Below are 494,779 nucleotides of genomic sequence, written 5' to 3' on the forward strand. Positions count from 1 at the left end.
TAATTCCTGAGTGCAGAGCCAGGAGTCACCCCTCGGCATCGCCGATTGTGGTCCCCAAACCATAAATAAACAAGAAAACAAACAGCCTCAGTTTTTTTTGCGGGGGTCCACACCTGGTGATGGTTAGGGGTTGCTCCTGGCTCTGCACTCAGGACTTACTCCTGGCAGTGCTCAGGGGACCGTATGGGATGCTGGGAATTGAACCCCGGCCGCCCGAGTGCAAGGCAAATGCCCTACCCACTGTGCTATTGCTCCAGTCCCAGCCTCAGTTTTAATGTTGGCAGAATCCTTCACATGCAATCTTGGTGGGTACCAAGCTGAATCTTGCTTCCACATCCTCTTTCAGAGGACTCGAGGTAGGGAACACCCTCAGAAATGTGGGGTGTGGGCTGGAGGGTCCACAAGAACGGGAAACACTTATAAAGTGGTTCTGCCAGACATGTAGCATAGCAGTTCCCACTTCCCATGCTTAGAGAGAAGACGACATAGAGGGGCTGGAGCGATAGCATAGCAGGGAGGGCATTTGCCTTGCCCGGGTTCGATTCCCAGCATCCCATATGGTCCCCCTGAGCACCGCCAGGAGTAATTCCTGAGTGCAGAGCCAGGAGTAACCCCTGTGCATCGCTGGGTGTGATGGGAAAAAAAAGAGGACAAAGAAATTCTCATTAAATGTTTGAAAAATTAGATTTTACCTTGCTGATGGCTAACAAGGTTCATTCCCGGAATCTGCTAATGTTCCCAGAGCCCCTTCGCCCATCCTGAACCCACGAAGAGAACATAAAAATTCCTGGCAGAACGGGTGTATTTCGTATGTACAGGGAAGGAGTTTGCCCGGTCTTAGGCTCATCATTACTGTGTTAATGACCTTCTTCTCACCCCACCCGTCCCACGGTTCCTCTGACAGCAGGTACCTTCACCCCAAATTTTGGATATACCAAAGTTGATTCTGGCCTCTGCCACCCTGCTCCATAGAAATAGAGGACTTGGGACTTCTCATAGTATAGGAACCCCCAAAACTCTCAGGAGGTGAGGAAGATGGCAGCCTGCGATGTTCAGGGTGATGGGGATGGAGATGACAAAGACAGGAAAAGTTTAAGAACTGCGTGGAGGGAAGACAGACGGATATACGGAAGGCACTCGCCCTTAGCCAGTCAGGTTCGATCCCACCATCTTTTAGAGGGTTCCGAGTACCCTTAGAGTGGCCTTGAGTTCTTGTTGTGGCTTGCGAACCCCAAACATGAGTAACTTTCTGGGACAGTATTGTAGGGGGCTGCAGTGGTGGGCGAGGATCGGGCTCCCCTCGGCACAGAGATCAGAGGGTCCTGGGGAGCTATGGCAGGTTCTGGAGGGAGCTCAGGGCCACAGGAAGACATCAGAGAAATGCCTCTCAGCGCCCTCTCATGGCGTTTCAGGGGAATGCATGCCCCAAGTTTCACATTTAAGATTTCCAGCCCTTGGTTTGCTTCAATGTTAACCATCGGAGCTAAGGGTTAATCACACAGCAAAGAGTTAATCACACAGGGCTAGAACGATAGCACAGCAGGTAGGGCGTTTGCCTTGCATGCAACTGACAGGGTTCGATTCCCAGCATTCCATATGATCCCCTGAGCACCGCCAGGAGTAATTCCTGAGTGCAGAGCCAGGTGTAACCCCTGAGCATTGCTGCGTGTGACCCAAAAAGAAAAAAAAAAGAGTTAATCACACATCTGCAGGCCATGCATCCACGGGGGGGGGGGAGGTGCAGGGGGAGATTGCCTTGCACGGCAGGGGGGGGCGGACATGAACATGAGAGCTGAGGCTTAAACACAGCAGTGTGGCAAGTGTTTTTCCCTCTGTCATCTCTCCTCTAACCCCCATTTGCAAACCACACCCCATCACCTTGCATTTCTGAGGGTGCAGTTTTTGCCATTTTTACTTGGAGGAAGGTGGTTGAAGCAAGATTCAGCTCAGCAGGCCCAAAGCTTGGCATGAAGAATTTCTCCGTAAAAGGTATTTATTTGTTTTGTTTTGGGACCACACCCGGATATATTCAGGGTTTACTCCTGACCCTGCACTTGGGAATCATTCCTGAAGGTACTTCGGGGTAACGTATGGTGGGCAGGGATAGAACCCGAGTCACCCCATACAAGGCAAGTGTCTTCTCAGCTCAGGATTCGATCCAGGGTCCTAGACTGCGAGCTTGATCCTTAATGAGTCCATACTTAACACTGAAGCAAAGAAAAGGGCTGGAAATCTTTTTTGGTTTTTTTTTTTTTTGCTTTTTGGGTCACACTTGGCGATGCACAGGGGTTACTTCTGGCTCTGCACTCAGGAATTACCCCTGGCCGTGCTCAGGGGACCATATAGGATGCTAGGGCTGGAAATCTTAAGCATGGGAAAGTCGGGCCGTGGCAGTTCCCCCTAAAAGCCACGAGATGGCGCTGTGGCCGTTTCCGTCCCTCCCCAGGCCCGTTTCTCTAAGAATTTCCACCCTTGGGTTCGCGTCAATGTTAAGTATGGGGTCATTAAGGATGAAGCACGCAGGTTCAGCCACTGCAGCGGTAGCAGAACGATTAGGGCTCTTGCCTTGCATTCAGGGGACCCTGGTTCGTTCATAGTCGCCCTGAACGGTCCCCAGCTATGCCAGGAGTGATTCCTGAGTGCAGAGTCAAGAGTCATCCTTCGGCATCGCCAATTGTGGCCCCCAAACCATAAACGAACAAGAAAACAAACAGCCTCAGTTTTAATGTCGGCAGAATCCTTCACGGGCCATCTTGGCGGGTACCTAGCTGAATCCTGCTTTCATACCCGCTTTCAAAGGGCTCAGGGTGGGAAAGACCCTCAGAAATGTGGGGTGTTGGGCTGTGGGGTCCCCAAGAACAGGAAACACTGGGCTGGAGCGACAGCACAGCGGGTAGAGCGTTTGCCTTGCACGCAGCCAACCCAGGTTCGATTCCCAGCATCCCATATGGTCCCCTGAGCACCACCAGGAGTGATTCCTGAGTGCAGAGCCAAGAGTAACCCCAGAGCATCGTCAGATGTGACCCCCCAAAAAAAAGCAAAAAAAAAAAAAAGAACAGGAAACACTTGTAAAGTGGCTCTGCCAGACACATAGCACAGTGGTCCCAACTTGCCTTGCTCAGAGAGAAGAGGACATAGAAATTTTCATTACATTTTCAAAAAATGAAAATTTGTCATGCTGGTGGCAGATAAGATTCAGTCCTAGGCACTGCTAATGGCCGCCAGAGTCCACGGGCCCACCCCAAATCCACAAAGGAAATATGAAAACTCCTCGGCAGAAGGGGTGTATTTACTATGTCCATATCTGGCCTTAGGCTCATTGTCACTGTTAATGACCATTCTTCTCACCCCACCCCGGTTCCTCTGACAGCAGGGACCTTCACCCCACATTTTAGAGATGCCAGAGTTGAATCTGACCTCTGCCACCTGGTTTCACAGAAACAGAGGACTATGGGATTTCTCATACGTATAGGAACCCCAAAACTCTCAGGGAGGAGATGGCAGCCTCAGATCTGTGGGGTGATGGGGTATGGAGATGACCAACACAGGTCATCATTAAGAAGGGGGGTCAGGAGGAAGACAGGCTATTATAGGGAAAGCACCTGCCATCCAGGTTTGATCCCACCAACCTTTAGGGTGTTCTGAGCACCCTTAGAGTGGCCTTGAGATCTGTTGCATCCTCCGACACCCCAAACATGAGTGACTTGCTGGGACAGTTCTGCAGGGGGATGCTATGATGGGTGAGGATTGGGCTCCCCTCGGCACAGAGATAGGAGGGTCCTGGGGAGCTATGGCAGGTTCTGGAGGGAGGTCAGGACCAGGGGTGGACATTTCTTAGAGAAAGGTCTTTGGTAAGTGACAGAAACTCCCCCAGCGCCCTCTCGTGGCGTTTCAGAGGAATGCCATGGCCCAAGTTTCACACTCAAGATTTCCAGCCCTCGGTTGACTTCAATGTTAACCATGGTGGTCAAGGGGTTAATCACGCAACCTCGGGCCATACAGGCACCCAAAGCGGGGAGGGCAAATGCCTGTACTGGGGGGACCCGAGCACTGGAGGCTTAACTCAGCACTTGCTGAGTTAAGCCTCAGTAGCAAGTGCTCTTTCCTCAGTAGTCTCTCCCTCTATGCCCCCGCTCACAAGCGGTTCCTGTCTGGTCATCCCCACACCCCTCATTTCAGAGGGTGCTGCTTTCGCGGCTTTCTGTGGAGGGAGGTGGTGGACGCAAGAGTCAGCTCAGTAGCCCCCAAGCTTGGCATGAAGGAATTCTCCGTGAAAGGATTTTATTTCCCAGGGACCACACTCGGAGATATTTGGGGGTTACCCCTGATTCTGCACTTAGAAATCACTCCTGACAGTGATCGAGGGGAATATATGGTGTGCAGGGATAGAACCCAGGCTGTTCCATACAAGGCTTGCGCCCTCCCCGATCAGTATTCGATCCATGGCCATAGGCTGCGAACTTGATCCTTAATGATCCCATACCTGACACTGAAGCAAAGAAAAGGGCTGGAAATCTTACGCGTGGAGAAGTCGGGCCGCGGCAGTTCCACCAAAATGCCACGAGATGGCGCTTTGGGCGTTTCTGTCCCTCCCCAGGCCTGTTTCTCTAAGAAACTTCCACCCTCGGGTTTGCTTCAATGTTAAGTATGGGGTAATTAAGGGTCAAGCATGCAGCTTTGGCAGCTGCAGCTGTAGTTTAGCGGTTAGGGCTCTTTCCTTGCATTCATTGGATCTAAGTTCGTTAATAAGCTTCCCATACCTGGGGCTAGAGTGACAGCACAGCAGGTAGAGCATTCGCCTTGCACACGGCCGACCGGGTTCAATTCCCAGCATCCCATATGGTCCCCTGAGTATCGCCAGGAATAATTCCCGAGTGCAAAGCCAGGAGTAACCCCTGTGCATCACCGGTTGTGATCTAAAGAGCAAAAAAAAAGACTTCCCATACTATCCCCCCAGTCATGCCAGGAGTGATTCCTGAGTGAAGAGACAGGAGTCACCCGGGCATCGCCAACTGTGGTCCCCAAACCAGAGGAGATTCAGCTATGTATCCCCCAGAAATTTGGATGGCTGGAATCAAGCCCTGGTTGCCTGCCTGATAGAGAAGCACCCACACAGGGCTCTACACCAATGCACTTGCTAAAGCTGCATGCTTGAGTCTTTATTTTTCCTATTTTGGAGGTGCATGGGGGTGAGAGCACACCTGGAGGTAATACTCAGGGGTTCCTCCTGGCTCTGAACTCAGGAGTAACTCCTGGCAGCGCTCAGGACCCTATGGGATGCCAGACATTGAACCCTGGGTCGACTGTGTGCAAGGGAAACGCTCTACCCGCTGTGCTATCGCTCTGGCCCCACACACACTTGATTCTTCTTTTTTTTTTGGGGGGGTCACACCTGGCGATGCAGAGGGGCTACTCCTGGCTCATGCACTCAGAAATTACTCCTGGCGGTGCTGAGGGGACCATATGGGATGCTGGGAATCAAACCCGGGTCAGCCGCGTGAAAGGCAAACACCCTACCCACTGTGCTATCGCTCCAGCTCCAAACAGCCTCAGTTTTAATGTTGGTAGAAACCTTCATACGCAAGCTTGGTGCATACTGAGCTGAATTTTGCTTCCACACCCTCTTTTGAGGATCTCAGGGTAGGTGCACCCTCAGGAATGTGAGGTGTTGGGCTGTGGGGTCCACAAGAACAGGAAACACTTATAAAGTGGTTCTGACAGACACATAGCACAGTGGCTCCTACTTGCTTTGCTCAGAGAGAAGACATAGGACTTCTCATTACATTTTCAAAAAATGAAACTATGCCTTGCTGGCAGCAGACGAGGTTTAGTCCCAGACACTGTTAATGGTCCTCAAACCCCCGCGAGCCCACCCTAAATGCAAAAGAAAATGCAAAAATACCTTGGCAAAAGTGGTGTATTTCATATGTCCAGGGAAATAGATTGCCCGGTCTTAGGTTCATTATTGCTGTTAATGAATATTCTTCTTGCCCCACCCCACCCCCGGGTCCTCTGACAGCAGGTACCTTCATCCCAAATTTTGGAGATGCCAGAGTTAAATCTGGCCTCGCCACCCTGCTCCATGGGGAGCAGAGGACTTTGGTTTGTTTGTTTGTTTGTTTGTTTGCTTTTTAGGTCATACCTGGCGATGCACAGGGGTTACTCCTGGTTCTGCACTCAAGGATTACTCCTGGCGGTGCTCAGGGGACCATATGGGATGCTGGGAATCGAACCCGAGTTGGCTGAGTGCAAGGCAAATGCCCTACCCGCTGTGCTATCGCTCCAGCCCCGGAACAGAGGACTTTGGGACTTCTCATATGTATAAGAACCCCAAAATTCTCAGGGAGGGGGGAAGTTGGCAGCCTCAGATGTGCGGGGTGCAGATGTATGGAGATGACCAAGACAGGAAACATTTAAGAATGGGATTCAGGAGAAGACAGGCTATTATAGGGAAGGCACTTGCCTGTGGCCAGCCATGTTAGATCCCACCGTCCTTTAGGGTGTTCTGAGCACCCCTTAGAGTGGCCTTGAGATCTGTTGTGGCTTTCAACACCCCCAAAAATGAGTAACTTATTGAGACAGTACAGCACGGGCGCTGCAGTGTTGGGCGAGGATTGGGTCACCCTCAGCACAGAGATAAGAGGGTTTGGGGAGCTATGGCAGGTTCTGGAGGGAGCTCAGGACCAGGGCATTTCTTAGAGAAAGGACCCTGGGAGGTGACAGAAGCGCCCCACAGCGCCCTCTTGTGGCATTTCTGAGGAAATGCCATGGCCCAAGTTTCTCACACTTAAGATTTCCAGCCCTTGAGTTTGCTTCAATGGAAGGTTATGGAAGCAAGATTCAGCCCAGTAGCCCTCAAGCTCGGCGTGAAGGAATCCTCCGTGAAAAGCTTTTGTTTGTGTTTTGGGAACCACACCCGGATATATTGGAGGGTTACTCCTGACCCTGCACTCAGGAATCACTCCTGAAGGTGATCAGGGGGTAACATATGGGGTGCAGGAATAGAACCCAGACTGCCCCATACAAGGCAAGCGCCCTCCTGGCTCAGTATTCGATCCAGGGCCCTAGGCTTGGATCCTTAATGAGCCCATATTTAACACTGAAGCAAATACAAGGGCTGGAAATCTTAAGCGTGGGAAAGTCGGGCACTGTAATTCCACCAAAACGCCACGAGATGGTGCTGTGGACGTTTCTGTCCTTCCTCTGGCCCATTTCTCTAAGAACTTTCCACCCTTGGGTTTGCTTCAAAGTTATGAATGGGGTAATTACGGTTCAAGCACGCAGCTTCGGTCGCTGCAGCGGTAGCAGAGCGGTTACGGCTCTTGCCTTGCATTCAGGGGACTCTGGTTCGTTCAAAGGCTCCCCATACGGTCCCCAGCCATGCCAGGAGTGATTTGAGTGCAGAGCCAAAGGTCTCCTCTGAGCATCACCAATTGTGACCCCGCCAAACCATAAACAAACCAGAAAATAGACATCCTTGGGGCCGGATGGATTGTGCCTCGGGTAGGTCATTTGCCTTGCAGTGGCCCATCCAGGTTCAATCCCTGGCATCCGGTATGGTCCCCCAAGCACGGCCAGGAGTAATTCCTGAGTGCCGTGCCAGGAATAACTCCTGAGCATCGCTGGGTGTGACCCCCCCCCCCATCAAAAAAAAGTAAAAAAAAAAAAGAAAAAAACAGCCTAAGTTTTTTTTTTTTGCTTTTTGGGTCACACCCAGCGATGCTCAGGGGTTACTCCTGGCTTTGCACTCAGGAATTACTCCTGGCGTGCTTGGGGGACCATATGGGATGCTGGGGATCGAACCCGGGTCGGCCGCGTGCAAGGCAAACGCCCTACTCGCTGTGCTATCGCTCCGGCCCCCAGCCTAAGTTTTAATGTCGACAGAATTTTTCACACTCCGTCTTGACGGGTACTGAGCTGAAACTTGCTTTCCACAATCTTTTTCAAAGGACTCAGGGCACCCTCAGGAATGTGGGGGGTTGGGCTGTGGTGTCCATGATAACAGGAAACACTTATAAAGCGGCTCTGCCAGACACATAACACTGCGGTTCCCACTTGCCTTGTTCAGAGAGAAGAGGACATAGAACTTCTCATTACATTTTCAAAATATGAAACTACGCTCGCTGGTGACAGACGAGGTTCAGTCCCAGATGCTGCTAATGGTTCCAGAGTCCGAGGGCCCACCCTGAACCCACAAAAAAAAAATGTAAAAATACCCTTGGCAGAAGTGGAGTATGTTGTATGTCCCGGGAAGACGATTGCCCGGTCTTAGGCTCATTATTACTGTGTTAATGACCATTCTCACCCCAGTCCACCCCGTTTCTCTGACAGCAGGTACCTTCACCCCAAATTTTGGAGATGCTAAGTTGAATCTGGCCTCTGCCACCCTGCTTCACGGGGAACAGAGGACTTTGGGACTTTTCGTTTGTATAGGAACCCCAAAACTCTCAGCCTCAGAAATGTGGGGTGCTGGGGTGTGGGGGTGGTTGGGGCTGGAGACCTTTATGAACAAGGGCTGATTTGGAGGGATCTTACTGTGGGGAAGGCAGAATCATCTCCTGTGGTCAACCCGGTTCCATCTCCAGAAACTTTTAGGGCCACCCACACCCCAAAATAAAGAAGCCAGATCCATTAGCTTGGTCAGTCAGTTGTGTGTTAGCAAGAACACGTCTCACCTCTGCAGAAATTTTTTTTTTTTTTTGCAGAAATTCTGAGGGTCGGGGCTGGAGTGATAGCACAGCGGGTAGGGCATTTGCCTTGCAGACGGCCAGTCCAGGTTCGATTCCCAACATCCCACATGGTCCCCTGAGCACTGCCAGGAGTAATTTCTGAGTGCAAAGCCAGGAGTAACCCCTCTGCATCGCCAGGTGTGACCCCAAAAGCAAAAAATAAAAAATAAAAATAAACATAGGTATCATGCCCACGGCCCTCCTTGGGAAAATAAAAATTCTGAGGGTCCTGGGGAGTTGTATCAGCTTCTGCAGAGAGGTCAGGTCTGGGGTGGACATTTCTAAGAGAATCGTCCCTGAAGGGGGAGTGATGGGGGAGCCCCACATCATCATCTCGTGGCGTTTCTGAAGAATTACAGTGGCCCCAACCTTCCCATGTTCAATATTTCCAGCCCTTTTGTTTGCTTCAGTGTTCCCTGTGTGGGGATTAGGACCCAGTGCGGAGTCTGGCCTGTGGGGCAGGAGCAGGGTGGGGCGGGTGCTTGCCCTGCATGGGGGCAGCCTGGTGCCAAGGTCTTAAACCCAGCCGGCGAGCCACGTGCTACGCCCACAGTCGTATCTCTCCTTACAAGTCCACATTATCAAAGGACTCCTGGCTTGGTCATCCCCACACCCCATCACCCCACATTTCCGAGGGTGCAACCTTCTGGTTTTATGTGGAGGAAGGTGCTGGAAGCAAAATTCAGTTTAGTGGGGTTGGAGCAATAGCACAGCAGGGTGTGCGGCCGACCCGGGTTTGATTCCCAGCATCCCATATCATCCCCCAAGGACCACCAGGAGTGATTCCTGAGTGCAGAGCCAGGAGTAACCCCTGAGCATCGCGGGGTGTGACCCCAAAGAAGCAAAAAATTAAAATTAAAAAAAGGTTCAGGTTAGTATTCCACGAGAGGGCACTGTGGCGCATCTTCATCACTTCACAGGGACATTTCCTAAGGAATGTGCACCCAGGTGCTGACCTCTCTCCAAACCTACCATCGCTCCCCAGGACCCTGGGATCTCTCTGCAGAGAGCAGCCAGGTCCTCGGCCACCCCTGCAGCATACCAGACTAACTTGTCCAACAAGGGTCTTTCGATTTCTTGATTTTGGGGTGGGCCTACAGCAGTGCCTCTTTTGCGGGGGTCGGGGACCCCACAGTCTGGGAGGTAGAAATCAGGTTGGTCACAGGCGAGGCAGGTGCCCTCCGGGCTGCGCTAGCACTCTGTCGCCTGACACTACCTGCCAGATCCCTAATTAAGCCCTGAATCAAACAAGAGTCTGGACATCTCCTTCCCGGCAACCGCGGGACGCGCCACTTCCTCTATGTCGCCACAAGATGGCGCTGTGAGGCCTTTCCGTCGCTCCCCAATCCCCGTCTCCAAGGAATGTCCAGCCCTGGTGTGAGCCTCCCCCAGAGCCGGCCATAGCTCCCCAGGACCCTTGGAGGAATTTCTGCAGAGAGGTGCCTCATCCTCTCCCACTACCGCAGTCCCCCTCCCTGTGCCCTTTATCCGGGGTCTCTCTCTTTTTTTTTTTTTTTGCTTTGTGGGTCACACCCAGCAATGCTCAGGGGTTACTCCTGGCTCTGCACTCAGCAATTACTCCTGGAGGTGCTTGGGGGACCATATGGGATGCCGGGGATCGAACCCAGGTCGGCCGTGTGCAAGGCAAACACCCTACCCGCTGTGCTATCTCTCCGGCCCCTATCTGGGGTGTCTTTATCCGGGGTTGTGGGTGTGTCCACTGTGGGGCGCTGGCCTTCCTTGGGGTGCTCCCTCCTGAGTGCCTTGGCCTTGGGTGACCCTTTTAGCCACCCCTTCGGGTGCAGTCTCAGTAGGGGCTGGACAGGGTCCCCCAATCAGCCAAGACCCAACCCCCAGGAGCCGTGTAGTGTCCCAAAGCTGAACCAGTTCCTGTCTGCGGTGGGGCTGAGCCCTGCGTCTGTGTCCTCTCTCCCTGTGATGATGTGACGGCACACACCGCCAGCTCTGTGCTGACACACAGGTACACACACACACATACACACACACATAGAGACATACACACAGACACAGAAACACACAAAAACATACACACATACAGACACACTCAGACACACAGAGACATATACACAGATATACACAGACACACAGAGACACAAAGACACACAGACATACACACAGACACACACATAGACACACAGACACACACAGACACACACACAGAGACACAGACACACACAGAGAGACGTACAGAGACACAGAGACACACACAGACATCCAGACACCCACAGACACACACAGAGAGACATACAGAGACACACAGACACACACGGACATACAGACACACACAGACACATAGACACACACAGACACAAACACACACACAGAGACATACAGAGACACACAGACACACACGGACATACAGACACACACAGACACATAGACACACACAGACACAAACACACACACAGAGACATACAGAGACACACAGACACACACGGACATACAGACACACACACACCCACTGGCCTAGATGTTTGCCTCCCTACGAGCCACCTTCCTCCCCTGGTGCTACTGCTCAGGGCTATGCAGAGAACCTGTGAGGGGCAGGGCCGGGAGCAGGGGTGAGGTGTGGCTACGGGCCGGGCCGCATGCTGAGGAAGCTGCAGAGGCCAGGCCGGAAGGCCCCACTCCCCGCCCTGCGGGTTCTGAGTCAGACCAGCAGCTGCTGGCCACCAGCCAGGCCGCGGGTGGGGAGACCTACTTAGGGCTGTTTCCCTCCACACCCACGAGGGCAATGTGCCGGCACCCGCCCCGCCTCACCACCGCCCACTCCTGGGAACCGGGCAGAGGGCAGAGGTGCCATGGGACGGGGAGCCTGCATCTCATGTCAGGGGACCAGTCCTTCCCCACCAGGACCCCAACAGGGCCCCAGCGCACCCAGAATCCTGGGGTCATCAGGGTGAGGCTGCCCGGAACTCCATGTCCTGCCCCGGGTACCCCACATGCTGACGAGTGGACAGCTGAGAAGCGCTGGCATAAGCTGGGTTCACACCGGGGCCAGCCACTGTCGGGGGCAGCTGTGACCGTCCCCGCAGCCTGCAGCGTGGCAGTGCCACAAACACAGGGTCCCCAGGACCCTCCTTGCATTCTTGGGGTATCTTGTCTCTGGAGCAGAGCGACTCAGAAAGAGGGGTGAAAGGCCGTGGCGGGTGCTGGCCTGCCCCCCTCCTGCAGCCTGGCTTTCTCCCCTGGGCCAGGGCGCAGCCAGCCTGTTTTGGTTCCAGCTTCTCGCACACACTGAGGCTGTGCCCCACTCCCCTGGCCGGGCCGTGGGGGCAGGCCCCCAGGAGCCGCAGGGGTGCCTGGTCACTGTCAGCTGGTGGCCAGAAGCCAGGCCAGGCAGGCGTCTGGGGAAGGCAGGAGGGGAGGGGCCCAGGTGGAAGCTGGACCCTGAGCCCCTGGCAGCTGCAGAGCCGTGGGCAGCACCCCAGAGCCCCCCTGGGGCCAGAGGCCAGAGTGAAGGTTCAGTCCCCACACCAGCTGGGGGGAGCCGAGCCTCCCAGACTGGCCCTTCGGTTCGGTTTTGCTCTTAGTAGTGCTCACTCCCTCGCTCTCTCTCACACACACACACACACACACGCATACACGCATGTGCACACACAGACCTGTCCTAGGGGTACAGTGCACCCACAACTTGTCCTCTGGGGAATCTACAGCCAGGAAGGGTGCTGGGCTACACCCGTGGGAGGAAGGCGGATGCACAGCTAGGTGTGGGTACCCAGCGTGGGGGGGGGCGCTCTCCATCTCTCCCCACCCCCCCTAGGCTTTTTCATTACTGTGAGCTTGAGACCCCAGCCCAGGGCAGGAGAGACCCTCCCTACTGCCACCCCTGGGTCTTACCTTCTGCAGTGTAGGGGGCTTTATGAGGAGCTCTGGAAACAAAGAAACCAAAGACCAGAGGGAGGCCCGGACCACCCACCCGGGGGGCCAGGCTGCAGTGCGCCAGGCTCTGGGGGGGGGCAGAAACAGGCCAAAGGTGAGGGCTGGTGAATCCCCTGGCACCCTCCCCCAGGCCTCTTCCCACCTTTGTGAATTTCCCAACCCTGGGGGGACACAGCCTAAGGTTTCTGTGACCTGCAGACACACTCCAGAGTTCTCCCAGCTGCCCCTTATCCTTGGGGACCCTCCAGGAGGGAGCCCGCCAAGAGGCCCGTGCCTCTCAGCCAGCCAGCCACAGGGAGAGGGGAGGGGAAGCCTTGGCCAAAGGCAGGCCTGAGGGGGCTGCCAGAGAGGGGGTGGGCGTTGTGCAGGCCCCATCTGGAAGCCAGAAAGGCGCTTTGATCCCGGGCCTGCCGGCCCCTGGTCACCCCTCCTTCTGGGGACCTCCACGTTTCACACCCGACCTTCCCACATCTGATCCCAGCTCCTCCGGGCTGTGGTTGGGCCGCTTTTTCTGATTAACAGACTCCGGAGTGTGTTCGGGGGAGCTGGAGGGGGGCGCTGCACGGGTGGGGATCAGTGAGAGGTTCCCTGAGGGGGACTGAGCAGCTGGCGGCCAGATGCGAGTGGACAGGCTGGGGGTGTGGGGGAGACAGCAGCAGGACTGGGGTTCTGAGCTCCTGGGAGGAACTGGAGGGGGCAATTAGTGGGTTCAGGATGATTCTTTCTTTCTGGGGGAGGGGGCACAGCCAGCAGTGCTCACGATGCAGGTGGGTGGATTAGGGAAGCCTCCCTGCCGCCCCCCATCATGGCAGTGAAATTTCTGGGAAGTGAGAAAGTCCTAAGTCTGACCCAGCTGTGGGTACAGAAAGCAGGGCCTGATCAGGCCTTCTCCAGCAGCTCGCCTGAGGAGACGGACCCTCCCCACAGAAAGGGCCTGAAGGGAACTACCAAGAACCTTCCATTGCTTCCTTTAATCGGATTAACCCTCTGCGAGCCCACACCAGAGAAGGCTGGATCCATCCTCCCAGAGAAGAGTCAGCAAGAACCAAGGTCAAGAACAGGAGTTACAAAGATGACCACACCCAACTCTAATACTTGGAAACAACCCTAGCAACAGACTCTTATCTATCTAGAAAGCCCCATGTGGGCAGCTTGGGAAACCCCTCTAAAAGCCACCTTGAACAAAGGTAAGGTGCGCAGGTGCTGCCCAAGCCCATGTGCTGTGTGTGCCCTTGTGGCCCAGTGTTGCCCGCATCTCCCCTCTTGAGATATGGACTTTCATGCTTCCATATCTAACACTTAGGTGTGTGGGGGGCTCTCCCCGCGCCCTTGGAGAGACCTGTGTTTTCTCTTGAATGTGTTACTCTCTTGCTTTCTCTCCCTTCTTCCCTTTCCTAAAAACCTCCAAATACAATCTGTTTTACTTCGCTGCCGTCTACTCCAAAAACTCTTTTCTGCAAGGCAAGACTAGAGCCCGGTAACCCTGGGTCAGGCCTGGGACTGACTTTCCTTTCCTGCAAAGAGCAATTCCTCGTCTCAACCTGAGTGTGTGGCTCGGGAGAAATTGGGTGCTGGGAATCCACTCCCCAGCCAACAAGGCTGAGCAGCCACCAGCGGTGGTGTGAGCACTGAGCCCCGCAGGGACTCACCCAGACTCTATCAGTCCCAGACTTCCCACCAGGGATTTTGGGGTGGCAGAGGCGGATGGAGAGAAAGTGACTGTTTCTCTCCTCCCCACCTCACATAAGCCGCCCATGGGCGCACCGGCTTCACTCACAGCTCATTTTGTGCTCAGGGATCACTCTCGGTGGGGCTCAGGGGACTCACACCATGGGGTGCTGGGGATTGAATCCGGGTTGAACGGTGCCCTGCCAGCATATCTTTCTGTCTCAGGGTAAGTTCAGTCAGTCCACGGTGGGGACTGATGGTGAGATGGGGGAGACCCCGAAAGTTCTCACGGGAAGGAGGAGGGGGGCTGAGGGTATCAGCTTCAGATATGCGGAAGGGCGGGCCTTGGCTCTTCTAAACATATTTGGGGGGCCCAGATCCCCCATTAACCCAGAGGTGGGGTCGACGGCACTCGAGAAACTGCAGGTGTAAGGAAAAGGACTCAGACACAGACTTTGGGCTGCCCGTGACTCTCCTGGTGCCCCTGGACAACAGTGTGCGCGTCGGGGTCCCCGGGGAACGGGCTCGGGATTTCAGGACCCCCTAAGACACCCAGGGTGCGGGCCAGCACTCAGCGTCTGTTCGCTCCGCTCCGGGCTTTAGCGCCTCCGCCGCCTTCCCGTCCCACCCTGGGGGACGCCCCCAAGGCCCGCGGGGGCGCTAGGGGCCAGGGCCGCAGGGACGCCAGCAGCCAGCCGGGTCCCCGCGGGGGCCGGAAGCGGCGTCTTGGGCGGGGCCGCGCCGTGCAACTCACAAGATCCGCCCTCCCCGTGATTGACGCCTGCGCGTCCCGCTCGCCGCCAATGAGCGACCGAGCCCGAGGCCCCGCCCCCAGCCGCCGGGCCACGGCCCGAGTCTCACCCTGGGGCCACTGGACCTCGCCCTGGTTCCCAGAACCGGGGGAACCGGTCTGGCCACTGCTTCAGGGCTGCTGCCGGCCTGAGAGCCGGCCCTTTCCCAGCCTGCGTCTTGGGTCCTGCGGCGGAGTGGGGGAGGAATCTCCGGGGGTATCTTCTACCGGTGCTCCAGCGAGGAACTGCTTTCTGGTCCTCAGTTTCCCCATGTGTTTAAGAGAAGTTGCAAATGCATTTGTTTGTTCACAAAAAACCGGGTGGTAAGCACCTCTCGGGCAGGGAACCCACAGGCCGGGGGGGGGGGCCGGGACGGGGGGAGGGGGGAGATGAACCCCAAACTGAAGTTAGGTTTATGAGAGCGAATGCAGCTCTGGTCAGTGACAGCTCAGGGACCTGGCACGGGGTTGGGGGTGAGGGTGGTGAAAGAAACTGGCCCTAATGGTTTGCTTTTGAACTGAGCTCTCCTGGGGAGGAGATAGAGAGAGAACAGCTACAGGGGTACTAAGTGGAGTTTAGTACCACAAAAACTAAAAAGGTCAGTGGAGCCCTAATTGGACAGAAGGTTGGACTCTGAGAAGGCAGGCGCGGACCCTACAGGGCTGCTCAATCTTTTCCAGGCAGAATGTTCCTAGGTCTGAGCAGGGGCGAAGCAATTCCTAATTCTTGAAATAGCGTGGGATGTGGCTGCGAGAGCTGCCACTCCTACGGCACCTGCCTTGCATGCAGTTGCTGGGGCTTTGATCCCTGCACCACACGTGGTCACTAGGAGTGACCTCTGAGCTCAGAGCCCAGAGTAAGTCCTGACCACTGCTGGGTGTGGCCCCAACCAGCCAACCGAACAAACAAAACAAGAACCCTGGCATGCCCAGCGAGTGTGCTGGGCAGTGCCGCGCTGGCCCACTCCGAGTCTGGCTCTGCCTTTGTTAATAAAGTATCTTTCAGGCAGCCCAGTCACCCGTGAAGAGGAAGCTCCAGGCCTTGCTGGCTACTGTCTCAGCAGGACCCTGAGACAAGCTTTCCTTTCCTCTGTATCTCTGTTAATCGGTACCTAAAAAAGAAAGTCAGAGGAGAAGCGGAAGGTTAAATTGTCACAGAAATAATAGCTCAGTTGTAACACAAATTCAGAAGGTGGGGGGAGAGACAAAAGAGAGGGAGAGAGGGATAGAGACAGAGACAGAGAGAGAGAGAGGGAGAGAGAATGAAAGAGAGAGAGGGGACTATTCTGACCTCCACTGTGAACTGCTGAAATTCTAAGAGGCCCAGGAGACAGTGAGCTGGACTGGCCGGCTGTCGCGGCTGGGCTGGGCACAGGACATCCCCCTCCCCTGCCTGACATCCCCCAGTCCCATCCTCTGAGCACAGCTAGAGCTGCTGTTGCTCCCCACCTCTACCCCCACCCCCAGCATCACCAGGTAAGCCCCTTCCCTCCCTGCAATTAAAAAAAAAGAGGGAGAATAAATAAGAAGCACTTTGCAGGGGTTCAGCCCATGGGATCAGTCACTCACTGGGTCTTGGGCCTCGGAGTGTCTGACATTTGAATGGGGGCACAGGTGCTAAAAAGTGTCCTTTTAGACTATGAGAGAACCCGGAAGCTGCAGTTTCGGAGCAGATGGCCAAAGAAAGCCTCCTCAAGGTGGCGGATTTCCGCTGAAACCTGAAGAAAGGGAGGAGGGAATGTCTTGAAGGCGGGGAGCTGTGGGGTTGCCGCCAGGAGCTGGCTGCTGGCAGACAGCCTCACGGGCACGCAGAGCACTCCTGAGTGTCTCCCAGGAACTGCCCAGGGTCAGCTGGCAGATAATCAGCTGGAGGGGTCCTCCGAGGCCTTCTGAGGAGGTCCAAGGAAGAAGAATTTATCGATTCTGCTGTGTCTGGCTAAGGAAATGCCCAGCCAGCCACCCTTCCCAGAACTCAGTGAGCGGCGTGCTGCCAGCGCATGCGCATCAAGTGGCCGCAAACCTTCACTTGACTGAACAAAAGCAAAGGCTGCAGCCCCTGCAGATCGCAGTTCACGCAGGCATTTGGGCAGACAGGCTGCAGCAAGTAGGGTCAGGCTGAGGCTGGGCCTGAGGGGGGAGGAGGCGAAGCCCCAGCCTCAAACTCCCGGGGATTGGCTAGACTGAGTCTGAGCTGGCAGGGGGTGCGGGGCTCTCATAGAAGCTGCAGGTCTCGGGCTCTAACCAGTGAAAGCAGCGCTGCTTCTGGGAGAAGGCCCAAGTGAAAATGTACAGAGGTCTCTAACAAGGAACAAAGCCTTCTGGAAAAGTCAGAAGACTTTCTGTAGCAAATGACCAATCACCAGCCTTCCGGTTGGAAGTAACGAGTTACAGTCTAATAAGACTTTCTGAAGGCCCAGGGACGGCAGGGCTCTTTATGAATTTTTTTTTTCTTTTTGGGTCACACCCAGCGATGCTCAGGGGTTACTCCTGGCTTTGCACTCAGGAATTACTTCTGGCGGTGCTTGGGGGACCCTATGGGATGCCAGGGATTGAACCCGGGTCGGCCGAGTGCAAGGCAAACGCCCTACCCGCTTTGCTATCATTCCAGCCCCCTCCGGCCCCTCTTTTTTTTTTTTTTTTTTGCTTTTTGGGTCACACCCGGCGATGCACAGGGGTTACTCCTGGCTTTACACTCAGGAATCACCCTTGGCGGTGCTCAGGAGACCATATGGGATGCTGGGAATCGAACCCGGGTCGGCCGCGTGCAAGGCAAATGCCCTACCCGCTGTGCTATCACTCCAGCCTCCGGCCCCTCTATGAATTTTTGATTTATAACCAGGGAAACTGAGGCCCGCAGCACGAAACAGCTCGCTTCAAAGCCTGGAGAACACTGTCTGACTGAGGTCCCCCTCCCTCTAAGACTGGCCCACCTGTCTCAGCCGGGGGCGCAGCTAGCTAGTGCACTGGGTGGGTATCCAAGCTCGGGATTCTGGGGACCCCTGTACACCACAGCCCCAGGCCTTGCCCAGCTTGATTATTTCCTACTGGCTGGCTGGTGTGTGTATGTGTGTGTGTGTGGGGGAGGGGGTGTAGGAGACTTTTTTTTTTTTGCGGGGGTGGGGGTGGAGTCGGTGGGTGTTGCTGGCTCTTGGCTTCCTCCTGATTGCTGGGGGATGACGCCTGGACAGGCCTCGGGGGACCCTGTGGGGTGCTGAGGATTGAACCCAGCTTGGCTGTGCGTAAGACAGGTACCTTCCTGCTGTGAGGCCTCTCCAGCTCAAGGCCCATCTTGTCAGTTTGGGGGGGGCACACAGAGGGATGTGGGGGGGCTAGCTCCCACAAATTCAGCATGTGCTGCAGCCTTCGGAAGAGACCCCCTCCCCCACAGCCCCAGGAGCTCTAAAAGGGATGTGTGTATGGGAGGAGTTGGGTGTGCACGGGGAATGCATGTTTTGGGGGGTACGTGTGAATGGGGATAGGTGCGTGTTTATGGGGGGGGCTGTGTATGAGGTGTGGGGGGGTGCACTGTATGGGTTGGTGTATATGGGGGGGTGCATGTGTTGGGGAGGTGTGTGTATAGGAGAGGGTTGGGCTGTATATGGGGGAGGGGTGTGTGTAGGTGTATGAGGAAGCAATGGGGTGTGTATGGGGGCTGGATGCGTGTGTAGGGATGGGGTCTGTATGGGGGGAGGGGAGGGCGCTGATCCTGTCTCAGGCCGTGGCGGGCACCGGAAACCCAAGCGGCTGGGCGGCTGCAGGGGCGCCCGCGGCTTCCCGCGGAAGGAAGGGGGAAGGGCGGGCCGGCGGTTCCCAGGCGCCGGGACTTCCCGGGTCGCACCAGGCTCCCACGCAGAGGCGCGGCCCCAGCCCCTCCCCAGGGCCCCCCGCGGGGCTAAGCCTCGCCCCTCCCCCAGCGCGCTCTCCCGCCCGTACCTTCCTCCTCCCCCTCCACCCTCGGGCCTCGGGGTCGGGTCCCCCGGGTCCCGGGAAGCGCGCGGCGGCGCCCGCAGCCGTCGAGGGCGGGGCTGGTGCCTCCCCCTCGGCGCGCACGGCCCGCACCTGGGGCTCCTTTGTCCTGCGCGCCGACACCCCGCGCCCCTCCTCTTGGCGCTAGCAGTGCGAACCCAGGGAGGGAAGCCCTCCTCTGCCGGGGGCTTCCAACGAAATGGTCTAAGCCCCAAAGCCCACTTAAGCCGGCGAAGACTGGGAAGCGACCCCGGTGGGCGCTCCACGCGCCCCCAGCCGAGTCAGTTTGTCAGGTGGGAGTCGGGGACTGGCCGCCAGTCGGTAACCCCCACTCCTCCCGGGTGGCAGGGAAATTCAGAGGCGCCCTCACATCTGTGAAGGGAAACTCCAGCGCCAGGACGGAAGTGCCCGAGCAAAGAAAGGGGGACCAGGGCCTCTTCTGCCCACGTGGTAGCTGGTCCGACCGGTTTTGTCCCCCCCAACGCCCCGCCGGCGCCTGACCCCTTCCCCGCGGGCGAGCAAAGGAGACCACCGCAGCGACTTCTTCATTCAAATCGTTTTTATTTTCCTCTCCGGCAGCCAGTAGCACAGGGCTGGGAGACGGAGCCTGGGACAGCCCAGCACCGCCAACGGCCCCGCTGCCGCCGCCCAATCTCAACACTAGGCCCAGTTCAGCCGTTGGGGGCTCAAGGGCCCCCTGTCCCCAGCCCGAGTCCTACCGGGGACCCGGGAGAGTTGGGGGATGGGTGCAGTCTGCGGGAGGCCCCAGCTGGAGTCCAAACGCGCCAACAATCGCGTGCGCCCCTCCACCCGCTCCGGGGTTGCGCGCTCCAGGTCTCCCGCCCAGCCCTTCCCCGAGGGTGTCCCGCACCCGGGAGCCTTGTCCCAGGCCCCACACCCACACAGGGCGACAGGAAACTCCCCACGTCTGCTCCGTGATGCAACGCTGCGCGCTTGCACAAGTGTGTCCGTGGCGGGGGATGGGAGCGGCCGCGGTCGCGCCGCCAACTATTGTGGAGAAGGAATTGGTCGCCGCCGTCTGCATCGTGTCGGAGCCTGAGCAGAAGCCGGCAAAAACCGGGCCTTCCCGGCTCTCCGGGCCCGCAAGGCGGCCGCGTGCCCGGGCCGTGTCCGCCAGCACCTGTGGGCGCCCGCGCCCCACACACCTCGGTGCCTCCCTCCGGGGGCGCGCAGATGGCGACGGCTCCCCGGGGGCGGAGTCCCTTTCCGAGCCTCTCGGCAGCTCCTCTTCACCGTTCCCGCGGGCGCTCCCCCGGGGGTGAGGGTGGCGCCTCGCCTCGGGTCTGCGCCATCCGGCCGACGGTTCGGCCCGCGCACTGGGCTCCGGTAGCGCCGCTCCGGGGGACCCTCAGAAGGCCACCACGGCCCGCACCAGCACGTTCAACATGCTGTCCGCCGGGCGGCAGGCCGGCTTCGCCTCGCACGCCGTCGGGGGGGCGCCGGGGCTGCAGTTCAGAAGGCCCGAGAAACGCCGCTGCAGGACGCGCGCCAGGTTGGGGAAAGCGCCCTCGGCTTGCGCGGCGGGGGGCTGCAGGCGGTCGGGGGGGCCCTCGCAGGACGCCCCCTCCTCCTCGCCCTCTTCTTCTAGACGAGCTTTCTTGCTCGGCACCAGTCCGGCGTCCCCGCCGTCGCTGAGGCTACTGCTCCGCCTCTTGCGGCTGACTTTGGCGGGTGTCGGGGTCGAGTGGGCCGGGGTGATCTCGGCGCTCGGCGCCTCCTGCGTGTCCATGGGCTCCGGAGACGGAAGCTCACCGTCCGGGGACGCTGCTTCGCTCGTGGCTTCCGCTTCCCGCGGCGGGTGCAGGCGAGGGTCGGGGGAGCGGGCGGGTGACAAGGGCACCTCGGGCTCGTGGGCTTCCACTTTGGCGGAGAGGTAGAGCTCCCGGGCGCTGCGCATGACCAGCGACAGCTGCAGACTCCGGTGCAGCCGCAGCCCGCCGCGCTGCATGCGGGAGTGGTACATCTTCCACACGGACAGGGTCATGATGCGCTGGGCCTCCTTCTGCACCTCCATGGCGACTCGACGGCTGCAGCGACGGTGGTGGGGGCTTCGCGGGCGGGGTCGGACGGGGCGCAGGTGCTCTCGGGGGCGCCGCGCTCGCTCACGCCTCTCTCCGCGTGCCCACCTACGTCGTGACACCACTAGGACGCTCTGCCCCGGCGCCTGCCACCCGGGCCCTTTTGTACCCCGAGTGAGGTCACCCGGACGCCCCGCCCAATCACAGCCACATCCGGGCTTTCCGCCTCAAAGTGGCGAGACTTCTTAAAGCGACAGGATCGAATTTACTAAGCAAGCCAGAGGGTTGTCCAAGGGGGGCGACATGGAATGGTCCCCTCAGAACCACCAATACACACTGAACTCTCGGGGTGCTCTCCTTTCCTCAGCACTCACCCCACAAAAGCACGAGCGCGCATGCCCAGGAGAGGGGCAGGCTTACCTTTGCATCTTAAGCCCCCTCCCCCCGTTGGTGGGGGGCAAGCGCCCCTTGGCCCCCGGAAGAGCCCGATTCAAGCGGATCCATTTCCCGTGGGCTGTTCCCAGTCTACAAGGCGTCTGACTCACCCCACCCCCAAATCCACATCGTTGCTTATTAGCTAATTACTGTCTGCGCGCTGCTGTCTTCCTTTCCTGAATAGCTCATTGTCCATCTCCGCTCCGCGGAGTGTTTAGACCTGGTTTCTTCAAGTGGGGAAACCGAGGCCGAATGACTCATGCCACATTTGCTAATGAGGGTCTGGGCTCATTCATTCCCATCAACAGGACGGTGGGCAGCGCCGGCAGCTCCAGGGCCCTGGCCCACACCAGAAGCGGCGGCTGTTTGCACATCGAACCTCGGAGCTGCCTCTCCGCATCCCCCGTCCCCGTTTCCATCGGCACAAGCTCCAGGGGAGAGCTGCGTGTTCTCCAGGCGGGGAACCCTTCCGCCCGACAGCTTGGGGAAAACACGTGGCTGCCGCCCCCCAAAACCGCACAGACCGTGCTCCGCCTCTGCACCCAGAGAGGCGGGGTTGGGTGGGAGGAGGGAAACTCGGTCTCACGTAGATGCAGCAGACAGACAAGGAAAAAACAGGCAAGGCCTCACTGTCTGCCCCGCGTTCCAACAAACCTAATTCCCGTGGCAATCCCCCACCCCCCCGCAAGAAAAAAAAACAAACCCAAATGCGAACAGGGTGGCAAATTCTACGAGGCCAGGGTCCTTTAAGGGGAGACTCCGCCCCCACCCCGACTGGCGCGCGGAACCTTCACGCCACGCGACGGGCCAGACTTCCAGGACTAAATTTGGAAGTATTGACGTAGGGCGGACGCGCGAGCCCTTCCGGCTGCCCATATAAGGACAAAGCCCGTGCGCTGGCGGCTCCTTCCGGGCCGCGGGCCGGCACCCTGGCCACGCCTCTTCCCCCTCCCCGCGCGCTGGAGCCCCCGGCTTCCGGCCCGACGTCCTGCCGGGCCAGCGGGGTGTGGGGGTGTCGGCTTTCGTTTCCTCCCCACCCGCGGCTAGGAAGGCGTCGTGACGCCCCTCAGGGAAAACCCCCCGCAGCCGACCCCAGTCGGCGGCCAGAGGCGACGACCTTGGGCTTCCGCTGACGCCAGGCCCTAGAGATCGCACACAAAGCCTTTTCCAAGCCAGGGGCGACTTGCAGGAGACACCTTCCTTCGTCGTCCCTGCGCGGAGCCCCAGTTCCTGATCCCTGCAAGGCCCCCGCCCATGCAGTTATTGCGGCGCTTCCTCTTGACTGCATCCGTAGCCGGCAGAGTGTCTTGGCGCAGCTCCCTTCCCTTGCACGTGGGGGCTCAATTCCCGTTTTCTAAAAATGCCCCCCTTCCGCCACCCTGCCACGCACTTCAGCGACCTGCTGAAGACGCCCCCGCCGCCCACAAAGGGGACTCCACAAGGAGCACCCACGCGGCAAAACGATCCCCTCGATATTCCGTCCATCCTCCCTCCTGGGGCGCTATCCGGTACCACGGAGGCAATAGTTTGATTCTCCTACTCGCGTGCGAAAAAACACGAAAAAGTTTTCCCCGAGACCCCGTACAGACGTCCGTCAGACCCGGGGCGACCAACGAATCTCTCCACAACACTCCTCGCCGCACTTTGCTGGGCCTCGGCATATGGAGCCCGACCCCACACGCGGGGACTCCCCTGGGGATCATCTTCAGCCCGCAAGACCCCTCCCACGCTCCCAGAAAGCCCCCACCCCCAGAGGTATTTCCGGCGCCCCACCTACGGCCACCCGGCCGGGGGTACCTCTCCTTCCCCTGACCTGCCACCTCACACCCCGGGCTAAGACAATGTGCTGGAGCCGGGAGTGGGCTCAGGGTATTGCGTAATATGGTCCCCGAATGGAACGAACGCCCTTCCCCCCATCCCCAAGCCGCCCCATGTGATTTCAAGAAGGGAGTAATTTCTTGGGCAAACTGAAGCTGCACTAATCCGAGAGTTCCCGAACTCAACGACTCCGAGCTCCAAGCGGAACTCAAGAAAACGGAGCCTCGCCCACGGCCGCCAGCCGAAAAGAACGGGTAAAAGGCTGGGGACCGGGAGGATCCCGGGGGTCTCCCAAGGTCCGAGGCCGGGGGGCGGGGCCTGAAAACCGGAAGCTGACTCTTTCCACAACCAAGATGGCCGCGGCCAGAGCGGAAGTCTTAGCGCTCGGACCGCCGAGGCCTCTCTCTCCGTCCTGGAGGCCCCGCTCTCGCTGGCGGCTCGGATCACGTGACGGGGGCGGGGGCGGCCGCCGCGTTCTCCCCGGCTGGGAGGGGACCCGGGAGCCCGGCCGACGGAGGAGGGGGTCTGGCCTCCCGCGTGCGCGTGACATGTCTCTCGAAGATCCGTTCTTCGTGGTCCGAGGGTGAGTGCTAAAGAGAGGTAGCGGACGAGGGTGCTCAGCCCCTCGGCTGTCAGCCGGTCGGTGCCCCGCGTGCCGGCGGGAGCGTGCCAGGCGGTCTGGGCACGGCGGTCCGGGGACGCAGGTCGGGACGGAGCGGGAAGAGGTTCGCCGGAGAATAGGAGGGCCTGGGCTTGTTCGCCCTTGTTTGGGGGTGCCAGCCGTGCCCACCGTTCCTCTGCCCGCAGCGAAGTGCAGAAGGCGGTGAACACGGCCCGTGGGTTATACCAGCGCTGGGGCGAGCTCCTGCAGGAGGGCGCGGCCGTGGGGCGCGAGGAGCTGGACTGGACGACCAATGAGTTGCGGAACAGCCTGCGCAGCATCGAATGGGACCTGGAGGACTTGGAGGAGACCATCGATATCCTGGGGGCAGCGGGGCGAGGTTGGGGCGGCCTGGGAGAGCCCTGGGCACCGGGGGCGGGGACTGGCGTCCTGGGGGGCATGGAGGGGCTTGTGCCTGGCTGGCGGTGGCCTTGACTCTCGACTCGCGACGCACGCATCGTGGAAGCCAACCCAGGCAAGTTCAAGCTCCTGGCAGAAGACCTGCAAGAGCGGAAGGCGTTTGTGGAGCGCATGCGGGAGGCCGTGCAGGTGAGGGATTCCAGTGAGGGCAGGTGTGGAGCTTGTGAGGCTGGGGGCAGGGGAATACAAGGAGGACACTAATACTGGCTTGCTTTACTCCAGGAAATGAGGGACCATATGGTCAGCCCCGCAGCCGTGGCCGTCATGGAGAGGAACAGCAGACAGGTAAGTTCTGATTTGGGGATACCAAGTTGTGACCCCTAGACAGAGAACCTCACAGGACTGCAGCGCATGGGTCCCAAATTTACCAGCCCCCAGGGTATGCGCTCTTATGACCCCAATTCGCTGAATGAGGGAAAAGAAAAACTAAACCTAAGGGCCAGTCTGCAGATGATTCCTGTGAGCACTGTCAGGCTTGACACCAAAATCAAAGAAAGGAAGTACAGAATCCAGCTCTCCTTTTCAAAATACACGTTATCTTGTAACTGCTGCTCATGTGTGGATAGGTTTGCACAATCCTCATCCCAACCGCAGGCAAACATGGTGCCCGCATTTCCAGCTGAGACCGGGGCAATGAAGTGGCTAGTGGCAGGGTGGGAACCTGCACCCTTTGCCCCAACCTGGCTTAGCACTGCTGAGGGTGCCCCTCTGCCAGAGGCTGGCTGTGAGGCCCACCGTCCCCCGTGTCCCCAGATCCTGGCAGGCTCGTCTGGTGCCCCCAAGCCATCCAGTGACCTGCTGGATGCCAGTGTGGTGTCTGCGACTTCCCGCTACATTGAGGAGCAACAGGCCACGCAGCAGGTTTGCAGGGGCTTAGCAAAGGGGTGGGGGCCTGCCTGCTCTGCCCGCCCCCCCCTCAGCGCCTTCTGTTTCCCCCTTTCCACAGCTGATTGTGGAGCAGCAGAATCAGCAACTGGAGATGGTGTCCGGGAGCATCCGGGTTCTGAAGCACATGTCCAGCCGGGTTGGGGACGAGCTGGATGAGCAGGCCATGTGAGGCCAGGAGCCCGGGGGTGGGGTTCGGGGCCCCTGTGCCTGTCATGCTGGCGCACAGGGCCCCCCGGGGTTGACTGGCTCCTGGTCCCGGCAGCATGCTGGACGCCTTCACACAGGAGATGGAGCACACCCAGTCCCGGATGGACGGGGTCCTCCGCAAGATGGCCAAAGTGTCCCACATGACCAGTGGTGAGTGCCCTGGGAAGACGGGGGCCTGGCCCGTGCTGCCATCCCCCCACCCCCATGACCATTGCCCTGTCACCCCCAGATCGCCGGCAGTGGTGTGCGATCGCTGTGCTTCTGGGCTTCCTCCTGCTGCTGCTGGCCCTGCTTCTCTTTCTCTGAGCCAGCCGGACCCCCGGTGTGTACACGGTGGGGCCAGTGTTCGTCCCAAGGACCTTCTCATCCCTGAGCCGGCAGCATCCCCAGGGCTGGCACCCTAACTCCAGTCCTATCTCAAGTGCACTTAGGGTGTGGGTGGGTAGGGAGACACCTCTCCCCGTTTCTAATTCCCGCGACCCCAAGCCATGTATGCCTCAAACTTCTGTGCCAACCTGGAAATAAAGCCCCGTTTTGATACATGTGTCTCACCTGGCACATTCCTAAACTTTTGCGGCTCACTGCCCACGGGCTGGGCTGTGGTGCATGTGTGAACTCAAGTGTGATGCTCAGGAACTTGGTTCTGTTTTGAGGGGCACCTTCCCCAGAGGGGCCCGACTGACCCCTCTTCCTGGACAGAAGCATAATCCCACCCCCCAGCACTTGAAGCTCAGGCTCATCCTCACCATGGGGTGCCTCCTCCCTGCATGTGAGCAAGCACTTTCGGGTGATGGGGATGCCCTGCAGAGTGGTCACGGGGTTTACTTCAGTTTACCCAGCAGCACGCAGCAGGCTGTTACAAAGGCGTTCGTTTATTCCGCCAGCAGCGCCGGCGGCGGCTTCACATTGCCCAGCGCGTGTGTCCGTCCGTCCGTCCATGCGGCCTTACAGTAGTGTGTGCAATCCCAAGGGGGTTGGGGGCAGGGCCTTGGCACTTCACGGGGTCGGCCGGCTGGGGGGTAGTCTATCCAGCGTCAACGAGGTTGGGGGGGCAGGAGCTGAGGGGGGTCCCCCAGTCTCTGCAGCCGTGGCGGCGGTTAGTGTACCTGCAACTGCCCAGGGTGGGGCGGGGGTCCATGCGGGGTGCAGGGGCTCCTGGGTAAGGCACAACCCTCTCTTTGGCTCTCCTGATGAGGAGTTTCGTCCCCGCCTGGCCCTTCTCCCCCACTCCTACCCCCACGGGGCCGGAAGCCAGGGGCACCTCCTGGGGTCCCTGAAGCAAGGGGTGGGGTGGGGGGAAGAGACAGCCCAGGCCAGGGGGTGGGAGGGAGAAGCCCCCAGTCCCTGGCCCCCCACTAAGGCCTGGAAGGAGGGGAGCGCCTAGGAAGCTTCTGCTGCCTTTGGGGGTCCAGCTGGAGCCCCCGCACAGGCCCCCCTCCCCGTTCGCCTCCATGACCAGGAGTTTGTGCTTTGGGATCATCGCTGGGGCAGGGGAGGGGCGGGGCAGGACTAAGGTGCTTGTGCTTTAGCTGGGGGTGTTGGCTGTCCCCCTCCCTCACGTGGACGGGCTGGGCGCTAAGGTGCTGGGGTCGGGCCTGGCCCCCAGCTGGGCTGTCCTCCACCCCACTGGCCTGAGTCAGGAAGGGCAGGGGAGTGACACCCAGGGCAGGGGTGTTTGCGTGTGCAGGTGCTGGAAGTTCAAAGGGCAAAAAAAAAAAAAAAAAAGGAAAGAAAAAGACCTGGAGTTCAAGGTCATGTCAAAGTCAAACTCTGGGGGGAGAGGGGGCCCCACCCGGCATTAGGCCAGGATGCCCGTCAGTGCCCCGTAGGTGCCCGGGGGGCTGGACACCCCACCGGAGCCCGAGCAGCAGCAGCAGGGCCCCCCACTCCTAGGCAGTGCGCACCCACATTCCACATGCACGCACCCCTGCCACACCCCTGGGGACCACCACGGACAATCCCGTATGTTTGAAAAATAAAAGAAATCCTATACTTCCGTATTTCATTCACTAAAAAAAGGTTTTAAAAAGTATATACAGGGGGGCAGCGGGGAGCCCTGCTGGGGGCGGGAGGGCAGGGCGGCTGCCCCCCACCACCTGCACCCCCGGGTCCCCTGCCTAATTTCCCCACGCACGCACACATGCACACGCTCAGATGCAGCTTCTGTGAGCCCCGGACACTGTCCCTCTCCAGACACCCCAGCTAGGCACCCCCAACACCCCCAACTCGGGCCCCAGGGGACTGACGGGGGCAGGAAGCTGAGCATGGCCCCCACTCCCTATTTTTGGGCCCGGCCGGCGAGGCTGCCTCCACCTTAAGTCCAATGTGGGACTCTGAGCCTGCGTCCTCCGTGGTCAAACAGGGTGCCCCAGGGCTTCGCTGACCAGCCCGACGCAGGGACACACAAGGGGGACAGGAAGGCGCTTTTGGAAACGTGGAAGCACTGGGGGGTCTGTGTGGAGGGGCTGAGGGGTGGGGGCAGAGGGGTCCTGAGAACCCCGGGGCCCCTGCGAGTCTCGGGGGCTGCCGTGAGGGGCGAAGGCTGAGGAATGCTCCCGCCAGGCGGCCAGGGCATGGGGAGGGGCTGTTGGGCCCCCCCAACCCACCCTGCCACTGGCTGTGGGGGACAATTGCTAAGAGTGAGGTGATTGCAGGAGGCAGCGCCGACCTCACCCCTGGTCCCCCCACACCCCCTGGGTCTGTTCCGGCCCCGCTCAGGTTGGGGTGGGGGAGGGGTGCGGGGGGGCCGGGGGCATGCAGCACCCCCCGTGTACAGTAGCTCGTGACGAGGCGGCCGGTGGCCGGGTCACTGCAGGGCCTCGGCCGAGGGCCCCGCATCGCCGTCGTGCTGGTCATGGCTGGCCGCGTCGAAGCCGTGCTCCACGCCCATGGGGTCCAGCTCCATCCTGCCCGTCATGTCCAGCTCCATCTTGACAGTGTCGCTGATGAAGGTGGTGTAGGTGTCTCCCTCGGTCTTCAGCACCTTCAGTTTGGGCATCCAGCTCTTTCGCACCACGCGCCGCGCGTTCGTGCACATGTCGGCGGCGATGGCGTTCATCTCGCTCTCCTTGAAGTTGGGAGCGAAGTTCTGGCAGTAGTCTGCGGGCGGGCAGAGTGGTAGCTTGGACGGTGCCCCGGAGGCGGGACACCGACCCACGGCTCTCAGTCTGACACCCACAGGTGGGGCACGTGGCCACAGGGGTCAGAGGCGGAAATGCGGACCCAGATGCGGGGTGCGTGGGCAGAAGGTGCAGGGGCTCACCTGGCACCAGCCTGCCTCATCCCAGGCAACGGGACGACCCTGAGCACCACCAGGGGGCGACCCTGAGCACAGCCCTGCAGCACAGTCTACCCCAGACAAGCACCCTGCCTGGGCGTGGCTGCAGGTTCCAAGCCAGACTGCCCCTGGCCACCTCTGGGGTGTGGGGTGGGTGGGTGAGGTGGGTGGGCAGCGACTCGGTGAAGAGTGGTTGTGGGGAGAGGAGATGGGTTCCTGGAAACCCCAAGGACGCCCCCTGTTCAGTGACCCTGTCCCCCCATCCCAATGTGTACCCCCAAAGCACTCCCCATTTCTAGCTGGCCCTGGGTGCTGAACCGAGATGGGAGCCTGGACCCTGCAGAGCCCTCCACGGGCGCCCCCCGCGCTGTCCACTCACACTTGACGGCGTGCAGGACACGGCTGTCCAGTGGCTTGCGGCTGGGATCATTGGTGGAAGAGCGAATGCCGGTGCCGCAGCTGTTGGCGAGTGTGTTCCTGTGGGGGGGGGGCGAGGAGGGCACGTCAGGGCGGCCGGGACGGAGCCCCCGCCGCCCCCCCCGGCCGGACTTACCGGTCAAAGAAGGACGCGAGGAGCCTGCGCAGCAGCACCTTATGCCGGGTGCCCGCGCTCACGTGGCAGTTCATGAGCTGCGCCCGGGTAATGTAGACGTTGGTGCCTGGGACGGGGCCGCGGGGGTGTGAGCCGCTGCCCCCCGAGTCGGGCTGCTCCGTTGCCCCCTCCCCCAGGCCACCCCGCCCCTGGCCCACCTGTCACCAGCTCCAGCTTCTCGGAGGGGTCGCCCTCGTCGTAGAGCTTGGAGTGACAGCGGTTGCCAATCTGGTTGATGAGCTCGGCTGGGAGTGATGCCAGGTCCTGCCGCACCCGGATGCGATTCCGGGACTCAGGGGTCACCTGTTCGGGTAGGGCCTCCACCTTCTCGGCTGCGGGAGAGGGGGCGTCAGAGGGCGCAGGCGTAGGCGCGGGCGGGCGGGCGGGCGGGTGGCGCTCACCGGTCTGACACACGTTCATCATGCTGTACATGGTGTACATGTTGCAGATCTGCCGGTACTGCTCGTCGGCGCCCTCCTCGCCCGCATCCTCCTCCTCATCCTCCTCGTTGTGGTAGGAGGCGGGGCTGTCGCTCGTGTAGGCGCTGGAGGTGCCCGGGCTGGTCCGCTCCGACGTGCTGGGCCCACTGGCCCCAGCCCCCGGCGCCCCGGCGCCCCCTGCCCCCGCCAGGACCAGGGCCGGCTGGGGCAGCTGCGGGGGCTGCGGCGGCCGGTTGGCAGCCAGCTCGGGCGTGGAGAACTTGGCCATCTTGCGGCTGCCGCCGCCACCCTCCTTCTGCCCACTGTCCCACAGCCGCTTGGCCACGGGCGTGCACTGCACCGAGTCGGACTCCTGCTGCTCCGTCTTCACCCGCGACACCAGGGGCAGCGGCGTGCTGCAGACCGGCCAGCTGGACGTCTGTGCCACGGGGCTCTGTGGCTCGGACGTGGGGGCCTCCTCGGCGTGCAGGCCCTGCGAGTCGCAGCTGGGGGAGCTCACCTTGAGGAAGAACTCGGTGCCCTTCTCCATGATCTCCTGGATCTGCAGGAAGCCGGCCGTGTACATGAGCAGGAACTGGTCCCCCACGTTCATGCTCAGGCGGCCGGTGTAGCAGAAGCTGAGAATCTGCTGGAAGGACTGCGGCTGCACGGCGGCCGGCAGCTCCACCACGGCGCTGCGGCTGCTGTTGAACAGGTCCCGGAAGTAGGAGCTGCTGGCGGCCAGCACGGCGCGGTGCGCCTTGAACGCGTGGCCCTTCACCACCACCGACACGTCACAGTAGAGGCCCTGCAGCCGCTGCTCATTCAGGCACTCCAGGATGCTGTTGCCGAAGTTGGGGATCTCCATCTGCAGCGTCTGCGCCATGGCGGCGCCTGGGCGGGCAAAGAGAGGCACAGGGGTCAGCCCCACCGTCTGGACACGGCACGTGCTGGCCAGAGGAGGGGCCGGGGAGTTGCGTCGGGGGTCAGGACACAGGCCCAGCAGGACAGGTGGGACCCAGGCTCGAACCCTGCCACCACGTGGCCAGTAGGGGGCCCAAGCACTCACTTGAGGCCTGGCTGAGAGAAGCCAGTCCCTGCCTGGAGAGAACCCAACCTGGGGGCCAGCGAGGGGGCCCGGAGCACCCACGCTTCAAGAGGGAGGCCCCAAGTTCCGTCCCAGTGCCCAGTGACCCCAGAGTGCAGACATGACAGTCCCTCTGCCAGAGAATGGAAGCCCCTGTACGGGCCCCCACCACGGCATGTATGAGGGCAGCTTTCAGGGACCCCCACGGGCATTACGTTGGCACCAGGGGAGGGGAAGGAACACATTTCTAAATAAGTCAACAGGGACCAGAGAGTGGGGTGCACGACCTATCTCCCTCCCCCTCAATGCACTGCCAAGCGTCACTGCTGAGCAGGGCCTGGAGTGGCCCCAGCACTAGGCAGACTGGCTCTGCCTGGGGGAGGCCTGGGTTTGAGTCCCAAACTGGAGTACAGTACGGCCACAAGACCAAGAAATAAACAGCCAAGAGTTCGCAGGCGGCCAACCACAGTTCACCCCCACTCGTGTGGCCCCCACAAACACATAAGAACCCCAACATTTTGGCTGTGAAGCTGGCTATGAAGGGGGGAGGGGAGCACGCATCAGGCTAACAGAGAAAGCAGGAAGTGCAGAGGCCCACCCCCCCAGCTGGGACAGGGGTGGGGGGGCTGCTGATGGTGTGGCTGTCCCCTCCCCCCTGCCCCGCAACCACTAGCCCCAAGGGCCACAAAGGGCTTTCTCGCAGGGCCACACGGTGGGGACTGGGCTGGGATGAGCACCCCCAGCCGCACACTGCCTGCCTGAGGTACCCCCTCTTCCCTGGACAAAGGTCCCTTCCTTTTTGCATGGCCCCTGAACCTGAGGCGTAGCACCAGCCCCAACCGTCTCGCATTGCGGTATCACCAGTCCCCTCACCTTCTGGGGTCTGCAGGCACCCCCCACCCCAAGGGGAGGGGACCCTCTGAGCCCAGCCAGGCCTGGCTGGCATGGGCTGAGCGGGCGGTTTCCATGGTCTCCTGCGGATATGCCACAAATATTTGCCCAGCGCAGCCCTGCCCTGAAGCAGCGGGGGTCCTGGGGGGGCGGGGCCAGCACCCAGCTTCGGATCCACTCAGGGGCTCCCCAAGCTGAGATGGGGCAGGGGAAGGCGTGCACTGCTCCCCTGGATGGTCAGCTGCCCCCTCCCACGACCCGGGCCTGGGCACGCCTCTCTGAGGAGCCAAGGGTAACAAGGGATGGCACGCTGATGACCCCCCCATCCAACCAAAGCCACTCAATCCTGCGGTCCCTCTGAGCCAGGCTGGCTCCTCTCCCCCCAGCCTCTAGAGGCTCAACCCCAGCTCCTAGTTCTGCGGGATTCAAGGGTCCTGCACCCCACCCCCACCCTGTCACAGCTCCTGGGCCCTCCCAGGCCACTATCCATTCCACCGGCCCCACACAGGTGCCCCTTCTGAAGCTTTCCACAGAGCCCAGTGCCAGCTCTGACTCCCCCAAGGCTTCTCTGGCTCCATTTCTCTCTTCTTGGTCCTGGTCAGCATCAGAAGGGTCCCTGGCACAGTCTTGGGGGGGTGCGGGGCCTCAAGCAATTTGCTGGATGAAGCTATTGGCATGGCCGAGGACTCCCCCTTCTTGTTAGGGAGCTCCTGGGGCACCCCAGGAGGAAACCAGCCTTCCAGCAAGTGATGCAGGGTCCTCCTGGGGTGCTGTCAGGATGGACAGTGAGGCCAAGTCCGGGGGCCCCCGGGGGGGGGAGGGAGATACCTGGGGCCTCAAGGAGTGATGAACAGGCAGTAGTGACCCCATCACTGGCACCTGGAGTGTCTGCGGTTTCTTCTTGGGGGGGGTGGAGGTGCCCTAAACAATGCTCAGAGGTCCAGGGGTCACTCCTGGAGAAACCTGGCCAATCAAACGGAAGGCCCGAGGCTCAGGTCGAGGGGTGCTGGGGGTGGTCAGGAATGGAACTTGGGGTTCCACACACACCCCAGTCCTCTGAGCCCTCTCCGTCAGTTTGCCCACCAAGCACAGGCCACCTGAGGGCATGTGCAATGCCTGGCAGGGCAGCAACATTCCTGGGCCTCCCTGTGTGAGCCTCCCTCGTCTGTCCTGTGAGGAGGGCCCCGCCACCGGGGCCAGCCAGGGGGGAAGGATGGGGTTAAAACAGGAGGGGCACCGGGCCCTCATATCTGGCGTCCCATACATTGCCCCGAGCACTGCCAGTAGCAAGCCTGAGTTCAGAGCCAGGAGTAACCCTGAACGCCACCAGGTGTGACCCAAAAGACCGACCAAAAACAGGAGGGGAGGGGCGTATCTGGCTCCTGTCCGCGTCAGGACACAGCCAAACACCCTCCGCCGACCGAACCCGGAACATGGGTGGGAAAAGCGAGGGCGCTAAGCCCTGACCCTAGCTCTCCTGCCACCTCGCTGGGGAGCAAGTCTGAGTGCTGCAGGCTTCCTCCCGCTGGGGCCTGCCACCAGCCCCTGCCACCGCTGCCGGCCTCACACGGGGCACACTGGCCAGGAGTGCAGAGTCTGGCTTTGCCAGGCACCAGGACCCCTTCTTCCAGAGCTCCCCCCGGCCCTGACCTGACATCAGTCTTCTCAGCTCTAAATTGGGCTCACCATGGTGGCCCCTCACAAGGCCAGAGAAACCCGTGTGCCGGCCCGCCGGGGTGCGGTGCCTACGGAGGGGGCCGTCCTGTCACTGTGCACCGGGCCTGCTGAGGCGCAGCTGGAGGTGAGGTCACCCTCAGGGGACCCAGCGACTGTTGAGCGGAGCGGCGTCATGGGCACCCGGGGGTTCGGGGGTGAGGTGACACGGGAGCTGTGTCCTAGCCCCGGAACAGAGGCGGGGGTGGTGCAGGGCAGCCAGGAGCACCCGCGGGCTGGGGAAGAGGGACCGGGCAGACCTAGCAGGGACCCCTGAGAGGCAAGTGAATGCTCGGGGGTTACAAGGGCTGGAGGGGGCCCCCCACCCTGCAGGTGCCAGCGGGGAGCCCATGAGGAGATTCTGCCTTGCCCTGGGATCACGCTCAAGGCTCTCCAGAGACCCCTGTGCCCTCCCCCAGGCAGGGTGCAGGTGGGGGCATGGAGCGCGAGCTGGACCCCAAAAACCTTTGCTCCCCCACCTACGTCTCTGCTTCAGGGCTGTGGGGTCTTAGGAGCCCACGGCTGGACTCCCACCAGGTGCCTCTGGTTTCCCTAACATCCGTGCTCCGGGGCAGCTCCGCGGCCTCTGCCCGAGCACGGAGGGGGACACGGCACCCAGCCCTGAGGCCCCAGCCGGCAGCAGGCCAGCCGAGGCGGGGAAGGCCTCGTTCCCCAGGGCTGCTGGCCTGGCTCCTGCTGCTCCCAGCAGCAGGAGGGAAGGGGGGGCGGGGCGGGCTGTCACTAAAGCGTGATCTGGCTGGAGCGTCCAGAGCACGCGGGACCCAGCTCTTTGGGGCTCCTGCCCTGGGGAGCTGACCCCGGGACCGGAGAGAGGAACGGGGCCAAACCCGGCTGGACACGGCTGTGAGCCTGCTGGGCTCCCACGCTCCCCAGGAATGGGAGGGAATGGGGTGTCTGGGTTCAAGCCCCTCCCCCCCAGACTCCAGGAAAACCCACCCACAAGGGAACTAACCCGTCTCTTAGGACGGGGCTAAGAATGGCCCTCAGAAAAGCCGAGGAAATGGGGGGGGCTCCCTCTGGGGCCCAGCACCCCACAAGGTGAGGTCACCTGGGGCCTCCTGCCTGTCCTGTGACCAAGGCCCAACCCCAGCTTGGGGGCGGCTCATGCTAACCAGGTGGCAGTGAGCAAGCCCTGAGCTCATCCCTGCCAGCACGTTCGCTGGGGCACCCGGAGGCAGAGCCCAAGGCCTGTGCTGGGTGGGGGTCCTGCATTCCCGGGCTCCCCTCTTCTACAACTAGTGTCACCAAACACCCCGGCCTCCTCCAGTTTCCAGATGGTCTCACTTCCCATGACCACACCTGGGGGGCGAAATGCCAGACTGGCCCCAGTCACCGGAGTGAGGCAAGAATCTAGGACCCACCCCACGCACCCCAAGAGGCTCAGCGAGGCTGCCTCCCTGCAGATTTCCAGGAGGGGCACCCCCCTGGGGTAAACAAGACACCCAGACTTTTCCCCAAGCTGCCCACGTGAACGCCCACCCGCTGGCCAGCGCCTGGTACAGCCCGCCAAGGGCTGCCCCAAGGGTAGGTGGGGACAGGGGCCTGACAGCCAGAGAGACGGGAAGAGACGCTCCCCGCCCAGATCTGGCGCTGAGCTAACACCTGGCTGAGGAAGAGGCTGCGCATCGCGGGTGCCACGAGTTTCTGGGGTGCCCGTATCCCCCCAACACCTCAAGTCTCCGGCCCGGCGCAGCGTGATCGCCCCCATATCTGGCTGCCCTCCCTCAATGTCTCCCGGCCCCTTACCTCGCCTGACCCGGCACACATCTCCGGGACGCCCCCACCCGCGCTAACTCCGCCCTCCCCCACCCTGCCCCACTTGCAGGCCGCCCCCCGAGCTTGCAACCCGACCCAGCCGCCGCAGCCCGCGCCGGCCGGTACCTGCCGGCCCCTCCCCGCACCCCGTTCCCCTCCCCCCGCACCCCGCCTCCCCCCCACCCCCCGGGGCGCCGCCTCCCCTCCCCCGCGGCCTCTTCCTGCTCCCCCTCCTGGGGTCCTGCAACTTCGCCGGCGCCCCGACACCTGCCCCGGCCCGGCCTCGCCCCCGCCGCCGAGGGTGACTCCCGGGCCCGCCGCCCCCCGAGCCCCGCGGCCCGCCCGCGCCGACCCCGCGCCCGGGTTCGGTTCCGCCCGGGTCCGAACCGGGCTCCCCCGCCCCCACCCCGGCGCGGCCCCGCTCGGCCCTCGGATGCCCTCGGGTCGCCCCGGCGAGAGGAGGCCGGGAGCGGGCCTGGGGCGGGCCCGTCTCACCTGCGCCGCGGCCGCGCTCCCTGGGCTCCCGCCGGGCTCCGCTGCGGCGGCTGGGGCCGGGCCTGGGCCCGGGGCGCGCCCCGCCTGCGCCGGGGCCTCGGCCTCCGCCTCCGCGGCCTCCGCGGCCTCCGCCTCAGCAGCAGCGGCAGCCGCGGCGGCCATTCATTGTGGGCCAGGCCGCCCCAGCCGAGCGCCGAGCTCGCGCCAGCCGCGCCGCCGCTGCCAGCGCGAGGAGGAGCCGCCGCCCGGGCCCCGCCCAGGCCCCGCCCCGCCCCCAGGCCGGGCCAGTCGAGCGCCGAGCTCTGCCCTCCGGCCTGCGAGGGCCAAGTTCGAATCCCGCCTCCGGCCACCCCCACTCCACCTCAAGTCCCAATTTGGGGCCGGCCTCTTAGGCCTCTGGCAACCTGCGTTTCCTCTAAAACAAAAACAATAATGGCTGCAGTTCTGGTGCCAGGTTCACCGATTAGAAGTTCTTGCTGACAATGAACGCGTTCAAAACTTCACCGTAACCTTTTTAGGAAAGAATTGGCAATCGCATCTACACACCGACACTCACCTCAGAGAAAATATGAACGGGAAAGCACAGGAAGAGGAAACCTGTTTAAGATCACCCAGCAAGTGAGCAGTGGACGGCGCCAGTATTTGGTTCCAGGCTCAAGAAGCAACAAATATAAGCTAACAGTTTTACGATGTTTACTGTTCTTAGCACTTATTCTGTACCGACTCCTTCAGTCCTCGTCACGACCCAATAACGAACGTCCAAAAGGTTATGCAAACGGGAGAACTTAAACGCCGCGCCAAGAACTACTAGCAAGGTGGGAGGGGGGCGGCTAGGGAAAGGCAGGGTAGGTTAGAGAACTAAGGTGGGAACTTTGGCAGTTGGAGAAGGCCGAACCCTTAAGCGAGACCCAGGGGTCTTGATGGATAAAAGCAGACTCTCCATGTGGGAGATTCCGGGTAAGGCCCCCCGCTAGTTTGCCACCCCCAGCCAAAAACCAAAACAAACAGGACAGACGCCCTGAGTTTGAGCAACTTGATAGGCTAGATTTTATGATCAGGAAATGGGATCGGAGCTTCGGTTACTTGTGCAAAAACTGCCCCGAAATAACGTTTTCAGCGTCCAGTAGTTCATTCCTAAGCGGTGGACTTTGCTGACCGCCCCCTTTTTAAGCCCCATCGCCCTCATTTGTGAAAAGGGATTTGGAGCGAATGTCCTCAGGGGAGTGGATACAATTTGGAACACCCTCCGGGAACAGGTCGGCGCTTTCAGCCAGGTATTTTGATCCCGGCCGCCCGCAGTAGGGTGGCTCCACGGACTGGCTAGATCCCGTCACGTGATCGGCCCTCCCACTGTGCCAACATGGCGGCGCCCATCTCCTAATCCGGGAAACGTGCACCGAGACGAATTTGGTTCTCCGTGCAGCCAGGGAAGGTGAGGAAGATCTGGGAGGCGGGCAGAGGGAGTCGAACCAGTCGGGGGGGCGCTCGGGGACTCCCGGCGTCGCCGGGGCCGGTACCCTAGAAGCCAGGTGGTGTGAACCACAGGGGCTCCGGACCCCCCACTTTCCAGAGGTCGAGGACACGGGCCGGGGGACGGCAGCTCCCTGATCGTCTCCCTCCGCCCTCTCGTGTTCCCCGAACCAGGCCTGGTGACGGAAGCCCTTGCATGTGCCGCGCGAGGACCGTTCTGTGGCTAAGTCTGACTCTTCGCTCCGTCCGTACAGCCCGCGGAGCCGGCTTTATGGAGGGGCCGCCCCAGAGGTCGCCTGATCCGGCCGCGATGGAGAACGGCACCCGGCCCCGCGGAGAAGAGTGCTCACCTGCCGCCCAGAAGATCATGATCACTGAGGGGGCAGCCAAGATCGCTTTCCCCAGCGCCAACGAAGTCTTCTACAATCCCGTGCAGGAGTTCAACCGGGACCTGACGTGAGCAGGGGCCGGGGGCAGCTCGGCGGAGGGCACTGGGTCGGCCAGGAGGAGGGTGTGAGCTCACCCTCAGTCTCCCGCAGATGTGCTGTGATCACCGAGTTCGCTCGCATTCAGCTCGCGGCCAAAGGAATCCAGAGTGAGTTGCGGTCGGGGCTCCCGGTGGGCGGGGGTCACACCGCTCTCCCGGCCCCGCCCCTTCTCCCCCTAAGTCCCCAAAAGGTTGCAGCCTTCCCGAGAGGCGGGGGCTCTGCGTTCGCAGCCCTTCCACTGACGCTTTGGGGGTGGGACTCGGAAGCTTTTGCATTTGGAAGCGTCTGGGGGAAAGATTTCTCCAGGCGGGCTTTGCTATCTTCCCGGCCTTGGCCTGCAGTCAAAGTGCCCGGGGAGAAGGACTTGCAAAAGGTGGTCGTGAACCTGTCGGAGCCAGAAGAGGACAAGGGTGATGGCAAGGAGGAGGACGCCACCCTGGCCTCAGGAGACCGACCTCCCACAGTGGCTGCCGTTGAGGAGATCTGCCAGGTAGGGCCCGGGTCGCGGCAAGTAGCCCCCTTGGGACCCGGGTGGACGATGAAGGCAAGGGAAGAGGCAAGGGGCTTGGGGCTCCTCGAAGCCCTCCAGCTGAGGACGGATCTTGGTACCAGTGGGATTCTCTGCTCTCCTACAGGAAGGTCTGCGGGTGCTGGAGGGCCTAGCGGCCTCGGGCCTCCGCTCCATCCGCTTTGCCCGAGAGGTGCCTGGGCTGCGGTCAGTGGTGGCCAACGATGCCTCGGCTCGCGCCGTGGAGCTCATCCGCCACAACGTGGAACTCAATGGCGTGGCCCACCTGGTGCAGCCCAGCCAGGCAGATGCCCGGTAGGTTCCGCGCAGCAGAGGCTGGGGGCTTCAAGGAACATTCTGGAAAATCAAGATGCGTGGGTGGGAGGTCTTGCCCTGCCTCAGCATACTCTCCATCAGCGGGTGGTCATGACTCAGCCCTTGGTTTACAGGGTACCAGACTCAGAAGCCCACAAAGTCCATTTTCTGGACCGGAAATGAGAAGCAGTGGGGCCTTGAATGGAGTGGGAGCGATCCCTGAGGGGGGGGGAAGGAGGGGGGAGGCCAAACAACACACAAAGGAGTCTCGTGCTACACTTTGTTTTACTTTTATGATATGGGGGCAGGGCGCAGAACCAGGGGTGCCCTGGAATCACCCTGGTGGGTGAGAATGTGCAGTGCAGGGACATGGATGCCAGCACTGGAAATGCCTCATCTTGGCACTCTCTCGGCCCTGATTTTTTTTTTTTTTTTGCTCTTTTTTGGGTCACACCTGGCAATGCACAGAGGTTATTCCTCGCTCATGCACTCAGGAATTACTCCTGGCAGTGCCCAAGCGGGGACCATATGAGATGCTGGGAATCGAACCCCTGTCGGCAACGTGCAAGGCGAACGCTCTACCCGCTGTGCTATTGCTCCAGCCCCTCGGCCCTGATCTTTTGGGGAGATGCACTACACCCAGCAATACTCAGGGCTTGCTTCTAGCTCTGCACTTAGGAATTACTCCCGGTGGTGCTCGGCGGACCATACAGGATGCCGGATATCCAACTGGAACTGGCCAAATTGGCCAAGTAAAAGGCAAGCACACTGTCCACACTGCGATCGCTTTGGCCTCGATTTTTTTTTCTTTTGCATAGTCCACTGTTACTTTGATCTGAACTTCAAAGGCAGCACTGAAAATCCAATTTGGGCTTTCAGGCCCTGAATCCTTTGACCTCAGGCACTACAACTTACTTTTTTTTGTTTGGTTGGTTTTTGTTTTTGGCTTTTTGGGTCATACCCAGCGATACACAGGGGTTACTCCTGGCTCTGCACTAAGGAATTACTCCTGGTGGTGCTCGGGGGACCATATGGGATGCTGGGAATCGAATCCCCGGATCCCGCCTCGGCCTCGAGTGCTGCTGTGCTATCATTCCAGCACCTGCAATTTACTTTTTTTTTTTTCTTTGCTTTTTGGGTCACACCTGGCTCTGCACTCAGGAATTACCCCTGGAGGTGCACAGGGGACCATATGGGATGCTGGGAATCGAACCCGGGTCAGCTGCCTGCAAGGCAAATGCCCTACCCGCTGTGCTCTCACTCCAGCCCCTACAATTTACATTTGACAGTCCCCCAACCCCCATTCATTCAAGTATTCACCTTACCTTGGAGTTTCCTTTGTCAGGAACCCAGTTGGCTGTCTTTGGGTTGTATGCAGAGGGCGGTGCTTGCTTGCCTCTCACTAGGGCACCCAGGTTCAATTCCCAGCACCCCATAGGGTCCCCCAAGCCCTGCCTCCCTGAACACCATTAAGTGTGACCCCCCAAAAACAAAAGTTTGCAGTCTTCAAAACCCACAAATGGCCCGGAAACTAGGAATGTTGGGCTCGGGATGGTTCTGTTTAGCGCAGTTTTTAAAGAGTTACGCAAAAAGGAAGTGCATTAGTGTCCTGAGGTCACCCACCAAGCAACAAATATTGATGCGCCCGAGAAATAGGACAGCAAGAAAGGCACTTGCTTTGTTTGCTGCCAACACAGGTCCCATTCCTGGCACCACTTACGGCCCTGTGAACACTGCCGGTTGTGGCCCAGAAACCAAAATAAAAAATAGAATAAAATATTGACTATTAGATCTTTTAGAGCAAACACATTTTAAAGGGGAAAAATCAACCACCTGGGATTGTCCTGGCCTGGTTAGAATCTCATAGGAAATAAAGGCCACAGTGACCAACAGTCCTCCAAAATGTGTCGATTCCACAGCAAGCTCCGAGAAAGGCTTAGAACAAGAGGGTGAAGGCGAGCCTCAGGAACAGTTTCAATTTGGGGGGAGAGGACTGGAGCAATAGCACAGCGGTAAGGCATTTGTCTTGCACGCGGCCTGCCCAGGTTCGATTCCTCCGCCCCTCTTGAAGAGCCCGGCAAGCTACCGAGAGTATCTCGCCCACACGGCAGAGCCTGGCAAGCTACCTGTGGCATATTTGATATGCCAAAAACAGTCACAAGTCTCACAATGTAGACGTTACTGGTGCCCCCGCTCAAGCAAATCAATGAGCAACGGAGTGACAGTGACAGTGGCCCCCTGGTGCATAGGACTTACTCCTGGCTCTACTCAGAGTGCACTTTTAGTGGGACTTGGGACCATCTGCAGTGCTGGGGGTTAAATCAGGGTCTGCTGTGCACTAGGCAAGTGCTTCAACCCCTGTGTAACCTTTCCAGCCCCAATTCAGGTGTGCTTTCGTTTTAGTTTTGGGGCCACACCTGGTGATGCTCAGGGCTTATGCTTGCCTCTGTGCTTATAAAGGAATTACACCTGGCAGTGCTCAGGGCACCATATGGGATGCACAGGATCAAACCCAGGGCATGCAAGGCAAGCATCCTCCCTGCTGTATTCTCTCTCTGGCCCCTCCAGCCCCAGTTTTATTTTATTTTATTTATTTATTTATTTTGCTTTTTGGGTCACACCCAGCGATGCTCAGGGGTTACTCCTGGCTCTGCACTCAGGAATTACTCCCGGCAGTGCTTGGGGGACCATATGGGATGCTGGGGATCGAACCCGGGTTGGCCGCGTGCAAGGCAAACACCCTACCTGCTGTACTATTGCTCCGGCCCTATTATTATTTTTTTTTTTTCAATTTGAGGTCTGCTGAGCTGGAACCAATGAGTGACATGGTGGATCTTTTTAAAAAGTAATTTGAGGGGCTGGAGCAATAGCACAGCGGGTAGGGCGTTTGCCTTGCACGTGGCCGACCCGGGTTCGATTCCCAGCATCCCATATGATCCCCTGAGCACCACCAGGGGTAATTCCTGAGTGCAGAGCCAGGAGCAACCCCTGTGCATCGCCGGGTGTGACCCAAAAAGCAAAAAAATAAATAAATAAATAAATAAAAAGTAATTTGAAAAAAAGAAAAGTAATTTGAGGGGCTGGAGCAATAGCACAGCGGGTAGGGCGTTTGCTTTGCACGCAGCTGACCCGGGTTCAATTCCTAGCATCCCATATGGTCCCCTTAGCACCGCCAGGGGTAATTCCTGAGTACAGAGCCAGGAGTGACCCCTGTGCATCGCCAGGTGTGACCCAAAAAAAAGTGATTTGAAGAGGAGGGAGGGGCTTGAACCCAGGACCTGGCACATTATTTAAGTGCATGGTGGGGGGGGGGATATTCATATTGGCTTATTCCTGACAGGTCAGATCTAGCGCCTTGTCCTTGCAAGTGGGTTTGTGGGTGCTAATCGCCTCTGAAGTCTAGTTTTCAACAGTCTCCTTAGGAGGAACCCCTTGGTACCAGCCCCAGGGTTGCTGTAGTTTTACATAAGCAGGTCTGGGTCCGAGGGATGGTACTAAGAATGAGGCCATTGCAGCTGCCTGGGGGCGGGTTCCAACCCCAGAGCCAAGTGTGGCCCCCAGCACAACTGGGTGTGGCCCAGAGAAGCCCCAAACTAAAAATTAACACCAAACCCCAATATGAGAACGTTTCCCCAGAAGGCACTTTTGCATTTCTTGCCTGGAGGGGATAGGAGGATTCACCTGCCCCATAAGGTACCGCCCACGCCTGTCCCTTTGCAGCTCCCCAGGAGCCGGGCTGGGGCTGCCTAAAACTGTCCACCCCAAAGCACTTTTTCTCTGACAAATGTCACTTGGAGTGAGGTGCCGAAACACCTCTGATTCCTGGAGGATTGGGTTTTAGAATCCTTGAGCGTTTAGTGACCTTTCGCTGTACACACACACCGCCCCACAATTTTGTTAGGTAGTGGCTGCACTGCACCTTGGGTTCCACTTATGTGAGTCCACTAATGAGCCACAGGGGATTTTTGAGTCCACTTTAAAACAGGCCTGGTTCCGGGGTCACATCCCCAGCTGCAGCTTATAAAATGAAATAACGAGGGGCCTCAGCCGGCTGGGCTTTTGCCTTGCATGAAGCTAACCTGGGTTTGATCCCCAGTAACCCATATGGTCCCAAGGGATCTCTGAGTGCAGATCCTGGATAAGATCCTGGATAAGCCCTGAATTTTTTTTCTTTTTGGGTCACACCCTGCAATGCAGAGGGGTTACTCCTGGCTCATGCACTCAGGAATTACTCCTGGTGGTGCTCGGAGGACCCTATGGGATGCTGGGAATCAAACCTGGATCCGCTGCGTGCAAGGTGAACGCCATACCCGCTCCAGCCCCAAGCCCTGAAGTTTTAGGTGTAGCTTATGACATCAAAAAAACCAGAGAGAATCAATTTGGGGGAGTAAACCAGCCTGGGGTGTTCCTGCCGTGCCTAGGCACGATCTCTCCCCACACCCGACACCCAGATATGACTGTAGCATCCAACTAGCCAGGACTGAGCGCCTCTGAACACCCCCTCACTTCCGGCCCAGCGTGTGCCAGGGTCAAGCGGAAACCCGCAGGAGGTGAAGTCACACCCATGTGACCTCGCCAAGTGTGTTTCCAAGCTTCAAATGGTTGACGCTGGGGCCGGAGATAGCGCAGGGGTTTAGGGAATTTGCTGGCACTTGCGGGACCTGGGTTCTCACCCTCCTCCAATCCCCCTCCCTCCCACATACACAAAGGGCTCTCACAGCAGTGCCAGGAGGAATCCATGGGCACAACAGTCAGGAGAAAGCCCCAAGTGTGGCCAAACCGAAAAATATAAAGTGGTTGAATGAATGTAGGTGAAGCTGGAACCCCATGGAATAGTAATTGCTGTCTTTGGCAGCGGGGTAAACTGAGGCCCAAGGAAGGAAAGCCATACAGTTGGCCACTGGCCTAGTCAGAACCCGAGCCCAGGCCTTCGGTGGGCTGAGAACCTGCGCTCCTGCCCCCAGGTTGCTGATGTACCAGCACCAGAAGGTGTCAGAGCGGTTTGACGTCATCGACCTGGACCCATATGGCAGTCCGGCCCCATTCCTGGACGCGGCGGTTCAGGCCGTGAGTGAAGGAGGTGAGGTGGGCTGGGGGCGGGGCTAGGGGCTGGGGCGGGGCTTGGAGCTGTGGGCGGGGCCTCACCTCCAGCCCCCCCATCAGGGCTGCTGTGTGTCACTTGCACGGACATGGCGGTGCTGGCGGGGAACAGCGGGGAGACGTGTTATAGCAAGTACGGGGCCATGGCCCTCAAGAGCCGCGCCTGCCACGAAATGGTGAGATTTCATCATGTCTCAGGATGCCGAGACTCGGGACTTCCAGGACTTTTTTTTTTTTTTTCTTTTTGGGTCACACCTGGCAATGCACAGGGGTTACTTCTGGCTCTGCACTCAGGAATTACCCCTGGCCATGCTCAGGGGACCATATGGGATGCTGGGATTTGAACCCAGGTCGGCTGCGTGCAAGGCAAATGCCCTACCCGCTGTGCTATCTCTCCAGCCCCACTTCCAGGACTTTCTGTTTAGGGAGGTCACACGGGCGGTCCAAGGGTGCGGGGGAGAGAAGAGGGGGGTTGGGTTACCCCCCTAACATTACCCCGCCCCTCCCAGGCACTGAGGATTGTCCTGCACAGCCTGGACCTCCGTGCCAACTGCTACCAGCGCTTTGTGATGCCGTTGCTAAGCGTCAGCGCCGACTTCTATGTGCGCGTCTTCGTGCGCGTCTTCACTGGCCAGGCCAAGGTCAAGGCCTCGGCCAGGTTTGCGGGGGCCAGGAGGGATGAAGGGTGGCTGTGTGTCCAGGGATGCAGAGCTGTGGTCACGCCTCCGGGGATTGGGGTTACAGAATCAGGTGGGGAAGGTGCATGGGCTCCCCTTAGGGGGTCCCAAAGGGCCTGAGTCAGCAGGAGCAGATGGGGTGCAGCGGCCGTTGGACTCAGGGACTCCGTGTTTCCCAGCAAGCAGGCGCTGCTCTTCCAGTGCGTGGGCTGTGGGGCCTTTCACCTGCAACGAATGGGCAAGGCGGCCGGAGCCACAGGCGGCCGGTGAGCCCGGGCAGGAGGGGGCGGGGATGGGGCGTCCCGGGTCGCCCTCCCCCTGACTGCTTCTCTCCTCACAGAGTCAAGTTCTCTGCGGCCTGCGGGCCCCCCGTGGGGCCTGAGTGTGAGCACTGCGGGCAGAGACACCAGGTGGGCAGACTTCGGAAGACTGGGGTGGGGTGGGCATCCCGGCCGATGCCTCTCCCCGCCCACCCCTTCCCGTGTGTGTTGCCCATCCGCAGCTTGGCGGCCCGCTGTGGGCGGAGCCCATCCATGACCTGGACTTCGTGGGCCGCGTCCTGGACGCCGTGAGCAACAACCCTGGCCGCTTCCACACCTCAGAGAGGATCCGTGGTGTCCTGAGCGTCGTCACCGAGGTGGGGGCGCCGGGCGGGATGAAGAGGCCCCCCTCTCTCGCGCCTGCGCGAGCTTGCAGTGCATGCCCCTCTGGTCGCCCCTGCAGGAGCTCCCGGATGTACCGCTTTATTACACGCTGGACCAGCTGAGCTCCACCATCCACTGCAGCACACCCAGTCTCCTGCAGCTGCGGTGAGGACCCCTCCCCCCAACCTCGGGATGCAGCCCTGCTTCCCGATAGGGCTGCCTCCTCATCCCCTTTGAAATACCCAGGTCCGCCCTCCTCCACGCTGGCTTCCGGGTGTCACTGTCGCACGCTTGTAAGAATGCTGTGAAGACGGACGCCCCCCCCTCGGCCCTCTGGGATATCATGCGCTGCTGGGTGAGGGGGAAGCCGACCTATAGGGAGCCGGGAGGGAGGGAGGTGGGTTCAGCATCCCTTGACCTCTGACCTGTGCTTCCAGGAAAAGGAGTGTCCCGTGAAACGAGAGAGACTCTCCGAGAGCAGTCCGGCCTTCCGCATCCTCGGGGTGCAGCCCACGTAGGAGTCGGGTGCCCCTAGACTGGGGGACGTTCATGGGATGTAGCCCCTGCAGGCAGACACCTGGCCCCTTGGAGGAGGACCTGGAACCCGCAGCTGCCCAGTTTGGCCCCCCACCCCTCTGCATCTCCCTTGCTGTCCTCGCATAGCCACCAGAGGGCGGATGTGAGCACCCAAGTTCAGGCAATGCCCTTCGGGGCTGGAAGCCCTCCAAGGCTCTGGGCTATTCCCTAGAAATCCAAGTTCTACCCGCACAGCCTCTCAGGGCTTCCAGCACCCCTCAGGCCCTCCATGCCCCCTGGCCCTTAGCGCTCACTCCATATTGACCTCGACTGAAACTCAAACAGACACAGCCTTGCCACCCAGCTGGCTGGCTCCAGTGCCTTCCCGTCTGGACAGCCTCTCCTACCCCCAGAACACCTGTGACTATCTTTATGGTCACAGTCTGCCTGCTGTCCCCCAGCACTCCCCCCTTCTCACCCCTCAGACTTCAGGCCAACTTCACCATCCGGGAAGATGCCAACCCCAGCTCCCGCCAGCGAGGGCTCAAACGCTTCCAGGCCAATCCTGAGGCCAACTGGGGGCCCCGTTCCCGCGCCCGTCCAGGGTAAGAAGGCCCTGGGGAGTGGTGGTGCTGGGATTGTAGTGGGGGTAAGGCATACCACGCATATGTGACTGAGGCCGGGGTTCCCTCCCGCAGCCACCCTCCCCCCCCCAAATTAAAGTGCCTGCAAGATGATGCTTGGAGCTCGCTATGTGGGTGGTCCAGGTGCCCTCTCCCCCCATGGGAGCAGACCTCGGAGCAACAACCCAGCTTGGGGTTGCCCCCCACCCAGAACCACTAGGTGCAGCCCAGAAATAAAGCAAAAAGAATGCGAGGTGGGGGGGTGCCAGGGAGAGGAGATGCAGACACCGCCTGGGGGGGGCCTTCCCTGGTCCAGGGGCAAGGTGGCCAGAGAGGCCATGGAAGAGAGGCGCCGGCTTCGGCAGAACAAGCGCAAGGAGCCAGTGGAGGAGCGGGCGCAGCGGGCTGCCCGCCTCAAGACCTTCCCCTGCAAGAGGTTCAAGGAGGTGAGGCTCTGCGCGTATGCGCTAGCATGCAGGGTAGGGAAGCGGCCTGGGATGAGCGGCCAGCAGAGGTTGCGGCCTTCACACCTGCCCTCCTCCATCAGGGCACCTGTCCACGAGGAGAGCACTGCTGCTACTCCCACAGTCCCCCAACACCCCAGGCTGCCGCAGAAGCCACCCCCACGGACTGCCAGGAGACTCCCAAGGAGAGCCCCTCTGGGCCTGGCGCCCCCGCGGGGCGAGGTGTGGATTGAGCAATAAAGAGATCTCCCGGCCGCTTGTCTGTCTGTGTTACAGGGGTTGGGTGGGAGGGAGCGAACCCTGGCTGCAAGGCACGTGCGCCCCGGGCTGCCTGTGGGCCTTTTTAGGGGTTTGCAGGCCATGGGTTCCGGCCAGGGAGACACGCTCAGCCGGCGCTTCCCGAGGTGCCCACTGGGTGGCAGCCGTGCGTCCCCGCCTCGGCCGCTGCCGCCCAGGAGCCTCCACGTGGCCTCGCGCCGCGCCTCCCCGCCGCCGCCAGCTTTCTCCGGGCGCCCCTCCCCGGGGGCCGCGGTGGCGTGGCGGAAGCCAGACCGGAACCAGGCGCTTGGGGCGCCCGCTCCCGGCCAGGTGCTTCCTGCCTGGCGAGCCCTCCCCGTGGCTCGGCTCACTGGAGAGCGACTGCGTCCCCTCCCCCGGGCAGGAGGGACCCAGTCCCACTCCCTCACCTGATGGCATCCCCCTGGCTCAGGCCTCCCTGGGGCTGGGAGGGCTGCTGGGCCTTGTGGGGGCCTGCCCAGGGCTTCCCCGGCAGCCTGAGTGACCGCGTGGGCGGTGCTGGAGTGAAGCATCCTGGCCCCCTCCAGTTATGAGGTCCCAGTGGGGTTCAGAGGTTCACCGCACCCAGCAGTGTGGCGACACCCCCCACCTCTTATCAACCAACATCCCAACTCCAGTGGCCTGGCACTGGGTGAGGGTTGAGGGACTCCAAAATGAGTGGGAGCAAGTGGTCTAGAGGCCCAGAATGGGGGTCCTACTGCCAACAGCAAGTCTCTGGAAGATTCTAAAAGCCTGGGCACCCCAACAGACCCTGTCCCCCCCACAACATTGGTTGCGCTTCATCCTCTGGAAAGGTGGCAGAGGTGGGGTGTGGGAGCCCAGGCCACCTTGCTAAGACTGGACACCCCCACCCCCAGAAGGCTTCCTGGCCTGCACCCAATGGGGGTGGCAGCTCCGAAAAGGGGAACCAGGCCGGGTCACGAGGCCCCGCGGGCCGGAAAGGGCGCAGCAGCAGGGACACTGGAGCGGGGCTGCTCTGGGGCTTCCTTTCCACTCTGCTGGCTTTGGGGGTGTCTTGCGCTGGAGCTGTGGTGGGGAGACCCTCCAGTGTCTGCAGGGAAGGAAGGTGAGCCCCAGGGGCGGGCCGCCCCCTGATCGCTGCCCGGTCCATTTCCTCCGGGGTCGGCCAGGCTCCTTATCGGGCGCGGCCAGGCGGCCAGGCCCTTATCTCCACCCGGCCGGCATCCTCCGGCGGTGCAGGGGGCCAGCTGGAGGAAACCGGGCCGCCGGGGGCGGGGAGAGGGCGGGCCTGGCCGGAGCCTCTCACTTTCCCTGAGGGACCCACGCTGTGGCCAGGGAGGGCTGCGGCCCTGGGGAGCCAGGCCAGAGGCGCAGAGGGAGCCGCTGAGCCAACGGGGCGGGCGGCTCACGGGCTGCAGAGTGGCTCGGTGACCCCTCAGCAGAGAAGCCATCAGTGTCTCAGGGCCTGACCAGAACCAGAACCTATTTCCTGGCACCCCAGGACAGAGCAGGCGACTCCTCAGGCATTGGGACCAGCACTGGGGTAAGGAGGCGCCCTCTTGTACTCATTCATTACCTCATTCATTCATTCATTCATTCACTGGGGGGCTGCGCCATATGGCAGGCCTGGCCAGTTACCCCTGCACCTGTCTAGGCTGCAAAGCGGGTGCTGATAGAAATGGGTGTGGGGTGCAGCCAGGGCCACAGAGAGAACGGGGGCATGATGCATGCAGCAGTGAGCCCTGGGCTGTCTTTGGGGACCCTGGGGTTAGCCACCGGGTCCAAGGGCTATCAGGGGGGCATTTTCAGTGGGTGTGGGGGTCAAGTTCAGGCAGGAGGAGCCTGGGGGTGGGGTCACTCCACTCCTGGCCCGATGGATCCATCACATGGTGCCTATGAGGGGTTTCAGGCTTGGGTCTCAGGGCCCCAGAGGCGGGTTGGGTTTTCCCAGGGTCCACTCTAGTCTGCTTCGCGCTCCCTCCCCCGGGGGGCTCTGGGGACACTTGGGAAACTGAACCCTCCAACCTTTGACCCACTCGCTCCCTCCCCCATTATGCAGTGTCCTGCAGCAGCTGGCATGTCTTAAGGGGTGGGGGCTGCCCCCCTCTCGTGTCTGTCACTTCCCGCCACCCCACCTGCTTTCACTCACTGAGATGTACTGCCGGCCCGGGCCCCCCAATCCCACTGGACGGTTGGTTGGTCTTCAGGGGGTGTTGCTACTGGTCTCCCCCTCCACCGGCTTCCTTCTCTTCACACAGGCGAGCGCCCCCTCGGGGTCCATGTGCCCACCCCGGCCCCTGGCAGAGGCGGGCCCCACTATGACCGAGAAGGCAGAGATGGGGTGTGCCCCCAGCCCAGCGCCTGCCCCATCCCCCCCACCAGCCTCACCTGGGCCCCCAAAGATGGATGAGGGGGGCTCCCCAGACTCCTCGCCCCCCAAGCTGCCCCCTGGTGTGCCCGTGATCAGCCTGGGCCACTCCAGGCCCCCCGGGGCAGCTGTGGCCAGTGCGGGGCTGAGTGGCCTTCGGCCCCCGCTGCTGCTGCCAGCCCCGCCCCCGCTGGCCCTGCATTACCACCCTCACCCCTTCCTCAACAGGTCAGTGGGGACCGGGGTGGGGGCCATCGGGGCCAGGGCGCTGTCCTGCGGGCATTAGTGACCCCCGCCCCCCTACAGCCTCTACATTGGGCAGGCAGGACCTTTTGGCATCTTCCCCAGCAGCCGGCTGAAAAGGGGACCGAGCCACTGCGAGCTGGACTTGTCGGAGGGTGAGTGTGTGGGGGGGGCCCTGCGGTGCACACAGACCCCCACACACGCATACCCAGGGCCTTCCCACTGCGCTTCCCCAAATGCACCCTGCGGTACCGCCTGGTGCCACCACCGGTGCCAAGAGCTCCAGAGCAGAGGCACGGCCAGACAGACAAGAGCCACCAGACACAGCCACCGCAGAGGGCCACAGGCCACAGCGGTACCCCCACAGCATGCGCGCGCTCAGAATCCTGCAGGGTCCCCAGCCCAGCACCCCAGGGAACACTCTCCCGGGAAGCTCAGCCTGGCAGGGGCCCCGCCACGAAAGCCAGTGCGGGGAGTCTGGAGGGCGGCGTCCAGGCGCTACCCCCGGCCCACCGTGGCGCTCCTGTCCACAGGGCACCAGCCCCAGAAGGTGGCACGGCGCGTGTTCACCAACAGCCGCGAGCGCTGGCGGCAGCAGAACGTGAACGGCGCCTTCGCTGAGCTGCGGAAGCTGCTGCCCACGCACCCGCCCGACCGGAAGCTGAGCAAGAACGAGGTGCTGCGCCTGGCCATGAAGTACATCGGCTTCCTGGTGCGCCTGCTGCGGGACCAGGCGGCCGCCCTGGCGGCCGGGCCCACCCCGCCCGTCCGCAAGCGGCCGCCGCCCCGGGGCCCCAACGACAGCGCGCGCCGCGGGCCGGGCCGCAGGGTCGAACCAGGGGTGCGCCCGCCGCCGCCGCCGCCGCCGCCGCCCTCAGCCAGCCCCGACGGTCACCTGGGAGCGATGGGCCGACCCATTAAGACAGAGCAAGGTGCCGTGAGCCCCGAGGTGCGGTGACGTCGGCGGGGACGCCTCTGAGACGCGGGGCGCTGGGGACTCAGCCCGGGGCCATCGAGAACGGGGCGCACGCTCCGCGCTGCACCTGCTTGGGAGCGAACATCCCCCATGGGAGCGGGACCCAGGAGGGCGGCGCAACGTGGGAAGGGGTCCCGGGGTCCGGAAGGGTGAGCGTCAGCCCAGGGACCCTCCCGCAGACCCTCTTTATTATAACGGTCATCGGACCCCAGTGGTACCGCCTTTTTTTCTGGGGGCAGGTCGAGAGCCGCTGGGGAGGGAGGGGAGAGAGCCGGGACGCCCCGACGGGGCGCACCCACCCAGAGGCGCTGGTCGGCCGCCCGACCGGTTGGGCAGTGGCGCGCTATGGAAGGCTCGGGCGCTCGTGCTTTTGTTTGTCTTTATTTCTTTATTTCACATACACATTAGCCATTCAATGGAGAAGCCGGAGAATCAGGCAGAGATGGTATAACAGAAGCGCAGTGACGGGGGCGGGGCGGGCGGGGCGGGGACAGACGGGCTGGCTGCCTACTTGCATTCCGCTAGGACACTGAAAACCCAGAAAACCAAACAGACAGTAAACTACCCTTGTTTCTTATGCATCTCAGTGCAGAGACGGGGCGGAGGGCGGAGGGGGCAGGCTGAAGGGGGAGCAAGGGAGGGACGCTAAGGGGAAGCACACCAAATCCATTAGTACTATATATAGAGATACTCGTATATACTGCGTTTCTTAGCCTAAGAAGAAACTTGTTTGACGGGACGGGCGGCCATTGGCGGTCCGCGATGCTGGTGCTGGTCGGGCGCACGGATCTCCCGGGAGGGGCCGAAAGCGGGGCTGGCCCAGGCTGGCTTGCGGGGGGGGGGAGGGGAGAAGCGGGGAGGGGGCGCCCCGTGGGAGGGATGGGGAGCAGAGGCGGGGCTGGGGTGCCCCTCGGGTCTCGATTGGGGGACGAAAGTTCTCGTGACTTTATTGCTCCTTTATTTTCTCTCGCGTGTGTGTGTGGTGGTCGTGGTGGGGGGGTCCGTTCAGCACGGTCGGGGTGGGGGCGGGGGTGGGAGGGGTGGGTCGTCTGAGCCACGGCCCCTCTGGGACCCAGAGCGCGGCGTCCGCTCCGCCAGCACGGGGGTGAGAACAAGGCACTAGGTCGGCCGGCCAGCGCGGGGGGCGGGGGTGTAAGGCAGTCGACCGGGCTGCTTGGGGGTGCGGGGGCTGTCCTGGGGCGTCCAGCCTCGCCGCCGCTCCCCGGAGAGGGGCCGGGGTGGGAGTAGGGGCGGGCGGAGGGGGCTGGGGGCCGCGGCCGGGGAGTCGGGGGTGGGGATCTACCAACTTGCCGAGCGCGCTCCTGATAATGCTGGTGAGGGTCAAGTTGGCGTCTGGCTCAAAGGAGGGCGCTCGGGGCGCGGGGGCGGGCGGGAGGGAAGGGGCGTTTGTTCGTTGGCGTCGACCTCTGCGGGGCAGGGCTAGGGACCCCCTCCCCCGCGGCGCCCCCCGGTGCCGGGACGGGGAGGGGTCTAGGTGGGGGGCGCGGAGCCCCGGGAGCCCCGCGGCCCGAGCCGCGCAGCCGTCGGGAGCCCACCGCTGTCCCTTTCCGTCCAACTCAGGGATGCGCATGTCGCTAACAAGTGCGGGGGGCCGAACTGAGTCCGAAACTGAGGCGCAGTCGTCGGGGCAGGGGGCAAGCGTACTGGATAATGTAAGAAGCACCAGGGGTTTAAAGTTTCATTACCTTAAAGATCATTTCTCTCGTCCTTGTCCTTTCTGATCTTGTGTTGGGGTGTTGTGTGTGTGTGTGTGTTGTTGGTTTGTAAAAGAACAAAACTTAACTGAATGTTTCCTTCGGCCCTTCCACCAAAACCGAGAACGAACGACGAAACGAACAAAAACAAAACATAAACAAACAGAAAAACCCCAGATCATCCTCGTCAACGCATGAAAGCGATTAAAAAAAAAGAAGAAACAAAAAAAGAAAACGAACAAAAATCAAAGGAAGAAAGAAAGCCCGAAAGCAAGGCAGGAAACCCCACTCAGCTGTTAGCCCGCGCGGGGCGGGGCAGGCCCAGTTCTTTTAGCGTCCCCAGAGCCGCGAGGACATGACAACAAAAATAGAATTTTCTTTCTTAACAATCTCTTAACATACAAAGATAGGAAAACTCTGATGCATTGCACTTGGTTCAATGAAAAAAAAAAAAGTTCATTTCCCCCGATATATTTGTGTGGGTTCCTTTCTCCGACCCCACATCTCCGGTCGCCCTAGCGGCCCCGCGCCTGCCCCACACAGCGACCCTCGGGAAAGGGGCGCCCCCGCCCGGCCCAGCTGGCCTGCAGCTGCCGACCTCGCCGGGGCGGGCGCCCGCAGACCCCGGCCTTTGCGGGGGGAGGGGCACCGCGCCCGCCGCCCCGATTGTCTGGGAGGGGAGGGGCGCGTGCGGCCAGGCCAGGGGGCCCCTTCTGTCCCCCTCTCAGCGCTGACCCTGTTTAGCCAACCAAACTGAAAAATCATTGCACTCTGACCGCGCGTCACGCCCGGCCCACCCGGCCCCCCCCCGCCCGAAGACCCCACGCCCACCTCCAGGCTCCCTGGTCCCCGCCACTCAGCCCACTGACCCCGTTCCCAGGCCGCACGCGGATGGGGCGGGGCTCCGGCGCCAGCCGCCCCCCGCCCCGGGCCCCGCGCTCCCGCCCTGCCCCGGCAGGGGGCGCCCTTCCCTCCTGCCGCCCACGCGCGCCCCGGCCCGGCCCACCCCGCGGTGCGAGGCCGGGGGGACACGGTCGGAGGCTCCTGACCTGTGCTTTGCGTTTTCATACAGTTAAGAGAGAGAAAGAGGCACACGGACTCGGAGGGGCCGGGCGGGCGGGCGAGGCGGGCGGAGGAGGGAGTAAGGCACAGAAAGACAAGCCAGGCGGCGGGGCGCGCTCCTGCTCCCCTCCCTCCCGGGGGCGCTGCTGGACGAGCCCCCCACCATCCCTGGGGGAGAGGGGTGCCGGGGGCGGGGCGCTGCTTCATATGGCGTGTGACGCGGTTGTTCCCCGCTGCCCACCGCCACGGCCCGAGGGCGCGGAGGGGCACGCGGCGAGGAACCAGGAGAAGGCCCCCCCCAGCCCCCCACCCGGGCGGGGCGCCTACCTAGCGCGGGCCGGCCGGGTCCTCCTCACCGGGCGCCAGCCCCTTCCAGCTCCATCTCGGCCCGGACCCGACCGGCCCGTCTGCGCCTGGGGCGGGGGCGGGGCGGGGCGGAGCACGGGGCCGGCATGCGGGGCGGGGTGGGGGACAGGGCGCCTCCCCGCGCACCTCCTGGAGGCCGGGGCGGGCGGGAAGCGGGAGCGTGAGCGATCCGACCCTTTCCGATGGGCTGGACGCGGGGGTCGGGGCCCCGGAACTGGGCCCGAGGCTCAGGTTGGGGGGGGGCGCGCAGAAGCCCCTCCATTCCGGGAGCACGAGGCCAGCTCCAGGGGCGGGGGGGTCCCGAGGGTGGGGCGGGGGGCTCGAGCCTCGGCAGAAGGCAGTAAGGAGGGAGGGAGGAGGGGCGGCCCTGGGAGCTACACCCCGTTATCTGTACAAGCTGCTCCTGCGAGTGGACAGTGGGGTTCCGCCGGGAGGGGTGCTGGTGGCAGGTGCGGGGCCGCTTCGGGGCGCGGCCCGGCGGGCGGCGGAGGAAGGGCTGAGTGGGGGCCAAGTCGGATTTTCGCTTTTCGGTGGGGCTGGGCTGGGCTGGGCTGGGCTTGGGGGATTTTTCCGTCTCAAAATTTCTTCTCCCCCTTTTGCGGAACCTCTTCTTTTCATTTCGTCGTTTCTTTTTGTCAGTCTTGTCAGAGGAACCAGGACTAAAAAAGAGATGGGAAGCAGCATTGAGACACTGGGGGGCAGGGCCCCACCGACACCCCCCTTCTGTGGGAATCCCGCCCCCCCCCATGCTCGAGTCCAGCTGGTATTGCCGTGGGCGCCATGCCCGGCGGGCGGGACCCTGTGGTTGGCACAGCGCGGGCACAGACCTAGGTCTGGCCACGTTTCCAATTGTTTGGTTTTTGTGTGGGTCCTGGGGGAGGGGGTGCCAGGCTGGTGCTTTTGTCCCCAGAGGGGCCTGGGGAGTGGGGGGGTGAGGGCGGGCCTGGCTTCTGCCGCGTTCCCTATCTGTCTGTCCGGATGAAGAGCAGAAATTCCCATCTGAGCATCGCAGCCAAGGTCTCAGGCTGGCGGGGTGGGCACAAGACTTGGGTCTCTCGCGGGCCTGGGCGCCGCTCAGGGGATACCAGATGCTCCTAGAAGTCACAGGGCTTCCTGGAGAAGCACTTTCCTCCACAGCCAGCAGGGGGCGCAGCCTCCCCACGGCTGGCCTCGGCCAGTGGGGCTGGCAGGAACCCTCGGACCAACAGGGGCTCACTTCCCCAAGGGGAGAGAAGAGCAGGGAGCTGCCCAGGCCGAGGTCTGGCTGTCTGACGGGCCTCACCTCGCTGAGGGCAACCGAGACAGGCAGCTGCGCACCTCAGACCTGAAGCAAATTGAGTGTGAAAGTTCCTATGGGGCCCGGGGCGGGGAGGGCGGCTGTCCAGGGTTCAACCTCCGGCATCCCATATGCCCCTTCTCCAAGCACCGCCGGGATTAATTCCTGAGCGCGGGGCAGGAGTAACCCTTGAGCATCACCAGGTCTGCTCCCTCCAAAAAAATTCCATTGGGGGTACAATTTGGGTCACACCAGCAGTGTTCAGAGCTCATCGGTTGGGGACAGTGTCGGGGGTACTCGAGTGCCAGGGATGGAACTGAGGGCTCTTGCCTACAGAGCTCCTTCCGCAGGGCCCTGAGCTCTGGTCCCCGGGAACATTTGTTTGTCCACTCCTGCACTGCTCACACCTGCCCTAAAGCAGCTGCGGGGGGGGGACAGGTTAGGAAGGGCCCAAATCATTTAGGCAGCAGAGGGGTGTGCCCTCCTCTGTGCCCCGATGGATGGTGGGGACAGGAGCACACTCTGCTGCTGTGTGTGGGGCTGCAGCATGGCATGGCAAAAGGCCAAGTGGAAGTTCTGGGGTTGTGGGCTGCATGAGGGGGACCCCAAGCCAGGTGGGCACTGGGAGAAGAGCCTGGCCTTGCTTAGGGCTTGAAAGAGCGGGAGCTCCCAGCCGGGGACAAGAGACCACAGTGCGGCTGGAGTGATAGCACAGCAGGTAGGGCATTTGCCTTGCATGCAACCGACCCCCCAGGTTCGATTCCCAGCATCCCACATGGTCCCCTGAGCACCGCCAAGGGTAACTCCTGAGTGCAGAGCCAGGATAGCCCCTGTGCATCACCAGGTGTGACCCAAAAAGAAAAAAAAGAGAGAGACCACAGTGACCCCAGGGGACTTCGGGCTGCAAGCGGCTCTTTCCCTGCCTGGGACCCAGGGGACAAGCTGCGGCCAGGAAAGGAGACGGCCCCCCGAGGTGGGGAGAAAGGGAACCCCCACTGCCCCAGCCCTGTGCCTCCCTTCGGTTCTGGGATGAGGGAGGACTGGGGGGTCTGGCCAAGGGGCTGGCTCTGCTCCCCCCTCCCTGCTTCCTGTGCCAGCCCCAAACTGATTAAAACTAAGTAAAGAGCTTTGCCCAGGGAATGACAAAATCGCTAAAATTCTCTTTTCTTCCCTCAATCTATTGTTCTCTCTCCATCTGGTGCTCCTGAGATCAGCTAAGTCACCGGTTACTGTGGAAACACCCGCCCCCCCACCGCGGGACCCCCAGCGCCCTGCAGCCTGAGGCCCCCACACTGGGCCTGTTCGGCTCCGGTCCACTGCCGCACACCTGCCTGCCGGGGGACTGGGGGGCCGAGCAGAAACCAGGGGGAGCAAGAGCTCTTTCCGGAACTGCTTCAGACTCCAACAGGGGGCCCCCACATCCACGCCAAGGGGGCAGAGAAAGTGAGGTGGGAAGCTAGAGCAGAAATGGGGTGCACAGGGGGCCGCTGGTTTGTGGCAACATCAGTCCCCCAGAGCAAGGGAGGGGGTGCACCCAGGCAGGCCAAGCTTTGGGGCGAGCGGGTGGGGCCTGCGGGTGGAGCCCAGGGCCCAGAGGGGAGGCTGCCCGCTGCCCTTCCCTGGCACCCCTCCCGCCTGCTGCCAGCAGGGCTCTCTCGGCCTCCCTGGCACCGGCCAAGGAGGCTGGCTCCAGCCCCTGCTCGGAGCCATTGTTTTTTTTCTCAACACCCCCAAGTTCAAGTTCATCTGGGTGTTACATCATGTCTGGTTGCTCCTGGAAACCAGACGGGGCAGACGTGACTCTGGGGGAAGGGAAGGGGCGGGGGCAGGAGGGGCTGCGGCCTCGTCCCTCCCTCCCTCGCCACCAGGGAGCTCTGAAGTTGGAAGTTGGACCAAGTTCGGCTTTTTTGCTTCCTTTTCTTTTTCTTTTTTTTTTGGAGGGAGTTTGGAAAGGAAAAGGGGAAAAAAAAAAGCCCTACCAAACCTCAAACCACACACAAAACTTCCACCCACCAACTTTCTCTGGCCCCAGCTTGGCTCCGGGCCCCAGGCAGGGACTGGAGGAAGCCGCTCTCGATTCGCTGTCTGTCCTGCTCCCGGTCATCTGTCCTCCTGACCCCCAGCCCTAGAGGACAGCATGAGGCGAGCCCAGCCCTCGTCCGTGCCCATGCATGTCCGTGTATGTGCAGGCGTGTATGCATATGGGGTACATGTGCCTACGTGGGTATGCGTGCACGGGGGCCATGCATGTGCACACACAGTCCAGATGAGAGTCCAGCACGAGGGTGGGGTGGGGCCATCTCAGAGGAGCAGGGAGGGTGCGGGGCGGGGGCGGGGTCTCAGCAGCCTCCCTGTCCCCAGCCAGGCCTGGGCCTCAGGGCGTGTGTGCACGGCCTCTACCTCGCCATGCCCACCCAAACCGTGAAGAGGGCTGGGGGTGCCAGGAGAGCTGGAGGGGGGAGGGACACGCAGGCCTAGTTCTCCGAGGGGCCCGGGGCTCCCGGGCTCTGGCTCCTTGGCCGCCTTCCCCAGGGCCTGACAGTCAGCGCTAATTATCCAATTAGCTCATTAGCCAGAGCCTGAGGGCGGCCTGGGCGGGCCTGCAGGGGCCCTGGTACTCCCGCTAGTGGGGGAGCCTACCTGTGGGGCCTGTTGGGGGCCCCCCGCCGCTCCCTACCTGTGACTGTTGCGGGATGTTCAGAAAGTTGCCGTCCCTGGGTCCGATGCTGACAAACCGGTTGGCAGGGGTGGCGCCTGTCGCTGTGAATGCTGCGGGGAGCGAGCAGGAGAGAGGGGGAGTCCGTGAGGCCAGGCCCGGGGGGCCCCCCCGCCCAGCGGGGCTGTTGGGAGAAAGCGGCTTCTGTGGCTTCTGAGCCACCCGAGGGGAGGCTCAAGGGGCCCTCAGCCCTCAGGGGCAGGCCCGGGGCTTCAGCGCCAGGGGACAGGACAGGAGGGAGCTCAGGAGGGGGGACACTCGGCCCCCGGCCCCCCCACCCACAGCCTGAGGCAGGTGACCTCTTCCCGGGCAGGTGGTGAGGGGATCTTCGGGCTAGGCGGGCGGACAGCCAGGCCTCCTCCAAAGGCTCACCCAGGCCCCAGCATCGGACCTGGGCCCAGGGAGGGGGGCTGAGGCTTGGGGCACCCGAGGATGGCCGTCCCGTCGCTGGGGTATGGCGAGCGAGCCCACCTCCCCCCCCCCCCCCCCCCCGCTCCACTAGGCTGTCTGGCCAGAGCCCAATGGGGACGAGCAGTCGGAGGGCAGGGGGCACCAGCGGGGGGCCGTGAGTGACCCCGACCCCCGCTCTCCATAGATGCAGATGGCCCCTCGGGGACACCATGCCCGGCAGATCCTGTCCAGAGCCCCCCACCCCTCCCTCACCATGACCGTGGCTCAGATGGTGGATGTGGGGGGGATGGCATGAAGGGGGTGGAGGGAAGAACTCAAACGGGAGAAAGCAGGGGGGGCACAGCGTGAGACGGGGAGGAAAGGGGGGCCTGTGCCTGAGCCCCTGAACGCCCCAGTGCTGCCCCCACCCACACCTGCAGTCAGCATCCCCCCCTCCCCGCCCCTGGCCCCACGTCGGGTCTACCTGGGACCTGCAACTCACACTTTCTCTTCCTCTAGACAAAAGGTGTCATTGGTTTGGGGACAGAAAGGGAGAGAGAGGGAGGGAGGGAGAGAAAGAAGGAGGGAGGGAGAAAGAAGGGGAGACACGGAAAGAGAAAAGCAGAGAAGGAGGCAGAGGGAGAGGGAAGGAGAGGGAGCCAAGGCCCAGAGTCCCCCCCACCCCAGTTCTGGGGTTCTGGAATGTCCAACCTGGGAAATGGGGTGCAGGGAGTGGGGGGGTGGGGAAAAGAGAAAGGAGAAATCAAACATGAGACTGAGGGGGGTCACCTCTAGAGGCCCGGAGGGCCCCAGAATGGGTTTGGGGGGGAGTGGGGCAAAAAGGGGGTGAGGGCGGCGTTGCCACTTGGTCACATTTAAATTTTTTTAGGGGGAGGGGGAGGGCACAACGAAACAACAAAAAAAGAAAAACAAAAACAAAAAAAAAGAAAAAAGTAAAAAAAAATAATAAAAAACCAAAAAACAGCAATCAGGCATGAAGATGGCATGGTGGGGCCTCCCCACCCCCCCGCTCCGGCCAGCACCCCTGCCTGCGTGCCCCCCACGCTCCCCCTCCCGCCCCCCCGGAGGGGCCTGGGCCGGGGGCCCTGGCTGGGAGCAGCGGGCGGGCAGGGGCTGTGGGTGCTGGCGGGTGCGGCCGAGGCCCGCGTGGGCCGGGGGGGCTGCTGTGTGCCACGGGCCGGTGCCCGGCGGCCGGGGCGGTGGGCGGTGGGCGGTGCGCTCTCGCTCGGTTTCATCGTCCACTTACAAGGTGATGGAGGAGTCACGGCGACACCGTCTGGGGCAGAGCTGGTGGATTTGGAATCAGGCATAGGAAGGGGCACTGGTCTGGCCACTGGCGGCGGCGGCGGTAGCAAAAATGACCCCGGGACTTTGCCCTGGCCGCTACCGCTGGGCTGCGAACAACATAAATAGACGCGTGAAGCACATCGCACACAGACACGCGCGCCCTGGGCCGCTCCGCTCGGCCGCGCTCAGCCGGGGCCTCTGCGTGGTGTCTCGGCTGTCGGGTGTCACTCTTGTGTGTGTGTGTGTGGGGGGGGTCCTCTTGTGGCACGGGGAGAGGGAGGAGGGGTGTCTGGCGGGCGCATTACTGCTTTAGGTCCCCCGGCCCGCAGCCTGGCCTCGAGTGGGCCAAGCACCCACAGCTCCCGCGTTCCCGAAGACCACCGTGCCCGGCCAGAGGGAGGCTCTGGCTCGCCCCGTGTCCCCCGCCGTGGTGGGCCCCTGGCACAGTGGGAGACTGAGGGAAGGACCCCAGGCATCCGGCCCTGCGCCCTGGGCCCACCAGCCTGCCCTGAGGGGGAGGCCCGGGACTCGCCACTCCGGAGTCCCTCGCCGCCAGCCCCATTCTCTCCGTGCTTCCCTGTCCGACGTGGCCGCCGCCACCAGGCTTGTCCTTCCAGCCCTCTTGTGCCTCGGGGTGGCCTTGGGTGCAGGGAGGCCTCCAGGCTGGCACCTCCATCTCTGGGCAGAGCCAGGCAGGCTTCTTCCTCCTCACTGGGCTGCCCTCCTGGCCCCCAGCCTCCTGGTGCCTCGCCAGGTCCAGCCCCGGAACCCTTCTCCTCTCCAGGGGGCTTCTGCGACATGCACTCAAATGGAGGCTGGGGGACTTCTGTGGGGGTGCGGCCCCCTCCCCACGGCTGCCCGAGGCATTACAGTCAGAGGTTCCGTCGAGGACACGGGCTATGGGGTGTGCAGCTGATGCTCAAATTTGGACTGTATGTGTTCCGGGGCCCCCGAGGACTCTTTCAGCAACTTGTCCCCCCCATTCCCCCAGCTCATCCCCCCGTGACCCCATGGCCTCCACTGCCTCTGTCCCCCGTGACGGGGCTGGGCGTCTCCCCGCCATCTGCTGTAAGCCCCCAGAAAACTGCCCAGGCTCTGGCCAACCTCCCTCCCTCCCGCATGTCCCTTCCCCCCCATCCAGGGTGCACGCCGGTGCCTTGAGGGCCACTGGCATGGCCCGCCTGGACGAGAACCATCAGCTGCATGTCCAGAGCCCAGTGGCCCAGCAGCCAGTCCCGCTGCCCGCCTTGCGCAGGCACCCCCGCCTGGCCCAAAGAGGCAGTGGTGTGTGTGTGGGCTGGAGCTTTGGGGGGGTTCTCAGCCTCCCTGAGGCCCCCCCAAGACGGCGAATCCCCCCAGGAGGCAAGCCCTGCACCCCCTCTGCCCCGGGATTCTCAAGGCTGCTTCTTGAAGCGCTTCCCCGGCAGGGTCCGAGGGGCCGCCAGCTCCAGGGCTGAGTTAGCACCTCGCTGGCCATGGGTGACGACGGCCCCACAGAGGCCGAGCGTGACTCTCAGGGCAGCCCAGAGTCTGGCACGCAGCAAGAGTGTTTCCGGGTGGTCCGGCCTTTGCCACTGGGCACAGGTCTTCTGAGTCAGGGCCTTGGCTGGAGCTGAGGAAGCCTCGGGGGCGCCTGCCTGTCAGGTGCGTATACACTCTTGGTCTCCGAATTCGGAAGGACGCGAGGACGGAACCCTCGGCTCTGGGAGGTGCTTCTCAAAGTGGACCCCCAGCCCACAGGCGTGAAGGGGTTTCTCTGGACGTTGGGGGTGCCCCACGGCTCTGAGGCTGGAGGGGGCAGCTCTTGGTTGTCTTCTTTCGGGAGCTGTTGGAGGCTGTGGGCAGCCTGAGTCCTGTCAGCATCCAGTGCAGTGGGGCCGACCCACATCCTGATCGTGGGCCAGCGGAGCTCTCGCAGGGCCCCTCGGGGGGTCGTGCTGGGGTTCAGACTCCCGCTGCCTCTGCTGGTCCACACCCAGGGCGCCAGACTTGTGGGCCCGGTCACACCTCTGTGGACAGCTTTGCAGTGGCTGCGTCCCAGCCACGCTGCCAGTCGGCGATGCCTGGGCAGACGCGGGCAAGGCTCTAAGGAACCTTCCCTGGGCAGGGCCGGGTGCCTGGATGGCACCTCTGGCCGCACCCCTGGGCGGGCAGGGGAAGCGGGGGAGTCTCCTGGTAGGAGCTGCCTGAGGCCGGAGCCCAGCCCAGCCCCTCTGCTCAGGACGCTGCCCCCACAGACACGGAGCCACAGAGACTGGAGGTGCTGAAAGCCCCCTCACCCCAGCGCACAGGACAGGCCCCAGAGCTGAGAGGGAACCCCCAGACTCCGGGAGTGCCCAGTGACGGGGGGGGCGTTTGGCCTGACACAGAGGCTGCCCAACTCACTAGGCCTCCTGCCCCCTGTCCAGACATCCAGACCGACACTGTGTATCCAGGGAACCTACCTGTAGCCTCGACATAAAGTGCCCGCCCCCCACTGTACCCAGGGCCACAGCACCCCCAGGGGCCGTACTGCCCACATGGGCCACGGAGGTCGGGCCAGACCAGGGAGGAGCAGACACAGGCAGGACACGGGGCCCGGCGAATGGGACGCAGACCCCAAGGCCCAGAGGACATGGCGCTGGGCACGGCCAGTCCTAGGCTGCTCCGCCCCGGGCGGGCTCATGAACGTGGGACAGACAGACGGACAGATGGACAGACGGACAGCACGACTCTTGGGCCCCGGCACTCACCTGTCCAGCGGCTTGGCCCGAGCCGTCCGAGCACACGAACTGCACAAACTCCTTGAGCGAGTCCTGCCCGTGGTGGTGGTGGTAGCGGATGGTCGGGTGCGCGAAGTACGGGCTCGACTGCTGGATGATGGATGTGGAGGGGAAGTGCAGGGCAGAGGCTGTGGCCCGGGGGCTCCCTGCAGGCGCGGGCCGGGGAGAGAGGCGTCAGGGCCCGCCCGGGAGAGAGGGAGAAGGGGTGCGGGCAGGTGGGGATGGGCGGCCCTGTGCTCTGGAGCCCAAAGTTTCAGACATCAGGGCCAGAGAGAGTCTGGAGCTAAAGGCACTGGCCTAGGGCTGAAGTGATAGCACAGTGGGTAGGGCATTTGCCTTGCACACTGCCGACCCGGGTTTGATTCCCAGCATCCCATCTGGTCCCCAAGCACCACCAGGAGTAATTCCTGAGTGCAGAGCCAGGAGGAACCCCTGAGCATCACTGGGTATGACCCAAAAAGCAAAAAAAATTAAGATAAATAAATAAAGGCACTGGTCTTGCCCCCGCCAGCCCGGGTTTGTTTTCATTATTATTATTATTATTTTAGAGCCACACCCGTGGTGCTCAGTCCTTACTCCTGGCTCTTCATTCAGGGTTCATTCCTAGCGAGCTCAAGGGACCTTATGAGGTACAGGCCAGCTGCATATAGGCAAGAGCCTTGCTATACTACGGCGCTGACTCCCTCCCCGGCACCCCATAGGGCACCTTTGGCCCCGCCAAAAGTCAATCCTGAGTGCAGAGCCAGGAATAGCCCCTGAGTACCACTGGGTGCCGCACCTACCCCCAAAAAAAACCCAAAAAAACAAAAACACAACCTCGCAACTCAAAAGCAAGGTGAGTGCATCTGGGTAGGATGTGTCCTGAGGCATGTCCACAGAGAGGCCATGTACAGGCCCCAGTGACCAGGGACGTGGTTCCCCCACCCTCTGCTCCCACTGTGTCCACGCGGGCTCACAGGGAGACCGAGAACAGCACCCTCCCCCGCTGGGTGTGTGACAGGGCCCCCCTCTGCTCGGATCTCCCACGGCTGGGGTAGGCCATGGCCCCTCAACCCCACTGTGCCTGAGGTGTGTGCCCAGCCCTTCATGCCAGCGGGTGGCACGGCCTGCTGCCTAGGCCCCATCTCCGTGGTGAGAGCAGCAGCACCCCTGCACGCCGCCTCCAGCAACCCCCCCCCCGCCCCACCCGTCTGTTTCCAATCAGGCGTTGGCAGCTCCTGCGCTCCTTTCAAGAGGGGCTGAGGAAACTTGGCTTCTCTCTGGAGTTCATGAAAGTGGGGCGGGGGGGGGGGGCGCCCAGCCCCCACCCCTTGCAGCCGCCACACCCTGACTGCGCTGGCTGCCCTGGGCTCCCAGCCAGGAAGCCCCAAGGAGAGGAGGGGAAAGGGAGGAGGCGGCGGAGAGGGAGGCGTGAGGGGCCTGGAGACAGGGTGGACACGGGGGAGCGAGCGGAGGGTACTGAGGGGCAGCCGAGTGGGGCTGTGGCGGTGTCAGCACCCAGGTACCCTGGGCTGAACAGGGCAGTGGCACCTGCCGCTAGGGGCTGGCTCTTGGCTGGCCCCTTGTCCTGGGCCCGTTGCTTCCAGAACCCGTCAAGCAGCCAGAAAAGAGAAGGGGCACCTCCAGGGGCTCCTTCGCGTCACCCACCGGGTGTCCCGGGAGGGGAGAAAAGCCAGCAGCTGCATGCTCAGTCCAAGCCAGGGGCAGCGCCTCTGTGCCTGCGGGGGCTCGTGCACGCGGTGCACGCGATGCACGCGTGTGCAGGGCCCTGTGCCTGCGTGTGCACTCCCGGCCACGTGTGCGTGTGCTCCCGGGCGCGTGTGTGTTCCTGCATGTGTCCACGTATCAGCGTGCATGCGTGGGGCTGAGGAGCCGCCCTGCCCCCCGCGGTCTCACCTGGTCTGACTCCAGCCAGCACAGGCAGCGGGTGGTGCGTGAAAGCCATGCGCGGGGAGCCGCCCTGGGAGGACAGCGCGCTGCAGAAGTCCAGCTTTCCTGACTTCTTTAGAGAAGCCGGGCCTGGGGGGAGGAAGCAGCAACACAGGCGGGTTGAGCGGCCGCGGGCAGGAGGGCGGGAAGCAGCACCTTGTTCCTTCAGGCCACGCAGGCATCCACAGGGGACACCCCCCCACCCCCTCCGGCTTCTGACCAGCAGGTGGTGAGCAGGGACAGGGCTCGGAGGACCAGCCGGGGGTCCAGACCCTGAGATCACAAGGGGCCAGCCCTAGAGGCCGAGCTTGGCGGGGCAGAGCCCCCATCTCTGAGCAGGGCACAGGCTAGGCAGGGGGGTCAGCTGTCGGGGGCAGCGCTGAGGGACAGGCAGGCTGTCGGGAGAGGCGTGGAGGGGAGGGCGCTCCGCAGCTTGCGGAGGTGTTATCTGGCGCAGCTGTGCGCCACCTGAGAGCTGGCAGGGGGGCACCAGCTGTGCACAGCTGTCCCTGCAGCCGCACAGCGCCTCCCCAGCTGTTCGCTGTCCTGCAGCTGGGCTGCCTAATTGGCGATTTGTCGATCTGTCGCAGCCAGGGTGGGGTGGGGAGGGAGAGGGGGGCTGATGCAGGGAGCTGGGGGTGTGCAGCAGTGGTGCGGGAGCAGACAGCCAGGAAAGAGCGCGGCAGCAAGGAGGGAGAGGAGGGCAGAGTCGTGGGTGCGTGCAGCATGGCGGGGTCTCTGCCCACTCCGCACATGCTCCCTGCACCTGGGGCTGTACCCGCCAGCCCACTTCCCTTGACCTTCCTTCCAGGTGGAGGCCCCATTGGGTCCCACGCCCCAGTCTGAGGGGTGGGGACAGGCTGCGCAAACAAATGCACACACACAGACACACACACACACACACACACACATGAAGGCATGCACGTACATGTAGACACATGCATGCAGGCGCACAGCACATACACACAAATGTAGACACATACAGGCACTCACGCACACACACAGGCACATACATGCACACACCAGGCACGCACATGCACGCACATAGGCACGCACACATACACACTCAGGAACACGCACGCACACGTGAATGTAGACACATGCAGGTACACACACAGGCACACATGTACTCAGCCACGCACACATGCACACACATACAGGCATGCACACGACACAGATACACACAGGCAAGCACACGCGCACAGGCACGCACAGGTATGCACACATACATGCACACAGGCATGCACACAACACAGCACACACACTCAGGCATACACACGCACACTCAGGCACGCACACACATGCACACACACCCAGGCATGCACACGCGCGCACACAGGGTATTTCCCACGCAGCGTCTCCAGTCACCCTCCCACTCACAGCTGCTGGAGGTGGAAGGTCCCTGGGAATGGGGTGCCAGTAGGGGTGGGGGGCTCTCCTGCACCTGTGGAGAGCACTGCCCAGCTCTGACTACTAGGACCACCTCAGGAAGTATGTCCTGGGGGTCTGGAGGGGTCACGCAGTGCCAGCATGCAGGGTGGCTGCAGATGTGTCTGAATGGGGCACACTGGGCTGGGCTCGAACCCCTCCACAGGAGTTGCCCCCATGCAGAGGACAGAAGTGGGGCGCTGGGGTCCCCACACACCCCCTGAGGGCTCTGTGCCATTCGAGGACCCTCCTTTGGGGGCTGCTCCCAGTGTGGTCCGGTAGGGCTCGGCAGCGGGCGCCCTACCTGCATCCACGTCGTTGGGCCACCCGCTGGACTGGCTACTGCCCGCCGCGGGGGAGCGGCCCGTCCCGGGGTAGAAGACGTCGTCCACGGGGCTCTCCATCTCGCTGTCATCGATGGACTTAGGGCGCTTGGTGGTGCTGGGCAGGGGCAGGGTGGTCAGGGCGCACCAGTGTCTACTCAGAACCGGGTCCCAGGGGCCGCATTCTGTCTGTGCCCCTCAGCTCTGCCTCCTCCCCTGGAGCCCTCCCCGGCCACCCCCCGACTCTGCGACTCTGCTCAGGGCTCCAGAGCTGGTGCAGCCCCTGTCTGAAAGGCCGTCAGGTGGCAGCGCCCAGCAAGAGCCCAGCTCTGACGCCCGGTGAGACTGGATCGGGCGGGACGGGCACCCCAGTAACTGAGCGGTCGGCTGGGCCTCCCCACACAGCCGACACCGGGAGGACACGCAGGCCAGCGGCTCCTGCTTCCTGTGGACATGCTGTCCCCCAGCCCTGTGGGTATTCCCCCTGGCCTGTTCCCACTCAGCTGGCCCCCTGATGGGCGGATGGACCCCTGGGGCACAGTGATGCCAGCTGCTGGGGGTGAGAGTAGGGGAGGCGGGAGGCCGGAAGCAGGGCTCACCTGGTGGAGGGGGGGGAGGTGATGGAGCGCCGGCCCAGGGTCACCTGGTTGATGTTGTAGTAGCTGGGGCTCTCCAGGTCTGCCAGGGAGAAGTTGGGCCCTGAGGCCGTGGCCACAGGAGCTGGGCAGAAGGAAGCAAGAGGCGGCCAGGTGAGGCTTGGAAGATGGGGCAGCCCGTGGGAAGGCTAGGGACGGCTCCCCGGAGGCAGGTGCATGGCCAGGAGACTCACTGGGGCCACCGCCCCCCCCAGCTCGAGGTCCCATATGGCGGAGCGGCCACCCCCCTCCCCTCCCCGGGGTTCTCACTTACTCTGTGACACTCTCACCAGCTCGGTCACATTCCAGACCCCCGAAGTCACAAAACAGTCCTGGAAACTCAAGTGCCCTGAAGAGGGAAGGGGCGGGTGAGGGGTGGGGTGAGCAAGGGGGGGTGCCAGGTGACACACCTGGGGGTTGGGGGTGCCACGCGGTATACGGGGACACTGACCGTTGGGCAGTGGTTTGATGTCCGCATCTCCTTGCTGGTTGGAACTATCTGATTGTCCGGATTCTGCAGGAGACAGAGGGGGGGCACGGTCAGGACCCCAGCGTCCGGGCACCCTGCCACGGAGTCCCCCTGCAGCAGGGGAAACAGGTGGGAGGGCCCCAAGGCCTTCTGGGGAGTGTCTTGGGCATGGCAGGGTACGAGGCCACAGCCCAGGGCCTCCCTGGGTGCTGCCGCTGCCCAGCTGTGACCAATATAACTGTCTCCACGTGAGCCCCGAGGAGCCCTGGGGAGCAAGTCCCCTGGGAGAAGTGTGGGGGAGTCCAGTGAGGGGCAGTCCAAGAGCCAGTGGTATCTGGACGACACCGGGGGCCCCTCCCAGCTGCCCCCACCTCACCTTTATGCTTATGGCACTGCCTGGCAACCCGGGCCGGGGGTGCCCGCGCCCACTCTGTGCCAGCCTGTCTGGGCTCTCTTGGGCCCCGGTGCCACAGCTGCTCGGAGGAGCCAGACAAGGGCCCATTGTGCGCGGAGCTCCAAGGGCCGGGGGTGGGGGCAGGGGGCTTGTGCGACAATTATTCGCCAGAGCTTGGGAAAGCCCCCCGCCCCCAGCTCCGGGTCCTCCAAGCTTTGTGTGCGCGGGGGTACCACAACGACCTCCCAAATGCCTGCCCGGGCACGACAGCTGGTGCAAGGGTGGCGGGTGGGTGGCTGGAGTGGGGGGCCAGGATGAAGGCAGCCCGAAGAGCATGGGGTTCCTGGAAGGGGGGGTCAGCTCGGGAAAGCCTGACCCTGGCGGGGTGGGGCCTTCTCTCAACTCCCTCCCGCCCCCCCACCCCCACCCCGGGGCTTGCTCAGCCCCACGGCCTTGCGTGCGCGGAGCTGGAGGAGAAGCCGAGGCAGCCCTGGCAACTGGGCGGGGGGCAGCACCCGGCCCCACCTGCCCCGTTTGGGTCTGTTCCCGGGAACGGTCATGAGCCTGCGGCAGACCCGGAGCAGGCCTGGGCAGTCAGTGCCAGGGGCCCCTCAGTGGCCAGACAGTGACTCGGGCTCTCACCTCTGCCTGATGCCAGCTCCCTGGGTCTGGGGTGAGGGGCTGGGGCGGCAGCGCCCCTCCCCCACTCCCAGGCTCCTCGCGGGGTCCCAGCAGTGGGCACGGCCAGGTGGAGCCGGTGGCACGCAGGCGCACGCCCGGCCCAGGGCCAGCGAGAGGAGGCAGACGACAAAGAGATGGAGGTGGGCCAGCGCCCGCCCGCGCCGAGATAAATGGGGCTGCAGGGGCTCGCGACAGGCAGGAAGGCCTTCCCAAGCAGCGCTGGGCTGGGGGGCAGGTGGGGTACCGGCGGCCATCTTAGCCCGCAGCCATCTTAGAGGCACCCGGAACCACCGCCCAGATGGACAAGACGGGGGGCACCGCCACCCCTGTGCACCCCGGAACCCCGCTCCACAGCCCCCTTCATCGTCCCGGGGAGTCGCCTGCCCCATGGGAGTGACCGCCGGCCAAGGGCCACAGGGAAGCAGGTGCTGTCCTCACCGAGGGCCAAGCCCCAAGGGACACAGGCAGTGCCAGGCCCCGGTCAGGATGGGGGTAGACAGAGAAGGAGGCTGCCTCACCGCGGCCACCGCATCCTCTCGCCCGCCTGGGGCTTATCAGAGGCACCAGCTGAACAAACACTCGGCGACCCCTTCGGGGAGCGAGCCCTGCTCACCCCTTTATCTCCCCTTCACAGGCACTGCCGCCCCTGCCAGCAGCCCCCTGCAGCCGCGCCCCGGTCCCTGCACCCGGCCCCACTGGACGAAGCTTCCACCCGGAGCCCCCCGGGGTCTACGCTCCTTGGCGACAATGAGCCAGCTGGTGGCCGGGCTGGCGGAGGCGGGTCGGGGACCACGGGGTTGGCTGGCACAGTGGGCAGGCGCCCAGCTGCTGTGTGGCCCAGGCCCTGGGGCACCCCGCTCATGGAGTGGACCCCACCCCCACCCCACAGACGACTCCTCCTCAGAGAGGAAGCTAGGGCTGGGGGAGCTGGAGCCAGGCTGCACCCAGGTGGGGGGCTTCCAGAAAGGAGGTCCCTAAAGGGGGCAGCATGTGGGCGGGGCTGAAGGGCTGCCAAGCAGGGCTTGGGGTTCACCTCCGTGGGTAGCACTGCTCCCCATTTCTCTCCACACTTGGAGCACCGCCAGACCCTCTGCAGCGGCCACCCCAGCACCCCAGCTTCGCATCCCGAGCCCATCCCCCAGGCCTCCGCTGTGCCCTCCAGAACCATTTCTGGACCCCTTCCTGCTGTCTCCTCTGTCCCCGGGCCCCTGCCTCTTTTGATGCTCAATGCACACGTGCGTGTGCCTGCACCGTTCGGGCTACACATGTGTGTTTGGGTGGATGTGCGTCTGCAGGGCCCACACACCAGACAGCAACCTTGCGACCACAGGCAAGGATGCTCGCAGGCTGGCCAGGGGAGACCTGAGCCCCGACTTTGGGGGCCCTGCCAGGTGAGGGGGGCCTCGAGGCTGAGTGGTCAGGGAGGCCAGGCTGCACACCCCGTTCGTGGCCGCAGCGTGCAAGACCGTCGTCCCGAGGCATCTCGCCCTTCCCCAGCTAGCCTGGTTTCCAGAAGCTTCTTTCTAAAGTTGATGTCTTTTGGGGGGTCGGTCACTCCCAGTGACCACATGGAAGCCTATGTTCCAGCCCCTAAAGCAGCACCCCAGCCCCAGGGGCTCCTGCCCTCTGCCTGGCACCCCCACCCCGCCCGAGACGGGAGCGCCAGGGCACAGAAACCCAATCTCGAGGGGAGCAGCGGCCCGGCGGCGCGGCAGGCCGGGCGGGAGAATGTGACTATTGTGCCGTGAAACCCAAGTCTGAGAATCTGAGACACCCCCAGGAGGGAGCGGCGGGTGGATGGGGGGCTCAGGGCCGGGTCACGGAGGGGCTCTCCCTGTCTCGGCTTGTGGGAGGCTGGGGATCGGGGACGCCCCCAAGCCCACAGGGCAGCCAGAGGGCAGAGGGAGGGCTCAGGACCCTCCTCCGCCCCCGCCTCTCTGCACCCTGAAACAGGGCCCCCCACTTGCGCCAGACTGGAGACAAGAGCTGGCCAGGAAGCAGGGCCAGGAGCAGGGCGCAGGGGCGGGACCGGGAGACCTCCCCACCTCTCCTCACCCCTCCTTGGTCACCAGCGGAAGCAGGAGAAGTGGAGTCCCCGGCCTAGAGGCAGGTGGGGGGATCTCACACTCCCTCAGCCCCCACAGGCCCTGTGGAGTGTCCCCCCAAGGGACAGCAGCACGGGCCAGCCCAGGGGCACGCATGTGGCCGCCCTCAGCAGGAGCTGGGCACTGCCCGACCCTGCGGGCTCCATGGCACACCCAGGCCAGGCGAGGGGTGCCCAGGGGCTCCCCACTTTGGAGCAGAATCCCACAGGGATGACCAGGAGACGAAGCAGTGCTGGTGGGGGGCCCTGCGGGGTGTGCCCACACGGAGCAGGGGTGCTGTGGGGCTGATGATACCTTCAGCTCAGCTCCAGCCCAAGATGGTACCGCCCAGGTCTGGGCCAAAGGTCATGTGACACAGGGAACAGTCAAGTGACCCTCGGCCCCTAAGGCCTCTGTTCCCCCAACTCGACAGCACAGAAGGCCCTGCGCAGCCGCAGGCCAAGAGAGGACCCTGTGGCGGTGCCCACCCCAGCTGCCCCCACACACTTCTCTCTTTCCAGTGTGGCCCTTCTGGCCCCTGGCCTGCCTGCACCCCACTCGCCAGCATCAACTGTCCTCCCCCCTTCTCCCGGCCCGTGCTTGCCCAAAGCCAGCTGGGGACCAGGCCGGGGTAGGGTGTCGGTGATGGGTCCAGAACAAGCAGGGGTTCAGGGAAGGCCCTAGAGAGGAAGCCCAGAGTCAAGAATGAAAGAAGACGGGGCTGGAGCGATAGCACAGCGGGGAAGGCGTTTCCCTTGCACGTGGCCGACCCCGGTTCGATTCCCAGAATCCCATATGGTTCCCTGAGCACCGCCGGGAGTAATTCCTAAGTGCAAAGCCAGGAGGTAAACCCTGTGCTTCTTCGGGTGTGACCCAAACCCTCCCCCCCCAAAAAAAGAATGAAAGAAGACAAAATGAAATTGATGGGGGGATCTGGGGGCACATCAGGGCCTCAGAGATGCCAAGAGACCCAGGAAGTGGGGAGCGAGGGGGCCTTTATGGAAAGAAAGTAGAAACAGCATTCCCTGGCCACCCACACAAGCAGGACAAGGGGCAGGGGGTTCCAGGAGCACGGGTTCTGGGGGGTAAGGGAGAGAAGCCAGGGCGCTCTGGAACAAGCCTGGCCCAGGCGGCCCCCAAACCAAACACCTCCCGGGAAGGCTCTGGCATCTGGGGCTGCTCCCTCCTACGTGACCTCACTGCCCACTGGCCGGGAGGAGCTCTGGGCAGAGGTTGTCCCAGGAAAGGCCGTGTGCATACCTGCTCCCGCCCCAGTCTTGGGCTGTTACCAAGGCCACCTCAAGGAATGTCCCAAAGGCAGAGGTGGACGGTCAAGCCGCCTGCGTCAACCCCTGTTCCTGGGAGCTGCGGGCTGTGCTGGGGTGGACATGGGGTGGCCTGGGAGTCCCCACAGCTGGCCAGGTCAGGGGTGCTGAGTAGGAGCCCCCCACACGCTCAGGTTCTGTTCCTGCTGAAGCAAAGGCAGAGGAGAAAGTCTCTGGAAGCTTCTTCCAGGCCGCCACACCTCGTGCCCGGGGACAGGAGGGTCAGCAAGTTGTGCCCCCTCCCGAAAGAGAGAGGAGCCCCCCACCCCCACTGTGGCAGACACCCCTCCATGCCGCTCCTCAGGACCAGGCAGCCCGAGGCATCCCCTCCAGTCACACAGACCATCCTAGTTCTGAGGTCGGGCCTCTGGGAGACTCTGTGCAGACCCCTGGTCTTCCAATGACATAAGACTGGGGGGGGGGGCGTTATTACAAGAATATCAGGCCTGGGTGGGGTCGGGGGCCTCTATTTCAGCATCACTGAGATCTTGAAACTGGCACCTGGAAGCCTCCTAGATTCAGCAGACAGCACAGGCTGCTGAAGGGACGAGGCCACCTGTGCTGCAGGCCCACTGGTGTTCCGATGCCCAGGGGCAGGCTCCCAGCAAAAGGATGGCCAGAGGCCTGGGCCGGGCGCTGGCGGGCGCGGGCGGTGATGCAGCCCCGCGTTCTGCCGCTAGGTGGCGCAGCGGCTTAACTCTGGCGGCCGGCGGGGCGGTGGGGGCTGCGCCGCGCGCTCTGGGGTTCTGCACCCCCCCCCCCGCCCCCGGGTTTCCCTCCGCACACCCTCTAGGCGGGAGCGGCGACTAGGGGCCCTCGGAACCCGAGCTGCAGTGATACGGCGCTCCCGCTGAGGGGACATGAGGCCGTGAGGCCTGTGTGCTGTATTACGAACAGCCTGTGGCAGCGAGGGGCGGGGGTGCGGGAATGAAGGGGCCTCCGGCTGCACGGCTGCGGGAGGGTTGCTCGGGGCTCCCGGCCCAGGAGGGTCCCGCCTCCTCGGCGCCCCCATCTCTAGGCAGAGGGCGCCGGGCCAGCGCCTGGATGGGGAAAATTACTTGGGTCGCGCTTCTTCACTCTTCGCAGAAAGTGGGGATGGCGGGGCAGCGTGGCAGAGCCAGGAAGCAGGGGAGCGAGGGGGCGAGCCGGGAGGGAAGGGGGCGCGGCACACCCTCGGCCGCCGGGCACAGCACAGCGCGGGAGAAAGGCCCTTTTGTTCGCCCGCCAGAGGTGAGCCGAGGTGAGGCCCGCCCGCCCCCCTGACCCGGCTCCTTCCCGCCCCGGGACCTTCTCTCCGTCCTGGCCCCCCTCCCCACCTGCTCCTGCTCTCAGTGCCCCTCTGGCCCCAGCAAGGCTGCAGGCCCCCAGCTTCTGCACAGAGGCCGGGCCAGAGAAGGTAGCACTGTCTGCTCGAGGAACCTCGGCAGGCCCGCAGCCCCCCTCCCCCATCGCAGGAGGCCCGGGATCTGTTCCGGTTCCAGCCAGGGCTTGGGGACCTCTGGGCACTTCCTCAGACGGAGCCTGGGCTCACCCCTGCTGCTGGGCGCAGCTCGGTCCCGCCCCCCCCTCACCTGCAAGGCCCCCAGGAAGTCAGCTCTCACCCTGGCAGCCCTGGCCCTCGCCCCGAAGTCGATGTTGGGGGAGCAGGGGTGCAGAGTGGGGGAGCCCAGCCCTGCAAAAACCGATGGCTGCAGCGGGCGGGGCTGTGGCTCGGATACATAATGTCCTGCCAAGCCCCGTCCCTTAATTCAATTAGGCGGGAGGGACAGACTTCTCCAAGTTTTCTGTGTGCAAGGGAGCAAGAGGGAGCAGAGGTGGGAACCTCGAGCGAGAGGGGCAGACGCAGATGTGGGGACAAGGCAGGTCCTGGATTGGGGTTCCCTCTCCTGTGCAGGCTGGGATGGACTGAGGCACCCCTCAGTGTCCCTACATCCTGGGGGGGCAGAGTCAGACCCCTGCGGGCCACTGCTCTGGGCCCCGAGGGAAACCAATGCCAGGCCCTGCATTATCCCAGGGTGCCCACTCTCCCTCTCTGAACTAGCACCCCGAATCCTGGCTGCCTCCTGAGCACCTAGCCATGCGTGCCCAGGGAGGGCTGAGGAAGCACCCTGTCCCTCAGGTGGGGTTCGTCTCCCCATTCGACCCCTGCTCCCTACGTGTGGGGGGCAGCCCAGCGCCCCCACCAGCGAGGCCACAGCCCTTATTCCTTCAGACCCTCGCCAAGAGCCCTAGCTCAGAAGGAAAAGGGGAGCAGGGAGGAGGGTGGAGGCCGGCTCTGCGGGTGGGTGGGGGAGCCTGGTGCCACGCCCCTGCCCACCCCCCAAGGAGGCTAGTACAGTGTGGCACACCAGGTGACAGTTTCCCTGAGGCTCACTCGGACCTGGGCTGAACCTCAGCCTCCCTCCACCTCGTAATGCAGTAATGCCGGGGCTCAGGGAGCTGGGGGGGGGGGGGGGGCAGGAGCCTGGCTTGCTTGCAGGAGGAAAGCTGAGGGGGGCTCCGCACCCAGCTAATGGGAGGCTGACAGCAGCAAATTGTTGTTTACTTTTAATTAAGTAAACAATGTGGGCTCCCGCCTCCTCCCCTGCCATCCCAGCCAGTAATTTGGGGGTGACAATGGGGTTGTTGCTTCCTCCTGCCTCTTCCCTCCCTCTGCTCCCTCCTGCTCTCAGCCCTGCTCCCCACAGCCTCACACACTGCACCGCCCCCCCCTGTGCCCCCCACATCCCTGACAAGCGCTGAAAGCCCCCAACATCAGGCTCCCCAAGGAGTGAACCCCAGAAGCAGGCCGGGAGTGCTGAGCCCACAGGGGCCTGGGCCCCGAGTTAGGAAGAAGCCATACAGGGCCAGCCAGGGCACCCCCCCATGGAACCTTCCAGCAGGCTCAGATGGGCACAGGTCACCAGCTGTGGGCAGCTGTGTTAGCTGCCCGGCCACAGGCCCTGCTGTTCCTGCCTGGAACCTGGTTCCCAACAGGGGCTGCTCCGAGGCCCTGTCGGTGAGGGGCTGGAGGGGGTTGTCTGGCCCTCAGCACCAGCTGTACCCATACAGCCAAGTGGGGGGCCCCCCCGGCCAGTTCTTCCCCGCCCCCCAGGATCCAGCCCTGGAGATCCTGCACACCCTTCATGCCCCTCTAGGTGGAAGGGACGCCCCTAGGTGTTGGGGGCACAAGTCCTGTGCCAGCACCCGTCCCACTGCCAGGGCCCGCGCCCCTCCTGCCTGCTTCGGGCCAGGGCGGAGCCGGCTGGGGCTGGATGCAATTTCAGCCCAGAGCAGGGTTCCCTGGCTGGAAGCAATTTTCTCATTAGGACCCCAGGCCTGCCTGCCCGCTGCGCCTCAGCCCTAGCCACCCCCCCCACCCCGAAACCGCACCCCGCAGGCCTCCCTGCAGACCACTCACACGCAAGGGAAGCACACGTGGACGAGGCCGGGGGTGGGCCTGGGGTCACGCAGCAGAAAGTCCTGGGGGGGAGGGCTCCCCAGCTGGCGGGCGCGGGCTTCCAGAATCCCAGACCAGGACCCAAGCGCAGAGCCTAGGGGTTCCTTGGGGCTGGCCCCCTAGAGCTCTGCCCGTGGAGTCCACCCCCCCCCCACCGCCACTGGCTGGGCCGGGCTCTAGGCACCCCCTCCCCCAGCCCGTGGGGCCGAGTGGAGGGTGGTCTCGCCAAGGGGAGGGCAGCTGGGCGCGCAGCAAGCGCAGACACATGTGGTTGGACTTAAAAAGCTATTAGGAGCCGGCGCTGGCGGGAGTGCGCGGCTGCAGCGGGCGGGGGCGGCCAGATGCCGAGGTGGTGAGCTCAGCACCTCGGCCCCTCCCGCCCCCCTGCTCCCCAGCACCAGGACCCCCACTCTTCAGGGCAGTGGGGCCAGTCCCCAGGGAGGGCGGCTCTCTGCAGGGTGCAGTGGGGCCTCGGCCTTCCTTCAGCTTCTTTGGCGACCGAAGTCCCCTGGGGTGGGGTGGGGGGATGACTGTGCCCGAGCCCAGAGAAGGAGGGAAGGAGGGCCCCACCCGTCACGAGGAGGCGAGAAAGAACCGCCGGAAAGTTCTTGCTGAGGCGGCCAGCTTGTAAAAACGCTCCTTCTCTTTCCAAATTACCAGCGTTTCTCCCGGGTGAGGTGGCCTGGGGGACGTCATTAGGGCACATGTGGGCAGATGGACGGGCCTGGGGGTGAGGACAGATGGGGTGTTTGCCTGGCTCCCAGCTTTCACCCTCTCACCTCCCCCTCACCCAAGGTGGCCGCCCCCACCCCCTCGGGGACAGGAAGCTGCGGTTACAGCGGGGCTGGGGGCTGCAGGAAGGGCCTGTTCAGTCTCCTCTTGCCTCAGTCTCCGCAGGGTCACTGGCCCTCAGGGGGTGGCGTGGAAATGGGCAGGTGCCCCCGCCGTGCTGGCAGCAGAGGGCGGGCTAGCCGGCTGGGCAAAGGGGCGGCGGGCCGGGCGCTGCGCTCAGGAAGCACGCGAGGAATGCTGCTGGCGGCCAGCCAGGCCGGGCCACAAAGCGCCTTTGTTTCCGGAGGTGTCCAGGGAGGGTGGACAGGATGGCAGGGGGGGCAGCACCCCTTGGGGTGCCCCTCCCTTCTGCCCCCCCCCAGCAGCCGTGCATTCACACCTCTGTCCCCAGACTTGGCCAGGGGTCCCCTCGGTCCCCACCCTGCCCTGGGATGTGGCACTTCTGGGGCGCCTGTGGCCAGTTCCACAGGGCGGGCAGGGGGAGCTGGGTCCAGGTGGGAGCCTCCCTGTCCCTCAGCCGCCCCCCCACCCCCCGGCATCTGGAAGTTTCCCCACCGTCTCCTCTGGCCCTGCTTGCTGGGGAGGGGCCGCCAGCCTCACTCCCTTGGTCTGGGTTTCTCAGCCCACCAGCGTCTCCACGGCCGGCAGAGGGGAGCCCCTAAAAGGCGAGCCGACGGTGGGCCTCCCTACCAGAGAGCCCCTGGCCCGCACACGGTTGGGGGGTGCTGAGACTCGGGGGAGCCTGGGGAGGGCCCGTGGGGCTTTGTGGGGCTGACGCTCTGCTGTGAGCAGGACGAGGGGGGCTAAGGAGGAAACACAGATTGTGGGACAAACGAACAGTGGGGACAGCAAGTGACGCCGAGCACCACCCGTTCTCAGAGCAGAGGCGGGGAGGGGGCAAATACGAGAACCTTCCCTTCCAGTTGGGTCTTGGGTCAGGGCAGCACCTCCCAGCCGGCCAGGCAGGGATGTGGACACAAGGAAGCCCCTGCCTCCCCCTGCTCCCTGGGGCATGGGGACAAGTCTGGGAACAGGGAGGCAGGGCAGGCCAGAGAGCTCCCCTCCTCGGGGAACCCCCCTGAGGGGCAGAGCCAGTGGAGGGGGGCGGGCAGGAGGGGTGCAGCGGGGCAGGCGGCATGGCACCTGCTAAGGCAGGCTTGCTAAGGCAGCCGTCTGCGTCTTGTTTCTTTAACCCCTGGGGCCTGTTGACACAGATTAGTATCACTGGTCAGGGGTCAATAGGGAGGGCACTTGAGGTCAGGAGGAACAACTGGAGAGCTGTAATGAGCCACGTGGGGGAGAGGCCCGGGGAGGCCGATATGGAGCAGAGCAGGGGGCTTGGCCTCCACATGCACCCGCCCTCCTGCCTGGAGCTCCCGTGCGGGGTGAGGCAGGGCTGCACCCGGGAAGTCAGGGGGGCTGGGCCTGGTCCTCTCTCCACCCTGTATGACAGAGCTGCACCCCTGGAGATGGCCCAGAGGACTGGATTGGGGGCCAGCAGGCAGCCGAGTGCGGGAGCCCACCCAACCTCCTGCTCACTGCCTGACCCCACAGGGGCACCGGGGGGCTCCCCCGGGACAGCTGACAGTGTCTGATCTCCTCTGGTTCCCTACGGCCCCTAGTCCTGCGGGCCCGGGTGATGCCGTTACTGGGCTGCGGGGGCGCTCCAGGGGTCGGGGGGCCCTGGGAGACAGGCCCAGAGGGCAGCAGCGGATCAGTGATGGGGTCGCACCCCTCCTGGGCAGAGCCCCGTGCACAGGCCCCGTACGGGTCTGATCCCCTGTGGGATGCCCCCCTGGAACCCACATGGGAGCCAGCATCATCCTGGCCGGGCAGGAAGGCACGGCGAGCGGGCCCAGCCGTGCGGCCACGTGTCCCCGTGTCCACGTCTAGGCCCCGAAGCGGAGTGCAGTGGCAGCGTCTCCGCAGGCCTGGCCCAGGCACATGGAAAGGCTGCCAGGCTCACTGTCAGGGCTCGGGCCAGGGCACTGTGGGCTGTGGAGTATTCTGGGAAGGGCCTGGGGGACAGCTGCCCCGCACCAGAGCCCCCGGTGCCCCCCAAGCAGACATGGTCCATCAGGAATGTCCCCATGTGGACTCTAGGCCCGTGAAAACCGATCTGGGAGAGACGGAAGCTGAAATCGCCAAGTCAGAGGCGGGGCCGAGGCCTGGCAGGGGAGACGGGTGAGGCAAGGTCACCTAGGGAGCAGAGGGGGTCCGTGGCGTGGTGGCCCCCACAGCCCGGCACAGACCCCAACCCTCAAGGGCTCTGAGCATCGGGCCCAGGCCGAGGAGGCTGGGCTGGGGCGGGCTCCAGACTCTGCAGCGGCCTGGGGGGGGCCCTGACGGTGGCCCGGGGGTTGTGTGGGCAGCGGAGGGCCCTGCCTGCGCACATGGCACCGCTCACCGGCTGCTGGCACCAGAGAGGAATCGATTTCCCGGCCACCGCAGCCAGAGCGCTCGGCACCTTTGTTCGCGGATCTGGGGCGCCGGGCCGACATTTTCTAGCGGGGCTGGCAGCGGGGCTCAAAATGGACTCGGGGAGGGTGGCCGGGGGCATCTGCTGTGAGTCCTGTCCCCTTGCTCCCCACCAAGCCAGCACCTGCGCTAGGACTAAACATCGGAACGACAGTAAGAAGTATCTGGGCGCAGGCTGCCCGGGCGGTGCTGGGGGGAAACGCCTAGGGCCCCCCCTTTCCCAGGCAACAGTGCTGGCGGGGCAGAGGGACAGGTCGGAGTCCCAAGCTGCCACCTGGCATCCTCCGACCGCCCTTAGGACTGTGAGCTAGAATGAGCCCCTGCAGCCTCCGAAGCTGGCCTGATGCTCTCCCACCCACCCCGTTCTCCTCCCCTCCCCTCCCCTGGGCTCCTGGCGGGTGGGAGGCAGGCAGAGAGGAGGATGCTGAGCGCACAATCGAGTGCACAATCGAGGCCTCACAGCCTATTTACAGACACTTCCCCAAACACAACATCAACTCCCCGTGTTTGACAGGGGGCCCCTCCCCTCTTGTCAGCAGCGCTCCCTCCTGAAGGGGGTTCCCAGCGACGAGCAGCAGAAGCCCTGGGAAGGGGAGACGGAAGAAAAGGAGCCCGCAAGGCGGAGAAGGTAAAATTATAAGGTTGCAGCTGTCAAGGCAGAAAGAACGAGGGGGAACAGCAAAGCGACTCCACTATTAGGGCTGGTGCGAAACACAGAATTCACAACAGCTAAAACCTCCGCTTTGTCTGCGGAACACACATGGCCCGGCCAGGGGGCCCAGGGCACACGCAGTGCCCTCTCGGAGGGCGGTGGCCGCGCACAGGCCCAAGACCGCCCTCTCCCACCCAGGGCCTTGCAACTCCTCCGAGGGGCCCCTGAAGGGCCCAAGTTGGAGACGAATTGTGGGAAGGGGCAGGAATGACGGTGAGGGTGTGGGGAGGCGACTGGCCAGGGGCTGCCGCTGCATCCTCCGGGCTCCAGAGCATCAGGGCTAGGGCCCCAGGTGCGTGGGTGGCCGCTGGGACAGGGCCAGTTTCTAATCAGGGGGAGAGAGGGGAGGGCACAGGGGGGTCTGCAGTGCCCTGACCCCCACGCGGGCCCACAAGCCTGGTGTCCATACCTGGGAGCAACCCCGCGCCCCTCGAGGTGCACCAGCCATAACTTTGCCCAGCACCCCAGGCTCAGGGCCCAGATGAGCACCTGGGGTGCGCTAACCCGCCCACACCCTCAGTGAGGGCGGGGTTCCCGACTGTGGGGGCCACCCCGGGGCAGCACCTTGTCTCTGGATGCCCAGAGTGAGCAGCAGAGTTTGCCAATCCCCCAGGGTGGCAGGGTGGCAGGGTGGCCAGGCAACAACCCTGAAGGACAGGTGTCTGGACAGAGCCGGGCAGCTGGGGAGCCCCTGAGGACGCAGCCCCCGCCCCTCCCTGCACCCATCCATAAACAGGGCGGGTCGGCCACGGGAGCCAGGCAACCCCACCCCATGAGTGCTGGCTCCGTGTCTGGGTGGGGGCCACATGCTGCGCTGCTCAGGGGCCATTCCCAGCAGGGTCGGGGGGGGGCCACACGGCGTGCCGGGAATGGGACCCGGGCCGGTCCTGTGCTCAGCAAGCACCTTCCGTCTGGCCTGGAGGAGCAGCTCCCTGGAAGGCCCGTGACTCCCCCCAGCAGCCAGGCAGGCGCAGACACACGCTGCCCTGTGGCAAAACCGCACCCTCCCCGCACCTGCGCCCTGGGCCCACACCACTCTCCCCCACACGCTCTGGCTCGTGCTTCCCAGGGCCCGCGAGGAGCCAGAGCAGCCAACTCCCAGCCCTCACCCTGCAGGCCGAGCACCTGGGGAGGAGCGACAGGACAAGGGTGGCAAGGCCCTGAGGCGTGGCAGTGACGGGCCAGAAAGGCTGCAGGGAACACACAGGTGTGTGCAGAGGGGGGGCTCCAGCAGGCCTGCACTGAGCACACGCACACACACATGTATACACTCACACACTCGTTCACATGACACAGACATGTGCAAATGCACATGCATTCATATGCACACACATGTACATGCATGCACATACGCATAGGCACATGTTCATGCACATACACACACGTGCACACACTGTCATAGGGGCCCGGTGGAGCTGCGCACTCTCTCACTGTCACACACCGGGACTGGGCAGAGAGCACTGTGACCCCAAGGGCACCCCCAGAGGCGTCCCCACATCCCGGCTCCTGGCAGCTCTTAGGGTACGTGTCGGTGGTCACCTGCTTCATGTACCTCCGAAGTGGGGCTGGGGGGCAGGGAACCCCCAGAAATCATGGCCAGCACCTGCTCATGGATAGGCCTGAGGGACCAATGCTGTCATTCCAGGGGCCCCAAGAACCCCTCCCCTGGGGGGAACCTGACTCCTACAGAAACCTGGGCTGGAGGGTCCAAGGTGAGCTCTGCCGTACCTGGTGGGTTGTCCAGGTCCCTCAGTCACGTGGGAGCTGATATCAGCCCCAGCAATGATGGGGGTCAGGGGCTTGAGGGGTAACCCAGCGCCAAGCACGTGCCCGTGGGGGAAGGCCCTGGGGCGGCCCCACACCTCAGCGCCATGTGTTGTACATGTACACATGCTACTGGCACCTTCCGGGGGGGGGATGGGGGCTGCAGACACTGAGCCATGCAGTGGGGAGGTGCCCGGTGGGTTTCGAGGGCAAGCCCTGAGGCTGGGTGGTCCTGTGGGCACCCCCGCCCCTCACGAAGATGTACACTGCGGCTTCTATAGCCTGTGTGAGGCTTCTTTAAACGGGCACTGATCAAAGCTCAGAGGAAAAGGCAATGTCTCGCATCCCAAACCAAAAGGGCCCACTGAGCACAGGGAGTGTTGGAAACGAGGGTTTGTGCATCGTTTTGTGACGCTGGACCACCACAAATGAGTCGGCAAACATAATCTGAAGTAGTGAAACAGACAGTGCGGAAGTCCTAGGGGCGCCCTCCAAGGGGAGCGAGGAAGCCCAGTGAGAAAGCACATCCCAGGGGCCATGTCCAGGACCACATAATCCCCCGAGTTCTGCTGGGGCTGACCCTTAACTCAGAACCAGGCGTCGGCCCTGCGCACTGAGATGGGGCCCAAAAGCAAAGGAAGTGACACTACGACAGTGACACTCACGAGTCAGGCCACAGCTGAGTGTCCACAGCACAAACGCCAAGGAAAACAATTCAAACTCCAACAATTAACTTTGATACGAACTCTTAAAGAGAGGGCCCTTACGGCAGGGAGGGCGTTTGCCTTGCACGCAGCCGACCCGGGTTCGATCCCTGATATCCCATACAATCTCCCAAGCACTGCCAGGAGTAATTCCTGAGTGCAGAGCCAGGAGGAACCCCTGAGCATCCCTGGGTTTGACCCAAAATGAAAAAATTAATAATAATAATAAAAATAAATAAATAGAGGGTCTTGCCGTGCGTGCACCTGACCCAGGCTTCATCCCTGGCACTATGTAGCGGTCCCCTGAGCGGTGCCACAAGTAATCCCTGAGTGCAGCTGGGCACAGCCCCTCACCCCAGCAGCATTAGGGGGCTACTTGCAGCTCAGTGCTTGGGGCTGCTCCCACTGGGGTCTGCTAGGGTCCCCGTAGGGTCCTGGGGATAGAATCAATTAAAATTCTTAAGTGTGTGTGTGTGTGTGTGTGTGTGTGTGTGCGCGTGCGCGCGCGTGTGTACATACACATACACATGTGCATGGATGGGGCAGAAAAATGCAAAGGCTAATAGTGATGACTAAAGTGGCAGAATGTTGGTCCTTCCCTCACAATATACACTGTACTTGGGATCTTTAGAAAAATGCATTTTAGGGACCTTCGAGATGATACAGTGGGAGGGACACTTGCCTTGTACGCAGCCGGGCTCAATCCCCAGCATCGAATATGTCCCCTGAGCTAAGTTAGGAGTAAACCCTGAGCATACACAGCCAGGTGTGGCCCCCAAACAAAAAACTAAATAAGGGGGGCTGGAGAGATAGCACAGCGGGTAGGGCGTTTGCCTTGCACGAAGCCGACCCGGGTTCGATTCCCAGCATCCCATATGGTCCCCTGAGCACCACCAGGGGTAATTCCTGAGTGCAGAGCCAGGAGTGGCCCCTGTGCATTGCCAGGTGTGACCCAAAAAAGCCAAAAAAAAAAAAACCTAAATAAATGAGGGAAGAAATGCGTTTTTAGTTAGAGGAGATGATATATAGGCGACTTGCCCCAAAGCAGACCCCCTCGGGCGATGCCAAAGCACAGGCCTCCGGGCCCTACGCCGCCCAGGTGGCAGCCCTTGGCCTTGGCAATGCCTGCACCCAGACCGACTCAGTCCCTATGACGGCTCTGGGCACCCCATTCCGAGACAGGACCGGCGCCAGGACAGACGAAAACCAGTGAAAATCAGTCTCCAGATGGAGGAAGGCGGAGCTAAGGGGGCCCGAGAAGCCCCCCGACGGGGTCCAGCCCAGCACCACATGGTTCTCAAAGCATCACTGAGCCTCTTTTCTTTTCTCTATTTTTTTTTCTTTTTGGGTCACACCAGTGGATGCACAGGGGTTACTCCTGGCTCTGCACTCAGGAATTACCTCTGACGGTGCTCAGGGGACCATATGGGATGCTGGGAATTGAACCCTGGTCGGCTGTGTGCAAGGCAAAAGCCCTTCCTGCTGTGCTATTGCTCCAGCCTCTCACTGACCCTCTTGCTGTTTGGCCAAGCATCACTGGGGGCAACCCAAGGGCCCTGAACACAGCACCCCAAAAAGTTAAAGGACCAGTCTCCAGAGAGGCAAAAGCAGTGTGTGGGGTGCGAGGGGAGAGCCTCGGGCCAGGGAGGGCTGGAACTGCTGCTGGCAGGAGAGACAAAGGGGAAGGGGACCCTGAGCGGCACTGCCCGGGGGTCCAAGACACCAGAAGAGTGACAGAGAGACAGAAGGGGGACGCCTGCCTGGCACGCAGCTGACCCAACTCAATCCCCGGCGCCATGTAGGGCCCCTGAGCCTTGCAGGAATAAGCCCTCGTGCAGAGCCGGGAGTGAGCCCTGAGCACTGCAGGATGTGGCCCCCCCAACAAAACAGAACAACAACAAAAAAATAGGAGCGACCACAGGAAGTACAGCTGGAGGGCAGAGAGCTGGCCGCCGTCCTTCCCGACGCTCAGTGCCCAGAGGGCCGCCTGGCCCGGGAGGCTGGGGCTAGAGGGGGCCAGGAAAGGAAAGTGCCAGCCACGTGCCCAGGCCCACATCCACGTGGCCTGCAGGACAGCGATCCTGGGGAAAGAGGAGGTGATGGGACCCTTCCCTCCCCCTGCAGGCCCACGGCTGCTTCCTGCCGACCTGGGCCACAGTGTCAGGATGGCATGGCAGAAGCGGGGCGAGGGGCGGGGCAGGGCAGGGCAGCTGGGCAGACACCAACCAGGGAAGGCCTGGGTGAGGGGACAGCTTCTTCCAAGGGGAGAGGCGAGGAGGGCCCACCGCAAGCGCCCCTCATGCCTCATTCTCTGACACCTTGTTCCTGCGAAGGGGAAAATTCAGAGAAATCAAGGCCCTTTCAACTCCTTTCTGCACAGCTCCTTTCTCCCTTGCTCTGCACATTCCTCCCAGCATTCTGGAAACTTCCACCGTCCCTCGTGTGCCTAGGCCAGCCCTCAGTGCGGCCACTCTGCCTTCCTTCCTCGGTCCTCTCTGGTTTTTGACACGCTTCGATGCCGCGGAGATGCCTCAAGGAGGGGCTGGGCTGAACCCCATCTGGAGGTCACCCCACATTAAAATGGGTGGATGGGACAGGGAAACGCCGCCCTCTGGGCCAGTGGCAGCAGAGGCTGAGCAAACAGCATCCAGCCCCAGGATTTCGACCCGAAGAGAACAACTGCTAAAATGAAGGGCAATGTGTCTTGTCTGGGGAGCAGCCCCTCGGGGACCCCCCTCCTGGGGGCCAGCTGCCTGCCCATTCCCTGCAGGGCCCGTGTCCTGAGCCCAGCTCCAAGGCTGGCCCAGAGGGGTGCGCCAGGAGCGACCCACTGCCCACAACCAGCCAACGGGCATGGCGTTCTGCTCACCAGGGGCGCCCCTGCAGCCAGAGCGCTTTGTGAGAGAAGAACACAATTCCCGAGGCCTTGCCAAGCCCGGCTGGCATCTGAGTAATTCTATTAATGAATCTCTGGGTTTGAAAATCTAATATTAGACAGTGGCTTCAGGACCAGCAGCCTCAGCTACTGTCCCACGTGGCTAGGCGCTCCCGGGCGGCAGCATTGCTGAACAGCCCGTGTGTGCACGGGTGCGTGCGCGCGTGTGTGTGTGTGTGTGTGTTGTTTAATTTTAAAAGAAATGCATGTATTTGAAACTCTGCCCAGAGATCTGTGTGCCGGGCCCACTTTATAAACCATGATACCATAAATAAATGAGAGGAATGGTCCCGAGGCTGGGCCTCTCTCTAGCTTGGCCACACTCTGCTGGCGACACCCCAATGCTTGGCCTTTGTGTGGGGAGTCAGCCCTGCACCCCCCGAGTTCCCCCCCGGGATCGCAGACAGGACTTGGCCCCCGTCCGGACACCAGGACTGTCTCTGTTCCGGGTGTCAGCCACGAAGCAGGGGTGCCCCTCAGCCCAGCTGATCTCCCAGCCTAGGCCCTGGGCAGAGTGGGCCGTGGCACCTCCCTCCTTCCCTCCTGGCCAGCCCAGGCCAACAGGATGCTGACCCAGTTGGCCACACCGGGCATGCACTCAGGGCCAGGTAGTGAAGGGACAGGCCACACAGGCCGGGAAGAAAACGAGCGTCTCCTTTGGTCGGGGAGGCCGTGCCCAGAGGCTGTACCAGCCGTCATCCACCACAAATGACATCCGGACACTTGGAACCCCGATCTCTGCGATGGCCACTGTCCCAAGAAGGTTCCACTGCCATAGGGTGGCGACTCCTGCCCGGGAAGCGAGCCTGCAAAGCCGTCAAGGAAGCCCCAACAGAGATGCCAGTGGCCCGATCAGGGGCCCTCAGGGCGAGCCAGTTTACAGGCAGAGGAGCGGACACATCCTACCTCTGGAACATTCTGTGTGGTGCTAAAGGATGGCTATTTAATGACATTTTCCTTAAAATTAAAAAAAAAAAAAAAAAAGTTCACCCTAGCGCCACACTTACCCTCAGGCCCTCTTAGCCATGAAGGGTTTCCATCGAGCAGGGGAAGGTTTTCTCAAAGGCCTGGGGTTCCCCCAGAGGCCTTCCAGAGACCCCACACCGATCCACCGATAACGGCTTCAGGAGAGGCCAGCAGCGGCAGCGGCCCCTGGGAGCACACAGGGTGATCTGGTGGGCCCCTCTGCTCCCCACCCCCTGCAAGTTGGCCAGCCCGGCCTCACCCCTGCAGTGACCCTCCTGAGGGCTAGAGTGAAGCGCTGCATCCACGAGGCCCAGGTTCGATCCCCAGCGCGACATGGTCCCCACTGAGCGCTGCCGGGTGTGGCTCAGAAACGAACAACAAAAGAAAGGAAAACAACTTGGTTCTGGGGGGACCCACCCTCCCCATTTGGGGGGGGACAGTGGGGTTTCCGGAAACAAGGGACTTTCCGTGATGAGCCCAGGAAGCTCCAACTGGGCCAACTGAAACCAGCCACGCAGGGCTGCCCTCTCTGCCCGCTGCAGGCCTCCGCCCCAGATCCCGCCACCCCATGCATCTCCCCTTCTCCCCGGGGCCGGCCCCCCGCGCCCTGGCTTCCAGGACGCTCTCTGCAACGCCCGCCAAATTGCTGACATATTTCTTCCATTACTAAGGCCAAGATGGGCCTCCGACTCAGGGGGAAGTGCCCCATCCTGAGAGGACAGGAGCTGAGAGCGGTTCACCCACGCTTCGCTCTCCTCCACAGAGAGGTCACCTGGGAGACGGCAGGGTGCTCGGGGAGCCGCCTGGGTGCTCCCCTTCTTGCACGCCCTGGGCCAGCACTTGGCACCCTCTCCAGAGCGGAGGAGAAGCAGCGGAGTTTCCTGGCTGCGGTGAGCACAGGGTGGGCCCCCGACCCCGGCCCTCTCTCCCTCCATTTGTTCTTCCCTGCAAGTCTTGGTCCCCAGGGAGCTGGAGTGTCCCTGTCACTGGGGAAATGATGATGTCATGTGGTTGGGTGCGGCTGCGGGGCCCTCCTGCCACCCTCTGGCTGGGTACACCATGCCTTCCAACGTCACCACTCGGACATTTATAGCCCAGCGGCGGGTATTTATGAGGTGGCTCTGGTGTGACCGCAGATTCTGTGTGGGGCTGGCGGCTATTCATAGCCAGGGGATGTACACTTATTATACCCTCTCGTTATATAAGCGGTGTGCAATAACGCCCATTATATAATAATTATGCGCTAATGGGGAGGTAATCTGCAGGGCGGCCCTCGTCCTCGTGCAGGACACTCCCAGGAGCTCCCGCACCCTCGGCAGCCCTTCCTGGCGCACCCCAGGCAGCATGGGATGCTTGCAGGCGCTTCTCCCAGCTGGCCCTGGCCTGGCTGCAGAACATGCGCTTCTCTGCCGTGTCCGTGAGTCAGAAATAGGAGGCAGGGAAGGCACCCCCACCCCCATTAGAAAGGAGATAAAGCCACTGTACCCCACTGCACCCCACTACCATGCAGCGGGAACTAGAGGCCCTGGCCATTGGCTCAGGCACTCCCGGCCAGCTGGCGGATGGTCAACCCCACGAAGAAAAACGAGGACCCTGACCCTCTAGGAAAGCTGGGCAGTGGCTCCAGGAGGTCACTGGGGCCCCAGGCCATCGGGAGGAAGGCTCAACAGTGGTGTGCTGGCTGCTTGGCCCCTGTGCCCGCAGGCTCACTTCTGGCTCCCAGGAAGGCAAGGCGGAGAGAGAGGACGGGATGTGGGCTTGGCACCCGGGGGTGGGCAGGGGCCTCGTGGGAGAGCCCCAGTGGCCGTGCATGGCAGGCACAGGCCGGCCATCTGCTCGGGAGCCGCAGCTCTCTATATTTACAAGGCTGCGGATGTCCACGTTGATGCGCCTGCAGGATGGCAAGCTCCTCTCGGGTGCTTTGGGGGGGTGCAGGGGGGAGTGGCTGGGGACCCAGTGTGTTGCTGCCGGTGCTCTATTGTTTAAATTTTTACCGAGAGCATGTTTTGAGTGACAATTTCTAAAATGCCACATGCCAAAGAGATCAGGCCAGAGAGGAGCAGGAGAGCCTCGAATCCGCCCCCCCCCCCCGCCTGTCTCGGGTCCGCAGGCCCCTCAAGAGAGCAGTGAAGCCGCTGCCCAGCTTCCAGGGCCAGCGGGTAGGTGCAGAACGTCCAGGCTGCTGCAGGACGTGAGCGTGGCTCCGGAGGAGCCGATGGCCTCGGCTGGGGAGAGACAAGGGGGTCTCCAGATGACATTCTGCCTGCCACCCCATTTCTTCCAAACCCGAGGCCCTCAGCCTGGCACAGCTGCCTCAGGCCTCTCAAAGCAGTGGTGGTGGGACATCTGGGTGTCACGCCTGGGGAAGGGTGGCACCTAGCCTCTAGAGGATGGGGGCCAGGGATGCTGCAAGTCCCCCTGAGGCTGAATGACCCTCCCTGTGTGGACGGGGGCAGCAGGGGGACGGGTCACCTTGCTCTCTGGAAGCAGAGGGAACAGAAAAAGCGGAGCCCCTCGGCATGTCATGGGGGGGAAGATAGAAGGGGTTACACTCTGGGCCCCCGAGTTCATATTTGAAGGAAGGGTGCGGGGTCGATGTGAAGGAGCAAGGGTGGCCATGGGGAGCAGGGGGCTGCATTTCCAGCAGCATCCGGCTAACCATGGGGACCCCAGCTGACTCCTAGAGAAAGGGTGTGTTGGAGCAAGGACCCCCAAGAGCCAAACAGCCCCTGGTCCTGGTGTGAGGCGCACTCAGGCATTGCTGCACCCCTTTCCTGGGCAACCCCCAGTGGAGAGGTTGCAGGGCCTTTGGGGGAACAGCGCCTCTCCCAGTCAGCCATGGGCCGGGCCTATTGTCTCTCAGGAGCTGGGGGACCCAGCGCTGGGCCCTGCCGAGCAGCCGACCTAGGAGGGCCTGGCTGTGCCGGGGACTCACGTTCTGAACGTGAGCCGGTTTGCCACAGGGCCAGTCATCTGTCTCAGTGATCAGAACTGGAAATCCACTCTGTGAGCGGGTCCCTTGACACAGGGTCCAGAGGGGTCCAGGAGGATGGTGGTACCAGGCCCTCATGGAATGGTTGCAGCCCGCTGGCAGCACCCAGCACCGACCAGTGCCTCACTACAAAGGGACCCCCGAGCGTGTCCCCAAAGGCATGTGCACATAGCAGGAGCCCCGAGAGAGCTGGAGAGGACAAAAGCCAGGGTGGGGAGCCAAGGTGTGCGTTGGGAGTCCCATGGGGGAGGGACAGGACTCAGCCGTGCCCCATTCCAGTGACTGCATGTCTCCCCAAAGAAACGGCCAACAGTGTCCCTGCCAGACCAACATTAAGACGTCAGAAGAGGGGAGAAGAGCCAGAACAGCCCCCAGCAGTAGGCCGAGAGTAGCTGGTAGGGGGACAAGTCACAGGCACACGAAGGGCCAGCCCGGAGTCTTGGAACACCCCTGGAGGGCTGGAAACCGTTATTAGTTACCCAGACAGACAGAGCGAGGAGCCTGGAGGCCGGGGGGTGGGGGGGCGGTGGCCTCACCCACTGGGCCGCTCTCTTAAATGTGGGCCGAACGGAGGCAGCGGCCTGTAGGGCGCTTGTCGCACTGCTTTCCACGGCACCCTTGGTGCCAAGACGAGCCTATCATCAGAAATGCCATCAGCTATATTTATCTATCTCGAGGCCCCCCAGCCTCCCGCTCCCGTCTGCCAGCCTGGCCCTGAGGAGCCCTCACCCCAGCACCCGGCCCTAGCTCGATGGTCCCCCACTGTCCCCCTTATTACCAGGTGGAGCCGCATGCACCTGCTGGCCAGGGTCTCTGCCCCCAACCCCCGAAGGAACTGGCCTGGCCTGCTCTAAGGCCCTCTGAGGTGGTGGGAGTGACCATGCCCCAGCGCCTCACAGCTGGCCACCTGGGGGTAGCCGCTAGAAGGCCCTTCCCAGGCCAGGAGCACCCCCCCCACCGCCCGCCCACCCAGGGGCAGGCACACACCCCTCCCTGGAGGGGGGCTCCGGGCTGGTCAAGGCGCTGAGGAGTGAGGAGCAGACAAAAGAGGGAAAGGGCAAAGGCGGGCACCCTCCTAGGCAGGGGTGCTCCCGACCCCCCAGCTCCCCAGCTTCCCCAACACAGGGGCAGCCCCCAGCGCCCGCCCCCCACTCAGCAAGGAGCTCCAGGGAGCCGCAGGGCCGAGCATGAAGCAACCCAAATAAAAATTTTAAAACCCAGAAGCTCTTCTCTCCTGCCCCCTCCCCCTCAGCCTGCAAATGAAAACAAACAAGAAATCAAAGGGGCCTTTTGTGTGCTGCTGACACGGCGGCCTTTGAAGGGACTTCAGGACGGAATAACTGAAGCGTGGCCTCTTGGAGACCAGAGGGGGGGGCCTGCCCGGGCTCAGAGGGATAGGGGAGACAACCACCTTTCTCCCTGGATGGAAAGGGCCCAACACTGCCCTGTGCCCAGCGGCTGCAGTGGCTCCCCCCACCCTCCCCACCCCATTTCTGGAAGGGTCTGCACTCAAGTCTCTGCAGCACGGGGGAGCTGGGGGAAGTGGCCAGGCCTGCCCCCGCCCACCACGGCAGTCCCTGCAGGAGGACAACTGCCCCCACCTGGCAGATGGCACCTTCTAGAAGCCCCCCTAAGCCTGTCCCTTACCATGCACGGGTCCCCAAAAAAGAGAAACCCAACTGTCCTGGGCACCCAGAGGCCCCAGGAAGGCCCCGAGCATGTCCACCCAGCCCTCCTCCAGGGTGGCCTGCTTCCTCCGTCTGGGGTCCAGCTGGTCCCCGTCCTGGGGGTCCAGGGCCAGGTCCCAAGCAGAGCCAGCTGCCCGCCCGGGCCTCCCGCTCCACCCTGGCTTGGGGCCTGATTGTGCTGGCCAGTACCACACTCTCCAGTCAGGGGCCCCGGAACGGTATTTCTAATCTCACCGTCACCCTTGCACGGAGGCTCAGAGCCCGCACCCCAGGAGTGGGTGCCCTGCAGCACCCACTCATCACCCTGTTTCCATTCCCGCGATGCCCCCCCTCCCTAGCCACCAAGGCCCGAGAATCAGGGAGTGCCCAGGGCCAGCTGGGATTGACTTTCCAGAGAATCGAGTTCCGCCTCTCATCCAAACGGTCACACGGGAGCGTGAGGACCAGTGACACTCGCCTGGCCGAGGCACAGCCTCCTGGGGCGTGGGGAAGACAGCCTACAGGCAGCACGGAGGGAGGCCGGTGTGACGCAGCTCTTACCTGAGGCCATGACAGGGACACAGAGAGCCGGTGGAGGGGACAGGGTGAAGGCCTCAGGCTCACTGAGCCAGCCATGACGTCAGAGCAGCCCATGGGTCAGGGCCACAGGCGACACTGACCCCGCTCACTGTTAGCCAGGAGCTGGTCATTTGGGTGCTCTGATGGGGACCCTTCAAACACTCACAGGGTAGAACTCGGCTGCACAGCTCAGCACGGGCGGGACGCTGGTGTCCACACCTCACACAAACACACACACACACACACACACTACACTGACACAGCACAAACACACTATATACCACAAACACACACCACACAAATACCTCAGACACACATACCACACACTCACCCACACCACAAAAACTCTCATGCACCATAAACACACCACAAACATACACCCTACAAACACACCACACACTCACCCACACCACAAACACACACACCATACACTCACACACCCCTAACATGACACTCCACAGACAAACCACACACTCACACACTGCACACGCCACATCACACCACATTGACACACCATACACATACTACACACCAGAAACACACACCACACAAACACCACAGACACACGCCACACCCTCACACACTGCACACACACCTCAAACACACACAAACACTCTCATACACATTACCACTGCCACTGTCACTGTCATCCCATTGCTCATCGATTTGTTCAAGCGGGCACCAGTAGCGTCTCCATTGTGAGACATGTCATTACTGGTTTTGGCATATCGTATACGCCACGGGGAGCTTGCCAGGCTCTGCCGTGCGGGCGAGATACTCTTGGTAGCTTGACGGGCTCTCTGAGAGGGAAAGAGGAATTGAACCCGGGTCGGCCACGTGCAAGGCAAACGCCCTACCCGCTGTGCTATTGCTCCAGTCCACACATTGCCACACATGCCACAAATACATACACCACACACTCACTCTCATACGCCACACTCACACACTTACACGCTCACTCCTGCACAGCCTCTCACAGACTCATGCATCACACACTCCCGGGCTCTCTCATACCCTTACACACACTCTCATACCCACACTTTTCTACACACACTCCCACTCTCACCCTCTCGCCCCTTCACACAAACTCTTACACACGCTCCCCCACTCTCTCACCCGCTCACAGTCACACACTTTCTCACTTGCTGCCTTTGGGCCTCTGGTCCCTGAGGCCTGCGGTCGTCCCCAGCCCTGGCACCAGATGGCGCTGCCTCTGTGGCATTTCTGAACCCTGAAAAGGGAGGCTGGGGGTGAGGTGGTACAGGGGCCCTGGCAGGAGCTAGAATCTGAACTCTCTGGGCTCACATACCCGCCCCTCAACCTGGTGGAGCTGCCAGTCACCTGCTGGTACCGAGGAAGCCACACGCAGGAGCCCTCCCTTGAACCCCGAACTGGTGCCCGTTCCCAGGCTGCCTGCCCCGAGCAGAAAGCAGAGTTTACTCAGGCAAACCTTCCATGTGGCCGGAGGTGGGGGTGGCCATGCAGGGCAGCGCATTGTATGGCCCCTTGGAGGGCACAGGCCGCAGCGCCCAGAGAGACACGAGACGTCCCCGCCACAGATGGCAGGAGAGAACCGGAGCTGGCAGAGGGAGACACGGTCTGGCTGGAGGGGAGGTCTGTAGGAGACACCGCCGTGCCTGGGCCCGATGTGGGATCTGAACCCTGAACCAACGATGGATAGACGGGCAGACAGACGGACGGACGGTCCGGAGACACTGGGGAGGCGTGGGCACTGACTGGCTGGCAGGGCAGTCACAGAAACGGCGGGGTTCCCTGGCTGTGCGCCTGCGGGAGTGAACCCAGTGCCCCAGACTCCACGCGGGAATCTTTCTGTGTGACCCAGAGGCCAGGATTTGCTCTGGCCACCGAGCAGGCGGGGCAGTGAGAGATAAGCAGGTGGCAGGACCGGCCAGCCAGGGTCACAGGGTCCTTCTGCAGAGACCAGGCTGCATTTCACAGTCACCGTCGGACACCTGGGCCCCCAGGGGCTGCTCTGAGGGCTGCTGACGGGGCAGAGCGGAGAGAGCAAACATCACAGGTTCTTTCCCTTCCCAGGCCGGTGGCCATGGGGAGGACAGGCCCGGAAGGCGCTGCAGAAGCCTGGGGGACAATCGAGACCAGCTCAGCCAGCTTCCTCCTGGCCCCCCTCCAGCTCCACCACTTACCCTCCAAAGGAAGGGCTCCCCGGGAATATCTCCCCTGCCCTCGCCAGGGCGGTGTTGCCCACATGCTCAGGCCCACGGGTGCTCAGGGGGCGGCAGGCACGCCCCACGGCCAGGCCAGCATGCACAACCCCGTTTTCTCTTGAGCGGAAGCTTCCAGGGGGACCAAACCACGGTAAGAGGAGGAAAGTCCCTGCTCAGGCCCAGCCACCACGTTGTCCCGGCTGCCACGCAGCTGTCGGGTCGGGTGCTGGCGGTCCCTGCCCCTGCGCCCCAGGACACGCTGGCAAGACCCTGTCACAGTGGCGGCGCAGCGTCCAATGCTCGGGAATTCGAGGGTTGGGGACCCGGTCTCTCCAGATCCCCTTCCACTCCTGCTGAGCAGGACATGCTCCCCACAAACCACACCACCAGAGAAACCCCTTGCTGACACTTTCTGGGACCACCCAGCCCCGGGTCCTGCTCAGTCTCTGCCTGACTTCCCCCGGCCCCTGGGAAGATGGGGTCCGTAGAGCAGAACGGGACGGGGACTCCCGTGCTTGACATCAGCCGGGCCACAGAACCCCATGTCGCCCACAGGGCTCAGGGCCAGGGAAGCGGGGGACACGCCCAGCATGACAGCACCAGAAGGTCAGGAGACGCTGCCTCGGATACACGGCCTGGCCCAGGGCATCCCCAGGGTCTCTCCTCACCGTCCTTGTCTAAATCACTTTTCCAGGAAGAACAGAGAATGAAGAGGAAGCCCAGTGTCAGCCGGTCCCTCTGTGGGAGGAACAGGGACAGATCCCAGGCCCAGGCCTCCAAGGTTCATGGAGGGTTGGAAGCTAGGGCTTGGGGGCCACCGCCAGCACCACCTCTCGAGGAGCAAGTGACCAGGAGCAAGGAAAGAGAGTAACAACGCCACCAGGCCTACACAGAATTCTCCAGGGCCTGCAGTATGCCAAGAGCCCCCCAGGTCTCTCTGGAAGAAGCCAATCCTGCTCCCCTCAACTTCCCAAACAGGTAAAGCAAGGACCATGGCATCAAAGAGAAGGAGCTTTCACTTTCAGGGAAATGAGCAGGAAGGAAGCCCCCCACGCGCACACGCAGAGAAGGCTCTCACCCTCCCCCCCACCCCCCCACCCCCCCCCCCCCGCAGGGCACCAACATGCATCAGACTGGAGGGGGGAGGCCTAGCAGGAGCCCGGCTAGGGAGAAGCTGCCCTAAGCCCTCCTCCCTGGGCCCCGAACCCCACACCACTTCCTTTGCCCCCACTCTCTGCTGCTCACCCCTCGCCTGCCTCCCTCCCTGGGCCAGCAGCCTGAGGAAGGAGGCAAGGCAGGGACTGGGAGAAGCCCGGCTGGTGCAGAGGGAGGCATGGGAGGTTTGGGAGCCTCTCATTACAAGTTGGTTGGGCATAATGTAAACATGCTCGTGCCTGGCTTAATCACAGAGCGCCGCCCCGTTTAGGTTTCAAAGGCAGCAGTAAATTGGGCGTAGCTGAGTGGAGGCTAAAAATTAACCAGCCATCTCTGTTTCAATTTGTAAGAAAACAAAAGCGGAAAGAAATTATAAAAAGGGAAAGGGGAGGCAGCGGGGAGGAGAAGGGAACCAACCGTGAGCGCTGGTGAGGCCAGAGAAGTGGGTGCTGGAGGGGCTGAGGCGGCGGAGGCCAGCCAACGGAGACCCACAAAAGGCGAAGGGGTCGTTCAAAGTTGAGGGTGCCTGCCGGGCGGGGAACCCCTTCTGCCGTGACCACCCCCGGAAGCACCCCTCTCTGCGCCAGGCTAAGGGCCCGGGCTGTGGGCACACATCCTGGGCTGACCTGGCGGGCGTGATCATCCCGGCCCCAGTGCCCAGCCCGCCACCGTCACTGCCGCAGTGACTGCCGGCCTCCTGCCCACTCACGCCTCACTGCCCGCCTGACTCTGCCCACCTCTCTCAGCCACACAGCTGCCAGGACCCAAGCCGGCTTCCCTGGGCCGCTAGGAACAGGGTTTTGCTTCAGGAAAGCCAGCACCTGCCCAGCCCAGGCCGCAGAGGGGGTTGCCTCTCCGATGCCCTCCCCTGCGGCTGGGGTATCCCGGTATCCCGCTGGTCCTGAGACCTGCAGCGTTTGAAGCCTGAGGCAGAAAGAAACCCCCCCCCAGGGAGAGGCCCCGGGGACCAACTGACCGGCAGGAGGGGAACAGCACTGGAAAGGCAGGTCCACAGCCCGGGCCTCTCGGCTGATGAGCCCCCAGGGCCCAGCGAGCAAGCGCGTTCCCGGCACTGAGTGAGGAAACCATCTACCGAACAGACGGCGGCCGCGAGGGAGACAGAGCAAGTGGGTGCAGACGCAGCAAGTGACCTACCGGGAGTGTGGACAAAGTAAGCCAGATAAAGATCCAGTTCTTTGATTGTGACTCCAATGTGGTGGGGCTGCACGCACAGGCCGGGGTTCGAGCACTGCGGCGACTTGTAGAGCCGCTCCCCATCAGTACTTTCCAGGGGGATCCCCTTAAACAAGATGACCATGACCAGGTCCAGCCGCCACACCTTGTCGGCCTGGCGCAGGCAGTCGATGCGGCGGATCTTGCCCTTCTGGTCGGGGTTGGACAGCACGCAGCACGGCGGCTTCTTGCCCGTGATGGTCAGCACGAAGTCCTCGCGGAACTCGGGCCGGATGTCCTTGCGCAGCTTGGCCAGCAGCCGGGACGCCCACTTCTGCTTGATCTCGGCCTTCTCACCCAGGAGCTCGTCCTTCACCGCCCGCTCCTCGTCCTTGGACATCCGCTTCTCGTGCTTCTTGAAGTACTTGCGCTTCCGCGCCTGCAGGTTGAACCAGGTGTAGGAGAAGGCGCGGACGTGAGGCAGCAGCGCCTCGATGAACGGGTGGAACTCATCCTGCAGGCGGCAAGCCGGGAGCATGCGGGGCGCGGGGCGCAGGAGGAGGGGGAGACGGGGTGGGGGGAAGAAGTGGAGAGAAGCAGTGTTAGAAAGGAGCACGGGCTAAATCGCCTTCTCCTCCTCCCCCACCGCCACGCTCTTCGCCTGCGATGGAGCTAAAGTGTCGTCTGGAGCCACCGCCAGCCCAGCCCTCTGCCTGCTCACACCTCAGCCTCGAAGCCAGCCAGATCCTGAGCACACACCTATTCTCTCTCTCTCTCTCTCTCTCTCTCTCTCTCTCTCTCTCTCTCTCTCTCTCTCTCTCTCTCTCTCTCTCTCTCTCTCTCTCTCTCTCTCTCTCTCTCGCACACACAGACAACATTGCCATACACACACACACACACCACACACACACACACACACACACACACACACACACACGCTGCTGGAATCTCCGCCAGGCTCTGTCGCGCCCCTGACATCTCCATGGTGTGTCACCGCTGCCGCCGCCACCCTGTGTCAGCTCGGCCCGCGCAGTCCAGCCTGTGCTGCCGCACGGGTCCCCCAAGCTGTGCCTTCACGCCCTGACACTGGCCAAGCTCGGGCCACCCCCAAGAAGAAAGAACGGGACACCCCCTCCCCGCACCCAGCCACCATAGCCCGCCCGCCCGCCCCCTCCCCAGGCTGTCTGCGCTCCCCTTCCCCCTGCTCCAGTTGGAACAGCCACCCCAACATTTCTTTAATCAGCGCTAACCCCCAAATATGTGATTTCAGCTTTGTTAGAGACACCAGTACTAATGGTAATCACAGTGATAAGGAACAAAATGCTTCTTCTGAGCATAAACAAGGTGGTGGTCTCGGCCACGGCAGGGTTCAAAGCTACATGGGGTCTCCTACAGCCCCCCCCACCACTAACCCCTGCACCCGCTTTCCCACGCAGGTGACAGAGGGCCAGGCGCTCGCTTTTGGTTCTTTCTTTCTTTCTTTCTTTCTTTCTTTCTTTCTTTCTTTCTTTCTTTCTTTCTTTCTTTCTTTCTTTCTTTCTTTCTTTTTCTTTTCTTTTTTTTTTTTTGGCTTGTTGGTTTGAAGTTTAAATAATCATTGATTTCTGTTTACAAAAATAAAACTGGAAAAAATAAATAATTACCATCGATCTGGAGCACCCGGCAAAGCCCAACGCCCGATTCTGAGCTTCTGGACCGCACGGAGTTGTGAGTTGGGGGCGGGTGGGGGAGGGGAGGGGAGGAGCAGGGGAGGAAGGTAAATGTTTTAAAGGGGGTTATTATTGGTTTTCTGGGGAATAGGGGCTGGGCTTGGGTGGATTCGCAAACCCTTCCCCCTCCCTCCCCCCACCACACTCCATTCCACAGAGGGGGAAATTAATATTATTTTTTTTTTGAAAAGAAGCAAAAAAAGAAAGGAAGGTCAGGGGTGGTGAGCGGAGAGAGGGAGGGAACCGGCTGCCACAAGCGCCAGGTAAACAAAAGCCAACCCCCCCAAAAAAATTTATTTTCAATTTTGCCCCCTGTGCATCTTTTTCCAGTTTAAAAAGAAAAATATGCAGAATGAAAAAAATCAAAACCTACCTCCACCCCCCCACGCGCACGCACACACACACACACACACACACACACAACACAACACACCCTACCCCACCCCCGTGCAAACAAAAACAAAAACAAGAACCAGGAGGGGAAAAGCGGCAGCTGAGGAAAAAGGCTTTCGGCTTTGGCAGCGGCTCAGGGTGTAAACTTGGAGCTGCCTCCCTCCTCCGCCTCCGAGCAGGATCGCAGCCTAAGGAGGAGCTCGCGGTTTCCCGGGAGGAGGACGAGTTCGGACCGGCTGCGGATCGTCGCTGGCAGACGCGTGCGAGAGCGGGCGGGCGGGAGGGAGAGAGGGCGGGCGGGCGGGAGGGAGCCGGGGAGAGGCAGAGCGAGGCGCCGAGGACGGGATGGAGCAGTTTCCGCGTGCACACGCGCGAGAGCCGGTGTGTGCGCGTGTGCGCGTGTGCGCACACTGCTTGGGTCTGGGGTTGTTGCTTGGTTTTTTTTCCCCCTTCTTTTCTCTCTCAAACTCCCTCTCTCTCCCCTTTCATGCTCAATCCCCATCCATTTGCTGGTGCCAAAGCCAGTAGAAAGGGGGGAAGGAAAGAGAGAGGGAGAAAGAGAGAGAGGGAGGGAGAGGGGGAGGGAGGGAGGGAGAGAGAGAGAGAGAGAGAGAGAGAGAGAGAGAGAGAGAGAGAGAGAGAGGACCCACCTATTTGGCAAGGAGACCTCCTCCAGCAGCCAATGGCTGCATCCAGGGGGAGGAGGGAAGCGGGGAGCCGGGAGGGTGGGGAGAGCCCCCGGCAGTTGGAGACCAGAACCAATTTGCCCAATCGACAAGTTCACGTCTAATGAACAAGCAGAGTCCAGCAGTTTTGAATTTTTCATTCCAGGCTCCCACTCGGGTCCATTTGGCAGCGGTCACCCAGCAAATTTGGGGTGGGGGTGGGGAGATGGGGATGGGAGAGGCCATGATTTTTTCCCTTTTTTTTTTCTTTTCAGCCAGAAAAATAAATAAATAAAAGGCCTGAGTGGAGCGGGCGCCCCAGAGGCCCTGGGAGAGCAGCTGCGCCTCCTGTTTGGGTTTCAGCCTCTTTTTCCCGGCCCGCACCCTCTCTTTCTCTGCTTCCATTTCTCTTCTTATTTATGGATCACACAGGGGCGAGTGGAAGTTTTTCCTCCTCGCGGCCGTACACTGGAGCCGGTGCTATGAATAGAAAGAGGAGAAGAAAGAGCGCTCGCTCGCTTGCTCGGGAAGTGGGGATGCCGGCAGTTCCAGGGCGGGGACTCCGCGGCACCCGGCTGTGGCCGCCCCTCTGGCCCCCTGTCTGGCCGCTGCCTGCAGGGGTGCTGCCGGACCCTTTGGGGGGCTGCTGCAGCCCCCAGTGAGCGAGCACAGCCCACACCCAGCCACGCACGCTCCATTGGTGGTGAGGAGGGATGCCAATGCAAGGCTCCTCGCTAGCTCGCTCAAGAAACGGCAACAGTTTATTAAAATCGCCTCCTGCCACAGCATTGCCACGGACTGGTGAGCGAGCGTGACACGCAGCAGCCAACGGGGCAGAAGTGACAAAGGCAGGAGCCGAAGGAACCCCCCACCCCCACACACACCCCAGCAGGCACCGGATCCCCAGGAAGCAGGGGGGATCTTTCCTGGTCAGGAGGCTGGGGAGGAGGACACCTTGTGCCCCCAGCTCAGATGGAGCCAGGTGGGGCCAATTCACACAAGAGAGGGTGGAAGCATAGAACAGAAAGGGAGGCTGGCAGACCAGGAGTTTGGGGGAAACTGAGTCATGAGCAGCAGCCCAGCAAGGGGGACCCTTGCAGTTGGGGCTTCTTCCCAGATAGACACGAAGGTGAGGCCCCAGGTGGCTGGAGGGGGGGGTCCTTCTCCATAAGCCCCCAGGCCCCCCAGCAGCTGGCCTTGGGGCTTCAGAAGAGGTGAGAGGCCAGCCCAGGTCCCCAGGGCCACTCTCTCTGCAGCCGCCCTCTCCTGAGGCCGAGCTGAGCTCTCAGCTGGCAACAGCAGGAAAGTCAAGGCGCATCTGTGCCCTTTCTTTCCCTCTGAACCCCGCGCTGTGTCTGGGGCATCTGTGCCAGGTGGAGGTTCCCGGAAGAGCACCTAGGATGTGCCAATGCACAGGGTGCCTGGACCCAGTGCTGGATCTGGACCCAGAAGGTGCCCCGGGCCCGCAGCCCCGCCGAGCTGAGCCTCTGCAGAGGAGTGCAGGGGGGGGGGGGGGGAGCTGCAGCTCCTCCAGATCTAACCAGCAACGCCCAAGAGCAGCTTCCCGGGCAGGGCACATGCCACTGAGCCCCGCCTTCGGACCACAACCTCCCCCGTAAAGGCAGGAGGTGACCCCAGAAACTCACAGCAAGTGCCCCCTGTCTAGCGGGGCCCTTTGCACTCACAGGCCACAGGGAGCAGGCTGGGTCTGAATCTCTGAGCGCAGCGGAGGAACTCCTACCCTGGAGGGCAGGGTCAAAGGTTGACAGAGGGGCAGGCAGGTGGATGGGCCCAGGCAGAGCACCCAGTGGCTCTGCCGGGGAGGGGGCTTGCTTTGCACACACCCACCCAGCCCGGGCTACCTCATGGGGTCCATCAGCAGCGAGCTCGGAGTGCCACCGGGTGTGACCCAAACCCCCAAATAAATAAATTAAATAAAGCAGGAGGAGCCCAGGCCCTTCTGAGGAGAAGCAGGAAGGGAGGACAATCACCCATTGTCCCTCTGCTGCCTGTGGCCTTCACCTTGAAGGTGGGCCCAGGAAGTGGCCGTGGCCGGCGGCCCAGCTCCCACAGGCTCGGGGCTGCTGTCGCCCGCCCGACTGCTTCAGGGGGGCCTCTAGGAGCTGCAGGGAAGAAGGTGTCCCTCTTTCCTGGGGGCTCAGCAAAAGCACCCTGTTCCCCTCCCCGCCCCCCTCCTCGTGCCCCCGCCTCCTGCATGTCACTGGTGGCAGCGCTGGGCCCCAGGCACGCCCCTCAGGAGCCCCAGACAAAAGGGGACAGTCCCCCTTTTGTTAAGTGGGCAGATTACCTGTCCCAGACCCAGTCTCCTTCCCCTCTCCCTTCCCAGCCCTGCACCCAGCTCCCGGACCACAGCCAACACATCACCCCACTCCTCAGAGCTTCTCTGGGGCTGAGTCACCGGCAAGGCAAGGATGAGCGTTCAGGGGACAGAGCGGCCTGGGAGGAGCACGGAGGAGAGGACAAACCACCTAGGAGCAAAGCCAGAGAGATGCTGTGGAGAGAAAAAAAAGAAAAGAAAAGAAAACCAGAGATGGATCGGGGTGTGTGTGTGTGGGGGGGGAACACAAAAGCCAAGAGCATCTGACAGGGGCGGAGGCAGTCTCCCCGTTTAAAAGGAAATCCCAGAAATCAGAAACAAGACTTTAGAAATTCACATGAGCCTGTGGTTTGTGGACAGAAATTGTTCTGCCTTTGAGAGAGACAGAGGGAGGGGGAGGAAAAAAAAAAAACCCTTTTTAACTCTTTTCCATCATCTTTAAATTATAGCATTACCTTTTGCTCTCTCTCCTTTTGAGGTGGGGGAGGATGGGGTGGGGTGATGGGAGGGATGCTGGGACCATTGGTGGTGGAGAATGGGCACCAGTGGAGGGATGGGCACTCGACCATTGTATGACTGAAATGAAAGCATGAAAATTTGTAAGTCTGTAACTGTACCTCACGGTGATTCACTAATAAAAAAGTTTTTAAAATTAAAAAAAAAAGCCTTTTTACTGTTGAAAATTAAGAATTTAATTTTTTAAAAAGAAACATTTTTCACGGAAATGTTCCTAATGTTCCTAAAATACTATGTAGATTATAGACATCACTAGACCACTAGGTAGAATTTTGCAGCACAAGCCCCCCCTCCAGAGAGAGAGAGAGAGAGAAAGAGAGAGCCTGAGCTTATACTAAACCTGCAGAGTTTGTCAGGCTGGGCCCCAAAGTGCAGAAAGATTGGAGAAGTGAAGGGGGAAGAGACCCCGAAGGAAAGAGGTGCCGGTAGCAGGGTGGGGGGCTCAGCACAGGGAGAAGCAGCAGGAGAAAAGAAGAGGCTCTTCTTTGGATCGCCCTTCTCCCAGAGTGAGAAAATCAAAGGGGGGGGGTCCCAAAACTGCTCCGGACAAACAGGCCTTGTGGATGATTTCAGGGAAAACAGGAAAATGGGCAGGAGCCCTGCTCTCATCTGCAGAATTAATAAGTCTTCAAGGAAAGGAAGAAATTTTCCCCACCTAAAACAGCTTTCACCACCAGCCCCAGCCTCCACTGCCAACGGCAAAACACCTAGAAACACCAGAAATTAGGTTTCCACACACAGGCCACTGGCCAGAGGTGTTTTTATCTTAGCAAACAAAACCCTACGTGGCCACATCCTGCTTGTTTTAAGGCCCAAATTTATGCCTTCAGATACAAGCTAATTATACATGTATATGCACACATACATATGTATTTATATGTAATATGTTTCATGTGTTGGGTATATATGTCTATATAATTGGCTGACTTGGATAACTGCACAGTGCAAATAACTGACCAGACTGCCCTGAGACTCGCCATCTCAGGATGCAGTTCCCTACTGCGTATGTGGCTGAACAGGCCACACTTCACACAGGCCCCCCCATCCGTCTCCAGGGCATGGAGAGCACCCCGCCCGCAGCCTGGAGACGCAGAGCGGGTGCTGCCTAGGAAGGGCTCTCGGTGACCCTACAAGCTCCCTTTCTGTGGGGGCTGCTGGGGGCCAGGCAGGGAAGGGGCCTGCAGCCCGGGTGAAGCCTGCCCCAGCCCCAGCTCCCTCCCAGGCAGCGAGACCAGAAAATGCACATATCAAGGAGGCTCAGACCATTTGGACAAAGCGGGTTTTTTTGGCCGACTTGGATCTGTTTTCCTGCTCGAAAGAGGCGTCTCCAGCAGCCTGGGGCTGGCGGGCACCGTACGGCGGCGGTGCCCCACGCCCTGTGCCAGGTCGAGGCTGGGGCCTGCTTCAGAACCAGGCTGCACACTCGGCGCCTGGAAAGCCGCCCCCTTCCCTTCCCTTTCTCCTCCGAACGTAAACCCGAGCGGGGGCCTGGGAGCGGGCCAACAGGCCGCTTCGCCTCGCTCTGGCTCCAAACACTACCCTGCTCCAGGCCCATCTCCCCTCACCCTCTTGGCACCGAATGAAATGGGGTAGGAATGGGGAGACGGAGACAGCTCTTGTCTCGGGCCACTGCAGATTGTTTGCCTGCATCCTCTGCGGCCCAGGGGAAACCGAACCTCGGGCGAGTCTCGCTCTCCAGCCCTGCAACTTCTGGGAGGCACCGGTGCCCTCCTCCTCTCGGCTTGGGGGACATTTGGGGATGGCACTTGCCGTGCTCCCCACAGGACCCAGGCCAGCCTCCTGGTCGGGTCTGCCTGCGGGAGGACCCCAAAGAGGAGCGACCCTGGCCAGCCACCCAACTTTCACCACGGAACCAAGAAAACCAAGAACTGAGCCAGAAGGGAGGGCAGGCAAGGGGACCCAAGGCGGGTGATGGCAGGAAGATGTCGGGATGGTACTGGCAGATATTGGGAACTTCCCCCAGGCTGAATCGGCCACCCCTAGTCCCCCAAAGATCAGGACCCTCCAGGTAACGAAGGCTCCCCCAGGCCTTCCCAGGCCCTGGGCCAGCCAGAGTTCCCGCCAACAACCACCCCCACAGCCCGAGGGAGGGAAGGCGGGGAGCCAGGGAGGGAGGGAGGGTGTCTCCGGGTGTCCCTCCCGGCCGTCGGCTAGCCTGCACTCACCGAGCCTCCCTCTCTCACAGCTGCTGTCTCCAGAGCCCCAGGCAGGGCCTGGGCAGCCAGGCAAGTGGCTTCCCTCTGAGGTAAAATTTCCAGTCCCTCAAAACGCATCACCCGGGCCAAGAGACAGGACAGCAGGTAGGACGTTTGCCCTGCACGCGGCCAACCCGGGTTTAGCCCCCAGCCCTGGCAGGAGAGCAGAGCCAGGAGTAAACCCTGAGTACCGCCGGGCATGGCCCCCAAACAAAACAAAAATAAAATGCATCGCCCCCTCCCCTATATAATATTATTAGGATTACTGCTGAGATCCGAGAACTCTCCTTCCCTGGGTGCTCAGTGCCCCCCCAGGATGCTGGTGCCCGGGTGCCCGGAGCGCAGGTCTTTGCCCACCCCTCGGTCCAGACTCCTTTCTCTTCCCCCCTCACTCCCCCTGCGCGTCCCGCAGCTCCAGCGCCAACTGTTTGCATGGGAAGTCTCCCTCTCTGACCTGATTCAGTGCACACAACAGAAAACTGTGGGCGACAGACCCAACGTCCTAACGAACTTGAGTTAATTAATGCTAAGGAAGAAAAGAGGCGCCCTCGCTCTGTTGGATCACGGTTCACTAGCCCTTTCAGTTTGCTGTGGGTGGAGGAAAAAAAAAGAGGCTTTTTGGTTCAAATATTTTTGGGGGGCGAAGGGAAAACAAAAACACCGCAGAAGGGCTGGGGAGGCCGGGCTGCCAGTACCTGCTCGGAGGAGCGAGGCCGGCGGCGCCCCGGCCCTCCCCCAGCCCGGCCGGCCGGCGGGGAGGCCAAAGAAAGACTCAGGCGGAGGAGGGAGGGGACCCGCCCCTGATTTCGGGCCTGTTCGAATCAATAGTTCCCAAAGCTGTATTGTCAGGACACATCCTTAGAGACACACAGATTTTTCAAAGCCCAAACCCCGTCACTGGATTTGAGCAGAGCCGTGAAAATGTTGGCGCAGCGCGGAATTGAAGTCTGGATGGCAAGCCGGCCCAAAATGTCAGTGTGCAGGGGGGGAAAGATGGGGGGAGGCCGGGAGAACAGCTGCCATTGCGCTTTCCCAGATGTTGATGGAAAGATGCAGCTGGATGGGGACTTCCCCCTGCCCCTTCTCCCCAACTGGGCCTGGCTGGTCTCAGGGAGCTGCCGTCCAGGCCTGCCGCACCCCACTCTGCAGGCTGCCGGTCCGGGCCCGGTGTCCAGGCTCACTGGGGCAGGCAGTCGCACACGTGGCCGGCCAGGCAGCCTCACAGCCACACCCCGCCGGCTTTTTTATCAGCCCACTAATTTTTATGAGCTCTTTACCTCTCCTGCGGGGAGGCCCCGCCAACCCCCCAAGGGGACCGGCTGATGGGGCTGATGGCAGTGTTACTTTGTAATGTGAGGCCTATTCTTGACTTTTGAGGCCTCCCTTTCAAATTATACACATACATATATTTTTTAAAAATAAACTTTTTAAGGGAAGTGTAGTTCTCAGAGGAAAGCAAAGCCAGGGGTAAGTCTGCCTCTGCACGCGCTTTACGAAGGGAGCACAGATACCTGGGCGGCCCTGACTGGAAACTAAGGCAGCGGTCAGTGGGTCAGTTGGGCCTAAAGTGGGGATGCCCGAAGTCCCCAGAACACACAGACTGGAGCGAAGGGGCTCGCAGCCACCAGCACACGCCTTCAGGCTGACCAAAACACCGCCTGCTGGGGTCACCGCCGCTCGCTCTCTCCACACCAATAGGGCAAGCAGCTCAGTACTGGCCAGGGCTAACAAGGGACCAAGCAGGTCTACTATGCTGAGAGCCCATAGCCACAAGGGTAAGCAGACAGGAGAGCAGGAGGAGACCGAGGGCAAGGGGCCGAGGCAGGGACTGGGGGCCTCAGACAGATGTGCGGGACCGGGGGAAGAATCAGGGGCTCCGGGAGGGTGCCAGCACCCACTGGGAGACAGAGGTGGGAGAGAACACAGCGGTTCTGGGCACGACTGCCAGCCTTGGGGGAGCAGAGGAGGCCCAGCCGGGCTGCATCTGGCCTCCCCCTCTCCCGGCTCCCGCCCTGGCTGGCTGCCCCCTTTACTTTCACTCGCACTAAATTTACTTTATAATTTTAAAATTAAATGGTAAAAAAAAATCAGGAAAGAGAAAGCACGGAAAGCAAAATACCTCCCACAATATCTGGGGGGAAGTTTCTGCTTATGTAAAAGGACGAGGCCGGGGGAGCATGGAAAAGTCTGAGCGAGCACCGGAGGAAGAAAATAAAAGAGAAACAGGTTTAATTAGAAACACCTGAAGCCAGCCGGCACTCCTCTGCCCGCCAAGGCGCGGGCACCCTGCCCCACTGGGGCCTGAGGGCACCACCCCTAGTTCTTGCGCCTCTCCTCCTTTCTCAGGGGAGCTGTGGGGTCCGCCCCACACTCTCCCCAGACCCGCCGGCCTTCCTGGTCACTATCCGCTCTCAGGCGTCCCAAGGAAAAAACCTTTCACTCACTCTCTTCCCCCCCAGCGTGCCTCAACTGTTCAACTCCTGAGCTCCGGTCCCCGCTCCCCCAAATCTAGACCCCCAAGGGTGGCAGCGCTGTCCTGGGGCTGGCCGCAAGCCCTCTGGGGGCATCCCAGACACTGGCTCCCCCTCGCCCGCGGGGCTGGGAAGAACTGTGCTGTGCGCCTACATTTAAAACAAGTCAAGGGTCCCAGCCCTGAAATACGGCGGGATGCGATCCCCCCTCCCCCCTGGGGAAGGGAGAGAGAGGAGACCGTAGTGGGGCTTTAGCTTCCGCCTCGGACCCCCCACCAGCGCCCCCCCCACCGCTCCCGAGTCCGTCTGTCCAACCGGCCGGCCGCGCGGGAAGCGCGCCCCGCTCCTTCCCTTCTTTCATTTGCTGCGGCGCAAAGCCGGGCGGCGGGGCCCGGGGACCGACCCGGGAGGGAAGAGAGGGGGCGTCCCCGAGGGGTCTGGGGTGGGGAGAGTGAAGCGGGCCGCCGCCGCCCGCCCGCTGTAAGTTGCCCGGCTGGTACCAGTTTGGGACTTGGCGGAGTCGCCCCGGAGCCCGCGAGGGAAGAAGCCGCCGCGCTCGGGCCGCCCCGGCTCTGCCCGGGAGCCGCCGCTCTCCGTCAGACAATGCCGGCCCGGGAGAAACGTTCTTCCGCACTCTTTAATTATGCCCATGCTTAGCATTATTTAAAAAAAAAAAAAAAGAAGAAGAAGAAACCACACACATTAGCCAATGATATATTCTAACCCTCCACAAAGCTGGTATTTTCCTCTGATTACAGACTTCGCCGGCAGAGCCGCGCTCCGACGGCGGCGGCAGAGCGGAAGCGCGCGCCTCGGTGACACCGTTTGGATGAAAATCCCCTTCGCTCCGCGCGTTTCTGGAGCCTTTTCAGCGCGGGGATCCCGGCCGGCGGCTCCCGCTCGTCCGCTCGGCGAGGGAGAGCCGCGGCTCCCGCGTCCCCTTTCTTCCTGTCTTTTCCCTTTTTCATCCGCCCCTCCTCCAGCCCCCCAACAGTTTTTCCTCCCTCTTCAGCCCGCGTCTCACGCCTGACCAAAAAATAAATTTTTTAAAAGAAGTTATAAAACTCATTTAAGATCTTGCAAAGATCTTGCAAATAATTTTTTGAACGAGAGAGAAAAGAGAACTCCCCCACCAAAAATAAATATATAAATAAAAGGAGGGTTAAAAAAAAAAGAAGCTAAGTCTGATGTGGGGGGTTGCTGCTGAGGTTCCTGGGTCCAGGGTGCAGGGCACAGGGTCACTTGCTGGCCCTGATGCCCAGGTCACCTCCTGGGTGGCAGCGGGCACGGGCTGAGTCATGGACACGTGGGACAGGTCCTAACACCCTCAATGCCTTTAAATAATTCGGGGTAGTCAGGGTTTCCTCCTGGACGAAGGGGTTAGTCTGGCCGGGAGGACGCGGGCACTTGAATGTACAGGGGCAATAGCTCAGGGCTCCCCAGGAGCCCCCAGATTTCATGGGGGGCCCCAGTCTTCTCCTATCTATCAGCGGGACACAAGTTCTTTCCAATTTCTCCATCTTCTCCCGCTGACGGAGCCGGTCAGCGCGGCAGCGCTAGAGTTGGGGAGGGGGGAACTGGCCAGACCCCGAATTTAAGAAGTTAATTCTCAGAGGGCCGTGGGGGGGGGCGATTTGGGACTCCAACCGGCACTCTAAAAAAGGTCCTTGGGGGCGGCGCCCCTGGGGCGGCCTGAAGGGAATGGGAAAGCGAGTTTTTCCCGCCTCTTAAGTTACGTTCCTTCACCCTGCGGGCGCCCCACAAACACCCCCCAAAACCCAGGCTCCCTGGAAGCAGACCCAAATCTCCCCCTGGTAAACTTCCCCACCCTTCTTCTCCCCCAGCGGCGGGAGGCGGCGGGGTTGGGGTGGACAAACTGGGGCTCGCCCCACAAGTTGTGCTTGGGACTCCGCGGCTGTGGAACACCCTCCGCACAGCCCTCCCCTCACGCCCTGACCGAGACGGCGCGGACGCCCGCGTGGCGTTCATTTCCGACGCCGTCGAGCAAGCGCGCGGGCCAGGCACCCGGTGAGGGAAACTGAGGCGGGGGAAACAGCCGCGGGAGCACCTCCGGGGCGGCCCTCAGAGTCCAGCCGCGGTCGTCCTGTCCCGTGTCCCCTCACCTGCTCAAGGCGAGCGGGGGACCCCAGAGCCTCAAGCTCGGGGCTACCCGCCTTTCCCACCTACGCAAGCGCATGCGCACTCCGAGGACGGCCCCAGCACCCCCGTAGCCCAGGGTGCGAGGAGCTGTGTCCTCTGGCCGGGCCACTGGACGCCTCCCCACGTCCTCCCAGTTATTAGCCGATTGCGCCAGGTCCCAGAGGTCACTGGAGGGGGCCCTGGCGAGGGCGCTCGGGACAGGCGGCATACCTGATTTGGGGCAGGGTCTTCGTTCGTGGGGGGCAGTCTGGGGTCTCCCCTGGGGAGGGAGCACAGGGACTTGAAGTTCTGGGGTGGAGGAATGTCTGGTTTGGGGTGCTGAAACACTGTGGTTGGGTCGTGGGGAGCGCCAGGGACCCCCTCCTGCCCCTCCATTTGTTCTCCCGCTCTTCCCCAGGCTCGGGGTGCGAGCCGGGAATGCGTCTCCGAACCCCGGCAGAGCCTCCGGGAGGGCCAGGAGCGAGAGCTGGGCGCTAGGGGCCGGAGGGGGCAATGCAAGTTTCGCCAGAGCACGAGGGGGCATTAAATGGCCTCTTTGTGGAGAGGAACTACGGGCCGTCACTCAGGATTAATTTAAGCAGCAACAGCAAACACACACCAAAATGCATCGTCTGGCCCGCCAGCACCCACCCCCGCGATTGTGTTTCGGGGAGAGCTCCGGGGGGTTCGGTCCCGGCGAGGGGCGGGAGCGGGGAGGCAGAATGGGGAGGGGCTTCTCTGGCCTTGGAAAGACCTGGGGCGTCCACAGCGGGGAAGGGGCAGGCCGCTGCAGCCTCGCCCCGCGTGCCTGGGTGGAGAAATGGATTTTGCAGGTTTGGGACGAAGCCGAGTGGGGGTGGTTGACTCCGGAGTACAAACGTGGCGCGGGAACGGGGTGGGGGGGGGTGAGGTTCTTCCGTATAAATATATATGGGTACACATTTCCAGTATAAATATAGCGCATGCAGGGGCGCCACCGGGCAGCGTTTCTGGGGCGTCTTACCTGCGCCCCTGGGACATTTGGGGAGGCGAGTGTTCTCCCAAAGTCCTGGGGGCGGTGGGAATTTCGCCTCCGCTTCCGCTCCCCTCCCCCCACACCCTGGATTGGGCTTTGGAGCCGCCCGGGGCGGGCGGGCGACCTGGCAGGTGCGCGGCTCACGTGAATCCCACGCGTGTGCAGGCTGGGGCGATGCATGCCCGCGTGGGCCTGGCGCCACGTGCGTGGGCACCCGCAGCTGCCGCAAGTTCCCCCCATCCTCCTGAGGCCAGGACCCCCATCGAGGGGTGGGGAGGCACGCGCGAGCAGGAAAGCGGGGGCAAGTATCACAGCCCCCCAACTTCCAGGCGGGGGGGGGGAGAGCCACGGGGGCGTCGGGCCTGGGCGTGCCAGAGGCGCGGGGCGGCGGGCTGCGGCCTGGGGACCCTGGTGCGCTGCGCCCTAGGGTCCAGCTGGGGTGAGTGACAGGAGCCTGACCCTGCCTTCCGGGCGGGGCGTGCGCATGTGCTTGCGCTCGCCCGCCCGACGAGTGGCCACGTGTCGCCCCCACACACAGCCGGGCGGCCGTCGCGGCGGGGCCGAGCTGGGATCTGGCCCCGAGCAGGCCAGGGGGCAGGGCCGGCGGCCGGGCAGACCTCCGCGGCGGGCGTCGTTGGAGCCCTGTTGGTTTTGGCCCAGGCGCACTCGTGGGGGAAGCCCCGGGGAGGGGGAGCCGGCGGAGGTGGAACAAAGAAGGGGAAAGTGAGGGAATCTGGTGGCTGAGGAGGAGGAGAAGGAGGAAGAGGAGGAGAGGAGGAGGCAGTCTGGAATGCAGAGCGCTGGGGAGCGGGTGCGTGTAGGGCTTGGCCTGGCTCGGGTCCGCAGTGCGATGTGGGCCCCGACATGGGCGGGTCTGCCAGCCCTGCCAGACTCTTGCAGGGGCACCCCAAGCCTAGTCACTGTCTCACCGACCCAGAAAATAAACAGGACAGGGGCCCGAACCAGGACGGCACAGGGCACGCCAGAGGGTCCCAGCTGTGCCAGGGGGAAGCCCTGAGCACCGCCAGTTGTGGCCCAAATATTAAAGAAGACACTCGACCCCCAAACTGGTAGTCAGTATAAGCCACTTGGAGCATTCGGGACCCAGGGTAAGCATGACCCGGCCCTCAGCCGCCAGAGGCCCCCCAGAACAACCAACCCTTTCCTTTGGGGGGCACACCTGGCAGTGCTCAGGTGCAGAGGTGGGGAGACTATCAATGCCAGGGGTCAAACTCACAGTACCCACAATCTATTGAGCTCCCTCCGGTCCTAGTGGTTTTTTGGGAGGAGTGGTATTAGTACTCTGGACTCAGTGCTCCTGTTATATTCTGGGGGTGATGAGATGGGGGAGCCACCAGGACCAGACCTGATGGTGCTGGGGCGGGGGGCGGGCAGTGCCAGGACTGGTACCCGCAGGAGCCTCAGGACCTGGCAGGCCAGCCCCGAAGCTCGGTTTTCCCATCTGGGGAGTGGGGAGAGCTGGAGGGCTGTGTGCAGAGAAAGTGGTGGCTGGGAAGCCTGGTGACCTGCTGCGTGTTGCCAGCCCCTGGGGGCCTGGCTGAGTCATGCCTGCACACCCACCAGCCTGTGACCGTGACCCTTGACCTCTGGACCCAGTTCCCCTCTCTATAAAACAGGCTGGACCTGGAGGCAGCGGGTCGGAAGGCTGGGGCCCCTGCCCGCGCCTGCGCGCTGTTATTTCGGGGGTGGCGACGGTGGCAGCAGTGGGTGTCTGCGCCTGTCACCGCGGGGAGCTTGGTGCGATGGTGCGAGTCTGGCTGTACGCGCGGTGGTGCCGTGTGTGCGCGCGTGTGACAGGTTGTGTGAGACTGTGTGTGGACGACAGATTGTGCCGGTGTGCGGAGGGGCCGTGACAGGCTGTCGCCGTGTGACGGGCTGCAGGCAGGGTGGCAGGGATGAGGCTGGGTGAGGGGCTGGGGAAACCCCTGCCTCGGAGGGTCATCAGTCCGGAGTGATCAGGACCGGCTTCCCTGCTGCCATCGGCGGGACCCCATTTCCTGGCAAGTCACAGGAATGGGCGGCCCAGGGGTTGCCAAGCAGGCCTCCCTTCGCCCCAAGGCACAACTCAAGTGCCTGCCCCCCAGCAATTTGGGGGGTCCAGGAGTGTGACCAGGACCCTGAGGGCAGGAGTGCCCCTGGGACATACTGCGGCCCCCAGCCTGTCTCCCATGCCGGCTCCCGGGGCTCCAGGCTGGGCAGCCCCACAGGGGGCAAGGAGTGATCTAGGGCGACATCAGAGGGGAAATGGGGGGCCCTGGGGCTGCACATGGGAGCTCTGGTGTCACCCCCATCCCCCAAATGGCCAACCAGCCAAGGTCGGGGAGACAGCGGCACCCAAGAGAGAGGCTCCTCAGAAGCTTCTGGGCGGGGTATACCCACCCCAGTTCACTCAGAGGGTCCCAGTGTCACCCAGGCCAGAGGGACAAGGAAAAGTCAAATCAGCATGCAGGCCACCTTCTGCAGAAAACCCCGCACCCCCACTTCCCTATCGGGAGGACTGGGGAAACTGAGGCAAGCAGCGGGTCAAGGAGCCGTCCAGGCTCCCAGAAGCCTCAACAGCTTGAAAAATCCTGGGGCCCAGGGGCAGCGCCCCATACATGCCACTTCCCGGGTCAGCGTCTGTGTGAGCCGGAAAGGGGGGTCCTCGTCGGGATGGGTCACCGTGTACGTGTGCTGAGTTTGGGGCCAGCCCCTGCCACTGAGGGGGAGAAGCCTCGAAGCACCCCCCCTCCCACCCCCCCGAAAGTGTGTCTTTGATACTTGCAGCCTCGGCAGCGAAAAACAAGTTTCCACAGGGCTGGCTGGGCCGGGGCCAGGCGTCCTCAAATAACATTGGAAGTTACTTAACAAACTTTGTTTAGTGCCGAGAGAGGCAGAGAGCCGGGCGGTGGGGCGGGGGGTGGGGGGGACAGTCAAACGGTTCCTCCCAAGTCCCTTTCCCCTGTGGGGGACACAAATGTGCCCCCCCAGCTCCAGGAAGGAGGGAAGCGGGAATCTCCAGGCTCTGGGCCCAGGCGCTCCGGGGGGAAGGCACTTGGCAGCCCACCACGAATCTCGCCTCTGGATGGATGGTCCCAGCCTTGAACCAAGGCAGAAATGCCCACTTGGGTCTCCTGGCGTGGGGTGGGGGCACCGGAGGCAGGCACGGGGGCCTGGAAAACCCCGGGGAACTAAAGGCGGGTCCCCACTTTCTCTGCCGCCTTTCTGTAGCCCGGCTCTACCGAAGCAGGATGTGGGGGGTGAGCCCAGGCCCCCAGAAAGACCCCCGTGATGCGATGCCAGTTCCCCAGCCCAGTGCTCCCTCCAGGGTGCCCCAGTGCCCTGCCCCACCGGCCGTGGCTGTGGCGAGGTGGCAGCCCAGCGCCAGGCATGGCGGGCTGGCAAGTGAGGTTGGCGCTGAGGAGAGGGGGGAGAGATGCCAAAACTGCTGAAGCCATTTCAGGGAGCAAAGGCAGAGTGGGGCGCGGGGGGCGGCGAGAAGATGGAAGGCGGGCGGACGGGCGCCCTTGCGGGGAGCAGGCCGAGGACACGCGCCCTGGGGTGGCACAGGACAGGGGGGATCCCCCCCTGGAGACGCCAGGGCTCCCCACCCCCACCCCACCCCCAGCTTCCAAAGCAAAAACAGGCGGCAGCCGTCGTGCCGCTCTGCCCGGGCACGGGGTAGGGGGGCGGGGAGGGCTGGCGGGCCGCCAAGCCAAATGCCACCAGGCTGGGCACGGTGCTTGCCAGCCGGCAGCAGCAACCCACCAGCGTCCCGGCCCGGAGCCCTTCATGCCCAGGCCCGGGGTGGGAGACGAGTGGAGGGAGAGAGGGCAGCGGGCACCATACGGGTCCCCCTCACGAAGCCCCCCAGCCCACCTCTGCACACCCGCCGCGGGTCCCCCCCAACCCTACCAAGATGGCGCAGCCTGGCGGTGCCAGGGGGACGGGCTGCAGTAAAAATAAACCGGGCCCGCCCCGGGGGAGCTAAATCGAGGGGCGCAGGTGGAAGTGACACTCCGGGAGGCCAGCTGCCCCGCCCCTCCCCCCACACCCCAGGAGCTGGGCTGAGAGGCCCGTGCCCCCATCCCCCTGCCCGGGCGGGAAGCGCCTGGCGTGGCCCCTGGGTGATGGGCCACAGCGACCAGACGCCCTGCGTTCTCGGGGCCCACCTCAGCCGCGCGCCTCCTGGACCTCCACACAGCCCTTTTGGGGGCTGGACAGATGGGACAGCAGGGAACACACTGGCCTGGAGTGTCTGGCACCCTTCAGGGTTCCCCCCCACCCCAGCTCCATCAGAGTGAGCCCCGAGCACCGCCAGGTATGGCTCCAAACCCCCGAAAAAAAAGACACCCAAAAGAACCTGAAAACAAACTGCAGCAAAATATCTGCCAGGTGAGAGGCAGAAAGAGGCTGAGCTCAGGGCTGCGTGCAGTGGCCAGGGCCGGTCCCCGCACGCCATAGGGCCACTCGAGCCCACCAGGAGGCTTCCCTGAGCGCAGAGCCAAGAGGAAGCCCTGATCATTGTTGGATGTGGCCCCCCAAAACATAAAAATCAAAACAGACAGCTCATTTGATGGGGTAAGTTGCCTCTCCAGGCTCTGGAGGGTGGCCGGGCCGGCGGGCAGGAACAGGCTCGGCGTGGGCAGCGAGCGAGCGAGCGCGGACACCTGAGCTCTGGCGGCCAGTCCCCCACCCCCTCCGGAACCCTCGCTCCGTTCCCCCCCCACCCCGCCCTCCCGGGCCTGGCACTGCTGCCTGCTGTGCCTGTGTTCCCATCCGAGCCCCCGGGGCCTAGAACAGGGCCTGGCACCCAGCAGCCGCTTGGTAAACGTTGGTGGAAGGAATGCACGTGGCCGCCGGCTGTGCCCCCAGCACGCGAACCGGCGGGGTGCCCAGCAGGGCGTGGGAGAGGGTGTTAGGCCCTGCGGGGACCCAGGGCTAACCCGGCCTGGCGGGTTGGTCTTCGGGAGAGAAGAGTGATTATCTGTCTTGGATACTTCCGAGGGTCCGAGGGGCCAGGGAGTGCCCCCCGCCCCACTAGGGGGATGCATTTCTAGGAGGTGCAGGCCAGGGGGGCACTGGGGAATCCGGTACAGGTCTTAGGGACAGCTGAAGTTCTGCCCAGGGGCTGGGGCGAGCAGAGGGACACAGCCACTGCTGTGCCCAGCTCTAGAGCCACACGCTTGGGGCCAGAGATACAGGATGGCGGGAGGGGTCCCCGAGCACAGCCGGGTGCTGCCCAGAAAACCAAACAGACACGCAGAAACCTCTAAGGGGCGTGGCGGGCCAAACACTGTTTTCTGTTTTCTGGCCCTTTCTGCAAAGCCAGGCCTCTGGGTCCCCCACCCCACCCTGCCAGCACCCCCCGAGGGGGCCTTAGAGCCCGGGAACTCACTGAGGACACACAGCAGCTAAAGCACAGACTGGGGTTCCAGCCCTGCAGCCCTCGTGGACGCACCCCTGTCCTGGCAGCACCTGCTGCCGTTTCTCCTGGGATGGGCCTTGCCCTTGAGGCCCCCCCGACACCCGAGTCCCTGGTTTCCCGCAGCCCCCGGGGGAACTCAGGCCACTGCTCAGGGCCAGGAGAGACAGTCCCGGCGCAAAGCTAGGCCAGGTGTGGCCCAGGTGAGCTGTAGTGTGGGTGTAACCCGGTCCCCAGGGGCACATGCCACCCTGTGTGCCCGGGCCTGTGTGCGGAGGATGGCGCAGCCCGCGTGCGCTCAGGTCCTGCTAAGCAGCAGCCTTGGGGGGTAGGGGGCGGGGGGTGCTGAGGGGACTGGCACCCCCATTTACAGCAGGGCGGGATCCCTCCACTCAGCCACTGCCGACCGTTCTGTGTGGCGAGGGCCTTGAGGGCACCCCAGCCACAGCCTGTGTGTGTCGGGGGGCAGGGGGCCGGCACTCGGGGGCCTTTGGGATCTGTGTGGTCCCACAGCACCCCGGGTCCGAGCATGGTCCTGCATCTGCTGGGGCAGGGGCGAGGGGACCTCCCTGCAGTACCCGCCTGCACCCCTGGGTCCTGGGGCACGGGGGGGCCGCCGGTGGTATGGCTGTGCGCAGCCGTGGGCCTTTGTGTGTGGAAGGCCAGAGCGTGCGGGCGGCCGACTGGGAGGCGCATGCCAGGCTCCCCCAGGGCCCGCGTGACGGCGGCGGCGACATGCTTTGTGCCCGCGGGTGCCAGTGAGAGAGCGTGTGCGACTTTGTATGTGGAGGACCCACCCCCATCTCCCATCCCCCCCAGATGATTTCACCACGGCCCGCCTGCCCGCCCGATCTCTTCGCATGGAACCTTCTGGAGGATTTGGCCCCACCCCCAGCTTCTGGTGGCCCTGGACGGAGAGCCACCTTCTGGGGCCAAGGCGTGGGGCTGGGGTGCATGTGTGAGCTGCCCCCGCCTCGGGCTTGGCTCCCGAAGATTCAGGTGGGGACAGGCCGCCCCGCCCCCCAGCCTGCTTGCTCCATGCCAAGAAGGCTGGCACTGCTGCTCCAGCCGAGGGGAGCCTGGGGGGGGGCAGGGTCCTTGGTGGCGGTGATGGGGACACTGCCCCCTGCCCATTGGAGGCCCCCCACGGCCCCCAGCCATCCTCAGGGTGGGGCCTGGTGGGGGGAGCGCTCCCCAGCGCAACCCCGTCTTCTGATTGGCTCCGGAGCGCCGCAGTGCCCGCCGCCCGCCTCCCCCTCCCCAGCTGGCCAGGCCACAGCGTACCGGTGGCAAATGCAGCTCTGAGTTCTGGGCACAGCTGCGCCTTGTGCAGCCCCTGCCAGCCCCACCCGGAGCCAGACACCCCAGCTCCATGTCCCCGACCCCTCCCCACCCGCTCAGTGAGCCGGGCACCCCGGCCCTGCTCCCCCCGCCCGGCTGCCAGGCCGACTCCTGCCATCCCCCTCACTCACAGGCCTATGTCCCCCGGGCCAAGCCCCCCGGGAGGGGTGCGGGGGGCAGCCTGAGGGCCCCCTGCACACTAGCATGGCCACTCCCGCCCTAGGAGGGGGCTCCTCAGGAGGGGGAGGGGGTGCGAGGGGGTCGGGGAGCTGGTGGGGGGGCTAGGCCTTCTTTTAGAGAACGCGCCCAGAGCTGCGGCCAAAAATCGGGAGATATTCAGAGGGAGCCAAGAGGAGCTTGGCAGGAGGAGAGAGCGAGGGAGAGAGGGAGCGGTAGGAGGGGGGGAGAGGGAGGAAAGAGCGAGAGAGAAAGAGCCTGGGGGAAGGAGGGGGGCCTCAGTTTCCAAATCCGGGCTCTGAGCTTGGGAGGGAGCAACTGTCTGCAGGGGCCCATGGGGGCAAGGCAGGGGGCTCAGGCGCACAGACATCCCGGCTGGCCCGGCCAGGAGCCCCCACACACACCCCTGGGCGCCAGGCAGACAGAGGGAGGCTGTGGGCTGTGGGCGGCCACGTATCCCGCCGCACCCAGCCGAGGGCCTGGGGGGGCACCGAGGTGGGTGCTGCACACATGACCCGAGGCTCAGGAAAACCTGGGAGAGGGAATCTGGAGGGGGGTGTCCCAGGGTGAGGCCACCACCCACTCGGACACAGAGCGGGGTGCCTGCAGATGCAGGGACGACACTCAGGACAGGGCTGGCCAGGCCTGTAGGGGAGCTGGGCCCAGATGCCTGGGCAGGAACAGCCAGCCCTGGGGGGCCGCCCTAGTTCCACAGGGGGTTGCCAGACACAGGAGCCGCAGCGGGCACCCCAGCCCAGGCGGGCGGCACGTAGGGTGGACCCCACCATCACCCAATATCCCCTTGCAGAATCAGACAAAGGGCACGTCTGGGAGCACCTGGGACCCCCACTCATTGGGCATCGCCACCTGGCCAGGTGAGAGAGACTCCATGGACGGTGGGGACACGACGAGCTGGGGGTGCACACTGGGGGCGCTCAGAGCTGCCTGCACCCCAACCATTGGAGCTCTGGGGGTGCAACATGTGGAGGCCCCCCGCCCCCCTCTGCACAGGCCAGGAGCATCCGGGGGGATAGTTTAAGACCCCAGACCCCAGATACACGCTTCAGTTCAAGAGCAGAAATGGGGGCTCCCTGGAGGAGGAGGGGGTACAGCCGCACCCCTGCACATGCCTGCCAGCCCCGCTGTCTGGACAGACACAGAGCTGTGTGGCTGCCCACCCCCGCCCCCCAGCCCCACACCATACTACTGTCTGAACCCCCGTGTGCACCCACACACACACTCTGACGCCCCCCAGGTTACGGGAAGCGCTAGGATAGCCGAAACCCGCTAATGCACGAGAGGTGCGGTCCCCACGGCGAGCACAAGCCCTGTCCCGCACCTCCTGACTCTGCTTATCCAGCAGGACCCCCGCCACACTCCCCCCCCAATCCTCCCTGCTCCCGACCCTACTCTGCCGCCTACTCCGGGCTATCGTCCTGGACTGTAAGGTGGCCCGGTGGCTGGCATGTCCCCCACTGCTCTGAAGAGGCCTGGCTTCCATGAGGAGGGCCTGGGGGGGCTAGCCTGAGGGCAACAGGAATGACCACAAGCCTTTGCAGGTGTGGAGCAGAGGTGCGGGGCGCGCCCTGAGCCTGGCCATCGTGGCTCATGGGACCTCAGTGCTCTGAGCGGCCAAGTTACAGCCTGGGAAGACGCAGCGGCAGCAGCGAGAAGGCGCAGAGTTGGAGCCCAGCGTGGCCGGCCCCGGGGCCCGGGAGGCCACACGGAACCTTCCTCCTGGGCCCTGAGCCCCAAACCCACACTGTCTTGGGCTCCCAAGCTGGGCCTGGCCTGGCCTCCAAACCGCTCAGAGGCTGGAGTGCAAAGGCGGGGACAGGCGCCTCTTGCAAACGGCCGACCCGGGTTCAATCCCCAGCGCCGCAGATGGCAGCCCTGAGCACCGGCCAGGAGTTATCCTGAGAAGAGAGCCACGAGGAAGCCCTGAGCACTGACGGCGGGGATGGGGGAGCACAGCCTCCCCCAAAGCGCGAGAAGCCAAATGCAGGCCCCAGTATGGCCCACGCCCTCCCTGCCCGTGCCTGCTCCCCGGTGGGGTACACGGAGCCAGCGGAGCTGGAGCCAGAAAATCCAGCTGAAGCGGGTGGGGGGCGTCCTGCATCCCAGTGGCCTGGAGAGTGACGGGGCTGTGGAGGGGGGGGTCACGGCACCCCAGTCCTCCCATGCCTCAGGAATGCGTCTTTGTGGCCGCCACTCGCCTCAGTGTGTCTCTCAACACCCCGGCCGGGCCCGCAGCCATGCCCGTTGGACAAAGGCACAGGTCTGTCTGTCTGTCCGTCCGTGTCCGTCTCTTTTTGGTTGGGTGTGCCAACCAGAGCCAAGGTGTCCCCAGTGTGAGACTGGCTCTGAGGGCACAGGAAGGTGGGGGTGCCCCTCAGGCATGCCCAGGTCTGGGTCCCACCTTGAAGTGTACGCGGAGTGAATGTGCGCGCACACACTGGGTTTTGTGCGACAGCTTTGGGGGGCCGGAGGGGGGTCTCACACGGGAACGAGCAGGTTGCTTAGGACCCCGCGCGCAGGTAAAAGCCCACATACGGCTGTGTCTCCATTTGGGGGAGCCCCCATTCATCCTCCCCTGCCCCTGCACTGGGGGCTCTGGGCCCCCACACTGTTACACCCAGGCTCTGGATGCAGTCTCCGCCGCCCGCCCTTCCCCCTGCACTGCCTCTCCCGCCAGGACCCTGCTGCTCCCAGCTCAGGCTGCTCAATCATTTATTGACTTTCAAATCGAAGCCAATTCTGGCTTTAAAAAAAAAATGGAGCGAGAAAGAGAGAGAGAGAGTAACAGTCCAAGACGGGGGGGAGGGGCAAGCAGGGGGGAGAGAGAGAGACAGAGAGAGACGGAGAGAGACAGAGAGGGGGGGGAAAGAGAGGGAGAGAGATGCAGAGAGACAGAGAGAGGGAGAGAGGGACGAATTGTGGGCCCGCCAGACTCACTCGGGGCTGTGAAGAACGAGACAGCCAGAGGTGGTCAGGAGGACAGACTTGGTGCAGCAGGATGTGCACGTGGACACAAGAAGCTTACACACAGCCGACTCGGGCCCAGAGCGCTGGGGGTGGGGTGACCAGCCAGATCCCGCTGACCACGGCCACGGGCATGCTCGCACTACTGCCACCTGCCCTGGAGTATGAGGTGTGAATCTCTACCTCGACACAGAGAAAAGGCCTTCACTTGCCGCGGGTGGGGGGGATCCCCAATCCAGCCAGGCTGCCCCCCTGACACTGGGGGCCGCCCTAGCCCCTGCTTCAAGGACCTCTGCTGCCAGGGGTCCAACTAGTATGATCTAATGATGGGGTCCCCATTCCCACCAGGCCGAGGCGTCCTGCTGGAGGCTGGGGCAGGGGATTGTTCAAGCCTCACTAGGCCCCAAACTACCAGCCAGGCCGGCCACAAGGCAGACCCGGCTCCGGTCCAGCGTGCTGCCCGGTGCCTGGGCAGTGCCTGGGGCACCAGAGGGCTGGTCAGTCAGCCAGGGACAGAGGCAGGTCCCTGCCTCATCAGTGTCCAGAAAGCTTGTCCACGCCTGCAGGCATACCACGACCCGAGGCGCGCTTGTACGCCTGGTAGACACCAGCCGCCTCTGCTCCCTGGGCCACGAGGCCCAGCTACGCCAGCCTGGCCACGGCCAAACCCCAGGGGCCGTGAGCAGGGCCCCCTCAGACAGGCCAGTGTTCCCCACTGTTCCGGTGGGGAACAGCCAGACTCAGGCCTGGCGGGAGAAGGCTGCTCCAGAGGCCGCCGGCCAAGCTGGCCAAGCGGGAGGCTCACGTGTGTCTTTTCGGCCATCTGGAACCCACCATGCGGACAGCATGGTTCAGGGCGCTAGGCGGCACCGAGCAGTGCCTGTACCCCCTCAAAGCCCGGGGCCCCCACCCAGGAAGGTGGACGGGCAGGGCGGGCATAGCCCCCTGCGCTGGCCGCTACCCAGCCAAGCGCTGAGCTGGGAACTTCGCTGGAGGCGGGATGTGTGCGCGCCTGCCTGTGTGCCGGGTTGCCCGTGGCCAACCCGACGTGGCCGCAGCACAGTCAGCGCCGGCCACCGCGGCTGCCGCCTCCTGCCTCTCCAGCCTTTGGGCCTCTGGACCGGATTCCCCCCACCCCACCGGCCCCGCCTGGTCACCCCCCACCCCGGCGCTGGAGGCAGCCAGAGGTGGGGGGCTGGGGGGTCCTGCGGGGGAGATAGATCTGGGGCCAGAAAGTTTGCGCCGCAAAAAAGTTTGAGGGTGGGGGGCCCCCACAGCGGCGTCGTCCAGGGTCGGCGCAGAGGCGCGGCCCCGGGCTGGCAGCGCGCCCGTCCCTCCCTCTCCTCCCCTGCCCCTCCGAAATTTGGGAGCCCCGCCATTTTCTCAGCCCCGCTCCCATGTGAGGCCTTGAACAAAGACTTTGGGGAGACGCCCGGGCCGCTCGGCCCGCCCCGGGCACCCCAGCCGCAAGCAGGGGCCGCTGCCACCCTAGGGAGCCGCCGCGCCCGCCCCGGGGAACGCCGCGGGACCCGGTGCCCGCTCGGCGCCCTCGGGAACACCCCCTGCCGCTCCGTCACCCCCGCGACACCCCGGCGGCCCCGCTCCGGGGCTGGGGGTGTCGCCCCCCGTCGCCCCCAGCCAGGCTGGCGCGAGTCCCGCTGCCCACCGCAGCCCCGCCGGCCGCGCGCGCGCGCGTCCCCCCCCGCGCGCACACGCACACACAGACACACAGACACACACACGCACACACACACACACGCGCACACGCACACACACTCACACGTCCCCGCACTCCCGCGCCACGCCGCGAGGGTCAGCGCCGCTCACGCAGCGGCCACCCCGGGGTTCCCTCAGCAGGAGCCGCACGCGCGCCCGGGCGCACCCCGCGGGCTCCCCTCCCGCCGGCCCCCCGCGCCCCGAAGCCCCCCGCGGGCTCCCCTCCAGCCGGCCCCCAGCGCCCTGGCGCACCCCGCGGCTCCCCTCCCGCCGGCCCTGCCCGGGGGCGCGGGGGCGGCGCGGGTACCTGGGTCAGGCAGTACGGGGAGTACATAGCTGGCGCCCCGGCCGGCCGCGGCGGGGAAGGCCGGGCGGGCGGCGGCCGCGCTGGGCTCCGGCTCCGGCTCCGGCTCCCGCGCCGGCTCGGCTGCTCCGGTGTCGGCCGCGCGGCGCCCCGGCCCGGCCCCGCGCTCGCTCCGCCGCCGCCGCCGCCGCTCGCCCGCTCGGCCCCGCCGCCTGGGCCGCCGCCGCGCTCGCCGCTGCTGCTCGCGTCCGCCGCCCGGGCCGCCGCGTCTACTCCATGCCGCCGCCGCTGGCCGGTCCCCCGCGCCCGCCGCCGCCGCCGCCGCGCTGCGAAAGTGAAAGTTTAGACAAAGTTTGGAAGCGGCGACTCCGCCGAGAGCGGGCGGGCGGCGGGCGGGCGGGAGGAGGGGCGCGGGGAGGGGCGGGCGCTGCACACACGCACACACACCCCCTCGCCGCCACGCACGCACACCCCGGCACGTGCGGCGCCCCGACCCCGGCCCCTGGCCCGGACCGCCGGCCACCGAGCGATTCCGCACCCGGACACGCGCCACACGGGCCCCGCGTCCGGGTGGAACCACCCACGCGCGCGCACGCATGACTGGGGCTAGACAGCCAGATCGTGCGGGCTGTGCACACGCGAGCGCGCGCGCGCACACACGCGCGCGCGCGCACACACACACACACACACACACACACACAGGATCTGCCCGCCATGCCTGCCAGCGGACACACACGGATGCACCCTGACCCCCAACGCAGATGCCATCACGCAACTGCCCTAGGAGGGCACCCCACAGGCGCGTGGGTGGCTAGGGCAGGGCAGGGCAGGACATCTCCACCCCACCAGATACCTGGGCACCCTCTCCACTCCACAGGGGACCTGGCCTCTGAAGCCAAGAGTCTTCTGCAGCAGACTGACGCCAGGGCACCCCCGTGGATAGCTCAGATTTCCAGCCACTACAGACTGCCCCCTCTGGGGGTCCCTCAGTTGGGCACAAATGTCACACATCTGCACCCAGTCCCTTTCCTGGCCCCACCACTGCACACATAGCATGCAGGATACACAAAGAGCACACACAGCACACCACACACACGAAGAACATACGAGACACACACGCAACATTCACAGCACCCGCAGTGCACAATGCAGTGCACATATAGCACACACAATGCACTCGCAGCACACATGCACAGGCAGCATTCATGAAGCACACATGTAGGACTCTAGTATGCAACACATGTAGCACACAGCACACATGTAGATAGCACACATAAGGCAGGCGGCACATGTACCAATACCACACATGTAGCACACAGCGTGTACATACTTGGACACTCCCAGATCCAGGGGCACAGCCCACCCCACAGCTGTGATCCCTTGAGGACCCCTGTACAGGCCCCTCACCCCTTCTTCCAAAGAGCAGAGAGGACCAGAGGGACAGGCAGCTGCTGGGGAGCCCAGTAGAGGGGTGAGGAGCCTTGGGTGACACCCCAATCCCTGGTAAACTCCCCCCACAGCTCCAAAGGAAGTGAAGCTCCGCCCACAGCAGCTGTCCCCTCCTGTCCTCCTGGGCTAGGAAGCTGGGCCAGGGCAGTGAGGCTGTGTCTGTCTGTCTGTCTGAGGGTGCCCAAATCCACATGTGTGCGTGTGTGAGGGGTAGGTGCTGTCTGTGGAGTACCCAGGGTGTGTGTGTGTGTGTGTGTGTGTGTGTGTGTGTGTGTGTGTGTAGACTGTGATTGTCTGTCTGCTACCCATGTATGTATAGACTGCATCTGTCTTGTCTGGTACCTGTGTGTGTGTGTGTGTGTGTGTGTGTGTGTGTGTGTATAGGCTGTGTCTGTCTGGTACCTGTGTATGTGTGTATAGGCTAGGTCTGTCTGTCTGTCTGGTACCTGTGTGTCTGTCTTTCTGGTACTCAGGGGGGTTGTGTGTATTTTTCTGTGTTTGTAGGCTGCGTGTCTGCTACCTGGGTATGTTTGTCCATGTGTGTAGACTGCATCTGTCTGTCTGCCTGCCTGTCTGGTACCTGTGTGTGTCTGTGTGTAGGCTGCATCTGTCTGGTACCCGGGTGTGTGTCTGTCTGTCTGGTACCGGGGTGGGGGCTACCCCAGGGTTGTGTGCGCAGTTGTGGAGCATTCTTCTTATTGCTCCCGAGCTGGTATACATAAAATGGGGTCCATGTGACAGAACAATGGGGGTCCAGGTGACATTACCTCATTGAGGTGGGTTGGGGGTTAGGTTCCAGGGCGTGGGGTGGGGTCAGTTCCGGTGGAAGGACAGTCTGTAGTGGAGGTGGTACGGCCCCGCCCCGTGCAACATGCATCTCTTCACAACCCTGGGGACGTCCGGCCACTGAGCAAGGACCCAGACCCCGAGCCCAGCAAGGGGCTCCTAGAGTCTGACAGGAAGTGGCAGCCTGGGGTGAGGGCTGGGCACAGCTCACAGTATGGGACATGCTGGGGGTGGGTCTGTCACAGTGTGGGAGGGAGTGGCCAGCAGTGACCAGTGTCCTAGGGGCAGGGACTGGCAGTGCAGGCCTCCTAGTCTTGTTCCCTGCCGGGTGGCCCAGGGAAGTAGCACCCCCAGGGCTGGGGGAGCAGGGGGCTCTGTCCCCCACAGCGCATGCCGCCCCATGCCTGCCCCACCGCCAGGTCCTGGCACGGGGAATTGATACGTCCTTAAAAATTCAAGGGCTTCGGGTAAACAGAAACTTTTAACACGGGTTACGGTTTCAGAGCCCTGAGTCTGCGTAGCTGCCTGCAGGAGGCGGGGGAGGGGCAGGGCCCAGGCAGGGGGGGGGGCGGTCCTCGGGGCACGGAGGGGCTGAGGCCGGCAGTGTGGGGAGCTGCAGGCGCTGAGGGTCCCCCAGGAGGAGGAACCTATGGGGAAGAGGAGAAGGGAGCACCGAGGGGGCAGAAGCATGAAGCACGGCTCCCTCGTGTGTGAGCCTGGGAAGGTGGGGGGGGAACCACCGGGCTTGGGGTGACCAGAGTTGAGAAAGAGGCTGGGAGGTTTCCAGGCAGGGTGGGGGCTGCTGGAACAGCGTGATGTGGGGGTGCTAGAGGGAAGGCTGGAGCTTCCCATGGAGCTGGGGTTCAGACGTATCTTCATGGCAAAAGAACATGACAGGGAACGCCCCCCGGAGGTGCCCCAACTTGGACACATGGTGGAGCCCCCAAGGAGGCGCCCAGAGGGGCTGTGCATCCAGAGAGCCTGTCAGTGGATGAAGCCTCAGAAGACGCCTTGCTGCAACTGACCCTCCACACACACATACAACCACACACACAACACACACATGACACACATATACAACCACACACAACTCTCACGCAGCTCACATACAGCCACATACAACCACACACAACTCACACACACCACATGTATACAACCACACACCACCACAAATTCACACAACCTCATACACAACTAACACATCACACACAACCACACATAACCATACACCACACACACAAACATAAAACCTTACACAACCTCACATACACAAACACATACACAACCCCATCCTTCATTCATCACACAGCCCGTCCTTCATTTACACACACAAATCACACACAACCTCACATACAGCTCACACACAACTCAGTCTCACACACAACTCATACATACAATTCACACACAATTCATCCTAATTCATCTCAAACACACACAACCTCACATATGTACCCTCACTCACATACAACTCACACATACAAACCCATTCTTCCATTCACCTCCCCATACACAACCTGATTTCATTCACCTCATACACACAAACTTGACACGCACACCCTCACAGACACCCTCACTCCTCCCTCTTAAATACACACATTCTCACACACACCCTCGCACACACCCTCTCACCCCCTCACCCCCTCACACACACCCTCTCAGCCCCCTTCTCTCTCTCACATACACTCTCTCACACAGTCTCTCACCCCCTCACACACACACACCCTCTCTCTCACACACACCCCCTCTCACCCCCTCCTCAGGCACCCCCCTCACCCCCTCTCTCTCATGCACACTCACATCCCCTCTCCTTCCTGCTTCTGCCTTGCCGCCGCCCTCCCGAGGCTCCTGCTCACACAGCCCCGAAGCCCTCCGCCACGGGCCTCGTGCACCCAGACACCCACTCAGAATCCCCCCGCACCCCTGTCCCAGCTGCCAGCTGTGGGGCTCAGGAGACAGAGAGGCTGCTCCCTACACCCCCCAGTCCGAGTCTTGGTGGGGGAGGGAGTGGGGCACAGCTGGGTGCCACAGCTGGAACCCCCACATTCCTCCAGGCAGGGCTGCTGGCGGCAGGTGCTCTCCGAAGCTGGGGTGGGTGCGGAGGAGCACGGGCACTAGGCCTGGCAGGATGGGCCCAGATGCCACGGCCAAGCAGCCACAGGAAAACGGCAAGGTGGGGGGCTGGGGTCAGGGGGCTCAACTGAGGCCATCGGGTCCAGTCTGGCAGGCAGCTAGATGTCCCCTGCCTGCAGTGTAGCCAGGGTCCCCCGTCATAGGAAATGCCCAAGTCTCTAAGACACAGGTCACCACAAGATTCTCCCACACACCATCCAATATATAGCATGTGCATGCACAGAGCACATGTGCTCACACAGATGCACACACTCACACACGGACGCACACTCACATACAGACACTCAGACACACACACAGGCATATACACAGGCACGTACACTCACATACACTCAGACACACACATAGACACATATACACATGCACTCAGACACACACCGACACACTCAGACATGCTCACACAGTGCAGTCATAGACATGTATACTCACTCACATAGACTCACACATACACTCATAGACATGCACATACACACACTCACTGTACTGTCGTGCACACACAATAGTCACTGACATGCACACAAACACAGACATGCATAGACATGCACACACTGATGTAGCTCACAGACACGCACACACCCGCACGCACATATCCTCACACATCCCAGTACACACAGACTGTCCCTGCCCCCCCCCCAACCCCCAGGAGCCGTGCGGCCCATGCAGACAGCACGACACACAATCCGGGGACGCAGGACAGAGCCGCAGCAGTCCACACTCAGGCTCTGGAAATCGTGCACCGGTGTGACCCAGCGCTCCCATACACACAGACACACAGACATGTACTCACACATGTTTACACAATCACACACATTCACACTCAGGCACACGCTCAGGCACACATACGGACAGGCAAGATGAGCTGCTGCCACACACGCCCGGCCCAGAAGCCACCAGGCCTGCAAACACCTCCTGGGAACAGCCAACTCCGGGGGGCGCACAGGAGTCACAACGTTTCATTTCAGGGGCTAGACCCAGTGACCCCGGCGACCTCTGTGCATGCCGCCACCCGCTGTCCTGGCATGAGGGGCACCTTCCGACTCAGCCCTCCCTGCACGCCTGGCCTGAGTTCCCTCAGTCACCCCTCCTGGGCCCTGTCCTGGGTCCTGGGCTCGTGCTCCAGCGCACGGGTATATGAGGACTCAGGGCACCCCAGGAGGAGGGACACCACAGCCCCCAGCTGTCACCACCATACACCCTCACGGTCACACCTCCCGTGGCGCTGCCGCCGCCTCTGCGCTCACGCTGTCACACCTCCTGCAACCACGCTGTCACACACGCAAATGCCACACAGCCCTTGCGAGTGGGGGTCACACACGCCTGATGCACCCCCCGGGCTCCCCAGCGTACCTCAGCACCACCCCCCGAAGTGGTAACAGTGGGGATCACGCTGACCGGCTCAGCCCTGAGTGAGGTGCCAGCCCCATGTCGTCATCCCTCCACCGCGTCCAGGGCGTGTCCCCAGCTGTCCCCCGGTCCCCAGCTGAGGCAAACCAGGACAGGGCAGCTCAGCCCTGGCAACCCAGTGTTCCAGCCACCAGCCAGCTCACAGGCGCCGGGACTCACGGGGAGGGACAGTGGGACAGCACCCCATCCCCTCCCTGTCCCCAACCCAGCAGCCGGAGACAGGGTGGCGGCCATGGAGCGCTGGCCTGTCACACCCGGCCGCTGTCCCGACGCTGAGGCGGCCAGGCAGACCAGGCACCCTGAAGGATCACTTAGGACACCCCTGGGCTCAGGTGGGGGCAGGGACAGGCAGGACCGACCCCTCCCCTCTGCAGTTGGTGCTGAGGGGGTCGCAAATGGACCGGCAGCTGTTGTCGGTGGGCGCCAGCCCCCCCATGAATATTCATCAGCTGGGCTGCCTGAACCTGTGGGGAGCCCGGCTCCCAGGCAGCTGGGTGTCCCCTCCTGTGCCAGGAGCCCTCAGGTGGGGGGGACTCAGCAAGAACCGGGCTGCCCCCCCACACACACAGCCCCGCCACCGCTGACCCAGCGCCCACCCCAGGCACACACACCACAGCCAGTGAACCCACAATGAAACGTGCCACCACACCCTCACCCTCCAGCAGCTCACACATACGCGTGCACACAGGCATGCAAACACACGAACCCACAATCGCAAGCACAGTGCAGACCACAGACACCCAGCATGGGGCTGTCTCCCACATGGGGTGACAAGCACACTCGCACCCAGACCAGACAGCCAACACACGCACTCACAGCCAGCCACAGGCATGCAAACACAGGCCGGGCACCACGCGGCCGCAAGACCACAAACAGATACACCATCACACACAGGCAGGAAAACACCCCCACACCTCTGTCCCAACACAGGGGCAAACACCCACAAACCACAACCAACGACTTCCCATAAATTACCCACACGCGCGTGCAAACGTCACCCACAAACCCATTCACACAGACTCCCAGCACACAGCTGCACTGTTTCTGTCTCTCTGTCTGTCTCACACACACTCACACACACACACACTGACATCTCACAGGAAGGGAAACTGAGGCCCTGAGGGGCTGAAACAGGCCGGGCCCTGCGGACTGGGCCAAGGCTGCGGCAGGCCGCCCCCTGCTGGCAGTTCCTGGGAGCGCCACGGTGGTGCGCCGAGGCGGGCACGCGCCCGGCGTAACCATGGCAACCCCCTGGCACGCGGAGGGCGGAGCGGCGCGTTGTCATGGCGCCGGCGGCCGCGTGAATGGGGCATTGTTTGTCGCGGCGCCCTAGTCCCGCTGTCCCGGACCCACCCGGACCCACCCCGGCCCTGCCAGGCAGAGACGAAGAGATGGGGTGGGGGGAAGATTTAGGGATGGGAGATGAGGAGGGAAGGGGGGGAATGAAACATGGAAGGGGGACAGAGGCAGGACAGAGCAGAGCCCGAGGGACAAGGGGACAAGGGAGTCCTCGCAGGGTCTCTGGCCCCACCCTGAGACCTACCCTCTCCCTCCCTTAAACACTTACCTGCTCTTCACATTACACCCGATGGATGGCAAGATTCGGGAGATCCAGGTTTTGGGGTACACTGCCCTGGCCTCTCTGAAGCAGGGTGACCCCTATAAAGAATGCCTTGGGCCCTCAGGGGTCCCTGACACAGTGTGGGGGGCAGGGACCCCACACTGATACTCCGTTCTGCCCAGACGTGCCAACCGGCGGGATGGGGCTATACGCGGTGGTCTGAGTCCCTCCTGACCATACCCTCCCGGGAACACATGGTGGGGTAGACGCCCCACACCCTCTCCTTACACACTGACACTTCCGTGCAGGGTGCAGACATTTGTGAGTTTTGGATTTGGAGCTGCACCCCACGGTGCTCAGGGTTCCTCCTAGCCATGCTACGGGGGACAGAGCAGGAGGTGCTGAGGGTCGGACTCGCGGTCTCCGTCCGGTGCTGAGACGAGCATGCCAGCGTGTCTGTCTCCCACCCCCTACTGAAGCCTTTCTTACGTGGAACCCCACGCCCCACATGATTAGCCGTATCTGGGGGAAGTGAGTCTACCTGTCCCTGCTGACGGGCAGACATCACTAATAAAGATTGGGGCGGGGGGGCGGACGGGGGAGAAGAAAATGAAGAAGTCCCTCACCCCACCACATGCCAGCCAGGGTAGTCCTGAAACTCCCGTCCAGGGCAATTTGACCCAAATCTGGACCAAGGGTGCCCCCTGGTGGCCATATGTGGTTTGTGCAGACATGGGGGCGCACAGGCGGGCTGGGCCAGAAGGACAGAGGGGACAAGAGTCAAGAGGCCAGGGGCCAAGGTGTGCGAAAGGGGTCCCCAGACCCAAAAAAAAAAAAATACGATTCCCAGTCACCTCGATCTAGGATCCAGAGTCCAGGTTCTAGAACTCAACTCCCAGCATCTAAACGCCAAGTCTGTGACCTGAGCCATAGCACAGCAGGGAGGGCATTTGCCTTGCAGGCAACTGTCTTGGATTCGATCCTCCTCGGCATCCCAGAGGGTCCCCGAGCACTGCCAGGAGTGATCCCGAAGTGCAGAGCCAGGAGTCAGCCCTGAGTCACACCTCTGAGTGTGGCCCCAAAACCTAAAGAAATAGGGCTGGGGCCGGAGCGATAGCACAGCGGGTAGGGCGTTTGCCTTGCATGCGGCCGACCCGGGTTCGATCCCCGGCATCTCATATGGTCCCCCAAGCACCGCCAGGAGTAATTCCTGAGTGCAGAGCCAGGAGTAACCCCTGAGCATCGCTGGGTGTGACCCAAAAACCAAAAAAAAAAAAAGAAAAAAAAAAAAAAAAAGAAATAGGGCTGGAGCGACAGTACCGGTGTTAAGGGGCTTCAGGGAAAGTGATTCCATCTCCTCTGCTGCATGCCCCCCCCCAACCCCAGCAGGACTCATCCCTGAGCACTGCCAGGTGCGACGCCCAAACAGAACAAATAAAAATCCTACTCCAATGGTCCAGCATTGGATGGGGGTAGGAGGGCTCAAGAGCTAGCCCGTCCCCCCAGGACACCCCAGGCCAGAGGAGAGGGTGCTGAGTACCCACACACAGCCCTCCGGTTACCCAGACTCCTTTCAACTGTATGTTACGGTAGCCCAGATCTACACAGTCAGGTCTACCCCTCACCCAGTGCCCAAAACCATCAGTCACTCCATATGACCCAGAACCCACACACTCCTCTCTCGGGGGACACAGGAGCCTATACGCTCATCCGTGCACCCACGGAGCTCAGCGCGGAGGGTCCCCCCTCTCCGGAGGCCCTGCCACCCGGACCCAACACAGTCACCACACCGAGAGACAAAAAACCCTCCAGAAGGCTGATGTGGCGGGTACGTGCACGCATGCTGCACGCGCACGCGCACGCACGCGCGCACGCGTTCCCCCGCCCCCCTCAGAGAAGCCCGAGTCTTGGCAGCCGAGCAGCCCCTGGGAACGGAACCCCCGGGACGGGCCTCTCCGTGCGCGCGCGCACTCCCTCCCCCGCCTGGCCGGCTGGCGGGCTTTAATACAGATGCCAAACTCATAATTGTAACTGAGGGTGACAGGGTCACCTTCAGCCCCAGATGCTCGCGCGGTGGCAGATGGCGTTGGCAAACCTGATTAGCAGCCCCTGTGCCAGCGCCTGTGGCACCTGCACCCCCCGCCCCTCCCCCGCCCCCCCAATACTCATTACCCAACCATTACCGGGCCTGGGGGGACAGGGTGGGGGCCGGCTGGCACTGCCCGGGAGGGAGCAGGGACTCCGGGGCCCCCCTGGCACCGAGGTTCCCAGCTGGCTTCCCGGCTGGCAGGAGGTGGGCACAGCTGATGGGAGGAGCAGGCGCCTCCTGTCTGCCAGAGAGGGGGGTGCCCGCAATGCCCACTCGGACGCAGCCTGGGGTTTGGCACAGACCCTGGAGTGAGGGGGGAGGGGTCCTACCTCAAGCCCCTGGTGACCCCCACCCTGGGCCTGGCAAGGCCGCACCTTCTGTTTCCCACCCCTCCTGCAAGCCTCTGGGGTCAGAGGTCATGGTCTCCCACGCCCCCCGCGGGCCCATCTGTTTCCTCCATCCCTTCCAGCGCCCCTCACCTGGGGCCTCCTTCCTGTGGCAGGAAGAGGGCTGAGGGCCCCCCACAGCCGGCCAGCACCCCCCCAACACTGCGCTCCGGGGGGCAACTGGAGGCAGCCAACAGCACCACATGGCCGCGGTTCACTGCCAGACAGGCCCATCTGCTACTGCCCCGGTTCCAGCCGCCCAGCCAGGCCGCGCTCCCCACTGCACCCCGGGCCTGGCCAGGAGGCGCCCCGCTGCCCACCCCACCCGCTGGCGCAGAACACGGAGCACGCGGGGCTGAGCCAGGTCAAGCTTTATGCTTCATGCAGAGCCGCGGGTGGGGGTACAGGCCTGAGTTCCTCAGGGCCCCTGGGGTGGGCCTCCCGTGATTCCCCCCCATTTTGGCTCATCTGTCCCTCCCTGGCTGGGTCCCTGGGGTCCCTGGGTCGGAGCTGCCCTGTGTCTGCCCAATTGAGGGAGCTTCTGTTCCCCCTGTCTGTTTCTCGGGGTCTCTGGGTCAGAGTTACCCCACGTCTCCAAGTCTGGGGCAGGGAAACCTGACTCTAAAAACGGGTTGAGTCCTGGTGGTGGAAGGTGGAGATGGATCTCTCGGGTTCCCACGCACCCCTCCTTTTCCTTCCCCAGAGACCCCAGCCCTTGATTTTGCTTTGGACCTCAGTTTCCCCCTCTGTAAATGGGGCGACCCCCCTCCTTACAAGGAGAATCATTCTCCGTCCAATGCCCAGCTCCGGGCCAGGGGGGCACCCTGGGCGGGAGATGGTCTGAGTCGGGGGCTCTCCCCTTCCGCCCCCCACCCCGGGAACTGGGGCGCGCCGCTGGTGCGGCGTGGCGGGCGGGGGTGGGGGCACAGGCGGGAAGAGTTTCCGACTTCGAGGCGTGCACGGGGCCTGTCTCAGCTCGGCTCAGGCGCTGGGGGCGCAGCGACACCCCTGCACCAGCACGGTGTGCGTCTTCAGCCGCCGGCGGGAGCCCGGGGAGCCCGTCCCGCAGCGCAGCACGAGCGGGGCGCGGCGTTGGCGCGCGGGGCGGCAGCGGCTGCAGAGCGCGCGGGGCGCGGGGCCCGGGCCGGGCACGTAGAGCGACGCGCAGCGGCCGAAGCAGAGGCGGTTGCGGACGCGGACAGGCGCGCAGCCGGGCCGGGACAGCACCTGAGGGCACACGGGGACAGCGGGCGTCAGGGGCGGCGAGATCGGTTGACCCCGGGGCGGCACTCGCTCGGGGCCGCGTGGAACCCCAACTCTGCCCTCTGCTGGCGGCGGGACGCATGGCCGGTTTACCCGGCTCGCGGGGGCGGGGGGTGGAGGGGTGGGGTGCCGTCCTAGGAGCCCCCCCTTCCGCGAAAAGCTCAGGTAGGACTAAGCCACCCAGGATGGATACGGGACTGGCCGTCTCCCCCAAACAGCGGCGGGGGCGAGAGGGCGTGGGCACCGGCGTTGCAAAGAGCTGGGACGAGTGGAGGGCGGGGACCTTTGAACAAAAGCCCTTAGCCCAGGACAAAATTTGGAGAAGGAATTAAGGGAGAGCTCGCAAGGGTTAAATGCCCGCATCTCGCATGTTCCCCATCAGGGTTTGATCCCCAGCGCCCCAGTATGGTCGTGTGTCACCCTTCCCACACACAGGCCTGCGGGAAGTGATCCCTGAGCACTGAGTCAGATGTAAGGGCTGAGCACAACTGGGTGTGCCCCCAAACAAAGTAATCACTGTAGCACTGTCGTCCCACTGTTCCCACTGTTCCAACTGTCCCACTGTTGCTCGAGCGGGCACCAGTAACGTCTCCATTGTGAGACTTGTTGTTACTGTTTTTGGCATATCAAATAAGCCGGGGGTAGCTTGCCAGGCTCTGCCGTGTGGGTGGGATACTCTCGGAGGCTCTCGAGAGCGATGAAGGAATCGAACTCAGGTCGACCGTGTGCAAGGCAAGTTTGCCCTACCCGCTGTGCTATTGCTCCAGTCCAACAAAGTAATAATTCTAAAAAAATTTTTAAGGAGAAAAGAGGGGTCTGGAGCAATAGTTCAGTGGGGAGGGTGCTTGTTTTTCATGCTTCCAACCAGGATTTGAGTCCCCAAGCACCACCAAGAGTAATTCCTGAGTACAGAGCCAGGACTAACCCCTGAGCATCACCGGTGTGGCCTCCCCAACCAAAAAAGAAAGAAAAGGCCAAAAAAAAAAAAAAAAGGAAAAACATAAAACAAAGGAAGGAAGGAAGGGGCTGGAGTGAGAGTACAGGGTGGAGGGTACTTGCCTTGCTTGTGGCACAGCAAGGTTTGATCCCTGGTATACCAAATATATATATATGTAATATATATTATATATATGTAATGCAATTTGGAGACAACCGCTGAACTAGAGCTATAACCGACTGGATTCCACCGGATGTCAAAAGAACACCTGGCCGCCCACCTACGAGATGGTCAGACTTCCTCGTCAAGACCCTGAATGGTTTGATGCTCTTGGTGTTCCTGGAGCGAGCAGGCGCCATTGGGCTACACTAGCACGCAACAGGGACGAATGGAGACATTACTGGCACCCGCTCGAGCAAATCGATGAGCAATGGGATGACAAGTGATACAAATGATACCAAATATATACTAGGAGAGCTCACCAGGCGTGAATCCTGAGCACAGAGTCAGGAGTAATCCCTGAGCATCACCAGGTGTGGCCCCAAAGCAAAAACAAACAAACAAAAAAATAAATTAAAAAGGAAAAGAAAAGAAGGCTATAGAGACCCAAACAGGAGCCTGTGTGGTGTGAGTGAAGCCTGCGTTCAGTTTTTGCTTTTGTTTTTTCTGATTTATTTCTTAGCTAAGTGTTTCCTGTGATGCCTGGAGAGGGAGGTGAGGGTGTTGGGAAGGAAGCGGAAAGAGAATTAGAGACATTTAGCCAAGAAATTTGGGGCAGCCGGGTCCATGGTCCCCTGTCCCCTCCTCCCTGTCGCCCAGCCTCACCTGTGTGAAAGGGACGGCTCGGCAGTGCTCCCGGAGCACCTCCCGCGGGCTCAGAGGCAGAGGCATGGGGCTGGGCCCCTGCTGCAAGGCCAGAAACACCTCCCAGCTGTGCTCAGCCCAGGGCGGTCCCTGGGGCTGGGAGGTCTGATTGACGGCTGCCCCAGGCGGGGCTGGGGGACCCCAGGGTCCAGGTCTCCCCAGGCCGGGGGGCAGCCAGATAACACTGAGCAGCCTCAGGAGAGGGGCCAGCCGGCTGAGAAGCATCTGTCCTGTTGTCTGTCTGTCAGCTGGGATTAGCACAGGGTCCTGGATAGCGACCCTGCTGTCGGGGATAGAATCGAGGCCTTCACTCAGCCTTATTTTAAGGGCTCCCCGTTCTGTATCTTCCTCCCTGGCCGCCCAGGAGGGACCCCTGGACCCCCCACAGGAGAGCAAACACCTAAGCAGACTCTCACCCCCTCCCAGCCAGAGGGGGGCAGTGTCTGGGGCGTGGGACTGTTGTGACTAGCAAAGGCAGGTTTCTGGAGCGGCCCAAGGGCCTTCCTTAGGGGGCATGTGAGTGGGGGAGGTTCATCCCTTGTGCAAAATTAGACTCTGCAGCAGCCAGACACTTGTGGGTTCATTCCCAGGTTTGCAACTTCCCAACTGTGCCTTCAGCCACCCTGTCCTGGGCAGACACCAGAGGCCACCTTAGCAGCCGCGCCGCGGCCAACTGGGATGAACGGGCTCGTGTTTTTCCTTTAATGCGAATTAATGGGGACAATTGTGGAGACAGGACAGAAAGCTGGCCTTCTGCCCTAGATTTTTACACCGTAGCGCCAAAAGGGAAGACAAAAAAAGCACACAAGATGATGTCAGCGTCTGGAATATTTAGAAGACATTCACGTGTAGGTTCCTTCAAGGGGTCCGGACGACAGTCCTCAGGGTGGCCAGGGAGGGCTTCCTGGAGGAGGTCACATGTGCTGCAGAGACCGGAGGGGGCCATGGGAGGCAAGTGGGAACCGCCTGAGAGGGGCTGAGGGCGCCGCGTCCCAGGCCCAGAGTGTCCAGCATCTCATGGGGGGGCCGGGCCGGGCCCTGCCACCTCTGCGGGCTCCCAATCTCGCACCTAGGTGAGGTGGAGCCTCTGCCCTGCACCGTGAGAAGCGGCGGGGCGGTCCCTTCCCGCGCCCTGTTGGCCGCAACTAAGCAGTGAGCGTGGCGGAGCGCGCGCCCCCTGGCGGCGGATCTCGGGACTGCGCGGTGACAGACCTGCCTCCCAGACGCCCCCACCTGGAACTGTGCGGAACCCACCCAGCCATCCACGCCGCCACAGCTGTGCTCCCGACCGTGCCCCACTCGACCCTTCCGCTGTCCTCCAGACCCACCTAACAGAAGACAGATTTGACCTGCCCGGTGCTGAAAACCCCAAACTTTGCAGCATCCTCCTCCACGTCCCAATCTTTCTCTCCTCCGGTCTCTCAAACCACCCTCAGTATCTCCTCCCTGGAGAGCTATGGGTCCCCGCCCCCCACCTCCCTCCATTCCCATTGAACCCCTTGAACCATTTCCCCCTTGAGCGTCCAGAGGGCGCGAGCGGGGAGGGGAGCGCGAGGGGGGGCGGAGTCTGGAGTTCGTGCTGGCCGGCCTCTGCTTGGAATCTTCCAGGACTCTGCCTCCAGCCACACCAGCCTCATCCCCAGGCATAATTCCAGAGCAGGGCTGAGCTGAGCAGGGCTTTGGAGCTCCTTATGTTTCATCAGGAAAGATCAGGCTAACAAACCTTGTCAATAGTGTGTCTATTATACGCTGACCTTTGTGGAGATGAGGTCGATAGGAATGTACCTTAGAGATTATTTGTATTTGCATTTACAGTTCACTTGACTCTGCACGTTGAAAAGAGCACGAGGAGAGGATGTTCCTTTTCTAAGAAGCTTCACATTCAAGCTGAGAAATCGTGTGTCTGGAGGAGTATTGTGCAGGGGGTGGAGACACGCTGACACCTTTGCAAACATCTGGTTGTGAGTTAAAATCCTTGGGGATCCCACATGAGCCAAAGCAAGCCAAACCCATCAGCAAGCAGTTTCTGGCTGCAGCAACACAGGTGTGTGTGAACAGCAGACAGCAGTGTGTGTGGCCTGGTTCTGCAACTCCAAAAACAACTCGCAAGCAGCACACCCAGAGAGCCCGGTGAACACTACCCTGATTCTCAGTGAGAACCCCAACTAGAGTGGGTGCGAGCACCGAAATGAAGAGTGTGATACTCAGCAAGCCTCCTCTTGCTTGTTTTTTGGGCTACAGCCCCTGATGCTCAGGGATCACTGTTGGTGGTGTTCAGGGTATCCTATGGAATGCCAAAGATTGAACCTGGGTCGGCAGCGTGCAAGGCAAGCAAGCACCCAACCCACTGTACTCTCTGGCCTCTAAATAGATTTTAATATTTAAAAACATAAATATGTAGCACAGCGGGTAGGGCGTTTGCCTTGCACGCGGTCGACCCGGGTTCAATTCCCAGCATCCCATATGGTCCCCTGAGCACTGCCAGGAGTAATTCCTGAGTGCGGAGCCAGGAGTAACCCCTGTGCATCGCGGAGTGGGAACCAAAAAGCAAAAGAAAAAAATGTAGATAGGGCCAGAGAGATAGTACAGAGGGTAGGGCTCTGTGCATTTCTGTGCCACACCCAGAGGAACTCGAGTCACACCTGTAGGTTCTGAGACAGGGAGGCCGGGTGGGGTTGGGAGTAACCCCATGCGGTGCCCCGGATGGAACAGAGTTGGCAAGCGCTTTAATCCCTATACTCTTTCTCCTACCCTCAATGTCTTTGTTTTGGTTTGATTTTGGGTCACAGCCGGCAATGCTTAAGAATTAGTCCTGGCGCTGCTCAGGGGACCCTATAGGGTGGCGGTGATAGAATCCGGGTCGCCCGCGTGCGAGGCAAACGCCCTCCCAGCTGTACTATCGCTTCGGCCCGCCCTCCCCATTTTAAGCGTGTAAAATCCTATTTCGGTAATACTTGCTAAGACAAAAAATTTCATATTAACGATGTACAAGAAACACACGAACGCTTCCCTCTCCCGCAGATGCACTGACGCCTTTCGCCCCGCCCCCTGGGGCCTTGCGCGCAGGCAGCGCCGTGGCCAGCCCAGTCGCTCCACGAAGACCCCTCGCGGCCAAGATGGCGGCGCCCACGGGGCAGACGCGTCGACTGCTCGGGCTGGCGGCGACCCTGGGCTCGGGCTCCCGTAGCTACCGGGCGCCGCCGCCGCCGCGTCGCTCATCAAGACCTTGGTGGCCGGACCCAGACGACCCGCTGACTCCGCAATGGCAGCTGGGGCCCCGCTATGCCGCCAAGCAGTTCGCCCGCCACGGCGCCGCCTCCGGGGTCGATCCCGGCTCGCTGTGGCCGACGCCCGCGCAGCTGAGCGAACTGGAGGCGGAGGAGCGCGAGTGGTGCCCAAGCCTAGCGGCCATGCAGGAGTCACTGCGAGTCCAGCGGCTGGAGGAGGAGCGGAAGCGTCAGGCCAGGTGCGTTCGTGCCGTGTGGGCGCTCCCTGGGTGCGCGCTCCCGGCGCCGCAGTGGTTGCCGAGTGACAGTTTTTGGAGCAAGCTTTTACTGAGTCCTTGCTGTGCACCATCCTATGCCCCGGGGGCTGAGGGCATCTCGGGATTGGTGATAGCTCTTGTGGGGTAGTGAGAAAAACCAAGTCGGAAGGAATATTCATCGAAGGACACGCTCCAAGGATGCTTGGGTTTGGGACGCCTCGGGCCCAAGGGCTGCATGAGAAAGCAGACACCTGAATCGAATGGGCGGCGCACTGCAGGGCAGATCTTTGCGGGTGGACAGGTGAGACGGGTGGGACTAAGACTCCAGGGGCTGGGCTGGAGTGATAGCACAGCGGGTAAGGCGTTTGCCTTGCATGCGACCGGCCCGGGTTTGATTCCCAGCATCCCATATAGTCCCCTGAGCACGGCCAGGAGTAAGACTCCAGGGGCTGATGGTCTGAAGACTGTGAGACAGGTAGCACCCAACTCCAGGGCATGCACGGTTTTAAGGATTAGTATTGAGGCCAGGCCTGAGCACTTGGGTGGTTCTTGGGGGTGACAACAGCCAAGAGGGCAGATTGGGGGAGCAAGCCAAGTGTGCTCCAGAAAGCTTCACACTGCCCTTTCAAGCTCCTTTAGAGATGAGGTAACGAACCTGAAGAGCATCGGGCTGGGGGTGGGGGGTGAAGCAGATGGCCCCTGAGATGCCTCCGGGCTTGGATCTTTGCACTTTTTTTGGTCCTTAAAATCGGGAGGTGGGGCTGGAGCAATAGCACAGCGGGTAGGGCATTTGCCTTGCACGCGGTCAACCCAGGTTCAATTCCCAGCATCCCATATGGTCCCCTGAGCACCGCCAGGAGTAATTCCTGAGTGTACAGTCAGGAGTAACCCCCGTGCATTGCTGGGAGTGACCCAAAAAGCAAAAAAGAAAAGGGAGGTGAGGTGACTGGCACCCACAAAACCTGAAGGTTCAAGGATAAGGTCTGGCCAGCACATGTGCGCAGGGTAGGGCAACCCTAGGGAGGGCTGGCACCAGGGTGACGGCATATCTCAAGCAAGGGCAAAGACAGTATATCCTGCCCTCTCTCCCGGTGCCAAGGTGTCTTCCTGGCCCATCTCGCCCCATTCTTCCATCTCTATCGAGGAGTCTGGGCTTGGGATGGAGCCGCGTGTACCACTGACCGCCCTCTGTCCTCGGCCCCTGCAGGGAAGCACTCATTGCGGAGCGCATGGCCAAGATGCCGCAGATGATTGAAAACTGGCGGCGCCAGCAGCAGGAGCGCCGGGAGAAGGCACAGGCTGACAAGGAGCGGAGGGCGCGGTTACAGGCAGAGGCCCAGGAGCGCCTGGGCTACCATGTGGACCCCCGCAGCACCCGCTTCCAGGAGCTACTGCAGGACATGGAGAAGCAACAGCGCAAGCGCCTCAAGGAGGAGAAACAGAGGCAGAAGAAAGAGGCAAGGATGGCCGCACTGGCCACAGGTGCCGCTTCCCCTGGGACCTCCAGCGCCTAACCTGTCCCTCCTGCCCAATAAAACCTGTCCACTGAGCCTGTGCCCCATCCTTCTCTCTCCCCCTCTTGACTGGGGCTCTGGGAGGGTGCGATGGGGAACTAATGAAGGCACAGATGGCAGAGGAGAAGGCGGCACTGTTTACCAACATTAATCTCCAGTAATTAGTCAATTACCAGGGGGATGCAGCGCGCTAACCCACTGCGGAGATGGTGGAGGAGCATGGGCAGGCTGGAGGTGGGGAAGGCCCCCGCCCCAGACTGGCACACACAGGCTGGCTTTTAAAACTTTATTCACTTCCAAACCTTCCTCAGAGGCAGGTCTCTGCTGGCAAGAGGGTGCGTCAGCCTCTGGGGGGCTTGATGTGACCCACTTCCCCTTCCTAGCAGAGGGATGTGGGCTGGGGGCCAAGGCCAGGCTGGGGAAGGGGCCTGGGCCTCTGCCTGCTCACCCTAGATGGAAGAATTTGGGGCGCTCAGACGGAGGCTGGGGCCCAGGGGGGGCGGGGATGCGCAGCCGCCTCTCCATCTGGCTGTGGGGAGCTGGGACAGAGGCCAAAGGGGCCCATCTGTCGCCTCCAGAGCTGCCAGCTCCTCGGAGGATGGGGCAGATGTCTGGCCGGGTCTTTTCAGGCCAGACGGGAACAGGGGCCACTTTTGGGGGGTGGGAATTTGGGGTGAGGTTTTTTTTCTCTTCTTTTAGGTTTTTGGATTTTTTCCCACTTCTTAAATAAACGTGTGTGTGTGTGTGTGTGTGTGTGTGTGTGTATGTATATGTGTATATATATATATATACTTTTCTTTTATAAAACTTTGTGGGGCGGGGGCCAGGCGGGCCCATCCCCGGCCATCACTCGTCATCAAAGTTCTGACTCAGGAGGAAGTTGGCAGCCAAGTTCTCGTTCTTCTCACAGGCAAAGTAGGCCTGGATGACCAAGCTCTCGGGGAAGCCCAGGGCCTTCAGCTGTGGAGACAGGCCGGTGAAGGCAGGCCCCCGCACCCCTAGCCTGGCCCCCATGCCCCTTACCCTCTCTATGGCCAGCCCCCCCTTACCCTCTCTATGGCCTCCTTCTCCTGTGGCGTCACCTGGATGTAGTTCATCTGCGGGGCCTCCTCGCCAATGGCGCCCCCCTCGCCCTCCACATCCGAGAGGTCGGCCAGCTCCCCTGGGGGTTCATTCAGCATCTGGATGAACTGCTCCTGGTGCCGGCTGATTTGCTGGGGGGCAGGAGGAGAGGGGGTGCTGACCCCGGCCCTGGCGGCAAGGCAGGGGCTCAGCTGCCGACAGGGTGAGGTCCAGGGCTCTCTTCTGGGAGGAGGGGCACACACTTGCACTGCCCTCATGCTTGACACACGCATGCACGCTTTACTTCCTGGACACACATGTGCACACATTCCTTCCTGGATACTTGTACACACACACTTTGCTTCCTGGACACATGCATGCACACTCACTGTCCACCCCCACACACTCCTTCCTGGATGCATATGCACGCACACTCACACTACCCTACATACCCTATGTACCTACATACCGTACTACCATACATGCATGCACATGTATGCGTGCACGCACTTTCCTTCCTGGACCCACGTACCTGTGCTGCCCCGACACACACGGGCACACGCACCCGCACTACCCTGACGGGCACAAATTCCTCTGGTAAGAGCAAAGTCCTGGCAGTGGGGACCTGGCATGCCCCAGACACGGGCACAGGAGCTGCAAGGTCTGACAGGCCAGACCCACCGTCTCCCCAGACACCCAGCCGGGGGCCCCCCCATGGACCCTGCCAAGCACACATTACGGACCCGAGACAGCCAATGGGTGCCGAACACTTGCTTTGCACACAAATGACCCTGGTCCAACCCTGGCACCCATGGTTCCCTCCACGCACTGCCAAGAATATGTGAGTACTGGGTGCAGCCCCAATACTGCACCCCCAACTGGAAACCAGCAGATCCTCTGGGTGCTGTAGATGCAGCTGGGGAGCCAAGGGCCACCCACAAAGGTGGGTGGGGAGCACAGAGCATGGGTGCAGAAAACCTGGCCGGGCCCCTCTTGCAGGTGGCGGCAGGAGTCCTTAAGCATGTGCCCTGTCAAGCCCTGTCCCCCTCCAGAGCCACTGTCCTGTGGCCCGGGTCCTGAGTTCAGGCTGAAACCTATGAGACTGTGGGCCCAGAGCCACTGGACATTTGCTCGACCACCCCCACCGCCTGCCACGTGTCAGCAGCCACTGCCCACGCAACAGGGGGGCCCACCTGCAGGAGCTGCGGGTTCTCCTGGCCCAGCTGCTGGAGCAAGGCGGGCAGCAGCGCTGGGCTCTGTTGGATGACCTGCCGCATGTTCTGGAACTGGGGCTGATCCCGCAGGAACTCCAGGGGATTCTCTCCTGCTGGCGGGAGGATGGGGGGCGGTCAGGCGGCGTGGATGGGGGCCCTGGGGGTGGACAGGATCGGGCGGCGCTGTCCCAGGCCCTCACCGGCTTCGGTGGCCGGCGGCTCCGACACCTGGCTCTCCTGGACAGATCCAGCTTCTGGCTCGGGACTCCCGGGGATTCCCTGTGGGGCGTCCCCATTAGTTAAGCTTGAGCGCCCCCGCCCCCCGCCAGCGGCGCGCAGGCCTCACCGTGAGCAGGTACTCCACGGCACGGTGCGGGTTGTTGTAGCTGGCCCGGAGGGCGGCCACCACGCGCTCCCGCTCGTAGCCCATTGACATGATCTCCGCCAGCATTGTCTCGTACTCTGAGCCTGTCACTGCCAAGGGTGGGCCCGGTCAGTAGGGAGCAGCCACAGCAGCCCGTCCCTGCCCCCGTCCTGGGTGCCACCCACCCACCTAGCGTGGATGCTGCATCTTCCTCTCGCCTGCTACCACCTGAAGAGGGAACAGAGCTGCAAATTCGAGAGAGAGAAATCGAACCCGGCTCCTGACAGCCCGCCCGCCCAGGGCCAAGGCTCCCCACTTACCCCGACGCAGACTCCGGAGACGTGGCAGGGACTGACTCCTCCGAAGGGCTCTGGTCCTCCCTGGTAGTCGGTGGGGGCTGGGACATGCCGGGGGCGGGGGCCGGAGGAAAGGCAGCAGAGGACTCGGGGACAGCGGTTGGGGAGGTCTCCGCGGGGACAGACGTGCTGGGGCTCGTTTTGGCCTGGGACACCCAGAAGCAGGGAGCGGACACCATCAGTGCCCATATCTGGCCCCCACATCCGGACCCAGCTCGGCCCCGCCCTACTCCTGGCTAATCTCTCTAGGGCACCCAGGCTGGGCGCCCCAGAGACCCAGCCAGCCAGCCCACCTTGGTCACCATGACAACCACGAAGTTCTTCTCATCGATGCGGTAGTCCCGGATGGGCACATCATCGCTCAGGATCTTGCCGGCATAGATGAGCTTTTGGCCGGCCACGGGGAAGGCATCTCGCCCCTTCTCGGCTTCTATCTTCTCCTTCAGCACCTTCACCTGGAAGGTGTGCACAGGTCCGGTCAGGCCATGGCCTGTCGAGGGTCTAAGACCAGCAGGCTCGCTGTGGTAAAAGCAAGTCTCTCTGGCCCCCTGCCCCATGGAGATCTGACACTTCTCGTGAGGCCCAATCAGGAGCAAACCTGAAGTCCCCACACTCTTGAGGATCCGGGGAAGAGATGACGACAAAAACACTTCTCCTACTGATGAAAAACACAGATGACACAGGAGTGTCCCCTCACTCCCAGCTGCCCTTGGCCGGTAGGAAGCATCCCTCTTGGTACCCAGGAGGTGGCGCCTGAGACTTCCAGCAGCAAAAATGAGAAGGATCGCTTGCGAATACACTGTTAACAGCATGTTAGTAACTGTCGCACCTTGCACCTGATGCCAGGAGAGCTGGCCAAGAGCCTCATTTTATATGGGATGAGACGGGGCACAGAGTAATTAAGAAACTAGTATCCCCCCCCACACACACACATACACGTATATCTGTAAAACAGCGGTTCAGGTCGGGTCAGAAAAACTCAAGGCCTTTAAAAAAATTTCTTAACCCACCCAGCGTGGACTTTAATGCCGTCTTTTCTCACGGAGTAACGTAGCAAAGAAAAAGAGATCCCATCCACGACGCATTAATTTACGCCACTGCGAGTTTGCCGGGGGGGGGGGGGGCGGGGGGGGCTCCATTATCTTTCCAGCCACAAAGTAGTGTCACTTTGAACCTGGGGCCCCTCACAGAAAGCAGAACCCAAAGCGAACCCTGGCTCTGCCGCTATGGGCAATGAAGAGAAAAGAACCGAGGCCCCTCGGTTCCAGGTCTGTAAAACGGGGAAGCGCAGGGGTCAGCCACAAGACTCGACTCCAGAGCCAGTTTTGCAGGCGGAGAGGGCCACGCTGCTATGCCCGCGCCCCGCCAAACCTGCCTGTGCCGCCGACACTCGGGCCGGGCTCTGCTCCTTCTCGTAGTGGCTGGCGCACCTCCCGGGCCCTAGCGATTGGGTCCCGCTACCCGAGTCCCGGCGCCACAGTGCCCAGCCCGGTCGGGAATCCGAGCCTGCGTGCGGCTCCCGCGCCCCGCGAGGGCGCTGACATTGGAGCCGGGACCTGGCGGGCTCCCCGGGGGTGGGACCTGGCCCCCAGAGCCGCTCCGGAGCCCCGGCCGGGCCTCCGGGGTCTGCAGCCCGCAACCCCCGGGAGGGCGGCGGGGCATCGGGCAGGTGGGCGGGCGCTGGGCAGGGCCCCGGCGGCTCCGCCCGCCCCGCCCGGCGTCGGGATCCCGACCCCCCGCCCCTACCCCGCCCCCAGCACCCGTCGCTCCCGCCCCCGGACTCCGGCCTGTCTCGCACCGTCTCGTCAAGTTCCATGCGGATCTTGAAGGTCTGCTGCTGCAGCGTTTTCAGCGTGATGGTGACGGCCATGGCGGGGCCCGAGCTAGCGGCGGCCCCGGGATCCTCACACAACATGCAACTCACGCCGCCGCCATCTTAGCGCCCAGCCGCGCCGCGCGCGCCGACCGCTTCCGGGGCAGGTGGTGCGCGCGCCGACCGCCCGGCCACGTGACCTGCGCGCGCCCCGCGCCCGCGCGATCTGCGCCGGACATGCGCAGACTCGCCGCCTCGCCGCCGGAGCCTTGAAGGCGGCTAGGCCCGTGCGAATGCCAGTCACGCCCGTCATGTGGTGCCCGGCGTGACGCCATGCCCGTTAGCGGTGACGTCATGTGGCCCCCTTCCCGTCATTGGCTCTGCTGGGGCTACGTTCACTCCCTGACTTTGGTTTCTTTGTTGTGACATTGAAAATTATGTTTCTGGGGACTGGAGCCATAGGACAGCAGGGAGGATGTTTGCCTTGTACTAGGCCAACCCGGCTCGATCTCCGACATCCCAGAGTCCCCGCGCACCGCCAGAAGTGATCCTGACTGCAGAGCCCGGAGTAATCCCTGAGCATTTCCCTGAGTATTACTGGATGTCACCCAGAAAGCAAAAAAAAAAAAAAAAAAAAGTCATGTTTTTTGGGTTTTACAGCCCGTTTATTTCATGAAATCTTTGTTCACGGAGTAGGAGAGAGCTCAGGGGTGTAGGATTTGCATGCAGGTCAGATTTTATACCGGGCACCGCATGTGCCTGTCCCCTGCAGCACCACTGGAAGCCACTACCGGTGGCACCCCAAGCCCCCCGCCCACACCCCGAGTTAGTGAAAATTCAACCTTTGTTTTCATTCTTTATATATTCCGAATGAGATTTAAGGGTTATTTATTTTTGCTTTGGAACTTAACTACACGAATGAGTTCATTCTGATCCAGCTGCTCTTCCCTAATGGGTTGACCCTAGACTGGGGTCATGGAAAGGTCACTCACAATTCAAAAGAATCCTAAGTACAAGGGGGCCATCTTGTGGCCGCATTTTTTCATTCCAAGGTGGGGGAAAACTCAATTCTGGGAAGAATTTATTTATTTGGGGCTTCTTACCACATGATGCATGGCTTGAACCCTCCCCCCCACCAAAGATGTGACCTTTCAGGACCTGCTGACATTAAAGATTCTCTGCTCCACTTTCCCCCACAGCGCTCTGGAGAAGTTAGAAGCTTGGAGGCCCCGGGAAAGAACAAGTCATTCTTAGGGTTGGTTTCCCAAAGATGGAGCAGGTGGCATAGATTAAGGGGACACAGGACTTTTATCACTAGGGGCTAGGAACCCCCCTCCCCCATCCTAACCATCATCTCTGCAAACCTCTTTTCCATGGCCCATTGAAGCACTCACCAAGCCCTCACAGGTGCCAAGCTAGCTAGGTCCTGCCACCTCCTAGTGCTTCCCTTGAGCCTACCCAAAGCTCCCCTGGCCCCCACCCAAACGCAGTTGGCGGGGTCTTACCTTCCTCAGCCATGATGTCTGCTCCCAAATGCAGACAACCTAAGGGCCATTGTCTTCCACCATTTTTTTTTTTTTTTGCTTTTTTGGGTCATACCCAGTGATGCTCAGGGGTCACTCCTGGCTCTGCACTCAGGAATTACCCCTGGCCGTGCTCAGGGGACCATATGGGATGTTGGGAATCGAACCCGGGTCAGCCGCGTGCAAGGCAAACGCCCTACCCGCTGTGCTATCACTCCAGCCCCACCACCATTTCTTTTTTACATGTTGTGCCACATCTGGCTATGCTAATGCTTACTTAGTGCTCAGAACCACTTCTGATGGTGCTAGGGGGTCGAGGGGAGCTGCTGGGGCCCAAATTGGGGTTGGTCACACGCAATGCAAACCTATAGGCCGCACTGTCTCTTTGGAGCCTTGGACTTCTACAAGTACCCTGTAGTCTTGCTGTACAAACATACACAGACAGGAGATGGCGGCTAAGGTGTGGTTCCATTGTGGGCCTCTCCTTACTGAGTTCTGGATCTGTTTTTATTTGCAATTCTGGTAATATCAACATCTGCCTCTTCTCCCACTGTTTTGGGGTTGTGGAATAAGTAGGGTGCAGTTGATGAATCCTTGAACCCTCAAGAACCCTTGCCTCCTACCTCCGCGCCCCCCATCCCCCAAGCCACCTTTGCATGGAGAGGCCCACCCTCCCCTGCATGGAGACACAGGAAGAAGACACAAAACTTAATTTAATAGAAATTTTGTTTGTAGTTCTTACATTCTCAGTGTGAGCCGAGTTGGAAGCCACTGTCCCACCCAGAAGTAACCCAGTCCTGGGGTTGGGGGTCAAAGGGAGGGGAAAGTGGGAAGATCAGAGCTTGGGCCCTAGGAACCCCATTATTCTTCCTCAGTGCTGGGGGAAGGCGCGCTGGGGATACCACCCTCTTTTCCTGCCCTCCGCTGAATTCCAAAATTGGCCCTGGGGCTTTCTCCACACCCTCTGCGCCCCCAGGCTGAAAGGGAGTGAAAGATCTGGGAGAACAAAGGAAGCCGGAGATGTCACTCAAGAAAGAGGTGGGTCAGAGGCGACTGGCTGAAGAGGGCCAGAGACAAAATACCAGTAAAAAAAAAAATTAAAAAAAAAAAAAAGGGACAGGAAGGGGGGGATGCATTAAACCAAAATCCACCCCAAATCAGAACCCGCCTGGAAAAAAATGAAAGTTCTCCAGTCTCATAGAGACATTATTCGGCGCTGTTTGCTCACGGCGGAGTGCTCAGGCCTCAGTCCAGCCTTGGAGGCAGAGTGTGGCCCCTACAGCTCGTCCTTGGCCTGGCCCGCGGCGTCTTCCTCCTCCTCTTCTTCCTCCTCCTTGTCATCATCGTCATCGTCGTCCTTGTCATCGTCATCATCCTTCTCCGCCTCTTCCGCCTCCCGCTTCTTGTCCTCCTCCTCCTCCTTCAGCCTCTGCTCCTCGTCCTGCTTTTCCTTCATTTGCTTTTCGGCTTCCTGTGGGCATGAGAATTCCCCCAGACCTCAGGCCCCAGTCCCTCAGTCCTGCCCAGCCACCCCAAGCCAAGCTGGTGATCCGGCCTCACCTTCGTGGCACCCCACGTGTCAGCCCCGAAATCAGTAGCATACTGCTCATCGTTGGTGATGAGAAAGTTGTCGAAGATGGTGCCAGACTTGACCTGGGAGGGTGGGAAGTACCGTGAGGGGAGTGGTGGCGAGAGGTGAGGAGCCCCCTGCCTTGGTCCCAGCCCAGGGTGTGGCGGATGGCCTGCCACAAAGGGCACCTAGCACAGCATCCCCTGCTGGGTCTTGCCTGTGTGACCTGCGGGGCTTCCCCAGGCCTCAGTTTCTCTGTCAATAGGGACTCGCCCTGCTCCCACATCCTCCTGGCTCCGGGGACTGAAGGCAAACCACATATAGTCCAGTCCCTGGAGAAGCTTTTCCCTTGGGGTCACCCAACCCTCTCTACCAGGGGCATTCCATGAGGTGAGCCGGACACTGGACAGTGGGGGAGACACGAAATCTCTAAGGGGGCGGTCCCCGTGCCCAACACAGGCCAGGAAAAGCCCCACTTCTAAACTGAGGTGTCCCCTAAGCCTCCCCTCTGCTCTGTGCCTCTCACCTGCCAGAGGTCCAGACCTAGCACCCCAAAGCTGTCGAAGGCATAGATGCTGCTGTCGGGGGCGTACTCTGGGTTGTCGATCTCTGGGTGGATCCAAACACCCTTATAATCTGGATTGTCGATCTGGCGGGGCTTCCACTCGCCCTAGGGGACAACCGGCGCATGGACAGACATTAAGGGAGGTGGTCGCCACACTGCTGTGCTGCCAGGCCAGCCGAGGACCCCCAGAGCTTACCTTGTACTCAGGGTTCTGGATCACCGGTGGCTCCCACTCGCCATCCATCTCTTCGTCCCAGTCCTCTGGCTTCTTGGCGTCGGGGTCAGGGATGTGCTCGGGTTTGTCCCAGTCCTGACCAGGCATGGGAGATGGGGGGCGAGATGGTCGGCGTGGGCGCTGGGCAAACCGTGGGTAACAGGGGCGGCCGTGACCCCACACCCACCTCTGGCTTGGAGTCTGTGGGATCGTCAATCTTGGCGCGCTCGTCCCAGTCCTCGGGTTTAGCAGCGTCGGGGTCCTTGATCTTCTTGGGGGGGAGGAAATCCCAATCGTCCTCCAGGGAGCCCGACTCCACGCGGTTGTTGTCGATCTTCACCTCATAGGTGTTATCAGGCCGCACGATCAGCGTGTACAAGTGCGTGAACTCATCATCCTGCAGTGGGCGCCCGACAGGACAGGTGAGCGGCCACACCCTCTGCGGCCACGCCCCTGCCGCGACCACGCCCCCGGGTGTGAGCTCCCACCTTGCAGCGGATGTCCTTGTTGATCATCACGTTCTTGCCCTTATAGTTGAAGATGACATGCACCTTCTTGGTGCCGGGGCCACAGATGTCGGGACCTGGGTGGGGACCCAGTCAGAGAGGTGACCTGCCGCCCCACCCCTTTTTCCTCGAGGAAATCCCGGCTCTTAGGCTGTACCCACACTTATCAAGGTTCTGAGGCAAGGGACTCAGAGGGCTGGGAAGGTGGGAGGGGGTGAAGGGGGAGGGGGTGAAGGGGGAGGCTGACCGCTGACCCCCGACCTCCCCACCCCATGGCATTCTGCATTCTCCCACGCTCTCGGCTACAAAATCGAAAATTGCTCCATCTGATCTTTCCAGGTATATAACAGACATGGGTTTTCTTTTGGAGGCGGGGGGTAGGCCCAGGATAACCACACAACAGTGCTCAAGGGGTTACTCCTGACTGTGCCAGGGGACTCCTATGCAGCACCAGGGACCGAACAGGGACATGTTTGCTCCAAGCATGGCAGGCGCCTTAGAAGCCTGCCCTATCTCTTCCCGTCCCCGGCCCCAAGGTTGAGTCTGAAACCTGCCCTTAAGATGATTTGCTAACAGGACTCCCTCGGCTTTCCCCTCAAGGGTGGGCAGGACCCCTGGGACCCTCACCAAACATGATGTTGTACTCGGAGTCCCCGTGCATGTCCTTCTGGTTCACGTCCTGCGGAAACAGCTTCACGTAGCCGCCCCCACAGTCGATGTTCTGCTCGTGCTTCACAGTGAACTGGATCACCAGGGTCTTGCCCTTGTTGCTGAAGGAGTCAAAGCGAGCAGACAGGGCGTAGAAGCGGGCGTCCTGGCTCGTCTGCAGTCCTGGGAGGAGGGCGGGAGGCGGCCAGGTCACGGCTCAGTTTCCATCCCAGAGCGATGCTGCCGCTCCTTCCGTCTGCCCCGAACAGCGAGGAGAGGCTTCCTCCAGGAAGTCCTCGTGGAGCTGAGACGACACCCCCCACCCCCAACGCGGTCGCGTCCCAAGATCTCACCTTTATCTTTCTCCTGGTCGCCGTAGAACTTGCCGGAACTGAGGGCAAATTTGCCATAGTCCGACTTGTGTTTGGATTCCACCCAGCGGTTGGTCCAGCCATCTAGAGGGTTCGGAGCAGGTAGGTCGGTTTGGTAGGGTCGTTCCCTCCCCTCCGATCACCCCAGTCCTCCGCCCCCAAGCATCTGCCGAGAGCCACCAACTGCCCGGTCCACTTGTCTCGTTTGACACTTAGGTGACGGAAAAGACCCTGGGTGGACCCCAACTCCCACCGCGGGAGGCCGCTGCTCCCCACATGCTCCCCAGGGTGCCCTCCGCCCGCGGGTCCCGTCCCCGGGGGCCACCTCACTGGCCCTCGGAGCAGTAATTAGAGGCGACAACGCAGATCCGGCTGGGGGTTGGGGGGGTGCCGACCGCGTCGTTGGGGCGGTCTCGAGACGGGACCAGGCGTTACCTCCGTCCAAAAACTGCTCTTTGAAGTAGACGACTGGTTCGGCCACAGCAAGGCCAAGGAGGCCGAGCACAAGTGACACGGGTAGCAGCATGGCGGGCCGAGGGGGCGGCGGCGCGCGGACCCTTTAACTCGCTCTACGGACAGCGGCTCTGCAGTAGGGACAGACGCTGCCGGCGGCCGCGCCCTCTTATAGCCAACCGCCTCTCACACCAACTTGGTCGGGTCGCTACCCCCGCCCTCGGAGCTTTCTCATTGGTCAGTTCCCATGAGCCTCCCATCTCATTGGACTGCGGCCGGCTCAGCACGTTCAGATGTGCCTCGGAACGCTGGGTTCCCAGATGGCCGATTTCTATTGGTCGCGCCACTGGCCAATGAGGGTCGACCACGCGTTGTGGGGGACGCCTACCGGTGGGGTGGGGGCCCACGAGCCCCTCAGCCCGGGTCATGTGACCAGACCTCAGCCTCGGCCCGCCCTCTCCGGAGCGAGTCGCTCGGGAACTGGGCGTTTAAAGAACCCGCGCGAGCGCCGGTGTCACCGTGCCGGAACCACCCGGCCCCGTCTCCTGCCCTCGCCTTCCGTTCCCAGACCCTCTGCGGGGGGCGATCGGCCCGTCTTCCCCGGCCACTGTCTACACTGCGTTTTGGGAATCCCCACCCAGACGCGCACGCGCCCTCTCACTGCCTGCATAGCCAGCTCCCTCGGGAAGAGACGGAGCGAAGCATGACTGGCGGGGGCGGGGGGCGGGGGGAGAAACCGCGGGGCTTCGCTTCCCCCTGAACCTCAGCCTCCTTTGCAGGTCAGCGGGGAGCGTGTTCCCACTCCTGAGGCCCCAATGGTGTGCCAGATTGCCGCTGGGTATCTCGCGGCTAGCCTCAGCCTCTCTGAAGTCGCTGGGGCTGCTGCTGCTGAGAGGCCTTGAAGAGCGCCCCCAAGTAGCGTTTGCCTGGACAAAATGCTGCCAGAGCTCTTAGGGCAGGAAGTCCAGAAGGTGTGACCCAGGTTGAAAGGTGACAGATATATCAGGTTGATGGCCGAACTGCAGCCTTGACTCTTACTCCGTCCACCTTCAATAATCAGGGTCGCTGCTTTGTGGTCACCTGCCTTTTGCAATTAAACGGCTAAAGATCAGGGGTTTGCCTACGGTGCAACAGGGTTCCGTTGGGGATAGGGGGAGGGGAAAGAGGCAGATGACTCAGAAGATATCCAAAGCGGAGGGACAGAACTAGGAGTCTAGAGGCTTCTGGCCCCAGAGGCATGTGATGGACACCCAGTTTCCCGGCTACCTAATGCCTGGATGCAAAGAAGAGGAAGAAGAGGTGGATTGTGAGTTTCAGTTTTTGTTTTTTTCAAGCTGAGCAAACAGGCCCTTCACTGGGGAATGTGGGAGCAGAGTGAGTAAGAGAGGACATGGGGAATTGGGATCAAAAAGCTGAGGAGGGGGTTTCCAATAGTGCTGAGGACCTGGCAAAGGGAAAAATAAGCTTCTGTTGCCCCCCTGCGCCCCAATGCAGTATTCAGTGGCATGCAACCTACTCATTCCTAGAAGAACCACAATGAGGCTAGAGGGATAGTACAGCAGGGAGGTGCTGGCCTAGCACGCAGCCAATCCAGGGTGGATCCCACATAGGGTCCCCTGAGTCCACCAGGAGTGGACTTCTGAACAGAGAGCTTGGAGTAAGCCCAGTGCCCCCCCCCAAAAAAAAAACCCACAAAAACACTTGAGCCAAAACTGTGGATAACCCCTGTGGTTGACCCCTGTGTGGGGTCACCATGTGTCACAGAAACAAGGGGCTGATTGTGTCCTGTCTGAGTTGGTGACTATCCTTCCTGTGTCCCCTACCACACAATGTACCAGCAGGAAGGAATTAACCATAAGAGAGAATTTTGAAGCTAAGAAGTGTGTGTGTGTGTGTGTGCGTGTGTGTGTGTGTGTGTGTGGTGTGTGTGTGTGTGTGTGTGTGTGTGTATGTTTGGGAGAAGAGGTTCAGCTACACACAGTGGTGTTCAGGGCCATTCCTGGCCAACATCAGGGGACCATGTGGCACTGGGGATCAAACCACTGTTGGCCACATGAAAGAGAAGCACCCTCCCCCGGTCCTAGTTCTCTGACCTGGAAGAAGAAATTTGGAAGGATGCGTCCCAAAGGATGGTGCTGAACAGTCAGGATTGGGGAGTATTAGAAATCCCATTCCCCAGACTTGACCCCTGTGAGAGTTCAATGGGGCTCCTGGGCCTGGTAAGTGGCTAAAGAGACAGGGTGAGGGTTTCTGCATGTGGGAGCCCCTGGTTCAGTCATTGGCACCACATGGTTTCCTGAGCACTGCCAGGTCTGCCTCCCCCCAAACCAATTAGAACTGAGGTGCCTGTGGGTCCATCCAGAAAGGGATAGGGGGGCACAGAAAGACGAAGCCATGTGGTTGAGTGACAACGGGAATTGAAGCTGGAATGCGTACTCTGCATGTGGGAGCTTGGGTTTGGTCCCCAGTCCCGTGTGCTCCCTCAGCATCTGCTGAGCAACCTTCCAAACCGGAGCCAGCAGCAGCTCCTGTGCACCGTGGATGCTGCCAAAAACAAAAATCAAAGAAGGGGGCTGGAGAGAGTGCACAGCAGGGAGGGCACTTACCTGGAAAGCAGCCAACCTTGGTTCCTAACCCAACATCCCATGTGGTCCCCTGAGCCCCGCCAAGAGTGATCCCTAAACACAGAGCCTGGAGTCAGCCCTGAACACCACTAGCTGTGGCTCAAAAACCAGTAAATAGGGGCTGGAGCGATAGCACAGCGGGTAGGGCATTTGCTTTGCACGCGGCCAACCCAGGTTCGATTTCCAGCATCCCATATGGTCCCCTGAGCACCGCCAGGGGTGATTCCTGAGTGCAGAACCAGGAGTAACCCCTGTGCATTGTCAGATGTGACCCAAAAAGCAAAAAAAAAAAAAAAAGGTAAATAAATTTGTGACAGTTTTCTGGTAACATATGCAGGACCTGGAGGCGGCTCAGAGGCCAAGGTGCTTGAGGCCATGAGTTTGATCCCAGTGCTGCCCACGTATGCCTGCGCTTTCCCCTGGCGCTGCTGTCTGGGACTCCCAGGGCCACAGGAGTGTGTGGTCAACAGTGCACAGCTCCGTTTGTGTGAGGATGTTCTGACCCTGCATAACTGCCCACTTCCACCTCAGAGCACCAGGCTAGGAGGTTGGGATTTGGAATGTTTCTAGTTTCTGAGCCCACCTCTCCCTGCTCCCCGTATACCTGGAAGCAAGATATATCACCCTTAGAGCAGGGAAGACAGTACAGGGTGGACTCTGGCGGTGCTCGAGGCCGACCCCAGTTTGAATCCTCCAGCACCGTGTATGATCTTCCCAGGCACTGCCAGAAGTGACCTGTGAACATTCAGTCAGGAGAAAGCTCTGAGCAGTATATCGGATATGGCTCAAAAACAAGCAAAAAGAAAAAAAAAAAAAAGAAGACATATCACCCTTGGAGCTCTGCTTTTACGGCTGCTGTGAAATGGGGGTTCTATCTACATGATAAGTTTTTTTGGCGGGGAAAGGAAATGAAACAGTGAATCTGAAGCATTTTAGCCCAGGGCTGGACACAGAGTACAGATACTTGAAAGCAGTACCAGCAACTTTTTCACCTAGGAGTGAGGGGCCTATCCCAGTCTGCCTTTGAAAATGTGTGAGATGAGACCAGCGGAACGTTTGTCTTGGAGTCAAGAGCGCGCTGCCCTCTAGTGGGGGCTAGAGAGAATTCTGGGTTGGCTCAGAGGACCCGGAACGGCCTGTGTCACGTGGCCAGTGCAGGTGGGTGGGGCCGATAAGATGCAAAGCTGTGCAGAGGCTTCTCCTTTATATGTCGGTCACTGACGACGAGATTTTGGGGCTGGTCTCCCAACAGTGTGTCCAAGTATCCCATTAGTGTGGTTCGCCCGAACTTTTAAAATCAATTATGCCTTAAAACTTGATCTCAGGGGCTGGGGAGAGCTCAATAAACTTACTGAGTAATCTGCATGCAGGAGACCAGGGTACAAATCCCAGTACGGTCCTTGAAGTCCAGCAAGAGTTAACAGTCATTCAATCCAGCCGGCATAGGCTCACAGCATCACTGGGTGTGGCTCGAAAACCAAATAATTGTTTATCAAGCTGTAACTCTCTCCTCGAGGATATTTGATCTCTTACCGGCTGCACACCACTAGCGTGTAGGACCGGGGCGAATACTGAGTGCCACACTTCCCCACCTTCGCCAGGAATCGCCACACTCAAGATGACGACGCCTGCTCCTTGCTTTACAACCCGCGCCACACTCAAGGTGGAGGCGCTCCTGAGGTCACTTCCGATTCCGGTGCGCGCCGGCTCTTCCGCCACACGCTGGACGCGCTGGGGGCAGCCATGGCGGACGGTCCGCTTTCCGAGGTGCTGCTGCGACGGCTGGAGGCGGCGGATGGCGGGCTGGACAGCGCGGAGCTGGCGGCTGATCTTGGCGTGGAGCATCAGGCCGTCGTGGGCGCTGTGAAGAGCCTGCAGGCCCTGGGCGAGGTGAGTCTGGCGCGTGACGCCTCCTTTCTCTCTGGCCATTTCCCCCGCCTCCAGGCCCAAGCCCCGCGGGCGTCGTCCGCGGTAATTGCAGGTGTCCAGGCCGGGGAGGTTGCCTCGAGTGCGGGCCAGCGGACACGACGTTCTTAGCGCGTGAAACGTCTATCGAGGCAGGGGCAGCCGCCTTGGAGGTGGCAACAGAGCCTAGGGCCTATGGCTGCCCGCGCGGATGGGGGATCCGGGAAAATCTCACGGGAGAGCGGGGCGGGGGCAGCCCAGACACCCAGAGGTGACGGCATACCTGCAGGGACCCGGAGGAACTGGTGAGCGCGAGCGCGCCGCCAGTCTCTGCCCCGAGGGGGCGGGGTTGGGTGCGGAGAGAGCTTTGCTGTGCGGCTGCCTCTCACCTTAGGGAAGGACTGCAGAGGCTCAGGGAATAGAATTTCATCGGGAATGAAATAAAACATCGAGAGCTCGAAAGAAGCCCAGTGGGTGTGGTTTTTTGTTCGCTTTTTTTTTTTTTAATGGGGGGCGTTGGGGGCGGTCACACCTAGAGATGCTCAGGGCTGACACCTGGCTCTGTGTTCAGGGATCTCTCCCGAGGTGCTTGGGGTGGCAGGAACAGGGACGGACCATAGGATCATATCCAGTGGCAGGATCACATGCGTGGCCACATGCAAAGCAAGTGCCTGAATCCCTGTCCTCTCTCTCTCTTCCCCCCGATCTCACTCATGTAAAGAAGGTGCACATGGAAACTCAGGACAGGGTTCTGAGGGATCCTCCTGCTCCCCCCAGACCTGGATGGCTTTGGGCTGTTGATTTTCTCAAAACGCATGACTTGGGCCACATGTCAATCATTATTTACTTATTTATTTATTTTTTTGCTTTTTGGGTCACACCTGGCGATGCACAGGGGTTACTCCTGGCTCTGCACTCAGGAACCACCCCTGGCGTTGTTCAGGGGACCATATGGGATGCTGGGAATTGAACCCAGGTCGGCCACATTCAAGGGAAACGCCCTACCCGCTGTGCTATCGCTCCAGCCCCTCATTTTTTATTTTTTGCGGGCCATACTGGGCGATGCTCAGGAGTTACTGCTCTGAGGAATTACTCTTGGCAGTGCTCGGGTGACCATACAGGGTGCCAGGGATTGAACTGAGTGGGCCACGTAAAAGGCAAACGCCCTCCCCCTCCTGGACTGTCATTCTGGCCTCCATACCAGCCTTGGCCTTCTTTCTCACCTCAGCTCACTCTGCTTTTAAGTGCTGCACCCCTATTCGCAGCTCTGGCGGGGTTTGCTAGAAAGGGTGGGTGAATCCAGTTGAAAATCTGCTCGATGGGGCTGGAGCGATAGCACAGTGGGTAGGGTGTTTGCCTTGCACGCGGCCGACCTGGGTTCGATTCCCAGCATCCCATATGGTCCCCTGAGCACCGCCAGGGATAATTCCTGAGTGCAGAGCCAGGAGTAACCCCTGTGCAGAGCCAGGTGTGACCCAAAAAGAAAAAAAAAATCTGCTCGAGGGGGTAATGTGACAGATATGTGCCCAGGCTTGTCTACCGGGATCATACAGTATGCGGGATCCGTGACAGTGGGCAGGGTCTGGAAGGCGCCCAGGTGCCCAAGCAGGGCTGGGAGGGAAAGTAACAGTGGGAAGGGCATTTGTCTTGCACACAGCCAACCCGGGTTCAATCCCCGATATCCAGAGGTTCCCTCAAGTACCACCAGCTGCAACTGAGCTCTGAGGTGACAGTGTTCGGCCACAGGCCACAGGTGCTAAGAGCCAGGCAGAGAGAATCACAAAAGGAACTCCCTCCTGTGGGATACAAAGAAAGCAGTGAGGGAATGGGCAGGGCCTTGGGAAAACAAACCCTCCAAAAGGACCACAGAACTAAGGATACTAAATTGCAGGCCTGGGGAGAGGAGGCAGGAGAAGGGACCCAGGAACAGCGGAGGGGTGCTCTGGGGGCGGGCGGGGGTGCAGACCCAAGCACTGTAATAGGCCGGGCTACCCAGAGAGTAGGAACAAAAGCGAAATGACGGGTAACGAAAGCAAGATGAAAAGGAAGACTGTGAGGATTTTCACAATTTCACAAGCCACCCAAAGCATTCATCCTCAGGGCCGGAGCAATAGCATGGCGGGTAGGGTGTTTGCCTTGTATTCGGCCGATCTGGGTTCAGTTCCCAGCATCCCATATGTCCCCCAAGCACTGCCAGGAGTAATTCCTGAGTGCAGTCAGGAGTAACCCCTGAGCATCGCTGGGTGTGACCCAAAAAAGAAAAAAAAAATCCACAAAGTGTTCATCCTCTAGGGCTGGAGAGAGAGCACAGCCAGTAGTGTGGCCAACCCAGGTTTGATTCCCGCCATCCCATGTGGTCCCCCCCTGAGCACCGCCAGGAGTGATTTCTGCATGCAGAGCCAGGAGTCAGCCCTGGGTGTGGCTCAAAAATAATAAAAATTTATCTGGTGCTGTAGTCTTGCTTCATTTCCTGCGCCCTAGAGCCCTCTCCATGCCTGGGCCCCTGGACTGCCAGGCGGTTTCCCCAGCTCTGTAGTCCCGGCGAGGGGTACTGGCTCTGATCCCGGTCCTCACCGCTGTGCCGTTTTCCTTTTCCTGCAGGTCATCGAGGCCGAGCTGCGTTCCACCAAGCGCTGGGAACTGACGGCTGAGGGCGAGGAGATCGCCCGGGAGGGCAGCCACGAGGCCCGCGTGTTCCGCAGCGTCCCCCCGGGGGGCCTGGCACAGAGCGAGCTGATGGTAGGGGCTGGGGCGCAGAGGGGGGACGGCGGCCCTGGCACGCCCTCTCACGACAGCTTTGCTTCCCCAGCAACTGCCCAGCGGCAAGGTGGGCTTCAGCAAGGCCATGTCCAATAAGTGGATCCGTGTGGACAAGAGTGCAGCTGACGGGCCCCGGGTGTTCCGTGTGGTGAGCCCCAACCACGGGTGGGCGGGTGGGCGGGTGGGCGGGGAGGCTGGGGTGCAGGGTGGCCTCAATATCACCCCTCTCGTTGCGGCGTGGCAGGCGGACAATGTGGAGGACGAGGTTCAGAAGCGGCTCCAGCTGGTGCGCACCGGGCAGGCTGAGAAGCTGAACGAGAAGGAGCGGAGCGAGCTGAGGAAGAGGAAGCTGCTGACGGAAGCGTGAGTGGCCGTGCCTGGGACACCTGGGACCCCGGGGCCCCTGCCAGAAGTCATCCTGTGGTCAGCTGGAGAGAGGACGGTGGGAGGGCGCTGGGCCTTGAATGCGGCCAACTGGGGTTCAGTCACCAGCACCACATGCATAGGGTCCCCTTAGCACCGCCAGGGGGCAGCCCTGAGTACTGCTGGGTGTGACCCAAAAGCTATCACAAAATAACCCTTTGGAGGTTGGAGCATTAATGCGGGGATTTTTTTGGGGGAGGGGGGGGTCCACACTCAGTGATGCTCAGGAGTTACTCCTGGCTCTGCATTCAGGAATTACTCCTGGTGGTGCTTGGGGGACCATATGGGATGCCGGGGATTGAACCTGGGTCGGCTATGTGCAAGGCAAATGCCCTACCAGCTATACTATGGCTCTAGCCCTAGGGCCTGTACTTTACTCACGGGTGACCCGGGTTTGATTCCTGGCACCCCATAGGGTCCCCCGAACCTGCCAGGAGTGATCCCTGAGCACCGCCCCAAAAGAAAACAAATCCCCAAATAAACGTCTGATCAGTGGCCCTCGACAGCCATACTCTGTTCTGGATCCCTGAATGACCATGCAGAGGTTCTCAGGAAGGGTTGGGAGCAGGGACACAGGTGACAGTGTCACCAGAGAGGCGTGGCGGCAGTAGAATTCGCGCAGGGACAGTGACCACACTGAGTCCCCACTTTGGCCCAGGACCCTGAAGACCTACTGGGTGAGCAAAGGCAGCGCCTTCAGCACCAGTGTCTCCAAGCAGGACGCAGAGCTGAGCCCAGAGATGATCTCCAGGTAGGTGGGGGTGCCCCCCGGGGCTGGAGCCATGGGAGGGGGGTGTGGGGGTCTGGGCTGCCTGCTGGGCCCTTACCCTGCTCCCCAACCCCCAGCGGCTCCTGGCGGGACCGACCCTTCAAGCCCTACAACTTTGCGGCCCGGGGCGTGCTCCCCGACAGTGGCCACCTGCACCCGCTGCTTAAGGTCCGCACGCAGTTCCGCCAGATCTTCTTGGAGATGGGGTGAGTGCGGGGCCTGCAGAGGGGTAAGTTTGGGGGCAGCCGCAGGCACGGGATGGGGCCGTCAAGCCTGTGTCCCCCAGGTTCTCTGAGATGCCCACTGACAACTTCATCGAAAGCTCCTTCTGGAATTTCGATGCGCTGTTCCAGCCACAGCAGCACCCAGCACGGGACCAGCACGACACCTTCTTCCTGCAAGGTGGGGGCCCCACCCCCCTCCAGCCTTTCTGTCAGATCCTCAGAGGCCGGCCCTGTCCTGGGGTGCTGCCTCTGCAGGGGGCGCCCGTCACTTCTTCACCCTCGGCCCCTAGGGCAGTTCTGGACCTGGTGCTCACTCAAGAAAGTGGCCCGTCACCCCCTTATCCAGCGGGTGATGGGGTGCAGTCAGCCCGTTTTTCAAAAGGGTCAGGGTGCTTCGCATGATGTTCAGTCCAGTTGTGGGCCTTGTGGTGCTTCAACTCAAGGATGCTGGGGAACCCCTCAGGAACACCCTTTAGGGGTTGCACCCGCGGCATTGTGTGCAAGGCCTGTGTATCCACTCAGCCTTGTCCTGGCCACCTTGTTTTGAGTCCGGGGCACCGGTGGTGGCCCTGGGTGAGAGGCGGGGTGTATGGGGCTGTTCTAAAGTGGGTAGCAACCATTTAGCAGAGCAGGTGCCTGGGCAGGGGGCCCTGCAGGATGCTGGGCTAAGGGCCAGTGTGGGCTGGACGAGCAGGGTCCAGCCAGGCTGCTCTGCCCCCACAGACCCGGCGGAGGCCCCGCAGCTGCCTATGGACTATGTCAGCCGGGTTCGGCGCACGCACTCGCAGGGGGGCTACGGCTCCCAGGGGTAAGCACGGCTGGCCGGGGGGAGTGGGGCGCGGGGCGCCGGGCGCCGGGGCTCAGGCGAGCAGAACACTGTCTCCTAGGTACAAGTATCCCTGGAAGGTGGAAGAGGCCCGCAAGAACCTGCTGCGCACGCACACCACCTCGGCCAGCGCACGCGCCCTCTACCGCCTGGCGCAGAAGGTCTGTGGCCAGCACGTGGGGAGGCGGGGGGAGGCTGGGGGGCGCTGGGGCCGTGGGGAGACTATCACCCCCTGCTCACCGGCGCCCTCCTCCCCATACCCTCAGAAACCCTTCACGCCCGTCAAGTACTTCTCCATCGATCGCGTGTTCCGCAACGAGACCCTGGACTCCACGCACCTGGCCGAGTTCCACCAGATCGAGGGCGTCGTGGCCGACCATGGCCTCACCCTGGGCCACCTCATGGGCGTCCTGCGCGAGTTTTTCACCAAGCTTGGTGCGCCGGGGCCAGGGGGTGCTGCCGCCAGGGGCTGGGGCCGGGGTCCACACCACCCACCTCACTCTTCCAACTCCCGCCCCTCCCGCCTCTGCCCCCAGGAATCACGCAGCTGCGCTTCAAGCCGGCCTATAACCCCTACACGGAGCCCAGCATGGAGGTGTTCAGCTACCACCAAGGTCAGGAGCGGGTGTTCCTGGGGCCAGGGAAGGGGGCGCCCACAGCCCAGGATCTCCTCACCCCAGTGATCCCGTCTCCCTGCCCCCCACCGCAGGTCTGAAGAAGTGGGTGGAGGTTGGCAACTCGGGGCTCTTTCGCCCTGAGATGCTGCTGCCCATGGGACTCCCTGAGAATGTGTCCGTCATTGCCTGGGGCCTCTCGCTGGAGCGGTGAGTGATGGGCTCCGGGGACCTGCTGGGGACCCCATTTGCCAGGAGCCGGCCCCTTAGGCAGATCAAGACATGAATTCAGCATGTCAGATGCTGGCCTTGCACATATCTAGCCCAGGGCTAATCCCCAGCATCCCTTAGGGTCCCCTGAGCCTGCCAGGAGGGATCCTTGAGGACAGAGCCAGGAGTAAGCCCTGAGCACCGCTGGGTGTGGCCCCCCAAAAAAGAAAGAAATGCAGCCAGAGGTGGAACAGCGATAGGATATCTGCCCTGCAAAGGGCTGTGCCTGGTTTGATCCCCAACACCACATAAGGCCCCCAGACACTGCCAGGAACAGCCCCTCAGCACTGCCTGGAGTGGCCCCAAACCATAGGAGAACTCATAGTAGGAGCCGGGGCCATTGTATAGCAGGGAGGGCATTTGCCTGGCACGCAGCCAACCTAGGATCGATCCCCAGCGCCCTATAGGGTCCCCTGAGCACTGACATGTGTGGCCCCCCCAAAAGAACAAGTCAATACAGTTAAGCCCGTCGAGGTTCTGTGGGCTTCTCGGCAGCAGCGGGTGCAGTAGCCTGGGGGACAGGACAGTGCAGGCCTTGCTGGGCGGAGAGCCGAGGGTGGCACCACAGACTCTGATCGGGATGCTTGTGGCCCTGCTTGCAGCCCCACCATGATCAAGTACGGCATCAATAACATCCGGGAGCTGGTGGGCCACAAGGTGAACCTGCAGATGGTGTATGACAGTCCCCTGTGCCGCCTGGACTCGCCTGCACCCCCGCCCACACAGGCAGCTGCCTGACCCAACCCCCCCAGCCCTGCAGCCCGCCCCCGATGCCCCCATCGTCATCCCTGGTATCAGAGGCCTCTGTGAGGCCATCCCTCGCTCCTGTCCGGGGGTAGCTGTCCTGTGTCCACCTCTGGGGGCGGGTCCGTGGGCTGCTGCCCCTCATCCGGTGCCTTTTCTTGGGGGTGAAGATGGGGGAACTCCATGCCGGAGCCTGGGGGGAGGGGGTGCCTCAGGGAGCTGGAGTCTGGGGCCTCCTGGGATAATCAGCTCCCCACTGTGGCCAGGTGCCACCCCCGTGGGAGGGGGCCCAGGAGCTGACATGGGGCTGGTTCAGAGGCGACTTCTCAAAACCCCCCCTCCCAAATTTTTTGGCTTTGATTGAAAGCACTTGCTTGGGGTTGATCCTGATGGTAGTTGGGGAGGCCGCATTGGGGTGCAGAAGGTGCATAGATCTCTCCATTGCCCTCATCATCCACCTGCGCCCCAGAGCAGCCCCAGGCGCCGCAGGGACCACTGTGCTGGACCCCTTTCCTGGCTGTGAGTTTGGAAAGCGGGGCCACACGGGTTCACGCCCAACACCAGCCCTGAGAATCTTGAGCCCCCCACCTTGCCGCCTCCGAAGCTGCTCCAGAAATATCCTGCGGTGTCTCAGTGGGGTCAGCACCTCCCCAATACCCACCGATGCGGCCATGGACACCCATCTATCCCCTCGAGTTCCTTCGGTGGCCCTGGAAGATACTCCAGCAGTAAGTGCTCAGGTGCTGTGAGCGGGGAGGCCCCGTGCAGACACACGAGGGCGATACTCCAGGAGGGGGCAGCATAAAAACCCCAAAGGCACATGTAGGTGGAATCCCCCCAGCCCCAGCAGATGCAACATGAATGAACTCTGAGTCCCTCCCTGGCTAGATCTCCTGTCCCCTGGATTTAAACCCCATGGGCTGGCCCTACATCCTCTGACAGTGGAAGGCTCACTAGGGTGCCCCACCCCAACGGGTTTGGTGTTGACCATCCCCCAGAATCAAATCTTTTATCTCTGACATATGTGATGTTAATAACGAGACGTGCTTTATTTTGTGTGTGTTTTCATGTCATAAATCTGCTCCGGAAATGGCTGCCTCTGAGTGGTTTGTATGTTTACTAGTTCCTACCATAAACTAACAAAATATTGTTGTTTTGGGAGATCCACATCTGGAAATGCTCAAGGCTCTGTACCCAGGGGTTACTCCGGAGGGAACGGCATATGGGGTGCTGGGGAGTCAAACCCAGATCAGCCACATGCAAGGCAAGCACCCTGCCTGCTGTGTTATCACGCTGACCCTAAAGCACTGGGTTTTATTTGGGGGTCACGCTTCCCAGTACTGAGGAATCACTCCTGGCAGTGCTCAGGGGACCATATGGGATGCCGCTGGTCAAATCTGGGTTGGCTGCGTGCAAGGCAAGCACCTTACCTGCTGAACTCTCTAGCCCAGTATTTTGCAGACGGGGCACTCCTGATGATGTGCCTGAAAAAACTGGGATCACCAAGGCTGCATCTGGCTCAGCTCTGGGCCAGGATGCCAGAATGCATTTGGAGGGGCCTAACCATTTCCTCTTTCCCTATGTGCCCCCTCCTTTATTTTTGCTGTTGTGGGATTATACACACAACCCCCTGCTACCATTACTACTAAGGATATGGTGGGGCCAAGTGCAGAAGGGCTGGACTAGCATGAAGGAGCGATTCAGTGATAAATGCATACTGTCTCAACAGTAATGGGCGGGTAACTGCCGGTGCACGGAGGTTTGATCTGAAACACTTCTTGGGGCACAGCAAGCAAGGACCGAACCAACAATGGAGGCTCTGGTGGATTACTCCTGTCCAGCACACTGGGCTCTGGGTTCCTTCCTCGGCATAGCCCCCATCCATCAAGGCTATCCTGTCTGACTCCTTTTTTTTTTTTTTTTTGCTTTTTGGGTCACACCTGGCGATGCACAGGGGTCACTTCTGGCTTTGCACTCAGGAATTACCCCTGGTGGTGCTCAGGGGACCATATGGGATGCTGAGAATCGAACCCGGGTCGGCCACGTGCAAGGCAAACGCCCTACCCGCTAAGCTATCACTCCAGCTCCGTGTCTGACTCCTTTTTGAAAAAACGAGCTATAGGACAGCAGGGAGGGCGTTTGCCTTGCACACACAGCCAACCTGGGTTTGATCTTCAGCATTACATATGGTCCCCCAAGCACCACCAGGAGTGACCCCTGAGCATCGCCGTGTGTGATCCAAGAAGAAAAAGCCCAAAGGGCTGGAGTGTGAAGTGCATGCGCACAGGAGCAGCCTGAACAGCCGCTGGGTTCTGAGAAAAATGAAGACTAGAAAGATGGGGCCAGAGACAGTCCAGGGGTGATGGTACCCGCCTTGCATCCCACCCAGTTAAAATCCCTGGCACCTTAGGGCCCCTCATGGACGGGGTGACTCCCCCAAACAGCCAGTAGGCTGTAGCCCCCAGGATGGCTCAAAGGATAGACCCCACCTCCTGTACCGGGCTACCCTAGCACTGAGCTGCGCCTTGCTCCTAGAGCCACCAGGTTCGACAGGCAAAGAGGAGCAGCAGATTCCGAGAGCTCTTCCCTGCCCACTCACTGAGCCGGGGTGCAGGGGTCTCCTTGCACGCTAACTCCGACGTCCCCACCCCCGCCACGCTCACCCAGGTGCAGCGCAGGCGCAGTAGCAGTAGGGCACCGCCCAACCGCCACTTAAAACGGCCTCAGGGTCCCGCAGCTCACTGCACAGACTCGCTGTTGTTCCCAAGTTGGGCACGTGCGCCACGGCACGTGCTCGGGTGGGGGCGGGGCTAATGGGGGCGGGGCCGGGCATGCGCAGAGGGCGCCTCAGCGAAGGCGGGAAAGGAGCCGATGGAGCGACAGGGAGTAGGCGGAGGCGCGGGCGGGCTTCCTTCGCTCGGGTGGTCGTCGCGGCGGCAGGAAGGGTGGTTGGCGGGAGGGGATGGGTCGGGGACGGCGAGGGGGCTCAGCCGGTGGGGAACATCCACCGCCTCCGGCTGACCCCAGCCCGTCGGGGGTCCCGATGTCAGCGACGGCCTCTGACTGACTGACGGGCCCAACTCACCGGTGAAGCGCGCCCGCACGGCGCGTGCGCGGCGCCGGCCCCAGCGAGGCTCACACGCCGGCGCGCGCCGTGTCTTTTCTTTTCCCCCGTCTCTTCTCCTTTCTTGAAGGCCTCGAGCCGCCGACAGCCATTCGGAGCCCAGGGCCCCCCGGTGCCCCTCTGCAGGCCTCCCCGCCTCCGTCCGGCGCTCCAGGCACTGGGGGCACCCCCACCCTGCCCGATCTCCCTCCCCTCCCAGTCCTGCTCCCCCTGGGCCTCAATCCCTGGGGGTGGGGGGTCCTGTCCTGTCAAGATCCCATGGCCAGCGTTTGGCTGTGCCCGCAGGTGGATGGGCCTCTTGTCCTCGGCGGGGACCTGGAGCCCCTTCTGGGGACCGACAGCCGGGAGCTGTCACCAGAAGATGAGAGCCATGAAGAGGAAACAGTTCGGGTTCCCACTCGGTGAGGACGCCACCCCCAACCTGAGGGAGGAGGCCTCAAATTAAGTCCCCCCTAGATTCCTGGGACCCGCTCCCATGAAGTCTTCCTCAAGGCTTCGTGTCCAGGTGCATCCATTGGTCCTCCTTTTCCATGGCTGGCTGTCCACCTAGAGCCCTCTAGACTGAGCTCAGGAATAAGTAGATGTCAGGGGGGTTGAGGCCAGGGAGAGACAGCAGGTCGCGAGGGCGGAGAGGCCTGTTTCAAGGGGAGGGGGGATGAGGAAAGGCTGTCTGGAGGAGTTGAGGTGAACTGTGACAGCTCCCAGCAGAGAAACAGCAACCAAGGATGAGGGCAGAGGGAGAAGCCAGGGTCTGGCTTCCATGGGCAACCACCCCACCCCCAACAAAGATAGAGATCATGATCGTCATCAAACAGGTAAGAGGACCTGGGCGTTCCCTGGGAAAGGAGTATGGTGTAAGAGAACTCAGAACAGGGTATGTCAGGGGGAAGGTTTATGTTCATGTTTTTTGGTGCTGCCTGGTTGGGGGGGGGGCAGAGGTAACGCAGCTGATACCCTTTGTTGGGAGAAGCAGTGACATCATGGTCTCTGGGCCTTCCTAGAGGTTGGGGGCCACATGTGTAGACCTCCATGTTCAGCCATGTGCAGAATGGATTGTCCAGGCCAGGTGTGGCAGCAGGGTCCTGGCACCTTAATGAGGATCTTTTCCTTTTTGTTTTTGAACCACACCCGGTGGTGCTCAGGGATGGGCTTGGGGATGGACTCTGAGGTTCTGGGGATTGAACCTGGGTCAGCTGCATACAAGGCAAGTGCCCTGATTGCTGTACCATCACTTTGGGCCACAGCTCTGCCTTTTTGTGGCCACGGCAGAGTCTGCCACAGATATAATCATACAGTTGTGTGGCTCCTGTCACTGATTGCCTTGTCCTCAGGCTTCATCCAGGTTGAGACGCATGTCAGAGCCACATTTCAGATTCTGTAGAGGCCACCTCCTATTTATCCATCCTTGGGTCACTGTCCGTCAGGTTTCCACCAAATGTTTTCTTTCCTCAAAGTGGAACCCTGTGAGGAGCTCCGAGTACAGGTCTCGGTGTGGCTGCATGCTAGATGCTTCCTCTTACTTGTTTGTCTGAAGGTCATTCCCAGTGATGCTCAGGAGTGTTTGGATCTGTGCTCAAGAATCACTTCTGGCACAGTTCAGGCAACCATATAGGGTGCTGAGTGTCAAATCCGTTTTGGCCACACGCAAGGCAAATGCCCTCACCGCTGTTACTATCTTTCTGGCCCCTAGATGCTTTCTCTTGGATATGGTGGAATGGTTGACGTGACACACTCCAAAAGGCATTGTGGAGATGAGGAGGGGTGCAGGGAAAGCAGGCAGTAACGCCTGTCAGAGCCATGGCATCTCGGGGTGGTGTGTGACCAATTGAGGCATGATGCTGAGGGTGAACAGAGGGTATCTCATACAGCATTAGAGCTGTTCTAACCAACTCTCCTCAGCCATTGGGAACATTCAGTGGCTTCATGTTGCTGGCGTGCAGTGAACTTCAGTGGGAATGTGTGCACCATGGGTGTTGGCACATGTTATGTATGAAGGCTCTGTTCCCACTTGAGAGCCAGGTTCCATCCTCTTATTCACCTCTGTTCTGCATGGTTTCGTTTGGGTTGCTAGCTGACAGCAGTTCCTTTCTGCCCTTGTTGTTTGAGAAGGCTGGGGACAGGCTCCACTGCCCTTTGAGCTGTCTCCCCAGACCCCGCTGGCACTCGATGACTCAGGACTCAGGGTGGGCAAAGGGGCTGGAGTAGCTTGTGGGCATCACTTTTGCTGTCAGTGTGAGTTCACCTTGGAGAGATTTTGAGGCCAGGTCAGTCTTGGGGGATGGACCTAACTTTAAACATAAAGGCAGCCTGGACAGGAACCAGGCCCAGAGGACATGGTGTCCAGCCATCAGAGACCACAGAGGAAATGACCGATGGCACATATCTGGTGGTGACTTCCTGCGAAGAGCGTGTTGCTGCCCATCTCTCTGGGTAGCCAGGAGACATAGCCAGTTGTGAACCATTGAGACTTCAAGGAGCTTCACAAGAGCCTTGGGTTGAAGATCAGGTGGATTAAACCCAGCGCACGGGCTAGTTAATAGATGGAGCAGCAGACACTCCACGGCAGGATTCAGATGCAAGCCCATTTCAGGAAGAAACACAGCCTTGATTCAAACCTCCCCCCACCGGCTGCACTTCAGCGAAACAGCGTTTTTACCCTAGCGCCAATGAATCTGTTGTGTTCCTCCTTGAATGTTTGATTAGCTTTCCTCCCCTCCCGGGACCACTGCCTGCAGTGGTCGTAAGTGGCTAGCGGATTGTTTACTTGTCTGTCTGCTAGAGGCCACGGAGGGAGGCCCCAGCAGCGGGCATTTCTGGCTCACACACCTGCCAATCCCAACTTTACCTGGAGTGAACAGATGGTCTCTCTACTCAGACCCATTTCCTTCCCTGTGCCCGGGCCCCCTGCCAGCCTGGGCCTGCTCAGGAGCCCTGTCCTAATGCTCGCTGCCGCTGCCGAATCGGGGACTTCTTAGAATGACAGACCATAATGGATGAGCGCTGCGGTGTGTTCCCAGCCCCGCACCCCGACCTCCCATGGCGCCAGGCCTGCTTCCATCCCCTGGCCTCCAGCCAGGCTCCGGCAGCAGAAGCGGGCCAGGGAACGGGAAAGCCAGCGGAGAGGACACCGTGCATTTTGTTTATTAAAGTTAATTGGTGAATGCAGGCCCAGGGAAGCTTGTGATTCATTAGCATGCTGATTAATATGCAGCTGCTGAGTATTAAGAAAAATGAAATGGAAAGGACGACATCCCCCAAGGAGAGGTTGGAAAAAGCAGGACGCTCTCGGCAGACATCTGAGGCAGGCCTTTGTCCCAGGACGAAATATGAATGTGCCGAATTCAAGTGATTTTTCACCATTTGCATAACTGCCACAAAGACCGTTCCAGCTTATTCCCGGGGCCGTGACAGAATCGACAAAGCCATCAGCAATTCAAGCAGGATGGGAGCAGTACACAGAAGGAAGCACCTGCTGAGCCCGGCACTCTGGGGGCCACAAGGCAGCCCCGAAGCAGGCGTGTGAGCCGGGAGGTCCTACCCAGCTCCAGCTCCAGGACAGTGCCTGCCCCTTGCTAGCGTGGACACATGTGAACTGGAAGCATACCCTAGTCCTGAGGGGCAAAAGCTCCGAGGGTCGCCTTTGTGCAGTCTGCAAAGGGAAAGTCATTCATGGCAGATGGATGTGGTGGGGAAGATTCTATGTCCCTGGGAGTGGAGGACAGAAAGTAGACTCAAGGGCATGGTGTGTAGGTGGGTGCTGTGCTGGAGAACTTGGACAAGATACAGCAACTGGCAAAGGCTCGGGCTTTCCTTGGGTCTTTTTTTTTTTGCTTTTTTTTGGGGTCATACCCTGTGATGCACAGGGGTTACTCCTGGACCTGTGCTCAGGAATTACTCCTGGCGGTGTTCAGGGGACCATATGGGATGCTGGGAATCGAACCCGGGTTGGCCGCGTGAAAGGCAAACACCTTGCTATCGTTCCAGCCCTGTCCTTGGGTCTTACTGGATGACTCCTGAGCCAGAAAAAAAAAAAAAAGGCTCAGATGGTAAAAGTTTAGAAGAATAATTGTATGGAGAAAGTGTTGACAACTCAAGATGTGTTTTTCTCTGCTTGTGGTTCACTCCTGCCTAATGTCACCTTGGGTGACACCCAAGGCCTTCAGGAACCTCTCTGCAGACACCTACAAATCTTGTAATTTAGAGCTGGAAAGACCTCAGGACAGCAAGGAAACCCCAGGTCACAGGGGAAGCAGGACCCAGCCGGGGAATCAGGCCTGTTGGCTGCCACCCCCACTCTGCCACAATTTGGCCAGTGACCCTCAGAAAGTGGGGCCCACATTGCCTCAGGCCCCTCCAGAAGGTAAAGATGACAAGCAACCTGACTCTGGTCACGAATGTGGCACCTGACACAACTGGTAGATGGCCTGTGCTTCCAGAGCAGCTCACGCAGAGGCGGAGGATAAAAGGAGGCTTACCTTGGACTTTGGTGTGGCTCAGGCTACTTCTGGCTCAGGACTCAGGGACCGCTTCCAGCACGACTCGGGACTATGGTGTCGGGGATTGAACTCTGGTTTCCCACATGTAAAGCATGCTTTTACTCTTTGGGGGGCGGGGGATCAGGCCACCTCCCAGTGGTGCCCAGGGGTTACTCGTGACAGTGCTCAGTGGACCATCTGTGGTGTCAGAGATCAAACGGGTTGGCTGCATGCAAGGCAGTTCCTTGTTCTGGTTTTGGGGCCACACCTGGTGGTGCTCTTGGCTCTGTGCTCAGGGATCAAACCCAGGTGAATGACTTTCAAGGCATGTGCCCCACCCGCTGTGCTCTCTCGGGCTTCTCTGTTGAGTTTCTTCAATGTCTGCAGATGAGGGAAAGGACTTGTTCCCCCAAGATTGCTGTGCTGTCCGGAGTGGCCAGATGTGGTGCTCTGTCGAGCTGAGTGGGATTGTTCTGGATCTACACCACAGTGCTTCGCAGTCTTTTTTTGAGCAGGTCCCTTCCCACCTGGCTCCCTCAGTCACACTATACGTAGGCTTGCCAACCTGGAGCCCCCGTGAACTATGCTGGGGACCCACAAGGTGTCACAGGGCCCCGTACTGAGAAATGCTGCTATCACATCCCCCTACTACTTCTCTGGTGATGGCATATGGCTTGATGCCAGGTCTGGTGGGTAGCAGTGAGCAGCAGCGGGTGCTTACATCTCTCCAAATCATGTTTTTGGGATGCTTCCACCCTTGGCAGGCCCATTAGCCTCTGGGGACTGGGGGGGTGGCAGCAGGTTGGAGGCAGGAAGCTCCTCTAAGCAAGTGTCCCTCTGGAGCAGATTGGTGCTCAGTTTGGTATGGCAATACCTGGCAGGCATTAGGCAGGCAGATCTCACCCTGCAACCTGGGGCAGGTTTTCTGGTATAATGATGGCCCTGCTGCTCCGGGTGAGTGTGTGGGTGAAACAACCCAGCATTGCCCCCCCACGATGCAGCCCACAGCTCCGGCGTTCCCGCTCAAGAGTGGCCGTGGATGAACAGGGCTGCGGAGTGGCCGGTGCTGATGGGTCTCCTGTGCTTCCAGCAGTCCGCTTCCCAGCCCTGCTGTGGCCACCTCCAGTGCTGGCCGCCAGCTGATCGTGCTGGAAGGGAAGCTGGGGCCCTACTTCTCCTCTCTGGACTCGAGCATCGAAAGCCTGAGGAAGAGGGCCCAGGATCTGATCGAAAACATCAACGAGAGCAGACAGAAGGACCACAGCCTCATGAGCAACTTCAGGGATAACCTCAAGACCAAGGTGACACCCCTGTCCCCCGCGCCCCCCAACCCCCGCTCCATACACACAATGAGAAGTCCAGTGGTGTGGGGAAGGGGTGCTTAGGTCAGAGGTCAAAGGGGAGAGTTTGTAGACAACCAACATCTAGTATCTAACTTCACTCTTAGGGCAACCTGACAAAGAACTCGGGCCCATTCTACAGATAGAAAAGCTAAGGTTCAATTCATACCATTTTGTAACTTGTTTTATTCCTGGAAAGGGGGTATGAGGTGATGGGGACTGAACTTAGAGCTTGCAAATACAAAGCATGTGGTTTGGCCCTTTAAGCCATTTCCCTGCCCCCTGGAACTGGCTGTTTAAATTTAACACATGGGGGCTGGAGTGACAGGATGGCAGGGTGGGCGCTTGCCTTGTACTCAGCCAACCCAAGTTGGATCCCTGGCATCCCATAGAGTTCCCCAAGCACCACCAGGAATAATTCCTGAGTGCAGAGCCAGGAGTAACTCCTGAGCATCACTGGGTGTGATGAAAAAAGAAAAAAGAAAAAAAAGAAAATCAACACAGGCAATTTTAGCCCCAATCACTAGGATTTTTTTCCTTTACCATTTTTTATGAAGTAAATGCAGAAATCTAAGCTGTCACCTTGGAGCAATTTCCTGGTAATGCCTCCTGCTGGATTCTCCAAGGAAATGTCTTATTCTTTAAAAGATTTCAGAAATGACTGAGAAGCTAGAGGAGAAATTGTACCAGGTTTATAATCACCACAACAAGATCATTCAGGAGAAACTCCAAGAGTTCACGCAGAAAATGGCAAAGATCAGCAGTTTGGAAATGGAGCTCAAACAAGTGTGCCACTCCATGGAGAATGTGTACAAAGACCTGTGTGTCCAGCCCGAGGTACGACAGCTGTGCAGGGGACAAGGGCGCCCTGGCCAGGCTGAAAGGCAGTGACATTGGGAACCAGGAAGGGGCTTAGAGTTATATGGAGCAGGCAGGGCGCTGGCCTTGCACACTGCCAATCCGGGAACCCCCAGCAACCCATATGGTCCCCCGTCCCCCATCCAGAGGGATCCCTGAACACAGAACCAGCGCTGAGCACTGCCAGGTGTGACCCAAGAGCAAACAAAAGGAAGAAACCAGGGACATTAGCAGCAGTGCTGGCCCTTGCTGCACCCAGGGGTACCTGCCACTGTGACTTGCGATGTCTGCCAGAGAAGCCCAAGAAAGGACCAGTCCCCTGGGCCCCCTCGACCATAGCAGTGCCTGCGGGTTCCTGGACAGTTGAGTAATCATGGCCCACCTCTGGGTCCAGGTCGGACGCTGATTTTATTATTTCCTCCACCATCTGGCTTGAGGTGTGCACCCATGACAGGACCGCCCATAGCATGGGGTCTCATAGGGCTCCTCCCTCTCCTGATCCCAGAGAAGGACGCCCCTTTTCTGTTAGAGCACGGTGCTTTTGGGAACCTTCAAAGGGGGGGAGCTGGACTCGGTCTCCAGTACTCCTCCCGCCACCTTCCGGTCAGGGCGCGGAGGCTGGGGCTCCCAGGCTAGGGCGCTAGGTGGCAGCCACACTCATTTGCCAGCTGTGAACGACTGGATCCCGGTGATGGCCCTTCCGAGGATCAGAGCGTGGATGTCGTGTGTCCCTGTGGGACAAACAAGGGGTGAGTGACGCGGTTCACACTGTCCTTTCCTGTTCCCCCTCCCCCAGGTTGCTCTCCTGGAGCACGAGCAAACCCACAAAGATGGGACCTACTGATGGGGCCTTCAGTGAGTGGCTGCGCTGGGCACGCAGAGCACTGTTGGCTGCGCTGTCGTGCGGAACCCGCCCAGACCCCTGGCGAGCCAGTCCAGTCCAGCCCCTGCCTGGAGCTCAAGCTTTGGTGCTCCCCAGCCTTGGCAAAGTCAAACCTTCCCCCTCCTTCACCACAGAATTGATTAAATGGTTTGATTTTCAGGCCCGGCCGTGCTTCCTTCCTGAAGAGGCAGGGGGCCCTTCCTTATATTAGGGTGCGGGAGGCAGGGAGAGTGGGGGTGTGAACCTGGGGCCACATTCATTTTATGGGGCTCTAGTTTTCTATTTATGGCCTAAAACGCAGCTCTAACCCCCTCCTTGCCCTGTGCAGAACTCTGGAAGCCCCAGGTCCCCCACAGAGGGCACAGCTGCAGGGACACTGTCCGTCCACCCCCCCACACCGAGTGAGCCCACCTTCATAGGTGTTCACCGCCTCCAGATTCATGGCGTGCCGGATCACGTGGTACTCGTCTGAGATGCCGTTGCCCCCTAGCATGTCGCGGGCCTGGCGGGCTATGTCCAGCGCCTTCCCACAGTTATTCCTCTTCAGCATGGAGACCATCTCAGGGGTGGCCCTGCAATGGGACGGGAGGAGGTTACTGTGAGAGGGCCCCACTCTGGGCCCCTGTACAGACACCGAGCACCTCCCCAGGGTCGCCATCTTTGCCACCCCCTACTTGTCCTGATCCTTCAGGCGGCCGAGCTGCAGGCAGGCGTGGAGGCCCAGCGTGATCTCGGTGAGCATGTCAGCCAGCTTCTTCTGAATCAGCTGATTCCGGGCCAGTGGGACGCCAAACTGGATCCTGGGAGGGGCAGGCAGGGTCAATGGGAAGGGGCAGAGGCGGCCAGAACCCCACCAGGGGCCTCCCATGGAGAAGGACACCCCTGGGACATGTCAGAGTGAAGAGCTCCAGTCTGAAGGCCAGAAATGGGTGTCACTGTTGGAGCGAGATGGAGCCCAAGCTCCACTCTGTCCCCACACACCTGTCCAGGGTGTACTGTCGGGCCGTGTGCAAGCAGAACTCGGCGGCTCCGAGGGCGCCCCAGGAGATGCCGTACCGCGCGTTGTTCAGGCAGCCAAAGGGACCCTGGAGAGGAGACCAGGGGTTTCAGCCCCAGCCAGGAGGTTCTGCGAGGGCTGGGGAGAACCAGCTCAGAAGGAAGCCCTGCCCCAAACAGCCCGGGCCTGCCCTCTTCGACTTGCATGCTGGCTTCTGACCCCGGGCACGAGCATAGAGGACCAAGCTGTGCTAGCCCCAAGGGGCCACTGCTGGCGGCTTGGCGGGATGACCCTCTGCCAACTGGACACAGCTCTGGACAGGCATCGTGTTAGTGGACAGTGGGTGGCCGCGCCCCACACCACCATGCCAGCTTGGGCCCCAACACCAGTTCCCCAGGTGGGCCCTGCTCACCCCCAGACCCGAGGCGTTGGGGAGCACATTCTCTTCGGGCACCTCCACCCCGTCCATGACAATCATGCCAGTGGCCGAGGCCCGCAGGGAGAACTTGCCCTCGATCTTGGGGGCCGAAAGGCCCCGCATCCCCCTCTCCAGCAGGAAACCCCGAATGCAGCTGTCCTCACACCGAGCCCACACTACGAACAGGTCAGCCACCGGCGAGTTGGTGATCCTGGGGGTGGGATAATGGTGAGGGGGCAGGTTCCCTGTGCCCCTGCCGGCCGCATCCCATTCGCTTGGGCCCCATTGCTCACCAGGTCTTGGCCCCATTGAGGGTGTAGGTCTTGCTGGAGGGGTTGTGCTGGGCTCGGGTCTCCATGCTGCCCGGGTCGCTCCCGTGGTTGGGCTCAGTGAGCCCAAAGCAGCCCAGGAGCTCCCCCTTGGCTGCAGGCACAAGACAGTCACCAGATAGCTGTCCCCATTTACCCCTGCACCAAAAACACGACCTGACCACGGAGCCAGACCCAGGCTACACCACTCCCCAGCAGAGAGCTGGGGCCCCAGGAGACCAGAGGAGGCAGCTATACTGAAGGGCAGTGAGAAGTTAAGCAGGAGGTGTGGGGAAGAGCAGGCCAGCAGAAGAATGGGCTGGGCAAAGGCCCTGTGGTGCACCGGAGGGTTCTGAGAAGCTGAGGCTGGCTGGGAGAAACTAACAAATGGCCAGTGGGGCTGGAGCGCCAGTACAGTTGGGAGGGTACTTGACTCACACATGGCCAACTTGGGTTCAATCCTCAGCACCACATAGGGTCCCCTGCCAAGAGTGATCACTGAGCACAGAGCCAGGAGTAAGCCCTGAGCACCACTAAGTGCAGCCAAGAAAAATAAAAACAACCAAACAGACAGTGGCCAGCGATGAGGTAGAAAGGTCAGCGGGCCTGTTCACACAGGCTCATGGACCCTGTCCGCAAAGTGAAGACTTTCAACTTTGGGCCCGAACTTGGGACGTGACTCGGGCTTTCAGGAAAGCCAATCAGGACAGAGAGGGAGGTGATGAGAGAGGCCTAAAAGGGGCCAGTCAGGGGCAGATATGGGGGAAGCCCAGGATCTAGTCCAGGTGGCATTGGTCTTAGCCCTGAAGTAGGGACAGAGGGCGGGCTGGGGGACAGCCACTCCCAGGCCTGGACCACCTTGACCTGCTTCCTTCCACCAGACTGCCGGGGCGGCTACTCACCCAGCCGGGGCAGGTATTTCTGCCGCTGTTCCTCGCTGCCGTAGGCATAGATGGGGTGCATGACCAAGGATGACTGGACACTCATTGCTGACCTATAGCCACTGTCCACTCGCTCCAGCTCCCGGGCCAGGAGCCCATAGGCCACAGATGAGACCCCGGCGCAGCCATACCCTAGCAGGAGGAGGGGAGGACCACAGTGGGGTCCCAAGCTGAGACTCATGACTCCTGAGGCCCAAGTGACGGGCTCAATAGGGGTGAGAGGTGCCATACTAGTCTGAGTTGGAGGTTTTCTGCACCCGCGCAGGAGGGAGAGACCAGCGGCTCACTCTGTGGGGGCAGGAGGCCGAGTTGGCAGAGCAGAGAGGAACGGGTCCCTACCTTTGATGGTGGGACCCAGCACGCCAAGTTCCCCCATCTCCGAGATGATCTCGCGATGAAACACTGTAGAGGGACAGAAAGAAGCTGGCATTCAGAGCCTGTGGCAGTCCCATTGGGACCCTGAGCCAGGGCCGGAGTGACAGCTGGGAGAGTCGGATTGGAGGGCACCGGGCACCTTCATTGCGATTGGCCAGCAGGATGCGGGGCATGAGGCGCTCCTGGCAGTAGGTGCGGAAGGTGTCCCTGATGAGGATCTCATCTGCTGTCAGCTGCTCCTCCAGCTGCAGTGGGTCTCTCCAGTCAAACTCCGGCCGAGAGGCTGGGGGGTACGGAGAGTGACTAGAACCCTAGAACCTTTAAGCCCGACCCTCAGCTCGCCCCTAGCGGACGTGCACTGCAAAAGGAACCGATTAAGCTCGGGTTGGGGGCAGAGACCGCTGGACAAGGGCTGTCGACGCCCAGGCACGACAAAGGGGTTCTTACCCTTGGCCGCCCGGCTCTGTGTCTTCCCACTCTTCTCTGCAAACACAGCGCGAGAAAGTCACCCGGGGAAGGCGGCCGAGCCCCACGTCCCTTGCTCACGCCCCTCCCCCTCCTGGGCTCGCAACTGACCGGTCTGGGCCGCCGCCGAGCCCCACGCACGCAGGCCGCGCAGGCGGGGGCCGCGGCTCAGCAGCCGCGCAGAGACACTTCTCAGGGCCATGTGGGCAGCGGGCGGGCGAGTGGAGCAGCCAACCTGGAGGAGCGGGATGTGAGGCTCGAGCAGCCGCCACCCGTAGCCCCGACCCCTGGTCAGTCCTTACCCCGTAACCCACGGGTGAGCGTTGCTGGCCACGGAGCAACACTCACGGGATTTTGACCTCAGGCGGGAGTGGGCGGGGCGGAGGATCAGTGAGGCTTCTCATTGGCTTATCCTAGCACAGGGCTTCTTCACGGCTCTGCCTTTTAAAAGGGACATGTCATCGTTGCCCGCGTCCGCTGATACTCCTCGGGCCAAGTCAGGTTGGCCCCTTTAAGTAGTGGAATTTGGAGGGGGCGGAAGGAGAGTGCGGCAACTCGATTGGTCAGCCTATTGCCGCTCTGATTGGTCCAGGGAGCGCGCTCGGTCCGCTCTTGGTTGGTCAGTTGAGGGGGGAGTGTTTGCGGAGTTAAATAAGGCAACTGAGGCACAAGAATCCTTGAGGCCAGAGCTCTGAGCCTCTTCTAATTGGATTCAGTGTGTGTGTGTGCTTGGGAGGGGCGAAGAGGAGAGAGGCCGACACTGGTGGGCGATCCCAACACAGATTGTGCTCCAACCTGTCCCAGGAGTCACAAGGAGGCCGTGTGAGACTAAGTGGGGCCTCACATGCTCTGGTTCTCTGCCTCTCTCGCACGTGCGTGTGCCTGAGCCACGGGGTACCTGCATACAGAGGGTGTGCGGGCTATGCCCGTGCTTGTTCGTGTTCGTTAAGAGCTTATTCTCTCTCTCTCTCTTTTTTTTTTGCTTTTCAGGTCACACCCAGCGATGCACAGGGGTTATTTCTCCTGACTCTACACTCAGGAATTACTCCTGGCGGTGCTGGGGGACCATATGTAGGAATTAAACCAGGGTCGGCTGCGTGAAAGGAAATAGCCCTACCCGCTATGCTATCACTCCAGCCCCAAGAACCTATTCTTGTTCTAAGCTTGTGTGATGGTATTGTGTGTGTGATGGTGTGACTGTGTGTTTCTGTGTGTATGGCTCTGTTTTTATGGGTTTCTTCTAGGTGCGTGGCTGTTCTCTGGTTTCTATAATAGCACTGGATATGTGCGTGTACGTGTGTAGTTTCTCTCTCTCTCTCTCTCCCTCCCTTCCTCCCACCCCCACCCCCATCTCATGAGAAAAAAATGAGACCTGTGGGAGTAGTAGTTATGCTCATAGAGGTAATTTTGGGTTTAGGGGCCACTACCGCCCTTAGGCCCCTCCCCCACTGTATTCTTGGGATGGCCCCTGTTGGTGCTCTGAGGACCACGTAGTATCAAAGATGGAACCTAGGCCGGCTGCATGCAAGTCAGACACCTTAAACCCTGTCCTATACCTTCAGCTTTTCAACTGGCTTTTAAAAATACCACTTTAGAGCTGGAGTGATAGTACAGCAGGGAGGGCGTTTGCCTGGCATGCGGCTGACCCGGTTTCCATCCCTGACACCCCAGAGGGTCACCAAGCACTGCCAGGAGTAATTCCTGAGTGCAGATCCAGGAGTAAGCCCTGAGCATCACCAAGTGTGACTCAGAAAAAAAAAAAAGACCTTATCCCTCCTCCCACCTGATAGTACATGATAATTTTTTTTTTTTGTTGGTCTGATGCGTTTGCAGCCCACTCACTCCAATGATGTGTGGGTCTAAGCTGGATGTTGTGACTCAGTTCAGTGTCTAGTAGTTTTCTGATTTTGACCGGGTGCGCCCCCTGCTGCTGAGGATTGGCAGTGCAATAATGTCACTAAAGAAGGTGAGCGGCCAGGGAGTGCCCTAGAAAAGGGCACATGACCCAAATCCTGAGCTGGATCTCTGGCACTGCTTGGCCCCCCAAATCACCACTAGGTATGGGCCTGGAAGCCTCTAAACTCCACGTGTGGCCTCCTTCTCCCTATCCCCAATGATGTGGGCCAGGGGTATGGCACAGTGTTGGAGCACTGGCCATGCATGTGTGGGGCCCTGGGTTCAAGTACCAGCATCATATAGTCCCCTAAGCGACAAAGAGCTCTGCACATGTCTGGGTGTGGCTCTACCACCACACACACACAGATACACAAATGTGTGACAGACAGGAGGTGGGACCTGTATGGTTGTAGGCTCTGCCTGTGGTTGTGTGTGACGTTGTGTCACTGCATGTCTGTGCATGATTGTGTGTCTCATGGCATGTTCATGTTCTGGGATCTTGGGTGACCGTAGTACTTCCATTTTGTGCGGACATATCCAGGAAGCATATGGATATGAAGACATAAAGATATGAAGACATATCCATGTGTTTGTGTTATTGTAACTAAAGTGTGTTTGTCAGCCCCTGTGTGAGAATGTGCTGTGTGGATGGGCTCAGCATCTGTGTATGCATGAGTTTATACGAATTTCTATATTCTTTCTGGTTTGGGCCACCTGGTGGGACTCAGGGGATCGTAAGTGGTGCTTGTGCACAGACAAGTACTTTACCCACTGAACTGTCTCTCTGGCTCTGGAATTCTTGTTTTGTTTTGTTTGGGACCACACCCAGGGGTTGTCTTGGCTTTGCACTCAGGGATCACTCCTGGCTGGCTCAGGGAACGCTCTGGGGTGCCGGAGATCAAACCCAGGACTGTTGCATGCAAAGCAAGTTCCCTACCTGCTATACTATTACTCCAGCCCCTCTGGCCCTGGAAACCTCTCACCTCAGGCATTGTGGGGGATAGTAGGTACCTAGTATTGTGGATAGTTGTACTTTGGTGTTTGTCGACTGCATGTCTGTGCATGGTCTAGCAGACAGAGAGAACAATTATCTGCACAGAGCTCCCCGGTCTGTCTGATAAAGCGACCAGAAATTGGCGCCACTTTTCCAATGCAGAGTGTGTGTGTGACTCTGAACATACGCCTGTGATGTGTGTCCATGCCGCCCACTGGGCTCCCAGGCCACCAGCAGAGGTACCTAGTACAGAGGCTCATGTTCCTCCCCTTTGGAGGTCAGAAAGGGCCGGAGAGATAGTACAGCAGATAAAGCGCTTGCCTTGCACATAACTGACCTGGGTTCAATTCATGGCACCACATACAGTCCCTTGGGCACCTCCAGGAGTGATCCTTGAGCACAAACCCAGGAATAAGCCCTGAGCACTGCTGGGTATGGTCCTTCTATACCAGATAATAAGAAAAATGGGGCTGGAGCAATAGTGTAACAGGTAAGGCACTTGCCTTGCACACAGCTGACCTGGTTCAATCTCCAGCTTCCCTGAGCATGCCAGGAGTAATTCTGCAGTGAGCATCGCCAGGTGTGAACTCTGTGTGTGTGTGTGTGTGTGTGTGTGTGTGTGTGTGTCGATGACATACCTATGCATGGTCTAGACTGCCCCCCAAAAGAGAAAATTTAGCAGCTGCTGGGCCCAAGCAGAGACTGGGGCATCTGTCCAGCAGGTCAGCCACTTCCGGTCCTGACCTTCGAATTCCCCCACAGGAGGCACATCTGAAACGTGCCACAGCTGAAACACCACCAGCTGCCAGGGGCATCAGCGTTAAAGAGTGGCTGCTTCAAAGGCAGGAAGCATGAAGACGAGTGAGGTGCAGACCGGGTGCTCATGGCTGTGAGCTTTGGAGCCTGGGCTGATGGGCGGGCGCCCTCCTGATAGCACTCCGCAGCGTCTGCGGCAGCTGATAATCCTCGGCTTGGCAGGCGGTTCATGCCAAGTCCTGCCATGAGCACAGTGGCCCCTGTGTACGGGGCTCTGGAGGGGGGCTGCGTGGTCCCAGTGGGTGGGGCTTAAAGTCCCTTCCCAGAAATCCCATCATGCCTCTCCCCCTTCTCTGAGGCAGTTGTGGGGGGCAGGACCCACCCAGTGATTCCTCCTTTGAACATCCTGGGTCTCATTTTATACACCTCCCGAAACCCCCAATATTTAACACCCCCAACCTCTGAACGCCCAACTGCTGACATCTCATGTGGCGTGGGGACTAGCTGTGTCTGGAGGCTCACCAAACAGGTCGAGGTGAGCTCTGTCCCCTAGAAACAGTGATCCCCGCCTTGCCTGCCCTTATCAGGGGCTGCAGCCAATCAGCTGAAGGCGGAGCGGAGGCTCCGAGGGGCCATAGGCGCCTCAGAACCCACAAGGCGGTCGAGGGAGAGGAGGCCTGAGGCGGTGGTGGGCTGCGGCATGGCCACAGCGGACACAGCCTTGCCATCCTTCAGCACGCTGACCACCCTGGGTCCCTTCCCGGATTCACAGGATGACTTCCTCAAGGTGGGCTTAGGGGGCTGGGGTCCCTGGCTGCGGCCACAGAGTCAGGGGTTCATGTGCACCTTTCCAAGGACCCCCGTCCAGGCCAGGGGTCCGAATGTGGTCGCAGAAAGGGGTTTTGTGTCTCATCAGGAACTTGAGACAGGTGGAGGAGTGTTTGTGGAGCAGATTCCAAATACAGAGGAATGATGGATGTGTTTAGGGGACATCTGGGAATTAATCTTGGAAGCGCCTCTTATTGGGGTTCAGGGAAGAAAGGGAGATTCAGTGGGTAAACTGAGGCAAGGCTGTGCCCCCCCCCCGCCCAGGCCATTCCATCCCTGGCACCCCTTCCCCCAGGCCTAAGTGCGGTTCCAGATACTGTGAGCTTATCTCCTCCCTCCAGCCAGCCAGAGAGACTCTGAGCTGGGAGGTGGGGGGCGGGAGGGGGCCCCATTGCTAGACAGGCTAGCACAAGACCCCATGCCCGGGAGCCTGGTGCTTTGCTCCATTGGAGACTACCTGGCCTCCTGCGTTCCTGGGCATCAGAAGCCTCACGCTGCTGTCCTGGCTCCCTCCCTGCAGTGGTGGCGCTCAGAGGAGGGCCAGGACTTGGGACCTGGCCCACCGGAACCGCCCCTCCACGTGAAACAGGAGTCGGAGGACGCGCCCTCGAAGGACCAAGAAGATGAGAGAGACACGGTCAGCGCCTGGGACCTAGACCTTCTCCTCACCAACTTCCAGTGCCCAGAGCCGGGAGGCGCAGCCCAGGCCTGCTCTCGGGCACCCGCTGAAGGTCCGGGGGCGCAATTCCCGCAGCCCCCTGAGACTATGGGAGCCTATGCGGGCAGCCCGGGGCTAGTGCCTGGGTTCTTGGGTCCTGAGGAGCATCCCAGCTGGGCGCGCGCGGCGCCCCGAGCCCCTGTCCCTGATGCCTTCGTGGGTCCAGCCCTGGTCCCGGCCCCCGAGCCCAAGGTGCTGCCTTTGCATCCGCTGTACTCGGGTCCGGGGACGGCCACCCCGAGCAACTACTTCCCGCGGACCGGCCTTTCTGTGCCCACAGCACCAGGCGCCCCCTACGGGCTTCTGTCCGGGTACCCTGCGCTGTACTCGGCGCCGCAGTACCAAGGGCACTTCCAGTTCTTCCGCGGGCTTCGGGCTCCCGCGCCAGGACCCGCTGCCCCCCCCTCCTTCCTAAGCCGTCTGGGGTCCGGCTCGGCGAGTGTGGGTCTCGCGTGGAACGCAGGAGAGTCTGGAGGAACCGGGGAGACTGCAACACCCAAGCGCAGCCGGAGCTCGTGCCCGCGCAGGAAGCAGGCGGCACACGCGTGCACGCACCCGGGCTGCGACAAGAGCTACACCAAGAGCTCGCACCTGAAGGCGCATCTGCGCACGCACACGGGTGAGGAGGCGGGACCGAGGCGGGGCAAGGGACGGGGCAAGAGAGGGAAAGAGGCAGCGGACTGGCCACGCTGGGGCAGGTACGCGCATGGGCGGGGCCATGAGGTTGGGGGCGGGGCCTGTAGGATATTGGCTAAAGGATGAAGGAGGTTTAGATCTGGGGCGTGGGACTCTGTCTGGGCACTGGGTCGAGGCGTCTCAGGAGTAGGGTCAAAGCATCCGCCGCGCAATGCAGGTTCGGGAGGCGAGTAGACACTGAGGAGTCGCAGGGTTGCTGTAGCAGAAGACTGATGGGAACAGGCTGAGGAGCAAAAACTCGGGTACCTAAACATAGGGAGAAGAGCCCCAGCACCAAGTGCGGGAAGGGACTAGCAGAATTCTGGGACTTAGGAGCTGCGGCCAGGAGTATAAAGCAGGAGACGGCTGGCATTTGCCAAGGGGCATACAGACTGTAGGGGATGTGGCTAGGTTCCTGTCAGAGGCCTCTGCACACGAGTGGAGAAACTGGGAAAGAAAGGAGGGTGGTGATTAGTCATAAGAAAAGCTCGATAGGGGCTGGAGCAGGTAGGGCGTTTGCCTTGCACGCGGCCAACCTGGGTTTGATCCCTGGCATCCCATATAGTCCCCCAAGCACCGTCAGGAGTAATTTCTGAGTGCAGAGTCAGGAGTAAACCCTGAGCATCTCTGGGTGTGATCCAAAAAGCAAAAACAAGAAAGAAAGAAAAGCTGGATCCAAAGTCAAAAACAAGGTGGAACAATGGGATAAAGTGGAGGAGAAGTGAGGTCTATATTTGGAGGTACATCCAGAAAACGGGTGCTGGGGTGTATATTTGAGACCCTGTGTTGTATCATTTTCACACATGTAGCATCCCAAGACACCGGTGGGAAAGACCAGGTTGGCGAAAGTGCCAAAGCCTAGAGTATCGAGTGGAGGTCCCAGATCGGGGGCAGAGCTGGGCAGCAGCTAGAGGGTCCCTTGTTGTAAGCTGGAAAAGAGGGCCAGCACCAAATGAAAAGATGGGATGGGTTTGGGATGCAGGGAAGAGTATGAGGGAACAGGGAGGTGTGGCAATGGTAGGGACTTGGGCTTAAGATAGGAAAATGGGTGTGGGCAAGATGCCAGGGTGCAGGCAGAGAAGAAGGCTAAGTCTCTGGGAGCACGGCGGTTGCGTGCTGAAGAAGAGTCCATTTGGAACCCTAAGGGCCAACCCACTTCATCTTGATTTTGGCTAAGGCTGAGCACATGAGTTTGGCAGCCCCAGGGGTGAGAGGCCCTGGGATGGGGTGGCACTGGACAGACGATGGTGCTCACTTTCCTCATTGCCCTCCAGGGGAGAAGCCCTATGCCTGCACCTGGGATGGATGTGGCTGGAAGTTCGCCCGCTCAGACGAGCTGACCCGTCATTACCGGAAGCACACAGGACAGCGTCCCTTCCGCTGCAGGCTCTGTCCAAGGGCCTTTTCACGCTCCGATCACCTGGCTTTGCACATGAAGCGCCATCTCTGAGCTCCCGTCTTGCCACCTGGACCTTCCGTGGACAGGGATGGAACAAGACCTCATTGGGGTTTCCTCTCTGGAGGACCCTCGCCCAGTCCTACAGAGCCACTGAAGGACCAAGGAGAGGCTCAGAGTCAGGGGAGCCTGTGAGAGAAGCTCCTTCTTGTCGCCAGAAACAGGAGCCAGAGAAAGACACCCAATGGTCACAGTGACAATGTGTCACTAACCTCCCAATACACAGATTCAGGGGCACTCTGGACGGACTCACCTGGGATGACCCAGTTTACAGTGGGCTTGGAAGGGGGCAGGGCTGTGGGCTGAGGCTTCCCAGAGACCCTGGTCTGTGGGTGGGGACACACCCCATGACCTGCAGGGGTCTGCAATCTGCTGTGAATAGCTTTGGTCCTGTCAAAATGTCTCTTACAGATAAAGTTTCAGTGTTGGCCTGATTTTGTGGGTTTTGGGGTCTGAGAGAGGGGAGGAGGTTCACCCTCAAAGATGCTTATGCGGATCATGTGCCTCCCACACTGCAGGCGTGTCACCCTCTTCCCACCCCTCAGCCCCAGTCAGGGTACAAGCTTGAATTCCAAGGACATTCACGGGCACTGGCCACTGCATTTCATACTCTCAGGCCAGTCCCAGAGCACTTCCGATACACCAGTAGTGAAAAGAGACACTTGCTTTGCTCAAAGGGTACCTAGAAAAACCAGGCAGAATTAAACACTCTCCAAAAAAAGGGGGCGGTCAGATGCAAGCGCCTCCTGAGAGAGTCCAGGTCAGTGGCAGAGCTAGTACAGGGTTAACCCTTTGCATGCGGGTTCCATCCCTGGCACCCCATGATTCCCCAGCGCAGCTCACTCAGTACTGCGGGGATGGCCCCCAGACAAAACGAGACACATAAAGAAAAGGTCACAAGTGACCTTAAGACCGTGAAGCAGAAAAGAGAATACTCAAATTCGTGTCTGAACTCCAAACCCGGAGAGACGCGGGGTGCCGCGGAAGTAGCCGTGCAGTTAGAACCACTTGGGGAGGCGGAGGCGGGACCAAAAGGAGAGGGGAGAGCTGTGATTGGTCGAGAGGGGAGAAGCCGTGCCCGAGATCACATGACCACTGGGGGCGTGGCCAGAGCCGAGCCTGGTGGCCGGGCCCAGCCTAGCGGTCCCGGTGGGCGTGGTCACGTGGCGCGAAGCCCCGCCCCGGCGGGCCCAGGCTGCTTTTTCAATCCTGCGTCTCGCTTCCCGGGCGGAGTCTCCGCACTCAAAGATGTCGACTCACTGGTTCCCTGACCGGTTTGGGGAAGTGGAAGTCTCCGGGGGCCGGACCTGCCCCAGCTCGTGACCCAGCGCCCTGCGGCCCGGATCCTGGTCCCTCGACCCTCGTCAACTCCATGGCCGCACTGAGCCCGCTGCTGCTGGCCGCGCTGCTGTGGGTCCCTGCAGGGACCCTGACCTGCATCGGGGACTCGGGCCAGCCAGTGGACTGGTGAGCGCGTCGGTGCGATCATGCCCCGGGTTGGACCGGAGACCGCTGCGCTCCTGGGTGAAGCCTCGGCTAACTTTTCGTCCCCCTCCTGCGCCTCTGTGCGTTCCCCAAACTGCAGGTTCGTTGTTTACAAGTTACCGGCTCACAGCGGGCCCGGGGCGGCCGCGCAGAGGGGTCTGAGGTACAAGTACTTGGACGCCAGCTCCGGGGGCTGGCAGGAGGGCGTGGACTCCATCAACAGCTCGCAGAGCGCCGTGGGTCGCAGTCTACTGCCGCTGTACCGGAACAACGCCAGCCAGGTGATAGGGCGCGGGGCTGACCTGTGGGGGGCCAGGAGAGGGAATGGATTTGGGGAAAACCTTAACAGTGCAGCTCCATCTCCCGCTCCAGCTCGCCTTCTTGCTCTACAATGACCAGCCTCCTAACTCCACAGCGGATGAGGCCGTTTCCAGCCGGGGGCACACTAAGGGTGAGACTTAGGGTGTCTAAGCGTTTCCCAGTTAATAATAGCTGAGCATGGGCCAGAGGGATAGCACAGCGGAGAGGGTGTTTGCCTGGCACTCGGCCAACCAGGGTTTGATCCCTGGCACCCCATAGGTTCCCCCGAGCACCACCAGGAGTAATTCCTGAGCAGAGCCACAAATAACCCCTAAGCAGAGTAGGATGTGACTCCAAAACTAAATAATAGCTGGGCAGGGCTAGAGAGAGAGTACAGCGAGTGGGGCGCTGAGCTGACCTGGGCTCTGTCTCAGCACCCCATCTGGTCCTCCGAGTCCTGCCAGGAGCGATCCCTGGGCACAGTCAGGAAAAAGCCCTGTGCACCTCTGGGTGTGGCCCCTGAAAAAACAAACAAATACTGGGGCAGGTCGGGATGTGTGGTTGGCCTGAGCATTTCCTGACAGTATGTACGCGGGGAGGGGTACAGCAGACCCCAGCCCTTTGCCTCATGTTAATGCTCTTTCCTGATGCCTGGGGAATGGAGGTGTGGACAGATCTCGGCATGTTGACACCTGCTCCCCTACCCAGGGTTCTCTGCTGGGGACATGCACCGGCTGAGGCCTCTGCAGTGCCCTGATCCCTGTCTCTGACCCAGGGGTGGTACTCCTGGATCAACAAGGGGGCTTGTGGCTGATACACAGCGTGCCGCGGTTTCCTCCGCCTGCCTCCTCTGGCACCTACCGCTGGCCTCCCAATGCCCAGACCTATGGGCAGATGCTGCTCTGCGTGTCTTTTCCCCTGGGCCAGTTTGTGGCGATTGGTGAGTGCAGACCGGTAGGCGGTGGGGAGGCCCATCTCCAAGCCTGTAAGTGGAACCCAGGGCCGGTCTCTCATCTTCTCCTGCCCTCCGGCTCCAGGCAGGCAGCTGACCTACACTTATCCCCTGGTGTATGACAAGCAGCTGGAAGGACCCTTCACTGAGAAATTCCCGGACCTGGTAGAGGTGACAAAGGGCCACCATGTTCTCCAGGGGCCCTGGAACAGCACCGTGACACTCACGTCCCAGGCTGGGGCCACCTTCCAGAGTTTCGCCAAGTTTGGAAAGTTTGGAGATGGTGAGCCCTGGGTTTGAGGGCTGGGGGCTCTGTAAATGGGGTGACCTCCATCTCTGAGGCAGGTGAGGGAGATGGCGCCTCTCCAGGGAGTCAGAGGGGCCTGGGTGCAAAGTTTCTCCTTGCAGGAGGTGGGTTTTTGTTTGTTTGCTTGGTTTTGGCTTTTGGGGTCACACCCAGTGATGCTCAGGGGTTACTCCTGGCTCTGCACTCAGGAACTACTCCTGGCAGTGCTTGGGGGACCCTATGGAATGCCGGGGATTGAACCCAGATCCGCTGCATACAAGGCAAACGCCCTCCCTGCTGTGGTATCGCTCCGGACCCTGGGTTTGTTTTTTTTCTTTCATATTTGGGGTCATACCTGGTCACCCCTGAGGGTGTGCTCTGGTCTTGTTCCCAGTGACTTGGGGACCGTGCAGTGCAGGGATTGAACCCAGCCTTCCTGTTTGCCAAGCATGAATTCAGCCAATTGAGTGTTTCCTCTGGCCCCTGATCTGTGATTTAACTAGACCCTGAATTTCCCCATCTGAAAAATGGGGAGATTAATGTCTGCGTTTTGTTTTTTTGTTGTCGCCTGGCAGTGTTCAGGGCTTATTTCTGGCTCTGTGCTTGGAGATCAGTCCTGATCTGTGCCAGGGATTGAACCCAGGCCAGCTGCATGCCTTACCTGCTCTCCCCATACCAGCTAGCTCGTTTGCTTGCTTGCTTGCTTCCTTGCTTTCCTTTGGTTTTGGGGTAGTTTTCAAGGTTTCCTCCTGGCTCCGTGTTCAGGGATCACTCTTGGCAGGCTCAGGGGACCATGTATGGTGCTAGGGATTAAACCCATGTTGGAGTCATGCAAGGCAAGTGCTTCACCTGCTGTCCTAATGGCCTGGCACCGTGACACTTGCTTTAAAGGGTCATTGTGAGGGACCAGAGAACTCCCAAATGTCTTCAGCCTTTATTATGTGGTGCCTAGCATTGAATCCAGGGCTCCACAGAAGCAGGGCAAATGCTCTACTTTTTTTTTTTTTTTTTTTTTTTTTGCTTTTTGGGTCACACCCAGCGATGCTCAGGGGTTACTCCTGGCTTTGCACTCAGGAATTACTCCTGGCAGTGCTTGGGGGACCATATGGGATGCCGGGGATCGAACCCGGGTTGGCCGCATGCAAGGCAAACGCCCTACCCGCTGTGCTATCGCTCCAGCCCCACAAATGCTCTACTTTTAAGCCGTGTCTTCAAACACCACGTGGCGCCTCTGAGACAGCTGGACATAGCCCTGGTCTGAGCACCACTGGGCTAAGGGTCTCTAGGAGTGACCAACACAACTGAATATAGCTCTGATTTATTTTTTTATTTTTTATTTTTGGCTTTTTGGGTCACACCGGTGATGCACAGGGGTTGCTTCTGCACTCAGGAATTACTCCTGGTGGTGCTCGGGGGACCACATCAGATGCTGGGAATCGAACCTAGGTCGGTCACGTGCAAGGCAAATGCCCTACCCACTGTGCTATCACTCCATGCCCCTCCTATTTTTTTTTAAATTTTTTATTAGTGAATCACCGTGGGGGTACAGTTACAGATTTATACATTTTTGTGCTCATGTTTCCCCCATACAAAGTTCGAGGACCCATCCGTTCACCAGTGCCCATTCTCCACCACCCCTCCTATTTAATTTTTAAGAAGGGAAGATAAAGCTCCAGAGTGATAGTACCGTGGGGAGGGTGCCTGCCTCGAAGGCAGCCCACCAGCTTAATGCCCAGCATCCCTGTGGTCCCCAAAGCACTGCCAGGAGTGATCCCTGAATGTCACCAGGTGTGGACCCAAAACAGACCAAACAAGAAGGGATCTGGGGAAATGGTTCCAGAGGCAACGTTCATGCGTTGTGTGAAGGAGAGCCGGCATGGATGTGATATTTGGCTTCTCTTTGGGCTTGACTTGGGGCTCACTCCCTGCTTGGTGCTTTGGGTGTCGCTCCCGGAGGTGCTCAGGCAACCCGATGCGGCGCGAGGGATCAAACCCGCATGTGAGATGGACACCTCAAGTCCAGCGCTGAATCTTGGGCCCTGGACCAGGGTCTGACACTGGCACTGTGTGGTCTCCCTCCAGCACCTCTGGGGGGTGCCTACCCCACCCCCTATTATTTACTCAGCCTGTTAATCCTCAAAATCTGGGGACCAGAACGGAGCATGCCTCTGACCTGGGGCTGGTCTACCTCCATAAGGCATGACTGGGGCCCAAAACCCCAGGATGGTCCGGGTCATCCCTATCACTGCAGGGGTCGGGAGTCCCTCGTCCTTGCACCCTAGCATAGAATCACAGGGTGTGGCACCTAGACCACCACTTGGGAGGGCCCCAGTCCCCCAAAATCTATATAATAGGTAGCTGTCCCAGGTGACGAGAACTGAAACTGGGGGCTCTGAACTGAGAGAGGGGACATAGCCTGGGAAAGTCCTGGAGGGACCCCTGACCTGCCCACGCCCTCCTTCCTTTCTCTGCAGACCTGTACTCCGGCTGGCTGGCAGAAGCCCTGGGCAGCGACCTGCAGGTGCAATTCTGGCCCAATTCCCACGGCATCCTGCCCTCCAACTGCTCTGGGGCCCACCAGGTGCTGGACGTGACTCAGACCGCCTTCCCTGGCCCCAGCGGGCCCAGCTTCCGTGCCACAGAAGACCACTCCAAGTGGTGTGTGGCCCCCAAAGGACCTTGGGCCTGTGTGGGCGACATGAATCGGAACCTCGGGGAAGAGCACCGAGGTGGGGGCATCCTGTGTACCCAGCTGCCCGTGCTCTGGAAGGCCTTCCAGCCACTGGTGAAGGCCTGGGAGCCTTGTCAGGGCAGCTGGCCTTCTCACCTGAGGGCTGCACTTCCACACCAGCTGTGACTCAGTCAGCTCATCTGTGACATGGGAAGCAAGGTGGCGCTGGAGAGATAGTGTAGTGGATAGAGTGCCTCCCTTGCACTCAGTCCACCCGTGTTTGATTCTCGGCATCCCATATGATTCCCTGAGCACTGACAGGAGTAATTCCTGAGAGCACAGACAGGAGTAACAGGAGTAACCTTGAGCACTGCCAGGTGAGGCCCCAAAACCAAAACCAAAGAAAACAAAACATTATCAGGATTCCATAAAAAAAAAAAAAAAAGGATGGGGGAGTAGGGTAGTTGCCTCTGATTATAAGACAATAAAAGAATTTGGAAGATGGTGCCGTTGACCCTCTGTCTGGGGGGGTGCAGGGCTTCAGAACAAAATGGGGGTCTGGAGCAACATTACAGTGGGAAGGGCATTTGCCTTGTATATGGCTGACCCCGGTTTGATTCCCAGCATCTCATATGGTCCCCTGAGCACAGCCTATGTGCATGGCCAGAAGAAATTCCTGAGTGCAGAGGCATGAGTAACCCCTGAGCCTCGCCTGGTGTGCCCCCCCAAAGAATAACTGCATCCCCCCAGGGATGGCTGGTCTTGCAGAGGAGAGAATGGGGAGCACTTTATATTGTGCATATGTACACAGCACAGGATATTATTCTTTTTTTTTTTTTTTAGGACGCTCTGGTTTAAAAGCTGGATTTTGCGTGGCAGACAGGGGTAGTGAGCCTGCTGTCAAGAGTGCTCACTCAGACCTACCCTTGTGAGCATCCTGCCTGCTGGTCCCAACCTTGAGGAATCAGATCCCTCCAAACCCCACCCCACCCCATTACACTGACCCTGGCCCCCAGGACGTCCGCACACCTTGTATGGTCTCACAGTCAGATCTGCAGCCTCACCAGCCAAGCCACCTACCAGCTGCTCCTGTGTGTCCCAGGTGCTGACCACACCCCACCTCCCCTTTCCAATCTGATCCAGAGTCCCGCTATATCCCACCTGAGACAGTTCCTGACCCCACGCACCAACTCCTCATCTCTCCAGACCCCCATATTAAACCGGACTGAGATCTCCCCAGAGTATCACACGAAAACAAGTTGTGATGCAATAAGCAGAGGGTCTCTATTGGCTAGCTCGAACTAGGACTTTCATCTGGCTCATCAACACAGTGGCAGCCTTCTCGGAACGAGCAGCCCCAAGTCTCAAAAGTGAGGGCCTTTTATACCAAACATTATGTAACAGGAACTTTCCAAAAGACCACCGCTTTGGCCACAGTTGAAGGGGCTTTCCACTACTTGTATTTAGCCAATTGGTTATAAGTTGGAGTTACATAAGGATTACAGCGTGTAGGGCATTTACCTTGCATGCAGCCAACGTGGGTTCAATCCCTGGCATCCCATATGGTCCCCAAGCACCACCAGGAGTAATTCCTGAGTGGAAAGTCAGGAGTAACTGCTGAGCATAGCTGGGTGTGATCCAAAATCCAAAAAAAATGTTACATAAGATTTTTTGGGGCCCACATGATAGCACAGTAGAGAGGGCGTTTGCCTTGCATACAGCCAACCTGGGTTCAGTCCCTGGCATCCCATATGGTCCCCTTAGCACAGCCACGAGTCATTTCTGAGCGCAGAGCCAGAGTATACCCTGAGCATCTGCAGGTATGACCCAAAAAGAAAAAAAAAAAAAGGAAAAAAGGAGTTACACCAGGGTTCTATGGGAGTGGAGCTTCCCTCATCTTATTGGTAACCCTTAGTCCCTTAGCTGACCTCAAGATAGGATATCTCACTTAGGGGCAATCATGACTCGATTCCAGGTAACTGTGCTAAATTCCAGGAATTCTGGGACCGAAACCTAGACCTAGCTTCTTTTGACTTCTTTATGAGCCTGTCATGGCGCTGCTTTTGCTTCTCTATTTCTCACCCACTGCCAGGGAGTAATCCCTGGGTCAGGGCTCTGTGGCTTCATCCAGCAGTCCCTGCCCAGGTGACCCACACCCAGCCCGTCCTGGCCCCGCCCCACTCCCCACGCCCTTCCCCGGCCCTGCCCCGTGACCCTGGGCCCCGTCCCTAGGCTTCGGCCCTCTTCTCTGCTACCCCAGCCCCTTACATAAACCTTCATCTCTGTCTAATCTCGCCCCCCACCCCAGACCTGCCCACAGACTACCGGGATTGAAACACAGAACAGGAGGGAATTGAAGGCCCTTGTCAGGCTCCTCCGTTTTTTCGTCCTTGTCCTCAACGTTCTAGGTCCCACCCCTACGTGCCTGCCTATATAGTCTCACTCAGCCACTCCCCCAAACAAGACCACGCTCCTGTGCGTCCTGCCCCCTCATCTGGCCAATCCTCTGCAGCTTGCTGGTCTCCGGGCCAATCGGGTCCCAGCTCGGGACCTTTCCCAGCCCTCTGCCCCGTGGGCGGAAGCTACGTGGATCCAGACCTGGAAGGGCCACACCCCATGACCACTGGGATCTGCAATCTGCTGTGAATGCCTTTGGGTTCTGTCATAATGTTGCTTCCAGAAAAGCTTCAGCGTTGGCGAGATTTTGTGCATTGAGGGGGCTGGAAGAGGAGAGAAAATTGTACCTGCAGAATCTATGGGGATCAGGGGCTGGAAAGATAGTACAATAGGTTGTTTGCCTTGCACCGTGCCAGCCTGGGTTCAATCCCCAGCATCCCCTATGGTACGGAGCCCGTCGGGTTGATTCCTGTGTACAGAGTAAAAAATAACCCCTGAACACTGCCAGGTGTGGCCAAAACCAGACAAAAATATGTGGGATTAGGAACACCCTTATACCCTCGTCATCTGAACCTCCGAGACACCCCCACTCCAGCTCTGCAGACCTGTCTTCTTCTCCTCGAATCCCTCACTTTTCACCCCAATCAGGTACAAGGTCCCAAGGCTACGACTTCGATCCATAGATTTCAGACCTTTAGGCCAGACTCACAGCCCCTCATCCTGCTGGAGCAAAAGACACAAGGGCAGCCGGAAAGAGGAACAGAATGAACAGGGGAAAGATAAGGTGCTGGGAGCCCCCAAAAGAGTAAAGGTCAGATGGTCTGAACCACAGCACTGAGTCTGCTGCTGCTGGCCGGCCGTACTACCACTACCGTGGGTCCCTGCAGGGACCCTGACCTGCATTGGGGACTCGGGTCAGCCAGTGGACTGGTGAATCAGTGCCCATCACAATCAGGATGGGCTGGATGCTGCTGCGTTCCTGGGTGAAAGAAATGGGAAACTAAACCATATGCCCAAAAGTAGAGAGAGTATGGGGGAAACTATCTGCCATGGAGGCAGGGGAAGGTTGGAAGTGGGGAGAGATACTGGGGACATTGGTGGTGGAGAACAGGGCTCACTGGTGGAGGGATGGGTGTTTGATCATTGTATGACTGAAACTCAAACATGAAAGCTTTGTGACTGTATCTCACAGTGAGTCAATAAAAAATAAGTTGATAATGGAAATGTATCACTGTATCACTGTCATCCCATTGCTCATCGATTTGCTCCAGCAGGCACCAGTAACGTCTCCATTGTGAGACTTGGTGTTGCTATTTTTGGCATATCGACTATATCACGGGTAGCTTGCCAGGCTCTGCTGTGTGTGGGAGGCAAATACCCTACCTGCTGTGCTATCACTCCAGTCCCTCTGTATTTACTTTAAATTTATTTAATCAAACTATAATAAAACCTCTTAGTTTCAAAAAAAGAGAAAGAAATAGGAAGCTTCCCAGAAAGTGTGGCTGTCCTTCTCCTTCCTAGGCCTCTGTGCTTTCCCCAAACTCATGGCTTGACCTCTGAAAGCTCCCTGCCAAGTGTAAGAACCGCCCTGAGTGTGGAGAGTCTCCACAGGACCGGGCTTCATAAACAACACCTGTTTCTTGTTAATTGCACCGAGCTTCAAAAACAACTCCTAAAAAGGAAACAGGATGTCCTGTCACGCCCACAAGGTGTAACTAGCCTATCAGCTGTAGACACTTGGGCGTAAACAAGCAGCGAGAGGTATATAAGGGGGAAACTGCCTAGCTAGTCGGTTCCTCCTCGTTTCTTCTCTTTCCCCGTTTACCCTATTTCCCAATTAATGGAAGGTCTCTGAATAAATCGTGGCAAGAAGGATCTCCGAGTTGCGTGTTTCTTCGCTGGTCGAAGCGGCGCGCGACACCTGGGGATCCCAGTGCACCTATGGACTGGCCCTTGGAAATCAAGGACTCATGATGCCCCTGTTGGCACTCACCAATGTTTCGAAACTGGTCTGGAGGAAAGGACATGCACAGCAGCGTCTGTCCATTTGGGAACCTGTTGGAGGGCCAGCGGTATGCTTGAGTTCGGGCAGGTGGAGGGAACCTGGGCACACTGTGAATGAGCCAGAAACCTTCAACTAGGTCCAGGAGCACCAGCCCTAAAGCAGAGGCGGGGATGAGGACCTGCAGCAGGAACCCCTAGGCGGGCAGCTGGGTGCAGGGAAGGGCAGGAACTCAACAGGAAGAAGCAGAAATTCAAGTAGTGGAAAACCCCACCAATTGTGGCCAAAGGGTAGTCCGTGGAAAGTCCCTGTTATATAATGTCATGGTATAAAAGACCCTCATTTTTGAGATTTCGGGCCACTCGTTCTGAGAAGGGTGCCCCTGTGTCAATGAACCAGACGAGGGTCCTAGTTCACTTGTATCACTTGTCATCCCGTTGATCTTCGATTTGCTCGAGCAGGCTCCATTAACATCTCCATTTGTCCCTGTCACGTGCTAGTGCAGCCCAATGATATTTGCTTGCTCCAGGAACAGGAAGAGCCTCAAATCATTCAGGGATTTGATGAAGAAATCTGACCATCTAATTGGTGGGTGGCCACACGGTCTTCTGATGTCCCATGGAATCCATTCGGTAACAGCTCTAGTCCAGCGGTCATCTCTGAATTGCATTACATGACCGGCCCATCTGATTTTTTGATGCCTTGGCAAATGAGACAGCGTCCCTGATTCTTGACCATTGATGGAGGTCGGAACTCTGGATTCGTTCTCTCACTTGAGTGAGATGTGATACTCCTAGCATAGCTCCTTCAATTCCTCTCTGGGATACCCTAATAGCATTCTCGTCCTGTTTGCGTAGGGCCCAGGTCTCTGAAGCATATGTTAGTGCAGGAAGAATGGCGGAATCGAAAAGATGTGCCCAGAGCCGGAGGTTCTTCATTCTCTTAACCACTTCTTTGACGCTCTTGAAGGCATTCCACGCTGCTTTCTTCCTCCTGCGCAGTTCTGGCACCAAGTTGTTCCTCATGTTGATTGTTCGACCCAGGTACACATAGCTGCGGCATTCAGAGATGTTAGTTCCATTGAGAGCCAATAAAGACCCTTTGCTTATTGCATCACAACTTGTCTTCGTGTGATTCCTCTGGGGAGACCTCGGCCCGGTTGTAACATGGGGGTCTGGAGAGACAATGACTTGGTTCATGGGGTCTGGAATAGCCTCAGGTGGGACTTAGGGGGATTCTGGATCAGATTGAAAAGGGGAGGCGGGGCATGGTCAGCACCCGGGATGCACAGGAGCAGCCAGTAGTGGGGGCACTGGTGAGGCTGCAGGTCTGACTGGGGAGGAGACCAATAAAGGTGTGGGAGACCTGGGGGTTGGGTGGGGGAGCTGATTCCTCAAGTCTGGGACCAGCAGCAGGACACTCGAGGGGAACGGTCTGAGTGAGCACTCGACAGCGGGGTCTGGACCCCTGCCTGCGATGCACACACCAGTCCTCGGCCCAGTGCGTCCTGTGCTGTGTACATATGCACAATATAAAGTGCTCCCCATGCTCTGGGAGCGTCCTAGAGTTCCCCATCCCTCCCAGCAAGACCCGCCATCCTTGGGGGGGGACTCAGTTGTTCTTTTTTTTTTTTTCTTTTTGGGTCACACCCGGCAATGCATAGGGGTTACTCCTGGCTCTGCACTCAGGAATTACTCCTGGCGGTGCTCAGGGGACCATATGGGACACTGGGACTCGAACCCGGGTCGGCTGTGTGCAAGGCAAACGCCCTACCCACTGTGCTATTACTCCAGGCCCATGGGACTCAGTTGTTCTTTTGGGGGACACAGACCGCGACGCTCAGGTATTACTCCTGTCTCTACAGTCGGGAATTTCTTCTGGCCATGCTCGTAGGCTGTGCTCAGGGGACCATATTGGATGCTGGCAATCAAACCAGGTTCAGCCATATACAAGACAAATGCCCTTCCCACTGTACTGTTGCTCCAGACCCCCATTTCTGTTCTGAGGCCCTGCACCCCCAACAGAGGGTCAACGGCACCATCTTCCAAATCCTTTTATGTCTAGCACTCAGAGGCAGCTACCATGTCCCCATCCTTTTTTTTTTTTTTTTAAGGAATCTTGATATTGTTTTTCTTTTCTTTGGTTTTGATTTGGGCCTCACCGGGCACTAATCAAGTCTGACTCCTGTTACTCCTGGCTCTTAATTCATGAATTACTCATGTCAGTTCTCAGGGAATTATATGGGACACCAAATATCGAATCCGAGTGGACCAAGTGCTAGGTGGGCACCCTAACCACTAAACTACCTCTCCAGTGCCACCCTGCTATCCATTTCACAGCTAAGCAGACTGAGTGACAGCTAGTATAGAGAAGCTGCCCACAGGTGTCAAGGCCAGCTGCCCTGACAGGGCTCCCAGGCCTTCACAAGCAGTTAGAAGGCCTTCAAGAGCGCCGGCAGTTGGGCACACAGGATGCCCAACTTAGGTGCTCTTCCTAAGGTTCCGATTCATGTCACCCACACAGGTCCAGAGTCCTTTGGGGGCCACGCACCACGTGGAGTGATATGTGACACTGAAGCTGGGCCTCGTGAGGCCGGGCGAGGTGGTCTGGGTCCTGATTGGGAGAGAGAAGCTACAAGGGCGGAGCCAGAGGGTGTGATGGGGCGTTATGGGCGTGGTCTGCTTGAGGCTGGGGTTGAATGAAAAAACCGAGAAAGGGAAAGGAAGGCCGGAGGCAGGTGGGACCTAGAAATTGAGGGTGTCCGGGAAAGAAAGTTCCAGACTTGCATCTGGGCTTGCAGCGAGGCCAAGCCCTACAGGGCAGGGCTTGGGCTGACCAGAGGCTGAGTCGGCTACGGGACACGTTAGCTGGGAGAGCCCAGGAGCTGTGTGTGCCGCATGCAGCCGGCTCCGACGCCCCAGTGCTCCTCCGCAGCCCGCTTGGACAGGTATCACCACGTGATCTCTTACAACAAGGACAACACCACGGAGGAGGAGCCCGTGGAGATTCGCCAGTTCTCCTCCTGCTGCTCAAGACTGGTCGTCGCATGGGGGTCTCAGAACAGCCTAAAATGAGCCTGGATCTGGCGGGGGAGAGCTCAGGACCCCGGACAGCGATAAGTAGCCCACAGTGCTGGTTGGCTGAGCAGGACCACCGAAGGCCAGCATCAGTGTGACCCAGGGGCGGGAAAAGGCTGAACCCGTTCTGAGGGCTTGAGGCTAGAAATGGGCGGGGCGTCAGGACTGGGTGGGGACTGAGCTGAGAGCGGTGGGTTGCCTGGCGGAGGTGGGTTGGGGTGGAGCCTGGCGCCTGGGCGGTTTGGAGCGGGTTTCGGCAGGTCCAGCAGCTGGAAAGCCGATTCCAAAGGCTGAAGGTAGGATGGGGGCCCAAGCTCAGAGTCCACCGCGACCCACTCTACCGGACAGGTCTGAAGCAGCATGAAGCAGCTGTCACAGCACAAACCCAAGACCCCCGTGACAAGCGCTGGCGAGCGGAAGCCGGGTGCCAAGGGCCCAGGGGACAAGGTGGCCGGCAAACGGGAGGGCCTGGGGGTCATGACCCTGCGCTAGAAGACTTGGAGAGGGGGCTCCCCAGATGTGAGCAGGCACTGGGCGGTGTGGGGGCGGGGCCAACAGGGGCGTGTCTGCTCTTACCAACCAACAAACAAAAATAATGGGTGAGAAGTTGAAATGAGGGAAATCGCTGGGAAGACAATTTCCATTTCTGGCCTGATTGGATTTAACCGGAGAGGACATGCTGCTGCCAGATGGTGCCCCCAGGCCACCCTTGTCCTGCAAGGAGAAGGAGTCTCCCCGGGGGCACAGAGGCTGGCCTTCTCACACACTGCACCTGGAAGGGCCAGTCCTGGTCATTCCAGGGCCAGACTCTTCCCTCTGCACTGCCTTTGGGTCTCACTGCCAGACCGACCGCTGGGATCGCCATCGCCCTCTTCTGGAGGATCATGGCCCACCCACCCTTTCCTGCTCCTGCCTGGGCATAGCTCCGGCCAGTCCTAGTCCCTTCTCTTTGCACCCTCTTTGGGGCTCACCTACAGAGAAGTGGCCCCTGGGCTTCCTTGGGAACTAGAGTGCAGTTTAGAGTCTCAGTGCGCACCCCAAAAAGGTGAATGGTTGCATCTTCCACACTCTTTATTCCCCAGGAATCTGAGGAAGCCTCCCAGCTTCCCATTTCCCAGGCAGGTATATTGAGACACCGCAGGCACTCAGAGCTCATTGTTTGGATCCTCCACCAGGTCTGGAGAGACGGTCTCGTGTGGGGTGTGGGCAGGGTTGGTACCTGGCCACCAGAGACTTGAAGGCATTCCAGAGATTGGGCATCTGAGCGCACAGCACACCCCCACTTCGGAGGTACCCCCCGTAGTTCCGGTTCAGGTCAGTCACACAGGTCCAGGGCTTGTCAGAGGCGACACACCACTTGGAGTGGTCTTTGGTGGAGTTGTAGGTTGGTCCACCGGGAAAGCTGATCTGGGTGACATCAAACACATGGTACAGGCTGGAACAGTCTGAGGGCATGACCTTCCGGCGCCAGAACTGCACCTTCAGTTCGCTGCTGAGAGCTGCTGCCAGCCAGCCCGCATACAGATCTGCAAAGGAAGGAAGGAGGACACAGGCAGGTCAGCAGCACCCACCCCGTGGACCTGGGCACACAGACACCCCTCCTATCATCATGGCCCCCAACTCTCAAACTTGGGGCTCACCAGCTTCGAACTTTGTATACTTGGTGAAACTCCGGAAGGTGGTGCCTGCCCTGGATGTGAGGGTCACACTCCTGTTCCATGGGGGCTGAGGCACGTGTTTGTCCTGAATCACCTCTGCCAGCTCAGGCAGCTGCTGTCCGAAGTTTCCGTCCAACTTACTGTCATACACCAGGGGGTAGGTGTAGGTGAGCTGTTTGCCTGAGGGTTAGGCAGCAGAAAATGAGGACAGCGCCACAGACTGTGGCCTTGGAAATCAGGGACTCCCGATGCCCCTTTTAGCACTCACCAATGTTTCGGACTGGGCCAGAGGAAAGGACACGCACAGCAGCGTCTGCCCGTATGGGAGCGCATTGGGGGGCCAGTTGAATGCGTCAGTTCGGGCAGGTGGAGGGAACCTGGGCACACTGTGAATCAGCCAGAAACCCCCATCTTGGTCCAGGAGCACCAGACCTAAAGCAGAGGTAGGGATCAGGGCCTGCAGCAGGAACCCCTGGGCGGTCAGCTGGGTGCAGGGAAGAGCAGGAACTCAACAGGAGGAGGCAGAAATCCAGGCCTCGCCTCCCTGCCTGTCCAGGTGAAAGGTTAGCAGACGAAACATTCTGAGGAAACAGTCTTCCCTGGTTTGTAGTGTGGCCTCACCCTTAGCATGTCCGTGATCCGCAGAGCTGGTCTCATTGAGCAGGGTGTTTGGGGGCTGGTCATTGTAGAGCAGGAAAGCGAGCTGCAGGGGGTGAGGGCGGTGCACAGTTCAGGCTTCTTCCAGCCCACCACCCACCACAGCGCCCCCGCAACAGCAGCCCTGTACCACGTCACCTGGTTGGTATTTTGTCCATAGAGTGGCCTCAGGCTGAGGCCCAGGGCCCCAAGTGTGCTGTCAATGGGACCCACGCCATCCTGCCAGCTGCCTGTGTTGGCATCCAAGTACTTGTACCGAAGACCGTCGGGCACTTCAGAATCATCAGTGCAGTCCACAGGTGCACTCTGCTCCCCAGAGCCGCTCTTACACTTGGCAGGGAGCTTATAGATGACAAACCTAGAGTTTGGGGAAAGCACAGAGGACAGGAGGGAGAAGGACAGTCGCCCTTCTGGGAAGTCCCATTTGTTTTACCCAGGAAAGCAGCAGTGTCCAGCTGTCCTGAGTATGATGGGCACCGATGTACTCACCAGTCCACTGGCTGGCCCGAGTCTCCGATGCAGGTCAGGGTCCCTGCAGGGACCCACAGCACCGCAGTCAGCAGCAGCAGACTCAGTGCAGCCATGGGACTGGGCAGGGTCCCAGCACTGTGGGACTCAGGTTCACGAGCTCGCCCAGACCCCTTCTCCAAAGTCATTCCTGTCCCCATGACCCCGCGTGGGAATCCCAATGTAAGGATGTTCAGAATTTGGAGGCTCCAGAGGAGAAGCAGAGCTTTAAAGTATGTTGTGGACCCTGCTCATACACTCGGCTTGGCTTCGACCATGACTCCCATGACCAGTCTCCAGTATCAGGGATCACCGCCCACTTGCTCTGGCCAATAAGGATCACCTCTTTCAGAGCTTCCACCTTTTGACTGGAGTCATTCCAATTATCTCTTTCCCAGAACTGTACTTTTTAGAGGATTTTGAGGTCAGATGCAAATTTTGGTTTACCCCTTTGCTATTTCATCAAACAGCCTTCGGTTCATTCCAAGTGACCTTTATTCTTGTTGGGGTTCGCAAACACCTGATCCTCCCCCTGTTCATTCTGCACATCTTTCTGGCTGCTTTTGTATCTTTGGCTACTGGCAGGTCTGTCCTAAAGGTCTGAAATCCATGGGTTAAAGCAGTAGACTTGTGACCTTGTACCTTGTGCCAACACAGGCAGCTGTGTGAGAAGTGAGGGGTGAAGAGGATGAGGGTGACATGTCTGCAGGGCTAGAGGGGGACATCTCAGAGGTTCGGATGATGAGGGTCCGAGGGTGTTCCTAATACTCATATATTCTTTTTCTTTTCTTTTCTTTTTGGGTCACTGGCTTTGCACACAGGAATTACTCCTGAAGGTGGTCAGGGGACATTATTAAATGCTGGGAATAGAACCTGGGTCGGCCGTGTGTAAGGCAAATGCCCTACCCGCTGTGCTATCGCTCCAGCCCCAATCCCCATATATTCTTGTCTGGTTTTGCCCACGTTGAATTGCTCAGGGGTTTTTCTTGACTCTGCATGCAGGAATCACTTTGGATGGGCTTCGGAACCATAAAGAATGCTGGGGATTGAACCCCGGCTGCCACTGTGCAAGGCAAGTACCCTACCTGTTATACTATCTTTCCACTCCCTATCCCCAGAGATTCTGCAGGTACAATTTCCTCTCTTCTTCCAGCCCCCTAAACGCACAAAGTCAGGTCAACGCTGAAGCTTTTCTAGAAGCGGGGCTGAGGGAAGGTGTGGGGAGACAGGGCGGGGCCAGCCGAGAAGGGTTTGATTCACCTGGACAGGGACTGCTGGATGAAGCTGCAGAGCCCTGGCTCAGGGCTCACTCCCAGGCAGTGGGTGAGAAATAGAGAAGCAAAGACAGCGCCATGACAGGTTCATAAAGAAGCCAGAAGAAGCTAGGCCCAGTTTTGGTCCCAGAATTTCTGGAATTGAGCACAGTTACCTGGAATTGAGTCATGATTTCCCCGAAGTGAGATAGCTATCTTGAGGTCAATCAGATGAGGTAGGGAAGCTCCACCCCTATAGGACCCTGGTGTAACTCTTTTATTTTATTTTGTTTTTTGGCCTTTTGAGTCACACCCGGAAACCCTCAGAGGTTACTTCTGACTGCACTCAGAAATGACTCCTGGCGGTGCTCAGGGGACCATACCAGGGATTGAACCCAGTTGACTGCATGCAAGGCAAACACCTGCTATACTGTACTATCACTCAGGTGCCCCAAAAGCCCTTATCTAACTCTTTTTTTTTTTTTTTTTGCTTTTTGGATCGCACCCAGAGTTGCTCTGGGGTTACTCCTGACTCTGCACTCAGGAATTACTACTGGTAGATCTTGGAGACCATATGTAGGGATTGAACCCAGGTTGGCTGCATGCAAGGCAAATGCCCTACCTGCTGTAACCCTTATGTAAATCCAACTTATAACCAATCAGCTAAATATAAGTAGTGCAAAGCCCCTCCAACTTCGCCAAAGGGTGGTCCGTGGAAAGTCCCTGTCATATAATGTTGTGGTATGAATGTCCCTCACTTTTGAGACTTGGGGCTGCTTGTTCCGAGATGGCTGCCACTGTGTCAATGAACTAGATGAGGGTCCTAGTTTGAGCTCTCCAATAAAGACCCTTTGCTTATTGCATCTCAACTTGTCTTCGTGTGATTCCTCTGGGGAGATCTCAGTCCGGTTTAATATTGGGGTCTAGAGAGATGATGAGTTGGTGCGTGGGGTCTGGAACAGTCTCAGGTGGGATATAGGTAGACTCTGGATCAGATTGGAAAGTGGAGGCAGGGTGTGGCCAGCACCTGGGGCACACAAGAGCAGCCAGTAGGTGGTTTGGCTGGTGAGGCTGCACGTGAGACCATACAAGGTGAGACCATACAAGGTGTGCAGATGTCCTGGGGGTCAGGGTCAGTGTGGGGTGGCGTGGGGGGAGCTGATTCCTTAAGGCTGGGACCATCAGGCAGGACGCTCACAGGGGTAGGTCTGGGTGAGCACTCTTGACAGCAGGCTCACTACCCAGTCTGCAACGCACAAACCAGTTTTTAAACCAGTGCATACTGTGCTGTGTACATATCCACAATATAAAGTGCTCCCCATGCTCTGGGAATGTCCTGGGGCTCCGAATTTTCTCCTCTGCAAGACCAGCCATCCCTGGGGGGATGCAGTTGGTTTTTTTGGGGGGGATGGGGCACACCGGGCGAGGCTCAGGGGTTACTCCTGGCTCTGCACTCAAGAATTTCTTCTGGCCATGCTCATAAGCTGTGCTTATGGGACCATATGAGATGCTGGGAATCAAACCAGGCTCAGCCATATACAAGGCAAATGCCCTTCCCGCTGTATTTTATTGGCTAACTCAAACTAGGACCATTATCTAGTTTATTGACACAGTGGCAGCCATCTCGGAACAAGCAGCCCCAAGTCTCAAAAGTGAGGGACATTCATACCACAACATTATATGATAGGGACTTTCCACGGACCACCCTTTGGCGAAGTCGGAGGGGCTTTGCACTACTTATATTTAGTTAAGTATATTTGGTTATAAGCTGGATTTACATAAGGGTTACAGCAGGTAGGGCATTTGCCTTGCATGCAGCCAACCTGGGTTCAATCCCTACATATGGTCTCCAAGATCTACCAGTAGTAATTCCTGAGTGCAGAGTCAGGAGTAACCCCAGAGCAACTCTGGGTGCGATCCAAAAAGCAAAAAAAAAAAAAAAAGAGTTAGATAAGGGCTTTTGGGGCACCTGAGTGATAGTACAGTATAGCAGGTGTTTGCCTTGCATGCAGTCAACTGGGTTCAATCCCTGGTATGGTCCCCTGAGCACCGCCAGGAGTCATTTCTGAGTGCAATCAGAAGTAACCTCTGAGGGTTTCCGGGTGTGACTCAAAAGGCCAAAAAACAAAATAAAATAAAAGAGTTACACCAGGGTTCTATGGGAGTGGAGCTTCCCTACCTCATCTGATTGACCTCAAGATAGCTATCTCACTTCGGGGAAATCATGACTCAATTCCAGGTAACTGTGCTCAATTCCAGAAATTCTGGGACCAAAACTGGGCCTAGCTTCTTCTGGCTTCTTTATGAGCCTGTCATGGCGCTGTCTTTGCTTCTCTATTTCTCACCCACTGCCTGGGAGTGAGCCCTGAGCTAGGTCTCTGTGGCTTCATCCAGCTGTCCCTGCCCAAGTGAACCAAACCTGGCCTGGCCAGGCCCCGCCCCATATCCCCACACCTTCCCTCAGCCCCGCTTCTAGAAAAGCTTCAGCATTGGCTGGAAAAGGAGGGGAAATTGTACCTGCAGAATCTATGGGGATCAGGGGCTGGAAAGAGTACAGCAGGTAGGGTGCTTGCCTTGCACAGTGGCAGCCGGGGTTCAATCCCCAGCATCCCCTATGGTTCCAAAGCCCATTCAAAGTGATTCCTGCATGCAGAGTCAAGAATAACCCCTGAGCACTTTGAGGTGTGGCCAAAACCAGACAAGAATATATGGGGATTGGGGCTGGAGCAGTAGCACAGCGGATAGGGCATTTGCCTTGTGCACGGCCAACCCAGGTTCAATTCCCACAATCCCTTATGGTCCCCTGACCACCTTCAGGAGTAATTCCTGAGTGCAGAGCCAGGAGTAACCCCTGTGCATCGCCAGGTGTGACCCAAAAAGAAAAAAAAAGAATATATGAGGATTAGGAACACCTTTATGCCCTCATCATCTGAATCTCCGAGACATCCCTACAGCCCTGCAGACATGTCACCCTCATCCTCTTCACCCCTCACTTCTCACCCCAATCAGGTACATGGTCACAAGTCTACCGCTTTAACCCATGGATTTCAGACCTTTAGGCCAGACTCAATGCCCCTCATACTGCCAGGAGCCAAAGATACAAGGGCAGCCAGAAAGATGTGCAGAATGAACAGGGGGAGGATCAGGTGTTTGCAAACCCCAACAAGAGTAAAGGTCACTTGGAATGAACCGAAGGCTGTTTGATGAAACAGCAAAGGAGAAAACCCAAATTTGCATCTGACCTCAAAATCCTCGAAAAAGCACAGTTCTGAGAAATAAGATTTGGAATGACTCCAATCAAAAGGTGGAAGCTCCAAAAGAGGTGATCCTTGTTGTCCCAGAGCAAGGGGGCGGTGATCTCTGTCACTAGAGATTGGTCATGGGAGTCATGGTCAAAGCCAAATCAAGTGCATGAGGGTCCACAATTTACTTCAGAGATCTGCTTCTCCTCTCGAGTCTCCACACTCTGAACATCTTCATATCGGGGTTCCCACGCAAGCGGCAAGGGGAAGGAAATGACTTTGGAGAAGAAGCCAGTTCGGGCTCGTGAAACTGTGTCCCTTAGTCCTGGGACCCAGCCCAGTCCCACAGCCTCACTGATTCTGCTGCTGCTGGCCGCACTGCTGTGGGTCCCTGCAGGGACCCTGACCTGCATCGGGGACTCGGGCTGGCCAGTGGACTGGTGAGTACATCGGTGCCCGTCACACTAAGGATGGCAGGACACCGCTGTATTTCTGGGCAAAACAAATGGGGCTTCCTAGACAGGGCGACTGTCATTCTCACTCCTGTGCCTCTGTGCTTTCCCCAAACTCCAGGTTTGTCATCTACAAGCTCCCTGTCAACTGTCAGAATGACCCTGGGGAGCCCGGTGCACCTTTGGACTGCACGGATGATTCTGAAGTGCCCAACGGTCTTCGGCACAAGTACTTGGATGCCAACACAGGCAGCTGGCAGGATGGCGTGGGCCCCATTGACAGCACACAGGGGGCCCTGGGCCTCAGCCTGAGACCACTCTATGGACAAAAGCCAACCAGGTGACGCGGTACAGGGCTGCTGTTGCAGGGGCGCTGTGGTAGGTGGTGGGCTGGAAGAAGCCTGAACTGTGCACCGCCCTCACCCCCTGCAGCTCGCCTTCCTGCTCTACAATGACCAGCCCCCAAACACCCTGCTCTGTGAGGCCCCCTCCCCCCCCCCCCCGTGACTCGAGGACATGCCATGGGTGAGGCAGGACCACAAGCTGGGATTGATTAGTTGTGCAAAATGTTTTGTCTGCTAACCTTTCACCTGGGCGGGCAGGGAGGCGAGACCTGGATTTCTGCATCCTCCTGTTGAGTTCCTGCCCTTCCCTGCACCCAGCTGCCCACCCAGGGGTTCCTGCTGCAGGCCCTGATCCCCGCCTCTGCTTTAGGGCTGGTGCTCCTGGACCAAGTTGAAGGTTTCTGGCTGATTCACAGTGTGCCCAGGTTCCCTCCACCTGCCCGAACTCACGCACACCACTGGCCCCCAATGCGCTCCCATACGGGCAGACGCTGCTGTGCGTGTCCTTTCCTCTGGCCCAGTCCGAAACATTGGTGAGTGCTAAAAGGGGAGTCGGGAGTCCCTGATTTCCAAGGGCCACAGTCTATGGTGCTGTCCTCATTTTCTGCTGCCTAACCCCAGGCAAACAGCTCACCTACACCTACCCCCTGGTGTATGACAGTAAGTTGGACGGAAACTTCGGACAGCAGCTGCCTGAGCTGGCAGAGGTGATTCAGGACAAGCACGTGCCTCAGCCCCCGTGGAACAGAAGTGTGACCCTCACATCCAGGGCAGGCACCACCTTCCGGAGTTTCACCAAGTATGCAAAGTTCGAAGCTGGTGAGCCCCAAGTTTGAGAGTTGGGGGCCATGATGATAGGAGGGGTGTCTGTGTGCCCAGGTCCACGGGGTGGGTGCTGCTGACCTGCCTGTGTCCTCCTTCCTTCCTTTGCAGATCTGTATGCGGGCTGGCTGGCAGCAGCTCTCAGCAGCGAACTGAAGGTGCAGTTCTGGTGCCGGCGGGTCATGCCCTCAGACTGTTCCAGCCTGTACCATGTGTTTGATGTCACCCAGATCAGTTTTCCCCATGGACCAACCTACAGCTCCACCAAAGACCACTCCAAGTGGTGTTTTGCCCAGGACAAGCCCTGGACCTGTGTGACTGACCTGAACCGGAACTACGGGGGGTACCTCCGAAGTGGGGGTGTGCTGTGCACTCAGATGCCCAATCTCTGGAATGCCTTCAAGTCTCTGGTGGCCAGGTACCAACCCTGCCCACACCCCACACGAGACCGTCTCTCCAGACCTGGTGGAGAATCCAAACACTGGGCTCTGAGTGCCTGCGGTGTCTCAATATACCTGCCTGGGAAATGGGAAGCTGGGAGGCTTCCTCAGATTCCTGGGGAATAAAGAGTGTGGAAGATGCAACCATTCACCTTTTTGGGGTGGGCACTGGGGCTCTAAACTGCACTCTAGTTCCCAAGGAAGCCCAGGGGCCACTTCTCTGTAGATCCCCAAAGAGGGTGCAAAGAGAAGGGACTGGGACTGGCCGGAGCCATGCCCAGGCAGGAGCAGGAAAGGGTGGGTGGGCCATGATCCTCCAGAAGAGGGCGTTGGCGATCCCAGCGGTCTGGCAGTGAGACCCAAAGGCAGTGCAGAGGGAAGAGTCTGGCCCTGGAGTGACCAGGACTTCTAACACTTCCAGGTGCAGTGTGTGAGAAGGCCGGCCTGGCAAGGTCGGGTAGAAGGGGGTTCCCAGGGAAGCTCAGAGAGCACAATGACACTTTGTGGGCTGTACAACATAGGCCCCTCCAGGCTAGGGCCTGGGGTGTGGGGCAGGGCACCCCTTTTTTAGCCAGCCCTGCCGCTGGTGCACGGCTTCAGCAGGACATCGAGAGGTCAAGCCCGCTTCCGGCTTGCTGGCCTGGACAGGGAGGGAAACTCGTAGGGCTTGTGAGCCGCTACCACAGGGTGTATTCTTGGTGGGATTTATGGGTAGAGCCTAGGGGTCGGGGACAGTTTGGGGGAGGCAGGTTGAAGCAAGTCCTGCTCAGTGTCTCTGTTTCACCTCCAGTATCCAACGCTCATGGCCCCACCTGACCTTGGTGCAGGGCACATTAGGGCGGCAAATTCCTGGGATCCTTGGAGTCTACACTGGGGGAGCTGAGGGGCCTTAGCCTTGGGCCCGGGCTTCACTGGTCCACCACTGCAGGCCCGTACAACTCACCACGATGGGCACTGAGGGCAGAGCCGCCTTGCCAGAGCTGCTGCGCCAACACCTCTCATACTCCTGCACGTGGCTCAGCGCGGCCTTGGCCATGGCCCCCCTTGGGCCTCTCGGACCTTTCTCTGTCTGCACGCTCTAATGTCACGGCAGCTGCGGTCCCGTACAAGGTCTGGCCGCTGAGGGTGGTCGCACGGGATAGGGTGCAGGCATCCATGCCCCCGGTAGACTCCTTCTCCTTGCAGGACAAGGGCGTCCTGGGGGCGCCATTCAGCAGCAGCATGTCCTCTCCTGTTAAATCTAATCGGGCAGAAATGGAAATTGCCTTCCCAGTGATTTCCCTCATTTCAACTTCTCACACATTATTTTTGTTTGTGGGTGTGGTAAGAGCAGACACGCCCCTGTTGGCCCCGCCCCCCACACTGCCCAGTGCCTGCTCACCTCTGGGGAGCCCCTCTCCAGGTCTTCTAGCGCAGGGTCATGACCCCCAGGCACTCCCACTGGCTGGCCCCCTTGTCCCCTGGGCCCTTGGCACCCGGCTTCTGCTCGGGGGTCTTGGGTTTGTGCTGTGACAGCTGCTCCATGCTGCTGCTGACCTGTCCGGTAGAGTGGGTCACGGTGGACTCTGAGCTTGGGCCCCCCGTCCTGCTTTAGCCTTTGGAATCGGCTTTCCAGTTGCTGGACCTGCCGAAACCCCGCTCCAAACCATCCTTGCTGCCAGGCTCCCCACTAGTAGCCCACTGCTCTCAGCTCAGTCCCACCCAGTCCTTGACGCCCCGCCCATTTCTAGCCCCAGACCCTCAAGGACGGGTTCAGGCCAGATCCCGCCCGCTGTGTCACACTGATGCTGGCCTTCGGTGGTCCTGCTCAGCCAACCAGCACTGCGGGCTACTCATTGCTGTTCGGGGTCCTGAGCTCTCCTTGCAAGATCCAGGCTCATTTTAGGCTGTTCTGAGACCTCCCTGCAACCACCAAGTTTGAGGAGCAGGAGAAGAACTGGCGAATCTCCACGGGCTCCTCCTCCGTGGTGTTGTCCTTTGTTATAAGAGATCACGTGGTGGTACCTGTCTGAGAGGGCTGCGGAGGAGCACTGGGGCGTCGGAGCCGGCTGCATGCGGCACACACAGCTCCTGGGCTCTCCCAGCTAATGTGTGCCGTAGCCGACTCAGCCTCTGGCCACCCCATGCCCTGCCCTGTAGGGCTTAGCATCGTTGCAAGCCCAGATGCAAGTCTGGAACTTTCTTTCCAGGAATCCTCAATTTCTAGGTCCCACCTGCCTCCCGCCTTCCTTTTTCTTTCTCCGATTTCTCACTCAACCCCAACCTCAAGCTGACCACACCCATAACGCCCCATCACACCCTCTGGCTCCGCCTTTGTAGCTTCTCTCACCCAATCAGGACCCAGACCACCTCCCCTGGCCCCACGAGGCCCAGCTTCAGTGCCACAGAAAACCACTCCACGTAGTGTGTGGCCCCCAAAGGACCCTGGGCCTGTGTGGGTGACATGAATCGGAACCTTGAGGAAGAGCACCAGGGTGGGGTCATCCTGTGTGCCCAGCTGCCTGCGCTCTGGAAGGCCTTCTAACTGCTTTTGAGGTCTGGGAGCCCTGTCAGGGCAGCTGGCCTTAACACCTGTGGGTAGCTTCTACATACCAGTTGTGACTCAGTCTGCTTATCTGTGAAATTGGAAGCAGGGTGGCACTGGAGAGATAGTGTAGTGGATAGGGTGCCAACCTAGTACATAGTACACCTGGGTTGATATTTGGTGTCCCATATAATTCCCTGAGAACTGACAGGAGTAATTCCTGAGTTCAGAGCCAGGAGTAACAGGAGTAAGCCTTGATTAGTGCCAGATGAGGCCCCAAATCCAAAACCAAAGAAAAGAAAACTATATTAGGATTCCTTTAAAATAAGAATAAAATAAAATAAAATAATAATAATAATAAAACAAAAAAGGATGGGGGAGCAGGGTAGCTGCTTCTGAGTGCTAGACATAAAAGAATTTGGAAGATGGTGCTATTGACCATCTGTCTGGGGGGTGCAGGGCTTCAGAACAGAAAGGGGAACTAGAGCAACAGTACAGTGGGAAGGGCATTTGCCTTGTATATGGCTGACCCTGGTTATTATTCCCAGCATCCCATGTGGTTCCTTGAGCACGGCCTATGAGCATGGCCAGAAGAAATTCCTGAGTGCAGAGCCAGGAGTAACCCCTGAGCATCGCAGGCTGTGCCCTCCCAAAAGAACAACTGAGTCCCCCCCAAGGATGGCTGGTCTTGCTGGGGAGAGAATGGGGAGCCCCAGGATGCTCCCAGAGCATGGGGAGTGCTTTATATTGTGCATATGTACACAGCACAGGACGCACTGGGCTGAAGGCTGGTGTGTGCATCGCAGGCAGGGGTCCGGACCCTTCTGCCAAGAGTGCTCATCTATACAAATTTAATGCAGTCCCTATCAGGATACCCATGACATTTTTCAAAGAAATTGACAAAACACTCTTAAATTTGTATGGAATAATAAACCCCCACGAATAGCTAAAGCAATCCTTGGAAAAAAGAAGATGGGTGGTGTCACCTTCCCCAACTTCAAACTCTACTACAAAGCAGTAGTAATTAAAAGAGCATGGTATTGGGATAAAAACAGACCTGCAGACCAATGGAACAGAGTTGAATATCCTGTCACAGACCCCCAAATATATGGCCACTTAATCTTTGACAAAGGAGCGAGAAATGCAAAGTAGGACAAGGAAATCCTCTTTAATAAGTGGTGCTGGGAAAACTGCATAGCTACCTGCAAAAAAATGAACTCTGACCTCTGTCTAATGCCAGGCACAAAAGTCGGATCAAAGTGGATTAAAGATCTCAATATCAGACAAGAATCTATAAGGTTCACAGAAGAAAATGTAGGCAGAACTCTCCATGACATTGAAGCTAAAAGCATCTTAAAGAATGAAACAGCACTGACCATGCAAGTGGAAGCAAACATAAACAAGTGGGACTACATCAAACTAAGAAGCTTCTGCACTTCAAGAGAAACAGTGACCAAAATACAGAAAGAGCCCACAGAATGGGAAAGAATATTTACCCAATACCCATCTGAAAAGGGATTAATATCAAGGATATACAAGACACTAGTAGAACTGTATAAGAAAAAAAACTCCAACTCCATCAAAAATGGGGAGAAGAAATGAACAGAAGTTTGCTCAAAAAAGAAATATAAATGGGCAAAAGGCACATGAAAAAATGCTCCACATCACTAGTCATCAGGGAGATTCAAATCAAAACTACAATGAGATATCATCTCACACTAGAGACTGGCACACATTCTAAAGAACAAAAGCAACTAGTGCTGGTGTGGATGTGGGGAAAAAGGGATGCTCCTTCACTGTTGGTGGGAATGCTGACTGGTTTCCAGCCTTTCTGGAAAACAATATGGACAGTCCTTCAAAAAAACTAGAAATTGAGCTTCCATATGATCCCGCAATACCACTTCTGGGAATATATTTCAAGGATGCAAAAAAGCACAGCCGAAATGACATCTGTACCTATATATTCATTGCAGCACTGTTCACAATAGCCAAAATATGGAAACAACCCGAATGCCCTAAAACAGATGACTGGTTAAAGAAATTTTTTGTTTAATTTAAATTTTATTGAATCACCATGTGGAGGGTTACATAGTTCTCAGGATTATGTCAGTTATACAATACTCAAACACCCTTCCCTTCACCCGTGCCCATATTCCATCACCAACCACCCCATTATACCTCCCGCCCCCTCCCGCCCCCCCAGTCCCCGCCCTTGTAAGTGATAAGTTTCACTTCGTTTACGCTTTATCTTGGTTACAGTCCATGTTTCAACACATAACTCACTATTGTTGCTAGGGTTTCCCCCAAAAAAAGAGAAGACAGTCCCACTGTCAAGGAAGCATTTGATGGCTCTCCATTGCTGAGAATGCAGAGATATTAAGTCCCGCTGTTTGTTACATAACTTTTCTATTTTTTTCCCCCCTCGTCCTGCGCCACCAAGATCACGCCTGTTTAGTAATCACCACGCTGCCTGACAAAGGGAAAACAAACCAAAAAAGATGGTTATTTCCCGTCATCAGCCGGCGTGGGGCTCTGGCTTAGTTGATAGTCTGGTAGAATGTCTGCAAGCAGTTTCTGGAACCAAAAGTAATACGCTGGTATCGGCCCCGGCTCGAGATTCCACCAGCGTCCCGCTGTTCCAAGTACATAATAATTTATTCCCTTGTATCCCATTCCCACGCCACCAGGTCCGTGTCAGCTTAATGGACATCATACTATGATTAACGCCACGCCGCGTTTCTTCCCGAGAAAGAAGGATATTTCTTCTCAGCCGGCATGGGGATATGGCTTAGTTCAGTCTATAGAGATGGCTACCACTTTGGTAGCCTTCAATATTTCAGCTCAAGATTTACTATTCTTGTTAGGATTTCCCACCAAAGTCCGACCCGTTAAAAAGGAACCATTTCATATTGGTGATGATTAAATGACAATAGGTTGCGCGGCCATGGCAGCGGCCTCGCGGCTTTGAATTTCTGTATAAAGTCCAGGGAAAGTACAGCCAGAAATTACACGTCGCTACAAACTTTAACCCTATTATGGTCCCCCCAAAGTCCAACTCATTACAAAGGAACCATTTCATATTGCTGATGATTAGATGACATTAGGCTGCCGCGGCCGCGCGGTTTTGGGTTTCAATATAAAGTCCAGGAAAAATTCTGCCTAAAATTCTATCTCTACAATCTTTTACCCTTCAACAAAAAACTCAGTACTATTGTTTGGAGTTTCCCCCCACGGTAAGCCCTGCCAAAAAGGAACATTTACACGTTGCTGACAATCAAGAGATATTAGGTCTCTTGATTGCCGCGCTCGATAGCTCGGATTTCTATATGAAGTCCAGGGAAAATTCTTTTGGTAATTGCATCACTCGCTGGCAGCGCCTGGGCCAGAAGCTCCGAGCACACAGTTTGGAGGCATTTTGGGGGCGCCGCTCGTGTCCAAAGTGGTTCAGTTGCCTCCGGGGTCGATCTCGCGCGGGGCTGGAAAGGCGGTTAAAGAAACTTTGGTACATCTACACAATGGAATACTATGCATCTGTTAGGAGAGATGAAGTAATGAAATTTGTTTATAAATGGATAAACATGGAGAGTATCATGCTAAGTGAAATGAGTCAGAAAGAGAGGGACAGACATAGAGGGACTGCACTCATTTGTGGAGTATAAAATAACATCACATGAGGCTGACACCCAAGGACAGTAGATACAAGGGCCAGGGGGATTGCCCCAGCAAGAATACTACTTCATAAGCAGAGGTGAGAAGGCATATGGAATAGAGAAGGGATCACTAAGAAAATGATGGCTGGAGAAACCAGTTGGGATGGGAGATGCATACTGAAAGTAGATAATAGACCAAACATGATGACCTTCTCAGTGTCTGTGTTTCAAGTTATAATGCCAAAAGTAGAGAGAGAGTATGGGGAATATTGTCTGCCACAGAGGCAGGGGGAAGGTGGGAAAGGGGGGTATATCCGGGATATTGGTGGTGGGTAATGTGCACTGGTGGAGGGATAGGTGTTTGATCATTGTAAGATTGTAACCCAAACATGAAAGCTTGTAACTATCTCATGGTGATTCAATAAAATTTAAAAAATTTTTTAAAAAGGAATATAGGGGCTGGAGCGATAGCACAGCGGGTAGGGCATTTGCCTTGCACGCGGCCGACCCGGGTTCGATCCCCGGCATCCCATATGGTCCCCCAAGCACTGCCAGGAGTAATTCCTGAGTGCAAAACCAGGAGTAACCCCTGAGCATCGCTGGGTGTGACCCAAAAAGCAAAAAAAAAAAGGAATATATAACAAAAAACAAAATAAAAAAATAAATAAAAGGTGGAGCTCCCAATAGCTAGAATCTGGAAAAAAACCCAAGTGCCTGAGAACAGATGACTGGTTAAAGAAACCTTGGTACATCTACACAATGGAATACTATGCAGCTCTTAAAAACATGAAGTGATGAAATTTGCATATAGGTTAGTGTTAAGTGAAATGAGTCAGAAAGAGAGGGTACATTTACACAACAGATTACTATGCAGCTATTAGAAAAGATGAAGTCATGAAATTTTCATATAGATGGATCAACAAGGAAAGTATCATATTAAGTGAAATGAGTCAGAAAGAGAAGGATAGACATAGAAAGACTGCACTCATTTGTAGAATATAAAGTAACAGAATGGGAGACTAATACCCAAGAACACTAGAGATAAGTACCAGGAGGATAACTCCACAGCTTAGAAGCTGGTCTCCCATGCTGGGGAAAATGCAACTCAGATAGAGAAGGGACCACCATGTAAAAGGTGCTAGGAGGGCCTGTTCGGGATGGGAGATGCGGGCTGAAAGTAGACTATAGACCTAATATGATGGCCACTAAATACCACTACTGCAAACCACAACACCCAAAAGGAGAGAGCAAAATGGAATGCCCAGCCACAGAGGCGAGGTAGGGTGGGGAAAGGAGAGGGTGGGGGTGGTGGGAGGGATGCTGGGACCATTGGTGGTGGGAAATGGGCACTTTTGGAGGGATGGGCACTCGACCATTGCATGACTGAAAAACAAGCACGGACATTTGTAAATCTGTAACTGTACCTCACGGGGATTCACTAATCAAAAAAAAATTTTTTTAATGGTGGGAGCTCCAAAAAAGCTGATCTTTGATTGGCCCAGAGCAAGTGGGAGGTGATCCCTCTCACTGGAGACTCTGGTCACTGGGATTCGAGGTCAAAGCCAAGCCCACTGAAGGACCCTTCAGTAGGAAGCCCCGCCCTGGGTCGCTGATTTTCCTTAAAACTCTGCTTCTCCTCTGGAATCTCAACACTCTGAACATCCTCACATCAGGGTTCCCACTCAGGGCACATGGGGACGGGAATGACTTTGGAGAAGGGGCCTGGCCGAGCTCGCAAACCTGCGTCTCACAGTGCTGGGACCCTGCCCGGTCCCATGGTTGCACTGAGGCTGCTGCTGCTGGCTGCGCTGCTGTGGGTCCCTGCAGGGACCCTGACCTGCATCGGGGATTCTGGCAAGCCAGTGGACTGGTGAGTACATTGGTGCCCGTCATACTCAGGACAGCTGGGTACTGCTGCATTCCTGGGTGAAAGAAATAGGAAACTAACCCATATGCCCAAAAGTGGAGAGAGAGTATAAGGGAAACTGTCTGCCTTAGAGGCAGGGGGAAGGGTGGAAGTGGGGGGAGATACTGGGGACATTGGTGGTGGAGAACGGGCTCACTGGTGGAGGGATGGGTGTTTGATCATTGTATGACTTAATCTCAAGCAGGAAAGCTTTGTGACTGCATCGCACGGTGAGTCAATTAAAAAAATGATTTAAAAGTTGATAAGGGAAATGAATCAAAAAAAACCAACAAATGTTCATACTGTTATGTGTAAGGTTAAGAAATGTTTCTGAATTTACCTTAAATTAATTCCATCAAACTAATAAAACCCTCTTCATTAAAAAAAAAAAGAGAGAGAGAGAAATGAGCAACTTCCCAGTAAGGGCAACTGTCCTTCTCCCTCCTGTCCTCTGTGCTTTCCCCAAACTCCAGGTTTGTCATCTACAAGCTCCCTGCCAAATGTCAGAACGGCACTGGGGAGCCCGGTGCACCTGTGGACTGCAGGAATGATTCTGCAGTGCCCGACGGTCTTCGGTACAAGTACTTGGATGCCAAAACAGACAGCTGGCAGGATGGCGTGGGCCCCATCAACAGCTTGAAGGGAGCCCTGGGCCTCAGCCTGAGACCACTCTATGAAAAAAATGCCAACCAGGTGACGTGATACAGGGCTGCTGTTGCAGGGTGCTATGGTGGGTGGTGGGCTGGAGGAAGTCTGAACTGTGCACCACCATCACTCCCTGCAGCTCGCCTTCCTGCTCTACAATGACCAGCCCCCAAATGCTCTGCTCACCGAGGCGCCCCCTGTTACTCGCGGACACGCCAAGGGTGAGGCAGGACCACACGCTGGGATAGACTATTTGCGCAAAATGTTTCCTCTATTAAACTTTCACCTGGGTGGGCAGGGAGGCGAGACCTGGATTTCTGCCTCCTCCTGTTGAGTTCCTGCCCTTCCCTGCACCCAGCTGCCCACCCAGGGGTTCCTGCTGCAGGCCCTGATCCCCGCCTCTGCTTTAGGGCTGGTGCTCCTGGACCAAGTTGAAGGTTTCTGGCTGATTCACAGTGTGCCCAGGTTCCCTCCACCTGCCCGAACTCAAGCATACCGCTGGCCCTCCAACGCGTTCCGATACGGGCAGACGCTGCTGTGCGTGTCCTTTCCCCTGACTCAGTTCCGAAACATTGGTGAGTGCCAACAGGGGCATTGTGAGTCCCTAATTTCCAAGAGTCACAGTCTATGGCGCTGACCTTACTTTCTGCTGCCTAACCCCAGGCAAACAGCTCGCCTACACCTACCCCCTGGTGTATGACAGTCAGTTGGAGGGGAAATTCAGAGAGAAGCTGCCTGAGCTGGAGGATGTAATTCGGGGCCAACACGTGTCCCAGGCCCCGTGGAACAGTAGTGTGACTCTCACATCCAGGGCAGGTGCCACCTTCTGGAGTTTCGCCAAGTATACAAATTTCGGAGTTGGTGAGCCCCGAGATTTTGGGTTTGGGATCTGAGTATAGGAGGGGGTGTGTGTGCCCAGTTCCCCTGGGGGGCGCTGCTGACCTGCCTGTGCCCTCCTTCCTTTGCAGATCTGTACTCAGGCTGGCTGGCAGCAGCTCTCAGCAGCAAGCTAAGGGTGCAGTTCTGGCGCCGGAAGGTCATACCCTCTCACTGCTCCGGCCCTTATCAGGTGTATGATGTCACCCAGATCAGCTTTCCCGGTGGACCAACCTACAACTCCACCAAAGACCACTCCAAGTGGTGTGTTGCCCAGGACAAGCCCTGGACCTGTGTGGCTGATCTGAATAGGAACTCGGGGGGGTACCTCCGAAGTGGGGGTGCCCTGTGTGCTCAGATGCCCAATCTCTGGAATGCCTTCAAGGCTCTGGTGGCCAGGTACCAACCCTGCCCACACGAGACTGTCTCCCCAGACCTCCTGGCGAACCTAAACACTGGGCTTTGAGTGCTTGCGGCGGCTCAGGGTACCCACCTGGGAAATGGGAAGCCGGGCGCCAGCCTCAGATTCTGGGCAATAAAGAGTGTGGAAGATGCAACCATTCGCCCTTTACTGGGGTGGGCACCGGGCTCTGAACTACACTCTAGTTCCCAAGGAAGCCCTGGGACCACTTATCTGTAAATGGATACAGAGAGAAGGGACCGGGACTGGTGTGAGCCCTGCCCAGGCAGGAACACAAGAGGGTGGGTGTGGGGCCATGATCCTCCAGAAGAGGGAGGAGTTGGCGATCCCAGCGGTCTGGCAGTGAGACCCAAAGGCAGTGCAGAGGGGCTGGAGTGATAGCACAGTGCGTAGGGTGTTTGCCTTGCACTCGGCTGGCCCAGGTCGATTCCTAGCATCTCATATGGTTCCCCCAAGCATCGCCAGAGTAATTCCTGAGTGCATGAGCCAGGAGCAATCCCTATGCATCGCTGGGTATGAACAACAACAACAACAGAAAGGGCATTGTGGTCACTGCCACCTTGTTGCCACATGTGGGAAGAACTGGAAGTAACTCCTCTCTATCCCTCCCCTCCTCTCCTGTTGCTCTTTACAACTCACCTTAAGGATCAGCTCCACCACCTCAGGGTGCACCATGCCGTGCACAGGCTCCCCTTTCACGTGGGTGATCGGGTCCCCGGCACAGAGCCGGTCCTCCTGGGCTGGCCCCCCTCCTCCACGTGCTGTAGACAGGTTGCACCCTACAGGTACAGTATTCAAAGATCGGTAACAAGGAATTTACCAGTGACAAGGAATTTCCGAAGAATATGTGCCAGGAGCAGGGAATCTTAAGCTTTATGAAATAGTCACTTTCTATTTCACAAACTAAGGCCCAAATTCTGAGAGAACAAGGACTCTCTCCTCCCACGCCAACCTCTCCATCCTGGGACAATGGCCCCTCCCGGAGTGCTCACTCAGACAATATGGTGAACGTTGTCTACATCCATGTAGACGCGGATGGCGCGCAGGGCAGGGTAAAGCCTGAGCGCTGAATGGTGATGGGGAAGCGGAGCCCGCTGACGGCAGGCAAATAGTCCCAGCTGGGTGAGGAGTCCCTGGACACGGATTCGAGGAGAGGGATAGAGGGGACATGGGATGGCCAAGGGTGGGCTTCCATCTGGATCCACTGCAAAGAACCGTGGCCAGTGGTCAGGATGTGCAGACTCAGCCCTGCTGGCCTGGGCGTGCTCCTCCCACCCCAGAGAGTCCCAGACTCTCATTGGCCCATTCTACTGCCAATCACTGCGTGAAAAGGGACAGTGCCCTGTCTTCACTGACCTGTCCTGGTGGAAACCTCCTGTCCCTCCCGGGGGTCACCTGCAGGAATCATGACAGAGCTGTGGCAGAGGTTACTTGATGACTTTGCCCCCGGCCCGAGTGTGTCTTTTCTCTCCCGCTGGGTCCCCCGACAGCTGCTGGTACTGTGCCCGAAGCAGAACCAAGTCATTGGTGGCTCTGGGGACTGATGGGTCTGCATCCTTGGAGGTGGGGCCGAGATCACCGGGGCGGTCAGCTACAACAGAGCAGCGCAGTTCAGGGGTTAGTCGGAGGCGCACTGCCTGCATGCCTGGCGTGCGCGCCCCTCTTTGCTCCCTCGATGAATTGTGAGTTCCCTTGGGGTAGGTAACATGTGCGGCCCAGCATACGGGGTGATCCTAGGGCCACTGATAACCCAGGTTGTAGTGAGAAGTGTGGGTGAGATCTTGCAATAAAAGGCATCAGGTTCCCTGAAAGCTTGGTATTTGGCCATTGGGGAGTGGGAGAAAGCCTCAGGAGGAGGGACACTAACTAGACTCTGTGTCCCTGGCGCTTGGTGTGCCATCCCCTTGAGCGGCCTCTTTGGACACCCGCGCATCCAGTGAGCCTGGGGGATGGGAGCTAGGCCGGGGAGGTTGCGCAGCCAGGCCTCATCCTCGTCCTCTTGGGGGGCTCTGAAGCGGCTGGGCTCCAGCAACACGGGTGGCTCGCGCCCAGCGGGGGACTGGCCTCCCCCTCCAGGGAGCTGGCTTCTGAAGAGAAGCGCCTGCTGAGCAGAGGGAGTGTGGTCATAATAGACACTCCCCTTAGGCCTCGCCCCCCACACGCCGCCCGGTGCTTGCTCACATCTAAGGGGAGCCCCCTCTCCAGGTCTTCTCGCACAGGGTCAGGCCGCCCAGGCCCTCCCGCTTGCCGGCCACCCTGTTCTCTGGGCCCTTGGCACCCGGCTCCCGCTTGCTGGTCCCGGCGCTCGTCACGGGGGTCTTGGTTTCATGCGCAACAGCTGCTCCATGCTGCTGTAGACCTGTCCAGTAGAGTGGGTCGCAGTGGACTCTGAGGTGGGTCTCTCGTCCCGCCTTCAGCCTTGGCAATCGGCTTTCCAGCTGCTTTGACCCGCGAAACCCCGCTCCAAACCGCCAAGACTGCCAGTCTGCCGAATCCCCACCACTCTCAGCTGAGGTTCACTCCGGCCTGATGCCCCGTCCATTTCTAGCTCCTGGCCCTCAAGAATGGGTTTAGGCCCGTTTTTGCTGCATTCTGGCACTGATGCTGGCCCTGGGGTGGTCCTGCTCAGCCACCAGCACAGCGAGCTGCTCATCTCAGGTAAGTGTCCTGAGCCCTCCCGCGCCAGATCCAGGCTCATCTTAGGCTGTCTGAGACCATGCGACCACCTCGCCCAGCCCCATCTCTCCCAGACCCTCACTTCCTAAGAGTGAGAACTCGGGCCCGGGGTCTGCTCACTGCAGCTTGAATCAAGGGCCTCACTACAGGTCAGTTCCAAGCTCAACCCACCTTCAAACGGGACCAGCCTGCCTAGCCCCGCCCCCTCTTGCCACGCCCTTCAGGGCCCCGCCCCTTTCCTTGGTCTCGTCCTGCCCCCCCCCCCCGTCTACCCCCCCACCGGTCTATCCAACCCACCTCACCCCGCCCCCGGGTCTATCTCATTGGCTCCCCATCCCCATGATTCTAGCAGCCCCCCACCTGCTAGACGCTCCAGCCCCTGCCCAGGACCACCTTGCTGAAGCGTGGGGAGTAGGAAGAGAACTAGCGAATCTCCATGAGTTCCTCCTCCGTGGGGTAGTCCTTTTCGGAAGAGATCATCATGTGGTGATACCTGTCCGAGCGGGCTGCAGAGGAGCACCCGGGCGTCAGAGCTGGCTGCATGCCGCACACACAGCTCCCGGGCTCTCCCAACTAACTCATCCTGTAGCCGATTCAGTCCATGCCCTGCCCTGTAGGGCTTGGCATCGCTGCAGGCCCAGATGCAAGTCTGGAACTTTCTTTCCAGGACACCTTCAACTTCTAGGTCACAGGTGCCTCCAGCCTTTCTTTCTCAGATTTCTCATTCGACCCCAACCTCAAGCAGACCACGCCCACTATGCCCCGTCCCACCTTTTGGCTCCGCCCCTGTAGCTTCTCTCTCCCAATCAGGACTCAGCGACTCCTCTGCCCCTACAGGCCCAGCTTCAGGGCCATAAAAAAACCACTCCAAGTGGTGTGTGGTCCCTAAATGACCCTGGGCCTATGTGGCAACGTGAATCGGAACCATGGGGAAGAACACCTAGGTGGGGACATCATGTGTGCGCCGCTGACCATGCTCTGGAATGCCTTTCAGCCACAGGTGAAGGCCTGGGAGCCCTGTCAGAGCAGCTGGCCTTCTCAGCTGTGGGCAGCTTCTCCATACCAGCTGTGATTCAGTCTGCTTAACTATGAAATGGGAAGCAGGGTGACGCTGGAGAGAAAGTGTAGTGAATAGGGTGCCAATCTTGCACTCAGTTCATGCAGGTTCAACAATCGGCATCCCATGTAATTCCCTGAGCACTGACAGGAGTAATTCCTGAGAGCAGAGCCAGGAGTAACAGGAGTAAGCCTTGGTTACTGCCGAAGAGGCCCCAAACCAAAACCAAAGAAAATAAAACATTATTAGGATTCCTTTAAAAAAAGGGGGGAGGGGCTGGAGCAATAGCACAACGGGTAAGGGCATTTGCCTTGCACGCAGTCGACCCGGGTTCGATTCCCAGCATCCCATATGGTCCCCTGAGCACCGCCAGGAGTAACTCCTGTGCATCGCTGGGTGTGAACCAAAAAGCAAAAAGTAAAAATAAAAAAAATAAAATAAACACCCATTCACCATTAAAAAAAAAAGTGGAGGGAGGAGCAGGGTAGCTGCTTCTGGTTGTTAGACAATAAAAGAACTTGGAAGATGGTGCCGTTGACCCTCTGGCTTCAGAACAGAAATGAGGGTCGGAGGAACAGTACAGTGGGAAGGGCATTTGCTTGTATATGGCTGAGCCTGGTTTGATTCCCAGCATCCAATATGGTCCCCTGAGCACCACCTATGAGCATGAACAGAAGAAATTCCTGAGTGCAGAGCCATGAGTAACCCCTGAGCATAGCGTGGTGTGCCCCCCAAAAGAATAACTGTGTCCCCCCCAGGGTTGGCTGGTCTTGCTGGGGAGAGAATGGGGAGCCCCAGGATGCTCCCAGAGCATGGGGAGTGCTTTATATTGTGCATATGTACACAGCACAGGACGCACTGGGCTGAAGGCTGATGTGTGCGTAGCAGGCAGGGGTTCGGACCCCGCTGACAAGAGTGCTCACCCAGACCTACCCCCGTGAGCATCCTGCCAGCTGGTCCCAGCCTTGAGGAATCAGCCCCCCACCCCATCTCACCCCATTAAACTGACTCTGACCCCCAGGACACTCACACCCCTTATATGGCCTCACAGTCTGACCTGCAGCCTCAACTGCTCCCTACCACCAGCTGCTCCTGTGTGTCCGGGTGCTGACCATGCCCCGCCTCCCCTTTCCAATCTGATCCAGAGTCCCCCTATATCCCACCTGACACTGTTTCAGATCCCACACACCAACTCATCATCTCTCCAGACCCCCCATGTTAGACCAGACCAAGGTCTCCCCAGAAGAATCACAAGAAGACAAAGGTGTGATGCAATAAGCATAGGGTCTGTGTTGGCCTGCTGGAGCTAGGGCCCTTGTATGCCTCATCGACACAGTGGCAGCCTTCTCAGAACGAGTGGCCCCAAGTCTCAAAAGTGAGGGGCTTTTATATCATAACATTATATTAAATGGATTTTCCATGGACCACACTTTTGACTGCAATCGGAGGGGCTTTTCACTACTTGTACTTAGCTGATTGGTTCTCAGTTGGAGTTGCATATGCAACTCTTATGCAACATAGGGATCATAAGAGTTACATAAGGGCTCTATAGGTGGCAGCTTCCCTACCTGCATCTGATTGGTAACCCTTAGTTGACCACACCATGGCTATTTGACTTCGGGGAAATCATGATTCAATTCCAGGTAACTGCTCAATTCCAGAAATTCTGAAGGAAAACTAGGCCTAGCTTTTTCTGGCTTCTTTTTTTCTGTGTGTTTGTTTTTTATTTTTTGGCCACACCGAGCGATGTATAGGGGTCACTCCTGGCTTTGCACTCAGAAATCACCCCTGGTAGTGCTCAGGGGACCATATGGGATGCTGGAATTCGAACCCGGGGTGGCCGCATGCAAGGCAAATGCTTTACCCGCTATGCTATCACTCTAGCCCCACTTCTGGCTTCTTTATGAGCCTGTCTTGGTGCTGCCTTTGCTTCTCTATTTATCACCCACTTCCCGGGAATGAGCCCTGGACCAGGGCTCTGCGGCTTCATCCAGCAGGCCCTGTCTCAGTGAACCAAACCCGGCTCCTAGGCTTGGACCTTCTTCTCTGCTAGCCCCGCCCCTTACATAAACCTTCCTCTGGGTCTAAAATCGCGTCCTCCCAGGCTTGCCCACAGAACTCCTGGATTGAAGCACAGAGAGCAGGAGGGAACCGAAGGGTCTTGGCAAGCTCCTCCCCCGTTTGGTAATCCATGTCTTCAGTATTCTAGGTCCCACCCCTACTCCACTTGTATCACTTGTCATACCATTGATCTTCGATCTGCTTGAGCCAGTACCAGTAACGTCTCCATTTGTCCCTGTCGAGTGCTAGTGTAGCCCAGTGGTATCTGCTCGCTCCAGGAGCCCCTCTTCCATTTTGGCCATCCTTGTCTTCAGAGTTCTAGGTCCCACCCCTACATGCCTGCCTATGTGGTCTCACTCAGCCAAGCCCCAAGCAAGACCACGTGCCAGTGGGTCCAGGCCAATCCTCAGCAGCTTGCTGGTCTCCCAGCCAGTTGGGTCCCAGCCCAGGACCTTTCCCAGCCCTCTGCCCTGTGGGCTGCAGCTTCGGACGCCCCAACCTGGGAGGCTTTCACGGCAGATTGCAGATCTAGGTGGTCATGGAGTGCATCCCTCCAAAGTCCGGATCTCTGAAGCTGCAAGGCAAACCGGGATCTGCAATCTACCATGAATGCCCTTGGGCTTTGTCATAATGTTGCTCCTAGAAAAGCTTCATGTTGGGGGCTGGAGTGATAGCACAGTGGATAGGGCGTTTGCCTTGCATGCGGTTGACCCAGGTCCTATTCCCAGCATCCCATATGGTCCGCCAAGCACTGCCAGGAGAAATTCCTGAGTGCATGAGCCAGAAGTAACTCCTGTGCATCGCTGGGTGTGACCAAAAAGGCAAAAAAAAATTTTTTTCAGCATTGGTCTGACCTCATGCATTTGGGGGGCTGGAAGAGAAGAGGAAATTGTACCTGCAGAATCTTTAGAGATTAGGGGCTGGAAAGATAGCACAACAGGTAGGGTGCTTGTCTTGCATGGTGCCACACCAGGTTTGATCCCCAGCATCCCCTATGGTTCCAAGCCCATTCGTAGTGATTCCTGCGGGAAGAGTCAAGAATAACCCCTGAGCACTGCCAGCTGTGGCCCAAACCAGACAGGAATATATGGGAATTAGGAACACCCTTATACCCTCATCATCCGAACCTCAAAGACATTCCCCCTAAGGCCCTGCAGATATGTCACCCTCGTTCTTGCACCCCTCACTTCTCATCCCAATGCAGGTTCCAAAGCTCCTTCTCTAATCCATGGATTTTATACCTTCAGGCCAGACTGCCAGGAGCCAGGTACAGGGGGAGGATCAGGTGCTTATGGGCCTCAACAAGAAATGAAGGCAAGGCTATTTGATGAAACAGAAAAGGGGACAATCCAAATTTGCATCTGACCTCAATATCCCAGAAAAAGCACAGTTCTGGGGAAGAGAGAATGGAATGAATCCAAAAAAAGGTGGAAACACATAAAGAGCTGATCTTTGATTGGCCAGAGCAAGTGGGAGGTGATCCCTCTCATTGGAGACTCTGGTCACCGGGGTTCATGGTCAAAGCCAAGCCCAGCGCATGACCCTTCAGTAGGAAGCCCCGCCCTGGGTCCCCCATTTACCTGAAAGCTCTGCTTCTCCTCTGGAGTCTCCAAACTCTGAATATCCTCACATCGGGTTTCCCACTCAGGGAACATGGGGATGGGAATGACTTTGGAGAAGGGACCTGGGTGAGCTCATGAACCTGCATCCTGTAGTCCTGGGACCCTCCGCAGTCCCACGGCTGCACTGCTGCTGGCTGTGCTGCTGTGGGTCCCTGCAGGGACCCTGACCTGCATCAGGGACTCGGGCCAGCCAGTGGTCTGGTGAGTACATCGGTGCCCATCACTCTCAGGAATGCTGGACACCGCTCATTCCTTGGTGAAAGAAATGGGAAACTAAACTATATGCCCAAAAGTAGAGAGAGAGAGAGAGAGAGAGTATGGGGGAAACTGCCATGGAGGTGGGGGAAGGTTTGAAATGGGGTATACTGGGGGACATTGGTGGAGGAGAACGGGCACTCACTGGTGGAGGGATGGGTGTTTGATCATTGTATGACTTAAATTCAAACATGAAAGCTTTGTGACTGTATCTCACGGTGAGTCAATAAAGAAAAAGAAGATTTAAAAGTTGATAAGGGGGCTGGAGTGATAGCATAGCAGGTTGGGCATTTGCCTTGCATGCGGCGGACCCAGGTTCAATTCCCAGCATCGCATATAGTCCCCCGAGCACCTCCAGGAGTGATTCCTGAGTGCAGAGCCAGGAGTAACCCCAGTGCATCACCAGGTGTTGACCCAAATAACAACAACAACACAACAAAGTTGATAAGGGAAATGAAACAGACAAAAATAACAAATATTCATATCATTATGTTTAAGGTTAAAAAATGTTTCTGTATTTGCTTTAAATTTATTTAATCCTGAGTGCAGAGCTAGAAGTAACCCCTGTCCATCACCGGGTGTGACCTAAGAAGCAAAAAATAAATAAATAAAAATAAATAAATAAAATTTCATTTAATTAAACTAATAAAAATCTCTTAATTTTTTAAAAAAGAAAGAAGGAAGGAGAGAAATGAGAAACTTCCAGAAAAGGCGACTGTCCTTCTCCCTCCTGTGTCTCTGTGCTCTCCCCAAACTCCAGGTCTGTCATCTACAAGCTCCATGCCAAGTGTAAGAACAGCTCTGGGGAGCCCGGTGCACCTGTGGACTGCAGGAATGATTCTGCAGTGCCCGACGGTCTTTGGTACAAGTACTTGGATGCCAGCTCAGGCAGCTGGCAGGATGGTGTGGGCCCCATCAACAGTTTTAATGGGGCCCTGGGATCTAACCTGAGGCTACTCTATGGACGCAATGCCAGCCAGGTGATGGGGCACAGGGCTGCTGTTGCAGGGTGCTGTGGTGGGTGGTGGGCTGGAGGAAGCCTGAACTGTGCACCACCATCACTCCCTGAAGCCTGCCTCCCTGCTCTACAATGACCAGCCCCCCAATAAATGCCCTGCTCAGCGAGGCACTCCCTGTGACTCGCGGACACGCCAAGGGTGAGGCTGCACCACACGCTGGGAAAGACTGTTTTGGCAAAATGTTTCCTTTGTTAACCTTTCACCTGGGCAGGCAGGGAAGCGAGGCCTGGATTTCTGCCTCCTCCTGCTGAGTTCCTGCCCTTCCCTGCACCCAGCTGCCTGCCCAGGGGTTCCTGCTGCAGGCCCTGATCCCCGCCTCTGCTTTAGGTCTGGTGCTCCTGGACCAAATTGAAGGTTTATGGCTGATTCAGACGTGCCCAAAATCATGAATACTGCTGGCCCTCCAATGCGCTCTGATATGGGCAGATGCTGCTGTGCGTGTCCTTTCCCCTGGCTCAGTTCTGAAACATTGGTGAGTGCCGACAGGGGTGTCATGAATCTCCGATTTCCAAGGGCCACAGTCTAAGGTGCTGTTCTCCTTTTCTGCTTGCCTAATTCTCAGGCAAAGAGCTCGCCTACACCTACCCCCTGGTGTATGACAATCAGCTGGAGGGGAACTTCGAACAGCAGCTGCCTGAGCTGGCAGATGTGATTCAGGGCAAACATGTGCTCAAGCCCCCGTGGAACAGGAGTGTGATCGTCACATCCAGGGCAAGTGCCACCTTTTGGAGTTTCACCAAGTATGGAGCTGGTGAGCCCCAAGTTTGAGAGTTGGAGCTATGAGTATAGGAGGGGTGTCTGTGTGCCCTGGTCCCCGTAGGGGAAAGCTGCTGACCTGACTGTCCCTTCCTTCCTTCCTCTGCAGACCTGTATGCGGACTGGCTGGCAGCAGCTCTCAGCAGCCACCTGACGGTGCAGTTCTGGCACCAACAGGTCATACTTTCTGACTGCTCCAACCCTTGTCATGTGTTTGATGTCACCCAGATCGATTTCCCGGTGGACCAACCTGCAACTCCAGCAAAGAGCACTCCAAGTGGTGTCTAATGCCTGACAAGCCCTGGACCTGTGAGACTGACCTGAACCAGAACTATGGGGGGTACCTCTGAAGTGGGGGTGCGCTGTGTGCTCAGATGCCCAATCTCTGGAATGCCTTCAAGTCTCTGGTGTCCAGGTACCAACCCTGCCCACATGAGACCGTCTCTCCAGCTCTCGTAGAAAGACTAAACACTGAGCTCTGAGCACCATGGTGGCTCAGGGTACCCACCTGGGAAACCAGAAGCCGGGCGCCTGCCTCGGATTCAGGAGAATAAGGGAGTATAGAAGATGTAACCATTTGCCCTTTGCTGGGGTGCGCACTGGGGCTCTGAACTGCACTCTATTACCCTAGAAAGCCCAGGGGCCACTTATCTGTAACTGGGCACAGAGAGAAGGGACCAGGACTGGATTGAAGCCCCACCCAGGCTGGAGCATGAAAGGGTGGGTCTGAAACCATGAACCTCCAGAAGAGGGAATTGGTGATCCCAGGTCTGGCAGTGAGACCCAAAGGCATTGCAGAGGGGCTGGAGTGATAGCACAGCGGGTAGGGCGTTTGCCTTGCACTCGGCTGACCTGGTTAGATTTTCACATCCCATATAGTCCCTCAAACACCGCCAGGAGTAATTCCTGAGGGCATAAAAGGAGCAACCCCTGTGCATTGCTGGGTGAGAACCAATAGGCAAGAAGAAAAAGAAAAAGAAAAAGAAAAAGAAAAGGAAAAAGAAAGGCAGTGCAGAGGGAAGAGTCTCTGACCAGGACTGGCCCTTCAGGCGCAGTGTGTGAGAAGGCCGGCCTGGCAAGGTGGGGGGAGAAGGGGAGCCCCAGGGAAGCTCAGAGAACACACCTACGCTTTATTTATATGTGTACATATGTATATAGGGGCTGTACAACACAGGCCCCTTCAGGCTAGGGGCCTGGGGGTGTGGGGCAGGGCACCCCTTTTTCAGCCAGTCCTGCTTGGGTGTACAGCTTCATCGGGACATCGAGAGGTCAAGCCCGCTTCCAGCTTGCTGGCCTGGACAGGGAGGGATGCAGGTGGGGCTTTCAAGCTGCCACCAGAGGGTGTATTCTTGGTGGGATTTATGGATGGAGCCTGGGGTTCCAGAGAGAGTTTGGGGGGGGCTGGTTTTGAACGAGCCCCGCTCAGCGTCGTCCGCTCCTCCACCACCTCCAGCACCCAGTGCTGACCCAGTGCGGCCCCACCTGACCTCTGGTGCAGGGCATGGCAGAGCGGCAAGTTCCTGGGCCCCTTGGAATCTGCACCAGGGGGCTGAGGGGCCTTAGCCTTGGGCCCGGGCTTCACTGGTTCCACCACGATGGGCACCGAGGGCGGAGCCGCCTCGCCAGAGCTGCTGCGCCGACCCGTCTCATGCTCCTGCACGGGGCTCAGTGCGGCCTTGGCCACAGCCCTGCTCGGGCCTCCGGGCCCTTCCTCTGTCTGCACGCTCTGATGCCGCGTGCAGCTGGGGTCCCGATCCAGGGTCCGGCCCCCTAGTGTGGTGGCGCGGGGTGGAGTGCAGGCCTCCATGCCCCCAGGAGACTCCTCCTTGCAGGACAAGGGCGGCCTGGGGGCGCCATCAGGCAGCAGCGGGTCTGTCACAGGCTCAGGGAGGACTCCTGGCGGACCAGACAGCTGCCGGGCAGGGGCGGCGGCGAGGCCTGCATGGGCAACTGCATGCAGGCCAGTGGCTACAGTAGGATGTTGCCAGCTGACTTGCTGAGCGCCGAATGGGTGACAGGCCATGCAGCGTGCTGGGGAGTAATTCCTGAGAGCAGAGCTAGGGTTAACAGGAGTAAGCATTGAATAGTGCCGGGAGAGGCTCCAAACCAAAACCAAAGAAAATAAAACATTATGGGGGAGCAGGGTAGGTGCCTCTAATTGCTAGACAATAAAAGAATTTGGAAGATGGTGCCGTTGACCCTGTGTCTGGGGGGTGCAGGGCTTCATAACAGAAATGGGGGTCTGGAGCAACAAAACAGTGGAAGGACATTTGCCTTGATATGGCTGACCCCGGTTTGATTCCCAGCATCTCATATGGTCCCCTGAGCACGGCCTATATGCATGGCCAGAAGAAATTCCTCAGTGCAGTCAGGAGTAACCCCTGAGCATCGCGGGGTGTGCCCTCCCAAAAAAACAACTGTCCCCTCCCCATTGATGGCTGGTCTTGCTGGGGAGAAAATAAGTAGCCCTGGGATGCTCCCAGAGCATGGGAAACGCTTTATACTGTGCATGTGTACGCAGCATAGGACGCACTGGGATGAAGGCTGGTGTGTGCGTCGCAGGCAGGGGTCCGGACCCCGCTGCCAAGAGTGTTCACCAGACCTACCCCCGTGAGCATCCTGCCCACTGGTCTCAGCCTTGAGGAATAAGCTCCCCCCACCCCATCCCATTACACTCACCCTGGCCCCCAGGAGGCTCCCACCCCTTATATGGCCCCACAGTCAGACCTGCAGCCTCACCAGTGCTCCACCTACTGGTTGCTCCTGTGTGCCCCAGGTGCTGACCACGCCCCAAATCCCCTTTCCAATCTGATCCAGAGTCCCCCTATATCCCACCTGAGGCTGTTCCAGACCCCATGCACCAACTCATCATCCCTCCAGACCCACTTATTAAACGGGGCTGAGACCTCCCCAGAGGAATCACATGAAGACAAGTTGTGATGCAATAAGCAAAAGGTCTATATTACCTAGCTCGAACTAGGGCCCTCATCTGGCTCACCAACCCAGTGGCAGTCTTCTTGGAACTAGTGACCCGAAGTCTCAAAAGTGAGGGGCTTTTATACCATAATACTATATTACAGGGACTTTCCACAGACCACCCTTTTGACCGAAGTCTGAGGGGCTTTCCACTACTTGTACTTAGCTGATTGGTTATCAATTGAAGTTGCATTATGTTACTCTTATGCAACACAGGGTTCATAAGAGTTACATAAGGGCTTTATAGGTGGGAGCTTCCCTACCTGCATCTGATTGGTAACCCTTAGTTGACCTCACCATGACTATCTCACTACAGGGAAATAATGACTCAGTTCCAGGTAGTTGTGCTCAATCCCTTGAATTCTGGAACCAAACCTAAGCCTAGCTTCTTTCGGCTCCTTTATGAACCTGTCATGGTGCTGCCTTTGTTTCTATATTTCTCACCCACTGCTGGGCAGTGAGCCCTGCACCTGGGCTCTGTCTGCGGCTTCATCCAGCAGTCCCTGCCCAGGTGAGCCAAATCCGGCTCCTAGGCTCTTCTCTGCTAGCCCGCCCCTTACATAAACCTTCCTCTGGGTCTAATCTCGCCCGATCCAGACTTGCACGCAGAACTCCTGGATCGAAGCACAGAGAACAGGAGGGAACTGAAGGGTCACGGCAGGCCCCTCCTCCATTTGGTTGTCCTTGTCTTCAGCGTTGTAGGTCCCATCCCTACGTGCCTGCCTATATAGTTTCACTCAGGCAAACCCCAAACAAAACCAAGCGCCCTCGTATCTTGCCCCCTCATCTGGCCAGTCCTCTGCAGTTTGCTGGTCTCCCAGTCAATTGGATCCCAGCCCGGGACCTTTCCCCGCCCTCTGCCCAGTGGGTGGCAGCTTCAGAGACCCTGACCTGGGAGGTATGCACTCTGTGACCCTCCAGAATCTGCGATCTGCCCTGAATGCCTTTGGGTTCTGTCATAATGTTCCTTCAAGAAAAGCTTCAGCGTTGGCCCGACCTCGTGCATTTGGGGGCTGGAAGAGGAGGGGAAATTTTACCTGCAGAATCTATGGGGATGAGGGGCTGGAAAGATAGTACAATGGGTAGGGCACTTGCCTTGCACCGTGCAAGAACGGGTTTGATCCCCCAAATTCCCTAAGGTTCCCAAGCCTATCCCAAGTGATTCCTGTGTGCAGAGTCAAGAATATGCCCTGAGCACTGCCAGGTGTGGCCAAAGCCAGACAAGAATATATAGAATTAGGAACACCCTTATGCCCTCATCATCTGAACCTCTGAGACATCCCCCTCCAGCCCTGCAGACATGTCACCCTCGTCCTCACATCCCTCACTTCTCACCCCAATCAGGTACAAGGTCCCTAGTCTTCCGCTTTAACCCATGGATCCATGGATTTCAACCTTTAGCCAGACTCTGCTGCCAAGAGACAGGTACAGCGGGAGGATCAGGTGCTTGCGAGCCCCAACAAGAAATGAACGCAAGGCTATTTGATGAAACAGAAAAGGGCAAAATCCACTTTTGTATCTGACCTCAATATCTGGAAAATGCACAATTCTGGGGAAGAAAGATTTGGAATGACTCCTAATTAAAGGTGGGAGCACCCAAAACCTGATCTTTGATTGGGCCAGAGCAAGTGGGACGTGATCCCTTTCACTGGAGACCGGGGTTCATGGTGAAAGCCAAGCCCAGTGCATGACCCTTCAGTAGGAAGCCCTGCCCTGGGTCCCCCATTTACCTCAAAGCTCTGCTTCTCCTCTGGAGTCTTGACACTCTGAACATCCTCACATCGGGTTTCCCACTCAGGGAACATGGGGAAGGGGATGACTTTGGAGAAGAGGCCTGGGACCCTCCCCAGTCCCATGGCTACACTGAGCCTGCTGCTGCTGGCTGCACTACTGTTGGTCCCTGCAGGGACGCTGACCTGCATAGGGGACTCGGGCCAGCCAGTGGACTGGTGAGTATATCAGGGATGTCATATTCAAGAGGGGCAAAAGAAATGGGAAACTAAACCAGATGCCCAAAAGTGAGGGAGTATGGGGGAAACTCTCTGCCATGGAGGCAGGGGGAAAGTTGTGAGTGGGGAGGGGGTATACTGGGGACATTGGTGGTGGAGAACAGGCTCACTGGTGGAGGGATGGGTGTTTGATCATTGTATGACTGAAACTCAAATATAAAAGCTTTGTGACTTTTTCTCATGGTGAGTCAAAAAATATTTAAAAGTTGATAAGAGAAATGAATCAGATAAAAATGACAAATATTCATACCATTATGTTTTTTTTTCTTTTTGGGTCACACCCAGCAATGCTCAGGGGTTACTCCTGGCTTTGCACTCAGGAATTACTCCTGGCGGTGCTTGGGGGACCAAATGGGATGCCGGGGATAGAACCCGGGTCGGCCGCGTGCAAGGCAAACGCCCTACCCACTGTGCTATCGCTCCGGCCCCATATACCATTATGTTTAAGGTTAAAAAATGTTTCTGTATTTACTTTAAATTCATTTAATCGGGGCTGGAGCAATAGCACAGCGGGTAGGGCGTTTGCCATGCGCGTGGAACACCCGGGTTCGATTCCCAGCATCCCATATGGTACCCTGAGCACCACAGGGGTAATTTCTTAGTGCGGAGCCAGGAGTAACCCCTGTGCATCGCCGGTGTGACCCAAAATAGAATTTATTTTATCAAACTAATAAAAACCTCTTAATTTCAAAAAATTTAAAAAAAGGAAGAAAGAAATTGGAACTTCCCAGAAAGGGTGAATGTTCTTCTTCTTCCCAAATTCCAGGTTTTTCATCTACAATCTCCCTTACAACTGTCAGAACAGCCCTGGGGAGCCTGGTGCACCTGTGGACAGCAATGATGATTCTGAAAAGACCAGCGGTCTTGAGTACAAGTACCTGGATTCCAACACACCCGATCCTATCAGGTGGCAGGATGGTGTGGGCCTCATCAACAGCTCTCAGGGGGCCCTGGCCCGCACCCTGAGGCCACTCTACAGAAAAAATACCAGCCAGGTGATGCAGTACAGAGCTGTTGTATCGGTGCCTGTGGTGGGTGGTGGGCTGGAGGAAGCCTGAACTGTGTACCGTTATCACCCCTGCAGCTTGCCTTCCTGCTCTACAATGACCAGCTCCCAAAAACCCTGCTCAGCGAGGCTGCCACTGTGAAATATGGACATGTCAAGGGTGAGGCCGGACCACACGCTGGGAAAGACTCTGTTTCTGCAAAATGTTTCCTTTGTTAACCTTTCACCTGGGCGGGCAGGGAGGCGAGACCTGGATTTCTGCCTTCTCCTGTTGAGTTTCTGCCCTTCCCTGCACCCAGCTGCCTGCCCAGGGGTTCCTGCTGCAGGCCCTGATCCCCGCCTCTGCTTTAGGGCTGGTGCTCCTGGACCAAGTTGAAGGTTTCTGGCTGATTCACAGTGTGCCCAGGTTCCCTCAACCTGCCCGAACTCACACATACCGCTGGCCCGACACTGCGACCCGAAATGGACAGACGCTGCTGTGCGTGTCCTTTCCCCTGGCCCAGTTCCGAAACATCGGTGAGTGCCAACAGGGGTGTCGTGAGTCCCTGATTTCCAAGGGCCACAGCGTATGGCGCTGCCCTCATTTTCTGCTGCCTAACCCTCAGGCAAACAGCTCATCTACACCTACCCCCAGGTGTATGACAGCCAGTTGGAGGGGGACTTCAGAAACAAGCTGCCTGAGCTGGTGAATGTGACTGAGGGGAGACACGTGTCCCAGCCCCCTTGGAACAGGAGTGTGACCCTCACATCCAGCGCAGGTGCCACCTTCCAGAGTTTCGCCAAGTCTGAACAGTTCGGAGATGGTGAGCGCTGAGTGTGAGGGTTGGGGGTGATGAGTATAGGAGGGGTGTGTGTGAGCCGATGTACCCCTGGGGGGTGCTGCTGACCCGCCTGTACACTCTTTCCTTTTCCTGCAGATCTGTACTCGGGCTTGCTGGCAGATGCTCTCAGCAGCAATCTGAATGTGCAGTTCTGGCGCCCAAAGGTCATACCCTCTAACTGCACCCTCAAATATCATGTGTACGATGTCACCCGGATCAGTTTTCCCCGTGGACCAACCTACAACTCCACCAAAGACCACTCCAAGTGGTGTGTTGCCCAGGACAAGCCCTGGACCTGTGTGACTGATCTGAATAGGAACTCTGGGGGGTACCTCCGAGGTGGGGGTGCGCTGTGTACTCAGATGCCCAAACTCTGGAATGCCTTCAAGTCTCTGGTGGCCGAGTACCAACCCTGCCCACACGAGACCGTCTCTCCAGAAGACGTAAAAGAAAAACTAAAGAGTGAGTTCTGAGCTCCTGCAGCTGCTCAGGATACCACCTGGGAAACAGGAAGCCGGGCGCCTGCCTCAGATTCCTGGGGAATAAAGAGTGTGGAAGATGAGACCATTCGCCCTTTGCTGAGGTGGGCACTGGGGCTCTGAACTTCACTCTAGTTCCCAAGGAAGCCCAGGGCCACTTATCTGTAACTGGGCACAGAGAGAAGGTACTGGACTGGCCCGAGCCATGCCCAGGCAGGAGCAGGAAAGGGTGGGTGGGCCATGATCCTCCAGAAGAGGGCGTTGGCGATCCCAGCGGTCTGGCAGTGAGACCCAAAGGCAGTGCAGAGGGAAGAGTCTGGCCCTGGAGTGACCAGGACTGGCCCTTCCAGGTGCAGTGTGTGAGAAGGCCGGCCTGGCAAGGTGGGGGGAGAAGGGAAGCCCCTGGGAAACTCACGGTGCACAGTGACGCTTTATTTATATGTGTACCTATGTAAACAGGGGCTGTACAACATAGGACCCTGTGGCTAGGGGCCTGGGCGTGTGAGGCAGGGCACCCCTTTATTAGTCAGCCTTGCGTGAGGCACGGCTTCAACGGATCATCGAGAATCAAACCCGCTCTGACTTGTTGGCTTGGACAAGGAGGAAAGCGGGTGGGGTTTGCGAGCATCCACCACTGGGTGTATTCTTGGTGGGACTTATGGATGGAGCCTGGGGGTCCGGAGACAGCTTGGGGGAGGCAGGTTTGGAGCGAGGCCTGCTCAGCATCATCTGCTCCTCCACCACCTCAGGCAACCAGGTGTCGCGGCCCCACGTAAACTGCAGTGCGGGGCATGGCGCGGCGCAAATTCCTGGGACCCTTGGGGTCTGCACCTCGGGGCTGAGGGACATTAGCCTTGGGCCCGGGCTTCACTGGTTCCATCACCATGGGCACCGAGGGTGTAGCCACCTCTCCAGAGCTGCTGTCCCATCTCATGTTCCTGCACGAGGCTCAGTGTGGCCTTGGCCACAGCCCTGCTTGGGCCTCTCCGATCTTCCTTCGTCTGCAAGCTCTGATGCCGCGTGCAGCTGGAGTTCCTATCCAGGGTCTGGCCTCTAAGGGTGGTGGTGCGGGGCGGGGGAGACTCCTTCTCCTTGCAGGACAAGGGCGGCCTGGGGCGCCTTCCAGCAGCAGCATGTCCTCTCCTGTTAAATCCAATCAGGCGAGAAATGGAAATTGCCTTCTCAGTTGATTTCTCTCATTTCAAACTCTCAACTATTTTTTTTTTGTTTGTGGGTGTGGTGAGAGCAGATATGCCTCTGTTGGTCCCACCCCCCCCCACACTGCCCAGTGCCTGCTCACATCTCAGGGGAGTCCCCTCTCCAGCTCTTCTCGCTCAGGGTCATGACCCCCAGGCCCTGCAGCTTGCAGGGCACCTTGTCCTCTGGGCTCTTGGCGCCCGATTCTGCAAGCTGGCGCTCCTCTCAGGGGTCTTGGGTTCGTGCTGTGACAGCTGCTCCATGCTGCTGCAGACCTGTCCGGTAAAGTGGGTCGCGGTGGACTCTGAGGCTGCCTCCTCCCCGCCCCGCCCCATGTCCTGCCGTCAGCCTTTGGAATCGGCTTTCCAGCTGCTCGACCTGCCGAAACCCCGCTCCAAACCGCCCAGGCTGCCACGGTCCCCCAGAGCAGCCCACCGCTCTCAGCTCAGGCCCCACCCCGGCCTGATGCCCCGCCCATTATCAGCCCCAGGCCCTCGAGAATGGGTTCAGGTCAGATCCCGTCCGCTGGGTCAGACTGATGCTGTCCTTGGGGTGGTCCTGATCTGCCAACCAGCACAGCGGGCTGCTCATCTCAGTCCGGGGTCCTGAGCCCTCCTCCGCCAGATCCAGGCTCATTTTAGGCTGCTCTGAGACTCCCAGGCGACTGCCTCTCCCAGCCCATATCTTTCAGACCCTCACTTCCTAAGAGTGAGAACTCGGGCCGGGCTCCGCTCACTACAGCTTGAGCCAGGGGCCTCACTGCAGGCCACTTCATGTGCAAGCACCTTCAACCAGGACCGGCCTGCCTAGCCCCGCCCCCTCCTACACATCTTCCCCGGCCCCGCCCCATCACTTGGTCTAGTCCCGCCCCAGGTCTATCCCACCACCTCACCCAGCCCCTGGGTCTTTCGCACCGGACCCCAAAGCCCATGGATCTAGTCACCCACCTGTCTAGACGCTCCAGTCCCTGCCCCGCCCACCTTGCTGAAGCGTGGGGAGCAGGAGAACTGGCGAATCTCCACAGGCTCCTCCTCCGCTGCTGTGCGTGTCCTTTACTCTGGCCCAGTTCCGAAACATCGGTGAGTGCCGACAGGTTCGTCGTGAGTCCCCAATTTCCAAGGGCCATTATCTAGGCGCTGTCCTCATTTTCAGCTGCCTAACCCCAGGCAAACAGCTCGCCTACACCTACCCCCTGGTGTATGGCAGTCAGTTGGAAGGGAAATTCAGAGAGAAGCTGGAGGATGTGATTCGAGGCCATCATGATTCCCAGGCCCCGTGGAACAGGAGTGTGACCCTCACATTCAAGGCAGGTGCCACCATCTGGAGTTTCACCAAGTATACAGATTTCAGAGTTGGTGAGCCCTGAGTTTTTGGGTTTGGGGGCTGAGTATAGAAGGGCAGTGTGTGTGCCCAGGTTCCCCTGGGGAGCGCTGCTACCCTGCCTGTGCCCTCCTTCCTTTGCAGGTGTGGTTGACTGGCAGCAGCTCTCAGCATCGAGCTCGGGTGCAGTTCTGGCGCCTGCGGATCATACCCTCTCACTGCTCTGGCCTGTACCATGCGTTTGATGTCACCCAGATCACCTTTCCTGGTGAACCAACCTACAACTCCAACAAAGACCACTCCAAGTAGTGTGTCACCCAGGACAAGCCCTGGACTTGTGTGACTGATCCTAATCGGAACTCTGGGGGGTACCTCAAGTGGGGGTGCCCTGTGCACTCAGATGCCCAATCTCTGGAATGCCTTCAAGGCTCTGGTGGCCAGGTACCAACCCTGTCCACACAAGACCGTCTCTCCAGACCTCCTGGAGAATCTAAACACTGAGCTCTGAGTCCTGCAGCGGCTCAGCGTACCCACCTGAGAAATGGGAAGCCAGGTGCAGGCCTCAGATTCTGGGCAATAAAGAGTGTGGAAGATGTGATCATTCACCCTTTACTGGGGTGGATACTGGGGCTCTGAATTGCACTCTAGTTCCCAAGGAAGCCCAGGGGCCAGTTATCTGTAAATGGACACAGAGAGAAGGGACCGGGACTGGTGTGAGCCCTGCCAAGGCAGGAGCACGAAAGGGTGGGTGTGGGGCCATGATCCTCCAGAAGAGGGAGTTGGCGATCCCAGGTCTGGCAGTGAGACCCAAAGGCAGTGTAGAGGGGCTGGAATGATAGTACAGCGAAGGGCGTTAGCCTTGCACGCGGCCGACCTGGGTTAGATTCCCAGCATCCCATATGGTCCCCCAAGCACTGCCAGGAGTAATTCCTGAGCATCGCCGGGTGAGACCCAAAAAGAAAGAGAAAGAAAAGAAAAGAAAAAAAAGAAAAACAAAGGCAGTGCAGAGGGAAGAGTCTCTGACCAGCACTGGCCCTTCAGGTGCAGTGTGTGAGAAGGCCGTCCTGGCAAGGTGGGGGGAGAAGGGGAGCCCCAGGGAAGTTCACAGTGCACAGTGACGCTTTATTTATATTGTACATATGTTTATAGGGGCTGTACAACATAGGCTCCCTGGGCTAGGGGGTTGGAGATGTAGGGCAGGGCACCCCTTTTAGCCAGCCCTGCCGCTTCAGCAGGACGTTGAGAGGTCAGACTCGATTCCGGCTTGCTGACCTGGAACAGGAGGGAAGCGGGTGGGGCTTGTGAGCATCCACCACTGGGTGTATTCTTGGTGGGATTTATGGATCGAGCCTGGGGTTCCAGAGAGAGTTTGGGGGAGGCCGGTTTGGAGCGAGCCCTGCTCAGCGTCATCTGCTCCTCCACCACCTCCTGCACCCATTGCTCGCGGCCCCACCTGATCTCTGGGGCGGGACACGGCAGGGCAGCTAGTTCCTGGGTCCCCTTGGAGTCTGCACCAGGGGGCTGAGGGGCCTTAGCCTTGGGCCCGGGTTTCACCGGTTCCACCATGATGGGCACCAAGGGCGGAGCCGCCTCGCCAGAGCTGCAGCGCCGACCCGTCTCATGCTCCTGCACGGGGCTCAGTGCAGCCTTGGCCACAGCCCTGCTCGGGCCTCTGGGCCCTTCCTCCGTCTGCACGCTCTGATGCCGCGTGTAGCTATGGTCCCGATCCAGGGTCCGTTCCCCCGAAGGTGGTTGCGCGGTGTGGGGTGCAGTCCCCCACGCCCGCGGAGACTCCTTCTCCTTGTCGGACAAGGGCCGCATTGGCGCACCATCAGGCAGCAGTGGGTCCGAGCCCAGGCGAGCTGCTCTTGGACGAGGCGCCTGCGGGCGAGGGGCGCTGTGGTGGACGCCGAGCCCCGTCCACCCCAAGGCCCAGGGGCCCCGTCCATGTCTGGGCCACCCACTAGGTTGGCGCAGAGCTACTCACCCAGGTAGGCGTGGAGTCGGGCGTGGAGCTGTAGCTGTGTGTGGGCGAGCGCGCCGGCAGCCCAGCGTGGGCGACTCTGAAAAGCTGTCGCTGGACGACAGCGACCCGTTCAGCGATGACAGTGAGCGGCTAGTGTGCAGCGGATTCGACTACTTGATGATCTTCCGAAAGAGGGAGTTGCGTTTCTTGCTAAGAGAGCGGGATCCGGACATTCAGCGGGATCCGGACCCTGCAATTCCTGTCTCTGCCCACTATAGGGCGGCATCACCAGCTGATGGCCTTCCCCGGCCCCGCCCCCTCCAACGACAACACCTATCAAGATAGCAATAACGTCATAGGCTCCTCCCACCGCAGGCACCGCCCATTCATCTGGCCACGCCCAGTCGCAGCTAGAGTTTAGCAAAATGGAACTGACTTTCTCGCTGTGTCCTTCTTTGTAGCCTCACCCTCTCTGTTAAATACAATCAGGCGGAAACAAAATTGCCTTCTCAGCTGATGTGCCTCATTTCAATTTCAACCTCTCACTCTTTTTTTGTTTGTTTATTTGTTTTGGACCACACCCCGTGATGCTCAGGGGTGGTTTCTGGCTCTGTCCTCTGGAATTACTCTTGGAGGTTATGGGGGACCTATGAGATGTCAGGGATTGAACTCCAGTCGGCTGCATGCAAGGCAAACGCTCTCCCCACTATACTATCTCTCCAGTCCTATCAACCCCTCACTTATTTCTGGCGACACCAAACCCCTTAACTTTTGGTTTTTGGGGTTTGTTTTTTTTTTTTGCTTTTTGGGTCACACCCAGCAATGCTCAGGGGTCACTCCTGGCTCTGCACTCAGGAATTACCCCTGGCCATGCTCAGGGGACCATATGGGATGCTGAGAATCAAACCTGGGTCAGCTGCATGCAAGGCAAATGCCCTACCTGCTGTGCTATCACTCCAGCCCCAAACCCCTTAACTTTTGTAAAAGGCTCTTGACCCTATTCTATTCCTTGCTCTTTCTGTAATTATAGAATTATTTTATTTATCTATTATTCTGCCTTTTGGGTTATACCCAGCGATGCTCATGGGTAACTCCTGACTCTCCACTCAGGAATTACTCTTGGCAGTTTTCGGTGGACCATATGGGATACTGGGAATCGAACCTGGGTCGGCCGCGTGAAAGGCAAACACCCTACTTGCGGTGCAATTGCTCCAGTCCCAATTATAAAATTATTTTAATGGGTCTGGAAAACGTGCACTCCAGAGAGTACACCCTTAGTCATCCCCAAGTGTCCAAATACACCTGATGAGGCAGACCCATCCCCTAAGCAGTGCCCTCTCTAGTTCATATCTGGGGATCTTGCCCAGCAGCCCAAGGCAACACAGTTTCTCCCAAGGGAAGAAAAGCTTCCATCTCCTGCCACACTTGTTTTTCCAGGTTGGTGACTGAGCCCAAGTCTTATGAATGCTGGGGCATCCGATTTTTCCACCATGCCACATCTCCAGGCACCTTCCTCTGCATTCCCTCGCTTTGGATCTCATCTGTGGCCCTCCCCTAAGGCCCTCCCACCATGGAAAGAACTGGAGAGGTTCCCCTGGACGCCTAGTGGACAGCCCCTCACCTCTCCTGGCCCTCCTTAGCTGAAGGCCGCTTATTCCTCCGAGCCATTTTGGCCTTGTAGCTGCTGCGCCGCGCAGGCCCGATGCGGATGGAAGTGTTTTCGAAGGGCGTTGTGGTCACCGCCACCTTGTTGCCACTCTGTGGGAAGAACTGGGGGTAAGGAGCGTCTCCTCTCTGTCCCTCCCCTCCACTCCCCTGTTGCTCTTTACAACTCACCTTAAGGATCAGCTCCACCACCTCAGGGTGCACCATGCCGTGCACAGGCTCCCCGTTCACGTGGGTGATCAGGTCCCCGGCACAGAGCCCAGCCTCCTGGGCTGGACCCCCCTCCTCCACGTGCTGTGGACGGGGGGGGGGGAGGGGAGTAAGGGGGGGCACCCCACAGGTGCAGTATTCAAAGATCAGTAACAAGGAACTTACCGGTACACAAGGAATTTCCTACGCATATGCGCCAGGCGCATGGACTCTTAAGCCTGAGGAAATAGTCACTTTCTATTTCACAAACTAAAGCCCAAACTGGAGAGAACAAGGGCTCTCTCTTCCCACACCCACTTCTCCAACCTGGGACATCGACCCCATCCCGGAGGGCTCACCCAGACAATGTGGAGGACGCTGTAGACGTCCGAGTCACCCATGTAGACGCGGATGGCGCGCAGGGTAAAGCCGTACTTCTTGCCCGAGCGCTGGATGGTGATGGGGGAGCGGAGCCCGCTGACGGCCGGCGAGTAGTCCCGGCTGGGTGAGGAGTCCCGGGAGGACGGATTCGAGGAGAGGGATCGAGGGGACATGGGGCTGGCCAAGGGTGAGCTTCCATGTGGATCCACTGCAAAGAACCATGGCCAGTGGTCAGGGTGTGCAGACTCAGCGCTGCCGGTGTGGGCGTGCTCCTCCCACCCCAGAGATTCCCGGACTCTCATTGGTCCATTTAGAGCCAATCACTGCGCTAACAGGGACAGTTTTCTGTCTTCACTGACCTGTCCTAGTGGAAACCTACTGTCCCACCCGGGCTGGCCTGGCGTCACCTGCAGGAATCATGACAGAGCTGTGGCCGAGGCTGACTTGATGATTTTGCCCCCGGTCCGAGAGGGTCATTTCTCTACCGCGGGGTCCCTGGTGCCGCGCCTCACGCAGAAATAATTTTGGGGCTCTGGGAACAGATGGCTTTGCATTCTGGGCCTCTGTGGGCGACATGAATCAAAACCTCGGGGAAGAACGCCATGAGGGGGCATCCTGTGTGCCCTGCTGCCCACGCTCTGGAATGCCTTCCAGCCGCTGGTGAAGGCCTGGGAGCCCTGTCATGGCAGCTGACCTTCTCACCTGTGGGCAGCATCTCCACACCAGCTCTGACAGTCGGCTATCTGTGTAATGGGAAGCAGGGTGGTGCTCGGGAGATAAGTAGTGGATAGGGTGCCTACGTTGCACTCGGTCCACCAGGGGTTCAAAATTCAGAGTCCCATAGAATTCCCTGAGCACTGACAGAAAGAAGAGCCAGGGGTAACAGGAGTAAGCATTGATGAGTGCCGGGAGAGGCCCCAAACCAAAACCAAACAAAATAAAACATTATGGGGGAGCAGAATAGCTGCCTCCAATTGCTAGACAATAAAAAGATTTGGAAGATGGTGCCGTTGACCCTGTCTGGGGGGTGCAGGGCTTCAGAACAGAAATGAGAGTCTGGAGCAACAGTACAGTGGGAAGGGCATTTGCCTTGATATGGTTGATCCCGGTTTGATTCCCAGAATCTCATATGGTCCCCTGAGCACAGCCTATGTGCATGGCCAGAAGAAATTCCTCAGTGCGGTCAGGAGTAACCCCTGAGCATCTCGGGATGTGCCCTCCCAAAGGAACAACTGTCCCCTCCCCATTGATGGTTGTTCTTACTGGGAGAGAATGGGGAGCCCCAGGATGCGCCCAGAGCATGGGAAATACTTTATATTGTGCGTATGTATGCACACAGCACAGGACACACTGGGTGGCTGGTGTGTGCGTTGAAGGCAGGGGGTCCGGACACCGCTGCCAGAATGCTCACCAGACCTATCCCCATGAGCATCCTGCCTGCTGGTTTCAGCCTTAAGGAATCAGCTCCCTCCACCAACCCAATTACACTCACCCTGACCCCCAGGTCTCCCACACCTTTATTGGTCTCCTCCCCAGTCAGACCTGCACCCTCACCTGTGCCCCACCTACTGGCTGCTTCTGTGTGTCCAGGGTGCGGACCATGCCCTGCCTCCCCTCTCCAATATGATCCAGAGTCCAACTATATCCCACCTGAGGCTGTTTCAGACCTCATGAACCAAGTCATCATCTCTCCACACCCCCTTATTAAACTGGGCTGACACCTCCCCAGAGGAATCACACAAAGACAAATTGCGATGCAATAAGCAAAGGGTCTATATTGCCTAGCTTGAGGTAGGACCCTCATCTGGCTCATTGACCCAGTAGCAGCCTTCTTGGATCTAGTGGCTCAAAGTCTCAAATGTGAGGGGCTTTTATACCATAATACTATATTACAGGGACTTTCCACAGACCACCCTTTTGACTGCGTTGGAGGGACTTTCAACTACTCATACTTAGCTGATTGATTATCAGTTGGAGTTGCATATGCAACTCTTATGCAACATAGGATTCATAAGAATTACATAAGGGGGGGGCTTCCCAACCTGCATCTGATTGGTAACCCTTAGTAGACCACACCATGGCTATCTCACTTCAGGGAAATCATGAGTCAATTCCTGGTAACTTCTCAATTCCAGAAATTCTGGAACTCAAACCTAGGCCTAGCTTCTTCTGGCTTCTTTATGAGCCTGTCATGGCGCTGCCTTTGCTTCTCTATTTCTCACCCACTACCCGGCAGTGAGCCCTACACCAGGGCTCTGCGGCTTCATCCAGCAGTCCCTGCCCAGGTGAACCAAATCCGGCTCCTAGGCTCTTCTCTGCTAGCCTGCCCCTTACATAAACCTTCCTCTGGGCCTAATCTCACCCCCTCCAGATTTGCACACAGAACTCCTGGATTGAAGCACAGAGAGCAGGAGGGAACTGAAGGGTCACAGTAGGCTCCTCCGCCATTTGGTCATACTTGTCTTCGGCGTTCAAGGTCCCACCCCTACGTGCCTGCCTGTATCGTCTCACTCAGCCTAACCCCAGCAAGACCATGTGCCAGTGCGTCCCGGCCCTTTATCTGGTCAATCCTCTGCAGCTTGCTGGTCTAACAGCCAGTTGGATCCCAGCCCAAGACCTTTCCCAGCCTTCATCCCTGTGGGCGGCAGCTTCAGAGACCCCGACCTGGGAGGTATGCACTCCGTGACCCTCCAGGATCTGCAATCTGCCCTGAATGCCTTTGGGTTCTGTCATAATGTTGCTTCAAGAAACGCTTCAGTGTTGGCTTGACCTCGTGCATTTGGGGGGCTGGAAAGGGAGGGGAAATTATACCTGCAGAATCTACGGGGATCAGGGGCTAGAAAGGTAGTACAATGGGTAGGGCACTTGCCTTACACCGTGCAAGCACAGGTTTGATCCCCAAATCCCCTATGGTTCCCAAGCCAGGCCCGAGTGATTCCTGTGTGCAGAGTCAAGAGTATCCCCTGAGCACTGCCAGGTGTGACCAAAGTCAGACAATAATATATAGGGATTAAGAACACCCTTATACCCTCATCATCTGAACCTCCGAGACATCCCCTCTCCAGCCTTGCAGACATGTCACCCTCGTCCTCGCATCCCTCACTTCTCACCCCAATCAGGTACAAGCCCTAAGTCTCCTGCTTTAACCCATGGATTTCAACCTTTAGCCAGACTCACCTGCCAAGAGACAGGTACAGGGGGAGGATCAGGTGCTTGTGGGCCCCAACAAGAAATGAAGGCAAAACTATTTGATGGAACAGAAAAGGGAAAAACCCACTTTTGTATCTGACCTCAATATCTGGCAAAGGCACAGTTCTGGGAAGAGTATTTGCATGACTCCAATAAAAAGGTGGGAGCGCCCAAAGAGCTGATCTCTGATTGGCCCAGGGCAAGTAGGAGGTGATCCCTCTCGATGGAGACTCTGGTCACCAGGGCTCATGGTGAAAGCCAAGCCCAGTGCATGAACATTCAGTAGAAAGCCCCGCCCTGGGTCCCCCATTTACTGCCAAGCTCTGCTTCTCCTCTGCAGTCTCCACACTCTGAACATTCTCACATTGGGGTTCCCACTCAGGGCACATGGGGACAGAAATGACTTTGGAGAATGGGTCTGGGCAAGCTTGTGAACCTGCGTCACGTAGTCCTGGGACCCTACCCAGTCCCATTGCTGCACTGAGCCTGCTTCTGCTGGCCACGCTGCTGTGGGTCCCTGCAGGGACCCTGACCTGCATCGGGGACTCAGGCCAGCCAGTGGACTGGTGAGTATATCGGGGATGTCATATTCAAAAGGGGCTGGACACTGCTGCGTTCCTGAAAAAAAGAAATGGGAAACTAAACCATATGCCCAAAAAGAGAGAGTATGGGGGAAACTGCCATGGAGGCAGGGGCAAACTTGGAAATGGGGGGTATATGGGGACATTGGTGGAGGAGAATGGGCACTCGCTGGTGGAGGGATGGGTGTTTGATCATTGTATAACTGAAACTCAAAAATGAAAGCTTTGTGATTGTTTTTCATGGTGAGTCAATAAAAAAAATTTTAAGTTGATAAGGGAGGGGCTGGAGTGACAGCACGGCGTGTAGAAGGTTTGCCTTGCATGCGACCGACCCGGGTTCGATTCCTAGTATACCATATGGTCCCCTGAGCACCGCCAGGGGTAATTCCTGAGTGCAAAGCCAGGAGTAACCCCTGAGCATCGCCAGGTGTGACCCAAAAAGAAAAAAAAAGTTGATAAGGGAAATTAATCAGACAAAAATGACAAATATTCATACCATTGTGTTTAAGTTTAAAAAATCTTTCTGTATTTACTCTAAATTCATTTCATCAAACTAATAAAAACCTCTTCATTTCAAAAAAATTAAAAGAAAGAAAGAAAGAAATGGGAACTTCCCAGAAAGGGCGACTGTCCTTCTCCCTCCTGTCCTCTGTGCTTTCCCCAAACTCCAGGTTTGTCATCTACAAGCTCCCTGCCAAATGTAAGAACGACCCTGGGGATCCCAGTGCACCTGTGGACTGTACGGATGATTCTGAAGCGCCCAACGGTCTTCGGTACAAGTACTTGGATGCCAACACAGGCAGCTGGCAGGATGGCGTGGGCCCCATTGACAGCACACAGGGGGCCCTGGGCCTCAGCCTGAGGCCACTCTACAGGCAAAATACCAGCAAGGTGACGCGGTACAGGGCTGCTGTTGCGGGGCCGCTGTGGTGGGTGGTGAGCTGGAGGAAGCCTGAACTGTGCACCGCCCTCACCCCCTGCAGCTCGCCTTCCTGCTCACCAATGACCAGCCCCCAAACACCCTGCTCAATGAGACCAGCTCTGTGGATCACAGACACGCTAAGGGTGAGGCCACACTACAGACCGGGGAAGACTCTGTTTCCCCAAAATGTTTCCTCTGCTAACCTTTCTCCTGGACAGTCAGGGAGGCGAGACCTGGATTTCTGCCTTCTCCTGTTGAGTTCCTGCCCTTCCCTGCACCCGGCTGCCCACCCAGGGGTTCCTGCTGCAGGCCCTGATCCCCGCCTCTGCTTTAGGGCTGGTGCTCCTGGACCAAGTTGAAGGTTTCTGGCTGATTCACAGTGTGCCCAGGTTCCCTCCACCTGCCCGAACTCACAAATTCGACTGGCCCCCCAACGCGCTCCGATACAGGCAGACGCTGCTGTGCGTGTCCTTTCCCCTGGCCCAGTTCCAAAACATTGGTGAGTGCCAGCAGGTTGGTCGTGAGTCCCTGATTTCCAAGGGTCACAGTCTATGGCGCTGCCCTCATTTTCTGCTGCCTAACCCTCAGGCAAACAGCTCACCTACACCTACCCCCTGGTGTATGACAGCCAGTTGGAGGGGGACTTCAGAAACAAGCTGCCTGAGCTGGTGAATGTGACTGAGGGGAGACACGTGTCCCAGCCCCCTTGGAACAGGAGTGTGACCCTCACATCCAGCGCAGGTGCCACCTTCCAGAGTTTCGCCAAGTCTGAACAGTTCGGAGATGGTGAGCGCTGAATGTGAGGGTTGGGGGTGATGAGTATAGGAGGGGTGTGTGTGAGCCGATGTACCCCTGGGGGGTGCTGCTGACCCGCCTGTACACTCTTTCCTTTTCCTGCAGATCTGTACTCGGGCTTGCTGGCAGATGCTCTCAGCAGCAACCTGAATGTGCAGTTCTGGCACCGGAAGGTCATACCCTCTAACTGCACTCTCAAGTATCATGTTTACGATGTCACCCAGATCAGCATTCCCCGTGGACCAACCTACAACTCCACCAAAGACCACTCCAAGTGGTGTGTTGCACAGGACAAGCCCTGGACCTGTGTGACTGACCTGAATCGAAACTACGGGGGGTACCTCCGAGGTGGGTGTGTGCTATGTGCTCAGATGCCCAAACTCTGGAATGCCTTCAAGTCTCTGGTGGCCGATTACCAACCCTGCCCACATGAGACCGTCTCTCCAGAAGACGTAAAAGAGAAACTAAAGAGTGAGCTCTGAGCTCCTGCATCGGCTCAGGGTACCCACCTGGGAAATGGGAAGCCGGGTGCCTGCCTCCGATTCCTGGGGAATAAAGAGTGTGGAAGATGAGACCATTCGCCCTTTGCTGGGGTGGGCACTGGGGCTGTGAACTGTCTCTAGGTCCCAAGGAAGCCCAGGGCCACTTATCTGGGGGGTTTTTTTTGGTGTTTTGTTTTGTTTTTTCATTTTGGGTCACACCCGGAGATGTACAGGGGTTACTCCTGGCTCTGTGCTCAGAAATTACTCCTGGCAGTGCTCAATGTACCATATGGGATGCTGGGAATCGAACCCGGGTCAGCCGCGTGCAAAACTAATGCCCAACCAGTTGTACTGTTGCTCCAGCCCCAGGTCAACTTATCTGTAACTGGGCACAGAGAAAAGGGACCCAGACTGGCGTGAGCCATGCCCAGACAGGAGCAGGAAAGGGTGGGTGTGGGCCATGATCCTCCGAATTGGGAGTTGGGAATCCCTGCAGTCCGGCAGTGAGATCCAAAGGCAGTGTAGGGGAAAGAGTCTGCCCTAGAGTGACCAGGACTGGCCCTTCCAGGCGCAGTGTGTGAGAAGGCCGGCCTGGCAGGGTGGGGGGAGAAGGAGAGCCCCAGGGAAGCTCACGGTGCACAGTGACGCTTTATTTATATTGTACATATGTATACAGGGGCTGTACAACATAGGACCCTGTGGGTTAGGAAAATGAATGGCAGAGCATGCTTTATTAGTCAGCCCTACGTGGTGCACGGCTTCAGCAGGACATTGAGAGGTCAAGCCTGCACCGGTTTGCTGGCCTGGACCAGGAGGGAAGCAAATGGGACTTGCGAGCCTCCACCACTGGGCATATTCTATTTTTTTTTTTTTTTTGCTTTTTAGGTCACACCCGGCAATGCACAGGGGTCACTCCTGGCTCTGCACTCAGAAATTACTCCTGGCGGTGCTCAGGGGACCATATGGGATGCTGGGAATCGAACCCGAGTCGGCCACGTGCAAGGCAAACGCCCTACCCGCTGTGGGAGTTTTCTTTGTGGGATTTATGGATGGAGCCTGGGGGTCTGGAGAGAGTTTGGGGTCTGGAGAGAGTTTGGAGCCAGCCCCGCTCAGCGTCGTCTGCTCCTGCACCACCTCCAGCACCCCGCGCTCTCGGCCCCACGTGACTTCCGGTGCGAGGCACCGCACAACGCAAATTCCTGGGACTCTTGGGGTTTGTACCTGTGGGCTGAGGGACATTAGCCTGGGTCCAGGCTTCACTGGTTCCACCATAATGGGCACGACGGCGGAACCACCTCGCCAGAGGTGCGGCGCCGACTCGTCTCATGCTCCTGCACGAGACTCAATGCGGCCTTGGCCATTGCCCTGCTCGGGACTATCGGACTTTGCTTGGTCTGCACGCTCTGAAGCCATGGTCCGGCCCCCGAGGGTGGGTGGCATCGGGCGGGGTGCAGGTCTCCACTTCCCCCGAGATTCCTTCTCCCTGCAGGACAAGGGCGGCCTGGGGGTGCCATCGGCAGCAGCATGTCCTCTCCTGTTAAATCCAATCAGGCAGAAGGAAATTGCCTTCTCAGCTGATTTCTATCATTTCAAACTCTCAACCATTTTTTTATTTGTGGGTGTGGTAAGAGCCAACACGCCCCTGATGGCCCCGACTCTCCCCCACCACACACACACTGCCCAGTGCCTGTTCACATCTCAGGGTAGCCCCCTCTCCAGGTCTTCTCGCTCAGGGTCATGAACCCCAGGCCCTCCAGCTTGCTGGCCACCTTGTCCTCTGGGCCTTTTGCGCCAGCTTCCACTTGCCGTGCTCATCTCGGGGGTCTTGTGTTTGTGCTGTGACAACTGCTCCATGCTGCATAGACCTGTCTGGTATAGTGGATCGCGGTGGACTCTGAGGTTGGGCACGCTGTCCCGCCATCAGCCTTTGGAATCGCCTTTCCAGCTGCTGGACCTGCCGAAACGCCGCTCCAAACCACCAAGGCTGCCAGACTCCCCCCCAGCAGCCCACCGCTCTCAGTTCAGGCCCCACCCCGGCCTGACGCCCCGCCCATTTCTAGCTCCAGGCCCTCTAGAGTGGGTTCAGCCGGTTCCCGCCCGCTCGGTCACACTGATGCTGGCCTGGGGTGGTCCTGATCCGCCAACCAGCACAGCGGACTGCTCATCTCGGTCCGAGGTCCTGAGCCCTCCCCCCCGCCCCGATCCAGGCTCATTTTAGGCTGTTCCAGACCTCTATGCAACTCCCTCTCCCAGCCCCATATCTTTCAGATCCCTACTTCCTAAGAGTGAGAACTCGGGCCCAGGGTCCACTCATTGCAGCTTGAGCCAGGGGCCTCACTGCAGGCCACTTCATGTGCAAGAACCTTCAACCAGGACCAGCCCGCGTAGCCCCGCCCCCTCCTACACGTCATCCTCGGCCCTGTCCCATCCCTTGGTCTAGACCCGCCCCGGGTCTAACCCACCCACCTCACCCAGCCCCTGGGTCTATTCCACCGGACCCCAAAGCCCATGGATCTAGTCCCCCACCCGTCTAGACGCTCCAGCCCCTGCCCCGCCCACCTTGCTGAAGAGGTGTGGGGAGCAGGAGGAGAACTGGCGAATCTCCACGGGCTCCTCCACCGTGGTGTTGTCCTTGTCGGAAGAGATCACGTGGTGGTACCTGTCTGAGAGGGCTGCGGAGGAGCACTGGGGCGTCGGAGCCGGCTGCATGCGGCACACACAGCTCCTGGGCTCTCCCAGCTAACGTGTCCCGCAGCCGACTCAGCCTCTGGCCACCCCATGCCCTGCCCTGTAGGGCTTAGCATCGCTGCAAGTCCAGATGCAAGTCTGGAACTTTCTTTCCAGGACACCCTCAATTTCTAGGTCCCACCTGCCTCCAGCCTTCCTCTCTCTTTCTCGGATTTCTCATTCAACCCCAGCCTCAAGCAGACCACGCCCATAACGCCCCATCACACCCTCTGGCTCCGCCCTTGTGGCTTCTCTCACCCAATCAGAACCCAGACCACCTCGCCCGGCCCCACGAGGCCCAGCTTCAGTGTCACATAATATCACTCCACGTGGTGCGTGGCCCCCGAAGGAACCTGGACCTGTGTGGGTGACATGAATCCGACATGAATAGGAAGAGCAGCAGGGTGGGGCATCCTGTGTGCCAGCTCCCCGCGCTCTGGAAGGCCTCCTAACTGCTTGTGAAGTCCTGGAAGCCCTGTCAGGGCAGCTGTCCTTCTCACCTGTGGGCAGCTTCTCCATACTAGCTGTCACTCAGTCTGCTTTTCTGTGAAATGGGAAGCAGGTTGGCACTCGAGAGATAGTGTAGTGGATTGGGTGCCAACCTAGCACTTGGTCCACCCGGGTTTGATATTCGTCGTCCCATATAATTCCCTGAGAACTGAAAGGAGTAATTCCTGAGTTCAGAGTCAGGAGTAACAGGAGTAAACCTTGATTAGTGCCGGGTGAGGCCCTAAAACCAAAACCAAAGAAAAGAAAACATTATCAGAATTTCTTTAAAATATGTAAAACCGGGGCTGGAGTGATAGCATAGCGGGTAGGGCGTTTGCCTTGCACACGGCCGACCCGGGTTCAAATCCCAGCATCCCATATGGTCCCCTGAGCACCGCCAGGAGTAATTCCTGAGTGCAGAGGCAGGAGTAACCCCTGTGCATCGCCAGGTGTGACCCAAAAACCAAAACATAAAATAAAATAAAATAAAATAAAATAATTAATAAAATAAAATATGTAAAACCCTTCATCTCCACAAAAACACCAAATGGTAGATGACGCCGGTGCTAGGGAGGGCCCGGAGGCCCAGCACCCCCCCCAGCATGGGATGTCTCGGTGGTTTCCAAGTGTCTCTGGTCCTGGCCAGTAGTCCCCAGCAAACTGGAGCATGATCCCCAGCCACCGGATTTACTCCCTATAGGAGAGGGAGTGGGAGGGGGAGAGCCTCTGCCCAGCCCCTCTGCGTACCTCGGCCACCCACCGCCGCCACCAAGAAAGAACCACGCAGAGTGGGGAGAGCTGGAGATCAAGCAACTCTCATTTTATTAGTTCTCATACACTGATATTTATAGGCACATTTAAGGGCCACTTGGTTTATCAACGCTTGTCAAAGAATATTTTGCTGGACCCTTTACAGAGGTTAGCTAATGATTAATTTTTCCTGCTTCTCAAGATCTTAGGGCCCTGTTTGAAGAGAGCCTGTTCCTGCTTCTAAGGGCAGGGTATTTGGCCAGGGTCTCAGGCTGGCTGCTGAGACCCCAACATCCGAGGAGGCTTTGGCAGTCACCTGCAGGGGCGTGGCCATGGCCATGGACGTGGAGGAAAGGCCGAGTACAAGGAGTGGATCCCTATCACCAAGCAGGGCTGCTTGGTCAAGGACATGAGACCAAGTTGCGGAGGAGATCTACCTCTTCGTGCTGCCCATCAGGGAGTCGGAGACCATCAACTTCTTCCCAGCCCCGTGCCCAAGGACGAGGTGCTGAAGGTCATGCCGGTGCAGAAGCAGACATGCACGCCAGCCAGAGCACCCACTTCAAGGCCTTCGTCACCATCAGGGACTATAACAGACACGTAGGCCTGGGGTGAAGTGCTCCAAGGATGTGGCCACTGCCATCTGGGGTTCCACCATCCTGGCCAAGCCCTCCATTGTGGCCGTGCAGCAAGGCTACTGGGGAAAAAAGATGAGCAAACCCCACACGGTCCCCTGCAAGGTGACGGGCCACTGTGGGTCATGCTGGTGTGCCTCATCCCTGTGCCCAGGGGCACCGGCATAGTCTCGGTGCCCATGCCCAAGAAGCTGCTGCTGACGGCCAGAATCGATGACTGCTACACCTCGGCCAGGGGCTGCACCGCCTCCCAGGGCTACTTTGCCAAGGCCACGTTCGAAGCCATCTCCAAGACCTACAGCTATCTGACCCCTGACCTCTGGAAGGAGATGGTGTTCACCAAGACCCCATATCAGGAATTCATTGGCCACCTGGTGAAGACCCACACCAGAGTCTCCGTGCAGAGGACCCAGGCTCCAGTGATGGCCACCACATAACCTTTTAAATAAAGGCAAAAAAAATGACTTTCAACATTAAAAAAAAAAAGTAAACCATGGGGGAGCACGGTAGCTGCCTCTGAGTGCTAGACATAAAAGGGTTTGGAAGATGGTGCCGTTGACCCTCTGTCTGGGAGGTCCAGAACAGAAGTGGGGTCTGGAGCAACAGTACAATGGGAAGGGCATTTGCCTTGTATATGGCTGACCTGGTTTGATTCCCAGCATCCATATGGTCCCCTGAGCATGGCCTACGAGCATGGCCAGAAGAAATTCCTCAGTGCTGAGTCAAGAGTAACCCCTGTTCATTGCAGTCTGTGCCCCCAAAAGAACAACTGTGTCACCCCCTCCAAGGATGGCGGGTCTTGCTGGGAGGGAATGTGGAGCCCCAGGACCCTCCCAGAGCATGGGAAATGCTTTTTATTGTGCATATGTACACAACACAGGACACACTGGGCTGAAGGCTGGTGTGTGCATCGCAGGCAGGGGTCTGGACCCCGCTGTCAAGAGTGCTCACCCAGACCTACCCCCGTGAGCGTCCTGCCAGCTGGTCCCAGCCTTGAGGAATCAGCTCCCCCCACCTCACCCCATTACACTCACCCTGACCCCCAGGTCTCCCACACCTTTATTGGTCTCCTCCACAGTCAGACCTGCAGCCTCACCAGCGCCCCCACTACTGGCTGCTCCTGTGTGTCCTAGGTGCCGACCATGCCCCACCTCCCCTTTCCAATCTGATCCAGAGTCCCCCTAAATCCCACCTGAGGCTGTTCCAGACCCCATGAACCAAATCATCTCTCCAGAACCCCATATTAAACAGGACTAAGATCTCCGCAGAGGAATCACACGAAGACAAGTTGTGATGCAATAAGTAGAGGGTCTTTATTGGCTAACTCGAACTCGACCCTCATCTCATCTGTCTCATAGACACATTGGCAGCCTTCTCAGAACGAGCGGCCCCAATCTCAAAAGTGAGGGGCATTCATACCATAACATTATATAACAGGGACTTTCCACGGACCACCATTCGGCCTTAGTTGGAGGGGTTTTCCACTACTTGTATTTAGCTGATTGGTTATAAGTTGGAGCTACATAAGAGTTATAGCAGGTAGGGCATTTGCCTTGCATGCAGCCAACCTGGGTTCAATCCCTGTCATCCATATGGTCCCCAAGAACTACCAGGAGTAATACCTGAGTACAGAGTCAGGGGTAACTCCTGAGCATCGCTGGGTGTGATCCAAAAAGAAAATATACAAAAAATGAGTTACATAAGGGTTCAATCCCGGCATGTTGTATGGTCCCCTGAGCACAGCCAGGAGTCATTTCTGAGTGCAGAGCCAGGAGTAACCCCTGAGTGTCTCTGGTTGTGACTCAAAACGCCAAAAAAAAAGAGAGAGAGAGAGTTACACAATGGTTCTATAGGGGTGGAGCTTCCCTACCTCATCTGATTGGTAACCCTTAGTTGACCTCAAGATGGCTATCTCACTTCAGGAAAATCATGACTCAGTTCCAGGTAATTGTGCTCAATTCCAGGATTCCTGAACCAAACCGGGGCCTAGATTCTTCTGGCTTCTTTATGAGCTTGTCATGGCGCTGCTTTTGCTTCTCGATTTCTCACCCACTGCCAGGGAGTGAGCCCTGCACCAGGGCTCTGCGGCTTCATCCAGCAGTTCCTGACCAAGTGAACCAACCCCGCCCCCCCCACCTCCGCCAGTCCTGGCCCCGCCCCAGGCCCTCCTATGGCCCAGCCCCGTCTCCAGGGCCCCGCCCCTAGGCTTGGACCCTCTTCTCTGCTAGCCCCACCCCTTACATAAACCTTTCTCTGCGTCTAACCTCGCCCCATCCCAGACTTGCCCACAGACCACCTGGATTGAGCACAAAGAGCAGAAGGGAGCTGAAGGGTCTTGGCAAGCTCCTCCTCTGTTTGGTTGTCCTTGTCTCAGCATTCTAGGTCCCACCCTACGTGCCTGCCTATATAGTCTCACTCAGCCACGCTCCCAACAAGACCATACGCCCGTGAGTCCCGCCCCCTCATCTGGCCAATCTCCTGCAGTTTGCTGGTCTCCCAGCCAATCGGGTCCCAGCCCGGGAATTTTCCCAGCCTTCTACCCTGTGGGCCTCAGCTTCAGAAATCCGGACTTTGGAGGGATGCACTCCATGACCACCTAGATCTGCAATCTGCTGTGAAAGCCTTTGGGTTCTATCAAAATGTTGCTCCTAGAAATGCTTCAGCGTTTGCGTGACCTCGTGCCTTGGGGGCTGGAGGAGGAGAGGAATTTGCACTTGAAGAATCTATGTAGATCTAGGGCTGGAAATATAGTACAACAGGTAGGGTGCTTGCCTTGCAGGTGCCAGCCCGGGTTCGATCCCCAGCATCCCCTATGGTTCCCGAACCCGCCCGGAGTGATTCCTGCATGCAAAGTCAAGAATAATCCCTGAGCACAGCCAGGTGTGGCCAAAACTAGACAAGAATATATATGGGAATTAGGAACACCCTTATACCCTCATCATCCGAACCTCGGAGACAACCCCCCTCCAGCCTGCATACAAGTCTCCCTCGTCCTCGCATCCCTCACTTCTCATCCCAATCAGGTCCCAAGTCTTCTCTGATCCATGGATTTCAAACCTTTAGGCCAGACTCACAGCCCCTCATCCTGCCAAGAGACAGGTACAGGGGGAGGATCAGGTGCTTACGAGCCCCTCCAAGGAATGAACCGCATGCAGTTTGATGAATCAGAAATGCAGAAAACCCACATTTGTATCTGACTTCAAAAATCCCAGAAAAAGCACAGTTCCGGGAAGAGAGGATTGCAATGACTCCAATTAAAAGTTGGAGCTCCCAATAGCCAGAATCTGGAAAAAACCCAAGTGCCCAAGAACAGATGACTGGTTAAAGAAACTTTGGTACATCTACACAATGGAATACTATGCAGATCTTAGAAAAGATAAAGTCATGAAATTTGCATATAGATGGATCAACAAGGAAAGTGTCATGTTAAGTGAAATGAGTCAGAAAGAGAAGGATAGACATAAAAAGATTGCACTCTTTGTGGAATATGGAGTAACAGAATGGGAGACTAACACCCAAAAACAGTAGAGATAAGTACCAGGAGAATTACTCCACAGCTTAGAAGCTGGTCTCCCATGCTGGGGAAAACCAACTCAGATAGAGAATGGACCATCATGTAAAGGGTGCTAGGAGGGCCTGTTCGGGATGGGAGATGCGGGCTGAAAGTAGACTATAGACCCAACATGATGGCCACTTAATACCACTAAGGCAAACAAAAACACCCAAAAGGAGAGAGGAAAATAGAATGCCAGCCACAAAGGCGGGGTGGGGTGGGGAGAGGACAGGGTGGGGGTGGTGGGAGGGATGCTGGGACATTGGTGGAGGGAAATGGGCACTCGACCATTGTATGACTGAAACTCAAGCATGAAAGTTTGTAACTCTGTAACTGGACCTCAGGGTGATTCACTAATCAAACATTTTTTTTTAATGGTGGGAGCTCTGAAAAAGCTGACCTTTGATTTGCCCAGAGTAAGTGGGAGGTGATCCCTCTCACTGGAGACTCTGGTCACAGGGGTTTGAGGTCAAAGCCAAGCCCAGTGAAGGACCCTTCAGTAAGAAGCCCCACCCTGGGTCGTTGATTTACCTCAAAGCTCTGCTTCTCCTCTGGAGTCTCCACACTGAACATCCTCACATTGGGGTTCCCACGCAAGGCGCATGGGGACGGGAATGACTTTGGAGAAGGGGCCTGACTGAGCTCGGGAAACTGTGTCCAGTAGTCCTGGGACCCTGCCCAGTCCCATGGCTGCACTGAGGCTGCTGCTGGTGGCCGCACTGCTGTGGGTCCCTGCAGGGACCCTGACCTGCATCGGGGACTCGGGCCGGCCAGTGGACTGGTGAGTACATCGGTGCCCATCACGCTCAGGACAGCTGGACACCGCTGCATGAAAGAAATGAAATTTCTTTCACCGCTGGGTGACAGAAATGGGAAACTAAACCATATGCCCAAAAGTAGAGAGAGTATTGGGAAAAGAGTCTGCCTTAGAGGCAGGGGAAAGGGTGGAAGTGGGGGGAGATACTGGGGACATTGGTGGTGGAGAATGGGCTCACTGGTGGACGGATGGGTGTTAGATCATTGTATGACTGAACCTCAAACATGATAGCTTTGTGACTGCATCTCACCGGTGAGTCAATTTAAAAAATGATTTAAAAGTTGATAAGGGAAATGAATCAGAAAAAAAATGACAAATGTTCATACCGTTATATGTAAGATTAAAAAATGTTTCTGAATCTGGAAAAAACCCGAATGCCCTAGAACGGATGACTGGTTGAGGAAACTTTGGTACATCTATACAATGGAATACTATGCAGCTGTTAGAAAAAAGGAGGTCATGAAATTTTTATTTAAGTGGATCGGCATGAAAAGTTTCATGCTAAGTGAAATGAGTCAGAAAGAGAGAGACAGACATAGAAAGATTGCACTCATCTATGGCATATAGAATAACAGAGTGGGAGACTAACACCCAAGAATTGTAGAAACAAGTACCAGGAGGTTGACTCCATGGCTTGGAAGCTGGCCTCACATTCTGGGGAGAGGGCAACTCAGAGAAGGGATCACCAACTATAATGTAGCCGAAGGCCATGCGGGAGAAGGGAGTTGCGGGCTGAATGAGGGCTAGAGACTGAGCACAGTGGCCACTCAAAACTTTTATTGCAAACCACAACAGCTAATTAGAGGGAGAGAACAGAAGGGAATGCCCTGCCACAGTGACAGGGTGGGGTGGGGGGAGATGGGATTGGGGAGGAAGGGAGGGATGCTGGGTTTACTGGTGGTGGAGTATGGGCACTGGTGAAGGGATGGGTTCCAGAACCTTGTATGAGGGAAGCATAAGCACAAATGTGTATAAATCCGTAACTGAACCCTCATGGTGATTCATTAATTAAAAATAAATAAATTTATTATTAAAAAAAGATTTAAGAATGCTATTAAAAAATCCTTAGAGAAAAAAAAGAAACATTAAAAGATTTCAATCTTTAAAAAAAAATGTTTCTGAATTTACTTTAAATTCACTTCATAAAACTAATAAAAACCCGGGGCCGGAGCGATAGCACAGAGGGTAGGGCATTTGCCTTGCACGCGGCTGACCCGGGTTCGATCCCCGGCATCCCATATGGTCCCCCAAGCACCGCCAGGAGTAATTCCTGAGTGCAAAGCCAGGAGTAACCCCTGAGCATCGCTGGGTGTGACCCCCCCCAAAAAAAAACTAATAAAAACCTCTTTTTTTTTTCTTTTTGGGTCACACCCGGCAATGCTCAGGGCTGACTCCTGGCTCTGCACTCAGGAATCATTCCTGGTGGTGCTCGGGGGACTATATGGGGTGCTGGGAATCGAACCCGGGTTGGCCGCGTGCAAGGCAAACGCCATACCCGCTGTACTATCGCTCCAGCCCAAAAAACCTCTTAATTTCAAAAAATTAAAAGAAAGAAATAAATGGGAACTTCCCAGAAAGGGTGACTTTCCTTCTCCCTCCTGTCCTCTGTGCTTTCCCCAAAATCCAGGTTTGTCATCTACAAGCTCCCTGTCAACTGTCAGAACGGCCCTGGGGAGCCCGGTGCACCTGTGTACTGCATGGATGATTCTGAAGTGCCCGACGGTCTTTGGTACAAGTACTTGGATGCCAACACAGGCAGCTGGCAGGATGGCGTGGGCCCCATTGACAGCACACAGGGGGCCCTGGGCCTCAGCCTGAGACCATTCTATGAAAAAAATGCCAACCAGGTGACGTGGTACAGGGCTGCTGTTGCAGGGGCGCTGTGGTGAGTGGTGGGCTGGAGGAAGCCTGAACTGTGCACCGCCCTCACCCCCTGCAGCTTGCCTTCCTGCTCTACAATGACCAGCCCCCAAACACCCTGCTCAGTGAGGCCCCCTCTGTGATTCCTGGACACACAAAGGGTGAGGCCGGACCACACGCTGGGATAGACTATCTGCCCAAAATGTTTTGTTTTGGTTTGGTTTTTGGGTCACACCTGGCGATGCACAGGGGTTCCTCCTGGTTTTGCACTCAGGAATTACTCCTGGCGGTGCTCAGGGGACCATATGGGGTGCAGGGAATCGAACCCAGGTCAGCCTCGTGCAAGGCAAACACCCTACCCGCTGTGCTATCGCTCCAGCCCCTATTTGTGCAAAATGTTTCCTCTGCTTAACTTTCACCTGGGCGGGCAGGGAGGTGAGACCTGGATTTCTGCCTCCTCCTTTGAGTTCCTGCCCTTCCCTGCACCCAGCTGCCCGCCCAGGGGTTCCTGCTGCAGGCCCTGATCCCTACCTCTGCTTTAGGGCTGATGCTCCTGGACCAAGTTGAAGGTTTCTGGCTGATTCACAGTGTGCCCAGGTTCCCTCAACCTGCCCGAACTCACACATACCGCTGGCCCGACACTGCGACCCGAAACGGGCAGACGCTGCTGTGCGTGTCCTTTCCCCTGGCCCAGTTCCAAAACATCGGTGAGTGTTGACAGGTTCGTCATGAGTCCCCGATTTCCAAGGGCCACAGTCTATGGCGCTGCCCTCATTTTCTGCTGCCTAACCCCAGGCAAACAGCTCGCCTACACCTACCCCCTGGTGTATGACTTCCAGTTGAAGGGGGACTTCAGAAACAAGCTGCCTGAGCTGGAGGATGTGATTCGAGGACATCATGTGTCCCAGCCCCCGTGGAACAGGAGTGTGACCCTCACATCCAGGGCAGGTGCCATCTTCTGGAGTTTCGCCAAGTATACAGATTTCAGAGTTGGTAAGCCCTGAGTTTTTGGGTTTGGGGGCTGAGTATAGGAGGGGTGTGTGTGTGCCCAGGCGCTGCTGACCTGCCTGTGCCCTTCCTTTGCAGATCTGTATTCGGGTTGGCTGGCAGCAGCTCTCAGTAGCGAACTATGGGTGCAGTTCTGGCGCAGAAAGGCCATACCTTCTCACTGCTCCAGCCCTTATCAGGTGTACGATGTCACCCAGATCAGCTTTCCTGGTGGACCAACCTACAACTCCACTAAAGACCACTCCAAGTGGTGTGTTGCCCAGGACAAGCTTTGGACCTGTGTGGCTGATCTGAATAGGAACTCTGGGGGGTACCTCCGAAGTGGGGGTGTGCTGTGCGCTCAGATGCCCAACCTCTGGAATGCCTTCAAGGCTCTGGTGGCCAGGTACCAACCCTGCCCACACGAGACTGTTTCTCCAGACCTCCTGGAGAATCTAAACACTGGGCTCTGAGTGCCTGCGGTGGCTCAGGGTACCCACCTGGGAAATGGGAAGCCGGGCGCTGGCCTCAGATTCTGGGGAATAAAGAGTGGAAGATGCAACCATTCGCCCTTGACTGAGGTGTGCACTGGGGCTCTGAACTGCACTCTTGTTCCCAAGGAAGCCCTGGGACCACTTATCTGAAAATGGACACAGAGAGAAGGGACCGGGACTGGTGTGAGCCCTGCCCAGGCAGGAGCATGAAAGGGTGGGTGTGGGCCATGATCCTCTAGAAGAGGGAGTTGGCGATCCCAGGTCTAGCAGTGAGACCCAAAGGCAGTGCAGAGGGCCTGGATGATAGTACAGCGAAGGGTGTTTGCCTTGCACGCAGCCAACCCAGGTTAGATTCCCAGCATCCCATATGGTCCCCCAAGGACTGCCAGGAGTAACTCCTGAGTGCAAGAGCCAGAAGTAACCCCTGAGCATCGCTGGTTGAGACCCAAAAAAAGGGGAAAAAACAAACAAACAAAGGCAGTGCAGAGGGAAGAGTCTCTGACCAGCACTGGCCCTTCAGGCGCAGTGTGTGAGAAGGCCGGCCTGGCAAGGTGGGGGGAGAAGGGGAGCCCCAGGGAAGCTCAGAGAACACACCTATGCTTTATTTATATGTGTACATATGTATATAGGGGCTGTACAACATAGGCCCCTTCAGGCTAGGGGGCTGGGGGTGTGGGGCAGGGCACCCCTTTTTTAGCCAGCCCTGCCGCTGGGTGCACGGCTTCAGCAGGACATCGAGAGGTCAAGCCCGCTTCCGGCTTGCTGGCCTGGACCAGGAGGGATGCAGGTGGGGCTTGTGAGCCGCTACCACAGGGTGTATTCTTGGTGGGATTTATGGATGGAGCCTGGGGGTCCGGGGAGAGTTTGGGGGAGGCCGGTTTGGAGCGAGCCCCGCTCAGCGTCGTCCGCTCCTCCACCGCCTCCAGCACCCATCGCTCGCGGCCCCGAGTGACCTCTGGTGCAGGGCATGGCAGGGCGGCAAGTTCCTGGGCCCCCTTGGAATCTGCACCAGGGGGCTGAGGGGCCTTAGCCTTGGGCCCGGGTTTCACTGGTTCCACCACGATGGGCACCGAGGGCGGAGCCGCCTCGCCAGAGCTGCTACGCCGACCCGTCTCATGCTCCTGCACGGGGCTCAGTGCGGCCTTGGCCACAGCCCTGCTCGGGCCTCCGGGCCCTTCCTCCGTCTGCACGCTCTGATGCCGCGTGCAGCTGGGGTCCCGATCCAGGGTCCGACCCCCTAGTGTGGTGGCGCGGGGTGGGGTGCAGGCCTCCATGCCCCCAGGAGACTCCTTCTCCTTGCAGGACAAGGGCGGCCTGGGGGCACCATCCAGCAGCAGCGGGTCCGTGCCCAGGCTCAGGGGCGACTCCTGGCGGCCCAGGCGGCGGACGGCCACCTGGCGAGTGGCACCAGGCCCTTCGATGGGGGGCGTCTCGCCGTCCGACTCTGCCAGGCTATGCAGGGCCAGCTCCCCGTGGAAGTCCTTTCGGAAGTCGGGGTGGCCCACCTCCAGGCTGTGCTTGCGCAGGGCGCCCTTCTTGTCGGCTCCCAGCGAAGTGCCTAGCTTCTCCGCCGACTGCACGCGCTTGAGCAGCGGCGAGCGCGGCGGCTCGGCGCTCTTGGGGCGCGGGCGCACCACGGGCGGGGACGAATGCAGCTTGGCGGGGAAGCTCTGCGTCGTGTGCGAGCTGCCCACCGTGTGGCCGGGCAGAGGCGGCGGTGAGGCCTGCGTGGGCGACGGCGTGTGGGCCAGCGGCGACAGCGGGATGTTGCCGGCCGACTTGCAGCGCGCCGAGCGGTACTGGCGGTGCAGCTTGGGCGACAGGCCGTGCAGCGTGCTGGGCCGGATGTGGTGCGAGGCGGACGACGCGGGTGAGTTGGGCGTGCTGGAGGCCGGCGAGCTGCTCTGAGACGAGGCACCTACGGGCGAAGGACGCTGCGGTGCCCGGCTAGCCCCCACCCACCCCACTGCCCGGGGGCCCCCACAGCCCAGGTCCCCCAACTGTCTTGGCGCAGAGCTACTCACCCAGGTAGGCCGAATCGGGCGTGGAGCGGTAGCTGTGTGTGGGCGAGCGCGCGGGCAGCCCATGCGTGGGCGAGCCTGGAAGGCTGTCACTGGACGACAGCGACCGGTTCAGCGATGACAGCGAGCGGCTAGTGTGCAGCAGATTCGACTGCTTGGTGATCTTCCTGAAGAGGGAGCTGCGCTTCTTGCTAAGGAACACAGAGAGCAAGTGACATCCACCTGGATCCTGACCCTGCAACTCCTGCTCTACCCACTTTGGGGTGGCACCACCAGTTGACGGCCCTCCCAGGCCCCGCCCCCTCCTGCGACAATCCTCCTATCAAGATAGCAAAAACGCCTTAGGCTCCTCCCACCGCAGGCACCGCCCATCCATCTGGCCATGCACAGTCGCAGCCAGAGTTTAGCAAAATGGAACTGACTTTCTTGCTGTGCCCATCTTTGTAGCTTCACCCTCTCTGTTAAATCCAATCAGGCAGAAAGAAAATTGCCTTCTCAGCTGATGTGCCTCATTTCAACCTCTCATTTTCTTTGTTTGTTTTGGACCACACCCCGTGATGCTCAGGGGTAGTTCCTGGCTCTGCGCTCAGGAATTACTCCTGGCGGTGCTCGGGGGACCTGTGAGATGTCAGGGATTGAACTCGAGTCAGCTGCATGCAAGGCAAACGCTCTACCCACTGTACTGTCTCTCCAGTCCTATCAACACCTCACTCATTTCTAGCGTGGCCAAACCCCTTGACTTTTGTTTAAAAGGCACCTGATCTCACCCTTTTCTTTGTTCTCTCTGTAATTATAGGATTGTATCACTATCACTGTATCACTGTCATCCTGTTGCTCAGCGATTTGCTCGAGCGGGCACCAGTAACATCTCCATTATTAGACTTGTTGTTACTGGTTATTTTTGGTATATCAAATACACCACGGGTAGCTTGCCAGGCTCTGCCGAGTGGGCGAGATACTCTCGGTAGCTTTCTGGGCTCTCCGAGAGGGGTGGAGGAATCAAACTCAGGTGGGCCACGTGGAAGGCGAACCTCCTACCTGCTGAGCTATTGCTCCAGCCCAATTATAGAATTATGTTATGTTAGTTACTTATTGCCTTTTTGGCCATACACAGCGATGCTCAGGAGTAACTTCTGGCTCCTGGTGGTGCTCAGTGGACCATATGCGATACTGGGAATCGAACCGGGTTGGCCACGCACAAGGCAAACGCCCTACCCACTGTGCTATTGTTCCAGCCCCAATTATAGAATTATTTTAATGGGTCTGAAGCACGTGCATTCCAGAGTATAAACCTTTCTAGTCCTTCCCAGGTGTCCAAATACACTTGACCAGGCAGACCCATTCCCTAAGCAGTGCCCTCTCTAGTTCATATCTGGGGATCTTGCCCAGCAGCCCAAGGCAACACAGTTTCTCCCAAGGGAAGAAAAGCTTCCATCTCCTGCCACACTTGTTTTTCCAGGTTGGTGACTGAGCCCAGGTCTTATGAATGCTGGGGCATCAGGTTTTTCCACCATGCCACATCTCCAGGCACCTTCCTCTGCATTCCCTCGCTTTGGATCTCATCTGTGGCCCTCCCCTAAGGCCCTCCCACCATGGAAAGAACTGGAGAGGTTCCCCTGGACGCCTAGTGGACAGCCCCTCACCTCTCCTGGCCCTCCTTAGCTGAAGGCCGCTTATTCCTCCGAGCCATTTTGGCCTTGTAGCTGCTGCGCCGCGCAGGCCCGATTCGGATAGAAGTGTTTTCGAAGGGCGTTGTGGTCACCGCCACCTTGTTGCCACTCTGTGGGAAGAACTGGGGGTAAGGAGCATCTCCTCTCTGTCCCTCCCCTCCACTCCCCTGTTGCTCTTTACAACTCACCTTAAGGATCAGCTCCACCACCTCAGGGTGCACCATGCCGTGCACAGGCTCCCCGTTCACGTGGGTGATCAGGTCCCCGGCACAGAGCCCAGCCTCCTGGGCTGGACCCCCCTCCTCCACGTGCTGTGGACGGGGGGGGGGGGAGTAAGGGGGGGCACCCCACAGGTGCAGTATTCAAAGGTCAGTAACAAGGAATTTACCAGTAACAAGGAATTTCCTACGCATATGAGCCAGGCGCATGGACTCTTAAGCCTGAGGAAATAGTCACTTTCTATTTCACAAACTAAAGCCCAAACTGGAGAGAACAAGGGCTCTCTCTTCCCACACCCACTTCTCCAACCTGGGACATCGACCCCATCCCGGAGGGCTCACCCAGACAATGTGGTGGACGCTGTAGACGTCCGAGTCACCCATGTAGACGCGGATGGCGCGCAGGGTAAAGCCGTACTTCTTGCCCGAGCGCTGGATGGTGATGGGGGAGCGGAGCCCGCTGACGGCCGGCGAGTAGTCCCGGCTGGGTGAGGAGTCCCGGGAGGACGGATTCGAGGAGAGGGATCGAGGGGACATGGGGCTGGCCAAGGGTGAGCTTCCATGTGGATCCACTGCAAAGAACCATGGCCAGTGGTCAGGGTGTGCAGACTCAGTGCTGCCGGTGTGGGCGTGCTCCTCCCACCCCAGAGATTCCCGGACTCTCATTGGTCCATTTAGAGCCAATCACTGCACGAACAGGGACAGTGTCCTGTCTTCATTGGCCTGTCAGGTGGAAACCTCCCATCCCTCCCAGGCTGGCCTGGCGTCACCTGCAGGAATCATGACAGACAGAGCTGTGGCTGAGGCTGACTTGATGACTTTGCCTCCGGTCCGAGAGGGTCGTTTCTCTCCCACTGGGTCCCCCGACAGCTGCTGGTGCCGTGCCCGACGCAGAACCAAGTCATTGGTGGCTCTGGGGACCGATGGGTCTGCATCCTTGGAGGGGGGGCCGAGATCGCCGGGGCGGTCAGCTACAACAGAGCAGCGGAGTTCAGGGGTTATTTGGAGGCGCACTGCCTGCATGCCTGGCGTGCGCGCCCCTCTTTGCTCCCTCACTGAATTGTGAGTTCCCTGGGGCAGATAACATGTGTGGCCCAGAATACAGGGTGTTCCTAGTACCGCTGACAATCCCAGGTTGGAGTGAGAAGTGTGGCTGAGATCTTGCAATAAAAGGCATCAGGTTCCCTGAATGCTTGGTATTTGGCCACTGGGGAGTCGGGGAAGGCGGCAGGAGGGGGGGCACTCACTGGCCTCGAGGTCCCCGGCGCTGGGGGTGCCATCCCCTTGAGCGGCCTCTTTGGACACCCGCGCATCCAGTGAGCCTGGGGGATCGGAGCTGGGCCGGGGAGGCCTGCGCAGCCGGGCCTCATCCTCATCTTCCTGGGGGGCACTGAAGCGGCTGGGCTCCAGCAGCGCGGAGAATCGGCGGCGCGCACCCAGCGGGGGACTGGCCTCCCCCTCCAGGAAGCTGGCTTCGGATGCTGAGAAGCGCTTGCTGCGCAGAGGGGATGTGGTCAGAACAGACACGCCTTTTAGGGCCCGGTCCCCACACGCCACCCGGTGCTTGCTCACATCTCAGGGGAGCCCCCTCTCCAGGTCTTCTCGCGCAGGGTCAGGCCGCCCAGGCCCTCCCGCTTGCCGGCCACCTTGTCCTCTGGGCCCTTGGCGCCCGGCTCCCGCTTGCCGGCCCCGGCACTCGTCACGGGGGTCTTAGGTTCGTGCTGCGACAGCTGCTCCATGCTGCTGTAGACCTGTCCAGTAGAGTGGGTCGCAGTGGACTCTGAGCTTGGGCCTTCCGTCTCGCCTTCAGCCTTTGCAATCGGCTTTACAGCTGCTGGACCCACCGAAACCCCGCTCCAAACCGCCAAGGCTGCCGGTCTGCCCAATCCCCACCGCTCTTTGCTAAGTCCCCATCCTGGCCTGAGGTTCCGCCTATTTCTAGTCCCAGGCCCTCAAGAGTGGGTTCAAGCCTGTTCCCGCCGCCCGCTAGGTCACACTGATGCTGGCCCTGGAGTGGTCCTGCTCAGTCAAACAGCACAGCGGGCTGCTCATCTCAGTCCGGGGTCCTGAGCCCTCCCGCACCAGATCCAGGTTCATCTTAGGCTGTTCCAGACCTCCATGTGACCGCCTCTCACAGCCCCATCTCTCCCAGACCCCCACTTCCTAGGAGTGAGAACTCGGGCCCGGGGTCTGCTCACTGCAGCTTGAGCTAGGGGTCTCACTGCAGGCCACTTCCAAGTGCAAGCACCTTCAACCAGGACCAGCCTGCCTAGCCCCGCCCCCTCTTACCACGCCCTCTCCGGCCCCGCCCCATCCCATGGTCTGGTCCCGCCCCCGGTCTATCCCACCCCACCTCACCCTGCCCCTGAATCTATCCCACTGGTCCCCAACCCCCATGGATCTAGCCCCCCACCCGTCTAGACGCTCCAGCCCCTGCCCACCTTGCTGAAGCGTGGGGAGCAGGAGGAGAACTGGCGAATCTCCACGGGCTCCTCCTCCGTTGTGTCGTCCTCGTCATAGGAGTTCACGTGATGATACCTGTCCGAGCGGGCTGCGAAGGAGCCTCGGGGCGTCAGAGCCGCTGCATGCGGCACACACAGCTCCTAGGCTCTCCCAGCTAAAGCCTCCGGTAGCCGACTCAACCTCTGGCCAACCCAGCCCCTGCCCTGTAGGGCTTAGCATCGCTGCAAACCCAGATGCAACTCTAGAACTTTCTTTCCAGGAAACCGTCAACTAGGTCCCATGCAGCGCCAGCCTTCCTTTCTCAGATTTCTCATTCAACCCCCCTCCCCCCCTCAAGCAGACCACACTCACTACTCAACATCCACCCTCTGGCTCCGCCCTGTAGCTATTCTCACCCAATCAGGTCCCAGCCCAGGGGCCCCATCCCTCTTCTGCTCAGGCCCCGCCTCTGCTCCAGGCTCACTGTCAAAGTAGCTGGTGTCATCCTCGGACTCCAGGTGCGGGATGAACTCCGCCTTCTGCCTTAGCAGCCCGGTCCAGTCCAGGTCTCGGAAGAAACTGTGCTGTTTGACCTCGAAGGCACCACCTGGAGGGCGGGGGCGTGTGTAGAGGAACCACGTGATCGCATGTCTGCTGCCCCGAAGTCCGTAACACTGGGCTCTGGCTCCCCGTCCTCAGCCCCCACCCCTCACTTTCTCTGCACTGCCTATCTCGCCTGCCCACGGCTTACCTGCTCCAAGCCGGACCAATGGGTTTGTCTGCAGAAGGCTGGAAATCAGAAGCTGTGCGTCCGTGGGCAGGGCCTCATCCCCCTCCGGCCACAGGATGTCATCTGCAGAGCAAGGTGGGGCTGGGGGTGCTTTGGGGGACCCCAGGGCCCTGAGCCCGCCTCCATCCCGGCCACTGCACCTGCCCGCCCTGGTGGCACGCACCACTGATAACCTGTCCAAAGAGCTCCTCGGGTGTGTCTCCGAAGAAGGGCACGCAGCCCACCAGGAACTCGTAGAGGATGATGCCCATGGCCCACCAGTCTACCGGCTTGCCGTAGCCCTGGCGCAGGATGACCTCGGGCGCAATGTACTCAGGGGTCCCGCACACCTGGGGACAGGCCGTCAGCCCGTGCACCCAGGCCACAGGAGGGGCTTCAAGGCAGAGCTATGCAGGCCCCCCAACTTAGGTCCGAGACCCTGCAGTTGCGCGGGGTCTCGCCACCTGCGGTGACCCCAGTCCCAATCACATACCTGTTTGTCCAGGAACTCCCGGGCATCCTTCTCGATGTGGCCCTCATACAGGTTGGCGGTGAGACTCATGAGCCCCATCTTGGAGAGCCCGAAGTCCGTGAGTTTGACATGGCCCATGGAGGTGATGAGGAGGCTGGGGGGGAGGGGACAGCATTTCAGAGCCAGGTCTTCCCGCGGTGCTGGGAGGTGGTGAGAAGGCTGGGGCTTACTTGTCAGGCTTCAGGTCCCGGTGCACAATGCCGTAGTTGTGCAGGTACTCAAGCGCCAGCACTGTCTCGGCGAAGTACAGGCGCGCCATCTCCACGGGCAGCGCCCCGATGTTTTTCAGCAGCGTGGCACAGTCTCCCCCTGCAGGCCACAGAACAGACCCACATGAAGGAGGCCCCCAGGTCCACAGCTGTGCTCCCCAGTCCACTTGCATGTGAGGTTCTCAAGTTACACTGCACCCACTTTGTTTTGGGGCCACACCCAGCAGTGCTAGGCTTCCTCCTAGCTCTGTGCGCAGGGACCCCTCTGGATGGCGCCCAGGGGGAATGGATGTAAAAGCAGGTAGATTGGCAAATAAATAGAAGTATGAGTGGATGAGCAGTAGGTAATGGATGAAGTGATGGATAATTGAGTGGTGCTATCTATACTGGATAAAATTTTTAAAAAATCCATGGCTGGAAGCAAGTCTGCAGATGAAATGGGGAGTTAGTTAGCCCCCCTGCACTGCCATGGATAAACACCAGGTGGCCAGTAAATATGGGGGCACCAATCCAGCGAGTGGGGCTCGGCCCTCTCCTGCGTGCAGACACACCTTCCACGTACTCCATGACCATGCAGAGGTGGCGGCGCGTCTCGAAGGAGCAGAACATGCTGACCACGAAGGGGTTCTCGGCGAAGGTGAGGATGTCGCGTTCCACGAACGCCTGCTGGATCTGGTTCCGCAGAATCAGGTTCTGCTTGTTGATCTTCTTCATGGCGAAGCGCTGCCGCGTCTCACGGTGCCGCACCAGGTAGACGGCGCTGCGGGGACAGGGAGCAAGGGCTGGCTGTCACCTCCGAGACATCCAGCCCCTGCTGCCCTCCCCCGCCAGAGCCCGGGGTGGCTCACCCGTAGGCGCCATTGCTGATGAGCTTGATTGTGTCAAAGTCGGTCTCTCCTGGGGGCTTTTTAGCCTTGCGGGTGGTGCTGTGGCCCTGGGGGGGAAGGGGGACAAAGGGTTAGGGGAGACCCGCACTCCGGTCAGCAGCACTTCAGTTCATCCTGCTAACAGACAGGGAAACTGAGGCCCTGAGAGGAAAAGTCAGGACTTGAACCCATGACCAGATCTGCTGTCAAATGACTTAAGTCCCTGAGTATGATACTGCCTGAGAGACAGTCGGGGAAGGCACTTCCCTTGTCCATAGTTGACTCTGGTTCCATCCCCCGACACTGCATGGCAGCACTCAGCATGACTCCTCACTCTGTGCTCAGAGGTCACTCGTGATAGTGCTCTGGGGACCACAGGAGATTCTGGACATTGAACTCAGGTCAGCTTCTGCATGACAAGCACCATTGCTCCAGCCTCAGGATTGTTAGTTTTAGATTGTGCGTGTACGGGGGGGAGGGGAGGTACACCCAGTGATGCTCAGGGGTTACTCCTTGCTCTGCACTCAGGAATTACTTCCAGTGGTGCTTGGGGGACAATATAGGATGTGGGAACTCAAACCCAGATCAGCCATGTGCAAGGTGATCACCCTACTTGCTATAATCTCTCCGCCCCACCCCACCCCCCACCAGTTTTTGATCTTTGATGCCTTTCATTCCTACCCAAACAGTTAAAGCGGATGTGGGGCATAGTGACAGGCTTTTTCTAGGTGCAGGTGGTGGTGGAAAGGGTCACAGGCCACCTCTGGTGGTGCTCAGGGTTTATTACTGGCTCTGTACTCAGGAGTGTCTCTTAGAAGCACCTGGGGTGTCATGCAGTGCCAGGGATTGAACTTGCACCAGCTGCCCACAGGCACTTCCCATCACACTACCATTGTCACTGTGTGTGTGTGTGTGTGTGTGTGTGTGTGTGTGTGTGTGGTGACAACTGGAAACAAAGGCTTCAAAATCTACTGCCTTGGTTCCATCCCCCGACACTTGGAGCAGGCAAGTGAGGGGGACCAGGGGTGTCAGATACCCTCTGGTCTGGGGTGTCTGTCCCCGCTCAGACCAGCTGGGTTGCCCCCTCATGCTAGAACACGGGAAGTTCCCGCCAGCAGCTCCCGACGGGACTGGAAGGCACCCTCTGGGGCTTGCTTGGTTTCACTTCCAAACATTTTAAACACTCCGTGGCGGCGAGGAAACACGGGGTGCCCGCGGAGGCAGGCGGCTCTGGGAGACAGCTGCCAACCAGGGGGCGGCGGGGGCGCGAGCGGCTGCTTCTGTCAGCTGTGAACACACACAGCCGCTCCGCCCACTCGGCCGTGCTTTCCTCCATCCGGGTCCCAGGATCATGATCGTGGGCCCCAGCAATTCCCCTTCTGGGAGACACTGTCATTCCCAGCGATGCGGGGACACAAACATTCCCATCAGCCCTAAGACCACCCAGGCCCAGAGCTGGGACCGACCCTCAGGGCCGCCAACGAATAAAGGAAACAGCACGGAGGCCCAGAGTTCGATCCCCTGCACCACGTGGTCCCCCCAGCATCTCCAGATAGGCTGCTGGTGGCTCTGAGCACTGATGGGGAGGATCCCCCCTAACGAAAAAAACATGCCAGATCCTCAAAGGCCACATGGGAGTTGACCCCCCCAGCAGTGTGGGGTCACCCCTTGTGGTGCTCAGGGGATCACAGACATGGGGGAGCAGGGGTGGGATCAGGGAACCCATGCCAACCTTGCTCAGAGCAATCAGCCTCCTTCCCAGCCCTGAGGAAGGCCCTTTGTGTCCAGCCCTGACTCACCGGCAGAAACAGCACATAGTGGGGGGCAGAGTCTGGGGGTGCAAGGAGGAGCTGACCAGGAACACACCACATGCTGGCCCCTACCCCACCATTTCTTTCCTTTGTTCTTGGTTTTTCTGCCTTTTTTTTTCTTTCTGGGCCACACCCGGCGATGCACAGGGGTTACTCCTGGCTCTGCAATTACTCCTGGTGGTGCTCAGGGGACCATATGGGATGCTGGGAATCGAACCTGGGTCGGCCTGTGCAAGGCAAACACCCTACCCGCTGTGCTAATGCTCCAGCCCACGGCTGCTTTTTTCCTTTTGGAAATTGTTCTTTCATTGGTGGTGATGGTTTGGTTTTGTGACCACACCCAGTATTGCTCAGGGGTTGCTCCATGTGGTACTGGGGTGATCCTGAGTCTCCTTATGTGCAAAGCCCATGAGCACTTTCTCCAGTCACCAAAGGATCATTCTATTTTGAAGTTAATTCATTTATTTTTGGTTTTGGGGGTCACACCCAGCAGTGCTCAGGCCTTATTCCCAGCTCTGCACTCAGGGATCACTTCTGGAGGAGCTTGAGAGACCCTTTGGGGTGCAAGGTTGGTCCTATGCAGGCAGGGGCTCTGCTGCTGTACTGTCTCTCCAGCCACCAAAAGGCTTTAATTATATACTGGGGGTTTTGTCTGTTTGTTTGGGACCATACATGGCATTCTTCAGGGGTGAGCCCTGGCTCTGCACTCAGGAATTACTTCTGGTATGGGGGGGCATATGGGATGTTGGGGATGGAACCTAGGTCTGCTGCAAGCAAGCACCTTCCCCAGTATCCAAAGGGTTTATTTTATTTTATTTATTTATTTTTGCTTTTTGTGTCACACCCGGCAATGCACAGGGGTTATTCCTGGCTCATGCCCTGAGGAATTACTCCTAGCGGTGCTCAAGGGACCATATGGGATGCTAGGAATCGAACCCGGGTTGGCTACGTGCAAGGCAAATGCCCTGCTATCGCTCCACCCCCCCCCCCAAAGGGTTTATTTTAAATAGTCAAATGGTTTATTTTATGTGGATGTTTGGGGGGTAGTTGTTCTATGATTTGGAGCTATACCTGGCAGTGCTCAGAGCTTACTCCTAGCTCTGTGCTCAGGGATCGCTCCTGACAGGCGTAAAGATCTTACGCAGTTCCGGGGATTGAACTAGTGTGGGCCGTGTGCAAAGCAAGGGCCTTCCCCCATGTCCTATCTCTCTGGCTCCACGTTTAAAGTTTATGTTGGTTTGACCCGTAAAGAAAAGGACAGCTAGTGGAAGGACTATAAAGAGCCCATTTTACAGGTGAAGAAACTAAAGCAGGTGTGGAGTAACCACTTGATCCCTGGACAGGAGTGTGGGCTGTCTCCAGGAAGCCTTCCTGGCTTACCTCCGACAGGTCATCCTGCTCAGGTGTGTTGGAGCCACCGCTGTCCTGCTCCTCCAGATGTGTCACGTCTAGGAAGGGGTAAGAGTGAGCGACTGGGTTCCTGACACTGTTCCCCCAATCTCCCCAAAGTAGCACCCCCAGCTGGCACCTGGGAAGGGGTCCCGAGTAAGGCCCAGCTGGCGGATGATGTAGCGGGGAATGTCCGTCTTCACCAGGTGGCCTTCCTTGGCATGGCCCTCAGCGGCTTCCAGCAGGTGGTAAAACTCCTCGGGGTTGAATTCCTGAGGCGGCGCAGGGCCAGGCTCAGGGGCGCTCCCAGGGACCCCCTGAGCCCTGCTCCCGCGTCCAGCCCCCTCACCAGGCACTCCAGCAGCCGCGCTGGCCTCGAAATAATGATCAGCAGCTTCTTGACCAGCTGAGTGACAAAGGCCACCTCCAGGCTCTCCGAGCGCTCATAGGCCTAAGGTTGGGACAATGGGGCGGGGGGGCAGGAGGGTGTCACGCACGCCTGGCCTCAGTCCAGCCCATCACAGTCCCTCGGGGTCCTGAAACAGCCCCTGATGGGTGGGACTGGGGGCGTCCACTAGAAGGTGACACTTCCTCAAGGCGACAGGCAAGCAAAACCCGCAGGGCTGCCTCTGTGTTCCAGAGGCCCAGCGAGGACCACACCTGTGTCCTTCCTCTCCTCTCCTCCGCCCCCCACCCCATGCATGTGCGGATTCGGGGGTGCTGAGGCTGAGGCGGGGCCCTGCGCCACTCACATCCTGCAGCAGCTTTTCCAGGTTCTCCTGCAGCTCGTAGAAGTACACGGTGGTGATGAGGCCGTCGCGGGACTTCGCAAGGCAGTCGCGGGCCAGCTCGATGATCTGGTGGTGGATGAAGCTGAGCACGCCGTCGGCCAGCGGCAGCACGCTGTCAGGCTCGTAGGCGCGGGCGAAGTCACGTAGTTTCTCCTCCATCTGCGCAGTGGCCTGCAGTGCAGAGACCACCAAGGCGCAGGTCGGCCGGGGCTCTGGACTGCGCTGCTCGCGGGGACCGCCAGGGGGCGCGCGGCGCTCAGGCAAGCCCCGAGTGCGGAGCGGGGGTGCTGCGGGGGAGAGGGGGGCTCCGGCCACCCGCCGCGGTGCTCGCCCTCTCACCTTGGGGAACCGCTCCTTGTACACATGGTTCATCATCACGATCTCGTTGTCGTAGGAGGAGGGTGAACGCCCCGGGCTGCGGGGACAGCAAATCCGGCAGTCTCAGTTCCCGCGCTGGCCCGGCTCAGTGAACCAGCGCGGGGACCAGGGTCTGGGCAGGACCCGCCGCCCACCTGAGACTCCGTGAGCGCGGCCGCACGGCCGGGGAGCGACGGCCCCCATCCTCGTCCGTGATGCTCTCGGTGCTGCCGAAGTGCTTGGAGAGGAAATGCAGCTCGTCCACGGTGGGCTGGTAGGGCAGCTGGTGCAGGCGCTCTTGCGAGGAGCAGGAGGACTGTGAGGTGAAAGGGAGAGCCACATAGACAAGGTCAGGGCCCCCGGGACTGGTGACTCACAGGATAGGTGATCCGCAGCCCCCAACAGAGAAATAGGGTACAAAGGAACGGGCTCCAGGGGCGTTGAAGCTTGGACAATCTTGGGGGTGCCAGAGGGAGCCCCCACCTGGGACTGTGGTGGACTGTCTCCCTGCAGCCCACAGGGGTTATGAGAATCCGGGGTGTTCGCCTCCTCACCTTCTCCCCCTCCCTGACACAGGCTCTTGGAAGGCATGAAACAATCCAGGCCTATCTGTGCCTCAGGGCCTTTGCACAATCTGTTCTCAGCTCAGCACACTCCCTCTAGATCAATCCTCTGGGTGGAGCCCTTTGTTGTTAGGCTTCTACTCCTCAAGACCCCTCTGAACACCCATTGTTGAACTACTGTTTCTTTTTTTTTTGGTGGGGGCACGCCCGGTGTTGCTCACAGCAACTCTGCCCAGGGATCAAACCATGAGCATAGCCAGGTATGACCCCCACCCCAAATCAGTAAACTATAAGGAGTCACCGTTGGCGAGTGGGGCCCATGGGACATGTGTTGGTGCACACAAGCACGTGTTGGGGAGGGGGGCCCCCACCAGCCACACTCACCGAGACCGTGGAGCTGGGCGTGTTGGTGCCATAGCCAGAGGAAGGCAATGAAGCCAGCGACCAGCGGCGTCCATCCGCCCTGGAACCCAGCCCAAGGAGTCAAATGAGGTCAGAGGCCAGCAGACCCCACACCATCCCCCTGGGTGCTGGGAGGAGTTCCTGGCCTTGCGGGTGGGGGATGTGGTGGGGTCGGGATAGGTCTATGTTCAGAGATTCCCAGAAGCCTCAGAGTCAGCCAGATAGAAACTTCTGGAGAACCAAAGACTGGGAGGCCCTTTCATGAGGAATCCGCTGTCATCCTTGGAGTGGGCCCGGAGGGTCAGCAATGCCCCTTAGGCCATGGAAGACATTCTGGTGGAACCCCAAAAGGCAATATCTTCCTGCCATGTATAATAAGGTCTGGGGGTTGGGGAGATGGCAAAAGGGCTAGAGTACCGGCTCTGTGAGTGTGGGCCCTGGGCTTGGTCCCCAGTACCATGTGGTTCCCTGAGCACAGAGTGGGGAGAAGCCCCAGAAACCACTGTTGTGGGTCCCAAAGAACAAAGCACTAAAACTCTCAGAGGAAGAACCTCCTCAGCAAAGGCTGGCTGGCTGGCTGACTGGCTCTCTCTCTCTCTCTCTCTCTCTCTCTCTCTCTCTCTCTCTCTCTCTCTCTCTCTCTCTCTCTCCCTTTCTCCCTCCCTCTCTCTCTCTTTCACACACACACACACACACACACACCTTTGCACAGACATTTCCAAGAGGTTGATATGCACTAACACACTCAGCCACTCTTCCACACCGTGTGCTCACACATCTGTACACACCTGCTACCCTAAGGGATGCACACACACGCACATGCACACATGCATGCATGTACATTCACGCACACAGGCATGCCCTGCTACCCTAAGGGATGCACACACACGCACATGCATGCATGTACATTCACGCACACAGGCATGCCCAAGGACAAACACAGGCCTCCCTCCCTGGCTCCTCCCAACAGGCAGGCCCCATACAACCCAGGCACAGCTTCCACATATGGCCCACCAGGCAGACCACTCGGCTCCCTGATGTCAGCAGCTTAATTCCAAAACTGAGGGGGTCCTCTCCCCCAACCCCTGTCCCAAAAGAACCAGCCTCCCAAAAGAAACCCTGGGGCTGGGGGCCGGAGCGATAGCACAGCGGGTAGGGCGTTTGCCTTGCACGCGGCCGACCCGGGTTCGATCCCCGGCATCCCATATGGTCCCCCAAGCACCGCCAGGAGTAATTCCTGAGTGCAGAGCCAGGAGTAACCCCTGAGCATCGCTGGGTGTGACCCAAAAAGCAAAAAAAAAAAAAAAAAAAAAAAAAAGAAACCCTGGGGCTTCATCAGGTTCTGCAGCCAGGTGCGTTCTCTGATGGCCCCCAAACACCTTAGCGGCACCCAGAAGTTTTTTCCAAACCATTTTCACCAACGGTCAAGGAACAAGCATTGAGAGAAACTCCGGAAACCCACAGAGATCCCAGCTGGGAAACCTGAGATTCTTCCTTTGGGGCTCTGGGATCCCCCCACCACATCAGGGACCAAGAATCCCTCGGTGGGCAGAGGAGCTATCTGCGCGTGCGCACCTCATCTCTGCGCCCTCTGTCCTGTTGCTGTGGAAACGCCTGGCCTGGCGCACGAGGCTCTGGAGACCAAGACCAGCGCCCAGCGCGCAGGCGCGTTGGCGCCGCCCGGGGGCTGGTCCTGCCCTCCCACAGGCCCGCCCCTACGGCGAGGCGCCGGGTCCCCGTTGGGACCTTGGGGCTCTGCGCTACTCTCTGCGTCGGCCTCGCGTGCAATTAGAAGGGGAACAGATGGAGACCCAGACGGTGGGTGGGGAAGGTCCGGCTAGGGTTCTGGGGCCCTGGGGAGCCGGACTCACCTTCGGGAGGAAGCAAATGAGAAGTGGGCGGGGGTGTTCGGGGAGAAGTTTCGGGGGCTGTCCAGGGGACTGCTACCTGTGTCAGAAAAAGGGGATCTTTAGGCCTGGAGTGGGAGGCCATTCCTTCAGGCCATCTGATCTCCAAGTGTGTGGCCCATACCCTCTTTAGCCAGTTCCTACTAATTTATGAGCTGGCCCCACCCCTCCGGGCTACTGCCCCCATCATCCGGGATAGCCCCGCCCCTCCTCCTTTTCCGCCCCACCCTTTTTCCATCTGGCCTGGTGCAAGCCTCCACCTACCAATGCCCAGCCCTCCGCAGGTTAACCCCGCCCCCTTACAGACGGCCCCGCCCTCTTTCCAATGGGACACAGCTCTGCCCAATGTACGCCCCGCCCCCACCGTGGCCCCGCCTCCTCCCGTTGTCCGCTGTCCTCACCCAGGTGGCCTGGCAGTGGAGAGTGGGGTCTTGGCAGCGTGGGCGAAGTGCTGGTCAGAATGAGGCTTTTCCGGTTACTGGTACGGCAGCTGTGGGAAAGGCAGTCAAGGGGGCCGGGCCAGACAGCCACCCAGGGAGCTTGTGAGACTGACTAACTGCCCTCCCTTCTCAGTTCCTGACTTATCTCCCATTCCTATCCTTAGAGGTACCCCGGGAGGGCTGCTGGGAAGAGGAGGCAATGGAGTCCTCAGCAGGGTCGTTTCTGAGAGGGGATTTTCCAGTGATGCGTGCACAGGATGCTCCATGTGGACCATGGGTGATCTGACAATGATCATTAGGGGATTGTCACTGCTGGAGGTGTCTGTGCCTTTGGGTCTATGAGGGACATTCACAGGTGTGAGTCCAGCACTGCACGCGTCACAGCACGAGGCACGCCTGTCTGATCTGTGTGATGCAGTCCACAGCTGTGTGTGTGTCTAGATGTGACCCCGAGCATTGTCCACCTCACTTGTCAGTGATGAGACATGCTGCAGGATGCCAAAGCGTATGTGTGAGGCAGGGCTCCCGCAATGCTGTGTGTGGGTCTCAACAGCATTTGGAGTCGGGATGAGCTGCTCTCCCTGTGTCTGTGTTACATGCAGCGTGTGTGTCTGTGTGTGGCAGCTACCATATGCTGTTTAACACCCTGTGACGTGGGGTATGTCTGTGCATGCCTGCTGCATGTCGAAACATGTGATGTGGTGTGTCCCTCCATCACTGCAAGATCATCTGTGTGAGAGCAACAGTGCAGCTGGGAGGGCGTTTGCCTTGCACGCACCCAATCTGGGTTCAGTCCCCAGAATCTTATATGGTCCCCCGAGCACCACCAGGAGTAATTCCTGAGTGTAGAGCCAGGAGTAAGCCCTGAGCACTGCAGGGTGTGGCCCTCAACCCTCCCCCCACACACACAAAAAAAAATTCTGTGTCTTTATCTGGCCTCTGTGTGGCACCCTGTGATCTAATAAGGTGATCCCACCCATGTGTGGTGATGTTGTTGGTTGCAGGGATATTTCAGCCATCCATGTGTATGTGTCAGTGCATGCTGGCATGTGTATGATACGTGGCTCTGCGGGTTTGAGTGTCTCTCACTCTGCAGGTGCCACCGTGCCTCTGCACTGTGGCACCCATGCAGCTGGGCACGGGTGGTGCCAGCCGTTGTATCTGGGCCATTAGGGCTGGTGTGTGTGTGACATCATGTCCTGTGTGGCGCTGTGTGGCAGTATTTTCCATATGAGCCTCTCTCTGTCCTTGGTGGGGGGCGGGGGAAGCTGGTGCAATGACAAAAGCCCCCCCCCCGCAACCCCAGGATCCCTGCTTCCAAGTCCCCCCTTGATCATACACACACACACACACACACACACACACACACACACACACACCACCAAGTGACAATGTGTTAGCGGGGTCAGGTGCACGCGCCATGGGGGTGGGGGGTTGCAGGCTGCGGCTATTGTTCTGAGGGTGCCAAGCCCCCAACCTCCCTTTCTTTCCCTCCCCCCACTGGACGACCAGAGCCCACAGGCAGCAGACAAAAGACACCGCCCCCCCGCCCCCTCCCACCCGGCATAACCTACCCCCCCGCCCCGCGGTGGTCCTTCCCGGCGTGCAGTCCCCCCCAGACCCGGCCCACATTGCCCCCCACTCAACCCCACCCCTGGCAGGAAGGGGCAGCGCGGGGGCACCTCTGGCGCTGCTGGATGGGATGCAGCATCCCCGGCCCCGCCCTGCGGCAGCGGCCGGAGGGGCGGCTTGGAGCAGGGAGCGCCGGAGCAGAGGGATGGGGGGGTAGGTAAGGGGTTCTACCTCTTGGTGCGGCGGAACATACTGCCGCCAGGGAAGGAGGGCATCGAGAAATTAGAAAGCGCAGTCCAGAGAGAGTCAGACATGACCCGGCGGCGGCGACATGGTGGCAGGTGCGGCAGCGGCGGCGGCGCGGAGACGAGCGCGCGGGGCGGAGGCTCGAGCCGCAGCGGGCAGGGGGCGGGGGAGGGGAGGGCGCTGCGGCCGCCGCCCGCCGGGAGGGGGCGCTGCTGCACCCGCGCGCGCCAGGCGCCCCCACCCCGGTCGGGGAAGGGGCGGTTACTCTGCGCCTGGCTCCCCAAGGCTCACCTGCTGCTTTTCCGGGGCAGGGGCAAATCCTTCTGTAAGACAGAGGCATGAAAGAGTAGAGGTCAGCCTGCACCAAGCGACCTCCACACACAGTCCCCTCAACGTGCAGAAGAGGAGGGAGAGGCCTCCTCCAGAGCCCTCGTCAGCTGCTCCCCGCGGCCAGGCGCTGAGAGTTGGGCTCTCTGGGGGCGGAGGGGGCAAGGATACCATGCTAGTCGCCCGCCCCACCAGCACAGGGTCCCACGCAGGAGTCCCCAGTGTCCAGCGTGTGCACGCCTGTGCCAAGGAGCCAAGAACCTCTTATTCAGAAAATGTGCTCTCTGAGCACCTGCTGTTTGCCAGACCATGGGCTAGGTACTGTGGACATGCACTGCACGAAACTAAAATTCCTGCCCTCTGGGTGCCAGCATCTAGAAGAGAGGCAGAGGACAGTCTAGTGTCCCGTAGTAGAGAGCAGGAGCATTTGTTTGCTGTGTTTTGGGGTGACTGTGCTCAGCACTTACTCCCGACTCTATGCTCAGAGATCACTCCTGGGATGCCAGGGATCGAACCTGGCTTGGACTCATGGAAGGCCAGAGCCCTCCCCGCTCTACTACGGCTCTAGCCTCATGCACAATCGGTTTAGGCAGTAACACGTGATGGATAAAATGACACAGAGGATGAGATGGGACTAAATGGCGAGGAAGGAACACGATGGCCAGATGGCGCAGCTCTTTGGGAGGGCACTTTTAAGCAGGGTGCTGGGACCCGAGTCCACCAGAGAGGCCAGCACACAGACACTGACGCCAAACTGCAGAGAACCTGGGTGCAGGATGAGTTTAGCTTGAAAGGACGAATGAATGAATGAATGAATGAATGAATGAATGCCTCCAGATCCTAAAGGCTCTGCTCCACTCCCAGCCAAATGCACTGAATTGAGGCAAAGCGGGGGGGGGGGGGGTCATAGTTCAGGTGGCTCAAAGCAGAAATCGGAAAGGCAAGTCATGTGGCGGTCAGCTGGTCTTTCTCAAAAATGCCACCCATCAAAGTGTCAGGTGTATGAACCCACTCAGAAGGTCTCATAGAACTGTAAAATAGAACCCATAAAATGCAGAGAATTCATAAAACCCTTAGGGTTCTTTTCCCAGGAGAGCCAGGGAGTCGGGTACCCCTGCCATCCATCTGGGCTCATTGGCTGACCTAAAGATGGCCAGCTGGATGCGGAAATGGCCTAGTGTCTTCCCATGTTGTCTGACAACAGAAAGCCCAGGGTTCAAATCTCTGGCTTCTGATGACCTTGGGCAATGACCTTCCAGAATCCTCCCTCGAAGAGCATCCTGAGAGACAGTCCAGGTATTTGGTCTCAGAACCCCAGTGCCTAGTGTATAGTCCGCGCTCATGCATATTAGATGGGGGGACTCTCAGGAACAAGGGGCCATCCCACTCCCACACTTAGAGGGAAGCAAGGTTGGGGTCAAAGGGCAGTTTCAAGCTCAGCAAGCAGTGACCTTCCCTCTGCACCCAGGGTGATGGGGAACCAGACCAGGATCAGCTTGTCTGAGCCACTGCTTGGGCCAGTGACCCCAACGGCCCAAGCTAAAGTAAGATCTGGACTTTCCTGCCACAGAGTCCAGCACTGCAGACACAGGTGAGGGGTAAGGGGAGACAAGGAGAGTGAGCCCCTAGGGTCTTTTGAAGAACTACTTAGAGAAGGACATGAACCTCATCCCATCCACTAGTGATCCTGAACATTCTAGAGCATATGGGGCAAACTGGGGTGAAAGCGGATTCGGATTCTCGCTGTCGCTATTCAGGACATCACGCTGCCAGTCAGGCCCAGTAGCAAAGGCTTTGTTACCCAGTGAAACCCTGGGACTTCAGACTTCAGACGGGGCATCTGAACCCAGAAAACGGCCCAAATAAGATGATCCCAAAGGCACGCACACAGAGACACAGACACAGATACAGACACACACACACACACACACACACACACACACACACACACACACACGGGGCTCGCCAGCAGGTGCACTGCAGCTGCTGGACAGTCACTCAAGGGTGGCGCCGCTGTGTGAGAGTGCCACCAGGCAGCGGAATGATTAAACTGATCCATCAGGGAAGGGGTTGGGCAGGACTCCAGGGAGGACAATCGCCGCCCTCCTGAACGACAGACGGAATCCGGGCCGCCTCCGAACGATGGCAGGGCTAGTGGGAGGATTCTCGGGCTGGGGGCGGGGTCTTGCAGTCAAGATCGCAGGCCCCGCGTGGCTCTGAGCCAATGGGAACCGGCGCCAACCGAGAGGGCGGGGACTCATCGCAAGAAGGCCACGCCCCCTTCCGCTCTGCTCCGGAGGAACCGACGGTGCGGCCGGAGTCTGCCTGTTTCGGCATTGGCTCTGGTTCTGCCGCAGCTCCTTCCCTTTTCCTCGGAACCCAATCGCTTAAGGCGGACCTGGGATGCGCAGGGGACCTGAGAAGGACCCAAAGCGGTCAAAGCACCGAGATGAGGCCATGGTGGCTCTGGACGCGAGAAAAGGGATTATCTAGCCCCGCAAGACGCCCAAGCGTCGTGGAGATGCTGGGATGTCCTTCCTGCCCCCTGCCCTCATTGTTCCTGCTCCCTCCAGTCACCTGTCTTTTTTTGTCTTTTTTTTTTTTGCTTTTTGGGTCACACCCGGCGATGCACAGGGGTCACTCCTGGCTCATGCACTCAGGAATCACCCCTGGCGGTGCTCAGGGGACCATATGGGATGCTGGGATTCGAACCCGGGTCGGCCGCGTGCAAGGCAAACGCCCTACCCGCTGTGCTATCACTCCAGCCCCTCCAGTCACCTGTCTTGAGGAAGATGGGGTATAGAAATTCACAAATGGGGGAGGGTGATTCGCCCCCTTTCCCAGTGTGATAGAGCTTGATTCTGATCTCATTTGGCTTTTGGGAAACTCCAGATTACCTAATGGGGGTGGGGACATGGCTGTAAGGAGCTACGGTCAGATCCAACCTCAGGCTGGCCTGGGGGTGAGACTTTAATCCATCTTCTCTCTGGGTCACTGATGGGGGTAACACCAGACTCCCATTTTAACTCCTTGAAGCCAGGCAGAGACTCCATATCTGACTCAGAGTGGGGTGCCTGCCTGCCTGCCTTTGCCCTGGCCTTCCGGACCCTCCACTGCCAACCTCAGTATCCCACTCCGAGCAATGGACCCACAGTGTTTGCGCGCCTGCGCCGCCCGAGAACCAGCCTCCACGCTGGGCTGGACTTGAGGGTGAACAGGGAGGGGCGGTAGTAGTGGAAGCGGGTGGGGTGAAGTGTGAGCCGGCGGTCCGGGTGCCCGTCCAATGAGGGCAGTAGGGAATGTCCTGGTGGCCTGCAGACGCTGGAGGTCATTGAGAGGCAGTGTTTCTGAGCCTCAAACGGGGGCTCCTGGCGTTGGCGAGGCCGCCTCGCAAACATGTTTACAGCTGCCGCGGCGTGGCCCCTCGGGGCGCGAACCCTGGGGGCAACAATTTTGCTCCACGCGCCCCTCTCCAGCACCCCCCAGCTGGCGGGGCGCCAGGGCGATGACTTAGGGGGCCCCACCCCCACCCCTTGGGGGAGCCGGGTGCCCCTCAGGCTGCCCTCGAGCGGGAGCGCCAGTCCGCGCCCCCTCCATCAGCTGCCCGGATCCCCCGGGCGGCGCAGGAGGGGCGGGGTCCCCGGCGTGGGGCGGACGCTCGGCCACCGCGCTTCCCGCGGGGAGCGTCCCGCGGCCACCGGAGGGGGCGCCAGGACCCGCCCTGGCGCAAGTTCTCCCGCCCCCTGCAGGGCCCCGCCCCGGGGGTGCCGACCCCCTTTCCCGGGCGCCGCGAGCCTGCGCTGCCGCGTACCTGCAGCCTCCGGCGGCGGATCAGGCCCGAATCGTCCATGGCGGCGGCGGCCGCCGCGGCTCCGGCCCCGGGAAGGGAGGAGGGAGGCGGCGGGAGGGTGCAGGGAGGGTGCAGAGAGTGTGCAGGGAGGGAGAAGCCGCGGGCACCGCGGCGGCGGCGGCGGCGGCTGGGGGGTGGGGGCCGGCGGGGGCGGAGCGAAGCGGGGCGGGCCTGGCGCCGTCACAGCGTCTGGGCGCCCGAGCCCGGCCACGGCCAAGGCCGCCCGCGCTGGGGTGAGGGGCCAGCGGGGGCCAAGGAGGAGCCAAGCTGCCCAGAGACGCCCTCACTCAGGAGACATCCAGGGGAGACACAGGCTCAGGGGAAGGCCCCCCAACCTCCACTCAAGAAACGCCCCCCTCCACCCCCAAGAGATGCGTCCTCAGAGAGATTATTTCCTCTGCAGCGACCCCCACTCTTGGGGTGCCTTTTCCAACAGTCACAATTTGGGGAGCGAGTCCAGTGAGGTAGGTTAGAAGTGGTCTCCCCCTCAAAATGTCATAGCCTGGGGGGAACCACCCAGAAGGACACACCACCTGGCAGCGACATCTGCCCTGGGGATACCTTGCTCTGCGGAGTCACGTCCCCTTAGGAGACATTTACAGGCATAGACCCCAAGCTCAACATCTTCGGGGACCCCTACAGCGCCCCAGAGACCCTTTCCTTTAGCTTTGGAATTAAGGTGCCAGCTTAGGCTGGGCTTGTATTTATAGGAGCGATTAGCCAGTTCTAGGGGGAGGGGAACAGCGGAAAAGATCTTTAACCTCATCCCTGTCCGCAGTGTTCCTGTAAGCTGAGGCCACACCATCCAAGCTCCCCAGAGCAGGAGTGGAAAGCGTTGGGAATCTCCCCACTCCGATTCTAGGCTTGGGGTTGGCGGTGATGGAGCTTTCCCGGCACCCTGGTGAAGATCAGGGTCAGTGGGGAGGTGCGACCCCTGCTGGCCACCGGCGGCTACAGTGAGGGCAGGTCCGCGTGTCTCCTGGGACCCTCGCCTTCTCCTTCGCCCAAGTTCTCTATTCCCCCCGCCCCCCTGCTGTCAGTTTGTTTGTGTCTCCAAGGCCTAGACCCAAGCCCAGATTCCGTGCTGCCTCGCGCCTCGACTCCAGAGCTGTCCGTGGTGCTGACAGCATGTCCCTGTCCACGGTACTGAAAGAGGAGAGAGTAGGGGCTCCAGGCCCCCAGGGCCGGGGGCAGCGCTGGGGGTGTGGAGAGAGGCAGAGGCCAGAAGCTACTCAGTTCTGAACCACGAGCACCCTGGAGAGCCCAAAGTGGGATGGAGAACATAGGACCGAGAGATCTTGGTGGCGGAAGCCCCAGACACAGTGGGTGCCCGTTCACTCCTTAATACCTATGGAACACCTGCTTGCCTAAAGCATTATTTTGGGATCTGGGGGTACAGCAATGAGAGAGACAGACTCAAATTCTTCATTAGCCTGAGAAGGGGGTGGGGGGAATTTGTGGGCAAGAATCACAAGAGCACATTTACAAGAGCGGGGGCTGTGGCTTCAGGGTGGATCACAAGCTATGTGAAGTTCTGGGTTCGACTCCCAGCATGGCAGGCCTTTCCATAACACCTGACCTCAACATCAACCACACCGGGGTTGCAGGCTCCCCAAGGCAGGTGTCACAAACATCGAAAACACAGACTCCCATGCAGATATGCACATGTCCAAATTCATACTCAGCATGCACACACACAAGTACATGTTTGCAAATATGCGCTTAGCACACATGGTTCTCTTCAAACACTGAGAACACAGAGACATGTACATGTAAGTTTATATTGCAAGCATACTTATCATGCATATACAGATACACACATGCTCTGTAGATGCACACACAAATAATACAAACACTCCACAAACACAAGTGCACACACATACTGTCCCCCAAACAAGGGAAGCTCAGATGCACACAGGAGATGACTGTCATCCAACATAGGTACATTTTCCCTGCAACACCAGGAAACACACGTGGACACACAGACACATACACACATGCATACACACACACACACACTGATGAGCTGTTTTTCACATCAGACTCCTCTACTAAAACGTCAGCTTATATGAGGGTTGAGATCTTCAGGTCCCCTTCATGCCTGGATGCTGGCACACAAAAGATAGTTAATACAGATTTCTTTATTGAATGAATAATCTGAAGGAATGCTTGTGAGGGGCACACATCCACCAAAGTTGCAAAGGGACAACCACACATGGAGACGCAGATATCTAGAAAATACCACCAAATACCTAGCAACCCCTGAACCAACGTTCCTGGTGCATTACTTCTACCCATAAACAATCCACAGTAGTTTTACAGGCACCCACCTGATCTTTCTTTTTAATTTTAATTTAAAAATAAATCACCGTGGCCCACCCTGATCTGAAGCCACCTACCCACTATGTGTTATCTGACTCTTATGAACTGCACGAAAAATTTTTTTGGGTGGGTCACATCGGGCGATGCTCAGGAATTCCTCCTGGTTGGTTCTGCACTCAGAACTTACTCCTGATGCTCCTCGAGGTACCCTATGGGCTGCCAAGGATGGAACCTGTGTTGGCCAGCTGCATGCAAGGTAAAACACCTCCCCGCTGGACTACTGATCTTCTGGCCCCTATTTTTTTTTTTTTTTTTGCTTTTTGGGCCATACTCGGCGATGCACAGGGGTTACTTGCACTCAGGAATTACTCCTAGTGGTGCTCGGGAGACTATATGGGATGCTGTGAATCGAACCTGGGTCGGCCACGTGCAAGGCAAACACCCTATTCGCTGTACTATTGCTCCAGCCCCTCGGCCCCTATTCTTTTACCTTTTTGTGGTTCAGGGCCTCATACACCCGTGGTAAGTGCTATAGCGCTGAGTGTTCGCCTCCAGATTCTAAATATACAATCCAGAGACACAAACACACCCTCACACAACAAATCCACATCTACACACTCAACATAGCGACACAAACATCCTTCCATCTCTACACACGCAGACACACAGACACACACCCTACACATACACTATAGAACTTAAGTTACAAAATTTCCAGCAAAAAGTCAGACAAAAGATAGACACACCAGCTCCAGGTTGGGGGCGGGGCTTGTGGCCAGCTGCCGAGGCGGGGCGATGTAAATCCTGCCCCACCTGCAAGCCACACCCCTTTCTGCTGCCACTGGCTCCTGGCTGTCCCTGCTGGGGTCCACAGCACCGGAGACTCTAGCCCAGCTAACAGGTGAGGCCAGTAGGGGAGGAAATGGTGCAGAAGGTGTCTTACTTCCAGGGGCTCACCCCAGTTTCACCTGCCGTGGGGTTTTGGGACCCCAACCATGGACCCTGAATTATTCTGGCTCACCAAGATTGGTTCCAAGAGGCTCACCCTGGCTGGCAGCCCTTAAGCCGATTTGGGTCTGGGAAGGTGACCGGGACACGGGCCAGGTGGGCCGAGGAGGGAGAGAGGAACTTCGGGCCTGAGCCTGGCGGGGAAGGGGATCATGGTTAAACCCAGGGAGTGCCTGTGGCAGAAGTGACTGGGGGTCAGAAGCAGGTTTTGGGGGTCCCCTGGGATTTGAAGAGCTTTAGCTATTGTCTGTCCATCAGTTTGTTTCCCTTCTGGTACTGTCTCCTGGCTGAACATGGCAGGGGGCTTCTGAGCTCCCATACGAGGGGCCCAACCACTCCCCATTCACTAGCCTTTTTCTTTTTTTTTTTGGTTTCTGGGTCACACCCGGCTATGTACAGGGGTTACTCCTGGTCTGCACTCAGGAATTACTCCTGGTGGTGCTCGGGGGGACAATACGGGATGCTGGGAATCGAACCCAGGTCGGCCACGTGCAAGAAAAACGCCCTCCTGCTGTGCTATTGCTCCAGCCCCATCGCCAGCCTTTTTTTTTTTTTTTTTTGCTTTTTGGGTCACACCCAGCGATGCTCAGGGGTTACTCCTGGCTTTGCACTCAGGAACTACTCCTGGCGGTGCTTGGGGGACCATATGGGATGCCAGGGATCGAACCCGGGTCAGTCGCGTGCAAGGCAAACGCCCTACCCGCTGTGCTATCGCTCCGGCCCCGCCAGCCTTTCTTTTAAGAGGGAAGGCACACCAATGGTGCTCATGGATCACTCCTGGAGGGTTAGGGGACCGCATGGGGCACAAGCAAGGTGAGAACCCTCTGCATTGCTCTGTCTCTGGACCCAGCTGACTCTCGTCTCAGGCAAACATGGTCTGCAGCAGCCAAGGCCCACCCGGGTGCCTGAGCTGGACCCTCCGACTGACTCTGTGGATCCTCCTGGAGGCCCATGCTCTGAGTCACCCGCTCCCGGCTGAGCCCCAGGGACACCATGGACCAGAGGCCGAGCTGGGCTTGAGCCAGCCAAACGTGACAGGTGCACAGCCGGGTCAAGAAGCAAATGAGTTGGTGGGCTGGCACTGCAGAAGAGCGAGTCAGGGAGATCCTTGAGAGATGGCCCAGGTGCCAACCCTAAGCTGACCTCTTGGGAGCCGTGTGCTCTGGAGCCAGACATTAAGTACGCTGGGCTTCATGGAAGGGGGGAGGAGGCACTGCAAAGAGGGATCCCTAATATCCTGCTTTCGAGGGGTGTCACAGAGAGGTGTGTGCAGGGCTAAGGGACAGGGGAAATAAGCTGCTTAGGGTGGCGATTATCAGTAGGGGAAGCTGCACTGGGCTTGCAAGTGTCTTCAGAGTTTACCTTGGGAAGACAGACGTGATTAGGGTCCATGTTCAGGCCGACGTCCTTTCTCCTCTCCCACCCTCACCCCTGCCTGGACGGTTGAGCCCTCAACTCACAGGCGTCTCCTTCACCTGTTACCCAGTAGATGTGGCCATGGCACAGGAAGCCAATGCGGGGCTCCTCCCACCCCCGTGCAAGCCAGGGAGCCCCAGGTGAGCACTCCCCTCCCCTCCTGTTCTTTGCTCCAAAGATCCCTTTCCCCAGACCCAGGGCATCCAGACCAGAGGGTTCCATCCCACTGTCTCTCCGGATGTCCAGGTGCAAAAAGTTCCTGGATCACCTCCAATTAGCCAACCGCAGTCGCCTCAACATGCTACTCTTGGTCACCGGGGTCCCTCAGATGCAGACTCTATGCATCGCAGAATGCGAGGATTGGTAAGAGCGCGCGGGCCTGGCCTCACTCGGGGCGTGGTCAATGCTTGATCTGCGTGAAGGGGCGTGGCAAAGTCTCCCACAGAGACTTCAGGTCCTGAACTGCTAAGCTCCAGGCCTCGGGAGTGGATTTTATTTTGTCGGGGTAGGGGGGATCGAGGGGAGGGGCGGGGCATACCGTGGGGCTCTCGGGGGTTACTTCTGGCACTTCTCGTGGGACCATATGGAAGTGCTGGTGGCACATAAGGCAAGTGCCCTGCCTGCTGTACTATCGCTCCCGCAGGCATGGGGAATCTCTTTAAGGGGCGTGGCCTCCCCACTGACAAGAGATGAAAAGGCCCGGAATGCCAGAGAACCTGGGGTAGAGTCTCTCTGGGGTGGTGTTTGCAGGGGCGTGGCCACCGCCAGGCAGGCCCTGGAAGACAGGAACACCTTTAGCTCCTCTTCCTCACCCCGCCCTGCAGGCTTGCTTCCTGTGAGAATGATGTTCCCTGCAGCCCAGCGTGGCTCCCAGCCCTAGAAAGGAGGCTCTGCGCACTTGGCTGCACTACCGGCGGGCAGGTGGGCCGGGCACAGAGGCATGGGTGGGCGGTGAGACTTGCCCTTCCAGCGTCCTGGCTCCGACCCACCGCTCCTACTCTTCCCTCGTCTCAGCCCGACCCCAGAGAGGGTCACAGCTCTCAGCTCCTGAGCTACAAGAGAGCCCCAAATTAAACCGCCCCAGGGGATCGTGTCAACTCACCCTTCCTCGCTGAGGTCCCTGGGGGACCCACGCAGCTTTTCTTGTCACTGTAACATGTCAAAAAGTAAAGACTGGTACTGAAAATAAAAAAAGGCTGGACACATAGTCCAGCGGCGGGAGGGGAGACAGTTGCCCTGACTGCAGCCCAAGCGGGCTTCCTTCCTGGCCCCACACAGAATCCCTCCATCCATCCCTCCATCCTAGCCAGGAGCTATCCTGGAGCGCAGAGTCAGGAATAAACCTGAGCGCCACCAGTGTAGACTAAATCTTCCCCTGTTAAAACACAAAACGCTCCTGGCCTCCCCCGACACTAGTACCCCGCTTCGCGTCCACTACGGCCCTGACCCCATTTCCACGCCCTCCCCCCTTTTCCGACAGCCAGGCTCTGGGCACCAGGGCTACTCCCACTCCAACACAACCCCGCCCTTCCCCCCCAGAAATTCGCTAACGGGGCCGACCTTTGCCTCTCGATGCTGGGTTACGCCCCGCCGATGGCACCTCCCGGCTCCCAGCGATGCCCCAAGTCCTCCAGCCCGGCGCCGCCCCGGCACAGACAACTGAAGATGCGGGGAAGCAGCCTCGGGCGCTCCCGCCGCCGCGCTCCAGCCTGGATCTCGGACTCCGCGAGCAGCGGCAGCGGCAGCGGCAGTGGCCACTAGGGGGCGCCCGGCGTCCGCTCCCCGCGCCCGGACATCCCACCCAGGAGCTCGCCCCTCTCCTGGCTTCTCAAGAAAGAATCTAGGTTTGTTCAACTATTTCCCCCGTCTCCTCCCTGAATAAAGCTGCAATCCCGGAGCACGCGGTGTGACTGCTTTGTGGAGGGGCGGGCAATGGGAGGGCGGGGGGCGGGCTGGGAAGCAAGGAGGGGATGGGCGCCAGAAAGTTTCATCTCACTCCCAATCCGGGTGCTGGAGAAAAAGAACAGGCGGCCAAGCACTTGCTTCGCACACTGCCGACTGATTTGATCCTCAAGTTCGCTTGTGGTCCCCTGAGCATGACTAATAACTCCCAGCGGGGGCTGGAGAGGTAGCAGCGCTTGGAACGCGTTGGTCTTGCCTGTGGCTGACCCGGGTTCCACCCCCAGCATCCCATAGGGTCCCCTGAGCACTGCCAGAAGCGATTCCTAAGTGTGGAGCCAGAAGTAATCCCTGAGCATCGCCAGATGTGGCACCCCTCCAAAAAAACAGACCAATTTGGGGCTTGAGTAATAACAGGGTGATAGCCCAGCCGGTAAGCCACTGCTCCGCATGGGGCTGACCCACATCCTATCCCCAACACCCCACATGGTCCCCTGCGCCCACCAGGACTGTTCCCTGGGCACAGAGCCAGGAATAAGCCTTGAGCACAGCCAGGTAGGGGCACCAAACAAAACCAAGAGTTGGAGACTGAATCACACTAGCGTGTAAATGACTGACCTCTACTCCCTGGCGTGCTTGCCAACATGTGGACGATGTAGGGGGGGGTCAGAATTGGGGGACCCGGGGGAGGGGGGAAGCAAGCAAGAGAGGAACCACTAGCCACCCTCCAGGCCTTCCCAGCAGCATCTGGACAGGCACAGGTGTCCCCCACCTTCTTGGTCTGAGCTGGTGGGTTACCAGAGCCCAGCAAGGCTCCCCTCTTCGGCCCATAATCCCAGCCCCAGACGGCACTTAAGACTCAGCTGCTCTATGCCGGATCCACCCGCACCTCAGGCCCTGCATGACCCGTGTCCTGAGCACTGAAGCTGGCCCTTGGGCTCTGCCTACAAAGACGGCCAGCGGCCACCTGTGTCCAGGCCCGGACCCCACATCAGGCCTGCAGCAGTCACGGTCCTGGGGCTCCCTGGGCTCCCCTGGGCGGCTCTGGCCAGGTCTCAGGTAACAGCAGACAGCTGTCTCCCTCGAAGGATCCTCGTTCTGGTGTCTCATTTTTTGTGGGGGGGGCAGGTTCCCCTTTTATTCTCAGGGCACCTGCGCTTCCCCTGTCTGCTCCAATGCAAGAGCGTAAAAATGTGGTACTGCTTGTGTTACTGGGGTCCTCCAAGGCCACCCCAGTGAAGCTCATGTTGCTGAGGACACCAGCTGTCTGCAAGACAAGACAAGTGATGTCTCACTCAACTGCTCAATGGTTAGTGCTGGCTCTGGCCAGGAGCCACAAGGAGGAACACGTGGGCGGAAGCCACATGTAGCCTTTCCACAGCACCCCACGGGGTCCCCTGAATACCTACAGGAGTAATTCCTGAGTGCAGAGCCACACAAGTAGCCCCTGAGCATCGCTGGGTGACTTCCCCGTCCCAACCAACCTCTAGCACCACCAAGGACCTGGAATTAGCCCTTAATGAATGGATCTTCCGGTCACGGAGATGCCTCCGGGGAAGGGTACCTGCCTTCTAAGTCTGACCCTTGGCACCGGCATGTGTGCCAAGCAGGCACAAATGTTTGAGCTGAATCCAACACCTCGCACGCGTGTGCAAACAAGCTAGTCATACCACTGCATATGACTCACTGCAGTGAGAAAGGGGGAGAGAAAAAGCCTAAAGCTCAGCAAATAGATAAATGCACATGTGGGGACTCTGGTCATCGGCACCGCTGCTGTGTTATGGGCAGCAAGGATGAGAAAGAGGGAGGAGGCGCAGCGGGCCCTGGGAGGGGATGACCAGGGCCGGGTGGACATTTCTTCCAGGACAGGCTCCGTGAGACAGGATTCACAGTCGACCTTGAACGCCAGGAAGCAGCACTTGAACCTGATGTTAAGAGTTAAGGGCCTGGGGGGCTGGAGAGATAGCACAGCGGGTAGGGCGTTTGCCTTGCACGCAGCCGACCGGGGTTCAAATCCCAGCATCCCATATGGTCCCCTGAGCACAGCCAGGGGTAATTCCTGAATGCAGAGCCAGGAGTAACCCCTGTGCATTGCCAGGTGTGACCCAAAAAAAAAAAAAAAAAAAGAGTTAAGGGCCTGGCAGGTTCCCACGGAACATACCGGGCAGAGTTCTGGGCCTGGGACCTGCGCACAGGACAGGAGGGCAGGCCTGGGGGGCCCAGGATACAGTGAGGCCCTTGGGGACAGGATGAGCTAAGGACAACTGAGAGGAATTTGGAGGAAACCCTTAGGTCTGTCCCCAGAGGAGCACAGGTTTTTGTTCTGGGGTGACACCAGGCGACGCTCAGGGATTACTCCTGGTGGTCCTCGGGGAAATCTATGGGGTGCTGGGGATCAAACCCAGGTCAGCTGCATGCAAGGCAAGTGCCCCACTTGCTAAACCATCTCTCCAGCCCCAAGAATGACCGTTTGGAACATTCCAGAAGTGCTGAACGTTTTTCCTGGCTCTGCACGCAGGAGTGACTGGTGGCAGCACTGGGGATCCAGCTGGACTGGCCGAATGACCACCTGCGGACCATCTTTTTTTTGTTTGTTGGTTTTTGGTTCTTTTTGCTTTTTTGGGTCACACCCGGCGATGCACAGGGGTCACTCCTGGCTCTGCACTCAGAAATTACCCCTGGCGGTGCTCAGGGGACCATATGGGATGCTGGGAATCAAACCTGAGTCGGCCGCGTGCAAGGCAAACGCCCTATCCGCTGTGCTGTCGCTCCAGCCCCTGCAAGACATCTTATGCCCCGAAGCCCCTCTCCAGTCCAAATTGCTTCGGGGGCCACAACGATGCTCAGGGGACACAGGTGTCTTCTTGGTGGCACCCAGCGCTGCTGGGCATGGCTCAACTACACCCCACCTCAGCCAAAGCTGTACTTTCCTTCAACACTTTAATCACACATGGGGGCTGGGGGGGACGCAGGCGGGCCTTAGAGCATGTTGGCCGGCTCCAGGCCTCGCTCCCGGAAGAAGCGATGAGGGGGGCGGGGGACCGCACGGGGGCTGGCACCGAAGTAGGACGAGATCCTGGCCAGTCCCTCCTGCTCCTCTGAGGGGGAATCCTCCCTGTGGGGCGTGGGGGAGGTCAGGGGAGTGGGTGGCCTTCCCGGGCGCCCCCATCCACCCCAACACCTACCATAGAACACCTTCCGCTTCCTTCTCCAGGAGGCTCTGGGCCGTGCTCCAGCTGAAGCGGACGAACTGGGGGAAGCCGAACACGGGTTCCACGTGCTTCCGCAACCAGGCTTTGGTCTTAGGATCTGCAGAAGGCGTGCAGGGGTCCAAGGGGGCGGCCACAGGGGTGAGGCTCTCAGGCCCCTCCTGGGAGGTCAAGCTCCGCCCCCTGCCTCCAGGCCACGCCCCCGGGCTCCCCGGCTCTGTCTCTACACATGCTCAGTGCCCTGCCCTGCTCCGCCTGTGTTCCAGGTGTAGTGTCAGGATTGTCACTGTCACTGTCATCCCGTTGCTCATCGATTTGTTCGAGCAGGCACCAGTAACGTCTCTCATTGAGAGACTTATTGTTACTGTTTTTGGCATATCCAATACGCATGGGTAGCTTGCCAGGCTCTGGCGCGCAGGCTCGATACTCTCTGTAGCTTGCCGGGCTCTCTGAGAGGGGTGGAGGAATCGAACTTGGGTCGGCCGCGTGAAATGCAAACGCCCAACCGCTGTGCTATCATATGACCCGGATACCAGCCCTTCCTTCCCACTCAGGCTTTCCGGGCTGATGCCCCATCTCTGCCACACACACCCCAAAACGCATAACCAGGAGTTGGGACGAAGGGCTGGTCCTTAGATGATCATTCTTATGATCCAGCCTCTAGCAAGCAATGAGGACTCGCTCAGCCTGAACACTCCAAGCCCCCAACTTCGGGACATCCCGTGGTCTTGGAAAGCCTGGAGGTTCCCCGCCTCCTTTTCTTTTTGCGGAGTATGTGTTTAGAGCCACACCCTGCAATGCTCAGGGGCTACTGCCTGGCTCTGGGCTCAAGAGTGACCCCTGGCGGTGCTCAGGGGAACAGATGCAGCATCCTGTAAAAAGTAGACTTGGCCACAGGGGTTTTTCCTAATTTCTTTTCCTTTTTTCTTTGGGTGGAGGGATTTGGGACCACACCTGGCAGCACTCACGGGTTACTCCTGACTCTGTGCTCAGGGATCACACCTGGGCAGTGCTGGGGGACCATACGGGATGCCAGGCATCAAACCCGGGTCGGCAAGCACCGTACCTGCTGTAGTATATCTCCAGCCTTTTTAGTATTATTTTTTTCTCTCTTTGGGGCCACACCCAGTCATGCTAGGGGTGAAACCTGGGGCTCCAGGGTGGCAGAGTCTGTGGCCCAGCCCCCGTGTCACCCTCTCCTCCTCCGGGAGACTTTCTAGAACCCAGAACTGAATTTCTGCCACTGCTCATGTGTGCTGGTGGACACGGGGCTCTGATTCCCCCCATGTCTGGCAAGTGGGACATGTCAACGGGACACACCCAGGTGACTGTCCATGAAATCAGCCCCCCGAACCCCCTTGAGAAATGCCCAGGGAGGTGAGGGATGGCTCAGGGACTAGAGCATGCATCCCTGCACTGCATGCCCCCTGCACTGGGCCCAGAGCATGGCACTGCCAGGTCGGAGCCAGGTGCCAGCAGGCTGGTTCCTAGAAACCGACACCCATGGTGAGTTCCCCTCTCTCCACAGGGTTTCAAAGGAATGGAGCAGGGGAGAGCCCCCCGGCTGGAATTCAGCTCTGCCCACACTGGCTACTGCCAGGGACCTCGGCGCTGCACCCACCAAGGAGGAGATGTGGGGGGTAGTGGGGTGAGAGCCAGGCTGGCTGTCCGCTCACCATTGGGGTAGCCCGAGCCGTACTCGGTATCCAGCTCCTCCAGCTCCTCCACAAACCTCCAGCTCTTCACGGCCTGGTCTCGGGCCACCTGCGGGCAGAGCCAGTGGGCACTGGCACCTCCCATGCCACCCCCCACCCAGGCCGCCAGGCCCCCAGGGAGCTGGGGAGCTGGGCAGGGCACAGCTGCCGGGCCCACCTTGGCACAGATGCTGGCAGCGCTGACGGCAGGGTACAGGGCGTCAGCCTTGGCCTTCACTGTCACCTCGATGCCCGGGAAGCGCTGCTTCAGCTTCTTCTCATACGGCTCGGGGGGGCCCACCGTGTCCGCAAAGACCTGCAGGGCGGCGGCGCAACGTGGGCTCAGAACCCCCAAACAGTCCCTGCCTGCTGCTCCCTGGCAGCCCACAGTATGCAGCGTTACTTTATTTTTTTGAGGGGGGTGGATTTTCTGGGAAATGGGGGGATCCTATGCTGTCCAGGGGATGGGACCAGGCCTCAGCACTCAGCCATGGCTCTGTCCCCAGCCCTATACTTATTTTTAAACTGCCGTATAATTAACACATAAGACAATGTTTCAGGTGAGGGCGCTAATGATTCAGTGTTTGTACATCGTTGCCAAAGAGCCGGGGGGCCTGAGACCCAACCGAGCTTACTAAGCTCCCTCTGCAGTTACAATTTTGTTTCCTGTGCTATTTTGTGGGTTTGTGGCCACACCCTGCGGCACTAGGGATCAGCCCTGGCTAGGCTGGGAGGGCGGAGTTGGGGGGGAATGGGGTCCAGGGTCTACATGAGACACCCCACTTGGACCTGGGACAGGCTGCACTGAAGACCAGCGCCGTCACCCCTGGACTCTCTCAGCCATGTGATGAAGTCTTTGTTGTTTTGGGGCCACACCCGGCAGTGCTCAGGGCTTACTCCTGGCTCTGCACTCAGGGATCTCTCCTGGCACTGCCTGGGGGACCATAAGGGATGCAGGGACAGAATCCGGTTGGCGGTGAATGAGACAAACACCTTCCCCACTGTCCTATCCCTCTGGCCCCTGATGAAGCCTTTTAAACACCTGACCTCAGTGCCACAATTCGGGCCAATTAAGCCACACCCAAAGTATGAGCCACTTGTGGTATGTGCCTGAATGGAATGGGTCAAATTTACACTTGGCATCAAGTACTGGGAATCAAACCCTGTATGCCAGGCATGAGCTGTGCTCATGGAGCTTTCTTCACTCTTTTTTTTTTTTTTTTTTTGGTTTTTGGGTCACACCCGGCAATGCACAGAGGTTACTCCTGGCTCTGCACTCAGGAATCACCCCTGGCGGTGCTCAGGGGACCATATGGGATGCTGGGAATCAAACCCGGGTCGGCCGTGTGCAAGGCAAACGCCCTACCCACTGTGCTATTGCTCCAGCCCCCTTTCTTCACTCTTAAACATATTGTTTTGGGGCTGCAGCGATAGTATAGCAGGGAGGGCGCTGTCCTTGCACATTGGCTGACCTGGGTTTAATCCCCGGCATCCCATATGGTCCCTGACCACTGCCAGAAGTGAACCCTGAGCACAGTCAGAAGCCCTGAGCACTGCCAGGTGCACTCCTCCCCCACCAAAAAAAAAAAAAGGGGAAGGAGCAATAGCACAGTGGGTAGGGCGTTTGCCTTGCACACGGCCAATCCAGTTCAATTCCCAGCATCGCATATGATTTCCTGAGCACCGCCAGGGATAATTCCTGAGTGCAGAGCCAGGAGTAACCCCTGTGCATCACCAGGTGTGACCCAAAAAAAGCAAAAAAAAAACAAACTTAAACTTGTTTTTATAGGGACCATGCACAGCTGTGCTTGGCGGTCACCAGGGTTATACCCAATGGTGCAGGTGAGGAACACACAACACTAGGCATTAAGCTTTCACCTCTATTTCTTTTTTTTTTTTGCCTTTGGGTCACACCCGGCAATGCTCAGGGGCTACTCCTGGCTTTGCACTGAGGAATCACTCCTGGCAGTGCTCAGGGGACCCTATGAGATGCTGGGAATCGAGCCTGGGTCGGCTGCATGCAAGACAAACACCTTACCCGCTGTGCTATCGCTCCAGCCCCTGCACCTCTATGTCTTGGGTCATCCACTTGCCATAGTTTCTAACTGTGCCGATGGTCCTTAGGGCAGGTCTCTGGGGCCAGTAGCATCTTCTAAACACAAGTGTGAGGGAATGAGCCTGTATCAATGTAGGAAAGGGGCTTTAGGGGAGCAGCTGGTGCAAAGGTCCTGGGGTAGGACCGAGCTGGGATGCCAGAAAATCCCCCACCTTCTTTTTTGGTTTTTGGGTCACACCTGGTGATGCTCAGGGGTGACTCCTGGCTTTGAACTCTGGGATCACTCCTGGAAGTGCTCAGATGATACCAGTGATCAAACCCGGGTTGACCATGTGCAAGGCAAATACTCTACCGGCTGTAGTATTGCTCCGGCTCCAAACCTCCCTTCTTATCTGTTCGCTACCTCACCATCTATGTGTATCCCCATAAGCCTGGAGTGCAGGACCCTGCCTGAACCTCAGCCAAGTCCCTCTCAACCTGGAGCGTTTCTCTGAAGCCACCCCATGTTACAACCTGAGGCAGTGCCAATCTCTACTTCTGGCTGATAGCTGAATCTCCTTCTCCTTCACTCGCCTGTGAATTCTCCTGATTTAATTGCCACTCTGATTAGAAAATCAAATGTCGAGATTTACATTTTCCAGCAATGACTATGTATATGAGACATGGCAAACAGATTGTCACGGGGCTGGGGGAGGAAGGACAGGCGGGCACCTGGAGGGGGACTGTGCCCTGGGCGGGGGAAGGTGTGGGGCTATAGGGTTTACTGCGGACACTGAGTCACTGGGATAGAGACCTGATGGGCGCGGGGGAGGCTGGGGGCTCCGCCATGTCCGGGGGGCCAGATTTAAGGTAGGAAAAGGGCTAATTAGTCAAGACTAGTGGTATATATTTCTGGGGTTCTCCAGCTCAATGACAGTCTTTCCTTTTTTGGGAGGTGGGCTGGGGGGGCCATACCCAGCAGTGCTCAGGGCTTACTCCTGGCTCTGTATGTTCAGAGATCACTCTTGGTGGAACTCGGAGACCAGATGAGATGCCGCAGATGGAACCCAGGTCGGTAGAGAACAAGGCGAGTGCCCTCCCTGTGCTGTACTATCACTCCCGCCCTTCTATGGCTCTTTGACACTCTCATTTGACACCGCCGCCATCAATCAAATGGGGGGCAGGCCAACAGTCAGCTCACCTGGGTAACATTCACACCCTGGTCCAGGGCGAACCGCACCAGCCCTTCTGCGGTGTCATGGGACAGTGAGTTTAGGTTGTACTTCACCCTGCGCCGGGAAATAGGCCCCGTTCAGCCCCACCCTGGCACCCTACCCCGGCACCCCTCCCCTCCAGCAGCCCCCCGCCCTCCGTGGATCTCTCACCGCCCGAGCATGCTGGTAGAGATGAGGTTTGGAGACAGCACGTCCAGTGCCCAGCCCACAAACTCTCCGTCCTCCTCCATCTTCGCAAAGAGCCTCTCCCGCTCGCTCTCCGACAGGGTCTTTGAGTCTGGGAGGAGGGGAGAGAAGGGGTGCAGCTGGTTCTTGGTGATTCAGTTTGCCCCCCCCAACCCCGCCCAGGAACTTCCTCATGGGGGCCCAACACCCCAGACTCACCTGCCACTTTCAGGCCCTCCAGGTCTGCCAGGCGGGAGAGGGGGCAGTAGCAGATGGCATAGACCATGGGACCTGGGAAAGCAGGAAGTGGGGAACTCACATCACTGTCCCATCGTCAGCCCCTCGACTTTCTGTTTCTAGGCCATACCCGGCTGTGCTCCCGGCTACTTCCTAGCTCTGCGCTCAGGGATCGCTCCTGTTGGGATCAACTCCGGGCCAGCTCCGTGCAAGGCAAGGAGGCCCTTACGCGCTGCACATATTCTCCAGTCCCCAAACTTTTTATTGGGGGGAGGGTTGCTTTGGGCTACTCCAGGTCGTTACCTACAGTGCTCGGTGTGTGTGTGTGTGTGTGTGTGTGTGTGTATGTGTGTGTGTGTGTGTGTGTGTGTGTGGCGGGACGGACACCATGAGGTGCCGAGGCGCTCAGGCTGCTTGCGCGATTTCCCCAACCCTCATGACCACACTCCTAAGACACCCCCCACCCCCCGCCGCCACACACACACCTCGGCCCCTGATCCCTCCCAAGGAAACTGCATCCCCCACCCCCAACGCGCGCCTCCGCCACGCGGGCGGGGGGGGGGGGGGCGCACCCAGCACCGGGCCACGGCCCGCTTCATCGATGCCCAGGACGCAGGGCTCCTGGCGGCACACGGCCGGTACTGCCGAGCTCAAGCGACAGCGGCCCGAATTGTCCTTCTCCAGTTCGCTGAGATCCATCTCGCTAAGGCCCAGTCGCAGGCAGCTGCTCTGCAGGCGCAGGACTCGGCGCGCGCTTTCCGCGGTAACCGCAGCGGCGCTAGCTCCGGACCAATCAGCGCGCGCCTTCCGCGGGCTCCCGACTAATCAGCGCGCGGGGCTTGCGGCCGACGCCGACGCCTCTCTGCCTCGTGGCTTCCTGGGAATTGTAGTCTCCAAGGCCGCTGGCTCAGCTGCGGGTTGCGGGCACAGGGTGGGCGGGGTCTCTTTCCAAGTTCCGCCCTGGGGGTCTCAGGAGCTCTGCACTCTGTGGCTGGTGGCTGGAGAATGAAATAAAGGGGACACTGAGGCCCAGCCAAGGGAACTCGACCAAGGCAGGACTCAACTGGTCAAATTCTGCCCCATGTCCAGTATTAAGGGTCCATCGCTAGCTCCAGCTTGTACTCGACCCATCCAGCATTTGTATTCGTGGTTCCGCTCACCCCACACAGCCTAAGTTCTATGGACCCCAGTTTCCCCAACTCCATTTCGCTGGGTCCACTCCCCAGGCTTCCCCTTTTCTTTGTGTGCGTGTTTTGGGGTCACACCAAGCAGTGTGCTCAGGGATTACTCCTGGCTCTGCACTCAGAAGTCACTCTTGGTAGGCTCTGGAGGCTCTTTGGAGTGCCAGGGATTGAACCCAGTTTGGCCGCGTACAAGGCAAGCGCCCTCCCTGCGGTCCTGTCTCACCGGCCCTGCTTTCTTTTACTGGCCACGTCTCAGGGACTCAAGCTATACCCAGCTCTGGGGTCTGTCTCTTTGGTGCTGGGATGCAGAGGACTGAACCCCTCTTGCTTGCAGCCTCTCGAGCTGTCTCTCCGGGTCCCTCCCTGCTTTCTTTCTGCTGTCCTCGTTTCAGTGGATCCGATTATCCTCTCCTTCCTCCAAAAATCGAGCTCACTTGCACCCAGCACACTCCGCCAGAAACAGCTTCATCGGGGTACAGCTGGTAGGGCGTTTGCCTTGCACACAGCCGACCCGGGTTCGATTCCCAGCATCCCATATGGTCCCCCAAGCACCGCCAGGAGTAATTTTGAGTGCATGAGGCAGGAGTAACCCCTGTGCATCGCCCGGTGTGACCCAAAAAGAAAAAAAAAAAGAAACAGCTTCATTCCCTTCAAATAATACTCATACCGCTCCCCCATTGTCTCTCCCCTCTCAGCCACATTTCCACCTCCCATGTGTGCCAGGACCCTGGCTTCCCTGGTGGCAGTGGGCCTTTTCTCGCTATCCTCAGTGCCCCGCCTCTCCCCAGCTTCGCGCCCCTCCCGGGCGACACACACTATCTTCCTCTCCCTGCACCCTGCTTATCAGCTCGGCTCAAGCCTCCAGATCTAGGTCCCCCCATTCCTGCATTCTCCTCAAACGCTTCAGCCTTGGGACCCCTCCCCCTTGCGCCAGTGCCGGGTCCTGCCCACCCGAGAAGGCTCCGCCCACCCCACCCCAGCGTCTCCCCGCCGCCCAGGGCCCCCTCGCCTGTGTGTTTGTGTGTGTGTGTGTGTGTGTGTGTGTGTGTGTGCGCGCGCGCGCGCGCGTGCGTGTGTGCGTGCCTGCGTGCAGCTCACCTGTGCTCAGGGCCGCCAGTCACAGTCGGCGGGGTCGCAGGCTGCACAATCCTGGAGCCGGCAGGGCCGCATCTGGACCAGTTTCTCGCGGTCCATGAACAAGGGGCCCGGCGCGCTGCCCACAACCTCACGGTTGCGCTCCTGCTTGCCGAGGTCACAGTGACAGTGCCACAGTCCCCACGGGCCGAGAATGGAGTCCAGCACTAGGGATGGAGGGCCAGGTAGGGGGGGTCGTCCCCCACCATGCCCTCCTCTGGGAAGGGAGGACAGAAACGCAGACAAGTGACCACTGGGCGGGAGCCATTGTACAGCGGGGAGGACGCTTGCTTTGCACATGGCCAACCCGGGTTCAATCCCCAGCACCCCACAGGGTCCACTGAGCACCCCCAGGAGTGATTTCTGAGCGCTGCACAAGGAGTAACCCCTGAACACCTCTGCGCATGGCCCCCAAACAAAAATCAAAAATCAAGTAACCACAGCTCCACGTAACTGGGGCCTTTCCCAGCTCTCACTTCTAGGGGTCCCCTTCCAAAAGGACTCTCTCACCGCGCCAGCCAGTCTGGTCAGCCTGGGGCGGGGGGGGGGGGGGGGGGGGGGGGGTCGGTGACTCCACCCCCTGGGTGCTTCTGAGCATGACTGTGACCTGCCCAGCGGGCTCACAGCCACCTGACCCCGGCAGGTGGGAAGTTTAATGCCTGGTGTCCGGATACCTCCAGGCCCTGGGGATGCTCAGAACCTAAATGGTGATTAGGATCCTCTGGGCGCGACTTCCAGCCAGGAGCCTTATCAGATGGCCTGCACTGGGTTCCTGCCCCAGGACTGGGGGGACAGGTCAGGCCTGATCTGCAGCTGCCCAGGGCCTCCCCTCTGTCCTCCCCACCCCAGGGAGAGGGCCCCTTTTCAGAATCCTACTGGCTCCACCCCACCCCGCCCCTAATCTTGGCTTTTGGGGGGAGCTTTTCTCATCCTTCCAACTGCACGAAGTTACCCCCAACTACCGTGCACTCTCTGTCTTCAGGGGTGTCCCTGGAGTCCCCTCCCTCTCCCTCTCCGCCTGCCCTGTCTCTACTCAAGTCCTCCCGGGAGAATACTGAGCCTCAGAGGGGAAAAAGAAAAAGATCCGCGCCAGGTGCGAAGCGAGCAGAGGCAGGGGTTGGGGGGGGGGGGCGGGGCGCGGCGCAGTCTCTGCAGCTGAGGGGGGGGGGCGCATCACATACTCTTGGGGTTACCTTTGTCCTGGTTCTGCAGCCTCAGTTGTTCCCACGTATCCCCTTGGCTGTGGGAGCCGAAGTACTGATAGTCGGGGGAAGTCAGGGAGGGGGTCCCCAGCGCCAGCAGCTGCAGCAGCGTCAGCCACAGAACCAGCTCAGCCGAGCTCCGGCCCATGCCGGGCCTCAACTGCCCCCTGGCGCGCTCGGGGCCCGAACCCTGCGCGCGGTGGAGCCGGCCCAGGGCTCCCCTCCCCGACCGCTGCAGTGGAGCCGCCCGGGCCGCCCCCTCCCCCCCGCCCTGCGCGTCATGGTTCCGGCGGCCTATAAAGGGCCCCGCGCCCCGCGCGTCCTCGGCGCTCACCCCGCGGATCCGCGCGTCCTGTCCTGACCCACGCAGGTAGAGACCCCCCCTGCACGGGGCGTGCACCCCGAGATGGAGAAGGCCCATGCCAGGGGAGCGAGCGGTGGCTGCGTTCCCGCCTGGGCGCCCGCGAGCTTTGTTCTGCGCCGCTGCAGTGGCCGCCTTTGTCCGGGCAGGGAAACCGAGGTCAAGGCCTGTCCAGGCCGCGGCTGGCCGACGCTGGCCCTCCGGGGGCGCCCCGGCCGTGGCAAGGGACGCGAATCCCCCTTCCCCGCAACCTGCGGGATGCACGGACTCGGTGCCCCTCTCCCCCCCGGGAAGGCTCCTTGGGGTGGGGGCGGTGCTCGGTCCCGGGATGGGGGTGGGGGGACCGCACGCGCGCGTGGCGTGCGTGGTCCCGAGCCCGGAGGACAAAGGCCCTTCTCGGGCGCGCTGACCTGGCGTGGGGGGGCGCTCGGCTTGCAGCCATGGCCTCGGGGAACGCGCACATCGGGAAGCCAGCCCCCAACTTCCAGGCCACAGCCGTGGTGGACGGTGCGTTCAAGGAGGTGAAGCTGTCGGACTACCGAGGTGAGGGGGCGCGGCGGGGGTCGCGGAGGGGCCGGGGCGCGGGGAGGGGGGAGGCGCGCGGGGGGCCTCACGCGCCTCCCCGCCCGCCCTCCCCCGCAGGGAAGTACGTGGTCCTCTTTTTCTACCCGCTGGACTTCACCTTCGTGTGCCCCACGGAGATCATCGCGTTCAGCGAGCACGCGGACGCCTTCCGCAAGCTGGGCTGCGAAGTGCTGGGCGTCTCCGTGGACTCCCAGTTCACCCACCTGGCTTGGTAGGACGGCGGGGTGGGGGGCGGGGGGTGGGGTTCTCCCAGGGTCCGGCCCTCTGGGAACCCTGATGCCGCCGCGGCAGCATCTTCCCCGCCCGCCTTTCCTACATGCGATTTCATGAACGTGGCACCTCCTGCTAGAGGCGGGGGAGGGCAGGGGCGCCGGGCCAGCTTGGAGAGCCCCCCCCACCACAGGTGAATCCCCTGGGCCCGGCCTAGCACCTGCAACTATTTCAGCGCGCAATAGGCGCCCGCGCCTTGCGACAGAGCCCCTTATCTAACCTCCAGCACACCCGCCTCCAAAGGCTTATCGTGCCTGGGGCTTTGGGACTGTGGGGCCCCGAGGGGCCAGCAGCCTGAGGTTCCAGCCCTGTCGCCCCTACCCCACCCAGGATCAACACCCCCCGGAAGGAGGGAGGCTTGGGTCCCCTGAAAATTCCCCTGATAGCAGATGTCACCAGAAGCTTGTCCCAAGACTATGGGGTGCTGAAGGAAGATGAAGGCATTGCTTACAGGTAAGGGGGAGAAGCTCAGCCTGGCTTAGGAAACCCCCATACTTCACACCTCATCCCCATCACTGTGACCCTGCTGTCCCCAGGGGCCTCTTCATCATCGACGGCAAAGGCGTTCTCCGCCAGATCACTGTCAATGATTTGCCCGTGGGGCGCTCGGTGGAGGAGGCGCTGCGGCTGGTCCAGGCCTTCCAGTACACGGACGAGCACGGGGAAGGTGAGCCGGGCCCCCGGCCCAGTGGAGGGAACCCCAGAACCTACGTAAGAGAGCCTGGACAGGCCGGAATCCAGCAGGATGGGCAGGAAGTTGGGTGAAAGGTTAGCAGAGTGGGGTTCAGTTTGGCTGGGGGGGTCACACCCAGCCGCGCTCAGGGATCATTTCCAGCGGCGCTTGGGAACCTGCAGCACAGGAAGTCAAACCCAGGTTGGCCGCGTGCAAAGCAAGTGCCTCCCCTATGGACTGCCTCCTCAGGCCCTATTTTTGGTCTGCTCAGGAGCTATTCCTGGCTCTGTGCTCAGGAGTGACCTGGATGGTGCTCTGGGGAAAACACTCACAGGGTCACACTGGGTTTGGTGGGATATAAGGCAATGGCTTCCTCTGCCCTGTACGCTCTGGCCCTAATTGGATGGGAGTGAGGGGCCGGGGCAAGGGGCAGGTAACACTTGCCTTATAAGCGGCTGACCGGGGTTCAATTTTTTCCACCCTGTATAGTGCCCTGGGCTTTTTTTTTTTTCTTTTTGGGTCACACCCAGTGATGCTCAGGAGTTACTCCTGGCTCTGCACTCAGGAGTTGCTCCTGGCTGTGTTTGGAGGACCATATGGGATGCCAGGGATTGAACTTGGGCCAGCCGCATGCAAGGCAGACACCCTACTGTGCTATCGCTCCGGCCCCCTCCCCCTGGGCTTTGAGTAAATGCTGAGCACTGCTTGGATGTGCTGCCGCTCCCCAAAAAAGGATGGGATTCAAAGGATGGGAAACAGAAGTGAGGCCAGGGGGAGAAGGCAAGGGTACAGGCCTTGCACCTGGGTCCCTCCTCTGGTGTGGCCAGTCTCACAGGCTCCCCTGGGAATGGCCCAGACCCCCAGATGGGACCCATTGTGTTCTTCACAATTAAAAACTAAACAAGCTTCAAAAATAAAAATTAAAACAGGGCCAAGGCGATAGTAAACAGGGAGGGCATTTGCATGCAGCCAACCTCGGTTTAATCCCTGGTTCCCCATATTGTCCCGTGAGCCCCCCCTCACTTAGCACAGAGCCTAGAGTAAACCCTGAGTACCCACACCCTCTTCCCCTCAAAAACTAATGTCTTTGGGCCTGAGTGGGTAGGGCATTTGCCTTATAGGGGTTAGGGGCTAGGCCGATCTAAGTTTCAATCACTGACATCCTTGACATCCCCAAGTCCCACTAAGGAGTAATTCCTGAGTGTAGAGCTAAGAGTAACCCCTGAGCATCGCCAGCTGTGCCTCAAGACAAACAAAGAAAACTCTAAACTCTTTATAGGGGTTGGAGCAATAGCACAGCAGGTAGGGCATTTGCCTTGCATGCCGCCAACCTGGGTTCAATTCCCAGCATTCCATATGGTTCCCTGAGCACCACCAGGGCAATACCTGAGTGCAGAGTCAGGAGTAACCCTTATACATCATACATCGCTGGGTGTGACCCAAAGAGGAAAAAAAAAAAAACACTTCTTTATAAAAAAGGGGGGGAGGGGCTGGAGAGATAGCACAGCGGGTAGGGCGTTTGCCTTGCACGCAGCCGACCCGGGTTCAGTTCCCAGCATCCCATATGGTCCCTCGAGCACCGCCAGGAGTAATTCCTGAGTGCAAAGCCAGGAGTAACCCCTGAGCATTGCCGGGTGTGACCCAAAAAGCAAAAAAAAAAAGGGGGCGGAGGGGAGAAGAAAGAGGTCCTTGGGCTGGAGCATAGGCCATGCACACAGGTCTGGGGTGATCCCCAGCACCTCCAGGTGTGGACCCCAAAAAGAGCAAGCATTAGGGCCCAGTTGGAGGTTAGTTGGTTGGTCAAAGGTGGAAGCTCATGCTTTCAGGCTGGAGCACCACGCCAGCTCCCGGCTCTCCAGGGCCACTCACTGAGCAAAGTCAGGAATTGCCTCCCAGCACTGCTGGGCGTGTTTCCCCCTCAGAATATCAGGGCCCAGGAGATATCTCAGGCCTGGCGCAAATGTTTTCCATGTAAGAATTTCAGTTCTTGCGGCTGGAGCAATAGCACGGCGGGTAGGGCATTTGCCTTGCATGCGGCCGACCCGGTTCAATTCCCAGCATCCCATATGGTCTCCTGAGCAGAGCCAGGAATAACCCCTGTGTGTTGCCGGGTGTGACCCAAAAAGCAAAAAAAAAAAAATTTCAGTTCTTGGGGCTGGAGTGTTAATACAGCGGGTAGGGCATTTGCCTTGCACGCGGCTGACCCGGACCCGGTTCAATTCCCAGCATCCCATATGGTCCCCCGAGGACTGCCAGGAGTGACCTCTGTGCATCACCGGGTGTGACCCAAAAAGCCAAAATAATAATAATAATTTCAGTTCTCTCTCCAGCCCCATATGGTCCCCTTAGCCCTGCTGGGAGTGATCTCTGAACACCGGTGGAACTGAATGTAGCCCCCAACCCCCTCCCCCCAATAAAAGTTCGCCAGAGAGGCAGAGGATAGCATAGTAGGTAAGGCGCTGGCCTGATATACATTCAAAGCCAGGATCAATTCCCAGCACCCCATCTGTTCCCCGAGCCCCACTGGCAGTGATCTCTGAGTGCAGAAGTAAGCCCGGAGCATCGTTGGTGTGTTCCCCAAAAGCAATCAAACAAATAAAACCAACAAAATCACCCAGAACCAGCCAGAAAGGGGTGGGCGCTTACCTTACATATGGTGTGCCTGAGTCCGATCCCCAGCATCCCATAGGGTCCCCTGAGTACTGTCAGGAGGAATTACTGAGTGTAGAGCTAGGAGTAACCCCTGAGCATTATCAGGTATAGCCCCAAGACAAAAAGAAAATAAAATTATGCCGTGGGACTACATTGGGGAGCTTTAATCAGAGCTTGTCACTCTGGGCTAGTTCTTGTCCCTACCTGGCCTGGTTCTCCCAGTTTTCTCTCACAGGGGTTACTCCTGGCTCACGCACTCAGGAATTACTCCTGGTGGTGCTCGGGGGACCATATGGGGTGCTGGGAATCGAACCCAAGTAGGCCACATGCAAGGCAAATGCCCTACCCACTGTGCTATCGCTCCAGGCCCTATACACCACTTTCTTTTTGCAAGGTTGGGGGCACACCTGGCAATGCTCAGGCTTTGCACTGTAGGGTCACACCGGGTGGGAACTGGGAGGCTATAGAGGGTCCCCGGGAATCGAACACAGGTTGGCCATATCAAGGCAAGCGCCTTCTCCACTGTGCTACTGCTCCAGCCTCTCTCCCAGCCTCTGCTGTCCCATTTGGCTTCTTCCCGATGCCCTGCCCTGCCTCGCACCTGAATCCCTCCTTCTCACCACAGTGTGTCCGGCTGGCTGGAAGCCCGGGAGTGACACCATCAAGCCCAACGTGGATGACAGCAAGGAATACTTCTCCAAACACAACTAGGCTGGCCCTTTGCCTACCTGCAACCACGCTGGGCATCCACGCTGTCCACAGAGAGGAGAGGCCAGACCTGCCCTCTGACTCCAGGCTCTTCCTGCAGAGGGATTCTCGCAAGCTGAATGGTGGTGACCCTGGCTCTGGAACCCACGTCGCGCAGCACAGGCCTAGAAGGAGCCAATAAAGTATTAGGGCTAGATGTGAATCCTTGTCTTTGTGGTCTGTCTCCGGAACTCAGGTACACCACGCGCCCCGCACGTCTTTCCTCCCAGTTCTGTTCTGTAAGCTGCTGCAGTTTCCATATTCCACCACCAGGTGACAGCATTGCACCGTGTGCACGCCTCCCCAGCACCAAGCGCGCTCCACCCGCACATCTTCTCTGCCTGAAGAGGCGAGTGCTGTGGGGGGACTACTTGTCCTTTTAAACGAACCAGCCCCCAGAATGCTCTCCATCCTGAAAGTTGGCCACACGAGGGCAGCACTTCTAAAGCCAGCGGGCGGATCAATGCTCATTAGGAAAAAGGGAATCATCCAGCTAGAAGCTCCAGGTCCAGTTAATGCGTTAGTTCCCAGGAAAATTTGGGGGCTGCTGGGGCTGGGCGCTAAATCTAGTTAAGGGAAAAGGGGGTTGGACTTTGTCTTGATAGAAGAACCAAGCACACATGGTCCTGAACTCTGCTGCCTCCCCAGGTTGGAAATGCTGCCGCTATGGATGGAAAAAGCTGTAGCAGCATTCCTGGGAGCATGCACACCCTTGATTTTTGTTTTTCGTTTTGTTTTTTTTGTTTTCTTTGGCGGGGCGGGGGCTTTTTGGGTCACACTCAGAGATGCTCAGGGATACTCCTGGCTTTGCACTCAAGAATTACCCCTGGGGCTGGAGCGATAGCACAGCGGATAGGGCGTTTGCCTTGCATGCGGCCGACCCAGGTTCAATTCCCAGCATCCCATATGGTCCCCTGAGCACCGCCAGGAGTAATTCCTGAGTGCAGAGCCAGGAGTAACCCCTGTGTATTGCCAGGTGTGACCCAAAGAGCAAAAAAAATAATTACTCCTGATGTTGCTCAAGGGTAGGGCCTTGCACGCAGCCGACCCAGTTCTATTCCTCCATCCCTCTGGGAGAGCCTGACAGACTACCGAGAGTATTCTGCCCACAGCAGAGCCTGGCAAGCTACCCAAGTCTAGTATATTCGATATGCCAAAAACAGTAACAAGTTCCTGGTGCCCGCTCAAGCAAATCTATGAGCAACAGGGATGACAGTTGCTCAAGGGACCATATGGGATGCTGGGGATCGAACCCTGGTCTGGCACATGCAAAGCAAACGCCCTACCCACTGTATTAACACTCTGGTCCCGCGTGCACGCCATCGCCGTTGGATGCATTCGATGCTGTTGAGACTTGGGGCCTGGCCTCTCTTGAGCCCCCATTCCTGTCCACATACTGACTTGGATGCATAAAACCCTCAAAGGCCAGGGATCTCCTCCTAAATGTTTAGGACCGGATCCTCCTTCACAGGATCTGATCTGTCTCCCCTGGTCTCATTGACCTTATCTCCCCCTCCTGGGCCCCTCCATTCTGACTAGTAACTTCCTGTTTCCTGAGACTGGGAACTCTGCCTGTGAGATCTACTCTGATGTTCCCCAGGATTTCTCCGATGATGTGGTTTCAAATCTCCTAAATTGGGCTGGAGTGCTAGGACAGCGGGTAGAGTGTTCGTTTTGCACGTGACTGATCCAGGTTTGATTCCCGGCACCCAGATGGTCTACCCCACCCCAGAAAAGATCCCTGAAGGCAGAGCCAGGACCAAGCCCTAGCACCCCCAGGTATGATCCCCCCCAAAAAAAACTTGTAAACCACTGGAGGTTCTCGTTCATTCTTTTTACAAATGAAGTTTAAATTGTCCTGGCTCGCAATTTAAACTTTGGTGGCGCTTCCTCGGTCTTTTCGTCCACTGCGTCCTGCTCCCAGCTGCTGTCACTTTTCCAATCCCAGATGTGTCAAAGTTGGACGCTCAGCCTGGGGGAGTCCTCCGGGATGTTCAGGCAACCCTCCCCAAACCGAAACCAGCCAGGGCCCCGGGGGGCGCTCCAGCCGCGGGGGCGGTGCCACGCACTCAGGGCGGCCCCAGCGAAGGCCGCCCCGGCAGGACCAGACCTGGCAGCCGCCCTGCTCCCGGCCTGGCACCGAGACGGGAAACTGGCAGGCGGGCGCCGCCCTTCCTGATGCGGGGTGGGGGCGGAGAGGACCGCGGCCGCAAGGACGCGCGACCTGCAAATCCCCACCCCCAGTCGGGGTCTGGTCGGACTGGGCGCGCCTGGCCTCGGGCGCGGACGCCAGTTTGATGGGGGAGGCGATGGCGGTGGTGACAGTAGGCTGATGTCCTGGGACCCTGGAGCGCGGCGGGTCGCTCCCCAGGGACGCTCTGGACCCAGGCCTGGGGCTTTCCGGGCCCAAGCAATAGCCCGCCTGGGAAAATCCCGGCCCCCTTCCCGTCGCCCGGGCCCTGCCGGGCAGAGCGGGGGAGGGGATTCCCGGAATCTGCCCGGAGACCGCCGGCGCGTCACTAGGCTGAATCGGCCCATATATGGGCAGCGCTTCCGCTGCGTCAGCGGGGAAAGCCCCGGCGCGCGCGGGAGGCGGGGCCGCGCCTGCGCCCCTGCCCGCGCGTCCAGGCCCGCCCTCCCCCACCCCATCGCGGCGCGAGGCGTCTGGACCGCGTCCCGTCCCCGGACCTTGCAGCCCTGGGAGTCAGGGCGCGCCGGCAGGCTCCGGCGTTAAGGCGTCAGGCCACGAGATGCCTGCGCAGCGCTGGAGCCGGGCGCCAGCCTCACACCGTCGTGGGGTGGGGGTCAGCCCCCCTCACCCTATTACTCTCTCCTCCCTCCGCCCGCCCGGCTTGGAAATAAAACACAGAAATTAATAAAGAACCATTTTTTTTTTTACTTAAATAGATTCAATAAAAAGTCAGAACAACAAACGCGCACACACACACACAAACACATCTTAAAATAAACTCTTTAGAGACCAAGCGCGTCTTTCTTCGCCACAGTACGGCGCAGAGGGGGGAGGGCTAAGAGGCGGGGGGGGGGGGGGCGGGCTCCCCTCCCTAGTGTCCCCACGGGCTTGAGTACCGGGCGGCGGGGCCAGCTCCGCCGCGATCGCCCCTGCCTTTCCTCCCTGTTAAATACACAAATATATTATATTCAATATGAATCGAGTCTGTTTCCAGCAGAAAAAAAAATACAAAAAAAAAAAAAAACACAACGTGGAAGGGGGTCTTTCTTGTAAACGTCAAGGTGGGAGGACTGAGGCGCAGAGCCGGAGGGCCAGTGTCCAGTGTGGTGGGCGGCGCCCCCAGGCCCCCCGAATGGGTGCCCCACCGACTGCCCCCTCGCCCCGTGGGAGGCGTGCGCCCAGCCGTCCAAGCTGGGGAAGGTCCGTAGGGGGTGCGGAGGTGCGGGGGGGCGATCAGAAGGCGTGTCCCTTCACCCCCAGCAGTAGCTGGCAGCCGTTGCTGACGTGGGTCATGACCTTCTGTTTGAGCTGGGCCACCTGCTCGCGGAGGATGCCGGCCGTGCTGGACAACCCCGCGTTCTCGGCCTTGAGCGTCTTCACCTTGTCCTCCAGGCGCGCGATGCGCTCCAGTTTCCGCTTCCGGCACTTGGTGGCCGCCAGTCGGTTCCGTAGCCGCTTGCGCTCCACTTTGATGCGCTCCTGGTCTTCCATGTTGATAGGGGACACGGGCGGCGTGGCGTCGCGACTGCGCGCCTCGGGCACGGTCTGCGGCTCCTCTTTGAAGGCCGAAGCGCCACGGCCCAGACCCAGCTGCGCCGGGTGGCCGCCAGCGAAGGGGGGCGCGTGAGGGAGGTAGCTGATGGTGGCCGTCGGGTACGAGCTCCCGGTACCCACCGCGGCTCCGGCGCCCCCGGAGGGCGCTGAGGCTGGGGAATAGCTGCTGAGGTTGGTGTAGACGGGCGGCGGCTCGGGGCCCGCGTAGACGCCCCCGGGCCCGGCCGGGGGTCCCCCACTGGCACCCAGCGACACGTTGGGGGGCGTCACGTGGTTCATCTTGTGCAGGTCGTCCAGGGCTTTGACAAAGCCGTCGGCGAAACCCTCCTGCTCCTCGGTCACGCCGCCCGCGGCACCGCCGGCCCCCCCACCGCTGCCGCCCCCGCGGGGGTAAAAGTACTGTCCCGGGGGCGTGGGCGTCGTGGTGATCACGCCGTTGCTGTTGGGCACGATCAAGCGCTCCAGCTCCGAGGAGGCGAGCTTGAGCGACGCGCCCGTGTCCGAGCCCGGGCTGGAGAAGTAGCTGCCGCTGCCGCTGCCCTCGGCGCCCGGCCCCCGCGCCCCGGGCGCCTTGAGACCTCGATAGGGATCGGCCAGGTTGAGAGTCAGGCTGGGTTTCAGGAGTTTGTACTCGTGGAGAGAGAGACCGCCCGGGGTCCGGCCGTAGCCCGCCGTTGCGTACGAGTCGTCGTGGTAGAAGGGCTGTTCCATTTTCGTGCACATCCGGGCGGTCCGGGGGCCGGGGAGGTGGGGGGTGGTCCCTGTGGGGCCGCCCCTGGGCTCGCGGCGCGCGATCGGGGGCGGCCGGTGGCTTGCCTGGGTCCGGACGGGGCTTCCTGGACGTTGGCCCCGGGCCGAGAGCGGGCAGCCGGCGGCTGTGCGCGGAAGCTCCGGCGGCTGCTCGAGCACCCTCCGGCCGTCCCGGGCGCGCTGTGCTCGAGGTCTTGGGTGTCGCTTCCCCCTGTCTTCCCCGCTCCCCGCAGGTTCAGCTGCTGGCCCGGCCGCGCTCAAGGTCCCAGCCGCGGAGCCCGAGCCCCGCGCCTTTATACTGCGGTGTCAGCTGCGGAAGTGCGCTCCCATTGGCCCGCGCGCGACCGGGCCCCCGCGCCCCCCTCCTCCCGCGTGGGGAAGGGGAGGAGGCGGCTCGCGTCACTGTCAGGAAGCGCGTGTCCTTGTAAACAGCGGCCACGGGCTCGGCGCGGCGGCAGGGGAGGGGCGCGGAGGACCCCGGGCCAACCGGAGGGGGGGTGCTGGCGCGATCCGAGGCACCCCGGGGACAGCCTCCTGGGAAAGCGATGGTCCCCCGGAATAGGAGAAGCGGGATAGGAGGAACTGATGCAAAACAAAGCCGGGATGGGGGCTGGGGGGTGGTTCCAGATTGTAAATGAGAAGGAGTTGGGGACTTGGAGCATCACAGAGGAGGCTGGAAGGTTTAAAAAAGAAACCGCCACAAAGGAGGGCAATGTGCAGGGTGAATGGGGGCAGGTCGAGGAGTCCCCTGCCTTAGTAACTGGGGTCCCTGGGTACCGGGATGAGGAGCTGCGCTTTTCACACGGGAAACTGAGTTCATAAAAAGGGAGGGCCAGTGAAACAAAAGGGTCCCCAGGAGAGGGTGGGGGAACCCCTGATGCAGGCAGTGAGGAGGGGTCCCCTTCCATAATCTTAGAGAAGGAATTGGGGGAAATTTAGTGTGCAGAAAGTCACTGAGGACCTTGGAGGGGACACTGAGTCAGGGAGGATATGTGAGATGCCCAGAAGGGGGACTCTCAGAGACTGGGGGGTCTCGAGGTTCAGCTGCGAAGCCCCTCCAGAAGGAGCCTTAGAAGGGTTGGGCGCCTCTTCGGCGATGAATGACAACAGCAGAGGGTCCCGCGAGGGTAGAGACCAGAGCCATGGGATCTGCGAGGATTTGGGGGGTGCAGGCTCCGCCTCCCCAGCATAGGCGCCGGGAGCCCTACCCCCTCCCGGGACCCTGAGCTTGACCGTCACCGCGTCGGCTCCAGGTGCCCAGACCCAGCCCGACGGCTGGGGCGCGGCCGCCCAACCCCACTCCTTAGAACCGGCTGGGGACGGGGCGCCGTGGCAGGAAGTGTGGCAACAGCCCGGGGGAAGCGCCCGGCCCTGCCTCCGTCACTCGGCTCCGGCGGGACCGTGCGCCCCGCCCTGGGTCCGGCGGGCTGCGGCGCCTCGCCACACGCACGGGGCGCTACGCCCCTCGCCGAGCCCCGCGGCGTGCACCCCGCCCCGCCGCCAAGGCAGGGGGACCCCGTTTCCCCCCCGCGTCCCGCCCCGCAATGGTTCGACCCGTGGCGATCGCCCCGGCGGGTGGCGCGGGGACGATTCCATCCGCGCCACGGAAGGGGTCGCGACGGGGCCTGGTCGCCATGGAAACCCACCCGGAGTCCACGGGCCCGGCGCGGGGCGGGGCGGCCCCCCGGAGTCTCGCCCCCGAAGCCCAAATAAGGGAACAGGAAGGGGTGGGGCCAGCGCGCTCCCGGGGCCCGGGGCCAGCCGCCGGGAGCCCGGGTATCTGCCAGGTCCCAGGGCGCGCCCGGGCCCCCGGACGGCTAGTCCCGACCAGCCCCGGCCGCCGCCCTCGGGGAGGGGGGCCCCACGGCCTCCTGGCCCGGCCCCACCCCACCGCTCTGGGGCCGCGTCCTGCCAGGCCGGGCCTGGCCCGACCCAGCCCTGCAGGTCCCCGCCTGCCCGCGGGCCTGGGTCGGACTTCGCCCCCGGCCCGTCGGGGCGCGGAGGGGCGGGACGATGCCTCCAGGCGCCCCGGGCGCCTGGGCGGGCTGGCACGGCAGCCTCCTCCTTGGGGCGGGGTGCCCTTCCTTCTGCCAGGCACTCTGGAGCCCCTCCCCGCTCGGGCACCCTCGACGAGCTGGGGTCGCCTCTCCCTCGCTCGGGTGGGCAAAAGGCTTTGCCCTGATTAGTTGAGGAGGAAGGGTGCGTCGGAGCTTTCCACCTTCCCTGAAACGCAGAGGGGAGGGGAGGCTGGGTTAGTGCCCTCCTTAACGGGGGACGCCGTTGGGACGCAGTGGGAGGGGGAGACCTCCGGGTCCCCGGGTTGGTGTTTTTCTGTGTGCAGAGCGCGCTTGGGACGGAGCGCGCCGGTTGGCAGCCCCGAGCTCCCCCAGTGAGAGAGAGAAGGGAAAGGAAAGAAACAGACGTGGGGGGCGGCAGGGGGAAGTCCAGCCAACACCGAGGGGAAAAGAACCGGCTGCAGTCGGGGCGTCCCCGGCGCGGGCCTTTGGAGGGTCTTCGTGACCCCCGGGTGCCCCTTCCCCTCCCCCGCCCCGGGCTCCCGGGAGATTCCAGCGGCCGCTGAGTCTGGCGGGCCCGCGGCCAAGCCAGTGTCTCCCGCCCATGCTAATAACTGCAGAACTGCAGCTGACATCTGGCTGGGCCCTGCGGGGGCGCAGCGGGCAGCGTGTGTGTGTGTGGGGGGGGGGAGGTAGGTCTGCCTCGAGGGCAGCCACTTGCAGGCCCAACTCACCCCCTCCATCCCCGTGAGTAAGCCCGGGGAGTCCCAGCACGAGTTGAGGCGCCCCACCCCCATCCTAGGGGGTCCCGGCCACGTGGGTGCAGGAAGTCAGGGCCGGGATCATCCTGACCCGGGGACCCAAACCCTGGGGGGGCAGGGAGCCGGGGGAGGCCTTCTGCCAGCAGTCAGACAGACTGGGGGAGCAGACAGCCTGAGAAATACTAATTATTATTTTAATAGCCGACACCCGGAGTCTGGAGGAGGCCCAGATACCCTCACAAACTCTTCCTGCCCACAGCCCAGCCGCCTCTGCCCTCTCCGTCCACCAGGGAGCTGGCGGAAGCAAAGCTGCTGTCCCCTTGCTGTCCCCTAGCTCAGCCCCAAGAGTAGGGTGAGCAAAAGCCCCCACAGCCACCCTGGGCAGTGCCAGCCCGACGCCCAGTCCTGCAGCACTTGTCACCTAGACCCCTTCATTTGGAGGGGTGCAGGGTACAGGGAGTGGGGCGCAGGGGGTTGCTGGGGGGTCCCTCTGTAGCCTCAAGTGCAATGCAGGGGTGTTTGAACAGGGGCGGGGTGGGGCCTGGCCAGGGAGGGCGGGGGCCCAGCCAAGCTGGTACAGCCGGTTCCGGACCAGCCATTCTCACCCTGTGGCCTGGCACCGCCCCCTCATGCCGCCCTGCTGGCGCCAAGGGCCAGGCGCCCAGGGAGCAGGGGTGATGGGGTCGCCCCCTCCCCCACCCAGCCTAGGTGCAGCCGCCTGGGGACCAGCCTCTGGGCCCAGCCCTGGGAGCAACTCCCGGAGGTGGGGGATCCAGGCTAAAGGGGAAGTTCACAGCCCCCCACCACAGAGGGCTGTGTGGGGCTTTTGGCCTTACCGGGAGGGACTTCTCCTTGTTATAAATAACCTATTGCCCCCTCCCCCCTCACTGACCAGCCAGGGCCTCACCAGGAAACTGGAGGGGGGTCTGAGTCAGGAGAGGCAGCGGCCCACACACCCCAGCACCATGCCTAGGCCGTGGACTTGAGCCTGGCCTGCCCACTGTGGCCCTCCCCCACCTTTGCGGTTTGGGGGTCCCTCACCCCTTCTCTGGAGAGGAGGCTCCAGATTTTCTTGGAAGCAGGAAGCAGCTCTGTCCTTGGGCTGACAAGGCTGGGCATGGGGATCCTCCCCTGCCCCGCCACAGCTTGGGGTCTCTCGTGCAGTGGAGCTCCTGCACCCCCTTTCCAGGGAAGGCAGGCCTGGCCAGGAGGAAGTGGCCAAAGGACAGGAAAGAGGGGGCCACTCAGAGGCAGGAAGTGTTAGGAGCTCTGCCCGGCCTGTGGGGACCTCGGGAAGGGGTGCAGGGTGCCTGCTGGGCTGTAAGGGGGGGCACTGGGCCTCGTGGGGGTGGGAAGGGCTGAGAATGAGAGGCCATGGGGCCCTCTGGATGCACAGCTGCAGCTCCTGAAGAGACATGATTGTGGTGTATGTGTGTTTGTATCTGCATCTGTGTATGTTTGTGAGAGATGACTGTGTATCCGAGGATATGTGAGAGATGACTGTGTGTGTCTGGGCATGTATGTTTTGGTGTGTGTGCATGTGTGTGTGTCTATGTATGTGATTGTGAGAGATGGCTGGGTGTGTCTGTGTGTCTGGGCATGTGTATTTGGATGTGTATGTATGTGCCTGGGTAATGTGTGTGTGTCCCTGTGTATGTGAGAAATGACTGTGTGTGTGGGCATGTGTGTTTGGGTGTGTTTGTGTTTGTGCATTTGTGTGTCTGTGTGTGTCTGTATCTGGGTATGTGTGTCTGTGTATGTGCCTGTGTGAGAGAGATGACTGTGTTTGGGTGTGTGTGTCTGTGTGTATGTGAGAGATGACTGTGTGTGTCTGTGCATGTGTGTTTGGGTGTGTGTTTGTGTCTGGATGTCTGGGTGTGTGTGTCTGTGTGTGTGTAAGATGACTGTGTGTCTGGGCATGTGTGTTTGGGTGTGTGTGGGTATAAGTGTATGTGTATGTGAGAGATGACTGGATGTGTGTCTGGGCATGTGTATGTGTCTGGGTACATATGTGTGTGTGTGAGAAATAACTGTCTGGGCATGTGTGTTTGGGTGTGTGTTTCTGTGTGTTTGGGCATCTGTGTCTATATCTGGGTGTGTGTGTCTCTGTGTAAGAGAGAAATGACTGTGTCTGCATCTGGGCATGTGTGTTTGGGTGTATTTGTTATGTGTATCTGTAAGCATGACTGTGGCTGTGTGTGTCTGAGCATGTGTGTTTAGGTGTATCTGTCTGTCTGGTGTCTGTGTGTCCCCACATCAGCCCGTGTCAGAGCATACATCTGGCCTCGGTGTGTCTGTGGCTTTTCTCTGTGTGTGTACCTGTGTTTGTGGGTGACTGTGTACCCAGGGTGTATGCGTGTGTCTGGTTGGGGTCTGTGTCTGTGCAGCTCTTTGTCCCGAGGATGTGCATGGCTGGGCTGTGCTCCGTTGGCTCCGACAGTGTGTGTGTGTGTGTGTGTGTGTGTGTGTGTGTGTGTATGTGTGGTTTACTGGTGTGTGTCTGTATGTGTGACCTGTGTGTGTCTATGGCTATATGTGCATGTCTGTGAGGCGTGTGTGTGGGTGCAGCCCAAGACCCTGAAGCCCACTGTGACGGACACGCAGCGGGAGGGGGAGTCTATGACTCTCAGACTTGGTGGCGCTGGACGGGGGCCTGGCGCAGCTGCACCTTCTGGGGTGTCAGGGCAGGGCGCCTGCGCCTCCCAAGGTGAGTCCATCTGTCCTGGAGCGGGGCAGGCTCTCTGCAAGAGCCCCAGGCGGGCCCCTTGCACCTCCATGGACGCCACAGCTTTGTTTGGGTTTTGGGGTCCCACTCCGCGGTGCTGGGGGACCACCTGGGATGCCGGGCATGGAACACAGGTCAGCACTGTGCAAGGCCAGAACCCTGCCCGCTGCTCCACCTCCCAGGGTCCCTCTACATCTGCCCCCTAGGCTGACATGCAGCTGCCCAGTGTCTGTCCAGTGCATGTATCACCTGTGTGAACCGTCTCCTGTCCACTGGGAGCCACACCCCTCCCCCCTTGGGGGGCTGGGCCCTGCCATGGGGTCCCAGCCCTGCATCCTGCTCAGACGCGTGTCTGGACCTGTCCCTCCTTCCTGAGTGGCCATCTGTCTGTGGCCTGGGTGACAGGAGGGGGTGTGTCTGGACTGGCTGTCTGGGGGTGACTATATGTGTACACTCTGGCTCCCCCCCCAAGTCTGGCCTGGCCGCCCTGATGTTTACTCTGCCCCCCTGGCAATTTGGGCTCTGCCCGGGGAGGGCGCACCCAGCTGCCGTCCACAGGATGTGCCGGAGACACGGTTTGTCCGCGGCGGCCGTGCCCTCCCTAGGGTCAGGGCCCAGGCGTCCGGGCGCGGGGGTGGGGCCCCCAGCGTGGGGGGGCCCTCTCAGGGCCCGGAATGAGGGTGAGGGGCGGGGTGTGGACGGGCTGGACAGGTTCCGCCTCATTCCTGCCCCGCCTCTCACTTCCTGGGTGCCCGACAGGGCAGGGGTGGATGGGATGAACCCCGTGGCCTCAGGAAGCTTAGGTGGGGCCGGGCGGCAGGGCTAGGATTCTGCATGGCACCCGGGGGAGGGTCCGGCGCGTCTGGAGGAGTTCCCCGCGGGCCCCGTGCGCGGGGCCACCCAGAGTCCTGATACTTAGTCCCCCTTTACGGATGGGGAAACGCAGGGGAGCCCCTGCGCTCGGCCCTAGAGACCTGGGGCGAGCTGGTCTCTGAGCTCAGATGGGGCACTTCAGGAGACACCCCCGGGGCCCCAAGTGGGTGCAGGCTGAGAGCTGGCCTCTGGGAGCCCCGCTCCCTCTGAGTCAAAAGGGACCCTGGGACGAAATGAATAAGAAAACAACGGCTTTAACCGTTTCATTGCCGCCAAGGGCGCTGCCAAAACATCCTGTGGGCTGGAGGGTGGGGGAGGGGCAGCAGGCTGGGTTCCCGGAGGCCTGGGGGGAACAGGACCCCAATCCGGGGTTGGGGGAGAAGGCTGCGTGCATGCGCCTCGGCAGCGGGAGGCGCGGGCGGACGCGGACTCTCCCGCGCTGGTCGGAGCCCCGCCCCCCATCGCCCCGCGTCTGGAAGGGGGTCTCGGGTCCGGCAGCCCCCTCCCCAGGGGCCTGAGTCACCCGCGGGGAAAGCCAAGAGGCATGAGTCACGGGGGCGGAGAGGGGGAGCGAGATCGGCTGCGGCCAGGAGACCCCCGGGCTGGCCTGAGTCACTCCAGCCTCGCTCGCCGTCACCCCCGTGCCCGGGGGTAGAGGGGGCCCAGACCCCAGCAGGGTCTGAGGGGTCTGGGGACACGGTGTGGGGGAGCGAGTAGGAAGGGAGGAGTGCCTGGGGAGAAGGAAGAGGTCGAGCTGCGCGGGAATTCGGTTCCCATGGTAACCGGGGTTCGCTCAACCCCCCCCCAACACACACAGGGGACGGCCCCGCGCGCCGCTAGGGAAGCCCCTGTGCTTGGCCTAGGGGCCCCAGTTTCAGAGCGGGCAGGAAGGGGTTAACGGCGGCCCCCTGGAGCTGCTCCCCCCAAGCCCGGGCTCCCAGCGCCCCCCTCCCGCCGCCGCCCCCGCCCGCGCAGCCGGCCAGGCCCGCCCACCCCCGCGCGCTCGCACGCACGACCGCGTCGGCTCCACGCACGCAGCGACCCCCGTCGTGACTCACGTCACGCACGACGCACGCGCCCCCGCAGCTCCCCAAGCGGTGGGACGCGGGGCGGCCTCACCCCACCCCCGCGTGACTTTGGCGCCGTCCCGGCCCCCACGCAGGGCTGCGGACACTGCGATCCACCGTCCAGGGCCACCGGGGCGCCCGGCCCCACTGCGATGAGACGACCCGGCACACGGGGCACTAGGTGGCCGGAGCCGCACAGGTCATCCAGGCTCGTATACAGCGGGACCATGTCCGCGAGCTCAAGTCGCCGTGTCACCAGCCACCTCGTCCCTCTGGGATGTGCCGCCCAGGGTCAGGCCTCCTGCATGGCGGTTGTCACATGGAGGAGGGGACACAACACGGGCCGGGACCTGGTCTGCACAGCAGCAGACCCTTAAAGCAGGGCCATCAGCTGCAGGGAACCAGCTGCTCTGGTCACCCAGGACAGGGGCGCTCGGGGATCCGGCCTGCTGCCCCCTCCCCAGCACCCAGGCACCAGTGGGAGCTCTCCTGTGCACCGGAGCACTGTGGGGACTGCTGGGAGCAGCACGGCTTCCCCCACTTTCAACAACCAGGCGGGAGCGAGAGAGCCTGCAGTCAGAAGAGCTGGCAGCACCTCAATACTGGCCCCGGGAGGGGGGGGACAGAGGGTGCAACGGCCAGTCCCCAATGCGCCCCCGGCCCAGCCCTCTCACACCGACGGCCATGCACCCGCGCTGCTCAGGGCCTGGTGCCCCCCCCCCCATAGATGCGGGGCAGGGCCAGAGGGTGAGAGGGTGTATGGGGGTTGTTGCTGGAACGATGTGAGTCTCTAGCCCGCAGGGACCCTTCCCGAATATCCCACTGCAGGGATGTATGGGACGCGCCACCCCCCACCTCCTACCCCAGGGATGATGGGACTTGGAGTCCCAAGCCCCGTGGCACTATCCTCCACAATCCTCCCAGTGTGGGAACCCAGGGTCTCTATCCAGATGTGGAGGCCCGAGGGGGCAGGCGGGGGTCCAGCTGTGGCCGCGGGAGGGGTGAGTCACTGGCTTCCCAGCAGCACAGCCCAGGCTGGGCCCAGCTGTTCCTGGAAACAGGCAGGAGGGGGTGGGGTCCCCCAAGCAGCCCAGTGCTCCGGGCCCAGACCTGCGCTCAGTCCCTCCACCCAGGATGGGGGTTCACCTCTGTCCCCCACGGTAGAGGGGTGCCTGCTCTGTCTTGGGGGTTGTCCTTATGCCATGGAATCCGTCCTTCTCACATCCACCCCCAACAGTGGGGTTCCTGAGAAATTCTATCTTGGGGATCGCTGGTCTCCCCTGTGAGGCCCGGAGGGAGGCTCCTTCGAGTGCCCCAATGAATGGTTGAGGCTTCTGCAAAGTAGGAGGACCCCAGGCATGTTCTTAAATCTGGGGGTATGGGTTGACAGCCTCTAGAATGTCCATGATAGAGGTGAAATTAGGGCAGCCCGTGTTGCCCCCAAAAGAGAGGACCCCGGCAGGCTTGGCCAACATAGGGAGCCCCCAGCCCACATATTTGTCTGCCAACCACGGGGGCCAAGCAAAGCCGCTCTTGGCATTCTAGACCCCCCCCCCCATCCTGGCACAGCCGGACTTCCGGCTCCCCTTCCAGCGCCTCTCTGGTCAAGGGGGGCCATTTCCCCTCTGGTTGTGGGCAAGGGGAGCCGGAAGGCGGCCGGGTCCGGAAGCTCGGCGCGGCTGGCCCTTGTCCCCTTCCTCCCAGCTCCCCCGCCCCCCCCCCCAGCTCCGGGGAGAGGTGGTGGCTGAAAACAACCCGGGAAAGGGATATGGGGGTGTAGATGAGTCTCCAAGGTCCCTGAGAGCGCTTGGCTGCGTGTGTGAGTGGGCTGTCACCCGGTGTCCGCCGACAGAGTGACCTTGTCTGTGTCTGGCCCCTGCAGCAATAGGGTGGCTATCGTCCTGCGGGGCGCAGCGCCCCTCCCCAGGGTCCGGGCCCACCCACAAAGCCGAGCCTGCCCCTCCCTAGGGGTACAGCTAATAACCTCTAATTACTGCTCATTACCTCGCCCGCCCCGCGGGGGAGGGGCTGCCGCAGATTCGGGGCTTCTCTGGGCGCCCCTTAAAAGCCGCTCCACCCAGAACCTGTTTCCTCGCGGGCGCGCGGGGAGCGCAAAGGGCCCTGGTCCCCGCGGGTCGTGGGGGGGGGCGACGACAGTCGCCCTAGACGTTGCGGTCGCTGAGCTCAGGGACCGCAAGACTGCAGGCACCGAGCAATAGGGCTGCGGTGTCGGGGTTCCATCGGCAGGATCTGGGGGTGGGCACAGCCCTGTTCCCCAAAGCCCGCGTTTCTGTAGTTGCGCGCCCCTCCCCCTCCATATGCTGAAGCAGAAGGGCCCGGTGCAAGGGTCTTGGGGGACGCACAGGCGCAGGGCTGCTCTGGGGAGGGCGGCGTCGGACGGGGGCGCGGGTCTGCGCGTCACCCGGGGCGGCTAGTTACCTGCCTGGCCCTTTTGGCACTCAAGGACTTAGGGCCAAACCGTGTCCTTCTCTCTACCCCTGGGTGGGGGACAAGACTCCCAGATCAGCTCACCCCAGAGGTTCCCCTGAGCCCACGGAACTTCTGGCCTGCGCCTCCCGAGCGCGGAATCGGTTCCAGGGCCGAAGTGCTTAGACCCCAGAATTTCATTACGGGGAAGGGAAGGAACGGGTGGGAACGCGCCCGTAAACAGGGTGCGGCGGCTCCGCCTCGGCCGCGGCGGAACGATCGTGAGTCTCCGCTACCCCCCTTCCCCTGCGAAAAGAGCCGAGGAAGGCCGAGTGCAGGGGCCGCGCGGGCGGCGCAAGGCTGGCCCACACTGCCCCCTCGTGGCAGGGCGGGCCCCGACATTTGCCGGGATTCAAGATGGAGCCGCTGGAGGCCGACGCGGGCGCAGGCGGGAGATCACGTGCTCGGGGCGGGGCCTGCGCCGAGGGGGCGGGGCGGGGCGGCGCTCTAGGCCGAGCGGGAGGTCGGGGCTGCGAGCGCTCGCTGGTGGCAGATCTGGAGGCGGCTGCGGTGCGGGGGCTCCGTGGCCGGGATCGAATCCGATCGGGAGCCATGAGCATGGACAAGGCCGAGCTGTGCGGGTCTCTGCTCACCTGGGTAGGTCGGGGGCGGGGCCGGGGACAGGTGTGTGCCCGCTCGTCTCTCCCTGACTCGGTCCACTCCTCAGTCTGGGGGCTGGGAGCAGGAAGGGCTCAGTGGCCAGCAGGTCCGTTGGACTCTGGCCCGGGCACCCGCCCCCATCACGTGGCAAGTCTGCGTGGAATTAACAGGTGAGGCCCCGCCCCTCCATGACCGGGTCACGTGGGGACGAGAGCACAGGTGAGCTGGTCCGTCACGTGGTGCCCGTGGGGGACGCGAAGTTCCGCCTTCGCCCCGCTGTACCTGGTTGGGTAGAGGTGAGGCGAGGCCACGCCCCCTGCGCACCCAGGTAAGCAGAGGCCTCGCCCTGCGGAGCTGCCGGGTCGCCCCACTACACTGCTGATGGCCAAAGTATCGCTGATTACCCCAGACCCTGACTGCCTGTGGTCCTTTCCTCTCTCCAGTTGCAAACGTTCAACGTCCCGCACCCCTGTACCAGCCCCCAAGACCTGAGCAGTGGCCTGGCCGTAGCCCATGTTCTGAATCAGATGTGAGTGGGGCCTTGGGGGCGTGGGTTCCCCAGTGCTGCCCAGGGTCTCAGACCAGCTTCTCCCTCTCCCAGAGATCCTTCCTGGTTCCATGAGGCTTGGCTGCAGGACATTTCCGATGACCCAGGTTCCAACTGGAGGCTGAAGGTGACAGGTGGACGCCTGGCTGGGGACAGAGATGGCCAGAGGGTCAGGCTGGACACATGTCCTGGGTGATGGAGAGAAAGACCTGGACAGAGAGAGGGGCAGATATCTGGGGACCAGCCAGCGTGTACCTTCTATTCATCTCTGGAGGCTGCTGTGGCATAGCCGGCCTGCCCTCTCACAGCTGACACTTGGGGACACAAACACCAGCAATGACTTCCGGGGGCAGTGAGCCCTCTGTAGAGGAAGCAGGTGGGGTGAGAGAGCAAGCGCTTGGGGTGCCCGCTGAGTGGTAGCTGGGTAGGCACCTGTTCCAGGCACCTGCACCACCCCTGGTGAAAGCCCCGGGGTGGACATGAGCTTGGAAAGATCCAGGGATGGTCTGGAGCATTGGGTGTGCGGGTGAAGCGGAGTGGATGAGGTCATCAAGGGTTGGCAGGCCTGGCAGGGCCGACGGTTCTATTTTAAGTGTTCTGCAGAGCGAAGGAAGGGTTTTTACAGAGCCAGGGCAAAAGCTCACCTCTGGCTGCTCCCAGCAAAATGGAGCATGAAGGGAGCTGCGGCCAGGACCCCCAGGAAGAGATGATGGTGCTGGGAGGGCAGGGCTGGAGGTGCAGAGGGACTGTGTTCTGCGGACAGGGGAGTGGACAGGTTGGGCAGGCAGCACAGTCAGGGACCCCAGGCGAGGGGAGTGGAGCTGAGCAGGATGGAGGAGGGATACGGAGGGACAAGTCTGGGGCAGCCAGGGTAGGATCTAGCCTGGCCCCTTCTGGGGGGGGTTGGGGGGTTGGACACAGCGCCTCGTTCACTCCCCAGGTCAGCAAACTGACAACCATCCTACAGAGCCTGGTACGCTACTCCCAGGAAGTGAGTGAAGGGATTTGGGGGGTGGCCTGGGCCACAGGGGGCGTCCGTGAGCCCCGACACCCCTCTCCCCGCTCTTGCTCAGGTCCTGGGCTATCCTATTTCCGAACAAGACTGGCCGGATGTGAAACTCATTGGAAAGTTCTCGGACCCTGAGGAGTTGGGCAAGCTGCTTCAGCTGGTGCTGGGCTGTGCTGTCAGCTGCGAGAAAAAGCAGGGTATGGGAGGGTCGGGGTCTAGGGATCCCCAGGGGAGCACACTGTCCTCCACCTCCCTCTGGCACTCAGTGGCCGGCACCTTGTCCCCAGAGCACATTAAGAGGATCATGACGCTGGAGGAGTCTGTCCAGAAGATGGTGATGGAAGCCATCCAGGAGGTAAGGCCCATGTGTCCACTGGCATCTCCCAATCTTGATCCCCAGCCGGCCAGTTCCAAGGACACCCCCGGGCCCAGGGCCAAAGCTCAAAGGGCAGAGAGCAGACTCCGAGTGCCAGATGCCCCACTTTGACCCTGGGCACCTCACGGTTCTCCCCAAACACCGTCAGGGGCAAACACCCCCCCCTCCTCAGCTCGCACTGCCAGGGATGAGCCCCAAACCCCCAAACCGAGGGCACCACCTCTGTGATGTTGGGCAGAGAGGGTTTGCGGTCACAGAAGTATCAACTGCCCGGGCTCAGTGCACATCCATCTCTTGGTCTCCTGCTTCCCTCTAGTTTCTGACAAAGGACCCCCCGGAGGGCCTGTCATTGGAAACCTATGACAACTTCGATAGCCAGGTAAAGACTGGGGGACCCCGGCTAAGGACCCCGCCAGGAGGAGGTCCCCCTCCTCACATCGTTCTCTGGGTCCTGGCCCATTCCTCGCCAGGTCCTCGAAGGTCCTGCCAGTTACCCTGGGAAAGCCAGCTGGCCTCCCAGCCTCCTCTTCCTAGATCCTGCGGATCTCTTGACCGCCTCCTTTCCGTCCCACCCCCACCCTGGGTCCCTGACTTCTCTGCCCCTGTGCCCCGCTTAGTCCCGCAAGTACTACTTCCTGAGCGAGGATGGAGATGAAGGAGACGAGCTCAGGCAGCGCTGTCTGGACCTGGAGCGGCAGGTGCGAACGGGGGCACCTCGGGTTGGGGGTGGGGGTCGCCTCCGGAGCCCCTACCTCCAGCGTCCCCCTGCCCCGCAGCTGGAGCTCCTGGCGGAAGAGAAGCAGAACCTGGCGCAGGAGAACGCGGCGCTGCGGGAGCGCGGGGGCCGGCCGCAGGGCGACGGGCCTGCGGGCCTCACGTCCAAGAAGCTGCTGCTGCTGCAGACGCAGCTGGAGCAGCTGCAGGAGGAGAACTTCCGGCTGGAGAGCAGCCGCGAGGACGAGCACGCGCGCTGCGCCGAGCTGCAGCGGGAGGTGGTGGAGCTGCAGCAGCGCAACCAGGCGCTCGCCAGCCTGGCCCAGGAGGCGCAGGCGCTGCAGGACGAGATGGACGAGCTCAGGTGAGGGGCCGCGTCGCCCCGACGGCTCCCGCCTGGACACCCAGCATGCCCTCCCTGTGGCCCCTGGACACTCTCCCGCCCCTAGTCCTGCCATGTCCCCAGCACTCATGGTGCCTTCTAGGCCTTCACCAAGCAGTAACCTTGCCTGCCGCCCACGGGCACCCCACTGGGTGCCAGCAGACCTTCTTCCTTCTATTTTTTTTTTTTTTTGGCTTTTTGGGTCATACCCAGCGGTGCTCAGGGGTTACTCCTGGCAGTGCTCAAGGGACCCTATGTGATGCTGGAGTTGGAACCCAGGTCAGCCGGGTGCAAGGCAAACAAACGCCCTCCCTGCTGTCCTGTCGCTCTGGCCCCCTTGTACCTTCTTAACACCCACCCCCTCAACCATCCTCCGCCTTCTACCACCTCAGAGGGCTCCCCTGGCACCCTTGTGGTGAAGTGCCTAGAGAGCCCCGACCCTCCCCCACTTCGTTGCCCTTGGGGACTCTCCAGGACTTCTTCGCCTCCTCCCTGTTCCTGCACCCCCCAATGTGTCCCCACTATCCCACTTTCAGATGAGATGGGGCGAGTTCAGAGTGGTATGGCCATAGACTATCACTGTCAGGGATCACTGATTATCAACTAATTGATTTTTTTTTTTTTTTTGGTTTTTGGGTCACACCCGACGATGCTCAGGGCTGACTCCTGGCTCTACACTCAGGAATCACTCCTGGCAGTGCTCAGGGGACCATATGGGATGCTGGGAATCGAACCCGGGTCGGCCGCGTGCAAGGCAAACGCCCTACCCTCTGTACTATTGCTCCAACCCCAACTAATTGATTCTTAAGGGGCTCCTTTTCTGCACCCTGAAAACTTCCAGCTGCACCTTGTCTGGTTCTTTCCTTCGTGACCTCGAACCTAAAGGCCTTCATGAGGGACACATTCCCCTTGCCTGGAGGTCTCACACCCAAGTTTAGCTCAAACCCCAACCTCCTTGCCCCCACTTGCCCCCTCCCCCAGGCAGTCCTCAGAGCGTGCGGGGCAGCTGGAGGCCACACTGAGCAGTTGCCAGCGCCAGCTGGGAGAGCTGAGGGAGCTGCGGCGGCAGGTGCGGCAGCTGGAGGAGCGCAACTCGGACCACGCGGATCGCACACAGCAGCTGGAGGAAGAGTTGCGGCGGGCCAGCTCCCTGCGCGCCCAGCTGGAAGCTCAGCGGAGGCAGGTGTGCAAAGGGCCTGGGGTGGGACCCCAAGGAGTTCCTCATTAGCTACGCCCCTAGGTTTGCTTCAAGCCACGCCCATTTTCTAAGCCTCACCCCCCCCCCTCCAGGGCTTCTGTAGCAGAGTCCCTCTGTCCCACACCCCCATACACACAGGAACCCCCTGCCCCTGTTTCAATCCCGCCATCCTCACCCTCACCCCTGCAGGTTCAGGAGCTGCAGAGTCAGCGACAGGAGGAGGCCATGAAGGCCGAGAAATGGCTGTTCGAGTGCCGAAATCTAGAAGAAAAGTATGAGTCGGTTACCAAGGAGAAGGAGGTGAATCTGCGGGCCCATCGCCCAAACCCTGTCCTGCCCATCCTGGGCTGCCTGGCTGTGCTCCCCTCCCCGCCACTGCGGCTCCCCAGGTCTGATCTTGTCTGAGTAGCACGTTTGCACCCTGTCTCCAGCGGCTGATGACAGAACGGGACTCCCTGCGGGAGGCCAACGACGAGCTCCGCTGTGCTCAGCTGCAGAGTCGGGGACTGGCCCAGGCAGGTGAGCTGTGACCCTCGGGGAACCTGAGGGCGTGCAGCCTCGCCCGGGTTGGCTTGGGGTGCTGGACAGTGACAGGAAGACTTTGCTGACACTTTTCAGGACCTTCATTGGATTCCACCGTACCAACTGCAGAAAATTTGGCAGCCGAGATTCTGCCTGCGGAGCTCAGGTACCCTGGGCTCGCTCAACCTCTGGAGCCCACCCGCTGCATACCCCCAACCCCACCAGGCGCACCTACATCGGGATCAAATTCGCCCGCATCGGTTTGCATACCCCAGAGCACGGCCCGGCCCTGAGTAAGCCCCTAGGTCCTGGGCCGGGTGCAGAGAGTTGCTGCTCAGTACTCCCAGTGAGTGGGATCAAGTGGGGGTTTGCTGCCCTGCAGCCCCGCCCAGTACTTATATATCCTCCGTGACCCGGCCCACCGCCAGCAACGGCCCCGCCCACCTCCTCTCCAAGCTCTCCGTCACCTGGCCAGGACCTGAATGCCTGGCCAGCCGTCTCCTTGCCCGGGGAGCCCGGGCAGACCTGCAGGGTGACCGGACCCTCCCGCCGCGCAGGGAGACACTGCAGCGGCTTCAGCTGGAGAACAAGCGGCTGTGCCAGCAGGAGGCGGCGGACCGAGAGCGGCAGGAGGAGCTGCAGCGCCACCTGGAGGAAGCCAACCGCGCGCGCCACCGGCTGGAGACGCAGCATCGGTGCGGACCCGGTGGAGGCTGGGGGGGCTGCGTCGGCAAAGAGGTGGGCACGGGCACTGAGCGGCCCCCAAACCTCGTAGGCTGAACCAGCAGCAGCTGTCGGAGCTGCGGGCCCAGGTGAAGGAGCTGCAGAAGGCCCCACAGGAGCAGGGGGCCAAGCCTGAGGACGTGAGTGCTAGCCTCCTCCCTGCCTCGCCCTCCCTCGCACCCCGCAGTAATCCCCCTCTCTCCCCACTGCTGCCCGGTGCTCTGGAAAGTCCACTGTAAGTATGGAGGCCCCGAGTGACACCCCCTTACCCCTGGATCCTAGGGACCCCCATTCACCGCCTGTCCCTTCTGCCCCTAGCCCACCGTGCTGAAGAGGAAGCTAGACGAGCACCTGTAAGTCCTTCAGGGGCCCAGGGCTGGGGCAAAGGTGGGGGGCCTGGGTTCTGTGTGGGTTGGGGTGTTGCTTAGGAGGGGAACCCGACCAGTGAAAACATGCCAAGGACCAGGGCTTCCTAAACTCTTCCCACTGGGCCCTCTTTGTTCCCCCAAAAATATGACCCAGCAAGTATTGCCATAAACACCCCAGATCACCACAACTCAACTTGGGTGGTTGTTCAGAAACCTCTGACATGCCAGATTGCTCGGGACCCCACAGTGAGCGCCAGTTTAGGAAGCTGGGCCTGGGGCCAGAACAATAGGACAGTGGGGAGAGCATTTGCCTGCATGCAGCCAACCTGGGTTTGACCCCTGGCACCCTATAGGGTCCCCCAAACCTGCCACCATAAGTTCTGAGCTGTACTGGGTGTGACTCAAACAATCCAAAACGCTGGGCCAGGGGCTGGATCTATATAGTGCAGAGGGTAGGACGCTTTCCTTGCACGTGGGTAACCTGGGTTCAGTCTAGTCCCCAGACCCTGCCAGGAGTCAGCATTGAGCACAGACCCAGAAGAATGTCCCAAGCACAGAGCCAGGAGTAAGTCCTGAGCAACACTGGGTATGAGCAAACAAAACAGAAGCTGGGCCATGGGAAGGAGTCTAGTTTCTTTTGTGGTTTTGTGTGGCCACATCTGACAGTGCTCAGGAACTGCTCCCGGCTCTGTGCTCAGGGCCTGCTCTTGGCACTGCTGCTCAGGCCCCCAGATCTCCCGCATGTGAAGCCTGCTCTCAGCCTGCTGAGCTGCTCTCCCCTCGCCAGTGGGCGCAGACTGGGGTCTTGGAGCACCACTCTGTGGCTGGGGTGCCTGCAGGCCCCCCGGGGTGAGCCCGCCCTCCGTGTTCCCACCTGTAGGCAGCAGCTGCACCAGGAGGATGTGGAGCTGCAGCAGAAGCGGGAGTACATCGAGGACCTGGAGCCACCCTCAGATAGCAACAGTGAGTGCAGAGCAGGAGGGATGGGGGGTGGGTGGGAGGGGCAGCCCCCCCAACCTGACATGGCCCTGAGCGCGGGCGTGTACTCCCCCTTCCCCTCCGCCCCCCGCAGCCCGGCGCATCGAGGAGCTGCAGCAGAGCCTTCGGAAGAAGGACGCCGACCTGCGCGCCATGGAGGAGCGCTACCGCCGTTACGTGGACAAGGCACGCACGGTGAGACCGCGGGGGCCGCCCCTCCCGCCCGAGCCGCGCCCCCGCCCGCCCACCATGAAGTCACCGTGGCTGGCGGGGGTTGCCCCCACCTCTAGGTCATGCAGACACTGGAACCCAAGCAACAGGCCCCCGTGGGGCTGTCCCCGGAACTCCACAGCCTGAGGACGCAGCTGCGCGAGCGGGCGGCCCGCATTCGGAATATGGAGGTGACGGTTGCCCCGTAGCCTTCAGGGCCGCCCTCCCCGCACCCCACCCTTGTGCAGGCCCCTGATTCTTGCCTCCCGGGTAGATGGATTTTGAAAAGAGCCGGAGCCAGCGGGAGCAGGAGGAAAAACTGCTCATCAGCGCCTGGTATAACATGGTGAGTGTCTGTCGGAGGAGCAGGGCACCCCCTTTGAGCCCCGCTGACGCCCACCCTGCCCCACTTTCCAGGGCGTCGCCCTGCAACAGCGAGCAGGAGAGGCGCGGGCCCCTGCGCATGCCCAGTCCTTCCTGGCACAGCAGCGACTGGCCACCAACGCCCGCCGCGGACTCCTGGGACGCCAGGTGGCCCTTAACACACGGCCCTTGGAGAAACACTGAGAGACCTCCGGATCCTGCCACCCTCCCGGCCAGTCAGGCCCAGGTCCACCCTGAGGCCCCCTCCCGAGCACCCGGAATTCTTTTGGGGCTAGGAGGGGTGCCTGCCCTCGGCTGCGTGGGCACCCTGACGTGGTGACCTCTGACCCTAGTGCCCCCAGATGGGACAAAGGGGGTCAGGGTCAGCTGGAGGTAGATATAATGGACTGATGGGTGCCCGCAGCAATGTGATTCTGACTCGAAGACTGTAAGGACTTTCCGCTGCCACAACCGTGAGGGCGAGGAGGTGGCTTGGAGGTGCAGCTACAATTTGGAAATAAAAAACAAAACACCAGGGCTGATATGTTCTTACTACCGCGTGTGACCCTTAGCAGGCACTGGGGGTGTGGACGGCAGATGCTTCCTAGGAGAAAGCTTCCTGGGAGAAAGGCTCTCCAGCCACATGGTGCTTTGCAGGAAGGGAACACGCGCGCACACACACACACACACACAAAACACTCACACACACAGGTGAATTCGGGAGGTGGGTGTGGAAGGAGGGACTTATTTTTTTTTTGGCCATACCCAGTGATGCTCAAGGGGTTACTCCTGGCCCTGCACTCAGGAATTACTCCTGGTGGGGCTGGAGCAATAGTATAGTGGTAGGGCGTTTGCCTTGCACACGGCCGACCCGGGTTCGATTCCCAGTATCCCATATGGTCCTCTGAGCACCGCCAGGGGTGATTCCTGAGTGCAGAACCAGGAGTAACCCCTGTGCATTGCTGGCTGTGACCCATAAAGCAAAAAAAAAAAAAAAGAGAAAGAAAAAAAAAGGAATTACTCCTGGTGAGCTCAGGGGACCCTATTGGATGCCAGGATGCCAGGGATTGAACCTGGGTCGGCCATGTGCCAGCCAAGCATTTTACCCACTGTATTATATGGCTCTGGCCCCAGCACTCCAGCCCTTGGAATGACTCACCAGCTCCACATCTTTGTTTTTGCGGGGGGGCCTTTTGGGTCACACCTGGTGATACACAGGGGTTTCTCCTGGCTTATGTCAGGATCCCCTCCCTGACCCTCGAGCCAGAGGCTGCTTGTCAATACCTCCAGACAGGGGACACAGGACAATGTGAACAGTGCGTTCCCTCTAGTTTTCAAGATGTTTTCTGGTATCACAGGAAACCAAGCCCCACTCTCTGTGGCCCCCCGCCCCAGGACTGCATGGGAAGCAGGAGATTCCCCCTGGGAGCATCTCCCTCACCATCCCTGGCCTGTCCTCTAGAGCCACCATTGTGGGCCCAGAGACAGCACAACAGGCTGGAACCCAGCTCTTGCATGCAAGAGGTTTTATCACCAGCACCTCATGGTCCCTTGAGCACAGAGCCAGGAGTATCCCCTGAACACTTCTAGGTAGGATCTATTCCCCTCTCCCCCAAACAAAATACAAATCACAGGGCTGAGGAAGAATCTCGAAGTAAAAGGCAGGGACCAGAGTGATACTGCAGTTGGAAGGATTTTGGCCTTGCTCTCAGCCAACTTGAGTTCAATCCCCAGCATCCCGTAAGGTCCCCCAAAAGCAAAAAAAAAAAAAAAAGAAGGGTGGGGGTTGCAGGAGCCTCAGGTAAGGTCCCTAGCTCCACCTTGTCCTTGACTATCATCAGAAGCTTACCTTTCCTGGGCAGCAAAGGGTGTGGCACCCAGAAGGAAGTAATGGACAGACTTACCAAGTAAACAGGAAGACTCTCCTTCCTTACCTCAGTGCCAGAGATGAGGCACTTGACATCAAAGTAAAAAAAAAAAAATCAAAAACTCATTTTATTGAGCACCTACTATGTACAAACACTCTGAGGTCCTCTCATCCCCCTCACTAGCCACTCACATTTTCATGTTTGGAGAAAAAGAAAGTCAGGAGACAGAGACCTTTCAGGCAGCACAGGTACAAAGGGGCTGGGCAAGGACTGGCTTCAGTTCAAAGAAGCTGGAAGCAACATGGGTCCAGGAATCTCTCCAATCCCCGGAAGCCGGCTGGAGATCTACAGGAATGGTTCACAGCGGGCAGGCCGAGTCTGCTCACGGTGTGTGCAGATCTCTGCCTGAGTGTTGGGGTCCGGGGCTTGGTTCCCCGTCCTTGGGGATCACTTCTTCGAGACTCAGGTCAGGCTCTCCTCCTCCTCGCCGATGGGGCTGGGCAGCCAGGGTGGAGCCGGGCCCCGGGGCGCGGGCACGTTGGTGGAGGGTTCCGGGGTGTGGGTGGCGGAGGGGAGCTCAGTGGCCCCGGAGCCCTCGGGCTCCGCCTCCCGTAGGCCAGGCTCGAGCAGCGCCTCTCCGCAGCTGCACTCGGGGCCCGCGCCGTCGTGGGCGCCCGCGCACGTGCAGCTGGGCGCCGTGGACGTCTCGGACACGCAGCTGTTCTTACGGCGCAGCACCGTGAGGCGCCGCCCCAGCAGGCCGCCCGCGCCCGCCGCGCTGCCCGGACCCACCGGCAGGAGGCGCTGCAGGAAGTCGCCTTGCGCGTCGCCCATCCTCACGTCCACGCCATCCAGCCTTTGGAACTGCATGTCCTCCTTGGCCAGCCTGTGCGAAGGACTGGATCAAGGGGGGACCTGGGGCGCAGGGGCACAGTCTCTCCATGACTGACAGGGCTCCTGGTTCTCCTAGGTTATTGTTCCCCTCATCTCCAAAAACCTTAGTGCCTCATCCCACAGTACCCCGCTTCATGGCTTCATGTCCAACTCTGCCCTCCAGGAATGACCCGGGGTCCCTGTTTTGGTCCTCTTCCCTAGTTCAAACTACACCTACCTCAGCGCCCCAGTCTCAGTCCGGAAGGGCCTGTAGAGCTAGGACAGGGGGTAGGACGAGCTCCACCCGAGTCCATCCCTGGCACCTCATTGGAGCCGGCCAGGAGTGATCCCTGAGCTCAGAGTCAGGAGTAAGCCCTGAACACTGCCGGACATAGGACCCCCACCCCGAAAAAAAAAAGTCTCAGTCCCAAAAATTTATGATCTGCCACCAACCCCAGTCCCTGAGCCTAATTAATCTGCCCTTTAATCCAAGCTCTAAACCCTCCCGGAGTCGCAATTCCTTCCCCAGTCTTTCTTTTTTGGTTTTTGTCTTTTGGGCCGCACCCGGCAATGCTCAGGGGTAACTCCTGGCTCTGCACTCACAAATTACGCCGTCCACCCGTGTCGCTTAAGCCACGTCCCAAGCTTTAAACCAGTCCCTGAACCCTAAAACGGCACCCCAAGATGTAAGCACGCCCACGTCCACAAACCACGCCCCAAGGTGTAGCCACGCCCACAGTCCCAAGTCCTCCCCCAGGCCCAGTGGCTCACGTTATGTCGAAGGTGGAACCCTGGAAGGAAGGCTGCTGCAGTAGGAACGCAGTGGCCGCCGTGTAGGGGGCACGAGCTTCGGTTGCGTCCCAGTACAAGTCCTTCTCCATTACGGCGAGGTCATCGTACATCTCGTCCACGGCCAGCATGGACACCTAGGCGTGGGCAGGGCTGGGTGAGGCGTGGTCAAGCTCCCATCTCCGACCACTGCGGGTGGGGTGGGGGCAGGACTCACCTGGAAGTTGCGGTCGATCAGTAAGTTGGTCTCAAAGTCATCATCATCCTCTCCAAAGGGATTGATGATCTGCTCGGCTACCTGAGTCGGGAGTGGGGAGGTAGGCGGAGACTTGAGCACCCTCTTGTGCACCCCACCTTCTGCTGTCCCATCCTGAGGGTCCCCCCCACCCCTCCACACACACACACACACACACACACACACGTGCCTTGAGCCAGCCGGCGTAGAAGAAGAACTGCAGTAGGGTAAAGATGGGCACGCACAGATCTAAGTTGTGGCCCGTGTAGCCCTGCGCGGGGTCCAGAAACTGACGGCCAATCAGGCAGGCCAGGAAGTAGCTGTACACCGCGATGGTCACCACCTGGGGTCAGAGAGGAGGACACCGGACCGCCAGGTCAGGATTCCCTTAGCTTCTGGAGGTCACGGTGAGACCAATGCAGGGATGAAGGATTTTGAGCTAGGCCCTTCCCCTGCGAGCCCCCTAGATCCCCTTGCAACCAGACTGCAATTGCGGGGTTACCTGAGTGTAGACAAGAGGTACACTGATCCAGTCATAGTGAAAGAGCATCCCGCATTTGGCGCGGAACGCTGTCAGCTCCTAGGAGTGGGGTGGGCAGAATACAAGTCATGGCGCCGCTGCGATAGCACATCAGGTCAGGCACTTGCTTTGCATGAGGCGGACCCGGCTTTGATCCCCACATCCCATATGGTCCCCGGAGCACTGCCAGGAGTGATTTTTGAACTCAGGCCACGAGTAAGCCCTGAGCATCACCGGATGTGGCCACCAAACGAGCAAAAAATACAAGTCATGGGATGGGGGCTGAAATCAGGCGGGTACCCCCGATGGATGGAGGTGAGTGGTTGCTTGCAATGCCAGAGGATAGGGGATGGAACTCAGGATCTCACACTTATGAGCCATGCACTCTACCACTCCACCACACACCTACCCTTCCCTGGATATATGTATGTTATTTTTTGGTGTAGTTTTGGGGGCTTCACACCTGGCAGGGTCCAGGGGACCATGCAGCCTGCAGCGCAGAATCCGAGCTGCTGCATGGGAAGCATGCACCTCAGCCAGCTGAGCCCTCTCTCTAGGCACCCCCTTCCTTGGCACTTTTTGGGCACCGCCAACCTCTAGCAGTAGCTTCAGAGCGCTGTTGTCACGGATGCGGCCCTCACGGCGGGCCTGCGCCGCCAAGTTGGAAAACCAGACGCAGGGCACCCAGTATTTGTTGTAGGAGGAATTCAAGTTCTCGAACTTCTTGCGCTCCTCGCGAGTCATAAACCCTGGGGGGCGAGGAGTTCGGGAGTTACTGGCCCCGCCTCACCACTAACCCCGCCCCTCGCCTCCCTGCCTGACCACGCCCCTCTCCTGCCTGGGGAAACTCACCCGCCTCCACAACGTGGTCGATGGTGGGGAAGCGCTTGAAGACCGCGGTGCTGACCGAGCGCAGGATGAGCACCGCCGACAGCCCCGCGTAGCGCATGAGCGTGCGGCGGTAAAGGCGGCCGCGCTCGTCGCGCCCGTGCACCGTGCCCGCCACCACGCACATGAGCGCATCGGGGAAGGGCATGCATAGGTACTGGTTCCACCAACGATTCACCACCAGGGTCACGTAGAAGCCTGCAGGCGAATGGGAACCCGGACACTTACGAGGTGTTTGGGACCCAGGTCGTGGGAAAAGGACTGCGACATCCGGTCCGGATGTCCGCCTTAGTTAGGGACACCAACACCGGGCATGATGGTGGCTTGGGACCACGCAGTTCCACTGGGCTGTCCCTGGGGGCACAGAGTCAGGTCTGTTACTCCAGCCTAGGGATCCTGAAAGGTGATGCTGGGGGATCCCGGCCGAGAAACGCCCCCAAACACACGCTGGCTTTTAGGGGGGTATTTAATAATCTATGCAGGTGGTGCTTGCCTTGCACATGGTGGATCTCCCCACCCCAGAGACCCTCCAGGAGTGATCTCTGAATACCTCTGCGTGTGACCTCCCTCCGCCAAAAAAAACCCCAAAAAACTAGGGGCCAGAGAGATTAGGGACCTGAAAGATAGTACAGAGGGGAGAATGCTTGCCTCCCAGGAGGCGGACCGCGTTTAGGCTCTGACATCCCAAATGACGCCCGGGCACCTCCAGGAGTCATTTCTGAGTTCAAAGTGGCTTTACCAGGTATGGTCGTAACCACATCCCCAGAAAAAGTATCTACGCAGCTGGGAGTCTCAAAGTGTCCAGAAACAAGCCTGGGGAGTGGACACAGGATCTTTATAACCATAACCGGGCGGCGTCCAGGGTCTCCGGAGGTCCCCCGCCTGGCCTGTAGGAAGGAGAGATGGGGGGCCGAGAGCACGGGGACGCTGGACTTGAGGAATCCGGGTCGCCTTGGGGAGGCAGCGGGGACACCCTACTTAGGGAACGCACCCAGGACGAAGGACACGGGGATGAGGCTGGCGTACTGGTCGCAGTAAATGACCACCTTCTCGAAGTAGCGCTTCTGGTCTTCGGTCAACACCAGCCTGCAAGCGAGGCGCGGGGGTGGGGGGCCTGGCGGTGAGGCGGGCGCGCGCCGCGCGGTCCCTTGCAGCCCGCCGCCCGGAGCGCAGCCCGCCGCCCGCCGCCGCCCGCGCTCACCGGTAGGCGGCGCTCAGCGCCATGTAGAGCCCGAGGAAGCAGAGCAGCTCCCGCCACAGCAGCTTGTAGATGCTCCCGCGCCACAGCAGCAGAAGCTGCGAGAAGCCGCCGAAGCGCGCATTGGCCACGCGCGCCGTGTAGGTGACGGTCATCGCGGCGGCCCGACGGGACGGGGTTCGGCTGCACCCGGGCCTGCGGGCGCAGGGACGCGGCGGGGCTGGGGATCGCGGGCGGGCCTCCCCTCGTGCCCCTGCCCGCGCCCCAGTCGCCTCCCTGCTCCGTCGCGGGCCGGTTCCGTGTCCTCCCAGCCTCACCCGACGCCGTCCCGGGCCCTGTTTCCCCAGCGGCCCGCTTGCAGGCCGCCCTTTCCCTGGGCTCCAGGTGCCAGCCCCCGGCGCCGCCTCCCCGCCCGGTCCCCTGGCACCTCCAGCTCTCTCTCGGGTGCTCGGAGCAGCCCCCCTCTGGCTCCCCTTACCGTGATGGCCGGCTCTCCTCCTCCCGGCGCCCGCAGCCTCTCGGCGTCCAAACCGGCCTGACCCCAACCCCGCGCTCGCAGTCCCACCTCTGCCCCCGCCCCGCCCCTCACTCCCAGTCTGTCCATTGTCCCTGCTCGTCCTTCGGAAGCCCTTGAATTCCTGTCCCCAACCCCCAGGCCCCCACATGCGGCAGCTGCCCAGCCTGTCCATGTAAGTTTAATGACCCCCCACCCCCGCCCTGTGTCTGCCCCTACCTTCACTCTGGCTGGGGCCAGTGTCTGCCCTGCAGCTTAATCCACTCCCCGCCCCGGGGCCCTGTCTGTCCCAAGTGCCTCTGTCCCCCTGGCGTCGGTCCTTCTCACCTGGTGGCTGGGTGCAGGGACACTCGGGGACAGGGACTGGATGGGCCGGTGGCTTCAGCACTGGGTGGGGCTGAAGACAGACCCTGGGTGTGAGGGCGCCAGAGGAATGGGCGGGCTGAGCCCAGCCGACCCGCCCCCAGGCCTCATCTGCAGCTGACAGATTTCCTTGGGAGAAGCCAGTTCGTCACCTGGGGCTGGGGGTAAATCCACCCTGTCCCTCCCTGCTCCTCTGGGTCCCTCTGACTGTCACTGGTCTGTCCAGGGATCCAAGGGAGGGGCAGGGCTCCTTCCCAGGTTCTCTCTCTCTCTCTCTCTCTCTCTCTCTCTCTCTCTCTCTCTCTCTCTCTCTCTCTCTCTCTCTCTCTCTCTCTCTCTCTCTCTCTCTCTCTCTCTCTCAGCTGACTACATTGTCACCTCTTATCAAACACAGTCCCAGTTACAAAGGAGAGCTGGGGAGACCTGTGAGGGCTGCGGCCCGGGCTGGTGTTCTCTCCCCAGAGCACTGCCAGGTATGTTCCCACCCACCCAAAACCACATATGAGGAGCCAGAGCGATAGGACAGCGGGGAATGCATTTACCTTGGTCAACCCAGGTCTGATCCCCAGCATCCCATAGAAACCCCCCGCCCCCCACGAATGATTCCTGAGTGCAGAGCCAGGAGTAACCCTTGATCACTGCTGTGTGTGGCACCCCCACAAAAAACAACAACAACAACAACAATAAAAACCAAAGGAACCAGAAACAAAAGACGAAGATGCACCAAGAAACACATTATCATGTCCTAGAGCCAGAGGCAGCTTCTTGCAAGCACGGTGACCCGGGACAAAGTCACAGGCACTTCCCAAAGTGACCAGAGACAGACACCTCCCAGTCTCCCACACTGCCCTCAGCGTTGACACCTTAGGGGCTTAAATTGGGGGGTTCTGCGGCTGGAGAGCTAGTACAGTGGCTAGGGTACTTGCCTGGCACATGACCGACCTGGGTTTTGTCCCTGGCACCCCATGGCATCCGCTGAGCCCTGCTAGGAGGGATCCCTAAGTGCAGAACAGGCTGTACCCCCCCACACACACATAAAGAAGGGGGAGGGGGAGCTTCTTTTGGACTCTGGAGGTTTCTTCTTTGGGGTCCTTCCTTTGAGAGCTTTTTTTTCCCCCATGGGGCGGGTCCACATGCAGTGGTGCTCAGGCTTGACCCCTGGCTCTGTGTTCAGGGGGGACCATAGGTGGTTCTGGGGATCGAGCCCAGATCACTGTGTGGGAGACCCATGCTCTAACCCGTATGCATCCTTTCTGGATTCGCGGGGCTTTTTCTTTTTCACCTTTTGGAATTTTCTTTGGGGAGGGGTTGGAGGGAAGACAAACTGCTGCGCAGGCGCACTGGGCAGAGGGGAAGGAGCTAAGGTCCCACATGCCCAGTGCCCAGACGCAGCCCCAGCCCAATGCAGATGGGGTGGGGGTCAGGCTCAGAGCGGGGTCAGCAGCTCCTGGGTTCACGTTTGTGGCGAGGACACAATCGTGTCGCAGCAATCCCCGGGCCGGGCACATGGGCAGCAGGGGAGGCGCTTGGCCAGCACATGGCTGACCTAGGTTCGATCCCAGACCCCACACAGCATCCCCTGGGAGTAGCCCCTCTGCCAAAAAAAAAAAAAAAGTCGTAAGAGCAACTTCTCCCCAGTTACCCCCAGACTCAGGTCTCACTGACACTTGGGCCACACCCCTGCCCTGTCACCTGCTTTAGCACAGTCCATACTCGCCCCTCTAAGTTGCTGTGAACGCACATTGGGGATTAAAGGCTGTTCCCTGTATGTGGCGTGTGTCTGAGTGTAGGGCCGGTGGCTTTTTTGCAGGCACTGACGGAGGACACACCCCAGGTGGCTCCCCCATCCCCAACCTTGAACACGAAATGTGCAGTGTGAGCTTCTGAGGGTGGGGGTTCAGCCTCAGGGGGTGCCCTGGGGGAGTCCCTAAGCTGGAGACCACCTTGAATCTGTGTCTGCGATGACCTAGAGGGTTCCCTGCAGCCCAGCCCGCCCGGAAGCCCTGCGCTCGGGACTCGGTGTTCCAGCCCGGCAGATGTCTGCCCCACCCGGGGTAATTAGGAGCCAGCCTGGGCTGCCACCCTCGGACCTGGGCCTCCGCTGTCCAGCTGCCCAGTGGCCTATAAAAAGGGGGCGAGGGGCTAACTGTAGGACGTGGGGAGGGCACGGGCTCCAGGACACCAGCACTGTCCACCACCAGTCCCCACTCCCCTCATTCTCCAGCTCCCTTATTCTCTGTGCTCCCATCCTGTCCCCACGCATAGCACATGCCAGGACCCCACTGGGCTGGGCTGGGTCACCCGAGAGTAACCAACACATGACCCCAGGTGCCGCCATGTCTCGATTTCATCTCTCAGGGGCCTCTGAGCCCGAGGGTGTATGAGGCTGATTTGTGATCCCGGCTTCCCAGCAAGGGAAACTGAGGCTTAGAAGACACTCGGCCTGTCCTGTCGTGGGGGCTGGGTGTCTGAGGTTCCCCGCCCCACCCCACCCCGTGTCTGTTTACCTGGGCTGCCCCGCCTGCCCACACCTAAGAGTGGGGGACACGTCTAGGCTCGTGGCTGGGTTCCCCTTTCACATACACCCCGGCACACCCAGAGGCGTGCATGGCCTGAGCCTTTCCTGACTCATGCTTGCTCTGGGGGGGCGGGAGGGGGCCCCCCTTCCTAGGCAGCTGCAGCTGGGCTTTACTAACAGCCAAGGTCATGGCCCATCCTGGGAGACTCGGCAGCACTGGAAGGGGACATGGGGGCTGCCAGGTGCTTTCCAGACAGCCGTGGGCCTGTGACTGTGTCACCGCCAGGGCCTCCCTGTGCTTCCTCTTGGGGAAGGAGTGCTTGGCCCAGGGACCTTCTTGCAGCCACTTGGGGAGACAGCCTTGGGGATGCAGCAGTGGGGTAAACTGAGGCATCTCTGCTTTGAGTCTTAGCTCTCCTGGCCCCTAATGAGAACCCCTTGTGTCGTCTCCTGCTGGGGGGGGCTGTTTGTGGAGATCTTTAATCCCCAGCTTGGCAAAAGGGGCTCTGCCCAGGGTGCCCACTAATTCAGCCCAACAGCAGGAGGGCTGGGCTGGCCTCCGCCTAATCCGCTCCCCACCGGCCTCCCGCTGGCCCTGAGCCTCCCGGTTCGGTTCCCACACTCTGAGCCTGGGAGCAAATGGACAGTGGTAGCTTTCTTGTCCCACTGTCCCCTTCTGGCATTACAGCCTCAAGAGAGACCCACCCCACACTTTACCCCGAGCTCTCCCGAGCCAGAACCGGGCACTCCCTTCCTAAACCACGAGATGGCAGTGCTGACTCAGCAGCCATGCTGAGTCGCAGTGAGCTGCCAGCTGTGGGTGGCGGCTTTGCGCAGTGCACAACTTGAACAACTGCAAGGGAGGCACTGGCCCCAGCCCCCTACCCCCCACCCCGACCAAGGCAAAACACACTGTGGTTCAATGTCATTTTATTGAGGAACAAGAGGCGGGGAGAGGTGGGGGGCAGCTCCAGTCCCTACCCCCACCGGGGGGGGGGGGAATGGAACCCCCTCCCCGCCCCCCCCAAGTGACTCCCCCTTCTCCTCTGGAGGAAGGGGGGACTTTGTGCAAACTCGGCCCTGGGACGGGGGGGGGGGGGGGTGGTGGTGGCGGTGCTACTGGGCACTGGGGGGCTTGTAGGGCTCCAGGAGGAGGGCGGAGAAGGTGTTGACCTTGTCGGCCCCCCGCACCTCGTGGGGGAGCAGCGGCAGCTTCACGATGTGGAAATCCTCGTAAAGATCTTCCATCTGCGGGCGTGGCCGGGGAGACAGGGATGGAGCAATGGTGAGGCCAGAAGTCCCTGCCAGGCCCAGCCTCATCCCCAAAGGCTAGAATTTGCAGGGGTGGAGTGGGGTGGGGAATCAGGGATATGATACAGCTGGCCCTTGACCACAGATCTGGACTGGACAGGCTGTAGGCCAGGCAAATAAGGCTTTTTTTTTTTTTCTTTTTGGGTCACTCCTGGCTCTGCATTCAGGAATTACCCCTGGAGGTGCTCAGGGGATCATATGGGATGCTGGGAATCGAACCCGGGTCAGCCGCGTGCAAGGCAAATGCCCTACCCGCTGTGCTATCGCTCCAGCCCCAGGCTTTTCTTTTCCCCCAAAAAAGTTTGGAGGTGTTGAAGTCAGAGCTATAGAACAGTGGGGAGGGCATTTGCCTTGCACAAGGCTGAACCTGGGTTTGATCCCCGGCATTCCACAGGGTTCCCCAGCTCGCAAGAATTCATGAGCACAGAGCCAGGAATAAGCCCTGAGTACTGCTGGGTCTGACCCTCCCCCAACCAAAAAAAGAATTTTTTTTTTTTTGGTGGGGGGGGGGTTGCTCAGGAATCACTGATGGCAGGCTGTGTGGTGCCAGGGATCGAACTCAAAAAATAGTAAATTTTGGGGTGTTGTTCAGAGATCACTTGTGGCCTGGGCCCGAGCTCCTCGTGTGCACTGCAAGTCCCTCATTGGTGCTACTGTTCGGCCTTGGTGCCCCCTGCCCCATGCTCAGGGCTGATGCCTGCTTTAGTGCTGTGACTGCTCCAGGTGGGGCTCGGGGGGCCCTACTCAGTGCTTCAGTGCTTTGACTAAACCGGAACTGGTGGCATGCAAGCAGGCACCCACCTACCCCTCGGGTTTCTCTCCCTACAGTGCGGGTTGTGGGGGGCTGTCTTTCTGGGACCACATCTCTGGGGTCTCTTGATTCCCACTGTGGAGGCAAACCCCATGGGCAAAGAGACCTGAGCACCCTCCAGTCTCAGCACCCGGGAGGCTGCCGAGATTTCCTGGATTTGGGGCGAGGGTCTAAGGGTCTGGGTTCAGGCCCTGCCATGAACACCACATAGTTAGTTCCCCAAGGACCACAGAGAGTTGCTCCCAAAGCCAGCCTGTGCACACGTGTGCTTGTATGTGTGTGTGTGTGTGTGTGTGTGTGTGTGTGTGTGTGTGTGTGTGTGTGTATCTGTGACCCAAGTAATTTACACTCAAGATTTCCAACCTTGGGGCTGGAGCAATAGCACAGCGGGTAGGGCGTTTGCCTTGCACGCGGCCGATCCAGGTTCGATTCCCAGCATCCCATATGGTCCCCTGAGCACTGCCAGGGGGGGTGCAGAGCCCCTGTGCATCGCCGGGTGTGACCCAAAAAGCAAAAAAAAAAAAAAAAAAAAAGGGGGCCGGAGCGATAGCACAGCGGGTAGGGCGTTTGCCTTGCACGCGGCCGACCCAGGTTCGATCCCCGGCATCCCATATGGTCCCCCAAGCACCGCCAGGAGTAATTCGGGAGTGCAAAGCCAGGAGTAACCCCTGAGCATCGCTGGGTGTGACCCAAAAAGCAAAAAAAAAAAAAAAAAAAAAAAAAAAAGAATTTCCAACCGCATGTGGGCCAGTGGCCCCGCCTTTTCGGGCACAGGACCCCAGACATACCTGGTCCAGGTACTTGGCCTGGATTTTGTGGCGGGCCTCGCACATCTTGCAGGGCTTATCGGGGTCAGGGAAGACGAGCTGGTTGACAATGATGTTGTGCGTGTCGATCCTACACTTGGCCAGCTCCTGGATCAGCCGCTCCGTCTCGTACAGTGAGAGGAACTCGGCGATGCAGACGCAGATGAACGTGGTCTGCTCCTGCAGGTGCAGGGAGCGGGGAGGCCCCCAGGGTGCTGAGGGCGGGTCCTGACCTGGGGGGGGCCCATGCTCTCCCCCATGGCCCCCGGGACTCACAGGGTCCTTGAACTGCTCGCTGACAGAGCGGATCACGGGCAGCGTCTCCTCCAGCTTGGAGGCAAGTTGATCGGCATTCATGTCCCCGAGGCCCAGCATGTTACACATCTGGGGGGAATGTGGGAGGTTCGTGGTGGCCTGGGAGCCCCTGGAGGGGGTCTGCCGAGCCCCCAACACGGCAGGGTGGTGGCCGACTAGCTGAGCTGAGGCTGGCACCCGGCAGTGCTGGGGCTGACTCCTGGCTCTGCACTCAGGAATCCTCCTGGCAGAGCTTAGAAGGTCTTATGGGGTGCCGGGGATCAAACCCGGGTTGTCCATGTGCAAGGCCAGCGCCCTCCCCCTGCCCTCTCGCTCCGCCCTGACATCTCCGCTCTCTGCCTTGTGAAGCGAAGGGTGCCCTGGGGGCGATGACCTGATCCAAGGGCCACATGTGGTCACCTACATCTGGCGGAGGCCAAACCTCTGAGTGGCTCTGTGCCAAGAGCAGGGACATGCTGGGGCAGTGTCTGGAGGAAAGAAGGTGTTCCAGACCCAGGGTCCCTGGGGGTCCCCATAAGCGAAGAAGGGGGTGCCTACAGAAATGGAGAGTGCGGGGATGGCCCGCTATTCACTGGCCACGGAGCACCTCACGAGCTCCGTTTAACGATGAAGGGGAGGCCCGGGGAAGCCCAGAGGGTGGCTGGGGGTCCTGGAGCTGGCACTCCCAAACCAGGCTGGGGGGCCTAGCTCCAGAACACACTTTCCACTCCCAACCCCCTTAGGGGACACAGTGGGGCTAGTTCTCAGGGGGACCCTGCGAGCCCCCCCCACACTGGGGAGTGGGGGCACAGGCTGCAGTGGGTCCAGGGGTGCCCCTCTCCCCCCCAGTGCCTGCCTGTGAGATGAAGGGGCTGATCTGGTTCTTGATCTGCATGAGGCGCCCCAGGCCCCGCTCCACAATGGTGGGGAAGTTGAGCAGCCGCAGGGTGTGGCCTGTGGGCGCCGTGTCAAACACCACCACGGAGAAGTTCATACCCTTCACCAGCCTGCAGGGAGGAGGTGGGCGTCAGGGCAGTGGGGGTGCCCGCCCAGCCCCGCCCCACCCCTTTGCCCACCCCACCCGGCCCAGGGCCAGACCTCATGACCTCGGCGTAGCTCATGGCCTCGTCAATGCCGGGGAAGGCGCTCATGGCCTCCTGCATCATCTTCTTGCCCATGCTCAGCATGCTGTCCTCCTCGAAGAACTCATCGGGCAGCTCGGCCACGCCCAGGCTAGGGTCTATCTCCTGAGGGTGGGAGAGCAGCGCTGGGTGCCCCGTGGAGTGGGGAGGGGTTGCTCCCGCTGGCCCGAGGAGTTGGCCTGAGCCCCAGCGTGGTCACGGAGGGTCAGACTGTACACGAGAGGAGGGGAAACGAGCACAGGAGCTGCCAGGGATGCGACACAAAAGCGCTGGGTTCCAGCCAACCCCCCTGCCGAAGTGATCGGACCTAGTGGGGCCAGGAGGGGCCCCCGCAACAATCTGCACCCACCCCAGTTTCGTCCGCCTATCTCTTCGCACCACTTCTGACTTAACAACCTAGTCTTGGCCTGGCAGCCAGAGGGAACTCGCAAAAAGTTAATTTGCGGGCCTGGAGTGATAGCACAGCGGGTAGGGTGTTTGCCTTGCATGCGGCCGACCCGGGTTCGATTCCCAGCATCCCATATGGTTTCCCAAGTACTACCAGGAGTAATTCCTGAGTGCAAAGCCAGGAGCAACCCCTAAGCATCGCTGGGTGTGACTCAAAAAGAAAAAAGTGAATTTGCGGACCTGGAGGAACTCAAGCCTTGTAAGTGTGAGGCCGTGGATTCAATTTCTGGTGCTGCCCTATGCTCTGAGCAGGACCCTGGGAAGCTCTGTTATGGGTGATCCTCAGTATCACAAGTAATTCCTGACCAAAGCCAGGTGTGTGTGAGCACTGTGAGGAAAGTGTCTGACCCCCATCCCCGGTGAGCATCGTAACTGGTGAAGGACTGTAAAGCAGCCAATCGGCGGTGAGCACCACAATTAAAGCAATTAAAAAAAAATTAAAGCGTCCAATTACCAGTGAACACCGGAACTAAAGTAGCCAATCGCCAGTGAGCACCACAGTTACAGCGTCCAATCACCCGTGGGCACCGTGACTAACACATCCTCTGACCAGTGAGCACCTCGACCAAAGCATTCCAATCCCCATGATCACCGCGATTACAGTGTCCAATCCTGGTGAGCACCACAACACAGAGGGGTGAGCAGCCACCGAAAGCTCGATGCCCTCCGTGCCTGTGTGCAAGTACACATGGGAGCAACGCAGCCAGGCGGGGGTCTGCGACCTCTGACAACACGGATTGCAGGGGAGGGGAGTTAAAGAAATAGGAAACTTGATGTTGCCTTGCTAAACCTGGATCATTTCTCACTAAACTAGCAATTAAAAGCAAACTGAGGGGGCTGGAGCGATAGCTCAGCAGGGAGGGTGTTTGCCTTGCATGCAGCCAACCCGGGTTCGATTCCCAGCATCCCATATGGTCCCCTGAACACCACCAGGAGTAATTGCTGAGTGCAGAGCCAGGAGTAACCCCTGTGCATCGCTGGGTGTGACCCAAAAGGAAAAAAAAAAAAGCGAACTGGGCTAACAGTCGGTTGGCAGCAGGCTCCCACTGACCACCATGATGTCGCCCTTTCACTCACTCAGTCCGGGTCTCTCGGCCCGCTTCCTGCTCCGCCAACATTCCTTCTCATTCCTACCCCCTCAGGCAGTTCGGGTAGGAGACACTGCCGGAGGGTGGCAGTGCTGCAGGGTGCCTGCGCGGGGATGGGGTGGGGGTGTTCACAGGAAGGGGAAGACGCAGCTATTGTGAGAACGTGGAGCCCGCCACGTGCCACTCACCATGGCGAAGAGGTTGTCATAGCCTTTGACCTTGGTGGGCACCTTGGAGAACTTCTGGTCAAAGGCATCGGAGATGTTGTGGGCGGGGTCCGTGGAGATGATGAGCACGCTCTCCCGCCCCTTGGACAGCTGGACGGCCAGGCTGCAGCTGGGGAGGGAGGGGTCAGGTTTTGCTCTCTGGGGTCAGGCTAGGGGGACACCAAGTCTTACACCAGGATGGGCGGAGGGAAGTGGATAAGGGGGAGGGCAAAGCCTCAATCCTGCAGAGGCAGCTGGGTCCCTCTAGCTGGCCGGCTTGACAGTTAATGCGGCCACACGCTTCCTCCTTCTATGGGCACGGAGGGGCACAGGCCAGCTGTGCAGCCCACTGAGCTTTCATGCTGGGCTCTCTCTCCACGCTAAGCTAAGAGATCTCCCGGCTAAACTCAGGGTGGTTCAGTCCAACTGGGCAGGAGAGTCTCTCCCTTTCTCCAGCTCCCTGGCACAGGCGGATACAAGCATTCTTCTCGGCTTTCCAACCCCAACCCCACGTGGGGCATAAAATAGCAGGGTTCATCCGGGACTAGACCAGACCTCGGTGCTCCTAACCCTGTCCTCAGCCCCGTCCGGTCCAGCTGCTCAGGTCATCTCCCTGATCTCCCATCCCCGTCTCCGCATTCCCTCAAGCGCTGGGTTCACTGTGTGGTTCGTCCCTGGAATCCCCCAGCATGGTCTAACTTAGAAGGCGCCGGACCGGCTTGAAGGAGGGACCGTCCATCTGTCCCGGGTAACCTCCGGAGAGGTCACCCTTTGAAGACCCCTGCCCAGATCCCAGACCCGCCAAGGAGTCGGAAACGCCGGTCCCTGGCTTCCCCCTCATCAAGTGGTACATCCCACCCGCCCATCCGGGCTCCCACCGCAGCCTCCTCACCTGCAGGTGGTCTTGCCAACGCCACCCTTGCCCCCGACGAAGATCCACTTGAGGCTGCGCTGCTCGATGATGTTGCTGAGCGTGGGCTCCAGTGGCTCCACATCAGGCGCATCCTCGAACTCCTCCGCCTCAACCCCCCACCCGGCCACCCCCGCCGCCATCTTGGAACCGGCTCACGTGACCCGGCGGAGCGCACCATGCAGCGCCCCTGCAGGGGAGCGCTCCCTCCCGTATCCCCATCCAGGCCAGAAGCCGGCATTCACGTCCTTTTTAGCCTGGATTCTGAATGCTAATAGAAGTCACAGTTCCCATGTTCTCCACTTTCAAGGGCCACACTTTCGGCCTCTTGCCGGTGGTTCTTCATGGACTCCCCCTGCTAGATCAATACATTGGTATGGCCCAAGATACTCCCCTTCACTGATTGGACCCTGAATCCAGTAGCTCTCCTCTTATTGGCTACAGCTTTTCTGACTTTAACCAATCAAGCTCACGCTCCGTAGCCGCGGACCTTTCCTTAGCAACCAGACAAACGGTGGAGTTACGCGCGAGGTTCTTGCAGCCCTGATTCCATAGGCTCAACATTTGTGGTCATTTCTTTCCTATTCTCCAGACTGGGTTCCAGCATCGCCCCATGTCGGTCTCTATTATTTATATGTTTTGAGCCATCGACGTCTCGAAGCGAACCGGTGATCAACCAGTTGATGAGTTCACTGGATATAGGTCCCCAGGGCTGCGATTGGGTGGGAAAACGATTCCGGCTGTGGATAAGATCCGCAGATAGTCGGCCAGCGTATAGCCTGAGCCCCTGTGCAGAGATCACCCCTCCAAGTGTACTCTTGACGATAGAAGCAGGAACTCTTCCCTACCACCTTCTTGCATATTGTTCGCTGCTGAAGGGAAGACTCCAGTTCAACCAATTTCTTGTTTGAATTTCTCCCCGGTGCAAAAACACAACCCGGGTCCTATACCGCTAGCGGATACTTTCTCTTACCTTTAGATGCAGGCTCCAGCCTAGAAATGCCCCTCAGCTTTATCAGACCACTCCAGGCCATCATCTTTAGAGTGTTCCTATTAAGATAGGAGCCCTAGCTCCGGGGAGCTGGGACGGTGGAGCCAGTTGTGTTCCAAAGCCCATCACAGAGACAGATACCCAAACCCAAAAATACCTCCCTTTCCAGTCGGGGAAAAGGGGTGGTGTCCAAACGTAGATACACCCTCTAGATCTAGTTGGGGACCTAGTTCCGCGGTATCAAAGCTAAAAACACAGCCTCAGAAGAAAATGATCCCTCGCGACAGAAGACAATTGGAGCCCTGGAAATCTAATATTCCTCCCGTCCCAAGCGTGATCCTCCCTCCTTCTGGGGCGTCAGCTCCTGCTTCGGATCCAGAAGGCGGCCTCATTCTCAGGGAGACCTGGTCGGCGCAGCGCCAGCCCAAAGCTAGCAGTTTCGGAAAAACTCCGCGGGAGGCGGGACATCGGCGCCGACTCCGCCTTGGCCCCGCCCATTTGTTCCCGCCCCACCGCGCGGCGGAGGGGGTGGCCAGCGCGCTTCCCAGCATGCATTGCCCGGGACCCGGCGAGTCAGGCGCGGAGCGCGGGGCCGGAGCGGCCTTCCCGGAGTCCTTTGCGCGGCACCTGGCGACAAAATGGCTGCCCGAGGGAGACGGGCGGAGCCTCCGGGCCGGGAGGCGCCGGGCCCCGCGGGCGGCGGCGGCGGGGGCCGGTGGGCCGAGTCGGGGCCGGGGACGTCTCCTGAAAGCGGGGACGACGAAGCGGGTTCGAGCCCGGTGTCGGGCGGCGTGAACTTGTTCGCCAACGATGGCAGCTTCCTGGAGCTGTTCAAGCGGAAGATGGAGGAGGAGCAGCGGCAGCGGCAGGAGGAGCCGCCCCCGGGCCCGCCGCGACCCGACCAACCGGCCAGCGGCGCCGCGGGCCCCGGGGATCCGAAGAGGAAGGGCGGCCCGGGTCCGACGCTCAGCTTCGTAAGGAGCCGCGGGGGTGGGGGCGGGCGCCAGGACCGGCCTGGACGAGGGGAACGAGGGCCCGAGAGCGGGGAGCCGGGGGCCAGGGCCCCTCGGAGCTGGACGAGCGGGGGCCGGCCGGGTTTCCCGCGGAGGAGGCGGACTTCCTACCCGCGACTGGAGAGCGATCCGGGGGCGGAGACGGGAGAGAGTCCCCCCCGCACATACACAGCCTGTTCTCGGGGACCGGGAAATTATCTCGGCGCCAGCGCTCTGGGGCTGGAGCCCAGAATTGCCGGGGTTCCGCTTTGGGTTGTGCCTGAACTTTCTACCCTTTCCCCGAGCAGAAGCGGGGCAGAGTTTCAAGCCAGGGGTCGCGTGGTGTGGCTCCAGAGACCCAGACTGCCGGCTGAGTGAACCCAGCAAAAGCACTGGATCTCTCGGTGCCTCCTTCGGCCATGTGTCCCCTCGTGCTGGGAATTGCCCTGGGTATTGGGGCTGCCAAGGGGGAACGTGCCAGAAAAACCCGCGGCTTGCCCGGACGCCCAGGGCTTGACTTTGTCCTGAGTTGCATCCTGGCCCTCCCCGGGGACGCGGGCTCGGCGACGGCCGTTCAAAAGTTGGGAAGGGCTGCATTCTCTTGGGCATTTGGGAACGATTCTCCCTCCACAGCCTCCCGCCACTTTGGCCAAGTCTGGAGACATCTTCGGTTGTCAGAACTGGGGGAGGAGCAGCAGGGACTCTGGTTAGGTGCATTCCGCGTCCTCCCCGCCCGGAAAGGACAAGTTTTGTTTTTGTTTTGGCTTTTGGGGTCTAAAGCCAGCAATGCCCGGGGGTTACTCCTGGCGCTGCACTCAGGAATTACCCCAGCAGTGCTAGGGGGACCATATGAAATGTCCCATATGGAACCTGGGTGGGCAGCATGCAAGGCAAACGCCGTCCCCGCTGTACTGGTCCCCAGAAACAGCCCAATTTGAAACGTTGTTGGCCTTAGTTTGAAGGGTTCCATGCTAACCCAGCAGAAGCTCCGAGCAGCGGGTTCCTGAGGGGGTGTGGGGTGGCCGAGATCCCAGCCCCATGCATGCGCATGCGGAGAAGAAACCGACTGGAGTAACACGCAGGTTTCTGCAGGTTATGAATGGGGGGAGGTTGGCCTCACTGTCTTGGGTACCTGAAGGCCTCGTGGGAGGGGTGGACACCAGGCTGAGTGGGACTGCTGCGTGTGCCACACCTTTGGGGCCCAGGAGCTCCTCCTGCAGTGGACGTCAGGGAGGAAGCCCCAGAGAGGCGGGTGAGGCACTCGGGCGCTTGTCCGTTTGTGGCCAGAGGGACTGGCTTGCCCGCACCGGCATCTGTCCCCACTGTGACCCAGCAAGGACGAGGGGCTTGGGCCTGTCTGGCTTACCTGCTCTTCTTGGAAAGGGGGTGTCTTTACGCTTCACCTTGGGCGCCGGGCCCACACAGGGAAGGAGCCGCGGGCTGGTAAAGAGCCTTGACGGGGTGTGCTGCGGGCACCGGAGCGGGTGTCCAGGACAGAGCCGGCACCCTCCCCGCTGGGTGCGGGCGCTGAGTCCTGTGCTCCTCTCTGATTGCTGCGCAGGTCGGCCGGCCGGCGGAGCTGGGCGCCGCGTCGGGACGGGCCACCGGGCCGGTCTAGGAAGGTCTAGCGGGCCTCTGCCGCCTGCGGGCCGGCGCCGGTAACCCTTGCAGTCTTCTGTCCCTTCACCCAGGTGGGCAGGCGCAGAGGCGGGAACAAACTAGCCCTCAAGACGGGAATAGTAGCCAAGAAGCAGAAGACGGAGGATGAGGTGAGCAAGCTGGGCACGCCCGTGGCCTCCCCTCCCCACCCCCAGCCCTATGCCCACCACCTGGGCCTGCGCCGGGGGGCGTCGGCACATCCCTGACCCGGGCTTCTGGCCTCTTCGCCACCTTCTTTCTCTCTGTGTCTTCCTGCCCCCTCCCCGCCCCTCCTGTGTGCTCCTCCCCAGGTATTAACAAGTAAAGGTGACGCCTGGGCCAAGTACATGGCGGAGGTGAAAAAGTACAAAGCCCACCAGTGCGGCGACGATGATAAGACGCGGCCCCTGGTGAAATGAGCCCCCGCTGCCCGTGGCCGGACTCTGCGCTGTACATAAGTATTGACCGCGGCGGCGCTGGCCTTCCCCGAGGACTGTTCACGCAGCAGCCCGGTGGCGCCCGCGGCCGCGGCCCACTCTACGGGACTCTTTTGTACCTGAGCACTTGCCTCCTGAGACTCAGAGCAGTGGTTCACTGCCCCCTGCCTCCCCGCCCCCCCCCACCCCCCGCTCTCGCCTCTGTCCTCCTCTTGCCCGCCCCCGGCCATCACTTCTGGGAAGTAAAGACCTGACTTAGTGCTGGCACGGAGCGCGTGTCTGGTGTGCTTCTTAGCGCCCCGCGGCCGCACCTGCCTGGCCATCAGTCACCTCCCCCCCTTGGAGCTGGAGGGGCCCAGGAAGGATAGGCTGGTGGTAAGAGACAGCCAAGGGGAAGCCCTCCTGGGTGGGTGAGATGCAGGACAGGAGGGGGTGTGGGGAGCAGGCAGACACCTGTTACAGGCAAAGTTAAGGTGTGGCAAGAGTGCCTGCCTCAGGGCACTGAGGATGCCTGTTTGGGGGCGGTGAGTGGAGTGCTGTAGCGAGGATCTGGAATGTCATTCTGGGGGTAGGGCACGGGCTGCTGGAATTGTACTCAGGGTCTTACACAAGCAAGGGACGCAGCCTCCAACCCTAAATTACCTCCCCATCTCAGAGCTTCCTTTATTATGTTGTGTTTGGGCCACACCCAGGGTGCACCTGGCCTTCCTCTCGGCTCCTGGAACCTTCTCTTAAGCAAGAAGCAGCATTTCAAGGGGATTTGAACTGGGAAGAAACGGCATGCATTCTGTGGGGTGGGGTGGGCCTGGGAACCACAGTGAGCTGTGCTCAGGGGGATGTGTGGGGTGCCCAGCATGGAACTGCATGCAGTTCGCAGGGTGCAGAGTGACAACCGTACTGGGCCCCTGTGTCTGGGCCCACTCGTATCTTTGTGGTGGGTGTGAAATAAGGGGGACAGGGGTTCTGAGCTCCATGAGGGGCACCCGGGAGAGGCTGGGCTGTGGGGATTATTTGTCTGGGGCTGGGCCTGCAGGGGTCCAGCACCATGGTGTCCTGGCCTCACTGCTCATCCTGGCGAGGCCCCCAGCCCTCTGGCCCACCTCAGGGCCTCCTCACCCAGGAATGCGGAGAACCCACCCACAGGCGCCTGGAGACCTAGGTGGGACCAGCCTGGCCCAGTCTGGGCCAGATCACGCCTTCCAGGGTTAGGGGTGGGATGTCTGTGCTGCCAGCTAACAGTTGAGAGAGAACACAGCCTACCGTGATGATCCACATTCTAGGGGAAACACCTGAGGGGGGAATGGGGCGAGCCAGACCCAGGAGGTGAGTAGATTTAAATCCTCTGAGGAGAGAGGGGCCCTGGGGGGGAAGGGCAGGTCCTGCCCAGGGACCAGGGTGAGACCCTAAGCCCAGGAGGGTTTTAGGAGAAATCTTGCCTCTAGAGGGTTGGCTGAATGGGGGAGCATACAGGTGTCCCTTCAGCCTTGGGGTCCGAGGAGCAGGAGGGGACATGGGGAGCCAGTGCTGCACAGCTGCCCAGCAGCAGGCCACCAGGGCTCCACTGGATTTTTCCAAAAGCAACCAAGGTGGGAGAAGTGAGTCGCTCCACCCTGCTCAGCCTGTGCTCTGGAGTGGCAGGAGGCAGAGGGGCTGAGCCCAGAGCCCTCCCCTCACACCTGGGTAAAGTCTGAAGGGGGTGGGTACTCCAGTGCAGTTTGGCCTGCCAACGACCTCGGTGTGCATTGGCTGGGTAAGTCGCCCAGCCTTGCTGGATGTTCTACACTGTCAGACGGGCGAGAACCCAAGCTGGAAATAGAGCAATGCTCAAGTCCCCGCTCCCCCCCTTACACCGCTAATGTGGGGCCCTCTGAGGCTGACTGAAAAGCGCTTCTCATCTCCCACTGAGGCTTGTGCATCAGCTCCCTGGGCTTTCGTGCGCGTGGGACATAGAAGGCAGTTGGCCAGCCACGCACAGGGCTGTCAGAATGACAGCTGGAAACGCCGTGACGGTAGTAGGTGTTCCACGAACGAGGGAGAGCCTTGCAGGACCCATCACTCAAATTCAACCCCTAGGGAGAGGATGACCATGAGCATCCGAGACCGTAGCAGGTGGCTCCCCGAAAGGCTAGCTCAGGGAAGCTTGAAAGGCCCCCAGAACACTCCACCGGGCCGGGCGGGTAGTATAGCGGAGAGGGTGCATCCCATATGGTGTGACTCAAAACACTACAGGTAGCACCTTCCGCTGAGACTTCCAGCTCAGGTCCAGCCCCTAAATTTCACTTCTTCCTTGGGATCAACACGCTCGGCCAGAGGTCTTTAAACATTACACTCTTTTCTCCTCCCCCCCCTCTCCCAGCACACCGCACAGCACTAGAGGAGCCTCGGAAGGGCCCGGAAGCGCGACAATGCGCGCGCAAAAGGCATGATGGGACTTGTAGTTCCTAGAGAACACTGCGCATGCGTAGATAGAGGCTTTCGCGCCCCGCCCTCCCACGTGGATCTCTAGCTGGGTTTCTGCGGGTCGGCTGGGGTGGAGCTTGCTATGGCTCTTTAAGGTGCTCTTCCCCGGATCTTCGGAGTGGAATTGGGCGCCATCTGACTCTTTACGGACTTGCTAGACCCCAGTGCTGTGCAGGAGGTCTTAGGGGCCTCCTTTTAAGGAATGAAGGGCTCTGAGACTGACGTGGGCAGTGGGCTGAGAAGTCGGCTCCCCCATCTAGAAGTCAGGGCAGAAATGAACGCTGTCTCTTCAGACTCTGCAAAGTTCTGAAAGGGTCAGGGCTGGGTTTTCTTCTGGAATAAGGACTGGTTGATTAAGTAAATATTGCTTTAGGGAGGGGCTGGTTAAAGTGAAAAAAAAAAAAAAGGCCTTGAGCTTCGAGAGGTAGAAACCCACGTTTTCAAGGAACAATAAAAAAATCTGCAGGATCGGATTAACTCAGTTATTGCTAACCCAGCAAACTACTCTTGTAGCTGTTGGCACGTGGGAAAGCAAGCTCCGAGTGGCAAGAGGTAACCCGCCCATGCCTCCCCGCCCGCCTTCCCAGTATCCCCCGCGCCTTCCTCGTCAGCTCTGCTCCACCGGGAACGGAAAAAAGCTGTAGTTAATACTCCAGTGGCAGTTATCAAGTAGAGCTTCCTTCCGGACCCTGGGCACGCTTACCCAGATTTCCTGGGCTGTTCCACTTCAACCCGGTTCGGGTGAAGAATGGGATTAAGCCTTTGGCTCCAGCGTTCATTTTATTCGTTCTTTTAAAAGCTATATACTTGTGAGCTTCCCCCCACCTCCACCTGCCCCACATCTGCCCAGTCAAAATTGCCAAGAGAAGATTGGAAAATAAATCTCGCAAAATGAGTGGAGGCTTTCACAGAAACCTAGCCCATCGGGCGCTCCTTTGTCTCCAGGCGATCAAGTCCACCCCGCGCTCAGCCCCCTCTGCTCTCTCCAGGCGGGCACGTTCTGTACTCAATCCCAAGCATGCTCTGCGACAGGAGGCGGGAGGAGGAGGGAAAAACTGTTAAATTACTCGATGAGGGGGTGATCAGGGAGCACTTGGTCGTGGCCGGTCGGTCCCGGTTCAAGCACCTGCCGAAAGTCACCACGTGCCGCAAACTCCCGGCTCCGGCTTGAGCGGCTGACAGGGAGACGCGGAGGAAACGAGATGCCGGGAGGACCCAGGGGCCAGAGGTGCCCAAAGAGCCGCCAACTCTTAGATCACGTGACTCAAACCCGGCGGGGCTAGGGTCTTCCAGCCGCCGGGCCACGTGCGGCGGCCGCGCCTTCCGATTGGCTGGGCTGGGCCAGTTTGAACGGCGTACGGAAGCCGCCGCAGCTCATCCCCGGCCGCGTTTCCTTTCCTTTCTTTTTTTTTCTTTTTTTTATTTTTTTAATTCCTTCCCTGGCTCCCTCCTTCCGCGCGAGTCTCTGGAGAAGCCGCATCGCCTGGCGCCGCTGCCGCCGCCCGGGCCCGGGTAAGTGGGCCTTCCCGGGGCCAGACCGGCTCGGGTCGACCCGCACGGAGCTACGGGTCTACGCCGCGCGCGGTCTGGGGACGTCGGGGCCGCGCCTGACCGGGGAAGGCCGAGAACCCGGTTGGGCCCGATTTGCCAAAGCATCGGGAACCGGCCGGGGCGGGGGAGGGGGAAAGCCGAGCCGGCCTCGAGGGGGTGGGGCCTCGGATGGGGCCAGGTCCCGGAGCGGCGAGAATCGGGCCAGTGGGGCGGCTGGGGTCGCGCTGGAGGGTGGAGGGTGGAGGAAACGTCCGGGATTGCTCTGGGCCGGACTGGGGGACGCCGCCGGGAGCCCGGGTGTGTGGCGCCTGTTTCGGCGGGGCTTGGAGGGGTCTGGTTGGGGGAGGCCGCGGTGAAAAGTTCGGGGGGCTGGCTGCTCCCTGGGCGGGTGGGGTGGCCGACCCCGGCCTAGACGGCTGTGCTGGGTCCGACTTCGGGGAGTCTCTGGGTTCCGTTGGGGGCTATGCTCCGGGTGGTGGTCGGCCACAGCACCTCGTGCGGGGCGGCGAAACTGCAGAGATGGGACTCGGCGGGGCTTTCCGGCCCGAGGTGCGGTGCGCACCGGGGCTCGCTCGAACTGACTGGGAAGAGCTTGGGGCGATCCGCGCCAGAGCGGCTTAGGACCACTTGGGGGAGAGGACGAAAGGGAAAGCGAGCGGGGCCTTGGCGGGGAGGGCCTTGGAGAGGATCTTTGGGGTTGGGGGGTTGCTTCGGGCCTGACGAAAAGGAATCCCCCAAAGGCTTCCGGCTAGGGCGGGAGGAAACGGGTGTGTGGCCCCGGGCTGGGCGTGGAGGTGTTGGGAGCAAGAGGGACGATCGGGAGCTCCCGGAGACCCCGCACCTGGGCCGGCGCGAGGCAGAAGGCGGCGGGGATGTGGCTGAGCGCGAAGGCTGGGCCTGAGGACTAGGTGGAGCTTCCGGTGGCGCGGCCCGGCGCCTGGGTGGTCTTGGGAAAGCCCGCTTGAATGCGGAGGTGGCCGGGCCTTTAGCTCTAGCTGCTGCACCGGCAACCGAAACCTCGGGGCGGCGGCTCGGCCCCGCCACCGCCGCCTCCGGTCCGCGCGTCCACAGCCCCCCAACCCCGCCCGCGCCGGCGTTCGATCCCCGGACTGCGCTGGCCCGGCCGGCCCAGACCCCACATTTGGGTACAGGCGTGAACCTGCCGTCTCGCCTGGCCGCCGGGGGCATGCTGGGCCCCAGGGAGGGTCAACCTGGGGCTCACGAGGAGACCCCTCCCTCCCCCGGGCCCCAGCGCTGACCCAGGCTCCCAACCCCCTCGCAGCTCGCCTTGCACTATGGACTGGCAGCCCGACGAGCAGGGACTGCAGCAGGTCCTGCAGCTTCTCAAAGACTCGCAGTCGCCCAACACGGCCACGCAGCGCATTGTCCAGGACGCATCCTACCAGCCGGCTTTCCCGAGCCCCCAGCCGCCCTGAAGGCCCGGGAGGCCCCTCGGGCACGCTCAGCAGTGGAGGATGAGGGATTAGAATAGGGGTCTTCTCCGGTGGAAACCGGAAGGGCTTGGAGGTTGGGTTATGTAGATTTCACGCAAATTTAGGTTTCCTTCTTTTCCTGGGGGGATTGAATTTGCCATTTGAGTTAAGGGACTGGGGGTGTTATCAGAGCATCCCGGTGTGCTTGTCTGTCGCACAGAGGCTCTAGGTTCAGGCACCCTCAAACCGAAAGCCATTAAGAGATTAGATTTGGGTCTTCCCAGCACGTTCCCTCTTTCCAGTTGTGATGGTTTGGGAGGGGGGTGGCTGCTGATCCTCACTTGCTCTTAGGACGGGGATAGATGCAGGCTGTGGGTGGGGGTCCCCCACCCGAGTCCTTTAACTCCTTAACGAACTGGCAGAAACTCAAACAACTGAACCAGTTTCCAGATTTCAACAATTACCTGATCTTCGTCCTGACCCGACTCAAGTCGGAAGGTATGCTCTGGGTGCCCCTCGGTGCCGGCCACCCCCGCACTCGTCCAGGCCCCCCCTTAGTGCCCCTCTCTCTCCCCCCAGATGAGCCCACACGATCCCTTAGTGGCCTCATCCTCAAGAACAACGTGAAGGCGCATTACCAGAGCTTCCCACCACCTGTGGCCGACTTCATCAAGCAGGAATGTCTCAACAACATCGGGGACGCATCCTCTCTCATCCGCGCCACCATCGGTGAGGGCCGAGCCTCAGTGGGGAAACTGAGGCACAGCGATGGTCAGATCAGGCCCCCAGTCCCACGCTCCGGAAACCGCCATGCTGGCTCTGGCGGGTGGTACCTATGTGTGCCGAGGGATGCTGGGTCCTGGCTGGACTCTGGCTGGGGTGGCCTCAGGGCACAAGGATGATCCAGCCCAGCCTCCTGACTACCGGCACCAAGGGGTTAGTAGGCTGTTTAGGATCCTGCCCCTCAGGTGCTTTGCTCCCCAGAAACACAGGTGCTTCTCCTTCCTTGCCAGCGCCTTGCTGGCTGACTTGTTTCATGGCCATGCTAAGCTCAGTGCTAGCATGGGGCTCCAGTTCCTTTGAGCACTGCTGGATGTGGCCCCAACACCAGAGAGGAGGCATAAAAGCCCCCTAGAGGGGCCAAAGAGTTCAGTGGGTTCAGTCCCCGGCACCCCATAGGGTCCCCCGAACCTACCAGGAGTGATCCCTGAGCACTGCCAGGTGTGGCCAGCACCTCCCCACCCCAAAAAATAAGAATACTCTAGAGACCACCCCAAGCCTCCACTAACCTCAGACCCTGGCCCCTCTGGAGAGCCGCCTCAGCCCCTGGCCACTTCTGCTCAGGCTTGGTCCCCATGTGTGCGTGGGGCGCCTGCCCAACCTGAGGCCGTGCTCCTTCCCGGACGCCGCAGGTATCCTCATCACCACCATCGCGTCCAAGGGGGAGCTGCAGATGTGGCCGGAGCTGCTGCCTCAGCTCTGTAACTTGCTCAACTCCGAGGACTACAACACGTGCGAGGTGGGAATGGGTTGGGCCGGGGGGGGGGGAACGAGCGGAGAGGGCCCGGGCACAGGGGCACCGAGCCAGCCGCCCACTCCTCCCTGCCCTCGCCCCCAGGGAGCCTTTGGCGCCCTGCAAAAGATCTGCGAGGATTCGTCCGAGCTCCTGGACAGCGATGCCCTCAACCGGCCCCTCAACATCATGATCCCCAAGTTCTTGCAGTTCTTCAAACACTGCAGCCCCAAGATCCGGTGGGTGCACAGCTCTTGGGGCTCCAGAGGGGAGCAGGGGGCAGTGGGGCTGCCAGTGGAGAGCCCCTGGCCCTATGTCCTGTCCGCTGCCCTCCCCCAGGTCTCACGCCATTGCTTGTGTGAACCAGTTCATCATGGACCGGGCCCAGGCGCTGATGGACAACATCGACACCTTTATCGAGGTGGGCTGCAGGGGGCCCTCCAGGGAGTGGGGTGCAGTGAGGGCTTCCTGTGGCCGCTGACCCCGTCCTCCCCACAGCACCTGTTTGCCCTGGCCGTGGATGACGATCCCGAGGTGCGCAAGAACGTGTGCCGGGCGCTGGTGATGCTGCTGGAGGTCCGCATTGACCGGCTCATCCCGCACATGCACAGCATCATCCAGGTGCAGATGGGGGCCGGGCGAGTGGGGGGCCCCCATCCCCTGCCGCCAGCTGGGCCTCAGCGTCTCCCTCCCACCATAGTACATGTTGCAGAGGACCCAGGACCACGACGAGAATGTGGCGCTGGAGGCCTGCGAGTTCTGGCTGACGCTGGCTGAGCAGCCCATCTGCAAAGAGGTCCTGGCTTCCCACCTGGTCCAGTGAGTGCCGGTCCTGCCTGCCCCCACCCTGCCCTGCCCCATCTGGGTAGCTGCTTCTCTTGCCAAGCTCTGAGAGGGCAGCTTGAACAATTTCCAAAGCCAGGAAGTTGGAGGGGGAAATAGGGAAATGACAGCTTCAGATACAGCTGGATCCAGGTGCCCTGTGAAGGGGCCTGGGGGTCTCTAACTGCTTCTGTGTCAGCTTTGTTCTCATAAGAGTTCTGTGTTTGCTTTCTTCTATTATTGGGGCACAGCTGGTGGTTCCCAGGGGGGACTCAATCCTATCTTATGGCTTTGGGGATTATACGGTGCCTAGGGTTGGAATCCCAGTTTCCTGAAGGCGGAGCGTGAGCTCTGGCCCTTTGAGCATCTTTCTAGCCCGGGAGGTTAGTAGTTGGTGCTTGTTGGGTTTTTATTCTGGTTTTCGGCCACATGGACAGATTAGCACCCCCACCCCGACCCATCTCCCAGACAGGCCAGGTTTCCCCAAGCTGCGTCCAGGCTCCGTCCTGGCCCCCTGCTCCTCTGCTCACGCCTCTGCCTCTTGGCCCCCAGGCTCATCCCCATCCTCGTGAATGGCATGAAGTACTCGGAGATCGACATCATCCTGCTGAAGGTGAATAGGGGCTGGGCCCGGGCGTGCAGGAGGGGTGGGTGCATGTGCACAGGCAGTGCTTACGGCGGGCCTGGCCTCCCAGGGTGACGTGGAGGAGGACGAGGCGGTCCCCGACAGCGAGCAAGACATCAAACCGCGCTTTCACAAGTCCCGCACGGTCACATTGCCCCACGAGGCCGAGCGCCCCGACGGCTCCGAGGACGCGGACGATGACGATGATGATGACGCTTTGTCCGACTGGAATCTGAGTGTGTGGCTCGGCCTGGGGCAGGGCGGGAGTGGCGGGGGTTGGGGGGGCCGTGGAGCCCCTCTGAGCTGCCCCCTCCTCTCCCTCCTCCCCAGGGAAGTGCTCGGCAGCCGCCCTGGATGTCCTGGCCAACGTCTTTCGGGAGGAGCTGCTGCCTCACCTGCTCCCGCTGCTCAAGGGCCTGCTCTTCCACCCCGAGTGGGTGGTCAAGGAGTCGGGCATCCTGGTGCTGGGCGCCATCGCAGAGGGTGAGTACCCACAGGCTCCAGCTCCCACCCTTGACCCCCTGCACGGAGCCATAAACATAACTATCCTCTGTCACAGCTGTAGCCCCCAGACCTCAGTTTAGTTTCCCCAGCTGCCGGGCTCAGGCTGTGTGTCCTCGCTGCTCTGCCCCTGCAGGCTGCATGCAGGGCATGGTCCCTTACCTGCCCGAGCTGATCCCACACCTCATCCAGTGCCTGTCCGACAAGAAGGCCCTGGTCCGTTCCATCGCCTGCTGGACGCTGAGCCGCTACGCCCACTGGGTCGTCAGCCAGCCCCCTGACATGCACCTGAAGCCTCTCATGACCGAGCTGCTCAAGCGCATTCTGGATGGCAACAAGAGGGTGCAGGAGGCAGCCTGCAGGTGACCGCACCCCGGCCCCCCACAGCACCCCCACCCCCCGGCCCTCCTGAAGTGATGACACTGTGTGAGCCTGACCTCGCGCTGATTCCTCTTGTATTCGTACTGGCTGATCTGAGGGCGCCTGCTCAGCTCTGCCTCGCCTACCCCTGCTAGAAGTCAGTCCACTGACCGCCCCTCTCGCCCTGCAGTGCTTTTGCCACCCTGGAGGAGGAAGCGTGCACGGAGCTGGTGCCCTACCTCAGCTACATCCTGGACACCCTGGTCTTCGCCTTCGGCAAGTACCAGCACAAGAACCTGCTCATCCTCTACGACGCCATTGGCACCCTGGCTGACTCCGTGGGCCACCACCTCAACCAGCCGGTGAGAGCCGGTGGTGGCCCAGGGTGGGGTCAGTTCTCAGTGTTTTGGGGCCAGGGGTTCCCTGGGCGTGCCCAGAGGGTGGAATATGGGGACTCACAGGCCCCTATCTCCTGGAGCCTTTGGGAGGAGCCCCGAAGGGACCAGCTCAGGACAGCAGGGGCCCCAACACCCTGTCCCCCTGCAGGAATACATTCAGAAGCTGATGCCGCCACTGATCCAGAAGTGGAACGAGCTCAAGGATGAGGACAAGGATCTTTTCCCTCTGCTGGAGGTATGGGGTGCCCAGCCCGCTCCCAGAGCCTGAGCCCCGCGCCCCAGAGCACAGCTCACTGTTCCTGTCCTGCTCTCCCAGTGCTTGTCCTCCGTGGCCACCGCCCTGCAGAGCGGCTTCCTGCCCTACTGCGAGCCCGTCTACCAGCGCTGCGTCACACTGGTGCAGAAGACTCTGGCCCAGGCCATGGTGAGACCCTAGGGCCTGGCCCCAGCCCTTGTGCCAGGCCACACCCCCTTGTCAGGCCCCACCCACCTTTCCTGCCCCTCCCTGGTGCCCCCACTCTGCCCTGTCCCCCTCACCCACCCCTTTGTGGCCAGATGTACACCCAGCACCCGGAGCAGTATGAGGCCCCCGACAAGGACTTCATGATCGTGGCGCTGGACCTGCTCAGCGGCCTGGCCGAGGGCCTGGGCGGCCATGTGGAGCAGCTGGTGGCCCGCAGCAACATCATGACGCTGCTGTTCCAGTGCATGCAGGTAAGCGAGGCGACTTCACACCCCTGTAACTGCGCATGGAATCTCAAGGCTGCTGCCCCAGCCTGCGCCCTCTCCTCTCCGCTCTGGACTATCAGAATGGGTTGCGGTAGGCCCGGAGAAATAGTACAGCAGGGAGGGCGCTTGCCTTGAATACAGCCGATCCCACTGTGGTCCCCAGCCCCTCATACGGTCCCTTGGTCACCTCCAGGAGTGATCCCTGCGCACAGAGCTAGGAGAAGGCCTTTGGGGTGGCAGTGCCAGGGTTGAACATCACTGCCCACACACTGTGCCTGGACACCATGCCATCTCTCTGTACCATCCCCATGCTCTGTGAAGGTGCCTGAATAGGGCAACTTCTCATGCTGTCCCCTCTGCCCCACCCCAAGTTTCGGGTTCGGGGGAAGTTTTGGGGGGAGGTGCCTGCTACCCCAATGCTCTTCTGACCCCTAGGACTCCATGCCTGAGGTCCGGCAGAGTTCCTTCGCACTCCTGGGAGACCTCACCAAAGCCTGCTTCATCCACGTGAAGCCCTGCATCGGTACGGCACCCCACCTCCCCCGGACCCCAGCCTCGGCCCCCGGTGATGAACCCATGACCAGGGACTCCCATGACCGCACCCGGTTGTATTCGTACTGTCTGAGGGGGCCTCCCGGCACTTGCCAAGGAGCGGGCCCCGGTGGGCCCCATTTCTCAGCACCCCTTTCTCCCCCGCAGCCGAGTTCATGCCCATCCTGGGCACCAACCTGAACCCTGAATTCATCTCTGTGTGCAACAACGCCACCTGGGCTATTGGAGAGATTTGCATGCAGATGGGTAAGTGCCCTGCCCTCGGCCCCTATAGGCTGGGAGAAAAGCTGTGATTGGCTCCTCTGGAGCGGTACAGTAGGAGAACAGCTGTGATTGGCTGTTCTCCAGAGAGGCGCGCTAGGAGGCCTGTTCAGATTGGGCCATTCCCTTAATTAGAGCTGGGAAGATCCCAGGCTGGGGCCGAGGGTGAGAGTCCACCCAGAGCCCCACCAGGATTCCAGGGATGCATCTGGCGTGTGGAGGGTGTGCATCTGTCAGGGTTGGTTCTCACTGGTGGGTCCCCCAGGGGCAGAGATGCAGCCGTACGTGCAGATGGTCCTCAACAACCTGGTGGAAATCATAAACCGACCCAACACACCCAAGACGCTTCTTGAGAACACAGGTGAGGGGGTCAGGTAACCTTTTGAAGGGGGTCTGGGGGGAGCTGCCAGCCTGGAGAGACACAGGGACAACTGAGGGGGTGCCCAGACCCCAGCCCGGGCCCAGGTGGCCTGCAGGAGCGCTTCCCCTGGGGTTCCGGGGCGGGGCTGGTGCCTCGAGCAGAGGCCCTGCCACGTACCGTCCCGGGGCCGCTCGGGCTTTCAGGTCGCCTGACGAGTTCCTCTGCCATTCCAGCCATCACCATCGGCCGCCTGGGCTACGTGTGCCCCCAGGAGGTGGCCCCGATGCTGCAGCAGTTCATCCGACCGTGGTATGTGCCTGGCGGGGGCTGCAGTGGTGCGGTGGGCAGGAGGCCCAGAACCCTGCAGGCTGAGGTCCCACCACTCCCCGCAGGTGCACCTCGCTCAGGAATATCCGGGACAACGAGGAGAAGGACTCGGCCTTCCGGGGCATCTGCATGATGATCGGTGTCAACCCAGGGGGCGTCGTGCAGGTGAGGGGTGGGCTGGAGGGGGGTGGCAGGCACCAGGTGCAGGGTGGCCCCTCACCCCTCCTCGGTCCCTGCAGGATTTTATCTTCTTCTGTGACGCTGTTGCCTCCTGGGTGAGCCCGAAGGATGATCTTCGGGACATGTTTTATAAGGTGAGGTGTCCCTGGCCCTCCTGGGGGCAGGGCCTTCTGGGGTGGGGTGGGGGCACCTCATGCTCAGCAGCTCTGTCTGTTCCCCGCCCCAGATTCTCCACGGCTTCAAAGACCAGGTCGGGGAGGAGAATTGGCAGCAGTTCTCAGAGCAGTTCCCGCCACTGCTCAAGGAGAGACTGGCCGCGTTCTATGGGGTCTAGACAGGCTAGCGGGGGGACTACCAGGTAAGGGGGGCCCAGTGGGCGGCTGCAGGGGACCACGGGGTGCGCTCAGGTCCCTGACCTCCCTCCACACTCTCCCACAGGTTTCTGTCTGCGTCGTCGTCAGAGGGGTCTCTAGGGAGCACGCTGCGTTCAGGAGTCGCCGTGCCCTGGCCGAGGGGGGTTAGGGAGGAGAGGGCCCCGCATCCAGACGCGCTCCCCAGCCGTCTCCCTGCCTCGCCTGGCCGGTGCTGGTGGGTAGGTGGAGGGGTCTCCACGCTCATCCGACAAAAGGGAGGGGGGTGGGACTTCCTGGCCGGGGCCCCCGGGCTGTCATCGGGGTCACCTTGGGCACCCCACATCGGGAGGGTGGGCCCAGCCACGTGGGAGGGACGCATCGACATGCCGAGGGGAACCGGCTGAGGGTGAGGCGCGGGGCCAGCAGGCGGGAGGGGGGGGTCCTTGTAGACACGTACACTCACATGTACACACGTGGCCACACGCATGTGTGGGCGCAGCCATCAGCCAGGCTGGGCTAGCTGCCCCCCTATTTTCCCGACTGCATGGAGACAGTAGAATTAGTGAACCCCCTGAGTTAGCCCGTAAGGCCTTTGTAACCTGCAACCTAGAGTTTAAGAAGCTTCTGCTGTTTCGCCGGAATGGGCGGTGAGTGGGGAGGGCTGGGTGGTTTGGGGGTCGGGAGGAAGCGGCCGGCCATCTTGGGCCTCCAGCCAGCACACACACACACACACACACACACACACACACACACACACACACACACACACACACACACACACACACACACACACACACACACACACACACACACACACACACACACACACACACACACACACACACACACACACACACAGACACATACACACAGACACATACACACACGCTTTGGGCCTGCTCCGCACACTTCCTGCCACTGGACAGCCACTGCTGTCCGTGTGCTCCCCTCTGCCCTGGCCGGAAGCGTGGGACCATCAGCTGCGGGGGGGGGGGGCACAGAGCGCCCCTTCTTCCCTGCTGTGCTCCAGCGGCCAGGGCTGTGGAGATTTTCGTCCCAAGAGCGGTGGCTCTCCATCTGAGCAGGCGCGTGAGCAGATGCTTTCTCTGCGCTTCCAGAACGAGAGGGTTGAGGGCCGGCCATGATGGCTGGGGGGAGAGGAGGGGCTCCTGGCTGGGCCCAGACACCCCACCATGGGCCAGTGACGCCAGGGAACTTTCTAGATGGGTGGGGGCCCGCTTAGGGACAGGGCTTCTCAGTTGGCCTGGAACCTGAAAATGGGCCCTGCAATGCCTTTCTTTTTTTTTTTTTTTTTTTCTTTCTTTTTTAAATTTTTATTTCCTGCCCCTCTTCTGCTTTGTTAACTTGCAGGGGGAGGGCTTTGGGGGACTGAAGATGTTTTGCTGGATCCTGGTATCTGGGTGCTGGGCCTCATGCCCATGGGCCCCAGCTCTTCTCGCAGCCAGGATGAGGCCTTGCCTCGAAGCCCAGGGTACTCGCTGCACATTCCATTCACCCAGCAGGGCCCCTCCGCCAGTGGAACTCCAGCAGGTCTCTGGAAGCCATTTGTTTAAAAAAAAAAAAAAAATTTAAAAAAAATTTAAAGAAAAAAATAGAAAAAGCAGGAAAAAAAGTGTTTGTTTGTTTTTTTTTTAAGACCGTTTAATTTGCTGGAAATTCCAGTTCCCTGGAGCACCTGTTGCTGGGGCCTGGCCCGGGCATGTGGCTGGCTGGCAGGTTGGGTTAGATCGGGAACACCCCCACCCAGGATTTGGGGTGAGATCCCCCAGCCGCCATCAGGGAAGGGAGGAGAGCCTGGTTGGATTTGGCTATCTTCCTTCCTTCCTTTTTTCCTTCCTTCCTTTCTTTTTTCTTTCTTTTCTTTCTTTCTTTCTTTCTTTCTTTCTTTCTTTCTTTCTTTCTTTCTTTCTTTCTTTCTTTCTTTCTTTGAAACTATTTAATTTTTTAATTTATTTTTTGGTTGATTTTTGCACAACGAAGTTTCAGCTTCTCCACTTTCTCCCCTGCTCAGGGCTGCGGACCCTGACACGGGCAGCTCTCCCCTCCCCCTTTCCCACGGGCTCCAGGCTCTGTCCACGTGTGACCGTGCTGTGCTGGGGATTGGCGCCCACGTGGCGTGCGGGTCCACTTGTGTAGAACTTTGTTGAGTAAAGATCAGTTTCTTGTGAAACATCCGTCTCCATCTGGCTTCTTGTGGCATTGGCTTGGGGAACAGAGGCAAGGGGGTGGAGGAGCTGGGATTTGGAATCGGTTCAGAAGCCGTGGGTCAGGGAGAGGGGCTGTGGGAGCAGCATTAAGGAGGCACTACTTTGGGTGAGAGTGGGAGGAAACACCTAACAGTGGGTGTTCTTGCTCCTGGCTCTAAGGGCAGGGATTACTCCTGTGGTTCAGGGGACCAAAAACCAAAAGAAAATAGTGCTTGTATCCATAGAAATACAGCTGGGAGCTGGAGAGATAACCCAGGAGTTTAGGCTCTTAACCCCATGAAGTAGACCTTGGTTTGATACCAACACCTCCATATGGCGCCCCCAGCCCCACCCCAACACTTCCAGGACTGAGCATCCCTGAGCATTGTTGGTTGTGTGCCGCCCCCTGCCCCCAACAAGAAATAGAGCTGGGAGCTGGAGAGATGGTCAAAGGATTAGGGACATGCCGGGTCAGCTCCTAGGAGCCACATGCACTGACATGACCAGCCCTCTGGACTTCTGTATGTGGCCCCAAAAGGAGCACCAGAGGACAGTGGTATCAGGGAGAGGGGAAATGGCTTCCCTGGGAAGGAGTCACACTGCAAGTGAGCAAAGGCCATGTGGATGGATGCCAGGAGTTGGGCAGAGGAACAGTTCTGAATTCGCTAGCTTCCTAGCTCAAAAGAGGCTTTTACTGGCTGTTAAAAGACATTGTCTTGCCATTGCACACTGGTCCCTAGGCATGATGGGTGTGCCATCCCCCCCCATGCATAAACAACTTGAAGGAAACAATGATTGTAGGTAATTCCAAGAAACATTAACTACACAGTGTAAGTTTCTGATTCCAGCAAAGGAAACTGGTTTTTGCAACTCTACAAAAGGGTGTAAGTGTTATTTTTACTGGGAGTGGTTGACAGGCACGGAAGGCGGGTGTACCAGTCCTTTTGAGCAATCTTGTATTTGTAAGCCGCCTCCAGAACCCCCTTTTTCAAACTGGCCAGACGCGTTTGGAAGATGCAGGAACTTGGCCAGAGATACAGCTCATGCTGGACGCCCGAGGTCCATCCTCAACGTTGCACGACCTCACCATGGCGTTGACCACGCACCCCTGGGTGTGGCCCAAAAAACAAACAGAAATGCCGGAACTGGTACCAATTGCAGAACTTAAGCCCTTCCGGAAGCAACCACACCGACCAAAACCTTGTCAAGCCTAGTCCCACGTGGGGCCCGCTTCCGGGGTCCGCGCGTGCGTCATCAGACGGCGCCGGAAGTACCCGAGCGCTGCCTAGGAAACGGGACGCGGGGCGCTCCAGCTGACAAGAGTCGGGTTGGCCGCGCCCACCCGGTCGCCATGGAGCTGCCTCCGGGGCCGCGCGAGGTCCCCAACGCCTGGGACGATGACTCGGAAGCGGAGCCGGAGTCCGACCCCGATGCACAGGCCGAGGCTTACGTGGCCCGCGTGCTGGGTCCGCCGAAATGTGAGCCGGAGCCCCCGCGCGTCCCTCCGCGGCCCGCGCCGGCCGCGTTCGCCGGATCCCTGGCTGCGCGCAAAGGACCGGACCCGGGGGTCCCGGGCCTGCTGAGCCTGCCCCCCGAGCTGCTGCTCCAGATCTGCGCCTACCTGGACGCGCGCCTCGTGCTCCACGTCCTGCCGCGCGTGTGTAACACGCTCCGCGACCTCGTGCGCGACCAGGTCACCTGGAGGCTCCGTGCCCAGCGCCGGGTCCGCGCGCGCTACCCGGTGGTGGAAGGTGCGCCCGCCGTGGGCTCGGGGTCGGGCCGGAAGCCGGGCGCCCGGAGACGGAGGGCCTGCCCGCTCCGACTGGGGACGGGAGGTGGGGGAGGCGGTTAGAGGAGTCGCCATAGCTCCCTCACTTCAAGGAGGATGGAGGGGGGGGATCTGGAGGCTCCATTTTCAGAATCTAGAGATGTTCAGATTGAGGGGAGCTAGTGGGATCCAACACCTGTCCCCAGGCTGGGAACTGAAGGGTTGAGCTTTAAGTCTCAGCTTTGGAAATCTGTCTTTGGGGCTCAGGGGAAGCCTAAGAGTCCTCAGGCACTGGTTGGACCCCTTCAGTGGTGGAATATTTCTTTTGTGATGCTCGCTCCTGGTGGTGCTCACAGGACTCTGCAGTGCTGGAGGTGGAACCAGGATCGTGCATGGGGAGCACTTTAAAGCCCATCTCTACACCCTCTCAAACCCTTGAATCTTTTACTTTTTTTTTTTTTTTTGCTGGGGATGTGCATCAGGGCTACCTCAATGGTGCCAGGAATGGAACCCGGGGCCCTGGGCATGCAGGGATGCTGGCCAGCCCTCACCTTGGAATTTGAACCCTGCTGCACAAAGCCTGCAACTCTGAACCTAGAGCCTAGGTTTGGATGGGCGGGTGGGACTCAACCTCTGAACCACGCAAACCAGTTCACTCCGCACCTCCCACCCCCCACCCCCAGTTCTCTGGCCCTCTGGAACTGATCCATTGCTCCTGAATGACTTGATGCTATTCCAGGCCCCTCTTGAACCCCAAATCTGTGTCTCGTGGCTGGCCCCTCTGGTGGCCAGAAATTGGCCTGAGTCACACAGCCTCTTCCGGTGCCCAGCATTGGCAGGAAGCTGTGCTGGAATTCCTAGCTGGAGCCTAGCCCACGGGTTCTGGGGATACTCTTATTGGCTGGTGGGGGGCTCAATGTCCTGAAATCCTAGCTCCCCATTTCTGAAACTGCCTGGGGTGAGTAGCATTGCACGAGACTCGGGGGGTGGGGCAGATGGATAAGTAGGCCCAGTGTGGGAATGAGGGTCTCCTGCAGAGGGGTGCAGGCAAGTTCTCTTCTCTGAGCAGCACATGTGGGGCCTCCATGGAAGCCCCGGGTGGGCTGGGACATGGGTCTCCCCTCACTGCCCCCGGGGGACACTGCTCTGTGCCCCCAGAGGAGGATTTTGACTGGCCGGCCGCCTGCATTGAGCTGGAGCAGCATTTGGCACGCTGGGCCGAGGACGGGCGCTGGGCCGAGTACTTCTGCCTGGCCAACGGCCACATCGCCTCCGTGGACTCGGTGCTGCTCCTTGAGGTGCCCTGGGGGCAGGAGGGGGTGTCCACGGGAGGGGAGCCCCGGGGAACCCTGCCCCCAACTCGCCTCTCTCTCCCCCACACCCCCACAGGGCGGGTCGTTCTGTCTATCGGGCTCCCGAGATCGCAATGTGAACCTGTGGGACCTTCGGCAGCTCGGGGAGGAGCCAGGCCAGGCGCTGGTCAAGGCTCTGGGCTCCCAGCCCCACAGCACCCACAAGGTGAGCGGCCAGCCAGGGCCTGCGCTGGGCCTCGGTGTCTGTCTGTCTAAGGAGTAGCAGGTCAGAAACATCTGCTGCGTCGGCCTCAGGCTGCAGGTCACAGGGCCGCTCCCCGCCTGGGTGTCTGTCTGCTGTCTGGCTGCGACACCCGTGTCCCTCACCCATGGGCTTGAGGGGCAGGGCAGCCGCTGTGGGGATGGATCCTGACCCTGGCATTTAGTTTTTGTGGTTGTGGTTTGGGGAGGGTGCTCCTACTGGGGATTAGGGGGCTGCTGTGCTCCAGCTTGAGAGGTGCCCCCCCACCCCCACCCCCCAGATGCCCTCTTTACCCCACACCTTACATTGGCAGCCCTGGACTCAATTCGAACATTCTGCAGAGCCTGGGGGTGCCCCATGGGAGGCCTCCCTTTAGGGTTCTTGGGCCATGGGGCTCCTGGCTGTCCCCACAGGGCTGGGTTTGGTCGCTGACGTCCTTGGACCACCTCGTGTGCTCGGGCTCCTGGGACAGCACCATGAAGCTCTGGGACATGGATGCCGGCGGGCAGCAGTTCGGCGAGATCAAGTTCGACGGGTCCTGGGCTGGGTGGTGCTGGGGGGCAGACCCCAGCCTGGCCCAGGCCCCAGCCCGGCGGTGTGTGTGTCCCCAGGGGCAAGGCCGCTGTGCTGTGCCTGTCCTACCTGCCTGACATCCTGGTGGCCGGCAGCTATGACAAGAAAGTGTCCGTCTATGATCCCAGAGGTGGGCCGGGGGCCCTGGGGCAGGTGGGGGCCATGGATGCCAATCACTGAGTGGGGCGGGTGGCCCGCAGGCCTGGGTGAGGCAAGGGTGGGTGAGAAAGTACCTCGAGATCGCTTCCTGTTCCCACTGGGGGTGGGGCAGAGGGGCCTACATCAGGGGGGCTGGCAGCAGGCTTAGAATTCTTTAAGAAAGATTTTTCTTTTTTAAGATTAAGTTGACTATTTATTTATTTACTTATTTAGCTTTTTGGGTCACATGTGGTGATGCGCAGGGGTTACTTCTGGCTCTGCACTCAGAAATTATTCCTGGCAGTGCTCAGGGGACCATATGGGATGCTGGGAATTGAACCCGGGTCGGCCCCGTGCAAGGCAAACGCCCTTACCCACTGTGCTATCGCTTCAGCCCCAAGAAAGATTTTTTGAAGGGGTGGGAGAGATAGTACAGTGTGTGCATGTACAGATAGTACATGCTTTTGCCTTGCATATGACCGATGCAGGTTCGAATCCCTGACTTCCCATATGTTTCCCCGGCACTTCCAGGGTGATTCCAGAGCGAGAGCCAGGAGTAAGCCCTAAGAAAGGCAGGGTGTGGCCCCAAATCCAAAATAACAATAATAAAATATATGTATATGTACATAACCCATATATACATATAATTTAATTTTGTGGCCACATCCAACCCCTTGCACTTTGTGGGGCTCACTCCTGACAGGCACTGGGCACCCCTGTGTGGAGCTGGGGAATGAACAGCAGCCTGCTGTGGGCAAGGCAAACGCCTTGGCAGGGGTTAGGACTCATTCCCAGGGGCCTGAGAGCAAGTATCTGGGAGGGCGCCGCCTTACCAGCCAGCCCTGTTGAACCCCTGAGGGTAAACTGAGTATGTCTAGGAGTGATCCCCCACCATGGGTGAGTCCTGAGCACAGCTGGTGTGGCCCCCAAACAAAACAATTCTGACTCCAGCCCCACCCTCTGAGTCATAGGCATCCAAGCCAGCGTGAGCCTCAGTTTCCCCATCTGCTCCCCAGAGATTATCCATGCCCCGGGGGCTGATGGGAGGAGATGGTGCTAAGAACTGGGATGCAAGGGATATGGGATAGGCCTGGTCTCTCCGCGAGGAGGGCCGGACCCTGTCGGGATGGGGGCGGTCAGAGCGGCAGCCCGGGGGTCTCGCAGGGGCCTGACGCCACCTTCCCCGAAGCGAGCCCGGCGCTGCTGCACAGCCAGCGGCTGCACTCGAGCCCGGTGCTGGCCCTGCTGGCCGACGAGCGGCGCATCGTGTCGACCAGTGAGGACCACACGCTGGTGGTGTTCGACCGCCGCAAGCACGGGGTCCTGCAGCGGCTGCAGGTGGGCGCCCCGCGCCGCTGTGATGGGGGCCGCCCAGCCCGGCCGACCCGCCCCCTCACCCGCGCATCCCCTCCCACCCGCAGCTCGACTCGTACCTGCTGTGCCTGTCCTACCTGGAGCCCCAGCTCTGGGCGGGCGACAACCAGGGTGCCCTGCACGTCTTCGCCAACCACCACGGCTGCTTCCAGCACTTCCGGGTGGGCGTGGCCCGGAGCGGGGCGGAATGGTGGGGGAGGCCGGGTCTTCGTTCCTCCTTCATCCCTAACTGTCCCTCCCCTCCCCTCCGCAGTCCTTTGACGTGGGCCATCGCTCTCAGATCACAGGGATCAGACACTCTCTGGGCACCCTGTACACCACGTCCACCGATAAGACCTTCCGGGTAAGGCCCCCCACAGCTGCCCACACCCACCCCAACCACCCCAGGCCTGGGGTACACTGACCTGCCCCTCCCCCTCAGGTCCACTTGCCCACCGACCCCCCCAGGACCATCTGCACCCGCAGCCACGACAACGCGCTGAATGGGGTAAGGCCGCGCCCCGCACCCCACCCACCTGTCCTAGCACCCTGACTGACTCCAGTTCACCCTGTCCTCCCAGATCTGTGCCGATGGCAACCTGGTGGTGGCCGCCTCGGGGGGCCTGTCGCTCGAAGTGTGGCGGCTGCAGGACTGAGAAAGGACACTGGATGCCACCTGCCTCTCTTCTCGGGGGACCATCCCCCACATTGGTGCTCCCTTCCTCTGCCCGCCCCACAGGCCTAGGGCAAAAGGACTCCAGGCCACATGCCTGGGAGGGCCCTTGGGCTGGTCCCTGTGCCACAGGAGGGCAGAGAATGGCCAGCCCTCCCAGGGGGCTGCACACCCCTGCCCCACGCCCTACTTTGGTTATGGATTCCCCAGGCTCTCTTGAACAGGAAGGAGAAATAAACGGTTGTATTGTTGCCCAAACCTTTGTGAGTGTGTGGTCACCCCGTGGAACCAGGATGGGGGCCATCCCTATTCCCCACTGGGGATTGAGAGGAGGCGCCTGCGGTTGGAGTGCCTGCTGGCTTGGGGGGCTCAGTATGCCAAGCCGGGGCAGTTGTGCCCTCCTGTGGGGGTTCCCTGCTGTGTGTGCACTCCACAGCCTGCTGCAGCGACACCCAAGGACATTCAATGCATGTTTATTTTTGGTTTGGGGAATCACACGCAGTGATGCTCGGGGCTACTTCTTGCTGTGCTCGGCTCTAGGGAACCCTCCTTCCCCCCCACACACACCAGTCCTGTCTCAGTCCCCAGTGCAGTTCATCCAGGTGCCGCTGGCATGTGGTCACAGGATGGCACACGGCTTCTTCTCCTTAAAGGGGTTGGTGGCCGCTGGGATGCCCACGAGGAAGGGGTCGCTCTTGGCTTGTTCTGTGCAGAACTGCAGCAGCTCGGCGGCCGCCTTGGACACCTGCGGGGCGGCCCGTCAGCCCGGAGGCCAGGGGCCCCCGCAGCACCCCGCGAGCGCCATTCTCACCTTCACACGGTCGATTCCCGCCTCCATCCGTAACTGCTCCACGGCGCGCCGTGCCTGCCCAATGTCGCTGCCCAGGGCTACTTTACCCGACATCTGGCACAGGGCGAATCGGGTCAGAGGCGGCAGGACCCCCGAGCCCCCGTCTCCAGGTGCCCCCAAGCCCTATCAGGACCACCTACCTCGGCGGCGGATGCGGTGGCTGCTGCTCCTTCAGCCGCGCTGGCTCCTCTGTCCGCAGCCCGCTGCTCTCCCACGCCCCCTCCTTCTTCCCAACCCCCGCGGGGGCTTTGAAGTCCGGACTGGCCCAGGAAAATGTCACCAGCTGCAGCTGCCGCGGCAGAGGGGGTCCCCACCCCGGGGGCCCTGCTGGCGGCAAGCTCTCCATGGGGGCGGGGCCTGTCTGCTGCCATGGCCTTCTATCGCCAGCCTGCCCACCTTTGTCTGTGCCCGCACCTGGGAGCATCCACTGAGCCTCAGCCCACCCCCTACCCCCTCTGGTCCGTGCCCGTCCCCTGACCTCACACTCCTAAAAGCCCTCACCCACATGACCCACTCAACCAGAGTCAGACTCAGGGCCACCCCCTCACTCGTGACCCCCAATGCACCATCATCCTTCCCTCCACCTCAAAGGGGGATCTAAAGCTACTCCCCGTGGGTGACCCTTGGAATCTTCCTCTGGGGAAGGGGTTTAGAGCTTACTCTGACGTCTGGACTGAGGCGCAGGGGAGATAGGAGTTGGGGTGAGGGTGCTGCCTCAGAGAGCGCCTCTGATGAGTTAACATTTCTGAAGTCTGTTTAATCTTTATTTTTGTAGTTTGGAGGACTTTGGGGACTGAAGTCTGGACTTCATGCAGAAGAGTTGTGTACCCCTTATGAGCCCCATGGTCCGCCCCCCGCAAAAGCATAGGGGTAATCAAGGGCAATTATTGGGAGCACGTGAAGGGGATCCACGGCTTCCGTAGTACGGAAGAGATAAGCCCAATGGCGGCGCCCATTGCAAAATGGGCCACGTGACCAATACAGCTTCCGGCGTCCTCCGCCGCTTCCGGAGTCCCGCTTCCTGCGCTCTCACAAGAAGCGCGTGCCAGGACCTTCATGCGTCTCGGCCGGGCCCGGGCGGCTCCGCGCTGAGACGGCGGTCGCAGGGGCATGGAGGGTGCCCCGGAGGAGAAGGCGCCCGCGGCGGCGCTGGCCGCCGTGCTGAAACACAGCTCGGCTCTGCCGGCCGAGAGCGCCCAGGTGCGGGGCTACGACTTTAACCGCGGCGTGGACTACCACGCGCTGCTGAAGACGTACGGCACCACGGGCTTTCAGGCCACCAACTTCTGGCGCGCGGTGCAGCAAGTCAACGCCATGGTGAGGCCGTGGGCGAGACTTCCTGGCCTGGGGGCGCGGCCTCTGGGTGCGCCAGTGCCGTACTGTGGGGGGCGGGTCCTTCACTAGGGCTGTCCAATCGCTGGCAGCGGGCGGGGCTATCCTGGGCGTGTGCTTCTTTCCTGGGAAAACGAAGGTGGCTCCGGAATCCCAGCTACCCTAGTACCGGCCCTACGCCGGCAGGGGACTGATTATGGCTGGAGGAGGGTTTGGGGGGGATAAGTGTGAAAGCGTTCTGGAGTGGACGGACCCTTGATTCTGGGCGGGTCCTTGGCGTTGGTAGTAGTCTCGGCAGGGAAGGTGCTTGTGGAGATGCCTGGTGATGCCTGAAGGGGGCAAAGCCTGCACGATTCAGGGTGTGTGACGGCGTGTGTGCCTGCCGTCAGGGTGGAGGTAGGGGGCAGGGGTTCCACGTGTAAGTCTCACATCCTAACCGAGTGGGCAGGGCCAGACTCAGAAACGCGGCCGGCATCCTTCAGCGGAGGATAGAGGCTAATGGGACCCCGCCCGTATGCTTAGATCGAGAAGAAGCTGGAGCCTCTGTCCGAGGACGAAGACCACCATGCGGACCTGACCCAGAGCCGCCGGCCGCTCACCGGTTGCACCATTTTCCTAGGCTACACGTCCAACCTCATCAGTTCAGGCATCCGGGAGACCATCCGCTACCTCGTTCAGCACAACATGGTTGCAATTAAGATCTTGGGTTTTTTTTATTATTATTATTTTTTGAGCACACCCAACTGTGCTCAGGACTCTGTGCTAAGCTTACCACCTGTACTAATCTCTTTGGCTCCCAGATCTTGGTTATTTAGGGGGGTTGTCAGCACAGAACTGACACTAAGCATCATTGCACACACACCCCCAAATTTACTTAAATTAAAAATTGAGGGGCTGCAGCAGTAGGACAGAGAGGAGGGTGTTTGCTTTGCACGCAGCTGACCTGGGTTCAATCCCAGCATCCCTCGAGTATTGCCAGGAATAATTCCGGAGTGAAGAGGCAGGAGTAACCCCTGAGCATCACCAGGTGTGATCCAGAGGCCAAAAAATAAAAACTTTTCTTCTGAGCCACACCCAGCAATGCTGTGGAGCTACTCCTGGCTTAGTGCTGGGGTCCACCTAGGGAACTTCTGGTGCTTGGGACTTAGTTGGGACTCCTGCATGCAAAGCCTGTGCCCAGCCTGTTGAAGTCTGCCGAGCCCAGGTCTGGGGTGTTCCAGTAGGAACCAGAACCCTTCAAAGGAGAGACACAGCATAGAGTTTTGTTTGGCAGAATTCCCTGGAGGGGAGAGAGGCTGAGGGGAAGGAAGATTGAGCATTGGGTCCTGCCCAAGAGGATTGCAGGGGGCGCATTCTGAGCCACCACCCTTCCCGTGTGACTGCAGGTGGACGTCTTAGTGACCACGGCAGGGGGTGTGGAGGAGGACTTGATCAAGTGTCTGGCGCCCACTTACCTGGGCGAGTTCAGCCTTCCAGGGAAGGAGCTGCGTGAGAATGGAATCAACAGGTGGGGGCCCCCGATGGGGGCTGGGTGGGAGCTGGGCTGCGGGGCAGGAAGCCCATGTGCCTCCTGTCCACAGGATCGGGAACCTGCTGGTGCCCAATGACAATTACTGCAAATTTGAGGACTGGCTGATGCCCATCCTGGACCAAATGGTGCTGGAGCAGAACACGGAGGTGGGCCTGGGGCATTGACGGGGGTGGACCCGGGAGGGGCATGTGCTGCGGGGCAGGGTGTGGGGGAGCAGGGATGGGGCGCTGCTGCCTGAGGCCAAGCTTCCCTCCCAGGGTGTGAAGTGGACGCCTTCCAAGATGATCGCCCGGCTGGGCAAGGAAATCAACAACCCGGACTCGGTGTATTACTGGGCGCAGAAGGTGAGGGTGCGCATAACCCCGGCAGTTGTCAGCCCACCCCGGGGTGTGCGTGCAGGGCAGCTATTTGAGGTCACCCTGGACTAGGGCTGGGCAGGGGATCCCGGAGTTCCTCAGACTGATTAAGGTTCAACCAGTGGAACCACGAGGAATAAGCAGGGACAGAGTGTCCAGCAGCAAGCACACTGACCAAGGTCAATCCCCAGCACCCTATCTGGCCCCCGAAGCCTCACCAGGGGCAAACCCTAAAGAAACACAAAAAAAGTTTTTTTGTTGTTTTGGGTCACACCCAGTGATGCTCAGGGCCTACTCCTGGCTCTGCACTCAGGAATGACTCATGGCAGTGCTTGGGGGATCATATGGGATGCCAGGGATCGAACTCTGATCGGCGCTATGCAAGGATACGCTCGACCCGCTATACTATCGCTCCAGCCCCCAAAACTGTTTTTTTTTTTTTTTTTTTTTGCTTTTTGGGCCACACCCGGTGTTGCACAAGGGTTTCCTGCCTCATGCACTCAGGAATTACTCCTGGCGGTGCTCAGGGGACCATATGGGATGCTGGGAATCGAACCCAGGTCGGAAAGGGAAACGCCCTACGCGCTGTGCTATTGCTCCAGCCCCCCAAAAACTTAACTTTGAAGGGGGCAGTTTTCTTGCATTGTTCTTGGGCCTGGGGGGTGGGCACCCTCGCAGTGCCAAGGATTGAGCCCAGGGTTCTTGCCCCTCAGGCTCTCGCCCGACCGGGAGCCCGTCAGTTCTCTGCAGCAGGCACGGCTGTGTGTGGCTCCTGAGCGGGGAGGCCCGGGTGCCCTAAGACGCTGCCCCCTCCCCCCCAGAACCACATCCCGGTGCTGAGCCCCGCGCTCACAGATGGCTCACTGGGAGACATGATCTTCTTCCACTCCTACAAGAACCCCGGCCTGGTCCTGGACATTGTGGAGGGTGAGGCAGGGCGGGGCCGCAGGGGGCGGGGTGGGGGGGGCGGCCCAGAAGCCGCTGACCCGGCCTCTCCTGCAGATCTGCGGCTCATCAACACACAGGCCATCTTCGCCAAGCGCAGCGGGATGATCATCCTGGGCGGGGGCGTGGTCAAGCACCACATCGCCAACGCCAACCTCATGGTGAGCAGCGGCAGAGCACGGGACTGCCCTTCCGGAGACCATCCTGGGCCTCGAGTGGGGCATAGGTGGCCATCGGCCTAGAGGGGTTCCCAAGGGCAGCCAGGAACTGGGGGTGCCGGAGGACGGGGAGGTGTCAGGGTCTTGTGGAGAACGGGCCAATCAGCATCAGAGTGGGGCGCGGGAAGCTGGCAGGGCCCTGTCTGCAGCCCCCCACCACCCACCGCCCTGTGCTTGCAGCGCAATGGGGCCGACTACGCCGTCTACATCAACACAGCCCAGGAATTTGACGGCTCCGACTCAGGCGCGCGGCCCGACGAGGCGGTCTCGTGGGGCAAGATCCGGGTGGATGCTGAGCCTGTGAAGGTGAGGTGGGCCGGCTCGCAGGGTACTGGGGTCTCTAGGACGACACCCTGGCCTGGCTCCTCATCTCCCCGCCTCGGCCAACCCCTCAGGTCTATGCTGATGCGTCCCTGGTGTTCCCACTGCTGGTTGCCGAGACATTTGCACAAAAGGTGGATGCCTTCAGGGCTGAGAAGAACCAGGACTGAGGGGCGGGCCCCCCAGCCTGCTTTATTCTCACCCCCCACATGTCCAGAATAAAGTGTCACCCGTCCTTCTCTGGGGGTCTGTGTGTCTGTCCTTGGTGGATCCCCAGCTTCAGCTGGCTCCCCCCTCCGCCTCGTAGGCGTCTTCCCGCCAGCAGTGGACGCTGCCCCCCGTGGCAGTCAGCAGGCAGGGCTCAGTGGGGTGGAAGGCCAGGGACTGCACCACGCCAGCACTGACAGGAAGCTCCAGTGCCAGGGAACCCTGCGGGGTGAGCACAGGGGATGGTTACCAGGGCCCCCCTCCTGGCGCCTGACTCCACCAGTGTCCCCTCTCCAGTCACTCGCTTCCGGTTTGCCAGACCCTGAGAAGGGCAGAGCCTGGGGGCTGTCTTAGCTCCAGCCCCGACTCCTGTCCCGTTGCGGTGTCCCCTGACCAGGTGGGGAGCCATGAGGACAGGGCCTGTGGGGTGCCCCCTGCCACTAGCATCCTGTCCTGGCCCTACCCGCGTGCGTGCTGTTCCTTCTCTGTGCGGGGAGGCCAGGGCTCACCTCCACCAGGTCCCAGAAGAACACCTTCCCATCCTCTGAGCCGCTGACCACATGTGTGTCACGCTCACTTAGGCAACAGTCCAGCTTGTATGCCTGGTTCTTGTGGCCCGTGTACCTGGGCGGAGGCAGAGCAGGGGTCAGTGGAGCCTGGGCCTGGTGAGGAGGATGGGGGCGGTCCCCAACACCCTGGGACTCACTCGCCCAGAAGCTCCCCTGTGTCTTTATCTAGAAGCCGCAGTGTGGAATCCAAACTGGACACCAGGGTGCACTGGCCATCCCGACTGAAACAGGTGCAGGTGATGGGGCCTGGGGCAGCAGGAGGGGACAGGCAGGTGGGGCTGGGATCCCTCGATCTGCCCTCGTCACCACACCCTACCCATGGCCTCGGACCCACTTACTGCCCACGTAGTCAGAGAAAAGCTGCCCCATCCTCAGGTCGTAGCGCCTCACACGGCCGTCCACGGAACTGCAAGAGGGACGGGATAGTAGCTGGAGCGTGTGGGGAGGTGGGGACCCCAGGTTGTGCCTTTCCACCCTGCACCCTAGCCCCCAGTGGTTCTCAGATCCACGGCCAAGGGGGTCTACTGCATCATTTTTATTAAAAAAATTAAAAGGGGGTGGCGGGGGGACATGTGAGCCCAGGGAGATGCAGCTAAGCAACAGAGCGCAGGCCTAGAATGATTAAGCCCAGGTTCGAAACTCAGTACTGTGTACACACACAAAACACACACACACACACACCAACACTATGAGCCCTGGATGTGCAAGGTTCTGGGTTCACTGGGGTGTGGAGTGGTGGCCTCCAGCACAACAGAAAATGGGCCACATACACCTGAGACACAGCAGCAACCAAGCTGGCAGCTCAGTCTGACACCTCTTCTAAGAGTATTCCAGGAAGGCTTCCTGGAGAAAGTGTCCCCGATCAGGGACTGGAAGGACAGGAAGGAGCCCACCACATGTAAGCCAAGAGGAGACGGGTGGGAAGAGGGTCAGCCGTGCTGCCTGAACTGATGGCTCAATGCTCAGGCCTGGTGAGGCCCCACTGCTCGGGCCCAACCGCACTGGGAGTCACCAGGGCCACATCTGGTAATGTTCGGGGACATGCAGAGCAGGGTTTGAACTTGGGGCCTTGCATATGTCACACCTGCACCCCCGGACTTGAACTTCCTGTGCCCAGAATATCAGTGCCAGCGGGCACTAAAATAAACCTCAAATACGCGGAAGGGCCCTGCAGGCAGAGAAGGGGCCTATGCAAGGGCTCTGTGCTAGCCACACACTTAACTCACTGAGCAAAGAGGAGGCTAACACGGAATTCCAGCCCCGGCTCAGCAGCAGTCAGAGGTGCCGGGTGCTCTGAGGTGTCGGAGGATGATCAGAGTTTAAGGGCATGAGGAAACAGGAAAGGAGTTAAGGTGTTTCGCACATAGCTGACCTGGCTTGATCCCCAGCACCCCATAGGGTCCCCCAAGCCTTGCCAGGAGTGATCCCTGGACACTGAGCCAGGAGTCAGCCCTGAGAGCAGTTGAAGGTGGGGCAAAACCAAGCCCGATTTTAAGCCCTAGGAGGAGCCCGGAGAGGGGAGGTTCTGGCCCTCCACTCACCCCGCCAGGATCTCGTGGTCGGACACCTTCACGCTGGAGATGCCATCCCTGGCTTCATCCAGGATCTGCACGGGCTCTGACTTCCGCGTGCGGCAGTCCCAGCAGCGGACGCTGGAATCAATGGAACCTGGCAGGCCGGCCCACGGAGGTGAGGGCAAGGCGGGGGGTCGGGAGGGGGCTGTCCGGCCTTTCCCTGTCCCTGCCCCAGTCCTCACCGGATAGAATGACTGTGGCCTCTTCGTTAAACTGCACCGTGTTCACCTTCTGCGGGACAGAACGGTCGCTCGGAGGAGGCTGGACGTGGGAGGGGAGCGGGAGCGCAAGGGGGGCAAGCAGGGGGCTTCGGGGGTCTGTGGGCACTGGGACACACCCCTGCGCAGCCACTGGAAGGCAGGCCCTTTCCCCACCTCACACGCCAACGCGGGTCCCCTCGGCTCCCCGCGCTCTCCCGCCGCGGCTCCCCGCGCTCTCCCACTCACCCCTGCGTGGCCTCGGAATTTGCGCACGACCTGCCCCGACGCCACATCCCACAGCACCACTGCCTTGTCCCCACCGCCGGAGCAGAGGCTGCTGTTGTCAAAGGAGCTAGGGGGCAAGAGGCGGGGCGGTCAGCGCCCACCTGCGGCCGCGGCCTCGTCGCCCCATCCCGGCCGGGCGCTCCCCTGCCCGGCTCACCCGGCCGCGTCCAGCACCTCGTAGCCGTGGCCGCTGTAGGTCCGCAGCAGCGTCCCCCGAAGCGGGTTCCAGAGCTTCAGGGTCTTGTCGCCGCCGCACGTCAGGCAGTAATTGCCGTCCACTGGGGAACACCCGCGGGGTTACCCGGAGGCCGGTCTCGGCGGGCGGCCGGACGGCCCGGCACGGAGACGAAGGGGCTCACCATTAAATCGCACGGCCCGCACCGCGCCCTGCCCGCACTCCAGTGTCTTCACGCGCTTCCGCGGCAGCTCCGGGGCCCGCGGCTTCGGCTCAGGGAAAGCCATGACTCGGGGACGGCAGATTCACCTCCTGCTCGCGGGAGGGACGCAGCCCTGGGAAATCACGCTTCGGTGTAACCTTCCTAACGGTCCCCCGTGGGCCACTTCCGGCTAGGACTTCCGGATTCTCTGTTGCGGATTATCGGAAATTAACACCTGCTTCTAGCATTTTTCCCATCTTCTTTCTGTATGTTAAGATCTTTTCTGGCCTCTTGTCGTCCTCGGTCCCCAGACTGAATGGAATCTTGCGAGTTCCGTGCCCACCCGCTGCTAGGATCGAAAGTGCGAGGGCTGCGGAGTGCAGCTGTAAAAGCCACCCGGCGCCTCCAAGGCGGAAGCGGCCACTCCAGCTCCGGAAGAGGCGCGACCTTTCACTCGCTATGTCCACGAACAACATGTCGGACCCACGGAGGCCGAACAAAGTGCTGAGGTGAGCACCCCGAGGGAACGGGGCTCGGGCTGGGGGTCGTGTCCCAGGGCCGCTCTGGTCCATCCCGAGGGCGGGACCGGCGTGCCCTGACCCTTGAGCCCGCTGCAGGTACAAGCCCCCGCCCAGCGAGTGTAACCCGGCCCTGGACGACCCGACGCCCGACTACATGAATCTGCTCGGCATGATCTTCAGCATGTGCGGGCTCATGCTCAAGGTGGGCGGGACTGGGCGTCCGTGGCTCCGCCTGACCACGGGGTAGGGGGCGGGGCCGGGTGACACTGGGCGGAGAAAGCTGGACCCGAAGGGTGGGGGACGGGGTGGGGGATAGGGTTCCCCGGCCCGGGTGGGTCTGAAAGCAACTGAGTCGGGGTCTTGTGGGATTCTCAGCAGGATGGCGAGATATAGGACCAAAAGCTGGCTATTCACTACCAGGAGTAATTCCTGAGTGCAGAGCGAGGAGTAACCCCTGAGCATCGCCAGTGTGACCCACAAAAGAAAAAAAAATAAAGCTGGCTATTTTGTAGTAGCTGGGGGTGAGGGGTCATGGCAGGCCCCTTCGAAGCTGCATTGGGTGGAGTTGGTGGGCTGGAAACCGGGCCTGAGCATGCCCTTCTCTTCCACCTAATCCTGCCTCCTTCCACAGCTGAAGTGGTGCGCTTGGGTCGCAGTTTACTGCTCCTTCATCAGCTTTGCCAACTCCCGGAGCTCTGAAGACACGAAGCAGATGATGAGTAGCTTCATGCTATCCATCTCGGCGGTGGTGATGTCCTACCTGCAGAACCCACAGCCCATGACGCCGCCCTGGTGATGCTGGCCCGGAGGGTCACCTCCCGGACTCCTCCACCCACTGCCCTCCAGGACTGGCCAGTCCACCTGCTGGTCTGGCCAGGCGAGGTTATCTCAGGGGCCTGCGGCTGTGCACGGGGAGCCAGGCCGTGTCCTTCTCCCACTGGGGTAGACGGGGCCCCAGGCAACCCTGCCTCCTGCTGCTGGAGATATTGTCCCTGTCTCTGGTTTTCTCATAAGATCCAATTACTAATAAAGTTTTGCAATCCACCTACCCTCTGACCTCTTTCTGTGCATTCTGGAGCCTTTCAGCAGGGGATGGGCCCCCAGGTTCCACTCCACTCAGTCCAGCCAGGGTGGGGCCTCAGTCTGGAGCCATCTGTGCTTTTTTTTTTTTTTTTTTGTCACACCCAGCGATGCACAGGGGTTACTCCTGGCTCTCTGCTCAGGAATTACTCCTGGCGGTGCTCAGGGGACCATATGGGATACTGGGAATCAAACCCGGGTTGGCCACGTGCAAGGCAAATGCCCTACTCACTGTGCTATCGCTCCAACCCTTTACCTGTTCTTCTTTCATAAGCTTTCTGGCCCAAGCCAGCTTCCTGCAAATGACAGCTTAGCAGATAACTTGCTACAGTTAGGACTTGGACTTTTTTTATTTTAAGTTACTGAGTAGTTTGTTTTGGGTGAAGGGCACAACTGGAAGGTGCCCAGGGCTTACTTCTGCTCTGTTCTCAGAGATCAGTCCCAGGAGCAGTCAGGGGACCATAAGTGGTATGCGCAGTCAGTCCTGGGTCTACTACATGCAAGACTAGCATCTTTACCTGCTGTCTTATCTCTCTGGCCCCATGCTTGGGTTTTCTTATCACAGGAAGGGGTGAAGTTATCTCTTCAAACTCGATGGACTGGTAGGGACTGGAACTGTGGGGACAGGCTGAGTGCAGTTTTTTTACCCAAGGTCTCAATGCCCCCAGGTCCAGACGGGCCAGCCAACCTCAGCTCCTAGCCAAACCTGGCCTGAAGCTAGAAGACACCCCAATATTCACTACATTCGCTCCTTAGGCACACCTTTAGGGAAACGATCTCTGCTCGCACAGGGACAGAAGGATGCTCCATGCCACAAGCAAACCAAAGACTCATTTAGGCAAACCAGCTCCACGAGAGGGCTTAAGTCTGCGCAGAGCTCAGCCCAGATCCGGTGACGCCCCGCCCGGATTGACCACGCCCCTTTCCACGCCCCCTGGAGCACCCATTGGTTGAACTTCCAGGGGCGGGGCATTCTGTCGACTAGGGTCGCGCCCGGGAACCCCGGGAAGCGGCGGCGGCGGCGCAGCCATGGGCAGTCACGCGTGGCCATCGGGGCTCCGTGCTGGGGGCGGCCGGGGCACCTGGGGTCCCTGCACGAACTCCCGCGTACTGCGGCCGCCCTTCCCGCCTCTCTGCTTCCTTTTTATGCTGTTGCTGGCGGCGCCCGGCGCCCGGGCGGCGGGTTACAAGGTGAGTGGGGCCCAGGAGCGGAAATATCCACCGGCCGCAGGGAGGCCCCGAGGTGGGAGTCATGGGGCGCGGGTGGGTCTGTTCTGGGGGCGTGTGGCGGAGAGTTCAGATAACTGCGCGGTCTGACTGGGTCGCTGAGCGCTTCGGATCGCGACCGTCCTGCCTGCTTCCCGGCTTCTGGGCATCACTTGGACTTTGCCTGACAAGCCCCTCACGCGCTGAACTCTCTCCGACCCCGCAAAATCCTTAACTTTCCGCTGAACCTGTTCGAGCTGCCCTGAGGGATAGTGCTAAGGGCTTGGTCTCTGGATATCTATGTCCCCGCCCCTGCCCCAGGGGCCTGCCCCTTCCTCTCTGAATCAGCTGATTTGTAGGTTAAAACTTGCCTGGCTGAGTCTGAGAGGTCCGGATTTAGGGAGCTTGCTTGGCACGTGGCCCACGCGGATTCGATCCGTGGCACTGTATAGGGACCCCAGAATCCTGCCTAGAGCGATCCCTAGCTCAGAGCCAGGAGTAAGCCCAGATTGTCGCTCTGTGTGGAAAACGAAACAAAACAACTTACTCGGTCTGCCTTTCCTCCACCATGCCTCTTTCCTTGGGGATTACTGACCAGGTTTATGTTTGGGGTCCCCATGCAGACATGCCCCCGTGTGATGCCAGACATGCTCAACGTACACCTAATAGCTCATACTCATGATGATGTGGGCTGGCTCAAGACTGTGGACCAATACTTTTACGGCAGTGAGTAGATCGTGGAAGGTAGTGGCTGGCCCCGGGACCCCTATAGCCCCACTGAGCCCCTGAAATTTTTCCTGGATCCCTGCCAGCCTGGGCTGCCCTCCACCTCTGATGGCACGTTGATTCCTGTGCCTACAGTCAGAAATGACATCCAGCATGCGGGTGTGCAGTACATCCTGGACTCGGTCATCTCCGAGCTACTGGCAGATCCCTCGCGTCGCTTCGTCTACGTGGAGATGGCCTTCTTTGCGCGCTGGTGGCACCAGCAGACCAATGCAACTCAGCAAGTCGTCCGGGAGCTGGTGCGCCAGGGTGAGCCTGCCAAGAGGAAGTGAGAAGCGGAAGCCCTGACCATTTCTGCTTCTGCCGCAATTGGCTGTGGCGAGGCATGAGCAGGCTCTGAATAGCCTATCACAAGAGCTTCCTTTGCCTGGGATTCTCCTTTGTCCAGGAGAACTCCTATGCATCCGGCAAAGCCCTACCTTTGATGACCCCTTCTGCTGGATCTTGCGTGACCAGTTTCCCTCTGTCTCCTCTGGCTACTCCAACCCAGGACAGAACCCTTCACCACCCACCCTCTTGCAGACGCACCTTATATGCAGGAACCCCAACCCTGGCCACATCCTGAGTCCTGATAACAACTCGAACTTTGCCCCTCACTGTCTAGGGCGCCTCGAGTTTGCCAATGGTGGCTGGGTGATGAACGATGAGGCAGCCACCTTCTATGGTGCCATCATTGACCAGATGACCCTGGGCCTCAGCTTCCTGGAGGACACTTTTGGCGAGGATGGGCGCCCCCTAGTGGCCTGGCACATCGACCCCTTTGGTCACTCCAGGGAGCAGGCTTCACTGTTTGCTCAGGTGAGAACCAGGGCCTTTGGTGACTGGCTGGGCTGTTCAGGGACCCCCTTACGTGTCCTTCCAGACAGACCTGACCCCTTGTGTCACCTGGATATCCAGCACTGTCCCTGCCCCCACTCTGGACTAATTCCTGGCTGAAGCCCGCATCACCTGACCACCCTCACCTCCTGGAGCCGGGGCTTGGCTCTTGGGTGCTCTGATGCTGGTTCCTCCCCATGTGGGGTGTTCTACTCCTCCCCTTTCCTGGGAAATGACCCTGACTTCTTGCATGGTACCCCCAGCTGTGGGGAATCCCAGGGTCAGGCTCTGACCTGGAGGAGGAGGTGGTGGCTTCAAGCTGGGTTTCCAGCTCCTGATGTGGGGCCACAGCTGTAGTATAGTGGGGACGGGGCTGGCCATGCACGCGGCCAATCTGGTTAGATACCCGGCAGCCCATGAGGTCCCCCAAGCACCACCAGAAGTGATCCCTGAGCGCCAAGCTAGGAGTTAAGCCCTGAGCATCGCTGGGTGTGGCCCAGAAGCAAAATTCAGACTTTTTTATTGTTTTTTTCTTTTTGGGTCACACCTGGTGATGCATAGGGATTCTCCTGGCGGTGCATCCATATGGGATGCTGGGAATCGAACCCAGGTTGACCACGTGCAAGGCAAACGCCCTACCTACTGTGCTATCACTCCAGCCTCCAAATACAAACTTCTGACCCTTCCCTGTGCCTTGAGATGGGGAGGGTGTCCCCCAGTTTTCCCTCCAGTGGGTGGGGAAAGGGCCCAGGCCTCCTCAGACTCTGCCCACCCACCACCCCCCTCACCCCCAGATGGGCTTTGATGGTTTCTTCCTGGGGCGCATCGACTATCAAGATAAAGCGGCACGGAAGGCGACTCGGGAGATGGAGCAGGTGTGGCGGGGTAGTGACAGTCTCCAGCCCCCCACGGCCGACCTCTTCACTGGTATGGGCTGGGACCAGGTGGTTTGCTTTGGTTTGATTTGGGGGGGGACGCCCTGGTAGCACTTAAATCTTAGCACAGCAGGGAGGGCCTTTGCCTGTATGTGGCTGACCCAGGTTCTATTCTTAGGATCCCATAGGGTCCCCTGAACACCGCTGGGGGAATCCTGAGCACAGAGCCAGGAGTCAGCTCTGAGCATCGCCATGTGGAACCCCCAAAGCAAACAAAAATCAAAGGCTCCTCTGCGGCTCAGTGCCCGGGGTCACTCTTGAGGTGCTGACATTGTCTTCCAGCCCCCGAGCCATGACCCTAGTCCCGAAGGCCCAGCGTTTGCCTCATTCCCTGGTGCAGAACATTCCGGAACCCCTCTCAGGTGGAGTCTGGAATCACCCAGACAGCTCTGGCCCCGCTGTAGGTCTGGGGTCCCCGAACCTCCTCCCTGACCCCACGAGTGTGCTGTGCCCTGCAGGTGTGCTCCCCAACATGTACAACCCGCCGGACGGCATGTGCTGGGACACTGTTTGCTCCGACAGCCCCCTGGTGGAGGACGAGGACAGCCCCGAGTTCAACGCACAGAAGATGGTCACGTACTTCCTGAAGCTGGCCGCTGTCCAGGTAGGCCACTGCCCAGCATGTGGAGACAGATCCTGCCCCACCTGAAGCGGCTCGGGCCCCCAGCCCCCCGTGCCCTTCCAATCATGTCACTGCATGGTTGTCACCATTTTACTTTTGTTTTGTTTTGTGGGGGGCACACGCAGCTGTGCCAGGCCTTCCTCCCAGCTCCCGTGCTCAGGAATCACGCCTGGCAGTGCTCGGAGACCATATGTGGCGCCAGGGGTTGACTCTAGACCCCAAGTGCCTGGCCTGCTGTACTATCTCTCTCCAGCACCCTTGCCCCCTTTTTTAGGAAAGAAAAGGGGGGGCATAAAGATCTCAAATGGTTATGCATGCAGTGAAGTGTGGTAAATGCATCTGTAGTGCAGAGGCGCCTGCTTTATTATTATTTTCTCCTTCTGCTATGGGTGTCCTTCAGCCCACAGTGTCGCCTGCAGGGTGAGGTGGGAGTGCAGGGGAGATCATCCCTGTTAAACACGCACTCTGCCACCCGAGCCACGTCGCTGGCCTCTGGGGAGCCCAGACCTTTGCAGGGAGAGTTCTTTGATCTTTTGGAGCATACCCCCAACCCCCATGAGATGCCATGGTCTGGCACCCATTCTTCCACTTTTGGTGATGGCCAAAGAGAATCAATGATGCAGCAGAATCAATGATGCAGCTACTACTTGTGGCTCTGGGACTCATGTCAAGATCCTTATCTCTTTCTTTCTGGTTTTTGGGTCACACCTGTCAATGCTCAGGGGTCACTCCTGGTGGTGCTCGAGGAACCCTGTGGGATGCCGGGGATCAAACCCAGGTCAGCCCCATGCACGGCAAATGCCCTCCCCACTGAGCTATTGCTCCAGCCCCAAACCTCCCCATCTTTGTCCCTTTATTTACTTTCTTTTTGGGTCACACCTGGCAATGCACAGGGGTTCCTGGCTCTGCACTCAGGAACCACCCCTGGTGGTGCTCAGGGGACCATATGGGATGCTGGGAATCAAACCCGGGTCGGCCTTGTGCAAGGCAAATGCCCTACCCGCTGTGCTCGCTCCAGCCCCTCTTTGTCCCTTTATGGACCCACACTCTGGGCCCACGGGTCACCCAGGATACAGCCATTACCTGAGCACCTCCGTGACCCACAACCCCCCCACAGGGCCAGCACTACCGGACCAAGCACATCGTGATGACCATGGGTTCTGACTTCCAGTACGAGAATGCCAACATGTGGTACAAGAACCTGGACAAGCTCATCCACCTGGTCAATGCCCAGGTTAGCATGTGTGTGGGGGGGGTGGGCTGTGGGCAGGGGTGTTCTTGGGTCTCTCACGGGGGACCTGCCAGAGACATATGGGACCAAGGAGGTAGCTGATTCTTGTGGCCTCAGACCTGGCTTCCTCACCTTTTTTTTTTTTTTGCTTTTTGGGTTACACCCAGCGATGCATAGGGGTTACTCCTGGCAGTGTTCGGGGGACCATATGGGATGCTGGGAATTGAACCCGGGTCAGCCATGTGCAAGGCAAATGCCCTACTCACTGTACTATCGCTTCAGCCCCAGCATACCTGGATTCTTGACAGGATTGTTGAGGAGCCAGAGCAATAGTTCAGTGGGGAGGGCACTTGCCTAACATGCAGCCAACCCGGGTTCGATCCCCAGCATCCCACAAGGTTCCCCAAGCCCCACCAGGTGTGATGGAGTAACCTCTGAGCATCACTGGGTGTGACCCAAAAGCCAAAACAAAACCCCACCTAAAACCAAAAATCCATCTGTGCGGGGGGGGGGGGGGGGGCGCGTGGCAGAGAGATGGTCCAGGGGGGAAGGTGTTTGCATTGCACGAGGCCCGTCCTCTGTGGAGAGAATGGAAGTGAGTGATAGTGGATGTAAGTGTGAGTGAGGGTGTCCTGAGCACCCGTGTCCCCCCGGAGCTGGGGGCTATCAGGGCTTACGGTCCTCCTGCCCCAGCAGCAGGCCAATGGGAGCCGAGTGAACGTTCTCTACTCCACACCCGCCTGTTACCTCTGGGAGCTGAACAAGGCCAACGTCACCTGGTAGTTGGGGGAGTGATGTGGGGGGAATTGGGGTGTCGGTGGGCATGCCCTGCTGGCCGGAACTGGCTCCCAGTGCCTGCAACGCCGCTGCCCTGCAGGTCAGTGAAAAGGGATGACTTCTTCCCCTACGCCGATGGCCCGCACAAGTTCTGGACGGGGTACTTCACCAGCCGGCCCGCCCTCAAGCGCTATGAGCGTCTCAGCTACAAGTTTCAGCAGGTCGGGGGCGTGAAGCAGAGGGGTGGAGAGGGTGGCCCAGGGACTGGTGCCCCAACAAACCCCTGCCCTCCCCCAGGTGTGTAACCAGCTGGAGGCGATGGCGGGTCATCGCGCCAACAAGGGACCCTATGGATCTGGAAACAGCGACACGCTCAGTAGGTGTCACCTCCGGGAAGTGGCGCAGGCACACTCGACCTTTCAATCTCCCCCACCACCTGGGGCCTGGGGGCCGGGACTAGCTCAGGCCCCGGACGCCTCCAGTCCGACAGTCCTCAACGGAACAGAAGCTTCCCGACCCCCGACCCTGCCGTTCTACACAGACCTGTCACTGCTCTCCCGTGTGGGCCCAAGCAGCCTATAGAGACCCCACCTGGTCCCATGTCCCCCTTCAGATGAGGCGATGGCCGTGCTCCAGCACCACGATGCTGTCACTGGCACCTCGAAGCAGCACGTGGCTGATGACTACGCCCGCCAGCTGGCCAAGGGCTGGAGCAACTGTGAGGTGGGCAGGGGGCGGGCCTGAGGGGAAGGGGTGGGGTCGGGAATGGGTCGAATCATGGAATTGTGGGTGGAGTCCAGGAGGGCTCCCTGGGCGGGGCGTGTGGGATAGGAGGCAGGGCCTGCAGAAGAACAGAACTGGGGAGTGGTCAAAGGTAATGGGAGAGAGGGTCCAAGAGGGCTTCTGGGCAGAGCTTGTGAAAGAAGGGCTGGGACAGGAGTGGGACGTGGTTAAGGGTAGTGGGTGGGACATGTGGGCGTGGTTAAGGGTAGTGGGCGGGCCTAGGGGGTTTGCGGGGCAGGGCTTGTGGCAGAAGGGGCGAGGCATGGAGAAAAAGGGGCGGGGCAGGCGTGGTGCGTCATTAATGGGTGGGGCCTACAAGGCTGTCTTGTGGGGCTTGTAGAGGGACTCTAGGTGGAGAATGGGGCATGGTTGGTGGTGGTGAGTGTGTCCTAGAAGGCTTCCTGGGCGGGGCTTGTGGGAGAAGGGCGGAGCCTGGAAGAGAGGCGGGAGACTGTAGCAGTGGGCTGAGGTCAGTGGATGTGGTCCAGAAGGACTGGGGGGACAGGCGGGCCGAGGAGGAGGGGTGGAACATCCTGAACACGCATCATTTCTGCTGCTCCCCAGGTTCTCATAGGCAACGCACTGGCTCAGCTCGGTGGCGCCAAGAAGAACTTCAGCTTCTGCCGTTACCTCAATATCAGCCGGTGCCCCATCTCCCTGAGAGAGAAGACCGTGAGACTGGAAGGAGCGGGGCGGCGGGTTGGGGTGACTGCCCGAGCAGGCGGGGCGAGGTGCAGTGTTTGAAGGCCCCACCAGCGCAGTGGAGTTGGCCCAGGCCGGGTCTCAGACATCCCCAGGGACGTTGCGAGGCACGGGTGGCCATCTGTGACCCAGGCCTGGCCTCTCACCCCAGTTCCAGGTGACCCTCTACAACCCCCTGGGGCGCAGAGTGAATTGGAACGTCCGACTGCCGTTCAGCAGTAAAGCTGCCCTTGTGAGGGACCCTGAGGACAAAACGGTGCCCAGTGAAGTGAGCCCTTCTCTAAATAGCCTTCGCTCCTTACTGCACCCCAGGGTTCTGCACGGCCCCCATCTCCAGCCAGCTGCCCCCATGGGGCGTGTTCTCTTCTTTCCATGATAATCTGGTCCCTCCCTCACTTTTGATGCCGAATTTCACAGATAGCTCTTAAGGTCACCCCCCCTTGGGAAAGCCCCCCCTTGCCTTCAGTATCTCTCTCTATTTAATATCTCCCCCATGAAACTTGGAGCTGTAAATACAATCTTCTCGTGAGCCCTCTGCCCTTCCCTCGCTCTGCCTCTGCTGCTTCTCTCCCCCCACCTTCTCCTTCTCCCTCACGACACCCGGCACACCCCCCTTGGCGCCCTCCCAACCCTGCCATTATGAATCTGGACGTTTGAACTCTGAATTCCTGGCGCCCCATCACCATCCCCCTGCCAAGGTCGCTACTCCCCAACCCCACGCGTGACTTCAGAGCAGGACGGTGCTTCAGTTCCCCTTTCCTTTTCCTCAAGGTGGTGTTGAACCTCGACTTGGACCAGCAGGAGCTGCTGTTCTCGGCCTCTGTCCCTGCTCTGGGCTTCAGCGTGTACACAATCCAAGCAGCTAACGCGCACACCCAGACCCCCGCCCCCCACGTCACGGCCCACAAGCTGTGGCTGTCCAGTATGACCATCGAAAATGAAGTGAGGAGGGGTTGGAGCCAGAGCACAGTGGGGGTGGGGGAGAGGCATTGCCCACGGCTGACCCAGACTCAATCCCCGGCATCCCATGGGGACCCCAAGCCCACTAGGAGTGATCCATGAGCACAGAGCCAGGAGCAAATCCTGAGCATTGCCAGGTGTGTCTCCCCACACAGACATCCCCAAAAAAAAGGAAAGGAAAGGAAATGAGGTGTGAAGGGCTGGAGCTATAGAACAGCAGGGAAGGCACTTGCCTTACAAGTAGCCACTCCGGGTTCAGTCCCTGGCACCCCATATGGTTCCCCAAGCTCCAGGTGTGATTCCCTGAGCACAGAGCCAGGAGTAAGCTCTCAGGGGCTGGAGCAATAGTACAGCGGGTAGGGCATTTGCCTTGCACGCCACCGACCCAGGTTCAATTCCCAGCATCCCATATGGTCTCCTGAGCACCGCCAGGAGTGATTCCTGAGTGCATGAGCCAGGAGTAACCCCTGTGCATCGCCAGGTGTGACCCAGCCCCCCCCAAAAAAAAACCCCAACAGGAGTAAGCCCTGAGCTTAGCCAGGTGTGACCCCAAAACAAACACAAAACAAAAATAGAAATTAAGGTGAGACCCCATCAGATCCCTTTGCCTGTACAGTGACGAGTTTGAATTTGAGGTGTCATGGTAACCGCAAGACCTTGGGCTCATCCTGGGGGCTCTCCCAGGCTGGAAGCTGTGTTGTCACCACCTGACCCTGTGCTCTAGCACTTCGCCACATAAGGACGTGTCCTGAGGGCCCAGAGTGATCAGGGTTGATCCTTGGCAGCAGCACATTAATGCTGGTGGCAGTAAAAAGTTGCAAGTTAATAGAGGTGTCACAGGCCCGCAGGATGCAGGCGGGAGGTGACTAGTAAGAGCAGGCTTTGGGGATCAGGGGTGCAGAGGGTGATAGAGCTGATTTAAGACTGCCATGGGGGGGCGTGGCAGAGCAATGGCACAGGAGGGAGGACACTTGCCTCGTGTGTGGCTGTCTCAGTGTTGGACCCCCGGCATCCTACACGCTCCTCTGAGCCCTCCAGGAGCCATCCTTGAGCACAGAGTCTTGAGTCAACCCCAAGAACCCCCAAAACCCAAAAATAAATAATAAATATTGTCATGGGCCGCACTTGGAGAGACAGTTCAGCAGGTCAGGCACAGCATTTGCGCGCAGAAGGTCAAGGTTTGACCCAGCAGCACAACAGCCCCCGAGCACCACGGGAGTTGTCCCCTAAGCACAGAGCCAGAAGTAGTCCCTGAGCATCATTGACTGTGACCCAGAAATAATGCAGGCTGGCATGGGTCCTAGCACGCTGTGTGTGTGTTGGGGGGAGGGGGGTACCCAGAACCGAACTTGGTTCTCATGCAATGTGAGCCCTGCCGTTTCCCACTCAGTTGCCTCCTAGCCCCTGCAGGAGTTGTCCTGAGGAGGAGGCCACACAGAAATGACCGTCACTAACCTTTTTCCTCCTGCCCAGTACATCCGGGCTAGGTTTGACCATGAGTCGGGGCTCCTAGTGGCCATAGAGAACCTGGAGAAGAATCTGGAGCTGCCAGTTCAGCAAGCCTTCTACTGGTGAGAGAGGCTTGCGGGGGGGTTGGGGGGGAAGGCGGGGAGGAAGGGGCGCGGGGCCCTTTCTCTGACTCCCACCTGCCCCCGCTCCAGGTACAATGCCAGCACTGGAAACAACATCAGCCAGCAGGTCTCGGGTGCCTACATCTTCAGACCCAATAGTCAGAAGCCCTATTTCGTGAGCCACTGGGCTCAAACCCGCCTGCTAAAGGTCAGCTGTCAGAAGTGATGCCAGAGCAAAGGGCTGGGACCCAGGGGAATCCTTGAGGTTCCTTCATGGCTGATGAGGCTCAGCTTTGGCAGTGGTGCATCACATCCACCTCATTGCCCAAAGTGGCTGCATAAGCTCCAGCCATCATGCCTGCCTTTGAGCCAAGGCCGGGGAGGTGGCTAGATCCCCATGACATTCATTAGTATGGGTGGCCCAGGTACAGGCCTCTAGGCTGGGCTCCTCCTGATGCAGGCTCACACCTTTTTCACTCCCATGTATCCACAGACGACCTTGGTGCAGGAAGTACACCAGAACTTCTCCTCCTGGTGTTCCCAAGTAGTCCGCCTGTACCCAGGAGAGCGGTACCTGGAGTTCGAGTGGACAGTGGGACCCATCCCAGTCGGGTGAGTGGCACAGGTGGGGCCTGGGGATGTGAGGGCGGCGAAGAGAGAGCCAGGCCATCTGACCTTGTGTCCCTCTGGGCACAGAGATGGCTGGGGGAAAGAAGTCATCAGCCGATTCAACACGCCTCTAAAGACGGGAGGGAAGTTCTACACCGACAGCAATGGCCGGGAGATCCTGCTGAGGAGGTGGGCTGACTGGGGCCTCTCCGAGGGACACGGGGAAGTGGTGGGTCATCTGCTGACCCCCAAGAGGCTCGGGGAGTGAGGAGAACCGAGGGTTGAGCGCCCCCCCCCAACCCTCTGCCTGCAGGCGGGATCACCGGGACACCTGGACACTGAACCAGACTGAGCCCGTGGCAGGAAACTACTATCCAGTCAGCAGCCGCATTTACATCAAGGTCCCGCCCCTCCAGCGGCTTCCTGACACCCTTTGAGGGGCGGGGCGGGATCACTTCTCTCTCACGTCTGGCCGTAGCCCCTCACTCTGACCACCCCCCTGCCCCCCAGGATGAGAACACGCAGCTGACCATTCTGACTGACCGCTCCCAGGGCGGCAGCAGCCTGATGGATGGCTCCGTGGAACTCATGGTGAGTGGGTCGCGCCCCCAAAGGAAGGGGGTCCCATAGCCGTGCCTCCACCTTCCCTGCTGGCCATACCCCTGGCTGGACCTTCTGGCCATCCGTCTCCCTAGGCACCACGTTTGTAGTGGACACTGAGCCGAGATCGCCATTTTCACCGGGACACTTTTTTGTTGGCGGGGGCAGGAGGGGTGTGCACAACTTTCTGTACTCATGCTTACTTCTGGCTCTGACTCAGGGATCGGGGACCATACTGGGTACCGGGGATCGCGGGGATCGAACTCGAGTTGGCGGTGGGCAAGATAAGTGCCCCACCTACTGTATTATTCCTCCACCCTGTCCCCCCAGATCTATTAACATTTTTTGGACGGGGCACCAGGTGCTCAGGGATCACTCCTGGCCGGCACATGGGGACCCTAGAGGGTGCCAAGGACTGAACCCAGTTTGGAGGGGTGCTAGACAAGTACCCTCCCCGAGAGTCTATCGCTCTGGCCCCCCTCTTGCCTTTAGCCACTCCCCGACGGGCCTGGCCACGCCCCTCCCTCCGCCCAGTCATTCCTGCGCCGCGCCCCTCCTCCCCCCACCCCCCACCGTCTTTACCTGTCTCTGGCCAGGTGCACCGTAGGCTGCTGCAGGACGATGCGCGCGGAGTCGGGGAGGCCCTGCAGGATAGTTCGGGGCAGCTTGTGCGCGGGCGCCACATGTTGTTGCTGGACACTGTCAAGGCCGCGGCCGCCGGCCACCGCTTGCTGGCTGAGAAGGAGGTTTTGTCCCCGCAACTGGTGCTGTCCACGGGTCCCAGCGCCGCTTACAGCAGCACTGCCCCGCGCAAGCAGGTGACGGCCACGGGACCCGCCTGAACGGGCTTTGGGGGACCCCTCTTGCTGGGCCGGGACCCTTCTAGCCCGGCTCGCGACTCATTCCTGCCTCTTAGAATACTCAGGTCCATTTTTGGTTTGGGTTTGGGATCCAACATCGGCTGTGCTTAGGAATCCCACCTGGTGGGGCTCAGGGTACCCTGTGGAGTGCCCCGGGATCGATCCAAGGCCAGCGCCCTGCCCACGGAGGGTCCTATTGCTCCGGGGCATATTCAGCGCCGCACCCGGATTCCCTAAAGCCCTGCACAGCCCGCGCCCCGCCCACTTAAGTCCCTCCCCCAGCCTCCCACTGGCTGACGTACAGCTTACCCCTCCCACGGGTATCAGTAAACTCCGCCCCTGGCTCAGCCCCGCCCACAACGCCTCCACAGTTCTCAGGGCTGCGCCGGGAGCTGCCGCCCTCCGTGCATCTGCTGACTCTGGCCCGCCGTGGCCCCAACGTGCTGTTGCTGCGCTTCGAACACCAGTTCGCTGTAGGGGAGGACTCAGGCCGCAACTTCAGCTCACCCGTGACCTTGGACTTGAGGGTGAGATGGGCAGGAGACGGAAGAGGAAACATTTGGGGAGGAATGAGCGATTTATGTACAGTCTCACACACCTTCCCACCGTTTCCACGGCTTGCAGGACCTGTTCACCACTTTCAGCATCACCCAGCTGCAAGAGACCACGCTGGCTGCCAACCAGCTCCTGTCCAAGGCCTCCCGGCTGCAGTGGACAGTGCTAAAAGGTGGGGTATGCGTCCATGGGAACTGAGGGGCCAGGATGGTAGGGGCGGCGTGGACAATGTTCAGATCTAGGCTAGGGGACTCGGGGTCAGCAAACTAACTAATTAGCCGTGAAATTAGGAAATGTGAGGCTGGAGTTAAGATGAGAATCTTTGCGGGGGGGAGGGGGGTAGAGCAATAGTACAGCAGGGAGGGCATTTGCCTTGCACGTGGCCAACTCGGGTTCGACCTCCAGCATCCCATATGGTCTCCTAAGCACCGCCAGGAGTACCCCGTGAGCATCACTGGGTGTAGCCCCAAAAACCAAAAAATATGTACAAGATAAGATTCTTTATTGGGGGAGAGGAGCCTCAACCTAGAGTGCTCAGTGGTTACTCCTGGCTCTGTGCTCAGGAATCAATCTTGGCATGCTTGGAGTTTTTGTTTGATCTGGTTTTTTGAAAGTGTACTATAGCGCTAGCCCCAGTAGTTAAGATGAAACTTAACTCATCTTTTTTTTTTTGTTTTTGCTTTTCGGGTCACACCCAGTGATGCACAAGGGTTTATTCCTGGCTCTGCACTCAGGAATTACTTTTGGCGGTGCTGGAGGGCCATATGGGATGCTGGGAATCGAACCCGTGTCAGCTACATGCAAGGCAAACGCCCTACCTGCTGTGCTATCACTCCAGCCCCAAAACTTAACTCATCTTAAGTGAACACTGGGTAGGGCATCTGCCTTGCAGTAGGTTGACACGGGTTCAATCCCCGGCATCCCATTGGGTCCCCCAAGCACAGCCAGGACTGATCCCTGAGCACAGAATCAGGAATAAACCATGAGCACTGCTGGGTGTCGCCCAAAAATAAAAGTGAAAATGAGATTCAATTAGTGTGTTGTTCTAGGGCAGGGGTACCCATGGCCCCCAACTTAATGACCCTGTGCCATGGTGTCACGCACCAGGCAGGTGGGAAGATTGGGTGTTCAAGCCGCAGAAGCCACGTGTGGGCTGGGAATGGGTTGGGCTTGGATTTCGGCACTTGGTGGGGGCGTGGCAGGAGAGACCGGAAGTCTGTGCCCTTCATTCCTCCTTTGCTGCGTCTTTGCAGACGATCACCCCAAGCCCCGGCCTGCTGGTGCCCAGCTGGACCCCGCCGCCGTGGAGCTGAGACCTATGGAGATCCGCACCTTCCTGGCCTCGGTTCAGTGGAACGTGAAGGAGTAGATCTTTCAGGGTCTGCTGCGGGCCAGGGTGTCCCATATTTCAATGCCGGGCCCCACAGGGTGCCCCATGTTTCAATGCTGGGCCCCTCGCACAGGTGTCGGGTGATGCTCCAACCCCACCCCCATCTACGGGTGCAGCTGCTGCCGGCTACGGCAGCCAATAAAATGCCACTACCCAGAAGGCAGGGGCCAGGTGTGAATTTTGAGGGGAGAAGGGAAGGATTGAGGATCCAGAGAAGCCAGCGGCCCCGAGGCCTTGCCACGGAGCTTGCTACCCGCCTGCATCCTCAGGTCAGCCCTGCTTTTGTCCCTAGTCACAACTCAGGGAGCCAAGAGCAGGTCCATCAGTTGCCCAAGACATAGCTAAGTAGTCTTGAGCTGTGGCCTAGACTGAGCCTCCAGGGCCCCCACCAGCTGCAGCGCCCCCTGAAAAATGCCTAAGCCCTTCAGAGAGGGCTGGAGATCGATTGGGGGTGGGGGGGCGGTGGTAGTGAGACACCCAGGCAGTGCCACAGTGAACCCAGCCCGCCTGGATCAGGTGGGATGCAGTCTCGGCGAATGTCGGGCGCCATCTAGTGGCCGTTTTTCTCACCCCAGGGCAGAGCAACCCCTGAGGTTGATTGGGGTGGGCGCCCACCAGTGAGATCCAAACTGCCTTCCCCGGATGTGGGGGAGAACAGTACCTGCCTGGCGTGCCTGTGCTCTGCACATTTCCCACCCGGTGCGCCTGCCATGCTGGGATTCCCCGGGCCACCTCAGACTTCCCCCCCCCCCCAGGCTGCAAGGTCCTGCCATGCTGGTGCAAGGCAAAGGAGCCCCTTAACCCCGTGCTATCTTCAGCCCCTTAGAGAAGTATTTTTTGGGGGGTTATACCTGACAGGCAGGACTTAAGGGACCCTTTAGGTTGTGGTCAAACCAGGGTCAGCCTCATGTTAGGCGAGGTCACCCCCTTCACTCTCTCCAGCCCCTCAAAATTTCACTGAAGTCACTGCATTAGATGATCAGGGCACTGGAGCGACAGCACAGCCGGGAGGGCATTTGCCTTGCACGCGGCTGACGGGGGTTCAATTCCCAGCATCCCATATGGTCCCCTGAGCACCACCAGGGGTAATTCCTGAGTGCAGAGCCAGGAGTAACCCCTGTGCATCACCGGGTGTGACCCAAAAAGAAACAAAAAACAAGGTGATCAGTGCCAGCCCTTGGCCGGAGTGCTAGTACAAGAGATAAGGCACCCGCCTTGCCTTGCAGGCTACTGACCCTGCTTTGGTTGCCAGCACTACTTGTGGTCTTCTGAGCACCACCAGGAGTGATCCCTAAGTGTGGAGCAGAGATGACCCCTGAGATTTGCCAGTTGTGGCACCAGAATATATCTATTTCCGGGCTGGAGCAGTAGTACAGCGCCTAGGGTTTGATCCTCGGCATCCCATAGGGTCCCCCGAGCACCGCCAGGAGTGATCCCTGAGCTCAGGGCCAGAAGTAACCCCTGAGCATTGCCTGGTGTGGCTCAAAACCCAAAAAGGAAAAAGAGATATATTTCAAGAGTATCACATGTGAAAATCATGTGAATGGGGGTGGGAGGGTGTCATGGCACAAGATTAGGGAACCGCAGCCAGCAAAAGGCTCCGGCCCTGGCTGCGTTCAGCTCTCCCAGTCCCTTTCTGGGGCCGCTGTGCTGGCGTCACTCCCATCACCTGCCTTTCCCCGCATCCACCCAGCCCTTCCTCACATGCCTGCTCTAAATTCTCCTGCCTTCATCTTCCTCGCCCTTGCCTCCTCTGGTCTCCGTGAGAGCCAGCTCTCGCGGTGTTTCCTCCCCACCCCCATGGTGCTCCTCGGAGCCGCCCACCTCCAGGCGCCTGAGTGTGGCCAAATGGGCTTTCAGGAACCGCCTGCCAGAGACTGGTCCCAGGCCCAGTGTATGTCTAAAACAGAGCGCCGGCCTGGCCCTGACCACAGAGGTGAGTCCACGGGTTAGACAAACACAGCGTTGGCCCTGTGTGTCTGTTTTGAAGCCGGAGTCTCCCGCCATGTGCTTAGCGCCTCCCACCTAAGACTGGCTCCAAAGGGGCCAGACACAGCTGGGAGGGGCTCAGGTGCTTGCCTTGAGGACTGCAGACGCTTGTTTGATCCCCAGCACCACAGAGGATGCCTGGAGCATTGCCATGAGTGATCCCTGAGCACCACCAGGTGTGGTGAGCCCCCACTCCCCAAAACAAGACGTATTCCATATCCTCTGCAAGAAAAGATCTCTCTCGGGGCCAGAGCGATAGCACAGCAGGTAGGGCACTTGCCTTGCACGTGGCCGACCCAGGTTCAATCTCTGGCATCCCGTAAGGTCCCCCGGACTGCCAGGAGTAATTCCTGAGTGCAGAGCCAAGAGTAACCCCTGAACATTGCTGGGTGTGACCCCCCCAAAAAAAAGCAAGAAAAAAAAAGAATTCTCTCTCTGTGTATCTTTGTCTGTCTGTCTGTCTGTCTGTCTCTCTCTCTCTCTCACACACACACACACACACACACACACTCTGTCAGCATGTCAGATCAGCTCAGCTTTTGCATGCTAGAGGCCCCATGTTCCAGCCTCAGCCCTGCAAGGGCCCCAGAGCACAGGGTCAGGAGCAGCCCCTGAGCAGTGCTGGGGGTGTGGCACCTCTCCAAAATATCTTATAATTTTGTTTTTCCTTTTGGGGTCACACCTGAAAATGCACAGGGGTTACTCCTGGTGGTGCTTGGGGGACCATATGGGATGCTGGGGATTGAACCCGGGTCAGCCGCGTGCAAGGCAGATGCCCTACCTGCTGTGCTATCGCTCCAGCCCCAATATCTTATACTTTTATTAGGCAACTATTCCTCAGTAGAGCTGGAAACAGACTGCTCAGATAGGACAGCAGGGAGGGCACTTGCCTTGCACAAGACCAACCGGATTCAATGCCCAGCACCCTGTATGGTCCCCTATACCCTGCCAGGAGTGAGCCCTGACCATCACTGGGTGTGATTCACACACACACACACACACACACACACAAAAAAAAAAAACCCTCTGTTCAACATTAAGCATGGCAAAAACAGTCAAACAAAACTCATTAGGGGGGCTGGAGCGACAGCAGAGTGGGTAGGGCATTTGCCTTGCACATGGCCGACCCAGGTTCGATTCCCAGCATCCAATATGGTCCCCCATGCACCGCCAGGAGTAACACCTGAGCATCGCTGGGTGTGACCCAAAAAGGAAAAAAAAATGCAATTGGAACAAAAGTGGGCCTGGGTAGAAAATAAGGAAAAAAGAGCCATTTTAAAATTAGACCTCGGGGGCTAGTGCGATAGCACAGCGGGTAGGGCATTTCCCTTGCATGCAGCTGACCCGGGTTCGATTCCCAGCATCCCATATGGTCCCCTGAGCACCACCAGGAGTAATTCCTGAGCATAGAGCCAGGAGTAACCCCTCTGCATTGCCGGTGTGACCCAAAAAGCAAAAATAAATAAAATTAGGTCTCTTGGTGAGACTGGAGATGGGCGGTAGCACAGTCATACCTGCATGCAGGAAATCCAGATTTAAAAGTCTCATGCTTGTTGGGGGTGGAGAGATAGCACAGCGGGTAGGGTGTTTGCCTTGCATGTGGCCGACCCGGGTTCAAATCCCAGCATCCCATATGGTTCCCTGAGCACGGCCAGCGGTAATTCCTGAGTGCAGAGCCAGGAGTAACCCCTGTGCATCGCCAGGTGTGACCCAAAAAGCAAAAAAAAAAAAAAGTCTCATGCTTGGGGCCAGGGTGATAGTACACTGAGTAGGGTGCTTGCCTTGCTCATGGCTGACCCTGCTTTGATCCCTAAGATCCCAGGATCCCATATGGTCCCCAAGCCTGCTCTTGAGCCAAGAGTAAGCCCAGAGCAAAGCCTAGGTGTGGCCCAGAACAACAACAAAATGTTCATTCTCTACCAACTGGGCGATCGGGCACACTGGACACCCAAGCTGATTCCTGGCAACACATGGACCCCCTGAGCACAAAGCTGGAAATAGCCCCTGAGTATCACCAAGTGTGGCCCCCAAACTAAATGATTTTCTTTTATAATGGGTGGGGAACTGCGCTTTCCCCCGGAGATCTCTCCGGCCCTCGGAGAGACAACAGTGGAAAGCGCTCCTAATTGGGTGGGTTCTGTGAGCGGTTCCGACCTGAAATAAAACTAGTGAGGATAATAAATAGGGGGCCCAAGACGACACATGCCGATCAAGGGCAACTTTATTAACTGCCACGCTGGCTTTATACTTTTCTTAGCAGGGGGTTGGTACATAAGTTGTCAATCATCAGGGAAGTGTCTTCTCAGACCAAATAAGGAAAGGTTCGGGGTGTATTAGGTGGGCTTACAACATTCTCCAAGAGTAGGTTGAGAAATAGTGGGGAGGGGAAGGCAAGGGTCTATCTGGCAGGAGCATCTGGCAGGAGGAATGCACAAGGTAGAGGAAGGTATTCTACTTAATGGGGGGCTTAATGGCGTCTCTTAGTTAACTGCCCTGGGCTACTTTTACCTCTTGAGTTTGGCTATTTCCTTTGTCACAAGGGCACCTGTGCCTCAGGTCAAGCAAAGCTGGTAATGGAATTTTCCGGTTTGTCCAGGGTAAAGGTTTCGGGGTCCTCTTTTGTTCAGGGTCCTGAGCAGTCCCCAACAGGGAACGGTCTTGGCCACACCTAGTGGTGTCAGGCAGCATACACAGTGCTGATTACTGGCTGTTGGCCAGGCATGCGCCCCCTCCCCGCCCCCACAGTCTCTTTTTTTTTTTTTTTGCTTTTTGGGTCACACCCAGCGATGCTCAGGGGTTACTCCTGGCTTTGCACTCAGGAACTACTCCTGGCGGTGCTTGGGGGACCATATGGGATGCCGGGGATCGAACCTGGGTCGGCCGCGTGCAAGGCAAACGCCCTACCCGCTGTGCTATCGCTCCGCCCCCCCCCCCCCACACACACACACACACACAGTCTCCTTCTGACCTTAAGTGTTCTGTTTACATTGGGTTCATTCAGTGGGTTTCTCTCCAGATCCCGGGTAGCCAAAGGTCTCTGGCCTCGTATCCCCATTTGGGGGCAGCTACTCAGTGCAAATTTGGAAACACGATGAGTTTTTCCAGGAGAAAGGGAAGGGATGGAAACGTGGACATGAGGGTCAGTGATGCAGGACTTCTCCCTGTAGCTGCAGACTGTTCTTCCAGTTTAGCCAAGGCTGTTGGTTCCTTTCTTTTCTTTTTTTTTTTCTATTCTTGGGACACATCTGGCGGTGCTCAAGAGCCCTTCCACGCGATGCTCACGGTGCATTGAACTCGAGCCTCCTGCACACAGAGCTCGTGCTCAGGCTCCTTGAGCCGGCCCCAGTGTTGTTGAGTCCTAATCGTGCACACCTGATTTCCTTCTACCAGATGATGGTCTCTCAATTTGTTTTCCAGGCTGGCCTGCAGGTCAGGGGAGAGCCTTGGCGATTCCAAAGTCAAGGGCGCCACCTCTTGGCGAAAGCTGGCTATTGTACGCTACAGAGGGCAAAATCTTGGTCTCAGGTCTCATACCTGGGGGCTGGAGGAGTGGTCTTGGAGAACTTTCGGGAGTCCTTCGGGGAATCCCTTTTTGGGTTGACAGGCTGTAAGAAATCTAAAAGCCTTGTCCCGGACTAAAGCAAGTCCCAAGCATGGAGGTCCCCACCTCTGTCGGGACCAGCAGGCGTTTCCAGGTGGGGCTCCAGGTTTGCTCTGCGATGAGACACTAATTCAGCGTCCCCGTTGGTTACCGGCTGGCTCAGAGACTGCCACCTGCTGTGATCACAAGAACTTGTTGAAAATTTCTGTGTGTGTGTGTGTGTGTGTGTGTGTGTGTGTGTGTGTGCGCGCGCGCTACACCCAGTGGTGCTCATGGCTTACTCCTGGACATTTTCCGGGAACCCTCGGGTACTGGGGATTGAACCTCGATCTGCCACATGCAAGAACAGCATCCTAGCCGCTGTACTATCACTCAGGTCCCAAGCACCTTTCTTACTCTTTCCTTCCTTCCTTGTTTTTGGGTGACACCCGGGTGTCGCTTAGGGCTTACTCCTGGCTTTGTGCTCAGGGTCACTCCTGGAAGGGCTCTGGAGACCATATGGGGTGCCCGAGAACAAATTCTGGTCAAATTCTGGTTGGATCCGTCCAAATTCAGAAATTCCGATACTCATCTGCAGGATGGGTTGGAGAGACAAGCCCACCTGCCTCCAGCTTGGGCTGAAAATGAGCAAACTTTTTTCTGTGACCCCGACTGAAATGTGACCAGTTAGAAGAAATGACGCCTAAGTGATCAGTGCTACAACGGTGCTTTCACCTGTGAGCTACAAGCTGGGAGCATTTTCATGCCAGAAGGAGAGGGAAAGGGTCCAGGGATGCCGAAGTGGCACGCGAGTGCTGGAGAGCCAGGGGCACAAACGGACGGGGGTGGGGGAGGTGGGGGGGGGACTGAGATCCGGCATCCTCCTCAGGTCTTTGACTGATGATCAATTTCAAGTGGGCGGGGCCGAGGGGCAGGGGCGGGGCCTCAGGAAAGGGGAGGGGCCGAGGGGCCTAGTGCAGAAAGGAAATTTACACATGAACTCCTTCTGGCAGGACCCTCCAATACCAAGCCCTTAGACCCGCACTGCATTCCTTCACCCCAGCCCTCTGGACTTTTATCTGACTGTTCATTTTATGTCCCTAGGCTACATGCCAGGAATTTCTCAGTCCAGCGCTACTCACAGGGCGTCCTGGGCCCCGAGCATGTGGGACTGGGGGTAGAGTGCAGGGACCCGCACATGTTTTGTGTGTGTGTGTGTGTGTGTGTGTGTGAGTGTGACACCCGGCCGTGCTCAGGACTTCTGGCTCTGTGCACAGAGATCACTGCTGGTACACTGGGGGACCCTAAGGGGTGTTGGGAATTGAACCTGGGTTGGATGCATGCAAGGCAAACGCTGTTGTACTATCTCTGCGACCCTGATCTGCTTTTTTTTCTACATGAATTCCCTGACTGAGTCTGATTGTGGCCCTTTTTCTCAGATAGTTCCTCCTTCCTGGCCTACTACATCCCTGGATATATTTTGAGGGGCATGATGGGGTGCCTCTCCACAACTCATTTTTTTAATAAATTTTCCTACTCAAACTTTTTGTTTTGGAGCCACACCCAGTAGTCCTCAGGGCTGACTCCTGGCTCTGTGCTCTGGGGTCACTCCTGGTAGAACTTTGGGGACCTATGAGGTGTCAGGGACAAACCCTGATTATCACATGCAAGGAAAACACCTTACTTTCTGTTCGATCCTTCTGGCACCCTCCTGAAAGTCTTCACGAGGGCTGCCAGAGGTAGGGGATCACTCCCACAAGAACTTTGGGGTTTAAGAAGCTGAAGACAGGGGCTAGAGCAATAGACCAAGCTACACTTTTGTTGTTGTTGGTTTTGGCTTTTTGGGTCACCCCGGCGTTGCTCAGGGATTACTCCCGGTGTTGCTCAGGGAAGCATATGGGATGCCGAGGATCAAACCCAGGTTGACCACATGCAAGGCAAATGTTCTACCTGATATGCTATGGCTCCACCCCCCCCCCCACACACACACACTAGCTTATAAAATAGCAATTATTTGGGACATTAAACTAAAAGTGCATGAATCTATTATTCTTTATTTGGGACAGTGCGCCATACCTAGCAGTGCTTAGGGATCATTCCAGGTGGGCTCAGGGGAGCACATAGGGTGTTGGGATCGAACACCTGGTCAGCTGTGTGCAAGGCACATGCTCTCCCTGCTGTCCTATCGCTGCTATTCAAAAAATGCATGAGTCGGGCTAGAGCAGGTAGAGTGTTTGCCTTGCACATGGTCAACCCGAGTTTGATTCCCAGCATCCCACATGGTCCCCCGAGCACCACCAGTTCCTGAGTGCAGAGCCAGGAGTAACCCCTGAGCACTGCCGGGTCTGACTCAAAAAGAAAAAAAAATGCATGAGTCTGGAATCGTGTTTTAATCTTTGGTATGCTTTGGGGCTGCATCAGCTCTGCCCAGGGACCAGAAGTCAAATCTGGGGCTCCAACATGCAACATCAAGTCCTCTGTGCCCGCTCCTCAGCCCGTGTGTCTGTCTGTCACCCCACTGTTGTCAGCCTCTGAGCGGAATGTACAGCACATGTGGAACCCAGTTTCAGGGCTGAGCTTGCCGGGATGGGCAAGAGTGAGTCCCAATCAGAGATACCTTTGGAACCAGCGAGTGTCCAAAGTGAGGAAACGAGATGGCAGATACCTCTCTCCCACCGGGTCGCTCTCGGGCCAGGAGAGAACATTCCTGGACTCACGTAGCTATTGGCCAACATGGAGATAAACCAAAAGGCTTCTGCGGGTGCCCTGAGCTAGGCAGGAATGTTGCTGATCTACCAGATGTACTGAGTTGAAAGGTCAAAGATGGAAACACACAATGGAAGGTTCCAGCAAGAATTAGTCTCCCACAGGCTGCAGTTTTTGGTTTGTTTTTCTGTTTGATCTTTTTTTTTTTGTGCTTACTTAGATTAAATAAAACCAGGGATCCAGGGATAGAGGAAAAGGTTTCTCTTAGTTCTCCAGATAGTTAGACTATTAATGAGTCCTTCAATTTTCAAAGTTGTTTTTTTTGTTTTGCTTTTTTTTTGGGGGGGTGACAACTGGCAATGCTCAGGGGTTACTCCTGCCTCTGCACTCAGAAATTACTCCTGGTGGTGCTCATTGTACCATATGGGATGCTGAAGATTGAACCACGGTCAGCTGTGTGCAAGGCAAATGCCCTAGCTGCTGTGCTATCACTCTGGTCTAAGGTGTAGGCATGTGAACTTTAACCTCTGTCCTATATCTCCAACCCCATCATATTGATCTTTTTTTTTTTTTTTTGCTTTTTGGGTCACACCCAGCAATACTCAAGGGTCACTCCTGGCTCTGCACTCAGGAATTACCCCTGGCCATTCTCAGGGGACCATATGGGATGCTGGGAATCAAACCCTGGTTGGCCCAGTGCAAGGCAAACGCCCTACCCGCTGTGCTATCACTCCAGCCCCATATTGAGTCTTAATAATAACGAACCCAGAGTACTCCAATCTTGATGTTTCTGTTTTGGTGGTGGCAGGAAGGATATGGCCACACTCGGAGGTGCTCAGTCCTTACTCCTGATTCTGTGCTCGGGAATACTCCGGGTTCAGCTCGAGGGATGGTCAGTGGTGCTAGAACTGGACCCAGGTTGGTTTGCAAGGTACTAAGTGCCTTCCCCACTGTCCTGTGACTCCGGCTCTCTTTCTTCAGCCATTTCTTCTATTTTCCTCATCAAGTTCTGCAAATTTTACTCATGGGAATCCACTGAATCTCTGGATCATTTTACTGGATTGCTGGGTTTAACTTTACTTCCGAGACAAGACATGGATCCAGCAAATAGTTGCTGTGACCTGGAACATTGAACTGTAAAAAAGGCAGATGCAGAGCTGGCTGGAGAGATGGTCCAGTAGGGAAGGCACTTGCCTTGCACGTGGCCAGCTGGGTTCAACTCCCCTAAGCTCCCCTTAGGATCCTCTGAGCCCACCAGGAGTGAGTCCTGAGTGCAGAGCCAGGAGTAAGCCCTGAGCACAGCCGGGCGTGGCCAGGAAGGAATGAGAGAAAACCACATGTAGAAATGTTGAGATTTTAACCTTGGGACAGTGCTAGAGGGCTCTGGGCACTCTGGCGGAAGTAAGGTCTGGCCACTGTACCTCAAAAATCCTAAATGTGGGGCCAGAGCCCAAGTACAGTGGATGTGTGTTTGCCTTGTACATGACCGACCCGGGTTCAAATCTGGTCCACAGCGCACCGCCAGGAGTGATTCCTGAGTGCAGAGCCAGGAGTAACCTCTCAGCATTGCCAGGTGTGGCCCAAAACTAAAATAAATAAATAAATAAATAAATAAATAATAAAAACAAACAACCCACTAAATGTTGGGGGCCAGGAGCCATTCAGATAGTACGGGGATAGAGCACTTGCTTTGCAGATCTCAGAAGTAACTCCTAGATGCAGAGCCAGGAGCAAAACTTCTGAGCAGGTATGGCCCCCAAAACAGTTTCTAGAGCTTCTTAATGTAGTACCCAGAGTTGAAGGTCCTACCAGACCTCGGCAAATCAGCTGTCATTTTATTTATTTTTGGCTTTTTGGGTCACACCCACTGATGCTCAGGGGTTACTTCTGGCTCTGCACTCAAGAATTACTCATGGTGGTATTTGGGGGACCCTGTGGAATGCTGGAGATTGAACCCAGGGCGGCTGCATGCAAGGCACTGCTGGACTATCACTCCAGCCCCTCGCTGTGATTTTAGGAACCCCGCCTCCCCCCAACCTGGATGCGAAAGTATTTCAACATTTCTCTTCTGATTCTGTTCCCTCTGAAATTTCCATGTCCCAAACAGATTTTGTTCTATTTGAGAAAGCTATTATGTGGTGGCGTAGCGCTTCTTCCGAGACCCTTTGTATTTCTCATGCTCTTTCCTTTAAAAAAAAAAAATCACTCTTGATGGTGCTTGGGGGACCTTATGAGAAGCCAGGGATCGAACCCGGGTCGGCTGCGTGCAAGGCAAGTACACTCCCCACTGTACTATCGCCCCTGAGCATCATCCAGGTATGACATCCCACAAACAAAAACCAAAAGACGGTATCAGAGGAGATTCACAATGACATCCTCATTGCCCCTCAGGCCCCTCTGATTCACTGTACAGGGTCACAGGTCCACAGCCATTGATACTCCTGGATCACTCTTTGTTGGGCTGGCAGACTCGACAGGGTGCCGGGGATCGAACCCTCACCAGCCATGTACAAAGCAAATCCCCACCCCCTAACTCTGCAGGACACTCCAGCCCCCTGCAGGGAAGAAGGAACCACGACGAGATACCACGACGAGTATAAATGAGAAACTTATACCATGACAAACCTAAGGCAGGATGAAAGCATAAGAAGTGGAAAGCTGTCTGGAAAAATAAATCCTAAAGAGCCTGTGGGACCAGGAAGTCAGTCTATGGATGGACAAACTCGCGACGCTAACGAGGTAGAACGGAAAGTCCCAATGACAGTATGGTTGTTGTTTTGTTTTAATTTTTTGGGTCACACCCAGCGATGTTCAGGGGTTACTCCTGGCTCTGCACTCAGGAATTACTCCTGGTGGTGCTTGGGGTGCCGGGGATTGAAGCCAGGTCAGCCGCGTGCGAGGCAAACACCCTACCCACTGTGCTATTGCTCTGGCCCCGACAGTATGATTTTAATCTAGTCTAGCCAGGACAAGAAGCAATGATCTGTTCATGTATGTATTATTTGAAGCAGTTAAGAAAGCATTTCCAAGGAACTTTTCGGTTTTTTGTTTGTTTGTTTTGCGACTCACTTGGCTCTGCACTCAGGAACTACTCAGGGGAGTCTAGGCTATGCCAGTGGTCGGACCCGGGTCAGCCCCTGTGCAATGCAAGCACCCTCCCCGCTGACCTATTGCTCCAGTCCCTTCTAAAGAATATGGACCCAAAGGTGATGCTTTTAGCTACATACCATAAAAGATGATTTTAGGGGCTGGAGTGATAGCACAGAGGGTAGGGCATTTTCCTTGCACGCGGCCGACCCAGGTTCGATTCCCAGCATCCCATATGGACCCCCGAGAACCTCCAGGAGTAATTCCTGAGTACAGAGCCAGGAATAACCCCTGTGCATTGCTGGGTGTGACCCGAAAAGAAAAAACAAATATGATTTTAAAATGTACTGAGGAATCATATTCACCTGGGGATAACCAGAACTAGTTCTCAGTGTCTGGAAGGTTCTGGAAGGTGGAGCTTCTCACAGGAAGCCTGAGGTCGGGGCACTTCCAGCTCAGGCCAGAGGGGAGTATACTCCCACCACTCTTCCCAACTGCCTGTCACCCACTGGGGTCTGGGAACACAGACGTCATTGCTATAGGATGAGACAACAGCAGAAAAGACGTTAGAAGGTGAGGGGGTGTGGGCTCCGTCTCCATGGAGACAGCACGCCCCAACCTGCAAGTCCAGGCGTCTAGGGCACTTGGGACATCCAAGGCAACCCGCGGGATCGGGAACCCATACTGCTCATCCTTGGACTTGCAAAAGGCGCCCGGGACCTTGTGCTTCGAGATGGCTGGGTAAGGGTCAGAACCGAGTCAAGAGGACCTCTCACTCACTTCCAGCTTCGGGCCTTTGCAGCTGGTCCGGGGGCTGCTGGCAACCTTCCCGGGGGGCGCAGACACCGTGGCCCCTGTGCTGTGCACCCTGACCATGTGCTTGTGCAGGGAGATGGGCCAGCTGAAATTCTTGCCACGGTGTGTGCACGCCAGTGGCTTCTTGCCTGTGTGCATACTTGGATGGCTGCGGTAGGAGCTGGACCAGCTGAAGGCCTTGTTGCCTGTGTGCGGGCGCAGGTGACCCCGGAAGGTGGTGCGGGAGACGAAGCTGCACCGGTGCACACGTAGGCTTCTTGTCCGTGTGCGTGCGCGCGCGTGCACTTGCACATAGCTGGCACAGCTGCAGGCTCGGCCGCAGATGGGGCAGGCAAACGGCTTCTGGCCCGTGTGCATACACGAGGTAGGAGCTGGTGCAGCTGCAGGCCTGGTGGCAGTCGGGGCCGCGAAGGCCTGTCGCCCGTGTGGGTTATTGTGTGGCAGCGGAAGCTGGTGAGCGAGATGAAGCTCTTGGCACGCTGCCAGCAGCAGTGGGGCTTCTTGGTCCTGTGCATATGTGCGGGCACCCCCGGTAAGGCGGGGAATGGGTAGAACGTCTAGCAGCACTGGGAGTGGCGGCGGGGCCTCTCAGCCGTGTGTGGACAGGAGGAGCTGGCCCAGCTGAAGGCCTCGCCGCAGACGGGGCGGGCGATCGGCTTCTCGACCACGTGCGGGCGCGGTAAGAGCTGGGGCGGCTGCAAGCCTTGCCGCACGCCTGGCAGCTAGAGGGCCCATCGCCTGTGTGGGTGATGACGTGGCGCTGGTAGCTGCCCAGAGATGGGAAGGCCTGGCCGCAGCGTGGGCTCAGGTCGGGCTGCTCACGCATGTGCGTGCACACGTGCTTGCACACCAACCGCGGGGAGCGGGCCTGGCCTCAGGCCGGGCACGTGTAGATCTTCGCGCTGTGGCTCCGCTCGTGCTTCGGGAAGGGCCACGGATAGCTGAAGGCTTTGCCGCACACCTGGCACGTGTAGGCCGTCTGCCAGCAGCTGGGGGTCCCCCAGGTGCGGCCGTCAGGGCACCACCATCTCGGGAGCGCAGGGCCCGGTTCGGGGACGAATGCGTGGCGAAGGCCTTGGCTCACTGCAGCCGCCGCGGGGTTTGGCCTGAGCCGAGGCTTTCCCACCACCGCCAAGATCACCGTCAAGACTGCGTTGCTTCAAACTGGACGGCTACATGCAAAAAAATGGGCTTAGACCTCCATCTATCACCATGTACAAAAATCAGATCAAAATGGATTAAAGACCTCAACATCAGACCAGAATCCCTAAGGTACATTGAAGATAAGGTCGGCAAAACCCTCCACGACATTGAAGCCAAAGGTATCTTCAAAGCTGACACGCCACTGGCTAAGCTAGTGAAAACAAAGATAAATAAATGGGACTATCTCAAACTAAGAAGCTTCTGCAACTCAAAAGAAACAGTGACCAAAATACAAAGACAGTCTACAGAATGGGAAAGGATATTTATGCAGTACCCATCCGATAAAGGGTTGATAACAAGGATATACAAAGCACTGGTTGAACTCCACAAGAAGAAAACTGCCAACCCGATCAAAAAATGGGCTGATGAAATGAACAGAAACTTTTCCAAAGAAGAAATCCGAATGGCTAAGAGGCACATGAGAAAATGTTCAACATCACTAATCATCAGGGAAATGCAGATCAAAACAACAATGAGATATCATCTCACACCACAGAGACTGGCCCACATCCCCAAAAACAAAAGCAACCGGTGTTGGCGTGGATGTGGGGAGAAAGGGACTCACCTTCACTGCTGGTGGGAATGCCGACTGGTTCAGCCCTTTTGGAAAACAATATGGACGATTCTCAAAAAGTTAGAAATTGAGCTCCCATTTGACCCAGCAATACCACTCCTGGGAATATATCCCGGAGAGGCAAAAAGGTATAGTAGAGATGACATCTGCATTTCCATGTTCATTGCCGCTCTGTTCACAATAGCCACAATATGGAAAAAACCAGAGTGCCCGAAAACAGATGATTGGCTAAAGAAACTCTGGTATATTTACACAATGGAATACTATGTAGCTGTCAGGAAACATGAAGTCATGAAATTTGCATACAAGTGGATCAACATGGAAAGTATCATGTTGAGTGAAATGAGTCAGAAAGAAAGAGATAGACATAGAAAGATTGCACTCATATGTGGAATATAATGTAACTGAGAAGTACAAGTTGGCAACGATGCAACTTCTGGCAGATATCTCTCTGGACTTAGTTACTAAAATACTAAATTACAGAAACCCAAAACTGAGAGGCCGCTAAGTGTGGTCACTCGACCTCACACTTCTTCATCCTCAGCAATGGAAAACAAATTATCTAATGCTTCCTTTCAGCAGGTCTGACTTTAGGGGAGAGACTCTCCAAACAATAATAGTGAGTTTTTGTTGAAATATTGTATGCAATCAAAGTGAAAGTAAAGTGAAATTTATTAGTTACACAGGCGGGGGGGGGGGGCTTAGGGTTGGGGGGCTAGGGGCGTGGGGGGGTTTGGGGTGTGAGGGGGCGGGGTGGAGCTATACTGGGATTCTTGGTGGTGGAATATGAGCACTGGTGAAGGGATGGGTATTCGAGCATTGTATAACTGAGATTTAAACCTGAAAACTTTGTAACTTTGTAACTTTCCACAATAAAAAATTTAAAAAAAAAAGCAGCAAAAAAAAAAAAAAAGACTGCGTTGCTTCCCCGTGTGCCCCGTGGCCACCGTGGGACCCCTGGGGGAAAAGATGGGGAGCAGGATGGCACTGGGGCCCTAGGAGAGCGGCGAAGTGCTTGCTTTGTGTCTACACAGGCCACCGGGTCCGATCCCTGAAAAGGAGTGATCCCTGAGCGCAGAACTAGGCCGGTGTCAGGTGTGAGCACTGGTGGTATGGCTTCAAAACACGACAAAAAGGAGGGGGCTGGAGCGATAGTACAGCAGGTAGGGCATTTGCCTTGCACGTGGCCGACCTGGGTTCGATTCCCAGCATTCCGTATAGTCCCCCAAGCACTGCCAGGAGTAATTTCTGAGTGCAGAGCCAGGAGTAACCCCTGTGCATCACCAGGTGTGACCCAAAAAGCAAAAAATAAATAAATAAATAAATAAATAAATAAAATTTAAAAAAAAACACGACAGAAAGGAGAGGAGGCAGAGATAAAGGATAGTGGCAAAGGCAAGGGCCTTGCATGTGGCAGACCGGAGTTCGATTACCCACCCCACCCCAAGACCCCTTTAGGAGTGATCCTTGAACACAGAGACAGGTGTAAGCCCTGAGCACCACTGAGTGTGACACCCCCCTCCAAATAAAAAACACTCTAAGAATAAATTTAAAAATAAAGTGTTCTGGGGCTGGAGCGATAGCACAGCGGGTAGGGCGTTTGCCTTGCACGCGGCCGACCCGGGTTCTAATCCCAGCATCCCATATGGTCCCCTGAGCACCGCCAGGAGTAATTCCTGAGTGTAGAACCAGGAGTAACCCCTGTGCATCGCCGGGTGTGACCCAGAAAGCAAAAAATAAATAAATAAATAAATAAAATAAAAATAAAGTGTTCAGGGTTTAGAGTACAGCGGTTAGGGTGTTTGCCTTACATGCAGCTGACCTGGGTTCGATTCCCGGCACCCAAGAAGATCCCCTGAGCCCCGTCAGGAAGTGATCCCTGAGCACCACCAGATGTGGCCCAAACCCAATAAATAAAGTGTTCATTGCAGGGAAGCCTCTGTGGGCCCTGCTGTCCTGCTCAGCTTGACTCATCATAGATTTCTCCCCTGGGCTCTTTCTTTTTCTTTTCTTTTTTTTTTTTTTTTTTTTGCTTTTTGGGTCACACCCGGCGTTGCACAGGGGTTACTCCTAGCTCATGCACTCAGGAATTACTCCTGGTGGTGCTCGGGGGACCATATGGGATGCTGGGAATCAAACCTGGGTCGGCCGCATGCAAGGCAAACGCCCTACCTGCTGTTCTATCACTCCAGCCCCAGCTCTTTCTTTTCTTTTTCTTTTTTTTTCTTTTTGGGTCACACCCGGCAATGCACAGAGGTTACTCCTGGCTCTGCACTCAGGAATTACTCCTAGAGGTGCTTGGGGGACCCTATGGGTTGCTGGGAATCGAACCTGGGTTGGCCGTGTGCAAGGCAAATGCCCTACCCGCTGTGCTATCACTCCAGCCCCCTCCCCAGGGCTCTGGACTGACACCCCCCACCCACCGTGTCAGGGTCTTCCTTCCTCCTTAGAATTCAGTCTCAGAGAAGACCAGTGAGTCATATTTGGTTGTCACCTTATGAATGGTGCTGCTTGTTTTACTTATGTGAATATTCCCAGCAGTGGGCCAAAGAGATAGTACAATGGGTAGAGCACTTAAAACAGATGACTGGTTAAAGAAACTTTGGTACACCTACACAATGGAATACTTATGCAGCTGTTAGGAGAGATGAAGTCATGAAATTTGCTTATAAATGGATAGATGTGGAGAGTGTCATGCTAAGTGAAATTAATCAGAAAGAGAGGGACAGACATAGAAGGACTGCACTCATTTGTGGAGTATAGAATAAGATCACGTGAGGCTGATACCCAAGGACAGTAGATACAAGGGCCAGGAGGATTGCCCCATAGCTGGAAGACTGCTTCATGAGCAAAGGAGAGAAGGCAGATGGGATAGAGAAGGGATCACTAAGAAAATGATGGCTATGGGGCTGGAGCGATAGCACAGCGGGTAGGGCGTTTGCCTTGCACGCGGCCGACCCCGGTTCTAATCCCAGCATCCCATATGGTCCCCTGAGCACCGCCAGGAATAATTCCTGAGTGAAGAGACAGGAGTAACCCCTGTGCATCGCCGGGTGTGACCCAAAACAAACAAACAAACAAAAAAAAAAAACCAAGAAAATGATGGCTGGAGGAACCAGTTGGGATGGGAGATGCATGCCGAAAGTAGATAATGGACCAAACATGATGACCTCTCAGTGTCTGTGTTGCAAGCCAGAATGCCCAAAAGTAGAGAGAGTATGGGGAATATTGTCTGCCATGGAGGCCGGGGGAGGGTGGGAAAGGGGGGGGTATACCGGGGATATTGGTGGTGGGGAATGTGAACTGGTGGAGGGATGGGTGTTTGATCATTGTGTGATTGTAACCCAAACATGAAAGCTTGTAACTATCTCACGGTGAATCAATAAAATTAAAAAAAAAAACAATGGGTAGAGCATTTGCCTTTCACATGGCTGACCTGGGTTTGATCCCGGCATCCCATATGATCCCCCAAGCACCACCAGGAGTAATTCCTGAGTGCCGAGCCAGGAGGAAGCCCTGAGCACTGCCCGGTGTGGTTCCCGACGCCCTCACCAAGGTTTTCTGAGTATCTAATCCAAAGCATGGGATGATGTTCCTGGGCCGGGGACAGGGCCGTCCTCAACTCTGAATGCCATGTTCCTGTAGGTCTCCCACATCACCTCCTGGCACAGCTTCTGCTGCAAAGGGTCCAGCAGGGCTCACTCCTCCAGGCCGAAGTTCATGGCCACGTCCTCATAGGCCATTGGATCCTGCAACAGCCACATGGATGGTCCACGGAGCACAGCCACATGCAGGTCCGCTTACAACTGTGACAGCAAAATGTCCCTCCTCGGACCTCGTTACCCAGATCCCAACTGTCCCCATCCTTGTCAGCCCAATAGCGCAGCGGACACCTGAGTCCACCAGTCAAACATTCTGGAGCTGGAGCGATAGCACAGTGGGGAGGGCATGTCCTTTGCACACAACTGACCCGGGTTCAATCCCTGATATCCCATATGGTATCCTGAGCAATGCTAGGAGTAATTCCTGAGTGCAGAGTCAGGAGTTACCCCTGAGCATTGCCAGGTATGACCCAAAAGTCAAAAATAAAATAAAAGTGACTGTTGTCCAGGAGAACCAGAGAAATGAGTTTATTTCCTGCATCTTGGCTTTTTTTGTCTATTTTTGCCCCCCACCCCTAGTGATGCTCAGGGATTACTCCTGGATCTGTGCTCAGTGATCATTCCAGGGGACCCTATGGGGTACCAGGGACCAAACCCAGGCTGGCACATGCAAGGCACACACCCTACCCACTATATTATCGAGCCATCCCTAGGCCAGAAGTTTCTGAGCCATGAAAGTAGTCAGATGCTTAATAAAAGGACCCACGCTAAGTCTCTCTCTGGGCAGAGAGATAGCACTACAGCTAGGGAACTTGCCTTGCACTGGACCAGGGTTCAATTCCCAGCACCCCATAGGGTCCCCTAAGCATTGCTAGAAGTGGTTCCTGAGCACAACCAAATGTGACAAAAAAAAAGTCAGAAGGAAGAGGTCCAGCTTTGATTTTCAAGTGCAAAAAATTGAAAGTGAACTTGTAACTCACTGAGATTCGGTCTTTCCTTTTCTCATGAGATCTTTTATTTATTTATCTATTTATTTATTTGTTTGTTTATTTATTTATTTTGCTTTTTGGGTCACACCCGACGATGCACAGGGGTTACCCCTGGCTCTGCACTCAGGAATTACCCCTGGCGGTGCTCAGGGGACCATATGGGATGCTGGGAATCGAACCCGGATCGGGCGTGTGCAAGGCAAATGCCATACCCGCTGTACTATCGCTCCAGCCCTCTCATAGGATCTTTAAAGATCGGGGACAAAGCCTAAGCACCGCCAGGAGTAATTCCTGAGAGCAAAGCCAGGAAGTAACCCCTGTGCATTGCTGGGTGTGACCCAAAAAGCAAAAAAAAAAGTGGGGGGGTTGGAGTGATAGTGGGTAGGGCATTTGCCTTGCACACAGCCAACCTGGGTTCGATTCCCAGCATCCCATATGGTCCCCTGAGCACCACCAGGAGTAATTCCTGAGTGCATAAGCCAGGAGTAACCCCTGTGCATCACCGGGTGTGACCTCAAAAGAAAAAAAATATTTCGGCATAGGTAAAAGTATGTGAAATAAAACATTCACTTGTATCACTTGTCATCTCGTTGCTCATCGATTTGCTTGAGCAGGCACCAGTAACGTCTCCATTCGTGTCTGTCGTGTGCTAGTGTAGCCCAATGGCATCTGCTCACTCCAGGAACACAAAGAGCCTCAAACCATTTGTTCAGGATCCTTTTTTGGGGGTGGATGACACCCAGCAATGCTCAGGGTTACTCCTGGCTCAGCACTCAGGAATTACTCCTGGCGATGCTCTAGGGACCATATGTGATGCTGGGAATTGAACCTGGGTTGGCCGCATGCAAGGCAAATGCCTTACCCATAGTGCTATCGCTCCAGCCCCTCTTTCAGGGTCTTGATAAAGAAGTCTGACCATCTCGTAGGTGGGCAGCCAGGCGTTCTTTTGACAGCCCATGGAATCCTGTAGGTAACAGCTCTAGTCCAGTGGTCACCTCCAAATAGCATTATGTGTCCGGCCCATCTGATTTTCGACGCCTTGGCAAACAAGACAGCGTCCCTGATTCTCGATAATTGACAGAGATCAGAACTCCGGATTCCTTCTCTCGCTTGAGTGAAACATGATTTTCCAAGCATAGCTTTTTCAATTCCTCTTTGGGAGACCTGAATAGCATTCTCATCCTGTTTTCATAGGGCCCAGATCTCTGAGGAGTATGTTAGTGCAGGAAGAACGGTGGAGTAGAAAAGATGTGCCTGGAGCCAGAGGTTCTTCGTCCTCTTAACCACTTCTTCGTCTTCGACATTCTTGAAGGCGTTGCACATGGCTCTCTTCCTCCTATGCAGCTCAGGTGCCAGGTTGTTCATCATGCTGAGTTCTCGACCTAGATGTTTGTTCTGTTGAGAGTAAATGTCAGGAACTAGTCTGTTTCTCATGAACATTGTCTTCGCAAGATTCAGCTGAGGAACCCAGGGGACCAGGACAAGGCAGTGAAACCAGTAAGATTCCACAGTTGAAACCAAGTAAGCATGCACCCACAAGAATGAGGATGGGCGGGGCCAGAGCGATAGCACAGCGGGTAGGGCACTTGACTTGCACACGGCCGGCCCGGGTTCGATCCCCAGCATCCCATATGGTCCCCACAAGCACCGCCAGGAGTAATTCCTGAGTGCAGAACCAGGACTAACCCCTGTGCAACGCTAGGTGTTACCCAAAAAGAAAAGAGGACCAGGTGTTGGGCCATTGATGCTGATTTCCCTGCCCCTTTGGGGCCTTGCACTTTTGCCGGGACCCCCTTGCAGTGCACGCGAACCCTCCTGGGATGGTTCCCCCTCACTTGTGCCCGCCCAAGCAGATCCCCTGGCAGCTACTTGTTTCCACCTTCCAAAATTGCCCCCATACCTCGAGCCTGACTCCGCCATCTAAGGATGGACCTCACCAAGATATAATCTGCTGAAAATTTTGTAATGTGGATCTTAGCGCACCAACAGCCCTGGCCCAGAGACACAGCAGCAAGTCCCGGAAGACACCACAGCACTAGAGATCTCTCCGGGGCCCATACTGGACCAATTTCACCGGGGCACCCCAGATGGAGCAGGTGCAGTCTCCCCGCCTACTCCAGATGGAATCTCCGTGACCAAGAGCTTCCACAAGCAAGCTCTCCCCAGCCCCGGTATGCGGGTTCCAGGACTAAATCTTCAGGCTGTATGCTGCCCCTCCCAGGGTTCCCGCCCACCCAGCTGACTGGCTGTCATGCCCACAGTTTGCCCTGGCCCAGAGATTCTCAACTGAATCCCAAAATGGATTAGTGCCACACAGAGATGTCTCTGGAACCCAACCATTTACAATCTATAATTTTACATTTAAAATCATGATCCCTCAGGTACATGGAATTCAGGGAGGGGGTCCCCTCTGGAGGCTTGTAAATCCTCAGGTGTATCATTTCCTTCCCAGAGCCCTCAAGTTAGGGTTAAGAGGCTTACACTTGAGGGATTGTGGTTTCACAGGGTGAGGTTGACCCCAGAACTCCAGGGGATGTGGGGCCGGTAGAAGTACTGGGGCGCCCCCAAGCCCCAGTGCAGGATACTATCATCCCTCTACGTTCTTGTTAAGTGGCAGCTGTTCGGGGGAGCCCATCTCCCACCTGGGGGCTGGCCCTCTCCCCCAGGCCTGTCGGAGGCACGGTGCCCTCTGTCTCTGGGGTACCCCAGCAAGCCATCTCCCTTCCCCATTTCTTTGTCCAGGGTCCCCACCTTCTGCCTGCCCACCTCATCCTGGCAAGTGCATCTTGTGGGTGCATGCTTACTTGGTTTCAACTGTGGAATCTTACTGGTTTCACTGCCTTGTCCTGGTCCCCTGGGTTCCCCCTCAGCTGAATCTCACGAAGACAGTGTTCATGAGAAACAGACTAGTTCCTGACATTTGCTCTCAACAGAACAAACATCTAGGTCGAGAACTCAACATGATGAACAACCTGGCACCTGAGCTGCATAGGAGGAAGAGAGCCATGCAGAAGCACCAGTCAGTGCTGTGGGGCACCCAAGCTGAAACAAGTTCTATCCCTGACACTACAGAGGGTCCCTTGAGCCACCCCCCCCAGGAGTGATCCCCAAGAGGAGAGGCCAGGAGTGAGCCCTGAGCACAGAGCCAAGAGTAAGCCTGAGCGCCACCGGATGTGACCTCAAACCCCCCAGATAGAAAGAAAAGATGCGTAAAAGGAACAAACCTCCTTGGTCCCAGGGTGTCCTTGTATTCCCAAGAGATTCGCCAGCAACTTCCCTTTCCAAGTCCCGGAAAAGACACGGACAGGAAGCGAGCAAAGGGAAACAGACGGGATTAATCTCCAGGGCTCAGCCCAGGAGCCTGTGCCCACATCCTGCCCCACAGAATTCCTGAGGGGTTTGGTGCCTGGAGAAAGGGGGGGTCGCCTGAGGAGCCAGAGGAATGAACCCGGGGAGCGGACCCGGTGGGCTGGGAGAAACAATGCAAAGCGTCACTCCTGGCTCACAGAGCTGGTGCAGTGGGGAGGCATTTGCACCGCACACGGCTGACCAGAGTTCGATCCTAGGCAACCCCTGAGCACTGCCAGGAGTGATCCCTGAGCACCTCAACCCCCCAATAAAAGACTTTGCTCCCCAGGATTCCCACTGGGCAAGTGACAGAGCACCCAGCCACACACCCTTGAAGGTTCTGACCCAAACAAACCTTCAGGGATGGAGCCAAACCCCCATCCCCGAGCCCCAAATCTATGTGGAAAGGTGGGGGAACCTAGGACCACCTCAAAAAGTGCCCTAGTAGGAGCACTCTCCCCAAACCACAACCACAAAAACTAAATGCCAGGGTCAGGATCCATCCCCACAGCGGCTGTCCTGCCCCTCAAGCCCATGGGTGAGGGACACGGGTGTCGAAGCCAGACAGCAGACAGGCACCCAGGCGGGGAGCGGCCCTGTGACCTGCAGCCTGAGGCCGACGCAGCAGATGTTTCTGACCTGCTACTCCTTAGACAGACAGACACCGAGGCCCAGCGCAGGCCCTGGCTGGCCGCTCACCTTGTGGGTGCTGTGGGGCTGGGAGCCCAGAGCCTTGACCAGCGCCTGGCCTGGCTCCTCCCCGAGCTGCCGAAGGTCCCACAGGTTCACATTGCGATCTCGGGAGCCCGACAGACAGAACGACCCGCCCTGTGGGGGTGTGGGGGAGAGAGAGGCGAGTTGGGGGCAGGGTTCCCCGGGGCTCCCCTCCCGTGGACACCCCCTCCTGCCCCCAGGGCACCTCAAGGAGCAGCACCGAGTCCACGGAGGCGATGTGGCCGTTGGCCAGGCAGAAGTACTCGGCCCAGCGCCCGTCCTCGGCCCAGCGCGCCAAATGTTGCTCCAGCTCAATGCAGGCGGCCGGCCAGTCAAAATCCTCCTCTGGGGGCACAGAGCAGTGTCCCCCAGGGGCAGTGAGGGGAGACCCATGTAATAAGTTAAGAGCACAGTCATGGAACAAGCTCTGACATGACCCAAAAAGAAGTGAATAAATAAGGATCCCATAAGGCTTAGGAAAGACTAACCTGGTCTGAGGACAATAGTTCTGGAATATATAGCAAGATATTTCCAGGAAGAGCCACTTTTAAAATTTTCTTTTTGGATCACACCCAGGGATGCTCAGGGGTTGCTCCTAGCTTTGTACTGTACTCAGGAATTACTCCTGGCAGTGCTTGGGGACATTATGGGATACCAAGGATTGAACCCAGGTTGGCAGCATGCAAGACAAGAGCCCTGCCTGCTGTACTATTGCTCCGGCCCTAGAAGAGCCGTTCTTTAAGTTTAATATATCTCTTACTGTGTTCATACAAAATAACTAGAAATATTAGTATTCAATGTGATGATTTATGGACTGGAGCAATAGCACAGCGGGTAGGGCATTTGCCTTGCACGTGGTCGGCCCGGTTTTGATTCCTCTGTCCCTCTCATAGAGCCCGACAAGCTACCAAGAATATCCCGCCTGCACAGCAGAGCCTGGCAAGCTACCTGTGGTGTATTGGATATGCCAAAAACAATAACGGAGACATTACTGGTGCCCGCTCGAGCAAATCAATGAACAACTGGACGACAGTGCTACAGTGCTACAATATGATTATTTAAATGTACTACTAGCTAAGGAAAGGATAAAGTAATATACCCGTAGATAGAATCCCACCCTTGTGCGGATCTCTTAGTAATCTAGAGTGCTGAACCCGCAGATGAGATTTTGTCCCAAAATTAACCCCCCTAGAAGGACTTCCCCTGAAAGAGGGACTTTATATCTGTTTATTGTTATGATAATATTCAATCCCACCTATGTGTACTCCCACCCTTCATGATTTCTAGATAACTATGCTGTAAGAGAGAAGTAGAACTGTAGCATTGTCGTCCCATTGTTCATCGATTTGCTCCAGCGGGCACCAGTAATGTCTCCACTGTGAGACTTGTTGCAGTTTTCGGCATATCGAATACGCCACGGGGAGCTTGCCAGGCTCTGTTGTGCTGGCAGGATACTCTCAGTAGCTTGCCGGGCTCTCCGAGAGGGGCGGAGGAATCGAACCCAGGTCAACCGCATGCAAGGCAAGTGCCCTACCGCTGTGCTATCACTCTAGTCCAATAGAGAAGTATCACTGTATCACTGTCATCCCGTTGCTCATGGATTTGCTCAAGCGGGCACCAGTAACGTCTTCATTGTGAGACTCGTTACTGTTTTGGCATATCAAATACACCATGGGTAGCTTGCCAGGCTCTGTCCTGCGGGCGAGATACTCTCGGTAGCTTGCTGGGCTCTCTGAGAGGGACAGAGGAATGGAACCTGGGTCGTCCTCGTGCAAGGCAAACACCCTACCCGCTGTAATATCACTCCAGCCCAAGAGAGAAGTAGGGGAAAATAAACGGTGACTGATTACCAACTAGCTGTGGTTCTGTTCCTCCCTCTGTCGCCTTTGGCTGGCCTGGTGAGGCGGTTCTTGGCCACCTAGCCTGCGTGGCACTACTACACTTTTTGAAGTCACAGTGATCTTACTGGCTTTTGAGTGGGTCACCCAGTGAGAGCGTTTGTGCCTCTGGAAGGAACTGGGGTGGCTGTAGGCTTTGCTGGAAGCCTGGCCTCACTGCAGGCATGCAGAGGGCTTCTCACCCCTGTGGAACCAGTTCCTGCGACTTCAGGTCGCCCGAGTCCACCAGGAGTGATCCCTGAGTACTCACCGGGTATGTGGCCCCAACACCCCAATCAATAATAATAGTAAATATTTACAAATAAGCCCACGGAATAAGGCAAACTGAGAAAGAGACCATTGCGTGCCAGGACTGGGAAAAATCTTCTGAAGACTGAGAATGCTGGCGTTTCCGGAAGAAGCCGGGGTCTTGGGGGACGCACGCGGGGACGATTCTGGACTTAACAGACGCCCCCAGGGGAACTGGGCGGGTGGACACTGGGGTGGGGATTGCTTCTCTGCCCCCAAAACAGAAATCGGGTCCCCCGGGGGTGACAGTAGGACTGGGGACCCCCTCAGACCACACTGGCCCCCGCGTTTCAACCCGGGAGACGGAGGAGCCTGGTTCCCCCCCTCCCCCGCGACCTGGGGTCCGCAGCCTGCGGCGGGGAACAGCGGGGAGACCAGAGTCCCCGAAACACGACCCCTGCCATGTCGGAGCCCTCTGGAGGGATTTTCCCTTCGACTCCACGATTCGAAGTGAGGGGGGTCGGGGATTCGCAGCGCGACTCAGGCTGCAGCGGCGCCCGCAGGGACAATCTGCGGCCGGTCTGTAGCGTCCCCGCAGCTCGCGGGGGGCTGAGACTGCTGTTCTGGTGCTGGATCGGTGGTGCCCCGCCAACCCGCCCTACGGCGTCGCTGATTGGACCGTGCCCGGGGCCACGCCCCTTTCGGCATGAGCGACAGGTGAAGTGGGCGGGCGCGGGGTGGAGCCTAAACCCCAGTGCCCGCGGGCGCGGGATTAGTGGAATAAGTTTCTTCGCATTTAAACAGGACTTTCTACTTTTTTCCCCGGTCTGCGTTGCTTTGCAGAACTGCCGGTTTGGAGTGATGCGACCCAGGTGAGATCAGGGGATTCCCGATTCTGTTTGCAGGGGTCAGACCTGATTGCGGTCAGGGGTTTTAATACCTTTAAAGTAGCCAGGCTTGGCGGTGGACTGCGTGAACTGTGCTTTCTGTCTGTGTCCTCACCAGCTCTATGCACAATCTGGCTCTTCTATTTTAGTGATGGGGATGGAACCGCAGGGATCGTTCTGAGACAAAGCACCAGGCCAAGCTAAATCACCCCCAAAACACACACCTCTCTCTCTCTTCTCTCTCTCTCTCTCTCTCTCTCTCTCTCTCTCTCTCTCTCTCTCTCTCTCTCTCTCTCTCACACACACACACACACACACACACACACACACACACACACCTCTCTGATCCTTGCAAAGCAAGTGCCATCTGCCCAATGCACTAACCTGAGCACAGGACACGAGCTGCATCCTTGCGCCATCACACCCCCACCCCAAGGAAATGTACTGGAGATGTTATGATGATGATTTTGTCCTGTGTCCTTAGAAATTTGAAGTATAAAGGACTCAAACAGGTTTAAGCACCGTAGAGGACAGGGGTAGAGATTTCTCAGGAATACCCTCACCCCACAGCACCACTGTGTGAAACTCCCCCAAATACTAACAGCCCTGAGCTGCAGAAATAGTACAGCAGGGAGGGTGCCTGCCTCACACATGACCAATGGATTCCATCCACACCATCCAGGAGGGATCCACGGAGCCCACCAGGGGTGACTCCTGAGCACAGCGCCAGAAGTAAGCTCTGGGCACTGCTGGGTGTGCTCCCCTCCCCAAACAAACAGCTATCATTCAATTGGTAATTTGGTGATGCTTTTTACTGGAAGGGTAAAGAACCTGGTAAATGTGCTGGGACACATTTTTTTCTTTTCTTTTTTTTTTTCTTTTTGGGTCACACCTGGCGATGCACAGGGGTTACTCCTGGCTCTGCACTCAGGAATCACCCCTGGAGGTGCTCAGGGACCATATGGGATGCTGGGAATTGAACTCGGGTTGGCCGCGTGCAAGGCAAACACCCTACCCACTGTGTTATTGCTTCAGCCCCCTGGAACAGATTTTCTGAAGCGCAGAGAGGGGGTGCTGGCTTCTCCTGGCCCCCACTGTGTATGAATCTCTGTCTTCCCTGGGGTAGTGGCATCAGAATGAGATTGTCTCCCTTCCAACGTGCATTTTCTTTCTTTTTCTTTTTCTGCTTCTTTTGGGTCACATCCAGCAATGCTCAGGGTTTACTCCTGGCTCTGCACTCAGAAATTACTCCTGGCGGCACTTGGGGACTACATAGGATGCTGGGGATCGAACCCAGATCGGCTGCATGCAAAGCAAACTCCCTACCTTCCGGACTATCACTCGGGCCTGAACATGCATTTTCTTAATCTATCACAGGATTCCTTTTGAATTCAGTCTATTCACTAAATTACCAGTAGAATGACAAGCAAAGGGCCAAACATGAAAACAGCTCAGGTGAGTGTATATGCTCTCTTAAGTGTAATTTGAAGGACTGAGGAGATAGTACAGCAACGGGGCATGCAAGTGACCTGGGTTTGATCCCTGGCACCCCATATGGTCCCTGGAGTCCATCAAACATGATCCCTTAGTGCAGAGCCAGGAATAAGCCCTGAGCACAGCCCGGAGTGGCCCCCAGACAATACGTACTCATCCTAATTGCATTTAGGCACGCACTTGAATTCAACCATGTCCAACAGACTTCAAAATGGAGAGGAAATATTGTTCTCTGAAGGAAGTCTCTAGCGCCTTTCCGGAACATCGCTCAAAGCTGGCCTGAGGAGGTTAACACCTCAGCATTTCTGGAGGAAGTCTATAAGAGTCTAAGCACAAAGAAACCCCAGAAGCACAGGGGCAGGAGTGCTAGTGCAGTGGGGAGGGCTCTTGCCTTCCACGATTCCCGGTCCCCATGTGGTCCTCTGGGCCCACCAAGCATCATTCCTGAGTGCAGAGCCAAGATGAAGCCCTGAGCTGCAAAGGAGTGAAGAAATCCAAGAGCCTACGAAAGCCAGCCTAGCTGCTTTTCTAACACTTTTTTTTGTTTGTTTTTTTGTGTCACACCTGGCGATGCACAGGGGCTACTCTTGGCTTTGCACTCAGGAATTACTCCTGGCGGTGCTCGGGGGATCCTATGGGATGCTGGGGCTAGAACTCGGGTTGGCTGCATGCAAGGCAAACACCCTCCCCGCTGTACTATCACTCCAGCCCACTAACACTCTTTCACACTGGAACTTGTCCTTGAGTTCATGTGGGCGAGTCCCCTCAGCATCTTCCTGAATCACTGCAGTTCACAGATGTGAAACAACAGGCCTTTCGCTGCCTTTTCCAGGCTGTGTGCAATCACGTTTTGCTTTTCTGCTTTTTCTCCTTTTGCAAGCAAGAGGTCTTCTCCAGAGCATCCTTGGTCCCTTCAGAGACAGCGACAGCGGCAGAAGGCTCCCTGCCTTCCTCACTGGGTTCTGCAACAGAAACTTGGGTGTTTTCAGAGGCACAGGGAGTGGGTGCCGGCTTCTCCCGGCCCCCACTGTGTGTTCTTTCATGTTTTCTCAGGTAAACAGGGCTGGTGAAGGCTTTTGGACACGTCTTGCATGTATATGGCTTCTCTCCCGTGTGATTCCTTTCATGAACTTCAAAACTCAGGGCCGAGCTGAACGCTTTCCCGCACCGCTGACATTTGTAAGGCTTCTCGCCCGTGTGTGTCCTCTGGTGCTTCTGCAGCGAGCTGGGGAAGATAAACGGCTTCCCGCAGACATTGCACTTGTAGGGCCCGTCCCCTGTGTGCATGACCGTGTGTTTCTGTAGGCTCGAAAAAGAAGTGTAGATTTTCCCGCAGGTCTGACACTCATAGGGCTTCTCGCCTGTGTGCGTCCTTTCGTGGAGCCGAATGTACGTGGAGCTGAAGGCTTTGCCGCAGATCTTGCATTGAAACGGCTTCTCCGCAGAGTGACTCCGCTCGTGCTGCCGCAGGTAACGGGGACAACTGAATGCTTTACTGCATGTCTGGCATCCATAGGGCTTCTCCCCGGCGTGGTTCCTTTCATGGGCTTCGAAGCCCCTGCAGGTGCTGAAGGTTTTCCCACACTGCTTGCATTTGTACGGCTTCTCTCCTGTGTGCGTCCTCTCGTGGGTCCGAAACAAGCTGAGAGAGATGAATGCCTTCCCGCACTCCTTGCATTTGTGTGGGGCGTCGCCCGAGTGCATGACGGCGTGTTTCTGGAGGCTGGAAATGGAAGTGTAGGTTTTCCCACACTCCTTGCATCCGAAGGGCTTGGTCCCCGTGTGCGTCCTTTCGTGAAGATGAACATAATTGGAGCTGAAGGCTTTCCCGCACACTCGGCACCGATAGGGCTTCTCACCCGTGTGGCTTCGTTCATGCTGCCGGAGATAATGGAGGCAACTGAAGGCCTTGGGGCACGTCTTACATTCGTATGGTTTCTCCCCGGTGTGGTTTCTTTTGTGGACTTGGAAACTCGAGTAAGATCGGAAAGCTTTCCCGCACTTGCATGCGTAAGGTTTCTCCCCCGTGTGCGTTCTCTCGTGGATCTGCAGTGAGCTGGGAGAAATCAGGGCCTTCCCACACTGCTGACACTTATAAGGCCCCTCGCCCGTGTGCGTGATCATGTGTGTCCGAAGGCTGGAGGAGGTCGTGAAGGTTTTCCCACACTCCTGACACTCGTAGGGTTTCTCCCCGGTGTGAGTTCTCTCGTGCTTCCGGAGGTACTTGAGACAACTGAACGCTTTCCCACACTCCCGGCACGCGTGGGGCTTCTCCCCTGTGTGCGTTCTCTGGTGCGTCTGGAAGGTGCTGTGGTACCGGTAGGCTTTCCCGCACTCCTGGCATGTGTAGGGGGCGTCTGCCGTGTGCGTGATCGTGTGCTCGCGCAGGCTCGAGGGGGCCCTGAAAGCTTTCCCGCACTCCTGGCACTTATGAGGTCCTTCCCCGGTGTGCGTGATCATGTGTGTCCGAAGGCTGGAGGACGCAGGGAAGGCTTTCCCACACTCCTGACACGTGTAGGGCTTCTCCCCGGTGTGAGTCCGCTTGTGTTTCCGGAGGTACCTGAGACAAGTGAATTCCTTGCCGCAGTCTTCACACTTGTGGGGCTCTTCTCCCGCGTGGGTCCGCCCATGCGCTCTTAAGCTTCTGTGGTACCTGTAGGCTTTCCCACACTCGAGACATTGATAAGCCGCGCCCCCAGTGTGCGTGATTGAGTGCTCGCGAAGGCCGGAGGGGGCTCGGAAACCCTTCCCACATTCCCTGCATTCATATGGCTTCGCCACAGGGGGAGTTCGTGTGCAGCTCGGGAACGTGGTGCAGGGCGGTATGTGGCGACACATCTTACACGCCAGGGGCTTCTCTCCAGACCGGCTCCTTCCGGGGCCCGTGTATGCTCTCCCGCACTGCTGACACCAGGACCGTTTCTCTGCACTGTGGGTTCTCGTGTGGATTCGGAGAGAAAGGGGGAATCTGAAGGTCCTCCCACACCTCTTACAGTGGTGGGGCTTCTCTCCAGAGTTTGCCAATGTGCCTGGCTGACCCGCAGCGTGGCACCGGGTGTGCTGAGCGAACGCTGAGGGGAGGCTGGAGCCCTCCCGGCCCGAGCTGCTTTTGCCTGGGTTCAGGGCAGTTGTCTTCTTGTTCAGACCGAGACTGGGAATCTGCCTGAAGTTCTGTCCCCTCTGACTAATCTCTGTACTTCCATGGAGTCTCTCGAGCATGGGACATCTGTAAAAATGAGAATCACATGCTTCATTTGTAATAATATTTTTTTTTTTCCATAGCAGGCTCAGGAGACTTAGGTGCTCAGGGACTGCTCCTGGGGACAGTCAGGAGACCAGGAGTGTTGCCAATCCAATGCCAGGCTCCTGGCTGCAAAGGACTAGCGCCAGTGAGTTGAGTTACCTCCCCAGGCCCCAGTGAGGACTCAGTACCACTCATCACTGCAGGAAGACTCCCGGCTCCCTTCCCTGATTGTTTTCTGAATTCAAATATACTATCTTGCAAGAAAATGGCGCTCTTGGCTTTACCAAAATAGTGACATCCAGAACCAGACGTGGATGGTTTCATTACAAGTCATAGTCACATGGTTTTTACATACACTGAAGGTTATACTAGCCCTGCACTGCGTAGTTTACCAAAACTATTTCTTCAAGAAATGCTTACCATGTTCTAGCTATTAAAAACTTGTTTTTAAACTTTTTCATTGAATCACTATGAGATAGATCCTTACAAGACTGTTCATGATTAGATTTCATTCACACGGTGTTCCAACACCCATCCCTTCACCAGTGTACATTTTCCAGCACCAGTGTCCCCAGGTTCCCTCTCTTTGGGCATTGTGGTTTGCAATATTGATACTGAAAGGTGTTGGGGACTGCTCAGGACCCTGAACGAAAGAGGACCCCCAAACCTTTACCCTGGACAAACCAGAAAATTCCATTACCAGCTTTGCTTGACCTGAGGCAAAGGTGCCCTTGTGACAAAGGAAATAGCCAAACTCAAGAGGTAAAAGTAGCCCAGGGCAGTTAACTGAGAGACACCATAAAGCCCTAAAGTCGAATACCTTCCTCTACCTTGTGCCTTCCTCCTGCCAGATGCTCCTGCCAGATAAACCCTTGCCTTCCTCTCCCCACTATTTCTCAATCTACTCTTGAAGAATGTTGTAAGCCCACCTAATACACCCCGAACCTTTCCTTATTTGGCCTGAGAAGACGCTTCCCTGATGATTGACAACTTATGTACCAACCCCCTGCTAAGAAAAGTATAAAACCAGCGTGGCAGTTAATAAAGTTGCCCTTGATCGGCATGTGTCGCCTTGGGCCCCCTGTTTACTAACCTCACTAGTCTTATTTCAGGTCGGGACCCTCACAGAATCCACCCAATTAGGAGCGCTTTCCACTGTTGTCTCTCCGCGGGCCGGAGAGATCTCCAGGGGAACGCGCAGAAAGGTTATCAAGAGTATCCCTTACCTACTTTTAACCCTCAGATCTTGTCCAGTGTGACCATTCCCAGCTATTATTGTCATAGTGGTCTCTTCTCTATCTTACCTACCCTCAGCCCCACACACACTTGTGGTTAGTTCCAACCACTGACCAGTCCTTCTAACCCCCGTTAAAAACTTTTTTTTCCCTTCGGTTTTTGGGCCACCCCAGTGATGCTCAAGAGTTACTCCTGGCTCTGTGCTCAGGAATTACTCCTGCAGTACTCAGGAGGCCATATAAGATGCCGGGAATTGAACCTGGCTGGGGAGGGCTGCATGCAAGGCAAACGCCCAACCCGCTGTACTATTGCTTTCCAAGGCCTTTATCTTTACATGTATAGCACAAGGGGACGCTGTTCTCTGCTGTACAACTCACCTTACTTGATTCCATTCGTGGTTCTGATCTTCTTTGCTATGATCTTCCCAAGTTTTTCCTAAAGTGAATCCAAGGAACAGAAATGACACACAAATCATCAGCTTCTGGGCCCAAATGCTCATTAGCTTATTAGGCCAATGGGCAGCTCTGACCATGCCCATTTATGAATATTCTTCCTTCCTGAATTTTATTTTTTATTTTTTCTTTTTCAGTCACACCTGGCGATGCACAGGGGTTACTCCTGGCTCATGCACTCAGGAATTACTCCTGGAGGTGCTCAGGGACCGTATGGGATGCTGGGAATCAAATCCAGGTCAGCCGCATGCAAGGCAAACGCCCTACCGCTGTGCTATCGCTCCAGCCCCACTTCCTGTATCTTATAGGAGGAACACTGCTGAGTGAGAAACACTGCCCTTCATTGGACAAGGAGCCGGGTGGGGCCATCCTTACCTACGGCGGCCAGGTTCCTGTAGGTCTCCCGCATCACCTCCCGGAACAGCTGCTTCTGTGCAGGATCCAACAGGGCCCATTCCTCCAGGCTGAAGTTCACGGCCACGTCCTCATAGGCCACTGAGCCCTGAGACACCTCCATGCATGCACAGGAGGGGAGTGAGTGACAGAACTGGGCATTGCTTATCAGTGATAGAAAGGTCTCTACAATCTGACACGTGAACTTCTTTTTTTGTTTGGTTACCAGCAGTGCTCATGGCTTACTCCTGGCTCTGTGCTCAGGGATCACCCCCGGCAGTGCTTGGGGAGTGCCGGGGATCGATTCTGGATCGTGAAGGCAAGCGCCCTCCCTCTGTACCGTTGCTCCAGTCCCTCACAGCACTCTTGATCTCTGCCAGTCATCACACTAGTAAATGTAAATTTTGTGAAACAACAGAAAGGTCTGACACGTTTTTGTTTTGTGTTTTTTTGGGTCACACCTAGCGATGCTCAGAGGTTACTCCTGGCTCTGCACTCAGGAATTACTCCTTGTGGTGCTCAGGGGACCCTGTGGAAGGCTGGGGATTGAACCCGGGTCAGCCGGGTGCAAGGCAAACGCCATCCCCACTGTACTATCGCTTCAGCCCCCAGGTATAACACATTTCCACTCTGATCACATTGTTCTGATCACATTGTTCTAACTGGAGAGCTCAGAGGTTGACAATGACCAAAACATTATTTTGGCACCATCCCTTCCTGGTGAATCTGTTCTACCATCTACCAACCACTGATACCATGAGGCTCACGGTTTGCAAACTCCACATAAAGCTGAAAGCAGAAAAATATACTTACAGAGGATAGGGCACTTGCCTTCACTGTGGCCAAACCGGGTTCAGTCCCCGCCACCACATGTCTGACCCCCAAGCGCCCCTGCCAGGAGGATCCCAGAGCACAGCCAGGAATAAGCTCTGAGCACTGCTGGGTGTGGCCTCAAAACCAGAAAGAAGAATCAGACTAAATAAATGGAAGAGAGAGAATCTGGATCACACCCAGTGGCGCTCAATCAGGGAGGGACCAGGATGCCCCATCCCACGACCTCACTCTACTTCCTGCTTATCCACAGAACCAAGACAAATCTTGTGCAATGAGACTTAAAAGGGTTTGTTGAACCGCCGACAAGGTGACCCCGAGAGCGAGTGGGGTGGCTTTGGAACGGCAAGAGAAATCTGGGAAATCTGGACACTCATTGCCGGTCTAGACACTGGTCAGCTGGGGGTGCAAGGAGGGGTGCAGGGGCCTCGGGCTAAGCGGCTCATCCCCGGCTGGTGCCACTGGGACAGAGGAGAGAGAGAGGCTGAGGACCCCCAAAGCTAGACAGCTTCCCACTAGAACCCCTGCACTGAAGTTAGGAAACTAAAACAACCTTAAAATCTGACTCAGGACACCCCCCCCCCCATCAGCCCCTTCCCCGGGGTCCCCGCCCCGTAGACCTGGGCGGAGATGGGGCAAGGGGGGCTCAGCTGAGAGGCTCCGGACCCGAGCTCCAGTGGCCGCTCAGGGACACGCGGGACCCCGGGGGACAGGCAAGACCCACGCTGTGGCCCGGGGCCTGAGTGCTAGCCGCGCCCCATCGCGGAGAAAAGCGGGGAGCCCCGGCCAGTGCGCAGCTGCCAGCGCGTCTGCATCTCAACCCCACGCCCTCACCGTGTCCGGGGGTCCCGGGGGTCCCGGCGCCATAGCTACGACCCTCTGCGGGCAGCGCAGGCCACGGGGCACCGAAACTGACCGCGAAGCCCCCACGGTGCCTTTAAGTGAAGGAGGCGCGAGGTCCCGCGAGGTTCTGACACATTGCCCCGCCCACCTATCTCGGAGTCCCTCCTGATTGGGCCGTCTGGAAGACCCCCGTGATGGAGAGACAGCCCCCGGGTTAGGTGTCTAAGCCGATTGCCAGACGGCGTTCTGCACGCAGCCCGGGAGCCGAGTTTTACAATCCCAGTTGGTTCACTCACCGCACTCTTACAGTAAATCAGTCTCCTGTCTTGGGCTTTTGCTCATAACAGGAGTTGGGTTTGGTGGTTACCGCACCGGGGCACAGATGACAGGGAAGCAGGAGCTAGGCATCCTTCCAGACCTAAAGTCAGAATCAGAAAAGCAGCGGTAGAAGGGAAACCCGCTAGCAGGTCATCTGGGGGAAAAAATTCCTAAATTAAGTTTATTAACTACGCAGACATAGTATTGAGGAGCCCAGTTCGTCCAGGAACTCTGGGAGGCGCCGTTAGATTTATGTCCAAAGTGAGGGCTTATTCTTGGCTTTGGGCTCAGGGTTCACTCCTGGGCGTTTTGGGGGATCATATGGGATGCTGAAGATCGAACCATGGCGTGCAAGGCAAGCGCTCTATCTGCTGCACTATCTCTCCAGCCCTTCCAGGTATGTGTTTGTTTTTTGGAGGTTTTTTGTTGCTTTTTGGGTCACACCCCGCGATACTCAGGGGTTACTCCTGGCGGTGCTTGGGGGACCTTATGAGATGCCGGGGATCGAACCAGGTCGGTCGCGTGCAAGGCAAACGCCCTACCCGCTGTACTATCGCTCCGGCCCCACCAGGTATGTTTTTATTTTGTTTCATTTTATTTTTGGTAAATGGTGGTAGAGTTATTAAAATTATAGTACAAATCTGAACTATGGGGGACTCACCTGTTTTTAAATTTGGGGGAGTTTTTTTGGTTTTCTGCTTTTTGGGTCACACCCGGCGATGTTCAGGGGTTACTCCTGGCTCTGCATTCAGGAATTATTTCTGGCGGTGCTTGGGGACGATATGGGATGCTGGGAATTGAAGACAGGTAGTCCGCGTTCAAGGCAAATGCCCTACCCACTATGCTATCATTCCAGACCCTGTTTTTAATTTTTATTTGAAAAAACGTAGGGGCTGGAGTGATAGTATAGCGAGTAGGGCGTTTGCCTTGCATGTGGCCAACCTGGGTTCAATTCTCAGCATCCCATATGGTCCCCCGAGCACCGCCAGGAGTAATTTCTGAGTGCATAAGCCAAGAGTAAACCCTGTGCATTTCCGGGTGTGACCCCCCCCCAAAAAAATTAAGTTTTTAGGCTATATGCAGCAGTGCTCAGGGCTTATTCCTGGTTCTGCATGCAAGGGGTCACTCCTGGTGGAGCCTGGGAGACCACATGGAATGCTCTAGATCCAGCCACTGTGTGAAAGGCAAACGTCCTGCCCTCTTATTTTTATTTATTTTTTGCTTTTTTTGGGTCACACCCGGTAATGCTTAGGGGTCACTCCTGGCTCTGCACTCAGGAATTACCCCTGGCGGTGCTCAGGGGACCATATGGGTTGCTGGGGATCGAACCTGGGTGCACAGCGTGCAAGGCAAACTCCCTACCCACTGTGCTATTGCTCCAGCCCCCACTGCCCTCTTATTTTTTACAGCAGGTTTCATGTCTGCAGCATTGAAGTTTTCGGGGTTTTATTTTATTTATTTTTTGGTGTGGGAGCCACACCCAGTGATGCTTAGGGGTCACTCCCGACAGCCCCAGTGGAATCATATGGTGCCAGTGAATGGAAAAGAAAGTGCAATATGGGGCTGGAGCAATAGCACAGCGGGTAGGGCATTTGCCTTGCATGCGGCCGACCCGGGTTCGATTCCCAGCATCACAAATGGTCCCCTGAGCACCGCCAGGGGTAATTCCTGAGTAACCCCTGTGCATCGCCAGGTGTGACCCAAAAAGCAAAAAAAAAAAAAAAGAAAGAAAGAAAGTGCAATATGTGCTGTGCTGTCTCTCTGGCCGAGTGTTGAAATTTTAAAGGTGGAACCCATTGAGTTCGTATTCCAGTTGATGGGGACAGCTTCTCAAAGCACGTTTGAATTTAAGAATCCTGCAGCATTTAAGGTGCTAAACTCAACTCTCCTGTGGCAACTTAGTAACCTACTGTAGCACTGTCACACTGTAGTCCCATTGTTCATCATTTGAGTGGGCACTAGTAACGTCTCCATTGTGAGACTTGTTACTGTTTTTGGCATATTGAATAGCCATGGATAGCTTTGCAGTCTCTGCTCTGCAGGCGGGATACTCCCGGTAGCATGCTGGGCTCTGAGAGGGACAGAGAAATCGAACCCAGGTCGGCTACATGCAAGGCAAACACCCTACCCACTGTGCTATTGCTCCAGTCCAGTAACCTACTAAATCCTGAAAATAAGGTAAGTGCCACAGAGGAAGACAAGCTCTCTATAAGTCTCAGTGACTTGCAGTGTATTGATCTGGCCCAGAGTGCCTTCACTAGGCGTCCAAGGATTGAAAGACATTATACACCGCCTTCTGGTGGGGGGATGATTACACGGGTGCGTTTTCTTTAACAGCCTTAATTGGTCTATTCTTGAACCCCAGCAGTATGAATGAGGTGGCGAATGGCCACTACCAGAAGACTGGTCACACCTTCTACAGCCCTGGCCTCCATGCACATGAAAGTGCTTAATCCAATCAGCAGCTGAGCAACACTCTGCTTCATCCAATCAGCAGCTGGGCAACCCTATTTCATCCAATCAGCATCTGGTCAACCCTACTTTATCCAGTCAGCAGCTAGCAACACTCTGCTTCATCCAGTCAGCAGCTGGGCAACACTCTTTCATCCAGTCAGCAACTGGGCAACCATGTTTCATCCAATCAGCATCTGGTCAACCCTACTTCATCCAATCAGCAGCTAGCAACACTGCTTCATCCAATCAACAGCAGGGTAACTGATTGCATCATCCAACTAGCTTTATCCAACTAGCAGCTAAACCACGCTCTGCAGTTTCGTCTCTATGGCGTTTGCCTTCTCTCTACCAGGCCTAAGTCACCTTTACCTGGACTCCCTCAGGGACCTCAGCACAGTTGCCAACATGCCATCTCTGCAGCCAGCTTGCTCCGAGGTCCAGGTAGGACATTACCATGGTGGCATCTCAGTGGACAGTCCTGTGACAGTCCAGACACACAGTTCTGAACAGAAGGTGCTTCCTGGCAGCAGATGGCCCTGAGCGAGCATGCACACACATAAACATGCACACACACATGTACACACGCACGTTCTTAAAACCCCAAGTGCTTGGTTAAGCTCCTGACAATCATTTATCACCACAGCACCCACTCTCTTCCTGACTCTGGCAAGAGCTGACTGGCTGATCATCTTTGCGTATTCTTTTTTTTTTTTTTTTTTTTGGCTTTTTGGGTCACACCCGGCAATGCACAGGGGTCATTCCTGGCTCATGCACTCAGGAATTTCCCCTAGCGGTGCTCAGGGGACCATATGGGATGCTGGGATTCGAACCCTGGTCGGCTGCGTGCAAGGCAAACGCCCTACCCGCTGTGCTATCGCTCCAGCCCCCATCTTTGCGTATTCTTGATTCTTCCAAGAAGCAAGCGTGATGCCGTCCTTGATTTACAGGTTTTTCTGGAGTGGCTAGAATGGATAGTATAGCCACTAGTGTACTTGACTTGCTTGCGGCTTGATAACCAGCATGCCATAGGGTTCCCCTGAGTGTGACAAGAGTAGTTTCGGAGTGCAGAGCCAGGAGTAAGCTCTGAGCACTGCCCGCTGTCCTCACCCAAAATTTAATTTTCCTTGAGTCCGTTTATGCTGTTAGATGCGAATCGTGTGCATTTGTGTATCTGCATGTGAGTGCCTCCAGCCTCTCTCCCCAGTTTTGTTCATCGACTTGGTGTCCACACTGGCCGTGTGGGGGACCACGCCGTGCTGGAGATGGAACCTGGGCCTCCCATTTGCTGATCAGGTGCTTCAGCCTATTTCGCTTGCCCTGGATCAGTTGTTTCCAGAAAGTGGTGGGAAAATGATTCACTTAGCAGATTGAAGTTCAGTACTTTAGATAAATAAGGGAGAAACTTACATCTGAGATTTTGTGGCTGATGCTTGTCAGGACAACAAACACTTTGTAATGGCACTTACTTCTGGTGCATATGGTGGTCTTAAATGCAGTTAGAGGCCTGTTACTATTTTGACAAATTCTCTTTTCCACTTTTACTGAGATGAAATTAACAAATAAAATGTGTAGATGAGGGGCTGGAGTGATAGCAGAGCAGGTAGGGCATTTGCATTGCATGTGGCCAACCCAGGTTCAATTTCCAGCATCCCATATGGTCCCTTGAGCACCACCAGGAATAATTTCTGAGTGCAGAGCCAGGAGTAACCCCTGTGCATCGCCAAGAGTGACCCAAAAAGGAAAATAAATAAATAAATAAATAAATTAATTAAATTAAATTAAATGTGTAGATGAGGCCCAGATGTGCAACCCACTATCTGCCTTTTTTTCCAGCAAGGACAATGCAAATCCCATGAATAGTGACTAAGTACAGGCACCCCTGGTTTTATTGTGCTATGCAGGTATCCTAGACCTTGTCATACCCTTCCACAAGCAAGACCACGAGGCCCCACACAGGGCTCAGGTGACTGGTGGCACTTCTTAGCTGGTGTTTGTCAGAGAAGGTATGTCCTTTTTTCTTTTTCTCTCTTTAACACACGATGCTTTGTTTTTATCTCTTGACAGTGGGGGGTCTACACCCAGAGATTCTCAGAGGTTATCCCTGGCTCTGAGATCACTCAGAGATCACTCCTGGCAGTGTTTGGGGACAATTAAGGGGTTCCAGAGATCGAATCCAGGCAAGGCAGATTGCTCTGGCCCCTAGAAACTTGTTTTTTTTACAAAAAGACATAACAAGGGGCTGGAGTGATAGCACAGAGGGTAGGGCGTTTGCCTTGCACGCGGCCAACCCAGGTTCGATTCCCAGCATCCTATATGGTACCCCAAGCACCACCAGGAGTGATTCCTAAGTTCATGAACCAGGAGTAACCCCTGTGCATTACCAGGTGTGACCCCAAAAGCAAAAAAAAGACAAAAGACATAACAAGACAGCTGTGTAAGGAGGGTGATGAGACCTAGAGTCATAAAGCCGTGAGAGCCTTTCCAAAGGGAACGGTGTTTGGTGCCAAAATAAGGGTGACTCCCCGACCCCCCTCACCCTGCCCCCCAACCTTAATCTAATCCAACAGCTGGAGCGAGCAGGTCGCAGAAACAGTGTCCCTTTCTGTGCATCATAAGATATTTTCCAAAGTTTTTGTCTCTTGCTTGTCTGCAACCCTCGACACGGGATTCAGACAAGCTGCCTTTGACCACCAGCCAGGCCCTGGTCAGCCGAGGTCGCCGCCAACACCATTTCAGGCTGTGGGGAGAGAAGCGGCTCTAAGCCTTCCTCCAGGTACCTCTGGCCCATTGCTACTCTAGCTGCCGGCCTGCCATGTCTGATACGCTTGCAGCTGACCCAGGCGCTCTCTCAGGTCACAGGGCATCCTGGGGTTCCAGGTCCCCCTTTCCTTCTCTCTGTCCCTTGTTAGTTTTCATTTTACTTATAGCTAGGCTGTACTGTTGCTGCTGCTGCCCTATATTTGAGGAGGTCCCTTCTTTGGGGGACGAGGGGCCTGCCAAGCCACGCTCAGTGGGTCCTGGGGCCTCACTGGCTACTCTTGACCAGCCAGGCCCAGAATGTGGCGCTGTTGGGCCCAGTTGTGTGTGACCAGAACGCCACTGGTGATAATTTGGGGGGATCTGTGGTAATCAGGATGGAAGGGTCAAGTGAATCTTTACCTCCTCTTTTCCTTCTCTTTTCTCCTTCCTCCTTCCTCCCTCCTCCTCTCCTTCTTCTCTTTCTCTTTCCTCCTTCCTCCTCCTCTTCCTTCCTCTCCTTCATCGCTCAGGGCTTGCTCCTGGCCCTACATTCAGGATCACTCCTGGTGGGCTCGGGGCAGGGTGGGGGCCATCTAGGCTGCAAGAGACCAAGCGCCTGTTGACAGCAAGCAAGGCAAGCAGCCTGCCTGCTGTACTATTGCTCTGACTCCTGCTTTTTTTTTTTTTTTTGGCTTTTTGGGTCACACCCGGCAATGCACAGGGGTTACTCCTAGCTCTTCACTCAGGAATTACTCCTGGTGGTGCTCAGGGGACCATATGGGACGCTGGGAATCGATCCTGGGTCGGCTGCGTGCAAGGCAAATGTCCTACCCGCTGTGCTATAGCTCCAGCCCCAAGTCCCCTGCTTTTAAAGCAGATTGTGGCCTTACTGGACAGATAGCTGATGTTCTTGTCTTTTCAAACTGCATTTTTTGGGGGGCCTTTTTGGGTCACACCCGGCAATGCTCAGGAGTTACTCCTAGCTCTGCACTCAGGAATTACTCCTGGCAGTGCTTGGGGGACCATATGGGATGCTGGGAATCGAACTCGGGTCGTCTGCGTGCAAGGCAAACGCCCTGCCCGCTGTGCTATCATTCCAGCCCCAGTTACTGGGTATTTTTTTTTCCAGTTTGTTGGTTTGGTTTGGGGGCCACATCCGGTAATGCTCAGGGGTTACTCTTGGCTCTGCATTCAGGGATGATTCCCAGTGGTGCTCATGGGACCTTATGGGGTGCTGGGTCTCGAACCCAGGTCTATCGCTCTGGTCCGAGTTTTGTGGCTATGCTTCCCGGTCTGGTCTCGCCCATCTGATTTACAACCCCCCACTCCTGAGGTGGCACCTCCAGGCGGAATGGCGAGTAATGAATGCCCCACCCTCGTCTCCCGTCCTGCTGTCGGCGTTGTTCCCTCGTGACGCCGTCGAGTTACCACGTCCTTCCCGAGCGCAGAGTTTGCGTGTGGGATTTGAGAAGGAGCAAGCGCTCCCTCACGAAACTTCAGCTTCTAGGGGCCGGAGTGATAGGACAGCAGTTCAATGCCGGCCTTGCACGCAGCTGACCCTGGTTCAATCCTCGGCATCCCCTACGGCCCCCCGGCCCCCTCCAGGAGTCAGGAGTCAGCCATGAGCATCCCAGGAGTGGCTCCAGGCCTGGGACCCGCCCTTCCTCCAGCCAGGGTGGAGTCCCTGGGCCCCCGGGATCTCCAGGGGCCACTGTTGGCCGGAGGCCAAGCTGGCGGTTCACAGCCGAATTCTGGCTTATTGGAATCTCGTGCGTATCCCGCTTCCCGTCATCGTGGACTGCCGTGTCCCTGCGAGCGGCAGGTGGGCGGGTGCCAAGACTCACAGCTTCACCCCTGCAGCATTTCCGTTTGTTCGGGCCGCTGGCCCTGGCCTTGCATCAGAACACCACCTGCCCCCCCATCCCGGCCAACTCCAGAACCCCCAATGCTGTGGATTCAGGGGGCTGCTGAGTGGGGAAGCAGCCGAGGCCACAGGATGACGGGAAATCATGGGCTGAGCTGAACTAAGTGTTCAGCACCCGCTCATGCACACAGCCATACTCACATCCACACTCACACTCCTCACGCCCCCCACACACAACCACACTCACACTCACATACTCACACACACTCATATCCATACACACACTCACGCCCCCAACACACCCCAAACGCACACACTCATATCCATACATACCACTCGTGTCCCCACCCACACTCACACTCACACACACATACTCATACCCACACATATATTCACACCCACACACATTCACATCCATACACACATTCACATCCCACACACACACCCATACTCACATCCACACTCATACTCACATATGCACTCACACAAACACACTCACATTCACACACACCCATATACTCACATCCACTCACATCCACACTTATTCACATCCACATGCACTCACACTTATACTCACAGCCACACTCACACATCCACATTCACATCCACACATACACACTCGTTCATGTTCATACACACTCAGATCTACAGATTCACACCCACAGCTGCACACGCACACACGGACACTCTCCACCGAGCTCTTGGTGGCTGTCGCAGGGCCCGGTGACCTGCGAGGATGTGTCGGTGAGCATCGCCCTAAGGAGTAGGCGCTGCTGGAGCCCCGCAGAAGGAGGACCCGCAGGAACGTCCTCTCTAGGAGAGCACCTTCCCGCCGCCCCCGCAGCCCCGGACCCAGCTCAGGGGCGCCGACAGGGAAGCCCAGAACAGCCGGGTTGGGCGCTGGCCTTGCATGCAGCTGACCCAAGTTCTCTCCCCGGCTCCCCATAGGGTTCCCGACCCCGCCAGGAGGGGGCCCTGAGCACTGCCGGTCGAGCAGCTCAGCACAGTTACTGGCGATGTGGCACCTCGGACTCTGCCTGCAAAATCGGATTATTTCAACAGGGTTTCCTGGGTCTGTCTCAGAGGACAAAAGTGGGAAGATCATTACTTGCAAAGTCGGTTCCACATCCCGGGAAGGACGCTCAAGTGAGTATTCGGGGTGACCGGGCCCCAAGCGCTGGGCGTGTCTCTGCGTGGGGGGGATGTTTAGACGAGCACCCCCAGAGGGGAGAAAATCTCCTCCAGAAAGATGTGAGCACCCCCCCAGTGGTGCCCAGTAAGGGGCTGAGGGAGAAATTTCACCCTCTGAACTGGGGCATTGCAGCTGCAGAGTGGACAGTCCCTGCCACAGACCATTTGCGAGAGCTGTGGCTTAGCGTTGATTTTTTTTTTTTTTTTGGGTCACACCTGGCGATGCACAGGGGTTACTCCTGGCTCTATACTCAGGAATCACTCCTGGTGATGCTCAGGGGACCATGTGGGATGCTTCGAATCGAACTTGGGTCAGCCATATGTAAGGCAAATGCCCTACCCGCACTGCTATTGCTCCAGCCCCCCTTTTTATTAGTCTTGACTCACACATGGCGATGCTCAGGGCTGATGCCCAACTCTTCGATCAGAGATCACTCCTGGCAGGGCTTGGGGGACCCTATGGGATGCTGGAAATTGAAGCCAGGTTGGCCGCATGCCAGGCAAATGCCCTCCTCGCTGTCCTAGGTCTCCAGCCTCACTCCCCACCCCACCCCCGCCCCCCAGAGTAGCGTGTGCTTGGAAAGAAATCAGTCACTTGGAACATCCTTACGAAATAATCACAGGGGCTAAAGCAATAGCACAGCAGGTAGGGCATTTGCCTTGCATGTGGCTGACCCAGGTTTGATTCCCAGCATCCCATAGGGTCCCCCGAACACCTCCAGGAATAATTCCTGAGTGCAGAGCCAGGAGTAACCCCTGAGCATCACCGGGTGTGACCCAAAAAGAAAAATAAAAAAGAAAGAAAGAAAGATTCACTCTGGGGCTGGAGCGACAGTACAATGGGGAGAGTGTTCAGTTGTCACTGTTAATGTTACTGTTAATGTCGCCATGTCCATCGTCTCAGATCCCGGCTCTCACAGAGATACTGTAGGGGCCAGAAAACATCCACGGTGCCGTCCCCTGCGGCTCTGCCCACCTCTCGCACCCTCAGCCCCACGCCCCTGGCTTCTTCACAGAGGGTGGCCCAGCTCTGTGCCTGGTGGGCGCTGTGGACACCCGCTCACACAGACCGAGACGCCTCCTACCCACGCCCGGGAACCCGCCAGAGGGACCTCGTGGAAAATGCCCGGCAGCGTGTGGCAAAGCCTCGCACCGCCGGCAACCCTCGGAGCCTCGAGCGGCAACGTCGTGGCCGAGATGCTGCGGGGAAACCTTCAGTTCGACTTGAGGCCTCGGATCCATGAGGCAGTCCACGCCTGGGACCCTGCATGCGGGGCACAAAGGGGACCGAGGGAGTTTAATGGATGATGGAATAAAAACTTGGGTGACACATATGGAGGAGTCAGGAGCGTTGGCAGGTGGGCAGTGCCCCAAGACCTTCAGTGGCCCAGCTCCTGGGTCCACAAGATGCCACCGTGTGCCCCGGCCGTGGGAGAATGGGTCCCCGTGAGTGACATCTGGGGTCCTGTCGGGATGGTCTTACTAGCTGGGGTCTGCCAGGCAGCTGTGCCAGGGATCACGTGTCCCTCCCCCACTGGGACATCCAGCCATAGGACAGTGGGGAGGGCGCTCACCGTGCAGGTGGCCCAGGTTCGAGCCTCGGCACCCTGTAGGGTCCACAGAGCACCGCTGGAAGTGATCCCTGAGCAGAGCCCAGAGTCAGCCCTGAGCATCCCCGGGTGCGACCCAAAAACAAAATCCAAAAAGACTTCCTTAGACACGGAGGCTGGAGCCATAGGACAGTAGGCCGGCTGGGGTTCGATCCCCAGTACCCCATAGGGACCCCCACACCCAGCAGGACTAAGCCCTGAGCATCGTTGGGTGTGATGCTCAAAAACAGAAGAAGTGAGAACCTGAATGCATGTTCCCAGTGCCCGAGGGCAGCGTCAGGGCCATCGATTCTTTCTTCCCTGGAGACCTTCGGCCACGCCTGCACTGAGCTTCGTCCTCTGGGTAAGGAGCCCCGTTCCGAGGCCCCGCACCCCGCACCCCGACCCTGCGGAGCTCGAGGATCTTGGGGGCTTGTGGGGTGGTCAGAGGCCAAGTCCCGTCTGCTTGAGCCTGGGGCCACAACCACCCGTGAGAGCAGGGCTGCCCCCCAACCTTCTCGATCCTTCCACGCCCAGCCGGGGCCTGACGCTCTCCTCTGGGTGCCTGTGGCTGCCCGCGCCTTCCGGCAACCCCCCTGAAGACCTGTCATGGCTCCTTCCTGGTGCCCCAACCACACACACCCCTTTCTCCAAGGGTCATCTGTGGAGTCCATGTCCCAGCCTCGTCGTCCATGTCACCATGTCCTGATTGCTGTGACCCCCTGCCCCGTGGTCCTTCGTCCCCCTGTGTCTATGCATTAGCCAGATGGTGCCCCCCAGCCCCCGCACCCCGACCCTGCGGAGCCACTGCGTCAGTCCCTGGGAGGGCGTCCGTGACATCTGTCACTAAAAGCAGTGTCATTTGACCTGGTTCTTTGGAATCTGGAGTTCTTCCTTTAAACACTGTGTTCTTGCTTTCCAGACAACTTCCTGACACAGGCCCCCTCACTTCTGACGGGCCCCCCTCACTTCCTGCCATGGATCCCCCACTTCCTGACACGCCCCCCACTTCCTGACATGGGCTCCCCACTTTCAGATAATGGCCCCCACTTCCTAACAAGGCCCCCCTCACTTCCTAACAACACCCCCCTCGTTTTCTGGCAGGGTCCCCCCACTTCTTATTTTGTCTTTTTGGGTCACCTGTGACGCTCAGGGCTTCCTCCTGGCTCTGAACTCAGGAGTTACTCCTGTATGTGCTCAAGGGACCATATAAGATGCCAGGGATCGAACCCAGGTTGGCCATATGCAAGGCAGACACCTTATCCACTGTACTAGCACTCCGGGCCCCCCTCACCTACTGACATGGCCCCTCACCTCCTGACACAGCCCCTCATTTCCTGAGCGTATACCCGAGTGGGGGTATTTTTCCTGGGGGTAAATTTCTGTTTTCATGAAGTTCCTTTTACCTGGGGGGCACAGGGGAGTCCAACCCACTTGTCTTCACTTGCTTGGCCGGTTCAGTCTCACCACAGCACCCCAGGATCTTGCCCCCAGGCTGCAAGCGTGAAGAGCCCCAGGGCTGGAGAGATGGGACAAGGGGGAGGGCGTTTGCCTTGCACGCGGCTCACCGGGTTTAATCCTCACCATCTCATACGGTCCCCAAGCCCCCCTGAGCTATTCATGAGCACAGAGCTAGGAGTCAGCTCTAGGCACCACTAGGTCTGGGCCCCAAAGCAAAATCGAGCTCTGGGGAGGAGGAATGCTATAAACTAAAGTGTCAGTTGACCAATGGGTGTCTTTGTGGCTATAAAAATAGGCAGGGGCAGGGCTGGAGCGATAGCACAGCCGGGAGGGCCTTTGCCTTGCACGGGGCCGTCCCAAGTTCGATTCCCAGGTCCCCTAAACACCGCCAGGAGTAATTCCTGAGTGCATGAGCCAGGAGTAACCCCTGTGCATCGCTGGGTGTGACCCAAAAAGCAAAAAAAAAAAAAGGCAGGGGCTAGAGCAGTAGCACAGCTGGCAGGGTGTTTGCCTTGCACACAGCTGACCCGGGTTTGATTCCCAGCATCCCATATGGTCCCCCGAGCACTGCCAGGAGTAATTTCTGAGTGCAGAGCCAAGAGTAACCCCTGTGCACCTATACATCGCCGGATATGACCCACGAATCACGAGTCACGAAATCCCATTGATCCTCGAATTTCTTGAGCGGTCTCAGAAACGTCTCCATTCGTCCTATTCCTGAGATCTTAGAAGCCTCTCTCTACTCAGCCTTCCCAACGATGCCGCATTGGAGGCTCTTTCAGGGTCAGGGGAATGAGATCCAGCTTGTTACTGGCTTTGGTGTATGAATACACCATGGGAAGCTTGCAAGGCTGTCCCATGTGGGCAGGAAACTCTCAGTAGCTTGCCAGTTTCTCCCCAAAGGAGAAGTAGGTTATAAGATAGGCCACGCGCTTCTGGGAGCTTGCTTTTAAGTCTCTGGATGTTGGCTGTTGATGGGATTACACACACCTGGGTTCCTCTACCGGTACCTTCATGTGTGAGGCTTATCCGAACGTGTGGAGAGGGGCCTCGAGCGTGGCTGTGGCTAGCTTCCAGTGGTCTTCGGCTTCCAGGAGCTCTGCTTGGGGCGGGGAGGGAAGCTGGAGCCCATCCCCTCCGAGGGGCCCTGGGGAAGACAGCCAGACGTGTGGGCGAGAGACTCTCTGCCCAAAAAAGCAAAAAAAAAAAAAAAAAAAAAAAAAATATATATATATATATATATATATATAGCAGGGCCGGAGCAATTGTATAGCGGGGAGGGCATTTGCCCTGCATCTTGACGACAAGGTCCAATCCCCAACATCCCATAGGGCCCCCTAATTCCTGAGTGCAGAGCCAGGAGTATCACCAGGTATGTCCCCCGCACAAGAAAGTTAAGGCCCAGAGAGGGCTGAGGCGCTAAAGTGTTGCTTGTGTGCAGCTGGCCCTGGTTCCATTCCTGGCACTGCCTGGGCCCCCAGTTCTGCTGAGAGCAGCTTGGGCACTCTGGGTGTGCCCCCCAGGGAAATATATCAAAAGTAGGGAAACCTTAGCTCCCCCAGTCCCACCTTAAATCCCCAGGGGTGCCAGTGTTTTGGGGGTGTCGGACACTGATCCCTTCCCCCTCCTGAACAGTGGCTGGAACAGGAGCTGCCGGGAAAGACAATGAGGAACAATTTCCCCGTGTTGGGGCGCGGATTGAGATCTTCCTATAATGACAAAGAGACTCCAGAGACTGCAAACAGCAAGCAGGGTTTATTATAAGACTGGCTAGCCAGGGTCCAGCTGCCTACGCGGACACGCAGGTCCAGCAGGTTGGGCAAAAGACCCCGAGCTTCTCCAAAGGAGATCTTATATAGGCCTTCCCGACTGTTAACAGCAGAGCCCTTGCATTCCCTAGCCAATAAGTTCATAATTCGACATGCCTCTCCCTCCAATCCCATTAGGCCGATCTGCTTGTCCAGCCTATAGATTTACAGGTCACAATTGCGTAAGCACCTGCACGGGTCCGAGGGCTAAGCCCGGGCCCGGGAGGCTATCTGTCTGGATTATACCCTTATATGGCCGTAGCTCAGGAGTCCGCACATTCCTCTTGGAGCAAGCAGATAGCAGAGGCCTGAGTGGAAAATACACGGTTTTCATTGTCTTTGGCCCCGCCCAGGGCAGTCCTGCCCTAACACCCCGCACACGCCCCCCAGCTGCCTGCCAGCTCCCCAGGGGCCACACCTCTGAGCCAGCGTCTGGTGGGGCCCAGCCTGGCACGTGCAGCTGAAGGAGAGAAACCATCCAAAGTTCCAGAGTTTGCACCTGGCAGGAAGGAGGCGGGAGGTAAGGGGTGTGTGTATGGCGGGGGGAGGGGGGGTGTTCAGAGAAGCCCAGGAGCAAAGGGAACCCAGAAACCCATCCCTGGCCCCGCATGTTCCCCCACAACCACCAGGAGCAACCCTGAAGAGAAAACTGGGAAGAATTCCCAAATGTCCCCAGGCGTGGCCGCATCACCCCCCAAAATATGGAGGGGCCTTGGGGTCAGAGCCATAGCACAGCAGGTAGGGGAGGGTGCTGGCCTTGCGATCCCCGGCACCCCACATGGTCCCCCAGCGTCTCCAGGAGCAATTTCTGAGTGAGCCAGGTGTAAACCCTGAGCACCGCCAGGTGTGACCCCAAAGCCAGCAAACAAACCAAAAATAATGGAGGGGCCAAAGGGATGAACATGGACTGGAGATATCGGTCCGCCTCTCAGAGAAGACAGTTTGCTGCAAAATCAGCCCCGGGGTGCCCAAACGCTCAAGTCTCACCCAGGTTCCGTCTCTGACATCTCACAGGGTGCCCTGAACACCACCAGGAGTGACCCTGAGTGCAGAGCCAGGAGTCAGCCCTGAGCACTGCTGGGTGGGACCCAAAAATTATCAGAAAGATCTGAACTGTGGTTCAAGTTTTCTCCACAATAATCTCCTTCTCCACCTCCGCTGTCTGCCTGCCTTATAAAACAAAAGAGATAAGCTCATTAGTGACCTATTAATGGGAGGAGTCGGTATTAAGAAGTACTCAACTGCCATTTTGAAACTATTTCCAATGCAGGTAGGTTTCTGCCCTTTGTAAAAGGTGTGGAATTAAAGGGACGGTCCTCGGCCAGGCAGTGTGGATGTGGCTGTTGAGGAAACAGCGGTGGGATTGGGCTGGAGAAATAGAACCATGAGTAAAGTGTTTGCCTTGACCGGGCGGGCCTGGGTTTAATCTCCCGCACCCCATATAGTTCCCTGAGCCCCTCCAGGAGTGATCCCTGAGCACAGAGCCAGGAGCAAATCCTGAGCACTGCCAGATGCAGCCCAGAAATCACAAAGGGAAAAATAGAAAGTGGGGTGTCCTCCAGCCCCCTTCCCCAGAGTCGGGATGTGCTTTGTGCTGTGGCCACCCTCTCTCACTGCTCGGGAATCGGTGCTCAAGTGTGACCCTCTGTCATTGCAGCGGTGGGAGAAAGGGGAGCAGCTGCCATTCCCCAAACCATCCCACCGCCTTGTTTTCACGAATAAAAACAGCCTGAAAAAAAGGAAGAAAGAAAATGTGTTTGTGCCTCATGGCCCCATGCGTCCCCCCCTCCCCCCCCCCCCCCCCCCCCGCCGTCGACGAGGTGCAGGTTGCGGGAGCGGCCACCAGGGGGAGGCCGATGCACAAGTGCGGAATCCACATCTGCCCAGCTTGACCCCAACCAAGTCCAGGCTCTTTCCTCTCTGTGATGGATCAGAGTGATGGATCAGGGCTCAGCCTCACTCAGATGTTAGTGCTCGGGAGCTGGAGCGAGAGGACAGCAGCTAGGGCTGGGGTCTGTTCCCGGCCCCCAGGAGTCTGGAGGACCCTGAGCACAGCTGGATGTAGCCAAAAAAAGCAAACAGACAAAACAGGGCTGGAGAGGGCCATAGTGAGAGTACAGTGGGTCTAGCTAGTGTTTGCCTTGCACACAGCCAAACTGGGTTCAATCCCCAGGGTCCCATATGGTCCCTGAGCACCGAAGGAAGTGATCTCTGATTGTAGAGCCAGGAATAATCCCTGAGCATTGCCGAATGTGACCCAAAAAAAACAAAAAAGAAAGAAAAAAATAGAAGTAGCACTCAGAGATGCGTACAAAAACAGACGAATGTAGAGCTCCATAAAATCCACTCGCGGGGCTTAGAGATCCTCCTGGACAACTTTTTGTGCGCATGCACACACAGGCGCACACACACGGGCACACACATGAATTGTATTTTTACATGCCAGGAGAACTTGTGAGGTTGTAAAGAAAGCGAGTCGTGGATCTTTTTTTGCAGATGCTGATGAACAAACAGCAGAGGAAGCGGCTTAAGGGGTAGGGCAGAAGACTGCACGCGCCAAGCCCCAGGCTTGGTTCCTGGCGCTGGACTCAGCTCCCCCACTCCCACTATTTTTTTTTTTTTTTTGGCTTTCGGGTCACACCTGGCGATGCTCAGGGCTTACTCCTGGCTCTGCACTCAGGAACTACTTCTGGCGGTGCTTGGGAGACCATAGGGATGCCGGGATGGAGCCCGGGTCGCACACATGCAAGGCAAATGCCCTACCCACTGTGCTACCGCTCCAGCCCCCCACTTTTTTTTTTATTACTGTTGTGGCTGCTTGTGGAACTTGTCTCTGGTCCTGGTACGGGGTGCAAGGGTTGAGGACAGGTGGAGCTGTGTTTTTCACAGACTCAGGTGACAGTGTCTGGGACTGTATGGGGCCATGGAGACTGAGGGAGAGAGGAAGACAGAGCTCTGGGTAAGTGTAACCCGGAGGCTCGGGTGGGGAGGAGCAATCAAGGGACGAGGGGTGGATTCACCTGGCCCTGTGCACTGCCCTTCCCCTCAGTGCCCTTTGCCAGATTCATTGTAACACTCGCACACGCTCAACCTATCACGAGAACCGTAGTGCTGCAGTTCATCTTCTGGCCACGAGGGGGCAACAGTGCCCAGTTTAAGAGGCTGAGGGCTCGCGGCTGAATGGCCTCAGACACTGACCAAGACCGCCCCTTGGTTTTACTTTTTTATTTTGTGTATGGGCTGGGGGTGGATTGCTGGGTCTTTTTGTTTGTTTTGGGGCACACCCAGCGGTGCTAAGAGGTTAATCCTGGCTCTACAATCAGAAATTACTCCTGGCGGGGCTCAGGAGACCCTGTGGGGTGATCAAACATGGGCCAACTGCATGCCAGGTAAAGGCCCTCCCTGCTGAACTATGGCTCCGGGCCCTGGTTTCATTTATTACTTATTACATCGAGTCCTTTATTTACAGGTCGTTATTAACAGGCCTTTAATGACATGCTATCAGTGGGGAAAATGGAGCTCTGGGCTGGATAGGGGTTACAGTGCTTTTCTTGCTTGCTGCTGAGCTGGGTTCGAATCCCTGGCACCATATTCAGTCCCTGAGCTCTGCAGGGAGTGACCCCTGAACACAGAGCCAGTGGAAGTCCTGAGCAAGCCGGATGTGGGCCAAACAACCTCACCCCACCCCCCAAAATAAAAATAGAATTCTCATGTGTGGATGTAGAGTAAAGGGTTAACCAGGGATCAAACCCAGGTCCTCAGCCTTGGGGTTACCCCCCTTTCTCCTTTACTTTATATCCTATCCTCTTCTCCATGAAAGCTACAGCACCCCCTGGGGTCCAGCTAGTGTACCCTAGCACACCTAGGGCTGAATTCACTTCCAAAGCAAACCGGGAACCACAGCAACAGCACAGCGGGGAGGGCATTTGCCTTGAGCACAGCCAACTTGGGTTTGATCCTCAGCATCCCATCAGGTCCCTGAGCACCTCCAGGAGTGATTCCTGAATGCAGAGCCCAGAGTAAACCCTGAGCAGCATCAGGTGTGGCTTAAAAAAAAAAAAAAAAAAGCAAACTGCTTTTCTTTTTTACTCTTTCCTTTTCCAAAAATTAAAAATAATAGGAATAGACAGTATCTGCGCGTTCCCCTGGAGATCTCTCCGGCCCGCGGAGAGACAACAGTGGAAAGCGCTCCTAATTGGGTGGGTTCTGTGAGCGGTTCCGACCTGAAATAAAACTAGTGAGGATAATAAATAGGGGGCCCAAGACGACACATGCCGATCAAGGGCAACTTTATTAACTGCCACGCTGGTTTTATACTTTTCTTAGCAGGGGGTTGGTACATAAGTTGTCAATCATCAGGGAAGTGTCTTCTCAGACCAAATAAGGAAAGGTTCGGGGTGTATTAGGTGGGCTTACAACATTCTTCAAGAGTAGATTGAGAAATAGTGGGGAGGGGAAGGCAAGGGTCTATCTGGCAGGAGCATCTGGCAGGAGGAATGCACAAGGTAGAGGAAGGTATTCTACTTAATGGGGGGCTTAATGGCGTCTCTTAGTTAACTGCCCTGGGCTACTTTTACCTCTTGAGTTTGGCTATTTCCTTTGTCACAAGGGCACCTGTGCCTCAGGTCAAGCAAAGCTGGTAATGGAATTTTCTGGTTTGTCCAGGGTAAAGGTTTCGGGGTCCTCTTTTGTTCAGGGTCCTGAGCAGTCCCCAACAAGTATCACTGTATCACTGTAATCCCATTGTTTGTTGATTTACTCGAGTGGGCACCAGTAACATCTCTATAACACTCAGCCCTGAGATTTTAGTAGCTTCTCCTTACTCATCTTTCCCAAAGATTGGAGACTCTTACAGGGTCAGGGGAATGAGACCTATTGTTACTGTTTTAAGTATATAGAATATGCTACAGGTAGCTTGCCACAGGCTCTGCTGTGCAGGTGGGATACTCTTGGTAGCTTGCCAGGCTCTCCGAGAGGTATGCATATATATTTTACTGTATTTGGGATATGAATACGCCATGGGGAGCTTGCAGGCTCTCCCGTGTGGGCAATAGACTCTTGGTAACTTGTCAGGTTCTCCAAGAGGGAGAACAAGGCTATTAGATGTCGCATGGCTGCTTTGCAGCCACATGCTTCTGGAAGCTTGGTCTTCCAGATGTTGGCCATTGGTGGGATTACACAGTGCCGGGGGCAGTTTCTGGGTGTGGCTATCAAGCTACTGGAAAATGGGGGGTCTGGGTGGAAAAGGCCCAGTCCCAATCCAAGCAGCCTTGAAGATCTCAGCCCGGATCCCGCACACCTGGGTTCCTCTGCTGGTCCCTTCATGCATGAGGCTCGTCCAAACATGTGGAGGAGCATGACTGGTCCTGGGCTCCGGAGGTCCTCAGCCTTGACAGTCCTCAAATGTCAAAGCTCTGCTTGGGGAGGGGAGGGAAAGGAATAGACAGTATTGAACTTAAAACACTTTCCTTTCTCTCAGACGACACAGGTTCTATCTCCTGCACTCATGTGGTCCCTTGACATCACCAGGCGTGATCCCTAGGCACTTCTGGGTATGACCCACAAACCAAAAAAAATAGAAAAGAGGGGGCTGAAGAATATAGTATAGGGGTTAAAGAAGTTGTCTTGTATCCCTTGCCCTGTTTTTTTTTGGGGCCACATCTGGCTCTGCACTCAGGGATCACTACTGGCAGGGTTCAGGGGGTCATATGTGGTGTGGGGGACACGCCTGGATTGGCCCTGGCTTGAATCTTCAGTATGACATGTGGTTCCCACACAGTCCGCCAGGGGTCGCTCTTTACCACAGAATCAGGTACAGCCCCTGCGTCCACGAGGACGGGTTCATAAAAGCCAAGCAAAACTCTGGGCTTCACTGTCGCTCCCGGAAGCCACATGTGTCGGACTTTGATTTGCTTTTGTTTTGTTTTAAATCTCCCAGGCACAAGGGACTTGGCGCTTGAATGGCGCTATGACACTCAGAACCTCCTGCTCACTTAGGACTTACCCAGGTCAAGGAAAAAGAGCCACAATTCGGGGGTATTTGTAAATGTCAACTCCTTGTACATTTTACGTCAAGGTGGGGCAAGGAACACAATTATTAAATTGGAGTTAATGATGTGAGTAGTGAGGGAGAGGAAGAGCCGCCCTCCCCCGCCCCAGCCGCCCTCCCCCCCCCACCCCCGGGCTCCAGATCACTGGTTCGCTCATGATTTAGAATTGGTCCTGGGTGATAGTACAGCGGGGAGGGCATTTGCCTTGCATGCAGCCAACCCGGTTGGTTCAATCTCCAGCATCCCATACGGTCCCCCAAGCACCACAAGGAGTAATTCCTGAGTGCCGAAACAGGAGTAACCCCTAAGCATCACTGGATGTGACCCAAAAAGCAAAATAACAATAGAATTAAATGCTGAAGCCATCCCCAGTTCCAAGGAAAATTGTTTCCTGAAAACAGGAATTAAGTCTTCTCCACCATCACCTTATCACCCCAGCCCCCTTTTCCTATAAGGTGCACCCCACCTCCTCTCTGTGAAGTATCGCAACCATGTAAGCTGTGCACCTCAGTCTACTAGTATCAAGAAATTGTCTTGTGGGGCTGGAGCGATAGCACAGTGGGGAGGGTGTTTGCCTTGCACGCAGCCGACCCGGTTTCGATTCCCAGCATCCCATATGGTCCCCCAAGCACCGCCAAGAATAATTCCTGAGTACAGAGCCAGAAGTAACCCCTGTGCATCGCCGGGTGTGACCCAAAAAGAAAAAAATATTGTCTTGAGTATTTCTGTTAGGAGGATTTAAAACTAGTGCAGCCCAGGGGCTGGAGCGATAGTATAGCGGGTAGGGTGTTTGCCTTGCACGCGACCAACCCGGGTTCGAATCCCAGCATCCCATATGGTCCCCTGAGCACCGCCAGGAATAATTCCTGAGTGCAAAGCCAGGAGTAACCCCTGTGCATCACCAGGTGTGACCCAAAAAGCAAAAAATAAAAATAAAAATAAAACTAGTGCAGCCCAGAGTAGAAATGTTACTAAAATATCAAATCAAATCAAAATAATGGGGCCAGAGTCATAGGACAGTGGGTGAGATTCTTGCCTGCATGCAGCCAACCGGATTCAATCCTCAGCCAACCATATGGTTCCCCTGAACCCAGGTCAGGAGCGATCCCCAAGCTCAGAGCCATGAACAGTGCCAGGCGTGGCTCTGGACAAACAAGCTAATATAAATGTCCAGGGCCGGGGAGGCAGCGGCCTGGGGTTGGATCCCCAGCACTGCAATGAGCCCCTATGTGGGCAGAGACCCCTCCCCTAAAGCACCACCAGGTGTGACCCATAAACCAAGAGAGAAGAACGAGCACGTAATCCAGAAAGGTCCCCTCTCAGCTTTGATCTTAAAAGCTGAGCAAAAAGGGATGGACAGTGGTCTGCTCTGGCTGATTCCAGCAAATTCCAGCAGCCCAGTCTGGAAACAATGTCCCGGAGAGGCTGGACAAAGGGAAGCTGAACAAAGGGAGGGTGGACAAAGGGAATGTGGTTTTTATGCTAAGAGGAACTCTTCTGAGCTACAGAACACACACAGAAAAAATGGGAACTTGCCTTTTGAGCAAACTCGGACAGCCCCCGATGGGGTTAAGCTAAATGCGTCAGACAGAAGCTGAACAACATGTACTGGCCCGGATGGCCCCACTCAGGCCGAAGACCGTCACGGCATAAACAAAACAAACAGAAGCCTGAGCCTTTAGCCAAACTGGTGGGTTCTGGGGAGGGGTGCGGTACAGGAAACGAGGCTTCAGGAGGGTCTGTTGGACGGAAGGCGGGGTAGGAGTTGTGTGACCAACGTTTGTGGAAGCAACAATGTCCAGAGGCAGTGTTAATGTCACCTCAGGTGGAAAAAAAAGTCAGCAACGGGGGGCTGGAGTGATAACACAGCGGGTAGGGAGTTTGCCTTGCATACAGCCGACCTGGGTTGGATTCTCAGCATCCCATAGGGTCCCCTGAGCACCATCAGGAGTAATTCTGAGTGCAGAGCCAGGAGTAACCCCTGTGCATTGCCGGGTGTGACCCCACCCCCCCAAAAAAAAGTCATCAACGTTTGGGCCAGAGTGATGGGACTGTGCATAGGATGTTTGCCTTGCTAGTAGCTAGCCCGGGTTCGATCCCTGGCATCCCATAGGGTCCCTGAGCACCATCGGGAGTGATTCCTGAGTGCAGAGCCAGGAGTAACCCCTGAGCATCGCTGGGTGTGGTCCAAAAACAGAAACGATAAAAATCTTTAAGCAACTAGAAAGCACCCTCAGTTGCCAAGGCTCCTCCATGCTATGCCACCAGTGCCCTCCAGGGGGCAGGAGAGCGCCTCCTCTGGATAACTGATAGAGGACGGGGCTGGGGGCTAGGGAGGGATTAGATGGACACAGACAGGAGGAGAGAAGGGGACGTGAGACAGCAAAGTGGGGAGCGGAGCGCGCCTGCTGACCTGGGTCCCTCCCCAGCGCCCAGTAAGGTCCCCTGAGCCCAGGAGTTGATCCCTGAGCACAGAGCCAGGGATCAGCCTTGAGCACTCATGTGTGGCCCCCACAAAATAAATGAGCTGGGACTGGAGCGATAGAGGGTAGGGCGTTTGCCTTGCACGTGGCCGACTGGGGTTCGATTCCCAGCATCCCATCTGGTCCCCTGGGCACCGCCAGGAGTAATTCCTGAGTGTAGAGCCAGGAGTAACCTCTGTGCATCGCCGGGTGTGACCCAAAGAGCAAAAATAATAATAATAATAATAATAATAATAATAATAATAATAATAAGTGGGCTATAAAGCAAATGCTAGCTAGAAGGGTTTTTCTTTTTCTTTTTTAAAAGAACATTTATTTGACATTTCTTATTTTTAAACAACCATTTTGAGATGTAACAAAAATATATGGGACGCTTCACGAATTTGCGTGTCATTCTTGCGCAGGGATCATGCTAATCTTCTTTGTATCGTCCCAATTTTAGTATATGTGCTGCTGAAGCGAGCATGGCTTTTTTTTTTTTTCCTAAGATAATAGCAGATCTGCACGCACACACGCCAGTGCTCTTGGCTGTGGCAAGTACTATCGCCAGTTTGGGAACCCCGCGAATGTCCCAGCGCGGTGAGAGGGGAAAGGGTTTGTGCTCAGCGGAAAGCAGTGCCGGGAGGTGCGCGCATTGCACGGCCGCAGACCCCAGATGTATCCCCTGGCCCGTGTGTGATGTGTGGAGCCCCACCAGGAGTGATCTCTGAGTGCAGAGCCAGAGGAGAGCCCTGAGCGCCGCCCGGGGCAGCTGACATCCCCACCCCCAGCCCCCCAAAAGGAGGAAGCAGAGCAAGACCCAGGGACCTGCCCCTGGGGAGAAGGTGTGAGGCGCTGGGTGAGGCCCAGAGTTTGATCCCTGGCGCTGCGTCCGCGTCACCCCCCACCCAGCACCACTGGGTGTGGTCCCCAGCACACTGCTTGGGAGGCTCCACCCCCCCAAAAAATGCCAGGAAACTGGGGTTGCAAGGTCAGACTTCCTGCCGGGGTGGCCCAGCTCAGAGGCGGCGCCACTCACCCCGAGCGCCCGCAGCTTGCAAGCAGGTGTTTGCCTCTCCGCTGGGGGGGGCAGGAAATCGGGGCACTGCGCCGCCCTCCCGGACGCCGAGCCGCAGCGCCCACGTCGGGCGCCCCACTGGAGCTGCTGCCGCCCCGCTTTCGGGTCCGGGGCGCCCCGTCCTGCCTCCTACCCGTCGCACGCACCCCCAGGCACCCCGGGGCTCCCGTGGGCGCGCCCAGGCTTGGCGGCAGGTGAGACCAGCCGGACGGGAGGTGGCGACCTGAGGACGCGCAGCCCCCGGGGGAGGAGGGGACAAAGGTCCGCCCGCCTGACCCACTTCCTTCCTGTTCGCTGGTGCTGCTGGGGGGGAGTCAGGAAGGAACCCCCGGCCGGTGGGGTGGGGGTGCCAGGGGACCCCAGCGGTGTTCTGGGGAAGAATGAGTCACACCCCCTCAACCGGCCCGGACAGGGAAGGGGGCAGTGGGGACAAACCAGGGGGGAGCAGAAGTAGACAGTTTGGGGGTGGCCCCCTTCCAGGCTGGGTCACGGGGACACCACTCAGGCAGCTACCGAGCATTGCAGGGTCAAAGATCTGTGGGCCCAGGCTTGTGTCTGCTGCTGGCCCCAGGCTGGGGGGTTGGGTGTGGCTGTGGCAGGAGTGGGTGTGGGAAGGAGGGGCAGGTGGGTGGAACTTCTTGCAAAATGGGGGGGGGGGGCAGGGGAGCGCATGATCAGAGGGTCCTACACACGGGGGGGGGGGAAGGGGCGCTCCCCACAGGCTGACCTTGAGGGATGTCCCTGCCCTGACCCTGCCTGTGGCCAGGTTTCCCCGTGTCCAGGCAGGCAGGGGCCAGCACTGCCGCATCGGCTTATCTGGGCTCCCCCAGTCCACCACACGCGCCGCGGCTCCTGCAGATAACGGGCCCAGCACCCCAGCTCCCGCAGGCAGACAGGGAGGCAGAGAGCGGGCCCAGACCCCTCACCCCAAACCCACGCGGGGCCCTCACATGACCCCAGGGCAAGGCTACTGGAACCGTCTCTGGAGAAACCGCATCATCCTCACTAATCACCCGTTTCCGCCCAGGGAATAAAGGCCGGCGCGGAGGCTCCCGGCCTGGACTCCACCAGCCTGGCTGTGCCCCTCCAGGGTGAGTCCTGACCCCCACCCCCCGGCTTGCACCCTGCTGTCCCTGGAGCCCCCAGCTCATACTGCCCAGGACACCAGGGCCCCCCCTGAGCTGGCCTGTCCCTCCAGATGGACACCCGGACACTGCTGCTCTTCCTGAACGTCTGCGTGGCGCTCCCGCTGGCCCAGGGCGCCGCCCCCGCCCTGCGCTTCGTGGCCCTGGGGGACTGGGGTGGGGTCCCCAACGCCCCTTTCCACACGGCCCGGGAAATGGCCAACGCCAAGGAGATAGCCAGGACCACGCAGACCCTGGGCGCAGACTTCATCCTGGCCTTGGGGGACAATTTCTACTTCACGGGTGTGCACGACGCTGATGACAAGAGGTTCCAGGTGTGGGCAGTCACTGGGGCAGGCAGTTGAGGTGGGGGTTAGGAGGGAGAGGGGCCTTCGTACAGTAGGGACCCCCTCCCCAACCCTCAGGGACTCTGGGGTCCCCAGCCCCCACCCCCAGGTAGCTAACAGAAGCCAGAGTGGAGCCACTTGGCCATTCTTGGGGTGCCATGTCCTGACCCCCTTTGGCGCAGGAGACCTTTGAGGATGTGTTCTCCGACCCCGCGCTCCGGAACGTGCCCTGGTACGTGCTGGCTGGAAACCACGACCACCTGGGGAACGTCTCGGCTCAAATCGCCTACACCAAAATCTCCAAGCGCTGGTGAGCCTGGCTCCAGGGTCCCGCCCCCCGCCCCAAGCCCTGAGCTAACTCTGGGGTCCACCACCCTCCCCTCCTCTCTGCTGTTCCCCCCTCCTCGGCGCAGGCATTTCCCCAGCCTCTACTACCGCCTGCGCGCCCGCGTGCCCCAGACCAACGTGACTGTGGCCATCTTCATGCTGGATACGGTGACCCTGTGCGGGAACTCTGACGACTTCCTGGGCCAGCAGCCCCAGCGTCCCCGCGACCCCGAGCTGGCGCGCACGCAGCTGTCGTGGCTCAAGAAGCAGCTAGCCGAGGCCCGCGACGACTACGTGCTGGTGGCCGGCCACTACCCCATCTGGTCCATCGCGGAGCACGGCCCCACGCACTGCCTGGTCAAACAGCTGCTGCCGCTGCTGGCCAAGCACAAGGTCACCGCCTACCTGTGCGGCCACGACCACAACTTGCAGGTGTGTGCCCGGCCACACGGGGGCGCGCCTGCTCCCCGCGGGGCTCCCGACTCCCCGTCCAGCCAGCGAAGAGCCCCGGCTGTCCGCGCAGAGGCCCCAGCTCAATCCCTACCCCCACCCCCCAAAAAAAGTACAAATTCTATGTTCTCTAACTGAAAAATAGCCCAAAGTCCCTTAAAAGTTTTGGAACGCCCCCAGAGAGGTCCTGTGTGGACACGGCTGCTCCCTGGGAAATAGAATAAACAGGGCGCTGGCCCCGAGGGGCGCAGAGAGGGGCCAACTCAGGACAGCGGGGCGGCCTGTTGCCTTGCCCAGGGTCAACCAGGTTTGATCCCCAGCACCCCATAAAGTCCTTCCACCCACCCACACATCCACCCACACCCCAGGCCCCCGCCCCCACACACTCGCCAGCACTGCCAGGAGTGAGCCCTGAGCCCTGAGCCAGCACTGCCAGGTGTGACCCCCACAAAAAAAACAAATCAGAGACAGGAGCAGGGTGGGGAGAGGCCTCACCGCCGCCCCCTGCGCCCCCGCCCGTGGTCCCGCAGTTCCTGCAGGATGACAGCGGCGTGGGGTACATCCTGAGCGGCGCGGGCAACTTCATGGACCCGTCCAAGAAGCACCGGCGGAAGGTGCCCGAGGGTTTCCTGCGCTTCCACTACGGCGACGAGAACTCGCTGGGCGGCTTCGTGCACGTGGAGGTCAGCGCCAAGGAGTTGGCAGCCACCTACATCGAAGCTTCTGGAAAGTCCCTCTTCAAGGCCAGGCTGCCGAGGCGCAGTCGCTCCTAAGGCAGCCCCGGGGGAACGGCGCCCCCTCCCTGGGGGGTGGGGAGCACCTTGCAGGACCCTCCCCCCGGGGCCTGAGCAGGCTAGCCTGGGCTGAGAAGGGTCAGGCAGAGGTGGCCGGATACCAGAATGCCAGGTCAGGGGTCCCGACTGTAGCCATGGCCCGGGAGACCCGGTGGCGGGAGGCGCCCAGGAAACTAGCTACCTTTTCAGTCGCGTGTGTGTTGGTCCACCTGCCTGGTTCAATAAAAGAACCCTTGCAAAGTTTACAGTGTCCTGGCAGGAGAGTGAGCACAGTGGGGAGGGCACTTGCTTTGCATGCCATTAACCCGGGTTCGATCCCCGGCATCCCCTAAGCTCCCCTAAGCACTGCCAGGAGTGACTCCTGAGTGCAGAGTCACGAGTAACCCCTGAGCGTCGCAGGGTGTGGTCCCAAAACTTTAAAAAATAATAATAAAAGAAAAGAAAGCAGGTCTTCGTATCTTTCCTCCCTGCCCCATCACACCTGAACATTCATTTCTGTTTTTTTAAAAATTTCAGATCACGAACATGGAATGTGTAATATGGTCAAACGATTTGAAAGTCTTAATGATCTTATCACGTCCCAGGGTAACTTCTGTGAAGTGGGGAGGGGAGAGGCGGCAGCCTGGAGGCAGAATCTGTCCTTTCCTGTCTCTGCACCCTGCCCCCACCCACCCCGGCTGGCTCCCTGCTAGGGCTGTGAGCCAGGCTCCTGGCAGGACAGGGAAGAGGGGAAGTCAGTCCTAGACCGCCCCGGGCCTTTCAGGTCCCCGTTTTTACTCACAGAAAGGAATTTCCAGGAGGGGACAAGCAGTGAAGTGTAGTAGATTTTATTTGGAAGTTCTAAGAGGATAAGAGAACGCAGGCTCTCTAGAGTGGAGAGGGCACCCTGGCGTTAGATATAAAAGTCCACAACTCAAGAGGGGATGCATGAGGCTGGAGCGATAGCACAGCGGGTAGGGCGTTTTCCTTGTATGCGGCCAACCTGGGTTCGATTCCCAGCATCCCATATGGTCCCCTGAGCACCGCCAGGGGTAATTCCTGAGTGCAGAGCCCGGAGTAACCCCTGAGCATTGCTGGGTGTGACCCAAAAAGCAAAAAAAAAAAAAAAAAAGAGGGGACCCATGGGTGACATGTGCTCAGGTACAGGCAGTGCATGGGCTGGGCAGCTGATGCAGGCGCTTCTTTGGTTCAGGCTTGCTTTTACAGGGTTTCTCCCAAGCTGCCCGACGTGGGGCTCTCTACAGAGCTGAGTCTGTTGCTAGGGTGGTTGCTAAGGGGTGGAGCTGGGAGCAGTGGCTGGTCTCTGACATCCCTTTCTTGGCCTTTGCTCGCAGGTTCCAGGCTTCTCTGGGTCTGGGCAGGTCCAAGGTCAAGGTCAAGGTCTTATAGGGCCTTAGACCCACTTATGTCCACAAGTGGGTCCCAGCAACCCGGGGCTAGTTGATTTTATTACTTCCCATGACAAGGTCCCGTTCCCTGCCTGCTTTAGGAGTGACTCTGGGCCTGGAGTAGCCCCTAAGCCTCCGCTCAGTTGTGGCTCCCAAATCAGCAATAGCAGACAAGGGTGCTGGACCCTAGGACAGCAGGGAGGGCACTGGCCTTGCGCCAGGCCCAGCCTGGCTCCTTCCTTGACTTCCGTCCCATAGGGATGCCTGAGCCCCCCCCCCCCCCAGAGATCCCTGAGCACTAATGGGTGTGGCCCCAAGCCAGACTAAAACAAAGAGAACAAAGTAACAAAGTATAAAGAAACTGATGCCTCTTCTGGGAGTGCTGGGGAACCTGCAGGGACCAGGATGCTAGCAGGGCCTTCTTCTGGCAGCAAGCACACTGTGAGCCGCAGCTGTCTAAGCTACCTTCTGGCCAGGAAGTAACAGTGAATGCCTTGGGGCCGGGGAGTCCAGTGGGTAGTGTGCTTCCCTTGCATGCAGCCAACCTGGGTTCAGCACCCCGAGCCACAGTACTGTGCATGGTCCCCCAGCCCCACTAGGAGTGTGCCCTGGTGCACTCCTGGGTGTGGCTCCAAACAACAGATCCAGGGGCTGGAGCAATAGCACAGCAGGTAGGGTCTTTGCCTTGCATGTGGCTGACCCGGGTTCGATTCCCAGCATCCCATAGGGTTCCCCGAGCACTGCCAGGAGTAATTCCTGAGTGCAGAGCAACCCCTGAGCATTGCTGGGTGTGACCCAATAAGAAAATAAAAAACCCAACAGGCCCAGACGAAAGCCTTGATTTCCTCTCTGTGTTTCTCCCCCGTAAACAGAAGCAGAGGTGGCTGCTGTCTGCCGTCCCCTGCCCACTGATGGGGTGACCTGCTTTTCTGGTTTGTCTCTGTCCGACCAAGTCGACCAAGTCTGTGTAATTGGCATGTAATCCACACACTCTTCAGCACAGGTCCTGCAAGTTTTTTTTTTTTTCCCTTAGCTTTTTGGGTTACACCCAGTGATGCTCAGGGGTTACTCCTGGCTCTGCACTCAGGAATGACTCCTGGCAGTGCCTGGGGGACACTATGGGGTGCTGGGGATCGAACCCCAGTCAGCTGCATGTAAGACAAAAGCCCTCTGGGCCCAGTCCTGCCAGTTTTGACAAAGGCAGCAACCACTAACCCACCACAAGTTTGAAAGATCTCCAGCATCCCAAAGTGTAACCCTGGCTTAGCCCTCAGGGAACCTTCTAGTTCATTCTGCGGTTCCGAGCCCTGGCTTGCTGGCTGTCTAAAGGGTTCCAGGACTGCTTCTGGTCCCCCCACCCAAAACTGCATCAATGACCCCTTGCACATTTCACCCGCATATTCAGATACTATTTTATTTGTTTGCTTTGGGGCCACACCCAGCCGTGCCCAGGGCTTACTCCTGGCTCTGTGCTCAGGAATCACTCCTGACCTGACCCAGGGAACCTTCTGCAATGCCGGGGATAGAACCCAGGTCAGCATCCTGCACAGCAGACACCCTCCCCTCCCTACCCATCTCTCCCCTCCTTCCCCTCCGTTCTATTACTCATTCTCACATTCAGATACTTTTTTTGGGTCACACCCGGCGATGCACAGGGGTTACTCCTGGCTCTGCACTCAGGAATTACTCCTGGCGGTGCTCAGGGGACCATATGGGATGCTGGGAATTGAACCCGGGTTGGCCACATGCAAGGCAAACGCCCTACCCTGTGTGGTATTGCTCCAGCCCCCACATTCAGATACTTTTTGAGGGATAAACAGGATGGACACACTTACCTTTGCTTCCTGAAATCTCCTAAAATGCTTTCCAAACTCTCCCCAAGCAAAACTGCCACAGCCTGGTCTCTGAGACCTAACTTTGAGGCCCCCTGACAAGTGGGTATGTAAAGAAAGTTCCCGAAGCAGCAGAGGTCTTCAGGACCTGTGTTGAGCTGCAGACTGCGAAGAGAAGGCTGATCCCGAGGTGGAGAAGGCCAGTTCCTTCCTTTTGGGGGCACTGAGTAATGTGTGCAGGCACCCCCTGCACCCCAGTGAGCCAGGCTCCAGTCAGTGCAAAGCTGTCTCCTCCCTGCCACCCCCTCAACTGTCTCTCCACTGTGCAGGCAGGACCCCTGCCTTGGAGCCCCCTGAAGGCTGGCTGAGCACTCCTGGGACACCTAGCAGAAGCCAGGCAAAGTTGTGGCCGCTGGCGGCCTTCAAACGCTTCAGGAAGGTCACAGCAAAGGTGTCGGGTTCACTGTAGTCCCGTTTCCCTGCCCCAGGCCAGCCCGGGACTCCCAAGGATGTCACCTGGCTGGATTTGCGCCACAGGTGAGCAGATTGTGACCCCCCCTCCCCATCAAAATGCCAACTAACCCAGAGATAGCTCAAAGGGCTGAACCCCAGCTTTGCATATGGGAGCTTCAGGTTTGATCCCTGGCACTGTACGGTCCCCCAAGAAGGGCCAGGAGCAACCTCTGAGCACCAAGTCCAGGAGTACCTCGTAGTGTGACCACACCCCAATCTAATAAGAACAGTGACAACAAAAACCAACCTTTTAATTTATGTATTTATATCGGGGTTTGGGGTCACACCCAGCGATGCTGAGAGGTTACTCCTGGTTCATTCCTGACAAGGGTCAGACTACAGCTGGGAGGCCATTTGTCTTGCACGTGGCTGACCCAGGTTCGATCCCCAGCATCCCATAGTGTCCCCCGAGCACCAACAGGAGGAATTCCTGAGTGCAGAGCCAGGAGTCACCCCTGAGCATCGCCGGCTGTGACCCAAAAAGCCAACAAAACAAAACAAAAAGAATCACTCCTAGCGGGGCCTGGGGGACCCTATGGGTGCCAGGGATCAAACCTGACAAGGACCCCCCTGGCTGGCTGGCTGGCTGGCTGGGACCAGAACTTTCCTGGCGTTCCAGAAAGCTGGTGGATTCATCCTGGGGCACAAGGTCATTTCCAGAAGTGGCGGGCTCTATCTTGCCCCGACTGTCAGCCACTGTGACTCAGAGGCACCCGCCGGCTGTGTGAATCAGGGGCCAGCCAGTGTCTGGTGTCTCAGGGTCCAGAGTGTGGAAAGAAGTGACACACACAGGTGGGGAGGGACTCGGCACTGAGGCCCACCCTCCCCTTGCCCCCAGCCCCCCCGCCCCCCACCACAAGGGCTCTGAGCCTGCTCCAGGCTGAGGAACCAAAGAAACTACCGCCAGTAACACAGGCAGACAGAGCAAGGCCAGGCAGCCAACAGAAGGCGGTGTCGCTCAGAGCCAGGGTGGGGGGAGGTGGGGGGATGGGGGTGGGGGGTCCTCAACTGTCCCCAAGGTCAAGGCCATGTGGGAGCCCCAGGGTGGATCCTTAGCACTGCCTGATGCCCCAGGCCCTGCCAGGAGTGATCCTTGAGGTCAGAATTGGGGGTCAGCCCTGAACACCTCTAGTGTGACCAAACCCCCCCCAAAAAAAAACAAAGCAGGCAAGAGTCGTGGTCACCAGGCCCGGGGCTGGCGGCAGGCGTGGGGAGGGCTGTGGCAGAGGCAGCCATGGCTCCAGAACAGCAGAGACTGCGTCAGGATGAAGGGGCGTTACAACTGAGGGGTGGTGGGCCTTGTCAGCACCCCCAAAACGGCAGAGCCCGAGTCCGACGCTTCCCACCAGGCACAGAAACGAATTCCTGGACACAGTCGAGAGAGAAAACAGGAGACGAAAGCAAACACAAGCCGAGATGAAATCCTGCAGATTCTGTTGATCATTAGCCCTGATTGGACACGAGCCAACGCGCCGAGCGCTGAAAGCAGCAATGACCCTTGATGACTCCGGGAACTGGGAACCAACTCAGAGGCGAAAAGGAACTTCTGACAGGGCTTGGGGACTTGGAGTTTTTCTGGCATAAGGTCACGCGTTTGAGCCCTGGTGCCACCACATGTGACAGCATGATCCCTGTGACTCTCCAACACGGCCTGGGATTTCGTCTGTTCTGCAGCCAGGGCTGTCGGTGAGCAACACAAAGGGGAGACACCCCAGTGAGAACTGTACCTGACACGATGCGTTGAACAGTCCCTCAGAAGGGAAGGCGTTTGTCTTGCTGAAAACTGACCCCGGTTCCAGACCAGGCACCACATAGCATTCCCCAAGCACCGCCCAGGGTCACTGCCCTAAGCACAGAGCCAGGAGTTATCCCAACAAGCCCCAGGAAGGTGTGGTGCCCAAAGCAAAAATAGACAACTAGAATGGTGCCACTGCCTGTGACTGTTTGTTTGCCTGTCTAAAGAAAATGCGAAAGGGGGCTGGAGCAATAGCACAGCGGGTACAGCTTTTGCCTTGCATGTGGCCAACCCGGGTTCGATTGCCAGCACTCCAGATGGTCCCCCAAGCACCTCCAGGAGTAATTCCTGAGCGCAGACCCAGGAATAACTCCTGAGCATCGCTGGCATTGCTGGGTGTGACCCTGTAGCACTGTCACACTGTCATCCCATTGTTCGTTGATTTGCTTGAGCGGGCACAAGTAACGTCTATATTGTGAGATTTGTTGTTACTGTTTGTGGCATATTGAATATGCCATGGATAGCTTGCCAGGCTATGCTGTGCGGGTGGTCTACTCTCAGTAGCTTGCTGGGATCTCTGAGAGGGATGAAGGAATCGAACCCGGGTTGGCTGCATGCAAAGCAAATGCCTACCCGCTGTGCTATCGCTCCAGCCCAGAAAGAAAGAAAAAAAAAAAAAACAAAAGATCTGAGCAGAGATTGGGTGCAAGGGTTGGGAGCAGGGGAAGGGTGAAGAGGGAGATGGAGAGATTACTGGAGATTACTGGAGAGATTACTGAAGAGATTACTGAGAACAGATGCTGTCCTGATTGTGGTTTCCCACGGCCAGACATAAAATTTCCATTTACAAGGTCTGTCAATTACATCTGAATTGCACCGGGAAGGAGGGAAGGAAGGAAGCAAAAGAAGGAAGGAGGGAGGGAAAGATCGACAATCGCAGATGAGCATGCAACCACCCGTGTATGCAATGGCAGAGTCGCACTGTACAGTATATTGCTGCTATAAACAAGAGCAAGGGGCCAGGGCGGTGGTAGAGGGGCCGGTAGGGCACTTGCCTTGCTCACGGCTGACCCAGGTTCAACTCTCCCATACGGTCCCCAGAGACCTGAGTGCAGAACTAAAAGAAAGCCCTGACTTCCGGGTGTGGCTCAAAAAACAATAACTAAATAATTAAATAAAAATAAAAACAAGGGCCGGAGCGGTAGTACAGCGGTGCGGCGCTTGCCTTGCACCTGGTTCCAACCCCTGCCTCGGATACTGTCCACCAGGCACGGCCAGGAGTAACTTCTGAGTGCAAGGCCAGGAGTAACCCATGAACGTCTCTCTGTGTGGCCCCAAAACCAAACAGATCCGTGGTCGGGCTGCAAAACACTCATCCAAGTAGAGGCTCATAGCTTTGAGGAGCCTTCACGGGGCGACGGTGCTCGGTGTTCTACTGCCCCCTAGCGGCGTCTGGGAAAGAAATGTGTTTTCTCTGATTTTTTTGTGTCTTTTTGGGTCACGGAGATGCTCAGGGATTACTCCTGGCTCTGCACTCAGGAATTACTCCTGGAGGTGCTCGGGGGACCTTATGGAATATCGGGATCCAAGCGGGTCGGCTGCGTACAAGGCAAAAGCCCTCCCCGCTATGCTATAGCTCCAACCCCTATTTTCTGTTTGAAATGGATCTCAATTCCCTGACCTTGGTCAGCCTGGCCTTGGCCTGTCCTGCCCCTCTTTCATTTTTTTAAAAAATTGAAGCAAAATAGCCCTTATTAAAGGAAATTGAGGTGTGAGAGGAGAGAAAAAGGAATGCGTGGTCAAGAGAGCTTTGCAGAGGTGGGTGAAGCATCTTTCTGCCTCTTAACCAAACTCAGCTGACCGCGGAACAAAGCTGACCGCTCGCCCTGGCTTGAAAGTTCTTCTTCTAGAAGCCCCCCAGCTCCTTGTCCCACCTTACTACCCTACCTCGTCTCCTTCTCCCCCTCAGTCCGCCTCCTTGGGCTCCCTCGCCCCTGCCCCTGCCCTTCCCAGGGGTTGAACTGCCTCAAAATCCAGCCCTTTGGCCTCCAGACCCTCAGCGGGCGCTTCCCAAGCTTCCCTGATCAAAACACCAGCCTCAGTTTCTCCTCTGAGTCTTCTCTTTCGTGGAGGGTGCAGGCTCTGGGCCACAGCAGGATGTTCTGGGCAATTCCTGGCTCTGCAGCACAATTAGAGCGGGGTACAAGGGGCGGGGCTTGCACTGGGAAAGTAACTTGGGAGACCTCAGGAAGAGGCTCCCAGAGCTAGCACTGCATAGCTCTGTGCCCCTAAACGCGGGTCCAGTCGCAAGGGGGGACTAGGGGGGGCGGGGAACCGATCCCCCAGCAGCGGACGGGGTACCCAGGAACAGTTCAGTGCGCGCGGAAGCCCTCGCGCACGCGCAGAGTCCCCGCCACGGCGGGGAGCGAGGACGCATGCGCGCGGCGTCTTCCCCGAGGGAGGCGGAGCCTGGCGCTGACGGGGGCGGGGCGTTCGCAAAAGGGAGGGGTTTCCGCTTCCTCCGAAAGGCGGAAGTCACTGTCTCCCGGGTGAACCTGGCATTGGCGACGCGCGGAGACGTGTGCAGGTGAGAGGCGGCGTGGCTGGGTGTTGGAGCCTCGACGATCTCGGCGTCCTGGCAGACGTACCGGGGACCTGGGGAGCGGCCGATCGGGAGCCTCCCTCCTCGGTCAGCGCGGGCGGCCTAGCGTAGCCGCTCGGAGGCCTGGCGCCCGCGGGAGGAGACCCCGAAGCCTTATCCGCGGTGAGGTTGCGGGAGACACGGTGGTCTCCGAAAGAGATGAGGTTTTGGGCTCATCCGTAGTTGGCCCGTGCAACACGGGGTTCCTGCGAACTTCGTGCGGACCAGGCGCAGGAATTGATGCGGGTGCTGGGGGCGATGATGGCCCCCACCGCCCCAGAACTGACTTTCTAGTGTGCGGGGGCGGCGCGATCTGGCCTTAGGCTTAAGAATGTGGGGGGGGGGGCATCCCTAGGCGATTCTGTTGCAGATGTTGCCTGGGCTGAAGAACTTTTCTTATGGGGCCACACCCAACGGTGTTCAGGGCTGACTCCCCGCTCAGAACTCAGGGATCATTCCCAGCGGTGCTCAGGGGACCCTCTGTGGTGCCGGGTGCTCTTGGGCTGGGTGTCCCTGCTGTACTATCGCTCAGGCCCCTGAACGTTGTTTTAAAAAAGTAAACCAGGTGAGCGCCTGGGTTCCGGGGGCTGCATGGCTGCGGCTGCAGCGCGTGAGCGTCTGTCTGCCTTGTGTCTTCTCTCGTGTCTCATTCCCCCAGCCTGTGCCCTCTCCAGCACCCCCCAACCATTGGTAAAGGCGCCTGCCTGGTCTTTCTGCCTCGGCCTTGGCCATTCCCAAAGCTGGAGGCAGTGACGGGGGTGGCTGCCGCCCTCCTGCTGCGCTTGGAAGAGTCTCCCCACCTTGTGATCGTTCGCCCCCCCCCCAGTCTAGCATAGCCCTGTCGGAAGTGTCTGCCCCTCCTAGCTAAGTGCTCTCCCTTGTTGGTGTGTGTGGGGGTGTGTCTGGAATCTGAGTTCCCAGGGTGGCTGGGCGAGCGGACACTCATTCATTCATTCATCCACTGCGTGTCTGTGTCGCGCCATCTGGGTCATGAGTGTTTCTGAGGCTATGGGGAAATAATAATTAAAAAAAAAAAAAAAGGTCCTGCTGGGATTGAGATTGGGATGACTGTCCGGCAGGGTTTAGAGGTGGTGAGAGACCAAAAGGGACCCTGGAGATCATGCCACGTTCCCGGGCGAGAAGTGTGCTTGCAGGAGCGGGCCAGGCCAGTGGGGTAGGAATAAAGGGTGTGAAAGGAAATAAAGGCTCCATAGGACTTTGGGAAAGCCAGAAGTGCCCTTGCTGGTGCCACCGGGAGGACTGTCTGTGTTCATTTGAGCCTGTGGTGCAGAGCTCAGGGCGGGGAGGGGCTCTTTAAGCTTCCTTGAGCCCCATAGGGGCGGCACCTGTGGCCCAGAGACAGGGCCACCTCTCCAAGGAGGTGAGTTTTTGGGGAGAAGGGAGGGCCCCAAAGATGCCTGTAGGGTCCCTGATAATTTGGCAGGAGTGGGAACAGGAGCCATCCGTAAGACTGGAGATCCCCACTATGGGAGGGCAGGAGAAGGCTTCCCTCGAGGGAGTGGAGGAGAGGGGGTTATAGCACGTGGTAAGTAGGTTGCCGTGCAGGTGTCTGTACGTCTGTTCGGCATGGGACACGGGCTGGGTGGGCGTCACAGGGCAGAGCAGCACTGCACTCCCTCTGCCTTTCTGCTCCACCCTCATGGGTTGTCCCCTGGGCTTCCAGAGATCAGAAAACTCTGGGTGGGTTGGGAGGGTGCGCTGGCCGAGAGGCAGAGGGTGCAGGGATGTATGCAGAAGGTTACAGACAGTGAGGTTGGGTGGGTGGGGAGCTTTCTGCCGGCCATGATGGGGCTGGTGCTTCCTGGGGGTACCTGTGGTGGCCTGGCCCGAGGCTGATTATGACCCAAACAGTCTGGTAGTCCTCAGGAGGCCTCATCCCTGCCATATAGGTGGGGAAACTGCGGCACAGAACCACAGCCCCCTTCCCCAGGGTTTCGCAGAAGTGGGGGCCGCAGTCGCCACTTTGGCCGTCTGTGCACAGGGGCAGGAGTTCTGGGGGTTCCTGACTCCGTCCCCCGCCCCCAGACATGGGCCGCAGAAAGTCCAAGCGGAAGCCGCCCCCCAAGAAGAAGATGACGGGGACCCTGGAGACTCAGTTCACCTGCCCCTTCTGCAACCACGAGAAGTCTTGTGATGTGAAAATGTGAGTGGGGGGAGTCCCTGGCCGGGGAGGGGGCCTCTGCCACCCGCAGAAGCTGCTCCCCACTTGCTCACGCACCCCACACCTCGCATTCCAGGGACCGAGCCCGCAACACCGGAGTCATCTCCTGCACCGTGTGCTTGGAGGAATTCCAGACGCCCATCACCTGTATCCTTGCCAAACCCGGGGGCGCGGGGAGGAGCATGGGGGTCATGGCAGGGCCGCCTGCCGGTCCCCATCCCTGGTTCCGGGTCCCCCTCCTTTCCCCCCATCTCCCCCCCCCCCCCCGCACGGGGATGAGGGGCGGGGTTCAGGTACCACCAAGCCCCTTGACCACAGCCAATCAGATCTGTCAGAGCCCGTGGATGTCTACAGTGATTGGATAGACGCCTGCGAGGCAGCCAATCAGTAGCGAGGAGGAGGACCCACCCCCTGGCAACCTGTTCCCCGCCCCCGCCTGGGTTCAGCGCCAGAGACATTGGGGGGCCAGGGTGTGGGTCCAGGACTGTCAGTCTGCCTTGTGTGTGTGTGTGTGTGTGTGTGTGTGTGTGTGTGTGTGTGTGCGTGCGCGCGCGCGCGCGCGCGCGCGCGCTTGCTTGCTTGCTCGCGTGCGTGTCTGTCATATGAGTCGTGTGACTGGGAGACAGGGCGTGAAGTTGAGGCGTCCCTGTGTTCGGCCGGCCTGAGCTGCCTCTATGGACACGACTCTGACGTGCCGGGTTCTCCAGGGGCCTGAGTTGGTGGGGGGAGCCTCCCCCCAAGTTCCTAGGCCTTGTGACTGGGACCTCTGTGCTCCACCCTGGTTTCCATCAGGCCCCGGCCAGGCACGGAGAAAGGGGTACGGGGGCGTTGGAGTTGCTTTTACGGGAGTGGCAGGGGTCGAGCGCTGTGTGGTTTGACTTGCAATAAAGCACCAATGGGACTCGTGGCTCCTTGTGGTTCCTTGGGGGGTTAGCGAGCAGGCTGGGTCACCCCAAGATCGCCCAGCGGGCCGACAGTGGGCGGGGCCTCCAGCACTCACTGGATTGGTGGACAGTGCTGGCATCCAGCACTCAAGGCCCCACCCCAAGGGCCCCCCTGCAAGGCTCTGAGCCAAAGACAGAACCGCCCTCTGGCGTGGGGGGTGTCCTCCACGGCCCAGCAGAAAGGGGGTTCCTTCTTGGTGTGCAGGGCCGCCCCGCCCAGCTCACAGACCAAGTGCTAATATGGTGCTGTTTGCCCTGCTAGTGCCGGGCCGCCGGGCCCTGGGCCAGACCATCTTTGGCCTTGCGGGGGGGACAGTCAGCCCGGAGGTCACAGCCTAGAGCCTGGACTCGGAGGCCCCAATAATTAAATACATCAGCGTGGGGGGTTTCTCTGGGGTCCGCCTCAGGACAGCACTTGCAGTCTCAGCCCCGCCTGGGGCAGGATGGGGAGAAAACAGGGCTTGTGCCCCAGGACCGTCGCACTGTGGGTGGCCTCCAGGCCTCACGGGGACTGCAAGCTCCCGCCTGAAACGGACAGACCGGGGCCCCATTGGCAGGCTCCTGGTGTCACCGTGCTCAGTTGCCTATAGCGCTCAGTCCCAGCGCCAACCCTCACACCGGTGCGTGTGTATGGATGAAGCCCGCATGCCCCCACTGTGCGCTGCAGGCGCCCTAGCCCACCGACAGCAGCGCAGACTCCGGCGATGCTTTTACAGCCTTTTATTGTGCTCCAGTGAAATCGAAGAGAGAAAAAGTGCTCGTTTTCCCGACGCTGCACCCTCATTCTGCCAGCCAACCTAACCGCGTGTGGACCACCCTAGCGTGCAGCCCGCTCCAGAACGGAAGCGTGGGGGTTTCCGAGTGGCGGGGCCCCGAGAGGCTTATCCTGGGGTTGGGTCACAGCTGGGCTACTTTTGCTCATTGCGACCTCGAGCTGCTATCCGGAGCTGCCGGCCCGAAGTTGGCCCCTCCATGGGGGAGCGGGCCCCCCAACACGACTCTCTTAATCGGCTTTCCCCAAATGCTAGCGCAGGAGGCAGCGGCGTCGGGGCGTGGGGGCCGGAGGATACCATGCAGAGGGAGGGGTGGGCCGCCCCGTGGGGGGCGCCCAGAGCAGCAGGCAGCCTCCCCCGCGGAGGGGGGAGCGGGGCGGGCCCCTAGGCTGAGTTGTAGTAGTTGTGTGGGTGGTGGTTGTGCGCAGGCTCCCCCAACTCCTCCAGCTCGGGGCTCAGGCAGTACTTGGGGTCATAGACCTGCCGCGGGAGCCCGTATACCGTCATGCCCCGCTGCGAGGCGCCCTTGTTGCTGCCCATTTGCAGACTGACGTTGAGGGTGTCACAGTGCTCCATGCCCAGCGAGGGCTCGAAGATCTGTCGCTTGGTGCCCGGCGCTGTCATGCCCGCCTGCGGAGGGGGCAGGGAAGACCGGGCGGTCAGCCGGGGGCCCTGGGTATGGGACTCCCCCCTCCCCCACGCGCACCCACCTGGCTGGCTCCCTTGTTGGTGCCCATCTGCAAACTGATGGTGGCCTGGTCTAGCGGCTGGTCTGTGCCCAGCTTGGGGTCGTAGAGGTGGCGTCGGGTGCCATAAGCCGTCATTCCCTGCTGGCTGGCGAACTTGTTGGTGCCCATCTACGGGGACAGAAGAATCACTTGTGGGAGTGGGCACTGGGACTGCGGCTGGAGGCTCCTCTTTATTTTTTTGGGGGGAGCGTTTGGGGCAACTCATGGCTCTGCGGGGCTGAGGGAACCATTTGGGGTGCTGGGGACTCAAATCCGGGGCTGCCACGTGCGCCCTTCCCTCTGTACTATCTATTGCTCTAGCCCCTGGAGGCGGCGTCTCTGGCCTCGGCTTCTCCGGCCTCGGGACTCCCAGCTAAAGGGCACGACGAGGGCGCCCCCTGCTGGCGGGGCGCTGCATGTACATGAAACATTCTGAAGGGTATCTTCCCCCCCCCCCAACAGACACACACACCCGCTCCATCCCACAGCCAGCACCACACCCCCGCAGCGTCCCCCCCCCCCCCGCGAGGAAGGGACCCCACCTGCAGCCCAATGATGTTCCTCCCTTGTCTGAGCTTCTCCGGCTCGAACTTGCGCTCCTGCTTTTCTGCGTACTTGACCCCCACATTCACCTTGTTCCCTTTAGTCTTGGCCTGGGGAAGGGGGGATGGAAGGAGGCAGAGACTGCCGTGGGTCCCCCTTGGAGGGGTGCTGGGGAGCAGCTTCCCGCCCCCGCACTCACCATGCTGGCCAGCGCCAGGAGCGTGGACTGCACCTGCGTGTGGTTTGTGTTCTCAAACAGATCATTGGCCTCGAAGATGTCGTGGGGCTTCACCCCATACTTGGTGACCGCTTTGATGAAATTGCCGATGTTCTCCAGCTGCAGGGAACAGGGCTGCGGTCAGCGGGGGACCTAGGGGTGCTGGGTGGGGGTGGCTGAGAGGGGCAAATCGCCAGAGGGGTGCTCACTTGGTGCCAGTTCTGCGTGGACTCATTGATCTTCTTCACAGAGCCCGGCTGGAGTTTGTTGATGAATCTGCAAAGGGTGGGGGATACCAGGGGTGATTCTGCCACTCCCTAGCACCCTAGACCCCGAGATGGGGGGCAGGGGAGGGTCTGCCCACAGTGCTTTTTTAAAATACATATTTGTGGGCCAGAGTATGTTTGCCTTGCACAGGGCCCACCTGGGTTCGATCCCTGGCATCCCATAGGGTCCGCCGAGCACTAGCAGGAATAATTGTTGAGTGACGAGCCAGGAGTAAGCCCTGAGCATCACTGGGTGTGATCAAAAAATAAATAAAAATTAAAAATATATTGTGCGGCACATCCGGAGATGCTCAGGGCTTACTCCTGGCTCTGTGCTAAGAAATTACTCCAGGCGGTGCTTGGGGGACCATGTCGGGTGACAGGATGGACTCTGGGTGGGCTTGCTAGGCTAGCACCCTCTCCTCTGTATTATCACTCCAACTCCATTTTATTTTATTTATTTATTTGCTTTTTTTGGGTCACACCCAGTGATGCTCAGGGGTTATTACTCCTGGCTCTGCACTCAGGAATTACTCCTGGCAGTGCTTGGTGGACCCTATGGGATGCCAGGGATCGAACTTGGGTTGACCACATGCAAGGCAAATGCCCTACCCACTGTACTATCGCTCCGGCCCTTTATTATTATTATTATTATTGTTATTGCTTTTAGGGTCACATCTGGCAATGCTCAGGGTTTGATCTTCACTCAGGAATTACTCCTGGCAGTGCTCAGGGGACCATATGGGATGCTGGGAATCGAACCCGGGTAGGCTGCGTGCAAGGCAAATGCCCTACCCGCTGTGTTATCGCTCCAGCCCCTATTATTATTTTTAAACCTTCTTTTGTTCCCTGTGGCCCTGAGCACAGCTGAGATATGGGCCTCCCTATCTTTTTCTGGAAGAGGATAAGTTCGGGCCACACTCGGAGAGGCTCAGGGCTTCCCGGTAAGGCTCCCAACTCTGTGCTCAGGAGTTCACTCCTGGCCGTGTGTGGTGTTCAGGGATCGAACAGGGGTCAGCTGTGTGCAAGGCAGACACCGTACCCCCTGTACAATCTCTCCATCCCCCCACCCCCCCCCCCCCCGCTCCCACTCTAGAAACTTCCTTCCGCCCCTCAGAAACGTCCCTTCATCCTGTGGCCTCAGCAAACCCATTTACCCAGGGCTCATCCCCTCAGTCAAGGCTCAAGCTTCTCTGCAGCCACAACCCTCAGGTTCCGGGGCCCTGGCTCTGCCCGCCCCCACCCAGCACCGCGCCCACCTTCTAAACAGACCCTTGCCCCTCCACAGAAACAGATTTTATTCTTTTCCGTTTTCTTAGCTTTTGAGCCACACCTGGAAGTGCTCAGGGCTTACTCCTTGCTCTGTGCTCAGGGGACACTGTGTGGTGGTAAGGATCAGACCCGGGCTGGCCATGTGCAAGGCCTTCCCCAGGGTCCTAGCTCTCCGACTCCCGGAACAGCCTTTTTCAAAACAATTCAAGTCAGAGCTGGATCCACGGCACAGTGGGGAGGGGATTTCCCTTACATGCGGCTGACCTAGGTTTAACCCCTGGCACCACACGAGGTCCCAGAGCCCTGCCAGGCGTGATCACAGAGCGAGGAGTGAGAACTGAGCCAGGAGTAAACGCTGAGCACTGCCGGGTGTGGCCCCAAAACTCACTATCATCTCATTGCTCATCGGTTTGTTCGAGCGGGCACCAGTTACGTCTCTCATTGAGAGACTTATTGTTACTGTTTTTGGCATATCCAATACGCACAGGTAGCTTGCCAGGCTCTGCCACTCGGGCTTGATACTCTCGGTAGCTTGCCGGGCTCTCCGAGAGGGGCAGAGGAATCGAACTCAGTCGGCCGCATGAAAGGCAAACACCCAACCGCTGTGCTATCGCTCCAGCCCCAGAACCCAAAAAGAAAAAAAAAAAATGGTTTGGGGCCACACCCAGCAATGCTCAGGGGTTACTCCTGGCTCTGCACTCAGGAATTACTCTTAGTGAAACCTGGGGGGCCGTATGGGGGACCAGAGATCAAATCTGGGTTGGCCGCGTGCAAGGCAAACGCCCTCCCTGCTGTACTATTGCTCCAACCCAGGCGGGGGGGAACAATTAATAAACACTGAATAAGTAAATAAGCATAGAAATGAGAGGTGCCCTCAGGGGTTACAGAGCACTGGGACACAGCTCTAGAATCAGGGTGAAGGTGAAGGTCCCCATCAAGAGGGGTACCAGACAAACAGCAAAGAACCTTTGTTCCCCCAAAGCCCCTAGTCAACTCATTAGACACTTGGAAGCTGTCACTCGGGCTGAGGACAAACATGTGGCCCTGAGTTTAATCCCCTGAGGCCTCACATGTACCTGGGGCGCCCAACTATTCCACAGTCTGAGGAAAGGGATGGAAAAAAAGGACAAAGGCGCCCCATGTCTGCAGGTTCCTCTTGCAACTCATAGGGCCACATTTGCCTCTGCCAGGCCTCGTTTTCCTGGCTTGTTCAATGGGTCCATGGGAGATGGTGCCTCTAAGAACTGTTCCCAGATTTCCCCCTCTGGAATATTCAGCTCCGAGTCAGAGTTCTCTGAAGGCCGAGGAGCTGCCAAGATCTGGTTGGGGATGGACAGGGAGGGGCTGGGGGGGCCCAGTACCCTGCTCCCTGCTTGCTCACTCGCAAAGGATGATCCCGTCTTTGAGGCCGTCCATGAAGCGGCTGCCGATGCGACGCCCGGTCACCCCCTCGATCCACTCGCGCAGCTCCTGCTCCCGCTGGTGGTCATACTTCTGGGCCAGCTGGGGGCGGGGGGAGCAGAGAGAGGGTGAGGGATGGCGGGTGCAGGCTGGCCCCCCGAGGCCTGATCTCATCACTCCAGTCCCTTCCCAACTAAGGCAATTCTGCCCCCTCGTGTCCATGGGCGGAAGGGGGGGGCCGAGAGGCCCGGGTGGTACCTGCCCAGGGGGGCCATTCCGGGCATTCTGAGGTTTGGCACCAGGGAATGCAGGAGGGGGGTGGGGGGTGGCGCCTGGATTTGCCGGTCCCCCTCCAGACCAAACTTGGGGCTTAGCTTCCCCTGGCCCGCCCCCTCCATCGTCATACCCTGTGGGGTGACGGGGTGCCTGGGACAAGAGAAGGCGCCCCTGTCTTGGCATTAGTTTGGTTCTCTCTGGGGGGTGGTTTTCTTGGTGCTTTTGGTCTTGAAGTGTTTTGGGCCACACCCAGCGGTGCTCGGGGCTCACTCCCGCAGAACTCGGGGACTCTCTGGGATCGAACCCGGGTCAGCCGCGTGCAAGGCCAGGGCCTTCCCTGCTGTACTATCTGGGATTGTGACAGACCTGGGTGGGGGCCAGTCTTGGCCAAGCGGATTTGTGTCTCTGTGCCTCCCCCACCCCCTTCTGTGCTCTCTCCCCTCCCCCCCTCCAGTCTGACGGGGGCCCCGGGTGTCTCTCCCCTCCGGTCTGATGGGGAGTTCTTGGGTGGGTATCCCACCTGCCACCTCTGCCTCTCCTGGGCCCCTTCTGGCCGTGGGCCCTAGGTCCCCTCCCCCGCACCCCCTCACCTCACATCCCTGCCTCACCCCTGGCGCCCTCCTCTCCACACCCCTGCCAGGGTCCCAGAATCTCAGCCAGCTCTCTTCCTTCTCCCGGCTTTGCCTTCCCACAGCCCGGCCCCGTGCGCCCCCCCTCCCCCGCTTTTTCTCCAGCACCCCTCCCATCAGGGCGGCCCTTTCTTGTGCATGGCAGGGGGAGGGGCGGCCCCCTCACCTGGCCCTGGCCCTGCGCCCCCCTGGCGCGGCAGCTCCGCTTTATAAAGCAAACCGGCCCTTATATAGCAGAGCTGGGGCCGGGCTCCCCGCGCCGCCTTATAAGGCTCGGCCGCTCAGCTCAGCTCTGGGGCTCCTCTGGGGCTGGGCAGGGGGAGGGGGCGGCGCGGGGATGTGTCTCCCCGGGAACCCCCACCCCCACGTGCCCATTCCTCCAGCCCAGAGGATTCCCTACCGCCATCACCCCAGTTCCGGCTCTGCCCCGCCCCCACTTCCTCAGCCCCAGGGCCACCTGTGCCCCGGGGCGCCCCTCTGTTCAATGGGGTGAACATTCAGTGGGGCTCCCCCTGCAGCCACTCCCCCATCCCAGTAGGTTGACGACCTGGGCACCACCCAACCCCGTTCTCGTGGGGGGCGGGCGCCAATCTCGGACCCCAGCTTTCAGCTCCCACTTTTGTCCAACTTGAGTTGCTTGCCTCAGTTTCTCCCATCTGCAGCATGGAGGTGGTGGGAGTCTTAGTAGTTTTCCAAGTCCTGAGTGAACCACCCCCCCGCACAGCCGCCTCCCCATCTCGTTACCGTCTCCCACATCTTCCTGGGTCTCCAGAAGCCCCCCAACTCCCAGAAGGCACTTTCCCCAATCTTTGTTGGTCTGGGAGGGGCTGGGGGGGTGCCAAGTCGCCCCTCGCGGTCCAGGAACGGTCTTGGCCATAGCTGCCATAGGGGATCCCCTCCGTGGGCCCCCCTGCACCCCAACAGCGGCGCAGAACCCCGAAACGATCCCCAGGTGGGGTGCGCCAGCCCCGTCAGCACGCTTGAGCCCTGCCTCCTCCGCCCCTGGGCTAGATGGGAGGGCTGCTCAGCGACCCTCCAAAGCGGGCTCTGGGGGACAGGAGCCCGGTGTGGGAGCGCCCCCCAAGTCCTACCTTGTTCTTGACCTCGGCTGACAGCCCGTAGGCCGGGCCCCGGTTGAAGTGCGCGGAGGACATGCGGGCGGGTGGCGCGGGTGCCGGGTGGCGCAGGGGGTGGCACAGGGGCTGGCGCGGGCGGGGACGCGGGCCGGGGCGCGTCTGCAGCCGCTTCTCTGCTCGCACCGATTTTGAAGCTGGGGAGGGGGCGGCCCGGCAGCTCCTTAGACCGGCCCATTGGCCGCAGGGGCTGCCAAGGAGGCGGGGCGCCCCCCGCTACACCCCCCCCTTCAGCGGCCCGTGATGTCAGGATCTTGGTATTGGGAGTTGGTTGTGTCATTGTTTCCACCTACTGGGCGGCCCTGGGTTCTTTTTTTTTCAGTGCGGGGTCGGCTTTGGCCAGATGGAGACCCCCACCTTTCACCTCCCCTGCCCCCCCCAGTCTATGTCTGGGCTGCAGCTAAGGGGCACTGTTCTCCAGACCACCCCTCAGGGCCTCAGAGGTCGCCAAACTGGCCCTGGACAGGCCTGTCCGCCTCACCCCCACCAGCTGACCCCTCTCCCAACTTGGTCTTTCTCTCAACCCCAGGTCTCTAACCCTGCCCGCCTCTGTGCCCTGGGAAACGACAGTGAGTGAGGATGCCAGGGACCTGAGCCCTAGGGTGATAGTGTCCGCCGGACTCTGGGCAGGCACCTCCCACCCCATGTCCCTGTGACAGCCAGCCTGGCCCCAAGAGAGGACAGCCCCTGCTGTCCCCAGGGGTCGATGTCTCAGCCAGGCCAGACCACATGACAAGGCTACAAGGCTGTCCCGTTAGTGACTCTGGGTGACGTATCAGCCACCTGCCACTTGCAAAAGAAACACTTTCTGGGCCTGGAGCAATAGCACAGCAGGTAGGGCGTTTGCCTTGCACGGGCCGACCAGAGTTCAATTCCCAGCATCCCATATGGTCCCCCAAGCACCACCAGGGGCGATTCCTGAGTGCAGAGCCAGGAGTAACCCCTGTGCATCGCTAGTTGTGACCCAAAAAGCAAAGAGAGAGAGACAGACAGAGACAGAGACAGAGACAGAGACAGAGAGATACTTTCTTTTGGGCCACACCTGGTGGGTCTCAGAGGCTGTTCCTGGCTCACTGCCCCTGGGATATCCTAGACAAACCCACCCTTATCATCTTTAGCACCATCACCATCATCGCCACTATCATCATTGTCCTTGATATAGTTGTTGTTGTTGTTGTGTGTGTGTGTGTGTGTCTTTGTCTTTTTAACACCCAGTAATGTTCAGGGCTTGCTCTGCATTCAGGAATCACTCCTGGCAGCTCGGGGGACCATATGGGATGCCAGAGATCAAATCTGAGTCAGCCGCATGCAAGGCAAATGCTTTACCCGCTGTACTATCACTTCAGCCCCATAGTTGTTATTTATTATTATTTTTTAAGGGGGCACACCCGGTGCTCAGCAGTCACCCTTGGTGGAGCTCAGGAGACCCTATGCAGTGCTGGGGATCCAACCGCGGCTGGGTGTAGGCAAGGCGAGCACCTTCCCCACCGCACCATCTCTCCAGCCTTACTGCTGTCTATCCTGTGTTTTCTAGAGTTCGGGCAATGCTTTCAGGTGGTCGCGGTTATATGCATGTCATGGTGAGGGAAACTGAGGCTGGCAGTGGAGAGCAGAAATGAACCCGAAGCCCCTCCCGCAGTAAGGCAAGGTGGAGGCAGGATTTCTGCCCTGGGCAGCATCTCTGGACCTACTGGATATCGGTCACTTAGCACTTCTCTCCCTTAGCAGGGCCAGACAGAAATATCTCCATACATGGCCAAAAGGGTGCAAAACCGATGTCCTCTAAATAAGACTGAGGCAGCTTATAAGGAGGAGTCTATTAGGGAGAATGACTGGTGAGAAACAAAAACGAACTCACAGTTTTTGCCCTGCTCAGTCTATGCTGAGTGCTATAAATTTTAACCCCCTCCTTCCCACCAGGCTGGAAATTGATCCTACCAAGGGCCACATCCCAGACTCCTAGATTTGTTAACTACCGCCCCCCCACAACAGCCTTAGGAGGTGGAGGTCGATGGCAGCGCAGAGCGGTCAAACCAGCCTCCCCTGCGCCACAAGGCAGGGAGGCAAGATTCGAACGCGCAGCCTCGGGGATCCGGCGAGCAGCGGCGCCCTCTGGCGGCCGCGGCGGAGGGCGCGGGGCGGGGCCTGGCGGTGACGCGCGCGCTGACTCACGCGGCCCCGCCCCTCCGCCGGCGGCCTTTGGCCATTTATAGAATCCGCCGCGGTCCTGAAGTCACAGCGCTGGCACGACAGGGGCGGAGAGGGAGGTGCAGGAGTCTTGGCAGGCGCGGCGACAGGGCAGCCCGGGGTCTCCCTAAGGGGCGGCCCTTTCCTGGGTCGGCCGGGCGGGTCCGCGTGTCCTCTCGCTCCAGCTCGGGGCTCTGATTTTCTGCTTCTTTGTCTGTCTCTGTGTCTCTGTTTGGAGGTCGAGACCGGGGTAGGAGAGGCAGCGAGAGGGGCACATCCTATCCTCATCCACCCATCCTGATGACCCCAGGGAATCTCCTCCTCTCCCCCCTCCCCCCGCCCCGTCCACACCCAGTGATGCTCAGGACTTACTCCTGACTTTGTGCTCAGGGATCACTCCTGGCCAAGCTCAGAGGACCAAATGGGGTGCCAGGGGTTGAACCCGTGTCAGCCACGTGCAAGGCAAACGCCCTGCCTGTTGTACTGTCTCTCCAGCCCGTCTTAAACTTTTTTTTTTTTTTTTGGTTTTGGATTTTGGGCAACACCTGTGATGCTCAGGGGTTATTCCTGGCTCTGCACTCATGAATCACTCCTAATGGTGCCCTGGGGACCTTATGGGGATGCCAGGAATTGAACCTGGGTTGGCTGCATGCAAAGCAAGCGCCCTACCCGCTGTGCTATCTTCCTGGCCCTTCAGCTTTTTATTTTGAGATAATTTTAGATTTAAAGCAGCAAAACTAGGATGGTGAGTTCCCATATGCCCTTCAGCCAGAACTCTGACTTATGTAATCATAGTCCATTTATCACAACGAAGCAATTAACCTTGTCACGGTGCTATTAATAAACTACTAGCCTTGCTTTGGATTTCTCCACCCTTTCTGTCCAGTAGTTCTTTGGGCTGCCAGGACGGAATCTGAGATGCTTTGAATCACAATTCAAAAAAGACGCCCTCCCATCTTGCCGTCCCTCGAGCTTGAGTAACCTTGATTCTTTTGAAATCTGCTTTGGGGAATCTTGCTAGACTGTCTCTAGATTTGGTTTTTGTTGCTGAGATGGGAGGTTGGTGCAGTATAAAGGACTCCAGAGGGTTACTAAGCCCTTAGGGGTGTGCTGAGGTGACTCATAGATGCTGATGTTAGCCTCACTCCCTGGGTACAGCTCTGTCTAGGGCTGCTGAGCCCGCGAAGCTGCTGTTTTCCCGTTGGCTGTTTGGAGCACTGCATATTAAAGGTCGACATCGGGGCTTCACACATACCATTTTGTGCTCTATTAATAACCACATCAAGTATGTAAATGCCTGTGTGTGACTACGCCTGTAAGATTTGTGGCTGTTTGAAGAAAGAAGGATCCTGAGATCTGAAGGAGGCGGCCAGATCAGCGACCCCAATGCCATGTCCACCCACCGCCCTTGCCCTCACCCACGCCCCAGCCGAGCAGAAAAAGGCTGCGCCTGCACCCAAGAGAGCCGGCTGGGAGCGCGCCCAGCTGCAGCCCACGTGGCTGTCAACGTGTTGGGGAGGGTAGTGCGCGAGCCCTCCTGGACCAGCAGCTGATTGGCTGTAGTGCCTCACAGTTCAGCCAATCCCAGCACACGTGAGGAGACGAAGGTGCTGAGGCTGTGCAGGAGGGCTGCAGCATCTAAGAGTGGTTGTCAGAATCCTCCTGTTCACTGCCAGCCCCAGTCTCCTTAAGCCACCGGATTCTGGAAGCAGCTTGAAGGGACCGAGTAACTGTCTTCGCCTACAACTTTCTTTTTTTTTTGGGGGGGTCACACCCGGCGATGCTCAGGGGTTACTCCTGGCTCTGCACTCAAGAATTACTCCTGGCGGTGATTGGGGGACCATATGGGATGCCAGGGATCGAACTCGGGTCGGCTGCGTGCAAGGCAAACGCTCTACCCGTTGTACTATTGCTCTGGCCCCAACAACTTCTGCTTCTACCAGGCCTTTGTTTTATGAGAAAAAAACAAAACAAAACACTGTATCACTGTCATCCTGTTGTTTATTGATTTGCTCCAGCGGGCACCAGTAACATTTCCACTGTGGGACTTGGTTTTTGTTTTTTTTTTTGTTTTGTTTTTTTTTTTTTTGGGTCACACCCGGCAATGCACAGAGGTTACTCCTGGCTCTGCATTCAGGAATCACCCCTGGCGGTGCTCAGGGGACCATATGGGATGCTGGGAATCGAACCCAGGTCGGCCGCGTGCAAGGCAAACGCCCTACCTGCTGTGCTATTGCTCCAGCCCCCTCCACTGTGGGACTTGTTGTTACTGTTTTTGGCATATCAAATAGCCACGGGAACTTGCCAGCCTATGCTGTCCAGGCTGGATACTTTCGCTAGCTTGCCGGGCTCTCTGAGAGGGGAGACAGCCCCTTTTTAGAACAAAAAAATATATGGCTCAAGCCCCACTAGCGTTTTTTTCTTTTTTTGGAGGCGGGGGTTTCCAAATGGGAGTCAGGAGGCTGTCAGCAATTCTTAACAAACCCTGTGCAAGGATGCAACATTCCTCGGGATTTCAAGAAACCCCCAGGCCACCTCAGCAGTGCTTGGAGTTATCAAGAGCTGCACCCAGCAATGCCTGTGGGAGGCTGGGGAGAAGATCGTATGGTGTTTGGATTTCAACCAGAGTTAGCTGAAAGCAAGACATATATGAGCAGTAGTAGTACCGCGGAGAAGGTGTTCGCCTTGCATGCGGCCAGCATGGGTTCAGTCACTAACACTCTATAGGTTCTCTGAGCACCACCGGGAGTGATTTCTGAGTTCAGAACCAGGAGTAACCCCTGAGCATCAATGGGTGTCTTCTTCTTCCCTCCACCCCCTAAAACAAAGACATGTGCTTTCTTTTCCTTTTTTTTTTTTTTAAAAAAAAAACTTTTTGGATCGCGGGGCTGGAGCGATAGCACAGCGGGTAGGGCGTTTGCCTTGCACGCGGCCGACCCCGGTTCTAATCCCAGCATCCCATATGGTCCCCTGAGCACCGCCAGGGGTAATTCCTGAGTGAAGAGCCAGGAGTAACCCCTGTGCATCGCCGGGTGTGACCCAAAAACCAAAAAAAAAAAAAAAAAAAAAACCTTTTTGGATCGCACTTGGGGATGCTCAGGGGTTACTCCCGGCTCTGCACTCAGGAATTACTCCTGATGGTGCTTGGGGGACCATATGGGTGCAAGGCAAATGCCCTACCAGTTGTATTATCGTTTCCACCCTCGACACGTGCTTTATTTGGCCATTTATCTACATTTTTAAAAATTCGCTCTCTAGGGGCTGAAGTGGTAGCACAGCGGGTAGTGCGTTTGCCTTGCACGTGGCCGACACAGGTTCTATTCCCAGCACCCCATATGGTCCCCTGAGCATTGCCAGAGGTAATTCCTGAGTGCGGATCCAGGAGTGACCCCTGTGCATCGCTAGGTGTGACCCAAAAAGCAAAAAAAAAAGAAAGAAAAATAATAATTCACTCTCTAAAACCTCATAAAGTTACTGTTGACCCAGTTTAGGAGTGAGACTATGAAAGCAAAGTAACCCTACTTTGCAGCACTGGATCAGTCACCCACAGCACCTTCTTTTTCACGAAAGTCACCACTTTGGGGCTTGAGAGATAGTACAGCGAGTAGGGTGCTTGCCTTGCATGCGGCAGACCGGGTAAAATTCCCTCGGCACCCATAGGGTCCCCGAGCATCGCCAGGAGTAATTCCTGAGTGCACAGCCAGGAATAACCCCTGGGCATCGCTGGATGTGGACTGTCCCCCCCAAAATAGATCACCTCTAAAACTGCGCCAGGCAATCCAGTAAGCATCTTTGAAATGACGGTTGAACAAATGAGTTAATGGCCCTTCTAATGGTTCTTTCCCACGTTCAAGTGTGAAAATTGGACCGCCGCCAGCTCTTTCACGAGTCTGTGCCAAGTCCAGCCCCCACGCAGCAGCCAGAGACTAGATTCGGTCGAGGGGCGTGGTCTGTCTTGTTTACGGGCAGGGCCTGGCTCTTTATGAGGCGGGGCTAGATCATTCAGCCTTTCTATTGGTTATCTACCATTTGTGGGCGGCCCTTCTCTAAATTGGCAGTTCCGATTTGCTGGCGCGCTAGAGACCCGTGACCCGGAAGCTCTCCTAAGAATATGGCGGCGCCCAGCGGCAAGGCAAAGCTGGCCGGGAATTCGTAGCCGCTCCAGTGAATAGGTAGGTCGCGTTTGGGGAGATGAGCGCGAACTGCAGGACCCCAGGCGACTCGTTTAGGACGGCAGCACGGAGTTGGCCCCATAGGGATCGGGCTGTGGGGCCACAGTGCCGTGACCTTTGGGTGCAGGCCAGGGACGTACGGCTTCTCCCGTTTTTGCAGATGAGGCAATTAACGCTTGGAGGGATTAAGGCCCTTTTGCTGGAGATCTCTTCGGAAGTTAGGCTAGAATTCGGTCCTGCGTCTGCCTGTTTGACCCACGGAATCCCGAATCCTGGCAGCCAGTCTTAGAACTGCTGTAGGTACTTCCCTGCACGGGGTTCTGCTTTATAGACCCTAGAAACCGCGCCCCTTACCCCATTCAAAAGACGCTCTTTAGGCTCTTATAATGTTCCAACTAGGTGTTCTTAGGAATATGGCACAACGAGGAAGAGAAATGCTCGCCCCCGCCCCCGACTCAGGGAGTCAGACATTAAACAAAGTAATAGGAAAAGGAGTAAGAGGTTTCAGAAGCTAAATAATGGCCAAACCTGCATTCATCCCGGTGATGAGGGCTTCCTGTTGGGGGTGGGCTGTGGTCAGGGTCGGTCCCTCATTTGAACAACTGCGGCCTGATTTTCTTTTCTTTTCTTTTTTAATGTTCTTTTGGTTTGGGGGCCATACCCGCGCGCTGCTCAGAGGTTACTCCTGGCTTGCACTCAGGAATTACTCCTAGTGCTGGTCAGGGGACCATCTGGGATACTGGGGATGGAGCACGTCCTACCCACTGTACTATTGCTGTGGCCCCCCGGGGGGGGGTGTCTGATTTTCTCCTTGTCTCTAATCAGAAGGCAAAGTCAGTTCAAGACTCTTGACACTAAAATAAGCTTACCTGTCTCAGGAAAAAACGGTGAATCTGTCGTCTAATGGTAGAGCGAATGTTTCGGGGAGTGAATGCCGTCTTTGACACCCACACACACACAAAAATGAGTCTGTAGCGATAGCACAGCGGGTAGGGCATTTGCCTTGCACATGGCTGACCCAGGTTCAATTCCTCCGTCCCTCTGGGAGAGCCCAGCAAGCTACCAAGAGTATCTCGCCCACAAGGCAGAGCCTGGCAAGCTCCCTGTGACATATTCGATATGCCAAAAACAGTAACAACAAGTCTCACAATGGAGACGTTACTGGTTACTGCTCGAGCAAGTCGATGAGCAATGGGATGACAGTGACAGTGACAGAGTCAGTATGAGATTGACAGATTGACAGTACAGCTGGTACTGTCTAAGATTTGAGTTTGGGTGGGGGAGCCCCTTTCTGCTTCTGTCTTACAGCAGTGTCTGGTTTGGGGTGGAGAACACTGAATTTAGTTCACTAAAATTTGGGATCACACCTAGGGCCTCAAGTTATTTCTGGCTCTGTGCTCAGGAGTGACCTGGGGTGTGTTGTCGTAGCCTACCTGGGTTTGACCCTTAACATCACATAGGGTCCTCTAGTCCCCTTCAGAAGTGATCTCTGAGCACAGGGCTAGGAGTGAGCCCACCGGATATGGCCCCAAAACAAAAACAGAAACAGAGAAACAAACAAGCCCTTTGTAGTCAGCTGATTTTCAGCACAGACGCTCAGGTGGGGAAAATAGTGCCTTCAGTGGACCAGGACACTGGATGTGTCCGCACCGTGAGCCCTTCCTTACACCATACACAAATATTAATTTAAAATGATCCTATGGCGGGATGGAGCCACAGAACAGTGGAAAGGGAGCTCGCTTTGTTTTTTTTTTTTGCTTTTTGGGTCACACCCAGCGATGCTCAGGGGTTACTCAGAATTACTCCTGGCAGTGCTTGGGGGACCATATGGGATGCCGGGGATCGAACCCGGGTCAGCCGCGTGCAAGGCAAACACCCTACCCGCTGTGCTATTGCTCCGGCCCCCAAGGGAGCTCACTTTGCATGCAGCTGACCCGGGTTTGATCCCAGCACCCTCTAGGGTCCCCTGAGCACTGCCAGGCATGATTCCTGAGCACTGAGCCCTGATCATCACTGGGTTTGATGATCAGGGTTTACACCCAAAACAAACCAAAAAGAAAAAAGAAAAGGTTGGGTAATGCGTGGAATAAACTCCTGTTTTATAAAAGTCCACATTTGGGCCAGAGCAGGGACCCCAGCTGTAGCTGAGGAGGGCTCGGCCTCTACCCCATGACAGGGAGGGTGATCAGCTCACTCTGTCCTCTCTCTCTCCCCGTCAGGTGATTGCCCGGCAAGCATGAGTTGGATCCGAGCCATCCTGCAGGCCCCAGGCCTCTCCCGGTGCTGGGGAGGTGTCTGCGGGGGCTCACTAACGGGAGCCTCCTTTCCTCAGGTAACCAGGTGCCTAGTGGCCTAATGGTGGTCTAACCATCTCCATTCTCCACCCCCTTCTTTCTCAGCTTCCTTTCCCCCCCCCCCCTTAAAGGCCATGCCCAGGGTAGGACCACCCTGACAGCCCACCCAGGGGCACATGCATGCTCTGCACCTGACAGCCTGTACCTGTCAGTCACCCCTTCTTATTTCCCCTTTTCATTGAATAATGGCACACCGGGAGAACTTTCTCAGGAGGTCTCCAGAGCCCCCAGGGCAGCTTGTCCTCTGGTTCCTACTGGTGCCCCCTTAGCGCACACTGAGGCTGCCCATGGGCCCGAGTTCCCGCCTCTGGTTGTGGGTGGTCCTCTGAGCACCTCCAGGTGCCCCCCAAACCCGCGCTGCCTAGCCGACCCCAGAGCATTGCTTGGGTCACCTCCACCCCCCTCCACGTTAAAATAACACTCTGATTTGGGGGTGCTGTCTCATTTTGCAGAGCTTGAATTTAGCACAGCACCCCAGTTTCTCGGAGCCCCGAAGGGGTACTCAGGGCCACGGGCAGCTGCACATCTGACACACCTTTTCCCCCCAACACCCCCAGGTGTTCCCCCAGATCCAGCGGGGTCTCCACTGCAGCAGCGCTGCCTACACCTCCTCGGATTCCTCCCTGGTCCCACGCCCCCCAGAGCCCTCCGGGCAGCCCCCCCAGGCTCCAGCACCCCATGAGGAGCTGTTCGGGCCGGCGGCAGGGGGTGCGCAGGACAAGGCGGGCTTCGTGCGGGCGGTGCAGAGCTTCTCCCAGCGCAGTGTGCATAAGCGCGGCCACGTGGACTTCATCTACCTGGCGCTGCGCAAGATGCCGCAGTTCGGCGTGGAGCGCGACCTGGCCGTCTACAACCTGCTGCTCGACGTCTTCCCCAAGGAGGTCTTCCGGCCGCGCAACATCTTCCAGCGCATGTTCCTGCACTACCCACGCCAGCAGGAGTGTGGGCTGGCCGTGCTGGAGCAGATGGAGAATCACGGTGCCTGCCCGCGCCCAGCCCCTGTGTGCCTGGGCAAGGGAAAGGGGCGCTTTTCCTGGTCCTGTGCTAGAGGGACCCCGGCCTGAGATCGGGGATCTCAGCAGTGCCTGAGATCGCTACTGGATCCTCGGCGCCCCCGCCCCCAGCCTCTCTCTTCTGTCCTGCCCAATCCGTGCTCCCCTCTCTCCATCCCTGTCCCTTCTACCTTCCATTCTCACCTGCCTCACCATTTTTTTTGGGCGGGGGGGGGAAGTGGGGCATACCCTACGATGCTCAGGGGTTAGTCCTGGCTCTGCGGGCAATCAGGAATTACTCCTGGTGATGCTCATGGCGGGAATCCAGCCCAGCTCGGGCACCTGCATGGCCAGCGCCTTACCTGCTTGTCCTATCCCCGGCACAGGGGTGATGCCCAACAAGGAGACAGAGTTCCTGCTCCTCCAGATCTTCGGCCGCAGGAGCTACCCCATGCTCAAGCTGGTGCGCATGAAGCTCTGGTTCTCCCGCTTCAGGCACGCCAACCCCTTTCCCGTGCCCGCGGAGCTGCCCCAGGACCCCGTGGAGCTGGCCCGCCTGGGTCTGCGGCACATGGAGCCTGACCTCAGCTCCAGGGTCACCGTGTACCAGGTAAAGCTGCCACCTGAGTGGATGCCGAGACTGTGGCTAGGTTCCCTGTCTTGCTTCCTGTCACTCCAGCTTCTCCTTAACACTGACCTTTGCTCCTGCTCCCCCTCATGCTGACTGTTGGCTGGCCCAGCCTCTCTGTTCTTCAAATTTGGGGTCCCTTCTTGGTGCACGTGAGTGGTACCAGGGATCACGCAGCCTCACTCTTGCCAGGCCACTGAACCATCTTCTAGATTGTCGTTTTTAAACTAAAATTCACTTTGGGGACCAAAGCAACAGGACAGTGAGTAAAGTGCTTGCCTGGCATATGACCAGCCCGGGTTCGATCCCTGGCATCTTACAGGGTCCCGACAGGAGTGATCCCTGAGTGGAGAGCCAGGAGTAAAACCTGAGCGTCGTGGGTTTTACTGTTTAACAGAAATTAACTGGCTTTGTTTTGGGGTGTCAGAGGTGGAACCCAACCCAAGGCCTCACGTACTTGCCTGCCAAGCCACATGCAAGGCTGAGTTTTAGGTGCCAGTGAGCCCTTAGCATTGACCAGTATGGCCCAACCTCACAAAAAAAAATTAAAGATATGGAGGATTTTTTTCTCCCCTCCATGCCTCGCCCGGCTCCGACATCTATAAAAGGGTCTTTTTCTGTAATTTCCTAAGCACTGAGCATCTGTCAGAAGTGAGGCTGGAAGTATCCCAGTGTGTAGCTGGAGAAACAGCGCATGGGCTTGGTGAGGGGGTGAGGCCCCGCGGCTCTGAGGCACAGCCGGGCTGGAACCCGTGGGGGTTGCCTCCAGGAGCCCCTCCTGTCAAGCCTCTTGGAGAAGGAAGGAGATGTGCTATGGACCCTCAATTCGCTGGGCTGTCCCTGCAGTTTTTTCTCCCCTGGATGCCTCCAGAAGGGGTGCCCCAAACCTGCACCCCTGTTCTGCCCTACAGATGCCTTTGCCCCAAGACCCTGTGGGAAGCCGGAGCCTGGCAGAGCCCCACACACCGCACATTGTTGGTGAGTCTGGGCATGCACATGCACCAGCCTGCTGGTGACGGGGCTGCTCTGGGCCTTGGGGCAGTGCCCCACCCCCAAGCCAGGCACCCCAGGATATATGTCTCTGCACACAGGAATCCAGAGCCCCGATCAGCAGGCGGCCCTGGCCCGCCACAACCCAGCCCGGCCTGTGTTCGTGGAGGGCCCTTTTTCCCTGTGGCTCCGGAACAAATGTGTCTATTACCACATCCTAAGAGCTGACCCACTGCCCCCTGAGGACAGGGTGAGAGCACCGAGGGGCGCAGGGGTTGCGGGGGTGGGGAGGGGGCTGTGATCAGGGCCTCTGATCGTGCCTGCACCCCTCGCCCAGGAAGCTGAGGAGATTCCGGAAGAGTGGAACCTTTACTACCCAATGCAGCTGGCCCTGGACTATGGCCGGAGCGGCTGGGATGATTACAACTTCGACATCGATGAAGGTCAGGACAGGGCCCCTCTTCCCGCTCCCTGTGGTCCCGGTGGCCGCCACGACACCCCTTAACCATCATGCCGCATAGCCTCAAGTAGCATGAGAGCCCCCCAACCAAACAAAAGACAACACCCTAAAGGGGTGATTGTTATTTTTTTGAATTGGAAATGGAACAGTTTATTGGAAAGTAGAAGAGTAAGGAAAAGAAACTCACCAGCTCAGGAGGACAGGACCAAGTTCAAAGGGTAATTTTAAAATCAAATTATTTTTTCTTTTGAGGGGTCACATATGGCAGAGCTCAGAGTTGACTCCTGTTTCAGTGCTCAGGAATAATTCCTAATGGGGCTCAGAGGACACTGTGGTGTGGGGATTTGAACCAGGGTCAGCTGTGCGCACAGCAAGGGCCTTCCTCCCACGGGGGGGGGGGGGGGGGGTGCTCCCTAGCACCTAGCTAGCACACCTGGGCTAACCACCCACACCCACAATGTCCAGATTTTGTTACTATCTTCAAGGAGCTTAGGTCTTGGGGTCCCCGCGGAGGCGGGACTAGCTGGAAGGAAGCATCAGCCAAGTGAGCCTGCAGGGCTGAGCTAGAGCTGCCTAACGCCCTAGCCCCAGACCCCAGGGGGTCTAGGCCAGAACAGGGAGGAGGCGGGGTGCGTTCCCCAGCCCTGACTGCACAAACTGAGGGGTCCCTTGTCTCTCCACAGTGGAAGAAGGCCCCGTCTTTGCCATCTGCATGGCAGGGGCCCATGACCAGTCCACCCTGGCCAAATGGATCCAGGGCCTGCAGGAGACCAACCCGGTCCTGGCCCAGATCCCCGTGGTCTTCCGACTGACTGGCTCGGCTGGGGAGCTCCAGTCACCCACAGGGCTGGAGGAGGCGCCGCCGCCGCCGCCCGAGAACCAAGAAGAGGACCAGGACGGACAGCGACGGCAGCGGGGCCAGAGCTGAGGGCGAGTGGCCACGGGGACTGCTGGCCCTGGACTGCTGGGGGAATCGTGCTGAGTGGGGAGTGTTCAGCAAATAAAAGATCAAACACGCCAACAAATTCCATGGCTGCGGGTGGAGGATGCCCCCCACTCATTCCTGTGTCCACACCTCTGGAGGAATGCAAGATAAAGACCCCTAGGTCTGCGCCGCCCCCTCACGGCGCTTCCTCCCAGTGCTCTAGCAACAATTCGCGCCCCCCCCCCCATCTCTAACTTACAGAGCGCGGGAGGCCGGCGGGCGGCGCGCGCATGCGCCGTCGACGCTCCGGGTCCTCTTTTGGCGCCGCAGGGCAGCGAGAGTCCAAGAGAAGTTTCCCGGCGGCGCGGAAGATGCGCGCCACTTCCGGCCGGGCTCCTAACAACGGGGGAGGCTGGTAACCAGGGAGGGGGGGATGGCGGAGCGGGCGCCCGAGGCGGAGGCGGAGGCTGAGGCTGAGGCGGGCGCAGGCGGGGAGGCGGCGGGCCGCAAGGCGCGGGGTCGGCCGCGGCTCACGGAGTCCGACCGGGCCCGGCGGCGGCTCGAGTCCCGGAAGAAGTACGACGTGCGGCGCGTGTACCTGGGCGAGGCGCACGGGCCCTGGGTGGACCTGCGGCGCCGCAGCGGCTGGAGCGACGCCAAGCTCGCCGCCTACCTCATCTCTCTGGAGCGTGGCCAGCGTAGCGGCCGCCACGGGTGAGGGGGCCAAGCCGGAGGGAGGGAGGGCTCGAGGGAGGAGACGCCCCCACCCCCGGCCGGACCCGGGCCCGCCCCCGGCCCACCCCCCCCCCCCCCCGGCACCTGGGCGCTCCGCCCCGCTCCATGCCTGCGGGTCTTGGGTCTCCCGCGGCCGGTCCGGAGACGCGCCGAGTGCTTCGCCCCGCCTCCCGTCGCTGCGACTGTCCAATCCGAGCGCGTGCCCTTCCGCTCGGCCCGCCTCCCAGGCGTCTGACCCCGCCTCCTCAGGCTGCGGCTGCCCAATCCCGCTGCAGGCCCCACCCCCTGCTTCTGACTTCCCAGTGTCTGGTGGACAGCCCCACCTTCCCCGGGCTAGCGGTCCAAGGGTCTCCTGGGGCCTTGACCTTCGGTGTGGCCTCGGACTGACTCGTGTGTGTGTGTGCGTGTGTGTGTGTGTGTGATAGATCTCGGGTGACCGGGCAGAGTGTGTGTGTGTGACACCGCATATGGTCTGTGGAGCCCAGCCAGGTAGTGATCCCTGAGCGCAGAACCAGGAGTAAACCCTGAGCATCCCCAGGTGTGGCTAAAACCAAAACACAAAAAATGCAGAGGGCCTGAGTAACAGTAAAGTAGGTAGGGTTCTTGCCTTGCTCAAAGCTGACCCTGAGTGCAATTCCCAGCAACCCATAATGGTCCCCTGAACTCCTCCAGGAGTGATTCTTGAGCGCAGGACCAGGAATAAGCCCTGAGCATCGCCGGATGTGGCCCCCAAAACAACAACAGCAACACCAGACATGCAGGAAGAGGCTTAGTTCCTTGCCTGGTCCACAGCGAGCCCTGGCCATCTGCTCTTAGGGCCAAGTTGATTCTATGTCCCAGCACCATCTGAGATGGACCTCTCTGGCTTTATACTTGCTGGCTTATGCCTCTCTGAGGAGTCTGGGATCCTACGGAGCTGCACCCACTCTCTCCCCAGGGTGACAAGCTGCTAATACGCCACAGAACAGGGCAGGGCAGCAGCCCTAAGCCAGTAGCATTTCAGATTCAGTCTCAGTACCGAGTGACACTGCCGACCCTGCTGTTTTGTTTCTGCCCAGCCTCTGCTGGGGTCTGACTGAGCCTATCAGTTCAAGCCCAGACCCCCAGAACAGAGGGAACCGCTGGGAGGTTCCTGAACCGAATGTGGGGTTTGCAGGTTGGCATAGCTGAGTTGGGTGCTGTTGGTCCTGCAGGTTTGAATCAGGGATGCTGAGACAACCCAGGCCGCGTATGACAATAACCCAGCCCCCTGATGTGTGGGTGATTTTGGGGAAAGAAACCTGAGTGAGGGGGCCCCCGTAGGGAGTGCTGTGATTCAAGGGTCAAGTTGTTTACAACCTGTCTTGGATCTGGAAGGAATTCCACTCAAGTTCTATCCCATGGGGAACAGAGGCAAAAGGGAAGTGAGGGGACGGGCCCGAGAGGCGGTACAGGGGTTCAGGCACATGCCTCACATGCATTATGCCCTGGTTCAACGTCCACAGCCCATAGAATCTCAGGCATTGCTGGGTACCATTCTGGAGCCCCCCTATCCTGGACACAGCCCGAGATGCACCCTCCCCCAAGGCTGGCCCAGGGAATCCAGCGCTGCGTCCTCACATTGAACTGTGAACCCTTTTGTCGAGAATTACCGGAGGCTCCCCTGGGCCTCCTGAACAGTGCCTAGGAAGGTCACCCTGGAAAAAAGGGGGGCAAGGGAAAGGAGGGCTACACAGTGGGATTACTCGGGGGGCTGCTGTGCAGGGACAATGAGGATGCAGACCCAGCCAGGGAGACACGGGGGTTGGAGGGGCAAGATACTCAGGCAGAGGGAGGGAGCAGGTAGAAGCTGCCCGAAAGGGATCCCCCCAAAACTTGTTTTAACGTGGCAGAGGAGCTGAATACTGAAGAGGCTGTGGCAGAACTCGCGGTACCAGAGATAGACGGGATGGAGACTCCCCGGCACCTCCCCAGGGTCAGACAAAGGAGGTGCAGGCTGAGATTGTTATCAGACCTTCTGGCTGCAGACAGCGGGATGTAGAGCCAAGACCCCCGAGTGTGGCCCGTGCCCTGACTTCCAAAGCTAGTGTTTCCAGGCTGGATTCTGATAATGTTGTCCCAGATTCCCACCTGCCAAATTATTACAAGCAGAGGGGGCTGCACCCAGCTCTTTACAGGAGCGGAGTCCCAGTAGGGAGACTAAAGATTCGGTTCCCTTCCTCCCAGGGTCCCAGGAATACCTGGACCTAGCAGGGGTGGGTATGCCAAGAGGGAGGGTTCTAGCAGGTTCCAGAGGAGACTGCAGAGCTGGTGCAGGACCACATGTAGGTGGCCGAGGGAAACAGGAAGCGCCTCTCAGACCTGGTTTCCCAGCCTGTTTTGGGCCCCCGGCTCTACTTGGGGTCCCAAGGACCTTGACTCACTGGGACATGCAGTCAGGCGTGGGGGGGGGCAGCCAGGTATGGCTAACGAGGGCTCCATCTCCCCCAGCTACTGGCCAGCCTCCGGGGCGGGGAGGGGGGTAGGATCCAGAGTACTCCAGATAGGGCCCAAAACCATGCACAAGTTCAAGCCACAATTCTGTGGCTCAGGAGGCCGGCAGTGTGGACCTGAGTCCCCCACACTGGTCTCTCTCCCCAGGACCATCTCCCCAGCCCTGGGGCCCCAGCTTTAAGCTCAGCAGCCTGCCTCCCCGCCTCTCTCTCTTACAGGAAGCCTTGGGAGCAAGTCCCGAAAAAGCCAAAGCGGAAGAAAAGTGAGTAACACTGCGAGGTGGGGGTCAGGCCAGGAGAGGGAAGTGGGAATGGGCCGGCTGAGGACGGGGCATCAGCAGGTCAGGACCGGCTCTGTACCCCAGCTTCTCCCAGGCCTGGGAATCCCCCAAGTTCCAGAGAGGTGGGGAGTGGGGCAAGGAGGCGGGCGTGGCTGGTGGTGCTTCGGTGGTCACTGGAGGCACCTTCCCCCCCCTCGGCACGCGGATCTTGGACCCCATCAGTCAGCCGTGGGACCAGGACTGTGAAGTTGTGCATGCAGAGAGGGGGTGGCGCTGGCTCTGGCAGCGTTCTGAGCCCCACAGTATTTTCACTCCCTTTCTGGTAGTATTCAGGAAATGGGCACCCTTAAGTGTCCCCTGAATTCTCCAAAGAGGGGACCATTGCACTCCTGAGGGGCCACACCCCCGCCTGCAGCCGCCCCACCAGGAGGAGGCAGAGTGGGGACTGAAGCCCAGGAAGGGGCTGGAGCGGTAGCACAGCGGGGAGGGCGTTTGCCTTGCATTCGGCCAACCCGGGTTCGACTCCCAGGATCCCATAGGGTTCCCCGAGCATGCCAGGAGTAATTCCTGAGTATAGAGCCAGGAGTAACCTCTGAGCATCGCTGGGTGTGACCCAAAAAAGAAAAGAAAGAAGAAGAAAGAAAGAGAAACCCAGGCTGCATGGGGTGCCCACTTTCTTTCCCCGCCCTTACTGCGTGGCCCTGGATTCGGGGAGGAGAGCCAGCTGGGGCCAGGCCGGGCCGACCCCACCCCCCACTCCCACCCCTGGCCCTTCGGTGCTCCTGAGCCAAGCTAGGGTAGGTGGGGCGAGGGGCGGGTTCTGGAGGGGGTGTGCGTCAGCGCCCCGGCTGAGGCTCACAGGCTCGCGCGCGCCCTCTGTGCACCCTCTGTCGGCTGGGCAGAGGCAGGTGTGAGGAGGGAAATGGTCCCGGCACCTGGCCGCTGTGGTGGCTGGGGGCGGGGGCGGTGGAAGAGGAGGAGGAGGTTGAGGTTAACAAGCAGCTCACCCGGTGCGCCCCACTGTGCACCAGCCTCTGAGTCAGCTCTGATGTGTCTGGGCCAGTGAGGCCAGATTCCCGTGGCCAGGGTGTCCCCTCTCCAGGTCTCCATCTCTTGCTCTGTGGGCAAGGGCCAGGGTTCGGGAGTGGGGCACCAGCTCTAGGATGCCCTACAAAGGGGATGGGGCACGGGCTGTCCCCCCCACTCACACACACCCACTTTGCACAGGGCGGCGCCGCAACGTGAACTGCCTTAAGAACGTGGTCATCTGGTATGAGGACCACAAGCACCGCTGCCCCTACGAGCCGCACCTGGTCGAACTGGACCCCACCTTCGGGCTGTACACCACGGCCGTGTGGCAGTGCGAGGCCGGCCACCGCTACTTCCAGGACCTGCACTCGCCCCTGAAACCGCTCAGTGATTCGGACCCTGACAGTGACAAAGGTGGGGCCATGCGCACAGACAGGGGACACGGGGACTCGGGCTGGGCGCTGGGCAGCTGAGGTTGGCCAGTGTCGGGAACAGCACACACTCAGGCCTGCTGGTGGAGCTGTGGGTGCGTCCAGCCACGTGTGGGTCACTGTGGACTCTGCGGGTGGCTCGCCCAGCACAGAGGGACACGGCAGCGCTGAGCTCAGACAGCCCCGCTCCAGGAACTGCCCTCCCCATCTCATCCCCAGGCTGGGTCTCTCCCTCCCTCCTTCTGTCTCTACCTTTGAATCTCTTCACTTTTATGAGGAGAGGAGTTTGGGGGTGCACTTGACGTTACTCAGGGGGCTATATGCAATGCCTGTATCAAACCCGGGCCTGCCATGTGAAAGGCGAGTATTCTACCTTCGGTGCTATCTCTCTGGCCCTTGTTTGCATCTCTTTCTGTTTTATTTTTTTTTTCTTTTTGGGTCACACCCGGCGATGCACAGGGGTTACTCTTGGCTCTGCACTCAGGAATTACTCCTGGCGGTGCTCAGGGGACCATATGGGATGCTGGGAATCGAACCCGGGTCGGCCGTGTGCAAGGCAGACACCCTACCCACTGTACTATCGCTCCAGCCCCTGCATCTCTTTCTGCCACCCTTTCTTTTTTTAAAATTCAAAATTCTCTCCCCTTTTCCTTTTTTTAAATTTTTTTTTTTTTTTTTGGTGTTGGTCCTTTGTTTTGCAGGGGGAATTTGAGTTTGGGGCTGTGTCTGGACTTATGCTCCGGGGGTGCTTGAGGGATGAGCCTGAGACCCCAGTGCCGGCCTGTACTCAGCCCCCAGAGCCGCACCCTGTGCTGAGCGCGTGCTCGCCTCTGTGCGCTCGCAGCTAGCCCTGGAGTTGGGTGATGTGAGGTCACCGGGGCCCGAACACGCCCAGAAGTGTTCCTGCAGTTTTGCAGCCATGAGGCTCACCGAGGTAACACCTGGGGCCGGGGCTTGCACATGCCCAGTGCAGGGCTGCAAGACACCTGCAGTGATATAGTCGCAGAGCAGACCGTAGAGCTGCCAGCCAGGCCCCGGTGCCCAAACACCTGACCTGCAGGGCTGCAGGCCCTGAGCTCTGCCACCTCATCTCTGTTACCCGGCACGCTCCTTCACCCGAGCCCAGCTCTGCTCTTCCTCACCTCCCTCTTCCACCCTCCAGTCTTCCCCCACCTCCCCTCCCCCATCTCTCCTGACCCCACACATCTCTGCCTCCTCCATCTCTCTCATCTCCCCCATCTCTCTCCCACCCCCATCTCTCCCTCCTCCCCCCATCTCTCTGCCTCCCCCCCACACCTCCTGCTCCTTCCCTGCTCAAATGCAGTGACTGTGGGCCGAGCGCAGGGAGGGGCCAGCTCACATGGGCCCAGCTGGCCTTAGTGTGGGGGTGTGGGGTGAGCAGATTCCACACCGTGGGGGGTGCAGGGCTGCCAGCCTGCAGCCAGGTGCCCTGCCGGGGGCTGAGGGTGGGGCTGTCCATCAAGGCTGAGTCCCCCCTGGCAGGCAGCTCGGAGCAGGTGGCTTCCCAGCTGGCCCAGGGGAAGCAGGGGGCGAGAGGTATTCCAAGTGGGCATCCTGGCAGGGGTCAGCCTACAGCTGGGCTGGCTCCCCTGTCTCTCTCCCCAGCCTAACTGCCACCCACCTAGGGAGCTGGGAGTGAGGCTGAGGATGGGTCCATCTGGGTGGCACCCTCAGGAGCACCCTGTGCCCCAATCCAACACTGGACCTGGCCTGGTGCTCAGGAATGAACACTAGGGTTCAGGGCTGGGCTTGCCAGGACTCCTGCACCCTCGGGGGGCTGGAGAATGGGGGCACAGTACAGATCCTATGCGGAGACTTGGGGAGGAGAGAGGGCTACTCTGAGCCCCAGCTCCGCCCCACCGTCCTGACCCCCCCAGGCAGCGTCCAGCCTAGGGAGCTGGTCTCGGTAGGGAGGAGCTGGGCCGGGGCAGCAGCTCTCCCACGGGGGACAGAGGCCGTGACCTAGATCCACAGGGGAGATGGGAGGGAGCCACTGGCTGGTGGGGACATTGGGCAGATTGGTGGAGGGGCGGGTGCAGGAGGCAGGGGTGGCCCCTCTGGCCCAGCCTGGGAGCAGCGGACTGTTTTCAAGCAGAGGGCGGCACCCCAAGCCTTCAGCCCAGGGGAACCCTGGAGGTACTGAGGGCACAGATCTGGGGACCCAGAGGTGTGACCTGGCAGCCTGTCCGAGCCCCTGGGGCGGGGCAGGGTGGAGCTTCGAGAGAGGCCTGACCTGAGCCAGAGACTCTGGGGACTTGGTGGGGATCCAGGAAGCCAGAGAGGGCCTCTAGAGGCCGAGTGAGCGGGGCCAAGCGCCGACACGGGCTGTGGCCATGATCTCCCTATCCTCTGTCACCACAGTGGGCCATGGCCTGGCAGCTGGCAGCTCCGACGCATCCAGCTCCAGCTCCAGCTCTGACTCAGAGGAGCCCCCTGAGGGTCCCCTGGCCAAGGGGAGCGCGGGGGCAGCTGCGGCCGTCACCCCCGCCAGCCCGGCGGGCAGCAGTGGCCTCATCACGCAAGAGGGTGTGCACATCCCCTTCGACCTCCACCACGTGGACAGCCTGGCCGATCCCGGAGCCCCGCTAGGCCCCGGCCCGGCCGCCAGTGGGCCCGACGCCCTGGAGACAGTGGTGTGCGTGCCCGTGCCCGTGCAGGTGGGCGCGGGACCCGGTGGCCTCTTCGACAACGTGCCCCAGGAGGCACTGGGTGAAGTGGTTGCCAGCTGCCCGGTGCCCGGCATGGTGTCCAGCTCACAGGTCATCATCATCGCCGGCCCCACCTACGACACCCTCACAGCCGAGGGCCTGCACCTCAACGTGGCAGCGGGCAGCGGGGCACCCAGCGGCGGTGGGCTGGGCGACCAGGTGCCCTGTGCCATGATGGAGGGCGTGGCGGCCTACACCCAGACGGAGCCCGAGGGCAGCCAGCCAGGCACGCTGGACCCCACCGCGCTGGCCGCCATCGAGACCAAGAAAGGTTGGCACGTGCCCTGGGTGTTCCCAGGGCAGGGGTGGGGTACCTGGGGCGGCCCCCACGGACCCAGCCTGCGTCTCCCCACAGAGAAGGAGGACCTGTATGTACTCAAGAAGGAGGAGCGGGAGGAGCCCCTGGCCCCAGAGCTGGCTGAGCTGACAGCAGCGGTGCCCGAGGCTGACGGGGAGTTCCTGGACAGCAGTGACGTGTCCGCCATCATCTACGAAATCCCCAAGGAGCCGGAGAAGTGGGTGTGGTGGGGGGAGGGTAGGGGGGGAAGGACCAGCCTGGGGTGGGGGGGTGATAGGGGGGCTGCCGCCCACCACCCGGGCCCTTCCCCTGCAGACGGCGTCGGAGCAAGCGCTCCCGGGTGACTGATGCTGACGGGCTGCTGGAGATGTTTCACTGTCCCCACGAGGGCTGCGGCCAGGTCTACGCTGCCCTCAGCAGTTTCCAGGTGGGCCCCGCCCCAGCACCCCGCACCCCGCACCCCAGCAGATTTTAGCGCTTCTTCAAAGAGACGGGTGTCCCCATGTGCACCTCCACTCCCTGTCCCCCTGTGTGCCCCCACCTCGGTCCCCTTCTTGGAGTCTCATCCTGCAGAGTACTTGACTTGCTTCTGGCTGGCTGGGTTCTCGGCTTGGGTCCCTGCATAGTACCCGGGGGCAGAGACACGCTCTTGCCTCCTGTACCCCCACAGTGCCCTTTTCACTGCCACATCTCAGGTCGCAGAGTCGTTCTGGCTGTGCTGGATGCTGGCAGGACTTCATGTGCCGGTGAATGAATGAATGAAGCTGACAAGGAATGAACGATCATGTTGGCCAGCTCTGTGTGTCCTTGTTGGTGGCACCCAGCCCTGCCTCCCTCCTGGGAAACCAGAGCACCAAGCCTTGATTTCCCCATCTGTGCCTGGGCCCTGCCCTGGGCCTGCCCCCGACCCCCACCCTGGCCTCTGACCAGGGTTGCCAGATGTTTGCCCCTGTCAAGCCCCACCACCCCCACCAACCCCCTCCTGCTGCTCTCGCCCCCAGAACCATGTCAACCTCGTGCACCGGAAGGGGAAGACCAAAGTGTGCCCACACCCTGGCTGCGGCAAGAAGTTCTACTTGTCCAACCATCTGCGGCGACACATGATCATCCACTCGGGTGAGGCCCCAGATAACTCGAGGGCAGCCACACGGTGCTTCCCCCACACCCCTAGGCCTAGGGCCATGCCTCTTTCCAGGGATGAGATGGGCGTGGAGCTCCCGAGACCTGCAGGGTGGGGGAGCTGGCTCCAAGGGCCTCCTTTATTTCTAACTGTTGGGTAGTTTCTCTCCTGCCCTCCGACCAGGGTCTACCCCCTCTTGGTGTGGAGATGACACACGTGGTGGTGGCAAGGGATCCCAGCCAGCGGGGCGGCCATACTGCAGATGGAGCTCATGGCCTCTCTGCCCTCACGCTGGCGAGGCTGGCCCCGGGGAGTGGGCTGTGGGCGGGCAGGGAGGCCAGGCTGCAGGCCTCAAAGGCAGACCCAGCTCTGGAGCTTTGGAGATTTGATTGTGAAGTTACCCCAAAGTCCAAATGCTAAGGCTCACATTTAGACCCATCAAAACTTTATTTTGTGGGGCAGTAGGGGCCAGGGCTGGGGGCCTGGGTGTCACCCCTGCAAGGGACGTACTGTAACTACTGAACAGCCCTGGCCCAGCCACATTTCATTTTTTGGGGCTTTGGGGTCATGATGAAGTGATGCTTGGAGAACCATGGGTGGCTGGGGTGCCCATCTCCCCGGTCTCCAGACCCATTGTGACACTTTGCACCCTCTGCCCTTCAGGGGTGCAAGCTCAAACTCCAGTTCTGCCCAGGCTCATTCCCAGGTACCCTTCCCAGCCACACCCCATGAGGAACCCCACTGTAGCAGACAGAAGCAGTTGGGGCAGGGGGTTGGGCAGCCTGGGCTCTGATGCCCGAGAGACGGGGAGGGCCTGGGACTTGGGCCTCCTGCAGCTTGGCCATCACTCCACAGCCCCCACAATCCTCCTGCCACATGTCTCCCTCAGGGGTCCGTGAATTTACCTGTGAAACCTGTGGCAAGTCCTTCAAAAGGAAGAATCATCTGGAGGTGCATCGGCGCACGCACACTGGGGAGACACCCCTGCAGTGAGTCTGGGAGGGTGGGAGGGGTGGCCAGGCCAGGGGTACCCACAGTCAGCTCTGCCCTGGCCCCGCCCCACGCCACGCCCCGAGAGGAAAGTCCTTCCTGGCCACGCCCCCGAACAGCCCCGCCCCCCGCCCGGCCCTGCCCTCTGACCGGGCCCTCGGTGCCGCCCGTCCCCGGTGCAGGTGCGAGATCTGCGGCTACCAGTGCCGGCAGCGCGCCTCGCTCAACTGGCACATGAAGAAGCACACGGCCGAGGTGCAGTACAACTTTACGTGCGAGCGCTGCGGGAAGCGCTTCGAGAAGCTGGACAGTGTCAAGTTCCATACGCTGAAGAGCCACCCGGACCACAAGCCCGCCTGACCCACGGGAACCACCCTCTGACCGCCCCTATTTATTTGACCGCTGGGACACCAGACCAGGGCTCAGCTGATGCCCAGAGAGCAGCGGGGGCCGCCTGGACCGCGGGCCGGCCGGAAGGAGGCGCCCCTGCCCCGCCCCAGGGCTGGGCCCCAGGGGCAGGTTGCCCCCCATCTGCATTCCTCCCCCCTTTCCCGGGAGGAAGCCTGCTGGAACTGTCAGGAGAGCAGAGATTAAAGAGCAAGAAAGGAGATGGACGCCCTTCCCCTGGGCCTGGATGATTGGGGGCCGGGGGCTGCTGGCCCATGGGGGTGACAAAGGGGTGCCCCACAATCCACACTGCCTCTGATCTGACCTGACAGGTCCTCTCGCCAAAAGAAGGGAAGGAGGTTGGGGACCCTGACGGCACCCCGCATCCCTCACGCAGCACTTATTCCCTACCCACGGCTCTGGGACCAATTGGGGGGCTGACCCAAGGAAGTCATCCCCGGTGGTGACGGTTGAGTCCTGGAAGGAAACGGCTGTGCTCGTTCCCGAGGGTGCAATTCAGATGGGTGGTCAGGGAGGGCCTCGCGGAGGAGGTGGCATGGGAGCCTAGCCCAGAACGGCAGAGGTACCATTCCCGAAGAAAGGCGGGGGAGGCGATTCCCGGGCACAGGAACAGTCAGTGCCAAAGCCCCGAGGTAGAACGGGCTCAGTGTGTTCCTGGAACAGGAAGCCGAAGCCACGGCGGGGAGGGGAGTTGGCAGGAGCTGAGCGGCTGCCCTGGCCCCATTTCCCGGAGGAGGATGCTGAGGCCGCCGCCTCCACAATCTCCTGCAGGCCGCCTGGGAGGGGGACGGCGAGCCGTGCCAAGTCCCCGAGGCCGCCAGGTGGCGCGCAAGGCGCGTGGGCACCCCCGCTGGCCGCACCCACGTGACCCCGGGCCATAGCCGGGCGCCCTGGCACGTGCCTGAGGAGCCCAGTGGCGCCACGCGCAGATTGGCCCCGCCGGTTCGTGTCCCCTCTAGGCTTCCTATCAGATCCGAGGTCCGCGTCTACTCAAGCAAAGGGTGGACGCATTCGCGCGAATGATTGAGTCCCGCCACTGAGACGCCCCTTCCCCATCCCCGCACAGCTCAAGCCAGTCGTTTCCATGGGAACAGCAGCGGGATTACGCACCCAGGAGTGGCCCCTTCCCGGCACATTCACCGCTTTCCCACCTGACAGGAGCCGGAAGGAGCTCGGGGTGGGAAGTGCGTCTCCCATCCTCCAGAGCTCCCCAGGGTGGGCAGCGACGTCGGCCCGGCAAACCCAAGAGAGGCCACCGGGGCCCCGCACCACCACCACCCCGATTGTGCGGGCCACTACGATTGGCCCTCCCTCCCCATCGGCGTGGCTGCGCGCTCGGCTGCGCGCGCTCTCATTGGTTCAGCCTCAAGAGCCTCCTTCCGCTATTGGTTCGCTCCAGGGCCGTGCCTGATTGGTCAACTCAGGCTCTCTCCGCCGGGCTGGGAAAGTCAGGAGCCTTAGAAGGGCGTCCAGGGACGAGGAGATAGTCGGGGTGCGGGGAGGAGCTCACGGGTTAGGGGGTTCGGGCTCCACGGCCCGCCGCACCTTCGACCTGGCGGGCGGCCGCTGTCTGTGGTGCTGAAGCGTCTCTTGAAGGCGCCTCAGTCCCGGAGAACTCACCCCCCACCCTCGCCCGCCATCCCTGCTGCCTCCCAGACGTCGGAAACGTACTCTTGCACCCGCGCACCCAAGAAGGCTGTCGCCTGAGTAGATTTAGGGTCCCCCACCCACACACCAGCAGAGAGGAAGCATGACTCCACATGCGGACCAATCACAGGCCTGGAAAGCCAGGATATTTACATAAAAAATCATTCACCCCAAATTCATGGGGTCGGAGAAAGTCCATTAATTTTCTGAGGCCGCACAGAAGCCATGGAGTTCGCTCGGAACCCTCAGCCCCCAAACCTTCTCCCTCCTTGGAAGCAGTGACGGATTCCCCCTGCAGTGTGATGGCGCTCTCATAGCTTCCGTTGGCATTGGGGACTACACCTGGTCTCACCTTGTCCCTTTCCAATTCTTGTGGTTGATGACACCTACGGAAGGTCGAAAATCGGTCCCCACACACTCTCCGTATCTCATGGT

General features: G+C 58.9%; 42 protein-coding genes, 1 long non-coding RNA gene, 3 other non-coding genes and 3 pseudogenes across 72 annotated transcripts; 29 read left to right on the forward strand and 20 right to left on the reverse strand.

Moving 5' to 3' along the window:
* Nucleotides 1–19,597: 19,597 nt before the first annotated feature.
* IER2 (immediate early response 2) lies at nucleotides 19,598–21,522 on the reverse strand. Its single transcript, XM_004616613.2, has one exon. It carries the CDS (start codon nucleotides 21,089–21,091, stop codon nucleotides 20,426–20,428), a length of 666 nt encoding a protein of 221 aa, XP_004616670.1. The 5' UTR covers nucleotides 21,092–21,522; the 3' UTR covers nucleotides 19,598–20,425.
* Nucleotides 21,523–22,359: 837 nt separating this feature from the next.
* Nucleotides 22,360–26,082, forward strand: STX10 (syntaxin 10). 2 transcript variants are annotated; one of them, XM_055125691.1, is made up of 8 exons: nucleotides 22,360–23,931; nucleotides 24,156–24,325; nucleotides 24,460–24,558; nucleotides 24,652–24,714; nucleotides 25,183–25,290; nucleotides 25,376–25,482; nucleotides 25,580–25,674; nucleotides 25,754–26,082. In XM_055125691.1, the coding sequence occupies exons 2-8, from the start codon at nucleotides 24,263–24,265 to the stop codon at nucleotides 25,828–25,830; spliced, it is 612 nt and encodes a 203-aa protein (XP_054981666.1). In that variant the 5' UTR covers nucleotides 22,360–23,931; nucleotides 24,156–24,262; the 3' UTR covers nucleotides 25,831–26,082. The 2 variants fall into 2 exon arrangements, with proteins under 2 accessions (XP_054981666.1, XP_054981665.1); XM_055125690.1 differs by having other exon boundaries at nucleotides 23,882–23,931; nucleotides 24,464–24,558; nucleotides 25,754–26,079.
* Nucleotides 26,083–26,375: 293 nt separating this feature from the next.
* On the reverse strand, nucleotides 26,376–35,966 carry NACC1 (nucleus accumbens associated 1). The gene is made up of 6 exons (XM_055125689.1): nucleotides 35,775–35,966; nucleotides 29,795–30,706; nucleotides 29,552–29,725; nucleotides 29,355–29,460; nucleotides 29,181–29,278; nucleotides 26,376–28,623 (listed from the first exon to the last, which is right to left on the reverse strand). Exons 2-6 carry the CDS (start codon nucleotides 30,696–30,698, stop codon nucleotides 28,331–28,333), a joined length of 1,575 nt encoding a protein of 524 aa, XP_054981664.1. The 5' UTR covers nucleotides 30,699–30,706; nucleotides 35,775–35,966; the 3' UTR covers nucleotides 26,376–28,330.
* A 1,103-nt stretch (nucleotides 35,967–37,069) lies between these two features.
* Nucleotides 37,070–46,826, forward strand: TRMT1 (tRNA methyltransferase 1). Of its 2 annotated transcripts, none has more exons than XM_055126970.1 (17): nucleotides 37,070–37,206; nucleotides 37,419–37,700; nucleotides 37,784–37,839; nucleotides 38,074–38,222; nucleotides 38,368–38,555; nucleotides 43,520–43,635; nucleotides 43,719–43,831; nucleotides 44,165–44,313; nucleotides 44,512–44,598; nucleotides 44,673–44,742; nucleotides 44,835–44,969; nucleotides 45,056–45,141; nucleotides 45,223–45,331; nucleotides 45,414–45,490; nucleotides 45,978–46,097; nucleotides 46,432–46,561; nucleotides 46,663–46,826. In XM_055126970.1, exons 2-17 carry the CDS (start codon nucleotides 37,441–37,443, stop codon nucleotides 46,810–46,812), a joined length of 1,995 nt encoding a protein of 664 aa, XP_054982945.1. In that variant the 5' UTR covers nucleotides 37,070–37,206; nucleotides 37,419–37,440; the 3' UTR covers nucleotides 46,813–46,826. The 2 variants fall into 2 exon arrangements, with proteins under 2 accessions (XP_054982945.1, XP_004616672.3); XM_004616615.3 differs by having other exon boundaries at nucleotides 37,134–37,206; nucleotides 37,499–37,700.
* A 1,022-nt stretch (nucleotides 46,827–47,848) lies between these two features.
* On the forward strand, nucleotides 47,849–52,374 carry LYL1 (LYL1 basic helix-loop-helix family member). Of its 2 annotated transcripts, none has more exons than XM_055129158.1 (4): nucleotides 47,849–48,380; nucleotides 49,096–49,433; nucleotides 49,512–49,603; nucleotides 49,982–52,374. In XM_055129158.1, exons 2-4 carry the CDS (start codon nucleotides 49,117–49,119, stop codon nucleotides 50,404–50,406), a joined length of 834 nt encoding a protein of 277 aa, XP_054985133.1. In that variant the 5' UTR covers nucleotides 47,849–48,380; nucleotides 49,096–49,116; the 3' UTR covers nucleotides 50,407–52,374. The 2 variants fall into 2 exon arrangements, with proteins under 2 accessions (XP_054985133.1, XP_054985134.1); XM_055129159.1 differs by having other exon boundaries at nucleotides 47,871–47,942.
* NFIX (nuclear factor I X) lies at nucleotides 50,787–120,397 on the reverse strand. 5 transcript variants are annotated; one of them, XM_055129151.1, is made up of 11 exons: nucleotides 120,240–120,397; nucleotides 94,812–95,343; nucleotides 66,786–66,848; nucleotides 66,609–66,683; nucleotides 66,299–66,419; nucleotides 65,681–65,817; nucleotides 63,916–64,038; nucleotides 61,990–62,165; nucleotides 59,217–59,364; nucleotides 57,521–57,612; nucleotides 50,787–54,226 (listed from the first exon to the last, which is right to left on the reverse strand). In XM_055129151.1, the coding sequence occupies exons 1-11, from the start codon at nucleotides 120,264–120,266 to the stop codon at nucleotides 54,212–54,214; spliced, it is 1,509 nt and encodes a 502-aa protein (XP_054985126.1). In that variant the 5' UTR covers nucleotides 120,267–120,397; the 3' UTR covers nucleotides 50,787–54,211. The 5 variants fall into 5 exon arrangements, with proteins under 5 accessions (XP_054985126.1, XP_054985128.1, XP_054985129.1 ...); XM_055129153.1 differs by lacking the exon at nucleotides 120,240–120,397 and adding an exon at nucleotides 96,473–96,919; XM_055129154.1 differs by lacking the exon at nucleotides 63,916–64,038.
* Nucleotides 120,398–130,538: 10,141 nt separating this feature from the next.
* On the reverse strand, nucleotides 130,539–133,132 carry DAND5 (DAN domain BMP antagonist family member 5). Its single transcript, XM_004616800.2, has 2 exons — nucleotides 133,067–133,132; nucleotides 130,539–131,268 (listed from the first exon to the last, which is right to left on the reverse strand). The coding sequence occupies exons 1-2, from the start codon at nucleotides 133,130–133,132 to the stop codon at nucleotides 131,023–131,025; spliced, it is 312 nt and encodes a 103-aa protein (XP_004616857.1). The 3' UTR covers nucleotides 130,539–131,022.
* A 3,038-nt stretch (nucleotides 133,133–136,170) lies between these two features.
* Nucleotides 136,171–138,138, forward strand: GADD45GIP1 (GADD45G interacting protein 1). The gene is made up of 2 exons (XM_004616799.2): nucleotides 136,171–136,571; nucleotides 137,797–138,138. The coding sequence occupies exons 1-2, from the start codon at nucleotides 136,222–136,224 to the stop codon at nucleotides 138,101–138,103; spliced, it is 657 nt and encodes a 218-aa protein (XP_004616856.1). The 5' UTR covers nucleotides 136,171–136,221; the 3' UTR covers nucleotides 138,104–138,138.
* A 237-nt stretch (nucleotides 138,139–138,375) lies between these two features.
* On the reverse strand, nucleotides 138,376–143,087 carry RAD23A (RAD23 homolog A, nucleotide excision repair protein). 3 transcript variants are annotated; one of them, XM_055129157.1, is made up of 9 exons: nucleotides 142,898–143,087; nucleotides 141,393–141,554; nucleotides 141,064–141,245; nucleotides 140,933–140,988; nucleotides 140,726–140,847; nucleotides 140,580–140,658; nucleotides 140,359–140,492; nucleotides 139,153–139,317; nucleotides 138,376–139,063 (listed from the first exon to the last, which is right to left on the reverse strand). In XM_055129157.1, exons 1-9 carry the CDS (start codon nucleotides 143,012–143,014, stop codon nucleotides 138,950–138,952), a joined length of 1,131 nt encoding a protein of 376 aa, XP_054985132.1. In that variant the 5' UTR covers nucleotides 143,015–143,087; the 3' UTR covers nucleotides 138,376–138,949. The 3 variants fall into 3 exon arrangements, with proteins under 3 accessions (XP_054985132.1, XP_004616667.2, XP_004616669.2); XM_004616610.2 differs by having other exon boundaries at nucleotides 140,726–140,853; nucleotides 142,898–143,086; XM_004616612.2 differs by having other exon boundaries at nucleotides 140,359–140,489; nucleotides 140,726–140,853; nucleotides 142,898–143,085.
* Nucleotides 143,088–145,130: 2,043 nt separating this feature from the next.
* CALR (calreticulin) lies at nucleotides 145,131–148,915 on the reverse strand. Its single transcript, XM_004616609.2, has 9 exons — nucleotides 148,745–148,915; nucleotides 148,292–148,393; nucleotides 147,918–148,121; nucleotides 147,273–147,367; nucleotides 146,972–147,181; nucleotides 146,767–146,880; nucleotides 146,532–146,675; nucleotides 145,996–146,088; nucleotides 145,131–145,906 (listed from the first exon to the last, which is right to left on the reverse strand). Exons 1-9 carry the CDS (start codon nucleotides 148,833–148,835, stop codon nucleotides 145,712–145,714), a joined length of 1,248 nt encoding a protein of 415 aa, XP_004616666.2. The 5' UTR covers nucleotides 148,836–148,915; the 3' UTR covers nucleotides 145,131–145,711.
* A 4,179-nt stretch (nucleotides 148,916–153,094) lies between these two features.
* On the forward strand, nucleotides 153,095–161,015 carry FARSA (phenylalanyl-tRNA synthetase subunit alpha). Its single transcript, XM_004616607.2, has 13 exons — nucleotides 153,095–153,276; nucleotides 155,893–156,030; nucleotides 156,101–156,199; nucleotides 156,296–156,414; nucleotides 157,133–157,225; nucleotides 157,321–157,449; nucleotides 157,530–157,645; nucleotides 158,191–158,275; nucleotides 158,355–158,454; nucleotides 158,560–158,728; nucleotides 158,830–158,907; nucleotides 159,003–159,117; nucleotides 159,780–161,015. The coding sequence occupies exons 1-13, from the start codon at nucleotides 153,130–153,132 to the stop codon at nucleotides 159,913–159,915; spliced, it is 1,524 nt and encodes a 507-aa protein (XP_004616664.1). The 5' UTR covers nucleotides 153,095–153,129; the 3' UTR covers nucleotides 159,916–161,015.
* Nucleotides 161,016–163,303: 2,288 nt separating this feature from the next.
* Nucleotides 163,304–169,751, forward strand: SYCE2 (synaptonemal complex central element protein 2). Its single transcript, XM_055124605.1, has 3 exons — nucleotides 163,304–163,446; nucleotides 168,611–168,821; nucleotides 169,509–169,751. Exons 1-3 carry the CDS (start codon nucleotides 163,304–163,306, stop codon nucleotides 169,749–169,751), a joined length of 597 nt encoding a protein of 198 aa, XP_054980580.1.
* A 356-nt stretch (nucleotides 169,752–170,107) lies between these two features.
* GCDH (glutaryl-CoA dehydrogenase) lies at nucleotides 170,108–174,480 on the reverse strand. Of its 2 annotated transcripts, XM_055126515.1 has the most exons (12): nucleotides 174,408–174,480; nucleotides 174,217–174,340; nucleotides 174,088–174,123; nucleotides 173,780–173,923; nucleotides 173,605–173,667; nucleotides 173,227–173,397; nucleotides 172,310–172,439; nucleotides 172,011–172,227; nucleotides 171,583–171,686; nucleotides 171,276–171,401; nucleotides 171,013–171,173; nucleotides 170,108–170,449 (listed from the first exon to the last, which is right to left on the reverse strand). In XM_055126515.1, the coding sequence occupies exons 2-12, from the start codon at nucleotides 174,305–174,307 to the stop codon at nucleotides 170,376–170,378; spliced, it is 1,317 nt and encodes a 438-aa protein (XP_054982490.1). In that variant the 5' UTR covers nucleotides 174,308–174,340; nucleotides 174,408–174,480; the 3' UTR covers nucleotides 170,108–170,375. The 2 variants fall into 2 exon arrangements, with proteins under 2 accessions (XP_054982490.1, XP_004616663.1); XM_004616606.2 differs by lacking the exon at nucleotides 174,408–174,480 and having other exon boundaries at nucleotides 174,217–174,401.
* A 3,949-nt stretch (nucleotides 174,481–178,429) lies between these two features.
* KLF1 (KLF transcription factor 1) lies at nucleotides 178,430–181,695 on the forward strand. The gene is made up of 3 exons (XM_004616605.2): nucleotides 178,430–178,538; nucleotides 179,100–179,916; nucleotides 181,247–181,695. The coding sequence occupies exons 1-3, from the start codon at nucleotides 178,452–178,454 to the stop codon at nucleotides 181,420–181,422; spliced, it is 1,080 nt and encodes a 359-aa protein (XP_004616662.2). The 5' UTR covers nucleotides 178,430–178,451; the 3' UTR covers nucleotides 181,423–181,695.
* Nucleotides 181,696–182,540: 845 nt separating this feature from the next.
* LOC101559436 (deoxyribonuclease-2-alpha-like) lies at nucleotides 182,541–187,626 on the forward strand. 2 transcript variants are annotated; one of them, XM_004616797.2, is made up of 6 exons: nucleotides 182,543–182,895; nucleotides 183,014–183,194; nucleotides 183,286–183,364; nucleotides 183,989–184,153; nucleotides 184,251–184,448; nucleotides 186,926–187,626. In XM_004616797.2, the coding sequence occupies exons 1-6, from the start codon at nucleotides 182,801–182,803 to the stop codon at nucleotides 187,306–187,308; spliced, it is 1,101 nt and encodes a 366-aa protein (XP_004616854.1). In that variant the 5' UTR covers nucleotides 182,543–182,800; the 3' UTR covers nucleotides 187,309–187,626. The 2 variants fall into 2 exon arrangements, with proteins under 2 accessions (XP_054985423.1, XP_004616854.1); XM_055129448.1 differs by having other exon boundaries at nucleotides 182,541–183,194.
* Nucleotides 187,627–195,750: 8,124 nt separating this feature from the next.
* Nucleotides 195,751–197,497, reverse strand: LOC101559170 (deoxyribonuclease-2-alpha-like). The gene is made up of 6 exons (XM_004616796.2): nucleotides 197,403–197,497; nucleotides 197,052–197,271; nucleotides 196,878–196,959; nucleotides 196,521–196,688; nucleotides 196,239–196,436; nucleotides 195,751–196,124 (listed from the first exon to the last, which is right to left on the reverse strand). Exons 1-6 carry the CDS (start codon nucleotides 197,495–197,497, stop codon nucleotides 195,751–195,753), a joined length of 1,137 nt encoding a protein of 378 aa, XP_004616853.2.
* A 4,691-nt stretch (nucleotides 197,498–202,188) lies between these two features.
* On the forward strand, nucleotides 202,189–204,789 carry LOC101558906 (deoxyribonuclease-2-alpha-like). The gene is given in 9 exon segments (XM_055124606.1): nucleotides 202,189–202,355; nucleotides 202,489–202,541; nucleotides 202,575–202,688; nucleotides 202,780–202,845; nucleotides 203,082–203,177; nucleotides 203,180–203,248; nucleotides 203,333–203,530; nucleotides 203,645–203,998; nucleotides 204,764–204,789. Coding segments are annotated over 9 exon segments (1,143 nt in total).
* Nucleotides 204,790–211,922: 7,133 nt separating this feature from the next.
* LOC101558636 (deoxyribonuclease-2-alpha-like) lies at nucleotides 211,923–217,743 on the forward strand. Its single transcript, XM_004616795.2, has 8 exons — nucleotides 211,923–212,017; nucleotides 212,527–212,579; nucleotides 212,613–212,746; nucleotides 212,838–212,919; nucleotides 213,109–213,273; nucleotides 213,362–213,559; nucleotides 213,667–213,965; nucleotides 217,672–217,743. Exons 1-8 carry the CDS (start codon nucleotides 211,923–211,925, stop codon nucleotides 217,741–217,743), a joined length of 1,098 nt encoding a protein of 365 aa, XP_004616852.2.
* Nucleotides 217,744–221,442: 3,699 nt separating this feature from the next.
* On the forward strand, nucleotides 221,443–223,923 carry LOC101558367 (deoxyribonuclease-2-alpha-like; annotated as a pseudogene).
* A 703-nt stretch (nucleotides 223,924–224,626) lies between these two features.
* On the reverse strand, nucleotides 224,627–246,665 carry LOC101558099 (microtubule-associated serine/threonine-protein kinase 1-like; annotated as a pseudogene).
* A 517-nt stretch (nucleotides 246,666–247,182) lies between these two features.
* LOC101557824 (40S ribosomal protein S2-like) lies at nucleotides 247,183–248,457 on the forward strand (annotated as a pseudogene).
* Nucleotides 248,458–252,259: 3,802 nt separating this feature from the next.
* On the forward strand, nucleotides 252,260–255,710 carry LOC101557553 (deoxyribonuclease-2-alpha-like). Its single transcript, XM_055124608.1, has 5 exons — nucleotides 252,260–252,354; nucleotides 254,018–254,237; nucleotides 254,741–254,957; nucleotides 255,046–255,243; nucleotides 255,337–255,710. The coding sequence occupies exons 1-5, from the start codon at nucleotides 252,260–252,262 to the stop codon at nucleotides 255,708–255,710; spliced, it is 1,104 nt and encodes a 367-aa protein (XP_054980583.1).
* A 601-nt stretch (nucleotides 255,711–256,311) lies between these two features.
* On the reverse strand, nucleotides 256,312–278,157 carry LOC101550708 (microtubule-associated serine/threonine-protein kinase 1). 2 transcript variants are annotated; one of them, XM_055127161.1, is made up of 27 exons: nucleotides 278,075–278,157; nucleotides 274,228–274,259; nucleotides 272,080–272,168; nucleotides 271,643–271,718; nucleotides 269,754–269,832; nucleotides 268,962–269,122; nucleotides 268,789–268,864; nucleotides 268,411–268,620; nucleotides 268,008–268,109; nucleotides 267,798–267,930; nucleotides 267,650–267,717; nucleotides 264,441–264,526; nucleotides 264,144–264,352; nucleotides 263,554–263,692; nucleotides 263,345–263,477; nucleotides 263,036–263,201; nucleotides 262,834–262,935; nucleotides 262,567–262,689; nucleotides 262,082–262,191; nucleotides 261,213–261,391; nucleotides 260,888–261,135; nucleotides 260,411–260,611; nucleotides 259,983–260,212; nucleotides 259,611–259,733; nucleotides 259,396–259,532; nucleotides 257,756–257,943; nucleotides 256,312–257,649 (listed from the first exon to the last, which is right to left on the reverse strand). In XM_055127161.1, exons 1-27 carry the CDS (start codon nucleotides 278,111–278,113, stop codon nucleotides 256,388–256,390), a joined length of 4,701 nt encoding a protein of 1,566 aa, XP_054983136.1. In that variant the 5' UTR covers nucleotides 278,114–278,157; the 3' UTR covers nucleotides 256,312–256,387. The 2 variants fall into 2 exon arrangements, with proteins under 2 accessions (XP_054983136.1, XP_004616661.1); XM_004616604.2 differs by lacking the exons at nucleotides 274,228–274,259; nucleotides 278,075–278,157 and adding an exon at nucleotides 273,922–274,080.
* Nucleotides 278,158–283,210: 5,053 nt separating this feature from the next.
* On the forward strand, nucleotides 283,211–284,622 carry RTBDN (retbindin). Its single transcript, XM_055124609.1, has 3 exons — nucleotides 283,211–283,222; nucleotides 283,658–283,921; nucleotides 284,309–284,622. Exons 1-3 carry the CDS (start codon nucleotides 283,211–283,213, stop codon nucleotides 284,618–284,620), a joined length of 588 nt encoding a protein of 195 aa, XP_054980584.1. The 3' UTR covers nucleotides 284,621–284,622.
* Nucleotides 284,623–285,890: 1,268 nt separating this feature from the next.
* RNASEH2A (ribonuclease H2 subunit A) lies at nucleotides 285,891–294,304 on the reverse strand. 3 transcript variants are annotated; one of them, XM_055127164.1, is made up of 8 exons: nucleotides 293,906–294,304; nucleotides 293,316–293,387; nucleotides 293,082–293,208; nucleotides 292,898–292,985; nucleotides 289,840–289,977; nucleotides 289,644–289,731; nucleotides 287,944–288,067; nucleotides 285,891–286,025 (listed from the first exon to the last, which is right to left on the reverse strand). In XM_055127164.1, coding segments are annotated over exons 1-8 (765 nt in total). In that variant the 5' UTR covers nucleotides 294,033–294,304; the 3' UTR covers nucleotides 285,891–286,024. The 3 variants fall into 3 exon arrangements, with proteins under 3 accessions (XP_054983139.1, XP_054983137.1, XP_004616849.1); XM_055127162.1 differs by lacking the exon at nucleotides 285,891–286,025 and adding an exon at nucleotides 286,574–286,712; XM_004616792.2 differs by lacking the exon at nucleotides 285,891–286,025 and adding an exon at nucleotides 287,680–287,873.
* THSD8 (thrombospondin type 1 domain containing 8) lies at nucleotides 294,197–297,127 on the reverse strand. Its single transcript, XM_055127165.1, has 3 exons — nucleotides 296,845–297,127; nucleotides 295,616–295,818; nucleotides 294,197–294,331 (listed from the first exon to the last, which is right to left on the reverse strand). The coding sequence occupies exons 1-2, from the start codon at nucleotides 296,999–297,001 to the stop codon at nucleotides 295,622–295,624; spliced, it is 354 nt and encodes a 117-aa protein (XP_054983140.1). The 5' UTR covers nucleotides 297,002–297,127; the 3' UTR covers nucleotides 294,197–294,331; nucleotides 295,616–295,621.
* PRDX2 (peroxiredoxin 2) lies at nucleotides 297,092–302,304 on the forward strand. Its single transcript, XM_004616603.2, has 6 exons — nucleotides 297,092–297,223; nucleotides 297,653–297,757; nucleotides 297,857–298,010; nucleotides 298,400–298,522; nucleotides 298,606–298,736; nucleotides 302,020–302,304. The coding sequence occupies exons 2-6, from the start codon at nucleotides 297,655–297,657 to the stop codon at nucleotides 302,103–302,105; spliced, it is 597 nt and encodes a 198-aa protein (XP_004616660.1). The 5' UTR covers nucleotides 297,092–297,223; nucleotides 297,653–297,654; the 3' UTR covers nucleotides 302,106–302,304.
* Nucleotides 302,305–305,013: 2,709 nt separating this feature from the next.
* On the reverse strand, nucleotides 305,014–306,912 carry JUNB (JunB proto-oncogene, AP-1 transcription factor subunit). Its single transcript, XM_004616602.2, has one exon. The coding sequence runs from the start codon at nucleotides 306,607–306,609 to the stop codon at nucleotides 305,566–305,568; it is 1,044 nt and encodes a 347-aa protein (XP_004616659.1). The 5' UTR covers nucleotides 306,610–306,912; the 3' UTR covers nucleotides 305,014–305,565.
* Nucleotides 306,913–317,006: 10,094 nt separating this feature from the next.
* HOOK2 (hook microtubule tethering protein 2) lies at nucleotides 317,007–325,091 on the forward strand. Of its 2 annotated transcripts, XM_004616601.2 has the most exons (21): nucleotides 317,007–317,161; nucleotides 317,608–317,693; nucleotides 317,766–317,838; nucleotides 318,652–318,702; nucleotides 318,785–318,917; nucleotides 319,008–319,075; nucleotides 319,413–319,475; nucleotides 319,714–319,794; nucleotides 319,873–320,174; nucleotides 321,174–321,375; nucleotides 321,580–321,690; nucleotides 321,822–321,909; nucleotides 322,009–322,078; nucleotides 322,470–322,607; nucleotides 322,688–322,775; nucleotides 322,954–322,988; nucleotides 323,884–323,966; nucleotides 324,076–324,176; nucleotides 324,272–324,382; nucleotides 324,466–324,537; nucleotides 324,609–325,091. In XM_004616601.2, exons 1-21 carry the CDS (start codon nucleotides 317,117–317,119, stop codon nucleotides 324,756–324,758), a joined length of 2,151 nt encoding a protein of 716 aa, XP_004616658.1. In that variant the 5' UTR covers nucleotides 317,007–317,116; the 3' UTR covers nucleotides 324,759–325,091. The 2 variants fall into 2 exon arrangements, with proteins under 2 accessions (XP_004616658.1, XP_054982686.1); XM_055126711.1 differs by lacking the exons at nucleotides 317,007–317,161; nucleotides 317,608–317,693; nucleotides 317,766–317,838 and adding an exon at nucleotides 317,850–318,087.
* Nucleotides 325,092–326,884: 1,793 nt separating this feature from the next.
* BEST2 (bestrophin 2) lies at nucleotides 326,885–331,080 on the reverse strand. Its single transcript, XM_004616791.2, has 9 exons — nucleotides 330,929–331,080; nucleotides 330,719–330,813; nucleotides 329,692–329,925; nucleotides 329,434–329,588; nucleotides 328,822–328,899; nucleotides 328,510–328,662; nucleotides 328,302–328,382; nucleotides 328,067–328,221; nucleotides 326,885–327,308 (listed from the first exon to the last, which is right to left on the reverse strand). Exons 1-9 carry the CDS (start codon nucleotides 331,078–331,080, stop codon nucleotides 326,885–326,887), a joined length of 1,527 nt encoding a protein of 508 aa, XP_004616848.1.
* Nucleotides 331,081–335,233: 4,153 nt separating this feature from the next.
* Nucleotides 335,234–341,500, reverse strand: GET3 (guided entry of tail-anchored proteins factor 3, ATPase). Its single transcript, XM_004616599.2, has 7 exons — nucleotides 341,318–341,500; nucleotides 340,408–340,555; nucleotides 338,641–338,789; nucleotides 338,399–338,549; nucleotides 337,525–337,632; nucleotides 337,231–337,428; nucleotides 335,234–335,568 (listed from the first exon to the last, which is right to left on the reverse strand). Exons 1-7 carry the CDS (start codon nucleotides 341,476–341,478, stop codon nucleotides 335,437–335,439), a joined length of 1,047 nt encoding a protein of 348 aa, XP_004616656.1. The 5' UTR covers nucleotides 341,479–341,500; the 3' UTR covers nucleotides 335,234–335,436.
* A 1,380-nt stretch (nucleotides 341,501–342,880) lies between these two features.
* Nucleotides 342,881–345,660, forward strand: TRIR (telomerase RNA component interacting RNase). 2 transcript variants are annotated; one of them, XM_004616598.3, is made up of 3 exons: nucleotides 342,888–343,300; nucleotides 345,010–345,087; nucleotides 345,268–345,660. In XM_004616598.3, the coding sequence occupies exons 1-3, from the start codon at nucleotides 342,965–342,967 to the stop codon at nucleotides 345,373–345,375; spliced, it is 522 nt and encodes a 173-aa protein (XP_004616655.1). In that variant the 5' UTR covers nucleotides 342,888–342,964; the 3' UTR covers nucleotides 345,376–345,660. The 2 variants fall into 2 exon arrangements, with proteins under 2 accessions (XP_054983699.1, XP_004616655.1); XM_055127724.1 differs by lacking the exon at nucleotides 345,268–345,660 and having other exon boundaries at nucleotides 342,881–343,277; nucleotides 345,010–345,086.
* A 3,547-nt stretch (nucleotides 345,661–349,207) lies between these two features.
* TNPO2 (transportin 2) lies at nucleotides 349,208–360,010 on the forward strand. The gene is made up of 25 exons (XM_055127676.1): nucleotides 349,208–349,365; nucleotides 350,687–350,798; nucleotides 351,260–351,335; nucleotides 351,417–351,566; nucleotides 352,250–352,356; nucleotides 352,456–352,589; nucleotides 352,690–352,771; nucleotides 352,849–352,971; nucleotides 353,051–353,169; nucleotides 353,725–353,785; nucleotides 353,868–354,033; nucleotides 354,128–354,280; nucleotides 354,435–354,660; nucleotides 354,849–355,020; nucleotides 355,205–355,291; nucleotides 355,373–355,480; nucleotides 355,612–355,770; nucleotides 356,221–356,308; nucleotides 356,485–356,583; nucleotides 356,864–356,959; nucleotides 357,193–357,268; nucleotides 357,352–357,451; nucleotides 357,526–357,600; nucleotides 357,693–357,794; nucleotides 357,905–360,010. Exons 2-25 carry the CDS (start codon nucleotides 350,700–350,702, stop codon nucleotides 357,986–357,988), a joined length of 2,742 nt encoding a protein of 913 aa, XP_054983651.1. The 5' UTR covers nucleotides 349,208–349,365; nucleotides 350,687–350,699; the 3' UTR covers nucleotides 357,989–360,010.
* LOC129403096 (small nucleolar RNA SNORD41) lies at nucleotides 354,706–354,775 on the forward strand. Its single transcript, XR_008629074.1, has one exon. It is a non-coding gene; the product is annotated as a small nucleolar RNA SNORD41 (small nucleolar RNA).
* On the forward strand, nucleotides 356,343–356,417 carry LOC129402642 (small nucleolar RNA ZL2). Its single transcript, XR_008628752.1, has one exon. It is a non-coding gene; the product is annotated as a small nucleolar RNA ZL2 (small nucleolar RNA).
* Nucleotides 360,011–361,326: 1,316 nt separating the features above from the next.
* FBXW9 (F-box and WD repeat domain containing 9) lies at nucleotides 361,327–366,337 on the forward strand. Its single transcript, XM_004616790.2, has 10 exons — nucleotides 361,327–361,777; nucleotides 362,953–363,092; nucleotides 363,184–363,312; nucleotides 363,762–363,874; nucleotides 363,960–364,051; nucleotides 365,249–365,397; nucleotides 365,481–365,594; nucleotides 365,687–365,776; nucleotides 365,855–365,920; nucleotides 365,994–366,337. Exons 1-10 carry the CDS (start codon nucleotides 361,378–361,380, stop codon nucleotides 366,066–366,068), a joined length of 1,368 nt encoding a protein of 455 aa, XP_004616847.2. The 5' UTR covers nucleotides 361,327–361,377; the 3' UTR covers nucleotides 366,069–366,337.
* A 240-nt stretch (nucleotides 366,338–366,577) lies between these two features.
* GNG14 (G protein subunit gamma 14) lies at nucleotides 366,578–367,417 on the reverse strand. The gene is made up of 3 exons (XM_055128216.1): nucleotides 367,076–367,417; nucleotides 366,897–366,989; nucleotides 366,578–366,830 (listed from the first exon to the last, which is right to left on the reverse strand). Exons 1-3 carry the CDS (start codon nucleotides 367,304–367,306, stop codon nucleotides 366,705–366,707), a joined length of 450 nt encoding a protein of 149 aa, XP_054984191.1. The 5' UTR covers nucleotides 367,307–367,417; the 3' UTR covers nucleotides 366,578–366,704.
* Nucleotides 367,418–367,929: 512 nt separating this feature from the next.
* Nucleotides 367,930–371,877, forward strand: DHPS (deoxyhypusine synthase). Of its 2 annotated transcripts, XM_004616593.2 has the most exons (9): nucleotides 367,930–368,252; nucleotides 368,790–368,954; nucleotides 369,653–369,774; nucleotides 369,848–369,944; nucleotides 370,056–370,142; nucleotides 370,976–371,081; nucleotides 371,157–371,260; nucleotides 371,498–371,623; nucleotides 371,713–371,877. In XM_004616593.2, exons 1-9 carry the CDS (start codon nucleotides 368,046–368,048, stop codon nucleotides 371,806–371,808), a joined length of 1,110 nt encoding a protein of 369 aa, XP_004616650.1. In that variant the 5' UTR covers nucleotides 367,930–368,045; the 3' UTR covers nucleotides 371,809–371,877. The 2 variants fall into 2 exon arrangements, with proteins under 2 accessions (XP_004616650.1, XP_054984190.1); XM_055128215.1 differs by lacking the exons at nucleotides 368,790–368,954; nucleotides 369,653–369,774 and having other exon boundaries at nucleotides 368,135–368,252.
* On the reverse strand, nucleotides 371,790–375,102 carry WDR83 (WD repeat domain 83). The gene is made up of 9 exons (XM_004616789.2): nucleotides 374,833–375,102; nucleotides 374,631–374,751; nucleotides 374,435–374,540; nucleotides 374,171–374,219; nucleotides 373,956–374,082; nucleotides 372,753–372,820; nucleotides 372,552–372,660; nucleotides 372,355–372,469; nucleotides 371,790–372,067 (listed from the first exon to the last, which is right to left on the reverse strand). Exons 1-9 carry the CDS (start codon nucleotides 374,933–374,935, stop codon nucleotides 371,918–371,920), a joined length of 948 nt encoding a protein of 315 aa, XP_004616846.2. The 5' UTR covers nucleotides 374,936–375,102; the 3' UTR covers nucleotides 371,790–371,917.
* A 108-nt stretch (nucleotides 375,103–375,210) lies between these two features.
* Nucleotides 375,211–376,420, forward strand: WDR83OS (WD repeat domain 83 opposite strand). Its single transcript, XM_004616592.2, has 3 exons — nucleotides 375,211–375,359; nucleotides 375,468–375,573; nucleotides 376,003–376,420. The coding sequence occupies exons 1-3, from the start codon at nucleotides 375,310–375,312 to the stop codon at nucleotides 376,165–376,167; spliced, it is 321 nt and encodes a 106-aa protein (XP_004616649.1). The 5' UTR covers nucleotides 375,211–375,309; the 3' UTR covers nucleotides 376,168–376,420.
* A 998-nt stretch (nucleotides 376,421–377,418) lies between these two features.
* On the forward strand, nucleotides 377,419–391,013 carry MAN2B1 (mannosidase alpha class 2B member 1). 2 transcript variants are annotated; one of them, XM_055128566.1, is made up of 24 exons: nucleotides 377,419–377,642; nucleotides 378,281–378,383; nucleotides 378,519–378,692; nucleotides 379,048–379,241; nucleotides 380,054–380,186; nucleotides 380,653–380,798; nucleotides 381,934–382,050; nucleotides 382,741–382,826; nucleotides 382,925–383,045; nucleotides 383,122–383,200; nucleotides 383,438–383,547; nucleotides 384,172–384,279; nucleotides 384,461–384,577; nucleotides 385,081–385,251; nucleotides 386,743–386,840; nucleotides 386,931–387,048; nucleotides 387,334–387,452; nucleotides 387,537–387,638; nucleotides 387,763–387,850; nucleotides 387,960–388,040; nucleotides 388,646–388,867; nucleotides 389,281–389,436; nucleotides 389,534–389,636; nucleotides 390,718–391,013. In XM_055128566.1, exons 1-24 carry the CDS (start codon nucleotides 377,481–377,483, stop codon nucleotides 390,831–390,833), a joined length of 3,024 nt encoding a protein of 1,007 aa, XP_054984541.1. In that variant the 5' UTR covers nucleotides 377,419–377,480; the 3' UTR covers nucleotides 390,834–391,013. The 2 variants fall into 2 exon arrangements, with proteins under 2 accessions (XP_054984541.1, XP_054984542.1); XM_055128567.1 differs by having other exon boundaries at nucleotides 377,420–377,642; nucleotides 382,744–382,826.
* A 26,652-nt stretch (nucleotides 391,014–417,665) lies between these two features.
* On the reverse strand, nucleotides 417,666–425,061 carry LOC101555671 (zinc finger protein 709-like). 2 transcript variants are annotated; one of them, XM_055127688.1, is made up of 4 exons: nucleotides 424,960–425,061; nucleotides 423,277–423,412; nucleotides 422,827–422,884; nucleotides 417,666–421,195 (listed from the first exon to the last, which is right to left on the reverse strand). In XM_055127688.1, the coding sequence occupies exons 1-4, from the start codon at nucleotides 424,990–424,992 to the stop codon at nucleotides 418,813–418,815; spliced, it is 2,610 nt and encodes an 869-aa protein (XP_054983663.1). In that variant the 5' UTR covers nucleotides 424,993–425,061; the 3' UTR covers nucleotides 417,666–418,812. The 2 variants fall into 2 exon arrangements, with proteins under 2 accessions (XP_054983663.1, XP_054983664.1); XM_055127689.1 differs by having other exon boundaries at nucleotides 423,277–423,403; nucleotides 424,960–425,047.
* Nucleotides 425,062–425,189: 128 nt separating this feature from the next.
* On the forward strand, nucleotides 425,190–436,570 carry LOC129402562 (uncharacterized). Of its 3 annotated transcripts, XR_008628698.1 has the most exons (6): nucleotides 425,190–425,683; nucleotides 427,652–427,997; nucleotides 428,093–428,181; nucleotides 429,642–429,743; nucleotides 433,292–433,489; nucleotides 434,439–436,570. It is a non-coding gene; the product is annotated as an uncharacterized LOC129402562 (long non-coding RNA). The 3 variants fall into 3 exon arrangements; XR_008628696.1 differs by having other exon boundaries at nucleotides 425,191–425,683; nucleotides 427,652–428,181; nucleotides 434,439–436,568; XR_008628697.1 differs by lacking the exon at nucleotides 429,642–429,743 and having other exon boundaries at nucleotides 425,191–425,683; nucleotides 427,652–428,181; nucleotides 434,439–436,568.
* Nucleotides 436,571–447,284: 10,714 nt separating this feature from the next.
* Nucleotides 447,285–447,391, reverse strand: LOC129402822 (U6 spliceosomal RNA). The gene has a single exon (XR_008628863.1). It is a non-coding gene; the product is annotated as a U6 spliceosomal RNA (small nuclear RNA).
* Nucleotides 447,392–447,924: 533 nt separating this feature from the next.
* ACP5 (acid phosphatase 5, tartrate resistant) lies at nucleotides 447,925–451,428 on the forward strand. The gene is made up of 6 exons (XM_012934574.2): nucleotides 447,925–448,176; nucleotides 449,010–449,073; nucleotides 449,181–449,441; nucleotides 449,636–449,763; nucleotides 449,867–450,212; nucleotides 450,761–451,428. The coding sequence occupies exons 3-6, from the start codon at nucleotides 449,181–449,183 to the stop codon at nucleotides 451,001–451,003; spliced, it is 978 nt and encodes a 325-aa protein (XP_012790028.1). The 5' UTR covers nucleotides 447,925–448,176; nucleotides 449,010–449,073; the 3' UTR covers nucleotides 451,004–451,428.
* A 7,532-nt stretch (nucleotides 451,429–458,960) lies between these two features.
* Nucleotides 458,961–462,216, forward strand: ELOF1 (elongation factor 1). Of its 3 annotated transcripts, none has more exons than XM_004616591.2 (4): nucleotides 458,961–459,079; nucleotides 461,180–461,297; nucleotides 461,392–461,462; nucleotides 461,642–462,216. In XM_004616591.2, the coding sequence occupies exons 2-4, from the start codon at nucleotides 461,182–461,184 to the stop codon at nucleotides 461,704–461,706; spliced, it is 252 nt and encodes an 83-aa protein (XP_004616648.1). In that variant the 5' UTR covers nucleotides 458,961–459,079; nucleotides 461,180–461,181; the 3' UTR covers nucleotides 461,707–462,216. The 3 variants fall into 3 exon arrangements, with proteins under 3 accessions (XP_004616648.1, XP_054982168.1, XP_054982169.1); XM_055126193.1 differs by having other exon boundaries at nucleotides 458,975–459,079; nucleotides 461,136–461,297; XM_055126194.1 differs by lacking the exon at nucleotides 458,961–459,079 and adding an exon at nucleotides 459,086–459,256.
* On the forward strand, nucleotides 459,045–482,305 carry ECSIT (ECSIT signaling integrator). Of its 3 annotated transcripts, XM_055126189.1 has the most exons (9): nucleotides 475,793–475,856; nucleotides 476,017–476,152; nucleotides 478,076–478,188; nucleotides 478,768–479,188; nucleotides 479,589–479,812; nucleotides 480,742–480,808; nucleotides 480,922–481,070; nucleotides 481,158–481,263; nucleotides 481,964–482,305. In XM_055126189.1, exons 3-9 carry the CDS (start codon nucleotides 478,093–478,095, stop codon nucleotides 482,206–482,208), a joined length of 1,308 nt encoding a protein of 435 aa, XP_054982164.1. In that variant the 5' UTR covers nucleotides 475,793–475,856; nucleotides 476,017–476,152; nucleotides 478,076–478,092; the 3' UTR covers nucleotides 482,209–482,305. The 3 variants fall into 3 exon arrangements, with proteins under 3 accessions (XP_054982165.1, XP_054982163.1, XP_054982164.1); XM_055126190.1 differs by lacking the exons at nucleotides 475,793–475,856; nucleotides 476,017–476,152 and adding an exon at nucleotides 459,045–459,079; XM_055126188.1 differs by lacking the exon at nucleotides 476,017–476,152 and having other exon boundaries at nucleotides 475,703–475,856.
* CNN1 (calponin 1) lies at nucleotides 462,999–469,665 on the reverse strand. 2 transcript variants are annotated; one of them, XM_055126191.1, is made up of 7 exons: nucleotides 469,456–469,663; nucleotides 467,440–467,561; nucleotides 464,730–464,796; nucleotides 464,503–464,640; nucleotides 464,303–464,413; nucleotides 463,743–463,889; nucleotides 462,999–463,662 (listed from the first exon to the last, which is right to left on the reverse strand). In XM_055126191.1, exons 1-7 carry the CDS (start codon nucleotides 469,516–469,518, stop codon nucleotides 463,417–463,419), a joined length of 894 nt encoding a protein of 297 aa, XP_054982166.1. In that variant the 5' UTR covers nucleotides 469,519–469,663; the 3' UTR covers nucleotides 462,999–463,416. The 2 variants fall into 2 exon arrangements, with proteins under 2 accessions (XP_054982166.1, XP_054982167.1); XM_055126192.1 differs by lacking the exon at nucleotides 464,303–464,413 and having other exon boundaries at nucleotides 469,456–469,665.
* A 315-nt stretch (nucleotides 482,306–482,620) lies between the features above and the next one.
* Nucleotides 482,621–492,899, forward strand: ZNF653 (zinc finger protein 653). Its single transcript, XM_055126187.1, has 9 exons — nucleotides 482,621–482,919; nucleotides 485,631–485,674; nucleotides 486,920–487,135; nucleotides 489,535–490,152; nucleotides 490,237–490,396; nucleotides 490,495–490,606; nucleotides 491,181–491,295; nucleotides 492,189–492,288; nucleotides 492,472–492,899. The coding sequence occupies exons 1-9, from the start codon at nucleotides 482,639–482,641 to the stop codon at nucleotides 492,647–492,649; spliced, it is 1,824 nt and encodes a 607-aa protein (XP_054982162.1). The 5' UTR covers nucleotides 482,621–482,638; the 3' UTR covers nucleotides 492,650–492,899.
* Nucleotides 492,900–494,779: the final 1,880 nt, after the last annotated feature.

Source organism: Sorex araneus, chromosome 2 (genome assembly GCF_027595985.1).
Source record: "Sorex araneus isolate mSorAra2 chromosome 2, mSorAra2.pri, whole genome shotgun sequence".
Lineage (NCBI taxonomy): Eukaryota > Metazoa > Chordata > Mammalia > Eulipotyphla > Soricidae > Sorex > Sorex araneus.

Coding starts and splice junctions, on each gene's coding strand:
- DHPS (XM_004616593.2), top strand. CDS start 368,046: ATGGAGGGTGCCCCGGAGGAGAAGGCGCCCGCGGCGGCGCTGGCCGCC. Junction 368,955..369,652: donor ACCTCGTTCAGCACAACATG/GTTGCAATTAAG, acceptor GTGTGACTGCAG/GTGGACGTCTTAGTGACCAC. Junction 369,775..369,847: donor CGTGAGAATGGAATCAACAG/GTGGGGGCCCCC, acceptor TCCTGTCCACAG/GATCGGGAACCTGCTGGTGC.
- LOC101555671 (XM_055127688.1), bottom strand. CDS start 424,992: ATGGCGCCGGGACCCCCGGGACCCCCGGACACG. Junction 422,885..423,276: donor CAGGAACCTGGCCGCCGTAG/GTAAGGATGGCC, acceptor GATTCACTTTAG/GAAAAACTTGGGAAGATCAT. Junction 421,196..422,826: donor CACGAATGGAATCAAGTAAG/GTGAGTTGTACA, acceptor TCATTTTTACAG/ATGTCCCATGCTCGAGAGAC.
- FARSA (XM_004616607.2), top strand. CDS start 153,130: ATGGCGGACGGTCCGCTTTCCGAGGTGCTGCTGCGACGGCTGGAGGCG. Junction 156,031..156,100: donor TGGCACAGAGCGAGCTGATG/GTAGGGGCTGGG, acceptor TTGCTTCCCCAG/CAACTGCCCAGCGGCAAGGT. Junction 158,455..158,559: donor TCTACCGCCTGGCGCAGAAG/GTCTGTGGCCAG, acceptor CCATACCCTCAG/AAACCCTTCACGCCCGTCAA.
- LYL1 (XM_055129158.1), top strand. CDS start 49,117: ATGTGCCCACCCCGGCCCCTGGCAGAGGCGGGCCCCACTATGACCGAG. Junction 49,434..49,511: donor CCTCACCCCTTCCTCAACAG/GTCAGTGGGGAC, acceptor GCCCCCCTACAG/CCTCTACATTGGGCAGGCAG. Junction 49,604..49,981: donor CGAGCTGGACTTGTCGGAGG/GTGAGTGTGTGG, acceptor TCCTGTCCACAG/GGCACCAGCCCCAGAAGGTG.
- TNPO2 (XM_055127676.1), top strand. CDS start 350,700: ATGGACTGGCAGCCCGACGAGCAGGGACTGCAGCAGGTCCTGCAGCTT. Junction 351,336..351,416: donor GACCCGACTCAAGTCGGAAG/GTATGCTCTGGG, acceptor CTCTCCCCCCAG/ATGAGCCCACACGATCCCTT. Junction 354,281..354,434: donor GCTGGGCGCCATCGCAGAGG/GTGAGTACCCAC, acceptor CTGCCCCTGCAG/GCTGCATGCAGGGCATGGTC.
- LOC101559170 (XM_004616796.2), bottom strand. CDS start 197,497: ATGGCTGCACTGAGTCTGCTGCTGCTGACTGCGGTGCTGTGGGTCCCT. Junction 196,960..197,051: donor ATGGACAAAATACCAACCAG/GTGACGTGGTAC, acceptor CACCCCCTGCAG/CTCGCTTTCCTGCTCTACAA. Junction 196,125..196,238: donor GTATACAAAGTTCGAAGCTG/GTGAGCCCCAAG, acceptor CTTCCTTTGCAG/ATCTGTATGCGGGCTGGCTG.
- WDR83OS (XM_004616592.2), top strand. CDS start 375,310: ATGTCCACGAACAACATGTCGGACCCACGGAGGCCGAACAAAGTGCTG. Junction 375,360..375,467: donor AGGCCGAACAAAGTGCTGAG/GTGAGCACCCCG, acceptor AGCCCGCTGCAG/GTACAAGCCCCCGCCCAGCG. Junction 375,574..376,002: donor TGTGCGGGCTCATGCTCAAG/GTGGGCGGGACT, acceptor CTCCTTCCACAG/CTGAAGTGGTGCGCTTGGGT.
- ECSIT (XM_055126190.1), top strand. CDS start 478,093: ATGAGTTGGATCCGAGCCATCCTGCAGGCCCCAGGCCTCTCCCGGTGC. Junction 478,189..478,767: donor CGGGAGCCTCCTTTCCTCAG/GTAACCAGGTGC, acceptor CAACACCCCCAG/GTGTTCCCCCAGATCCAGCG. Junction 481,264..481,963: donor CAACTTCGACATCGATGAAG/GTCAGGACAGGG, acceptor GTCTCTCCACAG/TGGAAGAAGGCCCCGTCTTT.
- SYCE2 (XM_055124605.1), top strand. CDS start 163,304: ATGGCCAGCGTTTGGCTGTGCCCGCAGGTGGATGGGCCTCTTGTCCTC. Junction 163,447..168,610: donor ACAGTTCGGGTTCCCACTCG/GTGAGGACGCCA, acceptor CTGTGCTTCCAG/CAGTCCGCTTCCCAGCCCTG. Junction 168,822..169,508: donor GGGATAACCTCAAGACCAAG/GTGACACCCCTG, acceptor ATTCTTTAAAAG/ATTTCAGAAATGACTGAGAA.
- GET3 (XM_004616599.2), bottom strand. CDS start 341,478: ATGGCGGCGGGGGTGGCCGGGTGGGGGGTTGAGGCGGAGGAGTTCGAG. Junction 340,556..341,317: donor GTTGGCAAGACCACCTGCAG/GTGAGGAGGCTG, acceptor CTCCCTCCCCAG/CTGCAGCCTGGCCGTCCAGC. Junction 338,790..340,407: donor ATGACAACCTCTTCGCCATG/GTGAGTGGCACG, acceptor TCCCACCCTCAG/GAGATAGACCCTAGCCTGGG.
- GCDH (XM_055126515.1), bottom strand. CDS start 174,307: ATGGCCCTGAGAAGTGTCTCTGCGCGGCTGCTGAGCCGCGGCCCCCGC. Junction 173,398..173,604: donor GCTGGGTCCCACCATCAAAG/GTAGGGACCCGT, acceptor TCCTCCTGCTAG/GGTATGGCTGCGCCGGGGTC. Junction 170,450..171,012: donor GGCGGTGAACACCTATGAAG/GTGGGCTCACTC, acceptor TTTGTCCCACAG/GGACACACGACATCCACGCT.
- CNN1 (XM_055126191.1), bottom strand. CDS start 469,518: ATGTCCTCCGCGCACTTCAACCGGGGCCCGGCCTACGGGCTGTCAGCC. Junction 464,641..464,729: donor CCACGCAGAACTGGCACCAA/GTGAGCACCCCT, acceptor TGTTCCCTGCAG/CTGGAGAACATCGGCAATTT. Junction 463,890..464,302: donor GGAACATCATTGGGCTGCAG/GTGGGGTCCCTT, acceptor CTGTCCCCGTAG/ATGGGCACCAACAAGTTCGC.
- IER2 (XM_004616613.2), bottom strand. CDS start 21,091: ATGGAGGTGCAGAAGGAGGCCCAGCGCATCATGACCCTGTCCGTGTGG.
- LOC101559436 (XM_055129448.1), top strand. CDS start 182,916: ATGCCCCGGGTTGGACCGGAGACCGCTGCGCTCCTGGGTGAAGCCTCG. Junction 183,365..183,988: donor CAGCCGGGGGCACACTAAGG/GTGAGACTTAGG, acceptor TCTCTGACCCAG/GGGTGGTACTCCTGGATCAA. Junction 184,449..186,925: donor GTTTGGAAAGTTTGGAGATG/GTGAGCCCTGGG, acceptor CTTTCTCTGCAG/ACCTGTACTCCGGCTGGCTG.
- PRDX2 (XM_004616603.2), top strand. CDS start 297,655: ATGGCCTCGGGGAACGCGCACATCGGGAAGCCAGCCCCCAACTTCCAG. Junction 298,011..298,399: donor CAGTTCACCCACCTGGCTTG/GTAGGACGGCGG, acceptor TACCCCACCCAG/GATCAACACCCCCCGGAAGG. Junction 298,523..298,605: donor GATGAAGGCATTGCTTACAG/GTAAGGGGGAGA, acceptor TGCTGTCCCCAG/GGGCCTCTTCATCATCGACG.
- THSD8 (XM_055127165.1), bottom strand. CDS start 297,001: ATGGGCCGGAGCTCGGCTGAGCTGGTTCTGTGGCTGACGCTGCTGCAG. Junction 295,819..296,844: donor GCTGCAGAACCAGGACAAAG/GTAACCCCAAGA, acceptor CTCCATCCCTAG/TGCTGGACTCCATTCTCGGC.
- HOOK2 (XM_004616601.2), top strand. CDS start 317,117: ATGAGCATGGACAAGGCCGAGCTGTGCGGGTCTCTGCTCACCTGG. Junction 317,162..317,607: donor GCGGGTCTCTGCTCACCTGG/GTAGGTCGGGGG, acceptor TCCTCTCTCCAG/TTGCAAACGTTCAACGTCCC. Junction 317,694..317,765: donor GCCCATGTTCTGAATCAGAT/GTGAGTGGGGCC, acceptor TCCCTCTCCCAG/AGATCCTTCCTGGTTCCATG.
- ZNF653 (XM_055126187.1), top strand. CDS start 482,639: ATGGCGGAGCGGGCGCCCGAGGCGGAGGCGGAGGCTGAGGCTGAGGCG. Junction 485,675..486,919: donor AAAGCCAAAGCGGAAGAAAA/GTGAGTAACACT, acceptor CACTTTGCACAG/GGCGGCGCCGCAACGTGAAC. Junction 490,153..490,236: donor CGCCATCGAGACCAAGAAAG/GTTGGCACGTGC, acceptor GTCTCCCCACAG/AGAAGGAGGACCTGTATGTA.
- WDR83 (XM_004616789.2), bottom strand. CDS start 374,935: ATGGCTTTCCCTGAGCCGAAGCCGCGGGCCCCGGAGCTGCCGCGGAAG. Junction 374,083..374,170: donor GGCCACAGTCATTCTATCCG/GTGAGGACTGGG, acceptor CCGGCCTGCCAG/GTTCCATTGATTCCAGCGTC. Junction 372,661..372,752: donor TTTCTCTGACTACGTGGGCA/GTAAGTGGGTCC, acceptor CTGCTGCCCCAG/GCCCCATCACCTGCACCTGT.
- NACC1 (XM_055125689.1), bottom strand. CDS start 30,698: ATGGCGCAGACGCTGCAGATGGAGATCCCCAACTTCGGCAACAGCATC. Junction 29,461..29,551: donor GAAGCTGGAGCTGGTGACAG/GTGGGCCAGGGG, acceptor GCCCCGTCCCAG/GCACCAACGTCTACATTACC. Junction 29,279..29,354: donor CTCGCGTCCTTCTTTGACCG/GTAAGTCCGGCC, acceptor CCCCCCCCACAG/GAACACACTCGCCAACAGCT.
- FBXW9 (XM_004616790.2), top strand. CDS start 361,378: ATGGAGCTGCCTCCGGGGCCGCGCGAGGTCCCCAACGCCTGGGACGAT. Junction 361,778..362,952: donor GCGCTACCCGGTGGTGGAAG/GTGCGCCCGCCG, acceptor CTGTGCCCCCAG/AGGAGGATTTTGACTGGCCG. Junction 363,313..363,761: donor AGCCCCACAGCACCCACAAG/GTGAGCGGCCAG, acceptor CTGTCCCCACAG/GGCTGGGTTTGGTCGCTGAC.
- MAN2B1 (XM_055128566.1), top strand. CDS start 377,481: ATGGGCAGTCACGCGTGGCCATCGGGGCTCCGTGCTGGGGGCGGCCGG. Junction 383,046..383,121: donor TCAGCTACAAGTTTCAGCAG/GTCGGGGGCGTG, acceptor GCCCTCCCCCAG/GTGTGTAACCAGCTGGAGGC. Junction 387,453..387,536: donor GTGGGACCCATCCCAGTCGG/GTGAGTGGCACA, acceptor CTCTGGGCACAG/AGATGGCTGGGGGAAAGAAG.
- LOC101558636 (XM_004616795.2), top strand. CDS start 211,923: ATGGTTGCACTGAGGCTGCTGCTGCTGGCTGCGCTGCTGTGGGTCCCT. Junction 212,018..212,526: donor TCTGGCAAGCCAGTGGACTG/GTGAGTACATTG, acceptor CCCAAACTCCAG/GTTTGTCATCTACAAGCTCC. Junction 212,580..212,612: donor GAACGGCACTGGGGAGCCCG/GTGCACCTGTGG, acceptor ATGATTCTGCAG/TGCCCGACGGTCTTCGGTAC.
- KLF1 (XM_004616605.2), top strand. CDS start 178,452: ATGGCCACAGCGGACACAGCCTTGCCATCCTTCAGCACGCTGACCACC. Junction 178,539..179,099: donor CACAGGATGACTTCCTCAAG/GTGGGCTTAGGG, acceptor CCCTCCCTGCAG/TGGTGGCGCTCAGAGGAGGG. Junction 179,917..181,246: donor GCATCTGCGCACGCACACGG/GTGAGGAGGCGG, acceptor ATTGCCCTCCAG/GGGAGAAGCCCTATGCCTGC.
- RNASEH2A (XM_004616792.2), bottom strand. CDS start 294,032: ATGGATCTCAGCGAACTGGAGAAGGACAATTCGGGCCGCTGTCGCTTG. Junction 293,388..293,905: donor GGGCCGTGGCCCGGTGCTGG/GTGCGCCCCCCC, acceptor CTGCTTTCCCAG/GTCCCATGGTCTATGCCATC. Junction 288,068..289,643: donor CGGCTCGGGCTACCCCAATG/GTGAGCGGACAG, acceptor CGCCTTCTGCAG/ATCCTAAGACCAAAGCCTGG.
- LOC101557553 (XM_055124608.1), top strand. CDS start 252,260: ATGGCTGCACTGAGGCTGCTGCTGGTGGCCGCACTGCTGTGGGTCCCT. Junction 252,355..254,017: donor TCGGGCCGGCCAGTGGACTG/GTGAGTACATCG, acceptor CCCAAAATCCAG/GTTTGTCATCTACAAGCTCC. Junction 254,958..255,045: donor GGCCCAGTTCCAAAACATCG/GTGAGTGTTGAC, acceptor GCCTAACCCCAG/GCAAACAGCTCGCCTACACC.
- GNG14 (XM_055128216.1), bottom strand. CDS start 367,306: ATGGCAGCAGACAGGCCCCGCCCCCATGGAGAGCTTGCCGCCAGCAGG. Junction 366,990..367,075: donor CCACCGCATCCGCCGCCGAG/GTAGGTGGTCCT, acceptor GCCCTGTGCCAG/ATGTCGGGTAAAGTAGCCCT. Junction 366,831..366,896: donor CGGGAATCGACCGTGTGAAG/GTGAGAATGGCG, acceptor GCCGCCCCGCAG/GTGTCCAAGGCGGCCGCCGA.
- JUNB (XM_004616602.2), bottom strand. CDS start 306,609: ATGTGCACGAAAATGGAACAGCCCTTCTACCACGACGACTCGTACGCA.
- CALR (XM_004616609.2), bottom strand. CDS start 148,835: ATGCTGCTACCCGTGTCACTTGTGCTCGGCCTCCTTGGCCTTGCTGTG. Junction 146,676..146,766: donor TCCAGAACCCTGAGTACAAG/GTAAGCTCTGGG, acceptor GTTGTCCCCTAG/GGCGAGTGGAAGCCCCGCCA. Junction 145,907..145,995: donor ACACGTGGGGTGCCACGAAG/GTGAGGCCGGAT, acceptor TCATGCCCACAG/GAAGCCGAAAAGCAAATGAA.
- TRMT1 (XM_055126970.1), top strand. CDS start 37,441: ATGTGCCGCGCGAGGACCGTTCTGTGGCTAAGTCTGACTCTTCGCTCC. Junction 44,314..44,511: donor AAGGTCAAGGCCTCGGCCAG/GTTTGCGGGGGC, acceptor CGTGTTTCCCAG/CAAGCAGGCGCTGCTCTTCC. Junction 45,332..45,413: donor GGGATATCATGCGCTGCTGG/GTGAGGGGGAAG, acceptor CTGTGCTTCCAG/GAAAAGGAGTGTCCCGTGAA.
- LOC101550708 (XM_004616604.2), bottom strand. CDS start 274,004: ATGTCTGACTCTCTCTGGACTGCGCTTTCTAATTTCTCGATGCCCTCC. Junction 267,718..267,797: donor TACTCGGGACCCCTTCCCAG/GTGCCAGCTGGG, acceptor ACCCCTTCCTAG/ACGTGACACATCTGGAGGAG. Junction 262,690..262,833: donor ATTGGTCCGGCTTGGAGCAG/GTAAGCCGTGGG, acceptor CCCGCCCTCCAG/GTGGTGCCTTCGAGGTCAAA.
- ELOF1 (XM_004616591.2), top strand. CDS start 461,182: ATGGGCCGCAGAAAGTCCAAGCGGAAGCCGCCCCCCAAGAAGAAGATG. Junction 461,298..461,391: donor AAGTCTTGTGATGTGAAAAT/GTGAGTGGGGGG, acceptor CTCGCATTCCAG/GGACCGAGCCCGCAACACCG. Junction 461,463..461,641: donor ATTCCAGACGCCCATCACCT/GTATCCTTGCCA, acceptor ACAGCCAATCAG/ATCTGTCAGAGCCCGTGGAT.
- RTBDN (XM_055124609.1), top strand. Junction 283,922..284,308: donor AGCTCCTGAGCTACAAGAGA/GCCCCAAATTAA, acceptor CGGCCCTGACCC/CATTTCCACGCCCTCCCCCC.
- NFIX (XM_055129151.1), bottom strand. CDS start 120,266: ATGTACTCCCCGTACTGCCTGACCCAG. Junction 95,344..120,239: donor CCCCGTACTGCCTGACCCAG/GTACCCGCGCCG, acceptor TGCCGCCTGCAG/GATGAGTTCCACCCGTTCAT. Junction 66,420..66,608: donor GCTGGTGAGAGTGTCACAGA/GTAAGTGAGAAC, acceptor CCTTCTGCCCAG/CTCCTGTGGCCACGGCCTCA.
- DAND5 (XM_004616800.2), bottom strand. CDS start 133,132: ATGCCTCTGCCTCTGAGCCCGCGGGAGGTGCTCCGGGAGCACTGCCGA. Junction 131,269..133,066: donor GAGCCGTCCCTTTCACACAG/GTGAGGCTGGGC, acceptor GTGTGCCCTCAG/GTGCTGTCCCGGCCCGGCTG.
- GADD45GIP1 (XM_004616799.2), top strand. CDS start 136,222: ATGGCGGCGCCCACGGGGCAGACGCGTCGACTGCTCGGGCTGGCGGCG. Junction 136,572..137,796: donor GAGCGGAAGCGTCAGGCCAG/GTGCGTTCGTGC, acceptor CGGCCCCTGCAG/GGAAGCACTCATTGCGGAGC.
- BEST2 (XM_004616791.2), bottom strand. CDS start 331,080: ATGACCGTCACCTACACGGCGCGCGTGGCCAATGCGCGCTTCGGCGGC. Junction 330,814..330,928: donor GCGCTGAGCGCCGCCTACCG/GTGAGCGCGGGC, acceptor CCTCGCTTGCAG/GCTGGTGTTGACCGAAGACC. Junction 328,900..329,433: donor CTCTGAAGCTACTGCTAGAG/GTTGGCGGTGCC, acceptor CCCCACTCCTAG/GAGCTGACAGCGTTCCGCGC.
- TRIR (XM_004616598.3), top strand. CDS start 342,965: ATGGCTGCCCGAGGGAGACGGGCGGAGCCTCCGGGCCGGGAGGCGCCG. Junction 343,301..345,009: donor CGGGTCCGACGCTCAGCTTC/GTAAGGAGCCGC, acceptor CCCTTCACCCAG/GTGGGCAGGCGCAGAGGCGG. Junction 345,088..345,267: donor AGCAGAAGACGGAGGATGAG/GTGAGCAAGCTG, acceptor GCTCCTCCCCAG/GTATTAACAAGTAAAGGTGA.
- ACP5 (XM_012934574.2), top strand. CDS start 449,181: ATGGACACCCGGACACTGCTGCTCTTCCTGAACGTCTGCGTGGCGCTC. Junction 449,442..449,635: donor CTGATGACAAGAGGTTCCAG/GTGTGGGCAGTC, acceptor CCTTTGGCGCAG/GAGACCTTTGAGGATGTGTT. Junction 449,764..449,866: donor ACCAAAATCTCCAAGCGCTG/GTGAGCCTGGCT, acceptor TCCTCGGCGCAG/GCATTTCCCCAGCCTCTACT.
- STX10 (XM_055125690.1), top strand. CDS start 23,897: ATGTCTCTCGAAGATCCGTTCTTCGTGGTCCGAGG. Junction 24,326..24,463: donor GGACTTGGAGGAGACCATCG/ATATCCTGGGGG, acceptor CTCGCGACGCAC/GCATCGTGGAAGCCAACCCA. Junction 24,715..25,182: donor TGGAGAGGAACAGCAGACAG/GTAAGTTCTGAT, acceptor CCGTGTCCCCAG/ATCCTGGCAGGCTCGTCTGG.
- RAD23A (XM_004616610.2), bottom strand. CDS start 143,014: ATGTTGTGTGAGGATCCCGGGGCCGCCGCTAGCTCGGGCCCCGCCATG. Junction 140,854..140,932: donor AGATGCAGCATCCACGCTAG/GTGGGTGGGTGG, acceptor CACCCTTGGCAG/TGACAGGCTCAGAGTACGAG. Junction 139,318..140,358: donor AGAACCCGCAGCTCCTGCAG/GTGGGCCCCCCT, acceptor CCTGCCCCCCAG/CAAATCAGCCGGCACCAGGA.